Source organism: Ambystoma mexicanum, chromosome 9, assembly GCF_040938575.1.
Source record: "Ambystoma mexicanum isolate Mex_15411 chromosome 9, UKY_AmexF1_1, whole genome shotgun sequence".
NCBI lineage: Eukaryota > Metazoa > Chordata > Amphibia > Caudata > Ambystomatidae > Ambystoma > Ambystoma mexicanum.
Genome location: NC_090931.1, coordinates 1,544,832,728 through 1,545,409,443, shown reverse-complemented (window position 1 = coordinate 1,545,409,443; position 576,716 = coordinate 1,544,832,728). Strand labels below are relative to the sequence as shown.

General features: G+C 49.0%; 1 protein-coding gene across 2 annotated transcripts; it reads left to right on the top strand.

Moving 5' to 3' along the window:
- The first annotated feature begins 248,669 nt into the window (after positions 1-248,669).
- LOC138489491 (zinc finger protein 2-like) lies at positions 248,670-533,109 on the top strand. 2 transcript variants are annotated; one of them, XM_069617232.1, is made up of 8 exons: positions 248,670-249,686; positions 365,373-365,499; positions 375,044-375,136; positions 444,035-444,163; positions 444,595-444,669; positions 480,582-480,656; positions 499,464-499,562; positions 525,387-533,109. In XM_069617232.1, exons 1-8 carry the CDS (start codon positions 249,663-249,665, stop codon positions 526,178-526,180), a joined length of 1,416 nt encoding a protein of 471 aa, XP_069473333.1. In that variant the 5' UTR covers positions 248,670-249,662; the 3' UTR covers positions 526,181-533,109. The 2 variants fall into 2 exon arrangements, with proteins under 2 accessions (XP_069473333.1, XP_069473334.1); XM_069617233.1 differs by lacking the exon at positions 480,582-480,656.
- The last annotated feature ends 43,607 nt before the right edge of the window (positions 533,110-576,716 follow it).

Below are 576,716 nucleotides of genomic sequence, written 5' to 3'. Positions count from 1 at the left end.
TCTCCTTCTGCTGGTTATAGGCCCTTTCCTTTAGCATTCCTCCATTCTCAGCTACCAGGGACCCACCCACCTCCTGCCCATGAATCACATCAGTAGTCTCCTTCTGCTGGTTATAGGCCCTTTCCTTTAGCATTCCTCCATTCTCAGCTACCAGGGACCCACCCACCTCCTGCCCATGAATCACAATAGTAATCTCCTTCTGCTGGTTATAGGCCCTTTCCTTTAGCATTCCTCTATTCTCAGCTACCAGGGACCCAACCACCTCCTGCCCATGAATCACAATCGTAGTCTCCTTCTGCTGGTTATAGGCCCTTTCCTTTAGCATTCCTCCATTCTCAGCTACCAGGGACCCAACCACCTCCTGCCCATGAATCACATCAGTAGTCTCCTTCTGCTGGTTATAGGCCCTTTCCTTTAGCATTCTTCCATTCTCAGCTACTAGGGACCCAACCACCTCCTGCCCATGAATCACATCGGCAGTCTCCTTCTGCTGGTTATAGGCCCTTTCCTTTAGCATTCCTCCTTTCTCAGCTACTAGGGACCCAACCATCTCCTGCCCATGAATCACAATCGTAGTCTCCTTCTGCTGGTTATAGGCCCTTTCCTTTAGCATTCCTCCATTCACAGCTACCAGGGACCCACCCACCTCCTGCCCATGAATCACATCAGTAGTCTCCTTCTGCGGGTTATAGGTCCTTTCCTCTAGCATTCCTCCATTCTCAGCTACCAGGGACCCACCCACCTCCTGCCCATGAATCACATCGGCAGTCTCCTTCTGCTGTTTATAGGCCCTTTCCTTTAGCATTCCGCCATTTTCAGCTACCAGGGACCCAACCACCTCCTGCCCATGAATCACATCAGTAGTCTCCTTCTGCTGGTTATAGGCCCTTTCCTTTAGCATTCCTCCATTCTCAGCTACCAGGGACCCACCCACCTCCTGCCCATGAATCACATCAGTAGTCTCCTTCTGCTGGTTATAGGCCCTTTCCTTTAGCATTCCTCCATTCTCAGCTACCAGGGACCCACCCACCTCCTGCCCATGAATCACAATAGTAATCTCCTTCTGCTGGTTATAGGCCCTTTCCTTTAGCATTCCTCTATTCTCAGCTACCAGGGACCCAACCACCTCCTGCCCATGAATCACAATCGTAGTCTCCTTCTGCTGGTTATAGGCCCTTTCCTTTAGCATTCCTCCATTCTCAGCTACCAGGGACCCAACCACCTCCTGCCCATGAATCACATCAGTAGTCTCCTTCTGCTGGTTATAGGCCCTTTCCTTTAGCATTCTTCCATTCTCAGCTACTAGGGACCCAACCACCTCCTGCCCATGAATCACATCGGCAGTCTCCTTCTGCTGGTTATAGGCCCTTTCCTTTAGCATTCCTCCATTCTCAGCTAACAGGGACCCAACCACCTCCTGCCCATGAATCACATCGGCAGTCTCCTTCTGCGGGTTATAGGCCCTTTCCTCTAGCATTCCTCCATTCTCAGCTACCAGGGACCCAACCACCTCCTGCCCATGAATCACATCAGTAGTCTCCTTCTGCTGGTTATAGGCCCTTTCCTTTAGCATTCCTCCATTCTCAGCTACCAGGGACCCACCCACCTCCTGCCCATGAATCACATTGGTAATCTCCTTCTGCTGGTTATAGGCCCTTTCCTTTAGCATTCCTCTATTCTCAGCTACCAGGGACCCAACCACCTCCTGCCCATGAATCACAATCGTAGTCTCCTTCTGCTGGTTATAGGCCCTTTCCTTTAGCATTCCTCCATTCACAGCTACCAGGGACCCAACCACCTCCTGCCGATGAATCACATCAGTAGTCTCCTTCTGCTGGTTATAGGCCCTTTCCTTAAGCATTCCTCCATTCACAGCTACCAGGGACCCACCCACCTCCTGCCCATGAATCACATCGGTAATCTCCTTCTGCTGGTTATAGGCCCTTTCCTTTAGCATTCCTCCATTCTCAGCTACTAGGGACCCAACCATCTCCTGCCCATGAATCACAATCGTAGTCTCCTTCTGCTGGTTATAGGCCCTTTCCTTTAGCATTCCTCCATTCACAGCTACCAGGGACCCACCCACCTCCTGCCCATGAATCACATCAGTAGTCTCCTTCTGCTGGTTATAGGCCCTTTCCTTTAGCATTCCTCCATTCTCAGCTACTAGGGACCCAACCACCTCCTGCCCATGAATCACATCGGCAGTCTCCTTCTGCGGGTTATAGGTCCTTTCCTCTAGCATTCCTCCATTCTCAGCTAAAAGGGACCCACCCACCTCCTGCCCATGAATCACATCAGCAGTCTCCTTCTGCTGGTTATAGGCCCTTTCCTTTAGCATTCCTCCATTCTCAGCTACCAGGGACCCACCCACCTCCTGCCCATGAATCACATCGGCAGTCTCCTTCTGCTGTTTATAGGCCCTTTCCTTTAGCATTCCGCCATTTTCAGCTACCAGGGACCCAACCACCTCCTGCCCATGAATCACATCAGCAGTCTCCTTCTGCTGGTTATAGGCCCTTTCCTTTAGCATTCCTCCATTCTCAGCTACTAGGGACCCAACCACCTCCTGCCCATGAATCACATCGGCAGTCTCCTTCTGCTGGTTATAGGCCCTTTCCTTTAGCATTCCTCCATTCTCAGCTACCAGGGACCCAACCACCTCCTGCCCATGAATCACATCAGTAGTCTCCTTCTGCTGGTTATAGGCCCTTTCCTTTAGCATTCCTCCATTCTCAGCTACTAGGGACCCAACCACCTCCTGCCCATGAATCACATCGGCAGTCTCCTTCTGCTGGTTATAGGCCCTTTCCTTTAGCATTCCTCCATTCTCAGCTACCAGGGGCCCAACCACCTCCTGCCCATGAATCACATCAGTAGTCTCCTTCTGCTGGTTATAGGCCCTTTCCTTTAGCATTCCTCCATTCTCAGCTACCAGGGACCCACCCACCTCCTGCCCATGAATCACATCAGTAGTCTCCTTCTGCTGGTTATAGGCCCTTTCCTTTAGCATTCCTCCATTCTCAGCTACCAGGGACCCACCCACCTCCTGCCCATGAATCACAATAGTAATCTCCTTCTGCTGGTTATAGGCCCTTTCCTTTAGCATTCCTCTATTCTCAGCTACCAGGGACCCAACCACCTCCTGCCCATGAATCACAATCGTAGTCTCCTTCTGCTGGTTATAGGCCCTTTCCTTTAGCATTCCTCCATTCTCAGCTACCAGGGACCCAACCACCTCCTGCCCATGAATCACATCAGTAGTCTCCTTCTGCTGGTTATAGGCCCTTTCCTTTAGCATTCTTCCATTCTCAGCTACTAGGGACCCAACCACCTCCTGCCCATGAATCACATCGGCAGTCTCCTTCTGCTGGTTATAGGCCCTTTCCTTTAGCATTCCTCCATTCTCAGCTAACAGGGACCCAACCACCTCCTGCCCATGAATCACATCGGCAGTCTCCTTCTGCGGGTTATAGGCCCTTTCCTCTAGCATTCCTCCATTCTCAGCTACCAGGGACCCAACCACCTCCTGCCCATGAATCACATCAGTAGTCTCCTTCTGCTGGTTATAGGCCCTTTCCTTTAGCATTCCTCCATTCTCAGCTACCAGGGACCCACCCACCTCCTGCCCATGAATCACATTGGTAATCTCCTTCTGCTGGTTATAGGCCCTTTCCTTTAGCATTCCTCTATTCTCAGCTACCAGGGACCCAACCACCTCCTGCCCATGAATCACAATCGTAGTCTCCTTCTGCTGGTTATAGGCCCTTTCCTTTAGCATTCCTCCATTCACAGCTACCAGGGACCCAACCACCTCCTGCCGATGAATCACATCAGTAGTCTCCTTCTGCTGGATATAGGCCCTTTCCTTAAGCATTCCTCCATTCACAGCTACCAGGGACCCACCCACCTCCTGCCCATGAATCACATCGGTAATCTCCTTCTGCTGGTTATAGGCCCTTTCCTTTAGCATTCCTCCATTCTCAGCTACTAGGGACCCAACCATCTCCTGCCCATGAATCACAATCGTAGTCTCCTTCTGCTGGTTATAGGCCCTTTCCTTTAGCATTCCTCCATTCACAGCTACCAGGGACCCAACCACCTCCTGCCCATGAATCACATCGGTAATCTCCTTCTGCTGGTTATAGGCCCTTTCCTTTAGCATTCCTCCATTCACAGCTACCAGGGACCCAACCACCTCCTGCCCATGAATCACATCGGTAATCTCCTTCTGCTGGTTATAGGCCGTTTCCTCTAGCATTCCACAGCTACCAGGGACCCAACCACCTCCTGCCCATGAATCACATCGGTAATCTCCTTCTGCTGGTTATAGGCCGTTTCCTCTAGCATTCCTCCATTCACAGCTACCAGGGACCCAACCACCTCCTGCTCATTAATCACATCGGCAGTCTCCTTCTGCTGGTTATAGGCCCTTTCCTTTAGCATTCCTCCATTCTCAGCTACTAGGGATCCAACCACCTCCTGCCCATGAATCACATCGGCAGTCTCCTTCTTCTGGTTATAGGCCCTTTCCTCTAGCATTCCTCCATTCTCAGCTACTAGGGACCCAACCACCTCCTGCCCATGATTCACATCAGTAGTCTCCTTCTGCTGGTTATAGGCCCTTTCCTCTAGCATTCCTCCATTCTCAGCTACCAGGGACCCAACCACTTCCTGCCCATGAATCACAATCGTAGTCTCCTTCTGCTGGTTATAGGCCCTTTCCTTTAGCATCCCTCCATTCTCAGCTACTAGGGACCCAACCACCTCCTGCCCATGAATCACATCAGCAGTCTCCTTCGGCTGGTTATAGGCCCTTTCCTTTAGCATTCCTCCATTCTCAGCTACTAGGGACCCAACCACCTCCTGCTCATTAATCACATCGGCAGTCTCCTTCTGCTGGTTATAGGCCCTTTCCTTTAGCATTCCTCCATTCTCAGCTACTAGGGATCCAACCACCTCCTGCCCATGAATCACATCAGCAGTCTCCTTCTGCTGGTTATAGGCCCTTTCCTCTAGCATTCCTCCATTCTCAGCTACCAGGGACCCAACCACCACCTGCCCATGAATCACATCAGTAGTCTCCTTCTGCAGGTTATAGGTCCTTTCCTCTAGCATTCCTCCATTCTCAGCTACCAGGGACCCAACCACCTCCTGCCCATGAATCACATCAGCAGTCTGCTTCTGCTGGTTATAGGCCCTTTCCTTTAGCATTCCTCCATTCTCAGCTACCAGGGACCCAACCACCTCCTGCAAAGGAATCACATCAGTAGTCTCCTTCTGCTGGTTATAGGCCCTTTCCTTTAGCATTCCTCCATTCTCAGCTACCAGGGACCCAACCACCTCCTGCCCATGAATCACATCAGTAGTCTCCTTCTGCTGGTTATAGGCCCTTTCCTTTAGCATTCCTCCATTCTCAGCTACCAGGAACCCAACCACCTCCTGCCCATGAATCACAAGCGTAGTCTCCTTCTGCTGGTTATAGGCCCTTTCCTCTAGCATTCCTCCATTCTCAGCTACCAGGGACCCAACCACCTCCTGCCCATGAATCACATCGGCAGTCTCCTTCTGCTGGTTATAGGCCCTTTCCTTTAGCATTCCTCCATTCTCAACTACCAGGGACCCAACCACCTCCTGCCCATGAATCACATCAGCAGTCTCCTTCTGCTGGTTATAGGCCCTTTCCTTTAGCATTCCTCCATTCTCAGCTACCAGGGACCCAACCACCTCCTGCCCATGAATCACAATCGTAGTTTCCTTCTGCTGGTCATAGGCCCTTTCCTTTAGCATTCCTCCATTCACAGCTACCAGGGACCCACCCACCTCCTGCCCATGAATCACATCAGTAGTCTCCTTCTGCTGGTTATAGGCCCTTTCCTTTAGCATTCCTCCATTCATAGCTACCAGGGACCCAACCACCTCCTGCCCATGAATCACAATCGTAGTCTCCTTCTGCTGGTTATAGGCCCTTTCCTTTAGCATTCCTCCATTCTCAGCTACCAGGGACCCAACCACCTCCTGCCCATGAATCACAATCGTAGTCTCCTTCTGCTGGTTGTAGGCCCTTTCCTCTAGCATTCCTCCATTCTCAGCTACTAGGGACCCAACCACCTCCTGCCCATGATTCACATCAGTAGTCTCCTTCTGCTGGTAATAGGACCTTTCCTCTAGCATTCCTCCATTCTCAGCTACCAGGGACCCAACCACCTCCTGCCCATGATTCACATCAGTAGTCTCCTTCTGCTGGTTATAGGCCCTTTCCTTTAGCATTCCTCCATTCTAAGCTACCAGGGACCCAACCACCTCCTGCCCATGATTCACATAAGTAGTCTACTTCTGCTGGTAATAGGCCCTTTCCTCTAGCATTCCTCCATTCTCAGCTACCAGGGACCCAACTACCTCCTGCCCACGAATCACATCAGTAGTCTCCTTCTGCTGGTTATATGCCCTTTCCTTTAGCATTCCTCCATTCTCAGCTACCAGGGACCCAACCACCTCCTGCCCATGAATCACATCAGTAGTCTCCTTCTGCTGGTTATAGGCCCTTTCCTTTAGCATTCCTCCATTCTCAGCTACCAGGGACCCAACCACCTCATGCCCATTAATCACATCAGTAGTCTCCTTCTGCTGGTTATAGGCCCTTTCCTTTAGCATTCCTCCATTCTCAGCTACCAGGGACCCAACCACCTCCTGCCCATGAATCACATCAGTAGTCTCCTTCTGCTGGTTATAGGCCCTTTCCTTTAGCATTCCTCCATTCTCAGCTACCAGGGACCCAACCACCTCCTGCCCATGAATCACATCAGTAGTCTCCTTCTGCTGGTTATAGGCCCTTTCCTTTAGCATTCCTCCATTCTCCGCTACCAGGGACACAACCACCTCCTGCCCATGAATCACATCAGTAATCTCCTTCTGCTGGTTATAGGCCCTTTCCTTTAGCATTCCTCCATTCTCAGATACCAGGGACCCAACCACCTCCTGCCCATGAATCACAATCGTAGTCTCCTTCGGCTCGTTATAGGCCCTTTCCTTTCGCATTCCTCCATTCTCAGCTACTAGGGACCCAACCACCTCCTGCCCATGAATCACATCGGCAGTCTCCTTCTGCTGGTTAAAGGCCCTTTCCTTTAGCATTCCTCCATTCTCAGCTACTAGGGACTCAACCACCTCCTGCTCATTAATCACATCGGCAGTCTCCTTCTGCTGGTTATAGGCCCTTTCCTTTAGCATTCCTCCATTCTCAGCTACTAGGGATCCAACCACCTCCTGCCCATGAATCACATCGGCAGTCTCCTTCTGCTGGTTATAGGCCCTTTCCTCTAGCATTCCTCCATTCTCAGCTACTAGGGACCCAACCACCTCCTGCCCATGAATCACATCGGCAGTCTCCTTCTGCTGGTTATAGGCCCTTTCCTCTAGCATTCCTCCATTCTCAGCTACCAGGGACCCAACCACTTCCTGCCCATGAATCACAATCGTAGTCTCCTTCTGCTGGTTATAGGCCCTTTCCTTTAGCATTCCTCCATTCTCAGCTACTAGGGACCCAACCACCTCCTGCCCATGAATCACATCGGCAGTCTCCTTCTGCTGGTTATAGGCACTTTCCTTTAGCATTCCTCCATTCTCAGCTACTAGGGACCCAACCACCTCCTGCTCATTAATCACATCGGCAGTCTCCTTCTGCTGGTTATAGGCCCTTTCCTTTAGCATTCCTCCATTCTCAGCTACTAGGGATCCAACCACCTCCTGCCCATGAATCACATCGGCAGTCTCCTTCTGCTGGTTATAGGCCCTTTCCTCTAGCATTCCTCCATTCTCAGCTACTAGGGACCCAACCACCTCCTGCCCATGATTCACATCAGTAGTCTCCTTCTGCTGGTTATAGGCCCTTTCCTCTAGCATTCCTCCATTCTCAGCTACCAGGGACCCAACCACCTCCTGCCCATGAATCACATCAGTAGTCTCCTTCTGCTGGTTATAGGTCCTTTCCTCTAGCATTCCTCCATTCTCAGCTACCAGGGACCCAACCACCTCCTGCCCATGAATCACATCAGCAGTCTCCTTCTGCTGGTTATAGGCCCTTTCCTTTAGCATTCCTCCATTCTCAGCTACCAGGGACCCAACCACCTCCTGCCCATGAATCACATCAGTAGTCTCCTTCTGCTGGTTATAGGCCCTTTCCTTTAGCATTCCTCCATTCTCAGCTACCAGGGACCCAACCACCTCCTGCCCATGAATCACATCAGTAGTCTCCTTCTGCTGGTTATAGGCCCTTTCCTTTAGCATTCCTCCATTCTCAGCTACCAGGGATCCAACCACCTCCTGCCCATGAATCACAATCGTAGTCTCCTTCGGCTCGTTATAGGCCCTTTCCTTTCGCATTCCTCCATTCTCAGCTACTAGGGACCCAACCACCTCCTGCCCATGAATCACATCAGCAGTCTCCTTCTGCTGGTTAAAGGCCCTTTCCTTTAGCATTCCTCCATTCTCAGCTACTAGGGACCCAACCACCTCCTGCTCATTAATCACATCGGCAGTCTCCTTCTGCTGGTTATAGGCCCTTTCCTTTAGCATTCCTCCATTCTCAGCTACTAGGGATCCAACCACCTCCTGCCCATGAATCACATCGGCAGTCTCCTTCTGCTGGTTATAGGCCCTTTCCTCTAGCATTCCTCCATTCTCAGCTACTAGGGACCCAACCACCTCCTGCCCATGAATCACATCGGCAGTCTCCTTCTGCTGGTTATAGGCCCTTTCCTCTAGCATTCCTCCATTCTCAGCTACCAGGGACCCAACCACTTCCTGCCCATGAATCACAATCGTAGTCTCCTTCTGCTGGTTATAGGCCCTTTCCTTTAGCATTCCTCCATTCTCAGCTACTAGGGACCCAACCACCTCCTGCCCATGAATCACATCGGCAGTCTCCTTCTGCTGGTTATAGGCACTTTCCTTTAGCATTCCTCCATTCTCAGCTACTAGGGACCCAACCACCTCCTGCTCATTAATCACATCGGCAGTCTCCTTCTGCTGGTTATAGGCCCTTTCCTTTAGCATTCCTCCATTCTCAGCTACTAGGGATCCAACCACCTCCTGCCCATGAATCACATCGGCAGTCTCCTTCTGCTGGTTATAGGCCCTTTCCTCTAGCATTCCTCCATTCTCAGCTACTAGGGACCCAACCACCTCCTGCCCATGATTCACATCAGTAGTCTCCTTCTGCTGGTTATAGGCCCTTTCCTCTAGCATTCCTCCATTCTCAGCTACCAGGGACCCAACCACCTCCTGCCCATGAATCACATCAGTAGTCTCCTTCTGCTGGTTATAGGTCCTTTCCTCTAGCATTCCTCCATTCTCAGCTACCAGGGACCCAACCACCTCCTGCCCATGAATCACATCAGCAGTCTCCTTCTGCTGGTTATAGGCCCTTTCCTTTAGCATTCCTCCATTCTCAGCTACCAGGGACCCAACCACCTCCTGCCCATGAATCACATCAGTAGTCTCCTTCTGCTGGTTATAGGCCCTTTCCTTTAGCATTCCTCCATTCTCAGCTACCAGGGACCCAACCACCTCCTGCCCATGAATCACATCAGTAGTCTCCTTCTGCTGGTTATAGGCCCTTTCCTTTAGCATTCCTCCATTCTCAGCTACCAGGGATCCAACCACCTCCTGCCCATGAATCACAAGCGTAGTCTCCTTCTGCTGGTTATAGGCCCTTTCCTCTAGCATTCCTCCATTCTCAGCTACCAGGGACCCAACCACCTCCTGCCCATCAATCACATCGGCAGTCTCCTTCTGCTGGTTATAGGCCCTTTCCTTTAGCATTCCTCCATTCTCAACTACCAGGGACCCAACCACCTCCTGCCCATCAATCACATCAGCAGTCTCCTTCTGCTGGTTATAGGCCCTTTCCTTTAGCATTCCTCCATTCTCAGCTACCAGGGACCCAACCACCTCCTGCCCATGAATCACAATCGTAGTCTCCTTCTGCTGGTCATAGGCACTTTCCTTTAGCATTCCTCCATTCACAGCTACCAGGGACCCACCCACCTCCTGCCCATGAATCACATCAGTAGTCTCCTTCTGCTGGTTATAGGCCCTTTCCTTTAGCATTCCTCCATTCACAGCTACCAGGGACCCAACCACCTCCTGCCCATGAATCACAATCGTAGTCTCCTTCTGCTGGTTATAGGCCCTTTCCTTTAGCATTCCTCCATTCTCAGCTACCAGGGACCCAACCACCTCCTGCCCATGAATCACAATCGTAGTCTCCTTCTGCTGGTTATAGGCCCTTTCCTTTAGCATTCCTCCATTCAAAGCTACCAGGGACCCACCCACCTCCTGCCCATGAATCACATCAGTAGTCTCCTTCTGCTGGCTATAGGCCCTTTCCTTTAGCATTCCTCCATTCTCAGCTACCAGGGACCCAACCACCTCCTGCCCATGAATCACATCAGTCGTCTCCTTCTGCTGGTTATAGGCCCTTTCCTTTAGCATTCCTCCATTCAAAGCTACCAGGGACCCACCCACCTCCTGCCCATGAATCACATCGGCAGTCTCCTTCTGCTGGTTATAGGCCCTTTCCTTTAGCATTCCTCCTTTCTCAGCTACTAGGGACCCAACCATCTCCTGCCCATGAATCACAATCGTAGTCTCCTTCTGCTGGTTATAGGCCCTTTCCTTTAGCATTCCTCCATTCACAGCTACCAGGGACCCACCCACCTCCTGCCCATGAATCACATCAGTAGTCTCCTTCTGCGGGTTATAGGTCCTTTCCTCTAGCATTCCTCCATTCTCAGCTACCAGGGACCCACCCACCTCCTGCCCATGAATCACATCGGCAGTCTCCTTCTGCTGTTTATAGGCCCTTTCCTTTAGCATTCCGCCATTTTCAGCTACCAGGGACCCAACCACCTCCTGCCCATGAATCACATCAGTAGTCTCCTTCTGCTGGTTATAGGCCCTTTCCTTTAGCATTCCTCCATTCTCAGCTACCAGGGACCCACCCACCTCCTGCCCATGAATCACATCAGTAGTCTCCTTCTGCTGGTTATAGGCCCTTTCCTTTAGCATTCCTCCATTCTCAGCTACCAGGGACCCACCCACCTCCTGCCCATGAATCACAATAGTAATCTCCTTCTGCTGGTTATAGGCCCTTTCCTTTAGCATTCCTCTATTCTCAGCTACCAGGGACCCAACCACCTCCTGCCCATGAATCACAATCGTAGTCTCCTTCTGCTGGTTATAGGCCCTTTCCTTTAGCATTCCTCCATTCTCAGCTACCAGGGACCCAACCACCTCCTGCCCATGAATCACATCAGTAGTCTCCTTCTGCTGGTTATAGGCCCTTTCCTTTAGCATTCTTCCATTCTCAGCTACTAGGGACCCAACCACCTCCTGCCCATGAATCACATCGGCAGTCTCCTTCTGCTGGTTATAGGCCCTTTCCTTTAGCATTCCTCCTTTCTCAGCTACTAGGGACCCAACCATCTCCTGCCCATGAATCACAATCGTAGTCTCCTTCTGCTGGTTATAGGCCCTTTCCTTTAGCATTCCTCCATTCACAGCTACCAGGGACCCACCCACCTCCTGCCCATGAATCACATCAGTAGTCTCCTTCTGCGGGTTATAGGTCCTTTCCTCTAGCATTCCTCCATTCTCAGCTACCAGGGACCCACCCACCTCCTGCCCATGAATCACATCGGCAGTCTCCTTCTGCTGTTTATAGGCCCTTTCCTTTAGCATTCCGCCATTTTCAGCTACCAGGGACCCAACCACCTCCTGCCCATGAATCACATCAGTAGTCTCCTTCTGCTGGTTATAGGCCCTTTCCTTTAGCATTCCTCCATTCTCAGCTACCAGGGACCCACCCACCTCCTGCCCATGAATCACATCAGTAGTCTCCTTCTGCTGGTTATAGGCCCTTTCCTTTAGCATTCCTCCATTCTCAGCTACCAGGGACCCACCCACCTCCTGCCCATGAATCACAATAGTAATCTCCTTCTGCTGGTTATAGGCCCTTTCCTTTAGCATTCCTCTATTCTCAGCTACCAGGGACCCAACCACCTCCTGCCCATGAATCACAATCGTAGTCTCCTTCTGCTGGTTATAGGCCCTTTCCTTTAGCATTCCTCCATTCTCAGCTACCAGGGACCCAACCACCTCCTGCCCATGAATCACATCAGTAGTCTCCTTCTGCTGGTTATAGGCCCTTTCCTTTAGCATTCTTCCATTCTCAGCTACTAGGGACCCAACCACCTCCTGCCCATGAATCACATCGGCAGTCTCCTTCTGCTGGTTATAGGCCCTTTCCTTTAGCATTCCTCCATTCTCAGCTAACAGGGACCCAACCACCTCCTGCCCATGAATCACATCGGCAGTCTCCTTCTGCGGGTTATAGGCCCTTTCCTCTAGCATTCCTCCATTCTCAGCTACCAGGGACCCAACCACCTCCTGCCCATGAATCACATCAGTAGTCTCCTTCTGCTGGTTATAGGCCCTTTCCTTTAGCATTCCTCCATTCTCAGCTACCAGGGACCCACCCACCTCCTGCCCATGAATCACATTGGTAATCTCCTTCTGCTGGTTATAGGCCCTTTCCTTTAGCATTCCTCTATTCTCAGCTACCAGGGACCCAACCACCTCCTGCCCATGAATCACAATCGTAGTCTCCTTCTGCTGGTTATAGGCCCTTTCCTTTAGCATTCCTCCATTCACAGCTACCAGGGACCCAACCACCTCCTGCCGATGAATCACATCAGTAGTCTCCTTCTGCTGGTTATAGGCCCTTTCCTTAAGCATTCCTCCATTCACAGCTACCAGGGACCCACCCACCTCCTGCCCATGAATCACATCGGTAATCTCCTTCTGCTGGTTATAGGCCCTTTCCTTTAGCATTCCTCCATTCTCAGCTACTAGGGACCCAACCATCTCCTGCCCATGAATCACAATCGTAGTCTCCTTCTGCTGGTTATAGGCCCTTTCCTTTAGCATTCCTCCATTCACAGCTACCAGGGACCCACCCACCTCCTGCCCATGAATCACATCAGTAGTCTCCTTCTGCTGGTTATAGGCCCTTTCCTTTAGCATTCCTCCATTCTCAGCTACTAGGGACCCAACCACCTCCTGCCCATGAATCACATCGGCAGTCTCCTTCTGCGGGTTATAGGTCCTTTCCTCTAGCATTCCTCCATTCTCAGCTAAAAGGGACCCACCCACCTCCTGCCCATGAATCACATCAGCAGTCTCCTTCTGCTGGTTATAGGCCCTTTCCTTTAGCATTCCTCCATTCTCAGCTACCAGGGACCCACCCACCTCCTGCCCATGAATCACATCGGCAGTCTCCTTCTGCTGTTTATAGGCCCTTTCCTTTAGCATTCCGCCATTTTCAGCTACCAGGGACCCAACCACCTCCTGCCCATGAATCACATCAGCAGTCTCCTTCTGCTGGTTATAGGCCCTTTCCTTTAGCATTCCTCCATTCTCAGCTACTAGGGACCCAACCACCTCCTGCCCATGAATCACATCGGCAGTCTCCTTCTGCTGGTTATAGGCCCTTTCCTTTAGCATTCCTCCATTCTCAGCTACCAGGGACCCAACCACCTCCTGCCCATGAATCACATCAGTAGTCTCCTTCTGCTGGTTATAGGCCCTTTCCTTTAGCATTCCTCCATTCTCAGCTACTAGGGACCCAACCACCTCCTGCCCATGAATCACATCGGCAGTCTCCTTCTGCTGGTTATAGGCCCTTTCCTTTAGCATTCCTCCATTCTCAGCTACCAGGGGCCCAACCACCTCCTGCCCATGAATCACATCAGTAGTCTCCTTCTGCTGGTTATAGGCCCTTTCCTTTAGCATTCCTCCATTCTCAGCTACCAGGGACCCACCCACCTCCTGCCCATGAATCACATCAGTAGTCTCCTTCTGCTGGTTATAGGCCCTTTCCTTTAGCATTCCTCCATTCTCAGCTACCAGGGACCCACCCACCTCCTGCCCATGAATCACAATAGTAATCTCCTTCTGCTGGTTATAGGCCCTTTCCTTTAGCATTCCTCTATTCTCAGCTACCAGGGACCCAACCACCTCCTGCCCATGAATCACAATCGTAGTCTCCTTCTGCTGGTTATAGGCCCTTTCCTTTAGCATTCCTCCATTCTCAGCTACCAGGGACCCAACCACCTCCTGCCCATGAATCACATCAGTAGTCTCCTTCTGCTGGTTATAGGCCCTTTCCTTTAGCATTCTTCCATTCTCAGCTACTAGGGACCCAACCACCTCCTGCCCATGAATCACATCGGCAGTCTCCTTCTGCTGGTTATAGGCCCTTTCCTTTAGCATTCCTCCATTCTCAGCTAACAGGGACCCAACCACCTCCTGCCCATGAATCACATCGGCAGTCTCCTTCTGCGGGTTATAGGCCCTTTCCTCTAGCATTCCTCCATTCTCAGCTACCAGGGACCCAACCACCTCCTGCCCATGAATCACATCAGTAGTCTCCTTCTGCTGGTTATAGGCCCTTTCCTTTAGCATTCCTCCATTCTCAGCTACCAGGGACCCACCCACCTCCTGCCCATGAATCACATTGGTAATCTCCTTCTGCTGGTTATAGGCCCTTTCCTTTAGCATTCCTCTATTCTCAGCTACCAGGGACCCAACCACCTCCTGCCCATGAATCACAATCGTAGTCTCCTTCTGCTGGTTATAGGCCCTTTCCTTTAGCATTCCTCCATTCACAGCTACCAGGGACCCAACCACCTCCTGCCGATGAATCACATCAGTAGTCTCCTTCTGCTGGATATAGGCCCTTTCCTTAAGCATTCCTCCATTCACAGCTACCAGGGACCCACCCACCTCCTGCCCATGAATCACATCGGTAATCTCCTTCTGCTGGTTATAGGCCCTTTCCTTTAGCATTCCTCCATTCTCAGCTACTAGGGACCCAACCATCTCCTGCCCATGAATCACAATCGTAGTCTCCTTCTGCTGGTTATAGGCCCTTTCCTTTAGCATTCCTCCATTCACAGCTACCAGGGACCCACCCACCTCCTGCCCATGAATCACATCAGTAGTCTCCTTCTGCTGGTTATAGGCCCTTTCCTTTAGCATTCCTCCATTCTCAGCTACTAGGGACCCAACCACCTCCTGCCCATGAATCACATCGGCAGTCTCCTTCTGCGGGTTATAGGTCCTTTCCTCTAGCATTCCTCCATTCTCAGCTAAAAGGGACCCACCCACCTCCTGCCCATGAATCACATCAGCAGTCTCCTTCTGCTGGTTATAGGCCCTTTCCTTTAGCATTCCTCCATTCTCAGCTACCAGGGACCCAACCACCTCCTGCCCATGAATCACAATCGTAGTCTCCTTCTGCTGGTCATAGGCCCTTTCCTTTAGCATTCCTCCATTCACAGCTACCAGGGACCCACCCACCTCCTGCCCATGAATCACATCAGTAGTCTCCTTCTGCTGGTTATAGGCCCTTTCCTTTAGCATTCCTCCATTCACAGCTACCAGGGACCCAACCACCTCCTGCCCATGAATCACAATCGTAGTCTCCTTCTGCTGGTTATAGGCCCTTTCCTTTAGCATTCCTCCATTCTCAGCTACCAGGGACCCAACCACCTCCTGCCCATGAATCACAATCGTAGTCTCCTTCTGCTGGTTGTAGGCCCTTTCCTCTAGCATTCCTCCATTCTCAGCTACTAGGGACCCAACCACCTCCTGCCCATGATTCACATCAGTAGTCTCCTTCTGCTGGTAATAGGACCTTTCCTCTAGCATTCCTCCATTCTCAGCTACCAGGGACCCAACCACCTCCTGCCCATGATTCACATCAGTAGTCTCCTTCTGCTGGTTATAGGCCCTTTCCTTTAGCATTCCTCCATTCTAAGCTACCAGGGACCCAACCACCTCCTGCCCATGATTCACATCAGTAGTCTACTTCTGCTGGTAATAGGCCCTTTCCTCTAGCATTCCTCCATTCTCAGCTACCAGGGACCCAACTACCTCCTGCCCACGAATCACATCAGTAGTCTCCTTCTGCTGGTTATAGGCCCTTTCCTTTAGCATTCCTCCATTCTCAGCTACCAGGGACCCAACCACCTCCTGCCCATGAATCACATCAGTAGTCTCCTTCTGCTGGTTATAGGCCCTTTCCTTTAGCATTCCTCCATTCTCAGCTACCAGGGACCCAACCACCTCATGCCCATTAATCACATCAGTAGTCTCCTTCTGCTGGTTATAGGCCCTTTCCTTTAGCATTCCTCCATTCTCAGCTACCAGGGACCCAACCACCTCCTGCCCATGAATCACATCAGTAGTCTCCTTCTGCTGGTTATAGGCCCTTTCCTTTAGCATTCCTCCATTCTCAGCTACCAGGGACCCAACCACCTCCTGCCCATGAATCACATCAGTAGTCTCCTTCTGCTGGTTATAGGCCCTTTCCTTTAGCATTCCTCCATTCTCCGCTACCAGGGACACAACCACCTCCTGCCCATGAATCACATCAGTAATCTCCTTCTGCTGGTTATAGGCCCTTTCCTTTAGCATTCCTCCATTCTCAGATACCAGGGACCCAACCACCTCCTGCCCATGAATCACAATCGTAGTCTCCTTCGGCTCGTTATAGGCCCTTTCCTTTCGCATTCCTCCATTCTCAGCTACTAGGGACCCAACCACCTCCTGCCCATGAATCACATCAGCAGTCTCCTTCTGCTGGTTAAAGGCCCTTTCCTTTAGCATTCCTCCATTCTCAGCTACTAGGGACCCAACCACCTCCTGCTCATTAATCACATCGGCAGTCTCCTTCTGCTGGTTATAGGCCCTTTCCTTTAGCATTCCTCCATTCTCAGCTACTAGGGATCCAACCACCTCCTGCCCATGAATCACATCGGCAGTCTCCTTCTGCTGGTTATAGGCCCTTTCCTCTAGCATTCCTCCATTCTCAGCTACTAGGGACCCAACCACCTCCTGCCCATGAATCACATCGGCAGTCTCCTTCTGCTGGTTATAGGCCCTTTCCTCTAGCATTCCTCCATTCTCAGCTACCAGGGACCCAACCACTTCCTGCCCATGAATCACAATCGTAGTCTCCTTCTGCTGGTTATAGGCCCTTTCCTTTAGCATTCCTCCATTCTCAGCTACTAGGGACCCAACCACCTCCTGCCCATGAATCACATCGGCAGTCTCCTTCTGCTGGTTATAGGCACTTTCCTTTAGCATTCCTCCATTCTCAGCTACTAGGGACCCAACCACCTCCTGCTCATTAATCACATCGGCAGTCTCCTTCTGCTGGTTATAGGCCCTTTCCTTTAGCATTCCTCCATTCTCAGCTACTAGGGATCCAACCACCTCCTGCCCATGAATCACATCGGCAGTCTCCTTCTGCTGGTTATAGGCCCTTTCCTCTAGCATTCCTCCATTCTCAGCTACTAGGGACCCAACCACCTCCTGCCCATGATTCACATCAGTAGTCTCCTTCTGCTGGTTATAGGCCCTTTCCTCTAGCATTCCTCCATTCTCAGCTACCAGGGACCCAACCACCTCCTGCCCATGAATCACATCAGTAGTCTCCTTCTGCTGGTTATAGGTCCTTTCCTCTAGCATTCCTCCATTCTCAGCTACCAGGGACCCAACCACCTCCTGCCCATGAATCACATCAGCAGTCTCCTTCTGCTGGTTATAGGCCCTTTCCTTTAGCATTCCTCCATTCTCAGCTACCAGGGACCCAACCACCTCCTGCCCATGAATCACATCAGTAGTCTCCTTCTGCTGGTTATAGGCCCTTTCCTTTAGCATTCCTCCATTCTCAGCTACCAGGGACCCAACCACCTCCTGCCCATGAATCACATCAGTAGTCTCCTTCTGCTGGTTATAGGCCCTTTCCTTTAGCATTCCTCCATTCTCAGCTACCAGGGATCCAACCACCTCCTGCCCATGAATCACAATCGTAGTCTCCTTCGGCTCGTTATAGGCCCTTTCCTTTCGCATTCCTCCATTCTCAGCTACTAGGGACCCAACCACCTCCTGCCCATGAATCACATCAGCAGTCTCCTTCTGCTGGTTAAAGGCCCTTTCCTTTAGCATTCCTCCATTCTCAGCTACTAGGGACCCAACCACCTCCTGCTCATTAATCACATCGGCAGTCTCCTTCTGCTGGTTATAGGCCCTTTCCTTTAGCATTCCTCCATTCTCAGCTACTAGGGATCCAACCACCTCCTGCCCATGAATCACATCGGCAGTCTCCTTCTGCTGGTTATAGGCCCTTTCCTCTAGCATTCCTCCATTCTCAGCTACTAGGGACCCAACCACCTCCTGCCCATGAATCACATCGGCAGTCTCCTTCTGCTGGTTATAGGCCCTTTCCTCTAGCATTCCTCCATTCTCAGCTACCAGGGACCCAACCACTTCCTGCCCATGAATCACAATCGTAGTCTCCTTCTGCTGGTTATAGGCCCTTTCCTTTAGCATTCCTCCATTCTCAGCTACTAGGGACCCAACCACCTCCTGCCCATGAATCACATCGGCAGTCTCCTTCTGCTGGTTATAGGCACTTTCCTTTAGCATTCCTCCATTCTCAGCTACTAGGGACCCAACCACCTCCTGCTCATTAATCACATCGGCAGTCTCCTTCTGCTGGTTATAGGCCCTTTCCTTTAGCATTCCTCCATTCTCAGCTACTAGGGATCCAACCACCTCCTGCCCATGAATCACATCGGCAGTCTCCTTCTGCTGGTTATAGGCCCTTTCCTCTAGCATTCCTCCATTCTCAGCTACTAGGGACCCAACCACCTCCTGCCCATGATTCACATCAGTAGTCTCCTTCTGCTGGTTATAGGCCCTTTCCTCTAGCATTCCTCCATTCTCAGCTACCAGGGACCCAACCACCTCCTGCCCATGAATCACATCAGTAGTCTCCTTCTGCTGGTTATAGGTCCTTTCCTCTAGCATTCCTCCATTCTCAGCTACCAGGGACCCAACCACCTCCTGCCCATGAATCACATCAGCAGTCTCCTTCTGCTGGTTATAGGCCCTTTCCTTTAGCATTCCTCCATTCTCAGCTACCAGGGACCCAACCACCTCCTGCCCATGAATCACATCAGTAGTCTCCTTCTGCTGGTTATAGGCCCTTTCCTTTAGCATTCCTCCATTCTCAGCTACCAGGGACCCAACCACCTCCTGCCCATGAATCACATCAGTAGTCTCCTTCTGCTGGTTATAGGCCCTTTCCTTTAGCATTCCTCCATTCTCAGCTACCAGGGATCCAACCACCTCCTGCCCATGAATCACAAGCGTAGTCTCCTTCTGCTGGTTATAGGCCCTTTCCTCTAGCATTCCTCCATTCTCAGCTACCAGGGACCCAACCACCTCCTGCCCATCAATCACATCGGCAGTCTCCTTCTGCTGGTTATAGGCCCTTTCCTTTAGCATTCCTCCATTCTCAACTACCAGGGACCCAACCACCTCCTGCCCATCAATCACATCAGCAGTCTCCTTCTGCTGGTTATAGGCCCTTTCCTTTAGCATTCCTCCATTCTCAGCTACCAGGGACCCAACCACCTCCTGCCCATGAATCACAATCGTAGTCTCCTTCTGCTGGTCATAGGCCCTTTCCTTTAGCATTCCTCCATTCACAGCTACCAGGGACCCACCCACCTCCTGCCCATGAATCACATCAGTAGTCTCCTTCTGCTGGTTATAGGCCCTTTCCTTTAGCATTCCTCCATTCACAGCTACCAGGGACCCAACCACCTCCTGCCCATGAATCACAATCGTAGTCTCCTTCTGCTGGTTATAGGCCCTTTCCTTTAGCATTCCTCCATTCTCAGCTACCAGGGACCCAACCACCTCCTGCCCATGAATCACAATCGTAGTCTCCTTCTGCTGGTTATAGGCCCTTTCCTTTAGCATTCCTCCATTCAAAGCTACCAGGGACCCACCCACCTCCTGCCCATGAATCACATCAGTAGTCTCCTTCTGCTGGCTATAGGCCCTTTCCTTTAGCATTCCTCCATTCTCAGCTACCAGGGACCCAACCACCTCCTGCCCATGAATCACATCAGTCGTCTCCTTCTGCTGGTTATAGGCCCTTTCCTTTAGCATTCCTCCTTTCTCAGCTACTAGGGACCCAACCATCTCCTGCCCATGAATCACAATCGTAGTCTCCTTCTGCTGGTTATAGGCCCTTTCCTTTAGCATTCCTCCATTCACAGCTACCAGGGACCCACCCACCTCCTGCCCATGAATCACATCAGTAGTCTCCTTCTGCGGGTTATAGGTCCTTTCCTCTAGCATTCCTCCATTCTCAGCTACCAGGGACCCACCCACCTCCTGCCCATGAATCACATCGGCAGTCTCCTTCTGCTGTTTATAGGCCCTTTCCTTTAGCATTCCGCCATTTTCAGCTACCAGGGACCCAACCACCTCCTGCCCATGAATCACATCAGCAGTCTCCTTCTGCTGGTTATAGGCCCTTTCCTTTAGCATTCCTCCATTCTCAGCTACTAGGAACCCAACCAACTCCTGCCCATGAATCACATCGGCAGTCTCCTTCTACTGGTTATAGGCCCTTTCCTTTAGCATTCCTCCATTCTCAGCTACCAGGGACCCAACTCCTCCTGCCCATGAATCACATCAGTAGTCTCCTTCTGCTGGTTATAGGCCCTTTCCTTTAGCATTCCTCCATTCTCAGCTAACAGGGACCCAACCACCTCCTGCCCATGAATCACATCGGCAGTCTCCTTCTGCGGGTTATAGGCCCTTTCCTCTAGCATTCCTCCATTCTCAGCTACCAGGGACCCAACCACCTCCTGCCCATGAATCACATCAGTAGTCTCCTTCTGCTGGTTATAGGCCTTTTCCTTTAGCATTCCTCCATTCTCAGCTACCAGGGACCCACCCACCTCCTGCCCATGAATCACATCAGTAGTCTCCTTCTGCTGGTTATAGGCCCTTTCCTTTAGCATTCCTCCATTCTCAGCTACCAGGGACCCACCCGCCTCCTGCCCATGAATCACATCGGTAATCTCCTTCTGCTGGTTATAGGCCCTTTCCTTTAGCATTCCTCAATTCTCAGCTACCAGGGACCCAACCACCTCCTGCCCATGAATCACAATCGTAGTCTCCTTCTGCTGGTTATAGGCCCTTTCCTTTAGCATTCCTCCATTCTCAGCTACCAGGGACCCAACCACCTCCTGCCCATGAATCACATCAGTAGTCTCCTTCTGCTGGTTATAGGCCCTTTCCTTTAGCATTCGTCCATTCTCAGCTACTAGGGACCCAACCACCTCCTGCCCATGAATCACATCGGCAGTCTCCTTCTGCTGGTTATAGGCCCTTTCCTTTAGCATTCCTCCATTCTCAGCTAACAGGGACCCAACCACCTCCTGCCTATGAATCACATCGGCAGTCTCCTTCTGCGGGTTATAGGCCCTTTCCTCTAGCATTCCTCCATTTTCAGCTACCAATGACCCAACCACCTCCTGCCCATGAATCACATCAGTAGTCTCCTTCTGCTGGTTATAGGCCCCTTCCTTTAGCATTCCTCCATTCTCAGCTACTAGGGACCCAACCATCTCCTGCCCATGAATCACAATCGTAGTCTCCTTCTGCTGGTTATAGGCCCTTTCCTTTAGCATTCCTCCATTCACAGCTACCAGGGACCCACCCACCTCCTGCCCATGAATCACATCAGTAGTCTCCTTCTGCTGGCTATAGGCCCTTTCCTTTAGCATTCCTCCATTCTCAGCTACCAGGGACCCAACCACCTCCTGCCCATGAATCACATCAGTCGTCTCCTTATGCTGGTTATAGGCCCTTTCCTTTAGCATTCCTCCATTCAAAGCTACCAGGGACCCACCCACCTCCTGCCCATGAATCACATCGGCAGTCTCCTTCTGCTGGTTATAGGCCCTTTCCTTTAGCATTCCTCCATTCTCAGCTACTAGGGACCCAACCATCTCCTGCCCATGAATCACAATCGTAGTCTCCTTCTGCTGGTTATAGGCCCTTTCCTTTAGCATTCCTCCATTCACAGCTACCAGGGACCCACCCACCTCCTGCCCATGAATCACAATCGTAGTCTCCTTCTGCTGGTTATAGGCCCTTTCCTTTAGCATTCCTCCATTCTCAGCTACCAGGGACCCAACCACCTCCTGCCCATGAATCACATCAGTAGTCTCCTTCTGCTGGTTATAGGCCCTTTCCTTTAGCATTCCTCCATTCTCAGCTACTAGGGACCGAACCACCTCCTGCCCATGAATCACATCGGCAGTCTCCTTCTGCTGGTTATAGGCCCTTTCCTTTAGCATTCCTCCATTCTCAGCTAACAGGGACCCAACCACCTCCTGCCCATGAATCACATCGGCAGTCTCCTTCTGCGGGTTATAGGCCCTTTCCTCTAGCATTCCTCCATTCTCAGCTACCAGGGACCCAACCATCTCCTGCCCATGAATCACATCAGTAGTCTCCTTCTGCTGGTTATAGGCCCTTTCCTTTAGCATTCCTCCATTCTCAGCTACTAGGGACTCAACCATCTCCTGCCCATGAATCACAATCGTAGTCTCCTTCTGCTGGCTATAGGCCCTTTCCTTTAGCATTCCTCCATTCACAGCTACCAGGGACCCACCCACCTCCTGCCCATGAATCACATCAGTAGTCTCCTTCTGCGGGTTATAGGTCCTTTCCTCTAGCATTCCTCCATTCTCAGCTACCAGGGACCCACCCATCTCCTGCCCATGAATCACATCGGCAGTCTCCTTCTGCTGTTTATAGGCCCTTTCCTTTAGCATTCCGCCATTTTCAGCTACCAGGGACCCAACCACCTCCTGCCCATGAATCACATCAGCAGTCTCCTTCTGCTGGTTATAGGCCCTTTCCTTTAGCATTCCTCCATTCTCAGCTACTAGGGACCCAACCACCTCCTGCCCATGAATCACATCGGCAGTCTCCTTCTGCTGGTTATAGGCCCTTTCCTTTAGCATTCCTCCATTCTCAGCTACCAGGGACCCAACCACCTCCTGCCCATGAATCACATCAGTAGTCTCCTTCTGCTGGTTATAGGCCCTTTCCTTTAGCATTCCTCCATTCTCAGCTACTAGGGACCCAACCACCTCCTGCCCATGAATCACATCGGCAGTCTCCTTCTGCTGGTTATAGGCCCTTTCCTTTAGCATTCCTCCATTCTCAGCTACCAGGGACCCAACCACCTCCTGCCCATGAATCACATCAGTAGTCTCCTTCTGCTGGTTATAGGCCCTTTCCTTTAGCATTCCTCCATTCTCAGCTACCAGGGACCCGCCCACCTCCTGCCCATGAATCACATCAGTAGTCTCCTTCTGCTGGTTATAGGCCCTTTCCTTTAGCATTCCTCCATTCTCAGCTACCAGGGACCCACCCACCTCCTGCCCATGAATCACAATAGTAATCTCCTTCTGCTGGTTATAGGCCCTTTCCTTTAGCATTCCTCTATTCTCAGCTACCAGGGACCCAACCACCTCCTGCCCATGAATCACAATCGTAGTCTCCTTCTGCTGGTTATAGGCCCTTTCCTTTAGCATTCCTCCATTCTCAGCTACCAGGGACCCAACCACCTCCTGCCCATGAATCACATCAGTAGTCTCCTTCTGCTGGTTATAGGCCCTTTCCTTTAGCATTCTTCCATTCTCAGCTACTAGGGACCCAACCACCTCCTGCCCATGAATCACATCGGCAGTCTCCTTCTGCTGGTTATAGGCCCTTTCCTTTAGCATTCCTCCATTCTCAGCTAACAGGGACCCAACCACCTCCTGCCCATGAATCACATCGGCAGTCTCCTTCTGCGGGTTATAGGCCCTTTCCTCTAGCATTCCTCCATTCTCAGCTACCAGGGACCCAACCACCTCCTGGCCATGAATCACATCAGTAGTCTCCTTCTGCTGGTTATAGGCCCTTTCCTTTAGCATTCCTCCATTCTCAGCTACCAGGGACCCACCCACCTCCTGCCCATGAATCACATTGGTAATCTCCTTCTGCTGGTTATAGGCCCTTTCCTTTAGCATTCCTCTATTCTCAGCTACCAGGGACCCAACCACCTCCTGCCCATGAATCACAATCGTAGTCTCCTTCTGCTGGTTATAGGCCCTTTCCTTTAGCATTCCTCCATTCACAGCTACCAGGGACCCAACCACCTCCTGCCGATGAATCACATCAGTAGTCTCCTTCTGCTGGTTATAGGCCCTTTCCTTAAGCATTCCTCCATTCACAGCTACCAGGGACCCACCCACCTCCTGCCCATGAATCACATCGGTAATCTCCTTCTGCTGGTTATAGGCCCTTTCCTTTAGCATTCCTCCATTCTCAGCTACTAGGGACCCAACCATCTCCTGCCCATGAATCACAATCGTAGTCTCCTTCTGCTGGTTATAGGCCCTTTCCTTTAGCATTCCTCCATTCACAGCTACCAGGGACCCACCCACCTCCTGCCCATGAATCACATCAGTAGTCTCCTTCTGCTGGTTATAGGCCCTTTCCTTTAGCATTCCTCCATTCTCAGCTACTAGGGACCCAACCACCTCCTGCCCATGAATCACATCGGCAGTCTCCTTCTGCGGGTTATAGGTCCTTTCCTCTAGCATTCCTCCATTCTCAGCTAAAAGGGACCCACCCACCTCCTGCCCATGAATCACATCAGCAGTCTCCTTCTGCTGGTTATAGGCCCTTTCCTTTAGCATTCCTCCATTCTCAGCTACCAGGGACCCAACCACCTCCTGCCCATGAATCACATCAGTAGTCTCCTTCTGCTGGTTATAGGCCCTTTCCTTTAGCATTCCATCATTCTCAGCTACTAGGGACCCAACCACCTCCTGCCCATGAATCACATCGGCAGTCTCCTTCTGCTGGTTATAGGCCCTTTCCTTTAGCATTCCTCCATTCTCAGCTACCAGGGACCCAACCACCTCCTGCCCATGAATCACATCAGTAGTCTCCTTCTGCTGGTTATAGGCCCTTTCCTTTAGCATTCCTCCATTCTCAGCTACTAGGGACCCAACCACCTCCTGCCCATGAATCACATCGGCAGTCTCCTTCTGCTGGTTATAGGCCCTTTCCTTTAGCATTCCTCCATTCTCAGCTAACAGGGACCCAACCACCTCCTGCCCATGAATCACATCGGCAGTCTCCTTCTGCGGGTTATAGGCCCTTTCCTCTAGCATTCCTCCATTCTCAGCTACCAGGGACCCAACCACCTCCTGCCCATGAATCACATCAGTAGTCTCCTTCTGCTGGTTATAGGCCCGTTCCTTTAGCATTCCTCCATTCTCAGCTACCAGGGACCCACCCAACTCCTGCCCATGAATCACATCAGTAGTCTCCTTCTGTTGGTTATAGGCCCTTTCCTTTAGCATTCCTCCATTCTCAGCTACCAGGGACCCACCCACCTCCTGCCCATGAATCACATCGGTAATCTCCTTCTGCTGGTTATGGGCCCTTTCCTTTAGCATTCCTCTATTCTCAGCTACCAGGGACCCAACCACCTCCTGCCCATGAATCACAATCGTAGTCTCCTTTTGCTGGTTATAGGCCCTTTCCTTTAGCATTCCTCCATTCACAGCTACCAGGGACCCAACCACCTCCTGCCCATGAATCACATCAGTAGTCTCCTTCTGCTGGTTATAGGCCCTTTCCTTAAGCATTCCTCCATTCACAGCTACCAGGGACCCACCCACCTCCTGCCCATGAATCACATCGGTAATCTCCTTCTGCTGGTTATAGGCCCTTTCCTTTAGCATTCCTCCATTCTCAGCTACCAGGGACCCAACCACCTCCTGCCCATGAATCACAATTGTAGTCTCCTTCTGCTGGTTATAGGCCCTTTCCTTTAGCATTCCTCCATTCACAGCTACCAGGGACCCACCCACCTCCTGCCCATGAATCACATCAGTAATCTCCTTCTGCTGGTTATAGGCCCTTTCCTTTAGCATTCCTTTATTCACAGCTACCAGGGACCCAACCACCTCCTGCCCATGAATCACATCGGTAATCTCCTTCTGCTGGTTATAGGCCCTTTCCTTTAGCATTCCTCCATTCACAGCTACCAGGGACCCAACCACCTCCTGCCCATGAATCACAATAGTAGTCTCCTTCTGCTGGTTATAGGCCCTTTCCTTTAGCATTCCTCTATTCTCAGCTACCAGGGACCCAACCACCTCCTGCCCGTGAATCACAATCGTAGTCTCCTTCTGCTGGTTATATGCCCTTTCCTTTAGCATTCCTCTATTCTCAGCTACCAGGGACCCACCCACCTCCTTCCCATGAATCACATCGGTAATCTCCTTCTGCTGGTTATAGGCACTTTCCTTTAGCATTCCTCTATTCTCAGCTACCAGGGACCCAACCACCACCTGTCCGTGAATCACATCGGCAGTCTCCTTCTGCGGGTTATAGGTCCTTTCCTCTAGCATTCCTCTATTCTCAGCTACCAGGGACCCAACCACCTCCTGCCCGTGAATCACAATCGTTGTCTCCTTCTGCTGGTTATAGGCCCTTTCCTTTAGCATTCCTCTATTCTCAGCTACCAGGGACCCAACCACCTCCTGCCCGTGAATCACAATCGTAGTCTCCTTCTGCTGGTTATTGGCCCTTTCCTTTAGCATTCCTCTATTCTCAGCTACCAGGGACCCAACCACCTCCTGCCCATGAATCACATCGGCAGTCTCCTTCTGCGGGTTATAGGTCCTTTCCTCTAGCATTCCTCCATTCACAGCGACCAGGGACCCAACCACCTCCTGCCCATGAATCACATCAGTAGTCTCCTTCTGCTGGTTGTAGGCCCTTTCCTTTAGCATTCCTCCATTCTCAGCTAACAGGGACCCACCCACCTCCTGCCCATGAATCACATCAGTAGTCTCCTTCTGCTGGTTATAGGCCCTTTCCTTTAGCATTCCTCCATTCACAGCTACCAGGGACCCAACCACCTCCTGCCCATGAATCACATCGGCAGTCTCCTTCTGCGGGTTATAGGTCCTTTCCTCTAGCATTCCTCCATTCACAGCGACCAGGGACCCAACCACCTCCTGCCCATGAATCACATCAGTAGTCTCCTTCTGCTGGTTGTAGGCCCTTTCCTTTAGCATTCCTCCATTCTCAGCTAACAGGGACCCACCCACCTCCTGCCCATGAATCACATCAGTAGTCTCCTTCTGCTGGTTATAGGCCCTTTCCTTTAGCATTCCTCCATTCACAGCTACCAGGGACCCAACCACCTCCTGCCCATGAATCACATCGGCAGTCTCCTTCTGCGGGTTTTAGGTCCTTTCCTCTAGCATTCCTCCATTCACAGCTACCAGGGACCCAACCACCTCCTGCCCATGAATCACATCAGTAGTCTCCTTCTGCTGGTTGTAGGCCCTTTCCTTTATCATTCCTCCATTCTCAGCTAACAGGGACCCAACCACCTCCTGCCCATGAATCACATCGGCAGTCTCCTTCTGCGGGTTATAGGTCCTTTCTTCTAGCATTCCTCCATTCTCAGCTACCAGGGACCCAACCACCTCCTGCCCATGAATCACATCAGTAGTCTCCTTCTGCTGGTTATAGGCCCTTTCCTTTAGCATTCCTCCATTCTCAGCTACCAGGGACCCACCCACCTCCTGCCCATGAATCACATCAGTAGTCTCCTTCTGCTGGTTATAGGCCCTTTCCTTTAGCATTCCTCCATTCACAGCTACCAGGGACCCAACCACCTCCTGCCCATGAATCACATCGGCAGTCTCCTTCTGCGGGTTATAGGTCCTTTCCTCTAGCATTCCTCCATTCACAGCGACCAGGGACCCAACCACCTCCTGCCCATGAATCACATCAGTAGTCTCCTTCTGCTGGTTGTAGGCCCTTTCCTTTAGCATTCCTCCATTCTCAGCTAACAGGGACCCACCCACCTCCTGCCCATGAATCACATCAGTAGTCTCCTTCTGCTGGTTATAGGCCCTTTCCTTTAGCATTCCTCCATTCACAGCTACCAGGGACCCAACCACCTCCTGCCCATGAATCACATCGGCAGTCTCCTTCTGCGGGTTTTAGGTCCTTTCCTCTAGCATTCCTCCATTCACAGCTACCAGGGACCCAACCACCTCCTGCCCATGAATCACATCAGTAGTCTCCTTCTGCTGGTTGTAGGCCCTTTCCTTTATCATTCCTCCATTCTCAGCTAACAGGGACCCAACCACCTCCTGCCCATGAATCACATCGGCAGTCTCCTTCTGCGGGTTATAGGTCCTTTCTTCTAGCATTCCTCCATTCTCAGCTACCAGGGACCCAACCACCTCCTGCCCATGAATCACATCAGTAGTCTCCTTCTGCTGGTTATAGGCCCTTTCCTTTAGCATTCCTCCATTCTCAGCTACCAGGGACCCACCCACCTCCTGCCCATGAATCACATCAGTAGTCGCCTTCTGCTGGTTATAGGCCCTTTCCTTTAGCATTCCTCCATTCTCAGCTACCAGGGACCCACCCACCTCCTGCCCATGAATCACATCAGTAATCTCCTTCTGCTGGTTGTAGGCCCTTTCCTTTAGCATTCCTCCATTCACAGCTACCAGGGACCCAACCACCTCCTGCCCATGAATCACATCGGTAATCTCCTTCTGCTGGTTATAGGCCCTTTCCTTTAGCATTCCTCTATTCTCAGCTACCAGGGACCCAACCACCTCCTGCCCATGAATCACAATCGTAGTCTCCTTCTGCTGGTTATAGGCCATTTCCTTTAGCATTCCTCCATTCACAGCTACCAGGGACCCACCCACCTCCTGCCCATGAATCACATCGGTAATCTCCTTCTGCTGGTTATAGGCCCTTTCCTTTAGCATTCCTCCATTCACAGCTACCAGGGACCCAACCACCTCCTGCCCATGAATCACAATCGTAGTCTCCTTCTGCTGGTTATAGGCCCTTTCCTTTAGCATTCCTCCATTTTCAGCTACCAGGGACCCAACCACCTCCTGCCCATGAATCACATCAGTAGTCTCCTTCTGCTGGTTGTAGGCACTTTCCTCTAGCATTCCTCCATTCTCAGCTACCAGGGACCCAACCACCTCCTGCCCATGAATGACATCAGTAGTCTCCTTCTGCTGGTTGTAGGCCCTTTCCTCTAGCATTCCTCCATTCTCAGCTACCAGGGACCCAACCACCTCCTGCCCATGAATGACATCAGTAGTCTCCTTCTGCTGGTTGTAGGCCCTTTCCTCTAGCATTCCTCCATTCTCAGCTACCAGGGACCCAACCACCTCCTGCCAATGAATCACATCAGTAGTCTCCTTCTGCTGGTTGTAGGTCCTTTCCTCTAGCATTCCTCCATTCTCAGCTACCAGGGACCCAACCACCTCCTGCCCATGAATCAAATCAGTAGTCTCCTTCTGCTGGTTGTAGGCCCTTTCCTCTAGCATTCCTCCATTCTCAGCTACTAGGGACCCAACTACCTCCTGCCCATGATTCACATCAGTAGTCTCCTTCTGCTGGTAATAGGCCCTTTCCTCTAGCATTCCTCCATTATCAGCTACCAGAGACCCAACCACCTCCTGCCCATGATTCAAATCAGTAGTCTCCTTCTGCTGGTTATAGGCCCTTTCCTTTAGCATTCCTCCATTCTCAGCTACTAGTGACCCAACCACCTCCTGCCCATGATTCACATCAGTAGTCTCCTTCTGCTGGTAATAGGCCCTTTCCTCTAGCATTCCTCCATTCTCAGCTACCAGGGACCCAACTACCTCCTGCCCACGAATCACATCAGTAGTCTCCTTCTGCTGGTTATAGGCCCTTTCCTCTAGCATTCCTCCATTCTCAGCTACCAGGGACCCAACCACCTCCTGCCCATGAATCACATCAGTAGTCTCCTTCTGCTGGTTGTAGGCCCTTTCCTCTAGCATTCCTCCATTCTCAGCTACCAGGGACCCAACCACCTCCTGCCCACGAATCACATCAGTAGTCTCCTTCTGCTGGTTATAGGTCCTTTCCTTTAGCATTCCTCCATTATCAGCTACCAGGGACCCAACCTCCTCCTGCCCATGAATCACATCAGTAGTCTCCTTCTTCTGGTTAAAGGTCCTTTCCTCTAGCATTCCTCCATTCTAAGCTAACAGGGACCCAACTACACCGGTTGGGCTTCCTTCACTCCTTGAGTCCAGCGCACCAGTGAGTTGACTCGAGCTTGGGTTGTCCTGCTTCAGGAGGGTCCTTAGGAGACTCCTGGAGCTTTGGCCGGCTTACAGATGTTGCACTCGACTACAGATTTCTCGACCCCTGGCACTCGGTTCCAGCAGCAGCAAAGAAGTACAGCCAGTTGGGGAAGGTCTTCCAGCCAAGTTCTCTCAGGGTTAGTTTGTCCCACTAATCCAAGGGAAGAAGCCGTCCTTTCCGGAGCTTCTATTGTCGATTCGGAAACGGAGTTTCAGCACAACAGCAGAGCCTCACCGGGAAGTTCAACGGTCCAGGAGGATGCAGCAAGCTTCTCTTCACGATTCCTTCGTCGGATGTTTCACCCAGTGGTTGACTCTGTCTTCAGTCCAAGAAGCCTCGCCTTTTATGCAGGTTTCTCCCATTCATGCACAGCCTAGCTGTCACTCACACAGCAGGGTGGCTGTCCTGCAAGGACAGCCAGCCAGTCAATCAGGACTGGGTGCATTCAGGTAACCAAGGTGACTAAGGATAGGGGAGTTTCAGGCCCCTCCCTCACTTCCTGCCCTGCCTGACACACTGGAGCCAGAGGCAGGTTTCAGTACTGAAGCCCGCCGAAGGCAAAACGAACAAAGGGCTTAACCCCCTAGCACTCCACATAAGATGGGGTGTGCTGGATCTACAGAGAGAAAAGGTAAATAAAGTCAATTTCACTTTACTATTCTTGGGAACAGTAGTTCTCACAAGAAAAGTTTTTTTAAACCTCATGAGAAATCTAAAGGATTTCTCTGCGACATTGCACTGAAGGTGCTGTGTGTCACCATACAAAAAGTAGATGCCTATGGAGTTTGTCAGACTACAAAAACAAAGGCAACGCATAATCCAAATCAGAACAAAATACATGAGAGAGTGAGAAAAGGGGCTCAGTCTCTCCGGGGTGAAAATTAAAAAATCCTAAAGTCCAGCAAAGATCTGTGGGTCTCTAAGGTTGAAGGGAATTAGCAAAGAAATGAGAATTCTCCCTAACACTCGTCCCCCCAGACTAGCGGACAGGAGGATTTTATCCACTCCTGGATGAATATCCTAATCCAGTTCGTCATACTTTCTGGAGAGACCATCAGCATTTTGGTTATTACACCCTGACCTGTGTTCTATGGTAAAATCAAACCCTTGGAGGCTGATTGACCACCTTAAGAATTTTGGATTCTCCCCCTTAATCTGCATTAACCATCGCAAGGGTTGGTGGTCTGTTTGAATCACAAAAATATATCCATACAAGTATGGTCTAAACTTCTTCAAAGACCACACAATGGCAAAACATTCACGTTTTATGGTTGCCCACCTTGTCTCACGGTCCTTTAGTTTCCTGATGGAGCAGATAGGGTGTTCCCTGCCTTTCTCATCCAGTTGACTCAAAACTGCACCTATCCCTGTGTTGGAAGCATCTGTCTGTACAATGAAAGATTGGTTGTAGTAAGAAGCTCTCAAGACTGGAGCTTGACAAAGAGCTTTCGTAAGCCTTAGTGCACTCCTCATTCCACCTGATCTTCTTGGGGAATTTGGGTGAGGAAATCACATCCAAGGGAGAAGCTATGGTCCCATAGTTCTCTATGAAGTTCCTGTAATACCCAGTGAGACCTAGGAAGGCTCTCACTTGGGTTTGAGTAGTAGGGGTGGCCCAGTCTTGTACAGCTTGTACTTTGCTAGGCAATGGCCTTATTTCACCTCCTCCTACCCCATGTCCAAGGTAGACCACTTTACTCTGACCAATTTGACATTTACTAGCCTTTATGGTCAGATGGGCCTGCTCTTTCAGAACTTGATTCACCCTCCTCTTCAATGTCGCAGGTGCATTTCTGAGTCCAAAACGCAAAACCTTAAACTGGTAGAGATCTCCTGAGGTAGAAAATGCACTTTTCTCCTTGGCATGGTCTGCCAGAGCTATTTGCCAATAGCCTGAGGTCAGGTCAAATGCACTGAGGACCTTGGCTGAATCAAGGTTTGTCAAACAGCTCATCTATCCTGGGTAAAGGATGGGCGTTAGTCGTGGTGACTGCATTAGAGCTCTATAGTCCACACATAATCTCAATTCCTTGGTTCATGCTTTTGGCAGTAGTAAAACTGTACTAGCCCATGGACTTGTAGATGGCTCTATAACCCCAAGATCAAACATTTTCTTGACCTCTTCCTTTATGTGGGATCTTACATGATCTGACATTCTGTAACCCCCGCTTTTGACAGGGAGACTGTCACCAGTGAGGATATCATGCTGGCCACAAGGGGTCAAGCCTGGTGTCAGTGAAAACAGAGAGGCACACTGATTTAACAGAGCCTTGCACTCCTCCTGTTGTTGCAAAGTCAAACTGTCTCATCTGAGGGTTGTCCCCTGAGGAGATCAGGGAGAGGCTCACTCTCCTCCCCCTCCTCCTCCTCTTGATCAGAGGCTAGAAGCAAAGCTCCAAGTTCTGGTCTGGAAACTTAAGCCTTCAGACGGTTAGTGTGATAGGCCCTACGGGCCTCCTAGGGATTGCCAAGGGCCACTAAATAATTGACATCTCCAAGTTTACCCACCACTTTGAAGGGTCCAATTCACTTGTTCTGTAAGGCCCTCTGGATTGTAGGTACCATAACCAATACAAGCTGGTCTGGAGTAAACTCCACCATGTTGGCCTTCTGGCCATGTCAGTGCTTGACCAGAACCTGACCTGCTTTCAGGTTATCCGAAGCTTCTGTCATCATGAGTGTGATTCTCCTTTGGAGACCAAGCACATAGTCAGTGGCTCTTACTGGGTGTAGGGAAGGAACACTCTCCAACCCCTGCTTGATCAGGACCAAAGGGCCTCTAACTGAATGACAATAGAGCAGTTCAAAGGGGCTGTAGACAACCTCTGCTTGAGGGACTTCTCTATAAGCAAAGATAAGGCATGGCAATAGAAGGTCCCAATTTCTTCTAAGGGGATCTTCTAAAGAACCTATCATGCTCTTCATAGTTCTATTAAACCTCTCCAAAAGCCCATTGGTTTGGAGATGGTAGGCTGTTGAAAACTTGTAGGTCACGCCACAGTTTTTCCACATGGTCTGCATGTAGTGGCCATAGAATGTGCCCCCTGTCAGAGATGACCTCCTTAGGAAAACCTACCCTGGTGAAGATACCAAGGAGGGCCTTAGTCACTGCCTGAGCAGTAACAGTTCTCATAGGTATTGCTTCAGGGTACCCGGTAGCATGGTCTACTACAACCAATATAAATCGGTTGCCTGAAGAAGCTGGAGGGTGTAGGGGACCAACAATGTCAATCCCCACCCTCTTAAAAAGGACTCTGACCACAGGGAGGTGCACTAAAGGTGCGCCATTCTTGGCTCCACTTTTGCCAGATGTCTGACAAGTGTGGCAGCTCTTACAGAACCTTTCTACATCAGCCCCCATTTTCGGCCAGTAGAAATACAGAGATATCCTCTCTTTGGTCCTCTTGAATCTAAAGTGACCAGCCAGAGGAATTGCATGGGCTAACTGTAAGAACTTCTGTCTCACCTCCTGGGGCACAACAAGCCTTCTGTAGTGTCCTGGGGTAGACTCAGTAGGTACACTGTTGAGGAGGCCGTCGTCCCAGTAAAGCCTATGCTTCCCTGGCTCTTGCCCTTCCAGCTGGGAAGCTGTCTGTTGGCGAAGACCTTCTAGAGAAGGACACTCTCTTTGACCTCTGCTGAAATCTGATCTAGAGGGTCCACCTTCTGCAAGTAAAGTCTGTAGCTCAGGGTGGTCTTTAGGATCCAGATCTCCAACATAGGGAAGGTTTTCTTCCAGCTCTGTGTCACCAGTAGCTGGCTCTTCTGAGTTTGGTTGGTCTTCTGTCACATCTCCGTACCAGCGTCTTGGTGGCATCGTGGGAGACTGCACTACACGATTTCCCTAGTCCATAACAAGATGGCATCCAGGGAACGACACTCACCCTGGGAGCTGCACAGCGTTCAAGCCATCATCCAGACTCCGCCCCCGCTGATGCAGAAAACTGAATATCAACAAGATGCACCCAAGCCGCTCTGCGTCGTTACTCTTTCTAAAGACACTTTGTGAGTTACGTCTGTCTCTAATTGCATTTAATCCCTGTGTTCTTTCCCTATCTGATTTCTCCTGTCTTTGCAGCCGTCCCACGTCTGAGCTTCCATTCAGCGTTCACAGCCTTTCCTGCGTCCCCACAAATCCCTGGCCCTCGGTTCCAGCATTTGGCTCACGCTTGACACCCACACTCATCCCTTCTCTTTTCACAGCACTGTAGGATTCTCCAGTGGAGCAGATTGTCATTTCGGACCTGCCTTCTCTCTCGGGTTCCCTACGGTCAATCTCCCCATTAGCACATACCTCGCTCCTAGAACAGGTAGACAATCCTTTGCTAATCCTGCATTTCTATCTCCTGTGCTATTAGGCTGGCTCTTACCTGTCTCCATCTCTACAGCTCACATCAGACAGTTTTCCAGACTCGTACCGGTGTGAATCTCCATCCGTTCTGTTGGAAGGTATACACCATTTCTCTAGACTTATTGCTCTCTAGCCTTCTCTCTGTTTACTCTCTCATCAGATCCTTCGGTCAGCAGCGCCTCTGGGTTTACCTCCGCTAACGAGCTCCACGACTAGAAGAATACAGACGCCTGGAACCATCCTGGTTCCGGTCACCAGCGTTTTCTACCCCAGAGGGTTTCCCTGGGGACTCTGTACCACTCCAGTCCTAGTCTTAGGGAGGGAGAAGGATAGGGCCTCTAGGGGGATTTTCCATTCCTCAGTTGCTGGCATCTGATCCAGGTTAGTGTCTTTCTGCTATTTACAAGCCTCAATGTCTGTGCATGACAGATAGCGAAGCAGACGAGGTTGGCACTATGGATCAGATGCAGCAGCTGATGTCTGCCATATAGTCCTTGACACACGAAGTTCCAGGCCTGAAACAAGAAAATGCCTATCTAAGACAGCAGGTAGCCTGTGCCTTTTTAGGGCCTGAACTCCCTCCCTCTCCATTACCTGGAGGGAAGTACGATGGGAACCCCCATAAACTGAAAGAGTTTCTCAAGAGCTGCACCATACAGTTTGCATTCAAGGCCTCATTCTTTCCCACAGAGACAAGGTCGGTCACATGGTGTCACACCTTACTGGGGCCGCCTTAGCATGGGCAACACCATTGGTAACAACTAACAACCCCATGCTTGACTCTTACCCAGTATTCGTCAATAGTTTAAAAACCATGTTCAGCTGACAGGAAATTACTGTGTCCTCCCAAGAGAAGCTCTTGGGCTTTAGACAGGGGTCCCAGGATCTTCTAACATATGTCACTAAATGTAAGCAGATGTCAGCAGACACAGCTTGGCCAGATGATGCCCTGTTAACCCTGTTCCGGAGGGGTCTTATAGAAGATCTCAAATATGAAGTCTCTTGGGTTCCCCGACCCGCCAACCTAGCTGACATGATTACCCTAACCATGCAGCTTGACTATCGTCTCCAAGAACGGCTCAACGAAATAAGAAGGGGAAGGTCAGCTCTGACCTGTTCCGAATACCCTATGACTCCTACAAAGCCATTACCAACCGAAGAACCTATGCAGTTGGGGGTGGCTAGAGGACTGTTATCTGCAGAGGAGCGCAACCGCCGACGCACACAAGGATTGTGCATGTACTGCGGTTCCCAGGAGCACTTGGTAAGAGAATGTCCAGTAGCACCTCCTAGGAGGCAGGAACCTAGGGGACAGGGAAACTCTGATGCCCGGTCATAGAGGGAACCGCAACTCAGGACCAAATCCAGGGTTCCCCAGGATCTACACTGCTTTCCCATAGCACTGATATCATCGACACCCCCATGGTTGTTATTCTGGTACAAATACATCTGGCCGACAGAGTAATACAGAACAGACCGGCACTAGTGGATTGTGGAGCCGCAGGATATTTTATAGACGATCAATGGGCAGTCAATAAGGGCACAGGTGGACCCCCAAAGGTATGTCTATTCCTGTTGAGGGTGTTGATGGTAGCCCCCTTACTTCAGGCCCCATCCGAGAACAGACCCTACCTCTACTATGCAGCGTCTCGTCCCATGAAGAACGTATCAGCTATGACATGATCAAAGCAGTACACTACCAAATCATACTAGGGTTACCCTGGCTTCATCAGCACAATCCCTATATAAACTGAACTGCTGGAACCATTTTCTTAGGATCTGAATACTGCTTATCGCACTGCCTGTCCCATGGCTGTCGACTTACACTCAGCGCCCCAGATGCCTTTTGTATCCTCCTCCACCATCCTGAGCCACGTGAGCGATATTCCTGGCTACTACTCTTCTTATGCTGAGGTTTTCTCAACACCCCGGTTTTCAGCATTTCCTCCACACCGGAGAGACGATTGTCATATCGACCCGATACCCAATCAACCGATCCCATTCGGCAGGATGTATATGCTTTGACAGAAGGAGGAAACCGTGCTTAAAGAATGCCTATAAACCAACCTTCAGAACGGCCTAATCTCCGAGTCCACCTCTCCAGCTGGTGCATCCCTATTGTTTATTTCAAAGAAGAACACTGAAGAATTGCACCCTTGCATCGATTATCAGGGACTAAACAAGATTACCGTTCCCGACAGATATCCCATGCCATTAATCCCAGATATACTTGAAGCTGTCAATGGGGCCACCATCTACCCCAAGTTGGATCTCAGAGGTGCCTACCATTTGATTCGCATAGCAGCCGGTGACAAATGGAAGACGGCCCTCCGCACTCCATTCGGACACTTTGAATACCATGTCATGCCCTTTGGACTGTCCAATGCCCCCACGGTCTTTCAGAGGTTCATGGACCATCTTTTTGCCGATGTATTGCTTCATTTCGTGGTAGTATATCTAGATGACATCCTTGTGTTCTTCACAAATGAAGCTGAACACATTAAACATGTACGCCTGGTTCTGGATTGGCTTCGCTCCAACCATCTCTATTGTAAGGCCGAGAAGTGTGAGTTCCACCAGCCGCAAGTCTCCTACTTAGGTTATGTGTTATCTGCCCAAGGCATCTCAATGGATCCGGCAAAGGTTACCGGTTTGTTGAATTGGCCTCCTCCCTCTACGGTCAAGGAGATTCAATGCTTTGTAGGTTTTGCGAACTTCTATAGGAAGTTCTGTCAAGTGTGCAGGGTTTGTCACTCACCTCTGACAACTCCTCTTCCTCCTCACCTGTTCCCTTCCTCTTCTCCTCCCCTATGGTTTCTTCTTCTTGTGGTACAGGTAAGGACTCCCTCCGAGGGAAGCCACTAGGCCTGCCTACTGGGATTGGCGGGCTAGTGGCCTCTTCTCAGAGACAGCCGGAAAAGGGGAAAAAGCCTATTAAGGTGTAAATGGTTCCAAGCGAGACAATGGTAGGTATGGAGTCCAGGTATGAAAGAGAGTGAGTGTTGAAGCGAAGGAAATCCCCTAGGAGTAGAGAACCCAAATCCAGTTACAGCAGAATACCCTTGTAGATCCATTCAAATGGTCTCTTGAAAGAAGAGTGTCAGGAATCCCTTACAAGTAATAGAAGGCTGACTGTGGGACATAGGAGAACCACTCAGAGCGAGCAGAAAGCGAGAGAGAGGTGCCGCACTCCAAAGAGAAGAGCCGGATGGGAGTTAATTTAGTGAGATAGCGCTTGCAGGTACAGCAAAGAGAAAGCAGGAAGCAGGGAGAAACCAGAAAGGCAAGTGGGTGAAGCCGCGAAGGAACAGAAAGCAGTCGGAGCCGGGGGAGAGCGGCACCAAAGAGAGCAGCTGAAACAAGAAGCCAGGCAGGCAGGAAAGCAAGGAGCTACTCAAAGCAGGAACGAAGTAACTGGGTTGCAACGCGCCGACCACCAGGTGCATAGTGAATAAATGCAGTCCGGTGGCAGCCATGTTGGAAAAACAACTAGACCAACAAGCACGTTCCACAACGAATGTGCAGTGCAACTCAATGGAGCCGTATTCTCCATCGGTTCTACAAGTGCCACTGGGGGGAACACATAACAGTATGCCCCGTTCCAGTGCCGCAGCTACCAGGTTTACCAGGGTTTGTTTGGTGGAACCTTCGGGAAAGCCTGGAGGCATGCACATATGGGGAGGGTTCCCAAGAGTTCTCGGAACTGGGGTAGCTTTTCCACGGGACTAGGTATTCTAACCTACCCCTCCTATACCATGAATGATCTATCTGATCGACCTCATATTCTGCTGGTTGGTTAACCCTCTGAAGGCGACTTCTGGGTAAAGGCTGATCTTTGGAGTCCTCTTCATAGTTCCGTAGGAGGGAGACATGGAACACTGGGTGGATTCGACTGAGATGTTTGGGCAACCGTAGTCTGAATGCAACAGGATTGATCTTAGCTTGAATAGAAAATGGTCCGATGCACCAGGGAGAGAGTTTGGAGGGGTGGACCCAACGGGGAAGAAACTTGGTAGACAGCCAGACCTTTGGTCCCTCTTCCCACTCTGGTGTCTTTTGGCGATGACAGACTGGGCTTGGTATCGCTTCTTAATGGCTTGTAGGTTTTGTTGAGCTACTTTATGTGCTTCCGTGATCTCAGACAAAACCGTGTCACCCGAGATGGTGTGGATATTCTTGGCAGTATACTAAGGAGATATCGCCCATATGTACAAAAGAACGGACTGAGGCCTGTACCAGAATGTACTGTGTTATTGTACGAACATTCCACAGTAGGTAGCAGTTCTACCCAGTTGTTTCTGCTGGGAATTAGTAAAACAACGAAGGTACTGCTCTAGCGTAGCGCTTAGACGCTCCATCTGTCCATTTGTCTGAGGGTGGAATCCAGAGGACAGTGCTCTTTCGATCCCCAATTGAAAGCACAATGCCTTCCAGAATTTGGATGTATATTGACTGCCACGGTCGGAGATTATATTTTCTGGTAGGCCATGCAGACGAAAGAGGTCCTTAGCAAAAACTGTGGCCATGGTAGAAGCTGAAGGTAGCCCAGGAAGTGGGGAGGAATGGCACATCTTGGAAAACGAATCGACAGTGACCATGATGCAAGAACAACCTTGAGATGGTGGAAGGTCAACGATAATATACGTTGAGAGGTGGCTCCACGGTTGTGAAGGCACTGAGTCTTGTTCTAAGAGTCCAATCGGTCTTTGCGTACTGTACTTGCTACGTGTACAGGTGGCACAAGCCTTAGTGTACCTTCTAGCATCTGATGAAAACCCCGGCCACCAGAAATTGCGTCGGATGAGCTCTATGGTGTTAGAACTCCCTCAATGACCAGCCAACTTGCTGGCATGGCACCAGGACAATGCTTGTCAGAGGGATGCTTCATCCGGGAGATACAATCGATGGTTGACAAACAGAAGACCATCCTTCTTTTCCACCTTGTCCTTAAGAGCCTCCTTGGGTAAGGTGACATTCCGAACCACAGCCTCCTTGACTTTCTGAAGAAAGGTTGCAACTTCGGGAGATTATCCTGTCCCGTGGGAAAATGCGTTCCGGACCGTGATCCGTTCGCTGACCTGGTACTAGATTGCGGGAGAGGGCATCCGCTAGGATGTTTTGGCTTCCTGGTAAGTATGTGATGGAAAAGTCATACTGAGCAAAGAAATGCGCCCATCTGGCTTGACGGGAGTTGACGCAGTCCATCTGTTGGAGGTCCTTTAAGTTCTTATGGTCCATACGGATAAGGAAAGGCTCAGAACCACCCTGCAATACGTGACGCCACTCCTCACAGGCAACCTCCATGGCCAGTAGCTCCTTCTCGATGACCGAGTAGTTGGCCTGACTGGAGGTGAGCGTCTTAGAAAGGTAGGCTATGGGATGTTCAACCTCTTCATCCTCCTGTAGTAGAGCCGCTCAGATGGCTGCAGCAGATGCGTCAGCTTCTACAATGAAGGGACGAGCCTGATCTGATTCACGAAGGATAGGTGCAGAGCAAAGCAAGGTCTTGAGATGTTGGAAGTCTTCGTCAGCGCTCTTGTTCCATGCAAATGAGGTAACGCCCTTCTTCAACAAAGCTGTGTTGGGGAGATCCACTCGGGAGAAGTCTTGAATTAATTTTCTATAAAAGGTCGCTAGACCCAAGAACCTTTGAATGTCCTTCACTGAAGACGGAGCTGACCACCCGAGTATGGCCTTCACCTATTGAGGTCCATGGTGATACCCTGCTCAGACAGGATGAAGCCCAAATAAGCAACTGAGGCTACCTTAAAAAGGCATTTTTCTAGTTTGACTAAGAGATGATGTTCTTGCAGCCGCCATAGGACTTCCCGGTGGTGTTCTTGGTGTTGGTGGGGGAAGGCAGAGCACACCAGGATGTCGTCCAGGTATACTATCATGGAATGAAACAACAAGTCCGAAAACAAGCAATCCATGAAGCGTTGGAAAACCGCTGGGAAGTTGACCAGCCCAAAAGGCATCACCTTGTACTCATAGTGACCAAAAGGGTCCGGAAGGCGGTCTTCCATTTATCGCCCTCTCGGATTCTCAGAAGAGGATAGTCCCTTCTGAGATCCAAGTTGGAAAAGATCACAACCCCCTGGGCAGCCTCTAAGATGTCCTTAATGAGGGGCATCGGATAGCGATCCCAGATAGTGACCCTATTGAGTACCCTATAATCAATACAAGGCCTGAGTTCTAGGGAATCGCGTTTGGGTATGAAGAATGTAGATTTGGGTATGAAGAATGTAGATTTGAATTGAGGTATTCCCGAAGAGCCTTCTTTTACAACAACGAAAGAGTACATCCGGCCAAAGGGAATCGGGGCCTCCGGAATGAGCTCGATTGCACAGTCTTCAGGTCTAGGAGGCGGTAGGTCTTGTTGGTTCTTATTGTGATGCTGGAAATGCATTGGAGGGACAGGGCCTTCCTGTCCTTGCCCTGTAGTCCTTTTTCATTTGTGTTCTGTATTTTTTTCTGCCCAGGAGTCCATGTGGGACTCTTGGCAGTGCAGCTCTTCCTGTTTTTGGTTTGGTGTACAGACCCATGGGATACCCTTATGGCACCCATGGGTGGGGGTGCAACCCTGTGCCCCTAGTGTATGTTTCTGGGCACCTATGTGTGGCTCACAGAACAGGGTATGGGCTGGTGGCAGCTTCATGCTGAAGTTGAAAGGTGCTCGGAGTATCCTCCATTTTTGGGTACCCAGGCCCTGCCATTGGAATCAGTTGATTCCTGATAGGAAACAAGATGGCCCCTGTGGCCTCTTGCTTTCTATTGCCTGTTACCTTGTTTTCCCAAAGACATGAGAAGCCCTGACTCTGTCCTTTCCCCTGACTGGCTGTTGGGTGGAAGTTCCATATATGGTATTGTATTGAAGTCCAGGCCAGACTGGCTGGAGCCTTCCCAGTGACTGTATGTTGTGGGTACACCCTGTGGGTGGGACCTGGGTGAATGGAGTGTGTGACCAATATGCACTTCTTGTTGTGAATGTCTGGTTTCTGGTATGAAACACTATGACTGAGACAGCCCTGCCCAAAACTGTTATGAATGCAGTGTGTAGTGTTGAATGGCTGGGTACTTGTCCCAATACACATTCCTTGTTGTGAGTGTCTGAGAGGGAGGAGAATGGCCTGAATGCATTGTATGTCTGATTGGCTGACTGACTGCTGAATGCCCTTCTGAGTGAGTGTGACCCAGCAGAATGAATGGGAGATCAACTAGTATATCTGGGGGCCTCTCACTGCTAGAATTTGTTCAGAAGTTGTAGTTGAAACTGACATTGAAACTGACGTTGAATATCAAAGCCAAGCCCAAAGAAGAAGGTTGACTGCTGTTACCTTCACCGCAATCTGAAAGCCGTTGAGTCTGATCCAAGAGAGGACCTGGTTAGGTGCCCTCTTCCCGTGCTCTGAGGGTCCATCGAGCACCGCTAACCTTTGCCGAAGCTCCCTGGAAGACAGATCCTCGACAGGCTGCCGACCAGAGACGGGGACCAGCAAGGAGAACGAAGAGAAGCACCGGACATTCCGTCCAAAGTCATCGACCAGGGTTCGCAGGTTTGTTAAACGCTGGAGGCCCGTCAAAGCCGTGTTGTACAGAAGCAGTGACCGCTTGACGCTGTGCCGTCGATGACCGGAGCAGCAACGCTCCATTGATAAAGACATTCTGATTGCCGGACGCACTCGTCCGCACCGTCGACCGCCTTATCCCGCCAGAAAAGCCCAGGCCGTCGATGCGCCGAGGAGCATCCGCCAGTGAGTTTCCCAATACCCAAAGACCGTAGAGACGCGGGACGACTCAACGCCCTTGCTGGGCCAAAATTCTTCACAAACTCTTTGCAGTCCTGAACTATCGACATCGAGGTGCCCTGCATGCCTCTTCCTTGCAGGACGTCTTCGACTCGTCATCGACAAGCACTGCCAGGGCCAAAGCTGTTACCTCAATGCCGCCGAACTTCCATCAAGGATTCTCAACGCCGAGTTCACTTTCTTCGAAGCCCATGGACGATCCGTGGCTCCTGCTTTAAAGGGAGTCACTCAAGAAGGAACTCTCAACGCCTCCTCGAGGAACTCTGCTATTCCAGGTACATTGGGGTGGTAGAAACATTTTAGAAGGGAATAAGACTTGAACAATTTATGGACTGGGCTTGTAGTGCATCTTTATTTTATAGGTTGCCCAGGTTTTGTTTTTTTGTTTGTTTGTTTATTTATAGGGCGCCAGAAAACCCTTGGGTAGCTGGGCGCATAGAATAGCAAGAATACTTAGAACTTAGTTACAGGTTACAGATTACAGGTTGTAAAGTTGTTATATGCGGTAATTACATTAAATACATTCTGTAGAAGTAAGAATGGCGGGCAGCATATTATAGGCAGTAAATACTTTATGTACATTTTACATGTGAGGGTTGAACATCATATGGCATCAGATCATAATGCACATGGTCTCAGATTTCAAAGGTCATTACGTCGGAGCCAGGTGCGGGTGTGGTGCCTGAAGCTGTTGTAGGGCTGGTACCTTCTTAGTTCAACTGGTAGGGCATTCCAGTATTTAGCTGCTTGCACAGGGAAGCTATTGCCTCCTGTTTTTTTTAGACGGAATCTCGGGGTTTGGAGGCAGAAGGAGTTGGCTGTTCTGGTTGGTGGTGCAGAAGTTTCCTTATTATTCTGTCTCTGAGGTATGGGGGGCTGCATTGTTCAGGCATTTGAATGTGAGTGTGACAATTTTGAGGATGATCCTATCGCTAATTTTTAGCCAGTTGTAATTTCTACGCACATTCGAGATGTGCTCTCCGATTGGGAGGTTCAGGGCCGTTCTGAGCGCATTGTTTTGCAGGGTTTGAAGTTTATTGATGATGTAATTGTTGGCGCCTGCATAAAGTGCATTGCAATGATCCAGTTTTGAAAGTATCAGTGCATTGGCTAGGATAATGCAGCTAGCTGGTGAGAGGAAGGGTCTGCATGCTTTGATAAGTTTACCAGTATAGGCAGTGGATGAGGCCAAGGAGTTCACTTGTTTCCTTAGGGACAGAGTGGAGTCCAGATAGAACCCAAGGGTCTTCACCTCTTTGGCGACGGGGATTATATTGCCGTCAATATTGAAGGAGCAGTAGTTGGAATCAAGTTTTTTTAGGTTGTTAAGTGAGCCTAGAATAAGGATCTCTGTTTTTTCGTCGTTCAGGCATTGGCCATGGGTTGCCATCCATGCCTGAATGAGGGTGTAGATTTTGTTTACTAAAGCTGTATCCGTAGTGAAATTCCCCGAAAGGGGGATGAGGATCTGGGTGTCATCTGCATAATTTGTGTAGGTGACACCCAGTCTGTCCAATTCGTCGAATAGGGGTTTAGTAAAGATATTGTACATCGTTGGCGAAACACAGGAGCCCTGTGGGACGCCACATGTTGTCTGGATAGGGTCTGCCGCGTCTAAGGTGGAGAAGACTCGCATACTTCTATTATCGAGAAAGGATTGGACCCAGGCTATAGATTCACTTGAGAAGTGGGCAGCTGACGCTAGGTGTTTGCAGAGTACTGCATGGTCCACTAGGTCGAAAGCCGCCGACAGATCAAGGAGGAGTAGCATAGCTGTGTTTCCTTTGTCATTGAGCTCGTCGATTTGGGCTTTAAGATCTATAAGTGCGGTCTCAGTGCCGTGCTGAGGTCTGAAGCCCGATTGACGAGTGCCAAGAAGTTGGTTAGTCTCCAAGTATTTTTGGATTTGGAGATAGGCCACTCTGTCAATTATCTTCAGGAGGAAAGGGACAGTAGTGATGGGCCTATAGTTGGCGGGGAAGGAGGGGTCTAAGGTTTGTTTTTTTAGCAGGGGGAGAACCCAGGACTCTTAAGCTGCTTGGGACTGTGCTAGATGAGAAGGAGGCGTTGATGAGTTTGGTGACGAAGGGGGCTAGGTCTCTGGCGGCATTTTTAATTAACTGGGCCGGGCAGTAGTCGCCTTTGCAATTGGAAGGTTTTAGTGAAGTAATGATTTTTTCAGTTTCATGAGTGGAAACTTTAGCGAATTTGAAAGGTGTTAGGCTAGGTTTGGGCGTGGGCGTACTGGAGTTTCGCTGATAGGGAGCGAGGCTTTTTTTATAGTAATTTTAGATTGTAATGTTTTCACTTTGTTTGCGAGGGCATTTTGGATATTGGTACACCATTGCTTGTCTTTGGGTACGTTATCGGGTGGTGGTATGGGAGATTCAAGTTCTCGCACGATTGCAAATAATTCCTTTATGTTGGAGATTCTGTCGTCATAGATGTCTTTTTTAGCTTGGATGATAGCTTTCTTGTAGTTAGTAGTGCATAGTTTGAGTTGAAGTTTGTTTTCAGCTGTAGGGGTGTGTCGCCATACAGTTTCAAGCTTCCTTTTTTCCAGTCTCAGTTCTTTTAGGTGGGGGGTGCACCAGGTATTAAGGTGGGATTGTTCTTTACTTTTACAGTTCTTCGGTGGGGCAACAGTGTCCATGGCTATGGCCATGGTGTCTTTGCATATTTTGACCATGGTGTCTGGGTCAGAGTCAGTTGGCAGGGCATTGATGGTTGGGAGGAGCAGGGGTAAGATATTGTCAGGTGTGATGTTTTTTCTGGATCTCGTGGGAACCGAAGGTGCCATTATTTTTTCAATTCTGCGCATCTTGTTGACTGTTAAGTAGAAATGAATGAGGAAGTGGTCAGTCCGCGGCTGGGGTGTAATTTTGGTTATAGTAGTAGGGCAGTTGGATGTGGCTACCCAGTCTAATATTCTCCCTTTATCGTGTGTGGGGGTGAGAACCTTTTGGGTGAGGCCGTGTCCCTCAAGCATGGTGGCAATAGCTTGCACTTGTTTGTCATCTGGGTCATTAAGACCTGGGTTAAGATCGCCAAGGATCATTATCTGGGATTACTTTTTTGTGTTGCTCGCTAAGAGGCTGGATAATTCCTCTTCAAATAGGCCTAGCGGCCCTGGTGGCCTGTATATGAGATAGATAGTTAGGGTTTGGCATGGGGATATCGGTAGTTTAGTGGTCAGGAGTTCGCAGGATTTTAGGGTGGGCGGTGTTGTTAATCTTACATTCAGGTTAGATTTGGAGATGATGGCTAAGCCACCACCTCTGGTGCTCTGGCGGTCTAGTCTTAGTAGTTGGTATTCTTTGGGTATTGCTAGGGAGAGGGCTGGACCTGCTGCGTCATGTAGCTAGTTTTCTGTGACTGCTAGGAGGTCGAGGTTATCTAATGTAAGGAGATCGGCTATTTCCGTGGCGTGGGCCACGACTGATCTAGCATTGATCAGTGCTCCTGTTATGGAGGTTGTTTTAGGAAGGCAGTTGGTGTCAGAGGTAACCAGGATCGGTTCTTTCGTTATGGTGCTAGCAGGTAGTTGTGGGTTAGGAGGTGTTGCGTTCCTGGTCTGGTTTTTGGGAATGGTGCGACGGTTCAAGTATGCGTTACTGGGTACCTGCAGTTCGTAGAGGGTGGAGAGTCTAGCGCGAAGTCTAGAGTTTCTATGGAGAGTAGGGCAAGGTACGTGTTTAAATTCGTCCATAGTTACCCATATTAATTGTAATAACAGCAGTGGCGCGTATGTTGATAGAGTCGTGCTAAAATGCATTCTGCTAATGAGAACTAAGAAACACAATGTAGTGGCAGGCTAGATGCAACTATCAAATTACAGTGTAGTGGCAGACTCAAAGCAACTAAAAAACACAATATAGTGGCAGGCTAGATGCAACTATCAAATTACAATGTAGTGGCAGGCTAGATGCAACTAAAAAACACAATATAGTGGCAGGCTAGATGCAACTATCAAATTACAATGTAGTGGCAGGCTAGATGCAACTAAAAAACACAATATAGTGACAGGCTAGAAGCAATTTAAAAACACAATGTAGTGGCAGGCTAGATGCAACTATCAAATTACAATGTAGTGACAGGCTAGAAGCAATTTAAAAACACAATGTAGTGGCAGGCTAGATGCAACTATCAAATTACAATGTAGTAACAGTCTAAAAGCAATTTAAAAACACAATGTAGTGGTGGGCTAGATGCAGCTTTCAATGGCAGTGCACTTTCAAATGGCTAAATGCATGTGCATATGCAACTGTGTGGTAGTACAATGGGTATAGCTAACAGGGATGATACAGCAGATGGCTGGGTACAGATGGCATCTGGGAAACTTGGGCAGTGTGGTAAAGGTTAGCCAAAGTTTGTAGAAACGCTATGTGACAGCAAGGGGTTTAGGCTCGTGCAATTGTAACAACAGTCAGCTTGAGGAATAATCAAGCAATAATCAGCATGAAGTACAGTCTAGTGTCAGTCACCAAAGGTTACTGTGCGATAGTAAGGCAGGTAGTCATATAGCCAGATGCGGTACAGTTGGTAGAGCGTATAATATCAGGACATAGATGAGTGGTATAGGCTAGAGTTGCAGGTTACAGTTAACTACCGTTTTAGCAATAGATTTTACTTAGATTTAGGAATCACAGTATGAGCTAGAGAGTGCACTGTACAAGGCAGTAAGCAATTAGCAAGGTGTAGTGACAGGCGACCAGAAGGTCTCAAGTAGATAATCGAGAAACAGTGTAGGCGACCAAAGAGTAGATAAGGCTGGGTGGCTGTTGTGCAAACACAGAGTACATGCAAAAAACAGTTTAGAGTCTAGCAGAGAGGCCGGTGTCACTGGTAGCTGTGACCATAATGATTAGGAATACAGGCGCAAGTTTAAGGTTAGCGTTGTAGGTAAAAAGTTAGCAGACTGTGGACAAACACAGGAAAGTGCGACTTATGTGCTGCTCACGTGCTAGACTTGTTCATAGTGTTGGACTGTCATACAGATGTACCGTACGTGCGGCCTGTTTGTGGGTGGCGGTAGTCCAGAGAAGGCAGCAGTCGAAGATTAGTAGATGGCCCGTAGGGATGGAAGGCGGGCAGCATAACTGGCCGACAGGCACAGACAGGCCCTTTGGCTCGCACTTTGGCTGTCGCCTCACGGTGAAGTCAAGGGGCGGGTGTAAAAGGGATCGGCCAATCCGTGGCCGTGGATGCTGCTGGCTGATGTGCTGCAGCTCAGGAGTCGTCGGAGGGAGCGCCCATTGACCACGTTGGTCGCAATGCCGGCTGATGCAAATAATATTCAAAGAGCAGGTTTTCCCGTTCCGTTTCTGTGTGAAGCCGATTTAATAGGTGCAGGGATCTCCACACAGAACTGTGTCTAGGTAACAGGCCAGTATTCTGCCAATATTTCTAACCAACTGCTTTCCTCCTATATATATTGTTGGTTACCTTTATTAATTGATTTGTGTGACATTTGACCAGAGCACAGTTGATGCACTTTAATAAAATCTGATAATAATTGTGGTACCACTTAGAACTGTATATATTTGCCATTGTAGTTTACCTGAGCACAAAGTGAGTTATTGTGATTGTGCATATAACCTTGAACCTTAATGATATAAAGACTGTGTTTTAACTAATACAATGTGTGGACTTTGTGGGGGTTTGGGGACTTCACTGTACTTAAGAACCAGCCTGCATCACCTCCTGAGAAGCTAGGCCCTGATTGCTCGTCCATTGCTACCTTATAGAGAATCTTGGCTGGGGTCCTCTGTGCCTCTCCTCTACCACATAGAGAGCAGGAGTACAGACACCCCCCTCCAGTCTTTACAGACACCCCCTCCAGTCTTTACACTGGTGGCAGCGGTGCAATGCTTATGGTTTTAAGAATCAGTGTATAACCGGGCCACTTACAAAATATCTGCACTTTGTTAAATTGAGGTTTAGTTGTGTGCTAGATAACTGCATTACAAGCAATGGAATCTATTGCGAATGGTAAATTGACTCGAATGAGTTTAGGGGCTCCCCAGAGTGCTTGTGAAGCCAGGGAGTTAGACTTTGTGGATAAGTCTAGGGCTGATAGCTGCCCTGGTGGTCTACCAGATTGATTGTGAAGCTCTTGAAGGGGGGAAGGGGAGTGCAACCAATGAGGACTCTGCCCCTGGGGTTGTTGCTGAATCTGTTTCTGGGAACGCCACCATTCCTGCTGCCTCTGTTATGACCCTCAGCAATTCCATGAAACTTGAGTTATTAAGGTTGAAATTGGCCTGCCTTTGAATACCGCAAGTTGGAAAAAGAAGCTGAGCTTAAGAAAGAGGAGCTGGCACAGCAAGGGGAACTCAAGAATAGGGATCTTGCGCTCAAAGACAAGGACACTAAATGTCAGAGAATCCAGCTAGAGAAAGCTCGAGTGGAGACTTCAGCTAAACCGGTTCAGAGTGTCAGGTCCCCAGCCACCAAGTTTATGAAAGATGTGGTTGGTGTGTATGCGGCGGATTCTGATATCCTCCAATGGATTGAAGCGTTTGAGATGGCTTGTGCAATTCATTATGTTGATAAGAGAGATTGGGCTAAGTATTTGTTAAGCAGAGTGCCTCAAACTGGATATGACGGTATTCTGAAACTGAGTGTGGAAAAAAAGGGTCAGTATGAGTGCATGAAGTCTGCTTTATTTGCCAAGTTTGGCAAGACGCCTACACAATACCTTAAAAGGTTCAGGGATTTTAAGAAAAGAGAGAATGTGTCTTGGGTTTACTGGTTGAGTGCTGCACATATGAACATGATGGGGTGGATTGATGGATACAAGGTGAAAACCTTTGTTGAATTGTCCCACCTTTTGTTTTTTGAGCATTTTTCTGAATCCTGTTTACCAGAGCTGCGTCTGTATGTTGCTGACCCGAACATTTTGGATCCTTTTAAGCTGGCCAGGCTGGCTGACAAGTGAATCACCCACCGGGTGTCCCATAAGGACTCCAGTGGGAAGGACAAGGACAAAGAAAAGGGCACCTCTCAGAAAGCTGAGGAGTCTCAAAAGCAATCACAGTCGGGTAAACCAAAACCTTACTCTCCTAAGACCCAAAAATCTAGTGAGGATAAGTCATCTGTGGATGGGAATAAGAGTAGTGGTCCACCTGCTGCAAAGCAGGCTGCCAGTGGTTCTAGTACAGTAGCCCACATTCCTGGCACTTGCTGGGACTGTGGGGCTCTGGATCACAAGAAGGGTGACTCCAAGTGTAAAGGTAAGGCACTTGGAGTACAGGCTGTCAGCCTGAGCTACCCTTACCCCATGTCTGAGGTGGAGGCCACTGTCCTGCCCTCCTCTACAGGAATCACATTTGGTGCTCCTGTAGGGATTTCCCTAGTGTCCCTTGGGGCCTGGGACCAGCGCAGAAGTACTGGCGACAATCCCACAGAACGCCCGTAGGTTTTTGAGAAGTGTCCTCTTGAATGGCCAGCCTTCTACTGGTTTGAGAGACACTGGGGCAAGCATGACAGTGGTGGACAGGACCCTGCTCAAGCCAGAGGAATATGTAGGTGCTCCTCTGAGAACCACCAGGTTAGCTGGTGGGCCTCCCAAATTATCGCCTGTAGCCTTAGTAACACTCATGATTGGAGACAAGAGAGCAAAGCTGCCTGTCCTGGTTCAGGACAATGTCCCTGCTAAAATTCTGTTAGGCAATGATCAGGTGACACCGGGTCTGGCTCTGAGTCAGGTACCCGAGCCAAAGGCGAGGCCTAAGGCAAAAAGACGGAAGAACAAGAAGGCCACCTCTGTGAAGGGGGCTCCTTCACTTCCTGCTGTTCCTACAGCACTGTTAGGCAGAAACCTGTGCAGTTCCCTTTGGGAACACTGCAATAGATTTAAAACTACAGGTGTTAGCAGTAAACCCACTTGGGAGCAGTCTGTATCACCCAGATTTACCTGGTAGCTGTGGCTGAGCAGTCAGACTTCCCTCAAGAAGAGTTAGGCAGTATGTAAAGTATACACAATAGGTACTCAGACACAATAGCACAAGCAAACACTGACCAGAGCTTTGGTATCAAAGTATATAATTATTTATTTAAAAACACACAGATTGAAACACTCCAGCACTCTACTTGTAAAACACTCTAAACACAGTTATTATGAAAACCCCAACCCTTATTCCTTATTTAGACAAGTCTTAGTTAACACCACTTATTTCCAGACAGAGGTGAGTGCTTAACTATAGATGGCACTCCAATAAGTATGTAAAGAAGGGACGGAAAAAGGCAGAATATGGAAAAACACACCACTCTAAGATTAGGAACACTTTTAGCAAGGCAGAAGAACAGAAAGTCACTGGTGAGCCAAAGTCAATAGGCAGGGCCCACTCTTGGAGAGAGCAGAGCTCAAATGTGCTCAAGATCACACAGTTTACTAGAGTTCAGAAAGTCTTTCAGAAAGTTCAGAAAAGAGTTAGAGAGGCTCAGAAAAGTTTAGCCAGGGTGTCCCAGGCTAACCCAGGGTCGAAAGCCGGGGGCTAAATCTACCCCGTACAGTCGGTGGCAAGGGAAGCCAGGCGGAACACGGTACCTTAAGTGGGAAGGATCCTCCAGCGGTGGCAGTTGTTCCTGGCAGCGGGTGCAAGTCTCGACATCGTCCAGAGAAGAAGAAGATCTGGCTTTGGAGAAGAAGATGAAGGTCATTGCACTGCCAGGGAAGAAACCAGCTGCGGAGTCTTCCGGTTAAAGTGTTACCCTTTATTTCGCGGTTGCGGTAAAATGTGGTATTCTGGTTGCCGGGGTGCTTGGCACAGGCAAGGCAGCCACGAGATGCATCGGGAAAGCGAAAAGAAGGTGAAAACTGGTTGTCTCCACCAGTCAAGGGAAGAAGACTCTCCGGCGGGAGATCTCCTCTGTCGTTGGGAAAAGTGGTGAGACGGTTCAGCAGGGCTCCACCCGTGGTGTCGTCGTAGCAGGTCGGCTCAGCTTCTCCCTCGTCGGATTCTTAGGTCCTGTGGCGACTTCTAAAGTTCCAGTCCCCAAAGCCCTGCTTTTATGCAGAAAACCCCCATTCACTCAGCCTAGCTGTCACTCAAACATGCTAAGTGGTGAGCCGGCCGGCTCACCACTTGGGCCAATCAGGACGGAGTGCGACTTCAGTTGCCTAGGCAACTCAGTCCAGGGTGCCTAAATCCCCCTCCACCCCTCCTAAGAACACCAGACAGAGTGGCACCACTTTGGAGGGCTTCTGTGGAGAAGCCTGCCAAAAAGTCGAACAAAGGGCTCGACTTGGGTTGGAGTCACAGAAGAGAATACAAACGCCATTTTAGAATCAAGTTTTGGCAAAAATTACCAACCGGAGAATAAATAATAAATAAATAAACCGGCTGTATGTTTGAGGCTACCGTAAATAATTAAATAAGGATAGTAGCCTAAAACAATGGGAAATCCCATAGGAAAATATTCACGGTTGAATATAAAAAGTAGTATCCACTGCCACCAGGCAAAACTCGATCAGGGGGGACGGAGGCGTGCCCCCTCAACTAACAGACCCCGGGGCAATCGAATTGCCCCAGCCAGTACGTCCACAATATGATGGTTTGTACTGGTTCTGTTCAGGATTTGTGACTAGTAAAGTCAATGGTGACTTTACATGCCCTGGTAGACAGTAGTCAGTCCCAGGGAATGGAGTCTATGTTGGGGGGGGTCCCTAGGACACCCCTGGGTTACTGCACTGAGGGTGCTGTGTAACCCACATCACAAAAACACATGAGGCCCTATGGGGTAAAAGACCCCATAGCCCATTAAACACATATAGATTCAAAGAAACACACTCCAAACATGTCCAAGAGTGAGGGTAAAAGAGTCTCACTCTAGGCAGGAGAAAAAAAGAAATCCCAAAAATCCAGCAAAGCTGCTGGGGGACTCACTAGGTTAGGAAATTCAGCCTAAACAGAGAATTCTCCCTAACAAGCACCCATTGGGATCCATGCTCCGGACGGGCTGGGCCCAGTGGAAAACCCAAACTCAACTCCTGAGGGAGAAGAGGCAAAAGACCCTCCTGCGGGAGAGGTGCTCAACCCGGAGGACCACCCCAACCTTCAATGCCTGTTGGCTGAAGGGGGACCCTCCTGGGCGGCCTTCTGTAAAGGACAGAGAGAGTGCCACTCTCTTGAGGGCCTGAGGAAACAGGCCCTGTCCCAGGCACAAGGAGAAGTGCATAGGACATTCCGGATCTATTGGGAGGGTGAGCTCCTTGTTAGTGAGTCCACTAAGACTGAACCTGGTGCCCTCAAGAGGTTGGTGGTACCCCAGGGTTACAGGCCCTTCCTGCTGCAGTTGGCGCATGAGGTGCCCTTAGCTGGTCATCTTGGTACCAAGAAGACTAAGCAGAGGCTCTCTGCCCATTTCTACTGGCCTCAGTTGGGAGTAGAAATGGAGTCCCACTGCAAGACCTGCCCAACTTGTCAGTTATCTGGCAAGACTGGAGGCAGTGTTATCGCCCCACTGCATCCCTTCCCAGTGGTTGGCACACCATTTGAGAGGGTGGGCATCGACAATGTCGATCCCTTGACCCTCCCACTTCAGGTGGATATCCGTTCATCCTGATCTTGGTTGATCATGCCACCAGGTACCCTGAGGCTATACCCCTTTGGACTCTTACTGCCAAGGTGGTTGCCAGGGCTCTCCTGGGCATTTTCACCCATGTTGGATTCCATAAGGAGGTTGTCTCTGACAGAGGAGCCAACTTCATGTCTGTTACATGAAAACCATGTGGAAAGAGTGCGGGTAACCTACAAGTTCTACACCTCTTAACATCCCCAGACCAATGGTCTGGTAGAGAGATTGAATAAAACTCTCAAGGGCATGCTAGGTGCTTTGGAAGAGCCCCTAAGGAGGAAATGGGATCTCCTTCTGCCATGCCTGCTGTTTGCTTACAGAGAGGTACCTCAAGAGGGTGTTGGTTTCAGCCCCTTTGAGTTACTCTTTGAACATCCTGTGAGGGGGCCCCTTGCCTTGATCAGAGAAGGTTTGGAAGCCACCCCTCCAGGTCCTGCCAAGCAAGTGGGGGACTATGTGCTAGGCCTCAGATGGAGGATGACACTGATGATGGGTCAAGCAACATCGAATCTCAAGGCCAGCCAGGAATTGAATAAGTACTGGCATGACCTTAAAGCATCACAAGTGGATTGGACTCCAGGCCAGGAGATCCTTTTGATGGAGCCTACCAAGCCTCGAGCTTTGGCAGACAAATGGACTGGACCCTTCAGGATAATCTCCAAGATGGGCGAAGTCAATTAGCTGGTTGACATTGGAGTCCCTGGGGAAGCCCCTCAGGTATTCCATTTCAACAGGCTCAAGCCATTCCATAGGCGAGTGGAGGTCTCATGTTTCCTGCAAGCATCAGAGCAAGAAGAGGATGAGTTTGAGTCCCTTCCTGATTTGCTGCATAGCAACCCTCAGGATGGCTCAGTGGAGGGAGTACATCTCTCTCCAGATCTGACGACAGAGCAGCAGAGGGCCTGCAGGGCTTTGCTCCGGCAGTATGCCTTTCTGTTCTCACTGACACCAGGACTTACACCGTGGTATAGGCACGAAAGTGACACAGGTGACAGTGTGCCTGTCAAAAGCAGGTGCTACCGTATGTCAGATACCGTTAAGAACCACATCCAGGCTGAGGTCACCAAGATGTTGGATCTGGGTGTTATTGAACCCTCAACCAGTCCCGTGGTCCTTGTCCCCAAGGCAAGTTCCCAGGCAGGTAACAAAGATTGGAGGTTCTGTGTGGACTAGCGAGGAGTCAAAGCCGTCACCAAAACTGACGCGCACCCATTGCCCAGGGCTGATGAGCTCATGGACACCATATGTGCTGCCAAATTTGTGGGCACCTTTGACCTTACCTCTGGCTATTGGCAAATAGCTCTGACGGACCATGCCAAGGAAAAGACGGCGTTCTCAACACCGGAGTGACTCTACCAGTTTAGGGTCATGCCTTTTGTGTTGAAGAATGCCCCTGCTACCTACCAGAGATTGGTCAATCATGCGCTCAGTGGGCTGGAGACCTGTTGTGTGGCTTACTTAGACGTAAAAATGAAGGAAGGCGAGGCGCGCACTCCAGGTCCTGGTCAATTAAACCTGTTGCAAAAAATATATATCTGGGTTAAATCCCAAAATGCACAATTATTCACCAGGATTAAATCCCATCTGCTGCAAATCCCAAAGATGAACAAGTATTAACAGGGTTAGATCCCTTCTGCTGCAATTCAGTTGCTCAGTATTAACAGGGTTAGAGCCCATCAGCTGCAGTTCTGTTGTCTGTAGTTGTTCTCCTCCAAGCGCTTTCTTATCTCAAATAATCACCAGGGAGGCTGTGTTTCTTTAACAGGTGTTACTGATTAGATTTAAAGGATTCTGGTAGCTGTAGTGAAAATGTTTTTTCAGTTCTTGTGACCAGGGACCGACACCCCTCCAAAAGCACAAGTCCTTCCCAAGTTTGGGGAGGGGAGAGAACCATCTTTATGGTTCTCTAAAGTGGGGGACAGTAACCCCGGTGCCGCTGCCTCTGGAGCCCGGGACTCCCATAGCATTAAGTGAAAAAATGAAGGTGGGCGAGGCGCGCACTCCAGGTCCTGGTCAATTAAAGTGTTGCAAAATATATATCTCTGGGTTTTGGAGGGGTGTCGGTCCCTGGTCACCAGAACTGAAAAAACGTTTTCACTACAGCTACCAGAATCCTTTGAATCTAATCAGTAACACCTGTTAAAGAAACACAGCCTCCCTGATGATTATTTGAGATAAGAAAGCGCTTGAAGGAGAACAACTACAGACAACAGAATTGCAGCAGAAGGGATCTAACCCTGTTAATACTTGTTCATCTTTGGGATTTGCAGCAGATGGGATTTAACCCTGGTGAGTACTTGTCTATTTTGGGATTTAACGCAGATGAACAAGTTTCTCTCTTACCTTGTAACGTTCTTTCGATGGGATGGTCCGACGACGTATTCCATATTTATGACAATAATCATCACAGCTGTGCTGCTTCGGAAACTTTTTTCGGCGTCTGCGTCCTGCGTCGATGACGTCGATGCACCATCCCCGAGGACCTCCTCCGACGGCCGACGTCACCCGATGTGATAAGTAGGACGCACGACGCCTGTAGCCTCAGTTGTAGTTTTTTCCCCCAGAACGTGTGACACCGGTCATTTGCCAGTCAGACACACAAGGCCTTGCGGAACGTAAGCTGCAATCGCAAAAGAAATTCTGCAGCGGGGAAGGCAGGGAGGGAGCGATATGGAATACGTCGTCGGACCATCCCATCGAAAGAACGTTACCAGGTAAGAAAGTAACTTGTTCTTCGAGGGGATTGGGTCCTCCGACGTATTCCATATCTATGACAGACTCCCAAAGCAGAACCAGAGCAAGGAGGAGGGAAAGAATTTAGAATCAAAATTTAGAATTGCCAATCAAATAGCAGAGCAAAGGACTGCCTTGCCAAAGGCCAGATCCTGTCCTCGGATGGAATCGAGGGAATAGTGACGTACAAATGTATGTACTGAAGCCCAGGTGGCTGCATCACAGATGTTGCGAATAGGAACACCCCTCTGCAGGGCAGTAGATGCAGCCATACCCCTGGTAGAATGGGCCCGCAAGACAGCCGGTGGGTCCTTACCCGCCAAGCGGTAACACTCCGAGATGGCCAAAATAATCCAGCGAGACAAAGTCTGTTTCGTCACAGCTTGCCCCAAACACTTTCCGGCGTAACCAATAAAGAGTTGATCGTCCACTCTGACCCGGGCCATGCGTGAAACATAAAAGCTTAAAGCTCTCCTAGGATCAAGCCTATGGAGCCTCTGCTCTTCCTTACCAGGATGCGGAGGAGGATAGAATGCCGGAAGAACAACCTTCTGGGCCAAATGAAATTCCGTCACTACCTTCGGAAGAAAAGAAGGACAAACTCTAAGGACAACCCTGTCCTTGTGAAATACAGTGAAGGGTGGCTTAACTGAAAGTGCCTGTAACTCACTCACTCTGCGAGCGGAACTAACCGCAACTAAAAACACAGTTTTCAGAGTTAACAGCCTCAAAGGGCAAGAATGTAAAGGCTCAAACGGAGCACCCATAAGAAACTTAAGAACAAGGTTTAAATCCCAACCGGGCACCAGGAAAGGTGACGGAAGGAACACATTAGTGAGCCCTTTCAGAAACTGTGAAATTAAAGGGACTTTAAAGTAAGAACACTCTTCAGACGAGCGCTTAAAGATGGACAGCGCCGCCAGGTAACCTTTAATGGTATCCACTTGCAAGCCCCTGTGGGCCAAAGAAAGTAAAAAGGACAGAACCATGGGGATGTCACATGCAAAAGGATCCACATTCTGAACTCTGCACCAGTCGCAGAACTTACGCCAACGGCAACGGTACAGAGACTTTGTTGCTGGCCTTCGGGCCGAAAGCAACACCTCCATCACGTCTTCAGGGAGCCCAATCCTTATACCTCAACCTTTCAGAAGCCAAGCGTGAAGGTTGAGGGATCTGACCTCTGGATGGAGAACCTGACCCCCCTCCCGTGAGAGCAGATCGTCTCGGTAGGGAAGACAACGTGGAGGGCAGATGGACAAGTCGAGAAGGTCCGGGTACCACGTCCTCCGAGCCCACGCCGGAGCAATAAGGATCATCTGGGAACCGAACTTCTGTAACCTCCGCAGCACTTGCGGGATGACGGGGACTGGAGGAAACGCGTACAGCAGCGGGAATGACCACTCCACCACAAACGCGTCTCCTAAGGCTCCTTTTGGAGGAAATTCCCGCGAGCAAAACCTTTCGCACTTCCGGTTGACACTGGAGGCGAAAAGATCCACTTGAGGGGTCCCCGAAAGGGCGAAGATCTCCAGGAGAATCTCCTGAGCCAACTCCCACTCGTGAGAGATCGTGCTCTGCCTGCTCAGAGCGTCCGCCGTCACGTTTTCATCTCCGGCCAGATGAACTGCTGAGATCGAAACTTCCTGCTGGATGGCCCAGAACTCGAGCTGCATCGCCTCCCTGCACAGAGGAAGTGACCCTGCCCCCCCCTTTTTGTTGAGGTAGTGCATGGCCACTGTGTTGTCCGTCAGGATCAGGACATTCTTTCCTCGCACAGTCGGCAGAAAAGCCTTCGGGGCTAGCCTGACGGCCCTCAGCTCCAACAGATTGATATGGAGTCTGGACTCCGACGGAGACCAACGACCGCTGACTGTCAGCCCGTTGGCATGAGCTCCCCATCCTGTGAGGGATGCATCCGTCACGATCGTCACCTCCGGCCAGGGAAGCCAAAATGGAGCCCCCTTCATCAAGTTGCCTTCGACGGCCCACCACAGAAGGTCCTGGGCGACCGAGGGCGGCACCTGAACCGGGTCCGACATCCTGCCGGAGGACTGCGACCATTGCATCTTGAGTGCCCACTGCTAAGATCTCATCCGCAGGCGAGCCTCTGGCACCAGAAGAATGCAGGATGCCATGAGGCCGAGCAACCTCAAGAACTCGAACGCTGGGAGCGTCTGGGCATGCTGAAACTTGTGCACCATCTGCTGAATGTGAAGAGCCCTCACCTGGGGAGGAAAACACTGCCCCAGGGAAGTGTCGAGCACTGCTCCGATGTACTGGAGCCGCTGTGTTGGCGTCAAATGGGACTTCTTTAAATTGAGGGAGAAGCCCAGCCTGTGAAGGGAGTGGCAGGTGACGGACAGATGATCCAGGACTTGCTCGGGAGAGCTCCCCCTGATCAACCAATCGTCCAGGTAGGGGTAGACGTGAATCCCCCCTTGCCTGAGATGCGCTGCCACCACCACCATGAGCTTGGTGAAAACCCTCGGGGCGGAGGTCAATCCGAACGGCAGGACCCGAAACTGAAAGTGCGAGTCGCCAACCGCGAACCTCAGGTACTTCTTGTGCTTGGGATGGATCGGCACATGGAAGTAAGCATCCTTGAGGTCGAGAGACACCAACCAGTCCTGAAGCTGAAGGGCCTGGAGGACTTGAGAGAGAGTAACCATCTTGAACTTGTCCTTCCTGAGGAGTCTGTTCAAACCGCGCAAGTCCATGATGGGTCTCAATCCCCCGTCTTTCTTCGAAATCAAAAAATAAGGGGAATACCATCCCTTGTTCCTCTCCGCTACAGGCACCAGTTCTATGGCGCCTTTCTCCAGCAGGGCTTGAATTTCCTGCGCAAGGAGCGGATCCGGACTCTGCAAAGAGAGGTTCCCCGGTGGATTGTCGCGAGGCCTGTGCCGAAAGGGAAGACAGTAGCCGTGTGTTATGATCTCCAGAACCCACACATCTGAAGTAATGGCATGCCACTCTACAAGATGCTGCGCCAGCCTTCCCCCAACCGGCGAACCATGGGACATGGCCTCATGACTGAGTGGTAGCGGTTGCGGCGTTACCTGAGGGCAAAGAGGCAACTGCCCGAGCGGCCTTGGCACCACGGGTACCCTGTCGTCCACCTCTGGTACCCCTGCGTTGGCCTCTTTGACTGCCAGCTCCTCTCGTTTTACTGAAGGACAAGTAATAGCGAAAGGAACCACCCCTCCATTGCTGTCCCCTAGGACGAAAAGGCAGAGGTTGGCAAACTGCAGCGCCCAACGACTTCGCTGCAGCTTTTGAGGTCTGCAACCTCTCAAGGCTCTCGTCAGCCTTGCTGCCAAAAAGGTGTTCACCGTCAAAGGGCATGTTGAGGAGCCGGGACTGCACATCAGGAGCAAACCCCGACTTCCGCAACCACGCAAACCTGCGTATCACGGTGCTCGCCGCCATGGACCTGCTGACGCATTCAGCCAAGTCCAAACCCGACTGAACGGACTCACACATGGCGTCCTTGCCATCCTGTACCATAGCAAGGAAACCATCCCGTTCGTCCCCTTCGGAATATTTTCAGCCGCTAACGCAACACAGTTCCACAGAATGTGTGTGAAACGAGACAAGGCACAAATGGAGTTGGCCGCCTGAAGCGCCATACCACCAGAAGAAAACACTTTCTTCGCCCAGCCATCAAAACCTTTGTCGTCCCTATCAGGAGGGATGGTAGGGTACGACGCCTGCTTTGCCGGAGCCGTGGCCGCCTGCACCACCAAACTCTCTGGAGTGGGGTGCCTGGTCAAGTAGCAGGGGTCGCTACTGGCTGGACGGTATTTTCGTGACAAGGACCTGCCCACCGCCGGGAGACTCTCCGGAGCAGTCCAAGCCGCCGCCACCCTTCTCTGTAAAGCCATATGGAACGGCAGTACCGGGTCAGTTGGGGGACCAACATCAAGGATGTCCGTGAGATCATCCTGCACAAACTCCCCTGGGGCAGCAGACCATCCCAAGTACTCAGAAACCCTAGCCATAAGGCGTCGGTACGAGGAATCGGCATGAGAGCCAGGCTCAGGCCTACAAAACTCCACCTCCGGAGAGGTATCCAGTCCACTGGCATCATGCAGTGACTGCCTCAAATCGTCAAACTGACTATGGCCCGAGACAATTTCATCTGGAACCTGACTAGGAACCAGGCCATCAGAATCCTCATCCGCCTCTGAAATATATTCCAGGTGGCGAAAAGAAGGCACCCGAGAGTGCTTGCTCTTAACCAGAGCCTTCCTAGGGGGTTCCCCCGTGCCACGGGGTACCTCCGACACCCCGGCCTCGAAAGGCGTCGAGGGCATCGAGTGAACAGGCATCGGCGCCGAGAGGATCGGCGTCGAGTAAATCGGCGTCGACGTCAGATGCAGTGCCGCCAGCATCGGCGGCGTCGACACAGTCCTCGAAGCCGGAGCTCCGAGCGTGTCCTTCGACGACCTGAGCGTCGATGGCTTCGACGACTTCCTCGGAGCCGGAGCCTCGAGAAAGCCGGTCGACGCCCTCGACGCCTCAGACGTCGATGTCTTCCCCGAAGACATCACAGGTGCACACGGTCTTGAACGCGTCGAGGACCGGGACCTGGAACGGGTACGTCGAGAACGAGTCCCTTTGTCCGAACGGGACCTCTCCCGTGACTCGTGCCGACCACTCTTGCGAGCGGTGTCTCTCGACCTCTCACGACCGACCCCACTTGGGGGCGCGGACGGCTTAGTACCCTGCGACTCGAGAATCGCCAGCATTTTCTTCCCGAAGGAAGCCCATTCCTCCGGCGTCGCACGGAAGAGGACCTGGAAGACGACCGGTTTCTGCGCTTCCGAGAATGCCTCGAAGAGGCTGAGGAGTGGCGAGACCGACTACTAGAAGGAGACCCACAAGACTTCCGACGATGACGCGGAGAGTCTCCTCTCGAATCATCCGTCGAAAGCCCTGCAGACTTCGACTTCCGGGGCTTGGACACCCGACCTACCGACAACTTCTTCTTACGTTCACGTAAGGCTTTGGACGTGAGCGACTGGCAGTCGTGCGAGTCCGTCACCGACATCTTGGACCCACACTCCCCGCACTTCTTGAAGCCCGGACGCGGGGTCGAAGACGAAGTAGAAGACATCTTCACACAAAGGATTTTCACAAAAACGAGAAGAACAGAGCTCCAAAGAGTCGAGGCGTTAACCGAGATTCACGAAGCAACACATTCGCGGAAAGAACGGAACTGAGGCTAGGGGCGTCGTGCGTCCTATTTATCACATCGGATGACGTCCGACGTCGGAGGAGGTCCTCGACGACGGCGCATCGACGTCATCGACGCAGGACACAGACGCTGAAAAAAGTTTCCGAAGCAGCACAGCTGTGGTGATTACATGTCATAGATATGGAATACGTCGGAGGACCCAATCCCCTCGAAATGGGCAGCACGGATGATATATCTTCTCAGAATTCTGTAAGATAAAGATGGGAATTTCTTCTGTGGAGTGGGTTATCAGCCCGGAACTGAGTAGCTTCCCGTCAACTCCTTCCACCCTTTGATCTTCTTCTCGTTCCACTCTGTGGATGCTGGTCTTCTCTGCCCAGATGGTGTCTATAAAGTTTCCCGCTGCGCCACAGTCAATGAGGGCCAGTATATAGACTCTTTGTTGGTTGATCAGAAGTTGGATTCCCACGACCATGAGTCGGGTGTCGTCGGTGGAAGCAGGTGAGGATACAGTCATGGAAAAGAAGGGGCTTGGTAATAGACCTCGGTAACTCGTCCTCTTCAGGACCGAGGTCGGCCGTTTCCCAGACAACACAGTGGAACCTCGGGACAGTCCCGAAGCAGGTGAGTGTCAGAGCCGCAGTAGCGACAGAGACCCTTGTCTCTTCTCTTCTTGCGTTCTTCAGGAGTGCTGGAGGACTTGGTAACATATGTAACCCAATTTAACAGGTCAATAATAGAAACTGAATGGCCGGTGGCTAAACAGACAGTGTTATTCTACCAGGGACTGCGGGAGGAACTTAAAGATGCAATTGCTCAAGTAGAACCTCAACCCAGAACATGTACAGCCATGATCGATTTAGCATTAAGGTTAGATCATCGTATGAATGAGCGAAAAGGTGATAACAAAAGACCAGAAGCAGCACCTTTTGTGAGATTGGACAGGAGTAGAGGAAGGACAAGTGAGGTGGAGCCAATGCAAATTGGAAGTGTAAGAGGTCCTTTGTCTGCGGGGGAGAAAGAGATGCGTAAGGCCAACAAGTTATGTTTGTATTGTGGACAGGCCGGGCATTTTATACGTACATGCCCCAATACTCCTCAGAAGAGTGGTGAGAAGAATTCAAAGGAGGCAGTAAAAGAGACGGGCCGGCCGTAGGGGGAACACAGGTGTCAGGCCCTTTTGATTTGAGATTCCCCAAATGGATTGCAAATACGGTGGGGGGTACAACTTCCCACTTATATATTTTGGTGACGCTATGTTTTGCCCTAACTAAAAAGGAAGTTATGGCTATGGTGGATTCGGGGGCTACAGGTAATTTTGTAGACATTTCATTGGCCAAACAGTTAGGATTACCATTAGTGGACAAGAAACAAGCCGAAGGAGTCCAGTCAGTTGATGGCTCTCCTCTAATATCAGGGCCCATACGGAATCAGACAGACATTAGAAATGATCTGTGTGGGGGGTCATCTGGAGGAAATTTCTTTTGACTTAATAGCTGCACCTTAGTTTGGATTGATTCTGGGAATACCATGGTTGAGGTTACACAATCCCCGGATTGATTGGAAACAACAGACAGTGGAGTTTGATGATTTAAGATGTCAGGAACACACATTATCGGAAGCAGGTCCCACAGCATTGTTAATTGAGAAGGACATAGGAATTCAGGCAGTGGGAGCTGTAGTGGGAGGGGTTCCCTCACCTTACCGGGAGTTTGAGAAGGTGTTCGACAAAAGAATAGCAGAACAGTTACCTCCTCATAGGACATATGACTGTCATCGATTTGGAGGAAGGAGCAAAATTACCCTGCAGTAGAATTTATGCTCTCACAGAAAAGGAAAATGAGCAGTTACGAGAGTATCTAGATGAGATTTTGGCTAAGGGATTCATTAGACACTCTACTTCTCCTGTGTCTTCACCATTATTTTTTGTTCCTAAAAAGGAAGGCACTTTATGCACTTGCATTGATTATCGGGCGTTAAACAAGGTAACCATCAAGAACAGATTTCCTTTGCCCCTAATTTCTGTTTTGTTAGATCAGGTAAAAAACGCAAAAGTCTATACCAAATTGGATTTAAGGGGAGCTTACCACCTAATACGAGTAAAAGAGGGTGATGAATGGAAGACGGCATTCAGAACTAAATTTGGACTATTTGAGTATCTTGTGGTGCCATTTGGGTTGTGTAATGCTCCTGCAGCTTTTCACTTTTTTATGCAAGAGGTATTGCATGAGTTTATTGATATTTTCGTCATAGTGTACATTGGCGACATCTTGATTTATTCAGAGTCTCTAGAGCAACATGTGAATCATGTAAGGGCAGTCTTGAAGAGGTTACAAGAATATCAATTGTGTGTGAAACTTGAGAAATGTGCTTTTCATGTGAGACAAGTGGAATTTTTGGGGTTTATACTGACTAACAATGGAATAGTAATGGATCCTAAAAAAGTTCAGCTGTTGCCGACTGGCCTTCCCCACAGTGCATAAAAGACATACAATCCTTTTTAGGGTTCGCCAATTTTTATCGGCGCTTTATTAGTAATTTCTCTAATATTGTCACTCCTATTACACAATTATTGAAAAAAGCGGTGCAGTTTAAATGGAACAAGGAGGCATAGGCAGCTTTTCAGCACTTAAAAACAGCCTTTACCACGGCTCCTGTGTTAAGACATCCCAATACAGATAGAGTGTTTCAGGTGGAAACGGATGCTAGTAATGTGGTGGTAGGAGCGATTTTATCCCAGAAGGATGATAAAGGTATATTGCATCCTGTGGCATTTTTCTCTAAGAAGTTGTCAGAATGTGAACAAAATTACTCCATAACTGATAAAGAATTGTTGGCTATCCGATTAGCATTTTTGGAGTGGAGACATTATTTAATGGGGGCTAAGCATCAGGTGGTGGTGGTTACAGATCACAAGAACCTACAGTATTTTAAAACAGCCCATTCACTGAGCCCTAGACAGTTACGATGGTCTCTGTATTTCAATGAGTTTGATTTTGTAGTTACCTTCAGACCAGACAGTAAGAATGGGAAGGCAGATGCTTTATCTAGACAACAGAATTTGGATAATTTAGTGGGTGAAACTAAGACCATCATTTCACCGGAAAGAATCATTGGTTCTATCACAAAACAGGTCATTGAAGAAGTCAAGAAGGCATTACCTTTCAGGAAGATGCAAGAGTGGAAAGAGAGTCATGTGGCATGAACAGTGCGTGATGGGTTACCCGATCATAAGGGTAGGTTGTATTTACCTACTAAGGACTTACAGAATAAAGCCTTATACTGGTGTCACAAGTCTCCATTAGCGGGACACGCGGGTTGAGAAAAATGCAAGATATGTTAGACAAATACTTCTGGTGGCCAACCTTAAAACAAGACATGGAAAGGTATTTGGGGTTGTGTGAGAATTGTGCACTTAACACGGCGGAACATGTGAAGAAAAAGGGGTTGTTACAACCATTACCAACTCCAGCACAACCATGGATCAACATCTCTATGGATTTCATTACAGATTTACCCATTGATAATGAATTTGACACCATTTGGGTAGTGGTAGACTTGTTTTCCAAACAAGATCATTTTGTTCCCTGTATGGGTATACCAGGAGCGGGGAGGTTGGCAGAATTATTTTTGCAGCATGTGGTACAATTGCATGGATTACCAAAGAGCATTGTTTCAGATAGAGGTTCACAATTTACTTCCACATTTTGGCGTGCCTTTTGTCAGATGCTGGGAATCAAGTGTGCGCTTTCCACCAGCTATCACCCCCAAACAGATGGTCAGACAGAACGGGTGAACCAGACACTGGAGCAATATCTAAGAGGGTACTTGGGAGATGGCAGAGAATCCTGGGTACAGGCCTTATGGTTGGCAGAGTTTACTTATAACAATATGTATCATACATCTTTGGGAATGGCACCCAATGAATGCTTATATGGTCAAGTACAAAATATGATACCAGAACACTTGCCTGAAGTAATACATATGCCCGCATTACAGGAGCGTAAACAGTTGCTTCTGAAGGTCAGGCGGAAGGCACAGGAACATTTGGAACAAGCAAAAGAACAATACAAAATTCAGGCAGATAAACACTGGCAGGAAAGCCCCAAATTTGAAGTAGGAGATAGAGTGGGGTTATCAACACGAAAACTTAGCCTTGATTGGATCAAGGACATTTTCACCTTGTTTCATTGGGCCATACGAAATTATTAAATGTATCTCTAAGACTGCTATGAAATTACGTTTGCCTAAATCATTACCCATCCACCCGGTGTTCCATGTTTCTTTACTTAAACCCGCAGCTCCAGGGATGACCACTAAAAGACCACCAGCGATCATAAAGGATGGGCAGAAGGAGTACGAAGTGAACAAGATTTTGGATGTCAAGAGAAGAAGTAAACGACTGTGGTACTTGATTCAGTGGAAGGGCTATGGCCCTGAGGATTGTTCTTGGGAACCAGTGGAGGTGATACATGCCCCAAGGTTAATTCAACAATTTCATTGACGTTATCCAGATAAACCACGTCTTGGGAAGGGCCCTGAGAGAGGAGGTAATGTCAGGATTAGGGGCTGGCAGGGGCGAAAGAGACGTCAAAAAAGGCAATAATGAGCAAAAACTATACTTCCCATGAACACTTGGGGGGAGACGGGTAGTTCACTGCTGTGCGCGCGTGTGACCAGCTGATGTAGATTAGGAACGGTTTATTAAGGCCACGCGGCACACGGCAGGTGTGGCTTATTGTGGGTGTGTGCGGAGCTCCATGTCGGAGTAATTTTCAATGGCAGCGGCGGCAGCGGCGAGCGGTGTTCCAAGCGGTTTGGAGTTCAGTCAGATGCCGCTGTGAAGTGCTGTCTTCTCCAGCATCCGGGACGGCTCCCAAAGCCTCCCGAACTTTAGATAAGTGTTTATTGCGTACTATGGTTACACACTTGCATGAGTTTCTCGGTCAACGCACCACGAACATTTGATTGTTGAAAGGCTGGAGTGCGGAGAGGTGGAGGTGGCAATGTACTCCGCACGTTTGAATCATGATGCATTTTCCAATGAACATTATTAGAAAACTACGCCCTGATATGCCATGTTTTCTCAAGGCCATTTAGACACAAGTCCTCCCTCAATCTGCATATAGAGTTATCTTCTGACACAAGACATTAATGTGCCAGAGAGTTATATCTGGCGGCAGGAAACGCGAGTTACCACATGTACATGTGTATCTATGTTATTGTGATCAATGTTTGCATTCTGCTAGCCCAAATGGGCCATGTGTTATGTCCTTCATGAGGGAGAGTTTCTCCATTGTATGTGCCATACTGCTTGCTTTATGTATTGTTTATGTCAATGTGCACTGGGGTACATGTATTAAGATGTGCTGAGGTGCTCACAAGTGATTTAGAGGTATGGCATGTTCAGGAAATTAGGCAGGTTAGTAGAGTAGGGTTTTTCCCTGTTGCTTCCCTTGACCTATCCACTCTAGGATTCCCTTAAACCTCTTTCCGGTTTCCCTGTAATCCACTACCATGTCCACAACCTCTTCCTAACCCTCTTCCCCCGACTGGCTGCCACGTGGTGTCCCGTTTACTATACCAGGCACCTGTGCCAACCACGGTGGGAGGGTTGACTTCATTCGGCTTCTGTGGTTCGGGGGAGAGTGTCGACCGCTCTTCCCTTCTTGGTTGTATATCTTGACACAGGCGGCGTGCTCCAAAGAGAAGAGCCGGACGGGAGCTACCTTTGAGAGATAGCACTTGCAGGTACAGGAAAGAGAAACCAGGAAGCAAGGAGAAACCAGAAAGGCAAGTGTCCTAAGCCACGAAGGAACAGAAAGCGGTCGAAGCCGGGGGAGAGCAGCACCGAAGAGAGTAGCTGAAGCGAGAAGCCAGGCAGGCAGGAAAGCAAGAAGCTCGATGCGGTGCGAACCAGGAAAACTAGCGTCTAAACAAAGCAGGAACAAAGTAACTGGATTGCAACGTGCTGACCGGAGGGTGAATAGTGAATAAATACAGCCCGGAGGCAGCCATGTTGGAAAAACAACTAGACCAAAAAGCATGTTCCGGAACGAACGTGCAGTGCAACTCAATGGAGCCGTTTTCTCCATCGGTTCCACAAGCGCCACTGGGGGGAACGCGTGACAAGTTCATACCACGGTTCTTGGAAATCATACTTCCCCTCACAAGGCTTCCTAAAAAAGGGACAGCATTCCAGTTGGACTCCAATGTTTAGGCTTCCTTCGACCACCGCAAACGCCTGTTTTCCTCTGCCCCTATCCTGATCACCCAGAAACAAGGAAAGAAATTCATTCTTGAAACCGATACCTCTCATTACGCCCTCGGGCCATCCTCTTACAAGAATCAGATTCCGGGAATAGAATCCCCTGTGGCCTATATGTCCAAGATGTTGTCCCCATCGGAGTCAAACTACTCCGTCCTAGAAAAGGAGCTGCTGGCTATAAAGAAAGCGTTTGAATAATGGAGAAATCTGCTTCTAGGATCCCAGTTACCCATCAAAGTACAGACTGATCATCAGAATCTGAAAGTACTCCAATATGCCCAAACAAAGAACAGCAGACAAGCCCACTTCTTTTCCCTGTATAACATACTTTTTACGTTCCTTCCTGGGAGATGGAATCTTCGAGCCGATGCTCTGTCCAGGAAAGAACTCCCAGCAGCTAGGCTTCGTTCTAAGAAAATCTTCCCCAAGGCCATCTTTCTCCATGTGATAACCGATTTCCTCCACAAAGTAAGATAGGTATCCAAGGAAAACAAAAAAGACTGCCTCACACTGCCAATCTGAAAACTGAGAGGGTCTATTACTTTTATGGGCACCGAATCCTGATTCCCACGACTATCCTTCAAATGGAGGTTATGCACATGTGCCACGACTCTCAAGCCGCTGGTCACAAAGGAGTCGCCAGTACCATAGAGCTCATAAAAATACACTGTTGGTGGCCCTCTCTGGCCACCGATGTCCATGATTATGTATCTGCACGTTCCGTTTGCCTACAGTCAAAATCACCACTGTCTTCCCCGTTGGGCCTCCTATCCAGGATGCCAATCCCAGACAAACAATGGCAGATAATATCAACCGATTTTATAATGGATCTCCCTCCTTCTGGCAAACACACACCCATTATGGCCACGACTGAATATTTCACAAAGATGGCACACTTCATACCATTGCCCGTTGTGCCCTCAGCAGTTCAAATGGCTCGGATATTCATCAGTACAATCTTCGCTCGCCATGGGTTGCCCCTCTGACCGGGGATCGCAATACACCTCCCAATATTGGCAGATGATTTGTGCCTTTCTCAACATCAAACGCGCATTGAGTTTGGGCTTCCATCCCCAGACTAATGGGCAGACAGAGCGGCTAAACCAAACCCTGGAAGGATACCTAAGATGCTTCATATCAGCTGCACAAGATAACTGGGTTGATCTCCTACCCTTGGCGGAATTCGTCTATAACAATGTCCAACAATCTAGCTCTTTCTTCTGTTCCTACGGCTTCCATCCCACTTATTTTCCTACCACGGTACCCTCCTCTTCCCGGATCCCGGATGTGGACGCCTTACTCTCGGACATACAGCAAGGACATCTGACTGCAAGGACGCCTCTTCAAGACGCTCAGTACTGTGTGAAACGGAATGCTATTCGTAGAAGGGTTCCTGCGCCTGTGCTACCAGTTGGAGACTCTGTATGGTTGGTTTCTCGTTCTTTGCCTTGCCACCTGGTCCCCTCCAAACTGTCTCCTTGTTTCTTTGGAACTTTCAAGATCTTGCAACTGGTGGGGCCAGCTACAGTTTGTCTCCAACTCCCTCCATCATGGTCCCGGATCTATCCGGTCATTTAAATCTCCCAGATCAAACCAGACGTCCCCAACCGTTTTCATTGTGGATTTGCTACTCACCCTCCTCCTTTGGTTTAGTTTAGTTTAGTTTAGTTTAGTTTGGCTACCCCCTCAGTGCCCGAATATGACAGATCATGGGAGCCTGCTTCCGGGATGCACGCCTCATTTAGTGCATCGATTCCATCGGCTTCACCCCGGTAAACCGGGTTGCGTGCCTCGTGGGAGGGGGAATACTGTCACATCTCCATACCGGCGTGGTCTTGGTTACATCGTGGGAGACTGCGCTACACAATTTCCCTAGTCCATACCAAGATGGCGTCCAGGGAACGACACTCGCCCTGGGAGCTGCACAGCGTTCAAGCCATCATCCAGACTCCGCCCCCACTGACGCAGGAAACGGAATATCAACAGGATGCACCCAAGCTGCTCCGCGTCGCTACTCTTTCTAACGACGCTTTGTGAATTACGTCTCTAATTCCATTGTAATCCCTGTGCTCTTTCCCTATCTGATTTCTCCTGTCTTTGCAGCCGTCCCACGTCTGAGCTTCCATTCGGCGTTCACAGCCTTTCCCGCGTCCCGACAAATCCCCGGCAGCTTCCGATACACAGAGGCGTCACGCCAATTACATTTTCGTCTATCGTATGGTAGGAAGCTTCTCACACTCGGTCCAGCATTCGGCTCCCGCTTGACACCTGCACTCACCCCTTCTCTTTTCACAGCACAGTAGGATTCTCCCGCGGAGCGGATTGTCATTTCGGAACTGTTCCTTCGCCTTCTCTCTTGGGCTCCCTGCGGTTATTCTCCTGATTAGCGCACACCTCGCTCTTAGAACAGGTGGACAATCCTTTGCTAGTCCTGCATTTCTGTCTCCTGTGATGCTAGGCTGTCTCTATCTCTACAGCTCACATCAGACAGTTCCCCAGACTTCTAGCCTTCTCTCTGTTTACACTCTCATTTCGAACTCATTAGATCCTCCGGTCAGCAGAGCCTCTGGGTTTACCTCCGCTATCACCTCCACGACTAGAAGAATACCTGCCTGGACCCATCCTGGTTCTGGTCATCAGGATTTTCTACCGCAGAGGGTTTCCCTGGGAACTCTGTGCCACTCCAGTCCTTGTCTTAGAAATGGAGAGGGATAGGGCCTCTGAGGGGATTTTCCACTCCTCAGTTGCTGACATACAATCCAGGTTAGTGTCTTGTCTATGCATGACCTCCCCATGACATCTTCCCACTCAGCCTCAGCTGGGGAAGGGGTCACTGGTGTGACCAGGGACTGTCCTCGCGGGGATGTCCTTGTATAGTGAACATGTTTATGTTTAAGACCTTTCTTTTTCCCTGAGACCTTTGGTTTCCCCTTTGTCTCTTTCTTTTACTTGGAAATAGAAGGGTGGCCTTCCTGTGGACTGGAGGTATTGGAAATCCCCTCAACCTCCTACTGAGAGTCTCTCAAGGTTGCCTCTCTGGCCAATCTTGTTTGCTCCTGCTTCCTTTTACTGGGAGGCCTGGGGGTACTAGATACAACTCCAAGAGTTTTCAAATCATTCCCCAACAGGACTCTCAAAGGCACCTCATTCTGTACACTGGGAGGTATTCTAACACTCATATTATTGAACTGGATGAGAGCTGGCGGAATCAGAAGCATTGGGACAGGGCCTCCTGCAAGTTTAGTGGGACCTTTGGGTGCCTTAGCTACATCCTCAGGTTTGAAAAAACTTTCATCAACCACTGTAATGCTTGCCCTAGTGTCTCGAATGGCAGGGTTCTCCTGACCATTTACAAGTACACTGTCCTTATAATATTCTGTTGTGTTATGTGGTGTAGTCGTACACATCCACATTCTGTTGTTCCCAGGGATACTAAAGAAACACTGGCTTGAACTTCAATGGGGTCTTCAGCCAGTAAATGAAAGTTGCCACTTGCCATTTGAACTTCTCCCTCAGGGATGAAGTCTAAGGAGGCAGTGTGGACCCCTGAAGGTTTACCCTTTCATCTGGGATCCCCTTTCACATGGTCAGTTGAGCTACAAGCATAACATTTTCCAAATGTTTTCTGGAATGGGGGTTTCTGCTGACATCCTCAGACTTTCCAGGTTTCCCATGGGACTTACTCTTACTATGTTTGTGGCCCTCTGTTGGATGGTTGGAATTAGAATTCACTTTTTCCTCTTTCTTGTGCTGCTTTCCCTCTTCCATTTAGTGAGTTGCACAAAAGTCATTATTACTAGCCCTGTTGGCTACCCACAAGTCAGCAGCCTGTGCTAACTTCTTGGGAACAATTTCTTTAGAGTCAGCCAAGTGCTGTCTCAGCTCAGGAGAGCCGGCATCAAAAATAGATTCTAACAAAAAAAGATTTCTCATTCCTTCAAAGGTGTTCACTCTGTAACCCTTAACCCAACCATATAGGTTCCTTAAACACTCAGACACCCGGGTAGCTCAAGGGGTACCATCAGTCTTTTTGAGGGTCCTAAACCTCTTAAGGTCCTGGGAAGGAGTTTTCCCAAATCTGGCCATTAATGCCGGCTTCGCCGATTCATAATCCTTGCTCTCAATGGCACCCACCTCCATTACAGCATCACAGCCATTTAGGGGAAGCCTAGACGTGAGCCAATGGATCAAATCATTCCCACTGATTCCTTGAAGACCATAGGTGTATTCAAACGTACCCAACCAATCCAATGCATTAAGTTTAGAGCCATACATACTCACTGCTTCTTTGGGCAGGCGAGGCCACTTGGGACTAGCAGACCTAGAGGACCCTGAGAGGGAAGCAGAATCAAGAGACAATCTTTTCATATCTATTTCATGTTGCATTTCCCTCTCTCTGAATTTGAGATCTTGATGTTTGGCTTCAACTTGAGTATTCAACGTTTTGAACTTGAAATCTAATCTCATTCTTTCAAGAGAAACATATTCTGGGCTTAACTGTGGACCTTTTGGGGTCCCAATGGAAATAGGCTGAGACGACGCTACCTCCTCTGACTCCTCTTGCAGATTGGAGTTAGACTCTAAATTGTCACCCTGATCATAATGTTCCACATTACCTGGGATAGTAGGTGTTACTGACCTACTACCCAAACTTTGGTGATTCAACAACCTTGTAATCAATTCACATTTCTTTCTTTTCAATCACACCCCTGATCTTGCACATATCCTTCAGTTGATATATTGTTAGAACAATCAGGGCGTCTCCCTTGAAGTTATCCATATTTGGCATGTTCCAATTGCTTGACTTTTTGATGCAGCTTAAAGGAATGGTTCGGTCAGAAATTTTTATTGTCCCTACGGGTCAGCCATGTGCTTTTAAGCCTAAATCGGTCGATATTAGAAAAATTTCTTATGGACCTTACCCGAGTTTTCATCCATTAAACACACGCGAAAAAAGGCAGCAGGGCGCTGCCATTTTGTGATAATCCTATCACTTGCCCCATCGCCCTGGGTGACCTGCTTTTGCGGCACTAAATCATATTCCCCGCCCCGGAGCCTGTCATCAGCAGACGCGTACCGCCCATTTCACAACGCCAAAGCACGCCTCGTGTCAACATTCGCTGTGCTTCAGCTAATGACGTGTCGCCATGGAAATGGCAGGACGCCTCTTTACTCAAAAAGTATAAACAGACTGTTTGACAACACACAGCAGCAGATTTTCGATTCCATTCCACTCACTGTATTTCTTTGAGTATTTTGTGGCTTGTTTCTGTGCTCTGGTCAGCTACCTTCGTTGCTTGTAGCCCGTGTGAACAGATACCAGTACCATCGCTATCAATTATTTTAATTTGTTTACCACACAATGGCTACAATAATGCCCTACATGTACGAGCCCGAGTTACAGAGGAGGAACTACTGGAAAGGGAAACATGCGAAAACGATGGGGCTTCGGATGGCAGTTGGCAGGACGAATCAACGGATGAAGACACTGGACCTAGTCGCATGGACGGTGTTTCCACCTGGTGCACATGCAATCGGTGCGAGCTAATGCCAACCGAGGACGAGAACTGCTGCTGTTGTGAAAACTCTGGATGCGTGGCCTACATTTCGGAAGGCGAGCCACGGCCGCAATGCATCACCGAGCTGCCAGACTTCAGGGCAGCCTGCCTCACACGATCCGTGTTGAGGATAATGATGGTGCTTATGCACGAACTTCGCGCAACTGTTCGTCTTCGTAATCCAAGTAACGAGTAAGTATACTCTGGTTGTGATGCCACTACTATTTCATGGTCGTATCCTATATTCAAAATAACATCTACATATCATTGTAACGCATTAAAGTCGTTAAATAGTGTGCAGTGTCTAGATAGCATTTGTCCGAGCAGAATGCCATTAGTTACAAGAATTGTTATTGACAACAAAGGTTTAATAAACTTATCTTGGTCATTTAAAAACAGTTTGTATCATTCTTTTTCACAGGTGGTACAGGCTGGTGGCCTATCGTTCCTTTACATGGTGGCTTCACGGGAGGCTTGGACACCGCGTTCGAAGAGTAATACCCAACTGTGCCGTTGGTGCCATAAAACAAACTTTCCCCAGTGACAGCGGTCAGTACAGGGGATTTTCCCTCGCTGCGCTGCAACCTGACCTGTACAATGTGTAAAGTTTTGTATTTTTGTGCCATCAAAATAAGAAACAAAATAAAACACCACATATATTTTAACAATGGTTGTTTCGATTTCTTTAATGAATCAAGTGTGTCTCCATTCAAGAGTCTTTCTGTGCCTTGTCTGCATGCCCACCGGCCCATCCACCCCCCCCCTATCAAAGGAGGTTCGCACCCAGGGATGAGCGCTGCCATGGTGTGCTGTCAGGGGCGATAACGGCCAAGGTGCCAAACAGCATGTACACTTCAAAAGGTATCCCACACCCAGGGGCCATTGCTCACATGGCCTCCTCAGACCCCGTATCTCCAGGCAGGCCTCCCCTGAAGCAGGCCGCCCCCCTGCAATCCACATAAGTGTGTCTCCATTCAGCAGTCTTCCTGTGCCTTATCTGCACGCCCCAGGCCCATCCATCCCACCCCCCTCTATCAAAGGCGGTTTGCGCCAGTGGATGCGCGCTGCCATGGGGGGCTGTCAGGGGCGCAAACGGCCAAGGTGCCAAACAGCATGTACACTTCAAAAGGTATCCCACGCCCAGGGGCCATTGCTCACATGGCCTCCTCAGACCCCGTGTCTCCGGCCAGGATCCCCCCCTCACGCTGGCCGCCGACCCCCAAACCACATAATACCACGACATATACACGTCATTCATTCACAAACACACCCCTGTTTTTAATACTTTATAAACCACTTGATATGTCTCATGAGAACATCTTTGTGCTTTGCAAGTCAACTCCTGAACGTGCTACCTGAGAACCACTGAGATCGATGCTAATCTGCTCGTCGTCGTGCTATCTGTGAACTTCTGTGACCGCTTCGAGCAAACTCGTCAGTGTGCTAGCTGTGGCCATCTACCTGTTCTCCTGCCACAAACTACTGGGCTTGCTGAATCTAACTGTTTGTTGGTCAAGGTAAGGCCATGTATCACAGTCATATTTCGGTCATTTTAAATTTCTATCTATTTGCGAGTAGAGAACTCAATAGTGCTATGTTCATTGGTCTCATTGCTATTGGCTTGAGTTTCAATTGTTATGCTATCAATAGATCTATTTATTTTCATCTGTGTCAATTGTCATCTAATTGCATCCTTCGCGGGCCCTGTCTATAATGTAAGCATGTTTCCTTCTCGTGCAAGACAGTACATCCAAGGGACGAGTCACATGTTCAGAGTTTAGTCCCATCATTTATTAATTGGTGAAAGTAATGCAAATACTAAGCCGCACTTGATGAACTGGTATAGTTCCGGCGACCAAAACAAACCTTGCATTGAACATAGTATGGTTCATTTACTTTTTTATGACATTTTTATTCATCAAGATTTTATAATAATCTTGATATTTACTTTTCAGAATTTTCAACAATGCCTGCCTGTTCGATTAGCGGTTGCCCTTCAAAGACCCATGCTAAATCTGAAGGCACTACAATGCATTTATTCCCTAAAACTGTTGATCGAATAAGAGAATGGGTCAGACTTTGCGGATATCCACCGGAAGAGCTTGAAAGTAGAGTCCAACAAGTCTTTGAGGACAAGAGGGGTGATCGATACCACATCTGCAGCTGGAACTTTCCCTCCAACATGTACGCCACATCTTGGGTAACAAAGAAGAATAAACGGCGAACAACACGAAAATTGCTCGCAAACACTATTCCCACTCTATCCGTCCACATTCCGCCACTGGTGAGTCAAGTGTCCGGATTTAGCTTTAGGCCTTGCGGTAGTGTGTAGGGAGCCGAAAGGATTAATTGATATTTTAGGTGTTGTGTCCCTTGTAATACTTTCGATATTGATAGGAGTGTATAGCTTTATGACATTTATCAATAAATTATTTTTCGATTTTATAACCCTCAAAGGAAATCTATTTATGGGCACAGGGAACTGTGCTATATTGCGCATTTTCAATAGCATTATTCTCAAGTATTCTGTCGCCTTACATGGCAATTTTTAATATTGGCATTTCATTATCAAACAATAATTTACCTTTACAACTGCTTTACTATCCACTGAATCTGAAGCAAGAACATTCTACATCCGTGACGTGCCCGCAGTTATCAACCACTTCTAGCGCGCATCAGGTAATCTTACTTAGCTATTACGCTACAGACTTGTTTTATGCATGTCAAGTCATAGTTTATGTATCGTGTAATTATTTTACCGAATGTTTGGTTAGTGTTTTCCAATTGAATTACACCTTAGTTGTCGTCCCCTAGTGTTTGTTTTCAGTTATAATTAGTGTTATCCATACTAATCCAAGTACTGTCTTTCAGGGAGATGCTGAAGCGTCCACCACATTGACAACATCCCTAGATGTTCTTCAGCAGCACAAGGTATGGATACTGACAGTTCCATCGAACAAGATCATCAGATCTTGTATACTTGTAGCGTGATTGTTCTACACAATGTTTCATTCGTGGTTAGCCATTGATATGTACCTGTGTGGTCGACCCCAAGTGTGTGTTATGTTTTCAATATTGTAATCCTTACTAATGCAAGTACTATGTTTCAGGCGGTAGGTGGAGCGTCAACCCCTGCACTTGATGCAGAGCCTGACATTCAAGTAATTCCAGGGGAAGTGGAAGCGGGAGCATGCGTATACGATTCGGTGCAACAGCTTTCGGAAGTGCGCACTACATTTACAACATCCATAGATATTCTTCAGCAGCATGAGGTATGGATACTGACAGTTGCAACGAGCGTGATCATATAACGTGATTCCATTTGCAATACTTTCTTCCTTATTAACGCAAGTACTGTGTTTCAGGGAGACGACGGAGCTTCCTCTACAATCACAACATCCCTTGTAGATGATGCAGATGTAAATAAATCGGAGAAATAAGTTGATTAAATCAGATCATATTTAGATATCCATTGATTCTTTTAGACAATGCATCATTTGTGGTTATCTATTTATATGTACCTGTGCCGTCGACCCCAAGTGTGTGTTATGTTTACAATATTGAAAACCATACTAATGCAAGTACTGTGTTTCAGGGAGTTGCTGAGGCGTCCTGTCCAATAAAATCATTCATGGCAGTCTATACGGAGCAAGAGGTATGGATATTGACAGTTCCATCGAACTAGATCATCAGAGCTCGAATACTTGTTGTTTGATTGGGAGTGTCATTCCGTGCTGTCTATGCGGAGCCAGAAAATATAGTCGTTGCAGCGCAAGAGGAAGGGAAGACATGCGGAAACTAATCAGAGCAACAGCGTGCAGATGTTGAAGTTCGAGTCAAGAAAGTTGCAAAGAAAAGAAATACAAATAAGGTTAGTTACAAACAGTTCATATTTTAGAAATTGTTTTGGGCTGGGGACTATATTATGTTTTTTTTCTGTCAATTGTACCATACTTTATCTTGTGTTTAAACTGAACATCCCTTTTCCAATCTGTCCTCTAGTTGCCCGTGGGTGTACGAACTATACATACACAGACAGTGAAGCGAATGAGAGATGCTGCTTGCCAGACCATTTACACTATGGAGGAACTATTAATTGAGGCGTGGCATGTTCAGACTCGAGATGCATTTGTCCAATGGCCAGAACATGAATTGAATGTGTCCAGAGAATCCAGCAAAGTTTTATTGGACCATTGCTACATTGCGACTGCACCACCACAAGAAGATGATACTGGATGTATTGACGATAGCTCTGAAGTAGTCGCAGATCAATTCACGCAATCTACACCAGGAAAAAAAATGCCACCCAAAAAGCTGTCGACATTGTTGTGTTCTCCCATCAATGTTTAAGTAACAGATGTTGAAATGACAGAGAATGAACCAGCAGCACTATTCACCGAAGCATCAGAACATGATATCAGCGATATTAGTCTAATGAAAGAGGGCAAATACATAGTATTCGACAGTTTTTTGATGGATATTATAAGTATGCTGAAATGTGGGCATTCCGTCAGAGGGAAAGTATGTGGGAAGCCATTGATTCATGTGACTCGTCAAAAACAAGGCAGTAATGTCAAAATACATGCCCCCTGTACATTACATCATACGTTCTCATGGTCCGCACAACCGATGCTGGGGAAACTGCCAGCAGGCAATCTACTGTGTGCAGCTGCCTCGCTTTTTAATGGGTCCAGTTTTAGAAAGTTAGGGTCTTTCTTTCAGTTTGTGGGACTCATTTCATTTCTAAAACGCAGTACTACAAATTCCAACATGATTATCTATTTCCGGCCATTAGTGATGCTTGGAAAATTGAACAATTGTCTCTATAAAGTACATTCGAAGGCAAACGATTCAGGCTAGCTGGTGATGGACAGTGCGACAGCCCTGGATTTTCTGGCAAGTACTGCACCTACCACTTTCGGGACATGGATAGTAAGAAAATTGTGAGTTCGGTGGTCATGCAGGTGTCCCAATGTAAATACTCAGTGGCCATGGAGAAACTAGGATTTATAAAATCATTGGCATACCTACAATCGAGGGGAATGCACATCGACCTCATAGCCACGGACAGACACGTTTCAATAGCCAAGACAATGAGGGAGCAGTTCCCACATATTAAACATCAATTTGACGTATGGCATCTTGCTAAATCAATCAATAAGAAAATCTCGGCTGCAGGGGGAAAAAAAGTTTGGAAAGTATTTCACAGTGATCCCAGTCTATCAGCAACCATCTTTGGTGGAGCTCCAAAACTTGTGAAGGGTCAGTGGAAATCCTACTTGAAAAATGGTGGTCACTGATGCACCACTGTACCAACGTTCACCGCTGGACAGAAAACCAACATTTCCACCAATGTGAACATGCCCTTTGTCCCCAGAGGAGGCACGGAAGAAGAAGTGGTTGATTCCATCTTCACCTACACACAAAGCCATTGAGAAGATTGTCTTTGATAAAACTCTATCAAGAGATTTGAGGGGACTGACAGAATTCTGTCACACAGGAGGTTTGGAGGTGTTCCACAATATGTGCCTAAAGTACAGGCCAAAGCGATTGCATTTCGGCATACAGGGCATGAAACATAGGACTCTACTAGCGGTCTTGGCCCAGAACGAGAATGTGTGCCGTGAACAATCTAGGACTATGAGAAATGTAGGGATGCTTCGCTACACTATGACCTTTGCAAAAAGAAGTAAAAAGTCAAACCAGTATATGAGGAAATGGAGTTCGACTTTGTTAAAGGCCTTATTGTTAATGTACTAGAGAAGCGCACACATGGAATTTTGAGCGATTCTGTGCAGAGCACAGATACATTGCCACCAAACATTGCCACTGTGCCATGTCCACCCAAAGCAGAGCTCGTTCAGAAGTACAAATCCCGGTTTAAATCATTATAATCTAATTGTCTTTTTGAAATTTTTTTTATTGTACAGTGTACATACAAAGTATGCTAACCCTAACCCCTCCCTTCACCATCCTGGGTGGCGAACAACCAAGTGTCATCTTTGACTTCTCGCTCTATTCACCTCATATCGCTGACCTTGTCAATATGTGTATGTATATATTTTTGTTGTTGTAACTAAGCTTCGCAATCTCATGTAAATGCTGCGCACTGTTACCTGAGGGGAGGCTTGCGCATTACAAATAATAAAACAAACAAACAATAAATCTCACTTTCAACTCAACTCCTTGGGTACTTTATACTTTTCCTCACCTTCCCCCAAAAAGTCAATGTCTCCATAGTTATGGTTCTCTAGGGCTGCAAAGCTCGCGGACAACGAGGACAAACTTGGGGGCCTTGGAACGCGCCAAGAGAGACGTTGCAGATGAGAGAGAAGCCAGTTCGCATTAGCACAGTGAGGCCTAGTACAAAGATGGGGTTGAAAATTCAAGTTCTCACAGATGGCTTTACACGGGATGTTGCAAAGTAAAAATGTATGCTCATGCAGAGTGAAGGTCAGCAGCTTTAATTTTTTGCTCGTGGGCTGGAGAGGCCCACGACTCGCACTGGCAGTATAAGGTTCTATTGTTTTTTGACCTTGAGAGACAGGGACCATGCCGAAAGGACTTCATTTGAAGGAGGGGTGCAATAACATAAGAGTTGATAAGGCTGAAAATTCAGAAACTACACCGAGTTTCATGTTAGTTCAGTATATGAAAAATCGTTGCCACAAACAGAGTGGGATTTACGGACTGCATTACGCAGAGACAATGGAAATGGCAAATATAATGTAAGTAACTCTTTAGGCGATTTTATACCGGAATATAATAACAATAGCGTACCGTTAAAGGCAGGTTAAGTTGTACTTGTTCGTTCTGTGTGGCATATTACAATGAAGAGCAAGTAAAACATTTGTGGGATCGTCTTTCTACCGGGCACATGGGCATGCATGTGCCCATTCGACACGCATGTAGACAAAAAGTCGTTTCTCAGTTGTCCAACGCTAATAAATCATTACATTGTGTGTTAACCTCGATTTCTTTCGTCAGTTTTCGCATTGCTTTTAGAGCCGAACATACTCCATTGCACTATCCTCGCAAGCAAATAGTTTCAGCTCGGCCCTAATAAATAAAATGAATAATAGTAATAAAGATCGGCTGGTGAGATTTCAATTTTTATGTTTTCAAAACAGGTACATCCTACCGTACTGTGACTGCCACCTATTCCAGCCCCCGGCCGACAGGTTTTTCATTCGCCAGCAGCAGCTTCTTGTAAACAACTGCAGTACCTTGACTATTTTATGGGACGATCGCCAAGGGCCCATATGCCCTTACGCAGTACTAGCGGCTAGAAGCAACATATCAACCTTTACGGTGGCCTAGTGCCTAGTTGATGGAACAGCCTTGCGATTTACTGTGCGACCAAAGTGCTTCTTTTAACGAAACCCAACACCGTGTGTACCATAAAGGAACAGCGCGTGACTCACGATAAACTTTAGAGGATTTGCGGATCGAAAGCAAAAAAAAAAATTCCATTCCGATTTAATATGCCAATTGCTGAATATTCTCTAAACATTTAATGTCAAATAAATGTACTTTCCCAAATGTACAATCTTGTTGTATGATTTTAAAGTACAGTTTAATATTCGGAATTGTGGCACGCTGTGCTGTGTGTTGATCTGTGTTGGTTTCCGGGTTCTGTGTGAAGTCGCGTAGAAGACGACTGGGCGCGTTTGCCTACGCAGCACAGTAACGTCATGGCGAGAGGCGGGGAATATGAATGTTTTGATAATGTCAGGCTCAGGGGCGGGGGATATGATTTAGTGCCGCAAAAGCAGGTCACCCAGGGCGATGGGGCAAGTGATAGGATTATCACAAAATGGCAGCGCCCTGCTGCCTTTTTTCGCGTGTTCAATGGACGAAAACTCGGGTAAGGTCCATAGGAAATTTTTCTAATATCGACCGACTTAGGCTTAAAAACACATGGCCGACCCGTAGGGACAATAAACATTTCTGACCGAACCATTCCTTTAAGCCTTGTGGCTGGTTTAGTTGGACAAAAGTACAGCAAATAGTCAAAGTAACCACTATACGTATATCCCACCACCTGCCACCAGTGTTAGGCAAGAATTGATGTAGTAACCCTGTGGGAGACTACACAACCCATGTCATCTTGGTATTAGGTAACTCACCTATTGGTATAGGTCTGTACTGCACAAGTTGGTAGTGTGACTGAGCAGCCAGGCTTATCTCAAGAGGGGTAAATGTGAGCTGTAGAGCTGTAGCATCGAAATCCACAAATACAAGTATTCAAATAACACGTACACTCAAAGTTTTCTAGTAAAATAATTATTTATTTAACTGTCCGTTTTAAATAAGCATTCTTTAAAAAGGGCAATATGCAACAATAACAATACACTTCAAAATACTTTCTCAGAATCAAGTCAAGAAAGTAGATACTCTTTAGAGATGCTTCATACACACGTCCTACACCCTGAGGTGACTTCATTAACTAGAACAGCATTGGCATTTATATATCACTTTTGTACTTGGTAAATTCTGAGGTTGGCAGAAAGGACAGGTTAACAGATTCTCAGAGCATGTCAGCACTTTTAAATCTCCCAATGAAGTCTAGATAAAACCTTTCCCACCAATATTAGTTAAAAATCAATTTATCATCTATGAGTGACAGTTACAATCTAAGTAAATGGACTAGAAGAGTCTGCTGGGAGCCAGGACAGCCAAAGTCAATTGGAGCAAAGTCTATGAAGCTGAGGCACTTCTTCGATAGCAAAAAGCCTTGCACAAAGTTAGAGAGTTTATTGTAGAAAATCACTGTTGGTCCACAAGCTGTTACACTTGTGAAACTTTGAGCTGAGATCAACTCTAGAAAAGCAGCTGCTGCAAATCTCAACTGAGAAAAGCAAGCTACAGACAAAGAGGTAAGTACCCCGTAGTCAGAACAGTACCTTAGGTTAGAAGAAGAGGATTCAGCTGGCTTCTGTCTTGTTGCAGTGATGCAGATTCTGTGTTCCTGGGCCTCAATCATGGAGACAAGAGGAAGGACGTCTGGAGGAGTCCTGCACAGTAGTTCAGTGGTCGCGGCAGTTGCAGGCTCTTTTCAATTCAGCGGCACTTCACGGTTGCAGCACGCGTTAAACAGCACCACCACGGATCTTGGACACTGGTTGGGCTTCCTTCACTCCTTGAGTCCAGCTCTCTGGTGAGTTGACTCGAGCTTGCGTTGTCCTGCTTCTGCTTTTGATTGGCTTACAGATGTTGCACTCAACTACAGATTTCTCGACCCATGGCACTTGGTTCCAGCAGCAGCAAAGAAGTACAGCCAGTTGGGCAAGGTCTTCCAGCCAAGTTCATCTCGGGTTTAGTTGGTCCCACTAATCCAAGGGAAGAAGCCGTGCTTTCTGGAGCTTCTCTTGTCAATTCGGAAAAGGCGTTTCAGCACAGCAGCAGGGCTTCACCGGGCAGTTCAATGGTCCAGGAGGATGCAGCAAGCTTCTTTTCATGATTCCTTCATTGGATGTTTCGCCTAGTGGTCGACTTTGTCTTCAGTCCAAGAAGCCTCGCCTTTTATGCAGGTTTCTCCATTCGTGCACAGCCTAGCTGTCTCTCACACAGCAGGGTGGCTGACCTGCAAGGATGCAAGGACAGCCAGCCAGCCAATCAGGACTGGGTGCATTCAGGTAACCAAGGAGACAAAGGACAGGGGAGTTTTGGGCACCTCCCTCACTTCCTGCCCTGCCAGACACACTGGAGCCAGAGGCGGGTTTTAGTACTGGTTTGGCACGCAGAGTAAAACCCAAGAAAGACCTCCCAAACAACAAATGACGAACAAAGAAGACTGCGCCGTTTTGACACAATGGGCACCCATGGGTGCTATACTGCAGCTCAGGATTCAGACTGTGGTAGAAAAGCACAATGGTAGGAAAATTAAACCACTGCCACCAGCCATTTAAATTAGTGAGGGTAACATAAAACATGCTACATGAGTAAGTAGGAAAAGGGGCTACTAAGTAACCCCCCAGCATTCCACATAAGATGGGGTGTGCTGGATCTACAGAGAGAAAAGGTAAGTAAAGTCAATTTCACTTTACTATTCTTGAGAACAGTAGTTCTCATAAGAAAACGTTTTTAAACCTCATGAGAAATCTAAAGGATTTCTCTGCGACACTGCACTGAGGGTGCTGTGTGTCACCATACAAAAAGTAGATGCCTATGGAGTTTGTCAGACTCCAAAAACCAAGGAAACACATAATCCAAATCAAATCAAAACACATGAGGGAGTGAGAAAAAGGGCTCACTTTCTCCAGGGTGAAAATTAAAAAGTCATAAAGTCCAGCAAAAGAGCTGGGGGTTCTCTAGGGTTGAAGGGAATTAGCACAGAAATGAGACCACATATGGGCCTGTGAGGTCAACGGGTATTTGTACTCTGCCGTGCCCCTCTCCTGGGCATCCCTATGTTGCATGATAATCACACGTGGCATCAGCGAGAGCCACCATTGTTCTTTGTGCTCTGTTGCCATGACGACCTGTAAAATGGCCGCTGCATCGCCCCGACGCCTCTGACTATGCGAAAACAGCTGATTGGCCAGCATCAGCTACTTCCCTGGACTGCCTGCACCGGAGGCGGAAGCCGGCCCAATTGCCAGAAGGCCCGGTGCTAAAAGGCCAAGTCTGAGCCAGTCCAAGACACCGTGCACCGTCTGCCAGACACGCTGTTTCAACACTACAAACTCTCTAATATAGTGCGCCTGTACCTCTCCTTCATCACCCTTCTAAACATTGAACGCCCCAGAGACATCCACCACAGCTTCCGGCTCCTGCAACTACCTCTTGGTAAGCACTAGGCATTCTAAACAGTACAGCCCATCTCTTACCTCTAGGATCTAATGTTGCACGCACCGTACCTCTGTATGTTGCTCTGTTTGTATAGTGAGTGGGGGCGCCCCCTACCCTCCACGGTCACCTATGAAGCTATATGTGCCCCATATACATTGCCTCTGTCTGACATGTTTAACATTGTGCTCAGCATCCTGACTGCAGGGGGTAGGCACCCTGCACTTTCACATCGCTAGACTTCTCTCTAACCTGTAACTGTAAATGCATGTATGAGTAGCCATCCAGGAAAATGAGAGCCGGCCCCCCATTGCATATCTGTAGCCCTGCATTCATCGCTCCACCAATGTAATGAGTAAGTACCTTTAAAAGGAACGAAGAAAGTATTTTTGCAATATAACTAAATATGCCTGTAACATAATTAAGTATTCGTGTAACTCAACTATGTACTCTTGTTACCCAACTAAGTATTCTTGTAACCCAACTAAGTATTTTTTTTTTTTTTTTTTTTTTTATTGTATATGGTTTACAAAAAAACCTTTACAAATAGAACAAACTTTATAATTAAAAACAAAATAGTAAAAGAAAAGATAAACATTCATTGCATTGCATTTGCATTTAAAAAGGAAAAAAAAAAAAAAAAAAGAAAATGCCCGCTAAAGAAATACAAGATTACAGATTTACATAAGTTGCAAAAATTTGCAAATTTTACAAAAAGGGACAGACAATAGATAATCAACCGGTTTCAGATTTAAAATTTGATTGTCTAAGATTAGTCAAGTCAATACAAAGTACTAGTTACAGAGAATAGCAAATAGAATAAATGCAAGGTATAAAATATGAAATACATTGCTCATATTAAAAACACTGTGCTCATATAGTAAAAAATTCATAGTTCCAAGAATAGGAGCAAAAATCAGACCAAAGGGGCATATAGGTCAAGGGCTCTGATAAAGCCCGCCACAGCCAGACCAACCTTGATGTTCGAGATTGAGAGACATTGTGACCAAATCAGATTGTCTACCCCCAGTCGCCCCATAACATTAAAAATGCCTAGATATTTGTCCCTTAAAGAGGTCAAGGCCTTGCAGTCGAGAATGAGATGCCGAGAAGTTTCAGTGACCCCCAAAAGTTTGCAGAAACGACAGGTGGGATCCAAATCAGAGAGCTTCTTCCTTTTGCGTAGGACTTCCCGAGTGGGAAGAAGGTTCCATCTGAGTTTAATAAGAAGAGAGCGGTAATGTCTATTAGGAAATTGGATCAAAATAAAAGACATCACACCTCTCTTCTTATGATCAAATTGAAGATCACTCAGTGAGGAATAACCATGAAGTTTTTCGATAGTGTTGCTCCAATCATGGCTGAAGAGAGACTCCTTTACCTTATTAGGGTTTGTAAGTAATGTATCCCTGTCGGAGGATATGTCCATCAGGGTCTTATCGCAGAGAGTGGAAAAAAGATGGAGATATATGTTATGGCCCGAGTGTGTCTGGGAGAAAATCATGTGGCCCACATCAACATATAAAGTATCAACATATTGTAAGTATTCTTGTAACCCAACTAAGTATTCTTGTAACGCAACTAAGTATTCTTGTAACGCAACTGAGTATTCTTGTGACGCAACTGAGTATTCTTGTGACGCAACTGAGTTCTCGTGTAATGTAACTAAGAACTTGCAATGTAACTAAGAAAGTATTCTTGTAACAGCGCCACTATGCCCAAGGGCTGCTGTGCGCTTTATAAATGCAAAAATAAAACATAAAATTAAATAAATCTGGATATGGCTGGTCTTCAGAGTAGTCCCTGGCAGTATTCTGCTGTCCCTGCCTTGCCCCTCTCCTGGGAATCCCTATGGTGCATAATAATCTGGATATGGCTGGTCTTTAGAGTAGTCCCTGGCAGTATACTGCTGTCCCTGCCTTGCCCCTCTCCTGGGAATCCCTATGGTGCATAATAATCTGGATATGGCTGGTCTTCAGAGTAGTCCCTGGCAGTATACTGCTGTCCCTGCCTTGCCCCTCTCCTGGGAATCCCTATGGTGCATAATAATCTGGATATGGCTGGTCTTCAGGGTAGTCCCTGGCAGTATACTGCTGCCCCTGCCTTGCCCCTCTCCTGGGAATCCCTATGGTGCATAATAATCTGGATATGGCTGGTCTTCATAGTAGTCCCTGGCAGAATCCTGCTGTCCCTGCATTGCCCCTCTCCTGAGAAGCCCCATGGTGCATAATAATCTGGATATGGCTGGTCTTCAGAGTAGTCCCTGGCAGTATACTGCTGTCCCTGCCTTGCCCCTCTCCTGAGAAGCCCCATGGTGCATAATAATCTGGATATGGCTGGTCTACATAGTAGTCCCTGGCAGTATACTGCTGTCCCTGCCTTGCCCCTCTCCTGGGAATCCCTATGGTGCATAATAATCTGGATATGGCTGGTCTTCAGAGTAGTCCCAGGCAGTATACTGCTGTCCCTGCCTTGCCCCTCTCCTGGGAATCCCTATGGTGCATAATAATCTGGATATGGCTGGTCTTCATAGTAGGCCCTGGCAGTATACTGCTGCCCCTGCCTTGCCCCTCTCCTGGGAATCCCTACGGTGCATAATAATCTGGATATGGCTGGTCTTCATAGTAGGCCCAGGCAGTATACTGCAGCCCCTGCCTTGCCCCTCTCCTGGGAATCCCTATGGTGCATAATAATCTGGATATGGCTGGTCTTGATAGTAGGCCCTGGCAGTATACTGCAGCCCCTGCCTTGCCCCTCTCCTGAGAAGCCCCATGGTGCATAATAATCTGGATATGGCTGGTCTTCATAGTAGTCCCTGCCAGTATACTGCTGCCCCTGCCTTGCCCCTCTCCTGGGAATCCCTATGGTGCATAATAATCTGGATATGGCTGGTCTTCATAGTAGTCCCTGGCAGAATCCTGCTGTCCCTGCCTTGCCCCTCTCCTGAGAAGCCCCATGGTGCATAATAATCTGGATATGGCTGGTCTACATAGTAGTCCCTGGCAGTATACTGCTGTCCCTGCCTTGCCCCTCTCCTGGGAATCCCTATGGTGCATAATAATCTGGATATGGCTGGTCTTCAGAGTAGTCCCTGGCAGTATACTGCTGTCCCTGCCTTGCCCCTCTCCTGGGAATCCCTATGGTGCATAATAATCTGGATATGGCTGGTCTTCATAGTAGTCCCTGGCAGTATACTGCTGCCCCTGCCTTGCCCCTCTCCTGGGAATCCCTATGGTGCATAATAATCTGAAAATGGCTGGTCTTCAGAGTAGTCCCTGGCAGTCTACTGCTGTCCCTGCCTTGCCCCTCTCCTGGGAATCCCTATGGTGCATAATAATCTGGATATGGCTGGTCTTCAGAGTAGTCCCTGGCAGTATACTGCTGTCCCTGCCTTGCCCCTCTCCTGGGAATCCCTATGGTGCATAATAATCTGGATATGGCTGGTCTTCATAGTAGTCCCTGGCAGTATTCTGCTGTCCCTGCCTTGCCCCTCTCCTGGGAATCCCTATGGTGCATAATAATCTGGATATGGCTGGTCTTCATAGTAGGCCCAGGCAGTATACTGCTGCCCCTGCCTTGCCCCTCTCCTGGGAATCCCTATGGTGCATAATAATCTGGATATGGCTGGTCTTGATAGTAGGCCCTGGCAGTATACTGCTGCCCCTGCCTTGCCCCTCTCCTGGGAATCCCTATGGTGCATAATAATCTGGATATGGCTGGTCTTGATAGTAGGCCCTGGCAGTATACTGCTGTCCCTGCCTTGCCCCTCTCCTGGGAATCCCTATGGTGCATAATAATCTGGATATGGCTGGTCTACATAGTAGGCCCAGGCAGTATACTGCTGCCCCTGCCTTGCCCCTCTCCTGGGAATCCCTATGGTGCATAATAATCTGGATATGGCTGGTCTTGATAGTAGTCCCTGGCAGTATACTGCTGTCCCTGCCTTGCCCCTCTCCTGGGAATCCCTATGGTGCATAATAATCTGGATATGGCTGGTCTTGATAGTAGGCCCTGGCAGTATACTGCTGCCCCTGCCTTGCCCCTCTCCTGGGAATCCCTATGGTGCATAATAATCTGGATATGGCTGGTCTTGATAGTAGGCCCTGGCAGTATACTGCTGTCCCTGCCTTGCCCCTCTCCTGGGAATCCCTATGGTGCATAATAATCTGGATATGGCTGGTCTTCATAGTAGTCCCTGGCAGTATACTGCTGTCCCTGCCTTGCCCCTCTCCTGGGAATCCCTATGGTGCATAATAATCTGGATATGGCTGGTCTTGATAGTAGTCCCTGGCAGTATACTGCTGTCCCTGCCTTGCCCCTCTCCTGGGAATCCCTATGGTGCATAATAATCTGGATATGGCTGGTCTTCAGGGTAGGCCCTGGCAGTATACTGCAGCCCCTGCCTTGCCCCTCTCCTGGGAATCCCTATGGTGCATAATAATCTGGATATGGCTGGTCTTCAGGGTAGTCCCTGGCAGTATACTGCTGCCCCTGCCTTGCCCCTCTCCTGGGAATCCCTATGGTGCATAATAATCTGGATATGGCTGGTCTTGATAGTAGGCCCTGGCAGTATACTGCTGCCCCTGCCTTGCCCCTCTCCTGGGAATCCCTATGGTGCATAATAATCTGGATATGGCTGGTCTTGATAGTAGGCCCTGGCAGTATACTGCTGTCCCTGCCTTGCCCCTCTCCTGGGAATCCCTATGGTGCATAATAATCTGGATATGGCTGGTCTACATAGTAGGCCCAGGCAGTATACTGCTGCCCCTGCCTTGCCCCTCTCCTGGGAATCCCTATGGTGCATAATAATCTGGATATGGCTGGTCTTGATAGTAGTCCCTGGCAGTATACTGCTGTCCCTGCCTTGCCCCTCTCCTGGGAATCCCTATGGTGCATAATAATCTGGATATGGCTGGTCTTGATAGTAGTCCCTGGCAGTATACTGCTGTCCCTGCCTTGCCCCTCTCCTGGGAATCCCTATGGTGCATAATAATCTGGATATGGCTGGTCTTGATAGTAGGCCCTGGCAGTATACTGCTGTCCCTGCCTTGCCCCTCTCCTGGGAATCCCTATGGTGCATAATAATCTGGATATGGCTGGTCTTGATAGTAGGCCCTGGCAGTATACTGCTGTCCCTGCCTTGCCCCTCTCCTGGGAATCCCTATGGTGCATAATAATCTGGATATGGCTGGTCTACATAGTAGGCCCAGGCAGTATACTGCTGCCCCTGCCTTGCCCCTCTCCTGGGAATCCCTATGGTGCATAATAATCTGGATATGGCTGGTCTTGATAGTAGTCCCTGGCAGTATACTGCTGTCCCTGCCTTGCCCCTCTCCTGGGAATCCCTATGGTGCATAATAATCTGGATATGGCTGGTCTTCATAGTAGTCCCTGCCAGTATACTGCTGCCCCTGCCTTGCCCCTCTCCTGAGAAGCCCCATGGTGCATAATAATCTGGATATGGCTGGTCTTCAGAGTAGTCCCTGCCAGTATACTGCTGCCCCTGCCTTGCCCCTCTCCTGAGAAGCCCCATGGTGCATAATAATCTGGATATGGCTGGTCTTCAGAGTAGTCCCTGGCAGTATACTGCTGTCCCTGCCTTGCCCCTCTCCTGAGAAGCCCCATGGTGCATAATAATCTGGATATGGCTGGTCTACATAGTAGTCCCTGGCAGTATACTGCTGTCCCTGCCTTGCCCCTCTCCTGGGAATCCCTATGGTGCATAATAATCTGGATATGGCTGGTCTTCAGAGTAGTCCCTGGCAGTATACTGCTGTCCCTGCCTTGCCCCTCTCCTGGGAATCCCTATGGTGCATAATAATCTGGATATGGCTGGTCTTGATAGTAGGCCCTGGCAGTATACTGCTGCCCCTGCCTTGCCCCTCTCCTGGGAATCCCTATGGTGCATAATAATCTGGATATGGCTGGTCTTGATAGTAGTCCCTGGCAGTATACTGCTGTCCCTGCCTTGCCCCTCTCCTGGGAATCCCTATGGTGCATAATAATCTGGATATGGCTGGTCTTGATAGTAGGCCCTGGCAGTATACTGCTGTCCCTGCCTTGCCCCTCTCCTGGGAATCCCTATGGTGCATAATAATCTGGATATGGCTGGTCTTGATAGTAGGCCCTGGCAGTATACTGCTGCCCCTGCCTTGCCCCTCTCCTGGGAATCCCTATGGTGCATAATAATCTGGATATGGCTGGTCTTCATAGTAGGCCCAGGCAGTATACTGCTGCCCCTGCCTTGCCCCTCTCCTGGGAATCCCTATGGTGCATAATAATCTGGATATGGCTGCTCTTGATAGTAGGCCCAGGCAGTATACTGCTGCCCCTGCCTTGCCCCTCTCCTGGGAATCCCTATGGTGCATAATAATCTGGATATGGCTGCTCTTCATAGTAGGCCCTGGCAGTATACTGCTGTCCCTGCCTTGCCCCTCTCCTGGGAATCCCTATGGTGCATAATAATCTGGATATGGCTGGTCTTCATAGTAGGCCCTGGCAGTATACTGCTGTCCCTGCCTTGCCCCTCTCCTGGGAATCCCTATGGTGCATAATAAACTGGATATGGCTGGTCTTCATAGTAGGCCCTGGCAGTATACTGCTGTCCCTGCCTTGCCCCTCTCCTGGGAATCCCTATGGTGCATAATAATCTGGATATGGCTGGTCTTCATAGTAGTCCCTGCCAGTATACTGCTGCCCCTGCCTTGCCCCTCTCCTGGGAATCTCTATGGTGCATAATAATCTGGATATGGCTGGTCTTCAGAGTAGTCCCTGGCAGTATACTGCTGTCCCTGCCTTGCCCCTCTCCTGGGAATCCCTATGGTGCATAATAATCTGGATATGGCTGCTCTTCATAGTAGTCCCTGCCAGTATACTGCTGCCCCTGCCTTGCCCCTCTCCTGGGAATCCCTACGGTGCATAATAATCTGGATATGGCTGGTCTTGATAGTAGGCCCAGGCAGTATACTGCTGTCCCTGCCTTGCCCCTCTCCTGGGAATCCCTATGGTGCATAATAATCTGGATATGGCTGGTCTTGATAGTAGGCCCTGGCAGTATACTGCTGCCCCTGCCTTGCCCCTCTCCTGGGAATCCCTATGGTGCATAATAATCTGGATATGGCTGCTCTTGATAGTAGGCCCTGGCAGTATACTGCTGCCCCTGCCTTGCCCCTCTCCTGGGAATCCCTATGGTGCATAATAATCTGGATATGGCTGCTCTTGATAGTAGGCCCTGGCAGTATACTGCTGCCCCTGCCTTGCCCCTCTCCTGGGAATCCCTATGGTGCATAATAATCTGGATATGGCTGCTCTTGATAGTAGGCCCTGGCAGTATACTGCTGCCCCTGCCTTGCCCCTCTCCTGGGAATCCCTATGGTGCATAATAATCTGGATATGGCTGGTCTTCAGAGTAGTCCCTGGCAGTATACTGCAGCCCCTGCCTTGCCCCTCTCCTGGGAATCCCTATGGTGCATAATAATCTGGATATGGCTGGTCTTCAGGGTAGTCCCTGGCAGTATACTGCTGCCCCTGCCTTGCCCCTCTCCTGGGAATCCCTATGGTGCATAATAATCTGGATATGGCTGGTCTTCAGGGTAGTCCCTGGCAGTATACTGCTGCCCCTGCCTTGCCCCTCTCCTGGGAATCCCTATGGTGCATAATAATCTGGATATGGCTGCTCTTGATAGTAGGCCCTGGCAGTATACTGCTGTCCCTGCCTTGCCCCTCTCCTGGGAATCCCTATGGTGCATAATAATCTGGATATGGCTGGTCTTGATAGTAGGCCCTGGCAGTATACTGCTGCCCCTGCCTTGCCCCTCTCCTGAGAAGCCCCATGGTGCATAATAATCTGGATATGGCTGGTCTTGATAGTAGGCCCTTGCAGTATACTGCTGCCCCTGCCTTGCCCCTCTCCTGGGAATCCCTACGGTGCATAATAATCTGGATATGGCTGGTCTTGATAGTAGGCCCTGGCAGTATACTGCTGCCCCTGCCTTGCCCCTCTCCTGGGAATCCCTATGGTGCATAATAATCTGGATATGGCTGCTCTTGATAGTAGGCCCTGGCAGTATACTGCTGTCCCTGCCTTGCCCCTCTCCTGGGAATCCCTATGGTGCATAATAATCTGGATATGGCTGGTCTTGATAGTAGGCCCAGGCAGTATACTGCTGCCCCTGCCTTGCCCCTCTCCTGGGAAGCCCCATGGTGCATAATAATCTGGATATGGCTGGTCTTGATAGTAGGCCCAGGCAGTATACTGCTGCCCCTGCCTTGCCCCTCTCCTGGGAAGCCCCATGGTGCATAATAATCTGGATATGGCTGGTCTTGATAGTAGGCCCAGGCAGTATACTGCTGCCCCTGCCTTGCCCCTCTCCTGGGAAGCCCCATGGTGCATAATAATCTGGATATGGCTGCTCTTGATAGTAGGCCCTGGCAGTATACTGCTGTCCCTGCCTTGCCCCTCTCCTGGGAATCCCTATGGTGCATAATAATCTGGATATGGCTGGTCTTGATAGTAGGCCCAGGCAGTATACTGCTGCCCCTGCCTTGCCCCTCTCCTGGGAAGCCCCATGGTGCATAATAATCTGGATATGGCTGGTCTTGATAGTAGGCCCTGGCAGTATACTGCTGCCCCTGCCTTGCCCCTCTCCTGGGAATCCCTATGGTGCATAATAATCTGGATATGGCTGGTCTTGATAGTAGGCCCTGGCAGTATACTGCTGCCCCTGCCTTGCCCCTCTCCTGGGAATCCCTACGGTGCATAATAATCTGGATATGGCTGGTCTTCATAGTAGGCCCAGGCAGTATACTGCTGCCCCTGCCTTGCCCCTCTCCTGGGAATCCCTATGGTGCATAATAATCTGGATATGGCTGGTCTTCAGAGTAGTCCCTGGCAGTATACTGCAGCCCCTGCCTTGCCCCTCTCCTGGGAATCCCTATGGTGCATAATAATCTGGATATGGCTGGTCTTGATAGTAGGCCCAGGCAGTATACTGCTGCCCCTGCCTTGCCCCTCTCCTGGGAATCCCTATGGTGCATAATAATCTGGATATGGCTGGTCTTGATAGTAGGCCCTGGCAGTATACTGCTGCCCCTGCCTTGCCCCTCTCCTGGGAATCCCTATGGTGCATAATAATCTGGATATGGCTGGTCTTGATAGTAGGCCCTGGCAGTATACTGCTGCCCCTGCCTTGCCCCTCTCCTGGGAATCCCTATGGTGCATAATAATCTGGATATGGCTGGTCTTGATAGTAGTCCCTGCCAGTATACTGCTGCCCCTGCCTTGCCCCTCTCCTGGGAATCCCTATGGTGCATAATAATCTGGATATGGCTGGTCTTCATAGTAGGCCCTTGCAGTATACTGCTGTCCCTGCCTTGCCCCTCTCCTGGGAATCCCTATGGTGCATAATAATCTGGATATGGCTGGTCTTGATAGTAGTCCCTGGCAGTATACTGCTGCCCCTGCCTTGCCCCTCTCCTGGGAATCCCTATGGTGCATAATAATCTGGATATGGCTGGTCTACATAGTAGTCCCTGGCAGTATACTGCTGCCCCTGCCTTGCCCCTCTCCTGGGAATCCCTATGGTGCATAATAATCTGGATATGGCTGGTCTTGATAGTAGGCCCAGGCAGTATACTGCTGCCCCTGCCTTGCCCCTCTCCTGGGAATCCCTATGGTGCATAATAATCTGGATATGGCTGGTCTTCAGGGTAGTCCCTGGCAGTATACTGCTGCCCCTGCCTTGCCCCTCTCCTGGGAATCCCTATGGTGCATAATAATCTGGATATGGCTGGTCTTGATAGTAGGCCCTGGCAGTATACTGCTGCCCCTGCCTTGCCCCTCTCCTGGGAATCCCTATGGTGCATAATAATCTGGATATGGCTGGTCTTGATAGTAGTCCCTGCCAGTATACTGCTGCCCCTGCCTTGCCCCTCTCCTGGGAATCCCTATGGTGCATAATAATCTGGATATGGCTGGTCTTCATAGTAGGCCCTTGCAGTATACTGCTGTCCCTGCCTTGCCCCTCTCCTGGGAATCCCTATGGTGCATAATAATCTGGATATGGCTGGTCTTGATAGTAGTCCCTGGCAGTATACTGCTGCCCCTGCCTTGCCCCTCTCCTGGGAATCCCTATGGTGCATAATAATCTGGATATGGCTGGTCTACATAGTAGTCCCTGGCAGTATACTGCTGCCCCTGCCTTGCCCCTCTCCTGGGAATCCCTATGGTGCATAATAATCTGGATATGGCTGGTCTTGATAGTAGGCCCAGGCAGTATACTGCTGCCCCTGCCTTGCCCCTCTCCTGGGAATCCCTATGGTGCATAATAATCTGGATATGGCTGGTCTTCAGGGTAGTCCCTGGCAGTATACTGCTGCCCCTGCCTTGCCCCTCTCCTGGGAATCCCTATGGTGCATAATAATCTGGATATGGCTGGTCTTGATAGTAGTCCCTGGCAGTATACTGCTGCCCCTGCCTTGCCCCTCTCCTGGGAATCCCTATGGTGCATAATAATCTGGATATGGCTGGTCTACATAGTAGTCCCTGGCAGTATACTGCTGCCCCTGCCTTGCCCCTCTCCTGGGAATCCCTATGGTGCATAATAATCTGGATATGGCTGGTCTTCAGAGTAGTCCCTGGCAGTATACTGCAGCCCCTGCCTTGCCCCTCTCCTGGGAATCCCTATGGTGCATAATAATCTGGATATGGCTGGTCTTGATAGTAGGCCCAGGCAGTATACTGCTGCCCCTGCCTTGCCCCTCTCCTGGGAATCCCTATGGTGCATAATAATCTGGATATGGCTGGTCTTGATAGTAGGCCCAGGCAGTATACTGCTGCCCCTGCCTTGCCCCTCTCCTGGGAATCCCTATGGTGCATAATAATCTGGATATGGCTGGTCTTCATAGTAGGCCCAGGCAGTATACTGCTGCCCCTGCCTTGCATTAATATAATTGGCCTGTCCTTGGACATGGTTTTCCACATTGTTACCATCAAACACACTCTCGCTTCCTCGTACTATTCCTCGTCCCATAGACCTTCCCCTCTTCCCCTTGTACTCGTGGGACATTCCCGAATCCAATGATCTGGCCTTTAGCAATAATGGCATTCATCGTCCACTATCCCTCCTCTGTATGCTGGAGCAGAACTTACCCCTCTCCCTCCATACATTCCTCTCAATATTCCTTTTCCTCGTGATGTACCTCTCCCTCTGCCTCGTTGCTGCATTAATACTTTTGTCTTTTAATCCTATCATTTTCTTTCCTTTTCACCCCTTTCTTTTATATGCCTATTCACATAATATCTGGCCATAGTCAATATCTGAGCAGCTTTGTTTGTATGTCATTTTTTAAGTGTAGGAGCAGTCCTTCCTCAAAGTGTGAACAAAAGGCTGTTTGCCCTTTCATGGTACCTAGATCCATAGCACTGGAAGAGGAGAAAACGCCTTCCTTCCTTCCTTGCAAAGTACTTTTCTACCGACTCACCTTTGTCCTGTCTACAGTTCATTTGTTTCCGGGGCACTATTTGCTCAATTCCATTGATAACAGCCCCAGGTAAGGCAATATGTCCTCATGCAAGTGCCCTGCTTCCCCTCTAAAATTCGCTACTTACTTCTTCTCCAAATCTAATTTTGTTAGTCTGATTATTCCACTGTTCAGGGTTCTGTCTGATGTCAGGAAAATCTTTGGTAAAAGACAACAGCTCCATCCTATTCCATGGTACATGTACATGGCGAGTCAGATGGTCTGAGCTAAACTCGGGAACTTTCCTTATAGGGACCTGATGAGTGGAGACGGGGACTTTTGCGAGCCATTCAAGTAAGATTCGAAATCACTGTTCACACCCCAATTAATTTAAGTTAAAGCTCTTGCAGTCTATGCCCTCACACTGGTCAGGAAAGGCCACTCCTCAAGAGACCCCTTCTGACTGCCATTATATTTTTATATTTCTCAAGCACTAATCCAGATAACTCATGCAGAATGATATTATTTGCCTTTTAGGGACTGAGTTTTTGTGATTTTAGTGGCAAGGCCTGGTCCCTTCATTCCTGCCTTAATCCATTCCTCCAACCATGAGTTAATGCGTGCCTGAGTTTCTGGAAGTACGGAACCCCGAGTAGAGGGTCCCTTGTCATTTTCGCCAATTGTGTCTATCTTACCATCTGTTTTATATGTAGGCGGTAGAGGTTGTTTAGTAAATGTTGCAACAAGGGGCCTGCCTCTGAATCCTCGGAGGGTGCAGAAGCCTAAACATAGGCCTTTTTCTCTGTCAACCTGTTCCCAGTCCTCTTTTAACTTCTGTTGATCATCTTCAACTCTGGACTCTCCTTCTCCCCCTCACATCTCTGACGTCTCTAAGAAGTCACACTACCAGCTGCACCTCCTGAGAGGTATTCTTCCTTTCCTCTCCTTCCCCCAGAAGCTCACTGTCTCCAGAGCCCTGGTCCTCTCTAGGCAGGACTATTGTAACAGCCTCTATCTAAATCTGCCTGCCTCCACTCTCCGCCCTCTCTTCCCAAATATCTTACTTCTCGAGCTCTTTGCTCATCCGCCTCCAACTCCCTCAGGGTCAGTAGCTTCTCCAAGCAATGAGTTGGTGGCAGATCACTCTCTTCGGCAGAGGCCTCTCTCTGCAACAGCCTTCCTGCCTCCCTGAACCTCGAGGAGAACCATCTCTGGTTCCGGAAGCACCTCAAAACCTTCCTCTTTGCTTCTGCTTTCTCTCCCCCTCTCTCCTGCTGAATTCCTGACTGAAACTGCAATGGTTACCTGGCCGCCCTTTCTGATCTCTGGCCCAGGCCCTGTCAATTGCCCACCTGCACTGCCTCCCTGGCAACCCTTGGACCGGGGGACTGTTTTTCTGAATTCCTTCAGTCCCCCTACCAGCACTTATGTCTGCACTTCCTTGCACTGGCCACCAGCTGGCCGTTTTATTTATCTTATTTATTCCACTTTCCCATGTACTGCACTTTTCCCTCTCCCTTCGCCCTTGCACTTTTCCTTTTCCCCCTTCCCATGCACTTGCGTGATCTGAATGACACCTGGCCTAGTAGGATCGTCGTCTCTCCTCCCTTTGCTCCCCACTTGCCTCGTCGTGCCTTGAAACACTTGTGTATAGGCGCGTTATAAATGCCATGTCATATCATATCATATATCATATCATATCATTTAATCTAGCGTTATTTTTTTCTGACTGTGGCTTCCTTTTTTTAAGTTGTGCTTCCCTCATTGCTTTCTGCCTAGCGTAATCTTCCCATTTATTGTATGTTTCCCACTGAAGTAATGTAATTTCCTTTGGTCCCTATGCTGACAACCTCTCCCTAAGGTAACTTAATTTTTCGAAGTCAAAAGTCCCATGCTCGGGAGACCACTAGGGGGTGTGGAGAAACGTGGCCCACTTCCCCCAGAGACCAAGAGACAAGATGGAGCAGAACCAACTGGACCCGATGAGAACTGTGGGTCAGGTCGTGCAGCGGAAGGGGTGCTGAGACCCCGGGCACATTAAGGGAGCGGAACAGTGGAGAGGTGTTGAGATACATCAGCCCGCTCAACCCTCACCGAGCCTACGCAGTGGAGGGCGCTGGAGGCCCTCCCCCACCAGTCTTGCTGGACCCTTGATAGCTGCGATGCAGCAGACAGTGGCGCGTACCAGGAGACCAGTCGGGTCCCGTGGGAATAGCGCGCTGAAGGAAGGGCGGCCGTGACACGGGTGCTCTCTGGCAGTGCGGACCAGCAGCAGGCCCTGGGGAGCAGTGCTCTCTGTTTCCCCCGGTGGGATGAGAAGTGTGCAGATGAAGTGGAGAGGGGGGGAGGCACCTCGGTCCTCCTGATTCCAATGCACAGTAGTAGTGCTGTAGGAGGCAGGTTCATAAAGGCCGCCATGAGTACCTGCAAGAACGGATTTTGGGGAGTAGACCACCACATTGTCTCCGATACTGCAGTGGTCACGTGGATGCCAGTGAAGCATGGCACTCCACACCTCACCTGAGCTGAAGCGGCATAGGGAAAGGTGACAACCCCGGAGCCCCGCAGTGAGTGTAACCAGATGTGGGACAGTGGAAGGGGATAAAGGCAGGGGCCCGACCATCGAGAAGCCCTAGATGAGAGCTCACTCCACATGAGGGGAGAGGACTGAGCTGCCACAGACCCCTGCAGATCCCAACAGCAGCATGGAGTAACTGCCCCCCAAGCCCTTGAACCGGGAGTCTGCCGAAGCGGATTGGCCCCAAGAAGGCTGCTGGCACGACAGGAGGGGCATAACTTTGACTTCTGCCCCAAAGCTGGGAGAGAGCTGAGGTATGTGACAGGATGAGTGCAGAACAAAGAGGCTGGTGCCTCAGGGAGGGGATGTTTGGGCGGCAAAGGCCCAAAGGGTTCGCAGAGTGACCCCAGGCGCGGCGACAAGGTCGGGCACTGCCCCAAGAGAAGGAATTGGACATTGGGTAGCTGCCCCAAGGTAGGGGAACAAAGGGCGATGCACGTGGGGAGGCCGGAGGTGCCGCTGGAGAGATGCCAGGGGGGCAGCTGTTGATGGGAATGGACACGTTGAACTTTGCCATGAAAGATGACTTTGACAGTATCCTAGCAGAAATCGAAAGCGCTCCGAGGGGACCTGCAGGCGTCCTTGGCTGATCTTACGGGAAGAGTAGGCACGGTCGAGAGTAAGATAGAGAGCCTGGAAATTAACCAATTCAATAATTCTGATATGATGTGCCTGGATGCCCAAATGACAGAGTTGGAGCTGGACGATTAGGAGACGGAACGGGAGACCCCCTTGCAAGTCGAACGCAAACTGCAAGGCATCATCAGCCCGCTGTTCGAGACAGAAGGGGCAAAGAGGTGCAATTGGAAAGAGAGCACAGAGGTGGAAAGCCGTATGGGAATGGGCCACGCTCCATCGTCGCCAGATTCTCTAGGTACAAGGACATGGCTGAAGTACTGGCAAGAGCTCAGACACGGCAAGACTTGGAGTATGAAGGCTCCCGTATAACAGTCTATCAGGATTTGTCTAACCTAACGCTGTCCCGGTCAAGGTATTGTCAGCCACTCACGAAATGGTTAAATGACAAATGAATTAGGTGCAGATGGGCGTTCCCATTTGCTTTACAGTTTGAGGTGGACAGTGTTGACTATTGGATCATTTCTGCGGAGGAGGCAGAGCAGGCACTGGGCCATTTGACCTTGGGCGCCGAGATGATTGTAAACCAGCAGGCAAGCCCGGCCAAGAAGAGAGGGAAACAGGAGTCGTTGCCGAACCTCCCCAGTCGGCGTAAAGGGTAGAGTGGGTGTAAATATATATGACTCAATGGCCCGTCCCCGCATAAGGACCCATGAGCGTACTGGTGGGGGGGCAAAGGATTTGAAAAGGTGCTGTGCCAGAAGGGACAGACGGAGGAATGCAATTGGTTTGGTTGGAAAGAGTATGTCAGTGGAAGAGCATGGACTTCCACCCCCAAGTGGCCCTCAGTGGGAGAGAGGGTGTCTCTATGACAATGACTGCCCGTTGCAGTTAACAGTTCATGTATTTGATACAGTTTAAGTTCATATTGGGGTGGTTTTAAGGGCAGCACGGGTATGCAACATATCCTACAGAAGATATTGTGCTGACTACAAGGAGCGAGGCATTGGGGGTCGCACTTGGAGGATCTGAGCAGGTGGAGGAGGGATGGGGCCAGGGATAAAGAGGTTTAATAGGGGGTGGGAGCCTGGTCATGGGAACCCTGAATGTAAAGGGGATGAACTCACCAACAAAGAGGTCCCTAGCGGCCTGTGAATTTCAGAATGCCGGTCTGGACATGCTGTGTTTGCAGGAAACCAGGCTGGTGGAAGGGGAAGAGAGGCGGCTAGGAGGTGTGGGCATTGGGCAAGTCTACTGGGCCTCAGGAAAGGTGAAGCTGGGAGGGGTAGGGATAATATTTCATAAACAAAAGAGATTGCAGGAATGGGGGGTGCAGAGAATGATGGGCGGGTGACTGATTATAGTGCAGGGTAATATTGAGGGGACGAGGGTGGTACTGGCGGCGCTCTATGCCCCAAACCAGGGCCAAGTGGTGTTTATCCAGGATGCCCTAGATGCGATACTGGCCACGGCGGGTGACATGTTTATCATAGGGGGAGACTTTAACGATTGGGCAGACGAACTACTAGATAGGAAATCTGCAGAGGAAAGCCCCCCCCCACAGTGGGAGGGTGGAGAGAGGGGCATCTAGGCCGAGCTATTGAGGTAAGGGGGTTGAATGATGTGTGAAGGATGATACACCCGGGCGAAAAAGGGATATACTTTCTACTCCACCCCGCACGCCACCTATACTAGGATTGAGGATTTGCCTCTCAATGGGGATCAAGGAAGGAGACTGGTTAGTAGTACTATTCCACCAGTAGGGTGGTCAGACCATGATATGGTGGTAATGGATCTAGATCTAGCAGGGCTTAGCAGGGCAGATGGTAGATGGAGGTGTAACTACTCCATCTGGCGGGATCCACTTTTTGCTGATAAGTTTGCAAGGACATTAGGGCATATTTTGAGATCAACAACACTGAGGGGATGGATGTAAATGTGATCTGGGATGCAGATAAAGCCACCTGGAGGGGACTTCTTATACAAGAAGGAGCTCGCAAAAAGAGGGAGCGTGAACTGCGGGAAGAGACGCCTAGAGCAGAAATCATGGAAGGGGAATCAGGGATGCATGTGGGGTTGAATACGAAGGAGGTACTGGAAGGTATCTGAATGAAACGAGCAGAACGTAAAGAGTTTAGGCTAGGGGACACCTTATGTTAGTTAAAATACCGTAAGCAAAGATTTTATGAGAAAGGGGATATGGCAGATGCTCTGCTGGCTGCCAGGCTCAGAGCACAGAGGGCTGAGAGGTGGGTTTCCCCGCTGAGGAACGAAGGAGGACAAGGGGAGGAAGCACCCACAAAGATTGCGGAAAGGTTTGTGCAGTATTATGAAGGCCTATACGCAACAGAATGTCTGGGGTCGGGTACAGCCTCAGAGGATTATCTCCAAGGTGTAGAACTGGCGAAACTCACTCTCCCAGAGGTCGAGCTCCTAGAGAGCCCCATAACTGATGAGGAAGTCGTGGCGGCGATTCAACGGCTCCCCAACAGAAAGGCCCCGGGCGAGGATGGATATAGGATGGGTTTCTATAAACAGTTTGAGAGGGTACTTCTGAAGCATATGATTTAGGTGTATAACAATATACTCGGGAAGGGGGCCGCCCTGACATCCTTTAGTAATGCCCTCATAGCGTTGATACCCAAGAAAGGGAGGGACCCAACCAGATGATCCTCGTATTGACCAATATCGTTACTAAATGTTGATGAAAAAATATTTACACGCATATTCGCCTCGCGGTTGGAGGGTTTGATGCCCCGGCTGATACACCCAGACCAGGTGGGCTTTATTGCAGGGAGACAGCAAACTGATGCCATTAGGAAAACCATAGATCTTGTGGAGCATGTCTCTGCAGACTGAGGGTTATCCATTACTCAGCCTTGATGCAGAAAAGGCATTTGATCGTGTGGAGTGGGCATTCTTATTTGCGGTGCTAGGCAGGATGGGGTTTGGGGCGCAAATGCAGCGAGCGATAGGCGCGATGTACGCGCACCTAATGCACAGGTGGTGGTCAATGGAAAGACATACTGAGCCTTTCTTGTCAGTAGGGGAACGAGGCAGAGATGCCCTGTATCCCCCTGCTCTTCGCACTCTCCATAGAGCCGCTTAGTATAAAGCTGAGGCGAGATGGGCAGGTGTCTGTCATCAGAGTAGGGGCAGTGGAGTATAGGCTCTGTCTTTATGCAGATGACATCCTCCGTCATTTGTCCAACGTGGCAACGTCAATTAGAGGGGTGAACCGGCTGCTGCACAAGTATGGGCAGGTGGTGGGATTTAAAGTACATTTGGATAAATCAGACCTTTTTCCCCTGGGGTGGGGGGCACAGGGAGACGAGGAAGATTGGAGTGAGTTTGGCATTCCAATTGAGCAAAACAACATAAAATCGTTGGGAATACAAATATCAAAAGATTTGAATGACCTGTACGTAGACAACTACCCCCTTTTGCTGAATACGCTTTGTGATGCTTTGGAAAGGTAGTCTAGGCTAACCCTGTCCTGGATGAGCAGGCTGAATGCAGTCAAAATGACCTTCCTGCCCAAGAGGTTATATTTATATCAAGCGCTGCCAATCGCGGCAATGACAGAAACAAAGGGTACATTACATGGTGTTAATTCAACCTAGGGAGAGAGGTGGGGTGGGGCTGCACGACATGCATTTATACTATCGGGCTGCTCAGTTCAGTGCCCTGATCCCGCACCTAGGAGTAGATGTGCAGAAACAATGGGTGCCAATAGAGAACCACTTGTTCCGGCCAGTGACAATGGGAGAGGGGCTATGGGCGCACCAAAAGGCGATAACGAGGATTTTTAGGGTGCACCGTGTCTTGGGGCCATTGTGGAAGTTGTGGGGTAACAGAAAAGAAATGATCGGAGTCACGACATAGCTATCCCCCTAAGCCACATATGGGCTCCCCCGATCCGCGATAGTATCCCGGAGTACGCCCAGTTTCAGGATTGGTATGAGGCAGGGCTGGAAAGGGTGGGGCAGGTAGTGAAGGTGGAAAGGTTTGTGGACTTGCCTGAGCTGGAAGGGGGTCTGGAGATGGGGATGTTACAGGTATTTTAGTATCTCCAACTGGAAATATGCCCTACAGAGAGAGTTGACGGCCACCAGTGACAGTGTCAGGAGAGAGTGGAATGTGATGAATCCTTTGATTTCGTCACTTCCTCCCTAGGGGGGCCGTTCCCATGGGGCCAGAGAGGTGAGGCTGCTGCCCGATAGTCCCCCGGGGGGTGGTACTCAGCAGGTGGACCCCTCTGTGGAGGCAGGGAAGACTGTCTAGGGAGAACACGGTACTGCAACTACCACTTTAACCCCAAAAATACATTCCCCCACACTGTTAGGGCCAAAAACACCAATTTTCTTTACCTCCTCTTTCTACTCGTAGTTACTTTATGCAGAGTAGACCTGTCTATGAATATGGGAAAAACCATACTGTTACAAGGAAGAATAAGGAAAACTATGGCTCTATGGGAACTGACGCGAGGAAGAAGAAAAGAGGATTGAAGAGCCGGGCGCGGAACCAAAACAAACATACTAGCTCTCAACCACACACACGAGCCGGCAAAAGATAAACAGAGGAAGGATTCTCTTGTTGTCTGATCCTCCCTGGAGGGAAAGCGAGTTGAAGGGAGCTGACGTGCAGAGAACAGGGACTGATGGAGACTGGGACACGTCCCTGCAGAGCACGCTGCTGAGACACGAGGACCACAGCAGGAGAAACAGGTATCAAGCGGCGAGCTGGAGAGCGGAAAGAGGAACCATTGTACCTTTGAGGGACCCCACGCTGTGGAGCTGCTGCATGACTTCCAAAGGTGAGAGAAGCAGGAGAAGCTGTGAGCCGAAGAGAGAAGCAACCCGTGGAGCAGCGGTAAGGAGCTCACCCCTGGGGTTGAGAGAATCCCTGAAGAGCACTGTGTTAATGAACTGGGAATTGCTCTACAAAGCAGGGGACAGAGCAAAGACCCTCTTGAGGCACTGAGGGGCAGAGTTGAACCAAGCAAGAGCAAAAGAGAAATCCCATGGACAAAGCCAGTTAAGTAGAACAGTCAATCAAAGTACAAGAATCGTCATCTTCCTTGTTACAGTAATTGGAAGAATCCAGAGGACTTTATATGGGAAACAGTGCCCGGCAGGATAGTGAACCGGGCTGGGTTAAGAGATATTGCAAACCAGAAGGAAGCATCTGGGACCTGTAAGGAACTCATGGTGGAAACAGTAAAGACAGACACACTGATCACAGTTCAAGTGTGTTTATTGAACAATGAACGCAGGGTGGAAAAACACCTAAGCTAAAGCTAAATATAAGATGGGAGCAAGTGTCGACCATCAAATGAAAAATAAGACACTCTAGTGGGGTTGTGTCAAAATAAAAGGGCCTATACTAAGAAAAACCTATTACCATATCCTTACAACTAAGTATAGAAAGAGTGTGGGATAGAGTTGCACTAAAGAAAAGAAGTGTTGCAAATAATAAGTCAGGATGCAGTACTGCGGGTCTCCCTTCTCCACGTTATCAGCAGGGACAAGGTGGGACCTTGGAGCACAGCACACACTCGAGCGTTCCTAGCATGAGCCAACATTTCCATTGCAGCTATCAGGTTCTTCAATGGTTAAGTCGCTTTTCATTAAAATGTCTTTTGCCTTCAAGGCCTGATGTATCCAATAAATAAACGCAAACAAAAAGTTCCTTTCCACAGTTCACGTTGGATGATGGCTTCACCCCTGGCTCCCCCTCTTCTGGGCGCAGACCCCTCGCAAGTCGTATTCAACAATTTTACTATACAGTTTCTTTCTCAATGAACTTTGAGTGATGACTTTGACATCTGCATCTCCCTCGGCCGGGCTCAGACCCCAAATGACGAAGGGGATTGTTAACTTCCCTCCCTTGTCTTGCATTACCTCTTAAAAATCTTAATGTCTTTTAAAACAGTTCCTCAGGGTTCACCCGTGTTTTTCGGCTTCCCTCTGCCGGGTTCACTCTGGCCGTCTTTTGCACAACAGTTCACTGTAGACATCCCTCAGTAGACTTCATTTCTTTCAGCACACTGTTCACAGGGACTACGGGCCTCGCTCCTTCTCGTTAGCATCCCTCGGCCGGGTTCACTCTGGCCAACCTTTATAACATTCTGTTAATTTCTTTTATTTGTTGCTAATTTCACCAAGCAAGATTAATTTCCTTCCGCTTCACAATCATCTGTCGGTCAAAGACTTTCGACGGTACAGAGGATTTTGCAAGACCCCTGTATGACCACTTTGACCCCCCTTTATGCCTTCTTCCAAGGCTTTCTGGTTCTCGTAGTTTCAAGAAATGGGTAATCACCAGAGTTTCCTAAGTGAGCACCCACGTGGTGCTGGGCTTTTCTCTTGCTGGTTTTCTCCCTCTTTTCAATAGTGTCTTTCAACTTCTCAAAAGTTCAAATTAGCTGGTGGCTATTTATCCTTCAACACAGTTCGGTTTCTTATCGATACTCCCCTCAACTCACCGGCTATGATGATCCGCTTGCCTTTCTTGCTCTTCAAGTCAAGGTTGGTAGCACGGAGACCAGCATCCTTCCTTGTCTTGGTTATTAGTGGAGGGGGTCTCATGTACCGTAAACATCTGCTGCAACACACGTTGGCTATTGTTCGCAGTCTTAGGTTTCCATCTGCAGAGGTTTCACTGGCCTAGGTCGTAAAGGGAAAGGTCGCTTCTCTCCTTGTCACCCTCTAAGTTTGCAACGTCTTTCTCCTCCTCTTGAACTGCCGTACTGAGTTAGCTCTCACGGTGTGCGGTCTGCCTTGCTCGTCTTGTGCTATGGTGCTCCACCTTTTATCCCTGCGGGTAAGGGAAAGGGCCGTCAGGTGTGTGTGATTCTGGTCAATTGCATGACTTTGCATGACCGTTGTATTGGGACATGTTTTTATTATTATTATTATTGTGTTAGGTAAACGGCCGTTGTCTTCTGTGTTCTGTTAAAGTGTTTGAGTCGGAAAAGGAGGGGGGGCAGGCATTTTGGAATATCCTACATGGTAAAATGGGGAAAAGGTGTTGAAAGGAGGGGGATACCGCGTCTCGCCCGTCGTTGTCCCACTCCCTAAGGACCCCCAATCCAGGTGATCCTCCCGCACTGGTCCACCCCCAGGAACTGGATCCAATAGCGATGGCCGTGTCCCCGCCACCTGGATGACAGATCCCCGAGAACTAGCCAAGGAGACACTGTCAGGTTTCTCACAGACCCATATGTTGGGCGGTTTATTTATTGGAAATGTGTAAGGCGCCTATGCACAGGTTAGTGAACCGGGCCTGATTGAGAGACATTATCAACTTGAGAAGGGGGTCTGGGACCCACACAACTGGAAGAGAAGACCAAGGGGAGTGAGTGATATCCTGTGGCCAAAGTTAAGAGAAGACCAGGGGAAGGAAGGTTATATCCTCTGGCAAAAACATGGACATCATTGAGAATATTGAAAGATAGCCCAAGAAAGGCTTGGGGAAGGGAGATGCTTTCCCCCCCATCTGTGTGGAACTGTAAAGAGTTGCCTAGGGAAGGGAGACCTCCCCTCTCAATCTGTGTGGAACTGTAAAGAGTTGCCTGGGGAAGGGAGACCTCCCCTCTCGATCTGTGTGGAACTGTAGAGAGGTACCTGGGGAAGGGAGACCTCCCCTCTCGATCTGTGTGGAACTGTAGAGAGGTGCCTGGGGAAGGGAGACCTCCCCTCTCAATCTGTGTGGACCTGTAGAGAGGTTCCTGGGGCGGGGAGACCTTCCCTCTCAATCTGTGCGGAACTGTAAAGAGTTGCCTGGGGAAGGGAGACCTCCCCTCTCAATCTGTGTGTAACTGTAGAGAGGTGCCCGGGGAAGGGAGACCTCCCCTCTCGATCTGTGTGGAACTGTAAAGAGGTGCCCGGGGAAGGGAGACCTCCCCTCTCGATCTGTGTGGAACTGTAGAGAGGTGCCTGGGGCGGGGAGACCTTCCCTCTCAATCTGCGTGGAACTGTAAAGAGCTGCCTGGGGAAGGGAGACCTTCCCTCTCGATCTGTGTGAAACTGTAAAGAGCTGCCCGGGGAAGGGAGACTTCCCCTCTCAATCTGCGTGGACCTGTAGAGAGGTGCCTGGGGAAGGGAGACCTCCCCTCTCAATCTGTGTGAAACTGTAAAGAGCTGCCCGGGGAAGGGAGACCTCCCCTCTCAATCTGTGTGAAACTGTAAAGAGCTGCCCGGGGAAGGGAGACCTCCCCTCTCAATCTGTGTGAAACTGTAAAGAGCTGCCCGGGGAAGGGAGACCTCCCCTCTCAATCTGTGTGAAACTGTAAAGAGCTGCCCGGGGAAGGGAGACCTCCCCTCTCAATCTGTGTGAAACTGTAAAGAGCTACCCGGGGAAGGGAGACCTCCCCTCTCAATCTGCGTGGAACTGTAAAGAGTTGCCCGGGGAAGGGAGACCTTCCCTCTCAATCTGTGTGGAAGTGTAGAGAGGTGTCTGAGGAAGGGAGACCCCACCTCTTAATCTGTGTGGAACTGTAAAGAGTTGCCTGGGGAAGGGAGACCTCCCCTCTCAATCTGTGTGGAACTGTAAAGAGGTGCCTGAGGAAGGGAGACCCCCCCTCTTAATCTGTGTGGAACTGTAAAGAGCTGCCTGGGGAAGGGAGACCTCCCCTCTCAATCTGTGTGGAACTGTAAAGAGTTGCCTGGGGAAGGGAGACCTCCCCTCTCAATCTGTGTGGAACTGTAAAGAGTTGCCCGGGGAAGGGAGGCCTCCCCTCTCGATCTGTGTCTAACTGTAAAGAGTTGCCTGGGAAGGGAGACCTCCCCTCTCAATCTGTGTGTAACTGTAAAGAGGTGCCCGGGGAAGGGAGGCCTCCCCTCTCGATCTGTGTGGAACTGTAAAGAGTTGCCTGGGGAAGGGAGAATCTGTGTGGAACTGTATCGAAAGGCCTACTGACGGCAAGGGGAAGAGGGATATTCCCTTAAAAGTCACAAAATGCCTAAAACCATCCAGAAGGAAGGAGCCAGCTTTCTGGAGTCAGGGTGGAACTAATTATATAGTTTTCTGTTCAAGTGTAACGGACGGAAATAGGTTTGGGACATAGGACGGTGGACTGTTTTTCTTTTGATGGATATTCTGACACCATCCTCAGCTTTGTTTGAGGCAGGGAAACAGATGCAACAAGACAAGATACAACAACAAAGAACAGTTATATTGGCCTTATGACAATCCTACCGTGCAAGTGCATGACAAGGTGATACGTGCAAGGAGGAGGTGGGTAGAGGAAGAAGTGCAGGAAGTGGGGAGGGCAAGTGCAGGTAAGGCCAAGGCAGCAAGTGCCAGGGGAAAGAGGGGGAGGGGAGGAAGAGTACAGTGGACAGGGAGGACTAAGTTGGGATAGTCTGGGAAGGCAGCCTGAGGGCAAGTGCTGGCAAAGGATGCTGGAGGGGACTGGTGGGGGTGGGGGAGGGGTGATCTGACCCATGTATGACTCTGAAGGGAACAGGCCCCAGTTACAGTGGCAGATGGCAAGTTCAGCAAGTGAGGGGGAGAGGGAAGGAAGAGGAGAAAAGGAAGGTCTTGAGAAGTTTCCGAAAACTTAAGCAGATCCGGCTCAAGTCTGAGGGGGTAGGGGGTTGTTCCAGAGGGAGGCACCAGCCGACGAGAGGGATCTACCTCCCACGCTCTGCTTGGAGAAACGTTTGACCTGCAGAGAGTGGGAGCCAGAAGACCAAGAGTCTGGCTGGGAGGTATTTGAGGGAGAGAAAACTGTATGTAGAGAGGTTCGAGGCCCTAGACAGCCTTGTGGATGATGCAAAGGGTTTTGAATTTGATCCTTGCAGTCACCTGAAGCCAGTGGAGAGGTTTTAGGGCTGGAGAGATGCGGACCCTGGGCTTAAGGGCAAGTATAAGTCTGGCAGTCTGATTCTGGATTAGTTGGAGGGGGTGAAGGGAGGAAGGAGGCAGGTTGAGGAAGAGGCTATTGCAGTAGTCAAACCTAGAGAGAACCAGGACATTGAGCTTCTGGGCTAAGGTGAGGAAATATAGAATGCCCCTGAGGAGATGAAGCTGAAAGTTGGACTTCTTGCCAAGGTCCATGATGTGTGGCGAGAAAGAGAGAGAGGAGTCAAAGACGATCCCAAGGTTTTTTGCCTCATAGGTGGGTGAGGGCATGGGACCAAAGGAGTTCAGGCCAGTGAGTGGGAGTGGGGGGGGGGGGACTGGCATTCAGGCAGAGATCATTGGCGGGTCTACTTCTGCACCCTTACAGGAAGAAATGATCTGCTGCAAGGATCTAATCAAAAAGGACCGTAACATGCAGGGCAGATATTAAAAGATTCCATCCCAGTGACGTAAGAAACACTGTGAGGCTATGAGCAAGATGTTCAGGATAGGGAGGGGGAAATCACCACTGACGTGATGTTGAGGTTAAGGAGGATGAAATCACCACTGACATGATGTTGAGGATAAGGAGGGGAAATCGCCAATGACATGATGTTGAAGATAAGGAGGGGAAATCGCCAATGACAGGATGCTGAGGATAAGGAGGGGGAAATCACCACTGACGTGATGTTGAGGATAAGGAGGGGAAATCGCCAATGACATGATGTTGAAGATAAGGAGGGGAACATCACCACTGACATGATACTGAGGATAAGGAGGGGGAAATCACCAACGACATGATGCTGGGAATAAGGATGGGAAATCACCACAGACATGATGCTGATGATAAGGAGGGTGAAATCACCAATGACAGGATGCTGAGGATAAGGAGGGGGAATCACCAATGACATGATGCCGATCATAAGGAGGGGAAATCACCAATGACAGGATGCTTAGGATAAGGAGGGGAACATCACCACTGACATGATACTGAGGATAAGGAGGGGGAAATCACCAACGACATGATGCTGGGAATAAGGATGGGAAATCACCACAGACATGATGCTGATGATAAGGAGGGTGAAATCACCAATGACATGATGCTGAGGATAAGGAGGGGGAAATGGCCACTGATATTGTACGTGCTGTCTGCCATCCATGCATGGTACGCAGTGTTCACAATTGCAATTATGATATGATATGATAGTTTATTTATATAGCGCCTATACACAATGTGTTTCAATTAAACCCAAGCGTTTCTTTAATGTTTAACTTGTATTTGTTTCCCGCCGTCCCTTTCTTGATTGGCCTCATCTTCTTTGACTGGTCCCACTTTGTAAAAGAACAAAACGGGTCTAAGAAAATATCAGTTTAACACATGGGTCTGCAACCTTTGTCTCTCGAGATGTTTTGGACTACAACTCCCATCAGCCCTAGCCAGCAATGGTCAATGGAGAGGGATCATGGGAGTCATAATCCAAAACCTCTGGAGAGCAGCAGGTTGCAGGACCCTGGTTTAATGGCATCTAAAGTGTTAGGTTCACCTTTTTTGCATCATTACTGCTTGCTTTAAGCATTAATTACTCCATGGAAAGCTTTTTAGCTCAGCCCATGCTACCAACATGTGAGTTCTTTAGTATCTCAAAGAGCAACTGCAATGGTGATTAGGAGGTCCTGGCTCTTGCTTTGCTCAGTGACAAGTTTGATGCAGTTGAAAAGCTGGACCAAGAGTCACATTTTTTGACAGAATCTGTGCTTAATCTTTCTCTTCCACCATGTGGCATTTCATCTCTGCCTTCCACCCTGCGGCATTCCATCTCTGCCTTCCTACCTGCGGATTTCCATATGTGCCTTCCTCCCTGCCACATTCCAACCCCACCTTCCACCATGGCATTCCACCCTGCAGCATTCCATCTCTGCCTTCCACCCTGCGGCATTCCATCTCTGCCATCATCCCTGCCGCATCCCATCTCCGCCTTCCTCCCTGCGGATTTCCATCTATGCGTTCCTCCCTGCCGCATTCCATCTCTGCCTCCTGCTGCATTCCAACTCTGTCTTCCTCCCTGCCGCATTCAATCTCTGCCTTCCTCCCTGCGGATTTCCATCTCCACCTTCCTCCCTGCCGCATTCCATCTCCACCTTCCTCCCTGCCGCATTCCATCTCCACCTTCCTCCCTGCCGCATTCTATCTGTGCCTTTTGCCATTCTCTCCCTCTCACCCTCCTTTCCACTTACTGCTTCCCGCTCTTCCTTCACACATCCATCCCTTATTTCCTGTATTCCTTTCTGACTTCCAATCCTCTCTTATTCTCTGGCATCCTTCCTTTCCCTCCCTCTCGGCTTCTTCTTCCTACCACCCATGTCATCATTCAAATGTTGTGAATTTTACCAGGTAACTCTTATAATCAACAAACCTCTCACGTTCTCTCCTTGAGATCCGGGGGGGTAGATGTGGTGTGGAATGTCTGCGTTATCATGTGTTGACAAGACATGTATGTGTGCGACTGCAGATCACAGCTAATGCGCGATGCCTACCGTTAATTCTCACCACCTCCAGCGTGTCCGTGGGACTCAGGTCATGCTTTCCTTTGGTTCTTAATGAAAAGACAGTGCTGACAATAAGTGGACCTGTTCATAAAATAAAAAACACATATTATTAAAAGGTAATCCTTGCCCTAATATAAAGAGAATAATCTGTTATTTACCACATGGTATATGTTAGATGAAGGAGTCGAGTATCCCCACAGTATGATTATTTGACAAAAGGGGGGTCTACTGTCCATGAAAATGCTGGCAAACTATTTCCCCATGAAATACAAGCCCCAGCAGCAGGGGCCGCTGCTGCTAAAGAGGGTGAAAAGCAACACGAGCATCAATGTGTTCCAGAAAGTGAGAGTACACCGCTGCAGCTGCATGTAGCTCAGGGAGCAAAACTCGGTGGCAGAACAGAAGGATGCAGACTGCTCAAAAGGGCAGCCCCCCTGTGGGGGAAATCTGTGGGACCATGGACGGGAGGAGAATTGAGCTTCAGGAAGCAAGTAATCAAGTAATGAAGAGTCCTGCAGAAAACAAGGAGGACTTGAGTTGTTACACACCACCATCCTGTCACCAGCTACATAAATACTCTAGCAAGCCTTGTGAGAGGAAGAGGCGTCTAAGCAACGGCCATCTTGAAATGGGAGAATCCTTCCAAAACAGGCACCTAAAGGAAGAAAAGCTCTATATGGAGGATTCTAAGAGTTATTACACATCACCATCCTGTCACTGAATACATAATCACTCTAGCAAGCCTTGTGAAAGGAAGAGGGCATCTAAGCAACGGCCATCTTGAATTGGGAGAATCCTTCCAAAACAGGCACCTAAGGGAAGAAAAAGTCTACATGGTGGACATCTAAGAATGGACTAAATTTCAGAAACTCCTCCTACACTACAATCCTCACGTGGGTCCCTAGCGACCAATTATGAACAGGAGTGCAACAACACCAAGGTGCCAGAATACTACTATTGTCATGACTCCCAGAAACCTCGGTTCTAACCGCTAAGGCCACCACAATACACCAGTGCCATGGACCACCACAAAGATCCTGACACTGCTATACTGGAGACTACCCGTGACAGGAAAGTGCAGTACATGCATACATATCTGTAGTAGACACATTCACCTACTAAGCAAATGTTCTGGAATGCATACTTGTAACCTGCAGGTTGCACATTAACCATCTGAGCTATATCGCGATGATTAGATTCTATAACCTGCAGCTTGTGTCGCTCTCCCTCACCAGTGGAGGATCCTTACAGAGTTTTCCTGCATCACTGTGATTAACAAGTGGAAATGAGAAGAGAATTTACTGACATTTCTGTCCATTTTATGGGGTTTCATAGATAATTTCCATTTCTTGTAACCATACATTAATAAACCGGTCCCCGAATTCCTACGTTTCATCCAGCTAATGATTATCAAAAGGGGGCTCCATTTAAACCACACTCTTGAGATCAGCAGCTTCACCAGAAATGCCAGATACAATGATTGCATGCGGGAGAGAATTGCTATCCAATCAGATGGCTGGGAACAAGGACGGAATCTGCCAGTAGCCTATCAGTGTCCCGCTCACCCATCAAGGCAGCCATGGAAATAGGAAAAGAGCTACTTCTGTGGTTAGTCTTTCCCATTCCCACTTACAATGCATTGAGGGCAGGGCTGGCATGTCTGGATTTAAAGCCATGTACTTGCCTCCAATAGCACTGGAGAGAGGGCCTCCCACAAACACAATAGCACTAGAGAGAGGGCTCCCCACAAACACAATAGCACTGGAGAGAGGGCCTCCCACAAACACAATAGACAACTGAGACAACCACAAATATACAAAACAATTACACAAAATGGAGCACAAAGCCAAAACAGTACAGGTTCAGGAACAATGGTGCACTGCACACTGGGATACCTATACATACAGGGCAGTGCTTCCAGAACCACCATTGGTGCAGGTTTCTGAGGGGTGTAAGGGTGCAGAAGCATATTTTTTGGCTACAAACTTTAACAAATGAAAGGGTTGGATAAATGCCACTCTATCCCCACATTCTAGGAGGGGTTTCCTGCCTCAAAGTAAACTAAGGAATGCGTCAGGATGTCAAAACAAAATGTCTGTTACCACTGTGTCCCAAAACCCTACTTCTGTCCCTAACGCTAGTAACCTGAATCAACTGTGCAGGGCTGGTCTCTTTCAAAGTAAAGTGTTCATAGTAACTCTTGCCAACAGAAACGTTTCCAATGTTTCGGATGTTCTTCCAGGTAAACATCCCAGGTTTCTAGGGGGTTGCTCCTTTCTCTGGATTCCTTCTGGTTCTACTTTCCTTTTCTTTGGGTCCCTAAGACCCTGTATCTTCTCCGGTAAATGTCACTGTATTTTATATCCTCATTAGGGCGCAAGTCCCAGACTCGTAATTCTTTTTTTTTGTAACCTTATATTTATCAAACACTTGGTGAACCGACAGCAGGACATCGACAGGGCAAACAGTGAAAGAGCAGACAGTTACAGCGGAGGTGCATTGCACCATCACATTGCCCTCATTACGTACAACATATCTTCCCAGGTCTCCCCAACATTAGTGTCTCATAAGAAAGTGACAAAAGTCCTGCCAAACATTCTTAGGGCGGCTCTTTGGTGGCAACAGTTCCTCCGTATCCTTCGCCCACATGACATTGTGTAGCCAATCTTCTTGAGTGGGCAGCCCACTCCAGGACCAACGCATCATTATGGCTCTCTTAGCAAGCAGCAACCCCAAATTCAGAAACCGCTGCTTTCTCTTTGTTCATTTACTCGTGAACTCCAACAAACAATCCTCTACCTCAAGATTGTGCTGATGACCCAATATGTCAGTCAAAGACTGGCATATTCGAAGCCCAATAACCCCTCAGCCTAGGACACCCCCCAACACATGTGTATAAACATCACTTTCTCCTTGTGATATCTGTGGCAGTTCTTAGCATTCTGAGCACCAAATGTATTAATCCCAGAAGGTGGATAGTACAGTCTGTTAAGAGTCTTAAACTGTTTAACATTTTTTTTCAGATTGAGTGAATGCCATTAGGACAGTAAGGTGAAATAAGGGAAGATAAAGACGGGAACCTAACTCTGCAAGGGGGTAGAAGGTGGCGCTGCATAGTGCTATCTCGACTAGTGCTGGGAAAAAGTTGAACAGTGGAAAATAAAGTAAAAGTGTCTGAAAATAGGGAGACACAGTGTATACATTAGAAACTGCTTTTCTTTCTTTTTCATTTCATTCTGGGTACCTCAATATTAGGGAAGGCGTCATAACTCGTAAGGGTGAAGGGACAAGTAGTAGGCAAGGGCTAGGAGGCCTTGTTGGGGAGATAATACACGGCAAGAAGACAGGGGAGGAGTGTAATTGTTATGTGTTGTATGTGGAAAAGTCTGTTTTATGTCGGATCGATGTTGCATATGCTAAGCGCGTAATGTTTTAAAGAATTGCATTGTACAAGAAATGATGTTCAGTTAGTGTTTTAGCGGTTCCGTGATATGGTCATTGTAAGTGTGACCCGGTGAGCTTCTAGAATAACAACTTTGTGAATAAAAAAAATAAAAAAAGGACCAGACAAAATTGTTAGAGATAAGAGATACACGCATACAAGTCACAGCAAGAGTCACAATTAACACAGGAAGGTGAACAACGAGCATGGGGGCGGAAACACCCCTGGGCCACATTTGCAAAAATCTGCCTGGTTATGCAGGGCGCATAAACAAATACCGTGACCAGTGGGTCACGGAACTAAAAGGAGAAGGGTTACCCCAGGTATGGCCACAAGGGGGGTCATTTGACAAGAGTGTTTTGTATATGGTAGCCACGTGTATATTCATAAAATACAAGGGAAAGCAGTTCCATAATAGGAGGGAGATACTAGATTTGTGGAGGCTGTTCGAAGAGGTACCACCACTCAAAAAGAAAGACACAGCACCCGATCAGCGCACCATAACTAACACGCCCTTAGCGGCACATGAGAATGACAGCGGGAGCACCAGGAAGGAAGGGTCAATTGTCAGGTTGCCACATTTTGTGCCTCACATTGGTAAGGTTTATTGGAGAATAGGGGGTTTCAGATACATTTCCAGAAAGATAAAGAGGAGTTAGTTGAAGTATTAAGTAAAATCAGTTGTGAGAGTAGTAAATTTCCCTTAACTCACTTGCATTTAGACAGATGAAGCAGTCTCAAGCCAAGATGGTGGAACAAAGCCTCTGAAGTGATTGGTTGATTTTACTGAAGGCAGCAGTATGTTGTCATTTAGGGGCCGATTCATGGAACAAACGTGCGCCGAAAATCTTTGCGCAAGCAGGCGCAAGCGGAAAAAAACAGGCGCACGCGTGCGATTCATGGAAGTCCCTGCGCGTGTTCACCTCGGGATGTGCGCCAAACCCGTGCATGGCGCACAAGTCACTGCAACATCCCGAAAGGCGTGCGCGACGCGCACAGTGAAAGCGCACAAACTCGGCGCATACACCAGAAAGTGGGCGGGACATGGGGCGTAAAGCGTGGAATGGGGAACAACGCGCGAAAATAAGGGCGTAACTGGGGATGTACTGCAGGGAAGCAGACGGAACGCCCACACGCACTCGAACTACACGTATTCATGGAATCGAATAGGGCAAAGCCACGCACAGCCAAAGACACGCACAAGCTGAAACACGTCCGCCACACAAAGGCAGGCGGTAGAGTCCCAGCGCATCACAAAAGTGGCAACACACAGCAATTGGACCTGCGCGAGCGGGGCACGTGTATTGCGGGGGTGCGCGGGAAGCAACACACGCGATCGAGCGGGGTACGTGTATTTCGGGGGTGCGCGGGAAATCACACACGCGATTGAGCGGGGTACGTGTACATCGGGGGTGTGCGGGAAGTTACACGCGATTGAGCGGGGTACGTGTATTTCGGGGGCACGCGGGAAGTTACACACGCGATTGAGCGGGGTACGTATATTTCGGGGGTGCGCGGGAAGTTACACACGCGATTGAGCGGGGTACGTGTATTTCAGGGTGCGCGGGAAGTTACACACGCGATTGAGCGGGGTACGTGTATTTCGGGGGTGCGCGGGAAGTTACACACGCGATTGAGCGGGGTACGTGTATTTCGGGGGTGCGTGGGAAGTTACACACGCGATTGAGCGGGGTACGTGTATTTCGGGGGTGCACGGTTAGTTACACACGCGATCACATCAGGGTACGTGTATTTCGGGGGTTTGCGGGAAGTTACACACGCGATCTCATCAGGGTACGTGTATTTCAGGGTGCGAGGGAAGTATCCCACGCAACATCAGCAGGGTATGTGTATTCCAGGGGTGCGCGGGAAGTTCCACACGCAATTCCATCAGGGTACGTGTATTACAGGGGTGCGCGGGAAGTTCCACACGCGATCTTATCAGGGTACGTGTATTACAGGGGTGCGCGGGGAGCAGCACACGTGAATTGCACGTGTGGGTCCTCCCAGGTGTTCCCTCTACACCCTCCACGGCCCCTGCAGGTGGCTCACACCACAGGGGCCTACCCTGCACATGTCCTGCAGGCACCCCATCCACCATGGCCATGCCCCACAGCCAACCCACATGTCAACTTGCACTACTGCCCACCAATGCATGTCCCCCTGCACCCCCAGCCACCAGGGGCACCCTCCACCAGGCCCCCACCCATGTCTCCCACCACCCCCACCCCCCAGCACTGTGGGGCACCTGCCAGCAGGCCCCCACCCATGTCCAACTCATGTTCCCCACCACCCCCACCCCCCAGCCACCAGGGGCAGCCTCCACCAGGCCCCCACCCCGCCACCCAGCAGTGCAGGGGCAGCCTCCACCAGGCCCCCACCCATGTCTCCCACCACCCCCAGCCCCCAGTCACCAGGGGCAGCCTCCACCAGGCCCCCACCCATGTCTCCCACCACCCCCACCCCCCAGCCACCAGGGGCAGCCTCCACCAGGCCCCCGCCCTTGTCTCCCAGCACCCCCACCCCCCAGCAGTGCAGGGGCACCCACCACCAGGCCCCCACCCATGTCTCCCAGCACCCCACCCCCCAGCCACCAGGGGCACCCACCACCAGGCCCCCACCCATGTCTCCCAGCACCCCCACCCCCCAGCCACCAGGGGCAGCCTCCACCAGGCCCCCACCCATGTCTCCCAGCACCCCCACCCCCCAGCCACCAGGGGCACCCACCACCAGGCCCCCACCCATGTCTCCCACCGCCCCCACCCCCCAGCCACCAGGGGCAGCCTCCACCAGGCCCCCACCCATGTCTCCCACCACCCCCACCCCCCAGGGGCAGCCTCCACCAGGCACCCACCCATATCTCCCACCACCCCCACCCATGTCTCCCAGCACCCCCACCCCCCAGCAGTGCAGGGGCACCCACCACCAGGCCCCCACCCATGTCTCCCAGCACCCCCACCCCCCAGCCACCAGGGGCAGCCTCCACCAGGCCCCCACCCATGTCTCCCAGCAGCCCCACCCCCCAGCAGTGCAAGGGCAGCCTCCACCAGGCCCCCACCCATGTCTCCCACCACCCCCACCCCCCAGCCATCAGGGGCACCCACCACCAGGCCCCCACCCATGTCTCCCAGCACCCCCACCCCCCAGCCACCAGGGGCAGCCTCCACCAGGCCCCCACCCATGTCTCCCACCACCCCACACCCCAGCCACCAGGGGCACCCACCCATGTCTCCCAGCACCCGCACCCCCCAGCCACCAGGGGCAGCCTCCACCAGGGCCCCACCCATGTCTCCCACCACCCCCACCCCCCAGCCACCAGGGGCAGCCTCCACCAGGCCCCCACCCATGTCTCCCACCACCCCCACCCCCCAGCCACCAGGGGCAGCCTCCACCAGGCCCCCACCCATGTCTCCCAGCACCCCCACCCCCAGCAGTGCATGGGCACCCACCACCAGGCCCCCACCAATGTCTCCCAGCACCCCCACCCCCCAGCCACAAGGGGCAGCCTCCACCAGGCCCCCACCCATGTCTCCCACCACCCCCACCCCCCAGCCACCAGGGGCAGCCTCCACCAGGCCCCCACCCATGTCTCCCAGCACCCCCACCCCCCAGCAGTGCAGGGGCACCCACCACCAGACCCCCACCCATGTCTCCCAGCACCCCCACCCCCCAGCCACCAGGGGCAGCCTCCACCTGGCCCCCACCCATGTCTCCCAGCACCCCCACCCCCCAGCAGTGCAGGGGCAGCCTCCACCAGGCCCCCACCCATGTCTCCCACCACCCCCACCCCCCAGCCACCAGGGGCAGCCTCCACCAGGCCCCCACCCATGTCTCCCACCACCCCCAACCCCCAGCTACCAGGGGCACCCACCACCAGGCCCCCACCCATGTCTCCCAGCACCCTCACCCCCCAGCCACCAGGGGCAGCCTCCACCAGGCCCCCACCCATGTCTCCCACCACCCCCACCCCCCAGCACTGTGGGGCACCTGCCAGCAGGCCCCCACCCATGTCCAACTCATGTTCCCCACCACCCCCACCCCCCAGCAGTGCAGGGGCAGCCTCCAGCAGGCCCCCACCCATGTCTCCCAGCATCCCCACCCCCCAGCAGTGCAGGGGCAGCCTCCACCAGGCCCCCACCCATGTCTCACACCACCCCCACCCCCCAGCAGTGCAGGGGCAGCCACCACCAGGCCCCCACCCATGTCTCCCACCACCCCCACCCCCCAGCAGTGCAGGGGCAGCCTCCACCAGGCCCCCACCCATGTCTCCCACCACCCCCACCCCCCAGCCACCAGGGGCAGCCTCCACCAGGCCCCCACCCATGTCTCCCACCACCCCCCAGCCACCAGGGGCAGCCTCCACCAGGCCCCCACCCATGTCTCCCACCCCCCCCACCCCCCAGCAGTGCAGGGGCAGCCTCCACCAGGCCCCCACCCATGTCTCCCAGCACCCCCACCCCCCAGCAGTGCAGGGGCACACACCACCAGGCCCCCACCCATGTCTCCCAGCACCCCCACCCCCCAGCAGTGCAGGGGCAGCCTCCACCAGGCCCCCACCCATGTCTCCCACCACCCCCACCGCCCAGCACTGTGGGGCACCTGCCAGCAGGCCCCCACCCATGTCCAACTCATGTTCCCCACCACCCCCACCCCCCAGCAGAGCAGGGGCAGCCTCCAGCAGGCCCCCATCCATGTCTCCCAGCACCCCCACCCCCCAGCCACCAGGGGCAGCCTCCACCAGGCCCCCACCCATGTCTCCCACCACCCCCACCCCCCAGCAGTGCAGGGGCAGCCTCCACCAGGCCCCCACCCATGTCTCCCACCACCCCCACCCCCCAGGGGCACCCACCACCAGGCCCCCACCCATGTCTCCCAGCACCCCCACCCCCCAGCCACCAGGGGCAGCCTCCACCAGGCCCCCACCCATGTCTCCCACCACTCCCACCCCCCAGCACTGTGGGGCACCTGCCAGCAGGCCCCCACCCATGTCCAACTCATGTTCCCCACCACCCCCACCCCCCAGCAGTGCAGGGGCAGCCTCCAGCAGGCCCCCACCCATGTCTCCCAGCACCCCCACCCCCCAGCAGTGCAGGGGCAGCCTCCACCAGGCCCCCACCCATGTCTCACACCACCCCCACCCCCCAGCAGTGCAGGGGCAGCCACCACCAGGCCCCCACCCATGTCTCCCACCACCCCCACCCCCCAGCAGTGCAGGGGCAGCCTCCACCAGGCCCCCACCCATGTCTCCCACAACTCCCACCCCCCCAGCCACCAGGGGCAGCCTCCACCAGGCTCCCACCCATGTCTCCCACCACCCCCCAGCCACCAGGGGCAGCCTCCACCAGGCCCCCACCCATGTCTCCCACCACCCCCACCCCCCAGCAGTGCAGGGGCAGCCTCCACCAGGCCCCCACCCATGTCTCCCACCACCCCCACCCCCAGCAGTGCAGGGGCAGCCTCCACCAGGCCCCCACCCATGTCTCCCACCACCCCAACCCCCCAGCACTGTGGGGCACCTGCCAGCAGGCCCCCACCCATGTCCAACTCGTTCCCCACCACCCCCACCCCCCAGCAGTGCAGGGGCAGCCTCCAGCAGGCCCCCATCCATGTCTCCCACCACCCTCACCCCCCAGCACTGTGGGGCACCTGCCAGCAGGCCCCCACCCATGTCCAACTCATGTTCCTCACCACCCCCAACCCCCAGCACTGTGGGGCACCTGCCAGCAGGCCCCCACCCATGTGCAACTCATGTTCCCCAGCCAACATGTCATCACAATCTAGATCCCTGGTCCCTATGGTCAGCCTCCAAATGCAAAACACCCACCCGAGTATTGCATCCACCCACTCATAATTGGCAATTACATGACAGAACACCAATTGCAAGTTCCGAAACAAACACATTTCCCTCACATACACCCAATGGGTGTCAGTGAATCTCAAAACCCATATCATGAAATGCATGAAACCAATGAGATACCACACATTGAAGTTCACCAAAAAAATATGTATTAAAGGAAACATAAATAGAATCAAAAATGAAGAAACAGAAATGTGAATGTACAAAAATTAAAAGAAGCATGTCCGTGAAAAAAAGCAAAACCAAAAATAAAATTCCAAAGTAATGTTGTCCAAAGTCAATGTCCACAAAACAAAATCCAATGGGAAATAAAAAAGAAAGCCATTGCTCCATGGTTAAAATGTGAAAAAATAAATACAATCCAACAGTGAACTATGTACATGGGAACAAGCCAGGGTCCATTATCCCAACAAAAGAAAGGAAACCTATCTAACTACACTAACTAATAAAATAAACTATATACAAAAATGTGGCCAATGGCCGAAAGGTCCAAATAAAATCAAAACAAAAATGAAACCTAACACTACCTACATAACTATGTACAAGGGCAGCGGGCTAGTTTCACGGCTCACTTGTGGATGTCCGGGGCCAGGGCATCATCGAACTCCTCCTCAATGTCCCGGAGGCGGTCCTCCTCCATGGCCCCGAGGGTCCGCAGGGCCGTCGACGTGTCCACCTCCAAACCCCTGCGGATTGCCTCGAGGCACTCGGCCCGCCTCAGGGCCCTCCGCATGGAGTTCTCTGCCCTGACCATTGTGAGCCGTGCCTCTTCCGCCCGCTGCCGCTCCGCATCTATGGCGTGGCCCAACCGCTGCCACACGGAAGACACTCTCTGTCCTGGGTCCTCCTGCCCTCCGGCCGATGCCTGCCCCTCCGATGTTGAAGGCCCCGAGCCTTCATGGCTCCCAACACGTTGCTGCTGTGCCTCTGCCCGTGCACTGCCTCCTGCTGCCTGCACATCCTCCGCCGGCTGGGGTGCAGTCGTAGATGTGGCCACCCCTGCTGGACGTCCGACTCCCGACTGTGGCAGGGATGCCTCCTCCACCAGCCTGGCCGCACCGTCAGAGGCAGCTCCACAGGGCACCCAGGTGACTGATGGGTGGGAAGATGGCACGGAGGACGACTGGCGCGTAGGGGGTCCAGTTGAGGAGGGGGTCGTAGCAAGCCCCATCAGACGGAGGAATCCGGCCTGGGTGACCTGTCCCAGCAGGCTGACGTGGTCAACGAGCCATTCGAGATGACGTGCAGTCTCCTCATGAAAAGACTGCAGGTCACCTCGCATGGCCCGTTGACGCAACCCCACACCAGCCAGGACAGGCTCAACCCGGACCCGGATAGCCACGTCCGCAGGCAGAGGAAGGCCAGTTGACGTGAGCTCATCCCCTGCCTGAAAATGGGTCTGGACGTAGGCATCCCTGCTGGTGCAAGATGATGCAGGGACAGGATCAGGGACAGGATTGCACACAGGCACCTCCGCGGCGGCCTGTGCTGCCTCCTGTCCCTGGTCCTGCACTGCACCACTAGCACCAGTGGGATCCCCACCTCCAGACCCCGTCTCTGGTGCTTGCACGGCCTCCTCCTCCACTAAACCCCCCACCAACCTGGATGACTCCGTGCCATCTTCCCCTGTTGGGCCCTGTGGGGTCCCAGCTACCCCTTCTGCTGCCGAGGAGTCCAACTCCAACCTCCGCCTCTTGGACCTCCCCCCGGCAGCTGCGGCCTGGGACGCGGCACCGGACTCCTCACTCCCCGACGAGATCACAACATGGGAGGGGAGCCGGGCCTTGCGTCTCCGGCTGGCGGTGGGATCCCCGCCGCTGTGCTCCACAGCACCTTCTCCGCCCTCTCCATCAGTTGACGCTGCAGACAGGGAGAAACAAAACACAGGCATCAGGGCACTGTACAATGGACACATACACACATGACAGTTGTACATGAGTGGCATTGGCAAACCTCAGACATGTCATCACAATCCCCAACACACATGTCATTTCAACTCGCACACATGAGCCATACCACAGCCATATCGCAACTGCCAGCACCATCCATACACATACAACAGCATGAGCAGCCAAAGGTGAGCCAGACATCACATGCAACACAGGAAGTGCACCACACATGTACACAAACCACCACACTTGGATGCATGTGTACACCTCTGCCAAGTGTCGCAGTGTTCAGACGGGCATCCATGTCACATCTGCCAATCAGGCTTCCACATACCGCTGTCACATGCATCCATGTTGCATCACTGTTGCACCCTTGTCAAATACACACACATGCACATGTACACAGTGCTGATACATGCAGCCGAAAACAACATACATGCGTGACATCACGGACATGTCTACTTACATACACATTCATCCAAACATGTGTGCCCACACAACTGCATTTGGCATGCAAGCCTACACACACAAGCACCATCCATGTCTCACACATACCAGCCCTCGCATGTGTTAGCCCCACGGCCTGTACTCCCCCACCCATACTCGACCCCATACAAACAGATGTGCAACCTGCACACTACTGAATAATCACCACACGCACTGCTCACAATCAGGATGCATGTACACTCACCGCTCGACTCCAGACGGGTCTGCCTCTCAAGGACCTGGACGTGGAGCGCTGGGGATATGCGTTCCAGGACCCTCATCTGTTCTTCCGACAAGTGGCCCCGGCGCCCCTTGGCATCCGCTGCCTTCAAGAGGCGCCGGGCCTTGTTCAGGGTCCTGGACCTGAAGTCCTCCCAGCGCTTCTTGACATGTTGTAAGTCGCGGACTGCCACCCCCTCCGCGTTGATGCCAGTCACGATGTCAGTCCAGATCCGAGTCCGTCCTTCCTTGTCGGCGCGGGAACTTCCGAAGAGGGCATCATACTGCCCCAGGACTTGCTCCACCAGGACACCAACTTCGGTGGCACTGAAGCTGGTGCCCCTCTGCCTCTCTGGCCGGGGGTTGTCAGTGGTCTCAGATGGTGTTTGCCCCGACATGACAACCCCAGAGGCAGGAGTGGGTGGGCAACTGGGTCCTGGGGCTGGGCTGTGGAGCGATGGAATCCCAGTCGGGAGTCTTCGATTCCAGCAGGGGTGGTCACAGCAACAGCACCCCTGGCTGATGTGCAGGCAGCAAATGGCAGGGCACGTGGGCAGCAGGCAGTCAGGCAGCAGCAGATGGCAGGTGGGAGCGTGCTCGGGGCTCTGGGGGGCAGTAGTTCGGCCTTCTGGGCAGGAGCGTGGTCTTCCGTGTGCTTACGCGTGGCCAGCTTGATACGGAGTGATTTGGCACGTGAAAAATCTGCACGTCAGCGTGTAATTCGAGGAAAGGCCCTTAGCGCGTAAGCGCGTCTGCACGCATACGCATTTTCATTGGACAGAAGGCCCCGCAAGCGCCCCTGTAACGCGTACAGACGTGCATGGGCATTTCAGTACGCGTGAAAAACTGCACGTCCGCGTGTAATACGAGGAAAGGGCCCATGCGCGTAAGTGACGTGACGCGCGCATGCGTTTCCCTCAGCACGGGTTAAAGGTGAGCGGGCCCAGCAGTTCGCTGTACGTGCCTTTCGTAGAGACCGACATGTGTTGCTGCTTCCTGTTGTTTCGCGCGCCATCACAACTTCACAGCTATCAAGGACGTATCTCTTCTTTTGACGGGGGTATTGGCTACGCGTGTTTTTCTGCATCGCGCTAGTCAGACGGTGAGTCGCACACGCTCTTTTTCCCACTGCGGGTGCCCCTGTGTATCGCACCCATTTTCGATGTCATAGTAGCCTGCGTGTCCCACGCGTACGTGTTATTCGTGTTACTGGGTGCCACCGCGTACTGCGGGAGGTTGAATCCAGGCACGTAGGCTGCAGGGTTGCGTGCACGGTTTTACTGCAGTTTTGGGGTGCCTGAGCGTTGCGTGACCCGTCACCACATCACCGGGGTCACATACAGCCTTGCAGGTGCAGGGGGGCTGTTAACATCTTGCTTCCCACCCCCTTCACCCCAATTGCCCAGGTCAATTGTGGTGTACACCTCCCATTGGCACCACTCCATCTGTGCCAGCACTACTACATCAGTGCCATGGTTGGGAGGCCACCAAAGGTGAGGGGCGCCTCAGCTGGGCGTCCTGCTCGTGGCGGGCGTGGTCGGGGACGTGGCCGTGGTGACCAGGGAGTAGGGGGACTCCAGGGTGTCCAGGGCGGCCACAGAGGGGGAAGAGGCAGGGGTGCGCCACTTGAGCACAATGTTGTGCCATGTGTCGGTGCAGTCATGCCACCACCCCTTGTGGTTCCGGGGGATGCAGCTCCTGCATCTGGCACTGGCACCCGTTCGACCCGGCAGTCCGTTCCATCGACTGCCACGGGCCCAAGGGTAGTGGTAGCTGCAGGTGCAGCTGTGGACACCGCCACCCAGGCTCAGGGTCTGCCAGCGCAGGCTGCGTTGGCACTTGAAGAGCCCTTGGTAGATCTCCAACAGGCCAGGGGGGAAACCATAGGGGCAGGCCGGGCTGCTCAGACCAAGACACGTGTCCCTGGGGCAGTCATGTCATCTGCTGCCCCGAACAGCCGGGTGTTGGCAAGTGCAGGGGCAGATGCACCCAACAGCACCCCGGTTGTGAGTCTGCCAACCAGGACCGTTGCGGTCAATGACCCTGCCACAGCTGATGTTGCTGCGCAGGGTCCATTAGTGGGCACCCAGCTGCCACTGACACGAGTCAGGCCTTTGGTCATCCCTCCACCTGCCACTCCCTTGGCTCAATCCACCGAACCCACTGGCCATACTGGTCAGGGCGGCATTAGCCAGCCAGGGTCTGCGCCACAGTCCAAGAGGAGGAAGGTTGCACCTGCAGCACAGGCTGGGACCCCACACACAGCCACGACCTCCTGCACGTCGAGGAAGAAGCCTTTCTGTAAGCAGGAACTGGACTTCCTCGTGGACTACGTGCGGGGCCAAAGCCGTGACATGCAGTGGGTGCCAATAGTTCATTCGGCCATGAGGTGCGCACGGCGCAAGAGTGCAAAAAGCGTTGGAATGACATCAAGCGCAGCACTAAGGCTAAGCGTGCCTCTAATTACAACTTGACTCTGGTGACTGGCGGTGGGCCTGCACCAGAGGAGGAAGAGCTCACTCCGCATGAGGCTCTCGTTGCGGAGTTCATACCACCTGAATTGGTCGAAGGAGTGGGAGAGATGCTGGACTTTGATGCGCAGTCCAGTGAGTGTTGATGCGTGTTTGTTGAGGACGTGTGTGTTTCACTTGTGGGATGTGTTGTGCATGATTGCTGCTACATGTGACGTGTACATGGTTCTGATGTGTAAGTAATGCAATGCTTCCGTCATGCATGTCTCCTCTGCCTGCATGCGGGACTCCATGTAGGCATGCTCCCTTGCCCCTCCTCCGCCACTCTGCACCCCAGTTCCACCTTTGCACTGGTCTGCTTCAATCTTGAGAATGTGTAGTTTCTTGTTCATGTGTCCTGTGTAGATGATAACTTCCAGCGTAGAATCTGCCAGACATATGCCATGTGGTACAGCCTTAGTACTCGATGCAGGGCATCTCACTTGTACTGTGCATGGGTGTCATGATGCCTACCTCCAAGGAGCCAGACAGGGCCCGGCACCCTCAGAGGCAGGCAACATGTATACTAGGGAAGTCCCAGCCACCCCAGATAGGGGCTCTTTGGACTCAGTCCTGGCGCCGTTGGCGTCAGGCTCATAAGGGATAACAGTCCTGGCACCATCGGCGCCAGGCTCATACAAGATATGGAAGGAATAGTGTTTGGTGCAAACTTACCTGGCAGACCATGCTGCAATTTCCTTACCTGGCAGATCATTCTACAACTTCCAGATGAAAAAGGAACTACTTAACCACACGGGTGTGGCTGGTGGCAGGATACATACCTTCAGTGGAAGGATACATACCTGGGACTACTTGAAAGGCTATTTAAGCCACGCCCAGACAGCAAACCACGCTTCGCGTTGTTCTGCTCATAGCAGCTGGACGCTCACCGTGCCTGCTCCTGCTCCAGTCCTCGACCACGCCTGCCAGCATCCTGGAAACACCTAAGGATAGAAAAGGGAAGAAGAAACAGGTGAAAACAAACCTTACCTGTTAAAGCTGCATTCCGGAACTCAGCGCACCAACATCCCTGCAAAAAGACATCATTTTAAATACTCACCGCGTCGCATACATCTCAGCGCACTTCTCTTACCTGCACGTGGCGCCTTCGGCTCTGCGACGCCCATCCGGATCTGCTGCAGCATTCCAGCACCTACGGGGAGACGAAGAGAAGAAAGCAAGGTGAGAAGGGGAAAATAACCAAGAAGCACTTACCTGCCAAGCTAATTCTTCTTACCTTCGGGTCGATGCCATTCCTTGGGCATTTCAGCACCCCGGCCCCTATGGGGAAAAAGCAAACATCACATTAGTGAATGCAAGAACCGTAGCAAACGAACTATTTCAAAACTTACCTGCTTACAGGTCGGACTCAGCTTCTGCTTTGTGCCGGCTCCATTTCTTCGGCATTCTCGAACTCCGGCCCCTAAGGAAAAAGAGACAGGAAAAGACAGTAGTAGGCCTACACCAAAACTCACCTGAAATCAGGTTTTCGACGGTACCACCCTCAGCCCGGAGTCTTCCATTACCTGCAAAAGAGAAGAGGAACAGTTTAGACTCCAGCTTGCCATAAACATTTACGGTACTTACCGGAACAGACAAGCGAACTCGAACTTACTATCCAGTGACGTAACTGGATCTCAACGCGCCCCTGCATCAGAAGCAGGATGGAGAGCTCGCCTTTTCAATCCCTAAGGTGAGTCTCCACAGGGAATTACAGAAGGGTTGCAAGGAGGGTGAGAAGGGGAATGGGAGATCAACACAAAACCCGCAGAGTATAAACCCTTCCTTTTCGCTCACAGAAGGGTATTCGTCCGAGCCAGACAAGCCAGATTTGGGAACCCAGCCCACTCCATCTTCAGGGTACTGAACATCTCCTTCGAAGAGGCCACTGCCGTCCAGACCATGCCCGCGCCTCCGTGGGAACCAGGTGAGCGTTACAATGGGTCAGATGTCCCGCAGGGACATGAGTGCCCATTTATGCTCCATGTGCATTGCACGCATGCCCCTATGTGTCCTTGACTGGATGATCACTGTAATATAAGTCCTTGGTTACATACATTGCCTGCCATCTCATCAGCCTTCCCATGTCAACTGTGGCTCAGTCCTGCGTTGCACACATGTTTAGGCTCTGACAATCTGTGTGGCTCACAGGCCTCAGGCTGTTCAATGGCCAATGACTCTGTCCAACTCTTGTTGTGTCTTCTTCACACGTGGGCGGCCTCCGGAGTTTTCATCATGTGTCCTGCCTACTGTCCCAGCATCATTTGCAGTGTTGTCATTTGAATCACATTAAGCTGTTGATGCCAGTCAACACTGCCTGTCAATACACAGGTGTATGGTCAGCCTTTTGATACCATGCTAGGCATCCCTGCTTTGGTACTGGGGTGGAGGGGTGCTTGGCTTCTAGACATGGTACACATTGAATGCACAATGCACGTGATGCCTGAATTTGACATTGCACTGCCTTCACATTTCCTGGCACACACCATGGAGTGCTTGTACATGTAGGTAGTGAGTGGCGTACACATTTTCTGCACTGCATAGACCCACTTCCATGGAAACTGCCACCTTTCAACAGGTCTGATCACAGAAGCTATTCAAAGTTGACCCAGCATGCATGCCAGGTTATATGTTGTGTGTCACATGTCTGCCGGATGCGTTTGCTCTCGGTGTGTGTGTGTGGGTCGTGTGCTTCTGACATGTGTAGTGACCTTTTTTCTCTCTATTTTTCAGGTGATGACGCAATGGAGGCGGAGGATGGTGTTGTCATGCCAGACACAGGGTTGGTAACACCACATCAACCCGGCACTAGTGGGGGTCGTGGGGTGGTAGGCCACGAAAACCCCCAAGTGCTGCAGTCCATCTTGTCTCTGGCTGCCTATGAGTCCAGCCTTGATGACGACTCTGACGTCCATGTTGAGTTGGATGAGCATCAAGTCCATGTGTCAGGGGTGAGTGATTCTGACTGGGCATGGCGGCCTCAGACAGGGCACGCCAGGCTGAAATGTCGTTTCTGCGTCAAGCAATTGCTGCTCACGCAGAGGCGCACATGGATGCCCTGAGGGAGGAGTATGCTTCCCTCAGATCCACTCTGGGTGTCCTTATGATGTCCCAGAGGCAGCAGGCAGAGGAGAGGTTTGCACAGCTTGAGCGTACAATCTCGGCTGAGCTACAGGCTTGCCGGGAGGTGCAGCGGTTGTCCAGCCAGGCCTTGCAGGAGGAACTCCGTGTTACACGTGCTACCTTGCAAGAGGAAGCACGTGTATCACGTGAGGTTCTGCATGCAGACCTACGTCACATCGCCACACAGAACCAGGCTCACCCGTCCGGCAGACTTGCTGCTGACGAGGGGCAAGCTGCGGCTAGGCGTGGCCAGGCTACTGTGCCACGTCCTCCTTTACAGGATGAGCCAGACTCGGACGACCATCTATCTCCCACATAGGTCGGGCTGTGCAGGCATTGAGCCCATGGAGGTTTTTTTTTGGCTCAGCATCATCGCATGTGGATGTTGAGCAGCACCCTGTACCTCCCCCCTCCTGGGTGCCTCCCCTCCCCCCCAGGTCGTATGTTAGGCGGAAACCTGTGCAGTTCCCTCTGGGACCACTGCAAAAGATTTAGGACTACAGGCGTTTGGCGGTGAACCCCCTTGGTAGCAGTCTGTACCACACAGATTCACTTGGTAGCTGTGGCTGAGCAGTCAGACCTCTCTCAAGAAAAGTTGAGCAGTATGTGGAGTATACAAAATAGGGCAATTCTTCACAGCAAGGCAAGCAAACACGCAACGAGGCTTAGTGTAAAGATATCAAGGTATTTATTTATAACACAACATCTAGGGAAAACACTAAAGCAAATCACGGCAAACAAATCAAACACAATTACTCTACGAAGTAGAAAACGATCAATCCCCCTAGCAAAATATCGACAACTCTAGGTTTTACTGGTACCACTTATTTTCAGACAGAGGTGTATACCTCAACCTAGATGACACTCGAATATTAGTTAGGAAGGGAGAGAAAAAGATAGGCAGGTTATGAAATCAACACAGTTCAATCCTACGCGGATAAAATGCAAGGCAGGAAGGCAAGAATCACAATAGATCATAAAGTTCAGAGGCCAGGCCCACTCGGAGAGAGAGGCAAGGCGCGATGTCCCAAAAAGTCTCTAGTGGAGATGCATTTAAGTCTTTATAGCAAATTGTTATCGGCAGATTGAACCAGTTCAGAACAAAGAATGAGCAAAGCTTGGAGGCGACCCAGCGGAACGGAGAGGATTAAGACACCTCACTCGAACCGAACGAAAGGGAAGCCAGGCGGACACGGTACCTTGTTGTGGAGGGCAGCTCCGGCGGGGGAAGTTGTTCCTGGTGGTGGATGCATGTCGGGTCTTTGTCAAGAGTAGAGATGATCTCGTCATCGAAGGAAAGTGAAGTCCGGTGCACCACCAGGGAAGAGACCAGCCGCGGAGTGCTCCGTCACAAGGCACCACCTTTTGGTCGCAGTACAGGGGTAGTGGCTATCCGGTTGCCGGGGTGCTCTGCACGGGCAATTCGACCACTGCGTCCTGAGGCGAATAAAAAGCAAAGGGGACTGGTTGTTCCACCAGTCAGGGGAAGAGACTCTCCGGCAGGGAGATCTCCTCTGTCGTCGGGAAGTGGTGAGTCGGCTCAGCAGGGCTCCACCGGAGGTGTTGTCGTTGCAGGTCGGCTCAGCGTTACCCTCGTCGGATTCTTAGGTCCTGTGGCAACTTCTGAAGATCCAGTCCCAAAAGCCCTGCTTTTATGCAGAAAACCCCCATTCATTCAGCCTAGCTGTCAATCAACACACGCTAAGTGGTGAGCAGGGAGGCTCACCACTTGGGCCAATCACACCAGAGTGCGACCGGAGTTGGCAAGGCAACTCGGTCCAGGGTGCCTAAACCCCCTCCCACACCCCTGTGGTAACCCAGACATAATGGCACCACTTTGGAGGATCTCTGTACAGAGCCCGCCAAAAGTGGAACAAAGGGCTTGACCTTTGGTTTAGGAGTCACAGAGACGAACACAGACGCCATTTAAAAACCGAGTTCTGGCAGAAAATACCATCCGATAAACTTATTTAAGATAAGGAGACCGGTGGTACGTTAGAGATTAACGAGAAAAAGAGCCAATCTCCAACAATGGGACGAATCCCATAGGGTTATGTTCGGGGTCGAACATAACAAGTAGTTTCCACTGCCACCAGCCAAAACTCGACGAGGGGGGACGGGACAGTGCCCCTCGAGTAACAGATCTAGGAGTAATCGAATTACCCCTACTAGTACGTCCACAATAAGATGGTTTGTACTAGTTCTGTTAGTAAATTTAGGTCTAGTAAAGCCAATGGTGACTTTACATGCCCGGGGAGACAGTAGTCAGTCCCCGGGTATGGAGTCTATGGTGGAGGTCCGCTAGGACGCCCCAGTGTTACGGCACGTAGGGTGCGGCGTAACACACACATAGAAAAACGTATGAGACCCTATGGAGTAAAAGACCCCATAGCCCATCGAACACATTGACATTTCAAAGGAATTATACACATACATGTCCAAGAGTGGGAGGAAAAGAGTCTCACTCTTTGCAGGATGGAAAAAAACAAACTCCCGAAATCCAGCAAAGATGCTGGGGGACTCACTAGGTTAGGAAATTCAGCCTAAACAGAGAATTCTCCCTAACACTCGCCCCCCCCAGACTAAGGGACAGGAGGATTTAATCCACTCCTGGATGAATCTCATACCTCTAGTCGATGACATACATCCTAGAGAGACCATCAGCATTTTGGTGGTGACACCCTGACCTGTGCTCAATGGTGAAATCAAACCCTTGCAGGCAGATCGACCATCTCAATAGTTTTGGGTTTTCCCCTTTCATTTGCATTAACCATCTCAAGGGTTGGTGGTCAGTCTGAATAACAAAAGTAGAACCATACAAGTACGGCCTAAACTTCTTCAGAGCCCACACGATAGCAAAGCACTCTCTTTCCATTGTTGCCCACCTTGTTTCAGGATCCTTCAGCTTGCGGCTGATGAAGCAAACGGGGTGCCCCCTACCTTTCCCATCCAGTTGACTGAGTACGGCACCTATCCCTACATTGGAAGCGTCTGTCTGCACAATGAAGTGTTGGCGGTAATCAGGTGCTCTGAGTACTGGGGCTTGGCAAAGAGCCTGTTTCAGGTTTTCAAAAGCCTGATTGCACTCCTCGTTCCATTTAACCTTTTTAGGGAATTTGGGCAAGAAGATGACATTCAGTGGAACAGCTATGGTCCCATAGTTCTCTATGAAATTCCTGTAATACCCAGTGAGGCCTAGGAAGGCTCTCACCTGGGTTTCAGTAGTCGGTGTTGTCCAATTTTGCACAGCTTCAATCTTACTGAGCAAAGGCCTTATTTCTCCACCGCCTACCTCATGCCCAAGATAGACTACCTTACTCTGTCCAATTTGGCATTTACTCGCCATTATGGTCAGATTGGCTCGTCCAAGAGCCTGCAAAACATCTCTCAGGTGGATTACATGTTCTTCCCAGGAACTGCGATGTCATCCAAGTATGCCATGCAGAAGTCCTCCATCCCATTCAGAACCTGGTTTACCATCCGTTGACACGTAGCAGGTGCATTCTTCAATCCGAAAGGCATTACCTTAAACTGGTATAAGCCAACGGGGGTAGAAAATGCAGTTTTCTCCTTGGCATGGTCTGTCAGGGCTATTTGCCAATAGCCTGACGTCAAGTCAAATGTGCTGAGGAACTTGGCGGCGCCAAGTTTATCCACCAACTCATCTGTTCTTGGCAAAGAGTGGGCATCAGTCTTGGTGACTGCATTAAGAGCTCGATAATCCACGCAGAATCTAAGTTCTTTAGATCCGGCCTTTGGTACTAACACAACTGGGCTAGACCATGGACTAGTAGAGGGCTCTATTACCCCGAGATCGAGCATCTTGCTGACCTCACCTTTGATGTGGGTTCGTACGTTTTCTGACATGCGGTATCCTCTGCTTTTGACCGGCAGACAGTCACCAGTGAGTATGTCGTGCTGGCCCCAAGGGGTCAAGCCTGGTGAAAGCGAGAACAGAGAGGCAAACTGATTCAACATAGATTTGCACTCTTCTTGTTGCTCGGGTGTCAGATTGGAGGAGAGATTCACTCCTTCAATTTTTCCATCTAAAGGTAAGCCTCTGAGGAGATCCGGAAGAGCTTCACTCTCTTCTTCTTCCTCGGATGATGCTAGAAGCAACGCTCCTACATCAGGTCGCGAGACATACGCTTTAAGTCGGTTGGTGTGAGAGACTGTCGGAGCCTCCTTGGGATTGCCCAAGTCCACCAGATAGTTAACCTCTCCGAGTTTACCCACTACTCGGTAGGGTCCCATCCACTTATCTTGCAAGGCCCTCTGCCTTGTTGGGATCATAACGAGAACAAGCTGGTCTTGAGCGAACTCAACCATGTTAGCTTTTTGATCGTGCCAGTGCTTGACCAATGCTTGTCCAGCTTTCAAGTTATCGTTTGCTTCCGTCATCATGTGCGACATTCTCCTCTGGAGACCTATCACGTAGTCAGTCACTCGGACTGGCTTGGGGGAAGGAGCACTCTCCAACCCCTCCTTAATCAGGGCCAATGGACCTCTGACGGGATGACCATAGAGTAGTTCGAAGGGAGAGTAACCTACTCCCTCCTGAGGGACTTCTCTATAAGCAAAGAGAAGGCATGGCAGTAGAAGGTCCCACTTACGCTTAAGGGGTTCCTCTAAAGCACCTATCATGCTCTTCATGGTTCGGTTGAACCATTCTACCAACCCATTGGTTTGTGGGTGGTAAGCCGTTGAGAACTTGTAAGTTACTCCGCAGGTTTTCCACATGGCTTTCATGTAGTGGGACATAAAGTTTGACCCCCTGTCAGAGATTACTTCCTTAGGAAACCCGACCCTGGTAAAAATACCAAGGAGGGCCTTAGCCACAGCCGGAGCTGTAACAGTCCTCATAGGAATTGCCTCAGGGTACCTAGTAGCATGGTCTACTACAACAAGTATAAACCTGTTGCCTGAGGAGGTTGGAGGATCAAGGGGACCAAAGATGTCAATCCCTACCCTCTCAAATGGGACTCCCACGACTGGGAGAGGCACTAAAGGTGCCACATTCTTGGAGCCAACCTTACCAGAGGTCTGGCAGGTGTGGCAGCTCCTGCAGTGTTTTTCTACTTTCGGCCCCCATCTTTGGCCAATAGAAATAGAGAGAGAGCCTTTCCTTAGTCTTCTTGAAACTCAAGTGACCAGCCAAAGGAATCTCGTGGGCTAACTGCAAGAACTGTGGTCTGTTCTCTTGGGGTACTACAAGTCGTTTGTAGTCTCCAGGTGCAGACTCGGTCGGTTCACTGTAGAAGAGGCCATCTTCCCAGTGCAACCTGTATTTCCCAGGCTCTTGCCCTTCAGCCTGAGCTTCTGCCTGATGGCGAAGACCTTCCAGAGTTGGACATTCTCTCTGTCCCTTACTGAAGTCTGCCCTGCTGGGTCCACCTTCTGCCAGTAAAGACTGCAGCTCAGGATGGTCAACAGGATCCAGATCTCCAATGAGTTCCTAGCCTTCCATTAGCTCTTCCTCAGAGTCTAATTCTACCACGCAGGGTTGTACCTCCCTCTCAGCCTCGGCTGGAGGTGGAGTTACGGGTGTGACGGTGGACAACCGCGGGGAAGTCTGTGTCGGCTGCACTGGAATGCTGGCGGCTGGTTTCGGGATAGAAGTCTTAGGTTTCCCCTTCGCTTCTGATTTCTTGGAGACAGCGGCCGACAATTCCAGTGGAGCAGGAGTGATTTCTTTCTTCATCATCTCCTGGAGAGTACCGCGCATGGTCCTCTCTCTTGCGGGTCTGGTTAGCTCCTGTAACCGTTTACTAGGAGGTCTGGGAGTATGCGATACAACTCAGAGAGTTTTCAAATCGTGACCCAACAGTACGCGTCCTGGTACCTCACTCTGTATGCTGACAGGTATCTTCACAGTCATGTCGTTACACTGGATGAGAACTGGTAATTGGGGAAGCATCTGCACAGGCCCTCCAGCTAACTTGGTGAGGCGTTTGGGTGCCTTAGCAACATCCTCAGCCTGAAAAAACGATTTATCCACCACAGTTATGCTGGCCCCAGTGTCCCTAATGGCAGGAGTCTCCTGACCATTCACCTGGACACTGTCCTTATAATACTCTTTAGTATTATCGGGGATAGAATTATAGATATCTAAATTCTGTTGTTCCCACAACCCCAGAGATACTAAAGAAACGTTGGCTGAGACTCCAATGGGTTCGTCAGCTAGCAGTAGAAAGTTTCCACTTGCCATTTGGACTTCCTCCTCTGGAGCGAAGGCTAAGGAGACAAGCTGGACCCCTGAAGGTTTACCCTTACATCTGGGATCTCCTTTCACGTGGTCAGTCGGGCCACAAACAAAGCATTTACTGAATGCCTTCTGGAATGGTGGCTTGTTCGGACCTCCTTCCGGTTTGGCACCAGAAGACACACTATTCTGCTGTGGTTTTCCCGGTGGCTTACCCTTCTGGTTTTGTTTGGGGCCCTCTTTGGAAGGTGAGTTATTTAAATTCTCTTTTGAGTCTTTTTTAGGCTGTTTCCCTCATCCTTTTTCTGAGTTGCCCCTGACTCCTTATGAGTAGCCCTGTTGGCCACCCACAAGTCAGCAGCCTTAGCTAGTGCCCTGGAATCCAATTCCTTCGAATCAGCCAAGTGCTGTCTGAGCTCAGGAGAACAGGCATCATAAATAGACTCCAACATAAAAAGATTTCTCATACCCTCATAAGTGTTCACTTTGTAACCCTTAATCCATCCCTCTAAGTTTTTCAACCCTTCACTCACCCAGGTAGCCCAAGGGGTACCATCATGCTTTTTGAGGGTTCTAAACCTCTTAAGATACTGGGAAGGGGTCTTCCCGAATCTAGCTATCAAAGCTAGTTTCACACTTTCGTAATCCGTTTTATCCGCCTCCCCCAACTCCATTACCACATCAGTCGCAACAGGAGGGAGCCTAGAGAACAACCAGGGAAGCAAAGCATTCCCGGTGATGTCCTGGAGCCCATGATTGTATTCAAACAGTTTCAGCCAATCCAACACATCCAATCTCGGTTCATACATACCCACTAATTCCTTCGGCATCCGGGGTCTTTTGGGACTGGAGCTCCTAGAGGAGAGAGAAGCATTTTCCATAGACAACTTTTTCATCTCTAATTCGTGATTAAGTTCTATTTCTCTGAGTCTTAACTCAGCTTGCTTCTGCTCAGCCTGGGCATTCATCCGTCTGAACTCGAGTTCTTGGTTTCGTTCAGATTGAGCCAAGAACCGTTTGTATTCTAGTTCGAGCTTCATTTTTTCAAGTTCAAAATAAGCAGGGTTACTTGTGGGACCTGGTATGGGCCCCGTAAGCACAGCTGGTAAGGCAGGTAGAGGAGCGGGGGAGACAGTTTCGTTAGCCTCTCCGTCCTCATCAGCCTCTTCATCGCTATCATCAGAATTACGATTCAGATCAACACCATTACTGTCGTCTACATTCGCTGGGGAGATTGGTTCCTCTGAACCAGTACCCAGACTTTGGTTCGCCAGCAATCTCTCTATTAGTTCTAACTTCTTGCCTCTTACAGAAAGATTCGCTTGCCTACAGAGAGCTCGCAAACTCTCAGTATTTTCACCTGACAAAGACTCTTGACTAAGTTTCCATCGTAGACATGTTTTTTGAAAGTTGCTTTTTGTGCAAAGTTTTGTGGTTAGTTATCCTACAGTGTCGAAAAGCACTCTAAACTGTATACTCGATACAAATCCCACCGCTGTACACCAGTGTTAGGCGGAAACCTGTGCAGTTTCCTCTGGGACCACTGCAAAAGATTTAGGACTACAGGCGTTGGCGGTGAACCCACTTGGTAGCAGTCTGTACCACACAGATTCACTTGGTAGCTGTGGCTGAGCAGTCAGACCTCTCTCAAGAAAAGTTGAGCAGTATGTGGAGTATACAAAATAGGGCAATTCTTCACAGCAAGACAAGCAAACACGCAACGAGGCTTAGTGTAAAGATATCAAGGTATTTATTTGTAACACAACATCTAGGGAAAACACTAAAGCAAATCACGGCAAACAAATCAAACACAATTACTCTACGAAGTAGAAAACGATCAATCCCCCTAGCAAAATATCGACAACTCTAGGTTCTACTGGTACCACTTATTTTCAGACAGAGGTGTATACCTCAACCTAGATGACACTCGAATATTAGTTAGGAAGGGAGAGAAAAAGATAGGCAGGTTATGAAATCAACACAGTTCAATCCTACGCGGATAAAATGCAAGGCAGGAAGGCAAGAATCACAATAGATCATAAAGTTCAGAGGCCAGGCCCACTCGGAGAGAGAGGCAAGGCGCTTTGTCCCAAAAAGTCTCTAGTGGAGATGCAGTCAAGTCTTTATAGCAAATTGTTATCGGCAGATTGAACCAGTTCAGAACAAAGAATGAGCAAAGCTTGGAGGCGACCCAGCGGAACGGAGAGGATTAAGACACCTCACTCGAACCGAACGAAAGGGAAGCCAGGCGGACACGGTACCTTGTTGTGGAGGGCAGCTAAGGCGGGGGCAGTTGTTCCTGGTGGTGGATGCACGTCGGGTCTTTGCCAAGAGTAGAGATGATCTCGTCGTCGAAGGAAAGTGAAGTCCGGTGCACCACCAGGGAAGAGACCAGCCGCGGAGTGCTCCGTCACAAGGCACCACCTTTTGGTCGCGGTACAGGGGTAGTGGCTATCCGGTTGCCGGGGTGCTCTGCATGGGCAATTCGACCACTGCGTCCTGAGGCGAATAAAAAGCAAAGGGGACTGGTTGTTCCCACCAGTCAGGGGAAGAGACTCTCCGGCAGGGAGATCTCCTCTGTCGTCGGGAAGTGGTGAGTCGGCTCAGCAGGGCTCCACCGGAGGTGTCGTCGTTGCAGGTCGGCTCAGTGTTACCCTCGTCGGATTCTTAGGTCCTGTGGCGACTTCTGAAGATCCAGTCCCAAAAGCCCTGCTTTTATGCAGAAAACCCCCATTCATTCAGCCTAGCTGTCAATCAACACACGCTAAGTGGTGAGCAGGGAGGCTCACCACTTGGGCCAATCACACCAGAGTGCGACCGGAGTTGGCAAGGCAACTCGGTCCAGGGTGCCTAAACCCCCTCCCACACCCCTGTGGTAACCCAGACAGAATGGCACCACTTTGGAGGGTCTCTGTACAGAGCCCGCCAAAAGTGGAACAAAGGGCTCGACCTTTGGTTTAGGAGTCACAGAGACGAACACAGACGCCATTTAAAAACCGAGGTCTGGCAGAAAATACCATCCGATAAACTTATTTAAGATAAGGAGACCGGTGGTACGTTAGAGATTAACGAGAAAAAGAGCCAATCTTCAACAATGGGACGAATCCCATAGGGTTATGTTCGGGGTCGAACATAACAAGTAGTTTCCACTGCCACCAGCCAAAACTCGACGAGGGGGGACGGGACAGTGCCCCTCGAGTAACAGATCTAGGAGTAATCGAATTACCCCTACTAGTACGTCCACAATAAGATGGTTTGTACTAGTTCTGTTAGTAAATTTAGGTCTAGTAAAGCCAATGGTGACTTTACATGCCCGGGGAGACAGTAGTCAGTCCCCGGGTATGGAGTCTATGGTGGAGGTCCGCTAGGACACCCCAGTGTTACGGCACGTAGGGTGCGGCGTAACACACACATAGAAAAACTTATGAGACCCTATGGAGTAAAAGACCCCATAGCCCATCGAACACATTGACATTTCAAAGGAATTATACACATACATGTCCAAGAGTGGGAGGAAAAGAGTCTCACTCTTGGCAGGATGGAAAAAAAAAAACTCCCGAAATCCAGCAAAGCTGCTGGGGGACTCACTAGGTTAGGAAATTCAGCCTAAACAGAGAATTCTCCCTAACATCGTATGTGGCCATTTTTGATTTTTCTTTTAGTTTAGTTAGTTAAGTTTCTGTTTGATAGTTAGTTTAATTAGGTAATGTAGGTTTTCCATTGTTAGTGTAATTAGTTAATAGTTGATTTAGTTTAAAATTGCTAGTCTATTGTGCTTTCATGTGACGGTGCGGTGCTTTGTGGCTTTTGAAGGCATCCACTGTCTGTTTCAGCTGGGCCCTTCAGGCTTGTCTTGTGTATGTGTTTGCTGCTTGGGGTCCTTGACTCACATATGCCACTCCTGCCTCCCTTATCCATGGGCTCGCAAGGATGGTTCGGTGTTACAGAATATTACACAAGGGCTTTGGACTGTCATATCTGTGGCATGTCTGGTGCTGTGTGACTTGTGTTGACACCCCTAGTGGGGATGATTTTGGTGTTATTGTCCACTGTTCAGCTTTTGCTAGATGGGGTGTGTCATGATTAATGTGTACATTGATTGCTATGCATTGTGTAGTATGTTTCATATCTTTCCTGTACACGTGCTTGTTGCAATTCATGCTGTAGATAGTGTTCCACACTTTGGATGTGAAAGACGGACTGATGGTGTGATTTGTGATGCGACTCTCTGACATGGTCAAGTAATGAGATGCCTGATGAGACACACACAGATGAATTTGAAGCATTAATCATGTGTCTCATGCCCTTTCTGCAGGGGGATGAGCCACCAGAGCACCTTTGCCAGCAGACATGGCCCATTGGACGACGGAATTCTGGACCCGTTTGTTGGTGCCCACATGCACATGTGTGCACAAGCAGAGGCACAGGGATTGCAGAACCACATTCTAGAACTGCTGACATGTTCCAAGGAACTCCAGGCAAGGTGAGCAGCACAGGGGGGCCACGACACAGCAAAGCTTGCACCAGGCGAGTTGCACATGCAGGCTTAGTCACAGCACTGAGGGTGAGCTTAGACGAATATTGGTGTTGAAGCACACAATGCAGCTCAGATGTGTTGGTGGACTGATGGCTGTTGATAGTAGGGATGTCTGGGACACATGCAGGGGCAGTGGCACATACCCTCCGGTACACCAAGGTCCATTGAGGCACTTGTATCAACCATGTAGCCTTCCGAGACATGGAAAGGGGCAGCTCACAGGGACATACAGCAAGGGACATACTCGGGTGCAGTGCATGTCTTTTCCACGTACTTCATGATAAATGCACTGCCAACTTTGTTTCGGTCATGGTGGTACACAACTTGCTCTGAAGTCATGGCTTGCTATATGGGTCTGTCTGCTTACCCAGGGAACATTGCATGTTGTGTGAATTGTGACACATTGGTGTTCCATTTGCCACGCACCCACCAGCGGCTGACTTACTGCATTGACTTTGTATGACCCGTCACAGGGGTGATGTTATATATGGGTACGAAGCATCTACACCAGATTGTCTGTTTGTAGAGTAGTTTCGTGCTATGGGGCATGTTTGGTGTTGTGTTTTTGTGTAATTGGCACGTACAGGTAGTTGACTGTGGCTCTCTTTGCAGCATTGCAGTGCTCCTGTAACCGGACCTGAGAGTGCGCAGGTAGGAGGCCAGCACTCAAAACCAGAGCTAAGTGTCTTGTTGTTTTTCTTTCGAACTGCTCTTCATAGGCTTGCTGGGGGGTGTACTGATGCATGGATGTATGTGTGGTTCAATTTGGTATGTTTTTTCTCCCTAATCACCCGTGATCCTATGCAATTTTGAACCCTGTACCCTCTACCCGGTGTTCCTGCTTCCCGTACCTATCCAAGCAACATTCCCTGACCCTCTTTCCCCGCTGGGGTTGCGGATGCCTGTGTAAGCCCCGAACTTGCAGGCGCCAAAACCCTAGAGGGGGTGGTTGGTTCGTACCACTCCTGAGCCTGGACTACAGAAGGCCATGACAATGATGTCCAAGTTTGTTTGGATTGTGTATGTGTTCATGCAGGTAGTACATTTTCGTGCATTCCCTAGTTTCATGTGTCATTCCTCCTCCCCTCTCCTGCCACTCATTCCAGTCATCCAGTGTGTCAACACCTGTCCCGACTGCATATCCCTGAACCTCCTTCCCCACCAGGGGCCTGTGTGAGTTTGACCTTGCAGGCACCCGGGACATGGTGGGGGTGGTTGTTTCGTGACACTCCCGCGCCTGTACAGGGGACCTGTGACACTACACATCCGTTCATGGTGCATCATCCTATGTCATGTACCACACATGTTTCACATCCTGTCGTGACATTGTTTTGCTGTGCTACCTTGGTTGTTGCATCATTGTGGTAGTACTTGGCCTTTGTGAGGTACTGCTACGTCAAGTCATCTACTGGAGGGTGTTCTGGTTCGTTTTTCTGGCTTGGATTTTGTGATTTTGGACACTGATTATGAGGGTGCAGGCACCTTTTCACACACAAGGTGGGAGATGGTGACGAAGGGTAAAGGTGCTCCTGTGGCCAGGTGGAATTGAGGTTTGAAGGCTCCATGACCCAGGTGCAGTTGTTCAGTGGGTCATGGTCATTTGTGAGGGGGAGGGGTTGTTGTTGATAGTTGCCTTGCCCTGCAGTGTGATGGGAACTCTGACATTGTAATGGTGGTATCCTATGTACATGTTGTGTTCTGCTGATCAATGCCTGTTCATGTGTTGTGTTTACCTTTCAGGTGCGAGGGGATAGTTGTGGTTTGACATGCTGGGGTGTATACATGGTGAATGTTCACATGTGATGTGTAGAGAACACTAATGGTCACTTGAGTGCACATGCATATGTGGAGTGCATGTCCTTGCAGAACCACACACTTGCACTCTGATGCACTACATGTACTCCCACCCTTGCATATCCACATGTACACTGTTTGCCTTCTGATGCCCACTGTGTCCCTGCAGCACATGTTCTGTGACCGATTATGGATCCTGTACATGCCTAATTTGCTGTTTGATCTGGTCTGTCACTTAGATGTGATGCTCAGGGTGTGCATCATACACAATGGCTGTTCACTGTGCTGTGCGCTGAGCAGTGTGTTGCAGGAGTAGGACACTGCACACATGAGCTGCAGTGTTGATTTTGCAATGCACAATGTGCATGTAGACAAGCATTTATTGTTATGTTACGTCTACGACTCTTGTAATGCATTTGGAAATGACTTATTTTGGGTGGGAGATTTTGTTGGTCTGTCATTTCATCTGATTCCGGGTCAGGCATCATTGTCTGATGCCACTGTACATTTAGGACATGGCAATGTGTACCTTATTGTTACTGTGTTGGTGTATGGGTATTGCTTGCCATGTCATGTTGTGGTTTGGGAGGGTTTGAGTGACATGACAGTGATGGCCATGGCCTGTTTTGCAGGTGTGTGATGCACACCTTGCATGTCAGGGTCATCCGCTTCTCAGAGCAACTAGCTGGGGGTAGATCTCTCTCCGCGGCAGGGCCCTACCTCTGGAACAGCCTTCCTGCCTCACTTGAACTTGAGGGGAACCATCTCCAGTTCTGGAAGCACCTCAAGACCTTCCTCTTTGCTTCTGCTTTCTCTCTGCCTCTCCCTTGCAGAATTCTTCACTGGAACTGCACTGGAGCTGCAACTGGGCCACTCTCACCGACCTCAGTCCCTGGCCCAGCCACTCTCCACTTGCACTGCCTCCCTGGCAACCCCTGCACTGCGGTACTGTCTCTCTATCCCTACAGCCCACCCTTCCCAGCACTTGTCTGCACTTACCTTTGCAGTTGCCACCAGCCGACCTATGTATTTTTTTTTTGGGCTACTTCCCCTGTACTGTACTGCACTCCCTCCCACCCCCTTCCCCTTGCACTTTTCCCTTCCCCCTACCCCTGCACTTGCACAATCTCAATGACACCTGGCCTAGTAGTACCGTTGTCTGTCTTCCCTTGTTCCCCCCTCCCTGCCTCATCGCACCTTGAAATACTTGTGTATAGGCCATATCATGTCATATGTCATATGTGTGCCTTTTGGTCACACGGGATAGCTTGTGTTTAAGTAGCTAGGGATGCAGACGATGTGGCACTTCCATGGCAACTGTCTTGGGTGGTAGGGTTGTGATAGTTGACTGTCTCTTTGTCATCATCGATTGTCACCTGGTATGTGCCAGGCCTGTGTGCACTCCGCAGGGGTGGGAGTTTAGGTGAAAAATGTGGCCACAAGCTGGGTCTGAGCTTCCTCGCCACGTGCCCTGTCCCCTCCCACGGGCAGCGCCTGTGCCTGTGGTTGGGGATGTGGGGGCACCACCATGTCCACCGGGACGCCCTGCCGTGTTGCAACAATGTGCAGGACACATGCTGCCACTATGATCCTGCACACTACTGGTGTTGCATAGAGTAGTTGCCCACCAGAGCGGTCAAGGGAGCGGAAACGTGACTTGAGCACTCCGAATGTGCGCTCCACTATGGCCCTGGTTGCAATATGGGCGGAGTTGTATCTTACCTGGGGTGGTGTGGTGGGGTTCCGGATTGGCGTCATCATGTGGTTGCTCAGAGGGTAGGCACTGTCCCCTGGGGAGGTGATAATAGTTGAGATTATTAGGGTTTGGATATTTGTCTGTGTGTGACTTGCATGCATGTGCAAGGGCATTTGTACTGACCTAGGAGCCATGTGTCGCCATGCTGCCCAGCTTCCAGGGCCCGGCTCAGGGCAGACATTCTGTATATGAAACTGTCATGGGTGGAGCCAGGGTAGTTTGCATAGACAGAGGTGATGATTCCCTTTGCATCGCATACCACCTGAACATTGATGGAATGCCAGTGCTTGCGGTTTCGGTAGATGTGCTCAGTGGCCCTAGGTGGACGTAGGGCCATATGGGTGCAATCTATGGCACCGAGCACTTTGGGGAAGTGTGCCACCCTGAAAAAATCCAGGACAACAGCCTGCCTTTCTGCGGGTGTTCTGGGCATGTATATGTGCCTGCGGACTGAGGGGCGCGCTGTCATGATTGCCAGTACCTGGTGTAGGCAGCATGACTGCGTGGCCTGTGAGACCCCCCCACTATGGCAGTGGTCCGCTGAAATGACCCAGTGGCCAAAAAATGCAGGACATTGAGCAGCTTCTCCAAGGGGCTCAATGCTTGGGAGCAAAGGGTGGGGGATGTAAGGTCATCTTCCCACTCCCTGACCAGGTCTAGGATGATATGGGGTGGAAACCTATACCTGCCATAGACCTGGTCGTCAGGCATCCCAAAAAGGCTTGTCCGTGGTGCGAAAATGCGTGCCCTGGCTATTCTCCTCCTCCTGCGGTGTCCCACGATCAGTGCTGCGACAAATGGGGCATTCATCGTAGCTGTAAATACGCGTTTGTTGTTTGCGCGCACTTTTATGCTGTGCGCGGGGACGCTTCCGCCTGCCTTCGTGTGGCGGATGCGTTGACGCCGGTGCGCGTCTTTTGCCTGTGCGCGGGTTTCCCGTATTCGGATCCATGAATACGGGTTGTTCGCGTGCGTGTGGGCGTTCCGTGTAGTTCCCTGCAGTACTTCCCCAGTTACGCCTTCTTTTTCACGCATTGTTCCCCATTCCGCGTGTTACTACCACTGTTCCGCCCACTTTGGTTGTGTGCGCCGCGCTATGTGCGCTTTTGCTGTGCGCGTAGCGCACGCTGTGTATGCCTGCGTGCGCCATGGCTGGATTGGGCGCATGGACAGCGGGAAACACGCGCAGCGTCTTCCTTGAATCGCACGCGTGCGCTGCGTTTCTCACGCTTGCGCTCCCTTGCGCCTGCTTGCGCATGGATTTTCGGCGCACGTTTGTTCCATGAATCGGCCCCTTAGTCTCTTGTAGTTGTACAAATATATTCTTTTAAGCAAAGATACAAGAAAGAAGTTTTAGAACTCGACATTGAAGACTTTCTTCTAGCACCAGTTTGCTGAGCATCTGAATCGTTTAAAAGAAGAACAAGAAACTAAGCTAAATGTATTTTGTGAAAAGAAAAATAATTTACAAGCCTACCTTCATAAGACTTTGTAGACTCTTCTTAAAGAAAAAAGGATTGCGCGGGGACGCTTCCGCCTGCCTTCGTGTGGCGGATGCGTTGACGCCGGTGCGCGTCTTTTGCCTGTGCGCGGGTTTCCCGTATTCGGATCCATGAATACGGGTTGTTCGCGTGCGTGTGGGCGTTCCGTGTAGTTCCCTGCAGTACTTCCCCAGTTACGCCTTCTTTTTCACGCATTGTTCCCCATTCCGCGTGTTACTACCACTGTTCCGCCCACTTTGGTTGTGTGCGCCGCGCTATGTGCGCTTTTGCTGTGCGCGTAGCGCACGCTGTGTATGCCTGCGTGCGCCATGGCTGGATTGGGCGCATGGACAGCGGGAAACACGCGCAGCGTCTTCCTTGAATCGCACGCGTGCGCTGCGTTTCTCACGCTTGCGCTCCCTTGCGCCTGCTTGCGCATGGATTTTCGGCGCACGTTTGTTCCATGAATCGGCCCCTTAGTCTCTTGTAGTTGTACAAATATATTCTTTTAAGCAAAGATACAAGAAAGAAGTTTTAGAACTCGACATTGAAGACTTTCTTCTAGCACCAGTTTGCTGAGCATCTGAATCGTTTAAAAGAAGAACAAGAAACTAAGCTAAATGTATTTTGTGAAAAGAAAAATAATTTACAAGCCTACCTTCATAAGACTTTGTAGACTCTTCTTAAAGAAAAAAGGATTGCGCGGGGACGCTTCCGCCTGCCTTCGTGTGGCGGATGCGTTGACGCCGGTGCGCGTCTTTTGCCTGTGCGCGGGTTTCCCGTATTCGGATCCATGAATACGGGTTGTTCGCGTGCGTGTGGGCGTTCCGTGTAGTTCCCTGCAGTACTTCCCCAGTTACGCCTTCTTTTTCACGCATTGTTCCCCATTCCGCGTGTTACTACCACTGTTCCGCCCACTTTGGTTGTGTGCGCCGCGCTATGTGCGCTTTTGCTGTGCGCGTAGCGCACGCTGTGTATGCCTGCGTGCGCCATGGCTGGATTGGGCGCATGGACAGCGGGAAACACGCGCAGCGTCTTCCTTGAATCGCACGCGTGCGCTGCGTTTCTCACGCTTGCGCTCCCTTGCGCCTGCTTGCGCATGGATTTTCGGCGCACGTTTGTTCCATGAATCGCCCCTTAGTCTCTTGTAGTTGTACAAATATATTCTTTTAAGCAAAGATACAAGAAAGAAGTTTTAGAACTCGACATTGAAGACTTTCTTCTAGCACCAGTTTGCTGAGCATCTGAATCGTTTAAAAGAAGAACAAGAAACTAAGCTAAATGTATTTTGTGAAAAGAAAAATAATTTACAAGCCTACCTTCATAAGACTTTGTAGACTCTTCTTAAAGAAAAAAGGATTTATTTTAAGAAAAGACAATTGTAAATATGCAAAAGAATTCAAGTGCGCATCTTTAATTGTATTAAGAATATTATTTTTTGGAATAAGATTGGCGCGCGAACTAATTTACCAAAATACTAATTCTAACTGTTATTTACTAACTTTAAACTAATATTTAATGATAGTAGGTTGCGTTCGCGCTGTTCGTATTTTTTCGTTTGCGCAGCTTTCGAGTAAAGGACCTTGCGACGTGACGCTGCGTCGCGGCCATTTTGGATTATTTTTCGGATGCATCGCGTATTCCTACGGACTTCATTTCTTCAAGACTTTTGCTGAAAAAATAACGCTCGGATTACTAAACATGACAGTTTAGTAACGTTCAAGTGAGCGTCCTTTTAATGTAAATATTTTCAAGTTAAGAATCCTAGCTGAATCAGATTTACCTACGGAATAATAAGAAGACATAATATCTGAAGGTATTTCATTTACATATTTAGTAATATAGCTACACAGCAGCGAGTTCTAGTCACAAAAGTAAAGACAATATTGTTGGGTATCCTTATTGTTTATTTAACAGCCAGAAGCTTTAGAAAGAAAAGAAAGAAGATAGATAATGGAAGAGAAGTTATACTGAGCACCAACGGTAGCAGCAGCAATCTTTCCAAGGCGGCCTAAGGGCAAACAAAGTTTAGGCAACAGGTAATAAGAAAAATAATTTCATTTAGAAAGAAATAGTCGGAAAGAAATAATAATAATATTGATTAAGGTTGTATTTTCCTTTTAGGAACTCAACTGACTAAAAACCCATCCACAGAGGACAATCTGAAGTACCTGCAGTGGGAGTTCTTGTCTTTTGTTATTTTCTCCATTCCCCTTTCCCCTTGGGTTTGCCTGGCCAATAGTTTTATTAAAGCAGGATTGTTGAGCAGGCAGGCTTTGGGGGTTTGGTGGGCCAGCTTCACTCCTGCAGGATCCCACTACTTCAGTCTATGACAATAGAATAGTAACTTCAATAGAAGTAACACAACTGTACCCCCTCCTAAACAAACCAGTGCCAGCAGAAGGATATAGTGATCCCACATACGTGCCCACCGCGGCCCCCACAGCCACCCCACGACCAACTGCCCCGCCACCATAGGAATGCCCCAGACAGCATGGACAGGCAAGCATCCCAGCAGTAGATCTTGAAAAGTTAACAGAGGACCTAGACTCTAGGCTCTCAACAGCTAGAGATGAGTTATCTAGAATAAGAGATATATGTAAGCAGAGCAGAACAAGTGTCACAAGAACAGAACAAACACCTAGGGCACAGGCACTCGACAGGTCATCTGAAGAAGTGTGGAAAAAAGGGGAAATACTATTCAGAATTCAGGAGAAACCAACACGAATAATAGAACTAGGGCCACAGGACGAGGAAGAAAACACAGGTGAAGAGGGAATGGCTGCTGGTGATATGGAAGAACTGTGGTGTGATATGGGGGATGAGGAACAGGAAAGTGGAAGGTTGGGTGTGGCGACAGGGGGAAGATCAGGTAGAGGAGACGAGACACCCCGGGGAGAAGCATGGAAGAGGAGTGGACGGGAAGATTAAGGAATAGAATGGGAAGAATGGCCACGTTAGGGAAGAAAGGAGTGAAGGTGAGTACAGGCAAAATGACAAAGAGCAAACTACAACTCCCACTAATACACAGGGGGGTGGGAGGCCAAATTACATACCCTAGGCCCAGATGGACAAAGCCAATCTGTTGAAGTCCTTGCCCCTGCTATCAGGAGGGGCAAGTAAGTGGATATATGCATTTGAGAAGCATACCGCGGGAGTGCCATTAGCGGTAGGTGATGTTAAAAGCTTGCTGGTATCGGCAGTGGGTGACCAGGCAGATAGGGTGTGGGCAAAAGCTGGTTTCCCGGGAGTAACATTGGATTGTGATCGCCATGATGGAGCTTCGTTTAACAAAGTGCGCGCAAGAGTATGGGATGCATTGAGAGAAACATTTCCAGACACGCCAGATTTACAGTCAGTAATGCAATGCACAATGAATGATGGGAAGGATGCTATGGATTTCATTTTCCGGGTGCAGGAGATGTAGAGAGCCGAGACGGGTACGGCCTGGGAGCAATCAACGTCCCTATTTTTCTTTATAATAAAAAAGGGATCCCAAAAGAGGTACAGAAAGCACTTGACAAAATAGCTGGGATTGAAGCGAAAGGGTGACCAGAAATTCAAAGCATAATAGTGCACCACTGCAAAAGAATAAAGGAAAGGGAGAAAGAAATTGCACAAAGAAGGTTGGCAGACGAGGCGAAGTTAGTACAAACGAAGTTGGTGAAGGTCGCCGCAGCTGTAACAGCACTCCCCCAAGACAGGGAGGGGGAGGAGGAGGAGGGACTGGTAGCGGTACAGGGGAGGATGGCAGCAAATTGGGCCGGCAACGGGCAGACACAGTGGAATGGACAGGAGCAGTACGGAGGACCGCAGTGGCAAGTGTGGGCCCCCCGCAGAGGACGAGGTGGGTACAGAAGGCGCAGAGGGGGTGGTCAAGGATATGGGGGGAATGGCGTGTATGGAGGGCAAGGTCCTAGAGGGGGACAAGGGAACTGTTGGAATTGTGGTAGGTGGGGACATTTCTCACGGGAATGCAGGAGCAGACCAAATAACATGTACCCAGAGGATCAACCTTATGGTCACCCACACCCAGGAAGCCCCTACGGAATACCCATGGGAGGGGCACAAGAGCAACAAGAGCAGGGGTTTGTGGAGCAACGAAGAGAACAGCCGCATAATGCACAACAGCACCCACAAAGCCGCGAATACACACAGAACAACGCTTTCGCCACAACGGCTAACGGCGCGCCTGCACCGTACGGCGGAGTGCCAGTGGTATCGGGTAATGTCTTCAGTCCCGGGGGGAACACGAGACATCCAGCATAGGACAGCCCACAGAGAGCACTTGCGTGTCCTGTACTATCTACGACCTACAAAGCAGCAGAGGAACCATTGATAGGGGCGCAGATAGGGAATAAACAGTTCATATTTATGGTGGACTCAGGAGCTGAAAAATCATGTTTACGTGAAGGCCGTTTCCCGTTATCTAATCGTAAATTGGAGACGCAGGGGTTCTCTGGGGCTGTTGTCGAAGTTCCTTACACAGAAGACTTAGAGGTCACTGTGGGCGGTAAGACAGTGAGGGCACCCCTACTGTACTATGAACAGTCCCAGATTAACTTGCTGGGTAGGGACCTCCTCAGTAAGCTTAATATGACTATCTCCTTTACGGAGAGAGGGATAGTTTGCTCAACTCCAGGGATCTGCCCCATGCGCGTAATTCTGGTGGTGCATGCACGAGCAACAGCACCAGAAGTGCGAGGCATTCCGGTAGATCCTGATGTATTTATTCAAGGGCTAAAAACATTGGCACGGGTGGTCCCAGAGTTGAAAAATCTAGAGTGGCGAGTTCCCGCTGAGTTTATCTTCCGACCAATAGCGTGCCCAGAGATTGTGCCCGGGACAGTGATGTCCTTAGATTTGCATGCAGTTCAGGTCTCAGCCAAAAGAATAGCCGTCATTGCAATGGATATACATGGCTGTGAGTGGCGCACGGTACTGTGCATCAATGCTGACATTGCATTGCGTGATCTACCAGATGAAGACCTTTTCTCAGACTCAGAAAGTGATGGTGAGATTGTAAAGACTGGTAGGGGGTGTTCTGTACTTCCGCTCTCTATATAGTAGAGGAGAGGCACAGAGGACCCCAGTCAAGATTCTCTATTATTGGTAAACGTGGTCGAGCAATCAAGGCCTAGCTTCTCAGGAGGTGATGCAGGCTGGTTCTTAAGTACAGTGTAGTCCCCAAGCACCCACAAAGGAATGTCCACACACTGTATTACTGAAAACACAGTCTTTATATAATTAATATTCAAAGGTTATGTACACATATCACAATAATGCACTTTGTTCTCCGGAAAATCAACAATGGTAAATATCTACAATTCTAAAGTGGTACCACTAATATTAGATCTCATTAAAGTGCATCAACAATACTGTTAGAATGTCACACAGATCAATAAAGAGGAAAAACCAGCAATAGAGAAAGGAAGGAAAGCAGATGGTTGAAACAATAGGCAGATTACTGGCCCCGTACCATAGACAGTTCTGTGTGGAGATCCCCCCACCTGGGCAACCTGTAAAATAAAGATATATAACACAAGCCCAGTCCATATATTGTTCAATAGTCTTACTCTCTCCTATAATGTTTTTACCCCCCCAATGTACCTGGTGGAGTCGAGTTCGTCGATGAGGCGTCGACAGATCCTTCTGGAGTGACCCCCTTTAAAGCAGGAGTCACGGATCGTCGAGAGGCGTCGAGAAGCGTTGAGGAACTCGGTGTTCGGCGTCGGGGAATCGACGGCCCTTCTTGAGTGCCTTCCCTTTAAAGCGGGAGACACAGGTTGTCGAACGTCCGACAGTGAACAGGGTAGAACGGCGTCAATGAGGCGGCAGGCTTTGATCAGAGCGGTGCTCGTCAACAACAGAGCGTTGACGTCCTGCAAGGAAGAGGCGTGCGGGGCACCTCGATGACACTAGTTCTGGACCGCAAAGAGTGTGAAGGACGGTGGCCCAGCAGGGTGTCGAGTCGTTCGAGTCTTTGTGGTCGTGAGGTGGTGGGAAACCCACCAGCGGATTCTCCTCGGCGCGTTGGTCGTCCTCGACTTTCTCCGGCAGGATAAAGCGGTCAACGGTGCGGACGAGGGAGTCCTTCGATTCGAATGTTCTAAGGCAAAGGAGCGGGCGGCTCCGATGGTCGGCGGCACGGCGTCAAGCGGTTCCCTCTTCTGGGACGACACGGCTTCGACGGGCCTCCAGCGGTTACACGAACCTGTGAACCCTGGTCGACGGCAATGGACTTCGACGGCGTCGAGGTCCGGGTGCTTCACTTCGATCTCCTCAGCGGTCCCCGTCTCTGGTCGGCAGCCTTTCGAGGGTCTGGCGTCCAGGGAGCTTCGGCAAAGGTTTTAGCAGTGCTCGATGGTCCCTCGGAGCACGGGAAGAGGGCACCTTACCAGGTCCTCTCTCGGATCAGTCTTCGACGGATTCGACAGCTTTCGGATCGGGTCGAAGCATATGCAGCAGCAAGTCTTCTTCTTCCAGCTGGACGTCGAGGATCAGCAGTTCCAGTTACTCTTAAAGTGGAGACTCAGCTTCTGAACAATTTCTAGTGGTGAGAGGTCCCCAGATATACTATTCTGTCTCTCATCCACACTGCTGGCACACACTCAGCAGCCAATCATACAGAAGGGCATTCATGCAGCCAGTCAGCCAATCAGGCACACAGTGCATTCAGGCCATTCTCCTCCCGCTCAGACACTCACAACAAGGAATGTGGATTGGGACAAGTACCCAGCCATTCAACACTACACACTGCATTCAGGCCAGTTTCGGGCAGGGCTGTCTCAGTCTTTGTCTCTTATGCCAGAAACCAGACAGCCACAACAAGGAGTGCATATTGGTCACACCACTCCATTCACCCAGGTCCCCCCCACAGGGGTACCCACAACATACAGTCACTGGGAAGGCTCCAGCTAGTCTGGCCTGGCCTTTACAACAACTCCATATATGGAACTTCCACGCAACAGCCAGTCAGGGGGAAGGGACAGAGTCAGGGCTTCCCAGGACTTTGGGAAAACAAGGTAAGAGGCAATAGAAAGCAAGAGGCCACAGGGGCCATCTTGTTTTCTATCAGGAATCAACTGATTCCAATGGGAGGGCCTGGGTGTCCCAAAATGGAGGACACTGAGAGCACCTGTCAGATTCAGCATGGTGCTGCCACCAGCCTATACCCTGCTCTGTGGGTCACACACAGGTGCCCAAAAACATACACTAGGGGCACAGGATTGTACCCCCACCCATGGGTTCCATAAAGGTATCCCATGGGTCTGTACACCAAACCAAAAATAGGAAGAGCTGCACTGCCAGGAGTCCCACATGGACTCCTGGGCAGAAAACAATACAGAACACAATATGAAAAAAGGACTACAGGACAAGGACAGGAAGGCCCTGTCCCTCCAATGCATTTCCAGCATCACAGAGATAATAATGGAAATAGCCATACCATGTGGCATCATGATACAAGAAAGACAAGTGCCAGTACAACTAATGGCAGTGGTAGGAGCACCTCCTTCCTTTTTTGATGATGACATGAAAGCAGTGCCCAGTAATTTGTGGACCACAGGCCCCCATGACGTGGGATTATTGCATGGCGTCACGCCTGTTAAAATAAAACTCAAACCAGGAGCCATCCTACCAAGGGTGAAGCAATACCCCCTGTCCCGAGAAGCAGAGGAAGGAATAAAACAAACAATAAGTGCATTACTAGCCCAAGGAATAATAGTGCCCTCGAATTCACCATGTAATACTTGCATTTACCCGATCAAAAAAGCAAAAGGTGGGGTGTGGAGGATGATCCAAGACCTACGCCCCCTCAATGACGTCATCCAAAAAGAATTCCCTCTGGTCCCTAACCCGGCATCCATCCTGTGCAGCATCCCAAAGAATGCATCACATTTCACAGTAGTGGATTTGAAAAATGCCTTCTTCTCCATCCCACTGGCAGAAGAGTGCAGATACTTAACGGCATTCACATTGGGGGGAAAGAGATACGAACATTGCAGGTTACCCCAGGTGTACTGGGAAAGCGCCAGCATATTTAACTGATCCTACATGAAGATCTAGGGAACATGATAGCAGAGAGCACGATTATTCAATACATAGATGATCTACTCATCTGCGCAAAGAATGAGGAAGAATGCAGAAAAGACTATTGACCTCTTGACATTGCTGGCCCACAAAGGCTACAAGGTCGACAGAGGAAAACTGCAGTACTGCCAGTGGGAAGTGTTGTATTTGGGACAACTAATCTCGCAGGATTGCAAGAAAATAATACCGGACAGAGTAGCTGCCATCACAGCTGTAAGAAGGCCAAACACAGTGAAGGAAATGCAAATATTTCTTGGCATGTGCAATTACCGCCGACCATGGATACTAGATTATGCAGCATACATGAGACCACTATTACAGGCACTCAAGGAGGCCCAATGAGAAAACACAGAAATACAATGGTCTGCAGAGTTAAGTGACGCATTTACATCACCCAAGGAACTCATCTCGAGCGCACCCGTGCTCGCGAACCCAGATTATGAACAGGAGTTTTATCTGTTCTCCCACTGCAAGGGGATCCTCATGACTGCAGTACGACACAAAAAACGTCCTTAGGGCACAAGCCCCTTGCCTACAGTGGCATACTAGACGCAGTAATGCAGGGACACTTCGCTTGCGAACAATCTCTCGCAGCCGCAGCATTCGCCATTGAAAAAAGTGCAACAATAGGGATGGGATGCTCTGTGACACTATTCGTGGAACACTCCCTATTCGCTATATTGGAAAGACCAAAAAGCACACTGACAACACAAAGAGCAACTGCCTATGAAATAATAATGTGCAGTGCAAACATCCACGTAGTTCGATGTAAAACAGTAAACCCAGCAAGATTCATTACAGAACCATGCACATTAGAAGACATGCAGGCACATGACTGTACTACTTATAAGGGAGAAGAAGGAGAAAGCACTGTTGTGAGTGAAAATGCCCTAAACGAAGGAGAGGTTTTCTTCATAGATGGGTCTGCATCAATAAACCCAGACACAGGAGAAAAACATGTGGGGGTAGCTGTTGTAAGGATGGAAGAAGGTGAGTACGAAGTGATAGTGCAGCATCGCCTGCCATCCCATTACTCAGCCCAGGCAGCAGAACTCATAGCATTCATTGAAGCATTACATGCAGCAAAAGGGTGCGCAGTCACCATTTACACAGACTCAGCTTACATGACCACTACAGTACACAGTGGGCTGGCAAGGTGGGGACAGAGAGGGTTCCACAGAGCAGGTGGGTCACCAGTACAACATGCAGAACTCCTAAAGGAACTCATTGCAGCCTTGAAGGAGCCCACCATGGTAGCCATAGTGAAGTGCCAGGCCCATACATCCAACACAGATGTTATCTCTTTGGGAAACGCAGCAGCGGACGCTGCAGCCAAAGAAGCCTCTTACTTAGTGAAAGAACGAGCAGGTGAGTACCTAATGCACCAACGAGTAGAGGAAGATCTCCCAGATGGCTACAACACTATGCCTGTGTCACAGATACTAGAGTTGCAAGAAGGAGCAAGTGAAGAAGAGAAAGGGCTGTGGGAAAAGAGGATGTAGCCAGTCCGCAACAGATCTCTTGTGGCGTCAGAACAACACAGGGAAAGTGGTAATGCCACTCAAACTCTTAAAAATAGCATTCCAGAAACTACATTTCCCAGCGCACAATGCAAAGCAGCATATTGCAGCAGAGATACAGGAGGACTGGTTTGTGCCAGGCCTCCAGGAACACATATCAAAGCTGGCTATGGAATGTACAACATGTCAAATATACAACTCAGGAATGACCTTAAGGACAATGCGAGGAACAATACCCAAACCTGTAGGGCCCTTCCGAGAAGTGCATATAGACTATGCAGATATGGAAGAGAGGTGCAATGGGGCGCGGTACATGATAGTGGTAGTTTGTCCATTCTCCAGATGGGTTGAGGCAGGGCCATGTGCACACCCAGATGCCAAATGTGCTGCAAAATTCTTAGTGAGGGAAGTATTCCCACGCCGGGGAATTTGCAATGTAATTCGCTCGGATAATGGCACACATTTTGTCAATGAACTTTTCAAGGAAGTAACAGCTCTATTGGGAATCAAGCATAAACTATGCTCGATTTATCATCCCCAAAGCAACGGCATGGTTGAGAAAATCAATGGCCTCCTAAAAGGGAGATTGTCAAAACTATGTTTCTCCCTTAAAAAGAACTGGGTGCATTGTCTGCCTCTGGCTTTGTTCGAGCTCAGAAATCAGCCCAGCAAGGACCACCATTTGTCACTGCATGAGATTGTGACTGGAAGACGCATGTACACAGCACACTCTCCACTCCGCAGACATTCAGATGCCCATAAAAGCGCCACAATACTAGGTGAAGAGTTTAATGACTATTTGACAAAACTCACCAGAGCAGCCCGCATGATGTCAAGACAGCTTGCACCACCATTCACACGAGAAGAAGGAAACGAGGCAGTTCAGTTTGTAGAAGAAACCCCACAAGGTCAATTAATACCAGGCGACATGATATATGTTAGGAGTTTTGTACGTAGGTGGAATGCCCCAAGATTTCATGGCCCATATGTTTGTTTGTTTGTTTCTTTATTTATAATGCGCTCCATACCCAGAGGCAGCAGGGCGCAGCAGGAAAGAGAATGCAAAGCTTACAATGTTACAGAAATATACAGTTATGCATGATATTAGGCATGTACAGAAATTACAGAAATATACAATCTACAACATACTATACAATACAATAACTAATACAATAACTAATAAAGTGAAATATATATACAACAAAAATATGTGTAGTTGTTAACCCTTTAAATGCCAGCGACGAGCCGGCTCGTCGGTAAAAACCGCTCCAGGTTGCCACTGACGAGCCGGCTCGTCGGTGGCACTTAAGGGGTTAATGAGGGGGGAAATGCTGGCGGGTTTGGCCGGTGAATACCGCGATTTTAAAAAAAAAACATTGGCACTGGGGGGGACCCTCAATGGCACTTAAGAGGTTAAGTGTCATATACTTAAGTAGGAAGGCTAGGGGTTTTTGGCGTTCAGGTGTTTGATGAAGTTCCTTCTAAAGTGTGAATAAGGTTGGTCAGCTCTTAAGTTATGTGGTAAGGAATTCCAAAGGGTAGCAGCTTTCACAGGGAAGCTATTGCCTCCAATGGTGGAGAGTTTAAATCTTGGAATTATCAGGCAGTTAGAATTAACGGTTCTGGTCTGTCTGATGGATATTTTTCTCTTTAATTTGTCCATCAAGTAGCTGGGTGCAGCATTGTTAAGGGCTTTGTGGGTTAGGGAGACCATATTTTTATTGGATTTTGTTGTCAGTGGAGAGCCATTTATGTTGGCGTCTAAAAGCAGTGATGTGTTCTCTTATTTATGCCGAGCGCGGCTCTTAGGGCATTGTTTTGTAGGATTTGCAACCTTTGGGTAATTGTTTTATTAGCACCCCTGTAGAGAGCATTGCAGTAATCGAGTCTGGAAAGTATGAGGGCTCTATCCAGGATCAGGCAGCTATCATTGGATAGGAATGGCCTGCCTGCTCCAATTAGTTTGCAGGTGTACGCGGTAGTGGATGCCAGTGAATTGACCTGTTTAGTGAATGACATGGTGGAATTCAGGTAGAAGCCGAGAATTTTTACCTCCCTTGAAACTTTGATGATGTTGCCGTCTATGTTGAACGAGGCGTATTCAGAGCATAGTTTGTTGATATTGGCATGTGTACCCAGGATGATATGAAGTGATATACTGCACACCGACAGCTGTAAAAGGGAAGGGCCTGAGATATTGGATATATTTGGCAGACGTACGAAAACCCTATGACAGTGTAAGAGAGGAACAAGAGGAAGAAGTACAAACAGCAGAAGTCTCACATTAATAAAAAAAAAATAAACAACTAAACCGCTACGTTATACATGGGTGTTAATGCACAATTGTGTCTGTACCAAAGAGAAAATGTAAATAAGATTAAACTGTAATTATGGAATGTCTTTCTCGCTGTCTCTCTCTCCCTCCTTGTCTTCCTCCCCTTAAGTATATAGTAAAATGATGATTGTAACTGTTTGAGTATGCTTAATGCACTTTTATGTTTTAATATATGTGAATAACCATGGCAACGAACGGGCAGCCCGCAACAAATAATATTAGTGCAGTTAGACATGAAAACAATGTATTTGATTTGCGGAGATATTCGTATGAATGTGGCCTGTTTGTATGCGCTGTTTTGTTTTTTGCCATGATATTTGGTCTCGTCACTTACTGGTTCCTGAGGGGGGGAAGGAATGGAACTAACAGGGGAAATGGTACCAGAATGGTTGAGGAGGGGGCCTATTTAATATGGGATGGATTCCAGCTCATATGTGGATATGATACTGACCCTATACACGTACAGCAACCAAATGACACCACCAACAGCTCGACCACAAACCCCGCTGCAAACTCGAATGCCTCAGAATACAATATTTATGGCCTAAATGATCGTAACCCTTCTGTCATATCATGGTTGTACGACACTACTGCCACAATGCCCACATCAGAAGTTGCCCCAACCGTAGAAACTAGAACACCTGTGCGTAGGAAGGAAGAGAATGAAGAAATGGCAGAAAGGTTCTCTGCGCTATATGATGAATGGGAAAAGGGGGGCGCGGGGACAATGGGGATGATGGCACAACCAGCAAGGGAAGCAAGGGGTTACCTTAAAAGCAGTAGGAGAAGGAGGGAGGTGGGAAGGAAAAAATATGATGAATATTCTGGCCTGGGTCTAGACACAATAGAGGACCCTAGGCACCCACATCAGTCAGATAAATGGTACGCAGACATGAGCTCCACTGCAAAGCAGACAACTAACGCAAGTTGTTATGTCTGTTCCCCGATTCCGCACGCCTCAGGTACACCTAATGTCCTGCTGCCTAAAGAACTGCCTCTTGCAGATGCCCAGTGTCTCCTTCATCACACCCTGTGCAGAATTAAGAACACCTTACAGGCACACGAAGTATCTTTTGAAATGTTGCAAAACGAGAAAACCTGCTACTCAAGAGCAAAAGGAGTAATATGTTTGAAAGAACCTTTTTTCGTGATCAAAGGGACATTATTTTTGGTCAATAAATGGAAAGATGAGGTAATATCGTGCAAGGCTGATGCGCTGCGAGGATTGACGGCAGAAAAGCTACAGTGGATCGAGAAAACCTGCACACCAGACTGGAAGGAACATATCACAAAACTAACCTGGGTGACCGCCATAGAAAAACCATTCAAACTGCAAAGAGAAATTTCATACGAACTATGCTTCCATGGCGAAGGAAAAACTAACATGGGTGTAAATAAGAACTGCAACCAAACACTCATTATTCCAGACATGAAGAAAGGAACAGCAGCACTTATGGACACTTACTGGGTCTGCCGTAAACAGGCATACTTGCACCTCCCACAATCCAGGAGGGGCACATGTTCTTTGGCAACGTTGCACTCAGCATTGATGGTAATTCCGCAGAGCCACATCACGGGAAGAAAGGAAGTGCCAGTGGTCCGCCGTGATCAAAACACACAGCCAACAGAAGAGCCACAATTGTATGCCCTGTCCCCAGACAACGTGCAAGATGTGTTATCAAGGTGACGAAGATCATCCAACTACATATCCAAAGCCTCCTCAGAGCTGTTGGCACAGATCCCAGACAAGTACTGGCTGTTCAATTCTGCAGAAACGTTCTTCGCTTCCCTCGTCCAGAGTATCCAGGCACGCGCCAACGCAAAATGGCTCCAGATCACGCGCTGGGAGTTGATCCAACGAGCTAACGGCACTGAAGAAGGGTTCAATGTGATCGAGGTGGAGCTAAGAGCCCTAAGGCTAATGACCATGCAGAATAGGTATGACCTGGACCTGTTAACGGCGATGGATGGAGGTGTTTGCCGAAAAATCGGCTGTGCATGTTGCACATTCGTGCCTTGTGAAGAGGTAGACAATGCAACGTTATCACACGTTATTACAGCAGTGCACAACCTGGAGGAAAGAATGAAGAGCGAAGGCGGAGCGGCCGACAGCACATGGTTCGACAACCTTTTTTCTTGGGTACCAGCCTGGCTGGGACTGACGGTCAAAGTGCTGATGCCCATCGTGGTGTTTTTACTCCTGATTTTTTACGTGTGCCAGCTGGGTCTTTGATGTTGTGCGAGTGCAGTGCCAAATGGCGCAATGATGATGGTGACAATGGGCAACACTAGAGGAGTGGCACAGATAATGCAAGAAGCCCAAGTACAAACAAGTGAGGACCCAGAGCCAAAGTATAGAATGGTGCCATTGTACTATGATGGGGACAAAGTAGATAGGTTATATCATACCACAATAAAGGAGCCCCACGAACGTGAATAGTATACAGAGGTATGGGTGGATTTGGAAGGAGATGGGGGATGTATATATATGACATGTACAGCAGATGAATACGCTGGGGGGGGGGTGGGGAGCCTTCGGGGGGTGTGTAGGGCCTTGATGCCAATAAAAGGCACACCAGCATGGGATGAGGCTGTTGCGAATGAGAAAGAGCACCAGAGGTTGGGCGAGTTACAGTATTCGTTACTTAAGTAACGAAAGGGGGGAAATGTATGGGAGGATAGGTCTATGGGACCCCCCTCCCCGACATTCCCCACCTCCGTGAAGTTCGTGGCTCGTCAGAAGCCCCCCATGCACCTGTGCTCAGGTGGCAGGGTGGCTGCTGATCGACACACAGGGCCAATCGGCTTGTACTGTAACATACTATGAACGCCATTTTGAAAGCTTCGGGACTCCATTTTAGATAGAAACGACCAAAGCCCCAATGAAACAGCCTGTCTGCAAAAGCTGCAGCTTTACCCCCGCTCACTGCGCGCTGGGAGCCATGCACTCCCCCTGCGCCTCCATCTCATGGCAGATCTGCTGAAGGCCCGTTCTCACGAGCAACCAGACATGAACGAGTATCAGAACAAACACTGTATCATTTACCTTCCGCAGTACATCACTGTCCCCGAAGTGACCTGACTCATGGTTCAAGTCTGGAAAATAACAGGGATCATCCCAATTGAACAGACCCCGACCGTAACATTTAAAATATGGTGTCGATAACCTTCCTGTATGAACCCCTGCCCACGTCCCCCACATGAAGTATTAACCGCATATCAATGCCTAATGATACGAGTTGTTTTGTAAAATTATAACAGGGGTATGGGGAAAAGGGATGAAGCTCATAGTGCTGGTAAAGCAAGGACGACCCCAGCCTGTTGTAAAACACAATGTGCCTTGAAGACTCGATGAAAGGGCCTGATAGAGCTCACCTAGTGCTAACTAACGATTGCTGCTAATGTACAAAGAAGGCGAAAAAGCATTACTAAGAATACTTGAGTGTCGTACAGTAGAACGCGTTTAAGTGTTGTGAACAAGAAATGCACATGTACAATCACATATGAACGTATTGCTTCTATGCTCCTGAGTACACAACCCAACCTGATGCTACCTCACGTGTTATCCATGTGTTATTCATCTGTTGAATTATGAATTACCAATAAGTGTTTAACTAATGTCATGCAATATATGTGACACTGCCAGACTCTCATAGCTATGTTGAAGTATATGAATGTATAAACAATAGAAATGTGTAATCATTCTAACGTTACTAACTTTACTAACTATCCCCTTGCATGGTATTTTGTGCAGCGCAGGCACAGAGAATTGTGCAGAGCCACAAATCCATTTCCCCCTCCTCCCGCCAAAGCCCGCCAGGGCTCGCTGGTGCGCGGGCAGCACAGCCTCACCTCCCCTCATTCTGCTGGACCCGCTTCAAGTATTCACCTCCCCCATGTCCGAAGCCGCCATGGTCGGCCAAATGAATTATTTACAACCTGGTCCTAAACCCCACCGCCTCGAAGGGCCAAAGGTGCACCCTCATTGATCCAGTAGTACTCCAGCTCACCCCAAGTTAAGGGGCCTTGGAGATGGGTATTCAACCCTGGACTAACATACCATAAAGTAATTCTTCACTACATCTAACAGAACGGAATGACAAGGCAGCTCACCTTGTGCCCTCAGACCAAACACCCAGGTTTATGACACCCAGTCAACAGGTCAAAAGTAATAGTCCACTGATGTATTGGTGAAGCTTCAGATTGCATGTTGTTTCTCCGGTCTGGTATTAGTTCTTAGAGTAACATATTGTAGGATTTACAGGACAACCGGAATCGTCTAAAGGATGAGTGTTTGTATGTGTGTGGCTACAAGTGCAAAATGTATTGCAGCTGTCAATCATCGACACTGACCGCGCCTGGCCTGGCAGCTCCACCCGATGAGCCCAGCTGACCCATCCACCCAAGTTGGCACCGCGCGGATGTCCACCAATCGTGGAGCGGCTCATCACTGCCTCACCTATAGTTTAGTCGATGCCACCCAATCCCTGAGACTATGTGCCCCCTATAGCGTGTAGGTTTTGTGACGTGGTTTTGCAATAAATATGACTGTCTTTGCTATTGTCAGACAGAGCGCTCTCAGAGCTTGCAGAGTCCTTTGCATGCCGTATATTGATTAGATAAAAACCCTTTATATCACCCGTGCTTGGTCTTGGTCTCATTCCTTCCTGGGGTGTGTCCTTTATTGCCTCTCATTGTGGGGAGGGTACTGCCTGTTGGGGACGCTTGCTTTCCCCGTGTAAGGCCTATCTGCTTTGCCATACCTCATAGCAAGCGCTTGCCTGTCAAAATACCTCACTGCTCTCTGTGCGGCTTCATGAAAGGCATCTAGTTCCGTTTTAATTGCGTATCTCAACTCAGGAGAGGGGCTCAGAGCAATCTGCTGCTGCAACATCAAAGGGTTGGTCTCCCAGGAGTCCAGCTCATCCTGTATACTCTGAAGGACCGCAAATTAGGTTGATATGGACACACCACGAATACATGCCTTAAATGCCTGCTAAGGTTTTGCTACCGAGTCAACCGTGCGCTCATTAATATCAAAGTATGAGGAGATCTGCTCATGCAGGCTTTGCAAAAATACCATGGTTGACACAATTACTGTAAGGGGGAGTACAAGACTTACCAAGACTTCCAAGTGGAGTCTCGGCGGGAAAACTATCTCAAGATACTTGAGATTGTTCCCGTGCAGCTTTATTCAAGCAAAGTTTTTGCGGTTCAAACTAAACCTTTACCCTACGAACAAAATCCTGAGGGTCAGGAAACAATGGCATGGACCCGACATGAACTGTAGATTCTGTAACATGCCTGAATCCGAGGAGTCGTCATTCCATTTAACACTGGGCTGCCATGGGCTCTCTGAGAAGAGAACCTTGTACCTGGGCGAAAGCCTAAATGAACTGAGCACACCCTCCTTACACGAATGGTGGAGTAGGATTATGTGAGGCGAGAGTGTGAGCCTTGCCATTGCTCTGATCAATTCTTGGAAGGCATCTTCTAAGGATTAGATAAGCAGGCCGAGAAGCCTTGCTAAAATTCTGGGTGGGGAGAGAATTAAGAACTTACTGTGTGAAGGGAGGAATCACTTAATTCACTTTTAATTATGGGAGTTCTCTATGTTGTAGGAGTAAGTTGAGGTTTAGGTACTGTGGAACTTTGTATGTGAGAAATGGAATTGTTTTTATTAAGTATGGGAAATCTTTTCTCATTGTTACGAGTGGAGTTGATTTTATTAACTGGGGGATATGTGATTTTGTAAATAGATTTTTGTAATTGGTGAAAGGTTTACATGCCATGTCCAGCAATTCCGCTGGCTTAAATCGTCACGGTGGCCAGAGCCCACCCCAAGGGATAAGCTCCACATCTAGCTGTATGGGAGCATGGTCCCATAAAGGGCATGGTAGAATTTTGCAGCGAACAACCCTATTCAAAAGGGAGCTGGACACTAGCCAGTAATCTATATGAGAGTGCATGTCATGCATTTAGCTCCTCTACCCTCTTCCTTGCTGCACTTGCACGTTCTGAACACTCACAAGGCATAGTAGGTTCGTCCTTTTTTCCCTCCACTGCTTTAGATATTGTGTTTGTAATGTGTTTCACTCCCTTGTTGCCTCCCCTCGCCCTGTGTGCGCTTTGAAACAGTATTTTTTTGCTGTATAAGCGCCTAACAAGTAAACAATAAATAAATAAAGTGAGTACTCCCGACCGGCACTATGAAGTGTACGGCAGGCGTCTAAGATATTCAAGGCGGCCATATGCGAGCCAATATATGAGGCAGTTATACTGGGTGCCCTTGCAACAGTGCCGTGCGATCAAGGGAGGGGGAAAGGATAGTGTTAAAATCGCCCCTGCACAGAATATCAGCCATGGGGTACGGTGCTCATAACTGAAACACCCCATCGTAAAACTCGGGGTCATCTACATTAGGACCATATACATTAACCATCAGCACCTCTCATTGTTGCAATATACCGTGCACCAGTACATACCGCCCCCACTCGCCGGTCTTGGTGTCTAAATGTGTAAACCGAAGAGAACGATGAATAAGGGTCATAACCCCCCTGGCGTGTGACGAATAAGTAGTCTAGTACCATTGGGCTCACCAGTCCAGTGCAAAGGCCACAGCCTGCCGCCCCAGGGCATGTGTCTCCTGCAAGAATAAAACCTTATCCCCCTTCCGATTCACAAAGGAGCCAATTTTGCGGGCCTTAACCGGGTTGCTAAGAAGGGTTACTGGATGGGTCATCCTAGGGGGCACCGACATGTTGACCTAGGCGAACCGTTACATCATAGCATGATCTGTCATCTTGTCTAGGATTGACTACTGCAACACCCTCCTTATTGGTGCTGATAAAAAAAGCTTGCAGAAATCTCAAATTGCATCATCAAAATGATCCCAAGAAGAAATCACACACCACTCTGCGGACAGGCACTGCACTGGCTCCCTGTAAAGGCCCCTGTACAATTGAAGGCACCCACCACGGTGCATAAATCTCCATGGGAAAACTCCAGCCTATATGAAAACACTAATGACCCACTACGAGCCACCTAGATGGCAGCGCTCAACCAATCTGATGCAGGTAAACTGCCCAACTTTCAAATGGACCAAAGGCTTGGGCAAATCCTTTACTATATGCTGAGCCAAAATTTTGAACACATTTTGAACACTCTGCCAATGCCCTTAAGGCAAGAAGTCAACACCAGATAATTTAGAAGAACACTCAAGACCTTCCTCTTTGAGTGACTCTCTTGCCTTTACTCTCTCCCTGTTCTGACCATTGTCCTGTGATATTGTTGTCTATTTAGTGTATTTGGGCGCCCTGATGCCTGCGGGTTCCAGCGCGTTATACATTTATAAAACAAAACAAACTGTAGTTGGCAATCCTTGCATCTGTCCCACGCCATCTGGCACCAAGTGAGTTTTCAACTGCCCCAATTGCCGAGTTCGCATCACCTCCCCTCCCCAAACCACCCCCCCCAAACAACAGCAGTGCAGAGCCTCCCCCCTCCAACACATCAACACCCACAAAAATGTGCACTTGCAAAAGGGGACAGCCGTTGCTGTGCAGTGCAAGCCTCTAACTTGTCAACATCGGATAGTTAACCAAGGATGGGTCTGAAGACCCAGGCCCAACATTCAACATATTGCAAGGAACTTGTACAATGACAGATAATAGCGATACTATGGGCCAGAGAGCTTACAGGCAAGAATCAGCGCTTCCCAGATGCTTCCCCACCCCCAGCACTCCCCACAGGAATCTTAGACTCAATAAAAGAAACCGCCTCCTCTGCCACTGTGAAGAAATATGTCTTGTTATTAAACTGACACTTTAGTCGTGCTGGGAAGAGGATCGCACAGGGGATATCTCTCTCACAAAGCAATTTCTTAGTCCCCAGAAACGTGTGCCGCTCCTGCTGGACTGCCACTGTGAGGTCTGGGCAAATATGGATCATCTGAGAGTCCAGACGCAGCTCCTTCTTCTCTCTGGCACATCGAAGAATTCAATTGCGGTCGCAATAGTTCATGGCACGCACAATGATGGGCCTAGGATAACCGCCAGGCTTTGGTTTTGCAGTGAGAGCTCTGTGGACGCATTCCACCATTAAGTGCGGGGAAAGTGGTGGAATATCCAACCGGTTGTGGAGCAGATCCTCAATCGCCCTCTTAAGTTCCCAGTAAAGCATCCTGCAGGATTCCTATTATACGGATATTGTTTCTGCGCGACCTATGCTCTAGCACCTTCATCATCTTCATATGACTTGACAAAGTGGCAACGGTGGATTGCAGGGACGCAACATCATCCATAATTGAGCTAATCTGACCTTCCGCCACAGTAATTTGCATAATTTCGCTCTCCAACTGGGTGCGAAGGGTAGCAACATTAGTGTTGATGTCATCTAGTTTTTCATTCGCTGACACATATCCATGCTGCATCGTCTCTAGGAACTGCTGATTATCGAGCGGAGCGGTGGCCACCGTGGCTGGGGCATACCCTGGCAATTGCATCAAGCCGGTGGCACTAGGAGATGGGTGAATTTTGTGAACCATATGGTCCCTGTGCTCTGCCCCATCTCCTCCTCTCCCATTAATGGTGGCACTCGCTGGGAAGTTCTCATGGCTTCCTTCGACTCCTATAAAGTCATCATTAATGTCTACCTTAATGGCACTGTCATGGTCCAAGGCCCTCAGGCCAATCTCCTCCTCTTTGATAGGTGCTTCCCTCGCCTCATCAATTTCCTCTCATCTCCTGCTGTCCCCTCCTCTTCCCCCTTGGCTACCTTGCCCTCCCTCTCCTCCTCCTCCTCCTCCTCCTCCTCCTCCTCCTCCTCCTCCTCTACCCCTCCTAGGGCTCTTTCTCCTCCGCAGGGCGTACCTCTGATCTGTACTCCCCCTCTCCCCGGAAGGTCTTTAAGGCTGGCAACCTTCTTCCTCTTGCCACTCTCCACTCTCGCTCTGCCGTCAAACACTCCTCTGACATCTGCCACTCCTTGAAGAACTGGTCCTTGATGTCCTTGGTCTTACAGAGACATGGTTCACGGCTAGCTCTGTCACAAGCTTTGACACTCTCCTCCCTGATGGCTACAAGATCCTCTCAGCACCCAGATCCTCCCGGTCCGGTGGGGGGGAGGGGGGGTATCCCTGATCTTTCCTGAGTGGATTCCTGCCTCTTTCATTCCCACTCAGACCTACTCCTCTTTTGAATGCCTTTGTCTGTAGGCTTTCTCTCTCACCTACCCATTCTCTTACTGTGGTTACCATCTACCGGCCTCCTGGTCATCTGTGATCAGGCTCTGGCCTGGCTGACCTCTTTCCTCTCAGATCGACCCTCCAGGGTCTAACTTGGGTCCTTCCTTTCATCTATCTTCCTCTCTACCTGTGGTGTTCCCCAGGGGTCTAACCTCTCGCTCTGGCTTTTCAACCAATACCTGGCCACTCTCGCCCACTGCATTGTCACTTTCTGCTCAAATTTCCAGTGCTACGCTGACGACACTCAACTCATTTTCAGGCTGCCCTCTGCGCCCTCCTCAGCCTCTCTCATCTCTGATTGCCTAACTGCCATTCAAGATTGGTGTTCCGCCAATGATCTTTGTCTGAATGCCAGAAAGACGGAGATCCTCCTCATCAGCACACCTTCACCATCCTTTCCCCTCACTCTCTGGCCTTCCTCCCTTGGCCCTCCTCCTACCCCCACCTGCGAGGCTAAGAACCTCAGGGTCATCTTTGACTCCACCCTTTCCTTCTCCGCCCACATCTCTGAGGTCTCTAAAAAGTCAAATTTCCGACGGCACCTCCTCAGAGGTACTCTGCCTTTCCTCTCCTTCCCCCAGAAGCTCATGGTATCCCAAGCTCTGGTTCTCTCTAGCTTGGACTATTTTAACAGCCTCTTTCTAAATCTACCTGCCTCTACTCTCCGCCCTCTGCAACTAATCCAGAACAGGACTGCGAGACTTGTCCTTGGCCTCAAGCCCTGGGATCGTATCTCTCCAGCTCTGAAATCTCTCCACTGGCTCCCAGTGGATGCAAGGATTAAATTCAAAACCCTTTGCATTGTCCACAAGGCTTTCTGGGGCCTGGGTCCAAAATACCTTCAGCTATCCCTCCGCAAATACCTCCCCTCTCGAGCTCTTCGCTCCTCTACCTCCAACTCCCTCAGGGTCAGTCGGTTTTCAAAGATACGAGCTGGGGGTAGATCTCTTTCTTCGGCTGGGGCCTCCCTCTGGAACAGTATCCCTGCCACTCTAAAACTTGAGGAGAACCATCTCCGGTTGTGGAAGCACCTCAAGACCTTCCTCTTTTCTTCTGCCTTCGCTCCCCCTCTCCTCTGCTGATCTGTTCTCTCTTGGCACTGTACACCTGGCCACACTTCGGGCCCAGGTACCTGCTCACCCTGCCACCCTCCCGCACTGCCTCTGGGCCACCCCTTGCACTGGGGTCTGTATCTGTACCCATACAGCCCCCTCTTTTTGTTCCTGCACTTATCAGACCTACCCTGTCTGCTGCCTTAAACCTCGCACTCGCAAATTGCTGGCTGCATTACCACTGTTTGTTGCCTTTATTATTTATTTATTGTTATTTATCTGCTTCCCCTCGGCTTCGCACTTTCCACTTCTCCCTCCTTCCATGCACTTTTCCCATCCCCCTCTCCCATGCACTTGCGCATTCTCAATGTCACCCCTGGCCGTGGGCACTGATGTATGCAGCAGAGGACCACCCCCAGTACCTCCCACCACTGCCACCACCGGGCACCGACGTGAGGAGTGACCCGCCAGCAGCCAGTGCATAGGTGTGCCACCACCAAGCCCTGGGCTCACGCAGATGAGGATGAACTAAGGCGAACACAATATGTAGGCGCCAAGAGAGCAGCACGCCGGGTCATGGTATTGTGAGACACCTGAGGGTATTCTCACTCCTACTCCCCTTGGAACCTCTACGCAGGTGACTAGGGAAAGGCCATTCCTTTTGGATCCTGACCCTGGGGGTGGAGAAGCAAGGGAGGATAACCTGGGTGGAGGGTCCTTGAGGATTGGGAGTGGGGTGCCCTTGCTGGCCACAGTTCTTCACATACTCTTTGCAGTCCTGAACTATTGACATTGAGGTGCCCCGCACGCCTCTTCCTTGCAGGACGTCTTCGACTCATCGTCGACGAGCACCGCCAGGACCGAAGCTGCTGTCTCAATGCTACCAAACTTTCCATCGAGGATCATCAACGCCAAGTTCACCTTCTTCGAGGCCCATCGACGATCTGTGGCGCCTGCTTTAAAGGGAGTCACTCAAGAAGGATGCATCAACGCCTCCTCGAGGAACTCTGCTATTCCAGGTACATTGCGGTGGTAGAAACACTTTAGAAGGAAATAAGACTAATTGAACAATATATGGACTGGGCTTGTAGTATACCTTTCTTTTACAGGTTGCCTAGGTGGGGGGATCTCCACACAGAACTGTGTCTAGGTAACAGGGCCAGTAATCTGCCAATTGTTCCAAACAAACTGCTTTCCTAATATGTATATTGTTGGTTACCTTTATTAATTGATTTGTGTGCCATTTGACCAGAGTACAGTTGATGCACTTTAATGAAATCTGATAATAATTGTGGCACAAGGTCTGGGATGAGTGTCACCTAGGATAGCACGTTGGATGGTGGAGCTTCAAGATTACAATTTTGTGTTGGAATATGTCCCTGGTCCGAAGAAAGCGGTTGCTGATTGTTTGTCCCGGCTGCCAGTGCGAGTGTGGGAAACTGACGGCCAAGCAGGGGAGGAACGGGTGTAGATGACCTGCGTTATGCCAGCAATAGACAAAAAGGAGGGATGGGAGGAGAATTACAAGGACCCAGAGTTAACATGGGTAAAGAAGGGTTTGAAAGGATGGGCTGCCGTCAGGGATCTGGAGGTGAGTTAGCTGAGGGACCCTGGGGAGTACCGAAGGGTGAGAGATTGGTACCCCCAGCAAAAGTGCGTGGGAGGCTGGTGGCTTTGGGAACATTTGGTAGAGGAGGTGCACTCTGAGTTTATATTTTCTTTATGTTAATCTAAGTCTCGGTGAGAATTAATTTGAATACTTAGGTGCAATCCGTTAAGCCTGTGCTACCAGACTAAAAAACGGAGTGAATTGCATATGGTCAACCGTTGTATCGGAAAACATAACAGATGCACACTTTTGTGCTGCACTACGACAGCCAAATATTGTTCAATAAACTTCACGTGTATGACAACTTGCTTATGTAAAAAACACAAACTTGTGTGTGTGTTTATTTAGTTTGTAACAAAGATTTTCTGTTATCTCATTCAGTATATCATAGGCACATTGCATATTACATTGTCATATACAAACTTGTTCGTGTATGCCTGTTTCAATAATATTTTTTTTTCCAATTACAGTTTTAATCACATCATGATTCTTCAACAAACAATACTTCATTCATTTGTAGTCAAATTGTTCCAAAATGTCTTGATATCCTTGGTTTATTGTCCCGGTTTTACACAAGCCCTCTTGCAGGCTTTTAGGATTCTAACCTATGGGTTCCAGTACGCGTTTCGGGGAATGTGTTCGCCCTTCTTCAGGTGGGGATATCAATTTTTTCTGTCTTTTTTCTGCAAAATCAATGTGCACAGATATCTGCATTAGTTTCTATTACTTTCTACAATCATTCTATGTATACGTCTGACAGTTAACACTTGACTAACCTTGGTCCCGGTGAACCGGTATGTGGCAATACTCTGCACACTTCTGTGTGGTGACTGTGTGTCTCTTAGTTTCTCTTTTGTACAACTTCTTATTTTCAGAGTTCCACCACTATAGGAGATAAAGTTAAAAGCCTGGATTCAGTCATGTATTCTGTGGGGAATCATACTAACATTGCTTCTTTCATTTGCGCTTTGAGTGAAAAGTAGTCAGATCACAAGTGGGATCAGTCGCTAAAATCAGCGCTGAGTCCAGGCTGGTGGCTTTGGCCCATGAAGGGCATCTGGGGAAGGAGTTGTATTGGTGGCCCGCCATGGACAGCGATGTGGAGCATATGGTTAGCGATGGCATACTGTGTGCTACAAGTGATAAGAGCCAGGTGGTCACGGCGCAACCAGTGCACCCTGTTCCTATCCCGGACAAATTGTGGAGCAAGGTAGAGATGGACATAAAGGGGCCATTCGAGGTTTTGGGCGATGGTGATAGGTACATTCTTGTTTTAATAGATTACATGTCAAGGTGGATTAAGTTTGCACCGGTATGGTCAGTGACAACTGAAAGGATGCTGGAGTTCCTTAGGGAGATGTTTGATTGGGAGGGAATGCTGGCAGGTATTGTCACTGACAATGGCGTACAATTTGTATCTAGAGAGATGATGGCCTTTTTGAAGGAAAGGGGTATTCAGCATCACAGGACAGCATTATATAACCCCAGTGCAAATGTGTTGGTGGAATGCGCAAACAGATTTGTCAAGGAAGTTATCCAATTGTCCCTAGCTAATGCTTTGGATTGTAAGTTTGTTTTGGAGGATGCAGTCAAGGCACACAGAGACACACCAAACAGGTTCACAAAGTGTGCCCCTTTCAAACTTATGAGGAGTAGGCAGACGGGCAGCAAACTCCAGCCCAGATGGCTAGGTGGGGGCGCTGAGGGCTATTGTAGATTTGGCAAGGGAAAGGTAGAGTGTATTAGCGGACCAGCATAATTAGAGGTGTGAAGAGTATGCTGTGCATGTAGGTGAAGTAGTGCGGGTGACGAGTACCCGTTTTGTGAAGAAGGGGCTACTCGTTTGTTAGGTTAAGTGATGGCACTGAGTGGAGCAAGAGGAGGATCACTGCTCAAGATGTGTCAGGTGCGTGCTGGATGGATGATGGATTTCATGACAGAAGGGGGGGGCAGCTTGGAGGAGGAGCGAATGGAGGGGGTTCAGGTTAACCATGATAGCAACAGCACACAGACACCTGGCAGAGGTGAAACAGTCAGCAATGACACTGCGGCGGTGGGCGGTGGCTTGCGTTGCTCCAACAGGATAAGAAGATTGCCAAGGAAGTTGGATGAGTATGTTTCTGATTAACGTGTTTCTTTTCCAGTGCAGGTCTGCAGTGCAAGAGGGTGCAGGTCTGAGAGCATGTGCATGTGAGGTGGGTGAGATCGAGAGAATGTTAGGGGTGAAGATTCTATGGGTTGTTGGTTGATGGTGAAGCCACGATAATACTTACCTTCATGTGGCCTCTTGTTTCCATTGTGGGCTACCACACAGATCTAAGAGACTGTGGGCCTCATTATAATTTTGCCGGTCCGGAAAATAGGGTGCAGGTAAGCTCACCGGCACCCTTGTTTCCAGACTGGCAAACTACAAGTCCGCCTGCCAGAGCTGATGTACCCGACAGGTCTGACCCTGCCGGGCACAGCGGCCACGGTAGGCAGACCTGTCACGGGAGCACCGGCACTGTTAGCGGTGACGGTGCTCCCGTGTCCCCACTCCCATAGAGTCCCATATGACTCTATGGGAATGGGGATTAACAAAATTACTGGCGCCTGATTTCCCGGCCGCCAGACTTGTAATAGCCCGGTGGCACGGGGAAGTCAGGCGCCAGTGATTTTTTACGGGTCCTGCGGCAGGTTGTATTTCCAGAGATCCTTGCAAGAAGCCTGCAAAAGTGAATGCCCATATATGGACATTTACCTCTCAGCCTGCGAGGACCATGGCCAAAAGAACACAGTGAACCACAGAGGCAGGACCTAAACCACAGGGATTAGCCCTTCTGTCTACCATTCTGGCCAAAAAGACTATCCTGTAGTATGTAATGGTGTATAGGACTACACCTATAAAAACACACAAAGAGGTAACAGTGCCAACAGCCTGCATGGTTTATAATGTATCCACACACAGAGACCAGTTGTGTGTAAGTGTGCTTTATTGAATGTACAAGCTAGCATGTAAACAGCGCAGCAGCCGAAGTTGCCTCTGACCACTGTCCAGGCCCCCACCGTTAACCGTCCATTCTGATTCCCCAGCAATCTTGCATTTCATTAGCTCTAAGAACTCTAAGATACAACAGTTTACACTAAGTGTAACACTTAAATGTAAAAGAAATGGGAGACACAATCTCCCTGCAATGCTATCCACAAGGAAGGTAGCACTACTGCACACAAAGGAAAAGGGGGGGTGAGAAAAGATCTCCACTTAAGGGTATCCGTAGAGACTCACCAGTGCTCCCAGTGAGGCGCAAACAGGACTCACTCCTCAAAAATAGGTCAGGATCACACAGTGAGTCAGCAGATAGGCTGGAGGACCATTGAAAGAGATGGCAAAGCTGCAAAAAGAAACCTCTTACCTAGTAACTTACACATTGTAAGCACAAGAATAAAAGCAAACAGGATCAGAATTTCAAAAGGTATCAGGAACCAGGAATGCGGGTGTGACGCCAACAGTCTCTTATTGATCCCAAGAGAGCACCTGTTGGCAAGTTCCCACCAGCCACAGGTGGCCTGCCTCTTCCATCCACCCTAGGCTTGCAAAAGTGGTGGAGATGGATGGCAGGACAATCTATTGTGACAGCACCAGCATTGTGGCCCTGACAGGGGAGGGAGGGAGGGATCCCACCAGCAGTGACCGAGCATGTGAGGGCAGGCCCCCTTCCTCTCCCTCCTTACCTGGGGACGCTGGCGGTGGTCCCTCGCCACAAACATCCAGGACCAGTACAGGCCCACAGAGGATGATGCAGAGAGGCATTGGCGAGGCTGCAACAGGACCCGCTGCAGCCCCAGAGAAGACGCCATCGGACGCCGGAACCACTTCATGGCATCCTAAGCAAAGTCACGGGATGCCACAAACGCAGCGAGTTAAACCCTCCTCAGCTGCATCATTATGAGAAAGAACCAAACATAAACAAACCCGTCTACTGTCAGATTCAGGCGGTGCCCATTCAGGCTTCATCAGTTTCATGAGTCTCTGCACACAACGAGCAGAAACTCCATTGGCCTCTGCCGAACAAGCACATTTTTTCCAGTGCACAGGAATGGGCAATTACTGGGTCATTACGGCCCTACCTGACCCGGTAATTGCCCATTCCCGGGCGCCAGTACAAAATGCTCCCTATTCCCATTTGAGCCCCATAGGGCTCAATGGGAATGGGGAGGCCGGATGCTGGCGGGCGAGAAGGCACCCACGAGCAGAACTCGTAGTTTACCGTTATGGTAACACCGGTACTGGCAAGCTTACCGGTACCGTTGTTGCTGTACCGGCGAACTTGTAATGAGGCCCCATGTCTTTACACTCCTTCAAGTGAGGGATGCAAAACGTACATAATAAATGTGACAGGGATACTCATGAGTTTGCTGCCTAGCCACTGACGGTGCACCCCTGAGCACAGGGTTAGCACTTTATTTAGCAATGCTGCTCCCGCAGTAGAGAGGAGAACCTGTACTCAAACCAGTGTGCACTCATCCTCCAGGAAGCAGTCTGGGGCATCCTCCATGCACACACAACCACGCAGTGCTAATTTTATCCACAAACAGCCAACAAACATCAGACTCTGGGAGGTTTTGGGGAATTCAGGTACACATTTTAAGTTGGAAACTACTAACCAGCCATAAAATGTCATTTGCCACCTCAATTGTACACACAGACGCACTAACCCACCTAATAAAATGCCTGATTTCCTGATGCATCTGAGTGATGCCATCCTGCCTCATCTTAAACCAGCGGCTAAACTGATTTTACTGGGTGATTTGAATCTGGGTTTAGGGGACCCCATTGACGAAATGGCTCAACACACCGGTACCACACTGACGGCACTAGGCTTCACCCACTGGATGCAGTCAGCTACTCATGATAAGGGAAGGACACTTGACTGGGTGGCGACACACAACGTAGAACTACAGGGTATTAACATAGCCCCCTGCCCCTGGTCCGATCACTTTTTTGTGCATTTCTCCTTTTCCTGCATTTCTAGGTAAAGAAGCGACAAGGACCCCAGGACCAGGGTGAAATGTAGGAACACTTGTTAGCTTACACCAACTGCCCTAGCACCATTCATTACCGCTATGCGTAAGGAGCTACCTGACCTTACAGCGGCTAATGTACTGTCCCAAGCCTATCGCAATATGCAGACCAAGGCAACCAACGCGCTGGCACCTGAAAAAACGCACCTCTATAAAAGCGACACCTCCAAAGCCTGGTTCTCTAATGAGATTCAGAAGCTGAGGTGCCTCAAGAAGAGAGCCTTCTAACACTGGAAGAATGAGCCATCCATGGCCAGTAAAGTGGACTACTCTAATTAGGCCAAATAGTACAAGACTGCCATCTACAAGACTAAAAGACAGTTATATGTCAACAGAGTTACTGAAGCTCCCTCTAATACTAGGGAACTGCTAAGGATCCTTAAGGAACTCGAGACCCCATGTCCCATCACAACAGATCTTGTGAAAGATACTAACTGGTGCACTAGTATTCAGGAGGCAATGAGGGGAGCAAACACCTCTATTAACTATTCTATCTTAGACTCTTTGCAGGACTCTATACCCTACGATCTCCCCCCCACATATTGCTGCACCTTTCTGTGTTAAGGAGGTACAGAAACAGAAATGGCGGCCATTCTGTCTAGTCTCAAGCCTACTACATGCAAGGGAGATATCTGCCCAGCAGTGACGGTTAAAGACTGTGCAGCTCAGTTATTGCCTATAATAACCTTTCAAGAGGACGATGTACCTGGGTCTATTATACAGGCATGGATCCCCCCCCCTTCTGAAGAAGCCATCTCTTGACCCAGCCCTGCCGGAGAACTATCGCCCCATTCCAAGCATCCCCTTTCTTCTCAAAATTCATATATTCAGATTCAGGGCCTTATGGAAACGTACAACCTTCTTGGTTATAAACAGTCGGGTTTCCTATTGGATCTTAAATCTAATATCCTGCAGTCCTTCGAGGCAGGCAGTACCGTGATGCGCATCTTACAGGATATGTCGTCCGCGTTTGATGTAGTGGACCATCACGTACTGATTCAGACTCTCTTTGACACCGTGTTTTTCTCCCTTAATGCAGCTAAATGGGTCAAATCATTCCTCTCTGGTCGTATGGCTAAAGTATTTTGTAACAAGGCCATGGCCGAGAGTTATTTGGTGACATACGGGGTGCCACATGTATCTTCCCCCACTCTGTTTAACATCTTCACTGCTCCCCTCTTTAACATGCTGGATGTGGAGGGCACCCTGTATGCTAACTATGCTGACGACACTCAGAGTCTGATCCGCCTTACTGGGGACTACACCAAAGATACCACCTCTCTTAACTATGTGTTTGCTCTCATGGAATCCTGGAGGAAGGATAGTGGGTTAGCATTAAATGCCAAGAAGACTGAGCTGATGATTGCTGGCACTGCTGGCCAGACAAGGAAACTGGGGGATGAATATCAAGCCTTTATCATCGCAGGCAGCGAAATTAAGACAGTCAACAAAGTAAAGACCCTGGGGGTGGTACTGGATCAGGAGCTTTCCATGAAAGCGCATATCAGTGGCCTGGTATCTAGTACAGGCCACTACTTGAAATTGTTGGCCCAGATTAGGCCTTTCCTTAGTAGGTCCAACTGTGCGGCGATCGCAAGAGCGATTCTCGGGGGCCCGCATTGACTACTGCTCCAGCCTTCTTCAGGGCGTTGGAAGAGGGGACCTGGCAAGACTCCAGGTCAAGAGTGGTGGAGGGTCTCAAACGATCCAACCGAGTCTCTGTTGCCAGACAAAATCTCCACTGGCTCCCAGTGGAAAAGAGAGTGGCCTTTCGGACATGCTGTATTACACACCAATGCCTCCACAGAAATGTCCCTATATATCTTGCTCAGAAAGTGGTCCAGCTGTCAGAGAGAAGGGTCCTGCGATCAAACAACTCTAATCTTCTGCTAATCCCCAAGGCAAGACTGGCCATGGCTGCCCAGAACTCCTTTCCCCACACAGCCCCCGGGCTATGGAATGATCTCCTGCCTGACCTGCAGGCTATGGAATGATCTCCCACCTGACCTGCAGGCTATGGAAAGATCTCCCGCCTGACCTGAGGGCTATGGAATGATCTCCCGCCTGATCCCCAGGCTATGGAATGATCTCCCGCCTGACCTGCAGGCTATGGATTGATCTCCCGCCTGACCTGCAGGCTATGGAATGATCTCCCGCCTGACCTGAGGGCACTTAAGACACTCCGGTCTGCTAGATACCTCTGCCCACACTTGCCCTGCCTTCCCGTCCTAATCTGTTTTGTCTTATTTGTGTGTCCTTGCGCTCTTATGTCTAAGGGCCTTGTCGAGGCTCACTACAAATAAAATAAATAAATAAAACACACCACACAGTTTCTTAATTGGCAAGATCAATTATCCCCAGCTGTTAGGTGGAGCATGGAGCTTCGCAACTCACCTGCGCGTGAGCTATATCAGAAGCATGGGGCACCCTAATAATTATTAGCACCTGGTTTGTTTGCAGCAGCCATCAGGTAGCTCCAAATCTCGGCTGAATCACGCGATCCAATCCCGGCTTCGGAGCAAGCTGCAAGTTGCTCACACTCGCCTCTCCATCTTCCCAGAACTGACCTTCTCTGCGCTTCCAACAGCCACATGCCTACTGCCCACTTCCCCCCTGCTCCCACTCACCTGTTCTTTTACATTTCGGCACCAGCGCCAACACGCTGCTCCTCAATTCCGGTCCGCCATGGAAATGGAAGTGAGACTACCATTTCCATAGCATCCATACGGGGTGAGTATATTCTTGAAACAACGATACAAGGCAAGCGCACAACCACCAGTTGATTCAACCAAATGCATTGCTAATCACATCCTGGGATGTTAACCTGGGTGTTAATAGCAATGATAACCGGATCCCCAGGCTGTGTTTGTTGGTAACGTCCCTGGTTCCTTCGTTTGAGGCCTACACTACACTCAGACCTATTAACTCTGGCCCCAAGCCATTACCAAAAGATACAGCATGGTGTGAGAAACCTGAGGGTGTTCTCCCAGTGAAACCTTGGGAATCCTTTATTCAGGTAGCCAGGACACGGCCATCGCTGTTGGATCCAGTTACTGGGGGTAGACCAGTGGGGGAGGATCCCCTATATAGGGGAACCCGGGGTTATGCTCAGGGGAATACCCCAGGTCAGACGCGATATTGTTCCAGGGGAGAGAAGGGCGGGATATCTGAGGCTTTCATGGGCTGTATTGCATATGCCTCCCTTCCTCCCGTTAGATCTCTCTGGCCCAGATCCAACAAACCCTCCATACGTAATCAATCCTCTAAGGTCCCAAACCCGGTTACGTCCAAAAAGCACAACTCCCAGAATCGTTTTCTCACCGGTTTCCATTCCAATACTCCCTATCCTCCTTCTTTACGTTCCTCTGAGTATTATTTTCCACATTCCCAACCTGATCAGACAAAACACTACGATTCCCACAATCCCCTTTGTTCATGTCACGACACCAGCTATGTCCGCTTACACTGCAAACCCTACCAATCCCGTCCCCCCGATTGTCATTTCCCAAAATCCCAACCTACTGTGACAGAACACTACCGTACTTACGATCCCCTATGTTCTGTTTGTTTGTTTATTTAATATAGCGCAGAACCAAACCCGCAGGTAGCCGGGCGCAAACATTACAAGGATACTTGAGAACTTGGTTACAGTGACAAGCACAAAAGTAAGCAGTAGGAACAGTTCAACAACATTATAGTCTGCATGTGCTTATACAGTTAATGCCAGGTGTTGGAAGCAAAAGGAAATAAGCCGTAGGACAGTTCAACAACGTTACAGTCTGAACAACGTTACAGTCTGAATATACTTGTGCAGTTGAGTGCCAGGTGTCGGGTACATGAAATGCTGAGTAGCAGTCAACCACAGTTTGTAGTCCCACAGGGGTCCAGTGAGGTAGCTGGAAACTGCCAGTGGAGGTCGGGGTCCCTAGGGGACAGGTTAGCCAGGGCATAGTCAGGAGGGTGTCACTCAGGACGAGTGGTTCTATTAAGGAGGGGGATCACATTAGATGTCATTGGATCGTATCCATGAGAGCACCTTACGCCTGAAACTTGGGTAAGGTTGGTCCTTTCTGAGTTCTAAGGGGAGTTTGTTCCAGGTTTGGGCAGCTGTGACTGGGAAGCTGGCGCCGCCAGCTGTACTCTTTTTGTATCTAGGCACCAGCAAGGTGAAGGCGTTAGTCGTTCTTGTGGGGCGGATTGAGATTCTCTTGTTGATTCTGTTTACTGAGGGTGATCCTGTCTTTAATTTTTAGCCAGTGGATATTCCTTCTGGAGGTGGAGACATGGGCTGTGTTGGGAATGTTTAAGGTATACTCTAAGAGTGTTGTTTTGGAGAGTTTGGAGTTTGTTAAGGATATACTTGTTAGATCCCGCATATAGGGCATTACAGTAGTCCAGTCTGGATATGATGAGTGCATTAGCTAGGGTAATACAGCTGGCCTCGATTAGGAATGGTCTACATGCTCGGATCAGTTTACAAGTATATGCTGTGGAGGAGGCTAGGGAGTTAATTTGTTTCTTGAAGGTGAATGCTGAGTCCAGATAGACCCCAAGGGTTTTGACTGCGGGCATCACTTTGATGATATTGTTGTCAATGTTAAATGAGGCATAGTTAGGGTTGAGTTTTTTAATCGCTGTCTCTGTGTCGAGGATCAGAATCTCTGTTTTGTCATCATTCAGACAGAGGCCGTGGGATGCCATCCATGCCTGAATGAGGAGATATATCTTATTTACCAAAGCTGAGTCTTCCAAGAAGTTACCCGAAAGGGGGATGAGGATCTGAGTGTCTGTTCTTCCTCCCGGTAATTCTCCTCCATTTAACAAACCCTCCAAAACCTACCTTTCTGAGAACAGTCCAAGCCCAAACACGAAGGGAATGATCCCCATACAACACCTCTTTCCCTTCCGACTCTGTAGAATGCTCTGTCATTCAAACTTTGCCCTTTTCTGACACAAACTCTTGTGCACACCACAAACAATGGACTAAGGTTAAGCCTGTGTACCTGACATGTCCCAACCCGAGGGTCAGGCAAAGTCAGGTGATTAATTTGAACCACACACACCGGACGGCCCTTCCTTTCCCCCACAGGGATAAAAGGTGGAGCAAGCACACGCAGTACGAGCAAGGCAAGCACGGAAGACAGTACAATGAGACGGTTAACACGCTGTAGTTCAAGAGAAAGGCGGCAGGAATCGAGAGGGTGGCGAGGAGAGAAGTGATTTCGCCCTTTTCGTCCCTGACTCGCAAAGCCTTCGTGGATGACAGCCTAAGACCACGAACAATAGCAGAAGGGTCAATGCAGCAGATGCCAGTGGTACACAGGGAAAACCTATGCAGATAAGCAGGAGCGGGGGAAGCTCCCGCGCTCACGGTCCCGACCTTGATTCCAAAGAGGCAACAGCCCAGCGGTTCATCACAGCTGGTAAGTCGAGTGGAGAATCAGTAAGAACCGGGCTGTGTCGAATGAGAAGCGCATTGTGGCAAGTTTGAACCAAGTTTAATGAACTTTGAACTGTAAAAAGGTGGAAGGGGAGACCAGCTGCAAAGGGAGAACGGCACCACATGGGCGCTAATTGGAGAGACTGTGGTCGAGCCCCATATGAGAGAAACAAGTACCAGAAGGCCGTAGGAGGTCCACTGAAATAGATCAAGGTGGTCATACAAAGGGTCGAGCAAAATGCCTCTACAATCGAAAGACTTTGTTCTACAAGCACTTTGAAAGCAAGGGAAGTGAATCCCACATTGAGAGAAAACAAGGGAAGTGAATGCTGTTACACTTGAGAATAAAATGAAAAGGAAGTCAAGAGAGCTCCGTGCCCAACCGAGTGAGATCCAGGGGTGAAGCCATCACCCAAGAAAAAGACATGTGCTCCAATCTTAGATTTAGGTTTAGATTAGGCGTTTTTTCAACCCGCATGCAGAATTCATTGTTCAATAAACACCCTTGAACTGTGTCTGCCTTACTTGTTGTCACCATGAGTTTCTCACAATGGGGACCTGGTTACTATTGCTATATTGAGGCGCATACATCAAAGACAGGAGCAGAACCCATTCCCAGAGCCTGAAATAACAAGGCATCAATATCATAAACTATAAACCCCCTTGGTCACGATCAGTGGAGTAACTTTACCCAGAGAGAGCAGAGCCTGGTGAACTTCCTTCATCACATTCCTGTAAAGGTCCTTCTGCCACTCCTGCAAAATCTCCCACTCCTCTTCAGAGAAACAGGCAGCAACTTCTGGGAAGGTCGCCTGTGCCTGGAATAAAACACAGGACAATTATTCACTAATTCAATGCTATGAAATACAGTATCTAATGAATTTCTATTAATTTAAAAGAAACTTTTCCTCCCTCAACCAGCCCTTGTTTCTCTATTTCATTAGCTTTTATTCAGCATAAACCAATTGCTTTAAAGAGCAGAACCAAATAGATAGCAAGATAAAAACAATGCATACAAATTATTAATAAAGAACAAGAACATGAATTCAACCACCTTGCACGTTAAGATCATCATCATGACATTTTAAAAAGTTAAATTCAAGATTCCAAGATGGCGGCATGTGGGTGAAGACGCGTCGCCCCGAGCTCCCGCATAATATGCGCGGCCACGGAATTAGCCCTGCTGCAGCCGCCGCACTCTGCTGCTAAACAGCGAGCCCTGGGGCCTGCCGCCCGGGGTGGAAGAGGCAGGTACCACGCCGAGAGACGGCCATGGGCCGAAGCAGATCCGGCAGCCTCGGCGCCCCCTGGGGGATACTGGTGAGCCGCGGCCACCGCACCAGGGGATCAGTGGTGCTGGGCCAGGGGACCCGCCTCTGACAATCGCCCAGCTGCGGCCTCCCACGGAACGGGAGGGGGCTGCCGGGACCCTTCGCAACCAGAGCCAGGAAGGTGGCTCGCTTGGCAGGGGGCTGCAAGACTGCGGCTAAGAACGGGAGGCGGGGCCGACACCACGGAGGTGCCGCGGCGGCCCGCCTGCTGAGGTGAATCGGGACCTGCACCGGAGACCTGGGGGCCTCCCACAAGCAGAAGATACCTCCCCCCCAGCCGAGGGCGGAGGTCTAGCCCCACACCGGCACCACACATCTGATATTCAAGTAAGTGGGGGTGTAGCAGGGGGGGGGCACGGACGAGCAGTAGTGAAGGTGGGGCCCCCTGCGTGCCCCATCCCCTGCAGCCAGGACAGCCTGGAGCCCGAATAGTGGGGGAGGGAGTGATTCCCCCCAAGAAGAAGGGACCTGGAAGGGGTCCCTGGGATCCGGCACCCCACCTCCAACTTTGGAGCTATACACCGCAGTGCTGCCCTGGGCTCAGGGTGCCAGAAAGAAACCCAAACAGGAAGGCACTTTCAAACTAATGCTGGGCCTACACGGACGACTGCGTGAGTGGAGGGAGACCCCGAATTGCTAGCACAGGGCTAGGCAGCTCTCCAGACGCACCCACCCTGAGATAAAAGAGGAGGGTCTGGTCACGAAAAGTAACCCCGGAATTCATATTGCAGAGCAGAGAAAAGCGGTGCCTTCTCGGGGGTCCCCTAAGCCCTGGCAGGATGTCCAGAAGTAAGTCCAAGGACGCCCCAGCCTCATCCAAGATGGTGAAAAAGCTTCATGAGGGGTCACTAGCCCAGATCTGGGCCAAGGATCTTGGAGAGCAGAGACTTCAGGATCCCAAAGAAGGGTCCACATAGTCGGTCCCGGTCACCACCCAAGACCCCCAAGACCTGCCGGTTACCCAATCACTACTCAGGACCCTTCTTGTGGAAATCGTAGAGAAAATCACAGAAGCAGGGCAGAAATAGATGGACGCGCTAAGGGAAGACCTGGCCGAGGGCCTACAAGACATAAAAAGGGACCTCAACAAAATAGAAGAGAGGGTGGACACGAATGAGAGGGCCATACAGGAGTTGACAGAAGACGCACAAAAAGCAGACTCCCTATTGGAAACCCTAGCGGCAGCAACTCATAACATCGAATTGAGGGCTGAGGACTTGGAGAACAGTTCCAGAAGATCAAATATACGGGTTAAATCCCTGCCAGAAGCAGTTCAGGATCACAATCTGGTCGAAACAATGAAATCAATATTCGGAGACCTCATGGAAGCTGACCAGATCGAGGTCATCAAGTTCGACAGGGTCCACAGGGCTGGGCCGAAGCGCCAGGAACCGGGAGCGAGACCACAGGATGTATTGGTGGCGTTCCATAGTTATACACAGAAAGAGAGGATCCTGCAAGCAGCCAGGAAGGCGGGCCAGATAACCCACAATGGTATAGAAATTCAGCTATATCAAGATATTATCCCAGATTACCTTGAATAGGAGACGGTGCATGGCCCCCGTCCTGGCACATCTAAGAGAAAACCAAGTGCGGTACAGGTGGCTCCATCCATTTGCCCTCAGCTTTCTATGGCAGGGCAAGAACCATAAGATTACGACATGTGACCAAGGAATAGCTCTATTGGGCCTAGAGGACGACACTCCAACGCCACGAGCATACCCGACAGGGCGAGCAATCTCCAGGAAGCCCTGGGAATGGTCAGAAGCGGGTCCAAAGAAATCAAGGAGGGAGCGAAAACAATCCCAGCGCAGATCCCAGTCCCAGGACCAGATGCCGGATCGGGGGGGGATCAGCCTGGGAAGAGGGGCCTACAAGAAAAATAAGGATCACAAACCATATCCCTATATCAACCCTGGGGAGGGCACAAATAGGTTTTAACTGTCGTGCGTATAAGACTATCAGAGGCTATTGCCTACACAAGAGTGGGTTGCAACGGGTAGGAGGGAGGGACCCGACATCTTGGAATGGGAAGGGGAGTTCCCGCAAATTCCGTGTGGAGAGTTTCTGGGTTTGTTATTGAGTTCGGCTCTCATAGACAAATCACGAGGGGGGCTTGGTGCCAGCCGAATTCGCCTGGAATGAGGGGAGGGGCTTAGGAGTGGGGTGGAAGGGGGAGGGAAGATCCAAGGTTCAGGTCTTGAGGGCCCATCCAGCGGCCCACGAATCGAGGGCACACATCAAGGAGCATACGGCAAGGGGCTCAGGGGGTACAACTGGGTTAACTAGATCTTGCACATCCGGTCCATATGGCTAGCTCGGATGCACTGAAGGTGCTCTCACTAAATGTGAATGGCCACAATTCCCAGGTCAAGAGGAAGAAAGTGGAGAGATTCCTCAAGCGGGAACACCCCCACGTAGTAGCAATGCAAGAAACCCATGTGCACACTAGAGACACCCATAGGATAAGATTGCGGGGATATTCACGAGTGGTACAGGCTACACAGGCTAGCAAGAAGGGGGGAGTATTAATCGCACTGAGAGATGGGCTTGATCTGACCAATCGGAGATATGCCGAAGGATAACCAAGGCAGATACTTAGCGGTGATACTCGAGGGAAAGGCGGAGTCCTTCACGGTAGCATCCCTTTATGCACCTAATCAGGCCCAAGACTCCTATATACAAAACATTGTCACCCGCTTAGGGAAATTTGCCAAGGCGAATATCCTACTGGGAGACTTTAACTTAGCCTGGGGCCCGCCAAAGACAGGAGTTCTACCTCATGGGATTCACAGGCGGGACCATCAGGGGCCCTGGTGAAGAAAATGCGCAATCTGGCCCTGGTTGATGCATGGCACAAACTTTACGGCGATGCTGAGGGATACACTTTCTACTCGCATGCACATAGGTCACACTCACGGATAGACTATGCTTGGATATCAAAACCATTGTTAGGAAGAGCCATAGCCTTGGAAACAGGGGCAATTACCCTTGGAGACCACGCTCCACTTACCCTTTCAATAGCTAGACCAAAGGGGCCCCCGGGTATTTGGAAAAGGAGGTACCCGGCTGCGCTGTTCAGGGATCAAATCCTGCTCAAGGAAATAGAGGAGAAAGTACTTGAATACACCAACCACAATAACTGGGAGGACACAACCCCTCAAATTTGGTGGGATGCCCTCAAAGCTACTGTTAGAGGCAGGATCATAGCACTCAAGGGCAGAAGGGAACGGGAGCTGAGATTTGAGGAGCAACAACTAGAAGCTAGACTCAAGGAAGTCATGGCTCGTATGGGAGGGAGGATGTCAGCAGCCACTAAAAGGGAATATAGAACAGTGAGAGGTCAGCTGAACCTTATATAAACAAGGGAGGCCGAGCGAAATCTCCTCTGGCTGCTTCAAAGGTTCTATATTAAAGGCAATAAGGCGGACCGCTTGCTGGCCAGAAAGCTAAGGAAGGAGGCAGGTGACAAAACGATCCTAAAAATAAAGGGGGAGAGAGGGGCCCTTCTTACCAAGAATCCCCACATTGAGGGGGAATTTTTTTTTATTTTTTTTTTATTATTATTATTGCATCAATTAAATGCATACTGAAACCAAGATTTTCTTACAAAAACGTGAAATTACATCAATTATATATAGGGAGGAAAAGTAATAAAGATAAAAAAGTGTAGCTAAGTATCCAGTTTTGTGAAAATTTCTCTCACGAAGTTCAACAGTGCCAAGGTCCTGGATACTTTTCCTCCCCTTCTTAAGATTGTCCACCTCTCTTGCAAGGATAGAGTAGTTAGTTTTTGGAAGTGCGACCCTAGCCATTTTTCTCTGGGCCTAGATAAGGTAACACAGTTCATCACCAAGTGCTGTAAGGTTTCGGTCTCCAGCCCACAGCAACGACACAACAAACTAGGTTGCACCTCCTTTTTATTTCTTCTCCCTAGAACTTCTCTAGTGTGGAGGAGATTTAATCGGAATTTTAAAAATCGGTCCCTTTCCATGCTTGAGGGAAATTTGTCGAGATACGGGTGCACGGTGCCTCTGTGATAATGCTCGTCCATGCCCTGGGTTATTGATGAAAAGGCACTAAGTCTGTCCAAGGTGGCTGTCCAATCCCAGTCCAGGAGTTTCCTCTTTACCATGTGCGGATTTAGCACAAGGTTTTTAGGTTCCAGGGCTATAAGATTCAAGATTTCTGTGCAGATTGACTGCCACTTGGTTAGAGCCGGGATCAGTTTTCTTGTCATGGCTTCATTAATGGCCAAGAAACCACTTCTTTCCTGTGGGTGCAGACATTTACCAAGGAGTGTCAATGATTTCCAAGCCATGGATACGTAGAGTGAAGATAAGCCCAGTTCTTTACGGACACTTTCAATTGGGATCGATGACGGTAGACCCAATGCTCTTTTCCAAAACAGGCCTTCCAACAGTCTCCAAACCTCTGGAGTGAGGAAAAAGTTCGCCTCCGCCGCATAGGTCAAAATGGGCAAGACTTTCAGTTTATAGAAGACAATCAGTGGTCTAAGGGAGAAGGAGCAGTATCGCCGTTTAATTAACAGAGCTTGAGAAGCTAAGTTCGTGACTTTACTTCTAAGTCTTTCGATACCCGGACCATCTTGGATACTGTTGTTTAAAGTTACTCCAAGGTATACCATGGTTGAGACCACTGGTACCACTTCCCCCGACAAGAACCACCTTAAGTTTTTAACGCCCATGATGGGACCTAGCCTCAGGATCTGTGACTTCTTCGGATTTATTCGGAGGCCATTACCTTGTATATACAACTCAAGTGCCTTTAGTTGGCGCTGTAGTCCAACCGCGGTCTGGTCTAATAACAGGAGGTCGTCCGCAAACAACAACCTTCCCACAGGAGTCCCCGCGATCTCAGGGGGGAAACATCTCACTGCTTCAAAGGCTTCCTGCATGTCGGATATGAAGAGACAAAATACCGCTGGAGCCAGCCGACAGCCCTGTTTCAGCCCATTCGTGGCCTCCACACTGTTTGAAAGGTTGCCCTGTCTGTCCAGCCTTACTTTAAGGGTTGTCCCAGTGTGCAGTGCTTCCAAGGGTTCTCTTAGGTTGTTCGGACAACCCCATTTCCTCAGTTTTTGCCATAGAATACAACGGTCGACGGAGTCGAACGCCTGTTCCAAATCTATGGACGCAATGTAGATGTTTTTGTAGCTTTTCTCCTTGACCAGGCATTTTAATATATTTATGATAAGAACATTTAGGGATGTCCCTATGCCCTTACGAAAACCTGATTGCCAAGGGTCCAAGTGATTTGTCGACCAACTCCAATCGTTCAGATGTTTCAGGATTAACGCTGCAAAAATTTTGCCCACGACGTCCAAGAGGGCAATTGGTCTGTAGTTCGTGGGCACAGACCTATCTCCCTTTTTGAAAATCGGCACGATTATGGACGTCGTCCATGATTTGGGTAACTTTTTTAGTCTCATTATATCGTTGAACAATAACTGCATAAATGAGGCCCATTTTTCCGGGTCCTTTTTAAGGATGTCGTTAGTAAGGCCGTCCGGACCTGCAGCTCTTGAGGAGTTTGATTTTTTAAATTAGGTCTAGGATGTCTTGTTTTCCAAATTCAATGGCCCAGGATTCGTCGGCTGATAACGGTATTTATACTGTTGCTGCTATGGGATTCACCATCTTGGAGTCCGGAGGGGTATTTATTTTGTTGATCAATTTCCAAATACCAGTGATGTTTTTGGTAGATAACAGTTCTAGCATTGTCTCACTGTCTTGTTGCACCAGTTGATGTTTATGTTGCGTGATCCAATTCCTGTAGTTGTTTCTGGATTTTTTATACAGTATTAAATCAACTGGTGCACTGGTTTTAAGAAATCGCCTCCTGGCTTTTCTTACAGCTTTTTTTTTTGTCACTACTTGGTGATCATAAGTGTGCCGAGTACATTGGTGACTACCCCTGGCAGCCGCCTTTGTTGGAAAGATCTTCAGTACTTCAGCATATTCGATCAGTTTCGAACCTTTGTCTTTAGTTAAAGAATCCAACACCAGGCTTGTCTCTTTTCTTCCCATACGTAGTCTGTTTCCCCCCGGAGTTATCTCAAGGGGCTGATTTGGTAAGTGTTTGGCTGGTATAAGAGGGACTTGTCCCAAGCCTCAATTACAAGTTCCAGAATGTTGTGGTCACTCTGGATCGTGGGGACCACTTTCAACGATGTTAGATTTCCAAAAAGAGTTTCTGATACAAAAATGTAATCCAGCGTGCTCGTTTGATTGGCCCGTTTCCAGGTTGGAGCGGCCGATTGGTCGCCCAACAGGTTCCCATTGACCATATGGATGTTCCTAGCTGTGAGTTCCTTCTCCATGTTTACTCCTCTTATTATGTTTTTAGTGGCGGTCAAAGGCACAAACTCAATCTTCTTCTGATTCTTATCGTAGCATTCCATATTGAAATCGCCACATAGAAGGATTTCGAGTTCCGGGCACTCAGTCCTAGCATCGTCTATAGCTTTCATAAGGACTTCCATAAATTTGTCTCCTTCTCGTGCTTTGGGACCCCAATATACATTACATATTAGGAGCTGCCAGTCTTGGGTTTGTAGTGAAGATTTTGTCGTAGATGAAATCCTAATGAATTGGATCCAAGGATTCCTGTTTACTGATGAAACCACTTTTAAGCCACTGGTGCGCTTTACCCCTACCAGGAGGCCTGCACTCGGTCTCCCTTTCAAGCCCTTTATTGCAGGATTTAGGAATAGCTCGAACCTATCCAGGAGGGGAAGATCACACAGCCAGGTTTCCTGCAGGCAAAAGACATCGTAAGTTGTCAAATGTATTAATGAATTTCCGAGGAGGTGCGAGTATCCCCTTGTGTTCCAACTCATGATTTTTAGCCCTTTTGACACGGGATTGAGTTGGGCGCTCCTCGGGCACTGATGGCGTTATGATTTGGCGGATAGGGCCCCTGCTAACCAACTCCAGTCCTCTGAGCTGTTCTCCAGGGTCAATCCGGCTTTGTCTGGTTGAGTGCGCACATGATCTTTTCTGTTGTCCCCCTCTCGTATACCCCTATCGCTCTTACCAATTTTCGCCTGCTGTTCCTTTTTGAGTTCAGTGGAAGAATTTAAGGAGTTGCTTAATGTGTGTTTCGGGTCTTTGGGACTTACACGTTCTAGACTGGTCCCCTCCTCCAACTCCTTTAGCACGAACCCACATAGATTGAGTTTAGGACCCAGCTCCAAAAGTGAGGTTTTGATGTTTCGATCACCTGTGTGAAGAATCACACTATCATGACGCTGTTCGTTGTGAAATTCAATCCAGTCTATGTCCCTAGATTTTAGGTGGTCAGGGTAGTCCAGGGAATGCAGGAGTCTCATAACATTTGCCCGATTCATAATCAGATTGTCTTCGTAACCCAGGGTTCTTTCCAGTAGCACTCTGTAGTGTGCTGGGGCGTTGTGTATCTCAGACCCTTTGTGAACAGTCTGGTTAGAGAGTCCTGATACTAGCTTGTTCTCTATATTTTCCGCCCATGAGACTGTTCTTCTAATCCCCTTTATCGTATCCGTACGATCTCCTTTATGGTTATTGACTTCCGAAAGTTTCCGGACCAGGAAGTTCCTCCTGTCTTCCAGTGTTACAAAGTCCAGGGGGCTGAGTGTCTGCGGAACCATACTTCCTTTTTCCAAGGAGCAGGCCTTGTCTTCTCTCCCAGTGTGCACTCTAGATTCCCACTTGAACTTTTTAACCAAGTCCGCTTTCGGCACCGACAACGTTGGTAATGAGGGCTTTTTAAAGATTACTTGTCGCTCCGCCCGATCTTTAAACAACAGACCCTCTGTCGCCCCTTTGTACTCAACACCTCTGCTTTTGATTTGTACTTCAGAGTCGTCATCCTCAGTTCCACTTTCTGTGTCGGATGTATTTGTTCCCGACTTCTCCTCCCATGAGGTGTTCATGTCCGAGTAAACAGATAAGTCCATAAGGGAAATATCAATGTTTTCGTTCTCCCTCTCGCTGACCAGCGGGCGACGATGCTCATCTGGGCTCACATTTTGTGGGAGGGCGGGGGAATCACCGATTTTCTTTGATGGTCTGTCGTGAATCAATGATTTGGAGGGGAGGGTCAGATTCCTAGGGAGAGTTAGGCCACTAACGATTTTGGATCTCGCTGAAGGTTTCCTTGTATTCAAAGGCCCCTGTCCTGTAGGTTTTTCCGGCAGCATAGGGGTCTTCCCGTAATTTCTTTCTCCTTTCTTGTTTACTTTGAGTTGACCTTTGTCTGCAGGGGAAAGGACTGTTTTAGGTTTCCTGAAAAGATCGAACACTTTAACAGTATTAGTTGATTCTGAAGCCTTGGGTGGATCCACTATCACCTGCGGCAGGGTGTTTGTTGCAGTGGAGGTCACTGGGCGACCTTCTTTAGGGGCAGGACCACTTTCCTTCGTTGCGGGGACAATCGCCCACACGGTATTGTCCGTGTTTGTAGAGGCATCCATGAATTTTAATAGGGGGGTATCTACAAGAGAACTCTTAGGGGACGGTACCACCTGAGGTTTTGTAGTTTGGGCCAGGATATCAAGATCCATCACGTAGCCCCCCACTCCCCCATGCAGAAGACTTAGCCTTTCAGATCTCCTTGTTTCTTTTTCCTTTATAATCGGCTCGATGATGCTTTTCAAGATTTCAGTTGTATGTTCATCATTTTTTTCCAGTTTCGACTGGATTGCTGTAACAAAGCCTTCAATGAAGATCATTTTGGAGTACAGCATAGCAATTGTTGTCGAGTGGTCCCGAAGCTGATCATTTTGCGTCTCTATGAGTTTCATAAAGGGGGCCATTACAAGGGCAAAAGCTGTAACCATTCCGGGATCGATTTGCGGGTCCTTTTTAGAAGAGTCATCTACTTGGGTAGATACCAGGACAGACAGAAGGTCCTCATCTGTGGGTGATGGTTGTCTTCTTTGCCGTTTGCTCGGAAAAGGAGCTTGCTGAGGAAAGACTCCTTTGTGGAATCTTTGAGGGGGACCCCCAGATACGATTTTATTTGCTGGGGCAAATTGCCCCCCTCTTGTGTTTAAAAGTGCGCCCTTGCGCTCGGGGGCTGTGGTGTATGACCCCCAAATGTCCGTTTGATGGTGAGTAAGCCGTGACGTAGAGTAGTCCTGGAAGCGGCCTTGTGGAGTCGCCTTGTTTTGCTGGTCCACACTAGAAAGGTCCGGGCAGATTACAGTATTCGCCAGGGAGATCCCAAAGGGTTTCCAACCTTTGTCCGGTCCTTGTGCATAGAGCTGACCTCCCTTGGACCCATTGAGAGTACCAAAGACAAAGGGGTTCGCGTCTAGAGGGGGTGTTAACCTAGGAGAACCCATTGCATCATCGGGGGCCAGACCCAAGTCCTTTAGTGCGGGAGGGGTGAAATTTGGAAGGGTCAGTTTGAGAGAGGCCTCCCGCAGAGTTTCATTGGGGGACGGACCTAACAATGGATCCTTACTCAGTCCCGTTTCTTCCGTGACCACCGCTCTATTTGGGGTTGAAAAAGTTCCATTTTCTTTTGGTGGGCCCGGAGTTTGTAGAATTTGTCGAGTTTGTAAGAGATGTTGAAGATGTGAATGAGTAACTTCTCTTTCCCCTACACTCGATCCCTTCCCCTCCCCCTCTCCCGTGTTTAGTTGCAAAATGTTTTCGTGTGAAGCTGTAGTGCTTGTAATGGCTACTTCGGGGTAGAGGTCCCCCATTGTCCTGAGTGGAGGAAGTTTGGGGGCCGGGGAGCCAACCATTGTCCGCAGATAAACGGTTGAACCCGAGCGGACTGGCTGGGATTTCAGGGCAACTTCCAGTACCGTGTACCACAAGTCTTTTAGTCAGTAGTGCGGTGAACCCTTTTAGTACACTTCCGTACCAGTAGAAACAAGCAGGGAAAAACCAGTGAGTATAATTCACAATGTTACCTTCCTGCCTTCGTGCCTTCCTGCTGCAAACTGCCAGAGACTGCACTTAGCCGCCCTTCGAAAATGTGCACAGTTTTTGCTGTTAACCGTGCATGAACAACCGTCCGTTGGGCAGGAGCCACTCTTACTGGTGCACCCCAGTGCGCCCAACAGCCGCACAACAGCCAATGGACTTGACTCCTGTCGGGCTTAACGCCGCGAGGGTGGATGGGCCTGCTTTTTGGTGGTGAGATGGATCACGTGGCTTGTCACGTGCTTAGGGCAAGCTCCGCCTCCTCCAGGAAGCGAGCTATCCACGGCAAGAGCCCCTTGTCAGCTCGCAATGCCGGAAAGGAAACGACAGTAAGAGCAAACGTTTCCACTTCAATAAACAGTTCTCCTTTTGCAACAACGCTCGCCACTCGGGCGGATGGGCCTGCTTTTTGGTGGTGAGATGGATCACGTGGCTTGTCACGTGCTTAGGGCAAGCTCCGCCTCCTCCAGGAAGCGAGCTATCCACGGCAAGAGCCCCTTGTCAGCTCGCAATGCCGGAAAGGAAACGACAGTAAGAGCAAACATTTCCACTTCAATAAACAGTTCTCCTTTTGCAACAACGCTCGCCACTCGGGCGGATGGGCCTGCTTTTTGGTGGTGAGATGGATCACGTGGCTTGTCACATGCTTAGGGCAAGCTCCGCCTACTCCAGGAAGTGAGCTATCCACGGCAAGAGCCCCTTGTCAGCTCGCAATGCCGGAAAGGAAACGACAGTAAGAGCAAACGTTTCCACTTCAATAAACAGTTCTCCTTTTGCAACAACGCTCGCCACTCGGGCGGATGGGCCTGCTTTTTGGTGGTGAGATGGATCACGTGGCTTGTCACATGCTTAGGGCAAGCTCCGCCTACTCCAGGAAGTGAGCTATCCACGGCAAGAGCCCCTTGTCAGCTCGCAATGCCGGAAAGGAAACGACAGTAAGAGAAAACGTTTCCACTTCAATAAACAGTTCTCCTTTTGCAACAACGGGGGGAATTTTGCAAATTTGATTCTGACCTCTATAGATCAGGGGAACCTACAAGTCCAGATCAGGAGGCGTATCTGCGGCAGGTGGGGTGCCGTCAGATCCCTCAGGGAGATAGGGAGGCGCTGGAGGGGAAGATCACTACGGATGACGTTAGAAGGGTGATTAATAACCTATCGTCCAGCAAAGCCTCAGGCCCGAAACACATAAAGAAGTTCTAATCCCCATTCTTACCAAATTGTTTAACTGCATAGTGTTCACAGGAAATCTCCCCAACTCTATGAATGAAGCCAAATTCATTCTAATACACAAGAAGGGCAAAGACCCGACCGACTGTGCTTCCTACCGCCCAATAGCCTTAATAAACGTAGACGCCAAAATTCACACCAAGGTCCTAGCCAACCGCCTTGAATCAATCCTCCCCAAACTAATACACCCTGACCAGTCGGGTTTTACTAAAGATAGGCAAACATCGGACAATGTTAGAAGACCGGCCCACCTGATAGAAAAGACACAGAAAAAGAACATCCCGGCCCTTCTCCTGGCAATCGACACCGAGAAGGCTTTCGATTGGGTCGAATGGGGGTTCCTGTTTGCGGCTATGGGCGGAATGGGGTATGGCACGGGTTTCATCTCGCGACTAAGGGCAAATTACCGGAACCCAATAATCCGGCTAGCAATAAACGGACAAATATCAGCCCCTGTTCGGGTAGGAAGGGGCATGAAGCAAGGCTGCCCGATGTCACCGTTCCTCTACGCCCTTCACCTGGAACCGTCCCTGGAGACGGTGAGAGCGACAGAGGATATAAAGGGGGTCCCGTTTGGTGGCGAGGAACACAAGATCGCTGCCTTCGCAGATGACATGATCCTGTCACTGACCCAACCGATCACCTCTCTGCTAGCAGTGGCGAGGGAATTGGACAGGTTCGGCCAAGCAGCAGGCCTAAAAATCAATGCCCACAAATCCGAAGCGCTCCCTCCAACCTTATCAGCTAGCTCGGTCCAGGACCTCAGGAAGTCTTATAACTATAGATGGGTTGACTCTTCACTAAAGTACTTGGGAATTCATCTGACCAAGACCATAGGGGAGTTATACACAGCAAACTTCCCTCCGCTCCTCCAGAAGGTGAAATCGAAACTGGTGGGTTGGGGCCCCCTCGAAATCTCATGGTTGGGTAGAATCAACGCCCTAAAGATGACGATCTTGCCCCTGCTCCTTTATCATTTTTCGGCCCTCCCTGTTCTAGTCCCAGCGACTTTCTTTAGGACCCTACAAAAAATAGCTAGTCGCTTTGTCTGGAACTTAAAGCACCCGAGAGTGGCAGCCTCCCTCATGAAAGCTTTGTCCGACAGGGGTGGGGTGGGGTGGTTTGGGGGAGCCGGATTTTAGGGTATACTATCTGGCAGCACAGATTAGAGTCATCAGAGATTGGCAAAGAAATGACAGAGGGAAGGTGTGGAGGCAGATGGATAGAGCGGTGGTGGTAAAGGACCCGGAGGGGGTTCTGTGGTTGCCGAGGCACGATAGACCTTCCCGAATGTATTGTAGTGATATAACATAGACTACAGGTGATGCATGGGATCAAGCTATTAACAGGGCACACATAACCACTTTCCCATCCCCGTATACGCCCCTGCATGGGAACACACAATTCACACCAGCAGTCACCAACACGCAGACCTTTCATCCTTGGTTTCAGGGGGGCTGCCGGATGGTGCTGGATATGTTGATGGAGGGCGAGGTGAAACAATTTGAGCAGTGCAAGAAGGACTTTGGCTTGGGGGAGAAGCAGAGATTTTCCTATCTCCAGATCAGACACTGGGTCTTCCAACAGTCACTCAAGCAGGCGTGCACGCGCTGCCTCAACCAGTTCGAAAAGTACCTAGATACAGACACAGGGGACAAGGGGGTAGTGTCGTACATTTATAAACTTATTAAGCGGCAAGTAACCTTGCAGTCCAGGAACTATATGGTCAAATGGGAGCAGGATGTAGGGACAGGCATAGAGGAACCGGAATGGGTAAGGCTGTGGTCTCAGATCCTGAAACTTGCAAGATCCATTCAAATTCGTGAGATGTGGCTGAAACTGATGCTGAGGTGGCACCTAACCCCAATCAGATTAAATAAAATATACCCCAACATATCAGGGTTGTGTTGGAGGGATTGTGACGCAGTGGGCTTCTGGGCTCATGTCTGGTGGGAGTGCCCAAAAATTGATCCCTTTTGGTTTTAGGTCCAGGCTGTGGTTGCCCAGGTGCTGGGAGTTAAGCGAGGTCAAAACAGGGGGCTGGACTTACTGAGCCTCAACGGGATACTGACAATGCTTGTCACAAGAGCAGACCGCAAACTGTACGTGATAATGATGTTGGTGGCTGCGCTGGTCCTTGCCCGGAAGTGGAAGTCGAGGGTCCCCCCACAGGAACACGAGTGGATCGCTAAACTGTGGTCGCTGGTGGCCATGGAATGGCTCACCTACTCTATCCAGGGGTTTCAAATGCGATTCATGTCGGAATGGGCTAATTTGTTAACATACCTAAAAGTGGGAGCCCGCCGGGCCTGGTGCCCCAAGGCTATGGAACTACTGGGCATTATCTGCAAAGACTTGGGTATCTTAGCGCACCCACCATAGGGAGCGGCCGGCTAGAGAACATGCTTCAGTGGCCCTCCCGGGCACCCTGGCCAATATATCATGCAGTATATTTCTATTTCTAATCTCAGTGTCATGCTATCATCACACCTCTTGGATCTGGGGGGTGGGATGGGAGGGAGGTGGGGGATTACTGTTGCGGGAATGGGGTTTATGTTGGCCTGTTTCATTGAAAACTGTTAATAAAAACTTATTGGGAAAAAAAAAGTTATATTCAAATTGCAAACTTATTCACAGACAATGAATTAGTCCAGAATTGTTGGGGGGTTGTTCCAGTGCTCTTGACCTCTGCCACCATGCTCTAACAATATAACGAGTTGTAGCAAAGATTACCCTGGACTGCAGGCACTGGCGCAAAAATAATAGTGCTGCAGCTACATGTCGGGAGCCTTAGTCAAGTAAAATAGGACGTAAATTAAAACGTCTCAGAGGCGTTGTTTTCACACAAATCTAAACAAAATGAAGTACTCTTTATAAAAAGCACAGAGGTGGCATTCATTCTGCAGATGCAGCAGAGCTCCAAGAAGAAGTGAAGGCAGCCACTGTCAACATTACAAGGCTGAATTCCAAATACAATCTGAAATCCAAATACAAGCGATGGGAATCCAAATACAAGCAATGGGGTGATATCCAGGTGGGACTTAAAGCCCCCTCCAATCTGAATTCCAAATACAAGCGATGGGGTGATATCCAGGTGGCACTCAAGGCCCCGCTCCAATCTGAAATCCAAATACAAGCGATGGGGTGATATCCAGGTGGGACTTAAAGCCCTGCTCCAATCTGAAATCCAAATAATAGGGATGGGGTGATATCCAGGTGGGACTTAAATCCCTGCTCCAATCTGAAATCCAAATACAAGCGATGGGGTGATATGCAGGTGGGACTTAAAGCCTCGCTCCACTCTGAAATCCAAACACAAGCAATGGGGTGATATCCAGGTGGAACCAATGGCTTCACCATTCTAGAGAGATATAAGCGCTGCGATTACTTCAGAAACTGAACATTTCAAATTCGAACTAGTGGCAGAAATTATAACAGGCAAAGAGATCCTATCTAGGGCCCAATACCATATAGCCTAGAGAAGTGGTCTCACCAAACGTCCTCCCCTATTGTACAGTGGATGTCTCTGTTTAGCTCCTTCCTGGAAACCAATTTCCAGAAAAAAACAAGAATCCCCTGTTTTCAAGGCATTATCTAGTAAAGACCACCTTTCACCTACACAATTCCTTCTTTTCCGGGCAATTAAGCCTTTATACTTAGAGCATATGGAGTGTAAATTGTATTTATCAACCTTATTAACAGCTCTCGAGTGGTATTCTCTATCATGCCAGGGTGATTTGGCTTGTGATGGGATTTCTATATCACTTAAACAGACCGATGTATATAATATTAAGCTTGAACTGAGCTTTACATATTTAGATAAGACAGCATTGTCCTATGAATTCTCATCACATATAACCACTAAATTATCCAGAATAGATGCATACATGTCTGATTTATCAACACGGTTTAGCACTTATTTCCATTATACAGATTTTCTAGAATGCCCAGTAAGTTCCATAGGTTGTACAAGACAATAAGGATTATGAACACCTCTCTCTCACCTCTTCCCCAGAACAACAAACTCAAGTGGGCAGTGATCACTTTCCAAGCGGCCACCTACCTTAGAATCTCCAAGCCTAATCGAATCTTTCCCCGAGATTAACACGTAATCTACCAGGGATTTACCATGACCGCAAAAAGTTATTTTAGCTGGTTGGTCACTTACCCATCGCCCATTACAGGCGCGTAAATTCAGCGATGACAAAATACAGGCAGCCTCTATAACAAAACGATGTGTGCGTGCAGGAGCCAGGGCAATTTCTATACTAATCACTGTGAAGGCATAATGAAGTTGGACACAGAGCACAGACTTAAAGTTCAAACAAAGATATTTATTAACTTAAATGTCAGGATGGTGGAAGTCCTAACTTGCCCGATGATAAGGTGGGATTTCCCTAACTGAACGAAACTAAGGGAAGTCTGAGTTAAAGAGTTCAACTTAAAAGTCTGTCTGTGTCCAAAACCTATCCTTGTCCTCACAACTAAAGCTAAACAATGTGTAGGGTTGTCAAAGTTAAAAGAAATGGTGTTCAAGTCAAAGTTCTGAGCTTCTTCCAGCTCGTAGCTTCCTTTCGGCTCCCCTTTCCCAAGTTCAAGACAGTTCCCCAAAAGTCTCAATATTACCTTTCTCCAGTTCAAGGTAACATAGTTCCACACAATCCTCGGGGTTCCCTTCCCCAAGTTTCAGCAACACAGTTCATGGAATCATCGGCGTTCCCTTCCCCAAGTTTCAGCAACACAGTGAAAAAAGAAACAGATCTTGACGCTTCATTCTCAAGACAACAAATGTCACTCCTCACGTCGCAGGGTTCCCTTCCCCAAGACTTCAGCTCCACCAGTAATACTTATTTCAGTCTTTCAAATAAACGGTTTAACACAACTCAAGGTTAGCTTGACCTTGTTCCTGGATTGCTTCATCCATTCACTGGCAGTGCCCCTTCTTGGTTTATTCCACAATGTATTTCAGTTCTCGCAGTTCAGGGCTCATGGTCTAGGCGCAGTTGTCAGACCACACGATCCACCCATCACAGGTCGCGCGACCAGGATCCCGCTCTTTGTTGGCCTCCTGGCTTTATAGAGGATATTTACAGTTCGCTGGCTTATCCTCAGAAGCCTCCTGGCTCTGCCAGAATAAGTCAAACACTTCATGCCAGTCTTTGGCCTTGCTGTGCTGCATTTATCTGTAAAGTTCACTTTGTGATGGTCTTACTCTTGCCCCACCTTTCTATGGTGCCGTTTCACACTTGTGCTTTTTCTTATATACTGTTGTCATATGGGCGCTTTCCCTCTAACTGTCTTTTATTATTTGCTTTGGCCATAAAGTGTCACTTCGTTTTATATTCACCAAGCTTACTTGCGAGATTTCATTCCGCTTGATATTCACCAAATATTCAATATGTAAAGTTTCATTCAGTTCGGTGTTTAACAAATGTTCAATATGTCCAATTCTCATTTGGTTTGGTATTAATATGCATGTAGAATGTTTAATTTCAGGTTGTTCCTATAGTTTGGTAATGCATTATCTCTTTGCAACCAGCTAGGAACGCCCCCCGCCTCTCCTGACACTCACCGGTCTTCGGCCCAGTTCCTCTGCAGCTCCCACTCTCTCTTCCAGCCTGGCAGGTCAGCTGCTACGGGCCCCGCTTGCACTTCGGGGCTTGTCTTGGCATCGCTGGTTGCTCCGCTGCTTCCGACTGGACGCAGACAGTTTCCCACTCTCTCCGGTGCTCCCGCAGCTCCGGCTGCTGGTTTCTCGCCACAGAGGATCCTGCTAACGGCCCAACTCGCCTTGGTCTTAATAGGCTTTCTGGGCTTCGGACCGGCGTCCAGGCTATTCCACAGGTCCCACCAGGGCTGCCTCTTCCGAAAACGGGTCTCAAGCTGGTTTCCTTGCCACAGGTCTCCTGGTTTCTCTCATTGCTGCACATGTTGTCTCCCTTTATACACCTGCAGCCTGTCAAAGGGTTGCAGGTGTGTACTTCCAATTGGATTTGCCTGACCATGATTAAGAGAACATGCCTGACCTTCACTACTCTTTGCAGGCATCTTCCTTGCCCCACTTATAAAGTGGTGAAATGGCATAGTGTGCATTACTCTCAGTGTCCTATTCCTCATCTCAGTATTGTCAAGTGTCACATGTGGGGAACTGCCCCCATTTACTATCAGAACCAGCTCCCCCCCGGTGTGCTGCACCATAGTGCCTCAGCTGAGAGTTGTCCCGAGATCCGGAGCCTATGTTGGGCAGAGATACGGCCCAAGATCGTTGGCCCGGGGCGAGCCCTGCTCCCGAGCTGACTACGGGAACCAGGCAGAAGAGACCTGAGCCCGGGCGTCCGACATAGGCACAGAGAGAAGTGGCGCCATTGCAGGCGTTTGGTGAACTTTGGACCCCCCCCGGGCGGGGACCTTGAGGCCTGCAGCCCCCCCTCGATAGAAGAGTGATGTGTCCAGAGATCATTGGGGACGGAGGTGAGCAAGTGTAGGTAGGACATGGAGCGGTCCCCTCCATCCCCTCGGCCAGAGCATAGCAGTGTCGTTGCTGCCCGTGCCTCCCCCGGGGAGATGGGAGAGGCTGAGAAGACAACTTGCATGAAACAGCGTGACTCCTCGGAGAGTCCACTGTAGTGCAGGCAGAGGGGCGAATCCAGTGCGGTCCTCTGGGTCTCACCCATGAGGAGAAGAGCCTCACCACGCCATTGGCCCTGAGGAGAGAGCCCACCGCTGAGGGGGAACCCCAGTCCACCATGCTAAAGCGGAAATAAAAGGGGAGAGAGGATTGACCCTCCCCGCCAGACCCTGTGGGGGGAAATTGCTGTGTGCTCCATAGCCCTCGCTCACCCTCAATTTGATTGCAGGAGTAGAGGGCACTTCATCAAAGGACCCCTGTGGAAGGACTTTATGGCTGGAGCCAGGCGATCCTTGGTCGTGGCTCTTGATCGGCACTCCCCACCAGGGCATCTCCTTTGTTCACACTAAAGGAAGGTTAAACGACGCCCGCACAACCCAAAGCCCAGTGCAGTGAAGGCCCCAGCCTTGTTTCTCCAACATCTCCCAACCTTAACCACAGTCAATTAATCAACTCACACAAAATCTTGGGGAATACTCGGTCTCGAGAGAGTGCCTTTTGAACAGCGACCCACACAGCACCTCTCCCACTACACAAAGAAACCAAAATAAGCTAGATCTCTTCGCCTGGCAGGCCCTGCGCTTCTTGCCCCACAGCAACTGGACAGGGTCAACTTTGGGGTTCCCTTGGGCTACAGGAGGGTACAGGACCAGCGGAAAGTAGACCACCCCCCCCCTCCACAGTGACACAGTGCCCTCAAACCAAATTCTGACTTGACCTGCCACACAAGCAGCCGCTGGAGACTGGTGGAGTCAGGCACAAGACTCTGCCTTGAGTTTGCTCTCTTCCTATGGGGGACCTACACCCATGAGTTGGTCATCCTCGCTCCAAAACAAAAATATCAATACAAAGCGAGGCCCCAGCAATCTCAGGAAACTATGCCCTCTACAACAAACCAGTCATGGAGGGCACTCAATCTATGAGGAAGGACATGGCAGCACTGCTAGAAGAAATACAGCAAGGTTTTGATATTCTAGAAGGTGGGCGAAGGTATCGAATAACTAATCTGCCCCTTCGTCAAACAGCCAAGTCTTAAGTTGTTTCTTAAATACTGTGAGAGATGCACTGTTCTTGAGGTTGAGTGGGAGGGAATTCCAGACCATAGGTGCCCAGAAATTGAAGTTGATTGCACCAACTTGTTTTAGAGTTAGGCGTGGCTGATGCAGCGCGTGGTTGCCATTAGAACAAAGGTTTCTTCTAATGGGTGCTTTTTTTATTTTACCAGCAAGATAGTTTGGTGCATTGCCTACTAGGCATTTGTAAACCATAGTTTCACCTTTGAATTTAATCCTTCGCTCAACCGGCAGCCAATGAAGCTTCCTCCTTGCTGATGAGATCTTAGCGTGTCGACTTAGGCCAAAAATTACTCGGACTACTGCATTTTGTATTGTTTGCATTTTTTTTTATGTTAATCTTAGAGGTACCCATCAGTAGACTATTACAATAGTCTTGTTTAGAGTTTATTATGGCACCAGCAATCAGTGCAAGATTTTGCTCTGCCAGATATGGGCGAATTTGCCACAATAGATTAGTGTAAAAAGCACATGTTGATTTTAAATATGAAGTGTGCCCCTTAAAGGATAAGTGAGAGTCCATAAAACCCCTGTGAGCTTTTACATGATCTGATATCAGAATGCTGTTGTTATTAATTTTAAAGCTTCTGTATTGATCATCAGTTTTTAGCATTTCGGGGGTTCTAACTATTAGTAGTTCCGTTTTTTCCTCATTCAGTGCCAATGAATTTGTCGCCATAATTTTTGGATAGCGCAGAACACGTCCCTGACTCTTTGAGCATCCTTGTCATATATTCCTGACACCTCAAAGACCAATTGTGTCTCATCGGCGTAGTTGGTAAACCAAACGCCAAGTGTTAACAGCACGTCACACAATAGCTTAGAAAAAATATAAAAAAGCAAGGGGGACAGACATGACCCTTGAGGGACTCCACATGTAAGCAATATTTTTAGGGAGGAGAAATGTCCTTTTGCCACAGCCGCCATTCTAGGTCCCAGAAAGGATTTAAACCAGTTGGCTGCTGAAGGGGAGCATTTACCAACTGTTATTAGCCTCTCTGCTAGAAGATCATGATCTATCAAATCAAACGCAGAAGATAGATCCAATAGCAGAACTAATGCTATGTTCCGTTTTTCAATGATAGTGGCAATATTCGACTGAGGATCTAGGAGGGCCGTCTCTCTGTCCTGCTTTGCTTAGCTCGAAAGCCAGATTGTTCAGCAGCAAGTAAATTACTATTTTCCACAAATTTCTGGTATCGTAGATATGCGATCCTTTCAGTTATTTTTAGTAGGAACGGCACATTTGTGATTGTACTAACATTTCCTGCGACTGAGGGGTCTAAATTGTCCTTTTTAATAAGCGGAGTGATCCAAGCTTCTTTTATGTTTCCTGGAACATATGCTTCATCGAAGGACTGATTTACGAACTGGCTGACCCATGGGGCTAATGTATCTTCAAAACCTTTAAAAAGCCTAGCAGGGAAGATGTCCCCCTAACATGAAGAGGGTTTGAGGTTATGAATAACCTCTAAGACTTCCATCTCCGATACCTTTTCAAAGACAAAAACTTCTAGATGGTTTAGCTCCCGAGAAGCCACAGGCTTAGATGTTATTTCAATGTCTGGAGAGTAAGTTTATCTGATTTCTAATAGCCTGTTGAAGTTTTTCAGTTTTTTCAATAAACCCATTGTCTATCACTTGGCACCAAGCGTTGTTCTCTTGTTCCTGAAAACTAGCTAGTGCATGTTTTTAGCTCCTGTAAGAGCGAGAATATCGCTTTTGACTGAGATTTTTCTTGTTGGATTCTTTCATTGAACTTTTTATCTTTGGCTTTAACGATTGTTTGTTTGTAGGATTTACCTGCCTGTTTATAGCTCAACACTGAGTCAGTTGAGGGAGCCTTTCTGCAGCAGCGCTCCACTTTCCGCCAAATTCAATTCTCCTGGCTTCTAATATTTCCCCTGAGAAGCATTTATTGTGTTCAGTGGATTTATTGGCAGGTTTAAGGGGGGCCAACAAGTCAAAAGCTTGATTGGTGGCCTTTCTGAATGAGAGCGTTAAGTTATCAATGGAAGTGTAGTCCTGAAGTGTTGGCAAGAGCGGTATAACTTGCTCCTTAAAAGCCTCAGTAGTTACATTTTTAAGATTTCGCCAGGTCACGAGTGGCTTATTCCTGATTGGTAGTGAGGACTGAGGAGATGGTAAAATGCAGTCAAAATGTACATGCCGATGATCAGACCAGGCACAGTCTGAGATTGAAGTAATTAGTGTTTCCACATTTTTTACCACTATCCAATCTAGGATGTTACCACCACTGTGAGTTGCATCTGAGACCAGCTGCTTAAAACCAATAGATTCAAGTGACAATTTCAAGTCCTTGGCATCCTCGTCTAATGGGTTATTTTCCCATAGATTGAAGTCTCCAAGGATACTGGATGCCGCAGAATCTTTAGAGGGATTACCTATAAGGGCCAATAACTGTTCCTCGAACAGAGGAGTAGGTCTTGGGGGCGATATAATAGCAGCAGTCTGATAGAGAAAACTGGATTGACATTCATTTTCCCTAATATAGCTTCACAATTTTCAATATCCGGAACACAAGAGGTATGAAGATTCAAACGTGAAGGGCCGATTACCCATCAGGAGTGGCCAGTAGCATATCATGATGTGTCGTTTTGGTCATCCAAGTTTCCGTAATGAATAAACTATAGAATTTTTGCTCAGAGATTATGTCAGAAATTTCCAAAGCATGTTTTATAAAATATCGAGTATTTAGTAAACAACATTTAAGTTTGCCATTAAGGGATTGAATGTTTTTTATCTTATCGTCTTGAATTATACAATCAGCCTTGTCTTGCGCCAAGAGTTTTCCAATCCCGTGGGCCTTAAAAGCTACCTCGCGGGCTAGGAGATCATCAATGGTTTTAGGATTTATGGGAGCCGAGGTGGTATGGGGAGGTATGTTATTAACAGAGGCAGAGAGCTGTTTCCTTCTATCGCCCCACCTATTTTCTTTTCAGAGCAGGTTTCCACTGCCGTGTTCATTAAATGAACGGTCCCATGGGCCTTAATAGCAGCCTCATCGGCCGGAACAATAGCTGAGCAGGCAGACACTGTCAGAAGGGTGGGAACACAGAGACTATTATAAATAGTTTCTTCCCATTTCTGTGTGAGAATCATAGGGGTATTGGTTGCATTGGCCAGTGGACAGGCTCTAAGATAATACTTCTTACCTCTGAATTTTGACGGGCAATTTTATATTGCCTCTAAAACTTCTGACAGGCCCATAATTCAGGTGGAAAATAGAGCGTGTTGCCCCGAACCTTCCCGTACCTTATACAGACCGTTACAGGATGTCCCCGACGCGCCAGCGCTGATGGGTCTGTAGGGTTGATTTATCTGTGCCAGAACTACAAATTCTTGGGAATTGTAGTTCTTTAAGCTGCTAAGCGCATGAACTCTTTAACAACTGAAGTATCTGCAGATATGCAGACACTATAGTATGGAAGCATGGCAAGGAGATTATTTTAAGCACAATAGGGAAGGGCACACGTAAAATTACACGTTCAAAATAAGGATATTGACTTTAAAAAACAAGGTTAAAAAAGACGCAGTACAAATAGGTTAAAACAATTTCCTCTCACTGTGCAAATGAAAGTGGACTAACTGGAAGCAAAGTCTCGCTGACTTTAAATACTCTAACAATTGCAGACCGTCGCTGATGCGCCTGTCGGGTTGATTTATCTGTGCCAGAATTACAAATTCTTGGGAATTGCAGTTCTTTAAGCTGCTAAGCGTGTGCTACCTTTAACAACTGAAGTATCTGCAGATATGCAGACACTACAGTATGGAAGCATGGCAGGGGGTGATTTTAAGCACAATAGGGAAGGGCACATGTAAAATTACACATTAAAAATAAGGATACAGACTCTAAAAAACAAGGTTAAAATAGGCGCAGTACTCTCACTGTGCAAACGAACCTGGACTAAGTGGACAGAGCGGACATTGGCAAAAGGCCTGATGGGCTTCATAAGAAAGTGGACAATATGCATGACAGAATCCAGGGACTTGAGGCAAATCAATCCTCGATTGGCATATTAGAGACCCAAATGGATGTGAGAATCTCGGAATTGGAAAGAAGGGAAGAGCAGTGTGCCTTGAAAATGGATGACTTTGAAAACTGAGAACGGCGGATTAACCTAATATTTTTGGGCTTTCTAGAACGAGATGGAGAAACACAAGGTGACATAATCAAATCCATAAATGACGTCATTAGAAAGGTCTTCAATGACGATAACATCACTGAGCCCACCATCGATAGAGCACACAGAGCAGGAAGGTGATGCTGTGGACCGTGGTCAGTGTTGGCTAAATTCCATTATTACACAGAGAAAGCTAAGATCTTGGACATGGCGAGAAAGAAGGGTCCGGTAGATTGGGGAGCTTCGCAATTCACCATATTCCAAGACCTATCAGCCTTTAATCTAACTTGAAGAAGGCTCTGCACCCACTTGACGAAATGGCTTAGCTCAAAAGGAGTGCGATATAGATGGGGTTTCCCTTGCTCACTAGCCTTTGAGTTTGAAGGATATAAATATAGCCTTATAACAGTAGACAACATCAACAGAGTGACGCAGGATATTCTCACAGAGGCCGCTCCGGGGCCTGCCCTCGCAGGTCCAGAGGTGGCGCAGAGTAAGGCCCCGAAAAGTAAAGGCTCTGTGGATGGACGCATAGTCAGAGGTTTTTGTAAATTTAAGAAACTGAATTCGGTGTCCCCCCTCAACCTTGAGGGGACAAGGCGATCGTCGGCTGCTCTCTGAAGGGAGATGGTGACCATTCCAAACATTAGGAGCTGAGAAAGTATGTAACCATCTTTGAAGTGCTGTGAGGCTTCTCAAGCCTCACGTGATAGATCTGTTCTTCTATCTGTCTTCATGATACAGGACATTAGATTGTTTTGCCTATGTTCATAGAGAATGGGTAGCATGTTAATTGTAAAGGAAGGGGGCTTACTGAAGGGGGTTCAGAGATGACAGGGTAAAAATAGAAAGCCCCAGAGTGGGGTAGCATGTGATGGTCTGGCCCAACGATGTTGCAGATGTCGCCAGGAGTCCACAAGGGGGTTTTCACGTTATATAATTCAATCAAGGTCATTCTACAGAGGGTTGGGATGCCGAAATTCAGAAATTTTAGGTTTAAGGCATCAGTTCTCATACTAGACAGCACTAAAAAGAGGAACAACAATGATTCGGACACAGACCTAAATGGCTAATGTGGTTAATACTATGGCACTGGATTCACTGAATGCTAGAGCATTAAACTCCCCGAATAAGAGATCTTTAACAATACGTGAATTTAACCGATTGAAGTTAGACCTCATGTTTCTGCAGGATACACACTGGCAGAAGGGGAGAGAAAGTTAGGTCAATAGATAAGGTATTTCATGCTTCCAGTCTATCCAAAAAGAAAGGGGTGTCAGTAATAGTGGCTAGCAAACTACATTTTGTCTTCAAGGCAGAATCGAAAGATCCTGGTGGTCAATTCTTGATGGTTAAAGGGGAAGTTAAAAGGTAATGTGGTTACCTTGGTCTCATTGTGCTGTTCGAATGACGGGCAAGAACAATTTTGGGATGCAGTAAAGGGAATATTCAATCGTTTGTAGAAGGTTGATTATAGGAGGTGATTTTAATATGGTCCTGGACCATGACTTAGACAGGAAAAGAGCAGACCCACATGTAGTGTCCCAAATGCAGTACAAGAAGTCTCTCTGTTTTCAACAGACCAATGCAGAGTTGGGGATGGTGGACTCTCTTACCCATGTGCGTGGTTGGGACCCCTGTTTACCTACTACTCGAGAGTGCACGTCACATTCTCAAGAATAGACTACCTCCTTATTGAAAGCCCATTAAAAAACAGTGTTGGAATCAACCACGGACTCAATACCATGGTCAGACCATGACCTGGTGAAAATCAGAATAGGAGAATGGTCATCAGATAAACACGATACTAGATGTTCCGCTAATGACCTGCTGTTAAAAAATAAGGCGTTTGACCAAACTCTCTTGAAGCCGATCAGAGAAATCTTTCATTTTAATGACAATGGTGAAGTGGGGATTCCGGGAATATTGGAGGATTTAAGGCTATGATCCGAGGTATCTTGATAGGAATGGGAGCCAAAAAGAAGAGAGAAAGACCAGCGCAAGAGTTGGCTCTTTAGCAAAACTGCAACCAGGGGGGAAATTGAAATCCCAAATTCTGCCAGGTGATCGGGAAAAACTCCAGAAATACAAAGCCAAATTGAAAGCCCTTTCGGTTTACCAAAAGGAATGATAATACATGGAGAAGGGGAAACGAGCGGATAATATTCTAGCCTGAACGTTAAGGGAGCAAAGAAATGCCATAAGGGTAGTTGCAATACAACCAGCAAGAGGAGAAAAACTCCTTAATGATGCTCAGATAGCAGAGGAATTTCATACATTTTATGAAACCTTCTATAGGTCTGAATACTAAGAGGAGGGATCCCTTATTGACCAGTTCCTGAACTCTCATCCCATCCTGTGTCTTCCACCAGATAAAGTGGCCGTGTTAGAAGCCCCTATTACCGAGGAGGAAGTAGTTCATACCATTAGTAGCATGAAGGGGGGCACTGCGCTAGGGGAAGATGGGTACACAGTCCGATTCTTTAAAATGTACCGCTCCACTCTATCCCCATTTATGACTAAACTGTTTAATCATGCGCTGGAAACAAGCCTGCTCCCGAGATCCATGCTCTCAGCCCTAATAGTAGGTATCCCGAAGGAAGGAAAAGACCCATCCTAATGCCAATCGTATCGCCCCATCTCCTTACTGAACACAGATGTAAAGATCATGGCAAAAGTATTGGCCAACAGACTCCATCACCTAATGACTTCTTTGATCCATGGGGACCAGGTTGGGTTTATCTCGCGCCGCCAAGGTTCTGATAATAAGAAAAACAATCAACTTAATACATGAGGCACAAAGTCAGGAAATGAGAGCTTACTTGGTTTCAATAGACTCCAAGAAAGCCTTTGACCGAGTCGAGTGGTGCTACATGGGAAAGGTCTTGCAAAAGATGGGGTTTGGTAGTAACTTCAGGCAATGGATCTCAGCCCTCTATAGTGACCCGATGGCTAGGGTGGCAGTGAATGGCACTATAATAGCCCCTTTCCACCGGTCCAGAGGAACTAGGCAAGGCTGCCCTTGATATATGCCCTTACAACTGCAATTAGGGAAAACCAAGAGAATGCAGGAATTCAGTGTGGGGTCATTGATTTTAAACTTTCACTGTTTGCAGACGACATCCTATGTTACGTGACAGATATAAACAAATCCCTACCTGAACTTCTCACGCAAATGAGAATGTTTGGTTATTTCTCGACCCTGAAAATAAACATGCCCAAGTCAAACGTAATGCCCATTGGGGTCGATGACTCTGCCACTAGAGGTAAGAGAACTATCTGTGGGATGAGAATCGAGCACGCAGCTCCTCCGTACTTAGGAACAATGACTCTGCCACTAGAGGTAAGAGAACTATCTGTGGGATGAGAATCGAGCCCAAAGCTACTTCATACTTGGCAACGATGACTCTGCCACTAGAGGTAAGAGTACTATCTGTGGGATGAGAATCGAGCACGCAGCTACTCCGTACTTAGGAACAATGACTCTGCCACTAGAGGTAAGAGAACTATCTGTGAGATGAGAATCAAGCATGCAGCTACTCCGTACTTAGGAACAATAACTCTGCCACTAGAGGTAAGAGAACTATCTGTGGGATGAGAATCAAGAACTCCGTACTTGGGAATTAAAATACCCAGGAACCTCTTGATGCTGGTAGAGTGTAGTTTTACTCCCATGTTGGAGAGGATTAGAATAGACCTAGTATGATGAGCCCCTTTAACACTCTCATGGTTTGGGCAAATGGGGACAGTAAAGATGAATGTACTAGCCCAGGTGCGGTACTTGTTTACTGCTCTTCCGACTCCTCTCCTGGAATCCTTCTTTGCCAAACTAAAGCTTACGTAAATAAACGTATATGGAAAGGGAAGAGGCCCAGAATTAAATTGGCTACTTTCCCCCTTCCTAGAGATTTTGGTGGCTTCGGCCTCCCCGACTTTTGGCTGTATTATAAAGCGGCCCAACTACATGTCATGTTGGAACACCTTAGGGATGAGTTAGGTACATACTGGACTTACATCGAAGACCTATATACCCACCCAAAGAAAGTCACCAATAAAAGCTATTCCCAACAATATTACGCAACACCCAACTCTTGCAGTCAAGTGGAGTCTATCGAAAAAGAATACATTTAATAACCTCCTCTCTTCCTGTCCATCTCTACTAAGTTTGGTGTGGGTTGCCCCGCTGGGTGTTGGTGGTCTGGGCTTTCGTCACTCACAAAAAAGGCGCAGCAAGGGGCTAGAAAGAGTTGGGCATCTGTTCTCAGAGGACTGTTTCATTGAATTCAATTTCCTGACTGGGATTCTGGGAGCTGACTCAATTGTATTTGAGTACCTGCGCCTGAAAGGTATTATGTCTGACCCAAGATGGTACTCTAAGATTTCACGACCCCTTACACCCTTTGACAAAATCATCAATGAAGCCACCTCAAGAAAGGGAATACTTTCTAAACTATACAAAGTGATGGTCACGACGGAGCTAGAAGGGAGGCAGAACTTTAGGCAATATTAGGCTGAACAAACAGGGCGGGAAATTCCATAAGTTACCTGGTGTAAGATATATAAACTAATGTTCTCTAGTAATCTTTATACCTCTGCAATGGAGCACAACTTCAAAGTATTGCACTGCTGGCATCTGCCACCCCTGAGACTTTCCAAGATGTTCGGGGGATCTTCCCCTCTCTGCCCCAAACATTGTGGTCAGATTGGTCCATGGTACCACATGTGGTGGTCGTGCCCAAAGGTAAAAGTTTACTTGTCCAAAGTCCTTAGTTGCATCAAAGACACAGTCGAAATATCCCCCGACCTGAAACCCTTACAAGTACTGTTGGGCATCAGATTCCCAAAAATGAGGGAAGCGAGTGGCCTTAGCCCAGAAATGGAAAGGCAATTCCATACCTTCACAAAATGACTGAATGAACAAACTCTGGGATATATTCACGTATGAAAAATTGTTGGCTGTGGTTAACGATTGTGTGGAAACATTCCATGTTGACTGGGGAATTTTTATTTTAAAATGGGGAAGTGACAGACTGAAACATTGACCTGTGACACGATATTCTCTATGATGTGTAAGACTTGATCCTAGATCAGGCTAATTTTTGCAGGGGGAGTAACGAGGTATGCAATGAACCTGTGCCGCCATTCATTTTTGTTCTTCTGCCTTATGTAACTGATCCACTGTCCTGACTGGTAGAATGGTCATTGTGTGCAACACCCTGGGGGGTTTGGGGGGTGGCATGTGGGTCATTGTGTGTAACACCCTGGGGGAGCGGGTGGGCGGGTGGGATATGGTCAAGGAAGGCTTGCAATTATTGAGTTTTCATTCAGAAGTATGTGTTGCCAAAAGAAAATGCCAATAAACACTAAAGTAAAAAGAAAAAAGGGACTCTTACCAGCACTTCTCGCGATATTCGTTTGGATGCACACTCAAGGGCTTTTAGTCAGACTAGAGTGCACTGTGTTTCTAGTTTGCCTTTCCACCTGGTATTTCCTGTTTTTTGTATGAGAAATGTAAATGTGTAGTCTCAAAGTGCTCAGGCTTGTCTGTGTGTGCAAAATGTTCAAGGACACTGACACTGTCTTTGGCTCGCGGTGGTCAAGCGTTCCCCAGTGCCAGGGTGCCACTGTAAGTCTACGCATGTACAAAGCCCAATAAACCAGGCGGGCAAAGCCATTACGCTAAAGGTCCAAACAGCCAGGTTTTACAGACTGGAAAGCTGGATGGAAATATGGGTACTTTTGAATGAGGGTGAGTGGTTTTCAACAATGGCTCCTCTGGGGGCAAAGCCCTGGACTGGGATTTAATGGAGGTACTTGAGGCTTGCTTGGAACTTTACGGAGACTGTTCAAGTGGCTTGTGAGGCAGGACAGCTCTTAGACTGAGGCTGGGCTCTTATGGGAGTTAATCTGCATATCCAGCCTTTGCATAATCTTCTCGACCTGGGCTGCAGTTACCTTGTCCTGCCGTTAGAGGGAAGCCTGCAGAATTTAGATCACAACAGGGGGGGCATAATCTGCTAAAGTCTTGCATTTCCAGGTCTACTTTGGGCTTCATGGCACTATTTTCATGAGCAGAGTGCCGTTACTAATTTATTTTGTTGTTTGGGAAGGTGCAGCTAAACCACAACACACAGCCCTTCTTAAAAAAAGAGCAATAGAGGTAGAGCTTTGTAGAACTTTGTCCGGAATCGAAAATGTACAGTGATTAGAGTTGTATAGTAGAGCATGCGTGGGTTTAGGGAAACAAATGTGAAATCGAATTTCATAAGTAAAAATAGGTCCCCCTAGTGCAGAAGAACAGCTTTGATGAATCGATTAATTGTGCTCCCCTCAAAGGCCAAATTAGTAGGTTCAATTTCGACAAATTGTGTGCTTGCGGCATGAGCAAAGAAGTGGATATCCTGCGTTCATTATTCATTTGTACAATATAAAATAGATTTTAGCAGGAGAATGGAATGGGATTAGGCCTCACTGTATTGGAAATAATACCAGCTTATGCCTGGATGCCATGTCCTGGTTTAGGTATTATAATGATGAAGATTTTATGTGTGAGGATTTTGTAATAGCAGCTTTTAGAAGAATTTCTAGAGCATTCTGAGGTTTTTTATATCGATTTTGATTATTTAGTCAATGTGTGCGGTTTATGATTTGTGTTAATGGATACTTTCTGTGATAAAGTGTACACCTACCTTGCATTTCCCGGTCTACTCTGGGCCTCATGGCATCAGTTTCATAAACTAAATGAAATCCAGAAGGCAATAGTAAACCTGAAGAACCCTCGAGCACCAGGACCCAACGGGTTGTCGAATGCTGTCCTTAAATCAGACCCGTGTAAGGAATGGGGAGGATCCTGTTTCGGGGAGCAACACCTTCGGGGATCAGAAGTAGAATAGGTAGAGGAACAATGAAGGTGATGACCCTGTCTCTTGGTGCTACAATCTAGCAATGGGAACTGTTGGTATTCCTTCACTTTTCCAAGGTAACTGAGTGGTTCGGAAGTGCGTGCGGACAATTCTTTTGCCGATACACAAGAAAGGTGATGGATTATGTCCCACAAATTATCGACTCCCTTCTCTGTTAGATGTCACAGGCAAACTGTTCACTACTTTTGTGTTGAAAGCCCTTCAATCCTGGGTTGAACAATATACTGCATGACACCCAAACAGGTTTCCGATGTGGGTCTGCGACCACACATAATATTAGGTTGCTGGGTGCATTCATGTGTGAAGCTGCACAAAAAGGCAATCCAGCACTCTATGTTGTTTGGGTGGATTTCGGCGCGGCATTTGATTCTGTCAATCGAGTCACTCTATGGAGGAAGTTGCAGTCTTGGGGTTGCCCAGAAAAACTATTGTCAATTATTATATTTATACTCTGGTAACAGTGTGTGAGTGCGACCTGATAATGCCGGGACAGTGACATCACCTATTGAGGTGAACAGAGGGGTCCGACAAGGCGGTATCGTAGCTGCACTTCTGTTCAATCTATATTTAGCCGATCTTCCAGTTGGCTGCTGAGGGATGTTCTATAAAGCTTGGTACTAGACATATTGTGAGTTTGCTCTATGCAGGCAACCTAGTCTTGTTAGATACAAAAATAAGAGGAGCAAAAACAAATGTAAGGCCCTTACTGAGTTCGCAGATCGAAACGACCTAGTTATTAACATGAATGCGACCAAAATCATGTTGGTAGCAAGTAATCAGCTTCCCAGAGTGAAGGTTCAAATAGATTCTCATCGTGTTGAGTATGTTGACAGTTACCCTTACCTAGGAATTGAACTGTGTGCTGATAAAAACTAGAAATGCATTGTGGAGACCTGTTTGATCAGCAAATTTGCAGGCCAGACAGACTATATAAACAAAGCTTTACACCAGCCATATTATATGGTCTTGAAGCCTTAGCCATGAAATATCTCACATGGCTCAATATTGTTGAAGGTGCTTTTTGGAGACAATGGTTACGTCTGTCTCCCATCTACCTCAATGGCTTATCTTTGCCTCAAATTAGGCTTGGTTTCATTGAAAAGTCAGGTTTTAAAACGTAGAGGTTCTTTGTACATCAAATCTCGTTGCACCCCTCAATGCTCATTTTTACATCGTATGGGTGTAAACTATGACCTGAAACCCTTCAACAGCTTTGTAAAACTAAATGACGAATGTTTTAAAGATATGTGTTGGAGTTCAGACTACACACGAGGTACAACATTTGAAGGGTAATTCATAGAATCCAGCGCACAAGTGGCGCACGCGGCTGGCGCACAGTGTGCGCATGCGGCAGTCTGCGCCAGCCGCATGCGCCAAAACCCATTTCGGCGCACAGCGTATTCATGGATTTTAGCATCCCTAGGCAGCCATGGCGCACAGTGGTGCAGCGACCCTGCCGCAGCGCCAGTTACGCCCCCAAGAACGCCCCTCGCGCAGGGAAAAGCCATTAAAATCCCCAATCCAGCGCAAAGGGCTGCGCAAACCCTGTACCATCACGGCAAGCGGGCTACGTGTATTTCAGGGGTTCATGTGAAGTTTTTCACGCGATCGGGCCTGGGGGAGCGGGCTATGTGTATTTCAGGAGTTCGTGTGAAGTTTTTCACGCGATCGGGCCTGGGGGAGCGGGGGCTACGTGTATTTCAGGGGTTCGCGTGAAGTTTTTCACGCGATCGGGCTTGGCGGAGCGGGCTACGTGTATTTCAGGGATTCGTGTGAAGTTTTTCATGCGATCGGGCCTGGGGGAGCGGGCTACGTGTATTTCAGGGGTTCGCGTGAAGTTTTTAACGCGATCGGGCCTGGGGGAGCGGGTTACGTGTATTTCAGGGGTTCGCGGGAGGTTCCACGCGCGATTTGGCTGGGTACGTGTATTTCAGGGGTTCGCGGGAAGTTTCACACGCAATTTGGCTGGGTACATGTATTTCAGGGGTTCGCGGGAAGTTTCACACGCAATTTGGCTGGGTACATGTATTTCAGGGGTTCGCGGGAAGTGTCACACGCGATTTGGCTGGGTACGTGTATTTCAGGGGTTCGCAGGAAGTTTCACACACGCGATTTGGCTGGGTACGTGTATTTCAGGGGTTCGCGGGAAGTTTCACACGCGATTTGGCTGGGTACGTGTATTTCAGGGGTTCGCGGGAAGTTTCACACGTGATTTGGCTGGGTACGTGTATTTCAGGGATGCGCAGGAAGTTTCACACGCGATTGGGCTGGGTGGGTCCTCCCAGGTGTTCCCTGTACACCCTCCACGGCCCCTGCAGGAAGCCCACACCACAGGGGACTACCCTGCACACCTGGTCATGTCCCTCAGCACCCCCACCCCCCAGCAGTGCAGGGCACCCTCCACCAGGCCCCCACTCATGTTCCCCAGCACCCCCACCCCCCAGCAGTGCAGGGCACCCTCCACCAGGCCCCCACTCATGTTCCCCAGCACACCCACCCCCCAGCACTGTGGTGCACCTGCCAGCAGGCCCCCACTCATGTACCCCAGCACCCCTATCCCCCAGCAGTGCAGGGCACCCTCCACCAGGCCCCCACTCATGTTCCCCAGCACCCCCACCCCCCAGCACTGTGGTGCACCTGCCAGAAGGCCCCCACTCATGTCCCCCAGCACCCCCACCCCCCAGCACTGTGGGGCACCTGCTAGCAGGCCACCACTCATGTTCCCCAGCACCCCCACCCCCAGCAGTGCAGGGCACCCTCTACCAGGCCCCCACTCATGTTCCCCAGCACCCCCACCCCCCAGCACTGTGGTGCACCTGCCAGCAGGCCCCCACTCATGTTCCCCAGCACCCCCACCCCCCAGCACTGTGGGGCACCTGCCAGAAGGCCCCCACTCATGTTCCCCAGCACCCCCACCCCCCAGCAGTGAAGGGCACCCTCCACCAGGCCCCCACTCATGTTCCCCAGCACCCCCACCCCCCAGCACTGTGGGGCACCTGCCAGCAGGCCTCCACTCATGTCCCACTCATGTCCCCCTGCCCACAGGTCCTGACAATCCTCAATCATGGCCCTCATGGCCAGCCTCCCCAGCCCAAAGACCCAACCAAGTATCCCATCTGCCCACATAGAGAAGGCAATTACATGATACAACCCCAGTGGAAACAATGTAAATGAACACATGTGTCTCTCACACACACACACACACACACACACACACACACAATGGTTGCAAGCGAACCTGAAAACCCCTATCATGACATGCATGAAACCAATGAGATGATACCACACATTGAAGTATGATTAAAAAAAATGTTTAAAAACAACATGAATGGCAATAAAATGAAACAAACAACAGAGGTAAAAAAAAAATAATAATAAGCTGCCTGTCCCATTTTAAATCAAAAACAAGAAATCATAATCCAAAGAAATGTCGTCCAAAGTCACACTCCATAAAAAGTAAATCAAGGGAAAAACCAAATAGAAAACCATTGCTCCATGGAGAAAAAATAAAAGCTAAAAAAAATCCAAATCCAATGTCCAACTATCTACAAAGTATCCAGGGTCCATGAGCCCAACTGAAGAAATGAAACCTACAAAAAACCCTATCTAAAATACAACTATATACAAAAAGTGGAGCAGTGTCCGTCGACTCCAAATCATTAGAATAAAGAAATGAAACCTAAACCTAAATAACTATATACAAAGGCGGCGGGCAAGTCCAGCAGCTCACTCCGTGGTGTCCCGGGCCAGGGCATCATTGAACTCCCGTTCGATGTCCCGGAGGCGGTCCCGTTCCATGGCCCCGAGGGTCCGCAGGGACGACGCCATCTCCTCCTCCAACCCCCTGCGGATTGCCTCGAGGCACTCAGCCCGCCTCAGGGCCCTCCGCATGGAGTTCTCCGCCCTGACCATCGTGAGCCGCGCCTCTTCCGCCCGCCGCCGCTCCGCACCTATCTGCTGGCCCAACCGCTGCCACACGGAAGACACTTCCCGTCCTGGGTCCTCCTGCCCTCCGGCCGATGCCTGCCCCTCCGATGTAGATGGCCCCGAGCCATGATGCCTCCCACGTTGACTCCGCTGCTGCCTCTGACGCAACTGCCTCTGCCAGCACAACGGCATCCAGGCTGATGGAATCCACCGACGCCGTCGTGCACGTGCCCTGCCCAATGATGCCGGCACATCCTCCATCTGCTGGGGTCCAGTTGCTGTGGTGTCCACACCTGCTGGACCTCCGACTCCCGACTGTGGCAGGGATGGGATCCCCACCGAGCTGGCTGCGTTGGTCAGGGCAGGTCCACAGGGGGCCCTGGTGGCATCTGGGCCGGAAGACGGCATGGAGAACGACTGGTGCATAGTCTCCACAGAGGAGGAGAGGGTCGCCAGATTGGCCGACACATGTAGGAAACCCCGACCATGGCCGATCCCAACTGGGCCACGTCGGCACAGTGCTCTCCGTGATGACGTGCATGCTCCTCCCGGGAAGCACGCACCTCATCACGAATTGCACCTGTGCGCAACGCGACACCAATCAGGACCTTCTCCATACGGCCAGGGGTCCCCTCGTCCGCAGGTGGAGGGGAGTCAGATGACATGGACATCCCCCCCTACCTGCGGACCGGCCTGGGATGGGGCATCCCTGCTGGTGCAAGGTGGTGCAGTCACAGTGCCCTCCACGGCGACCTGTGCTGCCTCCTGCCCCTGGACTGCAACACTTGCACCAGCAGGGATGCCCCCACCAGGCCCCATGTGCGCCTCAGTAGCGGCATCCTCCTCCTCTGTGGAAACCACCAACCTGGATGGCTCCACACCGTCTTCCGCCGTTGCAAGCCCCTGTGGGGGCTCACCCACCCCTTCCGCTGCAGCCGTGGGGGCATCCCCGCCGCTTTGCTCCACAGCGCCGTCTCCGCCCTCTTCTTCACTTGGCGCTGTGTAGAGGGAGACATAGAACACAAGCATCAGGGTACTGTACAATGGTCCCCTAGACAGGAAGCAATAGCAGATGAGTGGCACTGTCAAAGATCCCTTCCATCATGTCCCTCCACAACACATGGGTCAGTGCAGGTAAAACACATGCAGTAACAGGCATGGCGCATGCTATGGACATCAGCATACATGTCCAAGGGATTCTTGAAACATACAATGTTGTTTTGGAACTCACATGCATCATGGGTCATGCCTATCACATGCACACACTTCAACGTACTTTCATCCATCTGGCCTCGTACACCACAGACACAGTGGATACAAGGATGACTAGGCTGCATCAGTGAACCTGAACATTGCGACATACATGTGTCATGCATCCCTGGCATTCACAAGTCACAGACACGTAGGTCAGACACACAGACATGGACAGCATACATGTACATGGCATCAGCACCCATTCCCATGTCCAGGAACAGAGACTGGCATGCTCTCATGTGGCCATTCCGCATAGGACACCCCATGCTGCATTTGAACACATGCACCAACCGTGTGGTTCACACATTACTGGTCTCATATGCATGACGTCCCTGCACACACACATGCATACATGGCCTATGTCACACATACAGGCAAGTATCAAGACAACCAGCACACTGCGACATGCCCTGTCTCACACAGCAATGCTTGGCCACTTACCGCTCAACTCCAGATGGGTCTGCCTCTCAAGGATCTGGGCGTGGAGCGCTGGGCCTACGCGTTCCAGGACCCTCAGCTGGATGGTACTCATGCGGCCCCGGCCCCCCTCCACGAGGCGCCGGGCCTTCAAGAGGGTCCTGCCAGCGCTTCTTGACATGTTGGTAGTCGCGGACTGCCTCCTCCTCCGCGTTGATGGCAGTCACGATGTCCGTCCAGATCAGAGTCCGTCCTTCCTTGTTGGCGCGCATACTTCCAAAGAGGGCATCATACTGCCCCAGGACTTGCTCCACCAGGACACCAACTTCGGTGGCAGTGAAGCTGGTGCCCCTCTGCCTCTCTGGCCGGGGGTTGCCAGTGGTGCCAGATGTTGCAGTGCCTGACATGGCAACCCCAGAGGCAGGAGTGGGTGGGCAACTGGGTCCTGGGGCTGGGCTGTGGAGCGATGGTATCCCAGTCGGGAGTCTTCTGTTCCAGCAGGGGTGGACACAGCAAATGGACCCCTGCAGATGGCTGATGTGCAGGCACCAAATGGCAGGGCACGGTGGCGGCAGGCAGGCAGGCAGCAGCAGATGGCTCGTGGGAGGCTGCTCGGAGCTCTGGGGGGCAGTAATTCGGCCTTTTGGGCAGGAGCGTGGTCTTCCGTGTGCTTACGCGTGGCCAGCTTGATACGGAGTGATTTGGCACGTGAAAATCTTGCACGTCTGCGTGTAATTCGAGGAAAGGCCCTTAGCGCGTAAGCGCGTCAGCATGCATACGCGATTTCATTGGACCAAAGGCCCTTAGCGCATAAGCGCGTCTGTGACGTTTCACGCACAGGCTTTTCCCTGGCAGGGCTTGTAGATCCCACGTGCCTTTACATTGCTCTGTACGTGCTTTTCGTGGGGTGCGGTGCGTGTGTTTTCCAGCCGTTGGGGTTCACACGCTATTACTTCACAGCGGGTGTTGGCTACGCGTTCTTCTACATGCAAGGCAGACGGTGAGTGGTAGCCCGTTCCCCGAGGCCGATCGCGTGTGAAACTTCCAGCGAACCCCTGAAATACACATAGCCCGCTCACACAGGCCCGATCGCGTGAAATACTTCACGTGAACCCCTGAAATACACGTACCCCGCTCGCACAGGCACAATAGCAGTATGGGACATTCATCATTGCTGTATATTGGCGCTTTTGTGATGCGCAGGGACGCTACCGCCTGCCTTCGTGTGGCGGACGTGTTTAGGCCTGTGCGTGTCTTTGGCCGTGCGCGGCTTTGCCCTATTCGATTCCATGAATACCTGTGGTTCGCGTGCGTGTGGGCGTTCCGTCTGCTTCCCAGCAGTACATCCCAGTTACGCCCTTATTTTCGCGCGTTGTTCTCCATTCCGAGGTTGTGCGCTTTCACTGTGCGCGTCGCGCACGCCGTTCGGGTTGTTAAAGTGACGTGTGCGCCATGCACGGGTTTGGCGCACATACCGAGGAAAACACGCGCAGGGACTTCCATGAATCACACGCGTGTGCCTGTTTTTTCACGCTTGGATTGCTGCACCTAAAACATGGACATCATAAGAGCGCACATCTGGAAAAGTGCTGCTATTGTCCTCCACTATCCAATCAGGCTTGGAAATGTTTGGCGAAAAGGTACGAAATAACAGAATTTTTAATTTTAATTGATATCTTAAAAATCATGCAAATGTTACTTCATGATACTCAGTGTATATTTGTTGCTAGTTATTTTAGTTGTTTTTAGAAAGATATTGATGAAGAAGATGAAATAAGGAATTTAACACAGAGATCCCTAGTTGCGGCTGCGATCCACAGAAAGTGCAAGGTCACTAACTAACTTGAGATAATGAAATGTTATGTGTTGAATGCTTTCAGTTGTGCTACGATTGTGATGTTTTAGAAGCATAGATGTATATACATGATTCACAGAATTGTATGTGATTATATGTGGTAAATATCTTATATGTTTTGTATAGGATCAAGAAAGAAAGAAAGAAAGAAAGAAAGAAAGAAAGAAAGAAAGAAAGAAAGAAAGAAAGAAACCACATGCCGCTACTTTGTTTTTTAAAATTATTTTGGTTTTTGGGGAGTGAAACCTGCCTCCTTGTGGGTGCTTCACGGCACTTAGACATTAAACATGTATGCAAAATGACCTAAAGAATCGTCACATTATGTAACGCAGCATAACATGCCGTGAACTGGAATGCAATCTGAGGGGAGGTTGTGAAATAAGGACAACACACATATAACATCCATGTTTCATGTGTATGTATTCACTGTGTACCCAATGATGTTCATTATTAATTATTTAGCCTCTAAATCTTCTCTTTCAATCCTTGATGGCAAGCTACGACAACAACTATTAGAATGTTTAATGCATGTCGTTGACCTGACAATGTGGGTTAGAAACAAGGGGAGACAGGATGACAGGTCTGGGGTCTGGGTGAGGAGGAGTGATACCACAAGGTGGTCTCGTGATGTGGGAGCAGGCAGGCAGAATGCGTGGTGTGGAGGAAGTACACCAGGTGTTGCTTTTGTGGTTGCAGGGGGGAGGCAGGCTGCAGTTATTGATTTTGTATTGAGGGGAGTGAAAATGTAGGAGACGGGTATGAGTTTGTTATCGGGGTGGGGAAGTGGACTCCAGGCGTTGGTTTTGGGTTGAATCGATTTAATGATTTGCAGTGTGCTGATGACACTAGGCAACCAAGCAAATGAAAATGCTTCTAGGTGCTCAAGGATGGTTTTCATGATGGCTCCGTGCCCCATTGGAAGCAGTGATCTGCGCAGCAAGCTCCAACTACACAATATATGGAACTCATACCTAACGCGTTAGAGCAATACAAGGCAAGGCTAATTTTGTGAACATATCGGAAGGGGATTGGCGTGGAGTCCTGTAGACGAGTGCCGTGTACTTCACAATTGCTGAGGGAAGTAATGTTGGGCCCGGCACAAATTCACAGGCGGTAAAAGAGAACGCTGAAGGCTCTGCCCCACCCGCAAGTTTGCAATGAGAAGCCGCTATGTGGACGATGAGGAAGAAAAGGTGCCGCACCCAAGAAAATGCCCAGAATGGCAGAGAGCCCCATTGTGACCAGGCGTGCCCTTGCACAGCAAGACTGGTGCCCAAGACACCGTTCGGCATTATAGTGAGCCTCCGGAGAGGATTGCAGGTTACATACTGCCCAGATCGCATAACCGGTGAGTGCTCCCTTCAGCACCCCAGTCAGATACATCAGGAGCAGGCTCTGTGGGAGTGGGGGACGGTGGACCCCCGGAGAGAGCTATGGTGGCGCAGATGACAAGCTCTCTATGTCTTGAAACTGAACTGCATCGATACAACAACAAGTGCTAGGACAGAGATCCTGGGGAAGTTAGCAGTTGGGGGCAGCATCAGAGGAATAACCTCATAGTTCTTCAGAACACTGAACTATTAATCTGGAGGGCAAGGGCTCGAAGCAGGGGGGTCTCACAGGACCTTGGACTCCCGGGGGGAATCTCAGTGTGTCGGATACATCATCGGGAACTCTTTGGAACACCACTGTGCACTCAGAACACTCACATTTAACTAATGAGGGCTAAGGAGGCGATTGCACGGTACCAGGGCCAATCTCAATACATATACAGGCGGTACTTGCCCATGCTAATAGCCTTGGGGTAAGTGGAGAAGCGAATCTTTTTATTATTTTATTTAAGAAAACTACAGTTTTTACATAAAGAAAAAACGTTTGTTTCAAATAACATACTTCACAAAAAGAGGAGATACTCCAATCAGTCAACAAAACAGAACAAACATAAAAGTCCCTCAAATATTACACTACTCTTACTGCAAGAAATAACGAAACTCAATCATATTTCTAATAAGCAGCGCATAAAGTGAGTCCAAAAGGAAAACCAAGATAATGTACTCAAACACGAACACAAACAATCGAGCAACAGTCTGTCATGCATCATTTCCACTGAAAGCATGAGTCACCAGTTATCAACCTTTGGGCAGCGGTTAAATGCAGAGTTCACAGGGCTATACTAAAGGGCCTATAACTGCTTCCATAGCGCAAATTAACAGGGCAATTGCAGCAGAACACTTAAATAGTTTACAATGGCGCAAACGTGGTTCACATTGTTGCCACTGGAAATTAGATGCCACCAAGCTACCATATCTCCATCAAGGGGTGCAAACTGACCAAGGTACTTGGAACATACATCACAGATTTCCAGGCAGTCAAGAATCAGATGTTTCAAAGTTTCAACCGGTCCTCAGCAAAAGCGACATAAGTTGTCTTTAGTCAGTGGGTCTTTCTTTTGCCATAAGATTTCCTTGGTTTACAAGATATTTAATCGAAATCTAAGGAATTGCTGACGATAGTATTGTGAGTAGCATCGCACTAGGTAAGATGATTGACAATTTAGTTTTTTATGGGCCGAGCTCAGCCATTTTGTTGAAGCCATTTGTTCATATTGTTCCAAGTTGACAATCCATGCCCAAGAATCACATTTTCTTTTTGCGTGTTGTGGCCGAATAGACAGATCGTAATTATTGATTTTGGCAGCATCTACCCAGTCTTGCACTCTTGACTGCCATCGATTTAATAGACGGTCTTGAGAGCACTCATCAATTCTTGAGAATATACGGTAGGCTGCTGGTTTATTTTCTTCCTTCATCTTTCGCATCAATGCAATGGATTTCCAGATCATATGACTGTAGAGAGAGTTTAGTGACAATTCATGGCGTAAAGCAATGAAAGAAACACCTTGCGGGAGATTGTCGCCAAAAGCGACCCTCTAGCTGGTTCCAGATTTGTTCTTTAATGTTGCAACTTACTTCTGCACCAAAGGTGCACCAAAGGTGAGAATAGGTACTACTTTTTGTAGGTAGAACATTAGACTTGGTGTTAGTGAGAATTTGCCAAAGCTTTTATTTATTTTTACTGCTTGAAGAGCCAGTCTTGAAGATTTCAGTTTCAGGTCTTCTACCCATTGTTGTTCACAAAGCGAGTTGTTAAACTGAACTCCCAAATAGCGTAAAGATTTAAATGAGGCTAAAGGCCTCCAACCGCCCACCTGAAAGCTTTGTCCTTCCTGCTGGTCACAGATCCGACGGACACGATTTTAGTTTTTTCGGTGTTTATTTCTAGTTCATTGATGGACAGATAATCATAAAGACAAAGAAGAAGTCGATCCATCAAAACTAGGTCATCTGCATAAGCAATGTATCTTACGGCAGTCTGATTTATTTTGGGCGGAAAACAGTGGGCTTGATCTAAATGAAGAGGCAGGACAGCCAAGAATAGTTTGAATAGATTGGCTGCCAGAGGACAGCCCTGCTTCACACCTCTTGTTGTAGGTATTTTAGCTGATAATTCTCCCATCTTATTAAGGCGGACCCAAAACGAGGTGTTAGAATGCAGGGCCATGACTGGATTAAGAATGGTAGGTGGGCACTTCCATTTTTGTAACTTCGTCCACATCAGATTGCGATTTATGCCGTCAAAGGCTTGCTTCATATCAATGAAGGCTAGATGTATTTTGGAGTTTGCTCTCTGGGCTTCCAGTTTCAAGATGGTTAGTATTGCAAGATTTACATCAACACCAATGCCCTTTGAAAAGCCAGTTTGACGAGCATCAAGAATGCCGGCCTCCTTAGCCCAAGACACCAGTTTTGTTCTTAAATTGGAACCAAAAATGTTGCCAATTGAATCGAGTAAAGCAATTGGGCGATAATTCTCCGGCATATCCCACCGTCCCTTTTTATGAATAGGAACCACAATTGCTGTTAGCAATGACTCAGGAAGTGTTTTATGTTTGGCAATTTTCTTGAACAGGCACTCAATAAATGGAGCCCATGACAGAACATTTTCTTTAAGCGTCACATTGCTAATCAGGTCAGGGCCAGCAGTACGCGAGTTCTTTAGCGACTTGATTGCACAGATTATGTCGACTTGCAACATTTCTACATTCCAGGGCCCAAGTTTACTCCTGCATTTTGATTCTGTTACAGAGTTCACTCTGTTGAACACTTTAGCAAAGTGCTCACACCAGATATCGCAGAAGATGGTATTCTGTGTCGAGTTCAGGCTGTTTGTATGGCCCGTGTTCAGAATATGCCATATGTCGCAAGTATTTCTGGTAATCATGAGCTTCATCATAAGTTCAGCACGATCCTGCTCAAGAATTATTCGATTAGACATTGCCCAGTTCCTGTACAGTGCACGTCTTGCCTTTATTTCATCTTGTAATTTATTTTTTGATGTGTTTTTTTAATTTGTCTCAAGTCTCTTCTTAGTTCTTTTTTTTCTCATGCATAAGTTTGCAAAAGAGATGTTTGTGACTTTTGTGTTGTTTATTTTGGTCCTTCTTTTCTGTTATATATACCGATAAGAGGGGAGTATAGTCCACCCCAAGGGGCAGCCTCCAGAGTCTATCAGTTAAGCAGCCAATCTGATTCACACTGACTCTCAGTCGAGTTCCACTCGTATTTCTTTCAACTGGTAGATTATATAAAAATGTAGAGTTAGATATAGGCAGCAGACATGTAAGATTTAGTAGCCTATGATCACTATAAGGCATGTTTTGAACATGCAGGGTATTAATCTTGGCTTCGAAAGGTCTCGAAATCCAGATCTAGTCGATGATACTGTGTGAAGATTCTCTATGCCAGGTTGGCATGTCACCTCTTGCTGCCCCATTTACCATTACACAGTCACATATTTTCATTGCATTCGACCATCTTTGGGCCCTCTCTCCAAGATCTTCTTTGGGAATCATCTTATAACTTTGATTTGTTGGATCATATTTGAACCATGAGCAGTTTAAATACCCACAGCATATGATTGTTAGGTTGCTGTATTTTAAAGTTGCATCGTCCATTAAGGAACATATAGCGGTCACAAACTCCTTTGTTTTAGTGCTTGCCGGTTTCCAGTAACAATTAATGATTAACAATGACTTTTTTTTTGCAGCTGTACTACCACACATTGAGTGCATGATTACTCCTTGTATGAAAGGGTTCAGATTGGAAACTTCCGGAGTTGACCAATAACGAGACAAGCGAATCATAGTTATAAGGCCTGCACTCGGACTTCCTTGTGCATTTTTAATGGCCGGATTGACTGATATAGTGAAACCATCTCTCATTGGAGCTTCAGAAAACCATGTCTCTTGAAGACAAATTGCAAACACATTTCCCAGTGGGACGTCAAAGTCATTGAATAAATGGCTAGACCCGCGGGTATTCCATGAGAGAAAAGAGTAGGGGGCCTCCAATGACATCAATCATGGCTATTCCCGTGCAAGACTTCTCGAGCGACTCACATATTTGCTATTAGTGTGTTCTGTATGACCATGTTTGCCAGCAGAGCTCAATAGCTTACGAAACTGCGTTATGTCTTCAGCTTTTTTAATTGATGGTTGATTGTCACGCCTACCCTTGGTGTTGTTTGTGATGGCAATCTCAGGTTCAATGGAACTATCAAAACCAAACATCAGGTGGTCGTCTACAGCTTTCAGTAAAGTGTTGCGAACCCCAGTTGAGTCAATATGGAGTAAAACTGTATCAGAGCATTGCTCACTTACATATTCCACAATTTTGATGTCATCAGTATTAATGAAACGCAATGGTGGTTTATTTTTGAACAGCTTCAGCACATTTTTGCGGTTCAAATTCAGCTCGTTATCATCTCCGAGAATATTCTACAATATTAATTTGTAGCTACATTTGGCTGCTTGAGAAGCTCTTGGTTGGGATCTCACAACTTTCGAGTTGGAAAGCTGTTTGCGTTGGTTAAAAGTTAATTTAGGATTCAAGTTTGAGCCCTTCAGATCAATTTTTACCGATTCTTCTTCAACCGTGTCCAAACTTGGCTGCTGAGCTACTAGAAGCCTCCTGGGCAAGGCACTCTTTATGGAAAGTTGAGCTCGTTGAGGCGAGCGTGAAGAATGCGGGACCATTTCACCAAACCTTTGAGAGATTTCGCCATCGCCTGAAATAGAATATGTGGATAAATCACATAAGTCAGGCGAGGACCAACAGAAGACTCGTCATCAGAGATTATGCGCCGCCTTTTTACTCCAGGTTTCATAGGAGGCAGTTTACACGTTTTTTGAATCGATGTACTAACATTGTCAGCTTCAGTGCTTCGTTTGAATAAGCCCAATCTGGGCGGAGTGGTTACATTCCTTATAAAACTCTTGGTCGATGAGTGCATTGATTGCTTTGGATTTGAGCCTGCCGTCTTAGGCTTGCTCTTACCTTGAGGTACCGTAGACTTAACCTTTGATGAGGCAACTTTTGTTTTTTTCGCAGAGCCCAGAGCGCCTGTTTTTGCTGTGCTGGCAAAAATGCCAAATGAAGAAAATGGTTATTAAGAATGCTAATTTGTGGGACTGAGTGTATTGCAGGGCCACTATCAATCATAGCACAAGCACCCGTCAAAACAGCAGAATCATTTTTCGTGGAAGGATGAACAACAATACACAGTAGAAGTGAATTTGCCTCTGAAAAGTCTTCTACACTCGTCGTTACTATAGATGAGCCGGCTGGAAATGCTGTTGTCACATTCTTTACTGCCGAGATTTGTGATCTTATATCTGGGGCAGAAGGCTTAGGTATTGGACTTCTAGGCGTTGCAGAAATCAACTTAACCATATTAGAGTTTTCTGAGATGTCGACTCATGAGGAATTTTGTACCACTCACCGAGTCCAAAAAACCTTTTTTCAATTTTTCATTTTTCTCTTGCTGAATCGAAATATCCTTGCTTACTTGCGATTGCCAGCGTAGACTTGACTCATCATCGAATTGCCTTTGTTGTTGTGTAAACATAAAGAAATTGTCCATTTTTTCTAATTTCGAGAATAAGTTCAGAAGCATCGCCCCTTGATCTCGAATGGTTTCATTCATGGCTTCATACAGCTGCACAAAAGGAATCAATGCTTGGGATGAGGCCGCCAGCACATTATTATGGATTTGAATAGCAGCAGCAACGGAGTTTTCAAGCACTCATTAGCTACACTTATATCATTAGATGGAACCTTATTTGGAGTAAAAGGCATTGACTGTGGTGCTGAAGCCGTTGAAGTACTCCTTCTTTTAGTGCTTGTGCTTGATCTCCCTTCTAGTTGTTTTACTGTGTTATGTGAATTTAGGGTTTTCCCTTGTTGTCCACATTGAGGTAAAGGCTGAGGAATCAGTGTTGAAGAATTTGGCAACACTGTGTTGCCCGACCCTGAATTCCAATTGCTCGTGCTCGGAGGACGATGCTGAAAAGACTCGCTGAAGATGTCCTTTTGAAAAAGAGCTTGCGAGGACGCCTCAGAAATTGCTTTTGTTGAGCGATGTTCCAAGTTTCCCAGAGTACAGTCTGAACACAGGGCGTTGTCCTCAGAAATGTTATCATGTTGGATGGAGCATGCCTTACTTAAGGCGGCATCAACAGATTCCGCTGAAGCAGAATTTTGTAATGTGTTCAAAGTAATTTTTGGTTCATAACAAGGCATTTGATGAGGAATAGAGACGGCGGCTTTCGGTGACGCTAGTAGCCGATTAGCCGGAACCGGAGAGAAGTAGCCATTCACGTCTTGTTCGTTTTCAGGGCAAACGGCAGGCCTCAGAGGAGAGATCAAGGAAATACAGGCTAACTCCGACTCTATTGAGCTGACACTTTTTAGCGGATAAACACCAGTATTGGTTTTAGCAGCTGGCAAGCACTCAGCATCAGTAGATTGATCCTGTGTCAGAGTGGAGGCACACATAAGTTCTGCGTCCGTTAGATCAAACGGAAAGAGTGAAGCTTCAGTAGAATCAGATTGTGTCAGCGATAAGGCGTCAATTATTACATGCTCGGCAGGAGGCGCTGGTATTAGGGTTGCAAGCGAGAACAACGCCATAGGTCGCGTTTGTTTTTCCTGCAATGTACTGCTGTGCATATTAAGTGAGTCAGAAGCAGTAACAGCTCGTATTTGTTTAGAGGTGTCAGTGTCAAAAGTATCAGCAGGAGTCGCAATATGATGCACTTGAGCAGTTACTTGATGGGAGGCAGCAGGTGAATTTAGTACAACCACTTGCTTGCTTACCTTACCACTGATCAGACTCTTTGCTGGAATGGCCGTCCATGGATTCAGCATTCGCCGTTGCTGAAGTGTTTTGTGCCGAGTCTGAGGGACCGGCGGCCTTTGGAGAATCAACCATACTGCTCCGCGTCCCAGCAATCCAGCAAACAGCCAAACAGTCTGTGTACAAAGTCACTCACCCTTGTCGCACTCGGGCTTAACCAGCGAATCAAAGACGGACAAGCTGGGGGTGAATGGGAAGCTCTCTATAAGTGAAAATAGGGAAGTACAAAGAGCTACATTAGTCATATTGGATACTTTTTGGAAGAACAGAAAAGTAAAGTGGAACTGTAAATAAGGGTAACACCTGACCAGAACTTACTAGCAAGAAAGGTCCTAGGGAAGAACTTGGTCAATGCCAGGACCCAGGGAGAAAAGAAAAGAGCAGTTCCTCCGTCCCACCACACCAAAAGAGAATCCAATCAGAAGCTGTTGGCGTAGGTCAGTGGGGCCCAAAAAGACCCAGAGCACATGAGTGATTCAGCAGAGTTACAAAGGGGCAACACTGATACTAACATGGCAGCCTCGAAGAAGAAGTAGAACGCTGCTTTCAGGTTTTTCAAGATAAACGTTCTGCCTCTTTACAGCTACAGTTCGACACCTTCACCACTGAATTTAAATCCGCCCTGTCCGACATACGGAAGGGCAGCGCCTCTCTTGAGGAAAGAATGAACACTAATGAGAAGACATTACAAGACCTGGCTCGGCATTCCACAAAGTCAGAGGAGCTCCTCGAACGGCTGGCAAGGGCAACACAAATTGTGGAGCTTCAATGCAAACATTTGGAGAATAGGTCGAGGAGGTCCAATATTCATATATGCAACATACCGGAATCAGTGAATGATTCAGCTTTAAGAGAGGAAGTTACAGGAGTCTTCAAATAGCAACTAACTGCAGAAGCAGAGGTAATAATTCCTATCGACAGAATTCACAGGGTCGGCCTGAAACGCCAGGACACGGCCGCCTGACGTAGAGGCACTTTAGTGGCATTGGCATGTTACCCTCGGAAAGAACACATTCTAAGGGAAGCCAGAAAAGCAACACAAATTACACTTAACAGGAACTAAATCCAACTGTATCAGGATCTTTCTCCATTGACCCTACAAAAAAGAAGAGATATGCGTGAAATCCTGCAACATTTGCAAACTCAAAAGATACCATACAGATGGACCTTCCCATTTGGCATTTTGTTTAGTTGGGAAGGCAAACAATATCGAGTCACAACAAAGGAGGAGGGGGCATGTATTTTGCGACTAGACCAGGAAGATCATCCGGGTCCCAGTACGGGGCTCCAGGCTTACACTCCACGGGCATTGCGTTATTGGGAATGGACAACAATACAACGGACCCGGACAAAAAATCAAAGAGGCCCCTTTCTGGCAGAGAAACCCCCAGTATCCTGAAGGAGGAAGCGCTCGCCTGACTATCGTCGACATGGTGAAATAAGGAACATTTCCGCAGATCATGACTGACACTTTGTAAAGTTGGGGCTTTGTAGAGGCTCATCTTGGAAACCATTAAAGACAAATAACGAGGGATTTAGATTACCCTGCACGTACTCCTGTGTTAGGAGGTAGGCCATCTCTGAAGACGTAGTCCAAGGAGAGAGTAGCAAATATGGTCTACACCAGGGAGAGGGGCAAGTTGTTGGGGAAAGGTTGGGGGGGGAGGGTATAAATTGAGATTTAAGGGGAACCGTTTTGGGGGGAGGGGCAACACACGGGATCAAAGACAGAGAGTTAGATTGTTGTCCCAAGATATCTATTCCCAAGGTAGCGAGTTTGCAAAACAGCCTTATCTTCCGCTGTCTGACACTTAATATAAGGGGGCTTAATACCCCCGTAACGAGGAGGAAATTGGAATGGCTATTACATACACATCAGTCCGACCTTATCGCCTTACAGGAAGCCCATATTAGATCTCAGGACAGACACAAGTTAAAACTAAAGCAATACCCCATAATTAGGCAGGCTAACACAAAAGGGAAGAAAGCGGGGGTGCTTATTGCTTTTAAGAGGGTCATGCAGGTCTCCATTATGAAGGTACAAGCAGACAGAGGGTTGTTTCCTATATATAGTAGTGCAGATGGGATTGGTGACCCTCACTTTGGCCTCTGTATACGCCCCAAACACTGGTCAGGAGGGCTTTCTGAAGACAGCATTATCCAACTTAGAACAGATTGCTCAGGGCGAAATGATTTTGATGGGGGAATCTAAATATTGCGTGGGACCCTGTTCGAGACAGAGGTTCTACTACCAGATGTGCTTGCCGTCCTAAGCCCTTAGACAGAAATTAGCAGTTGACACTCAAAGATGTTTGGCCTACTCTGAAAGGAGATGAAAGGGCATACACTTACTATTCCCATGTTCACAAATAATTTTCAAGGATAGATTTATGGGCTTCGATTAGGCTGATAGGAAGAGTAACACAAATCGTTACCCATACAATCACCATTTCAGATCATGACCCATTGACTATTGAATTTAACCTCCCTGGGGTCGTTCCTATTCTGTGGAGCTGGACATTTCCAAAAGAGTTACTGACTGATCAGGTTCTCTGCGAAGAAATAGATTGCAAGATTACCAAATACTTCAGCTCTAATTTTGGCGGGGAAGCGGGTTTGGATGTAAAGCGACCTTCAGGGGGAACTTATTGCGATATAGGCATATAGGGGGAAACTCAGGCGAAAAAATGAAATAGATCTGGAAGTGAAGGTAAAGGATACCTTGAAACAAATGGAGGCAGGCTCATCACCGAGCCTCCAAAGGCAATACCGAAATGCTAACGGTAGACTTCGACTTAATACGAACTAAACAGGCATAAACAAGTCTATTGTATTTAAAGAAAAGGATATACATTAAGGCAAATAAAGCAGATTAGAATGCTTGCTAGGCAATTAAAACAGAATAGTGTCCAAAAAATAAAGGGGGTAGAAGACACACTAGGGAAGAGAGTCACAACAACGGAAGAAATGATATCCAAGTTTCGTTCTTTTTACTCTGCATTATAGGTTTAGGTCGAAACGACCAAAAGCTCTAAAAATGCTGCCACCAAAGGATCGAACACCAAAAGTTCGATCCTTTGGTTGTAGCATTGAAAAAAACAGGGGCTGCGGGGGTGTCCCCCGCTCACTATATTTTATGGTATAGTGAGCGGGGGCTGCAGGGGACACACCCGCAGCCGTCTGTGTAAAAAAAAAAAAAAAAAAAAAAAGGAGGCTGCAGCGCCGACTTCCAATCACAGAAGTGAAAGGGAACTGGCGCTGCAGGAACCAGCGTGAAGATGAAGGTAGGTGGGTGGGGGGGGGGATGGGGGGGGGGTGTGGGTGTGTGTGTGTGTCTCAAGGCGCGACGAGGCAGGGAGGGGGGAACACGGGGAGAAAGACAACGATCCTACTAGGCCAGGTGTCATTCAGATCGCGCAAGTGCAAGGGAGGAGGGGAAGGGAAAAGTGCAAGGGGGAAGGGAGGGGGGAAAGTGCAGTACAGGGATGGTAGAATACAGGATAAATAATAAGGGCCCACGGTGGCAAGTGCAGACAAGTGCTGGGAAGGGGAGCTGCATGGATACAGAGACAGTCCCGCAGTGCAGGGGTTGCCAGGGAGGCAGTGCAGGGGAGAGTGGCTGGGCCAAGGACCGAGAACGGTGGGTAGCCCCAGTTGCAGATTCAGTGCAGTTTCAGTAATTAGCAGGGGAGAGGGGGAGAGAAAGCAGAAGCAAAGAGGAAGGTTTTGAGGTGCTTCCGGAACAGGAGATGGTCCTCCTCAAGTTTCAGTGTCGTATATCTCCCCCTGTCTCACCTGTGATCGGGATCTCCCTTGTTCGGCTGCAGGACTCTTCCTGTGGATGGTTCGGGTCTTGAATAGGCTCGCCCGAGCCTCGTCAGGTTGCAGGACGCGTTCAGAGTTCCGGGAAGTTTTTGGTTCTGGGGTATCCAGGATAGCGATGAACGAGTAAGTAGGGGGGGGAATCCAGGAACAGGATAAAAGGCAAGGAAGGAAGTAAGAGGATCAAAGGAAACCAATGTAGAGAGTAAACACACGTCGGGTCACTACCGAAGACCGTGAAAGCTAGTGCGTAGCACGGAGCTTGGTACGGCCATGTTGGGAGGAATAAGGAGTACAAGCCCTTCGTGACAATGACCATGAGGTCCAGAAGGGGCAATTTCGCCGGGTCATGACAGCATGCCCCCTCCGAAGACTGGTTCCTCCAGGCTTGCCTGGGTGAATAAGATGGAATCTTCTGAGCAAACAAGGGGTCTTTAAATTAGAAACTGGTTCCCATGTTCTCTCGCTAGGGGGGCAGCCTTTCCACTCGACCAGATATTGTAGTCGACCCCTCCTATACCTGGAATCACATATCCTGGACACCTCATATTCCAACTGGTCGTCCACAACAACAGGTGTGGGTTTGAAGGGTTTTTGAGTAGAACTAACGTAGGGTTTCAACAGGGAAGTATGGAAGACTGGATGTATCTTCTTCCAGGAATCCGGGAGCTTAAGTCGGAAGGAGACAGGATTGATGATCTCCTTTATAGAAGATGGACCATAATAGCGAGGAGCTAATTTGTTTGGTCGTAGATGTCAAGGTAACATTTTCGAGGCTAACCAGACTTGATCGCCAACTGAATAGGAAGGTGCTGGTCTTCTCTTAGAGTCCGCATATCTTTTGGTCGAGTCTGGGCCTGTTCTAACTGATCCTTGGCCTCTCTTTGTAAGTTGATCAGCGTCTGAATCCAAGAGTCAAGGGTAGGTACGGGAGTAGATTCTGGAAGAACTGATGGTAAAACAGACGGGTGATAACCTTGACTGCAATAGAAAGGGCTGATCTTGAGAGCTGAATGATCTTGAGTTATTGTAGGAGAATTCGCCCAAAGGTATAAGGAGAGACCAATCGTCTTGAACCTTGGTGGCAAAACAACGAAGATATTGTTCCAGGGTTTGATTTACTCGTTCCGTTGCCCCATTGGTTTGTGGATGATAGCCTGAAGAAAGGGCACATTGGATTCCTAGAACACGACAGAGATGTTTCCAGAATTGTGAAATATACTGAGGTCCCCGATCCAGAATAATCTTGGAAGGAAGGCCATGAAGACGAAAAATATGTTCCAGGAAAATTCCAGCAAGTTCTGAGGAAGATGGTAGTTTATACAATGGTGTAAAATGAGCTAGATGAGTGAACAAGTCAATGGTTACCATGATGGTTGTATATCCTCGGGAAGGTGGTAATTCAACAATGAAGTCAGTGGCAATAACTTCCCAGGGTCTGGTTGGCAACGTAGGTTGTAGAAGCAGACCCGCCGGCATCTGATTATCGTATTTGTTCTGACTACATATAGCACAGGTCTTGATGTATTGAACTACACTGGACTTCATCCCTGGCCACCAGAACTGTCTTTGTATAAGACGGAAGGTGTTGGTTACTCCTCGATGGCCGGAGTGAAGAGTATCATGGCATAGATTCATTACCTTCTGTTGAAGTTCTTTTGTCGGAATGACCACTGAATTGTTCTTGAATAAATATCCTTCCTTGATTGTTAGACGCCAGGAATTTTTCTTCGATATGTCCTTCCAGAGTTCTGATAATTAAGTCTGTACTCTGATTTCTTCCAGGAGATTGATCGCTTGAGCTACAAAGATTGTGGGTGGAAACATTTTAGGATAGATCTTATCCTCCAAGGGAACGTAGTCGGGACGCCGAGAAAGAGCATCGGCAATCAAGTTTTGCGATCCAGGAACATGTGAAATTTGAAATTGATATTGAGCAAAGAAGTAGGCCCATCGAGCTCGTCTACTGTTCCTGCACTCCATGGATTGTAGGACCTGAAGATTTCGATAATCAGTACGGACTTGAACTGGATATTTAGCACCCAGGAGTAGATGTCTCCATTCAGTGAAGGCATGACGAATAGCCAATAACTTCTTCTCCAAAACTGAGCAGTGAGTCTCGCTGGTGGTCAGGGTCCGTGAGAGATAAGCAATGGGATGTTCCAACTTATCATCAGATTCTTGTTTTAAAACTGCTCCTATGGTGTAATTGGAAGCATCAGTTTCCACTAGAAAAGGACGATTTATTCAGGTTGGGCCAGGATGGGGGCCTGAGTAAATTCTTCTTTCAAGCGTTGGAATGCCTTGTCTTGTGGTATAGACCAGTTAAATGGAACGTCTTTCCTCAGGAGATTAACAATGGGTTGAACAATCTCAGAAAAGGTGGGAATGAATTTCCGGTAGAAGTTGGCAAGCCCCAGGAAGGATTGTATTTGCTTAACAGATGTTGGGGCGGCCAAGCCAGTATGGCCTTCACCTTTGAAGGGTCCATACTAATTCCTTCTGAACTAAGGACAAATCCCAGATAGTGAACTGATGTAACATGAAACAAACATTTTTCTGGTTTGGCTAAGAGTTGATTTTCACGGAGACGTTGAAGTACTGCTTTTACATGTTCTTCATGTTTCAAGGAGTCCTTGGAGAAGATCAATATGTCATCCAAGTAGACGATAACATTGAGAAATAACATGTCAGAGAACACCCTATCCATAAAACGCTGGAAGACTGCGGGAGCATTAATCAGACCAAAGGGCATGACTAGGTATTCAAAGTGACCAAAGGGTGTTCTAAAGGCTGTTTTCCATTCGTCTCCTTCCCGGATACGGATCAAATGGTAAGCACCTCGGAGATCCAGTTTCGTGAATATCACTGCACCTCTCACAGCTTCAAGGATATCCGAGATCAGGGGTAGTGGGTATCTGTCTTTCAGGGTGTATTGATTTAGGCTCCGATAGTCCAGGCAAGGTCTAAGCTCTTTGGTATCCTTTTTTGGAACGAAGAACAATGGAGCACCAGCTAGTGATGTTGAAGGTCTTTGGTGCCGTTCTCAAGATTAGTGTCTAGGTATTCCCGGAGGGCTCTCTTTTCGGGTTCTGAAAGGATAAACATCCTGCCAAAGGGAATCACTGCTGAGGGTTCAGTATCTATGGCACAGTCTTCGGGTCTATGTGGAGGTAAGGCTTGAACAATGGCAGTAGAGAATACATCAGCATACCCTTGATAGATCTCTGGAACTTGTACAATATTGGAAACCATGAGTGGTGTCTCTGGACACCTTGGTAGACTTATAGGAGCTATGACTGAGGTATCCAGGTTTAAACAATGGTTCATACAGAACTCCGAGCCCAGGAATAAGGATCTGGCCGTCCAGTTAATATATGGAGTGTGCCTTTGTAACCAGGGCATGCTCAGAACCAAGGGGTAATGGGCTGATTTTATAATGTCAAACACAATTCTTTCTTGATGATGATTTATGGAAAGATGAATCTCCCTTGTTTGTAGACTTATGGGTCCTGAGGAAAGAGGTCTCCCGTCAATTGTTTCCACTGGCTGTGAAAAACTTCTTGCTTCATATGGAATGTTATGACTTCTGACCCAATCTTGATCAATGAAGACTCCCATTGCTCCGCAATCCACCAAGGCCAGTATGGGGTAGAACTTGTCCTTGGATGGCGATAAAAAGGCCTGTAATATCACCAATTTGTTTTGTCCAGGAGAGTTCAAGGATGGAATTGATGTGGAGCAAACATTGCTCTCCCGAAACCTTGCTCCATTTAGGATCGGGAGCTGGCGTTTCCCGAGCGAGGGGGGGGAGCGAGAGGACACTCTTTAACTAGATGTTTATCTGAGGCACAATACATGCATAAGCCTGTGTGTATCCTTCTTAACCTTTCCTGCAGGGAAATTGGTCCACGAAAGGCTCCAAGTTGCATGGGTTCAGAATCAGTGCTCGGATTCTTGGCAGATTCTGTCCTTGTAGTATTCTCTGGGGAGTTTCTTTGAATTGAGACTTTATTCTTTTTCTTTTCAGCCTTTCTTTCTTGGATTCTGAAGTCTATTTGCATAGACAAGTCCAGGAGGGCCTGGAATGAACCAGGACGTGCCACCCTGGCTAACTCGTCCTTGATCTCTTCATTTAGACCTCTGTGAAACAAGGTAAAACTGGCTTCCAGGGGCCAGTCCGCCTCTTTGGCTAGCTGTTTGAATCTGGTAACATAGGTCAACATGTCTTGGGATCCTTGTTGGAAGTCAAGTAACTTCTCTTGAGAACCGTGGACCAGCTCTGGTCGTTCGAACATGGTCTTGAGTTCCGCGATGAACCCTTCATAATCATCCAGGAGAGCATCCCCTGAATTGAGTAAAGGAGTGGCCCATGTAAGGGCATTACCGGAAAGATGCGATATTATGAAGCCCACCTTAGCCCTAGGAGTTGAGAAATAGTAGGGCTTGAAGGTAAAATGTACCAAACAAGAATCCAGGAATCCACGTAAGGTCTTTGTTGAACCGTCATATTTATCAACCACTCCTCCCAATAACACGCTGTCCTTGTTCGCGGAGTCACGTGACAAGACAAGCTGTCTTAGCGCCGCAGTCTCTGCTTTTAAATTCTGCATCTCTGTGGAAAGTTCTTGCATTCCGCGCATCAGGTCCTGAATAGCATTCTCCATGGTAGAATCTGTATTGATCGTTTGGCGTCTCAAACTGTCGTAAATCTCCCCCCGTCTCACCTGTGATCGGTGTAAGAAACCACCCACAAAGAGCTTGGTGGTAACAGATTCAGTAGAATGCCACTAGCCGTAGAACTTCCAGACAATGCAACTTCCAAGAGAACAATGAACTAAATTGGAAGGGGAATCGTCTAGAGTATTCTATACATCAGAACTTAGTAAACATGATGTCTGAAGATAAAGTAGATCAAAACATGTACTCACGTAAGGCAAGTCAAGCAACATGAAGGACCAGGAAAACCAGGAGAGCTGATTCGATGTTGGACGGTCAAATGCTTTATTAGTGGAAGAAAAGATGAAAAGAAGTCCGTCTGATGATGCCAGTTCCAGAGTAAGGACAATCCAACCTAAACCTATACCCGACGGCACGAGGACGCCTAATAAAGGTCCAAAAACAATCCCAGTTCCTTATGGCAAGTTCCAAAAGAAATGTTCTCCGAGTAGAAAGTCCAAAGCAAAGTTCCGAGTGCAGAATGAATCCAATACGCCAAATCCAGAAATGTCAGACAAAAATCAAGGTCGGTCGTTCGTTCCGAGTTCAAGAGAATTTTCAATAACAATCCGAGAGACAAAACAGGGTACAAGATAGGAAATACGAGGACAAAGTGGTGAGCTCCAAAAATCGTAAATTCAGAAGCAGCGTTACGACTACCGGGTGGAGATTTAAACCAATCACGTGACCCTGCGTGAAACGTAGCCACGCCGCAATCGTGCGCGAGCGTGCTCAGGCAACCAACGTCTCCACGGCAATCCCCAACATTGTCTGATCCGCTGGAAGTGCTTCGGCTCCGTATGTTTTGGGATTGTGGAACGTGTAGTTCTGCAATAACGCTTGATGGGACGTGAAGCAGACGCTGATTTCTTGACAATCGGGTTCTCCCTTGTTCGGCCACAGGACTCTTCCTGTGGATGGTTCGGGTCTTGAATAGGCTTGCCCGAGCCTCGTCAGGTTGCAGGACGCGTTCAGAGTTCCGGGTAGTTCGTGGTTCCGGGGTATCCAGGATAGCGATGAACGAGTAAGTAGGGGGGGAAATCCAGGAACAGGATAAAAGGCAAGGAAGGAAGTAAGAGGATCAAAGGAAACCAATGTAGAGAGTAAACACGTCGGGTGACTACCGAAGATAGCGTTGAGATGCGCGGACCAGCAGGGGCGTGACCAATTTATAGTACGTGCCACGACGTGAAAGCTAGTGCGTAGCACGGAGCTTGGTACGGCCATGTTGGGAGGAACAAGGAGTACAAGCCCTTCGTGACAATGACCATGAGGTCCAGAAGGGGCAATTTCGCCGGGTCATGACATTCAGGGAGGCAGGAAGGCTGTTCCAGAGGGAGGCCCCTGCTGCGGAGAGAGATCTACCCCCAACTCGTTGCTTGGAGAAGCGGCTGACCCTGAGGGAGTTGGAGGCGGATGAGCGAAGAGCTCGAGAAGGAAGATATTTAGGAAGAGAGAGTTGAAGGTATTTTGACCCCAAGCCCCAGAAGGCCTTGTGGACAATGCAGAGGGTTTTGAACTTAATCCTCGCAGCCACTGGGAGCCAGTGTAGCGATTTCAGTCCTGGAGAGATACGGTCCCTGGGCTTGAGGCCAAGGACAAGTCTTGCAGTCCTGTTCTGGATGAGTTTCAGAGGGCGAAGAGTAGAGGCAGGCAGATTTAGATAGAGGCTGTTACAGTAGTCCAACTTCGAGAGAACCAGGGCTCTGGAGACAGTGAGCTTCTGGGGGAAGGAGAGGAAAGGAAGGATACCTCTGAGCAGGTGCAGCTGGTAGTGTGACTTCTTGGAGACGTCAGATATGTGAGGAGAGAAGGAGAGGGTGGAGTCGAAGATGACTCCAAGGTTTTTTGCCTTGCAGGTAGGGGCAGGAAGAGGGCCAAGAGAGGCCGGCCAGAGAGCTGCAGGGAAGGAGGGAGTGGGTGTGCCGATGAGTAGAATCTCAGTTTTACTTGCATTGAGACAGAGGTCATTGGCGGCACACCATTCATGGATAGCAGAGAGACAGTCAGAGATGAGGGAAGGAGAAGAGGAGCTCGAGGGCAGCCTGAAAATGAGCTGGGTATCATCCGCATAGCACTGAAAGTTGGGGCAGAGAGCGGCGATGCGGTGGGCAAGGAGTGCCAGATAATGGTTGAACAGCCAGGGAGAGAGGTTAGATCCCTGGGGGACACCACAGGTAGAGAAAAAGATGTCAGAGAGGAAGGACCCCAGTTGGACCTGGGAGGGTCGATTGGAGAGGAAAGAGGTCAGCCACGCCAGAGCCTGACCAGTGATACCCAGGTTTTCACGGAGACGGTTGAGCAGGATGGCATGGTTGACAGTATCAAAGGCAGAAGAGAGATCGAGCAGAATGAGAACACACGGAGTGTAAGAGTCAAGGTTCGAGAGCAGGTCCTCACGGATGTTCAGGAGAGCAGTTTCCGTGCTTCTGGCAGCTCTGAAGCCAGACTGGTGGTCATGAAGACTACCAACATTCTGGATGGAGATTAAGCTGGGAGATGGCCAGTTTCTCCAGGAGCTTGCCCAGGAAGGGAGTGATGGAGAAAGGGCGATAGTTAGCCGGGCAGGAGGGGTCGGAATAGGGTTTCTTAAGAAGAGGGTGCACAAGGGAGTGCTTAAGGGGGGAATGGGAAGACTCCAGAGGCGAAGGAGTGATTGCAGAAGTCAGCAAGGGCAGGAGTCAGGGAATCGATGTGGTCCTTGATAGTTTTGGAGGAACAGGGTTGGACCTGTTTCGACGAGACTTTCATAGATCGGACTTGTCTGGAAACCTCGTCAGCAGAAAAGAGGGGAAAGGCAGAGAAGGAGGGAGGAGGGGTGGCTGCAGAAGGGCCAGAGGAAGAGCAGGGAACAGAGGGAGGGAGGTGATAGGAGGAGGGAGGACAGGATGTCCTGAGTTTTTTAAATGAACTGAGAGGCCAGTGCCGTGCAGAGGGCCTGGGAGGGGACAGGAGAGGTAGAGACTGTAGCAGGGTTGGCCAGCTCCTTGCAGATTTTAAAGAGTTCGACCGAATTGTTAGATGCCGCAGAGATGCAGGCTTGGCTAAGGGCTCTCTTCTTGGTGAGAACAGAGAGCCGGTATTGCCGTTGGAGCAGGCGGCAGGCCAGTTTGTCAGAGGATGAACATGAAGCACGCCATTTCCTCTCTGCCACCCTGCACTTGCGTTTTAGGGTGACGAGATCCGAGTCATACCAGGAGTTACATTTGGCTTTGGGCTTCAGGCGGATTCTCATGACAGGGGCAAGGATTTCAAGAGTATCAGATATAGCAGAGTGGAGAGCGGAGAGGGCTGTGTCAGGGTGGGAGTCAGCCGAAGGGGGAGCGGGAGGCGAGAAGGTGGCAGCGAAAGCCTCAACTGACACGCGCTTCATGGGTCGGATGACCGAGAAGGAGGGTGGCAGTGATGAAGGTGGCTTTGCCTGAGGGGTAGGGAAGGTGAGGTGGGAGGATAGGAGAAAGTTATCACTCCAGGAGAGAGGGGTGGAGAGAGGGACAGAGAGGGGAAGGTCAGAATAGTTCAGAGCATAAAGAGCGTGCCCTGCAGAGTGAGTTGGCCCAGACGGGAGAATAGAGAGTGAGAGAGAGTCGCAGAGGTCGCGAAAGAGTCCAGAGGGGGGACAGGAGGCATCCAGGTGGATGCTGAAGTCTCCAAGAAAGAGGAGTTGAGTGGTTGAGGACAGGAGTGAGGAGGAGAGGTCCGCCCACTCAGAGAGGAAGGAGGAAATTTGACCAGGTGGCCGATAGATAGTAGCCACGGTAAGGGAATGGCTAGGAGAGAGAGAGAGTCGGCAGACAAGGCTTTCAAAAGAAGAGTAGGACTGCATAGGAGTAACAGTGGCAGGAATCTACTCAGGGAAGATAAGGGCAACACCCCCCCCAGCACGGTTGGGCCTGGGCACGGAGAGGATCTTGTAACCGTCAGGAAGGAGTGTGTCAAAGCTAGTGACAGAGCTGGCTGTGAACCATGTCTCAGTGAGACCGAGGACGTCAAGATCCAGTTCCTCAAGAAGGCGACAGATATCAGAGGAATGTTTGACGGCAGAGCGAGAGTTAAGAGTGGCAATGAGGAGAAGGTTGCCATCCTTGAAGGACTTCCAGGGAGGGGTACAGATCAGAGGTACGCCCTGCGGAGGAGAAGGAGCACGGGAGGGGGCAGGGAGGGAGGGTAGAGGCAAGGTAGCAGAGGACAGAGAAGGGTGAACAGCAGGAGAGGAAAGGAAGTTGATGAGGCGCGGGAAGCGTCTATCAAAGAGGTGAAGGTTGATCAACCGTAGCCCCAAACTTAACAGACCTCCCCATTTTATTACAAGCAGTAAAATAAAAGCTTCTATGCAAGAGGCCAAAATAATCCTAATTACGAAACCAGGGAAAGATCCAGTTAAATGTGGATTCTATCACCCAATTGCGCTTATGAACATTGTTGCAAAAATATACACAAAAATTTTCGAAAACCGACTCGAGGGCCTTATGGCTGATCTTATCCATCCTCACCAGACGGTATTTATAAAAGAATGACAGACCCACAATAATATTCGGTGAATCTGCTACCAAATAAAAAAAAGTGGTAAAAAGGAGGATGCGCAATATTGGTGCAGTTAAATGCCGACAAAGCATTTGACCATGTGGAGTGGTCTTTCCTGTTTAATACCTTATGAGCTATGGGTTTTGGCCCTAAATACTTTGCAATGGTACAAGCTAATTATTTGAATCTCTCGGCCAGATTGCTCATAAATGGTCAATTATCTCTGCAAGTCTCCCTGCATAGAGGTACGAAGCAGGGGTGCCCCCTTTCTCCTCTTCTTTATGCAATACATTTAGAACCATTACTATCGCAAATCGCATGTAATACAAGGCATACCGTTTGGGGGAGACACTCATAAGTTGATGGCATATGCAGACGAAAATGCTCCTCACGATCACCAACCCGGGAATCTCATTACTAGGCCGCTAGCACAATTGGAAGGGTTTGGGAGAGTAGCTGGGCTCAAAATTAACATCACAAAGTCTGAAATCCTAAATATTGGGCTCAAACTGGGCGAACTACTCAAAGCAACGGAACCATCACCACTTTGTTGGCTGACGAAAAGTATCTGGGTGTTGAGAGTAAATATTACACGCTCACTTAGGAGAACTATTTTTGTATTATTATTTGCATTTTTAAAGCGCTCATACAGCCTGGGGGAATCGAGGCACTGTTACAGGAATATGTCTTAGTTGCATATTTATAACGTGCTTAATGGCCAGAGGCTTCTTTAGCATGGACCCGGGGATCGGACCTGTGTTGCTTCGTGTCATCTTGTTTCCAAGGCGAGCACGTTGCCGCTGAGCTATCCTCCCAGAACTATATTCTGCTAACTTCCACCCACTACTAGTGGAGATTCAGAAGCTTCCCCAAACCTGGAGCCCTTTAACAGTGTTGTGGCTTGGACGGATTAACTTGGTTAAAATAGTGATCCTACCTAAAGTGTTGTGTTTATTTTAGGCCCTTCAGATTCGAATCCTGGCTCCTTTTTTCGTACACTATATAAAACAATATCCAATTACATTTGGAAAAATAAACCTCCTCGCATTGCACTGAAAACGCTAATGCCTCCTGTAAACAGAGGAGGAGTAGGCCTCCCTAACTTTAGAGAGTGCCATCAAACAGCACAGCTGTGAGTGATAAAGGAATGGCTCGGGGAAGGCACTAATAATAGTTGGGAGGCAGATGGAAACGGCTATAGTGGGTCCTAGAATGGGAGAGACACTGTGGTTGCCTAGAGCAGACAGACCTAGGAACATACACTATAGTGAGATCACTAGTTTAGTGGAGGATATATGGGATCAGGCCGTCAGGCAGCATCAGTTTACTTCAGTTCCCTTTCCCCCTTTATTTGCGAACCCACAGTTCACTCCAGGAGTACCTGCTAGCTCCTTCCCCAAATGGAAAAGGGAGGGATGTTCAAAGTTTCGAGACATGTTTTTGGGGCAGGATATTAAGTCCTTTGCAGTATGTAAAGAGGAACTGGCCCTCTAGGAGAGTCAGCATTTTCAATAATTTTAAGTTCGTACCTGGTTGATGGCCCCATCCAATAAGACAGCGACTTTAGGACCACTCAGACCATTCGAGCAATTTTTGACGTCCAGTTCGGGAGATAAACATGTGATTTCTAAATATTATAAGCTCTTAAATTATGAACCTCCACTAACCATTCTTACATATCAATTGGCCTGGCCAAAAACCTTGGGGTTTATGCCAACAGAAGAATCCTCATCCCGCTTATGGTCAGATATCCCGAGAATGACTACGTCCATACAGATCAGGGAATTTTGGTTAAAATTAATGTTTCAGTGGCATTATACTCCCGAACGGTTACATAAAATAGCTCCAAAGATACCAGACTCTTGTTGGAGGGAAAATGGGGGGCGAGGAGATTGTTTACATGTTTGGTGGTTGTGCCCAAAACTATCCCAATTCTGGAAGAAAGTGCAGAAAGATATGAGTGTAATGTTTGATTTTTAAGACGGAAAGAGTATTTGGGGAATGCCTTTTAGGCCTGGCACAACAGGACAATAAACTTTGGCCGAAATACAAGAGGAAGGCATTTTATATTCTTCACTTTGTGGCGCTACCGTTAGTGGCTCAGAGGTGCAAATCTGCAGACCCTCCACATATAAAAGACTGGTACCACGATTCAAGGGGAGCGGGCCAATTTGTCAACGGAATGGGCATCGATCCTGAACTTTTTTCATGGAGACTACATGGAACAACATTGCCTGCGGAACTTACGAATACTGGATATTCTTTGAACGTATAACAGTTTATTCTCGTTCTGTGTACATGGGAGGGAGGGGGGAAAGGGGTTTGGGGGAATAAGGGGGTTTTGAGGAGAATTGGGGGAGAAATCGTTGAGTTTATTTTGATTTGATTTTGTATACTTGAAAATCCAAGAAAAAAAGAAGAAAAAAAAGAAAAAAGAAATTACATATAATCATGGCTTGGTCAAAAAAGCGAGCAATTAGTTTATTCCTATAATTCGCCTGGGTCTGCCTTGGTCTTGTAATTAGAGACGGGAGCAATCAGGGGATGTTATACTGAAGAAGGCAAGGTCCGCTGAGGAACATGTGGGAGTACCTGGAAGACATCTGTCTATGACACCACAGAACTTGAACTCCATCCGCTTATAAAAACCTATGAACGGGTAAGAAAATGCAGTCCCCGGCAAAGAACCCAAATGGGGTAAAATCTTTTCAGACCTTAGATAAGCCACGCAGCTGAATATGAAACCATTCCAGGTCGGAAACAGGAGAACAATTCAGAAAATAAAAACCGAATGCACAAAAATGACGAATTCGGCAGTGTATAAAATAACGAAAACCCATAATGGCGATGCAGGGAGAGCATGGGTTGCGGGGGATGTCGCCTGCTCCCCCTGAGTGACATTATAGGTATTTGGGGCTGCGGGGGTGTCCTCTGCTTCCATACAAAGGAAACCAGGGGACAAATAAAGTTTTTAAAATAAAGAATGGGGAGGCGGTACTCACGTCGCAAGGAGAGCACAGTGGGGAAGGACAAAAGGTAGGTTTGGCGGCGGAGGAAAGCTTAAGGTTTAGGGGGTGAAGGGAGGGGGGATAGCGGACAGGGTGATGTGCGTGATTATAGCATGCTTGATATTTCGAATTCGAAATCTTTCGGATTCGTAATATCCAGCTACAAAATAATCATGTACATCCAGATCCCACCACAATCTGGAGTATCCCTCGCAGAAATTGTTACTGTGAAAAACTGTGATTTCCAAACAGCCCCTTTTTGTGCATTAAGGCACATATCGACTTGCCAAAAGACCCCCAAGTTCCTAACTTTTTGGGCTAAAATAACCGGGTGGCCTACTAGGAAAGGGTATGGTGGGAGAGCTCCACAGTTGTTCCAACAGGTGATTTAGTCCAAACAGAATCATTCACTCCTGCACAAGATCCTGACCAACAGATAACAGAGAAAAAAATCCTTCAAGGGGCCATCAACCCGCAGAAAGATCTACCAATGAGTGATACTTAACCCGCAAGGAGACCAGCTATTTAAGACATGGAAGCAGATGAACATTAAAAAGGAGTGCTGACAACAGGGGAAATGGCAGCACTCCAAAAATAACCAGTAGAGGGGAGGAATGGAAAGAGCCTGTTTGCGTTTAGCAAGAAATCAACTAAACCAATCGAAAGCCTGATAGTTTACCCCAGCCAACAGAGAGAGCTGGAACACTGGGAGAGATGTGGAAAGATCTAAAAGTATGAGAATAGGGGGCTTTTTCTTTCCCATGGATTCTGACGTGGTCTAAACCATTCACAATGTTCCTGAGAACAACCTTTTGGAAAACTTTGGAGATCCAAGGAAGCCCTGCAACAGGGCAGATGTTAAAACAGCTGAATCCAAACCAGGCTTTTTAAGGAGGGAGGTCAGGACAGATCGTTTGAGTTCAGCCTGCACCAGCCAGAATAAAAGGAGAAATCAATGTATTTGGACCCCCCCCCCCCGGGGGCAGCGCCACGGCATGTTCTGTGCATGTTGAGGGAAGGCCGTGGAAGAATCAGTCACATTGGAAGTGTGGTGAAAATTGGAGAAGAGAGGCCACATCACTTGAGGCAGCTATTAGGACTAGTGTTGATCTCTTGCCTTGCGGGCGGGGGGGGGGTGACAGTTTGAGCTGGTCTGTAAGAGAGAGAGGGTGCCGGTGGATGTTCCTATAGCGACTTATCTGAATATATCCTAATGTTCCTGTATTCCCTGGATGTGAACGGTATTAGAGTCATACCTAGTAAAGAAGTTGCCTAAGCTACACTGCGGTCTCAGCATCATCTGTACCGACAGACCCTCATTGCAATAGTAGCAGAAGAGGTCCTGGGGCTGGAACAGAAGCAGGGCATTGTGGGAAGGTCTGAACAAAATCCTTCTTGACTTCTTTCAGAATAAGTGTGATCTAATTGCCAAAGAAGAGGTGCAAGGCCTCACAGTGCCTCGGTAGATAGAGTTTAGTCACCCCAAGTGTAGGTGGGGGATAAAGAATCCTGGAATACCTGACACAATGTCTTTGTGACACTGGTGGCGTATTTATTTTTTCATGGAAAAGTGTTTTAGCCATGGGCGTATCCTTTTCATGTGTCTTAGGAGCATCCTTCAATAGGAACAGAACCAAATGATCCCCTATTTTCCTCCATTTGGCTTTGAGGAGTTAAGGAGTCTCTTACAGATGAACCACGTGAAGCATTTGTATTTGAATTAAGATGGGAATCTTAAATAAGGCCGCCTTGAACGTGGCTACAGCCCAAACGGTTTGCAATGCTCTGCAGAAGGCAGTGCAGAATGTGGTTGGGTTGAGGGTGATATTAAGATCAAAAGGAGACTGGTAGACTCACTATCTACAGGAACACGCGCCGCCATGCGAGAAGGGAAGAAGTAGAAACACAATGAAGACCAGCCTGTCTGGAATGAGAAGGGGCCAGTGGTCCACAGAGCGTGAACATGAGGTGAAATACTGACGAGAAAAGTGGCACCGTCAGCCTTAGATGGGGTGTCTCCCCAAAAAGTAAAATCCTCAAGAATCGAATGGTGGAGAAAACCAGGATCCTAAGAAGAAAGAAGGTGTGAGAAACTAAAGTAGAGGCCTCAGGGCCAGTGTGAGGTGGAGAGGCAGGACACCAGGTATGGGTTATAGAACTCCCAAATCTCCCAGGACATGCATGAGAATGTCATCAAGTCCAGTTTCTTCTTTAAATGTAGGGAAAGACAAAGCTACAAGTCCCAGAAATCATGGGAAAAAACAGGTCTGGATGAGCTTCTCACACATAAAAGAGGGGAGCTTAGACGTTTTGTGTTGTGATGTGTGGAAGCAGTTCTGTGTTTTGACGCTGGGGAGGAAGGACACTGGGTCTGGGTTTTGGGTTGTGCTGTATGGAAGTTGTGCGCCTGGGAGGGTTTGTGTTGTGTTGTGTGGAGGTAGTTCTAGCAAAACAGAAAGTTGATGGCTGGAAGGTTTAGAATGAATCTTAACCTCTGGCATTGCTCTGGACAACCCTCCAGACCATCGTTCTTCACCTGCCAAGCCATTACAGAAGGGGAAAAACCATATGCAAATCAGGCTTGGTCCTACCCCAAAAGGGGCAGTCCAGCCCGAACTGCTAGGTCACATCCCTTCTGCACGAGACCACAAGCATCCCCAGACATGTTTCAGCCTTGTTGGGCGTCATCAGTGAGGAGTAGCTTGGGTCTCTAGGTCCGGCAGACTCGGGACCCACGTCTGGGCATACCCGTCCCACTCGGGGTGACTTTAGCAAAACAGAAAGTTGATGGCTGGAAGGTTTTGAATTAATCATAACCACGGGCAAAGCTCTGGGCAACCCTCCAGACCATCGTTTTTCAGCCTGCCAAGCCATTACAGAAGGGGAAAAACCATATGCAAATCAGGCTTGGTCCTACCCCAAAAGGGGCAGTCCAGCCCGAACTGCTAGGTCACATCCCTTCTGCACGAGACCACAAGCATCCCCAGACATGTTTCAGCCTTGTTGGGCGTCATCAGTGAGGAGTAGCTTGGGTCTCTAGGCCCGGCAGACTCGGGACCCACGTCTGGGCATACCCGTCCCACTCGGGGTGACTTTAGCAAAACAGAAAGTTGATGGCTGGAAGGTTTTGAATTAATCATAACCACGGGCAAAGCTCTGGGCAACCCTCCAGACCATCGTTTTTCAGCCTGCCAAGCCATTACAGAAGGGGAAAAACCATATGCAAATCAGGCTTGGTCCTACCCCAAAAGGAGCAGTCCAGCCCGAACTGCTAGGTCACATCCCTTCTGCACGAGACCACAAGCATCCCCAGACATGTTTCAGCCTTGTTGGGCGTCATCAGTGAGGAGTAGCTTGGGTCTCTAGGCCCGGCAGACTCGGGACCCACGTCTGGGCATACCGTCCCACTCGGGGTGACTTTAGCAAAACAGAAAGTTGATGGCTGGAAGGTTTTGAATTAATCATAACCACGGGCAAAGCTCTGGGCAACCCTCCAGACCATCGTTTTTCAGCCTGCCAAGCCATTACAGAAGGGGAAAAACCATATGCAAATCAGGCTTGGTCCTACCCCAAAAGGGGCAGTCCAGCCCGAACTGCTAGGTCACATCCCTTCTGCACGAGACCACAAGCATCCCCAGACATGTTTCAGCCTTGTTGGGCGTCATCAGTGAGGAGTAGCTTGGGTCTCTAGGCCCGGCAGACTCGGGACCCACGTCTGGGCATACCCGTCCCACTCGGGGTGACTTTAGCAAAACAGAAAGTTGATGGCTGGAAGGTTTTGAATAAATCATAACCACGGGCAAAGCTCTGGGCAACCCTCCAGACCATCGTTTTTCAGCCTGCCAAGCCATTACAGAAGGGGAAAAACCATTGCCCAGACGTGGGTCCCTTGCTCGCTGCGCCACAGGGAACCAGGCTGCACCTCACTGAGGAGGTCCAACAAGGCCGAAACATGTCTGGGGTTGCTTGGTTTTCTGTGCAGAGGGGACCTGGCCTAGCAGTTCGGGCTGGGCTGCTACCTTCGGTGGCGGCAGCTGCTGACTGATTTGCACATGGCTGGTCCCCTTTTGCAATGGCGCAGACGGGCTAAAAAACGGTGGTGTGGAAGGTTGCCCAGAGCAGTTGCCAGTGGTTTAGATTCATTCGAAACCTTCCACCCATCACTTTTGTGGTCAGTTTATTTCTCCTTGTGAGAGAGGGTATGCCCAGACGTGGGTCCCTTGCTCGCTGCGCCACAGGGAACCAGGCTGCACCTCACTGAGGAGGTCCAACAAGGCCGAAACATGTCTGGGGTTGCTTGGTTTTCTGTGCAGAGGGGACCTGGCCTAGCAGTTCGGGCTGGGCTGCTACCTTCGGTGGCGGCAGCTGCTGACTGATTTGCACATGGCTGGTCCCCTTTTGCAATGGCGCAGACGGGCTAAAAAACGGTGGTGTGGAAGGTTGCCCAGAGCAGTTGCCAGTGGTTTAGATTCATTCGAAACCTTCCACCCGTCACTTTTGTGGTCAGTTTATTTCTCCTTGTGAGAGAGGGTATGCCCAGACGTGGGTCCCTTGCTCGCTGCGCCAGAGGGAACCAGGCTGCACCTCACTGAGGAGGTCCAACAAGGCCGAAACATGTCTGGGGTTGCTTGGTTTTCTGTGCAGAGGGGACCTGGCCTAGCAGTTCGGGCTGGGCTGCTACCTTCGGTGGCGGCAGCTGCTGACTGATTTGCACATGGCTGGTCCCCTTTTGCAATGGCGCAGACGGGCTAAAAAACGGTGGTGTGGAAGGTTGCCCAGAGCAGTTGCCAGTGGTTTAGAGTCATTCGAAACCTTCCACCCATCACTTTTGTGGTCAGTTTATTTCTCCTTGTGAGAGAGGGTATGCCCAGACGTGGGTCCCTTGCTCGCTGCGCCACAGGGAACCAGGCTGCACCTCACTGAGGAGGTCCAACAAGGCCGAAACATGTCTGGGGTTGCTTGGTTTTCTGTGCAGAGGGGACCTGGCCTAGCAGTTCGGGCTGGGCTGCTACCTTCGGTGGCGGCAGCTGCTGACTGATTTGCACATGGCTGGTCCCCTTTTGCAATGGCGCAGACGGGCTAAAAAACGGTGGTGTGGAAGGTTGCCCAGAGCAGTTGCCAGTGGTTTAGATTCATTCGAAACCTTCCACCCATCACTTTTGTGGTCAGTTTATTTCTCCTTGTGAGAGAGGGCATGTCCAGACGTGGGTCCCTTGCTCGCTGCGCCACAGGGAACCAGGCTGCACCTCACTGAGGAGGTCCAACAAGGCCGAAACATGTCTGGGGTTGCTTGGTTTTCTGTGCAGAGGGGACCTGGCCTAGCAGTTCGGGCTGGGCTGCTACCTTCGGTGGCGGCAGCTGCTGACTGATTTGCACATGGCTGGTCCCCTTTTGCAATGGCGCAGACGGGCTAAAAAACAGTGGTGTGGAAGGTTGCCCAGAGCAGTTGCCAGTGGTTTAGATTCATTCGAAACCTTCCACCCATCACTTTTGTGGTCAGTGTGGAGGTAGTTCACCTGGGATGGGTTTTGTGTTGTGTGTGGAGGCAATTCGCCAGGGATGGGTTTTGTGTTATGGGGCTGGGGAGGAGGTACACCCGGTCTGGGTTCTGTGTTGTGGTCAGTCGGTGGTGGTGGGGAAGCAGGACACCATGTGCCATGGGTCTTTTGCTGGCTCAGCTCTGGCTGGGCTCTTCCCATTCATTCTCTAGCTCCCCCACCTGAATTAGAGATACACAGATGGTATATATTCAGTGACATCCCAAGGGCCGATACAGCAGGCTCGAGGTGAACGACCCCACATGGGTCCAGTTGGCAGCAGTGACTGCTGTCCACAAGAAAATAATACGGGAGACAACTCACCTCATCTGAACCCTGCTCAGGCATGTCTCCTCAGGGATGTTGGATGGACTTCTCCACAGTGACCCTGGATGTAGTTCACCCCAGTGATCTTGGGTGGATTTCTCCCCAGTGATCTTGGATGGAGTTCTCCCCAGTGATCTTGGATGGAGTTCTCCCCAGTGATCTTGGATGGATTTCTCCCCAGTGATCTTGGGTGGATTTCTCCCCAGTGATCTTGGGTGGATTTCTCCCCACTGATCTTGGGTGTATTTTTCCCAGTGATCCTGATCCCAGTGATCTTGGATGGATTTCTCCCCAGTGATCTTGGGTGGATTTCTCCCCAGTGATTTTGGGTGGATTTCTCCCCAGTGATCTTGGATGCAGTTCTCCCCAGTGATCTTGGCTGCAGTTCTCCCCAGTGATCTTGGATGCAGTTCTTCCTAGTGATCTTGGATAGATTTTTTTCCCAGTGATCTTGGGTGGATTTCTTTCCAGTGATCTTGGGTGGATTTCTCCCGAGTGATGTGGGATGGAGTTCTCCCCAGTGATCTTGGATGGATTTCTTCCTAGTGATCTTGGGTGGATTTCTCCCCAGTGATCTTGGATGGATTTCTTCCCAGTGACCCTGGGTGGATTTCTCTCCAGTGACCCTCCCTCGCTGGACTGCTTCCTACTGATCTCTAACAGGATTAAGCAGCCTCCAGTAGCACCGGTTACTGGGTGATCTCTGGCCTCCGGCGCAGCACTGCGCATGCGCAGAGCTGGAGATAGGTAGAAATCACCAAGACACGAGACAATCACGTGCACAGGAAGCGCCAGTCTCCGCGTGTGAGACGCCGGTCACCAGGAAACGCTCCGAAGCAGTGGCCTATTTTTAAATTTCACAACTAATATGTATTTAATGGAATAATACAACTGTTCCTATGTTGTTTGTGGTGATACTTAAACCTAATTAAGCTAGTGCGCATGCTCAATAATTTTACGTGGCCTTCGGTATACGCATGTGCTTTCGAAAAGTGCGCATGCGTAGTTAGAGTACGTTTTCCAGCGCGTGCGTAGTAGAGTGAAATTTGTGCCGCTAGTGTTCAGGAATCCTGATTTGCCCATTCAAATGCAGTGCTACCCAAAGGTTCAATATACTTCCCTTTTCTGGTTTATTGTCAATAATAACATACATGTTGTGCTTCTTCGCAACAATACGAAAATGGTGGGGCATTTCTTGTGACGTCATCTTTACGCCCCTAATCTCATGAGGAAGAGTTAATGGCCCCTGAAAATCACCCCTAAATGCAGGAAACGTGCGCTTGTGACTGGGGTGAGTCTGTGGGGGGGGGGGTCCACGTTTATCCCCCCCATCCCCCGTGTAGAAGCGCTACAGGGTAACGGGCCTGTCGCTCCCTCAGCCACCACCGGCGCTGAATCTAATTGGCTGAAGGAAGACACGTGACGTAGCCTTCACCAGTGTCACGAATCTTGATCAGTTTATATGGTAATTACAACCCATAGTTCAGTCTTCTGCGCACGCGGCGCAATATAGGAATACGCATGCGTCCCAGGAAGACCGCTTACTTGCATATGCGCGTAACGAAGATGCAGGTCCTAAACTGAGCATGCGCAGTGTGCTCTGCTTTTGTTTCGCGTCACAGACATTTCCGACTATTGCATCCCAACCACAACGTAGGAACAGTTTATGATCTTATTTCACTAAAAGCATACTTGTAATGTTAATTTAAAACTAGGAAACTGCCTTGGAGCATTTCCAGTTGACTAGTGCAACAAACGTTGAGATTGGTACTTTGTGTCTTGGTGATCGAGCCCCCGGCGTTGCGCATGCGCAGTGCAGCCCTGGAAACGAGGGCTCATCATCTCCCACCAGTGCAACTGGGCGCAGCTCCAATCCTGCAGGAGATCAGTAGGAAGAAGTCCACCCAGGGTCACTGGGGAGAAGCTCACCAAGATTACTGGGGAGAAACCCACCCAAGATCACTGGGGAGAGCTGCAGCCAAGCTCTCTGGGGAGAAGAGAATCCAAGATCACTGGGGAAAACTGCAGACAAGCTCACTGGGGAGAAACCCACCCAAGATCACAGGGGGGAGAACTGCACCCAAGATCACTGGGAAGAAATCCACCCAAGATCACTGGGGAAAACTGCATCCAAGATCACTGGGGAGAACTGCGTCCAAGATCCCTGGGGAGAAATCCACCCAAGATCACTGGGGAGAACTACATCCAAGATCCCTGTGGAGAAATCCACCCAAGGTCACTGGGGAAGAAACTGCATCCAAGATCACTGGGGAGACCTGCACCCAAGATCACTAGGGAGAAATCCACCCAAGATCACTGGGGAGAACTGCATCCAAAATCACTGGGGAGAACTACATCCAAGATCCCTGTGGAGAAATCCACCCAAGGTCACTGGGGAGAACTGCATCCAAGATCACTGGGAAGAAATCCACCCAAGATCACTGGATATACATCCACTCAAGATCAACGGAGAGGTATCCATCCAAGATCACTGGGGAGAAATCCATCCAAGATCACTGGGAAGAACTACATCCAAGATAAACAGGGAGATCCACCCAAGATCATTTGCGAGAAATCTACTCAACGTCACTGGGGAGAAATGCCTCAGCAGGGTTCACATGAGGTGAGTTGTGTCACTGGGGAGGCGTGCCTGAGCAGGGTTCACATGAGGTATTTCGTTTGTTTATAAAGCGCAGCCAGGCCCGGGGGCATAAGGGCGCGTATGGTAGAGCTGGTTACAGGGGAGCAGTTAAACAGAGTTACGTTACAGTTACAGGAAGGTTACAGTTACATAAGTGTGCAAACAAAACAATACAGTCAGCCAAGTTCCATAATAGTTACAGGTAGGAACTGGCATAATAAGCAAGTGAATACGCAGAAATATTAATTCCAAGTGATTGGCCAATGTCCATTAGGCTAAGGTTAGGCTGTCAGGAGTCCGTGTTATGGAGCCAACACTTCGTGCTATGTTTGAACCGGTTAAATGAAGGTTCTGCACGTAGATGTGGGGGGATGGTGTTCCATAGTTTGGATGCTTGTACCGGGAAGCTCGCTCCACCCGAGTTGTGGAGTTTAAATCTCGGTATGGTCAAGGTGTTAGTTTGGGCTGCTCTAAGAGGTCTCAAGGCGGAGTGTGGTGTGAAATGGTTAGTGAGGTATGCTGGAGCAAGGTTAGCCCTAACTTTGTGTGTGAGGACAAGCGTTTTCAGGGATATTCTATGCTTGACAGGGAGCCAGCGTAGGTTACGTCTGGTCTCAGATATGTGTGCTTTTTTGGGGATGTTAAGGGCAGCTCTGATTGCATTGTTTTGGACTACTTGTAATTTATTAATATTTTTGTGGCTGGTGCCCAAGTAGAGGGCATTGCAGTAGTCTATTTTGGAGAGGACTAGTGCTCTCGCGAGGTGAGTTGTGTCACTGGGGAGACGTGCGTGAGCAGGGTTCACATGAGGTGAGTTGTGTCACTGGGGAGGCGTGCCTGAGCAGGGTTCACATGTGGTGAGTTGTGTCACTGGGGAGACGTGCCTGAGAAGGGTTCGCATGAGGTGAGTTGCGTCACTGGGGAGACGTGGCTGAGCAGGGTTTGCATGAGGTGAGTTGTGTCACTGGGGAGACGTGGCTGAGCAGGGTTCACCTGAGGTGAGTCGTATCACTGGGGAGACGTGCCTGAGCAGGGTTCACATGAGGTGAGTCGTGTCACTGGGAAGAAGTGGCTGGGCAGGGTTCAGATGAGGTGAGTTGTGTCACTGGGGAGACGTGCCTGAACAGGGTTCACATGAGGTGAGTTGTGTCACTGGGGAGATGTGCCTTGCAGGGTTTGCATGAGGTGAGTTGTGTCACTGGGGAGACGTGGCTGAGCAGGGTTCACCTGAGGTGAGTTGTGTCACTGAGGAGACGTGCCTGAACAGGGTTCACATGAGGTGAGTTGTGTCACTGGGGAGATGTGCCTTGCAGGGTTTGCATGAGGTGAGTTGTGTCACTGGGGAGACCTGCCTGAGTAGGGTTCACATGAGGTGAGTTGTGTCACTGAGGAGACGTGCGTGTCAGGGTTCAGATGAGGTGAGTTGCGTCACTGGGAGACGTGCCTGAGCAGGGTTCACATGAGGTGAGTTGTGTCACTGGGGAGACGTGCCTGAGCAGGGTTCACATGAGGTGAGTTGTATCACTGTGGAGACATGCCTGAGCAGGGTTCACACGAGGTGAATTGTGTCACTGGGGAGGCGTGCCTGAGCAGGGGTCACGTGAGGTGAGTTGTGTCACTGGGCAGACGTGCCTGCAAGGTTCAGATGAGGTGAGTTGTGTCACTGGGGAGACGTGCCTGAGCAGGGTTCGCATGAGGTGAATTGTGTCACTGGGGAGGCGTGCCTGAGCAGGGGTCACGTGAGGTGAGTTGTGTCACTGGGGAGGCGTGCCTGAGCAGGGTTCACCTAAGGTGAGTTGTGTCACTGAGGAGACGTGCCTGAGCAGGGTTCAGATGAGGTGAGTGGTGTCACTGGGGAGACGTGCCTGAGCAGGGGTCACGTGAGGTGAGTTGTGTCCCTGGGGAGGCGTGCCTGAGCAGTGTTCACATTAGGTGAGTTGTGTCACTGGGGAGACGTGGCTGAGCAGGGTTCACCTGAGGTGAGTTGTGTCACTGAGGAGACGTGCCTGAGCAGGGTTCAGATGAGGTGAGTTGTGTCACCGGGGAGACGTGCCTGAGCAGGGTTCAGATGAGGTGAGTTGTGTCACTAAGGAGACGTGCGTGAGCAGGGTTCAGATGAGGTGAGTTGTGTCACTGGGGAGACGTGCCTGAGCAGGGTTCACATGAGGTGAGTTGTGTCACTATGGAGACGTGCCTGAGTAGGGTTCACATGAGGTGAGTTGTGTCACTGGGGAGACGTGCCTGAGCAGGGTTCAGATGAGGTGAGTTGTGTCACTGGGGAGAAGTGCCTGAGCAGGGTTCACATGAGGTGAGTTGTGTCACTAAGGAGACGTGCCTGAGCAGGGTTCACATGAGGTGAATTGTGTCACTGGGGAGGCGTGCCTGAGCAGGGGTCACGTGAGGTGAGTTGTGTCACTGGGGAGGCGTGCCTGAGCAGGGTTCACCTGAGGTGAGTTGTGTCACTGAGGAGACGTGCCTGAGCAGGGTTCAGATGAGGTGAGTGGTGTCACTGGGGAGACGTGCCTGAGCAGGGGTCACGTGAGGTGAGTTGTATCCCTGGGGAGGCGTGCCTGAGCAGTGTTCACATGAGGTGAGTTGTGTCACTGGGGAGACGTGGCTGAGCAGGGTTCACCTGAGGTGAGTTGTGTCACTGAGGAGACGTGCCTGAGCAGGGTTCAGATGAGGTGAGTTGTGTCACCGGGGAGACGTGCCTGAGCAGGGTTCAGATGAGGTGAGTTGTGTCACTGGGGAGACATGCCTGAGAAGGGTTCGCATGAGGTGAGTTGCGTCACTGGGGAGACGTGGCTGAGCAGGGTTTGCATGAGGTGAGTTGTGTCACTGGGGAGACGTGGCTGAGCAGGGTTCACCTGAGGTGAGTCGTATCACTGGGGAGACGTGCCTGAGCAGGGTTCACATGAGGTGAGTCGTGTCACTGGGAAGAAGTGGCTGGGCAGGGTTCAGATGAGGTGAGTTGTGTCACTGGGGAGACGTGCCTGAACAGGGTTCACATGAGGAGAGTTGTGTCACTGGGGAGATGTGCCTTGCAGGGTTTGCATGAGGTGAGTTGTGTCACTGGGGAGACGTGCCTGAGCAGGGTTCACATGAGGTGAGTTGTGTCACTGGGGAGGCGTGCCTGAGCAGGGTTCAGATGAGGTGAGTTGTGTCACTAAGGAGACATGCCTGAGCAGGGTTCACATGAGGTGAGTTGTGTCACTGGGGAGACGTGGCTGAGCAGGGTTCACCTGAGGTGAGTTGTGTCACTGAGGAGACGTGCCTGAACAGGGTTCACATGAGGTGAGTTGTGTCACTGGGGAGATGTGCCTTGCAGGGTTTGCATGAGGTGAGTTGTGTCACTGGGGAGACCTGCCTGAGTAGGGTTCACATGAGGTGAGTTGTGTCACTGAGGAGACGTGCGTGTCAGGGTTCAGATGAGGTGAGTTGCGTCACTGGGAGACGTGCCTGAGCAGGGTTCACATGAGGTGAGTTGTGTCACTGGGGAGACGTGCCTGAGCAGGGTTCACATGAGGTGAGTTGTATCACTGTGGAGACATGCCTGAGCAGGGTTCACATGAGGTGAATTGTGTCACTGGGGAGGCGTGCCTGAGCAGGGGTCACGTGAGGTGAGTTGTGTCACTGGGCAGACGTGCCTGCAAGGTTCAGATGAGGTGAGTTGTGTCACTGGGGAGACGTGCCTGAGCAGGGTTCACATGAGGTGAATTGTGTCACTGGGGAGGCGTGCCTGAGCAGGGGTCACGTGAGGTGAGTTGTGTCACTGGGGAGGCGTGCCTGAGCAGGGTTCACCTGAGGTGAGTTGTGTCACTGAGGAGACGTGCCTGAGCAGGGTTCAGATGAGGTGAGTGGTGTCACTGGGGAGACGTGCCTGAGCAGGGGTCACGTGAGGTGAGTTGTGTCCCTGGGGAGGCGTGCCTGAGCAGTGTTCACATTAGGTGAGTTGTGTCACTGGGGAGACGTGGCTGAGCAGGGTTCACCTGAGGTGAGTTGTGTCACTGAGGAGACGTGCCTGAGCAGGGTTCAGATGAGGTGAGTTGTGTCACCGGGGAGACGTGCCTGAGCAGGGTTCAGATGAGGTGAGTTGTGTCACTAAGGAGACGTGCGTGAGCAGGGTTCAGATGAGGTGAGTTGTGTCACTGGGGAGACGTGCCTGAGCAGGGTTCACATGAGGTGAGTTGTGTCACTGTGGAGACGTGCCTGAGTAGGGTTCACATGAGGTGAGTTGTGTCACTGGGGAGACGTGCCTGAGCAGGGTTCAGATGAGGTGAGTTGTGTCACTGGGGAGAAGTGCCTGAGCAGGGTTCACATGAGGTGAGTTGTGTCACTAAGGAGACGTGCCTGAGCAGGGTTCACATGAGGTGAATTGTGTCACTGGGGAGGCGTGCCTGAGCAGGGGTCACGTGAGGTGAGTTGTGTCACTGGGGAGGCGTGCCTGAGCAGGGTTCACCTGAGGTGAGTTGTGTCACTGAGGAGACGTGCCTGAGCAGGGTTCAGATGAGGTGAGTGGTGTCACTGGGGAGACGTGCCTGAGCAGGGGTCACGTGAGGTGAGTTGTATCCCTGGGGAGGCGTGCCTGAGCAGTGTTCACATGAGGTGAGTTGTGTCACTGGGGAGACGTGGCTGAGCAGGGTTCACCTGAGGTGAGTTGTGTCACTGAGGAGATGTGCCTGAGCAGGGTTCAGATGAGGTGAGTTGTGTCACCGGGGAGACGTGCCTGAGCAAGGTTCAGATGAGGTGAGTTGTGTCACTAAGGAGACGTGCGTGAGCAGGGTTCAGATGAGGTGAGTTGTGTCACTGGGGAGACGTGCCTGAGCAGGGTTCACATGAGGTGAGTTGTGTCACTGTGGAGACGTGCCTGAGTAGGGTTCACATGAGGTGAGTTGTGTCACTGGGGAGACGTGCCTGAGCAGGGTTCAGATGAGGTGAGTTGTGTCACTGGGGAGAAGTGCCTGAGCAGGGTTTACATGAGGGGAGTTATGTCACTGGGGAGACGTGCCTGAGCAGGGTTCAGATGAGTTGAGTTGTGTCACTAAGGAGACATGCCTGAGCAGGGTTCGCATGAGGTGAGTTGTGTCACCGGGGAGACGTGCCTGAGCAGGGTTCGCATAAGGTGAGTTGTTTCTCTGGGGAGGCGTGCCTGAGCAGTGTTTACATGAGGTGAGTTGTGTCACCGCGGAGACGTGCCTGAGCAGGGGTGAGGTGAGTTGTGTCCCTGGGGAGGCGTGCCTGAGCAGTGTTCACATGAGGTGAGTTGTGTCACTGGGGAGACGTGGCTGAGCAGGGTTCAGATGAGGTGAGTTGTGTCACTGGGGAGACGTGCCTGAGCAGGGTTCAGATGAGGTGAGCTGTGTCACTGGGGAGACGTGGCTGAGCAGGGTTCACCTGAGGTGAGTTGTGTCACTGGGGAGACGTGCCTGAGCAGGGTTCAGATGAGGTGAGTTGTGTCACTGGGGAGACGTGCCTGAGCAGGGTTCACATGAGGTGAGCTGTGTCACTGGGGAGACGTGCCTGAGCAGGGTTCACATGAGGTGAGTTGTGTCACTGGGGAGACGTGCCTGAGCAGGGTTCAGATGAGGTGAGTTGTGTCACTGGGGAGACGTGCCTGAGCAGGGTTCACATGAGGTGAGTTGTTTCTCTGGGGAGGCATGTCTGAGCAGGGTTCACATGAGGAGAGTTGTGTCACTGGGGAGACGTGCCTGCGCAGGGTTTAGATGAGGTGAGTTGTGTCACTGGGGAGACGTGCCTGAGCAGGGTTCACATGAGGAGAGTTGTGTCACTGGGGAGACGTGCCTGAGCAGGGTTTAGATGAGGTGAGTTGTGTCACTGGGGAGACGTGCCTGAGCAGGGTTCACATGAGGTGAGTTGTTTCTCTGGGGAGGCGTGTCTGAGCAGGGTTCACATGAGGTGAGTCGTGTCACTGGGGAGACATGCCTCTGCAGGGTACACATGAGGTGAGTTGTGTCACTGGGGAGACATGCCTCAGCAGGGTACACATGAGGTGAGTTGTGTCACTGGGAAGACGTGCCTGAGCAGGGTTCACATGAGGTGAGTTGTGTCACTGGGGAGGCGTGCCTGAGCAGGGTTCACATGAGGTGAGTTGTGTCACTAAGGAGACATGCCTGAACAGGGTTCAGATGAGGTGAGTTGTTTCTCTGGGGAGGCGTGTCTGAGCAGGGTTCACATGAGGTGAGTTGTGTCACCAGGAGGCGTGTCTGAGCAGGGTTCACATGAGGTGAGTCGTGTCACTGGGGAGACGTGCATGAACAGGGTTCACATGAGGTGAGTTGTGTCACTAAGGAGACATGCCTGTGCAGGGTTTGCATGAGGTGAGTTGTGTCACTGTGGAGACCTGTCTGAGCAGGGTTCAGATGAGGTGAGTTGTGTCACTGGGGAGGCGTGCCTGTGCAGGGTTTGCATGAGGTGAGTTGTGTCACTTGGGAGGTGTGCCTGTGCAGGGTTTGCATGAGGTGAGTTGTGTCACTGTGGAGACCTGTCTGAGCAGGGTTCAGATGAGGTGAGTTGTGTCACTGGGGAGGCCTGCCTGAGCAGGGTTCACATGAGGTGAGTTGTGTCACTGGGGAGACGTGGCTGAGCAGGGTTCATCTGAGGTGAGTTGTGTCACTGAGGAGACGTGCCTGAGCAGGGTTCACATGAGATGAGTCGTGTCACTGGGGAGGCGTGCCTGTGCAGGGTTTGCATGAGGTGAGTTGTGTCACTGTGGAGACGTGTCTGAGCAGGGTTCAGATGAGGTGAGTTCTGTCACTGGGGAGATGTGCCTGAGCAGGGTTTGCATGAGGTGAGTTGTGTCACTGGGGAGGTGTGCCTGAGCAGGGTTCACATGGGGTGAGTTGTGTCACTGGGGAGACGTGCCTGAGAAGGGTTTGCATGAGGTGAGTTGCGTCACTGGGGAGACGTGGCTGAGCAGGGTTCACATGAGGTGAGTTGTGTCACTGGGGAGACGTGGCTGAGCAGGGTTCACCTGAGGTGAGTTGTGTCACTGAGGAGACGTGCCTGAGCAGGGTTCACATGAGATGAGTCGTGTCACTGGGGAGGCGTGCCTGTGCAGGGTTTGCATGAGGTGAGTTGTGTCACTGTGGAGACCTGTCTGAGCATGGTTTGCATGAGGTGAGTTGGGTCACTGGGGAGACGTGCCTGAGCAGGGTTCACATGAGGTGAGTTGTTTCTCTGGGGAGACGTGCCTGTGCAGGGTTTGCATGAGGTGAGTTCTGTCACTGGGGAGATGTGCCTGAGCAGGGTTCACATGAGGTGAGCTGTGTCACTGGGGAGGCGTGCCTGAGCAGGGTTCACATGAGGTGAGTTGTGTCACTGGGGATACGTGGCTGAGCAGGGTTCACCTGAGGTGAGTTGTGTCACTGAGGAGACGTGCCTGAGCAGGGTTCAGATGAGGTGAGTTGTGTCACTGGGGAGACGTGGCTGAGCAGGGTTCAGATGAGGTGAGTTGTGTCACTGAGGAGACGTGCCTGAGCAGGGTTCAGATGAGGCGAGTTGTGTCACTGGGGAGACGTGCCTGAGCAGGGTTCGCATGAGGTGAGTGGTGTCACTGGGGAGACATGCCTGAGCAGGGTTTACCTGAGGTGAGTTGTGTCACTGAGGAGACGTGCCTGAGCAGGGTTCAGATGAGGTGAGTTGTGTCACTAAGGAGACATGCCTGAGCAGGGTTCACATGAGGTGAGTTGTGTCACTGGGGAGACGTGGCTGAGCAGGGTTCAGATGAGGTGAGTTGTGTCACTGGGGAGACGTGCCTGAGCAGGGTTCAGATGAGGTGAGTTGTGTCACTAAGGAGACATGCCTGAGCAGGGGTCGCATGAGGTAAGTGGTGTCACTGGGGAGACGTGCCTGAGCAGGGTTTACATGAGGTGAGTTGTGTCACTGCAGAGACGTGCCTGAGCAGGGTTCACATGAGGTGAGTTGTGTCACTGGGGAGACGTGCCTGAGCAGGGTTTACATGAGGTGAGTTGTGTCACTGGGGAGACGTACCTGAGCAGGGTTTACATGAGGTGAGTTGTGTCACTGCAGAGACGTGCCTGAGAAGAGTTCACATGAGGTGAGTTGTGTCACATGAGTTGAGTTGTTTCTCCGGGGAGACTTGCCTCAGCAGGGTCACTGGGGAGGCGTACCTGTGCAGGGTTTGCATGAGGTGAGTTGTGTCACTGAGGAGACGTGCCTGAGCAGGGTTCAGATGAGGTGAGTTGTGTCACTGGGGAGACGTGCGTGTGCAGGGTTCAGATGAGGTGAGTTGTGTCACTAAGGAGACATGCCTGAGCAGGGTTCGCATGAGGTGAGTTGTGTCACTGAGGAAACGTGCCTGAACAGGGTTCAGATGAGGTGAGTTGTGTCACTGGGGAGACGTGCCTGAGCAGGGTTCAGATGAGGTGAGTTGTGTCACTAAGGAGACATGCCTGAGCAGGGTTCACATGAGGTGAGTTGTATTACTGTGGAGACATGCCTGAGCAGGGTTCACATGAGGTGAATTGTGTCACTGGGGAGGCGTGCCTGAGCAGGGGTCACGTAAGGTGAGTTGTGTCACTGGGCAGACGTGCCTGCAAGGTTCAGATGAGGTGAGCTGTGTCACTGGGGAGACGTGCCTGAGCAGGGTTCACATGAGGTGAATTGTGTCACTGGGGAGGCATGCCTGAGCAGGGGTCACGTGAGGTGAGTTGTGTCACTGGGGAGGCGTGCCTGAGCAGGGTTCACCTGAGGTGAGCTGTGTCACTGAGGAGACGTGCCTGAGCAGGGTTCAGATGAGGTGAGTGGTGTCACTGGGGAGACGTGCCTGAGCAGGGTTCACCTGAGGTGAGTTGTCACTGAGGAGACGTGCATGAGCAGGGTTCCGATGAGGTGAGTTGTGTCACTAAGGAGACATGCCTGAGCAGGGTTCACATGAGGTGAGTTGTGTCACTGGGGAGACGTGGCTGAGCAGGGTTCACCTGAGGTGAGTTGTGTCACTGAGGAGACGTGCCTGAGCAGGGTTCAGCTGAGTTGAGTTGTGTCACTGGGTAGACGTGCCTGAGCAGGGTTCGCATGAGGTGAGTTGACTCACTAAGGAGACATGCCTGAGCAGTGTTCGCATGAGATGAGTGGTGTCACTGGGGAGACGTGCCTGAGCAGGGTTCGCATGAGGTGAGCGGTGTCACTGGGGAGACGTGCCTGAGCAGGGTCCAGATGAGGTGAGTTGTGTCACTGGGGAGACGTGCCTGAGCAGGGTTTAGATGAGGTGAGTTGTGTCACTGGGGAGACGTGCCTGAGCATGGTTTACATGAGGTGAATTGTGTCACTGCAGAGACGTGCCTGAGAAGGGTTCACATGAGGTGAGTTGTGTCACTGGGGAGACGTGCCTGAGCAAGGTTCACATGAGGTGAGTCGTGTCACTGGGGAGACGTGCCTGAGCAGGGTTCAGATGAGGTGAGCTGTGTCACTAAGGAGACATGCCTGAGCAGGGGTCACATGAGGTGAGTTGTGTCAATGGGGATACGTGGCTGAGCAGGGTTCACCTGAGGTGAGTTGTGTCACGGAGGAGACATGCCTGAGCAGGGTTCAGATGAGGTGAGTTGTGTCACTGGGGAGACGTGCCTGAGCAGGGTTCGCATGAGGTGAGTTGTGTCACTAAGGAGACATGCCTGAGCAGGGTTCGCATGAGGTGAGTGGTGTCACTGGGGAGACGTGCCTGAGCAGGATTCGCATGAGGTGAGTGGTGTCACTGGGGAGACGTGCCTGAGCAGGGTCCAGATGAGGTGAGTTGTGTCACTGGGGAGACGTGCCTGAGCAGGGTTCACATGAGGTGAGTTGTGTCACTGGGGAGACGTGCCTGAGCAGGGTTCGCATGAGGTGAGTGGTGACACTGGGGAGACGTGCCTGAGCAGGGTCCAGATGAGGTGAGTTGTGTCACTGGGGAGACGTGCCTGAGCAGGGTTCACATGAGGTGAGTTGTGTCACTGCAGAGACGTGCCTGAGCAGGGTTTAGATGAGGTGAGTTGTGTCACTGGGGAGACGTGCCTGAGCAGGGTTTACATGAGGTGAGTTGTGTCACTCCAGAGACGTGCCTGAGCAGGGTTTAGATGAGGTGAGTTCTGTCACTGGGGAGACGTGCCTGAGCAGGGTTTACATGAGGTGAGTTGTGTCACTGCAGAGACGTGCCTGAGAAGAGTTCACATGAGGTGAGTTGTGTCACTGGGGAGACGTGCCTGAGCAGTGTTCACATTAGGTGAGTTGTGTCACATGAGTTGAGTTGTTTCTCTGGGGAGACTTGCCTCAGCAGGGTTCACATGAGGGGAGTCGTGTCACTGGGGAGGCGTGCCTGGCAAGGGTTTGCATGAGGTGAGTTGTGTCACTGAGGAGACGTGCCTGAGCAGGGTTCAGATGAGGTGAGTTGTGTCACTGGGGAGACGTGCGTGTGCAGGGTTCAGATGAGGTGAGTTGTGTCACTAAGGAGACATGCCTGAGCAGGGTTCGCATGAGGTGAGTTGCGTCACTGAGGAGACGTGCCTGAGCAGGGTTCAGATGAGGTGAGTTGTGTCACTAAGGAGACATGCCTGAGCAGGGTTCGCATGAGGTGAGTGGTGTCACTGGGGAGACGTGCCTGAGCAGGGTTCACCTGAGGTGAGTTGTGTCACTTAGGAGACGTGCCTGAGCAGGGTTCCGATGAGGTGAGTTGTGTCACTAAGGAGACATGCCTGAGCAGGGTTCACATGAGGTGAGTTGTGTCACTGGGGAGACGTGGCTGAGCAGGGTTCACCTGAGGTGAGTTGTGTCACTGAGGAGACGTGCCTGAGCAGGGTTCAGATGAGGTGAGTTGAGTCACTGGGGAGACGTGCCTGAGCAGGGTTCGCATGAGGTGAGTTGACTCACTAAGGAGACATGCCTGAGCAGGGTTCGCATGAGGTGAGTAGTGTCACTGGGGAGACGTGCCTGAGCAGGGTTTGCATGAGGTGAGCGGTGTCACTGGGGAGACGTGCCTGAGCAGGGTCCAGATGAGGTGAGTTGTGTCACTGGGGAGACGTGCCTGAGCAGGGTTTAGATGAGGTGAGTTGTGTCACTGGGGAGACGTGCTTGAGCAGGGTTTACATGAGGTGAGTTGTGTCACTGCAGAGACGTGCCTGAGCAAGGTTCACATGAAGTGAGTCGTGTCACTGGGGAGACGTGCCTGAGCAGTGTTCATAGGAGGTGAGTTGTGTCACATGAGTTGAGTTGTTTCTCTGGGGAGACTTGCCTCAGCAGGGTTCACGTGAGGGGAGTCATGTCACTGGGGAGGCGTGCCTGTGCAGGGTTTGCATGAGGTGAGTTGTGTCACTGAGGAGACGTGCCTGAGCAGGGTTCAGATGAGGTGAGTTGTGTCACTGAGGAGACGTGCGTGTCAGGGTTCAGATGAGGTGAGTTGTGTCACTAAGGAGACATGCCTGAGCAGGGTTCGCATGAGGTGAGTTGTGTCACCGGGGAGACGTGCCTGAGCAGGGTTTGCATGAGATGAGTGGTGTCACTGGGGAGACGTGCCTGAGCAGGGTTCAGATGAGGTGAGTTGTGTCACTGGGGAGACGTGCCTGAGCAGGGTTTAGATGAGGTGAATTGTGTCACTGGGGAGACGTGCCTGAGCAGGTTTTAGATGAGGTGAGTTGTGTCACTGGGGAGACGTGCCTGAGCAGGGTTCAGATGAGGTGAGTTGTGTCACTGGGGAGACGTGCCTGAGCAGGGTTCACATGAGGTGAGCTGTGTCACTGGGGAGACGTGCCTGAGCAGGGTTCACATGAGGTGAGTTGTGTCACTGGGGAGACGTGCCTGAGCAGGGTTTGCATGAGATGAGTGGTGTCACTGGGGAGACGTGCCTGAGCAGGGTTCAGATGAGGTGAGTTGTGTCACTGGGGAGACGTGCCTGAGCAGGGTTCACATGAGGTGAGCTGTGTCACTGGGGAGACGTGCCTGAGCAGGGTTCACATGAGGTGAGTTGTGTCACTGGGGAGACGTGCCTGAGCAGGGTTCAGATGAGGTGAGTTGTGTCACTGGGGAGACGTGCCTGAGCAGGGTTCACATGAGGTGAGTTGTTTCTCTGGGGAGGCATGTCTGAGCAGGGTTCACATGAGGAGAGTTGTGTCACTGGGGAGACGTGCCTGAGCAGGGTTTAGATGAGGTGAGTTGTGTCACTGGGGAGACGTGCCTGAGCAGGGTTCACATGAGGAGAGTTGTGTCACTGGGGAGACGTGCCTGAGCAGGGTTTAGATGAGGTGAGTTGTGTCACTGGGGAGACGTGCCTGAGCAGGGTTCACATGAGGTGAGTTGTTTCTCTGGGGAGGCGTGTCTGAGCAGGGTTCACATGAGGTGCGTCGTGTCACTGGGGAGACATGCCTCTGCAGGGTACACATGAGGTGAGTTGTGTCACTGGGGAGACATGCCTCAGCAGGGTACACATGAGGTGAGTTGTGTCACTGGGAAGACGTGCCTGAGCAGGGTTCACATGAGGTGAGTTGTGTCACTGGGGAGGCGTGCCTGAGCAGGGTTCACATGAGGTGAGTTGTGTCACTAAGGAGACATGCCTGAGCAGGGTTCAGATGAGGTGAGTTGTTTCTCTGGGGAGGCGTGTCTGAGCAGGTTTCACATGAGGTGAGTTGTGTCACCAGGAGGCGTGTCTGAGCAGGGTTCACATGAGGTGAGTCGTGTCACTGGGGAGACGTGCATGAACAGGGTTCACATGAGGTGAGTTGTGTCACTAAGGAGACATGCCTGTGCAGGGTTTGCATGAGGTGAGTTGTGTCACTGTGGAGACCTGTCTGAGCAGGGTTCAGATGAGGTGAGTTGTGTCACTGGGGAGGCGTGCCTGTGCAGGTTTTGCATGAGGTGAGTTGTGTCACTTGGGAGGTGTGCCTGTGCAGGGTTTGCATGAGGTGAGTTGTGTCACTGTGGAGACCTGTCTGAGCAGGGTTCAGATGAGGTGAGTTGTGTCACTGGGGAGGCCTGCCTGAGCAGGGTTCACATGAGGTGAGTTGTGTCACTGGGGAGACGTGGCTGAGCAGGGTTCATCTGAGGTGAGTTGTGTCACTGAGGAGACGTGCCTGAGCAGGGTTCACATGAGATGAGTCGTGTCACTGGGGAGGCGTGCCTGTGCAGGGTTTGCATGAGGTGAGTTGTGTCACTGTGGAGACCTCTCTGAGCAGGGTTCAGATGAGGTGAGTTCTGTCACTGGGGAGATGTGCCTGAGCAGGGTTTGCATGAGGTGAGTTGTGTCACTGGGGAGGTGTGCCTGAGCAGGGTTCACATGGGGTGAGTTGTGTCACTGGGGAGACGTGCCTGAGAAGGGTTTGCATGAGGTGAGTTGCGTCACTGGGGAGACGTGGCTGAGCAGGGTTCACATGAGGGAGGTGAGTTGTGTCACTGGGGAGACGTGGCTGAGCAGGGTTCACCTGAGGTGAGTTGTGTCACTGAGGAGACGTGCCTGAGCAGGGTTCACATGAGATGAGTCGTGTCACTGGGGAGGCGTGCCTGTGCAGGGTTTGCATGAGGTGAGTTGTGTCACTGTGGAGACCTGTCTGAGCATGGTTTGCATGAGGTGAGTTGGGTCACTGGGGAGACGTGCCTGAGCAGGGTTCACATGAGGTGAGTTGTTTCTCTGGGGAGACGTGCCTGTGCAGGGTTTGCATGAGGTGAGTTCTGTCACTGGGGAGATGTGCCTGAGCAGGGTTCACATGAGGTGAGCTGTGTCACTGGGGAGGCGTGCCTGAGCAGGGTTCACATGAGGTGAGTTGTCACTGGGGATACGTGGCTGAGCAGGGTTCAGATGAGGTGAGTTGTGTCACTGAGGAGACGTGCCTGAGCAGGGTTCAGATGAGGCGAGTTGTGTCACTGGGGAGACGTGCCTGAGCAGGGTTCGCATGAGGTGAGTGGTGTCACTGGGGAGACATGCCTGAGCAGGGTTTACCTGAGGTGAGTTGTGTCACTGAGGAGACGTGCCTGAGCAGGGTTCAGATGAGGTGAGTTGTGTCACTAAGGAGACATGCCTGAGCAGGGTTCACATGAGGTGAGTTGTGTCACTGGGGAGACGTGGCTGAGCAGGGTTCAGATGAGGTGAGTTGTGTCACTGGGGAGACGTGCCTGAGCAGGGTTCAGATGAGGTGAGTTGTGTCACTAAGGAGACATGCCTGAGCAGGGTTCACATGAGGTGAGTTGTGTCACTGGGGAGACGTGCCTGAGCAGGGTTCACATGAGGTGAGTTGTATCACTGTGGAGACATGCCTGAGCAGGGTTCACATGAGGTGAATTGTGTCACTGGGGAGGCGTGCCTGAGCAGGGGTCACGTGAGGTGAGTTGTGTCACTGGGCAGACGTGCCTGCAAGGTTCAGATGAGGTGAGTTGTGTCACTGGGGAGACGTGCCTGAGCAGGGTTCACATGAGGTGAATTGTGTCACTGGGGAGGCGTGCCTGAGCAGGGGTCACGTGAGGTGAGTTGTGTCACTGGGGAGGCGTGCCTGAGCAGGGTTCACCTGAGGTGAGTTGTGTCACTGAGGAGACGTGCCTGAGCAGGGTTCAGATGAGGTGAGTGGTGTCACTGGGGAGACGTGCCTGAGCAGGGGTCACGTGAGGTGAGTTGTGTCCCTGGAGAGGCGTGCCTGAGCAGTGTTCACATTAGGTGAGTTGTGTCACTGGGGAGACGTGGCTGAGCAGGGTTCACCTGAGGTGAGTTGTGTCACTGAGGAGACGTGCCTGAGCAGGGTTCAGATGAGGTGAGTTGTGTCACCGGGGAGACGTGCCTGAGCAGGGTTCAGATGAGGTGAGTTGTGTCACTAAGGAGACGTGCGTGAGCAGGGTTCAGATGAGGTGAGTTGTGTCACTGGGGAGACGTGCCTGAGCAGGGTTCACATGAGGTGAGTTGTGTCACTGTGGAGACGTGCCTGAGTAGGGTTCACATGAGGTGAGTTGTGTCACTGGGGAGACGTGCCTGAGCAGGGTTCAGATGAGGTGAGTTGTGTCACTGGGGAGAAGTGCCTGAGCAGGGTTCACATGAGGTGAGTTGTGTCACTAAGGAGACGTGCCTGAGCAGGGTTCACATGAGGTGAATTGTGTCACTGGGGAGGCGTGCCTGAGCAGGGGTCACGTGAGGTGAGTTGTGTCACTGGGGAGGCGTGCCTGAGCAGGGTTCACCTGAGGTGAGTTGTGTCACTGAGGAGACGTGCCTGAGCAGGGTTCAGATGAGGTGAGTGGTGTCACTGGGGAGACGTGCCTGAGCAGGGGTCACGTGAGGTGAGTTGTATCCCTGGGGAGGCGTGCCTGAGCAGTGTTCACATGAGGTGAGTTGTGTCACTGGGGAGACGTGGCTGAGCAGGGTTCACCTGAGGTGAGTTGTGTTACTGAGGAGATGTGCCTGAGCAGGGTTCAGATGAGGTGAGTTGTGTCACCGGGGAGACGTGCCTGAGCAAGGTTCAGATGAGGTGAGTTGTGTCACTAAGGAGACGTGCGTGAGCAGGGTTCAGATGAGGTGAGTTGTGTCACTGGGGAGACGTGCCTGAGCAGGGTTCACATGAGGTGAGTTGTGTCACTGTGGAGACGTGCCTGAGTAGGGTTCACATGAGGTGAGTTGTGTCACTGGGGAGACGTGCCTGAGCAGGGTTCAGATGAGGTGAGTTGTGTCACTGGGGAGACGTGCCTGAGCAGGGTTCAGATGAGGTGAGTTGTGTCACTGGGGAGAAGTGCCTGAGCAGGGTTTACATGAGGGGAGTTATGTCACTGGGGAGACGTGCCTGAGCAGGGTTCAGATGAGTTGAGTTGTGTCACTAAGGAGACATGCCTGAGCAGGGTTCGCATGAGGTGAGTTGTGTCACCGGGGAGACGTGCCTGAGCAGGGTTCGCATAAGGTGAGTTGTTTCTCTGGGGAGGCGTGCCTGAGCAGTGTTTACATGAGGTGAGTTGTGTCACCGCGGAGACGTGCCTGAGCAGGGGTGAGGTGAGTTGTGTCCCTGGGGAGGCGTGCCTGAGCAGTGTTCACATGAGGTGAGTTGTGTCACTGGGGAGACGTGGCTGAGCAGGGTTCACCTGAGGTGAGTTGTGTCACTGAGGAGACGTGCCTGAGCAGGGTTCAGATGAGGTGAGTTGTGTCACTGGGGAGACGTGCCTGAGCAGGGTTCAGATGAGGTGAGCTGTGTCACTGGGGAGACGTGGCTGAGCAGGGTTCACCTGAGGTGAGTTGTGTCACTGGGGAGACGTGCCTGAGCAGGGTTCAGATGAGGTGAGTTGTGTCACTGGGGAGACGTGCCTGAGCAGGGTTCACATGAGGTGAGCTGTGTCACTGGGGAGACGTGCCTGAGCAGGGTTCACATGAGGTGAGTTGTGTCACTGGGGAGACGTGCCTGAGCAGGGTTCAGATGAGGTGAGTTGTGTCACTGGGGAGACGTGCCTGAGCAGGGTTCACATGAGGTGAGTTGTTTCTCTGGGGAGGCATGTCTGAGCAGGGTTCACATGAGGAGAGTTGTGTCACTGGGGAGACGTGCCTGAGCAGGGTTTAGATGAGGTGAGTTGTGTCACTGGGGAGACGTGCCTGAGCAGGGTTCACATGAGGAGAGTTGTGTCACTGGGGAGACGTGCCTGAGCAGGGTTTAGATGAGGTGAGTTGTGTCACTGGGGAGACGTGCCTGAGCAGGGTTCACATGAGGTGAGTTGTTTCTCTGGGGAGGCGTGTCTGAGCAGGGTTCACATGAGGTGAGTCGTGTCACTGGGGAGACATGCCTCTGCAGGGTACACATGAGGTGAGTTGTGTCACTGGGGAGACATGCCTCAGCAGGGTACACATGAGGTGAGTTGTGTCACTGGGAAGACGTGCCTGAGCAGGGTTCACATGAGGTGAGTTGTGTCACTGGGGAGGCGTGCCTGAGCAGGGTTCACATGAGGTGAGTTGTGTCACTAAGGAGACATGCCTGAGCAGGGTTCAGATGAGGTGAGTTGTTTCTCTGGGGAGGCGTGTCTGAGCAGGGTTCACATGAGGTGAGTTGTGTCACCAGGAGGCGTGTCTGAGCAGGGTTCACATGAGGTGAGTCGTGTCACTGGGGAGACGTGCATGAACAGGGTTCACATGAGGTGAGTTGTGTCACTAAGGAGACATGCCTGTGCAGGGTTTGCATGAGGTGAGTTGTGTCACTGTGGAGACCTGTCTGAGCAGGGTTCAGATGAGGTGAGTTGTGTCACTGGGGAGGCGTGCCTGTGCAGGGTTTGCATGAGGTGAGTTGTGTCACTTGGGAGGTGTGCCTGTGCAGGGTTTGCATGAGGTGAGTTGTGTCACTGTGGAGACCTGTCTGAGCAGGGTTCAGATGAGGTGAGTTGTGTCACCGGGGAGGCCTGCCTGAGCAGGGTTCACATGAGGTGAGTTGTGTCACTGGGGAGACGTGGCTGAGCAGGGTTCATCTGAGGTGAGTTGTGTCACTGAGGAGACGTGCCTGAGCAGGGTTCACATGAGATGAGTCGTGTCACTGGGGAGGCGTGCCTGTGCAGGGTTTGCATGAGGTGAGTTGTGTCACTGTGGAGACGTGTCTGAGCAGGGTTCAGATGAGGTGAGTTCTGTCACTGGGGAGATGTGCCTGAGCAGGGTTTGCATGAGGTGAGTTGTGTCACTGGGGAGGTGTGCCTGAGCAGGGTTCACATGGGGTGAGTTGTGTCACTGGGGAGACGTGCCTGAGAAGGGTTTGCATGAGGTGAGTTGCGTCACTGGGGAGACGTGGCTGAGCAGGGTTCACATGAGGTGAGTTGTGTCACTGGGGAGACGTGGCTGAGCAGGGTTCACCTGAGGTGAGTTGTGTCACTGAGGAGACGTGCCTGAGCAGGGTTCACATGAGATGAGTCGTGTCACTGGGGAGGCGTGCCTGTGCAGGGTTTGCATGAGGTGAGTTGTGTCACTGTGGAGACCTGTCTGAGCATGGTTTGCATGAGGTGAGTTGGGTCACTGGGGAGACGTGCCTGAGCAGGGTTCACATGAGGTGAGTTGTTTCTCTGGGGAGACGTGCCTGTGCAGGGTTTGCATGAGGTGAGTTCTGTCACTGGGGAGATGTGCCTGAGCAGGGTTCACATGAGGTGAGCTGTGTCACTGGGGAGGCGTGCCTGAGCAGGGTTCACATGAGGTGAGTTGTGTCACTGGGGATACGTGGCTGAGCAGGGTTCACCTGAGGTGAGTTGTGTCACTGAGGAGACGTGCCTGAGCAGGGTTCAGATGAGGTGAGTTGTGTCACTGCGGAGACGTGGCTGAGCAGGGTTCAGATGAGGTGAGTTGTGTCACTGAGGAGACGTGCCTGAGCAGGGTTCAGATGAGGCGAGTTGTGTCACTGGGGAGACGTGCCTGAGCAGGGTTCGCATGAGGTGAGTGGTGTCACTGGGGAGACATGCCTGAGCAGGGTTTACCTGAGGTGAGTTGTGTCACTGAGGAGACGTGCCTGAGCAGGGTTCAGATGAGGTGAGTTGTGTCACTAAGGAGACATGCCTGAGCAGGGTTCACATGAGGTGAGTTGTGTCACTGGGGAGACGTGGCTGAGCAGGGTTCAGATGAGGTGAGTTGTGTCACTGGGGAGACGTGCCTGAGCAGGGTTCAGATGAGGTGAGTTGTGTCACTAAGGAGACATGCCTGAGCAGGGGTCGCATGAGGTAAGTGGTGTCACTGGGGAGACGTGCCTGAGCAGGGTTTACATGAGGTGAGTTGTGTCACTGCAGAGACGTGCCTGAGCAGGGTTCACATGAGGTGAGTTGTGTCACTGGGGAGACGTGCCTGAGCAGGGTTTACATGAGGTGAGTTGTGTCACTGGGGAGACGTACCTGAGCAGGGTTTACATGAGGTGAGTTGTGTCACTGCAGAGACGTGCCTGAGAAGAGTTCACATGAGGTGAGTTGTGTCACATGAGTTGAGTTGTTTCTCCGGGGAGACTTGCCTCAGCAGGGTCACTGGGGAGGCGTACCTGTGCAGGGTTTGCATGAGGTGAGTTGTGTCACTGAGGAGACGTGCCTGAGCAGGGTTCAGATGAGGTGAGTTGTGTCACTGGGGAGGCGTGCCTGAGCAGGGTTCACATGAGGTGAGTTGTGTCACTAAGGAGACATGCCTGAGCAGGGTTCAGATGAGGTGAGTTGTTTCTCTGGGGAGGCGTGTCTGAGCAGGGTTCACATGAGGTGAGTTGTGTCACCAGGAGGCGTGTCTGAGCAGGGTTCACATGAGGTGAGTCGTGTCACTGGGGAGACGTGCCTGAGCAGGGTTCACATGAGGTGAGTTGTGTCACTGGGGAGGCGTGCCTGAGCAGGGTTCACATGAGGTGAGTTGTGTCACTAAGGAGACATGCCTGAGCAGGGTTCAGATGAGGTGAGTTGTTTCTCTGGGGAGGCGTGTCTGAGCAGGGTTCACATGAGGTGAGTTGTGTCACCAGGAGGCGTGTCTGAGCAGGGTTCACATGAGGTGAGTCGTGTCACTGGGGAGACGTGCATGAACAGGGTTCACATGAGGTGAGTTGTGTCACTAAGGAGACATGCCTGTGCAGGGTTTGCATGAGGTGAGTTGTGTCACTGTGGAGACCTGTCTGAGCAGGGTTCAGATGAGGTGAGTTGTGTCACTGGGGAGGCGTGCCTGTGCAGGGTTTGCATGAGGTGAGTTGTGTCACTTGGGAGGTGTGCCTGTGCAGGGTTTGCATGAGGTGAGTTGTGTCACTGTGGAGACCTGTCTGAGCAGGGTTCAGATGAGGTGAGTTGTGTCACCGGGGAGGCCTGCCTGAGCAGGGTTCACATGAGGTGAGTTGTGTCACTGGGGAGACGTGGCTGAGCAGGGTTCATCTGAGGTGAGTTGTGTCACTGAGGAGACGTGCCTGAGCAGGGTTCACATGAGATGAGTCGTGTCACTGGGGAGGCGTGCCTGTGCAGGGTTTGCATGAGGTGAGTTGTGTCACTGTGGAGACGTGTCTGAGCAGGGTTCAGATGAGGTGAGTTCTGTCACTGGGGAGATGTGCCTGAGCAGGGTTTGCATGAGGTGAGTTGTGTCACTGGGGAGGTGTGCCTGAGCAGGGTTCACATGGGGTGAGTTGTGTCACTGGGGAGACGTGCCTGAGAAGGGTTTGCATGAGGTGAGTTGCGTCACTGGGGAGACGTGGCTGAGCAGGGTTCACATGAGGTGAGTTGTGTCACTGGGGAGACGTGGCTGAGCAGGGTTCACCTGAGGTGAGTTGTGTCACTGAGGAGACGTGCCTGAGCAGGGTTCACATGAGATGAGTCGTGTCACTGGGGAGGCGTGCCTGTGCAGGGTTTGCATGAGGTGAGTTGTGTCACTGTGGAGACCTGTCTGAGCATGGTTTGCATGAGGTGAGTTGGGTCACTGGGGAGACGTGCCTGAGCAGGGTTCACATGAGGTGAGTTGTTTCTCTGGGGAGACGTGCCTGTGCACGGTTTGCATGAGGTGAGTTCTGTCACTGGGGAGATGTGCCTGAGCAGGGTTCACATGAGGTGAGCTGTGTCACTGGGGAGGCGTGCCTGAGCAGGGTTCACATGAGGTGAGTTGTGTCACTGGGGATACGTGGCTGAGCAGGGTTCACCTGAGGTGAGTTGTGTCACTGAGGAGACGTGCCTGAGCAGGGTTCAGATGAGGTGAGTTGTGTCACTGCGGAGACGTGGCTGAGCAGGGTTCAGATGAGGTGAGTTGTGTCACTGAGGAGACGTGCCTGAGCAGGGTTCAGATGAGGCGAGTTGTGTCACTGGGGAGACGTGCCTGAGCAGGGTTCGCATGAGGTGAGTGGTGTCACTGGGGAGACATGCCTGAGCAGGGTTTACCTGAGGTGAGTTGTGTCACTGAGGAGACGTGCCTGAGCAGGGTTCAGATGAGGTGAGTTGTGTCACTAAGGAGACATGCCTGAGCAGGGTTCACATGAGGTGAGTTGTGTCACTGGGGAGACGTGGCTGAGCAGGGTTCAGATGAGGTGAGTTGTGTCACTGGGGAGACGTGCCTGAGCAGGGTTCAGATGAGGTGAGTTGTGTCACTAAGGAGACATGCCTGAGCAGGGGTCGCATGAGGTAAGTGGTGTCACTGGGGAGACGTGCCTGAGCAGGGTTTACATGAGGTGAGTTGTGTCACTGCAGAGACGTGCCTGAGCAGGGTTCACATGAGGTGAGTTGTGTCACTGGGGAGACGTGCCTGAGCAGGGTTTACATGAGGTGAGTTGTGTCACTGGGGAGACGTACCTGAGCAGGGTTTACATGAGGTGAGTTGTGTCACTGCAGAGACGTGCCTGAGAAGAGTTCACATGAGGTGAGTTGTGTCACATGAGTTGAGTTGTTTCTCCGGGGAGACTTGCCTCAGCAGGGTCACTGGGGAGGCGTACCTGTGCAGGGTTTGCATGAGGTGAGTTGTGTCACTGAGGAGACGTGCCTGAGCAGGGTTCAGATGAGGTGAGTTGTGTCACTGGGGAGACGTGCGTGTGCAGGGTTCAGATGAGGTGAGTTGTGTCACTAAGGAGACATGCCTGAGCAGGGTTCGCATGAGGTGAGTTGTGTCACTGAGGAAACGTGCCTGAACAGGGTTCAGATGAGGTGAGTTGTGTCACTGGGGAGACGTGCCTGAGCAGGGTTCAGATGAGGTGAGTTGTGTCACTAAGGAGACATGCCTGAGCAGGGTTCACATGAGGTGAGTTGTATTACTGTGGAGACATGCCTGAGCAGGGTTCACATGAGTGTCACTGGGGAGGCGTGCCTGAGCAGGGGTCACGTAAGGTGAGTTGTGTCACTGGGCAGACGTGCCTGCAAGGTTCAGATGAGGTGAGCTGTGTCACTGGGGAGACGTGCCTGAGCAGGGTTCACATGAGGTGAATTGTGTCACTGGGGAGGCATGCCTGAGCAGGGTTCACCTGAGGTGAGCTGTGTCACTGAGGAGACGTGCCTGAGCAGGGTTCAGATGAGGTGAGTGGTGTCACTGGGGAGACGTGCCTGAGCAGGGTTCACCTGAGGTGAGTTGTCACTGAGGAGACGTGCATGAGCAGGGTTCCGATGAGGTGAGTTGTGTCACTAAGGAGACATGCCTGAGCAGGGTTCACATGAGGTGAGTTGTGTCACTGAGGAGACGTGCCTGAGCAGGGTTCAGATGAGTTGAGTTGTGTCACTGGGTAGACGTGCCTGAGCAGGGTTCGCATGAGGTGAGTTGACTCACTAAGGAGACATGCCTGAGCAGTGTTCGCATGAGATGAGTGGTGTCACTGGGGAGACGTGCCTGAGCAGGGTTCGCATGAGGTGAGCGGTGTCACTGGGGAGACGTGCCTGAGCAGGGTCCAGATGAGGTGAGTTGTGTCACTGGGGAGACGTGCCTGAGCAGGGTTTAGATGAGGTGAGTTGTGTCACTGGGGAGACGTGCCTGAGCATGGTTTACATGAGGTGAATTGTGTCACTGCAGAGGCGTGCCTGAGAAGGGTTCACATGAGGTGAGTTGTGTCACTGGGGAGACGTGCCTGAGCAAGGTTCACATGAGGTGAGTCGTGTCACTGGGGAGACGTGCCTGAGCAGGGTTCAGATGAGGTGAGCTGTGTCACTAAGGAGACATGCCTGAGCAGGGGTCACATGAGGTGAGTTGTGTCAATGGGGATACGTGGCTGAGCAGGGTTCACCTGAGGTGAGTTGTGTCACGGAGGAGACATGCCTGAGCAGGGTTCAGATGAGGTGAGTTGTGTCACTGGGGAGACGTGCCTGAGCAGGGTTCGCATGAGGTGAGTTGTGTCACTAAGGAGACATGCCTGAGCAGGGTTCGCATGAGGTGAGTGGTGTCACTGGGGAGACGTGCCTGAGCAGGATTCGCATGAGGTGAGTGGTGTCACTGGGGAGACGTGCCTGAGCAGGGTCCAGATGAGGTGAGTTGTGTCACTGGGGAGACGTGCCTGAGCAGGGTTCACATGAGGTGAGTTGTGTCACTGGGGAGACGTGCCTGAGCAGGGTTCGCATGAGGTGAGTGGTGACACTGGGGAGACGTGCCTGAGCAGGGTCCAGATGAGGTGAGTTGTGTCACTGGGGAGACGTGCCTGAGCAGGGTTCACATGAGGTGAGTTGTGTCACTGCAGAGACGTGCCTGAGCAGGGTTTAGATGAGGTGAGTTGTGTCACTGGGGAGACGTGCCTGAGCAGGGTTTACATGAGGTGAGTTGTGTCACTCCAGAGACGTGCCTGAGCAGGGTTTAGATGAGGTGAGTTCTGTCACTGGGGAGACGTGCCTGAGCAGGGTTTACATGAGGTGAGTTGTGTCACTGCAGAGACGTGCCTGAGAAGAGTTCACATGAGGTGAGTTGTGTCACTGGGGAGACGTGCCTGAGCAGTGTTCACATTAGGTGAGTTGTGTCACATGAGTTGAGTTGTTTCTCTGGGGAGACTTGCCTCAGCAGGGTTCACATGAGGGGAGTCGTGTCACTGGGGAGGCGTGCCTGGCAAGGGTTTGCATGAGGTGAGTTGTGTCACTGAGGAGACGTGCCTGAGCAGGGTTCAGATGAGGTGAGTTGTGTCACTGGGGAGACGTGCGTGTGCAGGGTTCAGATGAGGTGAGTTGTGTCACTAAGGAGACATGCCTGAGCAGGGTTCGCATGAGGTGAGTTGCGTCACTGAGGAGACGTGCCTGAGCAGGGTTCAGATGAGGTGAGTTGTGTCACTAAGGAGACATGCCTGAGCAGGGTTCGCATGAGGTGAGTGGTGTCACTGGGGAGACGTGCCTGAGCAGGGTTCACCTGAGGTGAGTTGTGTCACTTAGGAGACGTGCCTGAGCAGGGTTCCGATGAGGTGAGTTGTGTCACTAAGGAGACATGCCTGAGCAGGGTTCACATGACGTGAGTTGTGTCACTGGGGAGACGTGGCTGAGCAGGGTTCACCTGAGGTGAGTTGTGTCACTGAGGAGACGTGCCTGAGCAGGGTTCAGATGAGGTGAGTTGTGTCACTGGGGAGACGTGCCTGAGCAGGGTTCGCATGAGGTGAGTTGACTCACTAAGGAGACATGCCTGAGCAGGGTTCGCATGAGGTGAGTAGTGTCACTGGGGAGACGTGCCTGAGCAGGGTTTGCATGAGGTGAGTGGTGTCACTGGGGAGACGTGCCTGAGCAGGGTCCAGATGAGGTGAGTTGTGTCACTGGGGAGACGTGCCTGAGCAGGGTTTAGATGAGGTGAGTTGTGTCACTGGGGAGACGTGCTTGAGCAGGGTTTACATGAGGTGAGTTGTGTCACTGCAGAGACGTGCCTGAGCAAGGTTCACATGAAGTGAGTCGTGTCACTGGGGAGACGTGCCTGAGCAGTGTTCATAGGAGCTGAGTTGTGTCACATGAGTTGAGTTGTTTCTCTGGGGAGACTTGCCTCAGCAGGGTTCACGTGAGGGGAGTCATGTCACTGGGGAGGCGTGCCTGTGCAGGGTTTGCATGAGGTGAGTTGTGTCACTGAGGAGACGTGCCTGAGCAGGGTTCAGATGAGGTGAGTTGTGTCACTGAGGAGACGTGCGTGTCAGGGTTCAGATGAGGTGAGTTGTGTCACTAAGGAGACATGCCTGAGCAGGGTTCGCATGAGGTGAGTTGTGTCACCGGGGAGACGTGCCTGAGCAGGGTTTGCATGAGATGAGTGGTGTCACTGGGGAGACGTGCCTGAGCAGGGTTCAGATGAGGTGAGTTGTGTCACTGGGGAGACGTGCCTGAGCAGGGTTTAGATGAGGTGAATTGTGTCACTGGGGAGACGTGCCTGAGCAGGTTTTAGATGAGGTGAGTTGTGTCACTGGGGAGACGTGCCTGAGCAGGGTTCAGATGAGGTGAGTTGTGTCACTGGGGAGACGTGCCTGAGCAGGGTTCACATGAGGTGAGCTGTGTCACTGGGGAGACGTGCCTGAGCAGGGTTCACATGAGGTGAGTTGTGTCACTGGGGAGACGTGCCTGAGCAGGGTTTGCATGAGATGAGTGGTGTCACTGGGGAGACGTGCCTGAGCAGGGTTCAGATGAGGTGAGTTGTGTCACTGGGGAGACGTGCCTGAGCAGGGTTCACATGAGGTGAGCTGTGTCACTGGGGAGACGTGCCTGAGCAGGGTTCACATGAGGTGAGTTGTTTCTCTGGGGAGGCATGTCTGAGCAGGGTTCACATGAGGAGAGTTGTGTCACTGGGGAGACGTGCCTGAGCAGGGTTTAGATGAGGTGAGTTGTGTCACTGGGGAGACGTGCCTGAGCAGGGTTCACATGAGGAGAGTTGTGTCACTGGGGAGACGTGCCTGAGCAGGGTTTAGATGAGGTGAGTTGTGTCACTGGGGAGACGTGCCTGAGCAGGGTTCACATGAGGTGAGTTGTTTCTCTGGGGAGGCGTGTCTGAGCAGGGTTCACATGAGGTGAGTCGTGTCACTGGGGAGACATGCCTCTGCAGGGTACACATGAGGTGAGTTGTGTCACTGGGGAGACATGCCTCAGCAGGGTACACATGAGGTGAGTTGTGTCACTGGGAAGACGTGCCTGAGCAGGGTTCACATGAGGTGAGTTGTGTCACTGGGGAGGCGTGCCTGAGCAGGGTTCACATGAGGTGAGTTGTGTCACTAAGGAGACATGCCTGAGCAGGGTTCAGATGAGGTGAGTTGTTTCTCTGGGGAGGCGTGTCTGAGCAGGGTTCACATGAGGTGAGTTGTGTCACCAGGAGGCGTGTCTGAGCAGGGTTCACATGAGGTGAGTCGTGTCACTGGGGAGACGTGCATGAACAGGGTTCACATGAGGTGAGTTGTGTCACTAAGGAGACATGCCTGTGCAGGGTTTGCATGAGGTGAGTTGTGTCACTGTGGAGACCTGTCTGAGCAGGGTTCAGATGAGGTGAGTTGTGTCACTGGGGAGGCGTGCCTGTGCAGGTTTTGCATGAGGTGAGTTGTGTCACTTGGGAGGTGTGCCTGTGCAGGGTTTGCATGAGGTGAGTTGTGTCACTGTGGAGACCTGTCTGAGCAGGGTTCAGATGAGGTGAGTTGTGTCACTGGGGAGGCCTGCCTGAGCAGGGTTCACATGAGGTGAGTTGTGTCACTGGGGAGACGTGGCTGAGCAGGGTTCATCTGAGGTGAGTTGTGTCACTGAGGAGACGTGCCTGAGCAGGGTTCACATGAGATGAGTCGTGTCACTGGGGAGGCGTGCCTGTGCAGGGTTTGCATGAGGTGAGTTGTGTCACTGTGGAGACCTGTCTGAGCAGGGTTCAGATGAGGTGAGTTCTGTCACTGGGGAGATGTGCCTGAGCAGGGTTTGCATGAGGTGAGTTGTGTCACTGGGGAGGTGTGCCTGAGCAGGGTTCACATGGGGTGAGTTGTGTCACTGGGGAGACGTGCCTGAGAAGGGTTTGCATGAGGTGAGTTGCGTCACTGGGGAGACGTGGCTGAGCAGGGTTCACATGAGGTGAGTTGTGTCACTGGGGAGACGTGGCTGAGCAGGGTTCACCTGAGGTGAGTTGTGTCACTGAGGAGACGTGCCTGAGCAGGGTTCACATGAGATGAGTCGTGTCACTGGGGAGGTGTGCCTGTGCAGGGTTTGCATGAGGTGAGTTGTGTCACTGTGGAGACCTGTCTGAGCATGGTTTGCATGAGGTGAGTTGGGTCACTGGGGAGACGTGCCTGAGCAGGGTTCACATGAGGTGAGTTGTTTCTCTGGGGAGACGTGCCTGTGCAGGGTTTGCATGAGGTGAGTTCTGTCACTGGGGAGATGTGCCTGAGCAGGGTTCACATGAGGTGAGCTGTGTCACTGGGGAGGCGTGCCTGAGCAGGGTTCACATGAGGTGAGTTGTGTCACTGGGGATACGTGGCTGAGCAGGGTTCACCTGAGGTGAGTTGTGTCACTGAGGAGACGTGCCTGAGCAGGGTTCAGATGAGGTGAGTTGTGTCACTGGGGAGACGTGGCTGAGCAGGGTTCAGATGAGGTGAGTTGTGTCACTGAGGAGACGTGCCTGAGCAGGGTTCAGATGAGGCGAGTTGTGTCACTGGGGAGACGTGCCTGAGCAGGGTTCGCATGAGGTGAGTGGTGTCACTGGGGAGACATGCCTGAGCAGGGTTTACCTGAGGTGAGTTGTGTCACTGAGGAGACGTGCCTGAGCAGGGTTCAGATGAGGTGAGTTGTGTCACTAAGGAGACATGCCTGAGGAGGGTTCACATGAGGTGAGTTGTGTCACTGGGGAGACGTGGCTGAGCAGGGTTCAGATGAGGTGAGTTGTGTCACTGGGGAGACGTGCCTGAGCAGGGTTCAGATGAGGTGAGTTGTGTCACTAAGGAGACATGCCTGAGCAGGGGTCGCATGAGGTAAGTGGTGTCACTGGGGAGACGTGCCTGAGCAGGGTTTACATGAGGTGAGTTGTGTCACTGCAGAGACGTGCCTGGGCAGGGTTCACATGAGGTGAGTTGTGTCACTGGGGAGACGTGCCTGAGCAGGGTTTACATGAGGTGAGTTGTGTCACTGGGGAGACGTACCTGAGCAGGGTTTACATGAGGTGAGTTGTGTCACTGCAGAGACGTGCCTGAGAAGAGTTCACATGAGGTGAGTTGTGTCACATGAGTTGAGTTGTTTCTCCGGGGAGACTTGCCTCAGCAGGGTCACTGGGGAGGCGTACCTGTGCAGGGTTTGCATGAGGTGAGTTGTGTCACTGAGGAGACGTGCCTGAGCAGGGTTCAGATGAGGTGAGTTGTGTCACTGGGGAGACGTGCGTGTGCAGGGTTCAGATGAGGTGAGTTGTGTCACTAAGGAGACATGCCTGAGCAGGGTTCGCATGAGGTGAGTTGTGTCACTGAGGAAACGTGCCTGAACAGGGTTCAGATGAGGTGAGTTGTGTCACTGGGGAGACGTGCCTGAGCAGGGTTCAGATGAGGTGAGTTGTGTCACTAAGGAGACATGCCTGAGCAGGGTTCACATGAGGTGAGTTGTATTACTGTGGAGACATGCCTGAGCAGGGTTCACATGAGGTGAATTGTGTCACTGGGGAGGCGTGCCTGAGCAGGGGTCACGTAAGGTGAGTTGTGTCACTGGGCAGATGTGCCTGCAAGGTTCAGATGAGGTGAGCTGTGTCACTGGGGAGACGTGCCTGAGCAGGGTTCACATGAGGTGAATTGTGTCACTGGGGAGGCATGCCTGAGCAGGGGTCACGTGAGGTGAGTTGTGTCACTGGGGAGGCGTGCCTGAGCAGGGTTCACCTGAGGTGAGCTGTGTCACTGAGGAGACGTGCCTGAGCAGGGTTCAGATGAGGTGAGTGGTGTCACTGGGGAGACGTGCCTGAGCAGGGTTCACCTGAGGTGAGTTGTCACTGAGGAGACGTGCATGAGCAGGGTTCCGATGAGGTGAGTTGTGTCACTAAGGAGACATGCCTGAGCAGGGTTCACATGAGGTGAGTTGTGTCACTGGGGAGACGTGGCTGAGCAGGGTTCACCTGAGGTGAGTTGTGTCACTGAGGAGACGTGCCTGAGCAGGGTTCAGATGAGTTGAGTTGTGTCACTGGGTAGACGTGCCTGAGCAGGGTTCGCATGAGGTGAGTTGACTCACTAAGGAGACATGCCTGAGCAGTGTTCGCATGAGATGAGTGGTGTCACTGGGGAGACGTGCCTGAGCAGGGTTCGCATGAGGTGAGCGGTGTCACTGGGGAGACGTGCCTGAGCAGGGTCCAGATGAGGTGAGTTGTGTCACTGGGGAGACGTGCCTGAGCAGGGTTTAGATGAGGTGAGTTGTGTCACTGGGGAGACGTGCCTGAGCATGGTTTACATGAGGTGAATTGTGTCACTGCAGAGACGTGCCTGAGAAGGGTTCACATGAGGTGAGTTGTGTCACTGGGGAGACGTGCCTGAGCAAGGTTCACATGAGGTGAGTCGTGTCACTGGGGAGACGTGCCTGAGCAGGGTTCAGATGAGGTGAGCTGTGTCACTAAGGAGACATGCCTGAGCAGGGGTCACATGAGGTGAGTTGTGTCAATGGGGATACGTGGCTGAGCAGGGTTCACCTGAGGTGAGTTGTGTCACGGAGGAGACATGCCTGAGCAGGGTTCAGATGAGGTGAGTTGTGTCACTGGGGAGACGTGCCTGAGCAGGGTTCGCATGAGGTGAGTTGTGTCACTAAGGAGACATGCCTGAGCAGGGTTCGCATGAGGTGAGTGGTGTCACTGGGGAGACGTGCCTGAGCAGGATTCGCATGAGGTGAGTGGTGTCACTGGGGAGACGTGCCTGAGCAGGGTCCAGATGAGGTGAGTTGTGTCACTGGGGAGACGTGCCTGAGCAGGGTTCACATGAGGTGAGTTGTGTCACTGGGGAGACGTGCCTGAGCAGGGTTCGCATGAGGTGAGTGGTGACACTGGGGAGACGTGCCTGAGCAGGGTCCAGATGAGGTGAGTTGTGTCACTGGGGAGACGTGCCTGAGCAGGGTTCACATGAGGTGAGTTGTGTCACTGCAGAGACGTGCCTGAGCAGGGTTTAGATGAGGTGAGTTGTGTCACTGGGGAGACGTGCCTGAGCAGGGTTCACATGAGGTGAGTCGTGTCACTGGGGAGACGTGCATGAACAGGGTTCACATGAGGTGAGTTGTGTCACTAAGGAGACATGCCTGTGCAGGGTTTGCATGAGGTGAGTTGTGTCACTGTGGAGACCTGTCTGAGCAGGGTTCAGATGAGGTGAGTTGTGTCACTGGGGAGGCGTGCCTGTGCAGGGTTTGCATGAGGTGAGTTGTGTCACTTGGGAGGTGTGCCTGTGCAGGGTTTGCATGAGGTGAGTTGTGTCACTGTGGAGACCTGTCTGAGCAGGGTTCAGATGAGGTGAGTTGTGTCACTGGGGAGGCCTGCCTGAGCAGGGTTCACATGAGGTGAGTTGTGTCACTGGGGAGACGTGGCTGAGCAGGGTTCATCTGAGGTGAGTTGTGTCACTGAGGAGACGTGCCTGAGCAGGGTTCACATGAGATGAGTCGTGTCACTGGGGAGGCGTGCCTGTGCAGGGTTTGCATGAGGTGAGTTGTGTCACTGTGGAGACCTGTCTGAGCAGGGTTCAGATGAGGTGAGTTCTGTCACTGGGGAGATGTGCCTGAGCAGGGTTTGCATGAGGTGAGTTGTGTCACTGGGGAGGTGTGCCTGAGCAGGGTTCACATGGGGTGAGTTGTGTCACTGGGGAGACGTGCCTGAAAAGGGTTTGCATGAGGTGAGTTGCGTCACTGGGGAGACGTGGCTGAGCAGGGTTCACATGAGGTGAGTTGTGTCACTGGGGAGACGTGGCTGAGCAGGGTTCACCTGAGGTGAGTTGTGTCACTGAGGAGACGTGCCTGAGCAGGGTTCACATGAGATGAGTCGTGTCACTGGGGAGGCGTGCCTGTGCAGGGTTTGCATGAGGTGAGTTGTGTCACTGTGGAGACCTGTCTGAGCATGGTTTGCATGAGGTGAGTTGGGTCACTGGGGAGACGTGCCTGAGCAGGGTTCACATGAGGTGAGTTGTTTCTCTGGGGAGACGTGCCTGTGCACGGTTTGCATGAGGTGAGTTCTGTCACTGGGGAGATGTGCCTGAGCAGGGTTCACATGAGGTGAGCTGTGTCACTGGGGAGGCGTGCCTGAGCAGGGTTCACATGAGGTGAGTTGTGTCACTGGGGATACGTGGCTGAGCAGGGTTCACCTGAGGTGAGTTGTGTCACTGAGGAGACGTGCCTGAGCAGGGTTCAGATGAGGTGAGTTGTGTCACTGGGGAGACGTGGCTGAGCAGGGTTCAGATGAGGTGAGTTGTGTCACTGAGGAGACGTGCCTGAGCAGGGTTCAGATGAGGCGAGTTGTGTCACTGGGGAGACGTGCCTGAGCAGGGTTCGCATGAGGTGAGTGGTGTCACTGGGGAGACATGCCTGAGCAGGGTTTACCTGAGGTGAGTTGTGTCACTGAGGAGACGTGCCTGAGCAGGGTTCAGATGAGGTGAGTTGTGTCACTAAGGAGACATGCCTGAGCAGGGTTCACATGAGGTGAGTTGTGTCACTGGGGAGACGTGGCTGAGCAGGGTTCAGATGAGGTGAGTTGTGTCACTGGGGAGACGTGCCTGAGCAGGGTTCAGATGAGGTGAGTTGTGTCACTAAGGAGACATGCCTGAGCAGGGGTCGCATGAGGTAAGTGGTGTCACTGGGGAGACGTGCCTGAGCAGGGTTTACATGAGGTGAGTTGTGTCACTGCAGAGACGTGCCTGAGCAGGGTTCACATGAGGTGAGTTGTGTCACTGGGGAGACGTGCCTGAGCAGGGTTTACATGAGGTGAGTTGTGTCACTGGGGAGACGTACCTGAGCAGGGTTTACATGAGGTGAGTTGTGTCACTGCAGAGACGTGCCTGAGAAGAGTTCACATGAGGTGAGTTGTGTCACATGAGTTGAGTTGTTTCTCCGGGGAGACTTGCCTCAGCAGGGTCACTGGGGAGGCGTACCTGTGCAGGGTTTGCATGAGGTGAGTTGTGTCACTGAGGAGACGTGCCTGAGCAGGGTTCAGATGAGGTGAGTTGTGTCACTGGGGAGACGTGCGTGTGCAGGGTTCAGATGAGGTGAGTTGTGTCACTAAGGAGACATGCCTGAGCAGGGTTCGCATGAGGTGAGTTGTGTCACTGAGGAAACGTGCCTGAACAGGGTTCAGATGAGGTGAGTTGTGTCACTGGGGAGACGTGCCTGAGCAGGGTTCAGATGAGGTGAGTTGTGTCACTAAGGAGACATGCCTGAGCAGGGTTCACATGAGGTGAGTTGTATTACTGTGGAGACATGCCTGAGCAGGGTTCACATGAGGTGAATTGTGTCACTGGGGAGGCGTGCCTGAGCAGGGGTCACGTAAGGTGAGTTGTGTCACTGGGCAGATGTGCCTGCAAGGTTCAGATGAGGTGAGCTGTGTCACTGGGGAGACGTGCCTGAGCAGGGTTCACATGAGGTGAATTGTGTCACTGGGGAGGCATGCCTGAGCAGGGGTCACGTGAGGTGAGTTGTGTCACTGGGGAGGCGTGCCTGAGCAGGGTTCACCTGAGGTGAGCTGTGTCACTGAGGAGACGTGCCTGAGCAGGGTTCAGATGAGGTGAGTGGTGTCACTGGGGAGACGTGCCTGAGCAGGGTTCACCTGAGGTGAGTTGTCACTGAGGAGACGTGCATGAGCAGGGTTCCGATGAGGTGAGTTGTGTCACTAAGGAGACATGCCTGAGCAGGGTTCACATGAGGTGAGTTGTGTCACTGGGGAGACGTGGCTGAGCAGGGTTCACCTGAGGTGAGTTGTGTCACTGAGGAGACGTGCCTGAGCAGGGTTCAGATGAGTTGAGTTGTGTCACTGGGTAGACGTGCCTGAGCAGGGTTCGCATGAGGTGAGTTGACTCACTAAGGAGACATGCCTGAGCAGTGTTCGCATGAGATGAGTGGTGTCACTGGGGAGACGTGCCTGAGCAGGGTTCGCATGAGGTGAGCGGTGTCACTGGGGAGACGTGCCTGAGCAGGGTCCAGATGAGGTGAGTTGTGTCACTGGGGAGACGTGCCTGAGCAGGGTTTAGATGAGGTGAGTTGTGTCACTGGGGAGACGTGCCTGAGCATGGTTTACATGAGGTGAATTGTGTCACTGCAGAGACGTGCCTGAGAAGGGTTCACATGAGGTGAGTTGTGTCACTGGGGAGACGTGCCTGAGCAAGGTTCACATGAGGTGAGTCGTGTCACTGGGGAGACGTGCCTGAGCAGGGTTCAGATGAGGTGAGCTGTGTCACTAAGGAGACATGCCTGAGCAGGGGTCACATGAGGTGAGTTGTGTCAATGGGGATACGTGGCTGAGCAGGGTTCACCTGAGGTGAGTTGTGTCACGGAGGAGACATGCCTGAGCAGGGTTCAGATGAGGTGAGTTGTGTCACTGGGGAGACGTGCCTGAGCAGGGTTCGCATGAGGTGAGTTGTGTCACTAAGGAGACATGCCTGAGCAGGGTTCGCATGAGGTGAGTGGTGTCACTGGGGAGACGTGCCTGAGCAGGATTCGCATGAGGTGAGTGGTGTCACTGGGGAGACGTGCCTGAGCAGGGTCCAGATGAGGTGAGTTGTGTCACTGGGGAGACGTGCCTGAGCAGGGTTCACATGAGGTGAGTTGTGTCACTGGGGAGACGTGCCTGAGCAGGGTTCGCATGAGGTGAGTGGTGACACTGGGGAGACGTGCCTGAGCAGGGTCCAGATGAGGTGAGTTGTGTCACTGGGGAGACGTGCCTGAGCAGGGTTCACATGAGGTGAGTTGTGTCACTGCAGAGACGTGCCTGAGCAGGGTTTAGATGAGGTGAGTTGTGTCACTGGGGAGACGTGCCTGAGCAGGGTTTACATGAGGTGAGTTGTGTCACTCCAGAGACGTGCCTGAGCAGGGTTTAGATGAGGTGAGTTGTGTCACTGGGGAGACGTGCCTGAGCAGGGTTTACATGAGGTGAGTTGTGTCACTGCAGAGACGTGCCTGAGAAGAGTTCACATGAGGTGTGTTGTGTCACTGGGGAGACGTGCCTGAGCAGTGTTCACATTAGGTGAGTTGTGTCACATGAGTTGAGTTGTTTCTCTGGGGAGACTTGCCTCAGCAGGGTTCACATGAGGGGAGTCGTGTCACTGGGGAGGCGTGCCTGGCAAGGGTTTGCATGAGGTGAGTTGTGTCACTGAGGAGACGTGCCTGAGCAGGGTTCAGATGAGGTGAGTTGTGTCACTGGGGAGACGTGCGTGTGCAGGGTTCAGATGAGGTGAGTTGTGTCACTAAGGAGACATGCCTGAGCAGGGTTCGCATGAGGTAAGTTGCGTCACTGAGGAGACGTGCCTGAGCAGGGTTCAGATGAGGTGAGTTGTGTCACTAAGGAGACATGCCTGAGCAGGGTTCGCATGAGGTGAGTGGTTTCACTGGGGAGACGTGCCTGAGCAGGGTTCACCTGAGGTGAGTTGTGTCACTGAGGAGACGTGCCTGAGCAGGGTTCCGATGAGGTGAGTTGTGTCACTAAGGAGACATGCCTGAGCAGGGTTCACATGAGGTGAGTTGTGTCACTGGGGAGACGTGGCTGAGCAGGGTTCACCTGAGGTGAGTTGTGTCACTGAGGAGACGTGCCTGAGCAGGGTTCAGATGAGGTGAGTTGTGTCACTGGGGAGACGTGCCTGAGCAGGGTTCGCATGAGGTGAGTTGACTCACTAAGGAGACATGCCTGAGCAGGGTTCGCATGAGGTGAGTGGTGTCACTGGGGAGACGTGCCTGAGCAGGGTTTGCATGAGGTGAGTGGTGTCACTGGGGAGACGTGCCTGAGCAGGGTCCAGATGAGGTGAGTTGTGTCACTGGGGAGACGTGCCTGAGCAGGGTTTAGATGAGGTGAGTTGTGTCACTGGGGAGACGTGCTTGAGCAGGGTTTACATGAGGTGAGTTGTGTCACTGCAGAGACGTGCCTGAGCAAGGTTCACATGAAGTGAGTCGTGTCACTGGGGAGACGTGCCTGAGCAGTGTTCATAGGAGGTGAGTTGTGTCACATGAGTTGAGTTGTTTCTCTGGGGAGACTTGCCTCAGCAGGGTTCACGTGAGGGGAGTCATGTCACTGGGGAGGCGTGCCTGTGCAGGGTTTGCATGAGGTGAGTTGTGTCACTGAGGAGACGTGCCTGAGCAGGGTTCAGATGAGGTGAGTTGTGTCACCGGGGAGACGTGCCTGAGCAGGGTTTGCATGAGATGAGTGGTGTCACTGGGGAGACGTGCCTGAGCAGGGTTCAGATGAGGTGAGTTGTGTCACTGGGGAGACGTGCCTGAGCAGGGTTTAGATGAGGTGAATTGTGTCACTGGGGAGACGTGCCTGAGCAGGGTTTAGATGAGGTGAGTTGTGTCACTGGGGAGACGTGCCTGAGCAGGGTTCACATTAGGTGAGTTGTGTCACTGGGGAGACGTGCCTGTGCAGGGTTTGCATGAGGTGAATTGCGTCACTGGGGAGACTTGCCTGAGCAGGGTTCACATGAGGTGAGTTGCCTCACTGGGGAGACTTGCCTCAGCAGGGTTCACATGAGGTGAGTTGTGTCACTGGGAAGGCGTGCCTGAGCAGGGTTCCCATGAGGTGAGTTGTGTCACTGGGGAGACGTGGCTGGGCAGGGTTCACATGAGGTGAGTTGTGTCACTGGGGAGACGTGCCTGAGCAGGGTTCGCATGAGGTGAGTGGTGTCACTGGGGAGACGTGCCTGAGCAGGGTTCACATGAGGTGAGTTGTGTCACTGGGGAGGCGTGCCTGAGCAGGGTTCACATGAGGTGAGTCGTGTCACTGGGAAGGCGTGCCTGAGCAGGGTTCACATGAGATGAGTCGTGTCACTGGGGAGACGTGCCTGTGCAGGGTTTGCATGAGGTGAGTTGTGTCACTGTGGAGACCTGTCTGAGCAGGGTTCACATAAGATGAGTTGTGTCACTGGGGAGGCATGCCTGTGCAGGGTTTGCATGAGGTGAGTTCTGTCACTGGGGAGATGTGCCTGAGCAGGGTTCACATGAGGTGAGTTGTGTCACTGGGGAGGCGTGCCTGAGCAGGGTTCACATGAGGTGAGTTGTGTCACTGGGGAGACATGGCTGAGCAGGGTTCACCTGAGGTGAGTTGTGTCACTGAGGAGACGTGCCTGAACAGGGTTCAGATGAGGTGAGTTGTGTCACTAAGGAGACCTGTCTGAGCAGGGTTCAGATGAGGTGAGTTGTGTCACTGGGGAGGCGTGCCTGAGCAGGGTTCGCATGAGGTGAGTTGTGTCACCAGGGAGACGTGCCTGAGCAGGGTTCGCATGAGGTGAGTGGTGTCACTGGGGAGACGTGCCTGAGCATGGTTCGCATGAGGTGAGTGGTTTCACTGGGGAGACGTGCCTGTGCAGGGTTCAGATGAGGTGAGTTGTGTCACTGGGGAGACGTGCCTGAGCAGGGTTTAGATGAGGTGAGTTGTGTCACTGGGGAGACGTGCCTGAGCAGGGTTCACATGAGGTGAGTTGTTTCTCTGGCGAGGTGTGCCTGAGCAGGGTTTACATGAGGTGAGTTGTGTCACTGCAGAGACGTGCCTGAGAAGGGTTCACATGAGGTGAGTGGTGTCACTGGGGAGACGTGCCTGAGCAAGGTTCACATGAGGTGAGTCGTGTCACTGCAGAGACGTGCCCGAGAAGGGTTCACATGAGGTGAGTTGTGTCACTGGGGAGACGTGCCTGAGCAAGGTTCACATGAGGTGAGTCGTGTCACTGGGGAGACGTGCCTGAGCAGGGTTCAGATGAGGTGAGTTGTGTCACTAAGGAGACATGCCTGAGCAGGGTTCACATGAGGTGAGTTGTGTCACTGGGGATACGTGGCTGAGCAGGGTTCACCTGAGGTGAGTTGTGTCACGGAGGAGACATGCCTGAGCAGGGTTCAGATGAGGTGAGTTGTGTCACTGGGGAGACGTGCCTGAGCAGGGTTCGCATGAGGTGAGTTGTGTCACTAAGGAGACATGCCTGAGCAGGGTTCGCATGAGGTGAGTGGTGTCACTGGGGAGACGTGCCTGAGCAGGATTCGCATGAGGTGAGTGGTGTCACTGGGGAGACGTGCCTGAGCAGGGTCCAGATGAGGTGAGTTGTGTCACTGGGGAGACGTGCCTGAGCAGGGTTCACATGATGTGAGTTGTGTCACTGGGGAGACGTGCCTGAGCAGGGTTCGCATGAGGTGAGTGGTGACACTGGGGAGACGTGCCTGAGCAGGGTCCAGATGAGGTGAGTTGTGTCACTGGGGAGACGTGCCTGAGCAGGGTTCACATGAGGTGAGTTGTGTCACTGCAGAGACGTGCCTGAGCAGGGTTTAGATGAGGTGATTTCTGTCACTGGGGAGACGTGCCTGAGCAGGGTTTACATGAGGTGAGTTGTGTCACTCCAGAGACGTGCCTGAGCAGGGTTTAGATGAGGTGAGTTGTGTCACTGGGGAGACGTGCCTGAGCAGGGTTTACATGAGGTGAGTTGTGTCACTGCAGAGACGTGCCTGAGAAGAGTTCACATGAGGTGAGTTGTGTCACTGGGGAGACGTGCCTGAGCAGTGTTCACATTAGGTGAGTTGTTTCTCTGGGGAGACTTGCCTCAGCAGGGTTCACATGAGGGGAGTCGTGTCACTGGGGAGGCGTGCCTGGCAAGGGTTTGCATGAGGTGAGTTGTGTCACTGAGGAGACGTGCCTGAGCAGGGTTCAGATGAGGTGAGTTGTGTCACTGGGGAGACGTGCGTGTGCAGGGTTCAGATGAGGTGAGTTGTGTCACTAAGGAGACATGCCTGAGCAGGGTTCGCATGAGGTGAGTTGCGTCACTGAGGAGACGTGCCTGAGCAGGGTTCAGATGAGGTGAGTTGTGTCACTAAGGAGACATGCCTGAGCAGGGTTCGCATGAGGTGAGTGGTGTCACTGGGGAGACGTGCCTGAGCAGGGTTCACCTGAGGTGAGTTGTGTCACTGAGGAGACGTGCCTGAGCAGGGTTCCGATGAGGTGAGTTGTGTCACTAAGGAGACATGCCTGAGCAGGGTTCACATGAGGTGAGTTGTGTCACTGGGGAGACGTGGCTGAGCAGGGTTCACCTGAGGTGAGTTGTGTCACTGAGGAGACGTGCCTGAGCAGGGTTCAGATGAGGTGAGTTGTGTCACTGGGGAGACGTGCCTGAGCAGGGTTCGCATGAGGTGAGTTGACTCACTAAGGAGACATGCCTGAGCAGGGTTCGCATGAGGTGAGTGGTGTCACTGGGGAGACGTGCCTGAGCAGGGTTTGCATGAGGTGAGTGGTGTCACTGGGGAGACGTGCCTGAGCAGGGTCCAGATGAGGTGAGTTGTGTCACTGGGGAGTCGTGCCTGAGCAGGGTTTAGATGAGGTGAGTTGTGTCACTGGGGAGACGTGCCTGAGCAGGGTTTACATGAGGTGAGTTGTGTCACTGCAGAGACGTGCCTGAGCAAGGTTCACATGAAGTGAGTCGTGTCACTGGGGAGACGTGCCTGAGCAGTGTTCATAGGAGGTGAGTTGTGTCACATGAGTTGAGTTGTTTCTCTGGGGAGACTTGCCTCAGCAGGGTTCACGTGAGGGGAGTCATGTCACTGGGGAGGCGTGCCTGTGCAGGGTTTGCATGAGGTGAGTTGTGTCACTGAGGAGACGTGCCTGAGCAGGGTTCAGATGAGGTGAGTTGTGTCCCTGAGGAGACGTGCGTGTCAGGGTTCAGATGAGGTGAGTTGTGTCACTAAGGAGACATGCCTGAGCAGGGTTCGCATGAGGTGAGTTGTGTCACCGGGGAGACGTGCCTGAGCAGGGTTTGCATGAGATGAGTGGTGTCACTGGGGAGACGTGCCTGAGCAGGGTTCAGATGAGGTGAGTTGTGTCACTGGGGAGACGTGCCTGAGCAGGGTTTAGATGAGGTGAATTGTGTCACTGGGGAGACGTGCCTGAGCAGGGTTTAGATGAGGTGAGTTGTGTCACTGGGGAGACGTGCCTGAGCAGGGTTCACATTAGGTGAGTTGTGTCACTGGGGAGACGTGCCTGTGCAGGGTTTGCATGAGGTGAATTGCGTCACTGGGGAGACTTGCCTGAGCAGGGTTCACATGAGGTGAGTTGCCTCACTGGGGAGACTTGCCTCAGCAGGGTTCACATGAGGTGAGTTGTGTCACTGGGAAGGCGTGCCTGAGCAGGGTTCCCATGAGGTGAGTTGTGTCACTGGGGAGACGTGGCTGGGCAGGGTTCACATGAGGTGAGTTGTGTCACTGGGGAGACGTGCCTGAGCAGGGTTCGCATGAGGTGAGTGGTGTCACTGGGGAGACGTGCCTGAGCAGGGTTCACATGAGGTGAGTTGTTTCTCTGGGGAGGCATGTCTGAGCAGGGTTCACATGAGGAGAGTTGTGTCACTGGGGAGACGTGCCTGAGCAGGGTTTAGATGAGGTGAGTTGTGTCACTGGGGAGACGTGCCTGAGCAGGGTTCACATGAGGAGAGTTGTGTCACTGGGGAGACGTGCCTGAGCAGGGTTTAGATGAGGTGAGTTGTGTCACTGGGGAGACGTGCCTGAGCAGGGTTCACATGAGGTGAGTTGTTTCTCTGGGGAGGCGTGTCTGAGCAGGGTTCACATGAGGTGAGTCGTGTCACTGGGGAGACATGCCTCTGCAGGGTACACATGAGGTGAGTTGTGTCACTGGGGAGACATGCCTCAGCAGGGTACACATGAGGTGAGTTGTGTCACTGGGAAGACGTGCCTGAGCAGGGTTCACATGAGGTGAGTTGTGTCACTGGGGAGGCGTGCCTGAGCAGGGTTCACATGAGGTGAGTTGTGTCACTAAGGAGACATGCCTGAGCAGGGTTCAGATGAGGTGAGTTGTTTCTCTGGGGAGGCGTGTCTGAGCAGGGTTCACATGAGGTGAGTTGTGTCACCAGGAGGCGTGTCTGAGCAGGGTTCACATGAGGTGAGTCGTGTCACTGGGGAGACGTGCATGAACAGGGTTCACATGAGGTGAGTTGTGTCACTAAGGAGACATGCCTGTGCAGGGTTTGCATGAGGTGAGTTGTGTCACTGTGGAGACCTGTCTGAGCAGGGTTCAGATGAGGTGAGTTGTGTCACTGGGGAGGCGTGCCTGTGCAGGTTTTGCATGAGGTGAGTTGTGTCACTTGGGAGGTGTGCCTGTGCAGGGTTTGCATGAGGTGAGTTGTGTCACTGTGGAGACCTGTCTGAGCAGGGTTCAGATGAGGTGAGTTGTGTCACTGGGGAGGCCTGCCTGAGCAGGGTTCACATGAGGTGAGTTGTGTCACTGGGGAGACGTGGCTGAGCAGGGTTCATCTGAGGTGAGTTGTGTCACTGAGGAGACGTGCCTGAGCAGGGTTCACATGAGATGAGTCGTGTCACTGGGGAGGCGTGCCTGTGCAGGGTTTGCATGAGGTGAGTTGTGTCACTGTGGAGACCTGTCTGAGCAGGGTTCAGATGAGGTGAGTTCTGTCACTGGGGAGATGTGCCTGAGCAGGGTTTGCATGAGGTGAGTTGTGTCACTGGGGAGGTGTGCCTGAGCAGGGTTCACATGGGGTGAGTTGTGTCACTGGGGAGACGTGCCTGAGAAGGGTTTGCATGAGGTGAGTTGCGTCACTGGGGAGACGTGGCTGAGCAGGGTTCACATGAGGTGAGTTGTGTCACTGGGGAGACGTGGCTGAGCAGGGTTCACCTGAGGTGAGTTGTGTCACTGAGGAGACGTGCCTGAGCAGGGTTCACATGAGATGAGTCGTGTCACTGGGGAGGTGTGCCTGTGCAGGGTTTGCATGAGGTGAGTTGTGTCACTGTGGAGACCTGTCTGAGCATGGTTTGCATGAGGTGAGTTGGGTCACTGGGGAGACGTGCCTGAGCAGGGTTCACATGAGGTGAGTTGTTTCTCTGGGGAGACGTGCCTGTGCAGGGTTTGCATGAGGTGAGTTCTGTCACTGGGGAGATGTGCCTGAGCAGGGTTCACATGAGGTGAGCTGTGTCACTGGGGAGGCGTGCCTGAGCAGGGTTCACATGAGGTGAGTTGTGTCACTGGGGATACGTGGCTGAGCAGGGTTCACCTGAGGTGAGTTGTGTCACTGAGGAGACGTGCCTGAGCAGGGTTCAGATGAGGTGAGTTGTGTCACTGGGGAGACGTGGCTGAGCAGGGTTCAGATGAGGTGAGTTGTGTCACTGAGGAGACGTGCCTGAGCAGGGTTCAGATGAGGCGAGTTGTGTCACTGGGGAGACGTGCCTGAGCAGGGTTCGCATGAGGTGAGTGGTGTCACTGGGGAGACATGCCTGAGCAGGGTTTACCTGAGGTGAGTTGTGTCACTGAGGAGACGTGCCTGAGCAGGGTTCAGATGAGGTGAGTTGTGTCACTAAGGAGACATGCCTGAGGAGGGTTCACATGAGGTGAGTTGTGTCACTGGGGAGACGTGGCTGAGCAGGGTTCAGATGAGGTGAGTTGTGTCACTGGGGAGACGTGCCTGAGCAGGGTTCAGATGAGGTGAGTTGTGTCACTAAGGAGACATGCCTGAGCAGGGGTCGCATGAGGTAAGTGGTGTCACTGGGGAGACGTGCCTGAGCAGGGTTTACATGAGGTGAGTTGTGTCACTGCAGAGACGTGCCTGGGCAGGGTTCACATGAGGTGAGTTGTGTCACTGGGGAGACGTGCCTGAGCAGGGTTTACATGAGGTGAGTTGTGTCACTGGGGAGACGTACCTGAGCAGGGTTTACATGAGGTGAGTTGTGTCACTGCAGAGACGTGCCTGAGAAGAGTTCACATGAGGTGAGTTGTGTCACATGAGTTGAGTTGTTTCTCCGGGGAGACTTGCCTCAGCAGGGTCACTGGGGAGGCGTACCTGTGCAGGGTTTGCATGAGGTGAGTTGTGTCACTGAGGAGACGTGCCTGAGCAGGGTTCAGATGAGGTGAGTTGTGTCACTGGGGAGACGTGCGTGTGCAGGGTTCAGATGAGGTGAGTTGTGTCACTAAGGAGACATGCCTGAGCAGGGTTCGCATGAGGTGAGTTGTGTCACTGAGGAAACGTGCCTGAACAGGGTTCAGATGAGGTGAGTTGTGTCACTGGGGAGACGTGCCTGAGCAGGGTTCAGATGAGGTGAGTTGTGTCACTAAGGAGACATGCCTGAGCAGGGTTCACATGAGGTGAGTTGTATTACTGTGGAGACATGCCTGAGCAGGGTTCACATGAGGTGAATTGTGTCACTGGGGAGGCGTGCCTGAGCAGGGGTCACGTAAGGTGAGTTGTGTCACTGGGCAGATGTGCCTGCAAGGTTCAGATGAGGTGAGCTGTGTCACTGGGGAGACGTGCCTGAGCAGGGTTCACATGAGGTGAATTGTGTCACTGGGGAGGCATGCCTGAGCAGGGGTCACGTGAGGTGAGTTGTGTCACTGGGGAGGCGTGCCTGAGCAGGGTTCACCTGAGGTGAGCTGTGTCACTGAGGAGACGTGCCTGAGCAGGGTTCAGATGAGGTGAGTGGTGTCACTGGGGAGACGTGCCTGAGCAGGGTTCACCTGAGGTGAGTTGTCACTGAGGAGACGTGCATGAGCAGGGTTCCGATGAGGTGAGTTGTGTCACTAAGGAGACATGCCTGAGCAGGGTTCACATGAGGTGAGTTGTGTCACTGGGGAGACGTGGCTGAGCAGGGTTCACCTGAGGTGAGTTGTGTCACTGAGGAGACGTGCCTGAGCAGGGTTCAGATGAGTTGAGTTGTGTCACTGGGTAGACGTGCCTGAGCAGGGTTCGCATGAGGTGAGTTGACTCACTAAGGAGACATGCCTGAGCAGTGTTCGCATGAGATGAGTGGTGTCACTGGGGAGACGTGCCTGAGCAGGGTTCGCATGAGGTGAGCGGTGTCACTGGGGAGACGTGCCTGAGCAGGGTCCAGATGAGGTGAGTTGTGTCACTGGGGAGACGTGCCTGAGCAGGGTTTAGATGAGGTGAGTTGTGTCACTGGGGAGACGTGCCTGAGCATGGTTTACATGAGGTGAATTGTGTCACTGCAGAGACGTGCCTGAGAAGGGTTCACATGAGGTGAGTTGTGTCACTGGGGAGACGTGCCTGAGCAAGGTTCACATGAGGTGAGTCGTGTCACTGGGGAGACGTGCCTGAGCAGGGTTCAGATGAGGTGAGCTGTGTCACTAAGGAGACATGCCTGAGCAGGGGTCACATGAGGTGAGTTGTGTCAATGGGGATACGTGGCTGAGCAGGGTTCACCTGAGGTGAGTTGTGTCACGGAGGAGACATGCCTGAGCAGGGTTCAGATGAGGTGAGTTGTGTCACTGGGGAGACGTGCCTGAGCAGGGTTCGCATGAGGTGAGTTGTGTCACTAAGGAGACATGCCTGAGCAGGGTTCGCATGAGGTGAGTGGTGTCACTGGGGAGACGTGCCTGAGCAGGATTCGCATGAGGTGAGTGGTGTCACTGGGGAGACGTGCCTGAGCAGGGTCCAGATGAGGTGAGTTGTGTCACTGGGGAGACGTGCCTGAGCAGGGTTCACATGAGGTGAGTTGTGTCACTGGGGAGACGTGCCTGAGCAGGGTTCGCATGAGGTGAGTGGTGACACTGGGGAGACGTGCCTGAGCAGGGTCCAGATGAGGTGAGTTGTGTCACTGGGGAGACGTGCCTGAGCAGGGTTCACATGAGGTGAGTTGTGTCACTGCAGAGACGTGCCTGAGCAGGGTTTAGATGAGGTGAGTTGTGTCACTGGGGAGACGTGCCTGAGCAGGGTTCACATGAGGTGAGTCGTGTCACTGGGGAGACGTGCATGAACAGGGTTCACATGAGGTGAGTTGTGTCACTAAGGAGACATGCCTGTGCAGGGTTTGCATGAGGTGAGTTGTGTCACTGTGGAGACCTGTCTGAGCAGGGTTCAGATGAGGTGAGTTGTGTCACTGGGGAGGCGTGCCTGTGCAGGGTTTGCATGAGGTGAGTTGTGTCACTTGGGAGGTGTGCCTGTGCAGGGTTTGCATGAGGTGAGTTGTGTCACTGTGGAGACCTGTCTGAGCAGGGTTCAGATGAGGTGAGTTGTGTCACTGGGGAGGCCTGCCTGAGCAGGGTTCACATGAGGTGAGTTGTGTCACTGGGGAGACGTGGCTGAGCAGGGTTCATCTGAGGTGAGTTGTGTCACTGAGGAGACGTGCCTGAGCAGGGTTCACATGAGATGAGTCGTGTCACTGGGGAGGCGTGCCTGTGCAGGGTTTGCATGAGGTGAGTTGTGTCACTGTGGAGACCTGTCTGAGCAGGGTTCAGATGAGGTGAGTTCTGTCACTGGGGAGATGTGCCTGAGCAGGGTTTGCATGAGGTGAGTTGTGTCACTGGGGAGGTGTGCCTGAGCAGGGTTCACATGGGGTGAGTTGTGTCACTGGGGAGACGTGCCTGAGAAGGGTTTGCATGAGGTGAGTTGCGTCACTGGGGAGACGTGGCTGAGCAGGGTTCACATGAGGTGAGTTGTGTCACTGGGGAGACGTGGCTGAGCAGGGTTCACCTGAGGTGAGTTGTGTCACTGAGGAGACGTGCCTGAGCAGGGTTCACATGAGATGAGTCGTGTCACTGGGGAGGCGTGCCTGTGCAGGGTTTGCATGAGGTGAGTTGTGTCACTGTGGAGACCTGTCTGAGCATGGTTTGCATGAGGTGAGTTGGGTCACTGGGGAGACGTGCCTGAGCAGGGTTCACATGAGGTGAGTTGTTTCTCTGGGGAGACGTGCCTGTGCACGGTTTGCATGAGGTGAGTTCTGTCACTGGGGAGATGTGCCTGAGCAGGGTTCACATGAGGTGAGCTGTGTCACTGGGGAGGCGTGCCTGAGCAGGGTTCACATGAGGTGAGTTGTGTCACTGGGGATACGTGGCTGAGCAGGGTTCACCTGAGGTGAGTTGTGTCACTGAGGAGACGTGCCTGAGCAGGGTTCAGATGAGGTGAGTTGTGTCACTGGGGAGACGTGGCTGAGCAGGGTTCAGATGAGGTGAGTTGTGTCACTGAGGAGACGTGCCTGAGCAGGGTTCAGATGAGGCGAGTTGTGTCACTGGGGAGACGTGCCTGAGCAGGGTTCGCATGAGGTGAGTGGTGTCACTGGGGAGACATGCCTGAGCAGGGTTTACCTGAGGTGAGTTGTGTCACTGAGGAGACGTGCCTGAGCAGGGTTCAGATGAGGTGAGTTGTGTCACTAAGGAGACATGCCTGAGCAGGGTTCACATGAGGTGAGTTGTGTCACTGGGGAGACGTGGCTGAGCAGGGTTCAGATGAGGTGAGTTGTGTCACTGGGGAGACGTGCCTGAGCAGGGTTCAGATGAGGTGAGTTGTGTCACTAAGGAGACATGCCTGAGCAGGGGTCGCATGAGGTAAGTGGTGTCACTGGGGAGACGTGCCTGAGCAGGGTTTACATGAGGTGAGTTGTGTCACTGCAGAGACGTGCCTGAGCAGGGTTCACATGAGGTGAGTTGTGTCACTGGGGAGACGTGCCTGAGCAGGGTTTACATGAGGTGAGTTGTGTCACTGGGGAGACGTACCTGAGCAGGGTTTACATGAGGTGAGTTGTGTCACTGCAGAGACGTGCCTGAGAAGAGTTCACATGAGGTGAGTTGTGTCACATGAGTTGAGTTGTTTCTCCGGGGAGACTTGCCTCAGCAGGGTCACTGGGGAGGCGTACCTGTGCAGGGTTTGCATGAGGTGAGTTGTGTCACTGAGGAGACGTGCCTGAGCAGGGTTCAGATGAGGTGAGTTGTGTCACTGGGGAGACGTGCGTGTGCAGGGTTCAGATGAGGTGAGTTGTGTCACTAAGGAGACATGCCTGAGCAGGGTTCGCATGAGGTGAGTTGTGTCACTGAGGAAACGTGCCTGAACAGGGTTCAGATGAGGTGAGTTGTGTCACTGGGGAGACGTGCCTGAGCAGGGTTCAGATGAGGTGAGTTGTGTCACTAAGGAGACATGCCTGAGCAGGGTTCACATGAGGTGAGTTGTATTACTGTGGAGACATGCCTGAGCAGGGTTCACATGAGGTGAATTGTGTCACTGGGGAGGCGTGCCTGAGCAGGGGTCACGTAAGGTGAGTTGTGTCACTGGGCAGATGTGCCTGCAAGGTTCAGATGAGGTGAGCTGTGTCACTGGGGAGACGTGCCTGAGCAGGGTTCACATGAGGTGAATTGTGTCACTGGGGAGGCATGCCTGAGCAGGGGTCACGTGAGGTGAGTTGTGTCACTGGGGAGGCGTGCCTGAGCAGGGTTCACCTGAGGTGAGCTGTGTCACTGAGGAGACGTGCCTGAGCAGGGTTCAGATGAGGTGAGTGGTGTCACTGGGGAGACGTGCCTGAGCAGGGTTCACCTGAGGTGAGTTGTCACTGAGGAGACGTGCATGAGCAGGGTTCCGATGAGGTGAGTTGTGTCACTAAGGAGACATGCCTGAGCAGGGTTCACATGAGGTGAGTTGTGTCACTGGGGAGACGTGGCTGAGCAGGGTTCACCTGAGGTGAGTTGTGTCACTGAGGAGACGTGCCTGAGCAGGGTTCAGATGAGTTGAGTTGTGTCACTGGGTAGACGTGCCTGAGCAGGGTTCGCATGAGGTGAGTTGACTCACTAAGGAGACATGCCTGAGCAGTGTTCGCATGAGATGAGTGGTGTCACTGGGGAGACGTGCCTGAGCAGGGTTCGCATGAGGTGAGCGGTGTCACTGGGGAGACGTGCCTGAGCAGGGTCCAGATGAGGTGAGTTGTGTCACTGGGGAGACGTGCCTGAGCAGGGTTTAGATGAGGTGAGTTGTGTCACTGGGGAGACGTGCCTGAGCATGGTTTACATGAGGTGAATTGTGTCACTGCAGAGACGTGCCTGAGAAGGGTTCACATGAGGTGAGTTGTGTCACTGGGGAGACGTGCCTGAGCAAGGTTCACATGAGGTGAGTCGTGTCACTGGGGAGACGTGCCTGAGCAGGGTTCAGATGAGGTGAGCTGTGTCACTAAGGAGACATGCCTGAGCAGGGGTCACATGAGGTGAGTTGTGTCAATGGGGATACGTGGCTGAGCAGGGTTCACCTGAGGTGAGTTGTGTCACGGAGGAGACATGCCTGAGCAGGGTTCAGATGAGGTGAGTTGTGTCACTGGGGAGACGTGCCTGAGCAGGGTTCGCATGAGGTGAGTTGTGTCACTAAGGAGACATGCCTGAGCAGGGTTCGCATGAGGTGAGTGGTGTCACTGGGGAGACGTGCCTGAGCAGGATTCGCATGAGGTGAGTGGTGTCACTGGGGAGACGTGCCTGAGCAGGGTCCAGATGAGGTGAGTTGTGTCACTGGGGAGACGTGCCTGAGCAGGGTTCACATGAGGTGAGTTGTGTCACTGGGGAGACGTGCCTGAGCAGGGTTCGCATGAGGTGAGTGGTGACACTGGGGAGACGTGCCTGAGCAGGGTCCAGATGAGGTGAGTTGTGTCACTGGGGAGACGTGCCTGAGCAGGGTTCACATGAGGTGAGTTGTGTCACTGCAGAGACGTGCCTGAGCAGGGTTTAGATGAGGTGAGTTGTGTCACTGGGGAGACGTGCCTGAGCAGGGTTTACATGAGGTGAGTTGTGTCACTCCAGAGACGTGCCTGAGCAGGGTTTAGATGAGGTGAGTTGTGTCACTGGGGAGACGTGCCTGAGCAGGGTTTACATGAGGTGAGTTGTGTCACTGCAGAGACGTGCCTGAGAAGAGTTCACATGAGGTGTGTTGTGTCACTGGGGAGACGTGCCTGAGCAGTGTTCACATTAGGTGAGTTGTGTCACATGAGTTGAGTTGTTTCTCTGGGGAGACTTGCCTCAGCAGGGTTCACATGAGGGGAGTCGTGTCACTGGGGAGGCGTGCCTGGCAAGGGTTTGCATGAGGTGAGTTGTGTCACTGAGGAGACGTGCCTGAGCAGGGTTCAGATGAGGTGAGTTGTGTCACTGGGGAGACGTGCGTGTGCAGGGTTCAGATGAGGTGAGTTGTGTCACTAAGGAGACATGCCTGAGCAGGGTTCGCATGAGGTAAGTTGCGTCACTGAGGAGACGTGCCTGAGCAGGGTTCAGATGAGGTGAGTTGTGTCACTAAGGAGACATGCCTGAGCAGGGTTCGCATGAGGTGAGTGGTGTCACTGGGGAGACGTGCCTGAGCAGGGTTCACCTGAGGTGAGTTGTGTCACTGAGGAGACGTGCCTGAGCAGGGTTCCGATGAGGTGAGTTGTGTCACTAAGGAGACATGCCTGAGCAGGGTTCACATGAGGTGAGTTGTGTCACTGGGGAGACGTGGCTGAGCAGGGTTCACCTGAGGTGAGTTGTGTCACTGAGGAGACGTGCCTGAGCAGGGTTCAGATGAGGTGAGTTGTGTCACTGGGGAGACGTGCCTGAGCAGGGTTCGCATGAGGTGAGTTGACTCACTAAGGAGACATGCCTGAGCAGGGTTCGCATGAGGTGAGTGGTGTCACTGGGGAGACGTGCCTGAGCAGGGTTTGCATGAGGTGAGTGGTGTCACTGGGGAGACGTGCCTGAGCAGGGTCCAGATGAGGTGAGTTGTGTCACTGGGGAGACGTGCCTGAGCAGGGTTTAGATGAGGTGAGTTGTGTCACTGGGGAGACGTGCTTGAGCAGGGTTTACATGAGGTGAGTTGTGTCACTGCAGAGACGTGCCTGAGCAAGGTTCACATGAAGTGAGTCGTGTCACTGGGGAGACGTGCCTGAGCAGTGTTCATAGGAGGTGAGTTGTGTCACATGAGTTGAGTTGTTTCTCTGGGGAGACTTGCCTCAGCAGGGTTCACGTGAGGGGAGTCATGTCACTGGGGAGGCGTGCCTGTGCAGGGTTTGCATGAGGTGAGTTGTGTCACTGAGGAGACGTGCCTGAGCAGGGTTCAGATGAGGTGAGTTGTGTCACTGAGGAGACGTGCGTGTCAGGGTTCAGATGAGGTGAGTTGTGTCACTAAGGAGACATGCCTGAGCAGGGTTCGCATGAGGTGAGTTGTGTCACCGGGGAGACGTGCCTGAGCAGGGTTTGCATGAGATGAGTGGTGTCACTGGGGAGACGTGCCTGAGCAGGGTTCAGATGAGGTGAGTTGTGTCACTGGGGAGACGTGCCTGAGCAGGGTTTAGATGAGGTGAATTGTGTCACTGGGGAGACGTGCCTGAGCAGGGTTTAGATGAGGTGAGTTGTGTCACTGGGGAGACGTGCCTGAGCAGGGTTCACATTAGGTGAGTTGTGTCACTGGGGAGACGTGCCTGTGCAGGGTTTGCATGAGGTGAATTGCGTCACTGGGGAGACTTGCCTGAGCAGGGTTCACATGAGGTGAGTTGCCTCACTGGGGAGACTTGCCTCAGCAGGGTTCACATGAGGTGAGTTGTGTCACTGGGAAGGCGTGCCTGAGCAGGGTTCCCATGAGGTGAGTTGTGTCACTGGGGAGACGTGGCTGGGCAGGGTTCACATGAGGTGAGTTGTGTCACTGGGGAGACGTGCCTGAGCAGGGTTCGCATGAGGTGAGTGGTGTCACTGGGGAGACGTGCCTGAGCAGGGTTCACATGAGGTGAGTTGTGTCACTGGGGAGGCGTGCCTGAGCAGGGTTCACATGAGGTGAGTCGTGTCACTGGGAAGGCGTGCCTGAGCAGGGTTCACATGAGATGAGTCGTGTCACTGGGGAGACGTGCCTGTGCAGGGTTTGCATGAGGTGAGTTGTGTCACTGTGGAGACCTGTCTGAGCAGGGTTCACATAAGATGAGTTGTGTCACTGGGGAGGCATGCCTGTGCAGGGTTTGCATGAGGTGAGTTCTGTCACTGGGGAGATGTGCCTGAGCAGGGTTCACATGAGGTGAGTTGTGTCACTGGGGAGGCGTGCCTGAGCAGGGTTCACATGAGGTGAGTTGTGTCACTGGGGAGACATGGCTGAGCAGGGTTCACCTGAGGTGAGTTGTGTCACTGAGGAGACGTGCCTGAACAGGGTTCAGATGAGGTGAGTTGTGTCACTAAGGAGACCTGTCTGAGCAGGGTTCAGATGAGGTGAGTTGTGTCACTGGGGAGGCGTGCCTGAGCAGGGTTCGCATGAGGTGAGTTGTGTCACCAGGGAGACGTGCCTGAGCAGGGTTCGCATGAGGTGAGTGGTGTCACTGGGGAGACGTGCCTGAGCATGGTTCGCATGAGGTGAGTGGTTTCACTGGGGAGACGTGCCTGTGCAGGGTTCAGATGAGGTGAGTTGTGTCACTGGGGAGACGTGCCTGAGCAGGGTTTAGATGAGGTGAGTTGTGTCACTGGGGAGACGTGCCTGAGCAGGGTTCACATGAGGTGAGTTGTTTCTCTGGCGAGGTGTGCCTGAGCAGGGTTTACATGAGGTGAGTTGTGTCACTGCAGAGACGTGCCTGAGAAGGGTTCACATGAGGTGAGTGGTGTCACTGGGGAGACGTGCCTGAGCAAGGTTCACATGAGGTGAGTCGTGTCACTGCAGAGACGTGCCCGAGAAGGGTTCACATGAGGTGAGTTGTGTCACTGGGGAGACGTGCCTGAGCAAGGTTCACATGAGGTGAGTCGTGTCACTGGGGAGACGTGCCTGAGCAGGGTTCAGATGAGGTGAGTTGTGTCACTAAGGAGACATGCCTGAGCAGGGTTCACATGAGGTGAGTTGTGTCACTGGGGATACGTGGCTGAGCAGGGTTCACCTGAGGTGAGTTGTGTCACGGAGGAGACATGCCTGAGCAGGGTTCAGATGAGGTGAGTTGTGTCACTGGGGAGACGTGCCTGAGCAGGGTTCGCATGAGGTGAGTTGTGTCACTAAGGAGACATGCCTGAGCAGGGTTCGCATGAGGTGAGTGGTGTCACTGGGGAGACGTGCCTGAGCAGGATTCGCATGAGGTGAGTGGTGTCACTGGGGAGACGTGCCTGAGCAGGGTCCAGATGAGGTGAGTTGTGTCACTGGGGAGACGTGCCTGAGCAGGGTTCACATGATGTGAGTTGTGTCACTGGGGAGACGTGCCTGAGCAGGGTTCGCATGAGGTGAGTGGTGACACTGGGGAGACGTGCCTGAGCAGGGTCCAGATGAGGTGAGTTGTGTCACTGGGGAGACGTGCCTGAGCAGGGTTCACATGAGGTGAGTTGTGTCACTGCAGAGACGTGCCTGAGCAGGGTTTAGATGAGGTGATTTCTGTCACTGGGGAGACATGCCTGAGCAGGGTTTACATGAGGTGAGTTGTGTCACTCCAGAGACGTGCCTGAGCAGGGTTTAGATGAGGTGAGTTGTGTCACTGGGGAGACGTGCCTGAGCAGGGTTTACATGAGGTGAGTTGTGTCACTGCAGAGACGTGCCTGAGAAGAGTTCACATGAGGTGAGTTGTGTCACTGGGGAGACGTGCCTGAGCAGTGTTCACATTAGGTGAGTTGTTTCTCTGGGGAGACTTGCCTCAGCAGGGTTCACATGAGGGGAGTCGTGTCACTGGGGAGGCGTGCCTGGCAAGGGTTTGCATGAGGTGAGTTGTGTCACTGAGGAGACGTGCCTGAGCAGGGTTCAGATGAGGTGAGTTGTGTCACTGGGGAGACGTGCGTGTGCAGGGTTCAGATGAGGTGAGTTGTGTCACTAAGGAGACATGCCTGAGCAGGGTTCGCATGAGGTGAGTTGCGTCACTGAGGAGACGTGCCTGAGCAGGGTTCAGATGAGGTGAGTTGTGTCACTAAGGAGACATGCCTGAGCAGGGTTCGCATGAGGTGAGTGGTGTCACTGGGGAGACGTGCCTGAGCAGGGTTCACCTGAGGTGAGTTGTGTCACTGAGGAGACGTGCCTGAGCAGGGTTCCGATGAGGTGAGTTGTGTCACTAAGGAGACATGCCTGAGCAGGGTTCACATGAGGTGAGTTGTGTCACTGGGGAGACGTGGCTGAGCAGGGTTCACCTGAGGTGAGTTGTGTCACTGAGGAGACGTGCCTGAGCAGGGTTCAGATGAGGTGAGTTGTGTCACTGGGGAGACGTGCCTGAGCAGGGTTCGCATGAGGTGAGTTGACTCACTAAGGAGACATGCCTGAGCAGGGTTCGCATGAGGTGAGTGGTGTCACTGGGGAGACGTGCCTGAGCAGGGTTTGCATGAGGTGAGTGGTGTCACTGGGGAGACGTGCCTGAGCAGGGTCCAGATGAGGTGAGTTGTGTCACTGGGGAGTCGTGCCTGAGCAGGGTTTAGATGAGGTGAGTTGTGTCACTGGGGAGACGTGCCTGAGCAGGGTTTACATGAGGTGAGTTGTGTCACTGCAGAGACGTGCCTGAGCAAGGTTCACATGAAGTGAGTCGTGTCACTGGGGAGACGTGCCTGAGCAGTGTTCATAGGAGGTGAGTTGTGTCACATGAGTTGAGTTGTTTCTCTGGGGAGACTTGCCTCAGCAGGGTTCACGTGAGGGGAGTCATGTCACTGGGGAGGCGTGCCTGTGCAGGGTTTGCATGAGGTGAGTTGTGTCACTGAGGAGACGTGCCTGAGCAGGGTTCAGATGAGGTGAGTTGTGTCCCTGAGGAGACGTGCGTGTCAGGGTTCAGATGAGGTGAGTTGTGTCACTAAGGAGACATGCCTGAGCAGGGTTCGCATGAGGTGAGTTGTGTCACCGGGGAGACGTGCCTGAGCAGGGTTTGCATGAGATGAGTGGTGTCACTGGGGAGACGTGCCTGAGCAGGGTTCAGATGAGGTGAGTTGTGTCACTGGGGAGACGTGCCTGAGCAGGGTTTAGATGAGGTGAATTGTGTCACTGGGGAGACGTGCCTGAGCAGGGTTTAGATGAGGTGAGTTGTGTCACTGGGGAGACGTGCCTGAGCAGGGTTCACATTAGGTGAGTTGTGTCACTGGGGAGACGTGCCTGTGCAGGGTTTGCATGAGGTGAATTGCGTCACTGGGGAGACTTGCCTGAGCAGGGTTCACATGAGGTGAGTTGCCTCACTGGGGAGACTTGCCTCAGCAGGGTTCACATGAGGTGAGTTGTGTCACTGGGAAGGCGTGCCTGAGCAGGGTTCCCATGAGGTGAGTTGTGTCACTGGGGAGACGTGGCTGGGCAGGGTTCACATGAGGTGAGTTGTGTCACTGGGGAGACGTGCCTGAGCAGGGTTCGCATGAGGTGAGTGGTGTCACTGGGGAGACGTGCCTGAGCAGGGTTCACATGAGGTGAGTTGTGTCACTGGGGAGGCGTGCCTGAGCAGGGTTCACATGAGGTGAGTCGTGTCACTGGGAAGGCGTGCCTGAGCAGGGTTCACATGAGATGAGTCGTGTCACTGGGGAGACGTGCCTGTGCAGGGTTTGCATGAGGTGAGTTGTGTCACTGTGGAGACCTGTCTGAGCAGGGTTCACATAAGGTGAGTTGTGTCACTGGGGAGGCATGCCTGTGCAGGGTTTGCATGAGGTGAGTTCTGTCACTGGGGAGATGTGCCTGAGCAGGGTTCACATGAGGTGAGTTGTGTCACTGGGGAGGCGTGCCTGAGCAGGGTTCAGATGAGGTGAGTTGTGTCACTAAGGAGACCTGTCTGAGCAGGGTTCAGATGAGGTGAGTTGTGTCACTGGGGAGGCGTGCCTGAGCAGGGTTCGCATGAGGTGAGTTGTGTCACCAGGGAGACGTGCCTGAGCAGGATTCGCATGAGGTGAGTGGTGTCACTGGGGAGACGTGCCTGAGCAGGGTTCGCATGAGGTGAGTGGTTTCACTGGGGAGACGTGCCTGTGCAGGGTTCAGATGAGGTGAGTTGTCTCACTGGGGAGACGTGCCTGAGCAGGGTTCAGATGAGGTGAGTTGTGTCACTGGGGAGACGTGCCTGAGCAGGGTTTAGATGAGGTGAGTTGTGTCACTGGGGAGACGTGCCTGAGCAGGGTTCACATGAGGTGAGTTGTTTCTCTGGCGAGGTGTGCCTGAGCAGGGTTTACATGAGGTGAGTTGTGTCACTGCAGAGACGTGCCTGAGAAGGGTTCACATGAGGTGAGTTGTGTCACTGGGGAGACGTGCCTGAGCAAGGTTCACATGAGGTGAGTTGTGTCACTGGGGAGACGTGCCTGAGCAGTGTTCACATGAGGTAAGTTGTGTCATATGAGTTGAGTTGTTTCTCTGGGGAGACTTGCCTCAGCAGGGTTTGCATGAGGTGAGTTGTATCACTGGGGAGACGTGCCTGAGCAGGGTTCACATGAGGTGAGTTGTGTCACTGGGGAGACGTGCCTGAGCAGGGTTTGCATGAGGTGAGTTGTATCACTGGGGAGACGTGCCTGAGCAGGGTTCACATGAGGTGAGTTTTATCACTTGGGAGACGTGCCTGAGCAGGGTTCACATGAGGTTAGTTGTGTCACTGGAGAGACGTGCCTGTGCAGGGTTTGCATGAGGTGAATTGCGTCACTGGAGAGACGTGCCTGAGCAGGGTTCGCATGAGGTGAATTGTGTCACTGAGGAGACGTGCCTGAGCAGGGTTTAGATGAGGTGAGTTGCGTCACTGGGAGACTTGCCTCAGCAGGGTTCGCATGAGGTGAGTTGTGTCACCAGGGAGACGTGCCTGAGCAGGGTTCGCATGAGGTGAGTGGTGTCACTGGGGAGACGTGCCTGAGCAGGGTTCGCATAAGGTGAGTGGTTTCACTGGGGAGACGTGCCTGTGCAGGGTTCAGATGAGGTGAGTTGTCTCACTGGGGAGACGTGCCTGAGCAGGGTTCAGATGAGGTGAGTTGTGTCACTGGGGAGACGTGCCCGAGCAGGGTTTAGATGAGGTGAGTTGTGTCACTGGGGAGACGTGCCTGAGCAGGGTTCACATGAGGTGAGTTGTGTCACTGCAGAGACGTGCCTGAGAAGGGTTCACATGAGGTGAGTTGTGTCACTGGGGAGACATGCCTGAGCAGGGTTCGCATGAGGTGAGTTGCGTCACTCAGGAGACGTGCCTGAGCAGGGTTCAGATGAGGTGAGTTGTGTCACTAAGGAGACATGCCTGAGCAGGGTTCGCATGAGGTGAGTGGTGTCACTGGGGAGACGTGCCTGAGCAGGGTTCACCTGAGGTGAGTTGTGTCACTGAGGAGACGTGCCTGAGCAGGGTTCCGATGAGGTGAGTTGTGTCACTAATGAGACATGCCTGAGCAGGGTTCACATGAGGTGAGTTGTGTCACTGGGGAGACGTGGCTGAGCAGGGTTCACCTGAGGTGAGTTGTGTCACTGAGGAGACGTGCCTGAGCAGGGTTCAGATGAGGTGAGTTGTGTCATTGGGGAGACGTGCCTGAGCAGGGTTCGCATGAGGTGAGTTGACTCACTAAGGAGACATGCCTGAGCAGGGTTCGCATGAGGTGAGTGGTGTCACTGGGGAGACGTGCCTGAGCAGGGTTCGCATGAGGTGAGTGGTGTCACTGGGGAGACGTGCCTGAGCAGGCTCCAGATGAGGTGAGTTGTGTCACTGGGGAGACGTGCCTGAGCAGGGTTTAGATGAGGTGAGTTGTGTCACTGGGGAGACGTGCCTGAGCAGGGTTTACATGAGGTGAGTTGTGTCACTGCAGAGACGTGCCTGAGCAAGGTTCACATGAAGTGAGTCGTGTCACTGGGGAGACGTGCCTGAGCAGTGTTCATAGGAGGTGAGTTGTGTCACATGAGTTGAGTTGTTTCTCTGGGGAGACTTGCCTCAGCAGGGTTCACGTGAGGGGAGTCATGTCACTGGGGAGGCGTGCCTGTGCAGGGTTTGCATGAGGTGAGTTGTGTCACTGAGGAGACGTGCCTGAGCAGGGTTCAGATGAGGTGAGTTGTGTCACTGAGGAGACGTGCGTGTCAGGGTTCAGATGAGGTGAGTTGTGTCACTAAGGAGACATGCCTGAGCAGGGTTCGCATGAGGTGAGTTGTGTCACCGGGGAGACGTGCCTGAGCAGGGTTTGCATGAGATGAGTGGTGTCACTGGGGAGACGTGCCTGAGCAGGGTTCAGATGAGGTGAGTTGTGTCACTGGGGAGACGTGCCTGAGCAGGGTTTAGATGAGGTGAATTGTGTCACTGGGGAGACGTGCCTGAGCAGGGTTTAGATGAGGTGAGTTGTGTCACTGGGGAGACGTGCCTGAGCAGGGTTCACATTAGGTGAGTTGTGTCACTGGGGAGACGTGCCTGTGCAGGGTTTGCATGAGGTGAATTGCGTCACTGGGGAGACTTGCCTGAGCAGGGTTCACATGAGGTGAGTTGCCTCACTGGGGAGACTTGCCTCAGCAGGGTTCACATGAGGCGAGTTGTGTCACTGGGAAGGCGTGCCTGAGCAGGGTTCCCATGAGGTGAGTTGTGTCACTGGGGAGACGTGGCTGGGCAGGGTTCACATGAGGTGAGGTGTGTCACTGGTGAGACGTGCCTGAGCAGGGTTCGCATGAGGTGAGTGGTGTCACTGGGGAGACGTGCCTGAGCAGGGTTCACATGAGGTGAGTTGTGTCACTGGGGAGGCGTGCCTGAGCAGGGTTCACATGAGGTGAGTCGTGTCACTGGGAAGGCGTGCCTGAGCAGGGTTCACATGAGATGAGTCGTGTCACTGGGGAGACGTGCCTGTGCAGGGTTTGCATGAGGTGAGTTGTGTCACTGTGGAGACCTGTCTGAGCAGGGTTCACATAAGGTGAGTTGTGTCACTGGGGAGGCATGCCTGTGCAGGGTTTGCATGAGGTGAGTTCTGTCACTGGGGAGATGTGCCTGAGCAGGGTTCACATGAGGTGAGTTGTGTCACTGGGAAGGCGTGCCTGAGCAGGGTTCACATGAGGTGAGTTGTGTCACTGGGGAGACGTGGCTGAGCAGGGTTCACCTGAGGTGAGTTGTGTCACTGAGGAGACGTGCCTGAACAGGGTTCAGATGAGGTGAGTTGTGTCACTAAGGAGACCTGTCTGAGCAGGGTTCAGATGAGGTGAGTTGTGTCAATGGGGAGGCGTGCCTGAGCAGGGTTCGCATGAGGTGAGTTGTGTCACCAGGGAGACGTGCCTGAGCAGGGTTCGCATGAGGTGAGTGGTGTCACTGGGGAGACGTGCCTGAGCAGGGTTCGCATGAGGTGAGTGGTTTCACTGGGGAGACGTGCCTGTGCAGGGTTCAGATGAGGTGAGTTGTCTCACTGGGGAGACGTGCCTGAGCAGGGTTCAGATGAGGTGAGTTGTGTCACTGGGGAGACGTGCCTGAGCAGGGTTTAGATGAGGTGAGTTGTGTCACTGGGGAGACGTGCCTGAGCAGGGTTCACATGAGGTGAGTTGTTTCTCTGGCGAGGTGTGCCTGAGCAGGGTTTACATGAGGTGAGTTGTGTCACTGCAGAGACGTGCCTGAGAAGGGTTCACATGAGGTGAGTTGTGTCACTGGGGAGACGTGCCTGAGCAAGGTTCACATGAGGTGAGTCGTGTCACTGGGGAGACGTGCCTGAGCAGTGTTCACATGAGGTGAGTTGTGTCACTGGGGAGACGTGCCTGAGCAGGGTTTGCATGAGGTGAGTTGTATCACTGGGGAGACGTGCCTGAGCAGGGTTCACATGAGGTGAGTTTTATCACTGGGGAGACGTGCCTGAGCAGGGTTCACATGAGGTTAGTTGTGTCACTGGAGAGACGTGCCTGTGCAGGGTTTGCATGAGGTGAATTGCGTCACTGGAGAGACGTGCCTGAGCAGGGTTCGCATGAGGTGAATTGTGTCACTGGGGAGACGTGCCTGAGCAGGGTTTAGATGAGGTGAGTTGCGTCACTGGGAGACTTGCCTCAGCAGGGTTCGCATGAGGTGAGTTGTGTCACCAGGGAGACGTGCCTGAGCAGGTTTCGCATGAGGTGAGTGGTGTCACTGGGGAGACGTGCCTGAGCAGGGTTCGCATGAGGTGAGTGGTTTCACTGGGGAGACGTGCCTGTGCAGGGTTCAGATGAGGTGAGTTGTCTCACTGGGGAGACGTGCCTGAGCAGGGTTCAGATGAGGTGAGTTGTGTCACTGGGGAGACGTGCCCGAGCAGGGTTTAGATGAGGTGAGTTGTGTCACTGGGGAGACGTGCCTGAGCAGGGTTCACATGAGGTGAGTTGTTTCTCTGGCGAGGTGTGCCTGAGCAGGGTTTACATGAGGTGAGTTGTGTCACTGCAGAGACGTGCCTGAGAAGGGTTCACATGAGGTGAGTTGTGTCACTGGGGAGACGTGCCTGAGCAAGGTTCACATGAGGTGAGTCGTGTCACTGGGGAGACGTGCCTGAGCAGTGTTCACATGAGGTGAGTTGTTTCTCTGGGGAGACTTGCCTCAGCAGGGTTTGCATGAGGTGAGTTGTATCACTGGGGAGACGTGCCTGAGCAGGGTTCACATGAGGTGAGTTTTATCACTGGGGAGACGTGCCTGAGCAGGGTTCACATGAGGTGAATTGCGTCACTGGAGAGACGTGACTGAACAGGGTTTGCATGAGGTGAGTTGTGTCACTGGGGGAGACGTGCCTGAGCAGGGTTCGCATGAGGTGACTGGTGTCACTGGGGAGACGTGCCTGAGCAGGGTTCACATGAGGTGAGTTGTGTCACTGGGGAGACGTGGCTGGGCACGGTTCACATGAGGTGAGTTGTGTCACTGGGGGAGACGTGCCTGAGCAGGGTTCACATGAGGTGAGTTGTGTCACATGAGTTGAGTTGTTTCTCTGGGGAGACTTGCCTCAGCAGGTTTCACATGAGGGGAGTGGTGTCACTGGGGAGACGTGCCTGAGCAGGGTTCACATGAGGTGAGTTGTGTCACTGGGGAGACGTGGCTGGGCACGGTTCACATGAGGTGAGTTGTGTCACTGGGGGAGACGTGCCTGAGCAGGGTTCACATGAGGTGAGTTGTGTCACATGAGTTGAGTTGTTTCTCTGGGGAGACTTGCCTCAGCAGGGTTCACATGAGGGGAGTCGTGTCACTGGGAAGGCGTGCCTTTGTAGGGTTTGCATGAGGTGAGTTGTATCACTGGGGAGACGTGCCTGAGCAGGGTTCACATGAGGTGAGTTTTATCACTGGGGAGACGTGCCTGAGCAGGGTTCACATGAGGTTAGTTGTGTCACTGGAGAGACGTGCCTGTGCAGGGTTTGCATGAGGTGAATTGCGTCACTGGAGAGACGTGCCTGAGCAGGGTTCGCATGAGGTGAATTGTGTCACTGGGGAGACGTGCCTGAGCAGGGTTTAGATGAGGTGAGTTGTGTCACTGGGGAGACGTGCCTGAGCAGGGTTCACATTAGGTGAGTTGTGTCACTGGGGAGACGTGCCTGTGCAGGGTTTGCATGAGGTGAATTGCGTCACTGGGGAGACTTGCCTGAGCAGGGTTCACATGAGGTGAGTTGCCTCACTGGGGAGACTTGCCTCAGCAGGGTTCACATGAGGTGAGTTGTGTCACTGGGAAGGCGTGCCTGAGCAGGGTTCCCATGAGGTGAGTTGTGTCACTGGGGAGACGTGGCTGGGCAGGGTTCACATGAGGTGAGTTGTGTCACTGGGGAGACGTGCCTGAGCAGGGTTCGCATGAGGTGAGTGGTGTCACTGGGGAGACGTGCCTGAGCAGGGTTCACATGAGGTGAGTTGTGTCACTGGGGAGGCGTGCCTGAGCAGGGTTCACATGAGGTGAGTCATGTCACTGGGAAGGCGTGCCTGAGCAGGGTTCACATGAGATGAGTCGTGTCACTGGGGAGACGTGCCTGTGCAGGGTTTGCATGAGGTGAGTTGTGTCACTGTGGAGACCTGTCTGAGCAGGGTTCACATAAGGTGAGTTGTGTCACTGGGGAGGCGTGCCTGTGCAGGGTTTGCATGAGGTGAGTTCTGTCACTGGGGAGATGTGCCTGAGCAGGGTTCACATGAGGTGAGTTGTGTCACTGGGGAGGCGTGCCTGAGCAGGGTTCACATGAGGTGAGTTGTGTCACTGGGGAGATGTGGCTGAGCAGGGTTCACCTGAGGTGAGTTGTGTCACTGAGGAGACGTGCCTGAACAGGGTTCAGATGAGGTGAGTTGTGTCACTAAGGAGACCTGTCTGAGCAGGGTTCAGATGAGGTGAGTTGTGTCACTGGGGAGGCGTGCCTGAGCAGGGTTCGCATGAGGTGAGTTGTGTCACCAGGGAGACGTGCCTGAGCAGGGTTCGCATGAGGTGAGTGGTGTCACTGGGGAGATGTGCCTGAGCAGGGTTCGCATGAGGTGAGTGGTTTCACTGGGGAGACGTGCCTGTGCAGGGTTCAGATGAGGTGAGTTGTCTCACTGGGGAGACGTGCCTGAGCAGGGTTCAGATGAGGTGAGTTGTGTCACTGGGGAGACGTGCCTGAGCAGGGTTTAGATGAGGTGAGTTGTGTCACTGGGGAGACGTGCCTGAGCAGGGTTCACATGAGGTGAGTTGTTTCTCTGGCGAGGTGTGCCTGAGCAGGGTTTACATGAGGTGAGTTGTGTCACTGCAGAGACGTGCCTGAGAAGGGTTCACATGAGGTGAGTTGTGTCACTGGGGAGACGTGCCTGAGCAAGGTTCACATGAGGTGAGTCGTGTCACTGGGGAGACGTGCCTGAGCAGTGTTCACATGAGGTGAGTTGTGTCATATGAGTTGAGTTGTTTCTCTGGGGAGACTTGCCTGAGCAGGGTTTGCATGAGGTGAGTTGTATCACTGGGGAGACGTGCCTGAGCAGGGTTCACATGAGGTGAGTTGTGTCACTGGGGAGACGTGTCTGAGCAGGGTTTGCGTGAGGTGAGTTGTATCACTGGGGAGACGTGCCTGAGCAGGGTTCACATGAGGTGAGTTTTATCACTGGGGAGACGTGCCTGAGCAGGGTTCACATGAGGTTAGTTGTGTCACTGGAGAGACGTGCCTGTGCAGGGTTTGCATGAGGTGAATTGCGTCACTGGAGAGACGTGCCTGAGCAGGGTTCGCATGAGGTGAATTGTGTCACTGGGGAGACATGCCTGAGCAGGGTTTAGATGACGTGAGTTGCGTCACTGGGAGACTTGCCTCAGCAGGGTTCGCATGAGGTGAGTTGTGTCACCAGGGAGACGTGCCTGAGCAGGGTTCGCATGAGGTGAGTGGTGTCACTGGGGAGACGTGCCTGAGCAGGGTTCGCATGAGGTGAGTGGTTTCACTGGGGAGACGTGCCTGTGCAGGGTTCAGATGAGGTGAGTTGTCTCACTGGGGAGACGTGCCTGAGCAGGGTTAAGATGAGGTGAGTTGTGTCACTGGGGAGACGTGCCTGAGCAGGGTTTAGATGAGGTGAGTTGTGTCACTGGGGAGACGTGCCTGAGCAGGGTTCACATGAGGTGAGTTGTTTCTCTGGCGAGGTGTGCCTGAGCAGGGTTTACATGAGGTGAGTTGTGTCACTGCAGAGACGTGCCTGAGAAGGGTTCACATGAGGTGAGTTGTGTCACTGGGGAGACGTGCCTTAGCAAGGTTCACATGAGGTGAGTCGTGTCACTGGGGAGATGTGCCTGAGCAGTGTTCACATGAGGTGAGTTGTTTCTCTGGGGAGACTTGCCTCAGCAGGGTTTGCATGAGGTGAGTTGTATCACTGGGGAGACGTGCCTGAGCAGGGTTCACATGAGGTGAGTTTTATCACTGGGGAGACGTGCCTGAGCAGGGTTCACATGAGGTGAATTGCGTCACTGGAGAGACGTGCCTGAACAGGGTTTGCATGAGGTGAATTGTGTCACTGGGGAGACGTGCCTGAGCAGAGTTCACATGGGGTGAGTTGTGTCACTGGGGGAGACGTGCCTGAGCAGGGTTCGCATGAGGTGAGTGGTGTCACTGGGGAGACGTGCCTGAGCAGGGTTCACATGAGGTGAGTTGTGTCACTGGGGAGACGTGGCTGGGCAGGGTTCACATGAGTTGAGTTGTGTCACTGGGGGAGACGTGCCTGAGCAGGGTTCACATGAGGTGAGTTGTGTCACATGAGTTGAGTTGTTTCTCTGGGGAGACTTGCCTCAGCAGGGTTCACATGAGGGGAGTCGTGTCACTGGGAAGGCGTGCCTTTGTAGGGTTTGCATGAGGTGAGTTGTATCACTGGGGAGACGTGCCTGAGCAGGGTTCACATGAGCTGAGTTTTATCACTGGGGAGACGTGCCTGAGCAGGGTTCACATGAGGTTAGTTGTGTCACTGGAGAGACGTGCCTGTGCAGGGTTTGCATGAGGTGAATTGCGCCACTGGAGAGACGTGCCTGAGCAGGGTTCGCATGAGGTGAATTGTGTCACTGGGGAGACGTGCCTGAGCAGGGTTTAGATGAGGTGAGTTGCGTCACTGGGGAGACTTGCCTCAGCAGGGTTCACATGAGGTGAGTTGTGTCACTAGGGAGACTTGCCTGAGCAGGGTTCACATGGGGTGAGTTGTGTCACTGGGGGAGACGTGCCTGAGCAGGGTTCGCATGAGGTGAGTTGTGTCACTGGGGGAGACGTGGCTGGGCAGGGTACACATGAGGTGAGCTGTGTCACTGGGGAGACGTGCCTGAGCAGGGTTCACATGAGGTGAGTTGTGTCACTGGGGAGACGTGGCTGGGCAGGGTTCACATGAGGTGAGTTGTGTCACTGGGGGAGACGTGCCTGAGCAGGGTTCACATGAGGTGAGCTGTCTCTCTTATTGTTTCGATCAAAGCCCACATTCATTCCCTTCGGGCTTAACCCTTTCGATGTTCTACTGTGAAATAGAAAGGCTGTAAGTCCAAAAACCATCACATTACTCTTGCATTAGTGTCTTTTCTTAAACTTATCTATGTCTACGGTGACTGATCCATAATTAGTCAGAACTTTCTTCAAGGCAAGTAATATCATAGATGTAAGACAGCCCATTTCATTTCCAGTGTCTCTAGTCCCACTGTAGAATAGGATTGTTCCCTTGGAAAGAGTTTCAGCTTGTATTTACCACTGGGTGTTCAACACCATCGTATTCTTGAGAAAGCACTGCACCCAAACCTACCTTTGTGGAGTCTGTTTGTAATATGAATTCCTTGTTGAAGTCCAGCATTTTAAGGATGGGTTTGTGACAGAGTATACTCTTCAGTCCCTCAAAACTTGCTTTGTCTTTTTTATCGCACAGTAATCTCTGGAACTGGGAGTTTTTTTAACTTATCTGTTAGGTTAGCATTAAAGGTGGAATAATTCAGGATGAATCTCCTGTAATAGCTCGTTAACCCAAGGAAGGCCCGAAGATTCCTTGTGGTTTTTGGAGTAGGAGTTTGTTGGACTGCCTTTACTTTCTCTGCTTGTGTTTGTATGAGGCCATTCCCTATGAAAAAACCCAGGTACTTCACCGCAGGTTGTGCCAGATTACATTTCCGAGGATTGGCTTACAACCTGCCTTTCTTGAGGGCACGGGCGATGGAGCACAGGTGATGAACATGTACAGGCCAACTGTCGCTATGAACGACTATGTCATCCAAGGAAGCCCCATAAAAAGCTGATTATGGTGTTAGCACTTTGTCAATTAGTCATTGAAAGGACGTTGGGGCTCCGCGCAGAGCAACGGGTAAAAGCTTGATTTGTAATAGGCTATGTGGCATTGAAATACTGTTTTTTCCCTGTCAGCTGGATTTAAGGGGACTTGCCAGTAACCATTTGAAAAGTCTAGTGTTGATATAAACTTAGCGGCACCCAACCTTTCAATCAGATCGTCAATCCTTCGAGGATCCTGTATAGTTTTAAATGAATAGTCTTTGCTACTGGGGTTTGAATGTAGCGAAATAAATCAAGAAAAAAGTAACAGAGGGAGGAGTGGTGACCCTGAGACCTTGCAACCACAGTTAGGTGAATGGTGTGTCAGTCACCGGGAGGCCGGCCACGGGAACACTCGTTAATTTTCAAAAGGCATATTAGTTTTAGCCTTCCAGTTCTTAGTTAACACACAATTTAATTTTCAAAAGACATAATAATATTATAGTCATTATTACGGTGGAGATGCTCACCTATATGTAAGATGAGGACAAACGTTGCAAAAGCAGATTTTTCATGAGTTCAGCACGGGCTGGATATCGGTATGGTACTCATATTAGCACAAAATCTATTGGTGCAACATATTTAGAGGTCAATGTAAAGATTTTTTGAAAAAAAGTAAAACATTTTTTATTATTTGTTGTTTTACCCTTAGTAATGAATTACGAATGGAAATGCTCACCAATAGTGAACATGGGCGTTTTTTGCAGAAAGTGACCCCATGCGGCATCTCTTCAAGGTGACTGGTCTTGTGACGAAGTCTTAGTAATGATAGGCATTTCTGATCTCAAGAGAAACGGCAATAATTCAAAAATTGCAAGAAAAGATGTTCGTATAGTATACCGGCTACATAGTTGCTCATGGAGACAGAAAAGGTATAAAAGGTGTTCACCTTAAGAGTATCCTACAAATGGATATATTCGAAAAAGTAAATGTAATTCGTTTCAGCAGGGTCGCGTGAAATAAATCAGCAACCCTGCCTTGGCTGTCCTGAAAATACCTCAGGGAACTGAGCCAGTAGGTCGCTAATGTCTGTTTGTTGGGAAGGGGACATATCTGTGGAAACTAATATATTGTATGATCAGAGTCAGTGAGTAGGACGGCCATGGTAACTGTGGTATCCATACTGGAGTCTACCTTCCACTCTTTGACAAGGTTGACATGATAGACATGTGTTTTCTGGCATCTATCCGTTTGGGAGATAAGATAATTCAAGTGGCTGTTTTTTCCAAGACTTCGTGATGACCATACCACTTGGGAATCATCTAATTCTCAGAGGTGGGAAGGAGAGCTGAAACTGTGTGATGAATCCTGCAGAGTCCTCACAAAAACCCTGCCTAAAGTCTCCTCCCAGGTGTCTAAGGAAAGGCAGATGCTTCTTGATCCTGACCCTAGGGGCAGTATTAGCCGGGTCCATCACCTGGGAGGAGAAGGGTAACAGGAGGACTGTGTGAATGATGAGATGCAGAATTTATCTTCCTCAAGGAAGGGAATGTCCTTAATACCAGAATATGTAATGGCTTGTTGTCAGTAAGAACCTTTATTTACACAATCTGACTGTTGGACTCGGGGGTGAAGACAATGATAATCAGCCAGGTACAGAAATTAAGAAAAATCCTTTTCAGGTTACTGACATTTATAGAAATGAAAGCTCTTACGGGTACTAGAGAAATAAGGATAGGAAGTCTTTAAGTTTAACCAATTTTACACCCTTAGGAACCCCATGTTTCTGTAAAACCATATATTTCTTGGAATCCTTATGGGACTCCTTTGGGGAATATATATAAGTAGAGTCATACAGGTAGTGATACTAATTTCACTGAAAAAACTGAATTCCACTTTGGGGACTTCAAGTCCCATAATTCCCAGAGTATTGGGACGAGGAAGAGGACTGCAGAGTCACGGGACTGCAAGTTGCAGTCAATTAAGGAAAATTACCTACACCTGAGGAGGACAAGGAGGCATAAAAATCCCCCTCAGGTGCAGGCCACAGGAGAGAGCAGTAGTAGAAGGTGGAGTAGCCTTTCCACCTCCACATGGCAGCAGAAGGCAGACATGAGCAGAGACACTGGGACCACAGCGATGTATAAATTGGAATGCCGGTCCTGAGTGGGTCTTCCAGGCTCAAGTTTGCTGCTGCAGAGGTCGCAAAGCGGAGAGCGTACCTTTTTGCAGTTTTTCCCACTGTCAGACGAGCGTTGGTGGTGGATGAGCTCCAAATAGCTGCAGAAGTCAGGAAAGCTAAAAAATGGACAGAAGCGGGTAGCGGGAAGCCGCAAAGAGGAGGGAGCTGGGCCATGAAGGGAAATCAAAGCAGCAGACCTGGAGGCAGCGAGGAGGATAGATACGCACACCAGACCCAGTGAGTTCACTGTTACATTGTGACCCCGGAGTGCTCCGTAACCGCCTGATAGCCTACTCCAGGGATTGTTGTCTAAGGATTGAGATAAACAAGGTAGCATGGCAGAAGAAGTCTTTTGAATACCGAACTAATGACAAGTAGATACATTTTGCTGTTGTGAACCAAGCTGATGTAAAAAGGCATAGAGGGCAGAATAAGAACTTAATTATCATACCAGAGGAGTGCGATTGTGACATTGTGGGTCCTAATGAAAGCCAAGAACAAAAGGGGGGCAATATCCATAGAAGCAAAGACAAACCATCATTGCCCAAGCCAAAATAAAAACATACCTGGGCAGTTATGAAAGAACCAGAATTGCCCAAGCCAAAAGAAAAACATACCTGAGCAATTACGAAAGAACCAGGATTTCCCAAACCAAAAGAAAAACATACCTGGACAGTTACAAAAGAACCAGAATTGCCCAAGCCAGACAAAGGCAGTTGGGAATGTTAGCAATGGTAAACACTGTTGCGCATATGAAAAGGAGGTTCTAAAAGAAAATGGTTTAAACCCACATTGTCTGAGCCAAAGAAATGTGAAGGTGAAACAGAATTCCTATCAGCAGTTGGTTGATGCTAAATGGGAGGAACAAGAGTGGCAGGCCGGATGCCATTCTTAGAGAAGGCATTCAGAAGGGTAGAAGCATAACCTGTAGAGAGTGTGGTGAACACACAAGTGTAACAAACAGGCACCAGTGTGGTTCGTGTTTCTCTTGAAGAGTTTACTATATTCGATGTTGTAGAACAAATGACATTTCTTACCTGTTTAAACCTAACCTTTACCACAGAAGTACTTACAAATAGTCATTTATTCTGGCCTGGCAGGAGAGTACGCCACATCAGAGAATATTACAGTATTTGGATCTGTGCTGACAGGAGAGTACACCTGAACAGAGAACTGTTCCATAGTAGGCCTGGCAGCTGAGTGGACCAGGTGGAAGTCATTTGAAGTACTGTGGTGTGGTTAACTATTTTGAAGAAGTTGTTGGACCGCTAAAGTGTTGTGGAGTTATGCAGAATATTCCCAACAAATTATTATTACTGAAGAAAGTGTTGTATCAACTGCTTCAGAAGTTTTTAATGTTTTCAAATAAGTGTTTTTGTTAACTGATGCAGAAGTACCTTGACAAAGGCCTTATCTTGAAGAAGTTAAAGACATCACTAAGTGTTTTGTGGATTAATGCAGAATCATCCTGACACATTATTATTGCTGAAGAAAGTGTGGTGTGAACTGCTGCAGATATAAGGAACTATTCGATATTGAAGAAAATAAGTATTTCATGATCTCTGACGCAAGTACTTTGTTGAATACTCGTGAACTGTTGGTTGAAGACAATTTTTGAAATTTGTGTTATAAAGTAGGAACATAGAGAACTGAAGTGGAACTTTGTTACAAGACAGGATTTCCTTCACTTTTATTTGGAACTATTGAACACAATCCTGCTTGCATATGGGGAAGGGGAATTCACCCAGATTAGAAGGACAACCATTGGCTAAGAAGTTAATTAAACTGTTAGGTCGGTTGCTGTTGAACTGCCATATAAGTTGTTGTATGTTTAAGTGTGAGGGACAGAAACCTTTTGGTAGAGTGTTTTCTTTAGTTTATGTTAGGCAAGGAAATCCTCATCAGGGTAGGGTTAGTGGGGTGTTTATTCAACCTTTTTGAGTTAATAAAATTGAATCTTTTGAAAAATCTTGTTGTCTGCCTCACATTTCAGACCCCTCACAACTGATTGTCCAAATGAGAAGAATCAGGTTATAGCATGTTTATTGTACACCGCTTGCTGATTTTCTTGAACTTGTTCCAGATATTATTTTACAATTTCTCCCACCGCTGCTATATGGTTTTTTAGTTTGCGTGTGGTTTGGGAAATTGGGAGAAGCGCCTCCACTCTTTCTTCCCAAGTCTCCTTCAGTATGTGTAACACATCTCGTGGGAGACCTTCCCATATAGTAGTTCAAATGGGTAATATATGAGTGAAGCTTGTGGGGTCTTCCGGACTGTGAACAATGCCCAGGGTATCCTAGCATCCCACTTTTTCCCATCTGTTTCTGACGGTTTCCGGAATATTCCTTTTAATGTCTGGTTGACACGTTCTACCAAACCATCTGTCTGGGGATGGTAGACCGACGTTCTCAGGGTTTTGATATTAAGAAATTCTTTTACTGCTTGCATTAATCGAGACATGAAGGTCGTGCCTTGATCTGTGAGGAACTCCTTTGGAAATCCTACTCTTGATAGGATGGGCAATAGGTTTTCTAATATTTGTTGTGTGGTGTTGTTAGGTAGGGGAAATGCTTCTGGTTGACGGGTAGCGTAATCCATGATCACCAGGTTGAAGCGGTTTCCCAATTTAGAAGTTTCTATGGGGCCTGTGATGTACATCTCTATCCTCAAGAACAGAATTTCGATGATGGATAGCGGTTGTAAGGGGGCTAGCGGAACTGGAGTTTTGCTGCTGTTTTCTGACAGATCTCACAGGTCACAACAACAGCGAAGACTCCCGGCCAATAGAATTTGTGAATGATTTGATTTGGGGTTTTTCCCACACCTTGATGAGCAGCTGTGAGATCTGAGTGCACTAGCTCCGAAACAATTTGCCTATGGGTTCAAGGAAAAACTCGTTTTTTAATTGTAAAATGTTTAGTTTATTACAAACTTTAAATTACATTTTATCATGTCAAATCTGTTCATCATAAACCAAACCGAAGTCCACAACAGTTGTGTTTGACCTATTGTGTCTGTTGTTATAGCCCCCCAATACAACAGTCAATTTTTTAAGAAAAAGAAGGGACTGGCTTGGCTGCATCCTTTCTCTTCACTGATTACCTTGCTAAAGGCTTCTGCAAAGACTGGATCATCCTCTGGGTAAAGGCCAGATCGGCCAGATCGGATAAGGGAGCTACTTCTTCTATCTCAGTTTGGTGGGTCTCTACTTGGGTAAGATCTGCCTCTCTGAACCCCTTTGATCCTCTCTTGGTTTCCTTTTGTGCCTCCACCTCTTGGGGTACAGAGAACATGTTTTTTTCGAGAATCCCTTGTGCTGCCTTTTCTCCCTCCTTTGCAGTATAAGGGTTGTTTCCGTGGTTGTGTAGAAGAATTTTAATATCCACACAGAAATCAGGATCGATGACCCCTGCCATAACATCCAACCCATACCTCCACGCCAAGCCTGATTTCGAGGCTAGCTTTATATAAGTACCTTGGGGAGGGACCAGGACAAGGCCAGTGCAAATTAGGTATCCCTCCCTAGAATAAATTAGAATTTCTTCTGTACTTTGGAGATATAAATCTATAGACTCTGGCGTGGCTACCGTAGGGCCTTTGGCCTTTGCGCTTACTTTAGTAAACAGCACGGGTCCCCAACATTTGTCAATTGGTAGAGATCATGATATGTGATGGGTCAGAAGCAGGACGCGGACACAGTTTTAACATTTCGTAGATTATTTATTAAATGATAAGAATAATGCCCATCTCTCCCTATTGCTATCAGGGTTTTGCCTGCCTATATGAATAAGTAGGGTGCTTGTCAGTCATCAACAAGTCTCCAAATGAAAAATGAGTCAGTTTAATGGGCTTTGTACATGCGTAGACTTACAGTGGCACCCTGGCACTGTGGAAAACTTGACCAATGCTGAGCCAAAGGCAGTGTCAGTGTTCTTGAACATTTTGCACAAACAGACAAGCCTGAGTAATTTGATATTACTGCCATGTAGGCTTGCCACAGTATAAAACTTATATGGCAAATTTACTTTTCTCATACAAAACCAGGAAATGCAAGGTGGAAAAGAAAACTAGAACTGGCAGTGACACCTAAATGCTCGGACCATGAACGCACCTGCTTTCACATTGTACCGGTAAATAACCTGGTACGCATTGGTAATGGCCTATACACACCCCTTGCACCATCTACCATTGACTGCTTAGCTGTTCATTCCTCTTTTTCCCCATTAGCTTAACTGTACATTTTCATTCCTGGGCCAACTGAAATATGTTTCTTGCTGTACTTGCTCAACCTGAATACTCTGCTGTTTCTTAATGCCTTGTCAAAAATTGATTTTAGTTGTGCTTTACATCTGCGCATCCTCCATTCTCTGCTGCATTGTTGTGCTTTGGGAATAATTCGATTTTATGTGTGCTTTACATCTGCGCATTCTTCATTCTGTCCTGCATTGTTGTGCTTTGGAAGTAATTTGAGTTTAGGTGTGCTTTACATCTGCGCACCCTCCATTCTCTGCTGCATTGTTGTGCTTTGGGAATAATTCGATTTTATGTGTGCTTTACATCTGCGCACCCTCCATTCTCTGCTGCATTGTTGTGCTTTGGGAATAATTCGATTTTAGGTGTGCTTCACATATGCACATCCTCCATTCTCTGCTGCATTGTTGTGCTTTGGGAATAATTCGATTTTATGTGTGCTTTACATCTGCGCATTCTTCATTCTGTCCTGCATTGTTGTGCTTTGGAAATAATTTGAGTTTAGGTGTGCTTTACATCTGCGCACCCTCCATTCTCTGCTGCATTGTTGTGCTTTGGGAATAATTCGACTTTAGGTGTGCTTCACATCTGCGCATCCTCCATTCTCTGCTGCATTGTTGTGCTTTGGGAATAATTCGATTTTAGGTGTGCTTCACATCTGCGCATCCTCCATTCTCTGCTGCATTGTTGTGCTTTGGGAATAATTCGATTTTAGGTGTGCTTCACATCTGCGCATCCTCCATTCTCTGCTGCATTGTTGTGCTTCGGGAATAATTCGATTTTAGGTGTGCTTCACATCTGCGCATCCTCCATTCTCTGCTGCATTGTTGTGCTTTGGGAATAATTCGATTTTAGGTGTGCTTCACATCTGCGCATCCTCCATTCTCTGCTGCATTGTTGTGCTTTGGGAATAATTCGATTTTATGTGTGCTTTACATCTGCGCATTCTTCATTCTGTCCTGCATTGTTGTGCTTTGGAAATAATTTGAGTTTAGGTGTGCTTTACATCTGCGCACCCTCCATTCTCTGCTGCATTGTTGTGCTTTGGGAATAATTCGATTTTAGGTGTACTTCACATCTGCGCATCCTCCATTCTCTGCTGCATTGTTGTGTTTTGGGAATAATTCGATTTTAGGTGTGCTTCACATCTGCGCATCCTCCATTCTCTGCTGCATTGTTGTGTTTTGGGAATAATTCGATTTTAGGTGTGCTTCACATCTGCGCATCCTCCATTCTCTGCTGCATTGTTGTGCTTTGGGAATAATTCGATTTTATGTGTGCCTTACATCTGCGCATCCTCCATTCTCTGCTGCATTGTTGTGCTTTGGGAATTAATTCGATTTTATGTGTGCCTTACATCTGCGCATCCTCCATTCTCTGCAGCATTGTTGTGCTTTGGGAATTAATTCGATTTTAGGTGTGCTTCACATCTGCGCATCCTCCATTCTCTGCTGCATTGTTGTGCTTTGGGAATAATTCGATTTTAGGTGTGCTTCACATCTGCGCATCCTCCATTCTCTGCTGCATTGTTGTGCTTTGGGAATAATTCGATTTTAGGTGTGCTTCACATCTGCGCATCCTCCATTTTCTGCTGCATTGTTGTGCTTTGGGAATAATTTGATTTTATGTGTGCCTTACATCTGCGCATCCTCCATTCTCTGCTGCGTTGTTGTGCTTTGGGAATTAATTCGATTTTAGGTGTGCTTTACATCTGCACATCCTCCTTTCTCTGCTGCATTGTTGTGCTTTGAAATAATTTGAGTTTAGGTGTGCTTTACATCTGCGCATCCTCCATTCTCTGCAGCATTGTTGTGCTTTGGGAATTAATTTGATTTTAGGTGTGCTTTACATCTGCGCATCCTCCTTTCTCTGCTGCATTGTTGTGCTTTGGGAATAATTTGAGTTTAGGTGTGCTTTACATCTGCGCATCCTCCATTCTCTGCTGCATTGTTGTGCTTTGGGAATAATTCAATTTTATGTGTGCTTTACATCTGCGCATCCTCCATTCTCTGCAGCATTGTTGTGCTTTGGGAATTAATTCGATTTTAGGTGTGCTTTACATCTGCGCATCCTCCTTTCTCTGCTGCATTGTTGTGCTTTGAAATAATTAGAGTTTAGGTGTGCTTTACATCTGCGCATCCTCCATTCTCTGCAGCATTGTTGTGCTTTGGGAATTAATTCGATTTTAGGTGTGCTTTACATCTGCACATCCTCCTTTCTCTGCTGCATTGTTGTGCTTTGAAATAATTTGAGTTTAGGTGTGCTTTACATCTGCGCATCCTCCTTTCTCTGCTGCATTGTTGTGCTTTGAAATAATTTGAGTTTAGGTGTGCTTTACATCTGCGCATCCTCCATTCTCTGCTGCATTGTTGTGCTTTGGGAATAATTTGAGTTTAGGTGTGCTTTACATCTGCGCATCCTGCATTCTCTGCTGCATTGTTGTGCTTTGGGAATAATTCGATTTTAGGTGTGCTTTACATCTGCGCATCCTCCAATGTCTGCTGCATTGCTGTGCTTTGGGGATAATTCGATTTTATGTGTGCTTTACATCTGTGCATCCTCCATTCTCTGCAGCATTGTTGTGCTTTGGGAATAATTCGATTTTAGGTGTGCTTTACATCTGCGCATTCTTCATTCTCTGCTGCATTGTTGTGCTTTGGGTATAATTTGAGTTTAGGTGTGCTTTACATCTGCGCATCCTCCATTCTCTGCTGCATTGTTGTGCTTTGGGAATAATCCGATTTTTGGTGTGCTTTACATCTGCGCATCGTCCATTCTCTGCTGCATTGTTGTGCTTTGGGAATAATTTGAGTTTAGGTGTGCTTTACATCTGCGCATCCTCCATTCTCTGCTGCATTGTTGTGCTTTGGGAATAATTTGAGTTTAGGTGTGCTTTACATCTGCGCATCCTCCATTCTCTGCTGCATTGTTGTGCTTTGGGAATAATTCGATTTTAGGTGTGCTTTACATCTGCGCATCCTCCATTGTCTGCTGCATTGTTGTGCTTTGGGAATAATTCGATTTTATGTGTGCTTTACATCTGTGCATCCTCCATTCTCTGCAGCATTGTGCTTTGGGAATAATTCGATTTTAGGTGTGCTTTACATCTGCGCATTCTTCATTCTCTGCTGCATTGTTGTGCTTTGGGTATAATTTGAGTTTAGGTGTGCTTTACATCTGCGCATCCTCCATTCTCTGCTGCTTTGTTGTGCTTTGGGAATAATTCGATTTTTGGTGTGCTTTACATCTGCGCATCCTCCATTCTCTGCTGCATTGTTGTGCTTTGGGAATAATTTGAGTTTAGGTGTGCTTTACATCTGCGCATCCTCCATTCTCTGCTGCATTGTTGTGCTTTGGGAATAATTTGAGTTTAGGTGTGCTTTACATCTGCGCATCCTCCATTCTCTGCTGCATTGTTGTGCTTTGGGAATAATTCGATTTTATGTGTGCTTTACATCTGCGCATTCTTCATTCTGTCCTGCATTGTTGTGCTTTGGAAATAATTTGAGTTTAGGTGTGCTTTAGATCTGCGCATCCTCCATTCTCTGCTGCATTGTTGTGCTTTGGGAATAATTTGAGTTTAGGTGTGCTTTACATCTGCGCATCCTCCACTCTCTGCTGCATTGTTGTGCTTTGGGAATAATTTGAGTTTAGGTGTGCTTTACATCTGCGCATCCTCCATTCTCTGCTGCATTGTTGTGCTTTGGGAATAATTTGAGTTTAGGTGTGCTTTACATCTGCGCATCCTCCATTCTCTGCTGCATTGTTGTGCTTTGGGAATAATTTGAGTTTAGGTGTGCTTTACATCTGCGCATCCTCCATTCTCTGCTGCATTGTTGTGCTTTGGGAATAATTTGAGTTTAGGTGTGCTTTACATCTGCGCATCCTCCATTCTCTGCTGCATTGTTGTGCTTTGGGAATAATTTGAGTTTAGGTGTGCTTTACATCTGCGCATCCTCCATTCTCTGCTGCATTGTTGTGCTTTGGGAATAATTCGATTTTAGGTGTGCTTTAGATCTGCGCATCCTCCATTCTCTGCTGCATTGTTGTGCTTTGAGAATAATTCGATTTTAGGTGTGCTCTACATCTGTGCATCCTCCATTCTCCGCTGCATTGTTGGGCGTAGGGAAAAATTTGAATTTAGGTGTGCTTTACATTTGCACATCCTCCTGCCTCCCTTGGCTGCTGGGCCGCCTGGTGAGTTTACTCGGACATTGTGCAGCTTCTCCATCTGCCCCTTTCCTCCACCTCAATGGCACTCTCTATCTCCCCCATCTATTCAAGCTGTTACTCCATCACCTATCCCTCCTCTCTCACTAAGTCTGGTAGAAAAAGTTTTAAAAAAGATCTCTTGGCCTCTAATCCTGGCCTACCTATCGCTGACACCTATGTTAGTGCTACTTCCAGACAGACTATCACTGATATCCCCTTCTCTGTCTCTTCTCCAGACCTATGGACATCTCATCTGATCTCTCCCCTCTCCCATTTTTCCTCTTCACCCATTAATGGCAGCACTAGATGGGAAGTTCTCTTGGCGCACTTCTCATCCTCTAGGTGTATCATCAATGTCTATCATAATGGCACTGTCATGTCCCAGGGTCCTCAACCCAATCTTTTTGTCTTTCACCGGCGCCTTCCAGCCCTCATCAACTTACTCCCTTCTCCTGGTACTCCTCCTTCACCACCTCTGATGGGTGTATCACCCCCTGTACCCCTCCTCGGAAAACCTTCAAAGGTGGTAACCTTTGCCACTTAGCCACTCTGAATGCTTGATCTGCTGTCCAACATTTTTTCCGACATCTGCCTCCTTCTTGAAGATTTTGATCTCCATGTCCTCGCACTCACCGAGAAGTGGTTCAATGCCAGCTCACCCACTGCTTTTTACTATCTTCTCCCTGACAGCTGCTACAAGATCTCCTTCAAGCCTCAGTCCAACCGACTTGGTGGTGGAATAGCCCTAATCTTCCCTGAGTGGGTCCCTAACTCTCTCATACCCATCCAGCCCTACTCCTCCTTTGAAAGTCTTGTCTGCAAGCTTGGCATTTCACAGACTCTCTCTCTCTCTCTCTCTCTCTCTCTCTCTCTCTCACTCTTGCCGCTATCTACAGGCCCCCTGGCCCTGTGTCTGTCTGTCTTTTCAGAATGGGCAGACGTCACCTCTTCTCTTCTGACCACTACCTCTAAACTCCTCTGCTTGGAGATTTCAACATCCACCTTGACTCCACTGTTCCTGCCTCTTCAGTCTTCCGTGAGCTCTGTACCTCTCTCTATCACACTATTCTTCCTTCCGGCCCTACCCAATCTGCCGGACACACTCTTGATGCTTTCATCCCCGCTGAACTTTCACTCTCCAACCCCCTCACTACCCCTCTCTACTAGTCTGACCGCTCTCTCCTCTCTCCTCTCTTCTCATTTTGGACCTCTCGGCCCTCCAACAAGCCTCCACCAGCACTGCCACCTCCTTCGCGGTCATCCGACCGATGAAATTACCCAATCGGCTGGTTGAATGTCGTGTCCTGGCACCTCCAGTGGTTTTGGCAAGGTATCAGCAACCTGTTTGTGGAGAACAGCTAATGTTTTAGTCAACTCCTTACAGTAGTCTATCAACACAGGGTATGCTACATCATGCAATTTCTTCGGACTTGGCACACACCACACATTTGCCGGGCGGTCCATGACAATCATATGGTGATAGTCCAACACCTGAGTGCGCTACAGTCCTTATAGACAATAGTGCTAGTGGGAGCTAATCAACCCAACCCATAGAACTGCTGCCACATATTTTAGACAGTTTGTTCTTCAATGTAGAGGTAGTCCTCTCTACCAATCCTGCTGCTTGGGGATGATATAACACATGGAATTTCTGCTTAATGCCCAAAGCCTTACACCCCAGTTCAATTGTGGTATTAACAAAATGCACACCATTATCGCTCCAAACAGTGTGTGGCAACCCAAATTGGGCAGATATTCTTTAACCAGTTCTTTAACTGTGCTCAAGACTGTATTGTCCTTTAAAGGAATGGTTCGCCCCAAAAAATGTTCACACTTTTTTTTTTTAATTCCTATGTAAAATTTTGAGCAATTGAAGCTCAAAATTTACAAAAGCAAGCACACGGGGGCATCCATTTTGTGAAATCGATGCCCGCCTGTGCTCGCTTTTGCTTTTGCAGCACTAATGAAGGAAAAGCCAGCCAGCTGTAGTAAACAAAAGCTACCACTGGGTGGCTTTTTCCTTCATTGGTGCCGGGACTCGCAGGACGGAGACCGGAGACTACAGGCAGAAAAGCTGCAGCTGCATCTCGGTAAGTGCTATTTTTAATTTTAAAAAAAGCACTAGCTGCATGTTTTTTTTCTAAGTTTTCTGGGCTGGAGGAGCCCGGAAAACTTAGAAATAAAACCGCAGCTTTAAAAACGTTGTTTTTATGTTTGCGGTAGCTTTTGAAGCTACCGCAAACATAAATACAACGTTATTGTGTTTGAAAACGCTGCGGTTTTTCTTTCTAAGTTTCTCAGGCTCCTCCGAGCCGGAGGAGCCTGAGAAACTTAGAAAGAAAAACAGCAGCGTTATTGAAACACAACCGCGTTGTGTTTCTGCCTGCTGTGGCTAACACTTTGGGTCTCTGCTGCTCCCCCAGCAGAAACACAACACGGTTGTCTTTTGAAAACACTGCAGTTTTTCTTTCTAAGTTTCTCAGAGGAGGCTGAGAAACTTAGAAAGAAAAACCAATGAAGGAACAGCCACCGAGTGGTAGCTTTTGTTTACTACAGCTGGCTGGCTTTTCCTTCATTAGTGCCGCAAAAGCAAAAGCGAGTACAGGCGGGCATTGATTTCACAAAATGGATGCCCCCATGTGCTTGCTTTTGTAAATTTTGAGCTTCAATTGCTCAAAATTTTACATAGGAACTTTAAAAAAAAAAGTGCAAGTATATTTGTTTTATTATTGGCCATCTTTTTGGGCAATAAAATTTTTTGGCAAACCATTCCTTTAATGGGAACGCCTCCATCTATTTGCTGAACATACATTCTATTACTAATACATATTTCTTTCCTTGACACAGAGGCAATTCAATAAAGTCCATTTGTAGGGCTTCAAAGGGGAACTTTGGAGGTCTAAAATGTCCCTTTGGTGCACCTTCACCCTTTCCACTCTTGTACGCAGCGCACACTAAACAGTTCTTGCAAAATGTGATGGCAGCTTGTCTCAATTTCACATTGCTCCATACTGTAGTCAACAGGTTAAACATGCCTTTGGAGCCAACATAAGATGGGTCATGAGCTTGGGATACCATCAATGTAATGTACTTATTGGGCAATTTCTAACTACGGTCACCACTTGCTGTGTCAACCTAGCACCCATTAATGCATTCCCAATTGAATTTCCACTCCCTGACCTATTTCTAAGTGGCCTCAGTCTGAATAACTTTCACAGTTTCTAGAGTATCGTAAAATGAGGTATTTTCTGGTTGTACTAAATGTGATACATATATGAGGGACACTAATGATTGAGAGGTAGCTTTAGCTGTTTGATCTACAAAAGCGTTACCCTTTCCTATGTTGTCTACAATCACCTTGTGAGCGTTGCCTTTAATGATGGCTTGCTTCTTTGGTAATGTCAAAGCATGCAGTAGTTTTGTGATCAATGCTCGTCTTGGGAGGATGATCAGGGGCAACGTGCTCGCCTTGGAAGCAAGACGACACAGAGCAATATGGGTTTGATCCCCAGGTCTGCGCTTAGAAACCTTTCGGTATTAAGCACGTTATAAATAACCTATCATATCATATCATGTTGGATTTTTGCCCCATGTGTTGTATTGAATCCCCTTTCAGCCCACAGATGTCCATAGTTATGAGCCACCCCAAATGCATATTGGTTGTCAGTGTAAATATTAACTATTAGACCAATGCTTCATTCACACGCTCAGGTGAGTGCAACAATCTTAGCCATTTGTACAGAAGGCTGAGGTATCCTGTGTGTCTCAAAGATGGTTTTAAATGTTGTAATAGCGTATGCTGCCGTGGAGGTACCATCTGGTAGTTTAAAACATGATCCATCCACATACTTTGTGCCATCAGGATTGTCAATCGGGGGATCCACTCTACCTGTCCCTTCGTTTAATTACTACACAATCGTGCATTAGTTTGGAAACGTAAGATGGGAGGGGTAGCAAGGAGGCAGGATTTAGAGTGTTACATTGTTGTATGGTTACATTAGGAGCTAGTGATATTCGCTTGTATCTTGTGAGTCTGCCAATTGTTAAGTGCTGCTTTTTTTGTTTCAATAGTATATCAACTGCATGTGGTACGGATATTATAACTCGCTACCGGATCCAAAGTAGATGAAACATATGCACATGGCCTGTTTTACCCCCTTGATGTTGGGTTAATACGGACAATGCACAACCTTGTTTTTTATGCACAAACAATGTAAATGGTTTAGTGGGCAGCAGCCCATGGGAAGGGTACAGGAGTGCTGCTCAGTGTTAGTTCTAACAGTGGTTTAGTTAAAAGCAAAACATTGGGGATCCATTGTCTGCAAAATGATGTCACCCCTAAAAACCCTCTTCCATCTTTCTGTGTCACGGGGCAGGTATTTTCATGATAGCTTCCAGTAGTTGGGGATGCAATCTAAGCTCCCCCTTTGACAATAGATGTCCCAGGTAGGTGACTTGGGCTTTACAAAAATCTAGTTTGTTAGGGGCTAGAAACTGTAATAGCCACACAGTACAGTCTATGCATTGTTCTTTGGTATCCGCAGCTATCAGTAGAGTGTCAACATATTGCAGCAGTACAGTGTTTGAGGTAGGCGTAAACATGTCTAACTGCGTTTTGAGTGCTTGGCTATAGATACTGGTGCTCTCAGTATATCCCTGTGAGGCCCTTCAGAATTAATAGGATCTTCCCTCCACATTAGAGGCAAAAAGGTACTACTGTCTTCATGGATGGGAATGCTAAAGAAAGTGTTTTGAGGTCTATCACAGTAAAATATAGGGCTGAAGGCAGTATCATGGTGAACAGGAAAGTCATGTCCGACGCTACCGGATACTGTGGGTCTACAATTGTATTTATTGCTCAGAGATCGATAATCGGTCTCCATTGTGCTGGAGAAAAAGGCTTCCCATCAATCCATTTTTGTACAGGAAGAATTGGGCTATCACAGCGACTCCCCACAATTTCTTTTAGAATCACTTTAACTAGAAGAGCCTGTATTACGGGCTTAATTCCTTCCACCCCTTCCATGGGCATTTTATACTGAGGAATTTGTCGTAGTACTGCACCAAGCTTAACCCGAATGTTCACTGGGTCAACTACCCTACATCCTACATCATTAGATCCTATGGCCCATATCACACGGCCAACTCCTTTAAGTTCAGGTGGCACATCATTAGTAGTAGCGACAAAGCATTTTGAAAAAGACTCAGCATTACACGTTAGGTACCCAGTGGAGTAACTTTGCTGAATTTTTTTTTGGGGGGGGGGGGACATAACATCTGAAAAAAATGTGCCCCAGCCAAATGAATGGGGCCAAAATGGGGTGCCATGAAAGTTGGGGGGGACAAACACCCCTGTCCCCCCTAAAATTACGCCCATGTAGGTACCCTCCATCAGGGGAGCAATATGTATTTGCATGCAAACATTTCAGCAAATACATACCCAACAGACTTAAAGCACATTTGTCAGTGACAACGAGCAGAGCCATGAAAGATATAGGACCTATAATCAATTGGGTGGGGTCAGATATTGGACTTTCCCACTGATGTGTTTACTTTCCCGGAGAGGACACTAGTTTGTGGGAAATCGATGTATTTGGACGTACCTGTGTCAAGGAGGAATTTTGCGTGTTTGCTTTGCACCTTTTCTTCTACAAATGACCCCCTTGGATCTACAGGAAAGGTTTTGCAACTTTTTCTCTCTCCAGGACACCCCTATGCTATGTCATATGTTGTACTGTAATCGTCCTCATAATAATCGCTGGCTGACTACTGCTGGCCTTGTCTAGGGTTAAAATAATTATGCTGCTGCTCATTATTCTTTTCCGGTGTCCCTGTATTTTTTGTTGCCCCGTACCCAGCCTCAGTCCTTACAAAGGTTCCTCTCACCATTCCTCGCTCATACGAGTGTCCGTGCCCTCTCCAGCACAGCAGGCACTCCCTTATCCAGTGGTCTTCTGCCCTGCAGAAATGACACCCCCGTGAGTGCCTGTGTGCCCCCCTGCCGCTCCGTGAGTTCCTAGTGCCTGTGGGCCCGTGTGCCCCCCCTGCCCCGCCGTGAGTGCCCGCGTGCCCCCCTTGCCCCTCCGTGAGTGCCCGTGTGCCCCCCTCCCCCTCCGTGAGTGCCTGTGTGCCCCCCTGCCCCTCTGTAAGTGCCCGTGTGCCCCCCTGCCCTCTGTAAGTGCCCGTGTGCCCCCTCTCCCCCTCCGTGAGTGCCCGTGTGCCCCCCTGCCCCTCCGTGAGTGCCTGTGTGCCCCTGCCCCTCTGTGAGTGCCAATGCCGTGTGCCCCCCTCCCCCTCCGTGAGTACCTGTGTGCCCCCCTGCCCCTCTGTAAGTGCCCGTGTGCCCCCCTCCCCCTCCGTGAGTGCCTGTGTGCCCCTGCCCCTCCGTGAGTGCCCGTGTGCCCCCTCCCCCTCCGTGAGTGCCTGTGTGCCCCCCTGCCCCTCTGTGAGTGCCCGTGTGCCCCCCTGCCCTCTGTAAGTGCCTGTGTGCATCCCCTCCCCCTCCGTGAGTGCCCGTGTGCCCCCCTGCCCCTCCGTGAGTGCCTGTGTGCCCCTGCCCCTCCGTGAGTGCCAGTGCCCGTGTGCCCCCCCCCTCCGTGAGTGCCTGTGTGCCCCCCTGCAAGTGCCCGTGTGCCCCCCTCCCCCCTCCGTGAGTGCCCGTGTGCCCCCCTGCCCCTCTGTGAGTGCCTGTGTGCCCCTGCCCCTCCGTGAGTGCCCGTGTGCCCCCCCCCTCCGTGAGTGCCTGTGTGCCCCCCTGCCCCTCTGTGAGTGCCCGTGTGCCCCCCTGCCCCTCTGTAAGTGCCTGTGTGCCCCCCTCCCCCCTCCGTGAGTGCCCGTGTGCCCCCCTGCCCCTCCGTGAGTGCCCGTGTGCCCCCCTGCCCCTCCGTGAGTGCCCGTGTGCCCCCCTCCCCCTCCGTGAGTGCCTGTGTGCCCCCCTGCCCCTCTGCGAGTGCCTGTGTGCCCCCCTGCCCCTCTGTGAGTGCCTGTGTGCCCCCTGCCCCTCCGTGAGTGCCCGTGTGCCCCCCTGCCCCTCCGTGAGTTCCTAGTGCCTGTGTGCCCGTGTGCACCCCCCTGCCCTGCCGTGAGTGCCCGTGTGCCCCCCTGCCCCTCCGTGAGTGCCCGTGTGCCCCCTTGCCCCTCCGTGATTGCCCGTGTGCCCCCCTGCCCCTCCGTGAGTGGCCGTGTGCCCCCCTCCCCCCCTGTGAGTGCCCGTGTGCCCCCCTCCGTGAGTGCCTGTGTGCCCCCCTGCCCCTCTGTAAGTGCCCGTGTGCCCCCTCCCCCTCCGTGAGTGCCCGTGTGCCCCCCTGCCCCTCCGTGAGTGCCTGTGTGCCCCTGCCCCTCCGTGAGTGCCAGTGCCCGTGTGCCCCCCTGCCCCTCTGTGAGTGCCTGTGTGCCCCCCTGCCCCTCTGTGAGTGCCTGTGTGCCCCCCTGCCCCTCTGTGAGTGCCTGTGTGCCCCCTTGCCCCTCTGTAAGTGCCCGTGTGCCCCCCTGCCCCTCTGTGAGTGCCCGTGTGCCCCCCTGCCCCTCCGTGAGTGCCCGTGTGCCCCCCCTGCCCCCCGTGAGTGCCCGTGTGCCCCCTGCCCCTCCTTGAGTTCCTGTGTTCCCCCCTGCCCCTCCGTTAGTGCCCGTGTTCCCCCCTGACCCTCCGTGAGTGCCTGTGTGCCCTACTTCCCCCCCTGAGTGCCTGCTCCCCCTCTTTGCTCTGCGTTCCACCCCCCTTCCTGCCTCCTTCCCTTCCCACCTCCTCACATCCATCCTCTTCTACTACCTTTCCTACTCCCCACTCCTTCTCCCTCTCAGACTTCCCCCTCCTAGCACTTACTCCTATCTTTTGTTCCATGACTCTCGATAGCAGCTTGTCTGTCTCCCCTCCTCCCCCCTTGTTCTCTCCCACCCCTCCCCTACTTTCAAATTTGTCACTGACATTTTTGTTCAGTATCGTGCCTTGTTCTCCTTTCCCCTCCGTACCCTTGCCCCCCCTCCCACCCCTCCTCTTGTTACCACCTGCACTGCGTAAATTGTCGTCAGACATAGTAATGTTACTGCTTGCTTTGTTCTCCTCCTATCCATTACCTCTTGCCTTACTTGTTCTATGCACTTGCACTATCAGAAATGTCGACAGGCCTATTATGATAGTTATTTTTACATTCTGTACTGTTTCAAGGACTTTTGCTGAATGTAACTGTATTTTCCTTTGTTCCCCTCCCTCCTTGAAGCGCTTTGAAACACATTGTGTATAGGCGCTATATAAATAAACTATCATATCATATATCATACCTGCTCCATTATTTGCCAGGACACTACCACCTCTTACACCTCTATACAGTCCTCTTCCCCTTTGCATACATCCATTTTCGCCCCCCCCTATCTTTAGCTTGGTTTTCTGCCCCTCTTGCGTAGCCATGTCCATTCCACTGAAGGAGGTAAATGCTTGCTCCTTGCGTGTGAAATACCTCTCAACTGACTCAACCTCTTCTTGTCCAATTCATCTGTTTACGCAGCACTATCTGCTGTATTCTGGGAGTGACAGGGCTGGGAGAGTTAGCATTGGTTTAGCTAACATACCGCATTCTTCTTGTGTATCAGTTTTGTCAATAAAGCCAGCCCATTTTATGTCGGGGTCTAAACTATCCTGCATTCTGCATTGTCGTCACACATCTGCTGGAATAATGCATGATAACAATTGATGTATATCTCCCAATGTGAGCAGACCGGTTTTAAGAACACAGTCCATCTGGATGTACCCGTGTTCTGGATTTTGTCTAATATCTGGATAATATTTAGTAAAGGAAAGCAACTCCATCCTATTCCAGGGACCATGGACCTGGTGAGTGCTGTGAGAAACCAGAGGGTGTGTCACCCGTTAATCCCTGGGGATCTCTCTCTCAGGTGTCTAGGGCATGGCCATCACTTTTGGATCCAGACGCTGGGGGTGGACCAGCGCGGGCGGATCACCTGAGGGAGGGGTTTTCAGGGAGTGGGGGTGAGGCAGCTGATGGTGAGATGCAGTATTCCCCCTTTTTTGTTCATCTACCCCATTCTATTTTATAGGATACTCCGAAGTCCCAACTCCCCCCCCCTTTTTTTTTTCAACATTTCTTTTTATTGTTTTTGTAATAAAGAATAACATAAAAAAAGAAGGAAACATACAGCTTCCGGTAAAACATCGGATCTAAGGTGACTAAGGTGACATTGAAGCTTTGTTTCAACCAATGGCAAAACAGTAGAATTGAAGTCCGAAGAAAAATATGAAAAGAAAACAGTGGGCAGAGGAAGAGGTTGACTGAGAGTAACAAGACTAACTCCCATACATCATACTGGATATGTCCCGTTAATCAGGTCAGGCAAAGTCAGGCATTTGACTTCAAATGTATATACCCGATACCAATTAGCTCTCCTCACACGGATAAAAGGCAACACCTAATGATGCACTCTGAGCAAGGCGGGAACACGAGTATGAGCAAAACTTCTGGGGCAAAGGCGAACCTACTGGAGCAGAGCAACGGACCAAGGGACAAGAGCAGCGGGTTCAAAACCCCAAGAGTTCCCTACTGGAGGTTGTTGCCTCCGACAGGCCACAAAAGATGCGTGTAGAAGGCCAGATCTCACAAACAAAGACTGCATTGTGTTTCAAGGATGCCAGCAACCCTCCCAGGTAAACGGCAGAGTTGGGGAGGCGAGGCCAAGTCTGCAGTACTAACATTGACTCGTGAATTTGAAATCACAAAACTCAGAAAGAGACACAAACAGCCGGTGAGTTGGCAAGCGACTTGAGAGACCAGTGTGTGTTAAAGTTTGAAATATAAACATTATATCGCAAGTGAAGGCTGCACACGTGTGGATGAGACGCAAAGAAAGTGTCAGAACAGTGAACCTTAACAGGGTAAAGCGCCTGGTGACCGAAGAGGAGCTGTTGAACCCGTAGTGCAGTAGTATATTCTTCCCACCAATGTAACACTCAGTTGTGTATAAAAACAGTCTGAGCGGTCAATTGGTTGAAAGATGTTTGAAGAAGGAACAGGACCCTCTGGAACTCCTGATGACTGCAACTTCCTTCTTGATGAATGGCAATTTCACAGGACAGACTGAAAGCTCACTGATTGTCAGTAGGGTAAGGTGCAGTACATCCCGACAAGAAAACGACAACAGATTGGAAGTAGACAGTCTCTGAAATGATACAAGAACTATATAAGACAAGGAAAAGCAAAAGAACCAATAACTGGAAAATGAACAGAAAATAAGGACTCTTACTTGTATATCCGTAAGACGGGAAGCAACGAGGAAAGTATGATGAATTTGATCTCCACGGATCCAAAGGGAGAGTCCGAAATGAGCCCAGTCTCACGGTGTTGAAGGTATCTTCAGTCCGGTGCAAGTCCTATTCCCGCCGGCACGCGTACGCCTAGACAGTTCAGAAAAATCCCAGAAGTGCTATAGGCAGTCTCTAGTCCAGCACTCGTATCCTATTCCCGCCGGCACGAGTACGCCTAGGGTGAAGGATCCTTCTTCTGAAAGACGTAAGTAAACAATCCAAGTGTTCCGGGTCAAATCCAGGTAAGCAGACAAAACAAAGCATGAGACAAGAATCGAAGTCAAAAGGAAGTCCGGGTCGTAGCAAAAGTTTGTAGCCGAAGTTCGTAGCAAAAGTACCGTGGGCAAGACAAGAGCAAAATCCAATAGACAGGCAAGAGGTCAAGAAGGGACAAGATCCAAGATAGCAAGCGCCACTGTAGTAATCCAAGGAAAACGATCAGAAGCACCGAAACAGCAAACGGGGCGGACTTAAATTTGCGTGACCACAACGCGGGAGTCACGTGACCGGGAAACCGGAGCAACACGTGACTGCAGACGTACTAGTGGCCATCGTCGCCATGGCAACCCCCAATGCCTTTGAAACAAGCCTTTAGAGGAATGGAAGCGATTGTTGCTGTTCCTAGCTATTTTGACTCCTGAAAGTCTGTCGGGTAAGCGGGAACGTGCAGTAGGAATTGGCGTTCTGACAGTATCCTCCCCCAAAGGTCCCCCCAGACCTTGAGATGCTAGAAACTGGGATAATAGCATGGGTGCATGGATGTTGGACTCAGGTTCCCAAGTGCGATCCTCCGGACCGTAGCCCTTCCAATCTACCAAAAACAAACATACACCACGAGATAATTTAGTATCCAAAATAGCATTAACCTCATATTCCTCTACCCCTTGTACCAACAGGGGGGGGGACGGACGGACAGGTAACCTCACCTGCTCAGAACACGGCTTGACCAAAGACACGTGGAAAACGGGATGTATTTTCCAAGCAGGGGGCAGTTCCAACTTGACCACAAGGGAACTAATCACCTCCTTAATAACATAAGGACCCACAAAGCGAGGTAACAGGGTCTTGCGACCTGGAATACTGAGATTCTTGGTAGAGAGCCAAACACACATACCTGCAGTGTACTGCGGTGCTGGCTGGCGATGGCGATCGGCATACTTCTTAGCCTGTTCCTGCGCATGTGTCAAGTGTTCCATAACGCTCTTACGCAACGATGTCAGGTCTCTAAGACAAGATTGGACCGCTGGACAATCCGAGGATATACAAAAATCCAAGGGTAGAGAGCGTGGGTGTTGTCCATACATGGCATAGAAAGGAGAGACCCCCGTAGAAGAATGCGCAGAATTATTATAAGCGAACTCTGCCATGGGCAATACGGAGAGCCAGGTTTCTTGGTGTTGTAGAATAAGACATCTCAAGTACTGTTCCATGGTGGCATTGAGTCGCTCGGTTTGGCCATCAGTTTGTGGATGGTAAGCCGTAGAATATCTCTCGTCAATACCCATGGACTGTGTAAGATGTTTCCAAAAACGAGAGGTAAATTGCGCACCCCTGTCAGTTATTATGATCTCCGGAAGACCAAAGAATCGGAAGACATTGCGTAAAAACAGGTCCGCCAGGGTAGTAGCGGATGGAAGACCCCGACAAGGCACAAAAAGGGCCAACTTAGTAAAACTGTTGACTACCACCCAAATAGTGTCAAATCCACCAATCAAAGGTAGTTCCACTACGAAGTCCATGGAAAGCATAACCCAGGGTTTAGCAGGTACTGGCAGGGGTTGTAGAAGACCCATTGGTTTGGTCGGGGCGGTTTTACATTGAGCGCAAACTGCGCAGTTTGCGATGTACAACACAATGTCTTTTGACATGAAAGGCCACCAGCACCAGCGCTTGAGTAACTCCAAAGTTTTACGATGACCGGGGTGTGCGGCCAACATGGAGTCATGACACCAAGACATGGCAATTCTGCGGGTATGAGAGTCTGGTATATAAATTTTACCTTGAACGTATGGCAAGGACTGAATAACATCCAGATTAAGATCCTCCAATTCAGGATGTTTTTCTGAGACCCATTGCTGAATGGCTGTCTTCAGGGATGGTTGCAATGTGCAGCCACAAACAACCTGGTTGGGCAAGAGTAGTCGACCTTCCTGTGGCCGATGCACCGGGTCTTCATAAAGTCTTGATAGGGCGTCTGCCTTGGAGTGCAACGTCCCCGGACGGTAGGTCAGTACAAAGTTGTACATAGAGAAGAACTCATGCCAACGTGCATGGCGCGCTGTGGTGCATTTCAATGATTGAAGGGCCAGTAGGTTTCTGTGATCAGTGAATACTTGAATCGGAGTCTCTGCTCCCAAGAGATGATGCCTCCAAACTGTAAAAGCCTCCCGGACAGATAGCAGTTCACGTTCGGTGATGGTGTAGTTTACCTCATACGGAGTAAGCTTGCGTGAATGATAAGCGACAGGATGGAGGACCCCTGTGTCAGGACAAAACTGGGAGAGGACTGCCCCTACTGCCACGTCAGACGCATCGGCCTCTACAACAAACGGTTGTTTGACATTAGGATGTTGAAGTACCGGAGCTGAAGTAAAGGCTTCCTTGAGAGTCTCAAATGATTTTTGTGCTTCGGGATTCCATTGAAACGGATGCTTATTACTTGTTAAAGCAGTAAGTGGAGCCACAATGCTAGAGAAGTGCCTGATAAACCGCCGATAAAAGTTTGCGAACCCCAAAAAGGACTGCAAAGCTTTTAGTGTACCTGGGACGGGCCATTCCAATACAGCCTTGACCTTGGTTTGGCTCATCTGAACACCCTGGTTAGTAATGTCATAGCCCAGGAATTCAACTGAAGTAGTATGAAAAATGCACTTCTCTAGTTTTGCGTATAGTTTATTCTTACGCAGACGTTGTAGTACTTCATTAACATGTTGAATGTGTAGTTCAAGAGAAGGGGAATATATCAAGATATCGTCTAAATAGACGATCACGATCCGATCAATCATGTCCTGAAAAACGTCATTGATGAAATGTTGAAATGTGGCAGGGGCATTACATAGCCCAAACGGCATGACCAAATATTCAAAGAGGCCGTATCTGGTTTTGAATGCCGTCTTCCATTCGTCCCCCTCTCTTATCCTCACTAGATTATACGCACCCCTGAGGTCCAATTTGGTGTATATCACTGAAGAGCCTAGCTGATCCAAAAGTACAGAAATCAGTGGTATGGGATACTGATTCCGTATCGTGACTGCATTCAGGTCCCGATAATCTATACATGGTCTCAGGTCCCCCTCTTTTTTCAGAACAAAGAACAGGGGAGATGCAGCAGGAGAACGGGAGGGGCGAATGAAACCAGAAGCCAAAGCCTTGTCCAAATATTCCTTCAATACTGCATCTTCCTTCAAAGTAAGAGAGTAAATCCTCCCAGAGGGGATTCTAGCTCCCTCCTTAAGGTCTATGGGACAGTCATAAATACGATGAGGCGGTAATTTTTCTGCCTCACCTTTGTCAAAAACATCTGCGAAAGTCTTGTATTCTGGGGGTAAAATAGTATTGACAATACCACCTACCATTGAAACAGATTCCAATAAGGCTTGACATGGGTTGTTTTTCTCTTGAGTCGTTGGGCCACAATGTCCTGAACAATAAGTTGAGGTAAACGAGACAGACCCAAGCAACCCAATCCACCAAGGGATTATGGACCCGAAGCCATGGTAGACCCAGAATTAGTCGAAATTGAGGTGCAGTAATGACATCAAATGAAATGACTTCGCTATGACAGCCGTCTATGAGTAAATTCAGGGGCACTGTAGACTCCGTTACCAACCCTGAGAGTAGTGTGGTACCATCAACTGCGTTGACCACTTCGGGTTGTTCCTTTGGTACCAGGGGAATGTTCCAGTCTTTAACATACTGGAGATCAACATAATTTCCAGTAGCCCCAGAATCCAAAACCGCTTCAGAGGACCAGGTTTCGCCGTCCGGAGATGCAAGAACGACCTTAATAGTGAAAGGAACTGAGAATTTGGAGCCCGGAAGATCAATGCTCGACATAGGGGCTCCCTCTATTGTCGGGCTTTGGAGTTTCCCGACTTCGCGGGTTTCTTGGGACATAGACTCAAGAAATGACCAGAAGAACCACAATAAAAGCATAACTTGTTCCTTTTACGCTTCTCTCTTTCTTCGCTAGATAGTGGTCCTCTTATCGCCCCTATTTGCATGGGTTCCCCATTACCTGAAACCGAACTTGTCAGACTAACAGGGACCGGGGGAAAAATCCTCTTCTCCCCCTTCCTTTCCGCTTTACGGGCATCGATCTGAAGAACTAGATCCAAAAAGTCAGGAAAGGAGAGGGGGACCACAGGTACCGTAGCAATGACATCCTTGAGGGAGTCTGACAAACCCTTATAAAATAAGGCTGCCTTCTTCTCGTCTGGCCAGTTGGTTTCAGCAACCAATTGGTTAAACTTAGCCAGATACGTCAATAGAGAAGAATCGCCTTGCTGTAAATTCAATAACTCCAAATCAGTTGCCTGAGATTTGTATCGGGTGTCAAAAACTCTCGTAAGCGCCTCTATGAGAGCGTCACAGTCAAATAACAAATGTCTGACAGGGAGACATTTAGGACAATCTAAAACCCAAGCTCACATTGGTGGGAAATTCTACTGGCCCGGTATCCATGCTGACATAATGAGCCTCATTCAGACATGTGAAATATGGCAGAAAACCAGTGCACATGTTCCCTTACCTGCCCCTCTAAACCCCTTACTGATAATAGAAGTCCCTTTCTCCCCAATTGAGATGGATATCATTGGACCGTTGGAAGCCTCTAGATTGGAACAAAAGGACGTAGAGTCAAAAGGCTACCCCTCTGTAAGATACAGAGGAGGTGCAGCAAACCTACAGAAAGCCAGGCTAACAGAGTGGGAATAGTACTGACAAAACAAAGTTTATTCATTGTAAAGATGCATATTAAAAGAATGGAACAGAGACCAAATCATTAGTTCAGCACTGAGAAACAAAAGCATAGAATTATGTACGTAATGTGGTTAGTAGCACAATGGGTGATATTTCATGTACTGTGAAGACATTAGCATTGCATCTCTTCTGTCGACACAGAAAATTGGTGTTTCTGGTTCGAAAGTAGTTTTAACATCAAGTTCACAGAGTGACACAAAATATACAATGTCCCAAACTGTCTTAAGGACACTTAGGGGTGCTGTTAACGTAAGACTTGTGGCAGCAGATTTGTCTATTCATCTACAGTAGTGGGATGGCATCTTGAGATGAACTATTGGAATGCTGTCTTATGTACAGGCAAAAGAACCTATTTCTTGGGGGCTCTAGAGGTTGCTGGTTTATTCAGGACAGTGGCGCTTGTGAAGGATTTTGCTGATAACATCACAGAAGCACGAAGGTAATAACATCACAGATTGAAGACAACTGTTCTTCATGAAAGTACGAACGTCCGGAGGGCTGCAGAGTTGTAGAAAACAGTGGCTCAAATGGGAATGGGGAGTAATTATTACCGGCAGCCGGCAAAGGGGAATTACCGGGTCCACCGGGGCTGGAATGCCCCAGTAGATCCCCATTGCCGGGTGGCAGTAATTTCATGACTCCGGTATTTACCGGTACGGCTACCGCCAGGGTCATTGTGACCCTCACTGTCTCCAGAGCTCTGGTTCTCTGTAGGCTGGACTACTGCAACAGCCTCTTTCTAAATCTGCCTGCCTCTACTTTCTGCCCTCTGCAACTAATCCAGAACAGGACTGCGAGACTTGTCCTTGGCCTCAAGCCCAGGGATCGTATCTCTCCAGGAATGAAATCTTTGCACTGGCTCCCAGTGGATGCAAGGATTAAATGCAAAACCCTCTGCATTGTCAACAAGGCTTTCTGGGGCCAGGGGCCTCAATACCTTCAACTCTCTCTTCCTAAATATCTTCCTTCTCAAGCACTTCGCTCATCCGCCTCCAACTCCCTCAGGGTCAGTCGCTTTTCGAAGTAACAAGTCTGTGGTAGATCTCTTTTTTCGTCTGGGGCCTCCCCCTGGAACAACCTCTCTGCCTCTCTGAAAATTGAGGAGAACCATCTCCAGTTCCGGGAGCACCTCATGACCTTCCTCTTTGCTTCTGCTTTCTCTCCTCTTCTCCCCTGCTGAACTCGTGGCTGAAACTGAAACTGTACTGGTGACCTGGCTACCCTCTGTTCTCGGGATAAGGTCCCCTCCCCCCTAGATGCGCACCTGCACTGCCCCCTGGCAACCGTTGCACTCTGGGGCTGTTTCTGTATCCCTACAGACCCCTACCAGCACTTGACACCCGACGTCTGCACTTAGCCCTGCACCTGCCACCAGCTGGCCGGACTTCTTATTTATTGTTCTTATTTATTGCTTTTATTTACTTCTGTTTATCCTATGTACTGCTCCCCCCCCGCACGTTTCCCCTTGCCCCCTCCCCTGCACTTGCGCCATCTCAATATCAACTGGCCTAGTAAGATCGCTGTCTCTTTCGTCCCTCTCTTCCCCTCCCTTGCCGCGTCGCGCCTTGAAACACTTGTGTATAGGCGCGTTACAAATGCCATATCATATATCATATTATTATGGTCATGTGCACAGAATGACCTGATTAGAGAACTGACGTTCACTTATTTTGCAGAGTGCCTGCATTTACTTTCTTCACAATTTTCCACAGATGGAGAGTATGTATTGCCTCTGGAGCAGGCAGCAGGCCAGTCTGTTAGTAGATGTGCTTGAAACCACCCACTTCCGCTCAGCAACTCTGCACTTGCGTTTCAGAGAGTCTAGGTCGGAGTCATACCAGGAGTTGTGCTTGGAGTTCATTCCACCAAATGCATGCTTCTCAGTTGGGTCTTGCTAATACATAAAAGTCTGCAAGACATTTTATAGAGTAGATAACATGACTTCAAATGCAGGTTGAGTATTGTTTGAGTTTGATCTTCGCCTGTGTTTGGCGACGAGGTACTGTATTACAGCATCTCCGTTCTGACAATGGATACAGGGAAAAGTGCCTGCTTTTGAGGTCCTCAAGAAATGTCAGAGTTATCTGTGCATTGATCGGCATGAAATGGGCATTTCTGACATATAACTTCCCCGGAATGGGTTCCCGGGTGTACAGGCTGCACAGATCACCGCTCTCTTAACCGAGTGTCCGTTTGCAGCACCTTCACTCACCGCCTAAATGCTGCACATAAACGCAGCACACTATCTTACTCCCCAAGAGCCAATGGGGCTCAAACGTGCACATTTTTCCGGTGCCCAGGAATGGGGAATTACCGGGGTATTACAACCCCGGCGAACCCGGTAATAGCCCATTCCTGGGGGTGCCAGAAAATATTCTTCCCCATTCCTATTTGAGCCCCATAGGGCTCAATGGGAATGGGGAAGCCGGATGCACCGTGCATCCGACATACTCTGCTCGCAGGTGCCGGTACGACCACCAGGGGCGAAACGGCCATCGCAAGCAGAAATTGTAGTTTGTCAGTCCAGTAACTATGGTAACGGCAGGCTTACCAGTACCGCAGTTACCAGACCGGCAAACTTGTAATGAGCTCAATGACTACTTGCTAATGTCTATTGGAGAGTGCAGATTTAAAGGCCTGTTTGTGTTGAATATAAAACATTTATAGTGACTTGACCTGTTCAACACTGCAATACTATTTGCAATATAAAACAGTTTTACTGTATTAACTTGATATTACGACATTACAGGCAAGCGGACATGTGCTGAGTGTATCTCTGCTATATCTGACAACTATGCATGTCATTTGCATGTGGTCTGCATGTAAAGTGTAGCAGAGCCCTGAACTATATAAAGTTGCCCTTGAGGTTGATGGACTCATTTATAATGTCCTGTTCCACCTTTAGCACTGGGACCGACAGGATACGCCTGAGCCCCACACAAAATGCAGTCAGGCTTTCGCACAGTGACTGATATAGGCGTCCTCTCTGCACCGGAACACTCTTCCTTGTGTGGCTACTATAACATCCTAAAGCTAGTGCTAGTAATTCAGCAGTCGCCTACATTCTGAACCCTAGTAGCCTGCAATGTAATGCTCTGTGGCTACTGTAATATCCTAAAGCCAGTGCTAGTAATTCAGCAGTCGCCTACATTCTGAACCCTAGTAGCCTGCAATGTAATGCTCTGTGGCTACTGTAATATCCTAAAGCCAGTGCTAGTAATTCAGCAGTCGCCTACATTCTGAACCCCAGTAGCCTGCAATGTAACTCTCTGTGGCTACTGTAATATCCTAGAGCCAGTGCTAGTAATTCAGCAGTCGCCTACATTCTGAACCCCAGTAGCCTGCAATGTAACTCTCTGTGGCTACTGTAATATCCCAGAGCCAGTGCTAGTAATTCAGCAGTCGCCTACATTCTGAACCCCAGTAGCCTGCAATGTAATGCTCTGTGGCTACTGTAATATCCTAAAGCCAGTGCTAGTAAATCAGCAGTCGCCTACATTCTGAACCCTAGTATCCTGCAATGTAATGCTCTGTGGCTACTGTAATATCCTAAAGCTAGTGCTAGTAATTGAGCAGTCGCCTACATTCTGAACCCTAGTATCCTGCAATGTAATGCTCTGTGGCTACTGTAATATCCTAAAGCCAGTGCTAGTAATTCAGCAGTCGCCTACATTCTGAACCCTAGTAGCCTGCAATGTAATGCTCTGTGGCTACTGTAATATCCTAAAGCCAGTGCTAGTAATTCAGCAGTCGCCTACATTCTGAACCCTAGTAGCCTGCAATGTAATGCTCCGTGGCTACTGTAATATCCTAAAGCCAGTGCTAGTAATTCAGCAGTCGCCTACATTCTGAACCCTAGTAGCCTGCAATGTAATGCTCCGTGGCTACTGTAATATCCTAAAGCCAGTGCTAGTAATTCAGCAGTCGCCTACATTCTGAACCCTAGTAGCCTGCAATGTAATGCTCCGTGGCTACTGTAATATCCTAAAGCCAGTGCTAGTAATTCAGCAGTCGCATACATTCTGAACCCTAGTAGCCTGCAATGTAATGCTCTGTGGCTACTGTAATATCTTAAAGCCAGTGCTAGTAATTCAGCAGTCGCCTACATTCTGAACCCCAGTAGCCTGCAATATAATGCTCTGTGGCTACTGTAATATCTTAAAGCCAGTGCTAGTAATTCAGCAGTCGCCTACATTCTGAACCCCAGTAGCCTGCAATGTAATGCTCCGTGGCTACTGTAATATCCTAAAGCCAGTGCTAGTAATTCAGCAGTCGCCTACATTCTGAACCCCAGTAGCCTGCAATGTAATGCTCTGTGGCTACTATAATATCCTAAAGCCAGTGCTAGTAATTCAGCAGTCGCCTACATTCTGAACCCTAGCAGCCTGCAATGTAATGCTCTGTGGCTACTGTAATATCCTAAAGCCAGTGCTAGTAATTCAGCTGTCGCCTACATTCTGAACCCTAGCAGCCTGCAATGTAATGCTCTGTGGCTACTGTAATATCCTAAAGCCAGTGTTAGTAATTCAGCTGTCGCCTACATTCTGAACCCTAGCAGCCTGCAATGTAATGCTCTGTGGCTACTGTAATATCCTAAAGCCAGTGCTAGTAATTCAGCAGTCGCCTACATTCTGAACCCTAGCAGCCTGCAATGTAATGCTCTGTGGCTACTGTAATATCCTAAAGCTAGTGCTAGTAATTCAGCAGTCGCCTACATTCTGAACCCTATTAGCCTGCAATGTAATGCTCTGTGGCTACTGTAATATCCTAAAGCTAGTGCTAGTAATTCAGCAGTCGCCTACATTCTGAACCCCAGCAGCCTGCAATGTAATGCTCTGTGGCTACTGTAATATCCTAAAGCCGGTGCTAGTAATTCAGCAGTCGCCTACATTCTGAACCCTAGTAGCCTGCAATGTAATGCTCTGTGGCTACTGTAGTATCCTAAAGCCGGTGCTAGTAATTCAGCAGTCGCCTACATTCTCAACCCCAGTAGCCTGCAATGTAATGCTCTGTGGCTACTGTAATATCCTAAAGCCAGTGCTAGTAATTCAGCAGTCGCCTACATTCTGAACCCCAGTAGCCTGCAATGTAATGCTCTGTGGCTACTGTATTATCCTAAAGCCAGTGCTAGTAATTCAGCAGTCGCCTACATTCTGAACCCCAGTAGCCTGCAATGTAATGCTCTGTGGCTGCTGTAATATCCTAAAGCCAGTGCTAGTAATTCAGCAGTCGCCTACATTCTGAACCCTAGTAGCCTGCAATGTAATGCTCTGTGGCTACTGTAATATCCTAAAGCCAGTGCTAGTAATTCAGCAGTCGCCTACATTCTGAACCCTAGTAGCCTGCAATGTAATGCTCTGTGGCTACTGTAATATCCTAAAGCCAGTGCTAGTAATTCAGCAGTCGCCTACATTCTGAACCCCAGTAGCCTGCAATGTAATGCTCTGTGGCTGCTGTAATATCCTAAAGCCAGTGCTAGTAATTCAGCAGTCGCCTACATTCTGAACCCTAGCAGCCTGCAATGTAATGCTCTGTGGCTACTGTAATATCCTAAAGCCAGTGCTAGTAATTCAGCAGTCGCCTGCATTCTGAACCCTAGTAGCCTGCAATGTAATGCTCTGTGGCTGCTGTAATATCCTAAAGCCAGTGCTAGTAATTCAGCAGTCGCCTACATTCTGAACCCCAGTAGCCTGCAATGTAATGCTCTGTGGCTGCTGTAATATCCTAAAGCCAGTGCTAGTAATTCAGCAGTCGCCTACATTCTGAACCCTAGTAGCCTGCAATGTAATGCTCTATGGCTACTGTAGTATCCTAAAGCCAGTGCTAGTAATTCAGCAGTCGCCTACATTCTGAACACTAGTAGCCTCCAATGTAATGCTCTGTGGCTACTGTAATATCCTAAAGCTAGTGCTAGTAATTCAGCAGTCGCCTACATTCTGAACACTAGTAGCCTGCAATGTAATGCTCTGTGGCTATTGTAATATCCTAAAGCCAGTGCTAGTAATTCAGCAGTCGCCTACATTCTGAACCCCTGTAGCCTGCAATGTAATGCTCTGTGGCTACTGTAGTATCCTAAAGCCAGTGCTAGTAATTCAGCAGTCGCCTACATTCTGAACCCTAGTAGCCTGCAATGTAATGCTCTGTGGCTACTGTAATATCCTAAAGCCAGTGCTAGTAATTCAGCAGTCGCCTGCATTCTGAACCCCTGTGGCCTGCAATGTAATGCTCTGTGGGTGCTGTAATATCCTAAAGCCAGTGCTAGTAATTCAGCAGTCGCCTACATTCTGAACCCTAGTAGCCTGCAATGTAATGCTCTGTGGCTACTGTAATATCCTAAAGCCAGTGCTAGTGAATATCCTAAAGCCAGTGCTAGTGAAAGCCAGTGCTAGTGATTCAGCAGTCGCCTACATTCTGAACCCCAGTAGCCTGCAATGCAATGCTCTGTGGCTACTGTAATATCCTGAAGCCAGTGCTAGTAATTCAGCAGTCGTCTACATTCTGAATCCCAGCAGCCTGCAATGCAATGCTCTGTGGCTGCTGTAATATCCTAATGCCAGTGCTAGTAATTCAGCAGTCGCCTACATTCTGAACACCAGCAGCCTGCAATGTAATGCTCTGTGGCTGCTGTAATATCCTGAAGCCAGTGCTAGTAATTCAGCATTCGCCTACATTCTGAACACCAGCAGCCTGCAATGTAATGCTCTGTGGCTGCTGTAATATCCTGAAGCCAGTGCTAGTGATTCAGCAGTCGCCTACATTCTGAACACCAGCAGCCTGCAATGTAATGCCCTGTGGCTGCTGTAATATCCTAAAGCCAGTGCTAGTGATTCAGCAGTCGCCTACATTCTGAACCCCGGCAGCCTGCAATGTAATGCTCTGTGGCTGCTGTAATATCCTAAAGCCAGTGCTAGTGATTCAGCAGTCGCCTATATTCGGAACCCCGGTAGCCTGCAATGTAATGCTCTGTGGCTGCTGTAATATCCTAAAGCCAGTGCTAGTGATTCAGCAGTCGCCTACATTCGGAACCCCAGTAGCCTGCAATGTAATGCTCTGTGGCTACTGTAATATCCTAAAGCCAGTGCTAGTGATTCAGCAGTCGCCTACATTCGGAGCCCCGGTAGCCTGCAATGTAATGCTCTATGGCTACTGTAATATCCTAAAGCCAGTGCTAGTGATTCAGCAGTCGCCTACATTCTGAACCCCGGTAGCCTGCAATGTAATGCTCTGTGGCTACTGTAACATCCTAAAGCCAGTGCTAGTGATTCAGCAGTCGCCTACATTCTGAACCCCGGTAGCCTGCAATGTAATGCTCTGTGGCTACTGTAATATCCTAAAGCCAGTGCTAGTGATTCAGCAGTCGCCTACATTCTGAACCCCGGTAGCCTGCAATGTAATGCTCTGTGGCTACTGTAATATCCTAAAGCCAGTGCTAGTGATTCAGCAGTCGCCTACATTCTGAACCCCGGTAGCCTGCAATGTAATGCTCTGTGGCTACTGTAATATCCTAAAGCCAGTGCCAGCGATTCAGCAGTCGCCTACATTCTGCACCCCGGTAGCCTGCAATGTAATGCTCTGTGGCTACTGTAATATCCTAAAGCCAGTGCTAGCGATTCAGCAGTCGCCTACATTCTGAACCCCGGTAGCCTGCAATGTAATGCTCTGTGGCTACTGTAATATCCTAAAGCCAGTGCTAGCGATTCAGCAGTCGCCTACATTCTGAACCCCGGTAGCCTGCAATGTAATGCTCTGTGGCTACTGTAATATCCTAAAGCCAGTGCTAGTGATTCAGCAGTCGCCTACATTCTGAACCCCGGTAGCCTGCAATGTAATGCTCTGTGGCTACTGTAATATCCTAAAGCCAGTGCTAGTGATTCAGCAGTCGCCTACATTCTGAACCCCGGTAGCCTGCAATGTAATGCTCTGTGGCTACTGTAATATCCTAAAGCCAGTGCCAGTGATTCAGCAGTCGCCTACATTCTGAACCCCGGTAGCCTGCAATGTAATGCTCTGTGGCTACTGTAATATCCTAAAGCCAGTGCCAGTGATTCAGCAGTCGCCTGCATTCTGAACCCCGGTAGCCTGCAATGTAATGCTCTGTGGCTACTGTAATATCCTTAAGCCAGTGCTAGTGATTCAGCAGTCGCCTGCATTCTGAACCCCAGTAGCCTACAATGTAATGCTCTGTGGCTACTGTAATATCCTAAAGCCAGTGCTAGTGATTCAGCAGTCGCCTGCATTCTGAACCCCAGTAGCCTGCAATGTAATGCTCTTTGGCTACTGTAATATCCTAAAGCCAGTGCTAGTGATTCAGCAGTCGCCTGCATTCTGAACCCCAGTAGCCTGCAATGTAATGCTCTGTGGCTACTGTAATATCCTAAAGCCAGTGCTAGTGATTCAGCAGTCGCCTGCATTCTGAACCCCAGTAGCCTGCAATGTAATGCTCTGTGGCTACTGTAATATCCTAAAGCCGGTGCTAGTAATTCAGCAGTCGCCTACATTCTGAACCCTAGTAGCCTGCAATGTAATGCTCTGTGGCTACTGTAGTATCCTAAAGCCGGTGCTAGTAATTCAGCAGTCGCCTACATTCTCAACCCCAGTAGCCTGCAATGTAATGCTCTGTGGCTACTGTAATATCCTAAAGCCGGTGCTAGTAATTCAGCAGTCGCCTACATTCTGAACCCTAGTAGCCTGCAATGTAATGCTCTGTGGCTACTGTAATATCCTAAAGCCAGTGCTAGTAATTCAGCAGTCGCCTACATTCTGAACCCCAGTAGCCTGCAATGTAATGCTCTGTGGCTGCTGTATTATCCTAAAGCCAGTGCTAGTAATTCAGCAGTCGCCTGCATTCTGAACCCCAGTAGCCTGCAATGTAATGCTCTGTGGCTGCTGTAATATCCTAAAGCCAGTGCTAGTAATTCAGCAGTCGCCTGCATTCTGAACCCTAGTAGCCTGCAATGTAATGCTCTGTGGCTGCTGTAATATCCTAAAGCCAGTGCTAGTAATTCAGCAGTCGCCTACATTCTGAACCCCAGTAGCCTGCAATGTAATGCTCTGTGGCTGCTGTAATATCCTAAAGCCAGTGCTAGTAATTCAGCAGTCGCCTGCATTCTGAACCCTAGTAGCCTGCAATGTAATGCTCTGTGGCTGCTGTAATATCCTAAAGCCAGTGCTAGTAATTCAGCAGTCGCCTACATTCTGAACCCCAGTAGCCTGCAATGTAATGCTCTGTGGCTGCTGTAATATCCTAAAGCCAGTGCTAGTAATTCAGCAGTCGCCTACATTCTGAACCCTAGCAGCCTGCAATGTAATGCTCTGTGGCTGCTGTAATATCCTAAAGCCAGTGCTAGTAATTCAGCAGTCGCCTACATTCTGAACACTAGTAGCCTCCAATGTAATGCTCTGTGGCTACTGTAATATCCTAAAGCTAGTGCTAGTAATTCAGCAGTCGCCTACATTCTGAACACTAGTAGCCTGCAATGTAATGCTCTGTGGCTACTGTAATATCCTAAAGCCAGTGCTAGCGATTCAGCAGTCGCCTACATTCTGAACCCCGGTAGCCTGCAATGTAATGCTCTGTGGCTACTGTAATATCCTAAAGCCAGTGCCAGTGATTCAGCAGTCGCCTACATTCTGAACCCCGGTAGCCTGCAATGTAATGCTCTGTGGCTACTGTAATATCCTAAAGCCAGTGCTAGTGATTCAGCAGTCGCCTGCATTCTGAACCCCAGTAGCCTACAATGTAATGCTCTGTGGCTACTGTAATATCCTAAAGCCAGTGCTAGTGATTCAGCAGTCGCCTGCATTCTGAACCCCAGTAGCCTGCAATGTAATGCTCTTTGGCTACTGTAATATCCTAAAGCCAGTGCTAGTGATTCAGCAGTCGCCTGCATTCTGAACCCCAGTAGCCTGCAATGTAATGCTCTGTGGCTACTGTAATATCCTAAAGCCAGTGCTAGTGATTCAGCAGACGCCTGCATTCTGAACCCCTGTAGCCTGCAATGTAATGCTCTGTGGCTACTGTAATATCCTAAAGCCAGTGCTAGTAATTCAGCAGTCGCCTACATTCTGAACCCCAGCAGCCTGCAATGTAATGCTCTGTGGCTACTGTAATATCCTAAAGCCGGTGCTAGTAATTCAGCAGATGCCTGCATTCTGAACCCCAGTAGCCTGCAATGTAATGCTCTGTGGCTACTGTAATATCCTAAAGCCAGTGCTAGTAATTCAGCAGTCGCCTACATTCTGAACCCTAGTAGCCTGCAATGTAATGCTCTGTGGCTACTGTAGTATCCTAAAGCCGGTGCTAGTAATTCAGCAGTCGCCTACATTCTCAACCCCAGTAGCCTGCAATGTAATGCTCTGTGGCTACTGTAATATCCTAAAGCCGGTGCTAATAATTCAGCAGTCGCCTACATTCTGAACCCCAGTAGCCTGCAATGTAATGCTCTGTGGCTACTGTAGTATCCTAAAGCCGGTGCTAGTAATTCAGCAGTCGCCTACATTCTGAACCCCAGTAGCCTGCAATGTAATGCTCTGTGGCTGCTGTAATATCCTAAAGCCAGTGCTAGTAATTCAGCAGTCGCCTACATTCTGAACCCCAGTAGCCTGCAATGTAATGCTCTGTGGCTGCTGTAATATCCTAAAGCCAGTGCTAGTAATTCAACAGTCGCCTACATTCTGAACCCTAGTAGCCTGCAATGTAATGCTCTGTGGCTACTGTAATATCCTAAAGCCAGTGCTAGTAATTCAGCAGTCGCCTACATTCTGAACCCCAGTAGCCTGCAATGTAATGCTCTGTGGCTGCTGTAATATCCTAAAGCCAGTGCTAGTAATTCAGCAGTCGCCTACATTCTGAACCCTAGCAGCCTGCAATGTAATGCTCTGTGGCTACTGTAATATCCTAAAGCCAGTGCTAGTAATTCAGCAGTCGCCTGCATTCTGAACCCTAGTAGCCTGCAATGTAATGCTCTGTGGCTGCTGTAATATCCTAAAGCCAGTGCTAGTAATTCAGCAGTCGCCTACATTCTGAACCCCAGTAGCCTGCAATGTAATGCTCTGTGGCTGCTGTAATATCCTAAAGCCAGTGCTAGTAATTCAGCAGTCGCCTACATTCTGAACCCTAGTAGCCTGCAATGTAATGCTCTATGGCTACTGTAGCATCCTAAAGCCAGTGCTAGTAATTCAGCAGTCGCCTACATTCTGAACACTAGTAGCCTCCAATGTAATGCTCTGTGGCTACTGTAATATCCTAAAGCTAGTGCTAGTAATTCAGCAGTCGCCTACATTCTGAACACTAGTAGCCTGCAATGTAATGCTCTGTGGCTATTGTAATATCCTAAAGCCAGTGCTAGTAATTCAGCAGTCGCCTACATTCTGAACCCCTGTAGCCTGCAATGTAATGCTCTGTGGCTACTGTAGTATCCTAAAGCCAGTGCTAGTAATTCAGCAGTCGCCTACATTCTGAACCCTAGTAGCCTGCAATGTAATGCTCTGTGGCTACTGTAATATCCTAAAGCCAGTGCTAGTAATTCAGCAGTCGCCTGCATTCTGAACCCCTGTGGCCTGCAATGTAATGCTCTGTGGGTGCTGTAATATCCTAAAGCCAGTGCTAGTAATTCAGCAGTCGCCTACATTCTGAACCCTAGTAGCCTGCAATGTAATGCTCTGTGGCTACTGTAATATCCTAAAGCCAGTGCTAGTGAATATCCTAAAGCCAGTGCTAGTGAAAGCCAGTGCTAGTGATTCAGCAGTCGCCTACATTCTGAACCCCAGTAGCCTGCAATGCAATGCTCTGTGGCTACTGTAATATCCTGAAGCCAGTGCTAGTAATTCAGCAGTCGTCTACATTCTGAATCCCAGCAGCCTGCAATGCAATGCTCTGTGGCTGCTGTAATATCCTAATGCCAGTGCTAGTAATTCAGCAGTCGCCTACATTCTGAACACCAGCAGCCTGCAATGTAATGCTCTGTGGCTGCTGTAATATCCTGAAGCCAGTGCTAGTAATTCAGCAGTCGCCTACATTCTGAACACCAGCAGCCTGCAATGTAATGCTCTGTGGCTGCTGTAATATCCTGAAGCCAGTGCTAGTGATTCAGCAGTCGCCTACATTCTGAACACCAGCAGCCTGCAATGTAATGCCCTGTGGCTGCTGTAATATCCTAAAGCCAGTGCTAGTGATTCAGCAGTCGCCTACATTCTGAACCCCGGCAGCCTGCAATGTAATGCTCTGTGGCTGCTGTAATATCCTAAAGCCAGTGCTAGTGATTCAGCAGTCGCCTACATTCGGAACCCCGGTAGCCTGCAATGTAATGCTCTGTGGCTGCTGTAATATCCTAAAGCCAGTGCTAGTGATTCAGCAGTCGCCTACATTCGGAACCCCGGTAGCCTGCAATGTAATGCTCTGTGGCTACTGTAATATCCTAAAGCCAGTGCTAGTGATTCAGCAGTCGCCTACATTCGGAGCCCCGGTAGCCTGCAATGTAATGCTCTATGGCTACTGTAATATCCTAAAGCCAGTGCTAGTGATTCAGCAGTCGCCTACATTCTGAACCCCGGTAGCCTGCAATGTAATGCTCTGTGGCTACTGTAACATCCTAAAGCCAGTGCTAGTGATTCAGCAGTCGCCTACATTCTGAACCCCGGTAGCCTGCAATGTAATGCTCTGTGGCTACTGTAACATCCTAAAGCCAGTGCTAGTGATTCAGCAGTCGCCTACATTCTGAACCCCGGTAGCCTGCAATATAATGCTCTGTGGCTACTGTAATATCCTAAAGCCAGTGCTAGTGATTCAGCAGTCGCCTACATTCTGAACCCCGGTAGCCTGCAATGTAATGCTCTGTGGCTACTGTAATATCCTAAAGCCAGTGCCAGCGATTCAGCAGTCGCCTACATTCTGAACCCCGGTAGCCTGCAATGTAATGCTCTGTGGCTACTGTAATATCCTAAAGCCAGTGCTAGCGATTCAGCAGTCGCCTACATTCTGAACCCCGGTAGCCTGCAATGTAATGCTCTGTGGCTACTGTAATATCCTAAAGCCAGTGCTAGTGATTCAGCAGTCGCCTACATTCTGAACCCCGGTAGCCTGCAATGTAATGCTCTGTGGCTACTGTAATATCCTAAAGCCAGTGCCAGTGATTCAGCAGTCGCCTACATTCTGAACCCCGGTAGCCTGCAATGTAATGCTCTGTGGCTACTGTAATATCCTAAAGCCAGTGCTAGTGATTCAGCAGTCGCCTGCATTCTGAACCCCAGTAGCCTACAATGTAATGCTCTGTGGCTACTGTAATATCCTAAAGCCAGTGCTAGTGATTCAGCAGTCGCCTGCATTCTGAACCCCAGTAGCCTGCAATGTAATGCTCTTTGGCTACTGTAATATCCTAAAGCCAGTGCTAGTGATTCAGCAGTCGCCTGCATTCTGAACCCCAGTAGCCTGCAATGTAATGCTCTGTGGCTACTGTAATATCCTAAAGCCAGTGCTAGTGATTCAGCAGACGCCTGCATTCTGAACCCCTGTAGCCTGCAATGTAATGCTCTGTGGCTACTGTAATATCCTAAAGCCAGTGCTAGTAATTCAGCAGTCGCCTACATTCTGAACCCCAGCAGCCTGCAATGTAATGCTCTGTGGCTACTGTAATATCCTAAAGCCGGTGCTAGTAATTCAGCAGACGCCTGCATTCTGAACCCCAGTAGCCTGCAATGTAATGCTCTGTGGCTACTGTAATATCCTAAAGCCAGTGCTAGTAATTCAGCAGTCGCCTACATTCTGAACCCTAGTAGCCTGCAATGTAATGCTCTGTGGCTACTGTAGTATCCTAAAGCCGGTGCTAGTAATTCAGCAGTCGCCTACATTCTCAACCCCAGTAGCCTGCAATGTAATGCTCTGTGGCTACTGTAATATCCTAAAGCCGGTGCTAGTAATTCAGCAGTCGCCTACATTCTGAACCCTAGTAGCCTGCAATGTAATGCTCTGTGGCTACTGTAATATCCTAAAGCCAGTGCCAGCGATTCAGCAGTCGCCTACATTCTGAACCCCGGTAGCCTGCAATGTAATGCTCTGTGGCTACTGTAATATCCTAAAGCCAGTGCTAGCGATTCAGCAGTCGCCTACATTCTGAACCCCGGTAGCCTGCAATGTAATGCTCTGTGGCTACTGTAATATCCTAAAGCCAGTGCTAGCGATTCAGCAGTCGCCTACATTCTGAACCCCGGTAGCCTGCAATGTAATGCTCTGTGGCTACTGTAATATCCTAAAGCCAGTGCCAGTGATTCAGCAGTCGCCTACATTCTGAACCCCGGTAGCCTGCAATGTAATGCTCTGTGGCTACTGTAATATCCTAAAGCCAGTGCTAGTGATTCAGCAGTCGCCTGCATTCTGAACCCCAGTAGCCTACAATGTAATGCTCTGTGGCTACTCTAATATCCTAAAGCCAGTGCTAGTGATTCAGCAGTCGCCTGCATTCTGAACCCCAGTAGCCTGCAATGTAATGCTCTTTGGCTACTGTAATATCCTAAAGCCAGTGCTAGTGATTCAGCAGTCGCCTGCATTCTGAACCCCAGTAGCCTGCAATGTAATGCTCTGTGGCTACTGTAATATCCTAAAGCCAGTGCTAGTGATTCAGCAGACGCCTGCATTCTGAACCCCTGTAGCCTGCAATGTAATGCTCTGTGGCTACTGTAATATCCTAAAGCCAGTGCTAGTAATTCAGCAGTCGCCTACATTCTGAACCCCAGCAGCCTGCAATCTAATGCTCTGTGGCTACTGTAATATCCTAAAGCCGGTGCTAGTAATTCAGCAGACGCCTGCATTCTGAACCCCAGTAGCCTGCAATGTAATGCTCTGTGGCTACTGTAATATCCTAAAGCCAGTGCTAGTAATTCAGCAGTCGCCTACATTCTGAACCCTAGTAGCCTGCAATGTAATGCTCTGTGGCTTCTGTAGTATCCTAAAGCCGGTGCTAGTAATTCAGCAGTCGCCTACATTCTCAACCCCAGTAGCCTGCAATGTAATGCTCTGTGGCTACTGTAATATCCTAAAGCCGGTGCTAGTAATTCAGCAGTCGCCTACATTCTGAACCCCAGTAGCCTGCAATGTAATGCTCTGTGGCTACTGTAGTATCCTAAAGCCGGTGCTAGTAATTCAGCAGTCGCCTACATTCTGAACCCCAGTAGCCTGCAATGTAATGCTCTGTGGCTGCTGTAATATCCTAAAGCCAGTGCTAGTAATTCAGCAGTCGCCTACATTCTTAACCCCAGTAGCCTGCAATGTAATGCTCTGTGGCTGCTGTAATATCCTAAAGCCAGTGCTAGTAATTCAGCAGTCGCCTACATTCTGAACCCTAGTAGCCTGCAATGTAATGCTCTGTGGCTACTGTAATATCCTAAAGCCAGTGCTAGTAATTCAGCAGTCGCCTACATTCTGAACCCCAGTAGCCTGCAATGTAATGCTCTGTGGCTGCTGTAATATCCTAAAGCCAGTGCTAGTAATTCAGCAGTCGCCTACATTCTGAACCCTAGCAGCCTGCAATGTAATGCTCTGTGGCTACTGTAATATCCTAAAGCCAGTGCTAGTAATTCAGCAGTCGCCTGCATTCTGAACCCTAGTAGCCTGCAATGTAATGCTCTGTGGCTGCTGTAATATCCTAAAGCCAGTGCTAGTAATTCAGCAGTCGCCTACATTCTGAACCCCAGTAGCCTGCAATGTAATGCTCTGTGGCTGCTGTAATATCCTAAAGCCAGTGCTAGTAATTCAGCAGTCGCCTACATTCTGAACCCTAGTAGCCTGCAATGTAATGCTCTATGGCTACTGTAGTATCCTAAAGCCAGTGCTAGTAATTCAGCAGTCGCCTACATTCTGAACACTAGTAGCCTCCAATGTAATGCTCTGTGGCTACTGTAATATCCTAAAGCTAGTGCTAGTAATTCAGCAGTCGCCTACATTCTGAACACTAGTAGCCTGCAATGTAATGCTCTGTGGCTATTGTAATATCCTAAAGCCAGTGCTAGTAATTCAGCAGTCGCCTACATTCTGAACCCCTGTAGCCTGCAATGTAATGCTCTGTGGCTACTGTAGTATCCTAAAGCCAGTGCTAGTAATTCAGCAGTCGCCTACATTCTGAACCCTAGTAGCCTGCAATGTAATGCTCTGTGGCTACTGTAATATCCTAAAGCCAGTGCTAGTAATTCAGCAGTCGCCTGCATTCTGAACCCCTGTGGCCTGCAATGTAATGCTCTGTGGGTGCTGTAATATCCTAAAGCCAGTGCTAGTAATTCAGCAGTCGCCTACATTCTGAACCCTAGTAGCCTGCAATGTAATGCTCTGTGGCTACTGTAATATCCTAAAGCCAGTGCTAGTGAATATCCTAAAGCCAGTGCTAGTGAAAGCCAGTGCTAGTGATTCAGCAGTCGCCTACATTCTGAACCCCAGTAGCCTGCAATGCTCTGTGGCTACTGTAATATCCTGAAGCCAGTGCTAGTAATTCAGCAATCGTCTACATTCTGAATCCCAGCAGCCTGCAATGCAATGCTCTGTGGCTGCTGTAATATCCTAATGCCAGTGCTAGTAATTCAGCAGTCGCCTACATTCTGAACACCAGCAGCCTGCAATGTAATGCTCTGTGGCTGCTGTAATATCCTGAAGCCAGTGCTAGTAATTCAGCAGTCGCCTACATTCTGAACACCAGCAGCCTGCAATGTAATGCTCTGTGGCTGCTGTAATATCCTGAAGCCAGTGCTAGTGATTCAGCGATCGCCTACATTCTGAACACCAGCAGCTTGCAATGTAATGCCCTGTGGCTGCTGTAATATCCTAAAGCCAGTGCTAGTGATTCAGCAGTCGCCTACATTCTGAACCCCGGCAGCCTGCAATGTAATGCTCTGTGGCTGCTGTAATATCCTAAAGCCAGTGCTAGTGATTCAGCAGTCGCCTACATTCGGAACCCCGGTAGCCTGCAATGTAATGCTCTGTGGCTGCTGTAATATCCTAAAGCCAGTGCTAGTGATTCAGCAGTCGCCTACATTCGGAACCCCGGTAGCCTGCAATGTAATGCTCTGTGGCTACTGTAATATCCTAAAGCCAGTGCTAGTGATTCAGCAGTCGCCTACATTCGGAGCCCCGGTAGCCTGCAATGTAATGCTCTATGGCTACTGTAATATCCTAAAGCCAGTGCTAGTGATTCAGCAGTCGCCTACATTCTGAACCCCGGTAGCCTGCAATGTAATGCTCTGTGGCTACTGTAACATCCTAAAGCCAGTGCTAGTGATTCAGCAGTCGCCTACATTCTGAACCCCGGTAGCCTGCAATGTAATGCTCTGTGGCTACTGTAACATCCTAAAGCCAGTGCTAGTGATTCAGCAGTCGCCTACATTCTGAACCCCGGTAGCCTGCAATGTAATGCTCTGTGGCTACTGTAATATCCTAAAGCCAGTGCTAGTGATTCAGCAGTCGCCTACATTCTGAACCCCGGTAGCCTGCAATGTAATGCTCTGTGGCTACTGTAATATCCTAAAGCCAGTGCTAGCGATTCAGCAGTCGCCTACATTCTGAACCCCGGTAGCCTGCAATGTAATGCTCTGTGGCTACTGTAATATCCTAAAGCCAGTGCTAGCGATTCAGCAGTCGCCTACATTCTGAACCCCGGTAGCCTGCAATGTAATGCTCTGTGGCTACTGTAATATCCTAAAGCCAGTGCTAGTGATTCAGCAGTCGCCTACATTCTGAACCCCGGTAGCCTGCAATGTAATGCTCTGTGGCTACTGTAATATCCTAAAGCCAGTGCCAGTGATTCAGCAGTCGCCTACATTCTGAACCCCGGTAGCCTGCAATGTAATGCTCTGTGGCTACTGTAATATCCTAAAGCCAGTGCTAGTGATTCAGCAGTCGCCTGCATTCTGAACCCCAGTAGCCTGCAATGTAATGCTCTGTGGCTACTGTAATATCCTAAAGCCAGTGCTAGTGATTCAGCAGACGCCTGCATTCTGAACCCCTGTAGCCTGCAATGTAATGCTCTGTGGCTACTGTAATATCCTAAAGCCGGTGCTAGTAATTCAGCAGTCGCCTGCATTCTGAACCCCAGCAGCCTGCAATGTAATGCTCTGTGGCTACTGTAATATCCTAAAGCCGGTGCTAGTAATTCAGCAGACGCCTGCATTCTGAACCCCAGTAGCCTGCAATGTAATGCTCTGTGGCTACTGTAATATCCTAAAGCCAGTGCTAGTAATTCAGCAGTCGCCTACATTCTGAACCCCAGTAGCCTGCAATGTAATGCTCTGTGGCTACTGTAATATCCTAAAGCCAGTGCTAGTAATTCAGCAGTCGCCTACATTCTGAACCCCAGTAGCCTGCAATGTAATGCTCTGTGGCTGCTGTAATATCCTAAAGCCAGTGCTAGTAATTCAGCAGTCGCCTACATTCTGAAGCCCAGCAGCCTGCAATGTAATGCTCTGTGGCTACTGTAATATCCTAAAGCCAGTGCTAGTAATTCAGCAGTCGCCTGCATTCTGAACCCTAGTAGCCTGCAATGTAATGCTCTGTGGCTACTGTAATATCCTAAAGCCAGTGCTAGTAATTCAGCAGTCGCCTACATTCTGAACCCCAGTAGCCTGCAATGTAATGCTCTGTGGCTACTGTATTATCCTAAAGCCAGTGCTAGTAATTCAGCAGTCGCCTACATTCTGAACCCCAGTAGCCTGCAATGTAATGCTCTGTGGCTGCTGTATTATCCTAAAGCCAGTGCTAGTAATTCAGCAGTCGCCTACATTCTGAACCCTAGTAGCCTGCAATGTAATGCTCTGTGGCTACTGTAATATCCTAAAGCCAGTGCTAGTAATTCAGCAGTCGCCTACATTCTGAACCCCAGTAGCCTGCAATGTAATGCTCTGTGGCTGCTGTAATATCCTAAAGCCAGTGCTAGTAATTCAGCAGTCGCCTGCATTCTGAACCCTAGCAGCCTGCAATGTAATGCTCTGTGGCTACTGTAATATCCTAAAGCCAGTGCTAGTAATTCAGCAGTCGCCTGCATTCTGAACCCTAGTAGCCTGCAATGTAATGCTCTGTGGCTACTGTAATATCCTAAAGCCAGTGCCAGTGATTCAGCAGTCGCCTGCATTCTGAACCCCGGTAGCCTGCAATGTAATGCTCTGTGGCTACTGTAATATCCTAAAGCCAGTGCCAGTGATTCAGCAGTCGCCTGCATTCTGAACCCCGGTAGCCTGCAATGTAATGCTCTGTGGCTACTGTAATATCCCAAAGCCAGTGCTAGTGATTCAGCAGTCGCCTGCATTCTGAACCCCAGTAGCCTACAATGTAATGCTCTGTGGCTACTGTAATATCCTAAAGCTAGTGCTAGTAATTCAGCAGTCGCCTACATTCTGAACACTAGTAGCCTGCAATGTAATGCTCTGTGGCTATTGTAATATCCTAAAGCCAGTGCTAGTAATTCAGCAGTCGCCTACATTCTGAACCCCTGTAGCCTGCAATGTAATGCTCTGTGGCTACTGTAGTATCCTAAAGCCAGTGCTAGTAATTCAGCAGTCGCCTACATTCTGAACCCTAGTAGCCTGCAATGTAATGCTCTGTGGCTACTGTAATATCCTAAAGCCAGTGCTAGTAATTCAGCAGTCGCCTGCATTCTGAACCCCTGTAGCCTGCAATGTAATGCTCTGTGGGTGCTGTAATATCCTAAAGCCAGTGCTAGTAATTCAGCAGTCGCCTACATTCTGAACCCTAGTAGCCTGCAATGTAATGCTCTGTGGCTACTGTAATATCCTAAAGCCAGTGCTAGTGAATATCCTAAAGCCAGTGCTAGTGAAAGCCAGTGCTAGTGATTCAGCAGTCGCCTACATTCTGAACCCCAGTAGCCTGCAATGCAATGCTCTGTGGCTACTGTAATATCCTGAAGCCAGTGCTAGTAATTCAGCAGTCGCCTACATTCTGAATCCCAGCAGCCTGCAATGCAATGCTCTGTGGCTGCTGTAATATCCTAATGCCAGTGCTAGTAATTCAGCAGTCGCCTACATTCTGAACACCAGCAGCCTGCAATGTAATGCTCTGTGGCTGCTGTAATATCCTGAAGCCAGTGCTAGTAATTCAGCAGTCGCCTACATTCTGAACACCAGCAGCCTGCAATGTAATGCTCTGTGGCTGCTGTAATATCCTGAAGCCAGTGCTAGTGATTCAGCAGTCGCCTACATTCTGAACACCAGCAGCCTGCAATGTAATGCCCTGTGGCTGCTGTAATATCCTAAAGCCAGTGCTAGTGATTCAGCAGTCGCCTACATTCTGAACCCCGGCAGCCTGCAATGTAATGCTCTGTGGCTGCTGTAATATCCTAAAGCCAGTGCTAGTGATTCAGCAGTCGCCTACATTCGGAACCCCGGTAGCCTGCAATGTAATGCTCTGTGGCTGCTGTAATATCCTAAAGCCAGTGCTAGTGATTCAGCAGTCGCCTACATTCGGAACCCCGGTAGCCTGCAATGTAATGCTCTGTGGCTACTGTAATATCCTAAAGCCAGTGCTAGTGATTCAGCAGTCGCCTACATTCGGTGCCCCGGTAGCCTGCAATGTAATGCTCTATGGCTACTGTAATATCCTAAAGCCAGTGCTAGTGATTCAGCAGTCGCCTACATTCTGAACCCCGGTAGCCTGCAATGTAATGCTCTGTGGCTACTGTAACATCCTAAAGCCAGTGCTAGTGATTCAGCAGTCGCCTACATTCTGAACCCCGGTAGCCTGCAATGTAATGCTCTGTGGCTACTGTAATATCCTAAAGCCAGTGCTAGTGATTCAGCAGTCGCCTACATTCTGAACCCCGGTAGCCTGCAATGTAATGCTCTGTGCCTACTGTAATATCCTAAAGCCAGTGCTAGTGATTCAGCAGTCGCCTACATTCTGAACCCCGGTAGCCTGCAATGTAATGCTCTGTGGCTACTGTAATAACCTAAAGCCAGTGCTAGTGATTCAGCAGTCGCCTACATTCTGAACCCCGGTAGCCTGCAATGTAATGCTCTGTGGCTACTGTAATATCCTAAAGCCAGTGCTAGTGATTCAGCAGTCGCCTACATTCTGAACCCCGGTAGCCTGCAATGTAATGCTCTGTGGCTACTGTAATATCCTAAAGCCAGTGCCAGTGATTCAGCAGTCGCCTACATTCTGAACCCCGGTAGCCTGCAATGTAATGCTCTGTGGCTACTGTAATATCCTAAAGCCAGTGCCAGTGATTCAGCAGTCGCCTGCATTCTGAACCCCGGTAGCCTGCAATGTAATGCTCTGTGGCTACTGTAATATCCTAAAGCCAGTGCTAGTGATTCAGCAGTCGCCTGCATTCTGAACCCCAGTAGCCTACAATGTAATGCTCTGTGGCTACTGTAATATCCTAAAGCCAGTGCTAGTGATTCAGCAGTCGCCTGCATTCTGAACCCCAGTAGCCTGCAATGTAATGCTCTGTGGCTACTGTAATATCCTAAAGCCAGTGCTAGTGATTCAGCAGTCGCCTACATTCTGAACCCCAGTAGCCTGCAATGTAATGCTCTGTGGCTACTGTAATATCCTAAAGCCAGTGCTAGTGATTCAGAAGACGCCTGCATTCTGAACCCCTGTAGCCTGCAATGTAATGCTCTGTGGCTACTGTAATATCCTAAAGCCAGTGCTAGTGATTCAGCAGACGCCTACATTCTGAACCCCAGCAGCCTGCAATGTAATTCTCTGTGGCTACTGTAATATCCTAAAGCCGGTGCTAGTAATTCAGCAGTCGCCTACATTCTGAACCCCAGCAGCCTGCAATGTAATGCTCTGTGGCTACTGTAATATCCTAAAGCCGGTGCTAGTAATTCAGCAGACGCCTGCATTCTGAACCGCAGTAGCCTGCAATGTAATGCTCTGTGGCTACTGTAATATCCTAAAGCCGGTGCTAGTAATTCAGCAGTCGCCTGCATTCTGAACCCCAGTAGCCTGCAATGTAATGCTCTGTGGCTACTGTAATATCCTAAAGCCGGTGCTAGTAATTCAGCAGTCGCCTACATTCTGAATCCCAGTAGCCTGCAATGTAATGCTCTGTGGCTACTGTAATATCCTAAAGCCGGTGCTAGTGATTCAGCAGTCGCCTACATTCTGAACCCCAGTAGCCTGAAATGTAATGCTCTGTGGCTACAGTAATATCCTAAAGCCAGTGCTAGTGATTCAGCAGTCGCCTGCATTTTGAACACCAGTAGCCTGCAATGTAATGCTCTGTGGCTACTGTAATATCCTAAAGCCAGTGCTAGTGATTCAGCAGACGCCTGCATTCTGAACCCCTGTAGCCTGCAATGTAATGCTCTGTGGCTACTGTAATATCCTAAAGCCAGTGCTAGTGATTCAGCAGACGCCTACATTCTGAACCCCAGCAGCCTGCAATGTAATGCTCTGTGGCTACTGTAATATCCTAAAGCCAGTGCTAGTAATTCAGCAGTCGCCTACATTCTGAACCCCAGCAGCCTGCAATGTAATGCTCTGTAGCTACTGTAATATCCTAAAGCCGGTGCTAGTAATTCAGCAGACGCCTGCATTCTGAACCCCAGTAGCCTGCAATGTAATGCTCTGTGGCTACTGTAATATCCTAAAGCCGGTGCTACTAATTCAGCAGTTGCCTACATTCTGAACCCCAGTAGCCTGCAATGTAATGCTCTGTGGCTACTGTAATATCCTAAAGCCAGTGCTAGTAATTCAGCAGTCGCCTACATTCTGAACCCCGGTAGCCTGCAATGTAATGCTCTGTGGCTACTGTAATATCCTAAAGCCAGTGCTAATAATTCAGCAGTCGCCTACATTCTGAACCCTAGTAGCCTGCAATGTAATGCTCTGTGGCTACTGTAATATCCTAAAGCCAGTGCTAGTGATTCAGCAGTCGCCTACATTCTGAACCCCGGTAGCCTGCAATGTAATGCTCTGTGGCTACTGTAATATCCTAAAGCCAGTGCTAGTGATTCAGCAGTCGCCTACATTCTGAACCCCGGTAGCCTGCAATGTAATGCTCTGTGGCTACTGTAATATCCTAAAGCCAGTGCTAGTGATTCAGCAGTCGCCTACATTCTGAACCCCGGTAGCCTGCAATGTAATGCTCTGTGGCTACTGTAATATCCTAAAGCCAGTGCTAGTGATTCAGCAGTCGCCTACATTCTGAACCCCGGTAGCCTGCAATGTAATGCTCTGTGGCTACTGTAATATCCTAAAGCCAGTGCCAGTGATTCAGCAGTCGCCTACATTCTGAACCCCGGTAGCCTGCAATGTAATGCTCTGTGGCTACTGTAATATCCTAAAGCCAGTGCCAGTGATTCAGCCGTCGCCTGCATTCTGAACCCCGGTAGCCTGCAATGTAATGCTCTGTGGCTACTGTAATATCCTAAAGCCAGTGCTAGTGATTCAGCAGTCGCCTGCATTCTGAACCCCAGTAGCCTACAATGTAATGCTCTGTGGCTACTGTAATATCCTAAAGCCAGTGCTAGTGATTCAGCAGTCGCCTGCATTCTGAACCCCAGTAGCCTGCAATGTAATGCTCTGTGGCTACTGTAATATCCTAAAGCCAGTGCTAGTGATTCAGCAGTCGCCTGCATTCTGAACCCCAGTAGCCTGCAATGTAATGCTCTGTGGCTACTGTAATATCCTAAAGCCAGTGCTAGTGATTCAGCAGTCGCCTGCATTCTGAACCCCAGTAGCCTGCAATGTAATGCTCTGTGGCTACTGTAATATCCTAAAGCCAGTGCTAGTGATTCAGCAGACGCCTGCATTCTGAACCCCTGTAGCCTGCAATGTAATGCTCTGTGGCTACTGTAATATCCTAAAGCCAGTGCTAGTGATTCAGCAGACGCCTACATTCTGAACCCCAGTAGCCTGCAATGTAATGCTCTGTGGCTACTGTAATATCCTAAAGCCAGTGCTAGTGATTCAGCAGTCGCCTGCATTCTGAACCCCAGTAGCCTGCAATGTAATGCTCTGTGGCTACTGTAATATCCTAAAGCCAGTGCTAGTGATTCAGCAGACGCCTGCATTCTGAACCCCTGTAGCCTGCAATGTAATGCTCTGTGGCTACTGTAATATCCTAAAGCCAGTGCTAGTGATTCAGCAGACGCCTACATTCTGAACCCCAGCAGCCTGCAATGTAATGCTCTGTGGCTACTGTAATATCCTAAAGCCAGTGCTAGTAATTCAGCAGTCGCCTACATTCTGAACCCCAGCAGCCTACAATGTAATGCTCTGTGGCTACTGTAATATCCTAAAGCCGGTGCTAGTAATTCAGCAGACGCCTGCATTCTGAACCCCAGTAGCCTGCAATGTAATGCTCTGTGGCTACTGTAATATCCTAAAGCCGGTGCTAGTAATTCAGCAGTCGCCTGCATTCTGAACCCCATTAGCCTGCAATGTAATGCTCTGTGGCTACTGTAATATCCTAAAGCCGGTGCTAGTAATTCAGCAGTCGCCTACATTCTGAATCCCAGTAGCCTGAAATGTAATGCTCTGTGGCTACTGTAATATCCTAAAGCCAGTGCTAGTGATTCAGCAGTCGCCTGCATTCTGAACCCCAGTAGCCTGCAATGTAATGCTCTGTGGCTACTGTAATATCCTAAAGCCAGTGCTAGTGATTCAGCAGACACCTGCATTCTGAACCCCTATAGCCTGCAATGTAATGCTCTGTGGCTACTGTAATATCCTAAAGCCAGTGCTAGTGATTCAGCAGACGCCTACATTCTGAACCCCAGCAGCCTGCAATGTAATGCTCTGTGGCTACTGTGATATCCTAAAGCCAGTGCTAGTAATTCAGCAGTCACCTACATTCTGAACCCCAGCAGCCTGCAATGTAATGCTCTGTAGCTACTGTAATATCCTAAAGCCGGTGCTAGTAATTCAGCAGACGCCTGCATTCTGAACCCCAGTAGCCTGCAATGTAATGCTCTGTGGCTACTGTAATATCCTAAAGCCGGTGCTACTAATTCAGCAGTCGCCTACATTCTGAACCCCAGTAGCCTGCAATGTAATGCTCTGTGGCTACTGTAATATCCTAAAGCCAGTGCTAGTAATTCAGCAGTCGCCTACATTCTGAACCCTAGTAGCCTGCAATGTAATGCTCTGTGGCTACTGTAATATCCTAAAGCCAGTGCTAATAATTCAGCAGTCGCCTACATTATGAACCCTAGTAGCCTGAATGTAATGCTCTGTGGCTACTGTAATATCCTAAAGCCAGTGCTAGTAATTCAGCAGTCGCCTACATGCTGAACCCTAGTAGCCTGCAATGTAATGCTCTGTGGCTACTGTAATATCCTAAAGCCAGTGCTAGTAATTCAGCAGTCGCCTACATTCTGAACACTAGTAGCCTGCAATGTAATGCTCTGTGGCTACTGTAATATCCTAAAGCCAGTGCTAGTAATTCAGCAGTCGCCTACATTCTGAACCCCAGTAGCCTGCAATGTAATGCTCTGTGGCTACTGTAATATCCTAAAGCCGGTGCTACTAATTCAGCAGTTGCCTACATTCTGAACCCCAGTAGCCTGCAATGTAATGCTCTGTGGCTACTGTAATATCCTAAAGCCAGTGCTAGTAATTCAGCAGTCGCCTACATTCTGAACCCCAGTAGCCTGCAATGTAATGCTCTGGCTACTGTAATATCCTAAAGCTAGTGCTAGTAATTCAGCAGTCGCCTACATTCTGAACCCCAGTAGCCTGCAATGTAATGCTCTGTGGCTACTGTAATATCCTAAAGCCAATGCTAGTAATTCAGCAGTCGCCTGCATTCTGAACCCTAGTAGCCTGCAATGTAATGCTCTGTGGCTACTGTAATATCCTAGAGCCAGTGCTAGTAATTCAGCAGTCGCCTACATTCTGAACCCCAGCAGCCTGCAATGTAATGCTCTTTTATTTTCATGACTGCTCAAGCGAGAGCAGGGCTGGAGATTGCTGGGAACTATTTAGCTCCTGCTTCTGCCCTCAGAGAGCCTGCTTAGCTTGAAACCAACAGGACCAGGAGCTGCCTTTGGCTCCCCAAGCCAACTAGTGCCTTACAAACATGCATATGTGACATTAGCTTTGACTATGTTAATAAAGAATTAGACACTTCGAGTACCCGTTTAAACATATTGGATCATACATAATTGGCTAAAAGTTCAAGCTTGCCACGCCTGTGGAAGTTAGATTGGCAGTGTGGTGTGTACTTGCTCCTGTTCCCTACCAGTAGCTTTTGCCTACAGGGTGATGCCCAACACCCAGGAATTCATTTTAACTCCTGCATCAGTCTTAATTTTGAACCCTGAATCATCTGCAGGGCCATTCACACCACAGCGCTTAGAGGCCATAACAGTGGCAGTTGGCACTATACAAATATCAAGTAACGCAGGTCTCAAAATGTGTACACACCCCTAGCTGTTGGGTAGTCATATTTGACTCTTGGTGAGTAAGAAATGGTGGGGTGAGTGTATGTAGAGAAATGAGGGGAGAGTGACTTTCTATGCCAGGCTAGTAGCTTGCAACATTTTACTCCCGATTAATGTAACATAATATAGTTCTTGAGTCAGAGCTTCACTCGTTCATTTCTGAGTTTCGGATATACCGACTGGTGCAAGAGACACCAAAGGGTGTACTATAAAAAGGATCGCTCTCCACCTTGTCCTTTCGTCATTCTTTGGGCCTCATTACGAGTTTGGAGGTAGCCATACCCTTAATAAGTGCATGGCTGCCTCCAATCTCTGGTCTGGGTTCCTTGAATGAGGAATTACCGGGCCATTCCAACCTTGGAGGACCCGGTAATTCCTCATTCAAAAAACCCATCCCCATTCCCATTTGAGCCCCCATAGGGCTCAATGGGAATGGGGAGGGAGCTAACAACGGGCCCGTTATTAGCTCCCTGGTCCCCTTGCGGGACCCGCAAAGGACGTCTGGTCTGACCAGACGCTCAGAGCGGGTCCCGCAAGGGAACCTCGTAATATGGCGGAATGGGTTTACCGGCACCATTACCAGTGCCGGTAAACCCATTCCTCCAACCTCGTAATGAGGCCCTTTGACTTTTCTACGTGAAGATTACATTGGTGATTATTATAGAAAGAAGGGCTGGTTGAATCAAATTAGTAAATAATTGTCCTGTGTTTTATTCCAGGCACAGGCGACCTTCCCAGAAGTTGCTGCCTGTTTCTCTGATGAGGATTGGCAGATTTTGAAGGAGTGGCAGAAGGACCTTTACAGGAATGTGATGAAGGAAGTTCACCAAGCGCTGCTCTCTCTGGGTAAACTTACACCCCTGATCTTGACCAAGGGGGTTTATAGTTTATGAAATAGATGACTTGTTATTTCAGGCTCTGGGAATGGGTTCTGCTCCTCTGTCTTTGATGTATGTGCCTTAATATAGCAATAATAACTGGGTCCCAATGCTGTACCGGTTGATAATGGCCTGTGGCCCAAGTTATTAGGCATGGTCTTTTAGGCAGGCCTTTACCAATGGTTCCAGGCATATACCACCGGCACAGTCTGGGTACTTGGTTATCATTGCTATTAACAGCCCTGGTTAATGTCCTAGGATGCTAGTAGCAATGTGTTGGGTTTTATGAACTCCGCCCTCTGCAACTTATCCAGAACAGAACTGCGAGACTTGTCCTTGGCCTCAAGCCCAGGGACCGTATCTCTCCAGGACTGAAATCTCTTCACTGGCTCCCAGTGGCTGCGAGGATTAAGTTCAAAACCCTCTGCATTGTCCACAAGGCCTTCTGGGGCCTGGGGCCTAAATACCTTCAACTCTCTCTCCCTAAATATCTTCCTTCACGAGCCCTTCGCTCATCCGTCTCCAACTCCCTCATGGTCAGCCGCTTCTCGAAGAAACGAGCTGGGGGTAGATCTCTCTCCGCAGCAGGGGCCTCCCTCTGGAACAGCCTGCCTGCCTCCCTGAAACTTGAGGAGAACCATCTCCGGTTCCGGAAGCACCTCAAAACCTTCCTCTTCGCTTCTGCCTTCTCTCTCCCTCTCCCCTGCTAAACCTGCTTAACTCCCCACTGAATTCTGCACCTAACCTGCATCTGGGCCACTCTCAGCGACCTCGGTCCAGGGCCCAGCCACTCTCCACTTGCACTGCCTCCCTGGCTCCCCCTGCACTGTGGGACTGTCACTGTATCCCTACAGCCCCCTTCCCAGCACTTGCTCTGCACTTACCTCGCACTTGCCACCAGCTGGCCCTTTTTATTTATTATTTATTATTTATTATTTTTATTTCGCCACTTACCTTTTACTGCACTTACCCCCCCACCTCCTCCCCCTGCACTTTCTCCTTTTTCCCCTTACCTCTGCACTTGCACGATCTGAATGACACCTGGCCTAGTAGGATCGTTTGTCTGTCTTCCCCTTGTTTCCTCCCTTCCCTGCCTCGTCGCGCCTTGAAACACTTGTGTATAGGCGCGTTACAAATACCATATCATATCATATCATATCATATCGCGCACTTGCCTTGAGCCATTGTTTCAAGAGTATTCTCACCCAATATGGCTGCCAATGGAAATGGAAGGTGGGGCCCCATGCAGGACCTGTCTTCCATTTCTGTGGTGGCCTGGGATCCAGGAGCAGCGTGGTGGCGATGCTGGTGAAATGTAAAAAAACAGGTGAGAGGGAGCAGGGGAGTGGTGGAGGGGAGGAGGGAGGTGGACGTGGCAATCGTAGGGAAAGATGGCGGAGCGGGTCTGAGCAGCTCACAGCTTGCTCTGAACCCAGCCTTGGATTGTGTGATTCATCCCGGGTTTGAAGCAACCTGATTGGGTGCTGTACAGGTACCAGGTGCGAATAATTATAAGGTTGCCCCATGCTTCTGATATAGTTATGTTATGTTGATTTCTACCACGCACCGCTACCACCCACGGGCAGGCTCCAGGTGCTTGCGTGGCTCTGAAGAGAGAGGGTGTGGGGGGTTAGTGAGCAGTTGGTGCGGGAGGCCCTTTGCCTTGTAACTGTATGGTGTCTCTGTGTGTGCTAGTGTTTGTGTTGTTGTTAGTGTGTCATGTGTTGTTCGGGTGGGTTGTAGTTGTGCTCACTGGGTAGATTGTGTCCATAAGGGATCCAATGTTGATGCATGACTATCTGGTGTCTTGGTGTGTACTTGTGTCGTTGATGGCTTTATGGACTATGTGGCGGGTGGTTCACTCTAGGTGTGCTTACAGAATCTGAGAGAGATGGTGGGGTGTGAACATTAAATTGATTCTTGGTGTGTTTATGTGTAGTGTGGTTAGCCCAAGGTCTAGGGTAGTGGTGTTGGTTATGTTGAAGGAGCAGGAAGGGGGAAGTGGGTTAATAAGTTGGTCAGTTTGGTGGAGCCTCTGGTGTGACTCTTTGGTTGCAGCTTGATGGTATCTGCCCATGTTCTTGGTTACAGTTTGTCGACCCATCTCTCCAGTTGTTTGTGATGTTATTGCTGCCAGTGACCCGTTGCTGCTTTCATTGCCTGTTGAATAATCAGGTTTTCAGTCATTTCCTGAAGGTGATGTAATCTTCTGTGGTTCTAATTTCATTGGGCATGGTGTTTCAGGAGGTTTGCAATTAGGCGTGAGAACACTGTTCTGCCGAATTTCCTTTTTTCGTAGTGTTTTGTCTCTATTTGAAGGTTGTTGCTGAATCTTAGGTCCCTTTTTAGGTGCTACCGGCTGATCTTGTCTTGGAGGAATTCGGCTCCTTTTCTGTGCAAAGCTTTGGGGCGATGCAGAGTGCTTTGAATTTGATGCCTTTTTTTTACTGCTAACCAATGTAGGCTTTTCAGTGCTGCCGTGATGTGGTCTCTTCTGTTAGTCTTAATAGGATCCTGCCTGCTGTATTTTGCACCCTTTCGGGTTTCTTGGTGAGTCTTTCTGGCATTCCTAGGTAGAGTCTGTTTGCATAGTCAATTCTTGTGAGTGTCAGGCATATGATTGTGAGAGTTCTGTGAGGAAAGGAGAGGAAGGGGAGTAATCCACTGAGTAGTCTTAGGAGGAAGAAGCATTTTTGGTGATTGAGTTCACTTGCAGTTCCAGGGATAGTCTGTTGTCCAGGAGTGTTCCTCGGTTATTGACTACTTCGGTAGTCTCCGGTTGCGTTCCCATGCAATGTTTCCAGGAGTGCGCAGAGTGAGTGTGCTGTGGTTTTGAATTCTTTTTCATACCAGATGTTGAAGACTCCCACTAAGACTAGGTTGTCGTGGTAGGTTGATAAAATGCCAGCTAATTTTTTTGAGAAGTTGGAGTTATAAAATGGTGGTCTGTAGATCAGAAGAAATACTATGTTGGTTTGGTTGTTGAGTTCGGTCTTGATGAGGAGCGATTCACAGTCTTCTACGTCGGTTGGGATGAGTTGAGATGCTCGGATGTGTTCTTTGTGTATGATTGCGATTCCGCCTCCTCTTCGGTTTTCTCTGTTAGTATGTATTAGTTTATAATTGTCCGTTATTGCTTTGTTCGCGATGGCATTGTACTTGTCTGATAACCAGGTTTCTGTGAGAAAGAGCACGTCTGTGCCTCCTTTGGTTAGAAAGTCATGGATTTCTATTGGGTGTTTTGCTATGGATCTAACGTTGAGAAGGCTGCAGTGTAGTTTGTGTGATTTTCCTTTTGTGTTGTTGTTTGTATTGTTGGTTTGGTTCTGTGTGTTGGCGGTTGGGTTTCCGTTGCTGGTGGTTCTTTCCTGGTTGTGCCTGTTGGGGCGGGGCTCTTTGGTGGTCAGTCTCTTCATCGAGTAGACTGATCAGGTTGATGGCAGGGTTGATTGGTTTCGCTTCGTTCTGGCTGGTGAGTTGTGTTGATGCCCTCCCTTTGTTCCAGTCTTTGGTGATGTAGGGTGTGTAGAGGATAATGGATTCCAGTGTGTCCCTGATTCTAGTTGGAGTATTGTCCAAGGTATAGTCCGAGTTGGGGTGGTTTATTATTTGTCGTTTGGCGTCCTGGTGGGTTTGTATTTGTTTTGCTTCTTGCCTGTGGGTTTGTTGTCGGTGGTCCGACTTTACTTACAAAGCCATGGTATGTGGAGAGGTTCCTCACACCGCCCATAGAGAAATTTCTGCACTCACCACTAGTAATTGGCGAGTAAGAAATAGTGCGCTGTGTCTATGTGTAGAATAGAGGTGATGAGTGACTTTTTATGGCTGGCTAGTAGCCTGCAACTTGAGGTTTGTACCTGCAAGCTCGAGAGTGCTCTGCTCTTCTTTCACAATTCTCTCCCTTCGCTCCCGTACCCACCACTTGGAGGCATGATTTGGGGTTTATTCCCTACTGGACTTTCCTTCGGAACCTTATGCTACAGTGCTGTGGTGAATTGGGAGCACTAAATCGCTATTTTCCAAGCTACTTACCTTCCGGATCCATTCCAGGTTTTTGGCAGCCAGCATGCTGCTTTAATCAAATGACTATGCTTTCCCAGAATGCCTGGCCCACTGCTTCATCTCCACCCTTGCAGGACAAGGTTAGGTGGAGGATAGGCAACACCTGTGGCTGCAGGTGCAGCAAGCAGCACACCTGAGGCGTGTGCTCGTTTTAGCAGCTTTAAAAGCCTCAGTTTGCTTCAGTCCAGCGCTGGTCACTGATGCAGTGTTCCTGTGGTCCCTGGATTTGGAATTTAATGTGCCCATTGGGGATTTCCGCTTCCTAGATTCCCTATCTGTCTTCCTCTGTTTTGCAGGCAGCACTTCCAGTGCTTTCCTTTTTGTAGGCAGCCGAGTTTGCCGGTGCTCTATATTTCTTGACTTTGTCCTATTCTGCTGTGAAACCTTGATCCTTTAGTCTCTCCTCGTTTATAGATTTAGCATTTTGCCTTTTTTCCCTGGATGGGGAGGCTGAGGTTTTGCCTTTCTAATTTCGTTTTCCCTTCTCCTGTTCCTTTACCTTCCCTTGGAATCTATTCCAGGTTTTCTCCATTTATTTCCCATTTGATTATTAGGTGTGGTGTGCTGTTGTAGCTAGCTCCTGTGTGAATGCCTCTATTTTCCTCACTATTCTGTAATCACTATTCCTTCTTGCCCCTTGTCATGAGTCCTATGCATTAAGTTATCCTCCCATTGCTGTTATAGCCTTTCTGGGTCCCTGTTTTTTTTCAACAGGGTTCGTGGGCTTCACTGACATTTCAGGTGGTATTTCTAATTCTTGTGAGTATTGTCTTTAAGTTACCTTATACAATACCATCAAGGGTGTTAGCTCACAGATCCTGTTATTGTGTGCCCTGTATGTGGGCTTAGCGCGGTCAGTACCTGTAACAGCAATTGTGGGCAAGGAGCTTGCTGACTTTGTAATCATAAGGAGCTTCTAAGTGCTTACCCAACATCCCTTTTCATATATTTATATTGTTATCACACTCTACTTGCACATCCTGGGCTTTAGTGTACATGTGTGCATGTTGTTTGACTCAAAGCTATTCACTGTGTGATCTTGTGCACATTTCCCTTGCCATATTTACTGCCTTTGTCCTTTCATGACATCTTCCTGCTACAAACAAGAGCTTAAAAGCCGAAAAGGGTCATCACATATAGTACCAAAGGGTGCCACTGATTGGTGGCCCCCTAAACATGGGCCTGCTCCATAGGGGATGCCAGGCTTCAATTGGTTGGTTCTTTCCTGTCGATCAGGGTCCACGTAGGTCAGCTGGGCTCATCCTCACGTTGAAGGTCGGGCACACACATACCACATTGTTTCTTTCTAAACTAAACATGCTAAGCCGGGTTACTATATCATTGTGGCATGCACCTGGGCGGCACAGGAAATGGTGCCAGGGGGAAGGGAGGATAAAATACAGTCACGCTAACCCACACATTCAGGGCTTCGTTGATACCACAGTTACTGCACTCAACGTCTCCCCCGGGTTTTGATCTTTAATTTATACCTCCCGGTACTTCATGTTACAATAGATTTTGTTTTCATGCCTGAAGAAATACAGTCGTGCATGCTTAGATCTTCTGCGGACCCTTGATCTGTGTTGTTGGAGCAGGGGGGTTGTTTGCTTATCAGGAAATGTAAAAGTGTGGGGGTTGGGTCAGTGGTGTGTGGCTGGCTCTGGATTGGCTTGTTGGGGGTTAGAGGCCTACTGGCAGTTTAGTGGAGAGGAACGGATGCAGTGCGGAGCCTGGTGCTGTCTCATGCTCTTGCAGGGCACATTCCTCTGGAAGATGCTAAATATTCGCAACATTGGAGGGACGAGGGGAAGGGAACTTCTGTGAGAGTGGGGCTCTGCGGATTCATTCTGTCTTAATGAGATTGGGCCTAGTGAACTTGGTTTGTGAACAGCGCGATCATGCAAGCACTTACACTTTGGGCCTAATACAAAATGGAGTTGTGTGCTATGTGTTTTCTAGTGCCGTGCATCTACTGTAGGCGCTACAGTGCCTCTACACAGTGCTTAACAGTGCAGATTACTCTGCCTTTGTACACTACATCACCTAATCGGGTGTTTGCCTCATCTGGAAATGCCTAGGGGGGGTCTGATAGGCTAATTTCCATCCCAACATTATCCCCTTTCGTTATTTCTACAGTAACAAATTCTCCCCCACCATATTTACGCCCATTTGCACACCTTTCTCCCTCGTCACATGCAGATGTTCCCTTAATTGGCATCCATGCTCTACATACGTGCTGTAAACTCTCTCCCCTCTGCGCATACTGCTCCGGGGTACACGTCATGTAGATGCACCCTCCCCCACCATGGTTGTGTGATATAAGTCATCAGCTTCATCGCCAATAGGGATTTGGACCATGTGGTGAAGGGGGCGGTCATTATGCTCAGTTTGTATCTCTACTTCCTTTGTATCACGAGGTACGTTATTATTCCCAATACTGACCATCATCATTGCACTATTAGGCACAGCTTTGGCACAACACCGGAGACCCAATTGGCATGTGCAAAAAATCAACAAGATAACCACAAAGATGGGACCAGAATTTTTACCAATATTCCAAGCCAGGATGGGACCCAGTTAACGGCCATGGTGAACCAGTCTTCTTTCTGGACCCCAGCTTCCTTTTTCATTTTCACCCCCAGTTCATGCACTGCTGCAATGACGTGTGATAGTGTCCCATTTTCAGCATCATCAGAAGGTCCGAATGTGCAACATGAACTCCCGATCTTTTTGTAGACACCACCTTCCATAGCCTTCAGGAGATCCAGCACGTAGCGGTTCTGTATTAGTCTTAGGGCCCTTAGTTCCACTTTTATGACATTGAACGCTTGTTCAGTATCGTTCGCCAGCTGGATCCGTTCCCACCGGACTATCTGCAGTCATTTTGCATTTGCTTGTGTCTGGATGCTGGGTATTAGGGATGTAAAAAATGTCTCTGCTGAATTATAGAGCTTGTATTCATTGTGTATCTGTGCAAGCAGGTCGGATGAGCCTTGAGATAAATAATTTGAGTACCATTGCTTTCTTCTCAGCTGATCACGACGTTCCTTTTTAGGGAGGATGCGGAAGTCTGGTGGTGGCATGGTGGGTAGTACTTCTGTGGTCAGGGGCACTGTCTGCTCTTCATCAGACAGGGGTATCCCCTTTAGTTGTTCTTCTGGTACTTCTAACAGGACAGAGTGCAGTGTTGCAAGCGAACAGTAGCCTTTCCAAGAAGGCGGGAGGTGCAAGTACGCCTGCTGGCTGCAGACCCAGTAGTAATCCATCAGCGCCGCTGTGCCTTTTCTGATCATCTGTTTGATCCCACTGAGACAGTCCCGTCTCTGTAAAAACATAGTTTGCTGTTTTCTTCTTGGTGCACTTTCACTGGCTTCCGGATTGCTGTGATCCATGTTAGCTTTGTGGCATGTTCTGTCCATATCTGTGCACATGCTTGTTCTACAAGGGCTACTGTTTTTCTGGATATCCTACAAGTCCTTCTGCCTTACACACGAGAGTTGTCTCTTGCCATTTTTTGTTTGTGTACTTCGCCCTTTGTATTGCCAGGTGCGCTTCTTTGAAACAGTTGGGGTTGGTGGAACTCGTTTTGCATCCTCGGATGGCTGGATCGACGAGCTCTAGGTGGACGTTGCATGCCTGGAAAGTGCCTTTGATCCTACTTAGCGCAAGATGGATCAGGCATTGTGCCTCTATCATGGGTACTTCTTGTGGTACTAAGACCTTGGGTGCCCCAGATGCATGCAGTATTAAGGAACAGATGTAGCAACTTCCATTAGTCGTTCGTCTTCCCATTGCACTCATGTCAGAGTACCAACTGTTTGAGTGTTCGGGGTGCCGAATGTCTTCCACTGCATTTAGTCCTAAGCCATGATATGTATCATATTTATGTTGGCGCGCTTGCCTTTTCTTTCTGCTACTGCGCAACGCAGACCTTTTCCCTACTGACATTGTGCTTCTAGTAATATTTCCATTGCTGTTGGCATTACGTAGGGACCTTTTTACACTTGGCATTAGTATTTCGACATTTTGCTATTGAATATTGTGGCTCGGGAGCTGCTACTATTTGCAAGGGTGCTGTTGCACATAGATGCATTTGTTGCCATGGTGGTTAGTTTGAAGATTTTTACTGGTACACTTTCATTCATTCTTTCATTCATGTTCAGGTTTGGACTGGAACTTATTGCTGTGACAGGGAAGGAGGTAGGGGTATAGGTGGTTTTAGTCACCGTGGAGTACATAGGGGTAAAACTAAGGGCAGTGAATGGTACTTCAGTTACATTTGAAAGAAATACAGTAACTTTGGAGGTTACTTCAGTCCCATTTAAAAATAATCCTGTAACATTCAAGGGTGTACTCATGTTCCAGGTCCCTTTAGACACCTCCCCCTTCTTTTAGATGGCCAGCCCAGATAAAAGACGTTCCCCAATAAATGCCTAATGCAAACATCATAATAACAAGGGAGGTCCTGGGAGTCCCTCTGCCAGACATTAGTCCTGGTTACGAGAGACTTACCCAGAGTCTTTAGGTCACTATCTTTCACAGAGAAGAAATATCCCAAACATATCAATCTTTGTCCTGTCCATGCTCCTACTTTTTGGGCCTAATACAAAATGGAGTTGTGTGCTATGTGTTTTGTAGTGCTGCGCATCTACTGTAGGCACTACAGTGCCTCTATACAGTGTTTAATAGTGCCCCCCTTTTACACTACATCACCTCATAGGGTGTTCGCCTCACCTGAAAGTGCCTGGGGAGAGTGGGATAGGCTAATTTCTATCCCAACACTTGCTCCCAAGACAAACGTGTTGCCTCTGAGCTATCCTCCCTCTTGGCTATGGCCCCATGTGAGGCTTTAGTATAGAAGGAGTTTTAGAAATTTGCTTCACTCCAAGATGTCCACCATATAGACTTTTTCATCCTTTAAGGAGTCTCCCAATTCAAGATGGCTGTTGTTTAGACACTCTTCCTTTCACAAAGCTTAGTAGAGTATGTGGATACTGACAGGATGGTGGTGTGTAACAACTCTTCAAGTCCTCCATGTTTTCTGCTGGACTCCTCATTACTTGATTACTTGCTTCCTGGTTTTTGAAGATCAATTAATCTCTCGTCCATTGTCCCACAGCATTTTTGCCTTGTGGATTTCCCCCACAGAGGTGTTGCTCCCCAAACTGCCTACAGCTGCAGAGGTCTTACTCTCGCTTTACTTAAAAAATCAATGCTCGTGTTGCGTTTCACGCTCTTTAGCAACAGCGCCCCCTGCTGCTGAGGTTGATGTTTTTCTGGGAAAATAATTTGCCAGAATTTCCATGGACAGTAGACCCCCTTTGTCAAATAATCATACTGTGGGGTCATTCGGCTCCTTCATCTAACATATGCTATGTGGTAAAGATTATTGTCTTTATACTAAGGCAAGTAGTGCATTTAATAATATGTGTTTTTTATTTTATGAACAGGTCCACTTATTGTCAGCACTGTCTTTTCGTTAAAAACCAAAGAAAAGCAAGACCTGAGTCCCACGCACACGGAGGAGGCGATGAGAATTCACGGTAGGCATGGCGCATTAGCTGTGATATGAAGTCGCACAAATGCATATCTTCACAACACATGATAATGCAGACATTCCACTCTGCCACCACATCAACACACACCCAGATCTGAAAGAGAGAAAGTGGGAGGTTTGTTGATTCTAAGAGTTAGTTGGTAAAAATTACAACATTTGAATGGTGACATGGGTGGTAGGAAGAAGAAGCCGAGAGGGAGGGAAAGGAAGGATGTCAGAGAATAAGAGATGACTGGAAGACAGAAAGGAATACAGGAAATAAGGGATGGATGTGTGAAGGAAGAGCCGAAAGCAGTAAGTGGAAACGAGGGAGAGGCAGGCGAAAAGTACAGATTGAATGCTGCAGGGAGCAAGAGGGAGATGGAATGCTGCAGGGAGCAAGAGGGAGATGGAATGCTGCAGGGAGCAAGAGGGAGATGGAATGCTGCAGGGTGGAAGATGGAGATGGAATGCTGCAGGGTGGAAGATGTAGATGAAATGCTGCATGGTGGAAGGTGGAGATGGAATGCTACACGGTGGAAGGGGGCGATGGAATGCTGCAGGAGGCGGAGATGGAATGCGGCAGGTTGTATGGTGGAGATGGAATGCTGCAGGGTGGAAGGTGGAGATGGAATGCAGGAGGGATGATGGCGGAGATGGAATGCGGCAGGTTGTAAGGTGGAGATGGAATGCTGCAGGGTGGAAGGTGGAGATGGAATGCAGGAGGGATGATGGCGGAGATGGAATACGGCAGTCAGGAAGGCAGAGTTGGAATGCGGCAGGGAGGAAGGTGTAGATGGAATGCGTCAGGGAGGAAGGCAGAGATGGAATGCGGCAGGGAGGAAGGCAGAGACAGAATGAGGCAGGGAGGAAGGCAGAGATGGAATGCTGCAGGGAGGAAGGCAGAGCTGAGGCACAGATTCTGTCAATTAATTGACTCCTGGACCAGTGCCAATGCCTGCTAATCACCATTACCGCTGTTCTTGGAGTTACCCCAGAACTGACATTGGTGGTAGCGTGGGCTGAGTCGAAAGGCTTCCCACAGAGTAATTAATCTTTAAAGCAAGCAGTAATAACATAAACAAAACTGCCATCCAAACACTTTGGATGAAATTAAACTGATATTTTGTTAAACACTTTTTGTTCTTTTACAAAGTAGGACCAGTTAAAGAAGATGATCTCAACCAAGAAAGTGAAGGCAGGAAATAAATACAATTGAATATTAAGGAAGTGCTCTGGCCCTTTAAGGGAGGAAGTGATGTCATTTGTAAAGCTTGAGTGCCCTGATGTTGGAATGCATTAAAGAGTCCTTGGGCGACTTCTTGCAAAAATAAAAAGACTTGTTTCTAAATGAAAGGGAATATTATGTTTTAATAATTCTCTAGGCCTCATTACAAGTGTGCCGCTCCGGTAACAAAGGTGCCGGTAAGCCTACCAGCACCGTTATTACCGGACCGGCACACTACAGGTCTGCCTGCCTGAGTCGCTGTGCCCAGAAGCTCTGACCCTGCCGGTCACAGCGGCCATGGTAAACAGACCATACAGTTTAACCGGCACCGTTAGAAACGGTGCTGGTGCTACTGTGGTCCCCATTCCCCACAATTACTGGCACCTGACTTCCCGGACCGCCGGGCTGTAATGCCCCGTGTTTCCGGCAAGCCAGGCGCCGGTAAAATTCGCAAGTCCAGCGGCAACCTGTCGGTTTTACTCGCACGGTTACCGCCGGACTTGTAATGAGGCCCTCTGTCTTAACTGTGGAAAATGAGGACAAATCTGGCCCCTAGCAGTTGAGAGAAGTTTGAGTTGGTTCCAGCCAGAACGGCCTAATAGCACAGGTGCTTATATATCTGCGGATGTGTTTGCTTTAGTTTATATTTGGTTGTTAGATATAACTGAAATAATTAAAGAATGCTGCAGCTGTATACCTCAATGTATTTTAAGAAGGAAAGAGGCCAACATTATTTTCTTTTTCCAAACAGTTATCAGGGGACTGAATCAAAACAACGAACTATATAACCTTTGTGACCTATTCATATTCCTTTGACTGATGTTCTCAGTATGAATATATTCAATGCTCATGATTTTTAATTTTGTCATATTAATAATATTCCCTGTGATGAATCTGTGCATGTCGTCCCTTCTCCCCTTGAGGCAGACCTTTCCCATGGGGCAAGGGCGGTGCGTCCACAGAACAATAGCCCTCCTGGGGTGGCGCACAGGGGAAAGGATCACATGGGAAAGGAAGCCCCTTACGGGATTAGGGACGACCTACCCCAGAAAAACTGATATATTCCTTCTCTGTCACACCCTCCCTCTTACCCAGACCCTAATCCTTCTTCCCCCCAACTAGCCAACTGTAACACATTTTATTTTAAAGTTAGTGAACACCACCTAGTAGATGAGAGTAAAGGAAACAAGAATCAAACTGGCCCTCCACATTTTAACATCAGTACTAGGAAGAAGAAGAAGAGGGCTGGGAGGAAGAGGATTACTCCACTGATCCTTGCTGAGCGGTCTAGTCTTCTGCTAGAGCCTATTGACCCAAAGCAATGCAACACACAAGCGCAGGAGTTTAAAATGAGATCATCTGAGACGCCAGGAGAAATCCTCCGGCAGCCGAGGAACACCTGGGAAAGCCACTTCGACAAACCCAGAGAACGAGAGAGAGAATCTGTGCACGGACAACAGAGATACGCCGGTGATAGTCCATGGTGTGAGGACTATATGACCTGCTACCCGAAACAACCTCTGGATGTCCGGGGAACCAGAGAGCAGTGGCATGGAGAGGAGACGCTCCTGTAAGGACACGTAAGTCACCAGAACAGCGAACAACAAATCCAATCGTCCGAATGCTGTTGGAGCCTCGCAGAGACATCCCGCTGCTTGGGAAACGCGAACCAAGCAAAAAGGACGCGGACAGGGAGAGAGGGGCTGGAGGTCCAGGGAAGCTGGGAGACAAGTGCGGAAAGCCGAAACAAGGGTCAGATTTTCTGAGAACACTGTGCATGTCTGGGCCTGCACCCCCCCACCCCCATGAAAGACAGAACAGAAAAGTCTGGGACCTTGGAAGTAAACAAAAGAAATGAAAGAGAATTATATTGTGAGGAATTTGACCATCCGCACAGGGAGTGTGCACTCGCCTGGGCATTTTTGAAGTTTTGTAATGAAAATGAATGATGGGAGAAAATGTGTAGGTCTAATCCGCACTTATTTTTCTCTGCTCACTGCACAACAAACACATAGTAATGTGTACTCCGGGGGAACACAGCCTACAGGCGCAGTCCTCTCTGTCACATTTAGCTGGAATGTGACAGCCATGGGTACATCAAAGCATCTCAGGAAGGGGGAAGGCAACACCTTACTCCAGCCATGGCCAGCCTAATTAAAATATCAAAGGCTCCATGGATCCACCCTGTTCTTTTGTAGTTCTATGTGGTAGCAGCGCATACTGATGACCGTTAATTTAAGCAGACCTGTGAATGAACTTGTTCATAGAACACAAGGGAGAGGAAACACCAACGCCTCTTTGATATGCAATGTGTCATCTTGGAGCTAGCCACCCCTCTGTATGAAGAGCAGTGAATGGCATGTCTGGGACAACTGTTAACAGTAGGCAACCCCTGCAGGGAGGGAAGAAGTATGTGAATTTATGGAGACAGAAAGTTTGTTCTCACCACAAACTTCAAGGGAGACCTGCACTTTGATCAGGAGTCAGAGAGAGCTCAGTTAACCAGAGAGACACTGTGATCCACAACAGACAGGAAGATGGGTGGGACTTAGTAGTACATGTTGTCACCCCTTACCTTTCCTGTTAAAACCACTCTGGTAATGACCTCGCGCATAACAGAAGATGGTTGGTGGGGACTCGGGATTGGTTAATTAAGGTAGGCTTAGCCTGCACCAATCACTGGGCCCATTTGGCTTTAAAAGAGGGCTTAGCCCCTCACTTAGCAGATCATCTCGAAAGGAGTAAGAAGAAGGACTCCTTTTGAACCTTGGCTGAAGGTACAGTCTGCCTTACAGCTTCTGCCAGTGAAGGAAGGATTTCCAAGAGGGAAGCAAGATCCCTCCCATAAACATCTCCCAGAGAACAGAGGGAGATACCGGACTGCTGGGACCCATCCAGAAGCTCCAGAACCAGTACCCAGCCAGCACACAGCGTGTCCTGATAGGTTCTGCCAGCAAGCTTCCTAGGTGCGAAGTGCCAGAGAGCCTCTGAACAAAGGACAAGACCATTGCCTGCAAACACTCTCCTCAGCTTTGTGCTGTCCACCTTAAAGGACAACACAAGCCTTGCCAAGAAGCTAGGAGGAGTGCCACAACAAGCATCAACCACCGCCCATCTTTTAAGGACATTTTTGAGACTGTCGAGCCCTCAAACCGCGTCCGGCTGCACCACTGACTGTTGTCACGCTGCAGTCACTAAAGCCATCCGTGATGCCTCGACCAGGGTTCCAGATCTGCCAACCAGCACAGAGACGATTCTTGACCCTGATCCACCATGTAGGCCAGCCTGCAGCCGTCCGTCCAGCTTTGCTTGCCAAACTACCTGCCGCCTGATACCCGCAGCTGTCTCCTTTCTTGAACTCTATTGCAGGAGCTGCAAAGCGTCCTGGAACCGCCACAACGCTGTTGAGCATCAAAATCATCTAAAGCACCAGGTACATTGTGGTTCTGTCCCCCTGGTTCTTCTCTGAAGGCCCCTAGTGACATTTACGACCCCTTGCTCCCTTGGTGCTGAAACCAAAAAACCTTGAGCCGTTAAGATGATTGATTTACCGACTACCCTCCTGTCAGTACCCAGAGTGCATCCCTTTCCTTTGTGAAATGTTTGTCCTCTGTTCCTTTACAGGGTGGGCTGTATTTTGTAGTGTACTAGAACTGTCGATTGTAATAATAATAAAGTAGATATTTGTATACAACCTTAACTGGACAGTCCCTTTTATCATTGGGTAATAATTGTATTTTCGCTGTGTTGCAACTAACCAACGACCCACGACCTTGCAGAGATAAGCCTGCCGTTCCGTCCAAGTTTCCAAATTGGACAGGGAGGTTTATAATTTACTTGTTTCCAATCTGTTTGAATCCCTTCTGGTGGACTAGAGGTGCGTGGCTGATTGATGGTTTAGAAACCTTTATTCATCCCTGGACCACTGGTTCCCCGGAAGTTGATTCGTCACAGATATGCTGGGACAAAACCTCATTGCGAGTCTGGGACCCGCACTGACATGAAAGACAGAGAATAAGAGGATCTGCCACTTTAGGAGAAGGCAAACTATATGTTCTTAAAATGTGGGTCTGGATGTTTTAATCAACTTTCCAGGACTATATAAACATTGATACGCCTGCGCCATAACCCCTTTCCGCTCGATTGAGCGGATATTGATGCTTTCAGATTGTGCCTAAGGATCACCAATTTGTAAGGAAACATTTCTGTAAGACGGTTTCCCTCCATCTTCTATGGAACCCCCAAACATTTTCCCTTTGTTTTACTTTGTCCTGACTTTTTAGAGTGAAGTGACTTCACTGGCCTTTTTGTTAATTTGTCCATCATACTGTCAGTACTGGGAAACTGTGTTTACCTTTTGTCTTTTACTTGTTTGGGTGACATTTCCATATTGCACACTACGTTTTAATGCAGTGCAATGGGGATACTTTTACCAAAGGGATTTTTGGTTACTTTGAAATGTCTAATGACAAGCTGGTGGCAGCAGTTAAATATTTTTGCTATATTTTTAGTTGGCACATTCGTGTTTGGCTACTAACAGTGGCTAGTGTCCTAAGATGGCCATGCCGCAAGATGTTTCATTTGTTCTTTGGCCATTTTGTTTTTTGGCCTTCTTCCTGCCTTCCCAGGTCAGGAATTCCCTTTTATGGTTGTGCAGAAGCTGCTGTTTTCGTGGATTAGGGCCTGCCAGGTGTGTATGAATTCAGGAAGTGGGCTGGGACTGGCTGGTTACAATCCCAACTGGTGCCAGTGAGTCTAGTGTGCATGAGTCAGCCCCAAAATGGTCCCTGATTGGACCACTGCTTGTGTGCATGGCCCCCACTCTCATCCCATGGGCACCCCGAAAGTCAAGGAAAGGCCCAGACCAAGGCCACCTCAGGCCCCTCCTAGCAGCACCCGCTCTCCAACCCAGATCCCAAAGCCTGCCACCTCACTATACGGCCCAAACCTCCACCCTGGCACCCAACCCAGTTCTAGCCCTATTCCCCTCTTTGCCCATCCCCCTTGGTCTACCTCCACCCCATGCCTCCTGCCCACACCCTCCCCCATCCACCCCTTTGCCCCTAGGGCCCTCCCCAAACCCCGCCTCCCTCCCCCTCCACTCCCTCTCCTACCATCCTCAAGATGACCCACCATCACTTAAAAGCATACCCCACCAACTCTTGTGCACCCTCATCAATGCCAGGTCAGTTTCCAAAAACGAATTCCACTTCTTTGACCTCATCACAGAAGAAAATCCAGATGTCCTTTTCATCACAGAGACCTGGTTTGCTGACTAATTCGAGCCCATTGCGCACAAGGCCTTCCCACCCGGATACAAGCTTACTGTTTGTGTAGTATTGCAAGTCCTCCACACCTTTGCTATCTGTTACAAACACCAATTCCCACTTATCCTTGGCCTCAAGCCCAGGGACCACATCTCTCTAGCCCCAAAATCTCTCAACTGGCTCCCCATTGCTGCAAGGATCAAATTCAAATCCCTCTGCATCATCCATAAGACTGTCTAAGGCCGGAGACCACTCTGTCTACAACTGTCTCTCACTAAATACCCTCCCTCCAGATCTTTACGTTCCTCTGGCACCAACTCTCTGTGTGTCAAGCGCTTCGCCAAACAGCAAGCTGGTGGCCGATCTCTCTCCTTGGCAGGCTCCCTCCTATGGAACAGCCTCCCCCTTTCTCTTCGTCGGATCGCCTCAAATTCCAGCAGTTCCTCAAGACCTTCCTTTTCTCCTCCTCCTCCCCTTCCTCCCTCCTCTGCTAAACCCCCACTGTTGCTGAGATTGGTGACCAGGGCCTTTTTGTGTCCTCCTGTGTCCTGGCCTCCCACACCCAATCACCTTCAGCCTCCCTCCGCCCGCTCCCAGCACTTGCCTTGGCACCCACTGGCCTATACCACCATAGGCCTGCGCTTACTTATGTATTGGCAGCTGACCACTCTCACCAAGTCACTTAACAGCTGCCTACTCCCTATCACTTCACTTTTGGTACACCTAGCACTTACCCCTACTTCCTCATCCCTTCCTCTCTCTCTCTCTGCACTTGCACGTTCTGAATGCTCACAAGCCGAGTAGGTCCGCCTCTGTCTTTCATTGTTATATCTGATTTTCATTCCCATTATCCCTCCCTGTTGCCCTGTGGGCGCTTTGAAACACAATTTACTTGCTGTATAAGCTCCTTACAAATGCACAATAAAATAAATAAAAATAATAATTAAGAACACAGACTCCTTGTGTCGAGAAGATAGCTCAGCAGCAACACGCTCACCTTAGAAGCAAGACGATGCAGAGTTCGAGCCCCGGGACCGCGTTTAGCAACCTCCGGATATTAACTGTGTTATAAATAACCAATTACAATTTACAATACAATTACGAATCCCTTCTGGTAAAATTCCAACTCACCCTCCATCACGCGCAGCTTTCTGCTCATCTACAGACCCCTTGGCTACAACAAAAACTTCGCAGACACTCTCCAATGCTCTGACAACCAACCTCAACCTCCATCCAACACTTACCATCCTAGGGGATTTCCACATCTTGTTTGACCTGCCCTCAAACCCTACGACCCCATCTATCACAGACAACCTAGAAACCTTCAACCTAACACAACGCATCTCCACACCCACCCACACTGGGTCGTACCCATGATGTGTTCTTTAGCACCACAAAGAATACAAGGCCACGGCCAACCACCACCAACCTCCACACCTCTCACTCCACTATGGGAAAAACCCATTATCAACCCAGATCTAGCCAACTCCCTCCTCACCTCTCTCCCAGCACTCTCCAAAGAGGAAGGGCCACCCCCCATCAAACTCTTCGGCGTCTGGCTCTTGAGCGCACTTAAACACCTCACCCCAACAAACCGGACCTCCCAGAGATCAGGACCCACACACAGGTGGTACACCGCCAACCTCAAATCACATAAAACCCTCAAGTACCGTCTGGAACAGACCTGGCGAATCATCCTTACGGCCCAAAACAAAACCACGCTAGCAAGACTAACCAGAACATACAGAATGGAAATCAGAAAAACCAAGAAATCATTCTATGGGAACAGAATCTTACACTCTCGCAACCCGAGCAAGGAACTGCAGAGAATCCTTTCTGAATTAAACTCCCCGGCCTGCTCTAACCCTTCCCACCATCTCGCAATCCCTATGTGGCACCTTATCAGAACACTTCCACAATGCCGCTATTCACAGACACTCCGCCATCATCTCTAAATTGGAACACATACCCCGTCGAAACCCCCCTTGATACAAACCTTCACCTCTTTCTCTCCAATCTCACACCAGGAGTTACTCTCGCTCCTAGCACAAAGCCACCCAGCAGGCTCCCCTGATAATTCCTTCCTGTCCACCCTCCTCAAGAACATCCTAGCCTCAGCCTGTGCAGGCGCGTGCTCAATCCTCAACCACTCCCCAACATCGGGAACCTTCCCGGAAGCCCTAAAAATCTCCTACATCAAACCCTGCCTCGAAAAACCTACACTCGACCCACTCCTCCCCCAGAACTCTCTGCCAATTCCCAACACCTGCTTCATGGCCAAACTCATGGACCGCACAGCATACAAGCAGCTTGGCCTTTGCACTGAAGCCAACAACCTCCTGGACCCTGCTCAATCTGGCTTCAGAACGCTCTGAGTAACAGAATCCTCCCTAATGTTCATCTGGGATGACCTAAAAAGAACAGCGGATGCAGAAGGCTGCGCTGTACTCATAATTCTTGACCTCTCTGCCGCCTTCAATACCATCGACCACACCATCCTCCTAGACAGGCTACACTCATTCGAAATCACAGACACTGGCCCTCATTACAAGTCTGGCGCTGGACCATGGTGCTATTAGCCCCATGGTCCATGCCGGAGTCCGGCATGGTGGATGGCGGAATTACCACCCCATTCCAAGGTGAGTGGGGCGGTAATTCCCCATTCACCATTTGCCCTTCCTCATTCCCATTTTTGCCCCATAGGGCATAATGGTGATGGGGAAGGCGCTAATTACGGCACCGTAAATTACGGTGCCGTAATTAGCACCAAGGTCGCTTAGCGCCTTGGACTTTAACGCCTGCAAAAAGCAGGCGTTAAAGTGTGAATCAGGCGTTAAGGGTTAACGGCGCCGTTAAACCCTTAACGCCTGACTTGTAATGAGGGCCACTGCCTCTCTTGGATCTCCGCTTTAATCTCTGATCGCTCACAAATCATGCTCATCCACCCGTTCACCTCCACCTCACGACCAGTAACACAAATAACAAAAGGGGTCCCAAAAGGGGTCCCACAAGGAGCATCCCTATCTCCCCTGCCCTTCAACATCTATCTGATCCCACTCCCCGCACTCATCCGCACCCACAATCTTACCTGCTACGACACCCAGATCATCCTTAAAATCCCAAAATCGCCAGGCTCCAACAATCCAGATCATTCCTCTCTGATTCTGACTACTATAAAGACTAAGCACCTCATCCACAATCCTGGGAAAACGGAAATCCTAGTCTGCGGGAAAACAGCGCTCCTTCCCCAACCTATTCCCTGGCCTCAAGCCCTAGGCCCCCCACCGGCAACCTCCACCTCGGTGAAAAACCTTAGATGCACACTGGACATAGATTCATCCCTCTCCCAACACATCAACTCCATATCAAGAACCTGTTTGTTTTATTATTTATAATGCGCATCATACCCGGGGGTAACAGGGCGCAGCAGTTACAAGGATATTCAAGGCTTAGTTACAAAAAGGTATAACATTCTTACATACAGGTCATTAATTACAAGAAGGGAAATACAGATGAAACTATTTACAGGCATAGGATACAAGAGGGGTATATGCAAATGTTGCAGACATTTTACAGAAGCAATATATGTTTATAGATATAACCGGGTAGGCGATAAGTACATAGATACAAGTATACAGGCGGTGAGTGGGGCAGTTGTGGTTACCCCAGGGTAGGAGGTCGGGACAAACAGGAAGGATACACTCCATACAGGATCGAGGTACCGTAGCAGAGAGTCCTAGCTACTTGCTGAGCAGGGGTTATCATTTACTGGTCATTAGATTTCAGCCACATGATGATGTTGGATCTGATGTTTTTGTAGGATTGGTCTATTCTCAATGTGGGAGGCAAGGAGTTACACAATTTGGCTGCTTTCACAGGGAAGCTGTTGCCTCCGATGGTGGTGCGTTTAAAGCTGGTTATGGAGAGGCAATCTCTATTAGCTGATCTAGGTGGTCTCAGGGAGGTCTGTTTATGGAATCCCTCGGCCAGGTAGATGGGAGCAGCTTTGTTGAGAGATTTGTGGGTGATCGACAGAGTTTTTAGAAGGATTTTGTCGTTGGTTGGGAGCCAGTTGTTCCGACGGCTACTCTCGGAGATGTGATCTCTTCTGGAAATGCCTAATGCCACTCTAAGGGCATTGTTTTGTAATGTTTGGATTCTTCTGATAGTATCTTTAGTCGATCCTAAATGGAGGGCATTGCAGTAGTCCAGGCGAGACAGGATAAGGGCTCTTGCCAGGATGGTGCAGCTGCTGTCAGAAAGAAATGGCTTGCCGGTGCGAATAAGTTTGCACGTGTAAGCTGTGGAGGACGCTAAGGAGTTGACCTGTTTGGCAAATGAGAGGTTTGAGTCAAGATAAAAGCCTAGTGATTTTACCTTGTGTTCTACTTTAATGCTGTAGCCATTAATTATGAATGAGGAATAGTCAGTTCCTAGTTTTTTTAGGTTAAAGGCGGTGCCCAGGATGATGAGTTCGGTTTTATCATCATTCAGGCATAGACCATGCGTGGCCATCCATGCCTGGATGATGATGTACACTCCTTTCACCAAGGCCAAATCCTGTCCATAATCACCTGAAAGCGTGAGGAGGATCTGGGTATCATCTGCATAGTTAGTGTAGGTGATACCGAGATGATCCAGATCATCGAAAAGGGGCTTAGTAAAGATGTTGTAGAGTGTGGGCGAGATGCAAGATCCCTGAGGCACACCACAGGTGATGGTATGGGGTCGGCAGCTGCTAGAGGCGAGAAGACCCTCATTGTTCTACCGTTTAAGAAGGATCTGATCCAGGTGACAGCGTTGTCAGAGAAGTGTGCTGCTGTGTCAAGGTGGTTGCATAGAATAGTGTGGTCAACCAGGTCGAACGCAGCCGAGAGATCTAGGAGTAGGAGTAAGGCTGATTTGCCATTGTCTCTAAGCTCATCAACTTGGGTCTTGAGATCGATGAGGCCTGTTTCCCTTCCATGTTGGGGACGGAAGCCTGATTGTCTGGCTTCTAGTAGAAGGTGTGATTCCAGATGCTTTTGGATTTGTATGTAAACTACCTTATCCCGAATTTTCAGAAGTAGAAACTTTGGTGAAGTTGAATCGGGTAGATTCATCAACAGAGGTATTCCTTATTATTTTGGATGGAGGGTGGTCGTTTAGAGAGGCTCTTTTGCAGGAGACTTTGGGCCTCATTCTGAGGTGGGCGCAAAGGGATACCAGACACTGGTAATGACACTGGTGCCGGTAATCCCTTTGCGCCATATTCCGAGGTCCCTTAGCGGGTCCCTCACTTAACGCCTGGTTTTACCAGGCGTTATGGACGGGACCCGTTAAGGTATACCGGGGTCAATAACGGTACCGCAATTTGCGGTACCGTTAATGAGGCCTTCCCATTGAGCCCTATGGGGGCTCAAATGAGAATGGGGAATGGCTTTTACAATGGGGACTTACCTGTCCCGCCAAGGTCGGACTGGACCGGTAAGTCCCCATTGAACGAGAGCGGACACAGTCCCGTTATTGGTGCTAGTCATGGCGCTAATAGCCATGACTAGCACCAACCTCGTAATGAGGCCCTTTGTTTTGTAAGGTGGATATTTTATTAGCTAGAGCGTGTTGGATATCTGAACACCATTTTTTATCTTTAGTACATGTGTCAGGTGATACTATAGGGGTCTCTATTTCTTTCAGAATGGTGAATAGTTCCTTCATATTGGACTTGCCTTGGGATATGCGTGAGTCGAAGGAAATTCATTTAGCTAGATATATTTCTTTTTTGTAGAGGGAAGACAGTTTGGTAAGTTTAAGTTTTTTGGCTTCTGATGAAAGTTTTTCCAGGCAGCCTCACAGTTTCTTTTTTGTTGCCTTAGGTTTTTTAGGAAAGGAGTAAACCATTTGTTCAGGTGAGTTTTCGGCTTACTTGGTCTAAGTTTGAGGGGGGCGATCTGGTCCAAAGAGGTGGTCATGAGTTTGTTGTATTCCTCGACCAGGCTCTCGGGATCGGTATTGTCTGGGAGCAGGTTGAGGGTGGGAAGTAAGGCCGCAATAAGCCTGTCCACAGTAATATTCTTTTTATTTCTGGTTAGTGTGGGTGGGGCTCTAATGGCAGGTGGAGATGGTGGTCTGTTAGTAGAAAGCATAAATGACACAAGGTGGTGGTCAGTCCAAGCTAGTGGTGAGATGGAGAGGATGTTGGCTTGACAGTTGTGGTCTGCCACCCAATCAAGTATTCTACCTTTGTTGTGGGTGGAAGTTGTACTTCTTTGGGTGAATCCAGGTTCTGTGAAGATGTTAGCTGTAGTTAGGGCAAGCTGGTCTAATGGGTCATTAAAACCCATATTAAGGTCTCCAAGTAGAAGTACTTGCGTTGAACTTTTGAGATTGCGAGACAGGATAGTGTTGATATCATCCTCAAATCTTACGGGAGGGCCTGGGGGGGGGCGATATATCAGGTGGATATTAAGGGTTTGGGCATTGGTAAGTGGTACTTTGATAGTAGTTCACATGAGTGGACGTCGATCAGGGTGGCTAATCTCATAGAGAGGCTACATTTGTAGATGATAGCGATGCCTCCTCCTCTGGATTTTAGTCTGTCTTGCCTCAGTATAGAGTAGCCTTCAGGGACTGCTAACATAAGCATAGGACCTGCAGAGGGGTGTAGCCATGTCTCCGTGATGGCGAGGAAATCTAGGTCATCTCTCTGGATCAGGTCGGTGATTTCCGTGGCATGTGCTACTAGGGATGTGGAGTTTATTAGAGCTCCTTTGATCTGAGGGCTTATAGCGATAGTCGTTGTCAGTTGGGGGGCTTGTGAAGGTTTGGGTTTACCGTGTTTGGCTGTGCTGTTTATTGACCTAGGGCCACAGTTGTGAGCTAAGTTTGTACTTGTAGTCAAACGGGTAGTTGGAGTTTTAGGAGTCCTTATTCCTCCAGTGGTGGGGAGAGAGCTGACATGAGGCTCGTATATTTTGGCTAACCTAAGGCGTAGGTTCCTAGCTGTAGTTGGGCAGTGATTGCTTGGTATGGGATTTTTAGGATATTTCATGTCTATGAATAATTTAGTAATGGTATTATTCGAAATATTGGAGGACGTCAAGGTGGGTGGAATCCCAAGGGTAGTTATGTGGGATAACATGATGTAAAGCGTGATGCTTTGTATAAGGACTGTGATGTAGGCAGTCTGGCTGGTAGCTATAGGGAACATACTAGTATATAGTGGAGATAAGACTTTTATGGAATATGTGACTGAGGTCGGTGGTAAACTAGTTGAGGTAATAGTGTTAGAGGCAGAGGATCACTCTTAAAAGGTTAAGTCAGAGCTTGGATCTCGTGCCAGATTCACCTAGATGCAACAATCAAAGGGGAGCCACCTAGGGCTAAATGCAACAATCAAAGGATAAGCAGCATATGAGCTAAGTGCAGCAATACATGGGGAGCCACCTAGGGCTAAATGCAACAATCAAAGGATAAGCAGCATATGAGCTAAGTGCAGCAATACATGGGGAGCCACCTAGGGCTAAATGCAACAATCAAAGGATAAGCAGCATATGAGCTAAGTGCAGCAATACATGGGGAGCCACCTAGGGCTGAATGCAACAATCAAAGGATAAGCAGCATATGAGCTAAGTGCAGCAATACATGGGGAGCCACCTAGGGCTAAATGCAACATTCAAAGGTAAACAGCATATGAGCTAAGTGCAGCAATACATGGGGAGCCACCTATGGCTAAATGCAACAATCAAAGGATAAGCAGCATATGAGCTAAGTGCAGCAATACATGGGGAGCCACCTAGGGCTAAATGCAACAATCAAAGGATAAGCAGCATATGAGCTAAGTGCAGCAATACATGGGGAGCCACCTAGGGCTGAATGCCTCAATCAAAGGATAAGCAGCATATGAGCTAAGTGCAGCAATACATGGGGAGCCACCTAGGGCTAAATGCAACAATCAAAGGATAAGCAGCATATGAGCTAAGTGCAGCAATACATGGGGAGCCACCTAGGGCTAAATGCAACAATCAAAGGATAAGCAGCATATGAGCTAAGTGCAGCAATACATGGGGAGCCACCTAGGGCTAAATGCAACAATCAAAGGATAAGCAGCATATGAGCTAAGTGCAGCAATACATGGGGAGCCACCTAGGGCTAAATGCAACAATCAAAGGATAAGCAGCATATGAGCTAAGTGCAGCAATACATGGGGAGCCACCTAGGGCTAAATGCAACATTCAAAGGTAAACAGCATATGAGCTAAGTACAGCAATACATGGGGAGCCACCTATGGCTAAATGCAACAATCAAAGGATAAGCAGCATATGAGCTAAGTGCAGCAATACATGGCGAGCCACCTAGGGCTAAATGCAACAATCAAAGGATAAGCAGCATATGAGCTAAGTGCAGCAATACATGGGGAGCCACATAGGGCTAAATGCAACAATCAAAGGATAAGCAGCATATGAGCTAAGTGCAGCAATACATGGGGAGCCACCTAGGGCTAAATGCAACAATCAAAGGATAAGCAGCATATGAGCTAAGTGCAGCAATACATGGGGAGCCACCTAGGGCTGAATGCAACAATCAAAGGATAAGCAGCATATGAGCTAAGTGCAGCAATACATGGGGAGCCACCTAGGGCTGAATGCAACAATCAAAGGATAAGCAGCATATGAGCTAAGTGCAGCAATACATGGGGAGCCACCTAGGGCTAAATGCAACAATCAAAGGATAAGCAGCATATGAGCTAAGTGCAGCAATACATGGGGAGCCACCTAGGGCTAAATGCAACATTCAAAGGATAAGCAGCATATGAGCTAAGTGCAGCAATAGATGGGGAGCCACCTAGGGCTGAATGCAACAATCAAAGGATAAGCAGCATATGAGCTAAGTGCAGCAATGCATGGGGAGCCACCTAGGGCTGAATGCAACAATCAAAGGATAAGCAGCATATGAGCTAAGTGCAGCAATACATGGGGAGCCACCTAGGGCTAAATGCAACATTCAAAGGATAAGCAGCATATGAGCTAAGTGCAGCAATAGATGGGGAGCCACCTAGGGCTGAATGCAACAATCAAAGGATAAGCAGCATATGAGCTAAGTGCAGCAATACATGGGGAGCCACCTAGGGCTGAATGCCTCAATCAAAGGATAAGCCGCATATGAGCTAAGTGCAGCAATACATCGGGAGCCACCTAGGGCTCAATGCAACAATCAAAGGATAAGCAGCATATGAGCTAAGTGCAGCAATACATGGGGAGCCACCTAGGGCGGAATGCCTCAATCAAAGGATAAGCAGCATATGAGCTAAGTGCAGCAATACATGGGGAGCCACCTAGGGCTAAATGCAACAATCAAAGGATAAGCAGCATATGAGCTAAGTGCAGCAATACATGGGGAGCCACCTAGGGCTAAATGCAACAATCAAAGGATAAGCAGCATATGAGCTAAGTGCAGGAATACATGGGGAGCCACCTAGGGCGGAATGCCTCAATCAAAGGATAAGCAGCATATGAGCTAAGTGCAGCAATACATGGGGAGCCACCTAGGGCTAAATGCAACAATCAAAGGATAAGCAGCATATGAGCTAAGTGCAGCAATACATGGGGAGCCACCTAGGGCTAAATGCAACAATCAAAGGATAAGCAGCATATGAGCTAAGTGCAGCAATACATGGGGAGCCACCTAGGGCTAAATGCAACAATCAAAGGATAAGCAGCATATGAGCTAAGTGCAGCAATACATGGGGAGCCACCTAGGGCTAAATGCAACATTCAAAGGTAAACAGCATATGAGCTAAGTGCAGCAATACATGGGGAGCCACCTATGGCTAAATGCAACAATCAAAGGATAAGCAGCATATGAGCTAAGTGCAGCAATACATGGGGAGCCACCTAGGGCTAAATGCAACAATCAAAGGATAAGCAGCATATGAGCTAAGTGCAGCAATACATGGGGAGCCACATAGGGCTAAATGCAACAATCAAAGGATAAGCAGCATATGAGCTAAGTGCAGCAATACATGGGGAGCCACCTAGGGCTAAATGCAACAATCAAAGGATAAGCAGCATATGAGCTAAGTGCAGCAATACATGGGGAGCCACCTAGGGCTGAATGCAACAATCAAAGGATAAGCAGCATATGAGCTAAGTGCAGCAATACATGGGGAGCCACCTAGGGCTGAATGCAACAATCAAAGGATAAGCAGCATATGAGCTAAGTGCAGCAATACATGGGGAGCCACCTAGGGCTGAATGCAACAATCAAAGGATAAGCAGCATATGAGCTAAGTGCAGCAATACATGGGGAGCCACCTAGGGCTGAATGCAACATTCAAAGGATAAGCAGCATATGAGCTAAGTGCAGCAATAGATGGGGAGCCACCTAGGGCTGAATGCAACAATCAAAGGATAAGCAGCATATGAGCTAAGTGCAGCAATACATGGGGAGCCACCTAGGGCTGAATGCAACAATCAAAGGATAAGCAGCATATGAGCTAAGTGCAGCAATACATGGGGAGCCACCTAGGGCTAAATGCAACATTCAAAGGATAAGCAGCATATGAGCTAAGTGCAGCAATAGATGGGGAGCCACCTAGGGCTGAATGCAACAATCAAAGGATAAGCAGCATATGAGCTAAGTGCAGCAATACATGGGGAGCCACCTAGGGCTGAATGCCTCAATCAAAGGATAAGCCGCATATGAGCTAAGTGCAGCAATACATGGGGAGCCACCTAGGGCTCAATGCAACAATCAAAGGATAAGCAGCATATGAGCTAAGTGCAGCAATACATGGGGAGCCACCTAGGGCGGAATGCCTCAATCAAAGGATAAGCAGCATATGAGCTAAGTGCAGCAATACATGGGGAGCCACCTAGGGCTAAATGCAACAATCAAAGGATAAGCAGCATATGAGCTAAGTGCAGCAATACATGGGGAGCCACCTAGGGCTAAATGCAACAATCAAAGGATAAGCAGCATATGAGCTAAGTGCAGGAATACATGGGGAGCCACCTAGGGCGGAATGCCTCAATCAAAGGATAAGCAGCATATGAGCTAAGTGCAGCAATACATGGGGAGCCACCTAGGGCGGAATGCCTCAATCAAAGGATAAGCAGCATATGAGCTAAGTGCAGCAATACATGGGGAGCCACCTAGGGCTAAATGCAACAATCAAAGGATAAGCAGCATATGAGCTAAGTGCAGCAATACATGGGGAGCCACCTAGGGCTAAATGCAACAATCAAAGGATAAGCAGCATATGAGCTAAGTGCAGCAATACATGGGGAGCCACCTAGGGCTAAATGCAACAATCAAAGGATAAGCAGCATATGAGCTAAGTGCAGCAATACATGGGGAGCCACCTAGGGCTAAATGCAACAATCAAAGGATAAGCAGCATATGAGCTAAGTGCAGCAATACATGGGGAGCCACCTAGGGCTAAATGCAACAATCAAAGGATAAGCAGCATATGAGCTAAGTGCAGCAATACATGGGGAGCCACCTAGGGCTAAATGCAACAATCAAAGGATAAGCAGCATATGAGCTAAGTGCAGCAATACATGGGGAGCCACCTAGGGCTAAATGCAACATTCAAAGGATAAGCAGCATATGAGCTAAGTGCAGCAATACATGGGGAGCCACCTAGGGCTGAATGCCTCCATCAAAGGATAAGCAGCATATGAGCTAAGTGCAGCAATACATGGGGAGCCACCTAGGGCTGAATGCAACAATCAAAGGATAAGCAGCATATGAGCTAAGTGGAGCAATACATGGGGAGCCACCTAGGGCGGAATGCCTCAATCAAAGGATAAGCAGCATATGAGCTAAGTGCAGCAATACATGGGGAGCCACCTAGGGCTAAATGCAACAATCAAAGGATAAGCAGCATATGAGCTAAGTGCAGCAATACATGGGGAGCCACCTAGGGCGGAATGCCTCAATCAAAGGATAAGCAGCATATGAGCTAAGTGCAGCAATACATGGGGAGCCACCTAGGGCTAAATGCAACAATCAAAGGATAAGCAGCATATGAGCTAAGTGCAGCAATACATGGGGAGCCACCTAGGGCTGAATGCCTCAATCAAAGGATAAGCAGCATATGAGCTAAGTGCAGCAATACATGGGGAGCCACCTAGGGCTAAATGCAACAATCAAAGGATAAGCAGCATATGAGCTAAGTGCAGCAATACATGGGGAGCCACCTAGGGCTAAATGCAACAATCAAAGGATAAGCAGCATATGAGCTAAGTGCAGCAATACATGGGGAGCCACCTAGGGCTAAATGCAACATTCAAAGGATAAGCAGCATATGAGCTAAGTGCAGCAATACATGGGGAGCCACCTAGGGCTAAATGCAACATTCAAAGGATAAGCAGCATATGAGCTAAGTGCAGCAATACATGGGGAGCCACCTAGGGCTAAATGCAACAATCAAAGGATAAGCAGCATATGAGCTAAGTGCAGCAATACATGGGGAGCCACCTAGGGCTAAATGCAACAATCAAATAAGTGCAGCAATAGATGGGGAGCCACCTAGGGCTAAATGCAACAATCAAAGGATAAGCAGCATATGAGCTAAATACTGCAATAAATAGGATAAGCAGCATATGAGCTAAATACTGCAATAAATGAGGAGCCACCTAGGGCTGAATGCCTCAATCAAAGGATAAGCAGCATATGAGCTAAGTGCAGCAATAAATGGGGAGTGTTAGGGAGAATTCTCTGGTTAGGCTGAATTTCCTAACCTAGTGAGTCCCCCAGCAGCTTTGCTGGATTTTTGGGGTTTATTTTTTTTCTCCTGCCAAGAGTGAGACCCTTTTACCCTCACTCTTGGACATGATTTGAGTTTGTTTCTTTGAATCTAGAAGTGTTTAATGGGCTATGGGGTCTTTAACTCCATAGGGCTTCATGTGTTTTTGTGATGTGTGTTACACAGCACCCTAAGTGCAGTGACACAGGGGTGTCATAGTGACCCCCCAGTATAGACTCCACACCCTGGGACTGACTACTGTCTCCCAGGGCATGTAAATTCACCATTGACTTTACTAGTCTTAAATTCTGAACAGAACCAGTACAAACCATCATATTGTGGACGTACTGGCTGGGGCAATTCGATTGCCCCAGGGTCTGTTAGTCGAGGGGGCACGTCTCCGTCCCCCCTGATCGAGTTTTGGCTGGTGGCAGCGGATACTACTTTTTATATTCAAGCGCAAATATTTCCCTATGGGATTTCCCATTGTTTTAGGCTACTACCTTTATTTAATTATTTACAGTAGCCTCGAACATACCGCCGGTTTATTTAATTAATATTAATTCTCCGGTTGGTATTTTTTGCCAAAACTTGATTCTAAAATGGCGTTTGTGTTCTCTTCTGTGACTCCAACCCAAGTCGAGCCATTTGTTCCACTTTTTGGCAGGCTTCTCCACAGAAGCCCTCCAAAGTGGTGCCACTCTGTCTGGGGTACTTAGGAGGGGTGGAGGAAAATTTAGGCACCCTGGACTGAGTTGCCTAGGCAACTCAAGTCGCACTCCATCCTGATTGGCCCAAGTGGTGAGCCGGCCGGCTCACCACTTAGCATGTTTGAGTGACAGCTAGGCTGAGTGAATGGGGGTTTGCTGCATAAAAGCAGGGCTTTGGGGACTGGAACTTCAGAAGTCGCCACAGGATCTAAGAATCCTACGAGGGAGAAGCTGAGCCGACCTGCCACGACACCACCACCGGTGGAGCCCTGCTGGACTGCCTCACCACTTTTCCCAACGACAGAGGAGATCTCCCGCCGGAGAGTCTTCTTCCTTTGACTGGTGGGCATAACCAGTTTCACCGTCTTTTCGCTCTCCCGACGTACCTCGTGGCCGCCTTGCCCGTGCCAAGCACCCCAGCAACCGGGATACCACGTTTTACCATGACCGCGAAACAAAGGTACCACCTTTAACCGGAAAACTCCGGGGCTGGTTTCTGCCCTGGTAGTGCAACGACCTTCATCTTTCCTCCAAGTCGGGATCTTCTCTTTCCCTGGACGACGACGCAACTTGCACCCACTACCAGGAACAACTGCCACCGCTGGAGGATCCTTCCCACTTAAGGTACAGTGTCCCGCCTGGCCTCCCTTGCTACCGACTGTAGGGGGTAGATTTAGCCCCCGGCTTTCGAACCTGGGTTAGCCTGGGACACCCTGGCTAAACTTTCCTAAGCCTCTCTAAACTCTTTTTGAACCCTCTGCAAGACTTTCTAAGCCTAGTGTAACTGTGTGATCTTGGGCGCATTTGTGCTCTGCTCTCTCTAAGAGTGGGCCCAGCCTTTGGACTTTGGCTCACCAGTGACTTTTGCTCTTCTGCCTTGCTAATAGTGTTCCTGAATCTTAGAGTGCTGTACCTTTCCATATTCTGTCTTTTTCCCTCCCTTTCTCACAAACTTATTGGAGTGTGTTAGGGAAAATTCTCTGTTTAGGCTGAATTTCCTAACCTAGTGAGTCTCCCAGCAGCTTTGCTGGATTTTTGGGGTTTATTTTCTTCTCCTGCCAAGAATGGGACTCTTTTACCCTCACTCTTGGACATGATTTGTGTGTATTCCTGTGACTTGTAGTGTGCTTATGGGCTTTGGGGTATTTTTCCCCATAGGCTATCATTGGTTTTTGTATGTGTGTTACACAGCACCCTCAGTGCAGTAACACAGGGGTGTCATAGTGACCTCCAAACATAGACTCCATACCCTGGGACTGACTACTGTCTCCCTGGGCATGTAAAGTCACCATTGACTTTACTAGTCTTAAATTGTGAACAGAACCAGTACAAACCATCATACTGTGGAAGTACTGGTAGGGGCAATTAGATTGCCCCTGGGTCTGTTTGTCGAGGGGGTACTGTCCCGTCCCCCCTCGCCGAGTTTCTGGCTGGTGGCAGTGGATACCACGGAAATATTCCACCACTTTTTGGTGCAATGTTAAAGATACCGCCGGTTTATTTATTTAATATTAATTCACCGGTTGGGATTTTTTGCCAGAACTCGCCGCCAAAATGGCCTCTGGGTTCACTTCAGTAACCCTGAACCCAAATCGAGCCTTTGTTCCACTTTTGGCGGGCTTCTGCACAGAAGCCCTCCAAAGTGGTGCCACTGTGTCTAGGCCTACAGGATGTGTGGGAGGGGGATTTAGGCACCCTGGACTGAGTTGCCTTGGCAACTCAAGTTGCACTCTTGTATGATTGGCCCAGTGGTGAGCCCCCCCCGGCTCACCACTTAGCATGTTTGAGCGACAGCTAGGACTGGTGAATGGGGGTTTGCTGCATAAAAGCAGGGCTTTGGGGACTGGAACTTCAGAAGTCGCCACAGGACCTGAGAAGCCGAAGAGGGAGAAGCTGAGCAGACCTGCCACGACGACACCACCGGTGGAGCCCTGCAGATCCGTCTCAACACTTCCCAGCGACAGAGGAGATCTCCAGTCCGGAGAGTCTTCTTCCTTTGACTGGTGGGGATAACCAGTCTGCCTTCCTTTTTTCGCCTCCCTGGAGCATCTCGTGGCCGCCTTGCCTGTGCCAAGCACCCCGGCAACCGGAATACCACTTTTTACCTCTACCACGAAAGAGGGGTAACATCCTTTTAACCGGAAAACTCCACGGCTGGTTTCTTCCCTGGTAGTGCAACGACCTTCAGCCTTCCTCCACGTCGAGATCTTCTCTTCCTCTGGACGACGCCGCGACTTGTACCCACTACCAGGAACCACTGCCACCGCTGGAGGATCCTTTCCGTTTTGACGGTACTGTGTCCCGCCCGGCTTCCCTTGCCACCGATTGTACGGGGTAGATTTAGCCCTCGGCTCTCGAACCTGGGTTAGCCTGGGACACCCTAACTAAACTTTTCTAAGCTTAACAGAACTTTTCTACTCACCTGTAAAGACTTTTGAGACTTTGTGACATTGTGTGATCTTGGGCATATTTGGCCTGGCTCTCCCTAAAGTGGGCCTGGCACTGAACTTCCTTGCTCCTCAATAGACTGCCTCCTCTAATACTTACTGTGGTTCTCTGAAAAGTGTTTTGCTGTATCGCTTTCTTAATTCTGCCTTTTCCCTCCCTTTTTAAATAACTTGTTGGAGTGCCATCTAACGTTAAGCGCTCACCTCTCTGGAAATAAGTGGTGTTAACTAAGACTTGTCCAACAAATAACTAGGGATGTACATATAGTAATTATGACTGTGTTTTGAATTTACCTACCTTTTTCTGTGCTAGTGTAATTTACAAGTGTGTCTTTTAAATAAATAATTATATACTTTTACACAAAGCTCTGGTCAGTGTTTGCTTGTGCTACTGTGTCTCTGTACCTATTGTGTATGCTCTGTATACTGCCTAACTCTTCTTGAGGGAAGTCTGACTGCTCAGCCATAGCTACCAAGTCAATCTGTGTGGTACAGACTGCTACCAAGTGGGTTTACTGCCAAACACCTGTAGTCTTAAATCTTTTGCAGTGGTCCCAGAGGGAACTGCACAGGTTTCTGCCTAACTCTGGTGTACAGCGGTGGGATTTGTATTGAGTATACACTTTAGTGTACTTTTGAGATACCTTAGTGCAACTAACCACAAAGCTTAGCACTAAAGAAAAAGTTGTTTTCTAACATGTCTACTATGGAAGTTTATAGTCAAGAGTCCCTTGCTACAAAAACTGCTGATTGTTTAAGAGTTCTCTGTAAGCATAAGAATCTCATGACTAAAGGCAAGAAAATGGAGCTAATAGAAAGGTTGTTAGAAAACCAAAGTCTGGAGGGGGCGCTGTTGAGCGCCGTTCAAGATGGCCGCCTGAAGGTGACTCTCCATGGCAGACGGGTCGCAAAATCCTTTTTCGTGGCACTTCTCGCACCTATACCCGTATCCTGAGCACACGATCCGACGGGGGTTGGCTTGGGCTCCATCTGGCCCGAACCCCGAGAAGAAACGGAGCTGGGGACCGTGATATCCTGATGCTGTCTGTCTCTGCACCCCTCCCCCACCTGCGAGGCGGCTCACGCTGATGACCGGGCCCGACTGGGTGAAGCGCCGGGCCTCTCCACTCACTGGTGCCGCCACCCGCCCCCGGCAGCGACCCCCTCCCGCCCCTGCTGAGACGGGCCGATCATCGAGGCCCCCTTCGGAGTCTTCATTCCGCCCCCCTCCCACGGAGGGTGGACGCACTCGGCTGCGGCTGCTACGGGGACCGGCGCCGCCTCGCGGGGCGCCCTCGACGCTGCTGCAGACCTGCTCTTCCTCAGCCGCGGCTCTGCCCTCCGCCTCGTCCAAGGACAACACGCTGGAGGCTCTGCACGCCGTGACCGCGCCGGCGAGGACCCCCCCCCCCTTCTTGGCTCTACTGCGACCTGCACCGTGGCCCCGCTGCCCCCGGCGTGGGGTACACCTGAGAGGGGGTCGAGCTGCGGCGCACCCTTGTACACCTGGTGCCGTGCTCCCCCCCCAGCCATACGACACGGGTCCCCGGACCCAATAAGGTACGTGGAGGGGGGACGCTCCCTGGGTTGCACCGCGATCTGGGTGCTGTCGAGGCCAGACTCCTGGACACGAGGGGGCACCCCGCAGTTACAGGGTCCTCCACCCATCACGGCCGAGGAGCCTCCGGCTCTACTTCTCCCAGGTGCCCACCCTGCCCCGGGGACCTGCTTGTACCTGTGATACCTACTGGGGGGAACCCGGTACCATCCACGTCTCGGCTCTAGCGGGCCCCTTGTCCTGGGGTCCGCCGCTGCCTGCTGCGTTCTACAAATACGGCCCTGAACTGCAGCCTACCCACCGCACCAGCAGTTTACAAGACTGAGTGGGGCTCTTCCCCATCCCGCCCTGATAGCCACATCTGGAACGTCGCTTCTGCGGTGGCCACCGCACGTCACTGCTCACTACTCCTGCGTTTGCCTACGCCCGAGCTCCTCGGATCGCGCCTTTCACATCATCTGGAGCTGACTGATCCCTCGCAGGCTACATCGGCAGTCACAAGCTTTACGCACACGTTGCCGCTGCCACCAGCCTCCCCTGGAGGTCCACCTGCTCCTCACCATACCTTGCACGCTGCCCAGCGGGCTGTACGGGTTGAGCTCCTCAGCTCTCTCTCCTTGAGCCGCTGTGCTCCCCCTCTCATACCACTGAAACACAACGTCGCCACTATGACCAAGGGAGCTGCAAAGAGACAGGGTTCCATCAATATGTTTGCGAAACCGCCGGCGAGATCGTCGGAGGAGGCCGCCGACCTAGCCCCTACTGCGTCATCATCCGCCACAGCTCCGGAGTCCCAAAACATGATGGACTTTATCCGGGAGGGCTTCACCGCACTCCACTCCAAACTGGACGACATGAACGGCACTATATCTTTTATCAAAGCCCACATTGAGAGGACAGATAGCCGGGTGGCGGAGGTCGAGACACGAGTGAGTTCCGCTGAGGATGCACTGGGCTCTCTACGCTCTGAGGTCGTCGCTCTTTCCAACCGAGTCCTGGAGGTGGAGAAAAAGAACGAGGATTTGGAATCCCGATCAAGACGCAATAACCTCCGAATTATAGGGGTTCCTGAGAATGAGAACCATGAATCAATGGAAGACTTTGTTGAACACACATTGCTGGCACTCCTAGATTCTCCCAAACTCTCCCCGCAATTCACTATAGAGCGCACACATCGGGCTCTGACGGCTAAACCCAAACCTGGTGCTCCTCCTCGTCCCATCATAGCCCGTGTGTTGAATTTTCGCGACCGCGATACCCTCCTTAGGGCTGCGAGACTCAAGGGCGAGCTCTTACAGGGCGGCGCAAGGATCCATCTCTACCCAGTCTTTTCAATGGCTGTCCAGCGCGAACGCAAGACCTTTCTAGCAGTAAAACGCAGGCTGCGTGATCATTCAATCAAATACGCAATGCTCTACCCTGCCAAACTTCGCATAGAACATGCCAACCGGGTGTTCTTTTTCACACTCCCTGAGGAGGCCTCCAGATTCCTGGACGAACAGTTCCCGGGCTGACCTCCCCCCCCCCTCTGATCATGGCTAGTGGATTTTTTTCGAGCCTATCGTGGAGAGACCAGGCCCGGTCATTCCCTTACTCTGGAACCACGCCGTTTCTTAGTTCTGTACTCTGCTCTGATTGTTTCTCCTATATGGTTATGTGCCACATCAATATGTGCAAACTCTCCGTTCAAGTTACGTGCAAATTTTCATTGCTGGCACCTTAAGTTTCACGTCGACCTGCCAGGCCCGGAGAGACACGGCCAATCCGGCCTACAGCCCCCCAGGCGCTGATGCCTTTGGTTTGGTTTTTGTTGAGGGGTTTTGGGATCGCCATCCCTCTGTTTGGGGGAGGGACGTGGGAGGGGGTGGGACATGTTGGGGGTTATGTTATAAAAAGCTTGGTGTTGTCAGCAAGGAAGGACAGCAGGGTGATACTCAAAGACTGGCACTGCAGGAAAGCTAAACTGACCTACTGGTCAGGGATATTCTATTGGATCCGGCATCAATGTCTGAGGGTGACGTGACTTTCATGAGCTGGAATTTGCGGGGTTGGGTAATTACAAGAAGTGAGGCAGCTCCAGCTGCAGGCTGAGCGCCACGGGTCCAAGGTTCTTTTCCTGCAGGAGACACATGCCCGCACGGAACAGTGCATGAAATTTGCCAAAACATGGGGCCCCCATAGATTTTTCACCAACTTCTCTTCCCAAAGCCGCGGGGTAATGACCCTCATACATAAGAGCCTCATGTTCACTCTCATCTCTTCACAAATAGACCCTCAGGGTAGATATGTGCTGTTACATGCCACACTTCAAAATAGGGAGATTGTCCTGCTAAACATTTATGGTCCCAATATAGATGACCCGGATTTCTATGCTCAGGTCACGTCTCTCCTCGATGGATTCCCCCTTATCCCCATCCTCTGGGGGGGTGATTTCAACACAATTTTTGATGTAACCCTTGACAGATCTGGGTCCAGACCCCACCAGCTTTCCAGAGCGGCCCATGCTGCACTGTCATCCCTACCCCGTCTCGCTATGGTTGATGCATGGAGGTTCTTTTACCCGGATTCTCGTATCTATTCCTTCTACTCCTCAGTCCATGATTCCTATTCCCGCATCGATAGATGGGTGATCTCCAATGATTTGGTTAAGAATGTCCTACAACTGACGATCCTCCCCAGAACCCTGTCCGATCACTCTCCTGTAACCATCACTATGAGCTGGGGGCCGGATCCTGGTCGAACCCGTCGTTGGAGGCTGAAGCCCCTTTCCCTTCTAGACCCGGAGTTCTGTTCTGACCTTGAGGTGTCTATTGAGGAGTTTTTTGAGACAAATACAGGCTCAGTAACATCGCAGGCTACTTTATGGGAGTCCTTCAAGGTTTATATTAGAGGGATGGCACTGTCGAAGGAGAGTGGTATTCTTAAGTCGATTCGAGGGGCTCTCACCGAGAGTGAATCTAAATTATCGATCCTTGAGGCCAAATGCTCGCTACACTCCACCCCGGGGACCCTGGCGGAGATCGGGGTGGAGCTGGACACGTTCCGATCCCTTGCGGAGCGCGAACAAACATTTTTGGATAACCCTGGCACGGCAAGGAAATACGGAGAGGGCGAGCGCCCTGGCCGATTTCTAGCGAGGCTGCTCCGCCATGAGACGGGGGCCCCGCGTATACTTGGGATCGAGAGGCCGGATGGCTCCATGGCGGTCACCTCACAGGACATTAACACGGAATTCTTTACATTCTATGAAACCCTATATTCCAACTCCGATGAGGTGCCGGTGACGGAGATCGATTCCTTTCTTGATGCTCTCCCCCTGTCTACTCTCTCCCCGGAGGCCGCGGGCTCCCTGGATCCTCCACTCACGCTGGAGGAGCTTTCCGACGCTGTGGACTCCTTGTCCTCGGGGAAGGCCCCCGGCTCGGATGGTATCCCAGTCGAATTTTATAAGCGCTATAAACCATTGCTGCTCCCTCACCTGATGGCGCTCTGGGATGAATCGGTTGAGGCTGGTGTTTTCCCCCCTTCACTTCGGGAAGCCACAATTACAGTGCTACTTAAATCGGGTAAATCCCCCTAGCACTGCGGCTCGTACCGCCCGCTGTCACTTATCAATTGTGATGTAAAAATATATGCCAAGGCTCTGGCGCTTCGCTTAGCTCCCTTTCTACCATCTATTATCCACCCGGATCAGGGGGGTTTTATCCCGGGTCGCTCCACCTCTCTGAACCTTAGGCGCCTTTTCAACATACTTAACAGAATTAACCCCGAGACACAAGCGGTGGCTGGCATTCTCGACATGCAAAAGGCGTTTGACTCCGTTTCATGGCGGTATCTGTGGCGGGTCCTTGTGAACTGTAAATTTGGTCCCTCATTTCTCTCGTGGGTCAAATTGCTGTACTCTGCTCCTGTGGTTAGAGTCCGCTCTGACGACCGTTGTTCCCCTCTCTTTGAGATCGCCAGGGGGACGAGACATGGTTGCCCTTTTTCTCCCCTGATCTTCGCTATAGCGATAGAGCCCTTCGCTGATATGCTCCGCCAATTTCACGCACATAGAGGTCTTCGCACTGCGGGCCACGCGGACATAATGTCACTATACGCGGACGATGCATTGCTGTTTATACGTTCTCCCTCTTTCAATTTAGCCCCAATACTGGAAGACGTTAGGCTCTTTGGCCGAATCTCGGGCCTTAAGGTGAATTGTTCGAAATCCACACTTTTCCCACTTACAGAATGCACCCTCCCCCCTCCTGACACCCAGGGGTTCACATGGGCCCAGTCTACTGTTACTTACTTGGGGATTGAGGTGACACGCCATCGAGCCTCGACTTTTCACGAAAACTACCAGAAGTATCTTGCACACCTGTCATCTAAAGGTCGGATCTGGGACAAACTCCCGATATCCCTTGCAGGCAGAATAGGCCTACTGAAAATGGTGGTGTTGCCCCAGCTACTATACAGGTTCATCAACATTCCCGTGTGGCCAGGAGGGGACTTCTTCAGCGAACTGACTCGTACAATCAACACTTTTCTCTGGCACTTGGGCGCGGTCCGTCTTAAACTCGAAACCTTGTCCACCCCTATGATATACGGGGGCTTTGGTGCTCCTGATTTCCTGAAATACTGGCTGGTATCCCAAATTCAATACGCATCCCACTGGTTTAGCATAGAGGACTCCCCCCCACACGTCAAGCTCGAGAAGCTTGCGGTCTGCGACCGCGATATCCGCTCCTTGGTGATACAACCCGTCCCCCTGGCGCTGGACTCACAGAGCCCGGTCGCCTGCACATCCTTGGCATTAGCAAAAACATGGAAGCTGTCTGGCACTGTTTACACCTTCCACGGCAACCTTCCTCTCTGGAACTTTTTCCCCGGGGTTTTACGGGTATCACCTGCTATGGTTCGACGCTGGGCCGGGGCGGGATACGAGCTGATGCGCGATGTGTTTGACCAGGGTATATTTATTGAATGGCCCAACCTCCCATTGCCCTTGAGAACCGGCCAGTGCGTATGGCTCCAATACTCATCCCTTCGCAGGTTCCTCAAACGCCACTACCAGATGTTTCCAGCATTACCACCTGACGACCCTATCATTGAGGAACTCACCTCCCCCTCACCTACTAGAGGTAAAATATCCAGATTATACACTATGCTGCAGTCCAGATCCATCCCAGATTTCACTAAACTGAAGCGAGCATGGGAGGCGGACCTGGGTGTTGAAATGTCCGACGAGCGCTGGGCACACCTGTGTGACCGCATACACCGTGTGTCTTTCAACTCTCGTTTCAAGTTGATTCAGTTTAAAGTTTTACACAGGTTTCACTTCACCCCGATCAGATTGCACCGCATATCCAGTGATAACCCGTCTAGCTGCCCTAGATGCGGTCAGGACTCAGCTGATTACATCCACATGATTTGGTCCTGTCCCCGCATCTCACAGTTTTGGGAGGCAGTTTGTTCGACGATGTCTGCTATGCTTGACCACCCCTTCAGTCCCTCCCCGGTGGTTTGTCTCTTCCACGACCTCCCAGGCCTCCCCCGGAATTCCAGGAAACTAGCCGGCCTCTGCATGCTTCTCGCAGTAAGTTCCATCCTACTTTGCTGGCTTCGCCCCTCACCCCCCACACATGCCCAATGGTTAAGGGCGGTCACATGGGCCTCAGACTCAGAGGAAGCCTGGTCTCACCTACAGCCTACCCACTCCAGGCCCAGGAATATCTGGCTTAGATTCCGATCCTACATGTCGGATCTGAGTACGACATCGGACACGTCCTCCCCAGCTGCTTCTCCTCGCCTTCTCGGGGCCTCACCCCTCACATAGCGCCCGGCCATTTCGCTCATGTCCTCAAAAATGCCTAATGTTTATGCTTATATCGTAATGTAACTACTGTATGTCTGTATTGCATATATTGAGCTCACACTGTATTTTCCTGGCACTGTTCGCCCATGTTTTGCTGCCACGCTAAATGAATAAAAAGAAGTTTAAAAAAAAAGAAAACCAAAGTCTGGATGATGGTTCAGAGGAACCTATCACTCCAGCAAATGTAGAGAACAGCAATGATATTGATATTGAACAAAGTATTGATGATCTTGGGTCAGAACCAGAAGAGGAAAATGAAACTGTCGTAGATGTTCCCTCTAGGCCTCTGTCTGCTCTACCAGCTGTACCTACTGGGCCTTTGCCAGGTCCCACATTTAGTCCTCAATACTATGAACTGGAGAAAATGAAACTGGAATTAGAGGACAAGAAACTTAATGCTATAACTGACAAAGAACTAAGGCTAAGAGAAATGGAGCTCAAGTATGAGCTAGAAATGAAGAAATTATCTGTTGAAAATGCTTCTCTCTCTGGCTCCTCTAGAAGTTCCAGTCCTAAAAGACCTTGGATGCCTAAAGAATTGATTGGTATGTATGAGCCTAGGTTGGATGTGTTGGATTGGTTGTTTATGTTTGAGTATAATCATGCGCTCCAGAACATCACAGGTATTGAGTTACTCACCTGGTTGTTCTCTAGGCTCCCCCCTGTTGCAACTGATGCGGTAATGGAGTTGGGGGAGGAGGATAGGAAAGAGTATGAATGTGTGAAACTAGCTTTAATAGCTAGGTTTGGGAAGACCCCTTCCCAGTATCTTAGGAGGTTTAGAAGCCTCAAAAAGCATGATAGTACCCCTTGGGCTACCTGGGTGTGTGAAGGGTTGAAAAACTTAGAGGGATGGATTAAGGGTTACAAAGTGAACACTTATGAAGGAATGAAGAATCTTGTAATGATGGAGTCAATTTATGATGCCTGCTCTCCTGAGCTCAGACAGCACTTGGCTGATTCACGGGAATTAGATCCTAGAAAGCTAGCTAAGGCTGCTGACTTGTGGTTTTGCCAACAGGGCCACTCACAAGGATTCTGGGGTAACTCAGAAGAAGGATGAGGGGAAGCAACCTAAAAAGAATTCTAATAATTCCAATTCCAAAGAGGGCCCCAAACAAAACCATAAGGGTAAGCCACAAGGGAAACCAAATCAGAGTATTATACCTTCTGGTGCCAAACCAGAAGGAGGTCAGAACAAGCCCCCATTCCAAAGGACCTTTGGATCCTGTTATGTTTGTAAGGCTACTGACCATGTGAAAGGAGATCCCAGATGTAAGGCTAAACCTTCAGGGATCCAACTTGTCTCTTTAGCCTTCGCTCCAGAGGAGGAAGTCCCTATGGCAAGTGGAAACTTTCTACTACTGGCTGATGAACCCACTGGAGTCTCAGCCAGTGTTTCTTTAGTCTCTCTGGGGTTGTGGGAACAACAGAATTTAGATGTCTATAATTCTATCTCAGATAATACTAAAGAGTATTATAAGGACAGTGTCCAGGTGAATGGTCAGGAGACTCCTGCCATCCGGGACACTGGGGCCAGCATAACTGTGGTGGATGAATCATTTTTCGAGGCAGAGGATGTTGCTAAGGCACCCAAATGCCTCACCAAGTTAGCTGGAGGGCCTGTGCAGATGTGTCCCCAGTTACCAGTTCTCATCCAGTGTAATGATATGGCTGTGAAGATACCTGTCAGTATACAATGTGAAGTACCAGGAAGGGTTCTGTTGGGTAATGACCTGAAAGCTATTGGAGTTGTGTCACATACCCCCAGACCCCTAGTAAAAGGTTACAGGAGCTCACCAAACCTGCAAGAGAGAAAACCCTGCGAGGTTTATCTCAGGAGATGACAGAAATCACTCCTCTCCCACTGTAGCAACTTACTGCAGTCACTACCAGATCAGCACTCCAGTGCTTCCAACAAGGACTTCCCCCAGGTTGTCCAAAGTTACACCTGTAACTCCACCTCCAGCTGAGGCTGAGAGGGAGGTACCGCCCTGTATGGTTGAACTAGACTCTGAAGAAGAGCTAGTAGGAGGCCCAGAACTTATTGGAGACCTGGACCCGGCTGATCATCCTGAGCTGCAGTCTTTACTGGCAGAAGGTGGACCCAGCAGGTCAGCTTTTCGTAAGGGACAAAGAGAATGTCCAACTCTGAAGGGCCTTCGTCAACAGGCAGCTTCTCAGGCTGATGGGCAAGAGCCTGGGAAGTATAGGTTACACCTGGAAGATGGCCTCTTCTACAGTGAACCAACTGCATCTGAACCTGGAGACTACCAACACATGGTAGTGCCCGAAGAGAACAGACAACAGTTCTTGCAACTAGCCCACGAGATTCCTTTGGCTGGTCACTTGAGTTTCAAGAAGACCAAGGAAAGGCTCTCTCTCTACTTTTATCGGCCAAAGATGGGGGCTGAAGTAGACAAGTATTGCAGGAGCTGCCATACCTGCCAGACCTCTGGTAAGGTTGGTTCCAAGAATGTGGCACCTTTAGTGCCTATCCCAGTTGTGGGAGTCCCATTTGAGAGGGTAGGGATTGACATAGTTGGTCCCCTTGATCCTCCAACCTCCTCAGGCAACAGGTTTATCCTTGTTGTAGTAGACCATGCTACTAGGTACCCTGAGGCAATTCCTATGAGGACTGTTACAGCTCTGGCTGTAGCTAAGGCCCTCCTTGGTATTTTTACCAGGGTTGGGTTTCCTAAGGAAGTAATCTCTGACAGGGGTTCAAATTTTATGTCCCACTACATGAAGGCCATGTGGAAAACCTGCGGAGTTACTTACAAGTTCTCAACCGTATACCACCCCCAGACCAATGGATTGGTAGAAAGGTTTAACAGAACCATGAAGAGCATGATAGGTGCTTTAGAAGAACCCCTTAAAAAGAAGTGGGACCTTCTACTGCCATGCCTTCTCTTTGCTTATAGAGAAGTCCCTCAGGAGGGAGTAGGTTATTCTCCCTTTGAACTTCTCTATGGCAATCCAGTCAGAGGCCCCTTGGCCCTGATTAAGGAGGGGTTGGAGAGTGCTCCTTCCCCCAAGCCAGTCAGAGTGACTGACTATGTGATAGGTCTCCGGAGGAGAATGTCACACATGATGGCAGAAGCAAGTGACAACTTGAAAGCTGGACAAGCTCTGGTCAAGCATTGGCATGATCAGAAGGCTAACATGGTTGAGTTCACTCAAGACCAGCTAGTTCTTGTAATGCTTCCAACAAGGCAGAGGGCCTTGCAAGACAAATGGATGGGACCCTTCAAGGTTGTGGGAACACTTGGAGAGGTCAACTATCTGGTGGATCTGGGCAAACCCAGGGAAGCTCCTAGAGTCTTCCACACCAACCGACTAAAAGCATACATCTCCAGACCTGAAGTAGGAGCCTTGCTTCTAGCTTCAGCAGCAGAGGAAGAAGAGAGTGAATCTCTCCCTGATCTCCTCAGAGGTGTACCTTTAGATGAAAAGATTGAAGGAGTCAATCTCTCTTCAGATCTGACACATGAGCAACAAGAGGAGTGCAAATCTATGTTAAATCAGTTTGCCTCCCTGTTCTCACTTTCACCAGGCTTGACCCCTTGGGGACAGCATGACATACTCACTGGTGACTGTCTGCCAGTCAAAAGCAGAGGATACAGAATGTCAGAGAATGTCAGAACCCACATCAAAGGTGAGGTCAAGAAAATGCTTGATCTCGGGGTAATAGAGCCCTCTACTAGTCCATGGTCTAGCCCAGTTGTGTTAGTACCAAAGGCAGGATCCAAAGAATTGAGATTCTGCGTGGACTATAGAGCTCTTAATGCAGTCACCAAGACTGATGCCCACCCTTTGCCAAGGACAGATGAGTTGGTGGATAAACTTGGTGCAGCCAAGTACCTCAGCACCCTGGACCTTACGTCAGGCTATTGGCAAATAGCCCTGACAGACCATGCCAAGGAGAAAACTGCATTTTCTACCCCAGTTGGCTTATACCAATTCAAGGTTATGCCTTTTGGACTCAAAAATGCACCCGCTACATTCCAAAGGATGGTGAACCAAGTTCTAGCTGGGATGGAGGACTTCTGCATGGCATACTTGGATGACATTGCAGTCTTCAGCCAATCCTGGGAGGAACATGTGAACCACTTAGGACATGTTTTGCAGACTCTTGAGCAGGCCAATCTGACCATAAAGGCAAGTAAATGCCAAATTGGACAGAGTAAAGTGGTCTACCTTGGGCATGAGGCAGGAGGTGGAGAAATAAGGCCTTTGCTCAGCAAGATTGAAGCTGTGCAAAATTGGACAACACCTACTACTCAAACCCAGGTGAGAGCCTTCCTAGGCCTCACTGGGTATTACAGGAATGTCATTGAGAACTGTGGGACCATAGCTTCTCCACTGAATGTAATCTCCTCTCCAAAATTCCCTAAGAAGGTCAAATGGAATGAGGAATGCAATCAGGCCTTTGAAAACCTGAAGAAAGCTCTTTGCCAAGCTAAAGTACTCAGAGTTCCTGACGACCACCAAACTTTCATTGTACAAACTGATGCTTCCAATGTAGGTATAGGTGCAGTTCTTAGCCAACTGGATGAGAAGGGTAGGGAGCACCCCATTTGCTTCATCAGTAGAAAACTGAAGGATCCCAAGACAAGGTGGGCAACCATCGAAAGAGAATGCTTTGCTATTGTGTGGGCACTGAAGAAGTTTAGGCCATACTTGTATGGTTCTACTTTTGTCATTCAGACTGACCACCAACGCTTGAGATGGTTAATGCAAATGAAAGGGGAAAATCCAAAACTATTGAGATGGGCAACTCCCTCCAAGGGTTTGATTTCACCATTCAGCACAGGTCAGGGTGTCACCATCAAAATGCTGATGGACTCTCTAGGATGTATGTCATCGACTAGAGGTATGAGGTTCATCCAGGAGTTGATTAAATCCTCCTGTCCCTTAGTCTGGGCGGGGCGAGTGTTAGGGAGAATTCTCTGTTTAGGCTGAATTTCCTAACCTAGTGAGTCCCCCAGCAGCTTTGCTGGATTTTTGGGGTTTATTTTCTTCTCCTGCCAAGAGTGGGACTCTTTTACCCTCACTCTTGGACATGATTTGTGTATATTCCTGTGACTTGTAGTGTGCTTATGACTACTGTCTCCCTGGGCATGTCACCATTGACTTTACTTGTCTTAACTTGTGAACAGAACCAGTACAAACCATCATACTGTGGAAGTACTGGTAGGGGCAATTAGATTGCCCCTGGGTCTGTTTGTCGAGGGGGTACTGTCCCGTCCCCCCTCACCGAGTTTCTGGCTGGTGGCAGTGGATACCACAGAAATATTCCACCGGGGGATTTCCCATTGATTTTAATGCACCACTTTTTGGTGCAATGTTAAAGATACCGCCGGTTTATTTATTTAATATTAATTCACCGGTTGGGATTTTTTGCCAGAACTCGCCGCCAAAATGGCCTCTGGGTTCACTTCAGTAACCCTGAACCCAAATCGAGCCTTTGTTCCACTTTTGGCGGGCTTCTGCACAGAAGCCCTCCAAAGTGGTGCCACTGTGTCTAGGCCTACAGGATGTGTGGGAGGGGGATTTAGGCACCCTGGACTGAGTTGCCTTGGCAACTCAAGTCACTCTCTTGTGTGATTGGCCCAGTGGTGAGCCCCCCGGCTCACCACTTAGCATGTTTGAGTGACAGCTAGGACTGGTGAATGGGTGTTTGCTGCATAAAAGCAGGGCTTTGGGGACTGGAACTTCAGAAGTCGCCACAGGACCTAAGAAGCCGAAGAGGGAGAAGCTGAGCCGACCTGCCACGACGACACCACCGGTGGAGCCCTGCGGAACCGTCTCACCACTTCCCAACGACAGAGGAGATCTCCAGTTCGGAAAGTCTTCTTCCTTTGACTGGTGGGGACAACCAGTTTTTGCCTTCTTTTCGCCTCCCTGGAGCATCTCGTGGCCGCCTTGCCTGTGCCAAGCACCCCGGCAACCGGAATACCACTTTTTACCTCTACCACGAAAGAGGGATAACATCCTTTTAACCGGAAAACTCCACGGCTGGTTTCTTCCCTGGTAGTGCAACGACCTTCAGCTTTCCTCCACGTCGAGATCTTCTCTTCCTCTGGACGACGCCGCGACTTGCACCCACTACCAGGAACCACTGCCACCGCTGGAGGATCCTTTCCGTTTTGAAGGTACTGTGTTCCGCCCGGCTTCCCTTGCCACCGATTGTACGGGGTAGATTTAGCCCTCGGCTCTCGAACCTGGGTTAGCCTGGGACACCCTAACTAAACTTTTCTAAGCTTAACAGAACTTTTCTACTCACCTGTAAAGACTTTTGAGACTTTGTGACATTGTGTGATCTTGGGCATATTTGGCCTGGCTCTCCCTAAAGTGGGCCTGGCACTGAACTTCCTTGCTCCTCAATAGACTGCCTCCTCTAATACTTACTGTGGTTCTCTGAAAAGTGTTTTGCTGTATCGCTTTCTTAATTCTGCCTTTTCCCTCCCTTTTTAAATAACTTGTTGGAGTGCCATCTAACGTTAAGCGCTCACCTCTGTCTGGAAATAAGTGGTGTTAACTAAGCCTTGTCCAACAAATAACTAGGGATGTACATATAGTAATTATGACTGTGTTTTGAATTTACCTACCTTTTTCTGTGCTAGTGTAATTTACAAGTGTGTCTTTTAAATAAATAATTATATACTTTTACACAAGCTCTGGTCAGTGTTTGCTTGTGCTACTGTGCCTCTGTACCTATTCTGTATGCTCTGTATACTGCCTAACTCTTCTTGAGGGAAGTCTGACTGCTCAGCCACAGCTACCAGGTAAATCTGGGTGGTACAGACTGCTACCAAGTGGGTTTACTGCCAACACCTGTAGTCTTAAATCTTTTGCAGTGGTCCCTAAGGGAACTGCACAGGTTTCTGCCTAACAGGGAGCCACCTAGGGCTAAATGCAACAATCAGATGGGAGCCACCTAGGGCTAAATGCAACAATCAGATGGGAGCCACCTAGGGCTCAATGCCTCAATCAAAGGATAAGCCGCATATGAGCTAAGTGCAGCAATACATGGGGAGCCACCTAGGGCTAAATGCAACAATCAGATGGGAGCCACCTAGGGCTCAATGCCTCAATCAAAGGATAAGCCGCATATGAGCTAAGTGCAGCAATACATGGGGAGCCACCTAGGGATAAATGCAACAATCAGATGGGAGCCACCTAGGGCTAAATGCAACAAAGGATAAGCAGCATATGAGCTAAGTGCAGCAATACATGGGGAGCCACCTAGGGCTGAATGCCTCAATCAAAGGATAAGCAGCATATGAGCTAAGTGCAGCAATACATGGGGAGCCACCTAGGGCTAAATGCAAGAATCAGATGAGAGCCACCTAGGGCTGAATGCCTCAATCAAAGGATAAGCCGCATATGAGCTAAGTGCAGCAATACATGGGGAGCCACCTAGGGCTAAATGCAACAATCAGATGGGAGCCACCTAGGGCTAAATGCAACAAAGGATAAGCAGCATATGAGCTAAGTGCAGCAATACATGGGGAGCCACCTAGGGCTGAATGCCTCCATCAAAGGATAAGCAGCATATGAGCTAAGTGCAGCAATACATGGGGAGCCACCTAGGGCTGAATGCCTCAATCAAAGGATAAGCAGCATATGAGCTAAGTGCAGCAATACATGGGGAGCCACCTAGGGCTAAATGCAACAATCAAAGGATAAGCAGCATATGAGCTAAGTGCAGCAATACATGGGGAGCCACCTAGGGCTGAATGCCTCCATCAAAGGATAAGCAGCATATGAGCTAAGTGCAGCAATACATGGGGAGCCACCTAGGGCTAAATGCAACAATCAAAGGATAAGCAGCATATGAGCTAAGTGCAGCAATACATGGGGAGCCACCTAGGGCTAAATGCAACAATCAAAGGATAAGCAGCATATGAGCTAAGTGCAGCAATACATGGGGAGCCACCTAGGGCTAAATGCCTCCATCAAAGGATAAGCAGCATATGAGCTAAGTGCAGCAATACATGGGGAGCCACCTAGGGCTAAATGCAACAATCAAAGGATAAGCAGCATATGAGCTAAGTGCAGCAATACATGGGGGGCCACCTAGGGCTAAATGCAACAATCAAAGGATAAGCAGCATATGAGCTAAGTGCAGCAATACATGGGGAGCCACCTAGGGCTAAATGCAACAATCAAAGGATAAGCAGCATATGAGCTAAGTGCAGCAATAAATGGGGAGCCACCTAGGGCTAAATGCAACAATCAAAAGGTGAGCAGCATATGAGCTAAAGCAACAATAAATGGGGAGCCACCTAGGGCTAAATGCAACAATCAAAACGTGAGCAGCATATGAGCTAAAGCAACAATAAATGGGGAGCCACCTAGGGCTAAATGCAACAATCCGTCATGACCCACCGGGCGAGTCCCTTCTGGACTTCGTGGTCTCTGACCCGTAGGGGACTGAACTCAGCAGTACTCCCAACATGGCCGCTGAACACAGAACGCTGTTTGCTAGTCTCCGCGTTGTACGCCTTGCGTTCAACAAAGCAGACACGCCCCGCGGCTCTGCACGTCTCACCTTTACCGCTTGCAGTAGTCGGACGTGTTCTGCCGTAGTTCGTACAGCGACTTCCACTGATTCCTGGTTCCCAGTCCCTTAATATTCCTTCTCCGTCATCCTCCCCTTTATTTTGTCCTCACCTCCATTCCTGGATTTCCTTCGCACTCGTTCTGAGTGCGCTCTTTGCCTTTCCCTGGACTTCTTCCCAGACATCTGAACGCTCCTGGAGACGTGTTGCGGACCGCACGCTGGAACCCGAGGACTCACGCGCAGGGTTATACAAAACCCGAACTGTGCGAAAGAAGACTCCTTCGAAGAACTCGAACAAACAACACAGACAGGTGAGAAGGGGGGGACACCTGTGACACAATCAAATGGTGAGCAGCATATGAACTGAATGCAACAATCAAATGGTAAGCAGCTTATGAGCTAAATCAACAATAAATGGGGAGCCACCTAGGGCTAAATGCAACCATCAAAAGGTGAGCAGCATATGAGCTAAAGCAACAATAAATGGGGAGCCACCTAGGGCTAAATGCAACAATCAAATGGTGAGCAGCATATGAGCTAAAACAACAATAAATGGGGAGCCACCTAGGGCTAAATGCAACCATCAAAAGGTGAGCAGCATATGAACTGAATGCAACAATAAATGGGGAGCCACCTAGGGCTAAATGCAACAATCAAAAGGTGAGCAGCATATGAACTGAATGCAACAATAAATGGGGAGCCACCTAGGGCTAAATGCAACAATCAGATGGTGAGCAGCATATGAACTGAATGCAGCAATCAAATGGTGAGCAGCATATGAGCTAAAGCAACAATAAATGGGGAGCCACCTAGGGCTAAATGCAACAATCAGATGGTGAGCAGCATAGGAGCTAAATCAACAATAAATGGGGAGCCACCTAGGGCTAAATGCAACCATCAAAAGGGGAGCAGCATATGAGCTAAAGCAACAATAAATGGGGAGCCACCTAGGGCTAAATGCAACAATCAGATGGTGAGCAGCATACGAGCTAAAGCAACAATAAATGGGGAGCCACCTAGGGCTAAATGCAACAATCAAAAGGTGAGCAGCATACGAGCTAAAGCAACAATAAATGGGGAGCCACCTAGGGCTAAATGCAACAATCAAAAGGTGAGCAGCATATGAGCTAAAGCAACAATAAATGGGGAGCCACCTAGGGCTAAATGCAACAATCAGATGGTGAGCAGCATAGGAGCTAAAGCAACAATAAATGGGGAGCCACCTAGGGCTAAATGCAACAATCAAAAGGTGAGCAGCATATGAGCTAAAGCAACAATAAATGGGGAGCCACCTAGGGCTAAATGCAACAATCAGATGGTGAGCAGCATAGGAGCTAAATCAACAATAAATGGGGAGCCACCTAGGGCTAAATGCAACAATCAAAAGGTGAGCAGCATATGAGCTAAAGCAACAATAAATGGGGAGCCACCTAGGGCTAAATGCAACAATCAGATGGTGAGCAGCATAGGAGCTAAATCAACAATAAATGGGGAGCCACCTAGGGCTAAATGCAACAATCAGATGGTGAGCAGCATAGGAGCTAAATCAACAATAAATGGGGAGCCACCTAGGGCTAAATGCAACAATCAAAAGGTGAGCAGCATATGAGCTAAATCAACAATAAATGGGGAGCCACCTAGGGCTAAATGCAACAATCAGATGGTGAGCAGCATATGAGCTAAAGCAACAATAAATGGGGAGCCACCTAGGGCTAAATGCAACAATCAAAAGGTGAGCAGCATATGAGCTAAAGCAACAATAAATGGGGAGCCACCTAGGGCTAAATGCAACAATCAGATGGTGAGCAACATATGAGCTAAAGCAACAATAAATGGGGAGCCACCTAGGGCTAAATGCAACAATCAGATGGTGAGCAACATATGAACTGAACGCAACAATCAAATGGTGAGCAGCATATGAGCTAAAGCAACAATAAATGGGGAGCCACCTAGGGCTAAATGCAACAATCAGATGGTGAGCTGCATATGAGCTAAAGCAACAATAAATGGGGAGCCACCTAGGGCTAAATGCAACAATCAAAAGGTGAGCAGCATACGAGCTAAAGCAACAATAAATGGGGAGCCACCTAGGGCTAAATGCAACAATCAGATGGTGAGCAGCATATGAGCTAAAGCAACAATAAATGGGGAGCCACCTAGGGCTAAATGCAACATTCAAAAGGTGAGCAGCATATGAGCTAAAGCAACAATAAATGGGGAGCCACCTAGGGCTAAATGCAACAATCAAAAGGTGAGCAGCATATGAGCTAAATCAACAATAAATGGGGAGCCACCTAGGGCTAAATGCAACAATCAAAAGGTGAGCAGCATATGAACTGAATGCAACAATAAATGGGGCGCCACCTAGGGCTAAATGCAACAATCAAAAGGTGAGCAGCATATGAACTGAATGCAACAATAAATGGGGAGCCACCTAGGGCTAAATGCAACAATCAAAAGGTGAGCAGCATATGAGCTAAATCAACAATAAATGGGGAGCCACCTAGGGCTAAATGCAACAATCAAAAGGTGAGCAGCATATGAGCTAAAGCAACAATAAATGGGGAGCCACCTAGGGCTAAATGCAACAATCAGATGGTGAGCAGCATATGAGCTAAAGCAACAATAAATGGGGAGCCACCTAGGGCTAAATGCAACAATCAAAAGGTGAGCAGCATATGAGCTAAAGCAACAATAAATGGGGAGCCACCTAGGGCTAAATGCAACAATCAGATGGTGAGCAACATATGAGCTAAAGCAACAATAAATGGGGAGCCACCTAGGGCTAAATGCAACAATCAGATGGTGAGCAACATATGAACTGAACGCAACAATCAAATGGTGAGCAGCATATGAGCTAAAGCAACAATAAATGGGGAGCCACCTAGGGCTAAATGCAACAATCAGATGGTGAGCTGCATATGAGCTAAAGCAACAATAAATGGGGAGCCACCTAGGGCTAAATGCAACAATCAAAAGGTGAGCAGCATACGAGCTAAAGCAACAATAAATGGGGAGCCACCTAGGGCTAAATGCAACAATCAGATGGTGAGCAGCATATGAGCTAAAGCAACAATAAATGGGGAGCCACCTAGGGCTAAATGCAACATTCAAAAGGTGAGCAGCATATGAGCTAAAGCAACAATAAATGGGGAGCCACCTAGGGCTAAATGCAACAATCAAAAGGTGAGCAGCATATGAGCTAAATCAACAATAAATGGGGAGCCACCTAGGGCTAAATGCAACAATCAAAAGGTGAGCAGCATATGAACTGAATGCAACAATAAATGGGGCGCCACCTAGGGCTAAATGCAACAATCAAAAGGTGAGCAGCATATGAACTGAATGCAACAATAAATGGGGAGCCACCTAGGGCTAAATGCAACAATCAAAAGGTGAGCAGCATATGAGCTAAATCAACAATAAATGGGGAGCCACCTAGGGCTAAATGCAACAATCAAAAGGTGAGCAGCATATGAACTGAATGCAACAATAAATGGGGAGCCACCTAGGGCTAAATGCAACAATCAAAAGGTGAGCAGCATATGAACTGAATGCAACAATAAATGGGGAGCCACCTAGGGCTAAATGCAACAATCAAAAGGTGAGCAGCATATGAGCTAAATCAACAATAAATGGGGAGCCACCTAGGGCTAAATGCAACAATCAAAAGGTGAGCAGCATATGAACTGAATGCAACAATAAATGGGGAGCCACCTAGGGCTAAATGCAACAATCAAAAGGTGAGCAGCATATGAACTGAATGCAACAATAAATGGGGAGCCACCTAGGGCTAAATGCAACAATCAAAAGGTGAGCAGCATATGAGCTAAATCAACAATAAATGGGGAGCCACCTAGGGCTAAATGCAACAATCAAAAGGTGAGCAGCATATGAACTGAATGCAACAATAAATGGGGAGCCACCTAGGGCTAAATGCAACAATCAAAAGGTGAGCAGCATATGAACTGAATGCAACAATAAATGGGGAGCCACCTAGGGCTAAATGCAACAATCAAATGGTGAGCAGCATATGAGCTAAAGCAACAATAAATGGGGAGCCACCTAGGGCTAAATGCAACAATCAGATGGTGAGCAGCATATGAGCTAAAGCAACAATAAATGGGGAGCCACCTAGGGCTAAATGCAACAATCAAAAGGTGAGCAGCATATGAGCTAAAGCAACAATAAATGGGGAGCCACCTAGGGCTAAATGCAACAATCAAATGGTGAGCAGCATAGGAGCTAAAGCAACAATAAATGGGGAGCCACCTAGGGCTAAATGCAACAATCAGATGGTGAGCAGCATACGAGCTAAAGCAACAATAAATGGGGAGCCACCTAGGGCTAAATGCAACAATCAGATGGTGAGCAACATATGAGCTAAAGCAACAATAAATGGGGAGCCACCTAGGGCTAAATGCAACAATCAGATGGTGAGCAACATATGAGCTAAAGCAACAATAAATGGGGAGCCACCTAGGGCTAAATTTAACAATCAAATGGTGAGCAGCATATGAGCTAAAGCAACAATAAATGGGGAGCCACCTAGGGCTAAATGCAACAATCAAAAGGTGAGCAGCATATGAGCTAAATCAACAATAAATGGGGAGCCACCTAGGGCTAAATGCAACAATCAAAAGGTGAGCAGCATATGAACTGAATGCAACAATAAATGGGGAGCCACCTAGGGCTAAATGCAACAATCAAAAGGTGAGCAGCATATGAACTGAATGCAACAATAAATGGGGAGCCACCTAGGGCTAAATGCAACAATCAAAAGGTGAGCAGCATATGAACTGAATGCAACAATAAATGGGGAGCCACCTAGGGCTAAATGCAACAATCAGATGGTGAGCAGCATATGAGCTAAAGCAACAATAAATGAGGACCCACCTAGGGCTAAATTTAACAATCAAATGGTGAGCAGCATATGAGCTAAAGCAACAATAAATGGGGAGCCACCTAGGGCTAAATGCAACAATCAAAAGGTGAGCAACATATGAACTGAACGCAACAATCAAAAGGTGAGCAGCATATGAGCTAAAGCAACAATAAATGGGGAGCCACCTAGGGCTAAATGCAACAATCAAATGGTGAGCAGCATACGAGCTAAAACAACAATAAATGGGGAGCCACCTAGGGCTACATGCAACAATCAAATGGTGAGCAGCATAGGAGCTAAAGCAACAATAAATGGGGAGCCACCTAGGGCTAAATGCAACAATCAAAAGGTGAGCAGCATATGAGCTAAATCAACAATAAATGGGGAGCCACCTAGGGCTAAATGCAACAATCAAAAGGTGAGCAGCATATGAACTGAATGCAACAATAAATGGGGAGCCACCTAGGGCTAAATGCAACAATCAAAAGGTGAGCAGCATATGAACTGAATGCAACAATAAATGGGGAGCCACCTAGGGCTAAATGCAACAATCAAAAGGTGAGCAACATATGAACTGAACGCAACAATCAAATGGTGAGCAGCATATGAGCTAAAGCAACAATAAATGGGGAGCCACCTAGGGCTAAATGCAACAATCAGATGGTGAGCAGCATATGAGCTAAAGCAACAATAAATGGGGAGCCACCTAGGGCTACATGCAACAATCAAATGGTGAGCAGCATAGGAGCTAAAGCAACAATAAATGGGGAGCCACCTAGGGCTAAATGCAACAATCAGATGGTGAGCAGCATACGAGCTAAAGCAACAATAAATGGGGAGCCACCTAGGGCTAAATTTAACAATCAAATGGTGAGCAGCATATGAGCTAAAGCAACAATAAATGAGGACCCACCTAGGGCTAAATTTAACAATCAAATGGTGAGCAGCATATGAGCTAAAGCAACAATAAATGGGGAGCCACCTAGGGCTAAATGCAACAATCAGATGGTGAGCAACATATGAGCTAAAGCAACAATAAATGGGGAGCCACCTAGGGCTAAATGCAACAATCAGATGGTGAGCAGCATATGAGCTAAAGCAACAATAAATGGGGAGCCACCTAGGGCTAAATGCAACAATCAGATGGTGAGCAGCATACGAGCTAAAGCAACAATAAATGGGGAGCCACCTAGGGCTAAATTTAACAATCAAATGGTGAGCAGCATATGAGCTAAAGCAACAATAAATGAGGACCCACCTAGGGCTAAATTTAACAATCAAATGGTGAGCAGCATATGAGCTAAAGCAACAATAAATGGGGAGCCACCTAGGGCTAAATGCAACAATCAGATGGTGAGCAACATATGAGCTAAAGCAACAATAAATGGGGAGCCACCTAGGGCTAAATGCAACAATCAAATGGTGAGCAGCATATGAGCTAAAGCAACAATAAATGGGGAGCCACCTAGGGCTAAATGCAACAATCAAATGGTGAGCAGCATACGAGCTAAAACAACAATAAATGGGGAGCCACCTAGGGCTACATGCAACAATCAAATGGTGAGCAGCATAGGAGCTAAAGCAACAATAAATGGGGAGCCACCTAGGGCTAAATGCAACAATCAGATGGTGAGCAGCATACGAGCTAAAGCAACAATAAATGGGGAGCCACCTAGGGCTAAATGCAACAATCAGATGGTGAGCAGCATACGAGCTAAAACAACAATAAATGGGGAGCCACCTAGGGCTACATGCAACAATCAAATGGTGAGCAGCATACGAGCTAAAGCAACAATAAATGGGGAGCCACCTAGGGCTAAATGCAACAATCAAAAGGTGAGCAGCATATGAACTGAATGCAACAATAAATGGGGAGCCACCTAGGGCTAAATGCAACAATCAAATGGTGAGCAGCATAGGAGCTAAAGCAACAATAAATGGGGAGCCACCTAGGGCTAAATGCAACAATCAGATGGTGAGCAGCATACGAGCTAAAACAACAATAAATGGGGAGCCACCTAGGGCTACATGCAACAATCAAATGGTGAGCAGCATACGAGCTAAAGCAACAATAAATGGGGAGCCACCTAGGGCTACATGCAACAATCAAATGGTGAGCAGCATAGGAGCTAAAGCAACAATAAATGGGGAGCCACCTAGGGCTAAATGCAACAATCAGATGGTGAGCAGCATACGAGCTAAAGCAACAATAAATGGGGAGCCACCTAGGGCTAAATGCAACAATCAGATGGTGAGCAGCATACGAGCTAAAACAACAATAAATGGGGAGCCACCTAGGGCTACATGCAACAATCAAATGGTGAGCAGCATACGAGCTAAAGCAACAATAAATGGGGAGCCACCTAGGGCTAAATGCAACAATCAGATGGTGAGCAGCATAGGAGCTAAAGCAACAATAAATGGGGAGCCACCTAGGGCTACATGCAACAATCAAATGGTGAGCAGAATATGAGCTAAAGCAACAATAAATGGGGAGCCACCTAGGGCTAAATGCAACAATCAGATGGTGAGCAGCATACGAGCTAAAGCAACAATAAATGGGGAGCCACCTAGGGCTAAATGCAACAATCAAATGGTGAGCAGCATACGAGCTAAAGCAACAATAAATGGGGAGCCACCTAGGGCTAAATGCAACAATCAAATGGTGAGCAGCATATGAGCTAAAACAACAATAAATGGGGAGCCACCTAGGGCTACATGCAACAATCAAATGGTGAGCAGCATACGAGCTAAAGCAACAATAAATGGGGAGCCACCTAGGGCTAAATGCAACAATCAAATGGTGAGCAGCATATGAGCTAAAACAACAATAAATGGGGAGCCACCTAGGGCTACATGCAACAATCAAATGGTGAGCAGAATATGAACTGAATGCAACAATCAAATGGTGAGCAGCATATGAGCTAAAGCAACAATAAATGGGGAGCCACCTAGGGCTAAATGCAACAATCAAATGGTGAGCAGCATAGGAGCTAAATCAACAATAAATGGGGAGCCACCTAGGGCTAAATGCAACAATCAAAAGGTGAGCAGCATATGAGCTAAAGCAACAATAAATGGGGAGCCACCTAGGGCTAAATGCAACAATCAAAAGGTGAGCAGCATATGAGCTAAGTGCAGCAATACATGGGGAGCCACCTAGGGCTAAATGCAACAATCAGATGGTGAGCAGCATAGGAGCTAAATCAACAATAAATGGGGAGCCACCTAGGGCTAAATGCAACAATCAAATGGTGAGCAGCATATGAGCTAAATCAACAATAAATGGGGAGCCACCTAGGGCTAAATGCAACAATCAGATGGTGAGCAGCATAGGAGCTAAATCAACAATAAATGGGGAGCCACCTAGGGCTAAATGCAACAATCAAAAGGTGAGCAGCATATGAGCTAAAGCAACAATAAATGGGGAGCCACCTAGGGCTGAATGCAACAATCAGATGGTGAGCAGCATACGAGCTAAAGCAACAATAAATGGGGAGCCACCTAGGGCTAAATGCAACAATCAAAAGGTGAGCAACATATGAACTGAATGCAGCAATCAGGTGGAGAGCTGCCTATGGCTGGAAACAGAGGTTCAGAGGCTGGATCAATAGGCATGGTACTAATAGGCTGGTCATGAGGGCGCATTCAATAGGTACAGTAGGCTGAACACCTAGGTGTAGGCATCGTGATTGATAACTAGTCTCACAGGGCGCAATCAATAAGGATGGTAGGCTAGTCACATATGCAGAGGCATGGTAGTTGGTGGCTAGTCTCGCCAGTCAACATCATTATTATTATTATTATTATTATTATTATTATTATTATTAATAATGAGGGGCATTATCAGCATATATACTGGCAGAGTATAGGACTACCGGAGTGACAATGCTACAGCCTTATTAGTGTGCCTTGTCAGGCATATAGATATGGTTCATAAAAGGGTGTGCAGTCATAATTTTTAAAAAATAATTTCGAAAGACAATAAAGTCGAATCAATAATATCGAAAAAAAAAGATCCATTTTTTTTAAATTATATATTTATTTTGGGGTCCGGGAATAAATAGAAATGGGTAAAACCAAAAAAAAAAAAGGGGGAGGTTGGGGGGAAACCCCCCCATTTCGAATAAAAAGCGTAATTAAAAAATAATTCTTCGATATTTTTTTTTCGAAATTATGACTTTCGAAATTGTTGTTTTCGCAATTATCACTATAAACCCATAAAAGCATACATGCACATGGATACCATCCGTACAAACAATGCAGCGGCACACGTAATATGTTAATCACGTCTTGAGCATCATCATTACAGCATTGTACAGCAGGATATTGTAGAGCAATAGGCAAATTCACTAGGGGTACGGAAGGGTAGACCAATACAGTGCCTGGCTGGTAGACCGATAGAATTATCATTCCCTGATTAATTTCAGATCATTGCAGGCGGTGGACAGCGTCCGGAGTATAAAGTTCGTTTCGGGTAAGACAGATCATAAAGTTCAACAAGGGAGCAGCCATGCCATATGGGTGTGCAAACACAATACAATACAAACAGATTTCGGTAATCTTCTTGTATTTGAGATAAGATTATCGTAATAATCAGTAGAGGATGAATATGACCATACAAGGTGAATTGGCAGGAAGAGCACAGGTAAACAACATACACAGACGGCGGTAGTAGCTGTAGCGATAGTTTAGATTTGTGGCAATTATTCTGCGTCCATTTAGGGACAATAACAAGTATTGCAGTATTTTGTAGATACTGATAGCTGGGCCAGTATGAGGCATTCGTAATCTTATCTAGGTATACCGCAATAATGTACTTACAGTGACTGAGATGAAAAGTTTGATGTCGGCACGTACACTGAGGAGAGAGGAGTGGCCCACGTCCCTTCGGCCCGGACAGGCCCAGACAGGGAATTATCCTTATATAGTGGTCCTTATGTGGTGGTCCGGCTTGCGCCTTTCCGGTGTTGCAGGCCAGGTAAAGAAGGATATTTCTGCCAATCGCGGCGGGCTAACACCAGCGTATTAGGTTGCCTAGCAACCCTTGTAAACACCCATGGCGGTGGCCATTTTAGGTGCAGGCCTCGTGTCGGATCACAAACTCTTTTTAGATATATGTTGTAGAGGCCCGGTATTGCACAAATATGCACGGTGAGACACAGATTCAGCAAGTGCACACAGACACACAGCACGGCTGATTTGTGGACAGCTACCTTGTAATGCAGCTCCTCTGTTGATGAAGTCTCTTCGGGTAGATGCGTAGCGTGGAGAGGGAGTGGGCTCCTGCCCTCCCACAGTGCAGCTGAAGTCAGATGGGGGACCAGACAGGGAATTATCCTTATATAGTGGTCCTTATGTGGGTGGTCTGGCTTGCGCCTTTCCGGTGTTGCAGGCTGGGTAAAGAAGGATATTTCCGCCAATCACGGTGGGCTAACAACAGCGGATCAGCTTGCCTAGCAACCCTTGTAAACACCCATGGCGGCGGCCATCTTAGGTGCAGGCCTCGGGTCGGATCACAAAGTCTTTTTAGATATATGTTATAGAGGCCCGGTATTCCACAAATATGCACGGGGAGACACAGATTCAGCAAGTGCACACAGGCACACGGCATCCTCAGGTGTATCTTCCCTTACCTCACCTATCCTCATGATTTCTCTGCCATCATCACCATCATCTTCTCCCATTTAGACTACGCAAACTTCCATTACCTAGGTGAACCAGCGTTTAAGGTAAGGGGCACTGCAAAGAATCCAAAATGCTGTAGCCCGTTTGCTCATTCAACCGTGTGAGAAACCTGAAGTTGTTTCCCTGACTAGTCCCCGGGGATCTGTCATCCAGGTGGTTAGGACACGTCCACCGCTATTGGATCCAGTTCCTGGGGGTGGACCGGTGAGGGAGGATCACCTGGATGATGGTTCTTTGGGGAGTGGAAGCAGGACACCGACGGGTGAGACACAATATCCCCCTTCTTATAACACCATTTCCCCAGCCTACCATGTAGGATACTCACACACTCGACCCCCCTACCCCCTTTTCCGACACGAACACTTTCTTACACCACAAAAGACAACAGACTAACACTAGATCCGTTTATCTGACATGTTCCAACACAAGGGTCAGGCAGAGTTGGGCAATTGACCAGAAACACACACCCTGACAGCCCTTTCCCTTCCCCACAGGGATAAAAAGTGGAACACCAGAGCACAAGACGAGCCTTCCACTAAGAGTCCTCCATTGGTTCCCTATTGGTCAACGCACTACCTTTAAAGCCATGTGCACCACCCACCGGGCCACTCACAACACCGCCCCGGAATTCCTTCAAGACAGTCACCCACTACCACCCCTCGAGGACACTCAGATCTGGCACAGCATCTCTCCTACTGGTCCCACATTACAACTGCACCAGACTGAGCGTATCCTCCTTCACTGTCCAAGCTCCGATCGTCTGGAACTCTGCCCTTGCACATCCGTAACATTTACAGTCACTTAGCATTCAGAAAGGCCCTCAAAACCTGTCTTTTCCCTCCCTCTTGCTCTCTACACTGTCAATAGGCGCACAGAAACGCCGACCCAAAAACAACACTCCTATCCACCAGTACCTCACGGATGCTGGCAGCGTTCGTAGCGGCACACCGTGACAAACTATCATCCTCCCCTCACACCCCCGTCTCTCAGGACCCCTCTCCCACTTCTCAGACTTTTGCTCTAGGGAGACAACAAATGGCGAGACCAGCCAATCTCATTGGACCAAGAAAAAAACATTGCAGTTGAACTCCATGCAAGCGTAAGGTACGTATACCTTAAACCACATCTGTGGTCACAGGCCACAGGCATGGCCACCCATCCATGCACCCTAGAATGCAGCTATGGCTATGCTAATCTGGTCTAGCAGCTCACATAGCCGTCCACACTGAAACCCCTGACGTACCTCCACACCGCCGCCATTAGTATACAGCGACAACCTACAAAAGATTATTGGTCTAGCTGGACACCCATTGAATCTTCGGCACTAGCACTCTATCCTAAACCACCAACAACACCCGCCCACATGCCTGATCTCCGGGCTGCTTACTGGAGCCTAGCCAGCCCCCCTAAATCCTGTTGCGGCAAAATGCACACATGCATCTTTTAAACTCTTAGAACCTTCTACACAAGGACTGCATTCCAACCACAAAGCACATTGAAGCCATACAAATGGGGAAGGGCGCTATATAAATGGCAAATACAATATAATAGAAGACAATATTTTGAGAGAATATGGGGTCTGGCATCCAGCAAGAGAAAGAAGAGGAATTACTCGGAGGCTGGCAGAAATAACTTACTGGGTACCATTTGGCAGGAGAGTGGACCAAGCGTACTCCATTGGTGACTTAGAGGAGGGGCTTCATGAGAGGCCTGGAAACTTTGAGAGTGCATCATTGTACAAGCTTAAAAGGCCTGGGAAAAGGGAGAGGAATCCCCTGTCCAAATGAACTTTCTTCTGGAATTGGTAAAAGCTGGAAAGAAACCAGGGACTGGGAAGTATTTCCACTGGCATAAGACACTTTTGTTTCGGTTTTGTTCTGAAAAGGGAAGAGAACAGTAGAATAAGGAAACACGATCCTAGCTTGACAGGTGAAACAAGAAGGATTCCAGGGGAAAGGAGCTATTCCCTGGATATTGGAACATGGTATCATTGAAAAGGAACATTTGCTTTGTTTATCAATAACTAGAGACATTTGGAACTTTCAATTGGTAAAGAACTTTCATCATCGCTTTGAGAGGAAAACATCCTTTCACATTAGATGTAAGTTATTAATGTTACGGTCCGAAGTAGGCATTTTGAACATGACAGTGACAGATATTTGACGTCCTGACATTCCTTAGTTTGTCCCGAGGCAGGGAAACCCTCTTCGAAATATCAGACATAGAGGCTGTTTTCCAAACTTTTTCATTTAATAAAGGTTTATGGCCCAATGAATGTCACCACCATGTCAGAGTCTTACTTCTGCACCCTTACACCCCCCCCAAAAAGGTCAATATTATTCTTTTGCCTTTTTATCCATTTTATCCATCTGCTTCTATATGACAGGGTACCAGTCCTGCCTCTATTGTTTCTGAAAATGGCACCCGGATCTCACATGAATATTTATTTATAAGGCATCAACTTAACAATAGTGATCATGGCAGGCAGCACACATCACACAATTTAGATATTCTCCTCTTATTTACCATTTCTTACCTCAAAATGCAGCCATTTGTAATATGTTTTATCGTACAAACTCAAAAGTCTTGTTTTTATGACTTGGTACATGGATATTCACAACAAAATGGCACCCAAGCCTTATAACAAGGGAAGACAGCAGTCTTGTTTCTATGACCAGGGACATATAAGTTTAAACAGCAAAATGGTGCCTGCATTGTGCAAGACGCTGTTAACACGTGGAGTAACATCCTGGATCTAAAGCTTATGAGCCATTTCAAAAGTAAGTGATGAGGGGAGCCTTTATTTAATAGTGGGAAGGAAACAATGTACTGGTAGTGCCGTCCATGCAACGTTCATGATGGAATTTCCTTTTTGTTTTATCTTCATGGTATACCTAGTAATTGACACAGAACGAAAGAGAAACATTCATTGATCTAGCCTAACAGAATTTAAAGAACATTGAGACGATAAAACATTAATAAGGATAATGATGTTCATCTTTATGATATTATGTCATGTAGGTTTTACTTAATGTGAAAATACTTTACAAAAGTAAGGGATCATAGAGGCAGAGTGTATCTGCCTCTATTTTTGCAGCCATTTGGCCAGAATTGTACTCTGTAAGAATGGGGAACCCCCATTTTTGGACATGTATACTAACTATCATTGAAGTAAGTAACCATATTATTTACAATTAGATGTAACTATATTTAGTGAAAATATGTGTGATGAAATACATCTGTAACCCAATCTATTTTTCTCTCTTACTTCTGCCCTTTGTCTGTTCTCTTTACCTCCACTAATTATAGATAAGAAAGCAATTGGTGTACTGCACTAAAATAAATATCGTTATATGTTATTAGCCCTGAAGAAGCTCAATGTAACGGTTATAAATATTACCATACAAGAGCGAAGCACGTGTAGGCTTATAGAATATTTTCACTACTTTGATGTTTATTGGGTTATAGTGTTTTTGAAGACTTTGATGTTCATTGGTTCCCTGTTATAATTTAGCTATTCTGTCATGTTCTTAAATGCAAAAAAGATATTTTGACTTATGTTAAAAATATGTAGGAATAGAGAAGACTTTGAACCCAATTAAACCATTTGTTGGAGGGCTCAGAGTGTTTACTAAACATATAGTTAATAGGGTACAACTATGAGCTTTTCCTTTTCTAAAATTCAAAATTGTATGCAAGGACAATATGCATGTAAATTATTATTGTGTTCGTTCCTGCAAGTTTAGTCCTCTGCTGCTTTCTTATAAATAATTATCTTAATTTCCTGCTCCTTATCCTCAGTATCATTTCAGTGGTAATTTCCTGCTCCTTATCCTCAAAATCGTGTCTGTGGTGATTTCCCCCTATTTATCCTTAGCATCATGTCAGTGGTCACTTCCCCGTTCCAATCCTCGGCATCATGTCATTGGTGATTTCCCACTCCTTATCCTCGGCATCATGTCAGTGGTCATTTCCCCCTCCTTATCCTCAGCATCATGTCATTGGTGATTCCCCCTCCTTATCCTCAGCATCATGTCTGTGGTGATTTCCTGCTCCTTATCCTCAGCCTCATGTCATTGGTGATTTCCTCCTTCTTATCCTCAGCATCATGCCAGGGGTCATTTCCCCTCCTTATCCTCAACATCATGTCAGGGGTCATTTCCCCTCCTTATCCTCAGCATCATGTTAGGGGTCATTTCCCCTCCTTATCCTCAGCATCATGCAAATGGTGATTTCCCCCTCCTTATCGTCAGCATCATGTCCGGGGTCATTTCCCCAACTTATCCTCAAAATCATGTCCGGGGTCATTTCCCCCTCCTTATCCTCAGCATCATGTCCGGGGTCATTTCCCCCTCCTTATCCTCAGCAACATGTCATTGGTGATTTCCCCCTCCTTATCCTCAGCATCATGTCAGTGGTCCTTTCCTCCTCCTTATCCTCAGCATCATGCCAGTGGTCATTTCCCCTCCTTATCCTCAGCAACAAGTCTGTGGTGATTCCCCCTCCTTATCCTCAGCATCATGTCTGTGGTGATTTCCCCCTCCTAATCCCCAGCATAATGTCAGTGGTAATTTCCCCCTCCTTATCCTCAGCATCATGCCAGTGGTCATTTAGCCCTCCTTATCCTCAGCATCATGTCTGTGGTCATTTCCCCCTCCTTATCCTCGGCATCATGTCAGTGGTCATTTCCCCCTCCTTATCCTCAGCATCATGTCATTGGTGATTTCCCACTCCTTATCCTCGGCATCATGTCAGTGGTCATTTCCCCCTCCTTATCCTCAACATCATGTCTGTGGTGATTTCTCCCTCCTTATCCTCAGCATCATGTCTGTGGTGATTTCCCCCTCCTTATCCTCAGCCTCATGTCATTGGTGATTTCCTCCTCCTTATCCTCAGCATCATGTCAGGGGTCATTTCCCCTCCTTATCCTCAGCATCATGTCAGGGGTCATTTCCCCTCCTTATCCTCAGCATCATGTTAGGGGTCATTTCCCCTCCTTATCCTCAGCATCATGCAAGTGGTGATTTCCCCCTCCTTATCCTCAGCATCATGTCCGGGGTCATTTCCCCTCCTTATCCTCAAAATCATGTCCGGGGTCATTTCCCCCTCCTTATCCTCAGCATCATGTCCGGGGTCATTTCCCCCTCCTTATCCTCAGCAACATGTCATTGGTGATTTCCCCCTCCTTATCCTCAGCATCATGTCAGTGGTCCTTTCCTCTTCCTTATCCTCAGCATCATGCCAGTGATCATTTCCCCTCCTTATCCTCAGCAACATGTCTGTGGTGATTCCCCCTCCTTATCCTCAGCATCATGTCTGTGGTGATTTCCCCCTCCTAATCCCCAGCATAATGTCAGTGGTAATTTCCCCCTCCTTATCCTCAGCATCATGCCAGTGGTCATTTAGCCCTCCTTATCCTCAGCATCATGTCTGTGGTCATTTCCCCCTCCTTATCCTCAGCATCATGTCATTGGTGATTTCCCCCTCCTTACCCTCAGCATTAGTTCTGTGGTGATTTCCCCCTCCTTATCCTCAGCATCATGTCATTGGTGATTTCCCCCTCCTTATCCTCAGCATCATGCCAGTGGTCATTTCCCCCTCCTTATCCGCAGCAACATGTCTGTGGTGATTCCCCCTCCTTATCTTCAGCATCATGTCTGTGGTGATTTCCCCCTCCTTATCCTCAGCATCATGTCATTGGTGATTTCCCCCTCCTTATCCTCAGCATCATGCCAGTGGTAATTTCCCCCTCCTTATCCTTAGCAACATGTCTGTGGTGATTCCCCCTCCTTATCCTCAGCATCATGTCTGTGGTGATTTCCCCTCCTAATCCCCAGCATCATGTCAGTGGCGATTTCCCCCTCCTTATCCTCAGCAAATTGTAATTAATGGTTTCCCCCTCCTTATCCTCAGCATCATGTCTGTGGTGATTTCCCCCTCATTATCCCCAGAATCATGCCAGTGGTCATTTCACCCTCCTTATCCTCAGCATCATGTCAGTGGTAATTTCCCCCTCCTTATCCTCAGCATCATGTCTGTGGTGATTTCCCCCTCATTATCCCCAGAATCATCCCAGTGGTCATTTCACCCTCCTTATCCTGAGCATCATGTCAGTGGTAATTTCCCCCTCCTTATCCTCAGCATCATGTCATTGGTGATTTCCCCCTCCTTATCCTCAGCATCATGTCATTGGTGATTTCCCCCTCCTTATCCTCAGCATCATGCCAGTGGTCATTTCCCCCTCCTTATCCTCAGCATCATGTCTGTGGTAATTTCCCCCTCCTTATCCTCAGCATCATGTCTGTGGTGATTTCCCCCTCCTTATCCTCAGCCTCATGTCATTGGTGATTTCCCACTCCTTATCCTCAGCATCATGTCATTGGTGATGTCCCCTCCTTATCCTCAGCATCATGCCAGTGGTCATTTCCCCCTCCTTATCCTCAGCAACATGTCTGTGGTGATTTCCCCCTCCTAATCCCCAGCATCATGTCAGAGGTCCTTTCCCCCTCCTTATCATTAGCATCATGTCATTAGTCATTGCCCCCTCCTTATCCTCAGCATCATGTCCGGGGTCATTTCCCCCTCCTTATCCTCCCCATCATGTGCATGGCCTCACAGTGTTTCTAATGTCACTGAGAAGGACCCTCTCAATATCAGGCCCCTCATCTTGTAGGGCTTGTAGATTAGACCCTCACAGCAGATCATTTCTTCCTCTCTCTCCTGACACTTTTACTATAGCGCCTCCCCTTTGGTGATTTACCCCTCCTTATCCTCAGCATCATGTCCGGGGTCATTTCCCTCTCCTTATCCTCAGCATCATGCCAGTGGTAATTTCCCCCTCCTTATCCTCTGCATCATGTCATTGGTGATTTGCCCCTCCTTATCCTCAGAAACATGTAATTAATGGTTTCCCCCTCCTTATCCTCAGCATCATGCCAGTGGTGATTTCCCCCCCCCTTATCCTCAGCATCATGTCAGGGGTCATTTCCCCTCCTTATCCTCAGCATCATGTCAGGGGTCATTTCCCCTCCTTATCCTCAGCATCATGCCAGTGGTCATTTCCCCTTCCTTATCCTCAGCATCATGTCTGTGGTAATTTCCCCCTCCTTATCCTCAACATCATGTCTGTGGTGATTTCCCCCTCCTTATCCTCAGCATCAGGCCAGTGGTGATGTCCCCCTCCTTATCCCCAGCATCACGTTATTGGTGATTCCCCCTCCTTATCCTCAGCATCATGTCTGTGGTGATTCCCCCTCCTTATCCTCAGCATCATGTCATTGATGATTTCCCCTCCTTATCATCAGCATCATGTTGGTGGTGATTTCCCCCTCCTTATCCTCAACATCATGTCAGTGGTCATTTCCCCCTCCTTATCCTCAGCATCAGGCCAGTGGTGATGTCCCCCTCCTTATCCCCAGCATCCTGTTATTGGTGATTTCCCCTCCTTATCATCAGCATCATGTCAGTTGTAATTTGCCCCTCCTTATCCTCATCATCATCATTCCAATAGCCATTTCCCCCTCTTTATCTCCAGAATCATGGCAGTGGTTATTTCCCACTCCTTGTCCACAGAATCATGTCACTGGTGGGTTCCCCCTCCTTATCCTCAGCATCATGTCTGTGGTGATTTCCCCCTCCTAATCCCCAGCATCATGTCAGTGGTAATTTCCCCTCCTTTTCCTCAGCATCATGTCAGTGGCGATTTCCCCCTCCTTATCCTCAGCAACATGTAATTAATGGTTTCCCCCTCCTTATCCTCAGCATCATGCCAGTGGTCATTTCCCCCTCCTTATCCTCAGCATCATGTCATTGGTGATTTCCCCCTCCTTATCCTCAGCATCATGTCAGTGGTCATTTCCCCCTCCTTATCCTCAGCATCTTGTCTGTGGTAATTTCCCCCTCCTTATCCTCAACATCATGTCTGTGGTGATTTCCCCCTCCTTATCCTCAGCATCAGGCCAGTGGTGATGTCCCCCTCCTTATCCTCAGCATCAGGCCAGTGGTGATGTCCCCCTCCTTATCCCCAGCATCATGTTATTGGTGATTTCCCCTCCTTATCATCAGCATCATGTCACTGTTGAGTTCCCCCTCCTAATACCCAGTATCATGTCAGTGGTTGTTTCCCCTCCTTATCCTCATCATCATCATGCCAATCGCCATTTCCCCCTCTTTATCTCCAGAATCATGGCAGTGGTTATTTCCCCCTCCTTATCGTCAGCATCATGCCATTGATGATTTCCCCTCCTTATCCTCAGCATCATGACAGTGGTCATTTCCCTCTCCTTATCCTCAGCATCATGTCATTGGTGATTTCCCCCTCCTAATCCCCAGCATCACATCAGTGGTAATTTCCCCCCCTTATCCTCAGTATCATGGCTATGTTGATTTCCCCTCCTTATCCTCAGTATCATGTCATTGGTGATTTCCCCCTCCTTATCCTCAGCATCATGCCAGTTGTCATTCCCCCCTCCTTATCCTCATCATCCTGTCATTGGTGATTTCCCCCTCCTTATCCTCAGCATCATGTCATTGGTGATTTCCCCTCCTAATCCCCAGCATCATGTCATTGGTAATTTCCCCTCCTTATCTTCAGCATCATGGTATTGGTGATTCCCCCTCCTTGCCCCAAGTATCATGTCATTGTTGATTTCCTCCTCCTAGTCCCCAGCATCATGTCAGTGGTAATTTCCCCCTGCTTATCCTCATCATCAAGCCAGTGGTCATGTCTCCTCCTTATCCTCAGCATCATGTCCGGGGTAATTTTGCCTCCTTTTCCTCCCCATCATATGAACGATAGCAAGTGCCACACTTAGATGGAATTCTTAACCTTAGCCTGCGTCACATCTAGACAGAAATGTGAATGTACCCAGTGCCACACTTAGACGGAACCGTGATCACTAGCCTGCCTCACATCTAGATAGGATATTGAAGATTAGCAAGTGCCACACTCGGATGGAATAGTGAATGATAGCAAGCATCCCTCCTAGAAATAATTACAAGGACAGCAATGCCAATTAACCAATCCACTAACAATTTCACCCCTCTACATATACCTCTCAAACTCCAACCAAACACAACCACAAGTCTACAACACAACAATCTGCACTAACTTCACTACACTGCAACAACAAAACAAACCACACAGGCTCGCACAACAGCACACAACGACTACCGACTGTAAAACACCCCAAGCCCAGCCAACTGACCCATTGGGCTGAGGTTGCCAACAGCACATCACTAACTCACCCCCCTTACGTTTTTTCAGAGCCGCCAGGGGACCACTCCGGTGGTGATGGTGCGCGGTACAAATATCCTTTAACATTAACATGTCCGGGGTCATTTCCCCCTCCTTATCCTCAGCATCATGTCTGTGGTAATTTCCCCTCCTTATCCTCCACATCGTGTATGGGGTAATTTCCCCTCCTTATCCTCCACATCATGTTATTAGTAATTTCCCCCTCCTAATCCTCAGCATCATGTCCAGGGTAATTTCCCCTCTTTATCCTCCACTTCATGTCCGGGGTCATTTCCCCCTCCTCATCCTCCGCATCATGTCTGTGGTCATTTCCTCCTGCTTCTCCACATCATGTCCGGGGTCATTTCCCCCTCCTCATCTTCCCCATCATGCGCATGGCCTCACAGTGTTTCTAACGTCACTGAGAAGGACCCTCTCAATATCTGGCCCCTCATCTTGCAGGGATTGTAGATTAGACCCTCACAGCAGATCATTTCTCCCTCTATCTCCTGACACTGTCACTATAGCGCCTCCTCTTTGCTAATTTCCCTTCCTTATCCTCAGCATCATATCTGTGGTCATTTCCCCCTCCTTATCCTCCGCATCATGTCCGGGGTCATTTCCCCTCCTTATCCTCAGCATCATGTCTGTGGTCATTTCCCGCTCCTTATCCTCAGCATCATGTCAGTGGTGATTTCCCCCTCCTAATCCTCCCCATCATGCGCATGGCCTCACAGTGTTTCTAACGTCACTGAGAAGGACCCTCTCAATATCTGGCCCCTCATCTTGCAGGGATTGTAGATTAGACCCTCACAGCAGATCATTTCTTCCTCTCTCTCCTGACACTGTCACTATAGAGCCTCCCTTTTGCTGATTTCCCCCTCCTTATCCTCCCCATCATGCGCATGGCCTCACAGTGTTTCTAATGTTACTGAGAAGGACCCTCTCAATATCTGGCCCCTCATCTTAAGGGCTTGTAGATTCGACCCTCACAGCAGATCATTTCTTCCTCTCTCTCCTGACACTCTTACTATAGAGCCTCCCATTTGGTGGTTTCCCAGAGGCCCTGCAGAGATTCCTACAATCCTTCCCTGTGAGGAGAATGGTGTCTGAAGCGTTCTGGTGTATCTGGCCTGTGTCAGAGGTCAGTTGAAGGCCAGTGTGTCTTGAATGGTGTGCCTGCCACCATGATCGAGGAGGGGCAGGGAACATAGGGGCGCAATAAGAGAATTGGGAAGGACGGGTGAAAGGTTAATATGATGCAGTTTGAAGCTTTTGTCTATTACGGGTTGACAGCATTGAGAGCAAAAGGAAGACGATGGAGGCAGAGTTAAAAAGTGCATTGCTGGGAAAAAAGACTTCTAAGAGAAAGGAAGGATGGAGGGGGCGAGGGCACTAGTCTGTCTGATGATCCTGATGCTTTGGGACCCTTTATCCTTTTGCAAGACCTTAAAACCCATTGGATTTCAATAATTGGTGTGCCATTTTCCTTCCTTTTTTTTGCTTGTATTTCTGTTCTTTCTCTCTGCTAATGCTCTATTCCCAATCGGTGAAGGGAAGATGTGCACTTTACTAGATAAGTAAGCAATACATAAATAAATAATGGGGCAAGGAAACTGGAGGAACAAGAAGGAAAAAGGGGTAAGGTGGTAGGGAGGAAGAGAAAGAATGAGGGAAGGAGAGATGCTAAGAGATGAAGGAAAACAGGCATAAATGGAGGATCAATAGCAATAAGCCCTGCGGTATAAGGGCTGAGGAGACGCTGTTTGGCTGTGGCGAGTGACAGTAGTATCCAGCAGAGAAACCAGCAGAGGAGAGAGACCCCAGGAGCAGCTAAACAGTGTCCTGAGAGGTGCGTGTGCCTGTGCCTTTTAGACTTTTACCCAGTCATCAGTCACCTGACTGGGTCTCAAGGCATAAAAGGCCGCCTCCCCCACCCTTGTGGCGTTAAGCCCTGAGGTATAAGGGCTGAGGAGACGCTGTTTGGCTGTGGCGAGTGACAGTAGTATCCAGCAGAGAAACCAGCAGAGGAGAGAGACCCCAGGAGCAGCTAAACAGTGTCCTGAGAGGTGCGTGTGGCTGTGCCTTTTAGACTTTTACCCAGTCATCAGTCACCTGACTGGGTCTCAAGGCATAAAAGGCCGCCTCCCCCACCCTTGTGGCGTTAAGCCCTGAGGTATAAGGGCTGAGGAGACGCTGTTTGGCTGTGGCGAGTGACGCGATGGATCCATCATTTTTGGTTGCCTCAACAACACTAAGGACTCAAGCTCAACTCAAGCGTGTGGCCCCGCTTGAACCTCCAGAGCCCCCGGCGAAAAAATGCCGTCAGAAGCAGGTGAGCCAATATTTTTCATGTAACTCGCCCACAGACAATTTTGGTCACGTGAGAGAATCCATTCCCCATTCATATGATAATGACAACGTGTTCATTGGCCCAGCCGAAGTAAAGTCATATTCGAAGTCCCCTGGACCCAACTCCCCTGGATCCAACTCCCACTTAAACCCTGACGTTACGTTGGATATCATGCAGGTTACACATCATATACCCAAATTGGCTCAGAAAAGATCTAAGACTCGCCGTATGTCGAGCCACGAACTACTACCGACGTGTGATTCGCTTGAAAAATGCAACCACGCCACGGTGGACTTACCGGTGGGATCGGATCCCTCCCTTGTAGGCTACGATGAGACGAACGAGTCGCGGAGTCCAGTGGTGGAGCTGATGCGAGGCGGCCCCCTCCCTGGATGCGCGCTCGCGGGCGCCGGCGGTTGCTTCCGGTGAGTTCGCCGTGGATGAGGGGCGGTGCTGTTTGATGGCTCCGGAGGAGGAAGCAGAGGATGTCGTGGGCCGTGACTCCCTAGCGGAGGCTGTGGATTCTGCACAGCGACTTGCTGATCTAGCGGAGGCGAGTCCCGGCAGTCGGGTCGTTGCGGAGCCTAGTAAGTGTTCGAACTGCTTCAATGAAGGCGAAAGCCTTTCTGTCGCGGAGGCACATCGTGGTAACGACGTGTCGGTGCTTAATCATGAAGGCATACTGCCCATAAAGTATAACCAACTACAATTGAACACACCAACACTCTCGCTAATACACCCACCCGCAATCAATCCGAATGATGTTGGATTGACTGATGTTCAAGCTTTGACTGATGACGTCCTATCAGGTGACAAACTATGGGTCGGCGAATCGGTGTCTGCCACCTCAGAGAGGAGAAACTCGCTGGAGGTGGTATCCACAGTGTTAAAAAACCTGATATTAATGAACAAATCGTACTCAAATAAACATTCTGTCACATCCACTCCTAAGTTTGTTGCAAGGTCGGAGACTCCCCAGGAAAGGAGTCGTCCGAACATCACGACTTTAAATAGTCGTAGTTGGGAGTATGGTAAGAATATGAATCACAAAGTCCTTGACCCTGTAACCCCAGATGAGTCAGTCTCGCCTATGCAAAATATAATGGCAGACTCACAAAAAAGACTCCCGATGCATGGTGGATTAAATCCTAATCCCGGACAGAACTCCCAGCAACAAATCACAAACGAGTCAAATAATGAAGGTTCTGTGAATGATTCGACCACAAAAGACTCCTCATTTATTGAACGCCCGTTTCCGAAAATTAGACGGGAAAGGAATCGCCATGGACACGTAAAACATAACATACAAGGGAAAGGCAGGGAGAATCAGCCAGCCCCATGCGTGCATGTACCAGCAAATGAGCTTTTAATTGCCCTAACTTCGGCAATGGCGATTTCCTTAACACCCTTTACAAAGTTATATGAATCACTAAATGAAAATATAAAAGATATTTCGACCCTAACAGCCATGCTGAACTCAAAAGTGATGCACTTGGAGTCATTACAGTCCGCCCAAAAATCTAAATACGAAGAACAAAATCACACCATATTAGTGGGTCTAAAGTCCTTAAATGAAGTCAAACTAAATGACAAAATCGATAAAAAACTCTTTGCAGAAGTTGCAAGGGAAGCCTTGTCTCTCTTTCGAAAACCGGAAAGTGAACAAACCTGGGAAGTGCAAATTCCGGGAAGAGATATAACACAATCAACAAAGTCAAAGGAAGGCTCCCGTGAAAAGGATAAATTCAATTGTGACAAGTTATCCAAAAAGCCGACTTCTAAAAGGCAAGACTCCGAAAACCAAGCAGAAGGATCTGGAGAAAAAGAGAAAACAGCCTTGCCCCCTTCGCGTGATGTAGGTTGTTTCCTAGTGGAACCGTTGGCTGGGCCCCTAGCCAACTGCATTACATTGACAAGAGATAAGCCGGACGATGCTAATACCCTGGATATGTCCTTTAACACTGCTTTTCTACAATCTAAAAATATTACGAATCCAGCGTTACTGGACGCCCAACAAGCTTCCAGTTCCACGCAGCCTGCGTCTGAGGTGTCACAAGCCAGTGACCCATGTATTCAACCTCCGTCCGTTGTGATGCCAGGCGTGCTCTTTCCAATTTTTGGGAGTCAGGATGCAGAAACGAACTTGAAATCCTATGTGACCGCAAAAAAACCACAAGCTTGTTTGGAGAAAAAACAGAAGAATTTGCCGGCACGGAAAAAAGGGCAACAAAAGGGTGCTCGCAAATTCCTACGTAACCTAAACATGTTCCAACTGGTGGAAAAGGCTATTACCTCAAGCTTGAAATTAGCCGATACGATTAATGAGAAGGTACCCGTACGCTCAATCGAAACGGTAAAGGAACCTGGTACTATCGAAAGCTTATCATGCCAAGAGGACCACTCAATTCAGATTGAGTTATTGGATCTTTCCACATATGAGGAGACTGATCCAACAAGTGATTCCGGTCCAAGTGAGCCGCCCGGCATTGAAGTTCCACAGAAAGGTAGTATCACTGGTTTAACGATTGCTCCAAAATGTGACGTTCCTCAGCGACAAAACGATATTCAAATACCGCACAAAAGTTGCGCTGTCCCTGTGAGCAGTAACCCGCTGTCGTGTCCATTTGACCTCTCCAAACTGAGGCGATGCGAGATTATTCCTAACATAACTGGAGACGGGGTAAGGGCCAGTGTACCCAGAAGTCCGGTCTTTAAAACACTTCAAGAGAGACGGGAAGGTCAGCGTATGAATAAACCGCAGAATACGTTCGTGCCTAGCAAAATAAACCGCATTGACACGAATGGAGTCATCAAAATGGAAAGAAGCGGTGTCTCCCTCCCTACTTTCGTCACTGAATTCCGATGTCCTCAACTGGAAATGTCCTTCGATCACCTTCCATTGCCAAAAAAAAAAAAAGCGACTCTATGGCTGAACAAAGGCAAGAACAAATGGGTGAGAAAGAATCATCGATTCTAGTCAAACTAACGTTGGATAGTCTATCTAGAGGAGATGACTTAATTTTGAATAGATCTAACGTATTAAAATTATTACATCATATTCCCCGTCTTCGGTCACTTGATTCAAAGGACATACAAACGGTAGAATTTCCAGATGAGACCCGTACAGACCTAGTGATCCTTCATTTAAATTCCCACATAATAGCGAATGAAATTTTGGAGGCTGAAGAAGATCTGCTATCGATGGGTTTTGATTCATATAAAGTGGAGGACGTTGAAAGCAGTGCAAAGGAACAGAGACTGAAAGGCCCCCGAGATGCACGGGCCCCTCAGACAGATACACAACGGCCCAGTCCAATAGCACGAAATGCAAAGGTATCTAATTACTCTCAACGGCTGCCGCAGAAGCAAAACGAAAAACTGCAGCTGCAGAGGCAAAATGAAGAACTTCGAAATGTTTGCCACAAGGAAGTCATAAACCTGAACGACGAGCTCCTCGAGGAGGGTGAGCCAAAGAGAATGACCCCGATGGAGAAAATCAAAATAACAATAGCAAACAGAACTCCAGTACCTGGGGTAATGGCTGTGAATACAAATAAACAGGTAGAAAATGAGGCCCCGCAGGAATGGTCTTGGTTAGCTTCAGCCCTGCATATTAAAAAGAACAGCTAACGTTCGACCCTGAATCAGGCTCAAGAATGTTCGTTTACATCTTGGAACACTCGCGGCTTTTTTCATCTGTTTAACACCCCATGGTCTGACGACCTACAGGTGATATGCCTGCAAGAAACTTGGTTGCGCGAATCTCCATTGCTACCTGATTTTGAAGTTGCACTGAATCCAGCCTCGAAGGGTGAAAAAGGGCGCCCGGTAGCAGGGTTATTAACCCTGATCAAACGATCGTCCGGTTACCGCCTAATTAAATCAACAAATCACATGCCCTACATCCAAGTATGCGAGTTAAAGAAATCCACTGACAAACCTTCGTCAGATGACACATTAAATATAATTAATATTTATTGGAATCATCAAGCGGCGGGGACTCATTCTTTTATCGATCAAGTTTCCGTAATAATCGACAACTTGCGGGAAACTTCAAGTGGTTCAGGCACTATGCTCTGCGGTGACTTAAACATCGACTTTTTCACACCGCAGAGCGAAGCTAAAAGACGCCTCGCCCAATCTTGGTTGGAAGAACTGAATATAAGAGGGTTGGAGATGTTAAACGGACACATACAGGGAGATACGCCACCTAAAGCCACGTGGCAAAATGGAACTCAATGTTCAATCATCGATTACATTTTTGTCTCTAATAAACTTCAGGATCGAATAAAATCTTTGAAGGTCTGTAAAATGATGAACTGTGACCATGACATGTTGGTAACAAAATTCGTCAACAAACTTGCAACACAAGGACAAAAATGGGGATTTAACACTTTAGTCGAACCGAACAGACTACGCTTAAGACTAGAAGAACAGGACGTCGCCAAGATTTATACTCAGTTTAAATCGCACCCAACAGACATCGAATACGCTCCGATTTTGATGCAATTCAAATCTAAGATCAATGGAATGAAAAACCGCAGTTTCCAAAGAATGCACTCCTTTGATTTAGCAGTGTTACTACGAAAGAGATCAATGCAAGCAGAAATCTGGAAGAACAATAAAGGTCCAGCAGAAGAAAAATCGCTAAAAAACAAGGCAACTAGACAGCGCTAAAAAAACTGGATTAAATCCCACCGAGCCATTCTATATCAAAATGACGCTGAGGCAATGTTACGCACGTTATTATCCAAGAACAGCGGGGATTTCTGGCGAGTAATAAACGAATTGGAAGCACCACAGAAGGCGTTAGTTACATGTCAAGTAACGGAAGAAGACTGGATCAAGCATTTTACCATGTTATATGATAAACCTCGCACTCCAGAAAGGCAATCACTATCCACACTATTAAAGTGGAACCTGACTTTTTCAAAAGCTGAAATCCGGGAAGTCATAATGAACGCAAAAAACTCAAGAGCACCGGGGCCAGATGGGCTGACGAATCTTATGATTAAACAGTTCCCTGACCAATGGACGGATTTGTGCTCCGACTTGTTTACACGAATAAATCTAGAGAAACGAGTGCCGACTTCCTGGAAAACTAGTATCATAGTTCCAATATTCAAGAAGGGGAACAGAGCGTTACCAAACAACTATCGCCCTGTGGCACTGCTCGATGTGTTAGGTAAAATATATGCATCGTTATTGCAAAAGAAATTGATTAAATGGGCTCAATCGGCGCAAAAAGTCGATGAGAGACAAGCGGGGTTTGTGAAACAAGTAGGGTGCTCATTGAACTTGCTGATCTTGAATCTGCTAAAGATGGAAGCTCTGAGGACAAACACAAGAGTCTATGTGGCCTTTGTCGATTTCTCGATGGCGTTCGACATGATTGATTGCAATGTGCTGTGGCAGAAATTGGAAACCTGGGGGTGTCCAGAAGATCTTCTCGCAGCGATCAAAGAACTTCATACTGACACTTCGATCGCCATTCGCCTTGATCAAAAAGGTGCTTTATCGTCCAACATCAACACCTATAAAGGAGTCAAACAAGGTTGCCAATTAGCAGCAGCAATCTTTAGTTTATTTATTTTTGATATAGGTGAGGCAATCCAATCTGTTAGAGCTTTTTCACCTAAACTTAACTCAGCTCCTGTAAGCTGGTTATTGTATGCCGATGACCTTGTCCTTCTGGATCGTACACCGATCGGGCTTCAACGTAAATTGGACGTGGTCCAACAATACGTAGACCAGAACCGTTTAAAAATCAACCCGTCAAAAACAGAAATTCTGGTGTTTGAAAATCTACGATCTAGTCGGAATCAAAAGAGACTAAAATATCGGTGGAGTTTAAACCAGGTCAAGCTAGAGTCATCGACCTCCGGAAAATATCTGGGAATGATCCTTAACTCTAGCATTTGTGATGACCCGTGGGTAATTGACTCCAAGAGGAAATGCGGGCAGCTGGCATGTCAAGCTCTAATAATCCACAATAAATATGGCTGCCTTTCCATACGTCCAGTGAGGAATTTTTATGAACAAAAAGTGGTCCCCATCTTGTCTTACGGTGCAGAAAATGCTTTTGGCTGCCCTCCATCTCATTGGGCCTCTGCCAATAGGCATTTCTACATCGTGTATAAGATACGAACTTGCTCTCGTGTCACTACACGCACGGATCTGTTGGAACCAACTGGTGTTGTTACGAAAATCTAAACCCGAAGTTGGAATTCCCCAATTCAAGATCTTCCATAACGCAAGCGATGGTGATACCGACATATGGTCGCAATGGACAAAACGAGGTGAAGACTTGTTGTCTGGGTTTAACATCAATGCACAATCTCTCTGCGTCAACCCAGCTGGTGCCAAAGTAAAGATCTGGCGCGCAGATTGGATAACAACAAGTAACGAGCGCCTTTCCGCAAGTGCGATGAAAGATGCGCCGGCTGAAGCCAGAAGTTATAATTCGTTGCTTCCCTACATAAGTCTATTCCCAAATCCAAATGCACGAAGACTTTACATGCTATTTAGGCTGAACGCCTTCTTAACGAAGGATCGAATCAAACTGAAAGCAGGAGAAACTGACTTAAGTGTAATCTGTCGTATCCGTGGTAAAGATATGGAATCCCTGAAACACCTCGTCTTATTCTGTTCGGCTCTAAAAAACGAAAGATCTATTCATCTGGGAGAATGGGCTTCAAATCACCAAGCATTGAGTGCCGAAGATTGGTGGCAGAAAATGTGGAACGGAAAGGACCGGAAATTAATCATGCCCCTGACCTCATTTTTGACAGTAATCGAAGAGTTGCTAAAGAAATCTATGCCAAAAATGTAAATGAATTTGTGTGATTTTTAGATTTGTGATTAGTAAGAAAATACGATTTGTCATTTAAGCCAGAGAAAAAGACAGGGAAATGGACGAAGGCTACAGGGGCATTTTTAAGTAAAACCGTGATAACTGTAAAAGTATGAATGCGGAATCGTTGTGAAAACATTTTAAAGGTTTGATTTTCAAACCAATAAAATTAAAAAAAAAAAAAAAAAATAGCAAGGAGAGAGAGGGAGGGGAACGCCAGAGAACCAGGAAGAGATTGCTGTAGGCAGGGGTGTTGCATAGAAACACGGCGACAGGGCCTCATTTCGGGTCTGGCCTCAAAGGTTTAAAAAACAATTCCTAAACAATTCATAGCGTCATATGAACTGGTATATTTTCCTGCTATGTTCCCTGAAGCCCAGTCTATGGGCCTCATTACACGGTAGGCGGAGGACCAAGGTGCTATTAGCTATTAGCACCTTGGTCCATGCCGGTAAAATACCGGCACCGCCTTGGTGGAAAGGGGAATTACCGCCCTATTCCAAGGTTGGCAGGGCGGTAATTCCCCTTTCCCCCATTCCCCTTCCCCATTCCCATTTTTGCCCCACAGGGCTCTATGGGAATGGGGAAGGCGCTAATTACGGTGCCGCAAATTGCGGTACCGTAATTAGCACCCTGGTCCATTTGCGGGTTGGTTTTTAACGCCTGTAAAAAGCAGGCGTTAAGGACTCCAACCCGCAAAGGGACTTCGTAGTAAGGCGGTAAGGGTTAACGGTCACCGGTACCATTAACGGTGACCGTTAACCCTTACCGCCGTCCGTGTAATGAGGCCCTATGTCTGTTGCCAGCAGAAGATCTACTATAGATATTTAGTTTTGTCGGAAACATGTGGTCCCATAAAAGCCCTCACAGATCTCCTAGATATCCAAAGGGTGAGGAACACCACCAATGCAATGCAACAGAATCTGTGGCGACACAAAGAAAGCAAGCTCCCTGACAGAGAGACAACAAAATAAAGGTTTCCAGATCGAAGGGATTGAAGCCTATGGAAATACAGAATCACAGTGTTCAATACCAAAGTGCATGCATATAAAAGGAGGCACAACAAAAATTCCAGAGCAAGTAGCTAAACACAAGTTCCCCAGAGAAAGGAATAACCGGTCCAAGTTCTGTTATAGTTGCATAATCCAACAGCCAAAACGCCAATCTGTGGCTTTAAGCAGGCAGTCCAGAACAAAAAGTGTGGTCACTGTAGAGGGGTGAGGAGTAAAAAAACAAAAATGAAGGTGTGGGCCAAGCCCTTTCATGCAGGTGATCCAGAGGGGAAGCAGCCCCTCACCCCCCCACACAAGAGAGGACAGGCGTGGGTGAGGCACACAATCCACCGTACGGAGTGATGTTCCATATTGTCCAATGGTCTTGAATGCTGACCAGTCTGAACACCAGATGTTCTTACAGCCATGGGAAGTTAGGTAAAGGCCCAAGTGCTTGGTAGGTCTGACAACAGATTTATATTCATGCCCTGCAAGTGGAAATCATAGATATTTACTTTATATGACAGGTGGCACGATCACCAATCCTGAAGAGTCATTCAGCATAAAGAGAGAGGAAGACCTCCACTTAATCCAGCCTCCGGATACAGAAGAGAGAGAGAGAAAGGAAGACGGTGTCAGCTCAGGAGAATGCAAAGGTACAGTCTCTATACTACTGACATTGACATTCAACATATATAACAAGTACCCCACCCTCCTCTGCTCCAGTCCCCAACGGGGGATCGCATACAAACCTAAGAATTATACCAGCAAAGTGTTTATCAGTTTAACTTACTCTGTTATGTTATTTAATCTCAATAGAAAATTGATAACCAAACACAGCTGTAGCCTTTTACTGCAAGCAATAGCTGAATTTGAAGAGCGCTACTCACTGGGACATTCAGTGCTTTATATGAGACACTCGGCTCTTGTTTTAAACACTAACTAAATTACAAATGATTATACCTATAACATTTGCAGTGAATGCTTTTGGAGGATGATATTGGTTCAAATGTTTCTTTTTAATTGGTTAAAGCTCACAATCCTTTCTTTCTGACACATTTGTTCTTCGTGATTTATTTGAGTAAAGATGAAGACCCAGCTTCTATTATCGTTGGTCCTTGTGCCGAGGAAGCAGGAGGAAGGGCCTTGAATCCAGAGTCTGGTGAGTTAACAATGTCCCATGGAAATTCTTTGTGGGAAGGGGACTTTCGTTTGCTTAAAGTTTATCTGATCCTGGGATCCCTCACCCTGTGATTATCATATGAAGGTAAGCCCTCTGGGGTTTAATTACAACGAACGCTATGCTGTGATGTACGCGCTCCGAATAACATTCTCCACACCAAGCGCCTTCATAATTCATCATGTGTCTGCTGCCATGATGCACCCCACAGCATTTACCATATTGGGCTGTAATTGTATTTATTGCCCATTGCCAGGCTTGACGATCAGGCCTTTCCACATAGCTGATCCCTTCCTCGCGGGTCTGCTTGCCTACCTGTGCTCTCCCTGGCTGTCTGTGATTGGTGCATTTCCCTCTTATCTCCACCAATCAGGCGAGCCGGCAGGTGAATGCCGGCCTGCCGCAAGGCCCATTTGTAAGCCCCCTGTCTGCTCCCTTTCCGCTTCCGAAATGCTTCCCGATTCTCTGTTCGCCCCTCACCCCCCTCTGTTCCCCTGTGATGTCTCTGTTGACCCCCGCCCCCCTCTGTTCCCCCGTGATATCTCTGTTGGCCCCAACCCCACTCTGTTCCCCCGTGTAGTCTCCGTTGGCCCTCCACCCCACTCTGTTCCCCCGTGTAGTCTCTGTTGGCCCCCCACCTCCTCTGTTCCCCCGTGATGTCTCGTTGGCCCCCCAACCCACTCTGTTCCCCGGTGATGTCTCTGTTGGCCCTCCAGCCCCCCCTGTTCCCCCTGATGTCTCCATTGGCCCCCACCCCTCTTTCTTCCCCCGTGATGTCTCCGTTGGCCCCCCACCCCACTCTGTTCCCCGTGTAGTCTCCGTTGGCCCCCCACCTCCTCTGTTCCCCCGTGATGTCTCGTTGGCCCCCCAACCCACTCTGTTCCCCGGTGATGTCTCTGTTGGCCCTCCAGCCCCCTCTGTTCCCCCTGATGTCTCCATTGGCCCTCACCCCCTTCTCTTCCCCCGTGATGTCTCTGTTGGCTCCCCACCCTTCCTCTGTTCCCCTGTGTTGCCTCTGTTGGTCCCCCACCCCCTGTGTTCCCCTATGATGTCTCTGTTGGCCCCCCAGACCCTTCTGTTCCCCTTTGATGTCTCTGTTGGCCCCCCACCCCCGTTCCCCTGTGATGTCTCTGTTGGCCCCCCACCACCCTCTGTTCCCCTGTAATGTCTGTTGAATCCCCTCGCCCCTCTGTTTCCCTCCCCCCTCTGTTTCCCCATGATGTCTCCGTTGGCCCCCCACCCCCTCTGATCCCCTATGATGTCTCTGTTGGCCCCCATGCACCCTGTTCCCCATGATGTCTCTGTTAGCCCCCTAACCCTCTCTGTTCCCCCTGGTGTCTCTGTTGGCCCACCACCCCCCTCTGTTCCGCTGTGATGTCTCCTTTGGCCCCCCTGGTGTCCCCCCTGGGCCCTCACAAGCTATTTTATTGCCCCCCATTTGGACCTTCTCTTCCCTCTGCTTTCCCTGTTCTCTTCTCCATCCTCCCCTCCATTGCAGGAGTTGTCTGACACACGAAGGGTTCACCATCAATGACTTTTGCCAACGCTTGGATTTGACATGTGGACACATTGACTCTTGGTGCTTCACCCCCTCAACTCTCATGCTGGCCCTCTCCTGGATCTCGTACTCGGGTTGGCCCTTAATCATGCTGCGCCCTTCGTCACTGTGAATCCTTGCCTACATTTTCTGTTCCCTTGCAACATCATGTGCTCTGCCAATCTCTGCAAATGTATTCATTCTCCCCTCTGCTTCTCTGCTCTTTTTTCACTGTTTTATTCTCTGTTCTCTTCTACTCTCCATTTCCCCTCTCTGTCTCTCCCCTCCCTTACTTCTTCTATGCACTTACTGTATCAGAATTGTCCCTGAACCTAGTATGATAGCAACAATAAATAAACTATCATATCATATATTATCCTGAATGTGTGACTTTATGGCCTTGCTGGGTTGACTTTTTCACCTCTTCATGGTCAAGAACATCTGCTGTGTTGCAGTATTGGGGTTGGTCATTTCTCCTCTCACCGTGGTAGAGATGCTTTTGGTGTGCTGCATATCCTTTTAGACTGTTGGTGGTCTCTTTTCTTACCGTGGTACAGGCATCCTGATTGGTTGCATGTCTTGGGTTCGGCAGGTGGTCATTTCTCCTCTCACCATGGTAGAGGTGCTTCCTGTGTGCTGCATTTCCTATGTTGGACTGGTGGTGGTCTCTTTTCTTACCATGGTACAGGCAACCTGATTGGTTGCATGTCTTGGGTTTGGCAGGTGGTCATTTCTCTCACCGTGGTAGAGGTGCTTTCGGTGTGCTGCATTTCCTATGTTAGACTGGTGGTGGTCTCCTTTCTTACCTTGGTACAGGCATCCTGATTGGTTGCATGTCTTGGGTTTGGCAGGTGTTCATTTTTCCTCTCACCGTGGTAGAGGTGCTTTCGGTTTGCTGCTTTTCCTATGTTAGACTGGAGGTGGTCTCTTCTTACCTAGGTACAGGCATCCTGATTGTTTGCATGTCTTGGGTTTGGCAGGTAGTCCTTCCTCCTCTCAGCGTGGTAGGTGTGCTTTCGTTGTGCTGCATTTCCAATGGTAGACTGGTGGTGGTTCCTTTCTTACTATGGTACAGGCACTCCTGATTGGTTGCATGTCTTGGGTTCGGCTACCCCTATTATGATGATCCAGAACTAACGCCACTTGATACAAACACACTGGAAGGCTACCAAGGGTAGATAATGCACTGGGACAGTCAAGGGAGATGCTGTGAGAAACCAGAAGGTGATCTCTCTCTCAGGTGGCCATGACACGGCCATTGCCTTTGGATCCAGACCCTGGAGGTGGACCACTGCAGGAGGATCACCTGGGTGAGGGGTCTTGTGGAAGTGGGACACCGGATGGCGACATGCGCTATCCCTCCCCATGTAACACCTTTATCCCATCCTACCAGGTAGGATATGTGGGAACTTTACCCCCCCTTCCCTTCACAAGCACTTCCACACCGACAGCCCGCTCTGTGAGAAAACACACTCACACATGAGCACTGTACCTGACATGTCCCACTACTATGGTCAGGCAAAGTCAGGCTATTACTGACAATCACTCACACCTGACTTCCATTAAACTTCCCCACACAGATAAAAGGCAGAGCACGAGAGCACACTCTGAGCGAGGCAAAGCACACTAAGGACCAGCAGTTAGAGTCGGCAGCTGAACGAGGGGAGAAAGATGGGAAACCAAGAAGGGTTTGCAAGGAGGGAAATAACCTTGTCTTTTTTGGCAAGAAACCGTTACTTTCAAGAAACCTTCGAAGCAGAAAGCATAAGGCCAGGAAACCAGAATGGAGAATCCTCCATTGTGTGTCAGAGATACCGAAGGCCCTCCCTCGTAACCAACCACGGTGGAGAGGAGCAGCAGCTGCCAGGGTATCGTCCTTGGCTTCAAAAACAAAATAAGCATCAGATAGATCAACACAGCCGGTGAGTTAGGGATACAGATGCAAGACCAGTTTGTGTTGAAGTCAAGGTTGCAAACAGCAACATTGAATTACGATAGCTGGAACAAACATTGTTAAACACGTGTGATGAAAGACGCAAGTAAAGTTAAACTGCTGAACTTGAGAAGGAAAGACGAAAGATGAAAGACGAGAAGGAAAGATACAATAGCATTAACAGAGTGGTCCGGCACAGTGAATGTACTCAATGGAAGGTCTCTGTAAGATATCCCGCCAAGAGAAACGAAAACCAAAAGAGTGATGAGAATATTGTGTGAAGTGAATCGAAGTGGTCCTGCGACAGTTTTAGCGAAACCATTGCACATTCAAAAAGCTTTGATTTTTATATCAAGAGATTCCGAGCCTGAACGAGGGATATCAAGGGTCTGAGCCTGAACGAGGGAGGCCAAGAGTAAACATTGTGGTACAAAGGGGTCCAAGACTGAAGGAGGGAGACCCATGATAAATACTGGAATTGAGAACTTGTACCTATGAAGATCCTGATCGAAATTAAACTTTGATATTTGTTTTTTATGACAGGCCTCTGCAGTAAGAGACTGTTATTGGAAAAGAGACTTTGGCAGAAGACTCTGATATTTATGCTTTGAACTGTCTCCTCGTGGCAGAGAAGCAATAGTGTGTGCAAAGCTTGAATGTGCCATCTTGCCCCGTGCTGAAAACGTGGGGAAGGGAAGCCAACTGCTCAACCATCCTGGCATATTATTTCTTCAACACTTTTCTTTGTTGCATACATTATTATCCCACACCCTTTTGTATTTAGAAGTAAGGATTGGCAATATGTTTATTAGTATAGTCCCTTTTATTTTGACAGAGACTCGACTCGGACTGCTTTATGATTATTTGATGGTCGTAGCTTGCTCCTATCCTTAGATTTAGGTTAGATAGGCATTCAACCAACTCACTGAAGTTCAATAAACACCCTTGAACTGAACTCAGTTGTGTCTGTCGTCACTGTTTGATACTATGTATTCCTTACATGTGGTGTGAGAAGTGGGATGTGACTCAATTGAGACAAATTGGGGAAGCCTAAAATTCCAGAAACGTAATCACAGAGCCTCAGATCCCTCTTCCGCCACAAAAGAATCCATAGGCTTTGGCATCTGAAGTAGCAGAGACACTACTATCCCTCCAGGGAAAAGAGGTACGGTTCCCACGGACTTAGCCCTAATGCCCCCTGAGGGTTGTTTTGTAGGACTGGCCCTGAAATCTGGCCTAGCCTGGAAGTTTGGTCTGGATGTCGTAGCAGGCGTCATAGATCCTGACTTCCAGGGGGACGTAAAGTTTCTCCTACAGAATCATGGTGAAACTTCACTTGAAATACACTGTGGGGACAACATATCACAGAGAATTCTTGAGAAGGCTCAATTTCCCCTTTTTAAGGAAGAGCTTGAACAAAAAGAAACTTGAGAGAGGTAGCTTTGGCGTTTGAGGCAAAGAGGTAAAAAGAACCTACCATCCTTCCAGATTTAGCCTTCACCCAGCAAAATTATCCAGCACTCGCAGAGGCTTTCATACAGGTAATTCCTGAGGGAGAAGAACAAGTAAAGGGGAGTCCTCTTTTCTTCCTGAAACAGGGATTACGATATAGAAAGGAAACCTCCAGAGAAGGCCTAAGTAAAGTACAATTAGTAATCCCCAAAAATCATCGTAAGATCGTGTTAGAGATTGCACATTCTCATTTGAGAGGGGGACATTTAGGACAATCTGAGACCCAAGCTCACATCAGTAGGAAATTCTACTGGCCCGATATCCATGTGGACATAAAGAACTTCATTCTGACATGCAAAATATGCCAGAAAACCAGTGTGTATATTCCCTTACCTGTCCTTCTAAATCCCTTATCAATCATAGAAGTCCCTTTTTCCCAAATTGGGATGGATATCATTGGGCCATTGGAGACCTCTAGACTGGGTAATAAATATGTCCTCGTAATCGCTGATTACGCTACCCGATACCCATAGGTGTTCCCCATGCAGAACAATACAACCCAACAAATCTTAACAAATTCTTTAACATTCTTTTCTAGCGTTGGTTTCCCCAAGGAAATTCTAAAGGATCAGGCATCCAATTTTATGAGCAAATTGATGAGTGAAGTCAAGGAATTACTACATATCTCTACCTTAAGAACCTCCGTTTACCACCCCCAAATGGACGGATTGTTCGAGAGATTTAATAAAACCTGTAAGATGATTTTGCAGAAATTGGTAGATCAGGATGGAAAGGACTGGGAAAGCATCATCCCCTGGGCCCTATTTGCAGTAAGAAAGACACCTCGGGCATTCACCGGTTTTACTCCTTTTGAACTACTTTATGGTAGAGAACCAAGAGATGTCTTAGACATGCTCAGAGAGACCTGTGAAGAAAGGGAAGAGGCACCTATTCCCCTTTTCCCAAACGGCCAGCCGATTAAGAGAGCATATGAACTTTGTTTGAAATCTAGTCTACACTTAAATGGAAAAAGCTCAAGCCCAACAAAAGTCCACCTATGTCAAGAAAGTAAATTTAAGAACCTTTTCAGTAGGACAAAAGGTATTAGTCCTCTTACCTGCCTCTGAAAATAAACGTGTCTCAAAGTGGCATGGGTCATATGAGGTACTAGAGCAAACCTGGACCTGTACCTATAAAATAGCCCAACCTGATAAGAAGCAAATAAACCACCTTTAAAATGTAAATCTCTTAAAGGAGTGGAAAGAAAATCCTTCCACTGCCTCAACCTCGATATTGTCTCATTTGATACCAGAGGAGATAGACAATTCAGAGCTCATTCCCCAAGAACTATCTAGACAAAAGCAAGAAGATTTAAACAACCTGGTCATGGGATTCCCTGATGTATTCTGCGAAAAACCAGGGAGAGTACATGGTACTTATCATTATATTTATTTTTTATTTATTTTATTTATTGAATTATTTGTGTCACGCACAATGCCCAAAGGCAACTAGGCTCTGAAACTCCAAAGGAAAAAGTGTTCCATTTAAAACCCTATAGACTTCCAGAAGCCCGGAAACAAATAGTGGTAGAGGAAGTGAAAAAATGCTGAAGGCAAACATTATCGCGCCTTCTTCTAGCCCAAAATTCTTGGAGGTTTTGTATAGACTTCAGACAGGTTAACCCCATCTCCGCCTTCGATGCCTATCCTATGCCGCGCATTGATGAGTTAATATATGCACTCGGAAGTGCCATCTTTCTATCAACTTTAGACTTAACCAAGGGATATTGGCAGGTCCCCGTGCATGGACCTGATAAGGAAAAGGCAGCTTTCTCGACATCCCTGGGACTATTCCAGTTTAAAGTCCTCCCTTTTGGCCTGCATGGGGCCCCAGCCACTTTCCAACGGCTTATGGACAGGATATTACAGCCCTACTCCGATTTCTGTGGGGTTTATATTAACGACATAGTAATTTACAGTAAGACTTGGGAAGAACATCTTTTCCATCTCTTTACTATTATGAGAGCCCTCAGGGAAGCCGGCTAAACTGCCGATCCATCCAAATGTAAGCTGGCCCAATCAGCCATGAAATACCTTTCGCTTCTTTGTAGGGAATGGCAGCGTTGAGCCCCAACAAAAAAAAGTGATAGCTGTCCTAGATATCCCCACGCCTAAGACCAAGAGAGACCTCAGGGCTTTCCTAGGATTGATTGGTTATTACCGTAGGTTTATTCCTAATTATTCAGATAAAACAGCTAGGTTAACCGACAAATTAAAGAACGATGAACACCAGAAGATTCATTGGACTGATGAGTACGACATATGTTACAACAACTTAAAACAAAGCTTGCGCCAGAACACAATCCTAAAGGTGGTTGACTTCTCAAAGGAGTTTGTATTACACCGATGCCTCTCTCATAGGGTTAGGAGCAGTCTTATCGCATATTTGTGATGGATTAGAACACCCTATCCTATTCACTAGTAGAAAACTCTTCCCACGTTAAAAGAACTACTCCGTATTGAGTTAGAGACCCTTGACATCAAATGGGCAATCACCCATCTAAGATATCCTTTTAGGAAGGAAGTTCGCCCTTTTCACAGAACACTCACCTTTAGTATGGCTAAGCCAATGAAAGGATTCTAGCCCTTGAATCATGCAATGGTTCTTAGACCTGCAACCCTACTGTTTCACTGTGGAACACCGAAAAGGCAAAGACCAGTGGAACGTTAATTTACTTTCCTTTTTTCCCCTGTGAAACAGATACGGCTACATTGCATAGGGGAGGGGTATGTGAGAAACCAGAAGGTGTCTCACCCGCTAGTCCCCGCGGATCTCCCTCTCAGGTTGCCAGGGCACGACCATTGCCTTTGGATCCAGACCCTCGGGGTGGGTTGTGCGGGCGGATCACTGGCGTGAGTGGTCTTCAGGGAGTGGGGCACCGGACGGCGAGACGTGGTATCCCTCCCCCTGTAACACCTTTACCCCATCCTACCAGGTAGGGTACATGGGGCCCCCTACCCCCCCAAATCCCCTCTTTCCCTTCACAAACACCTCCACACTGACAGTCAGCTCTGGAAAAAAACAGACTCACATCCGAGCAGTGTACCTGACATGTGCCTCTACTATGGTCGGGCGAAGTCAGGCAATTACTGACAATCGCTCATACCTGACTTCCATTAAACCTCCCCACACAGATAAAAGGCGGAGCACGAGAGCACACTTTGAGCAAGGCAAAGCACATGAAAGAATAGCAGTTTCAGGTCAGCAGCTGAACGAGGGGAGAAAGACTGGAAACCAAGAAGGGTTTGCAAGGCGGGAGATACCCTTGACATTTTTGGCAAGAAAACGCTACTTTCAAGAAACTTTCAAAGCAGAAAGCAGAAGGCCTCCATTGTGTGTCGGAGATACCGAAGACCCTCCCGCGCAACCAACCAAGGTGGGGAGGAGCAGCAGCTGCCGGGATATCAGCCTTGGCTCAAAGAACAAAGAAGTATCAGAGAGTTCAACACAGCCAGGGAGTTGGGGAGACCGATTCAAGACTGGTCTGTGTTGCAGTCAAGGTTACAAACTACAACATTGTATAATGAGCGCTGGAACAAACATTGGTAAACGTGTGTGATGAAAGACGCGAGTAAAGCTAAACTGCTAATGAATGTATGAGCTTGAGAACGAAAGATACGATACCATTAACAGAGTGGTCCAGCATTGTGAATGTGCTCAGTTGAAGTTCTCGGTGTGTTATCCCGCCAAGAGAAACGAAAGCCCAAAGATTGATGAGAATATTGTGTGAAGTGAATCAAAGCTCTCCTGCAATAGTTTAAAGCAAAACCCATCGCACATTGTAAAGTCTTCGATTTTGATATCAAGACGATCCAAGTTCGAACTGGGGAGATCCAGGCTCCGAGCCTGAACGAGGGAGACCAAGAGTAAACATTGTGGTACAAAGGTACACCTAAGCTCAATAGTGGTAAAGCAATTACTACTGGACTCCATCACAAGCTTCCAAATACTGGGCTTTGACCTAACAATAATGGATGAGACGAGACCAATAGACCGAAGAGTGGACCCGTCAACCAACCTACAGACTGCTAAAGCAAGGAACCCAGAACCAACACTATCCCTACAGGACAAGCACGCAGGGCTGAAGTGGGTAACAAGAGCCCAGTCGGGCACACACGAAAAAGGGACTCATCAGGACATGGCTAACCAGGTGGAAGCTGTGGAGAAACCCATGAAGAACCTAACATTTACAATTAACAACACAGGACGAAAACCCACCAAACAGAAAAGCAGAATACAACATCAAGTCCGCGTGGAAACACAAGATGACGACCACTGGTCTTGGCTACCCTCAGCATTAGAGAAGAACACAAATAAATAACTAGATCTAAACAAATCTGGGAAAACATTAGTTTCAATGATTTCGTTGAACACCAGAGGATACGAACACCTCCTAAAAGGAGGGAAGACCAAGTTTACCATTTGATATGCCTACAGGAAACTTGGCTGACTTTGAAGCCGACCGTGGACGGATATAACACCTTCCTAAACCCGGCCCTAACAGGGAAAAGAGGCTGGCCATCTGCCGGATTGTTGACTCTAGTCAAAAATGGTATGAGCTACGAAGTAACATAATCTAAAAACATCTGCCCTTATGTCTAACTGACCCTTCTCAGACCGAGAGGGCTAGTGCAAAATTAACCGAAGGGACCAAGAAAACACTTTGCTATAATAAATATATACTGGAAACCCACAGCTATAAAGATTCAAGGTATGATGGAAAATGTAGCTATGTCAATTGACGTTGCTTACAGCCAGGAAGAAACATTGTTCATAGTATGCAGAAACTTCAACTCATAAGGTGCAGCAAGTAAGAAGGACCAAGATGAAAGAGACAACAGGGGCTCAAACCCTCAAAAACAAAAAGGATTATTGTGGACGGCGCTACTGGAAAGCAGAGACCTTCACGTCCTGAATGGCCACTTCGAAGCCAACAAACAGAACAAACCAACCTGGAAGAGAGGAGAACAAGCATGAGTGATAGATTACATTGTATTGTATTGTATTGTATTGTTTATTTATTTGTAGAGCGCACCAGGCCGTTAGGCATCTGGGCGTTTGTGAAGTCTTAGGTCACAGTTACATCTTAGGTTACATATACAGCTTAAAAACAGCAAATAGGCAAAGTATACAAAGGACAGAGTTTACATTAGTATGGACTTGTGCAACACAGGTAAGGTATGTTTACATGCTTAGGGTTATACATTTGCAGCTTAAAATAGCATATAGGAGTAGCAGAGGCATACAGAGAGGAGGGTTCACATTAGTGTGTCAATGTGCAACATAGGTGCCTTGTAAACAATATATAAGAAATGTTTAGTAATACTAGATTTTTATGCTGGTCTTGCAGGATAGTGGGTGCAGAGAGACCAGTCATAGGGATATGCGTCAGTTGTCATTGGAGTGTAGCCAGAGTTTGACATTGGTTTTGAAGGAGTGGAAGGAAGGTGAGGCTCTTAGTGGGTCCTGGATAGAATTCCATACATGAGCTGCCAGTACTGGGAAGCTTGAGCCTCCTGTTCTTTTCAGATTGAAGTTAGGGATTCTCATACTGTTGGTTTGAGCTTTTCTGATGGGGCGTTCAGAAGTATGCTTAGGAAATTTCTCTATGAGGTATGTAGGTGCTTTGTTGTTGAGGCAGTTGTATGTGATGTTCAGAGATTGCCGTTTGATTCTGTCTTTAATGGCCAACCAGCTGGTGGATCTCCTTTGGTCAGATATGTACTGTCCTTTAGGAATGCCTAGGCCTGTTCTAAGGGCATTGTTTTGAAGGGTTTGAAGTTTGTTAGTGTTGTGTTTACTAGTGCCAAGGTAAAGTGCATTACAGTAATCAAGTTTTGATATGATTAGGGCTTGAGCAATAGTGATACAACTGTTAGTGTTTAGAAATGGTTTACATGCATGGATTAGTTTGCATGTGTAGCTTGTTGCTGATGCTGTGGCATTTACTTGTGTGTTAAGGTTAGGAGCTGAGTCTAAATAGAAGCCTAAGGTTTTAACTTCCTCGGCTACATTGATTTTGATACCATCGATAGTGATGGATTTGTACAGGTGGGAGAGTTTGTTTAGTTTACTGGTGGTCCCAATGATTAACAGCTCTGTTTTTTCGTCGTTCAGACATAGACCGTGGGTGGCCATCCAGGTTTGTATGATTTGATAGATTTTGTTTATGAGGTTAGTGTCTTTGTCATGGTCTCCCTGGATTGAAATGAGGATCTGGGTGTCGTCTGCATAATTAGTGTATGAGACACCCAGTTTGTCCAATATAGTGAAGAGCTGCTTTGTAAAAATATTGTACAAAGTAGGGGAGACACAAGATCCCTGTGACACGCCACAAGTGATGGGTACTGGGTCTGGAGCTGAGGAAGATGAAAAGACTCTTATAGTTCTATTGTCCACTAAGAAGTTTATCCACGCAATGGCCTTTGTGGAGAAGTTTGCAGCCGATTTTAGGTGGGTGCATAGTACTTTATGGTCGACCAAATCAAAAGCGGCTGACAATTCTAGGAGTAAGAGAATGGAGGTTTCTCCTCTATCTTTACGCTCATCTAGTTGGTTCTTGAGATCGAGGAGGGCCGTCTCAGTTCCATGTCTTGGTCTGAATCCCAATTGTCTGGTGCCTAGTAGGTTATTAATCTACAAGTAGGATTGAATCTGTAGATAGGCCGCTTTATCTAAGATTTTAAGGAGAAACGGAACTGCCGTAATAGGCCTATAGTTCGTTGGGACACTTGGATCTAGGTTAGGTTTTTTTAGGAGGGGTAGTATCCAAGCATCATTAAGGTTGGTCGGCATAGAACAGAATTTAAAGGATGAGTTGATAAAGGTGGTAACGAAAAGGAGCTAGGTTTTGAGCAGCATCTTTAATAATGGGGGCTGGCAGGTATCACCAAGACATCGAGAAGGTTTAAGTGATGTGATGATGTTCTTAGCTTCCACAATGGACATAGACCTAAAATTGAATTGGTTATGTGGTTTGGTTTGGTTTGGTTTGGTTGATAGCAAGTTCTTGTAAGATGGCTTATTGAGTGGAGAGCGCAATGTTATGGAGGGAGGTTCTTTTGGCAGATATTTTGTCTTGAAGCATGGCGATTCTGTTGCATGGGGCATTTTGAATGTTTCTGCACCAAGCTTTATCTTTGGTGCATGTGTCTACAGGTGCAATAGAAATTATGTCGTTGCAAGAAATCTAATCGATGACATAATAACATTCGAAGTCCTACACACAAAGGTAAGTGACCATAACATTCCAAAAGCTACGTGGCAAGAGGATGGGAAAAGGGAAGTAAATAAAATGACCGGTTCAGTAGAGTGTATCAATAATGCCTGCAGGCTATAAATTACAAAAAATAAACTGGAATTTACGAATGCCATGTATTAAAAAATCAGAAAGGAGACAGAATCGCAAGGCCCTTCAGGGGCACCTGACTATACTGCAATCCTCACCCAGTTCATGATGCACAAGAAAAATGGAAACAGAAATAACACAAAAAATCACGCACATACCTTTGATAAACAATTGGCGATGAAAAGGAGTGAACTGAAAGTGGCACTTAAGCATGAAAAAAGTCAGAGAAGCCGAAATTACAAAGTAAATGCTAAAAACCTACAGAACCAATATAAGAACTGGTTGAAATGGTATAAAAGCACGCTAGTGCAACAAGATACAGAAACAATGATGAGAGCCATCTCAAATAAAAACTCTGCAGAGATCTGGGGTTGTATCAATTCACAGGAAAACCACCTGAAGACCCAACAGATGAATAGGGTACCAGAAGAGAAATGGATAAAACACTTTAAAGAACTATACAACAAGCCTACCTCAGAGGACTCCCAGACAACCCGCACACAATCGGCGTGGCACTTGACATACGACCAGGAGGATGTTGTAAACCTGATAAAACGAGCAAGCTCTTCATGCACGCCGGGCCCGGATGGCGTATCTAACCATATGTTGAAAGAACACCCAGAACAATGGGCAGAATTAATATGACAATTAATAGAAAACTTGATTTAAAAAACTAAGGGAGTTCCAGCATCATGAAGAACAGTGAACGTGATCCCGATCTTTAAGAGCGGCAGCAGGGACGATCCAAATAACTACCGCCCCATCCCTCCCGGATCTTATGGGGAAAATATATGCAACCCTACTACTGAGGAGGGTGAATGAGTGGGCATATACCAAAAAGCAGCAGGACATGTTCCAGTACGGTTTTGTAAAGGGCCTGGGTACCTGGTCACCAACCTTACTGCCATCAATGGTAAAGGAGCAAGTAAGAAGAAAGAAGACCAACATTTTCCTAGCGTTTGTCGATGGCAGCAAAAGCCTTAGATACGATATGATATGATATGGCATTTGTAAAGCACCTATACACAAGTGTTTCAAGGCGCGACGAGGCAAGGGAGGGGAACAAAGCGAGGACAGACAATGATCCTACTAGGCCAGGTGTCATTCAGATCGCGCAAGTGCGGGGGAAAGGGGCAGGGACAGTGCAGTACATGGTAATAGATAAAATAATAAGTAAAGTAACGGCCATCATGTGGCAAGTGCATGGGTAAGTGCAGACATCAGGTGCCAAGGGCTGGTAGGGGGACTGTAGGAATACAGAAACAGTACCCAAGTGCGGGGGTTACCAGGTGGGCAGTGCAGGTGTGTGGCGCTGGCGGGGGAGGGACCTGGGCCTGAGATCAGAGGGTGTCCAGGTAGTCAGTGCAATTCCGGTAACACCAAGGAGGTCAGCAGAGGAGTGGAAGAGAAAAAGCAAAAGCAAAGAGAAAGGTTTTGAGGTGCTTCCGGAACCGGAGATGGTTCACCTCAAGTTTAAGGGAGGCTATTCCAGAGGGAGGCCCCAGCCGAAGAAAGAGATCTACAACCAACTTGTTGCTTAGAGAAGCGACTGACTCTGAGGGAGTTGGAGGCGGATGAGCGGAGAGCTCGAGAAGGAAGATATTTAGGGAGAGAGAGTTAAAGGTATTGAGGCCCCAGGCCCTAGAAGGCTTTGTGGACGATGCAGAGGGTTTTGAACTTAATCCTCGCAGCCACTGGGAGCCAGTGCAGAGATTTCAGTCCTGGAGAGATACGATCCCTGGGCTTGAGGCCAAGGACAAGTCTTGCAGCCCTGTTCTGGATAAGTTGCAGAGGGCGGAGAGTAGAACCAGGCAGATTTAGAAAGAGGCTGTTGCAATAGTCCAGCCTAGAGAGAACCAGAGCTCTGGAGACAGTGAGCTTCTGGGGGAAGGAGAGGAAAGGAAGAATACCTCTGAGGAGTCGCAGCAGGTAGTGTGACTTCTTAGAGATGTCAGAGATGTGAGGGTAGAAGGAGAGTGTGGAGTCGAAGATGACCCCAAGGTTTTTAGCGTCACAGGTGGGAGCAGGAAGAGAGCCAAGATGGCCGGCCAGAGAGCTGCAGGAAAGGAAGGAGGGGGGATGCTGATGAAGAGAATCTCAGTCTTACTGGCATTAAGGCAGAGGTCATTGGCGGCACACCACTCCTGGATAGCAGAAAGACAGTCAGAGATGAGGGAAGGAGAGGAGGAGGCCGAGGGTAGCCTGAAAATGAGCTGGGTATCCTCTGCATAGCGCTGAAAGTTGGGACAGAGTGCGGCGATGCGGTGGGCAAGGAGTGTCAGGTATTGGTTGAACAGCCAGGGAGAGAGGTTAGACCCCTGGGCTACACCACAAGTAGAGAAAAAGATAGCGGAAAGGAAGGCCCCAAGTTGGACCTGGGAGGGTCGGTCAGAGAGGAAAGAAGACAGCCACGCCAGAGCCTGACCAGTGATACCCAGGTTATCATGGAGACGGTTGAGCAGGATGGCATGGTAGACAGTATCAAAGGCAGAAGAGAGATCAAGCAGAATGAGAACGCAGGGGGTGTTAGCGTCAAGGATGTTCAGGAGAGCAGTTTCCGTGCTTCTGGCTGCTCTGAAGCCACACTGATGGTCATGAAGACAACCAACAGATTCAGAGTGGAGATTAAGCTGGGAGATGGCCAGGTTCTCCAGGAGCTTGCCCAGGAAGGGAGTGATGGAGATGATAGTTAGCCGGGCACGAGGGATCGGAAGAGGGTTTCTTAAGAAGAGGGTACACAAGGGAGTGCTTCAGCGGGGATGGGAAGACTCCAGTGGTGAAGGAGTGATTACAGAAATCAGCCAGGCTAGGAGCCATGGAGTCAATGTGGTCCTTGATAGTTTTGGAGGAACAGGGGTGAACCTGTTTCGACAAGACTTTCATAGATCGGACTTGTCTAGAAATCTCGTCTGCGGAAAACAGGGGATTACAGGGGATTATCTGCGATAAACAGACAGCAGCTATGGAACAAGATGAGAGCATGTAATTGCCCTGAAGACTTGGTGGCACAAGTCGAGGCCCTATATACAGACACCAGTATGAGAGTGCGCCTAAACCTGGAAGGGCAACTGACAGAAGAGATCGAAACAGCTAGGGAAGAGAAACAAGACTGTGTTTTAGCACCGGTCCTTTTCAACCTCTCTGACCTGGGGCAATTCATGGAATGCTGCAAAAGTTTTCCACCAAAGATAGGCGGCGAGCACGTGAGCCGCCTTCTCTATGCAGACGACTTAGTGCTCATGGTCCACACAGAGATAGGGCTGCCGAGACAACTGAGCAGACTGGAGCAATACGCAGCCGAAAACGGCCTTCAAATCAACGCCAGCAAAACGAAAATCCTGTTTCTGAAGGGTGGAAGAGATCAAAGGCATTCCATTGGAACCTAGGAGGTCGGTCACTAGAAAAAGTAAATCAATTTAAATGTCTGGGGATGATAGTTAGCAAAAGCCCAGTGGAAACAGAGAACATCCTTACCCTAAGATCTAAAACGAAGATGTTGTTGCTACTCGCTACTCCCACTGATAGAGTTCTAGAAAGGTAAGGTGGCGGCACCAATGTACGGCGCAGATGCACTGATACAGTTCCTGATGAAACAGTGGCAGCACCTGGAAGGCATGTTCTGGAGGACTGAGGGGGTGGGGACAGAAGCAAGCATGTAAATGTACCCCTCTGACTCCGATTTCTCTACAGACCACTGCTGGTGTTCCAGAATGCATTGGGGACACAATCTTCTGTGCTTGGTCCCGGCGAAGAAGGCCCAGGGGTCGTGGGTTGCAATGGTCACTTTTGGACAAAGGATTTAGTTTTGGTTGGTCGTGGTGCTTAGGCATCGGTTCTAGATAGCTTTCAGTAGAACACCCAAAGGAGGAAGGAGACGAGATATGCAGGGCAAATTACCCCAAGAAACCTTCAGGAGGTGAAGGAGATGGATTTCAAAGGTTGTCACCACAGTCAGTCGCTTCTTCAAAGGATGAACAAAAGAGCACACCCAGCACAGCTTCGGTTGATGCCAGAAGGCTGAAAATGCAGGAGCAGGCATCTTGTTACAGAAGTTGAAGATCTCCCAAGTGTTAAGGTTGAACTCAGAACGGTGACAACTGCAGCTGGTATATCCTAGGCACATCGTATCCTTATAAACTTTTCTCTGTTGGCTTCTTGGTTACTGTTCCAATGTTTCCTAATGGCACTGTAAGGTGATGTCTGCAATTGTGACAATACAAGAAATTCACAAAGATAAGACATAGGGGATCATTACAAGTGTGCAGGTGTGTAAATAAAGTGCTGTTAATTCTGGTTACCTGCACTTTTTCCGGACTTTTTTTAACTATGCACACCTGATGTCCCTTTGCCTTCCCCACAGGGATAACAGGTATAGCACGAGAGCACACTTTGAGCAAGGCCAAACGCATGAGGAAACAGCTACACCGGAACGACAGTTCAAACGGAGGAGAAACGCTGCGAAATTGGAGGGACGACAAAGGGGGTACTGCCTTTGCCCTTTTCAATTCAGACCTGCAAAGCTTCCAAGAGGGAAATCATAAGACATGGAAGTCCAGCTGGCGTGTAGTGTGACAGGTGTCAATGACACACAGGGCCCGCTCGCGCTGATAGCCAAAGCGGGAAGAAGCGATTGCCGCTGTTTTGCCGGCCTTGACTCCCGAGACACGAAACTCCAACAGTTCAGCACAGCCAGTGAGTCACAGAAGACAGCTAGTAAAAACCAAACTGTGCTGGGCCCAAGGTTGCAGGTGGCAACCTTGTTGAACAAAGAACTTGTTAAATTGAAATATAAAGAAATCCCAGTAAAAGGCTCAGAAGCAGAGTGGTCCGGCATCATGGGGCGCTCATTCGTAGGATTCTGCCTAAAGCCTTTTTGGGTTATATTGTTTTGTTGGAATTACAAGAGCCAAGAGGCCATAGAAGAGGCTGGTGGGGACTGTCAAAGTGGTCCTACGAGGGTTGCGCAAAACCCTTTGTACACTTGAAAGTCTTTGACACATTGGAGAAAACTGTTCGAACTGTGATGGGGTGAAGCCTGACTGGATGTTAAGAGAAAGCCTGACTGTGGGCTGAAAACCCAAGGGAAGTGAATTCTGCATAGTGTAAAAACTCCTTTGAGTATTGTGGCGACAAATGTGAACCCGACAGAGGAATGCCTGCAAATTGAGGGTAAACAGGGATATACCCTTGAACATTGTGACGACAAGTGTGGACCCGGCTGAGGGATGTCCACAATGGATAGTTGTTCAAAAGGACACTGAGATTGTTTGAATGCTACAATTTTCAGTAAAAGGCCATAGTGAACCCGATTGAGGGAGGCTAACTTTACAAGAAGGATCAGAGCCCAGTTGAGGGGTATCCAAGGGGCAAAGAGCAATCGCCCAACATGAAGGATTATCCAATGAGCTTTTGTTTTGTTTGTTTATCGTTCAGCCGGCCTTCTAAGGAAAGAGACTTTGCACGAAAGAGATTTGGCCAGAAGGTCCTGGTCTCATTGAGAGGGAACTGTAACCATGTGCTGGCGATTCCCAGGAGTGTGCTGTGCTCAAAAGGTCCTGACTTGTCCCGTGCTAAAAACGTGTGGAGAGACCCCAGCCATACAATCCTGACTTATCATTTGGTCAACACTTCTTTCTTTTCTTGTGAACATTATCCCACAATGCTTTGTAATTTAGTTGTAAGGATTGGCAATAGTTATTTTTTAGTATAGGCCCTTTTTATTTGACAAGACGCCACTTGGACAGTGTTATTATTATTTGATGGTGGTAGCTTGCTCCCATCTTAGATTTAGGTTTAGATCAGGCGTTATTCTCACCCATTATTCAGTTTAATAAACACCCTTGCACTGTGATCACTTGTGTCTGTGTTTACTGTTGCCACCATGACTTTCTTACAGTTACCAAACACTGCACAAACAGCATGTCCAGCAGTGTTGGTCTCAGGGTGCAGCAGGGCACGTGAGGATCAGATAGTTCACAGTCCCAGTTGCATGTGTCAGTGTTAGGCAGAAACCTGTGCAGTTCCCTTTGGGAACACTGCAAAAGATTTAGGACTACAGGTGTTAGCAGTAAACCCACTTGGTAGCAGTCTGTACCACAAAGATTCACTTTGGTAGCTGTGGTTGAGCAGTCAGACTTCCCTCAAGAAGAGTTAGGCAGTATGCAAAGTATACACAATAGGCACTCAGATACAATAGCACAAGCAAACACTGACCAGAGCTTTGGTATTAAGGTATATAATTATTTATTTAAAAACACACTTATTGAAACACTCCAGCACTATTATTGTAAATCACTCTAAACACAGTTACTATTAATATATATACATCCGTTATTCCTTATCAGACAAGTCTTAGTTAACACCACTTATTTCCAGACAGAGGTGAGCGCTTAACTATAGATGGCACTCCACTTAACGAAAAAAGAAGGGAAAAAGGCATAATGTAGGAAGATACATCACACTAATATTTTGGAACACTTTAGCAAGGCAGGAAAGTCAAAAGTTACTTGTGAGCCAAAGTCCATAGGCCGGGCCCACTCTTAGAGAGAGCAGGGCACAAATGCACCCAAGATCACACAATTACAATAGGCTTAAAAAGTCTTGCAGGGAGTTCAAACAGGATTTAGAGAGGCTCAGAAAAGTTTAGCCAGGGTGTCTCAGGCTAACCCAGGTTCGAAAGCCAGGGGCTAAATCTACCCCGTACAGTCGGTTGCAAGGGAAGCCAGGCGGAACACGGTACCTTAAGTGGGAAGGATCCTCCAGCAGGGGCAGTTGTTCCTGGCAGCGAGTGCAAGTCTCGGCGTCGTCCAGAGGAAGAGGAGATCTCGACTTGGAGGAAAGATGAAGGTCGTTGCATTGCCAGGGAAGAAACCAGCCGCAGAGTTTTCCGGTTAAAGGTACTACCCTTTGATTCGAGGTAGTGGTAAAACGTGGTATCCCGGTTGCTGGGGTGCTTGGCACAGGCAAGGCGGCCACGAGATGCTCCAAGAACCGAAAAAGGAAGCAGACTGGTTATCACCACCAGTCGAAGGAAGAAGACTCTCCGGACTGGAGATCTCCTCTGTCGTTGGGAAGTGGTGAGACGGTTCAGCAGGGCTCCACCGGTGGTGTCGTTGTAGCAGGTCGGCTTAGCTTCTCCCTCGTCGGATTCTTAGGTCCTGTGGCAACTTCTAAAGTTCCAGTCCCCAAAGCCCTGCTTTTATGCAGCAAACCCCCATTCACTCAGCCTAGCTGTCACTCAAACATGCTAAGTGGTGAGCCGTCCGGCTCACCACTTGGGCCAATCACACAAGAGTGCGACTTCAGTTGCCTAGGCAACTCAGTCCAGGGTGCCTAAACCACCCTCCCGCACATCCTGCTAACCCAGACAGTGTGGTACCACTTTGGAGGGCTTCTGTGGAGAAGCCCGCCAAAAAGTGGAGCAAAGGGCTCGACTTGGGTTGGAGTCACAGAAGAGAACACAAACGCCATTTTAGAATCGGGTTCTGGAACAAAATACCAACCGGTGAATTAATATTAAATAAATAAACCGGCGGTATGTTCGAGGCTATCGGAATTAAATAATTAAAGGTATTAGCCTCGAACAATGGGAAAATCCCATAGAGATATATTCGCGGTTGAATGTAAAAAGTAGTATCCACTGCCACCAGCCAAAACTCGATCAGGGGGGACGGAGACGTGCCCCCTCGACTAACAGACCCCGGGGCAATCGAATTGCCCCGGCCAGTACGTCCACATTATGATGGTTTGTACTGGTTCTGTTCAGAATTTGAGACTCGTAAAGTCAATGGTGACTTTACATGCCCTGGGAGACAGTAGTCAGTCCCAGGGTATGGAGTCTATGTTGGGGGGGTCACTATGACACCCCTGTGTTACTGCACTGAGGGTGCTGTGTAACACACATCACAAAAACACATGAAGCCCTATGGAGTAAAAGACCCCATAGCCCATTAAACACATCTAGAGTCAAAGAAACACACTCAAATCATGTCCAAGAGTGAGGGTAAAAGAGTCTCACTCTTGGCAGGAGAAAAAAATAAACCCCAAAAATGCAGCAAAGCTGCTGGGGGACTCACTAGGTTAGGAAATTCAGCCTAAACAGAGAATTCTCCCTAACAGTCAGACACACAGACATTCATTGATCAAAACACTGTCCAGCCACATGCATGTAATGGCTCAGCTTGTGTCCAATCCCTTGCAGGTGATTCAGGTTATCCGCTACTGCCGTGGTTGATGCCCCCTGCAAGTGACGCCCCCCAATCACCAGTAAGACAGAGACCGTCCTCACTGGAACCCCTGCTCCCGCTTTTTCACTGGCCTGCCTCCCTTGGCCCTGTGCCCTCACCTACCAACGAGGCAAAGAATCTTGCAGTGATCTTCAACTCCACTCTCTCCTTCTCTTCTCACATCTCAGACATTTCCAAAAAGTCCAACTACTAACTGCACCTCATCAGAGGTATTCTACCTTTTCTCACTTTCCCTCAAAGGCACGCCATCTCCAGAGCCCTGTTTCTCTCTAGGCTGGACTATTGCAACAGCCTCTTTCTCAATCTTCCTACTTCTACTTTCCGTCATCTACAACTCATCCAGAACAGAACTGCAAGCCTTATCCTTGGCCTCAAGCCCTGGGACTGCATCTCTTCAGTCTCTCCTGGGTTTGCTTCACCCCTTCTTTCTCTACTTGGAGTACTGGTTTACAGGCCCCTTCTGGGTTTGCCTCACCCCTTCTTTTCTCTACTTGGAGTACTGGTTTAAAAGCCCCTCTTGGGTTTGATTCACCCCTTCTTTCCTCTTTTCCGGGTACTGGTTCACAATCCCCTCACGTGGGTTTGCCTCACCCCTTCTTTTCTCTACTAGGAGTACTAGTTTACAATCCCCTTTTGGGTTTGATTCACCCCTTCTTTCTTCTTTTTCGGGTACTGGTTTGCAAGCCCTTTCTGGGTTTGCGTCGCCCCTTCTTTCCTCTTTTATGAGTACTGGTTTACAAGCCCCTCCTGGGTTTGCATCGCCCCTTCTTTTCTCTACTAAGAGTACTGGTTTACAAGCCTTTCCTGGGTTTGATTTACCCCTTCTTTCCTCTTTTTCGGTTACTGGTTTACAAGCCCCTCCTGTATTTGTTTCACCCCTTCTTTTCTCTACTTCAAGTATTAGTTCACAAGTCCCTCCTGGGTTTGATTCACACCTTCTTTTCTCTATTTGGAGTATCACTTTACAAGCCCCTCCTGGGTCTGCATCGCCCCTTCTTTCCTCTTTTTCAGGTACTGGTTTACAGGCCCCTCCTGGGTTTGCATCACCCCTTCTTTCCTCTTTTGTGGGTACTGGTTTACAAGCCCATCATGGGTTTGATTCGCCCCTTTACTCTTTTTCAGGTACTGGTTTACAAGCCCCTCCTGGGTTGGCCTCACCCCTTCCTTTCGCTACTTGGATTACTGGTTTACAAGCCCCTTCTGGGTTTGCATCACCCCTTCTTTTCTCTTTTTCGGGTACTGGCTTGCAAGCCCCTCCTGGGTTTGCCTCACCCCTTCTTTTCTCTGTTTCGGGTACTGACTTACAAGCCCCTCCTGGGGTTGATTCACTGCTTCTTTCCACATTTTCGGGTACTGGTTTACAAGCCCCTCCTGGGTTTGCATCGCCCCTTCTTTTCTCTGCTTGGAGTACAGGTTTACAAGCCCCTCCTGAGTTTGCATCACCCCTTCTTTACTCTTTTTCGGTACTGGTTTTCAAGCCCCTTCTGGGTTTACATCGCCCCTTCTTTTCTCTATTTCGGGTACTGGTTTACAGGCCCCTCCGGTGTTTGTTTCACCCCTTCTTTTCTCTACTTCAAGTATTAGTTTACAGGCCCCTCCTGGGTTTGCATCACCCCTTCTTTCCTCTTTTGTGGGTACTGGTTTACAAGCCCATCCTGGGTTTGATTCGCCCCTTTACTCTTTTTCAGGTACTGGTTTACACGCCCCTCCTGGGTTTGCCTCACCCCTTCTTTTCGCTACTTGGAGTACTGGTTTACAAGCCTCTTCTGGGTTTGCATCACCCCTTCTTTTCTCTTTTTCGGGTACTGGCTTGCAAGCCCCTCCTGGGTTTGCCTCACCCATTCTTTTCTCTATTTCCAGTACTGAATTACAAGCCCCTCCTGGGGTTGATTCACTGCTTCTTCCCTCATTTTCGGGTACTGGTTTACAAGCCCCTCCTGGGTTTGCATCGCCCCTTCTTTTCTCTACTTCTAGTACTGGTTTAAAAGCCCTTCCTGGGCTTACATCACCCCTTCTTTACTCTTTTTCGGGTACTGGTTTACAAGCTCCATCTGGATTTGCTTCACTCCTTCTTTTCTCTGCTTGGAGTACAGGTTTACAAGCCCCTCCTGGGTTTGCATCACCCCTTCTTTACTCTTTTTCGGTACTGGCTAACAGGCCCCTCCTGGGTTTGATTCACCCCTTCTTTCCTCTTTTTCGGGTACTGGTTTACAAACCCGTCCTGGGTTTGATTTACCCCTTCTTTCCTCTTTTTCGGGTACTGGTTTACAAACCCCTCCTGGGTTTGCATCACCCCTTCTTTCCTCTTTTTCGGGTACTGGTTTACAAACCCCTCCTGGGTTTGCATCACCCCTTCTTTCCTCTTTTTCGGGTACTGCTTTACAAGCCCCTCCTGGGTTTGTTTCACCCATTCTTTACTCTTTTTCGGTTACTGGTTTACAAGCCCCTCCTGTATTTGTTTCACCCCTTCTTTTCTCTACTTGGTGTACAGGTTTACAAGCCCCTCCTGGGTTTGATTCACCCCTTCTTTACTCTTTTTCAGGTACTGGTTCACAAGCCCCTCCTGGCTTTGCATCAACCCGTCTTTACTCTTTTTCGGGTACTGGTTTACAAGCCCCTTCTGGGTTTACATCACCCCTTCTTTCCTCTTTTTCGGGTACTGGTTTACAAACCCCTCCTGGGTTTGATTCACCCCTTCTTTCCTCTTTTTCAGGTACTGGTTTACAATCCCCTCCTGGGTTTGCATCACCCCTTTTTTTCTCTACTGGGAGTACTGGTTTACAAGCACCTTCTGGGTTTGCATCACCCCTTCTTTTCTCTTTTTCGGGTACTGGCTTGCAAGCCCCTCTTGGGTTTGCCTCACCCCTTCTTTTCTCTATTTCGGGTACTGATTTACAAGCCCCTCCTGGGGTTGATTCACTGCTTCTTTCCTCATTTTCGGGTACTGGTTTACAAGCCCCTCCTGGGTTTGCATCGCCCCTTCTTTTCTCTACTTCTAGGAATGGTTTAAAAGCCACTTCTGGGTTTACATCACCCCTTCTTTTCTCTTTTTCGGGTACTGGCTTGCAAGCCCCTCCTGGGGTTGATTCACTACTTCTTTCCTCATTTTCGGTACTAGTTTACAAGCCCCTCCTGGGTTTGCATCGCCCCTTCTTTTCTCTACTTCTAGTACTGGTTTAAAAGTCCTTCCTGGGTTTACATCACCCCTTCTTTACTCTTTTTCGGGTACTGGTTTACAAGCTCCATCGGGATTTGCTTCACTCCTTCTTTTCTCTGCTTGGAGTACAGGTTTACAAGCCCCTCCTGGGTTTGCATCACCCCTTCTTTACTCTTTTTTGGTACTGGTTTTCAAGCCCCTTCAGGGTTTACATCACCCCTTCTTTTCTCTATTTCGGGTACTGGCTTACAGGCCCCTCCGGTGTTTGTTTCACCCCTTCTTTTCTCTACTTCAAGTATTAGTTTACAGGCCCCTTCTGGGTTTGCATCACCCCTTCTTTCCTCTTTTGTGGGTACTGGTTTACAAGCCCATCCTGGGTTTGATTCGCCCCTTCTTTACTCTTTTTCAGGTACTGGTTTACAAGCCCCTTGTCATGATCTCTGCTTCCAAAAGGTCAGGGTTTTCCCAACTCCCTTGGAAGCAGATCCATAACCCAGGTTCCGAGTGCCAACCAGTCCCAATTGGGACCTTTTGGACCCAGTCCTGGCGCCAGTGGCACCAGGCTCATAAATATGCCCAGTCCCAGCGCTGGAAGCGCCGGGCTCATAATGCTTGGGTGGACTTACCTTCAGCAGACCATGCTGCTTACTTGCCTGCCAGTTGAGCCTCTGATCCTCTTCTGTTTGGAACTACTTTTCCCGTTGGGTGGGGCTGGAGCCACTCCCTAGATTCAGAACACTGGAACTCTTCTGGAAGGCAGGAACTCTTTTCTTACCAGGAACTCTTTTCTTACTTAGGCGTGGCTGTGGAAGGAGACACCTAAGCACTACAAGAGGCTATTTAAACCACACCCGGTGGATGAATCTTGCTTTGCGTTATTCTGCAACCTCTGCAGCAGAACGCTCATCGTGTCTTCTGCATCCGGTCCTGGGCCTAAGGAAAAAGGCTTACCATCCTGAATCCAGTCTTCAGCAACACCTATAAAGACAAGAAAGAACAGGTTAGCATTCCGGCATCTGAAAGGCAAAGGCTTACCATCCTGAATCCAGTCTTCAGCAACACCTATAAAGACAAGAAAGAACAGGTTAGCATTCCGGCATCTGAAAGGCAAAGGCTTACCTACTCTTCGTGCGCTCCGGAGGTCTTCACACTGCATTCCGGCATCTGAAAGACAAAAGTTTACCAACTCTTTGCACGCTCCGGAGGCCTTCGGCACTGCATCCCGCATCTGAAAGACAAAACAAGGTGCGTTTAAAGACATTGGGGAACTTTAATACTCACGTGCCATTACTCCTTTCCACATCTAATCCAGTGGGTATTCCGGCACCCTGCAGCCGCTCCGAACTCGTACCTGCAAAATAAAAAGACAGTTAGAGCGCATAGTAAGCAGGCGCTTACTTACGTGCTTCCAGGCGCTTCTATTCATCACACGGGCTCCATCTTCAACTCACTTCAGCCCGTCATCCGCCATCGCCGGAACCCTGCAAAACAAGAGACATCATTACTAAAGACTTTAAAGACATTTGAATGACTCGAAACTTACCGTTCGTGCAGTAAACGACGGACAGCAGTCCTCTGAAGTCAAGAGGCCTGCGCTACCTATCCAGTGAAGAAACTGGTTACAGCACCCTGCCCCGAGGCAGATGGAGAGCTCGGCATTCACTTACCTAAGGTGAGAGCGTTAACCTTTGGGGGTCTACAGGAGAGGAGAAGAGGAAAGAGATAGGGACACCCCAATAGCCCCAGTTCATTAACCCCATATTTTCTATCTGCAGACATCTTACTCTACACGTCAGGCATACAGTGCACAGAGGTCCAGCCCAAAGAGCCAACCGGGTGCTACACATCACCTTTGAAGATACGGTAGTCGCCCAGTCAAGACCGGCGCCTCTGCGAGAATCAGGTGAGCGTTACACCCCTCCTGGGTTTGCCTCACCCCTTCTTTTCGCTACTTGGAGTACTGGTTTACAAGCCCCTTCTGGGTTTGCATCACCCCTTCTTTTCGCTTTTTCGGGTACTGGCTTGCAAGCCCCTCCTGGGGTTGATTCACTGCTTCTTTCCTCATTTTCGGGTACTGGTTTACAAGCCCCTTCTGGGTTTGCATCACCCCTTCTTTTCGCTTTTTCGGGTACTGGCTTGCAAGCCCCTCCTGGGTTTGCCTCACCCCTTCTTTTCTCTATTTCGGGTACTGACTTACAAGCCCCTCCTGGGGTTGATTCACTGCTTCTTTCCTCATTTTCGGGTACTGGTTTACAAGCCCCTCCTGGGTTTGCATCGCCCCTTCTTTTCTCTACTTCTAGTACTGGTTTAAAAGCCCTTCCTGGGCTTACGTCACCCCTTCTTTACTCTTTTTCGGGTACTGGTTTACAAGCTCCATCTGGATTTGCTTCACTCCTTCTTTTCTCTGCTTAGAGTACAGGTTTACAAGCCCCTCCTGGGTTTGCATCACCCCTTCTTTACTCTTTTTCGGTACTGGTTTTCAAGCCCCTTCTGGGTTTACATCACCCCTTCTTTTCTCTATTTCGGGTACTGGTTTACAGGCCCCTCCGGTGTTTGTTTCACCCCTTATTTTCTCTACTTCAAGTATTAGTTCACAAGCCCCTTCTGGGTTGGATACACCCCTTCTTTACTTTTTTTCGGGTACTGGTTTACAAGCCCCTTCTGGGTTTGCATCACCCCTTCTTTCCTCTTTTTCAGGTACTGGCTTGCAAGCCCCTCCTGGGGTTGATTCACTACTTCTTTCCTCTTTTTCGGATGCTGGTTTACAAGCCCTTCCTGGGTTTGCATCACCCCTTCTTTACTCTTTTTCGGGTACTGGTTTACAAGCCCCTTCTGGGTTTGATTCACCCATTCTTTCCTCTTTTTTGGGTACTGGTTTACAAACCCTTCCTGGGTTTGATTCACCCCTTCTTTTCTCTACTTGGTGTACAGGTTTACAAGCCCCTCCTGGGTTTGCATCACCCCTTCTTTACTCTTTTTCGGGTGCTGGCTTACAGGCCCCTCCTGGGTTTGATTCACCCCTTCTTTACTCTTTTTCAGGTACTGGTTCACAAGCCCCTCCTGGCTTTGCATCAACCCTTCTTTACTCTTTTTCGGGTACTGGTTTACAAGCCCCTTCTGGGTTTACATCACCCCTTCTTTCCTCTTTTTCGGGTACTGGTTTACAAACCCCTCCTGGGTTTGATTCACCCCTTCTTTCCTCTTTTTCAGGTACTGGTTTACAAGCCCCTCCTGGGTTTGCATCACCCCTTATTTTCTCTACTGGGAGTACTGGTTTACAAGCACCTCCTGGGTTTGCTTCACCCCTTCTTTTCTCTACTTGTAGTACTGGTTTACAAGCCCCTCCTGGGTTTGCCTCACCCCTTCTTTCCTCTTTTTTCGGGTACTGGTTTACAAGCCCTTCCTGGGTTTGCCTCACCCCTTCTTTTCGCTAGTTGGAGTACTGGTTTACAAGCCCCTTCTGGGTTTGCATCACCCCTTCTTTCCTCTTTTTCGGTTACTGGCTTGCAAGCCCCTCATGGGTTTGCCTCACCCCTTCATTTCTCTATTTCGGGTACTGACTTACAAGCCCCTCCTGGGGTTGATTCACTGCTTGTTTCCTCTTTTTCAGGTACTGGTTTACAAGCCCCTCATGGGTTTGCCTCACCCCTTCTTTCCTCTTTTTTGGGTACTGGTTTACAAACCGTTCCTGGGTTTGATTCACCCCTTCTTTTCTCTAAATGGTGTACAGGTTTACAAGCCCCTCCTGGGTTTGCATCACCCCCTCTTTACTCTTTTTCGGGTACTGGCTTACAGGCCCCTTCTGGGTTTGATTCACCCATTCTTTCCTCTTTTTCGGGTACTGGTTTACAAACCCTTCCTGGGTTTGATTCACCCCTTCTTTTCTCTACTTGGTGTACAGGTTTACAAACCCCACCTGGATTTGCTTCACCCCTTCTTTCCTCTTTTTCGGGTACTGGTTTACCAACCCCTCCTGGGTTTGCATTACCCCTTCTTTACTCTTTTTCGGCTACTTGTTTACAAGCCCCTTCTGGGTTTACATTACCCCTTCTTTTCTCTATTTCGGTTACTGGCTTACAGGCCCCTCCTGGGTTTGATTCACCCCTTCTTTCCTCTTTTTCGGGTATTGCTGTACAAGCCCCTCCTGGGTTTGTTTCACCCCTTCTTTACTCTTGTTTGGGTACTGGTTTACAAGCCCCTCCTGCGTTTGTTTCACCCCTTCTTTTCTCTGCTTCCAGTATTAGTTCACAAGTCCCTCCTGGGTTTGATTCACCCCTTCTTTACTCTTCTTCGGATACCTGTTTACAAGCCCCTCCTGGGTTTGCTTCGCCCTTTCTTTTCTCTACTTTATATATTAGATCACAAGCCCAACCTGGGTCTGCCTCAACCCATCGTTTCTTCTACTTCAAATATTAGCTCACAAGCCACTTGTGGGTTTGCCTCACCTTTAAATCTCACCACTTTCTTCTCTCCTATAAGGATCACCTCTTCCTCTCTTCTGCTGCACCTTCTGCAGCTCCTCTCTCTGGCAGACTCCTGTCCCCAGTCTTTAAAGTCTCTCTGGCACCTCTTCTTGCAGAAATCTCCTTTTTCCAAACATCTCCAAACTGCTCCTGTCGGCTCTCACACTAGACTGTGCTGCTGTGCTTATATAGCAACACTCCTCCTCCTCCCCCCATGATTGGAATTAAGGCTGATAGTCTGCAGCTGTGAGCTTAAAGGGTGTGAGTGTTTGGATTGGCCAGTCTCTCTGACTTCCTGATATCCAGATTGAGGTTTGGAGGGTTGGGCCGACTCTATAAAAATCCTGATGGCCATTTTGAAATTCTGTATACAGGGAAAGGGTGAGGAGGCAGCTTGTGTGACAGACCACATGCTGGTCTGCTGCTGGGCAGGCAAGTGGCCTAAGGACTCTTTAGCAGTGTTTAGGTTTCTCCCAGGGTCTCCCGGGTTTTGAAAAGTTTCCCTATGACTTCCGGCCCTTTGAAGGGAGATTGTAACGTCCTTGACCCGTCCCAGGTTTTTTAATTGGGAAAGAAGGGCATTGTGGGAGAGTAGTCCCTCTCAGGGTGGTTTATCTGCTTGGTTTCGATGTTTGACTCCTGTGACCGTCTCTCTGGTATTCTGCTTGTCTTCAGTGAAAGGACTGGGGGCTTAATGTCTCCACAGCCCCTAATTCTGCTTCTTGAATCCCTTTTGGGTTTTGCCTCTGTTTCTGAGGTGCATTGTGGGAATTGTATTTTTCAATATCGGTTTGTCTTGAGTACCAGGCTCCTCACGTCTTTTGATTTATGGCCACTAGACGGAGGTCGCATCACAAAGGGCAGGAGCAAAAAGAACATCTTTCCTGACACCCTGCTCCACCGTCCTCTCTCTGCTTGGGCTCTCTGTCCACTTTCTCCTCCTCCCTTGCCCTCATCCGAAGAAACCACACTTCCTTGTTGCCACCCCTTTTTATCCTCCACCTCCACCTTTCAATAGCTCTCATTCGTAGCTGGTTCCTAAATAAACTCGCATATGAAGACTTACCTGTGCCTGTTGATGTCTTCGTAACAATGGCGACGAGGATGGGATATTGACAGAAGACCCCCAACAAGGATCGTGAAGACACTGCCGCTGCGCTGCCCCCAAGCGTAGTAGCGGCAGTTTGGACAGAAGCCCCACCCTGTGCTGGCCGCTCCGCTCTGCTACAGCGTCGAGCGGCCACCAAGTCCGCAGCCAATTCATCAAGTAAGTGTGCGTGTCTAATCATACAAGCCCCCAGGCCCTGCTTTCGCTCGCGCTCAGGCCCTGCTCTGTTGTTGGAACGCTTGCGACGCGCCCGCCGCTGGCATTCAGCCCACTGCTGCTGCAACGTTGCTTGTGGGAGGGAGCCGTTCGTTGGAGAGGACAGTGTTATAAGGATTCTTCGCACCGTTCCGCAGCGTTCACTGAGGCTATCCCCAACCCGGACGCGGAATCACTGAAAGGAACGGAGAACAACGGTGAAAGAAAGGAAAGGCTACCGTATGACCCGAGCAAAGACGCATCTGAATCTCGTAGTGGGAATCACCACGAAGCTTCGGGTTGATGCGCATTGCATGGTGATGGAAAGGAAAAGCTACCGTATAACATTGAGCAGAGGCGCATGCAAATATCCATAAGGAGGAATCATCTCACTGTTGCTGGTTTATGTGCATCACAAGCCCCAGAAAAAGGGCTATTCATGAAATTTTGAACTGGTTTATGCGCATCACAAGCCCCAGCAAAGGCCATTCATGGAATTGTGAATGCACGGGGTACACTGGGAAGTAACCCACGGACAAGATAAATAGCACTTGCCATTTTATTCCATTTTGTGTGAGTCCATCTTGAACTTTCTCAGGCGTTGTATAAGACAGGAGTTACAGAGGACAGAGGGCACACAACATGCACCGTGGGTAGGAAAATAAAGAAAAAGGAGGGGGCGAAGAGCACTGTGATGAAGTGAGAACTTGTGCACTGAAAGGGAGAACTTGTGACAAACCGTTGCGAGGAAGGAGATCAGAGGAGCTTGTCTTAAGAGTTCCCAAGGAATAATAGCACAAGTCGTGCTCAACCTGAAGATTAAGCATGGCGGGTTTACCAGGGATAGCTGGACCACTGATATTTATGCCGATACCAGGAGCTGCAAAGATACCATGGGCCCAGTGGCGCAAAGGATTTGCACATTATATAAAGGCTGCCGGCGGAACGTCATATTCTAGCGAGAGGAAGTTGGCACTCCTATTGCATTTTTTGGGATATGAAGGCCAGAGAGTTTATGAGACTCTTCCCCAACCAGCAGGAGATGGTAGTGAAGGTGATGCTGGGAATGAATTTGATGTGGCTCTGTTGAAGCTGGACAAACATTTCAATCCCAAGACCAGCACAATACTAGAGCGATATAATTTTCGCATGCGGATGCAAGCCCAGGGTGAGTCAGTTGAAGAATATGTAACAGCTTTGCGACATTTAGCATTGCCTTGCAAGTTCCAAGGAACATTCGACAAACAGATTTGTGACCAATTTATGATGCATTGTAGATCCAACAAGATACGTGAAGAGTTGTGGTTGAGGGATGACCCTAACCTGGATGAAGTTTTGGATCTGGCGAAATGCGTGGAACACTCATTAGCATGTGTCGCAAAGTTGTCAAAGAGTGAAACAAATGATTCCAAGGAAGTCAAGAGTGAAGTATTAAATGTAGGAGATAACAAAGGCAGAAGAAAGGGAAAGAGCAAGCAGTCGAATAAGGTTGGCGGGGATGAGAAGAAAATCCAAGAGCTAGTGCAGAGAACTGAGAACAGAGAGGATAGACAATGTTTTTGATGTGCGAGTAGCACACATTTTGCCTCATCCATCGTCTGTCCGGGCCGTAAAGCGTCATGTGCAAAGTGCAAAAGGAGAGGTCATTTTGCGAACTGTTGTAAGAACTACCAGTTTGGACAATCCAATCAAAGAAAAGTCCTTTATGTCAATGAAGAAGAGGACGGCAGATCGTCAGATGAGGAAGTGATATTTCCAGTGCAGAACGTCATTGTCAATACCATAAATGTTGTGATGGACGGTGATGGAGATGATTGTGAGCGACCGTATGCTATTGTGAATGTAAATGGTCATGAAGTTTCCATGATGGCGGATTCGGGCTCAAAGATCACTTTAGTATCTAGGAGTGTGTTTGAGAAGGAGATGAGTGGAGTGGTAGATCGCTTGACAGAGCCGGATATCAATCCCGGGGGGTACAATCAGGATAGAATTGAGTTGCTGGGCTACGAGTGGAGTGAATTCGAATTCAAGAGAAGGAGGTGTAAAGGCAAGGTATATGTTACCAGGAAGGGGCAGTCATTGCTGGGGTGGAGAGAACAGAAGAGCCTGGGCATCCGATTAGATCCCAATCATCCCGAACAAGTGCTCTAAGTGTCATTGCCGTGCACAGAGTCAAGCAAGTATGTGACAAAACATAAAAGAGTTTTTGAGAAAAGTTTGGGGAAAGTGAAGGGGTTTCAACACCAGATTGTTTTAAAAAGGGGTATCTTACCCGTGGTGGCGAAACTTAGGCCTGTACCATTCTCTTTAAGAGAAGGGGTGAGAAATGAGCTTAAGAAGTTATTGCAAATGGGTGTGATTGAAAGAGCAGGAGTTGTTGAATGGGTGTCACCGGTTGTTGTGGTAAAAAAAAGTTCTGGTGATCTGAGGTTGTGCATAGACATGCGCGAGCTCAACAAGTGTGTGATGGTTGACAAGAATCCCTTGCCAAACATGGGTGAGATGTTAACTATGGTGGGCAAGGGGAAGATATTCTCAAAACTTGATATCCTGAGTTGACGGAAGAATGTAGGAAGGTTACAGCTTTCATAACTCATGAGGGCGTGTTTCATTTCAGAAGAATGCCGTTCGGGCTGGCATCAGCTTTGTCGGTATTTCAAAAGATCATGGATCAGTTGCTTGGATGTGTAAAGGGTGTGTTTTGTTTCCAAGACGATGTGCTAATATGTGGTGAGACTTTGGAGGAGCATGACAGAAGTCTGAATGCGGGCGGTGTTGAAGATTTTTGAAGAGAGAGGAATTACTTTGAGGGAAGAGAAATGTAAATTTGCAGTGTCCAAGGTAGATTACTTGGGTCATGAGGTATCATCTGAAGGGGTGAAACCGAAGGAAAGCATTATCAACTCCATAAAAGAAATTGAGAGGCCGACGTCCAAAAGTGAACTTCGTTCATTTTTAGGTATGACGGAGTTTTATCAAAAGTTTGTAGAGAACTATGCAGCTAAGGTTATGGAGATGAGGAAAATATTGAGGAAAGGTGCAGATTTTGTATGGAGTTGTGAATGTGATGTAGAGTTTGCCAGAATCAAAGAGGAGATAGATATGGCTAAGCCTCTGGGATGTTTTGATACTAGGAAGTTGACGATTATTACGGTGGATGCCAGTGAAGGCAGCCTGGGTGCTGTTCTGGCTCAGAAACAAGATGATGGATCAGAAGCTATAATAGCCCATGCATCACGTGGTTTGAAGGGTGCGGAAGTACGTTATTCGGTTCTTGAAAAGTAAGCTCTCGCATGTTATTGGGCGGTAGAGAGGTTTGAAAATGTTATCTGGGGTGTGGAATGTGTGATCCGTACGGATCACAGACCTTTGAAAGCTATTTTTGAGAGCAAGGGTCTGAACAAGATTTCACGCAGAGTAGCTGGATGGGTCACCAGGATGCAAGCCCACAAATTTGTTATGGAAGTGATCCCTTGGAAAGAGAACACGTTAGCGGACAGCTTGTCAAGGGTAAAGGTTCATTCTCAGGATGGGATAGAGGATGATAATATGGAGATGGTGTTTGTGAGTACGGAAGGCATTGTATCCAAGCAAGAGTGGTTGGATGAGATAAGGAAGGATGCTGTATTGAGAAAAGTCATCTCGTATGTTGTCTCTGCAGTTTGGCCAAATAAATCAACGTTGCTAGAGAAAAACCCTTCTGGGAGGTAAAAGATGAACTGTCAATTGCTGATGAGATATTGTTTAGATGGGAAAGGGCAGTGGCTCCAGTGGGGATTCGAGGAAGGATTATCGATCTGGCGCACAGTGGTCATATTGGTATTGCAAAAACCAAGGGGGTATTGAGAACAGATTACTGGTGGCCAGGCTTTGACAAGGAATTTGAAGTTCGTTTGGGTGAGTGCCAATTTTGCATGAGAAGCGGGAAGGGAGTTGAAGCTAAGAAGCAACCCCTGGTTGATGTTGGAGTTCCGTCCAGGGTTTGGAGCGATGTAGCCATGGACATACTGGGACCTGTCGATTTGGGATATGGTCGGGGAAGATTTATTGTTGTGGTAGCTGATCTATTTTCCAGGTGGGCAGATTTCAAAATTGTGAGAAAAATATCAGGGGAAAGCATGGTTAAAGTACTGCAAGAGATTTTTGCGAGTGAGGATCTCCCAGGAAGTTTTCTCACAGACAATGGCACGCAATTTATCGGTGGATGTTTTCTTAAGTATTTAGAGAAATGTGGTGTGAGTCATAAGAGGTCAGCCCTTTACCATCCTGAAACAAATGGAGTGGTTGAAAGACTCAATAGATGTGTGATGGAGAGCATTCGCATGGGGGAAGAGTGTGGATTTGACAAAGTAGCGGCTATTCAAAATAGGATGTGGGCGTTGCGCATGGCCCCCCATGCCACCACCGGATTATGTCCGTTCGAACTCATGAGAGGTCGAAAACCTTATTCCGTGGCGTGTCCACCGTGGTTAGGTAGGAGCAGGGAGTCTGATGTGGTTGTTGATGAGGTGAAAAGGTCTCTCAAGAAGAAGAAGAGTGAATGGGTCATGTGGGAAAACAAGAGGAGAGGAAGGAAGGAATTGCGTGTGGAGTGTGGTGACTGGGTAAGAATAAAGGAAGGAGTGGTGAAAAAAAAGGGAGATCTGCTATACTCCGACCCAGTTAAGGTTGTTGCTGTGTTGAAGGGTGCGGTGCGTGTGGCTGGTGGCCAGGTTTGGAATAAAAATAGAGTTGCCACAGTGAAAAGAGGTGATGTGTGAGATGCAATGTTCATGAAGAAGTTTTTGTTGAAAAAAGAAAGGGAGATGTGTTATGATGTTCTTGATTACATTGCAGCTTGAGCCACCTAGCATGGTAAAGCTAGGTGGCATGGAATGTTCTTTACCTCAGGCTCTGATGAGGTCATAGAGGCTGTAAGTGATTACACTGCTTTGAGTATTCCAAGTTTGTCAGTTGATCCTGTTCTGTGTTTCAGTAAGGAGCCTATGTTGTTGTTGGGGGTCTTTTACCGTCGTAACAGTTCCCTAGGTCAATCCCTGTCCTGCCCTGCCCAGGGGTTCAATTACAGAGATAAGAAACCATGAAGTACCTCTTAAGCCCCACCCCCTTTTAGAACTCTGGGCCACCAGTGTCTCACAATGAGAGCCTGCTACAGCAAAGGTCAATTCCAGAGTGTGTGATCTGAGGCACATTGTTAGGCTCACCAAGGACGCAGCCTCTTGGCACGGAGGAAGAGTCCGCCTGGAACCTAGTCACTGACGAATTCTTCCCACCAATGTACCCTTCTGCTTGGTAACACAACAAGTAGAAGGGTCAATTAGCTGAAACATGGGCCTTTGATGAGGGGTCGGCTAAACCCTGCCGGTCCCCCAATAGATCACAAGTCCGACAATAGTCCCCCAATAGGCCACAAGTCTCAGTTTTATTAAAATTGTTTAACTTGGTCAACAAATACCAAGAGCCGCCAATGACATGGCGTTCAGCTGTGATAGTTCCTATTTTTAGAAGGGGGTCAGTATAGTCCCATGAAATCATAGGCCCATTGCACTTTTAGAAGGTTTGGGAAAAGCGTACCCTGAGATCCTTGCTAATCGCGTACTCTCATATATTGATGATTTAAAATGTCTTCACCAGTCACAAGCCGGCTCATGTAGAGTCATAGGTACGGTTGAATAAGCCTGCCGATTATCCTTGATCGTACAAAAATATGTCAGTCAAAAGGCCATACCCCTTTGCATGGCATTTATCGGCATAAAAGCTGCCGGCGACAATGTCGAACGCAACCTTTATGGGATATCTTGCACGAGTCTAGACTTCCATTCCAGTTAGTGACCTGCATCAAGGCACTTTACACTTCTGATATAGCTACAGTTAGACAGGGACAGCGGGGTGAACAAACCGAAGCACCCCTGTCACAAAAGGGGCGACACAGGGATGCGTAATGGCCCCTTAATTATTTACACTTGTTATTGATGTCATTGCAAGATCTTTATTGGGGTCTCAAACTGACGCCCCTTTGACAGGAAATGAACGTATTAACATTCTCTTATTTACGGATGTTGCTGTTTTACTGTCTACCTCCTCCCCAAGGTCTAAGGAAGACTTTTAATGAATATGTATTTTTGTGCAGCATAATACAGTCGGCCACACACATTAAGACATGGAAATGCAGCGAATACACTGTAGTTCTTGTGCCATTTGCATGAAGATTGTACTCTTATATATTCTGTAATATTTTATTCTGAATTTGGCTTTTGTTGTTCAATGTCACCGGAATAAAGCATATTTACTAAATACTGCTATTACCTGAGCATTGCTTTGGAAAGATCATGTTGCTTTAAAGGGCATTTTCACATGACGTTGTAACGTGTTCTTTGTTGTTTCTTTGAGGAAAGATGAAGCCTCAGGTTCAGTGTTTGCTTCTCATCTTGGAGAGGAAGTGGGAGGAAGGAGTCCAGGCCAAGAGTTGGGTGAGTGTCACACATGCTCCTGGGAGCCTCCAGTACTTGCATTGAATGTACCTCCTTCCTCCTCTGCCCCCCTCTGGCTTCTTCTACACCTCCTCAGGGCATACCTCGGATTTGTACCCCTACCCGGAAGTCTTTCAAGAACAGTAACCTTCTCCTCATTGCCACTCTCAACTCTCGCTCAGCTGTCAAACACTCCTCTGACGTCTGCCGCCTCCTCGAAGAACTTGACGTTCTCAGTCTCACTGAGACATGGTTCACGGCTAGCTCTGTCACTAGCTTTGACACTCTCCCCCCTGACGGCTACAAGATCCTCTCTACGCCCAGGTCCAATCGTTCCGGAGGGGGTGTAGCCTTGATCTTCCCTGAGTGGATTATTGCCTCTTTCATTCCTACGCAGGCCTACTCCTTTTTCGAATGCCTCGTCTGCAGGCTCTCTCTCCTAGCTATTCCCTCAGTGTGGCTACCATCTGTCGGCCACCTGGTCAGATCTCCTCCTTACTCTCCGAGTGGGCGGACCTCCCCTCTTCCCTCCTGGTCTCAACCACTCAACTCCTCCTTCTTGGAGACTTAACATCCACCTGGATACTTCCTGTCCTTCCTCTGGACTCTTTCGCAACCTCTGCGACTATCTCATTCTCTATCCCCTCTGGCCCGACTCACTCTGCAGAGCACACTCTGGATGCTCTGATCTCTACATACCTTCCCCTTTATATCCCTCCTGTTAGGCAGAAACCTGTGCAGTTCCCTTAGGGACCACTGCAAAAGATTTAGGACTACAGGTATTAGCATTAAACCCACTTGGTAGTAGTCTGCACCACACAGATTCACTTGGTAGCTGTGGCTGAGCAGTCAGAATTCCCTCAAGAAGAGTTAGGCAGTATATAATGTATACACAATAGGCACAGAGATACAGTAGCACAAGCAAACACTGATCAGAGCTTTGATGTGAAAGTATATACTTATTTATTTTAAAAAGGCACACTTCAAAATCACACTAGCAGTAGAAAGTAAGTAAATTCAGCACACTGTTACTATTATGTATATACACCCTGATTCAGTATTCAGACAAGTCTTAGTGAGAAACACCACTTATTTTCAGACAGAGGTGAGCGCTTAACCTAAGATGGCACTCTAAATACTTATAGAAAAAGGGAGGGAAAAGACAGAATTTATGAAGCAAGCAATCTTAATACTTTTCAAAAGAACCACAGTAAGTCAAGTATAGGCAGGGTCTACTGGATAGCAAGGAAGTTCAATTGCCAGGCCCACTCTTAGAGAGAGACAGGCGCAAGTGTCCAAGGTCACACAGTGGGGTTATGCCCATAAGTCTTTGAAGATAGTTCAGAAAAGGACAGGATCAGTTCAGGAAAAGTTAGCTAAAGTGTCCGAGGCTAACCTAGGTTCGAAAGCCGAGTATTAAATGTACCCCGTGCAGTCGGTTGCAAGGGAAGCCAGGCGGAACACAGTAGCTTAAGTGGAGAGGATCCTCCAGCGGGGGCAGTTGTTCCTGGCAGCGGGTGCAAGTCGCGGCGTCGTCCAGAGGAAGAGAAGATCTCGCCGTGGAGGAAATCTGTAGGTCGTTGCACTGCCAGGGAAGAAACCAGCCGCAGAGTTCTCCGGTACAAAGGTACTACCCTTTCAATTCGCAGTAGTGGTGAAAACGTGGTGTCCCGGTTGCCAGGGTGCTTGGCACAGGCAAGGCGGCCAAGAGATGCTCAAGGAAGGCGAAAAAGGAAGCAGACTGGTTATCCCCACCAGTCGAAGGAAGAAGACTCTCCGGACTGGAGATCTCCTCTGTCGTTGGGAAAAGTGGTGAGACGGTTCAGCAGGGCTCCACCGGTGGTCTTGTCGTTGCAGGTCAGCTCAGCTTCTCCCTCGTCGGATTCTTTGGTCCTGTGGCGACTTCTCAAGTTCCAGTCCCCAAAGCCCTGCTTTTATGCAGCAAACCCCCATTCACTCAGCCTAGCTGTCACTCAAACATGCTAAGTGGTGAGCCGTCCGGCTCACCACTTGGGCCAATCACTAGAGTGCGACTTGAGTTGCCCAGGCAACTCAGTCCAGGGTGCCTAAACCCCCCTCCCACACATCCTGCTAACCCAGACAGAGTGGCACCACTTTGTACGGCTTCTGTGGAGAAGCCCGCCAAAATGTGGAACAAAGGGCTCAACTTGGGTTGGAGTCACAGAAGCGAACACAAACGCCATTTTAGAACCGAGTTCTGGCAAAAAATACCAACCGGTGAATTATTATTAAATAAATAAACCGGCGGTATGTTCGAGGCTATAGAAATTAAATAATTAAAGTTGGTAGCCTCGAACAATGGGAAAATCCCATAGAGATATATTCGCGGTTGAATATAGAAAGTAGTATCCACTGCCACCAACCAAAACTCGATCAGGGGGGACGGAGACGTGCCCCCTCGACTAACAGACCCCGGGGCAATCAAATTGCCCCGACCAGTATGCCCACAATATGATGGTTTGTACTGGTTCTGTTCAGAATTTGAGACTCGTAAAGTCAATGGTGACTTTACATGCCCTGGGAGATAGTAGTCAGTCCCAGGGTATGGAGTCTATGTTGGGGAGTCACTATGACACCCCTGTGTTACTGCACTGAGGGTGCTGGGTAACACACATCACAAAAACACATGAAACCCTATGGAGTAAAAGACCCCATAGCCCATAAAACACATCTAAGTCAAAGGAACACACTCAAATCATGCCTGAGAGTGGGAGTAAAAGAGTCTCACTCTCAGCAGGAGAAAAAAATAAACCCCAAAAATCCAGCAAAGCTGCTGGGGGACTCACTAGGTTTGGGAAATTAGCCTTTACAGAGTATTCTCCCTAACACTCGCCCCCCCCCCCCAGACTAAGGGACAGGAGGATTGAATCCACTCCTGGATGAATCTCATACCTCTAGTCGATGACATACATCCTAGAGAGACCATCAGCATTTCGGTGGTGACACCCTGATCTGTGCTCAATGGTGAAATCAAACCCTTGTAGGCAGATTGACCATCTCAATAGTTTTGGATTTTCTCCCTTCATTTGCATTAACCATCGCAAGGGTTGGTGGTCAGTCTGAATGACAAAAGTAGAACCATACAAGTATGGCCTATACTTCTTCAGTGCCCACACAATAGCAAAACATTCTCTTTCAATTGTTGCCCACCTTGTCTCAGGATCCTTCAGCTTACGGCTGATGAAGCAAATGGGGTGCTCCCTACCCTTCTCATCCAGTTGGCTAAGAACTGCACCTATACCTACATTGGAAGCATCAGTTTGAACAATGAAAGTTTGGTGGTAGTCAGGAGCTCTCAGTACTGGTACTTGGCACAGAGCTTTCTTTAGGCTTTCAAATGCCTGATTGCATTCCTCATTCCATTTGACCTTTTTAGGGAATTTTGGAGAGGAGATTACATTCAGTGGAGAAGCTATGGTCCCATAGTTCTCTATGAAATTCCTATAGTACCCAGTGAGGCCTAAAAAAGCTCTCACCTGGGTTTGAGTAGTCGGTGTTGTCCAATTCTGCACAGCTTCAATTTTGCTGAGCAGAGGCCTTATTTCTCCACCTCCTACCTCATGCCCAAGGTAGACCACTTTACTCTGTCCAATCTGGCATTTACTAGCCTTTATGGTCAGATTGGCCTGCTCAAGAGCCTGCAACACATGTCCTAGGTGGTTCACATGTTCCTCCCAGGAGCGGCTGAAGACTGCAATGTCATCCAAGTATGCCATGCAGAAGTCCTCCATCCCAGCTAGAACTTGGTTTACCATCCTTTGGAATGTGGCAGGTGCCTTTCTCAGCCCAAAAGGCATAACCTTAAGTTGGTATAGGCCAACCAGGGTAGAAAAAACAGTTTTCTCCTTGGCATGGTCTGTCAGGGCTATTTACCAATAGCCTGACGTAAGGTCAAATGTGCTGAGGTACTTGGCTGAGCCAAGCCTATCCACCAACTCATCTGTCCTTGGCAAAGGGTGGGCATCAGTCTTAGTGACTGCATTAAGAGCTCTATAGTCCACACAGAATCTTAATTCTTTGGATCCTGCCTTTGGTACTAACACAACTGGGCTAGACCATGGACTAGTAGAGGGCTCTATTACCCCGAGATCAAGCATCTTCTTGACCTCACCTTTGATGTGGGTTCTGACATGTTCTGACATTCTGTACCCTCTGCTTTTGACTGGCAGACAGTCACCAGTGAGAATATCATGCTGTCCCCAAGGGGTCAAGCCTGGTGAAAGTGAGAACAGAGGGGCAAACTGATTCAACATAGATTTGCACTCCTCCTGTTACTCAGGTGTCAGATCTGAAGAGAGATTAACTCCTTCAATCTTTTCGTCCAAAGGTAAGCCTCTGAGGAGATCAGGGAGAGATTCACTCTCTTCTTCCTCTGCTGCTGAAGCTAGAAGCAAGGCTCCTACTTCAGGTCTGGAGACATACGCTTTTAATCGGTTGGTGTGGAAGACTCTAGGAGCTTCCCTGGGTCTGCCCAGATCCACCAGATAGTTGACCTCTCCAAGTGTTCCCAGAACCTTGAAGGGTCCCATCCATTTGTCTTGCAAGGCCCTCTGCCTTGTTGGAAGCATAACTAGAACTAGCTGGTCTTGAGTAAACTCAACCATGTTAGCCTTTTGATCATGCCAATGCTTGACCAAAGCTTGTCCAGCTTTCAGGTTATCACTTGCTTCTGCCATCATGTGTGACATTCTCCTCCGGAGACCTATTACATAGTCAGTCACTCTGACTAGCTTGAGGGGAGGAGCACCTTCCAATCCCTCCTGAATCAGGGCCAAAGGACCTCTGACTGGATGGCCATAGAGAAGTTCAAAGGAAGAATAACCTACTCCCTCCTGAGGGACTTCTCTATAAGCAAAGAGAAGGCATGGCAGTAGAAGGTCCCACTTTCTTTTAAGGGGTTCTTCTAAAGCACCTATCATGCTCTTCATGGTTCTGTTGAACCTTTCTACCAACCCATTTGTCTGAGGGTGGTATGCGGTTGAGAACTTGTAAGTAACTCCACAGGTTTTCCACATGGCTTTCATGTAGTTGGACATAAAATTTGATCCTCTGTCGGAGATTACTTCCTTAGGAAACCCAACCCTGGTAAAAATACCAAGGAGGGCCTTAGCCACAGCCAGAGCTGTAAAAGTCCTCATATGAATTGCCTCAGGGTACCTAGTAGCATGGTCTACTACAACAAGGATAAACCTGTTGCCTGAGGAGGTTGGGGGATCAAAGGGACCAACAATGTCAATCCCTACCCTCTCAAATGGGACTCCCACGACTGGGAGAGGCACTAAAGGTGCCACATTCTTGGAGCCAACCTTACCAGAAGTTTGGCAGGTATGGCAGCTCTTGCAAAACTTATCTACTTCAGCCCCCATCTTTGGCCAATAGAAGTAGAGTGAGAGCCTTTCCTTGGTCTTCTTGAAGCTCAAGTGACCAGCCAAAGGAATCTCATGGGCTAAGTGCAAGAACTGTTGTCTGTTTTCTTGAGGCAGTACAAGTCGTTTGTAGTCTCCAGGTTCATACTCAGTTGGTTCACTGTAGAAGAGGCCATCTTCCCAGTGCAACCTGTACTTCCCAGGCTCTTGCCGATCAGCCTGAGAAGCTGCCTGGTGGCGGAGACCTTCCGGTGTTGGACATTCCCTCTGTCCCTTACGGAAAGCTGATCTGCTGGGCCCACCTTCTGCCAGTAAAGACTGCAGCTCAGGATCGTCAGCTGGATCCAAATCTCCAATAAGTTCAGGGCCTCCTACTAGCTCTTCTTCAGAGTCTAGTTTAACCACATAGGGTGGTACCTCCCTCTCAGCCTCAGCTGGAGGTGGAGTTACAGGTGTAACTTTGGACAACCCAGGGGAAGTCCTTGTTGGAAGCACTGGAGTGCTTGCTGCTGGCTTTTTTCTTGGAGACTTGGGTTGCCCCTTTGCTCCTGATCTGGTAGAGACTGCAGTAGTTTGCTCCAGCGGAGTAGGAGTGATATTTGTCATCATCTCCCGAGAAAGACCTCGCAGGGTTTTCTCTCTTGCAGGTTTAGTGAGCTCCTGTAACCTTTTACTAGTAGGTCTGGGGGTGTGTGACACAACTCCAAGAGCTTTCAGGCCATTACCCAACAGAACCCTACCTGGTACTTCACATTGTATACTGACAGGTATCTTCACAGCCATAGCATTACACTGGATGAGAACGGGTAACTGGGGACACATCTGCACAGGCCCTCCAGCTAACTTGGTGAGGCATTTGGGTGCCTTAGCAACATCCTCTGCCTTGAAAAATGATTCATCCACCACAGTTATGCTGGCCCCAGTGTCCCTAATGGCAGGAGTCTCCTGGCCATTCACCTGGACACTGTCCTTATAATACTCTTTAGTATTATCTGGGATAGAATTATACACATCTAAATTCTGTTGTTCCCACAACCCCAGAGAGACTAAAGAAACACTGGCTGAGACACCAGTGGGTTCATCAGCCAGTAGTAGAAAGTTTCCACTTGCCATTTGGACTTCCTCTTCCTGAGCGAAGGCTAAGGAGGCAAGTTAGATCCCTGGAAGTTTACCTTTGCATCTGGGATCTCCTTTCACATGGTCAGTAGCCTTACAAACATAGCATGATCCAAATGCTCTTTGGAATGGAGGCTTTTTCTGACCTACTTCTGGTCTGGGACCAGAAGGTACACTAGCCTGATTCGGTTTCCCTTGTGGCTTACCCTTATGGTTTTGTTTGGGGCCCTCTTTAGAATTTGCAGCATTAGAATTCTCTTTGGAGTCCTTTTCAGGCTGTTTCCCCTCATCCTTTTTCGGAGTGACCCCTGAATCCTTGTGAGTGGCCCTGTTGGCAACCCACAAGTCAGCGGCCTTAGCTAGTCTTCTGGAATCTAATTCCTTTGAATCAGCCAAGTGTTGTCTGAGCTCAGGAGAGCAGGCATCATAAATTGACTCCAACATTACAAGATTCCTCATACCTTCATAAGTGTTCACTTTGTAACCCTTAATCCATCCCTCTAAGTTTTTCAACCCTTCACTCACCCAGGTAGCCCAAGGGGTACCATCATGCTTTTTGAGGGTTCTAAACCTCTTAAGATACTGGGAAGGGGTCTTCCCAAATCTAGCTATTAAAGCTAGTTTCACACATTCATAATCCTTCTTATCCTCCTCCCCCATTTCCATTACCACATCAGTTGCATCAGGGAGAAGGCTAGAGAACAACCAGGTGAGTAAGTCATTTCCTGTGATGTTCTGGAGCCCATGATTATATTCAAACAGAGACAACCAATCCAACACATCCAACTTAGGCTCATACATACCAACCAATTCCTTAGGCATCCGGGGTCTTTTAGGACTGGAACTTCTAGAGGAGCCAGAGAGAGAAGCATTCTCAACAGACAATTTCTTCATTTCTAGCTCATGCTTGAGCTCCATTTCTTGTAGCCCTAGTTCTTGATGCTTTTGTTCTGTTTGAGCACTAATTCGTTTGAACTCTAACTCCAGTTTCATTTTCTCTAGTTCAAGATATTGAGGACTAAGTGTGGGACCTGGCAAAGGTCCAGTAGGTACAGCTGGCAGAGCAGACAGAGGCCTAGGGGGGACAGTCACAGCAGCCTCACCCTCCTCTTCTGACTCTTCCTCAAGATTATCAACACTTTGATCAATTTCAATCTCAATACTGTTATCTACAGTTGCTGGAGTGGTAGGTTCCTCTGAACCACCATCCAGACTTTGGTTAGCTAACAACCTTTCTATTAGCTCCATTTTTTGCCTTTAGTCAGGAGATTCTTATGCTTACAGAGAACTCTTAAATAATCAGCAGTTTTTGTAGCAAAGGACTCTTGACTATAACTTTCCATAGTTGACATGTTAGAAAATTACTTTTTCAGTGCTAAGCTTTGTGGTTAGTTGCACTAACGTATCTATAAGCACTCTAAAATGTATACTCAATACAAATCCCACCGCTGTACACCAGTGTTAGGCAGAAACCTGTGCAGTTCCCTTAGGGACCACTGCAAAAGATTTAGGACTACAGGTATTAGCAGTAAACCCACTTGGTAGTAGTCTGCACCACACAGATTCACTTGGTAGCTATGGCTGAGCAGTGAGACTTCCCTCAAGAAGAGTTAGGCAGTATATAAAGTATACACAATAGGCACAGAGTTACAGTAGCACAAGCAAACACTGACCAGAGTTTTGATGTGAAAGTATATACTTATTTATTTTAAAAAGGCACGCTTCAAAATCACACTAGCAGTAGAAAGTAAGTAAATTCAGCACACTGTTACTATTATATATATACACCCTGATTCAGTATTCAGACAAGTCTTAGTGAGAAACACCACTTATTTTCAGACAGAGGTGAGCGCTTAACCTAAGATGGCACTCTAAATACTTATAGAAAAAGGGAGGGAAAAGACAGAATTTATGAAGCAAGCAATCTTAATACTTTTCAAAAGAACCACAGTAAGTCAAGTATAGGCAGGGTCTACTGGATAGCAAGGAAGTTCAATTGCCAGGCCCACTCTTAGAGAGAGACAGGCGCAAGTGTCCAAGGTCACACAGTGGGGTTATGCCCATAAGTCTTTGAAGATAGTTCAGAAAAGGACAGGATCAGTTCAGGAAAAGTTAGCTAAAGTGTACCAGGCTAACCTAGGTTCGAAAGCCGAGTATTAAATGTACCCCGTGCAGTCGGTTGCAAGGGAAGCCAGGCGGAACACAGTAGTTTAAGTGGAGAGGATCCTCCAGCGGGGGCAGTTGTTCCTGGCAGCGGGTGCAAGTCGCGGCTTCATCCAAAGGAAGAGAAGATCTCGTCGTGGAGGAAAGCTGAAGGTCGTTGCACTGCCAGGGAAGAAACCAGCCGCGGAGTTCTCCGGTACAAAGGTACTACCCTTTCAATTCCCGGTAGTGGTGAAAACGTGGTATCCCGGTTGCCGGGGTGCTTGGCACAGGCAAGGCGGCCACGAGATGCTCCAGGAAGGCGAAAAAGGAAGCAGACTGGTTATCCCCACCAGTCGAAGGAAGAAGACTCTCCGGACTGGAGATCTCCTCTGTCGTTGGGAAAAGTGGTGAGACGGTTCAGCAGGGCTCCGCCGGTGGTGTCGTCGTTGCGGGTCGGCTCAGCTTCTCCCTCGTCGGATTCTTTGGTCCTGTGGCGACTTCTGAAGTTCCAGTCCCCAAAGGCCCTGCTTTTATGCAGAAAACCCCCATTCACTCAGCCTAGCTGTCACTCAAACATGCTAAGTGGTGAGCCGTCCGGCTCACCACCTGGGCCAATCACTAGAGTGCGAATTGAGTTGCCAAGGCAACTCAGTCCAGGGTGCCTAAACCCCCCTCCCATACATCCTGCTAACCCATGGTGTGTGTGGGAGTGGCACCACTTTGGAGGGCTTCTGTGGAGAAGCCCGCCAAAAAGTGGAATAAAGGGCTCAACTTGGGTTGGAGTCACAGAAGCGAACACAAACGCCATTTTAGAACAGAGTTCTGGTGAAAAATACCAACCGGTGAATTATTATTAAATAAATAAACCGGCGGTATGTTCGAGGCTATAAGAATTAAATAATTAAAGTTGGTAGCCTCGAACAATGGGAAAATCCCATAGAGATATATTCGCGGTTGAATATAAAAAGTAGTATCCACTGCCACCAACCAAAACTCGATCAGGGGGGACGGAGATGTGCCCCCTCGACTAACGGACCCCGGGGCAATCGAATTGCCCCGACCAGTACGCCCACAATATGATGGTTTGTACTGGTTCTGTTCAGAATTTGAGACTAGTAAAGTCAATGGTGTATGGTGACTTTACATGCCCTGGGAGACAGTAGTCAGTCCCAGGGTATGGAGTCTATGTTGGGGAGTCACTATGACACCCCTGTGTTACTGCACTGAGGGTGCTGTGTAACACACATACCAAAAACAAATGAAACCCTATGGAGTAAAAGACACCATAGCCCATTAAACACATCTAAATCAAAGGAACACACTCAAATCATGCCTGAGAGTGGGAGTAAAAGAGTCTCACTCAGCAGGAGAAAAAAATAAACCGCAAAAATCCAGCAAAGCTGCTGGGGGACTCACTAGGTTTGGGTAATTAGCCTTTACAGAGAATTCTCCCTAACACCTCCCACCACTCCTCTCTCCTGGAGTGATTACTTTCTCCTTTCCTAACAGCTCACTCTCTCCAATCCTCAGCCAAGCCAACTCCAGCACTGCCACCTACCTTCTCGGCCCATGAAGCATGTGTCAGTTGAGGCTTTTTCTGCCACTTTCTTACCCCCCCTCCTCCTTCGGCTGACTCACACCCTGACACAGCCCTTTCTATGCTCCACTCTGCTATATCTGATATTCTTGATGTTCTTGCCCCTGTCATAAGGATCCACTTGAAGCCCAAAGCTAAGTGCAACTCCTGGTACGACTCAGACCTCGTCACCCTTAAAAGCAAGTGCAGGGTGGCTGAGAGGAAATGGCGTGCTTCTGATACACCCATTGACAAACTGGCCGCTGCCTGCTCCAAAGGCAATACCGGCTCTCTGACCGCACCAAGAAGAGAGCCCTCATCCAAGCCTCTGTCTCTGCGGAATCCAACAACTCGGCTGAACTCTTTAAAATCTGCAAGGAGCTAGCCAATCCTGCTGCAGTCTCTACCTCTCCTGTCCCCTCCCAGGTCCTCTGCACGGCCATGGCTTCTCATTTAATCTCTAAAACTCAGGACATCCTGTCCTCTCTCTCTTCCACTCCTACTCCTCCCTCTACTCCCCTCTCTTCCTCTGGCCCTTCTGCGGCCACCTCTCCTCCCCCTTCTCTGCCTTTCCATCTAGACAAGTCCGATCTATGAAAGTCTTGTCAAAACAGGTTACTCCCCTGTTCCTCTAAAACCATCAAGGACCACATTGACACCTTGGCTCCTGCTTTGGCTGACTTCTGCAACCATTCCTTCACCATCACTAGAGTCTTCCCTTCCCCCCTGAAGCACTCCTTTGTGCACCCTCTTCGAATGGATTGTGTCCTCCCACGTATTCCTCATCTTAGATATATTCGCCAGCTTACTGCTTCTTTCGGAAAAAAAATTCGCAAAGAGGGCGCTGTGCTCGAGGCCGTGTAGCTTGGTCGCTCAAAGGCCGCTGTCGAGCGTCGACGTCATCCGTCGTATAAAGGGCTCAAGCCGCACCCGTTGGTTCAGTTCTGTTTTTCCGAACTTCTGCTTTGTGTATCAAAACGGCGCGTCAGTTTTCTCATCGAGAAATGTCTTCTTCCTCAACTCCGACAACACCCAAAATGGGTTTTAAAAAGTGTCTGAAATGGGGAAGAAAGATGTCCATTACGGATCCTCACCACAACTGACTTTGGTGCCTTAGTCCTGATCACTGAGTCGACGAGTGCGGGTCGTGTCATTCGATGTCGAACAAGGCTCTTAAGGAACCCCAAGGTAAGCTAGCGGTGGGGGAAAAGTCTTTCAAGTCTGCAAAAAGACTAAAAGACTCGGGCGAATCGAGAAAACAATCTTGTCATGAGTCGCGATCGAGGTCGAAAAGTAGAGGTCCTCTTCATCGAAAAAAATCAAAAAAGCAACGTCATAGATCTTCATCCTCTTCTTCTTCCTCGCCCGACAGAAGGTTAATTGGTTGTCCTTCTAAACATGATTCCCCCAAAAAATGGGAGGCCTTTAGGGCTTCAATGTTAAACATTTTTGAGAAGGCAGCCTGACCCCCTCAAAAAAGTTGCTTGAAGAGCATGCCCCTTTCCACTCTAAAAATGACAGAGGGAAATCTAAAACGTCTCACAATAAATCCGACAAAAAGTCGAGGGCATCCTCGGATGATGATTCTCCAGCGCCTCATGAGACTATACAAAAACCTTTGGGGCATGAATCGAGGTTGCCAGAAGACAAAATGGCGTCCTCATCGTCGAAGTCAGCTATCGACTCGACGCGTCCTTCGACGACTCCGTCAAAGCCAAAAATGGCGTTGATACCTTCGGCCTCGGCGTCGAAGCCTTACTCGACATCGAAGCCCTCCTCGATGACCTCAGGGATTCCTTCGAGCATATCGAAGCCATTGTTGATTCTGTCACCGCCTTCGACGCCTTTGTCGGGGATATCTTTTATACCGGTTCCCAAGATGACAACTATGGCTAAAACTAGGTCTATTCCACCTTTACCAGAAACAAATGTCCACCCTCAGCCCAGACAGGAATTTTTTAAATCTATGTCTGCTATTTTTGAGGAACAAACCTCTGATGAAGAGATTACATCAGCTGGTGTTCCATTTGGGACAAGAGAAGTCCCTGAGGAACTAGTAGATCCTAATTCAGAAATGACAGACCTTTATGACTGCCTACAATCAGCCAGTGGCCTAGATACCTCCCCTGAGGTAGAATTTGAAAGATCTGATCCCACTGATCATGCTGAACCGGGGTATAGGAACCTTATGGGAAGAGTGATAGATTTTATGGGGTGGAAGTCAGTGTCTCCAAGATATGACCAGGACGACTTAACTAATATTATTGATGAAGGACATCAGAAAGACCCAGTCCTTCCTTTCCAAAAAGCTCTTCAAAAGAGAGTTATGACAAATTGGGAGACCCCTGAGTCTTTACCAGCTGTAAACAAGAAATTTGTAGGAAAGTATAGACCTGCTCCCTCGGATCCGGAGTATTTGTCAAAACACCCTTAACCTGAAAGTTTGGTGATTCAAGCTGCGACTGCAAATAGACAATTGGCTTATCCCTCCATGCCCCCTGACAGGGACGACAAAAAGATTGACGCCTGGGCGAGGAAAGCTTTTACTTCTGGTAGTATGGCCCTTAAATCTTCTAATGTGACTTGTACATTAGCTAGGTTTACTTACACCCTGTGGAGCTGTTTAGATGCAGCGGCGGATCACATTCCAGAGGGTGAGGAGCGGGATGGTTTCCTGGCGATAGTAAAGGATGTGAAGGAGGCTATGGAGGAATACCTCAAGTCAGGACTGGATACTGCAGAGAGTATAAGCAGATCCATGGCATCAAGCGCAGTCTTGCGTAGATTCGCATGGCTAAGGAAATCTGGTTTTGCATCTGATGTACAATCCAGATTACTCAATATGCCCTTTGACGGCTTGAGGTTGTTTGGCAGCAAGGCCGACGAGAGCTTGGAGAAGCTGCAGACCTCGAAAGCGGCAGCAAAATCACTCAGCGCCGCTATAAGGCAACCTCACCAACACTCTTACGCAGGCTCATCTTCCTGGAAGAGTCGTCCGTTTCGCTTCTATTCCTCTTTTGGAAAAGGGAGAGGGCAGGCCAGTCAGAGAGGACAACAAAGAAAACCTTTTTGTGGTGGATAAGGGATCGGTGCTAGATCAGCCCCAGCAGCGGCTACTACCTCCTCAGCCACTGCTACAGCCGCTGCAAAGGCTCTTTGAGGTCTTAACCCACAAGAACCCGATGGGAGGCAGAATCACTCAATATTTGGACGGTTGGCGGGTATTATGTCAGATGCCTGGGCACTAGAGATAGTGACCCATGGTTATTGTCTTCCTTTTCATCAAAGACCTCAAGATCATCCACCGGGAGCCAACTCTGTCAAAATTCCAGACACGCTGTTTCTGCAGGAGATTTTAACACTGCTAAAGAAAGGTGCAATAGAACATGTACCTGTAGCGGAGAGGAACAAGGGTTGGTACTCCCCTTATTTTCTCATTCCCAAAAAGGACGTAAGATTGAGACCCATCTTGGACTCGAGAAATTTGAACAAATTCCTCAGGAAGGACAAGTTCAAGATGGTTACCCTTTTTCAGATCCTTCAGGCTCTTCAGCTTCAGGACTGGTTGGTTTCATTGGACCTTTAGGATGCTTACTTTCATGTGCCAATCCATCTCAAGCACAGAAAGTACCTGAGGTTTGCGATTGGCAATTCTCACTATCATTTTCGAGTTCTGCCATACGGGTTGACCTCCGCCCCGAGGGTCTTCACCAAGCTAATGGCAGTGGTGGCAGCGTGTCTCAGGAGGGAGGGGATCCACATCTACCCTTACCTGGATGATTGGCTAATCAGGGCAAGTTCTCCCGAACGGGCCCAGGGACATCTAGCCATGACCTGTCACTTCCTACACAAACTGGGCTTCTCCCTCAATTACAAGAAGTCACAAATGATTCCGAGCCAAAGACTCCAATTCATCGGAGCAGTCGTGGACACCACCTCAGGGAAAGCCTCGCCTCTCGAGGAAAGAGCTCACCACATTCTGCATATGGTAACAAAATTTCAGAATGCCCAACATCTACCGGCGTTCGATTTCCTAAGGTTGCTGGGCCTCATGACATCCGGCATTTTTCTGGTGCCAGAGGCTCGACTGAGGATGAGATCCCTGCAATGGGCTCTGAGGATTCAATGGACCCAGTTTTCGGGGGAGATGTCAGATCTTCTACAAGTCCCATCCATGGTGCCTCAAGATCTGCTAGGGTGGGCTCGCAAGGAGAATATCCTCAGACGGGAACCTTTTTGGCAACCATGGCCGGAGATAACTGTAGTGACGGATGCCTCACTCACAGGGTGGGGGGCCCACATCAACGATCTGACAATCAGTGGTCGTTGATCTCCATCGGAGTCCAAACTACACATCAACCTTTTGGAGCTGAGGGCAATCAGACTAGCGCTGAAGGCTTTTCTGCCCTCTGTACAGGGAAAGAATGTCCTGATAATGACGGACAACATAGTGGCCATGTACTGCCTCAACAAAAGAGGAGTCGTAGGATCGCTCCCACTGTGCAGAGAGGTGATGCAGCTCTGGTTCTGGGCAATACAAGAAGGAATCTCTCTATCGGCAGTTGACCTAGCCGGAGAGCTGAACACGGTGGCGGATGCTCTGAGCAGGCAGAGCGCAGTCTCCCACGAGTGGGAGCTAGCTCAGGAAGTCCTTCATGAGATCTTTGCCCTTTGGGGAACCCCTCAAGTGGATCTGTTCACTACCGGTGCCAACAGGAAGTGCGAACTGTATTGCTCAAGGGAATTTCCCCCGAGAGGAGCTCTAGGGGACGCGTTCGTAGTGGACTGGATATTTCCACTCCTTTACACGTTTCCTCCAGTCCCCGTGATTCCTCAAGTAATCAGAAGGTTGAGAAAGTTCAGGAAAACCATGATCCTAATTGCCCCGGATTGGGCCAGGAGGACGTGGCACCCGGACCTTCTGGACATGTCCATCTGCCTGCCAACACGTCTTCCACAAAGAGGATCTTCTCTCGCAAGAGGAAGGTCGGGTTCTCCATCCAGAGGTGAAGACACTCAACCTTCTTCACGCTTGGCTTCTGAGAGGTTGAGATATAAGGGTTGGGCCCTCCCGGATGACGTTATGGAGATTTTGCTTTCGGCCCGAAGGCCAGCAACAAAATCCTTATACCGGTGTCGTTGGAAGACATTCAGTAACTGGTGCAGGGATAAGAATGTGGATCCTTTTCAATGTACCACTCCCATGGTGCTTTCCTTTCTATTACATTTAGCCAACTCGGGGCTACAAGTTGGAACTATTAAAGCATATTTGGCAGCGCTATCCATCTTCAAGCGATCCTCAGAGCATTTCAAAATGCCTTTAGTTATCCAATTTCTTAAAGGGTTAACAAATGTGTTCCCTCTTACACCGTTCCAAGTTCCCATTTGGGATTTAAATTTAGTTTTAAAGTTTCTTATGTGTGCCCCTTTTGAGCCTTTGCATTATTGTCCTTTAAGGCTCCTAACTTTAAAAACTGTTCTACTAGTGGCTTTAACTTCAGCCCGCAGGGGGAGTGATTTGCAGGCGCTCTCTTGTAAGGATAAAGTTGTTTTAAAGGTTAAGCCTTTTTTCCTACCTAAAATAGTATCAGATTTCCATCTGTCACAGAAGATCACATTACCGTCCTTTTATCCTCCTCCGCACGCAAGTAAAGAGGAGGAAAGATTCCACAGACTAGACCCTAAAAGGGCTCTCAGTTTCTACATATCTAGACTGGAAAGATTTAGACAAACTGATCAGTTATTTGTCGGTTACACTGGACACAAATTGGGCCTTGGGGTGTCCACGCAAACTATATCCAGATGGATTATCCTAGCAATATCTGAATGTTACAAATTGTCTGGGTAGGAGCCTCCAGGTGGTTTAAGGGCTCATTCAACCAGGGGCATAGCAACTTTCACGGCTCTTCAGAGGGGTGTTCCAGTGCAAGACATTTGTGCTGCGGCCACTTGATCATCAATGCACACTTTTACAAAACATTGTTTAGACACCACTTCTTACCGAGGAGGCCTTTTTGCAAAAGCCGTCCTTCATTCTGTGCATAATTGAAGAACTATAGTACTCCCTCCTCCTCTAAATTACAACTGCTGTGGGAGTCTAAGATGAGGAATATGTGGGAGGACACAATCCATTCGAAGAACAAGTTACTTACCAACTGTAACGTTCTTTCGACTGGATGGTTCTCCCACGTATTCCTCATCGACTCTCCCAACCTACCCCTCCGTACAGTTTTTACGCTGTTTTGCACTTGTACTTCCTTAAGAGCGTGACATCTGCCAGCACAAAATACAACTGATGCGACCTTTAACATCGAAAAAACAGAACTGAACCAACAGGCGCTGCTTGAGCCCTTTATACGACAGATGACGTCGAAGCTCGACGGCGGCCTTCGAGGGACCAAGCTACGTGGCCTCGAGCACAGCGCCCTCTGGCGATTTTTTTTTTTTGCCGAAAGAAGAAGCAAGCTGGTGAATATATCTAAGATGAGGAATATGTGGGAGGAACATCCAGTCGAAAGAATTTTACAGTTGGTAAGTAACTTGTTCTTCTTAAGAAACCCTCAGCCAACCCCTCCTACCCTGCTAACTACCACCTAATCTCCATCACTCCTTTCCTGGGCAATCTCCTGGAAAATCTGGCCATCTCCCAGCTTAATCTTCACACTGAATTGGTTGGTTGTCTCCATGACCATCAGTCTGGCTTCAAAGCTGCCAGAAGCATGGAAACTGTTCTCCTGTACATCCGTGAAGACCTGCTTTCCAACCTTGACTCCAATACCCCCTGTGTCGTCATCTTACTTGATCTCTCATCTGCATTTGACACAGTCAACCATGCCATCCTGCTTAACCGTCTACGTGATAACCTGGGTATCACCGATCAGGCCCTGGTTTGGCTGACCTATTTCCTCTCCCATCGACCCTGCCAGGTCCACCTTGGGTCCTTCCTCTCTTCTATCTCTATCTCTACCTCTACCTGTGGTGTTCTCCAGGGGTCTAACCTCTCTCCCTGGCTGTTCAACCAATACCTGGCACTTCTTGCCCACCGCATTGCAGCTCTCTGCTCCAACTTTCAGTGCTATGCAGATGATTTTCAGGCTCCCTTCCGCCACCTCTTCTCCTTCTCTCATCTCTGACTGTCTGTCCGCTATCCAGGAGTGGTGTGCCGCCAACGATCTCTGCCTTAATGCCAGTAAGACTGAGATTCTCCTCATCAGTACACCTGCTCGCTCCTTTCCTGTCACTCTCTTGCCGGCCTCTCTTGACCCTCTCCCTGCTCCCACCTGTGAGGCTAAAAACCTTGGGTCATCTTCGACTCCACACTCTCCTTCTCTCCTCACATCTCTGATGTCTCTAAGAATTCACACTACCAGCTGCACCTCCTCAGAGGTATTCTTCCTTTCCTCTCCTTTCCCCAGAAGCTCACTGTCTCCAGAGCTCTGGTTCTCTCTATGCTGGACTACTGCAACAGCCTCTTTTTAAATCTGCCTGCCTCCACTCTCCGCCCTCTGCAACTTATCCAGAATAGGACTGCAAGACTTGTCATTGGCCTCAAGCCCAGGGATCGTGTCTCTCCAGGACTGAAATCTCTGCACTGGCTCCCAGTGGCAGCGAGGATTAAGTTCAAAACCCTCTGCATTGTCCACAAGGCCTTCTGGGGCCTGAGGCCCCAATACCTACAACTCTCTCTTCCTAAATATCTTCCTTCCTGAGCTTTTCGCTCATCCGCCTCCAACTCCCTCAGGGTCAGTCGCTTCTCTAAGCAACGGGTTGGTGGTAGATCTCTTTCTTCGGCTGGGGCCTCCCTCTGGAATAGCCTCCCTGAAACTTGAAGAGAACCATCTCTGATTCCGGAAGCAGCTCAAGACCTTCCTCTTTGCTTCTGCTTTCTCTCCTCCTTTCCCCTGCTGAACTCCTGACTGAAAATGCACTGGTCACTTGGCTACCCTCTGATCTCGTGCCCAGGTCCCCTCCCCCGCGAGCTGCACTCCTGCACTGCCTCCTGGGCAACCCCTGCACTTTGGGACTGTTTTCTGTATCCATACAGTCCCCCCAGCTCTTGCCACTTGATATCTGCACTTACCCCTGCACTTGCCACAAGCTGGCAGCACTTTTAACTATTGTTTTTATTTATTTTATGTATTCTTACTGTTGATACTATGCATTGCACTGCCCCCTCCCCTTTCACCCCTGCACTTTCCCTTTCACCCCCCCTGCACTTGCACAATCTCAATGTCACATGGCTAAGTAAGATCGTTGCCTCGGTCTTCCCTCCGTTTCCCCTGCCATGCTTCATGTCGCCTTGAAACACTTGGGTATAGGTGCGTTATAAATGCCATATCATATCATTATAAGTGGTGTATGATCCCGGCATGAGACATTGCAGGGCTCGCTCGGTTACCTATCTCTTCCCATCGTGTTACAGTATATCCTGGTTTGTTGCACGTCTTAGGTTGGACAATTGGCAGTCACTCTTCTCCCTGTGTTCCTACAAGTTCCCTTTTTGCTGATGATACATGTTAGCATACAGGATTTTAGCAGACATGCACCGGTTTTCATTAGACTGTTCTCTTCATGGGATTACAGGACATGCACATACTACAGCCATCGACACGATGCCTGTTGAAGACACGACTGATGCCTGTTCCATGGAGACCCTTGAATCGGAGACCGGAAGTCCTACAGGTGGGTAGAACGATGATGAGCTTGACCAGGAACTTTTGGGGGGCTTTTAGGTAGTTTTGCAAATGTCCACCTATGATACGACTTTAGAAACTCACACACTTGGGCCACAGGGCTCCAACGTCAAGTATATGGCTGAACCACACAAGTATGTTGGTAGCAATGGTCGAACAGCCAGGCTTATTTTAGGAGGGAGGGGGGCTGTAGGAAGGTACAAAGAATTTCGAGCATACACTTAATCCAAAGAAACACTGACACACGAAAAGGTTATATAGGTTTATTTTATATATAAACTAAGGGAAAGATAAATCTTCAGTAAGGTAAATACTATAATTTCAGTAGACACAATGCAAAACCAATAGATTGTATACAGTAAGTAAATTACTTTTGTAGTGACTTCATAATCGCTATGAGCAATATTGCAGGTAAGTAAATCCACATTTGTAATGAACTTGTAATACTTTGTTTCAGGAAAGAAGATATGAAACATCACCAACTCAAGGTAAGTCATTTCATTGCAATTCTTTTACAGAGGCCTAGGCTTCAGTAGTCCATCCCTATCTAGTGCTGAATGTCTTTCAGGGTCAGATTGGAGGTCAATACAGGTAAGGCACAAGCTGTAGAAAGTCAAGAGTTCCAGAGCAAATCTTCAGCAGCAAGGAAGTTACATATTTGGCTGGAAAAGGGGTTCAGAGACTTCGGAGAAGGCTCCCTAAAGGCGCACAAGCGTTAGGCCTGGGCGAACGTGTCTGGGCGAACACCCAAATACAGGAATCAGTACTCCAGCAACATAGAAGCAGTGAAGGAACTCTATGTAAGTTCTACCTTGAGTCTTACAGAACCTTTGGAGCAAAACACTGATGCAGCAGGATGCCCTCGTGGTGCAGCAGCAGCCGCCCCGGTCACTAGATTCTTGGTCGTGGAGATGAAGGAAGTGACACTGAAGTGGATTTCACAGCAGTGGTTGAGTGCAGGGGCGTCCAGCAAAGGATTCTTCATGGCACTGAGATTTTGACACCCTTTTCAAGGCACCAGTGAAGAAAGGTTATTGCCTCGCTTTCTCTGTCCATCACTCTGGTGAGGGGACTTCAAGGAGTGGAATCTTGCCTCTAGAGGTCCGGAAGGAGTCCACCAAAGTTTCGGGAGTGTTCGATCTTCAGAAGACAATGCACTGCACAAAGGTCACAGGCCCCAGGGCATTGTAATTGTAATTGTTTATTTGTAAAGCGCTTATACACAAGTGGAGTGCTTCAAGGCGGAAAGGGAACAAGGGAATATAGTCATCATTCTTAGGCCTTGAAGTTTCTACTAGTGCAAGTGCATGACAGGAAGGAACGAGAGAAGAGGTGGGGAGAGAAGGAAATGAGCAAGCAATCAATAAACTACTGTCAGATAGTGCAAGTGCATGACAGGAAGGAACGAGAGAAGAGGTGGGGAGAGAAGGAAATGAGCAAGCAATCAATAAACTACTGTCAGATAGTGCAAGTGCATGACAGGAAGGAACGAAAGAAGAGGTGGGGAGAGAAGGAAATGAGCAAGCAATCAATGAACTACTGTCAGATAGTGCAAGTGCATGACAGGAAGGAACGAGAGAAGAGGTGGGGAGAGAAGGAAATGAGCAAGCAATCAATAAACTACTGTCAGATAGTGCAAGTGCATGACAGGAAGGAACGAGAGAAGAGGTGGGGAGAGAAGGAAATGAGCATACAATCAATAAACTACTGTCAGATAGTGCAAGTGCATGACAGGAAGGCACGAGAGAAGAGGTGGGGAGAGAAGGAAATGAGCAAGCAATCAATAAACTACTGTCAGATAGTGCAAGTGCATGACAGGAAGGAACGAGAGAAGAGGTAGGGAGAGAAGGAAATGAGCAAGCAATCAATAAACTACTGTCAGATAGTGCAAGTGCATGACAGGAAGGAACGAGAGAAGAGGTGGGGAGAGAAGGAAATGAGCAAGCAATCAATAAACTACTGTCAGATAGTGCAAGTGCATGACAGGAAGGAACGAGAGAAGAGGTGGGGAGAGAAGGAAATGAGCAAGCAATCAATAAACTACTGTCAGATAGTGCAAGTGCATGACAGGAAGGAACGAGAGAAGAGGTGGGGAGAGAAGGAAATGAGCAAGCAATCAATAAACTACTGTCAGATAGTGCAAGTGCATGACAGGAAGGAACGAGAGAAGAGGTGGGGAGAGAAGGAAATGAGCAAGCAATCAATAAACTACTGTCAGATAGTGCAAGTGCATGACAGGAAGGAACGAGAGAAGAGGTAGGGAGAGAAGGAAATGAGCAAGCAATCAATAAACTACTGTCAGATAGTGCAAGTGCATGACAGGAAGGAACGAGAGAAGAGGTGGGGAGAGAAGGAAATGAGCATACAATCAATAAACTACTGTCGGATAGTGCAAGTGCATGACAGGAAGGAACGAGAGAAGAGGTGGGGAGAGAAGGAAATGAGCATACAATCAATAAACTACTGTCAGATAGTGCAAGTGCATGACAGGAAGGAACGAGAGAAGAGGTGGGGAGAGAAGGAAATGAGCAAGCAATCAATAAACTACTGTCAGATAGTGCAAGTGCATGACAGGAAGGAACGAGAGAAGAGGTGGGGAGAGAAGGAAATGAGCAAGCAATCAATAAACTACTGTCAGATAGTGCAAGTGCATGACAGGAAGGAACGAGAGAAGAGGTAGGGAGAGAAGGAAATGAGCAAGCAATCAATAAACTACTGTCAGATAGTGCAAGTGCATGACAGGAAGGAACGAGAGAAGAGGTGGGGAGAGAAGGAAATGAGCATACAATCAATAAACTACTGTCGGATAGTGCAAGTGCATGACAGGAAGGAACGAGAGAAGAGGTGGGGAGAGAAGGAAATGAGCAAGCAATCAATAAACTACTGTCAGATAGTGCAAGTGCATGACAGGAAGGAACGAGAGAAGAGGTGGGGAGAGAAGGAAATGAGCAAGCAATCAATAAACTACTGTCAGATAGTGCAAGTGCATGACAGGAAGGAACGAGAGAAGAGGTGGGGAGAGAAGGAAATGAGCAAGCAATCAATAAACTACTGTCAGATAGTGCAAGTGCATGACAGGAAGGAACGAGAGAAGAGGTAGGGAGAGAAGGAAATGAGCAAGCAATCAATAAACTACTGTCAGATAGTGCAAGTGCATGACAGGAAGGAACGAGAGAAGAGGTGGGGAGAGAAGGAAATGAGCATACAATCAATAAACTACTGTCGGATAGTGCAAGTGCATAACAGGAAGGAAGGAGAGAAGAGGTGGGGAGAGAAGGAAATGAGCATACAATCAATAAACTACTGTCAGATAGTGCAAGTGCATGACAGGAAGGAACGAGAGAAGAGGTGGGGAGAGAAGGAAATGAGCAAGCAATCAATAAACTACTGTCAGATAGTGCAAGTGCATGACAGGAAGGAACGAGAGAAGAGGTGGGGAGAGAAGGAAATGAGCAAGCAATCAATAAACTACTGTCAGATAGTGCAAGTGCATGACAGGAAGGAACGAGAGAAGAGGTAGGGAGAGAAGGAAATGAGCAAGCAATCAATAAACTACTGTCAGATAGTGCAAGTGCATGACAGGAAGGAACGAGAGAAGAGGTGGGGAGAGAAGGAAATGAGCAAGCAATCAATAAACTACTGTCAGATAGTGCAAGTGCATGACAAAGAGTGGGGAGATAAAGGGAGGGGGAGGCAACGGAAAAGGACATGCAGAATAACCTACCGTACTAGGCCAGCGACATTCAGAATGATTGATGGTTGGTCATCACTAACGCGTCTATACACAAGTGTTTCAGGCACAACCAAGCTAGGAAAGGGGAGACAGAGGGAGAACAGGACAGACAAACATGCTAGGCCTAGTACATTCAAGGTCGTGCAAATGCGCAGAAAAGAAGTGCGAGGAAGGGGGAGGGGGACAAAGGCGCTTAGTCCAGCGGGGGCATGGGTTAAGTGCAGGGTGGTTGCCCCTTCTCATGGAACATATTCCGAGTGCAGTAGTGCCAAGCAGAGTGCAGAGGCCCAGAGGCAAGTGCAGGACCGCCGGGGGAAACTGGGACCTGTGAGGCTCTGGAGGTTCACCAGACGACCAGCCAGTAAACTGAGCAGTTGAGAAGGAGAGAGAAGGGGGGAAGCAGTAGTGAAGAGAAGGGGGGGTCACAGGGGAGCGGGAGAGAGAAAAGGAAGAGAAGAGAACGGTCTTGAGGAGTTTCTGCAACTTAAGGAGACCCGGCTCAAGACGGAGAGAGGCAGGGACGCTGTTCCACAGGCAGACACCTGTAGAGGATAAAGACCTACCTCCAAATCTCTGTTTGGCAAAACGTCTCACCTGCAAAGAGTTGGAAGAGGTTGAGCGGAGGAGTAAGCAGTAAACCCAATTGGTAGCAGTCTGTACCACCCAGATTTACCTGGTAGCTGTGGCTGAGAAGTCAGACTTCTCTCAAGAAGAGTAGGGCAGTATGTAGAGTATACACAATAGGGCAAAAAAGATAGTAGAGCAAACAAACACTGACCAGAGCTTTGTATCAAAAGTATAGAGTTATTTATTTAAAACACACTTTAGGCAATACACTAGCACTCTCAATGAAAAGCAAGTTAAAACACAGTCAGGTAAAGTATAAACACCTCCCTTGATAACTATCAGACAAGTCAGGGTTAAAGCACGACTATTTGTTAAGACAGATGTGAGCGCGTAACCTAGATGGCACTCCAATAGTTAAGTTTCAAAGGGAGAGAAAAGGCAGAGCATAGAATAAAACAGTTCCCAACACTTTTAAGAGTTCAGAGCAAGGGAATAAAGCCAGTGTACACTGGAGAGCCAAGGTTCATAGGCCATGCCCACCTTAAATGGGGCAAGGCAAAATGTGCCCAAGATCACACAGTTTAAGTTGCACTAAAAGTCTTTGCAGAATGTTCAAAAGAGGTTGGAGTGATTCAAAAGATATAGTTAGAAGGTCTGGAGCCAACCCAGTTTAGAAAGCCAAGGATTTAAGGGTCACCTTTAGCAATCTGTAGAAAAGGAGGCCCGGCAGGACACAGTACCTTAAAGAGAGAGGACGCTCCGGGGGCGTGGCTTGATGGCTACGTGAGAGGACGTTCCCTGGAGGAGCTCCCGATGATCTGATCCTGGGAAAAAGTGATGGTTTTTGGCAGACTTCCGAGCCCACGGTGCATCTAAAGGCGTATGAAAGTGGGGGGCACACGGTGCGTGCCCTCCCCAATGGCGGGACTGCATATTCACGGAACTAGACCCCGAAAAAGTTGGCGGTCGCGCAAAGGAAGGGGAGCACCCAAGATGGCCGCCTGTGGACAAAGGGCCATAAAAGGTCCGACGCGCTGAGGAAGAGAAGGTTGGTCAAAACGTGGGCAAGCCCAACTAGATAGACGGGTCGCAAGTGCCTCGGGCCGAAAGCAAGCACATAAGGACGAGCCCCTACTGCAGCAACCATGGGTTGTGGCGGACTAGCAGATTGAACCCTCTGGATACAGCTGGGCGTGTGGGCCCAATCGACGCAACAAGATGTCTTCCAAGGTGGTGCGACCCCGGATCAAGCAGCCTACGATGGAGACCTATGCTAGGTCGCCCTCGGGCGCGGAAGGGGGCAAGAGCAAGGAAACCCCAGCGGCGGTGACGGACCCACCGGATACCATCCAGGAGGTGCTGGCAGCAATTGCTGACCTGAAGGTGGCCTGGGAGACGAAGCTGGGCCTGGCCATGAAAGAGTTGCAAGAGGGCCTAAACCTTAAGATAGGAGCGGTCCAAGAAGAAGTGAATCCGTTGCGCCAGGATGTGCGAACGATCGCAGAGCGTACTGGGGAACTGGAGCAGGAGTTGGCCCCGACTGTGGAGGCGTGCAACACACACGCCAAGGAACTTCTTGCCCTCGTGCAGCGAGTGGGCAATTTGGAGGACAGAGCAGGCGGAGGGGCATGCCAGGCGCAACAACATTCACATAGTGGGGGTACCGGAGGGAATGGAAGGATCGAACCCCACGGATTTTGTCGAAAACATGCTTTTGCAGGAGATCACAGGCCGACACCTGACCCAGGGGTTTGCGGTCGAAAGGGCGCACAGGGCCCTGACCAGGAGACCGGCCCCAGGAGCCCCCCGCGGCCGTTGATTGCTAAGATCTTGAACTATCGTGACCGCAAGAAGATTCTCGAATTTTTCCGGAAAGGGGGCACGATAGAAAGGGGGTCAGCGAATATAACAGCGTATCCGGATTACACGCTGCTTGTGCAACGGAGTCGAATGAACTTTGGAACGGTGAAGAGGAGGCTCAGAGAGGCAGGCCACCGCTACATGTTGCTTTACCCCGCCAGGTTAAAGGTGATCCATAAGAACAGATCCCTCTTCTTTGAGACGCCGAGCGACGCAATGGAATGGCTCGATATGCAAGGTCGACCACAGGAATCGGACGCCCAGACAGAAGCGGACGGAGATAAGTAGCACGCTGCGGAGGCATCCGTGAGGCCATGGCTATAACATTGGGACTAGAATATAGTTTGATATTGTGCCTGTGAGGGGGAAGTCTTGGCATCTGCCGACGGGTCCCGTTGAATTCACTTCTCCTAAATAGATAACTGGGAGCTCCTGGGGAGCAACCTCTGCACCCGATAGTAGTACACTTAGTTAGGTCACTGTTAGATTGGTGACACCCCGCGGGGTCCTTGTTCTTGGTTACGAGACGGGTCCAGACGTGGGTAGGCCTGAGATCCAGGGATGGAGCTGGGCTATTGTTGGGGGTTGGTAAGGAGGGCGGGGGGGGGGAGTTGTGTGCAGTGGTGTGAGGTTGGAGAAGGGGGGAGGGGGGCACGGTTTCTTAATAGTAGGGAAGAAGCCAGGAAACGACCCTATATGGGGAACATTATGGGGAGAGATGGGACGGAGATAGACCGACTAGATGGCATCGGGTAATCTTAGAATTGTGACCTGGAATGTACGGGGCCTCAACAGCTACCTTAAACGCAACAAAGTGATGATGTACTTAAAGAGGATGCGCATAGACATAGCCCTGTTGCAAGAGACCCACCTCACTAGGGAAAGGCTGGAGGTGGTCGGGAGGAAATGGAAGGGCACCGTTGTGGGGGCGGCGTACTCAGCGTATGCCAGAGGGGTTGTCACTTGGGTGGCGCCCCATGTGCCGTTTCGAGTGCTTGCTACTTCGGTGGACCCGGAGGGTAGAATGGTGGTGGTAACGGGTCTCTTGGAAAACAGAGAAATACACATCATAAATTTGTACGCCCCCAATAACGATACAGCAGCTTACTTTAGGACCCTCTATGGTAAACTTGGCCCCCTGGCGGGGGGTACGGTAGTGTGGGGGGGGACTTTAACTGTACCGCAGACCCCAGTATGGATAGGTCCAGGGATAGGACAGGGAAAATGGCACCGGCGGCTAAAGCGCTGAATACCCTACTGAAAGACCTAGGCCTAGAGGATGCGTGGAGGAGGCTGCATCCCACGGATAGACAGTACTCACACTACACAGCACCACATGATCTGTACACAAGGTTGGACTACATGTTTGTAACAGCCAGGATAGTGAGAGAAATAGAAGGAGCAGAATACAAGGCCTGAGTGCTGTCGGACCACTCGCCCTTGGTGGTAGACTGGAGACACCAGCCCCCACGCCCGCAGATCCCTACTTGGAGACTTAGGACCGAGGCTCTACAGGATGAGGGGTTTCGGGAGGGCCTGAGAGACGCTATTGAAGAATATTTTGACAAAAACACGGGAAGCGTAAGCTCCGTGGGCACACTGTGGGAAGCGTTTAAGGTGGTGGTGCGTGGGGTAGCTATTTCCCAAGTCAAATGGCTACAGGGAGGGGTTGAAAGGGAGCTCCGGGAGGCGGAAAGAGAGCTAGAGGATAACAGAACTAAAGTAGAGGAGCTACAGTTGTCCTGTGGTGCACTCTGGGATAGACTGTGCAGACTCAGCTACAGGAAATATACAGAGCGGATACACGCGGGGGGCGATAAGCCGGGCAGATTGTTGGCTTGGTTGTACAAGAGTGAGACCCCCCGCTCGGTGATTAGCGAGATTCAGGGCGAAGATGGTAGCATTCGCAACACCCAGAAAGAGCTAAATGAGGAATTTCTTAAGTTCTACAGACACTTGTATGAGGACACGGGGGAGGACACATGTCAATACATACTAGACACATTGGAGGACATTGGACTGCCCACCTTAGATGATCGAGAACGCTCCGAGTTGGACGCCCCCGTCACCTCGGATGAGCTGGAGGTAGTGATTCGGAACTTGCCCACTGGCAAGGCGCCAGGTTCGGATGGGCTGCCCAGCGAGTTTTACAAAAAATACCAGCAAGAGTTGCTCCAGCCACTGCTTGCCACTTTCAATGAGGCCTATGAGAAGGGGGAACTCCCGTTGTCTCTCCGCGAGGCCGTAATCATCCCACTCTTGAAACCAGGCAAGCCGGCCGTGGAGTGCGGGTCTTACAGACCGCTGTCCATGCTCAACCAGGACAGCAAAATACTCACGGCGGTGCTGGCTAATAGACTGAAAAGGGTGTTTAAGAAACTGATACACCCAGATCAGACGGGATATGTTCCGGGCAGGAACATCACCGACAACCACCGGAGGCTACACCATGTCATGGACCAAACTGAGGAGGACACGGGCGAGCTGGCCATAGTGTCGTTAGACGCGGTCAAGGCCTTCGACTCGGTACGATGGCCCTGGCTGAAAGCGGTCCTGAAGGGGTATGGAGTGGGACCCGGATACCTCAGATGGGTACAGTTGTTTTACAGCACCCCGATGGCGAGGGTCAAGACAGGGTCCACGGTCTCAGATTCTTGGCAACTGGGCAGGGGGACCAGACAGGGATGTCCCTGGTCACCGATGCTATATATACTGCCATTGGAGCCGCTGGCAATATGCCTGCATCAACAATATGGGGAGGTGGGCATAAACACGACCAGTGGAGAGCATTTGATATCATTATACGCGGATGATATGCTCCTTTATTTACGCTATCCAGAAGAAAACCTACAGTACGTCCTAGAGGTGATAGAACGGTACGCCATCCTCTCCGGTATATCGGTGAACCCTGGAAAGTCCAGCCTGTTCCCTTTGGGTAGATATAGGAACGTCCCGGTGCAGAGGCTGCCTATTCTGCCAATACCATGGCAGCCCGTAACATTTAGGTATCTGGGAATAAACATTTACCACAAGATCGAGACAGAACACAAGCACAACACGGAAAAGGCGATAGAGGGGATTAGGAACAGTATGGTATTTTGGTCCAGACTGCCCCTGACCATGATGGGGAGGGCGGCCTTGCTCAAGATGGTGGTCCTGCCTAGACTCTTGCACTTTTTTACAAACGTCCCGTTTCTGATAACCCGAAGCCTATTTGTGAAACTTCACAGCATGTGTAGGGGTTTTGTGTGGGGCAGCTCTAGGAATAGGGTGGCTTTGTGGAAGCTCCAGAACTCGTGCGACAGGGGGGGGATAGGCCTGCCTAACTTAGAACTCTATTACCTGGCGGGGCAGCTGCAGTACGTGGCCAGGTGGCTCTCGACTGAAGATTCGGCGGAAGCCAGGCTCCTGCGCGAAGATACAGCCCCATACTTCCTGATGGAAGTGGTGTGGTTGAGTAGAGATAAACTGGTGGGCAAGGGGCGGTTACTGAGGTTGGGCTGGGAGATCTGGCACAGGACTTGGAAGATGGGGGGGGACTCGGATCCATACTCCCAACAAGCCCCCTTGGCGGCTCTGTGTGGAAGCGACTCCCAACTACTTGAATCGGTCCGCAGATACTGGGAACAGGTAGGCCTAGCCACCCTCGGGGACATATGGCAGGAAGGGGAGGCGGTGGACTTTCAGCAGCTGCAGGAACAGACGGGAGTACATGGTGGCCAATATATAACCTACACTAGGCTGGTGAAAAAGACTAGAGAAAGATGGCCGGAGACAGTGCTCGCGGAGGATCCAGATGCCACCCTGGAAACCATGATCGATGTATCGGAGGGCGGGCACGAAATATCGAGGATATATGAGCTCCTGCGGGCAAGGGCAGGGAAGGAGCTGCTCAAATTGAGACAAGATTGGGAGGAGGAGGTGGGAGGACCCATGACGGATGGGCAGTGGGAGCGGGCCCAGAGGTACCACAAAAAGGTGTCCCGCAATGCGAGATTCCAACAGCTTCAGTTGTATGTTACCCACAGGGCTTATTTAACCCCCGGGAAGATTGCAAAGTTTGGGGGATCAGCTATGCAGCAATGCCCCAGGTGTGGGGAGGTGAACGCGGGATTGCTACATATGTTTTGGGCTTGCCCGGAGGTGCATAGATTTTGGAATGAGGTCAAGACGAAACTGGCAGGCGGGGGGCTAGTGCTGGATGTGGAATCGGCCTGGTCATGCTTGCTTGGACTATTCCCTAGACCCCGGCATTTGAAACACATAAGCAAGATGAAGGACCTGGCCTATGTCTTGGCCAAACGTAGGATCGCCATGGACTGGGAGGCGGCCCATAGACCCAGGGTGGAGTTGTGGTGGAAAGACCTCTTGAGGTGGGCGGAAGTTGAATCCGTAGTCTGGTTTGAAGCGGTCACCATGGGGGGCGAAGAAGAAGTAGGGCCCTTGTTGGCCTGGCGGCAATTGGTGGCCTCGTTGGCAAACCCTCACCCGGGTGACAACAAGACGGAGGACCCGGTTGATGGCAGTCTAGGTAGTGTGCCACCCAGTGATGTTCCCGTAAATGATATGTGAGAACTGGCTCTAGTTTAAGGGGGGAGGGGGGTTGGGGAGTTTGAAAATGTGTTGAAATATGATGCTTTCTATGTTTTGAAACGGTTGTAGTGTGTTTGTTTGACCTTAAAAATAAAATAAAAATATATTCAAAAAAAAAAAAGAGAGAGGACACTCCAGCGGTGGCAGTTGTTCCTGGCAGTGGTTGAAGTTCGTGGTTCCGACCAGGGGGAAGCAAAGATCTCGTCGAGGAGGAAACGTGGAGTTGTTGCACTGCACAGGGATGAAACCAGCCGCGGAGTTCCCGATTAAAAGTTGCAGTCCTTTTTTTCGTGGTCAAAAGTGGTGAGCTTGGCTATCCGGCCACCGAGGTGCTTGGCACAGGCGATTCAACCAAGAGACGTTTTTGGAAGGTGAAAAGGGCGAACTGGTTGATCCTACCAGCTCAAAGGAAGACTCTCCAGCAGAAGATCTTCTCTTGTTGTTGGGAAAGTGGTGAGTTTGTTGCAGCAGGGCTCCACCGGTGGTGTCGTCGGTTGCAGATGGCTCAGCTTCTTCCCTCTTCGGATTCTCAGGTCCTGTGGCGACTTCTGAAGTTCCAGTCCCAAAGGCCCTGCTTTTATGCAGAAAACCCCCCATTCATCAGCCTAGCTGTCAATCACACATGCTAAGTGGTGAGCCGGGTGGCTCACCACTGGGCCAATCAGAGTAGAGTGCGACTTGGGTTGCCGAGACAACGCAGTCCAGGGTGCCTATTCCCCCCTCCACCGCTCCTGTGGAACCCAGACAGAGTGGCACCATTTGGAAGGCTTCTTTGGAGAAGCCCGCCAAAATAGTGGAACAAAGGGCTCGAGCTCGGTCAGAGTTACAGAGACGGACACAAACACCATTTTAGAAAAGAGTTCTGGCAAAAAGACCCAACCGGGGATTTAATATAAAATAAATAAACCTGCGGTATCTTTAACATTGCACCAAAAAGTGGTGCGTTTAAAATCAATGGGAAAATCCCATAGAGAATATTCCTGTGGAATATTTCGCGCGGTAACCACTGCCACCAGCCAGAAACTCGACAAGGGGGGACTGGACAGTGCCCCCTTGAAAACAGACCCAGGGGCAATCGAATTACCCCTACCCAGTACTTCCACAATATGATGGTTTGTACTAGTTCTGTTCAGAATTTAAGACTAGTAAAGTCAATGGTGACTTTACATGCCCTGGGAGACAGTAGTCAGTCCCAGGGTATGGAGTCTATGTTTGGGGGTCGCTACGACACCCCTGTGTCACTACACGGAGGGTGCTGTGTAACACATGTGGATAAAGATGGTTCCTATGAGGGTGAGGAAAACCCCATAGACATTAAACACAAACAAATAGCCTAGAACACACATAGCACTGTCCACTTTTCTACAAAAGCTACCAAATGGATCAGTTCCTTCCTGGATAACAGGCAGATGAGGGTATTCTCACCTACTGCCTCAGCAGAGCCTACCCCTGTACCATATGGCGTACCTCAGGGATCATGCACCTCACCAACGCTTTATAACGTCTTCACGAAACCACTGTTTGACGTACTTGATTATCTGGGTGTCACATAAACCAACTATGCTGACGACACCAAGATACTCATCCCTATCACAGGTGACTACATAGAGGACACAAAAGCCTTGAACGACATCTATCAGGTCATCCAAGCCTGGATGGCCCAGCATGAGCTCTGTCTTAATGATGACAAGACAGAGCTCCTCATCCTGGGTCCCCAACAACGACTGAATAGACTTGACCCTGCCTTCAAAGCCTTCAATATTGATGGCAATTCTATCAAAGTCTCCTCAGACACCAAAACACTAGGAATCTACCTAGATTCCACTTTATCACTTAATAGACAAACCAACGCAGTTGTCTCGGCATCCGCCTACACATGTAAACTCATCACTGCATGCCGCCCCTTCCTGACCGTACAGAACTGTACTATATTGGCCAGGACTTTGGTCATGGCCAAACTGGACTATTGCAATGCCTTATATCTAGGGACCAGCGAACGTAACTTGAACAAACTACAGGTTACCCAAAATAACGCCATTAGAGCTGCCCTCAACATCACCAGATCCTCACACATCTCTGAAACAAGGAGAAGCCTACATTGGCTTTCAGTAAAACAAAGAATTTCTCTGAAATCTCTCACCCTCACACATAAATGTCTGAACAATCAGGCCCCCATCTATCTCTCCTCTCGCTTCTCTCACTACACGCCCACCTGACTACTCTGATCGGCTCAAGCACACTGCCGGACCATCCCCAGATACAAAATGCATAAAGCAGGGGGAAACAGCTTCCCTGTCCTTGCCTCCAAACTTTGGAACTCGATTCCTATAGCAATTAGATAAGAACACTCTCCGACCCTCTTCAAACAAAGATCTAAAGTGTGGCTAGCTAACACTGAGGCCTAAATGACTAAATCTCACCACAGAACATCTTTTTGGTCTGTTAGCCTTCGCCTGTACTGATGATTCTCCTAAACTGTATATATTGTGCACTGCACATTGTAAATTATGTATAATTACACGGTAACCGCAGATACTGCTGCACACTATTTTATATACTATGTATAACTTCACTGTATGTATATACTGCGCTAACTCTCTATCCAAAGTGTAACCATTATTGTACTATACTGACTCTGTCAAGATATGCGCCCAGTTGCCATTGGGCCTGGCTGCGCTATATAAATAAATAAAATACAAATACAGATACAAAGTTAGAATCTAACAATTGGTTAGAAATCATCGTCAAATCAGTTTTTAATTCATCGTCGTCACCAATGGTAGGGCCAAGACTTTCATGTATGTTCAATTCCATGTTTGTGGCAGCTAAGAGCGCTTTTACTTCTTCCAAAAAAAAGGTTAGGGCGAAGATTAATTTCCAGTCCAGACCATCAAACATCACCTGCCACCAGTTTTCAGCGCTCAGGGACTGCTGTTTTGTGATGAGAGGCCCCAGATGTTTTGTCCTTTGAGGTCATAAAGTGGTAGAGAAGAGCATCAGATGTTTTAATGTCTCCTCTTGCTGCGCACAAAATCGACAACTTAAGTTCATATTGCCAAGGTGTGACCAGGTCCTTGTTCTGCCTTTAGTTTTAAATGCGTTAAGGCAGAAGCTCATGTACAGGGCTCTTCTATTCTGGAAGGAAATAGAGCCATGTATCTTTGTATTTTATTGAGGTCTCTGGCTTCACTAGGCACATCTTTCATGACTCTGCTGTTCCTCCTTTTGTCCCCAGTTAGAATCCAGTCCAGTCTCCATAATTTCATCTTAGCCAAGTTTGGATTTTCATTCAAAGTTTTTACGTCTATTTCGTATTCTTTTAAGATGGCTTCACATCAGTTGTTCCACAGTGTGAGCAAACATTCTGGATTGCTGTTGCCAGGATTATGCAGGATTTGAACTGTGGAGCGACGTCTCTCATAGTTGTTTTCCGAAACAATGTTAAGGTGTTTCAGCTAATGCGTGCATTTATGGATGTTAAGTTCAGCTCATAACGTATGCATGCCGTAGGTGTTCCCTTGGGTAGAAAGAGCACTTTTACCCAGAATATATTCTTAAGGGTAGACCATAGCTCGTCTGAGCACCCAAAAGCATTTTCCGCTCTCAATATTAGTGCTGGGACCACTTTTTGTTGGAAAAAATTCACCACAGGTTTCAGAGAATGTTTGCCATATTTTGTGTTCAGGATACTTGCTTGGCATGCAAATTGCCGGCACTTTGTTTTGGCTGTCTCTGCCCATGTCCCATCATTTATGTTTGCGCTAATTTGCATGCCTAGGTATCTGGTGTTAGTTACAGTGCTTAATATCTCCTTTCCCAAGTGCCATTCACATTTTTTGTTGTTACATTTCTTAGTGGTCCTCAGGTTTTGCAGGGATAGTATCTCGCTCTTCTCTTTTTATGTGCAAGCCATTTATTCTCACATAATTTTACATTGCGTCCATTTTTCGCTGCAGCCCAATCGGGGTTACATCGAGGAGTATCAGGTCGTCGGCATACAACAACCAATTTACCAAGGACCCATGTACTTTTGGTGAAAAAGAACAGACACCTTCAATTGCTTCACCAATGTCGGAAAGAAAAAGATTAAACTATGGTTGTGCCAGGGGGCATCCTTGTTTGACGCTGCAGAAGGTGTTGAGCTCAGCTGTTAGTGTGCCCACCTGATCTAACCGAATCCTGATGTTTGTTATGCAGTTCCTTGATTGCTGCTAGCAAACCTGGTGGGCAGTCTCAGTTCTTCATCTTAGTCCAGAGTAATACCAGATCTATGCTGTCAAAGCATGTGAGAAATCAATGAAGACTAAGTACACCTTTCTCCCGGTTCTTAGTGCCTCAATTATTAGAAGATTTATTATTAGGAGGTTCAGGCCACAACCAACACCCCTCACAAAGCCGGACTGTCTCGGGTCCACGTGATCACTATCCATGATCCATTTTAGTTGTTTTTGTTGCAGGTGTGTTGCGTATACTTTCCCCAAAACATCCAAGAGAGCTATCAGACGATAGTCTTTGGGGTTCGCTCGGTTCCCTTTCTTGAATATCGGGACAGTGATTGCGCATTTCGGGGTTGCACGTTTGATGGAAATTCTGCTAAACAGCACATTACATATGTCAGCCCATTTCTCTGGATTTTTCTTTAGGGTGTAATTAGGCCTTCTGGTCCAGGAGCCCACGAGGTACTAGCCCTCTTAATGATGTTCAAAATGTCATCGCTGTCAAATGTAAGGTTCCATTGATCGAGTTTTGGCAAGGCGGGATCCTTCCAGTTCCCCTTTTTGCTATATAGTTCGGTGTAGTAAGTTGTCCCTGTTGTTTCTGATACCATGTTAGTCAACAGTGCCGATTGTGATGCACCCTCGTCGTTTATTATTTTCCAAAATTCGGATGAGTTTTTGTTTTCCATCTTCTGCATTATTAGTTCTGAATCTCTTTGTAGCATGAGTGCTTTATGTGCTTTAATCCAGTTCTTGTATTTTTGTTTTGCTGCGTGTTTGACCAGTAAATAGCATTTGACATCCCTTCTTGATGTTTGTCTGATTTCAGTGCACATTTCTTGTTTCTTCTTCAAGACTTCAAGATCAAATTTGTGTTTAGGGACAAAAGCACATTTCCTTGGTCCGTGTTTTTTCTCCACATATTGGGTTAACAGGTGGCAGTATTCAACCTTGTCTTGTTCTTCGATGTATGATCTTGCTATTTGGTGCACCTCTACTTCCTGAAGTTTTAGTCTGACTCTGTTTGATTCCACTATAATAGGGTAGTTCCAGGATATGTGGTTTTTCTCATCAGGCGCTCTTAACATCAACTTCACCATGTCGTGGTCGCTGTGGAGCATGGGAGTCACCTGTCAGGATATTGTTTTTTGATGTATATTCTCAGACACAGAGAAGTAATCTGTAACAGATTTCTGCCCGAGTCTGTTCCATGTTGGGTTGGCCGGAATGTCCCCAACCGTATTCCCATTTAGCATAAACAAATGCCTTAGCTCCATCTCCAGGCAACATTGTGCCGCAAGTTGATCAATGTCCTGCTTACCATTGTTCTTTCCGTGCTTTATGGTTGTGCAGTTGATGTTTAGGTCTCCGCATACCGTAATACCTGATGTTCCAACTTCTTTGAGTATTTCATCTATTAATGCCGTAACTTGATCTATAAAGGTTGTTGTGCCAGCCGATATGTGGTTCCAATATAGGTTGATGATGTAGATTGTCTCCGCTTTCACAATTTGTTTCCTTGTTGTTGTGATGGCTGTTGCCTGTATGCATGTGGATATATTAGTTGATTTAGTCATTCGGTAGCCTGAGGTTTTTTTAACGAAGGTTAGGAGGCCAGCCATTGGTCTCCCTTAGATCTTTTAATGGCTGGATTGATAGCCACTTCATAGTCCTCAGAAAGGGGACAGTCTTCCAGCCAGGCTTCCTGAAGGCAAGCCACTTCTAGCCCATCAAGCCAATGATCCTGGAAGAGATATGAGAATCCTCTAGTGTTCCATGACCCAAAAGTGTGCACAGTCTGGTCTTTCCCTGCCTGGCATTAGCTGCAAGAGTTTCTACTCAGGGCTTCAGCAGCCAGCACCAATCATTTGATTTTTCTACTTTGTCCTTAATGTATGGGCCATCAATGATGTCTGTCTCAAATCTGATGATATGCAAATCATCGTCCGGTTGGACTCTACCCAGCCGGGCCTCGCACCTCAGCTTAGAAGTTGTCTGTTGGCCGTGAGTGAGTGGATGGGCAGCAATTGGCTGAAGCTTAATGGGGACAAGATGGAGGTCCTGGTGGTGTACACCCCACATGGCCCCCACTTGGTCAACCCCTCGTCGGATTTGTCTTGGTGTTTGGCCTTTTGGCCAATGGAACTTGGCCTTTGCCCTTCTCCAGTCTTGAAGGTACAAAACTTGGGAGTAATATTTTCTTCTGCCCTGTCTATGGCTGCCCACATTGGGGCCATCTGCAAGGCAGGTTTTTTCCAACTCCGAGTTCTTCGCAAGGTCCTGCTGTCTGTTCCTACGCGACTTAGGCCCATGGTTACGGCCTCTCCAGTCGGCTGGATTATTGTAATTCTCTTTTTTCTGTACTGGTACGCCATACGGTGCCCATATTTCTCATGTTCTCTGGTCGCTGCATTGGCTCCCTGTTCATCAGTGGGTTCGCTTTAAATCCCTGGTGATCGTTCACTGGGCTTTCTATGGATCTAGTGCTGAATATCTCCAGGAAAAGTTCTGCACCTATGTACCTTCTCGGGAATTGCGGTCTAAGGGCTCCTGTCTTCTCTTGGTTCCTCGCTACCAGCTTGAGCGGGTGGGCGGCCGCTCTTTTTCTGTGGCGGCTCCAGAATTGTGGAATTCCCTGCCTGTCTCATTGAGGGCTACTAGAAATCGCCTTGCCTTTCGTCGGCTGCTGAAAACTTATCTGTTATAAAAAGCTTTCTCTGTCAGCTAGTTTTTAAAACTCACTGGTTCATTCTTAGCGCCAAGATGCTTCAGCGTGCGTGCGCTTTATAAAATCAATTAACATAACATAACAGCACTCCACATAAGGTGGGTGTGCTGATCTCACAAAAGAAAAGATAGGTAGGACAAAAAATATCCCCCTGCCCTTGGGAACATGCGTACTCTGAAGGAAAATAACAGAAAATAAAAAGGGAAGCCCAAAGGGCTCCCAGCTACACTGCACAGAGAGTGCTGTGTGTCCAGCCACGCTGCACAGAGAGTGCTCTGTGTCCAGCCACGCTGCCCAAAGAGTGCTGTATGCCGCACAGAGAGTGATGTGTGTCCAGCCACGCTGCTCAGAGAGTGCACACTGCATAGAGTGCTGTGTGTCCAGCCACGCTGCACAGAGAGTGCTCTGTGTCCAGCCACGCTGCCGAGAGAGTGCTGTACGCCGCACAGAGTCCTGTGTGTCCAGTCACACTGCTCAGAGAGTGCACACTGCATAGAGTGCTGTGTGTCCAGCCACGCTGCACAGAGAGTGCTTTATGTCCAGCCACGCTGCAGAGAGTGCTGTGTGTCCAGCCACGCCACACATTGAGTGCTGTGTGTCCAGCCACGCTGCCTAGAGAGTGCTGTGTGCCCAGCCACGCTGCACAGAGTCCAGCCACGCCGCACAAAGAGTGCTGTGTACACTGCACAGAGAGTGATGTGTATCCAGCCACACTGCACAGAGTGCTGTGTGTCCAGTCACGCTGCCCAGAGAGTTCTGTTTGTCCAGCCACGCTGCACAGAGAGTGATGTGTGCGCAGCCACGCCGCACAGAGAGCGCTGTGTGTCCAGCCACGCTGCTCAGAGAGTGCTGTGTGTCCAGCCACGCTGCTCAGAGAGTGCACACTGCACAGAAAGTGATGTGTGTCCAGCCACACTGCACAGAGAGTGCGGTGTGTCCAGCCACACTGCATAGAGAGTGCTGCGTGCTGCAAAAGTACATTACAGATGTATTGATTTATTGTTGGCTTTTTAGGTGCTTATCCAATAAGACAATACTGTTTGAAAGCGCCCACAGGCAGGGAGGGAATAGGGGAGGGAAATGCATTACAACACAATATTTAAAAACAGAGGGGGGGCAAACCTACTATGCCTTGTGAGTATTCATAACATGCAAGTGCAGAAAGGAAGAGGGAAGAGGTGGTAAGTGCTGGGGGATCTTAGCTGGAGGGAGAGCCATAGACAAAGTGCTAGGAATGTTGAGTGCGAGACAGCCTGGGCTGCGGGAGGTGTAAGTGCCAGCCTCCAGAGCGGAAGGTGTGAATTTGCTAAGTGCTGTGGATAGACAGGAGCTGGACAGAATTGGTGTGGGAGGTCAAGGCCTGAGGATGCATAAGGTCCAAGAACACCGATTCAGCAACTGTGGGATTAGCAGAGGAGAGAAGGAGGGAAAGAGGAGGAAAAGGGCAAGGTCTTAAGGAGATTCCGGAATTTGAGGAGATCCTGCTCAAGGCTCAGAGGGGGGAGGATATTCCAGAGGAGGGAGCCAGCAGAGAAAAGTGAGCGACTCCCTTCCTTCTGTTTAGCTAAATGCTTTGCACACAAAGAGTTGGTGCCAGAGTAGCGAAGTGTTCTAGAGAGGGAGTATTTAGCCAGATAAAATGTTGAAGATAGTGTGGTCCTCGGGCCCAGAACGCCTTGTGGATGATGCAGAGGGATTTGAATGTATTCCCTGCAGCAACAGGGAGCCAGTGAAGCCTTTATAGTGCAGGAGAGATGCGCCCCTGGGCTTAGGGCAAAGGATAAGTCTTGCTGCCCTATTCTGGATAAGGTGGAGGGGTCGCAGGGTTGAAGAGGGAAGGTTCAGGAGGAGGCTGTTACAGTAGACAAGTCTAGAGAGAACCAGGGCTTGGATCGCATTGAGCCTCTGAGGGAAAGTGAGAAAAGGTAAAATTCCTTTGAGAAGGAAGAGCTGATAGCTGGACTTCTTGGCAATGTCCTAAGTGTGAGGGAGGAAGGAGAGAGGAGTCGAAGATGACTCCAAGGTTTCTAGCTTCAGTTGAAGGCGAAGGGGGTGACCCCAAGGAGGATGGCCAGAGTGAGGGGAAGAAGGAGGGAACAGGGGTCCCAATGGGAAAGATCTCAGTTTTACAGGCAGTGAGGCAGAGCTCATTGGAGGTGCACCAGGGCTGGATGGCACATAGGCAGTCAGGGATGATGGAGGGTGAAAGAGGGTCATCAGGGAGTCTGAAGACGAGCAGTGTGTCATCTGCATCACACTGGAAGTTGGAGGAGAAAGAGGAGATGATGCGTTCAAGGAGAGCAAGGTAGATGTTAAAGAGCCGGGGGAGAGTATAGAACCCTGGGGGACACCAAAGGTGGAGCTGGAAGTAGGAGATGAAAAGGGGCCAAGGATGACTTGGGAGGAGCGGTTAGTGAGGAAAGAGGACAGCCAATCCAGTGCCCGATCCGAAATACCAAGTGTATCATGGAGCCTTTGTATGAGGATTGAATGGTTTACTGTGTCAAATGCAGAAGAGAGATTGAGATGGATGAGGACAGCTGGAGACCAGAGATGCGAGCAGTTCTTCACGTGTATTCAGAAGAGCAGTTTCCGTACCTCTGGATGCTGTGAGTGTTGAGTTGGGGCAATGCCATCTTCGCCAGCAGCTTCTCCGGGAAGGGGGTGATGGAAATAGGGAGATAGCTGGCAGGGCAGATAGGGTCAGAGGATGGTTTTTTTAGGAGTGGGTGTACAATGGAGTGCTTGAGGGGGGAGGGGAAAAGGTTCCCACTCAGGAGAACTGACAAGATGTGCGAGGGAGGGGAGGGGACTCACATTTAGTGGAGATTTCACACAAAACATGAAAATCTACCTAAAGGGTCTGTAACTGAAGTCTTTGGCTTCATGGAAGGGGGCACTTGATATTGTCTGGACAGGCTTTTATCGGTTCTAGGTCAAAGTCTCGAATGCAAAGGATCGAATGACCAAAGGGTCGAAACAAAAGGACCGAATCCCCCCCCCAAAACCCCTGTTTTTTGGTGCAAAAAAACACTTTTTTTTACTATACTAAACCAAAAAAAATATATATATTTTTTAAATTCGACCCTTTGGTTTTCCGTCCTATTACCTCGACCCTTTGGTCATTCGATCCTTTTGGTGTCAAACCTTTGACCGGACACCGCTTGTATCCTCTGCCACTTTAGGGTTGGTGCTGCCATCACATTCATGATTGTTTAAACGTTATGTAATTACACGGCTCTCAGAGGTCAGTAATTTGACAGGCTTTAGCATGTAGCCAGGCTGAGGTTGCAGGAAACTCTCAAAAGAGCAAGATCTGATAGGCTCAACACGTCACCCGGGGAACACCTGTAAATTCTATTTGGCTGTATTTGCAGGTGTGTAATTAGCTGTTCCTTCGGTGGCGGCTGGTGGCATTCTTTCTCTGGAGGGGCGCAAATATTTATCACTAAAGAGTTCACAAGACCAAGCGCAGACGGGAATCTCCAAACAAGGCAGGGCAGAGGCTTCCTTGTGAGAAATGTGTTAAAATAATGGCTAAATGCTGCATTTCATCTGATTACTTGAGAAAAAATAGCCAAGCAATTTATAATTGGTTCTGCGGGGTAACACATGAAGAAATCCAACAGATTTCAAGTCACCAAGAGTACCATTTTCCAACACATTTTCATGCTGCTTTTGCCCAAAACGTATGCCAGCATTGCCACTGCAAAACACACGTCATGGTTCCTACACTCACAATACATATAAAAATACATGTCATAATCTTACCACTGAAAGAAGACATTTTAATGCTTTCTGTGACCATATATATCAGTATTGCCATTGTTGGGTGGGTCCAATAATGCCAAAAGTTGCCATAATTAGCTGCACAGATACTCAAGCATAACATACTTGCATTGTCATGGGTCTGATACCCTGTCAGGCAGACTCAGACTGTCACCCACCCCATGACACCAGGTGGAGTAATAGAGTTGCATGTTGCTGGTAATAATAGTGACACAGATTATTACAAGCACTTATGAGCTGGAGAATCTGGCATGAAGCGCTATATAAATCTTCACTAATTACACTCATTTCAGCTGTGCAGAGTATGGCTAGCATGTACCACAACAAGAACATTTGTTTGGCTGGTTCCAGTAAGGCCAGTCTTTGGCACAGTAAGAACACCCGTTTTGGCTGTGCATAGTATGGCTAGCATATACCACAATAAGAACATTTGCTTGACTGCGTACAGTAAGGTCAGTCTTTGGCAGAACAGGAACACTTGTTTTGGCTGTGACCAATGAGGCATGTATATGCCACATTAAGAAAGATGACACTGGCTGTGCACAGCAAAGCCCACTATTTGCCAAAAGAACAATCATTTGGCTTGTGTCAAGGAAAAATGGAGAAAAAAAAACTACTACCATTAATAAAGAGATCCTCTTAAAAATCACTGCCAACTACAAAAATGAAATTCTCATAGCTAAACGTGACACTTATAATGAACGGATTGATTAAGCTAGTTCTAGTACAAGAGAACACTTTACGATCCTGAGAGAACTCGAATCACCCACCCCACCCACAGATCTTTGTTCCAAAGACCAATCCTGGTGCACTAAAATCCAGGAGGCCTTGGCCAATAAAATTACGTTGCTCCAAAAGAAAATCATTGACAAAAAAACGCAACTTGCCACCGCAAGATAACACCCAAAAACAATGTCTCAACATTCCTACCTCGACCCAACGATTTACATTTTTACCAGTTTCACACCAAGAGGTGCTAAAAATTATAGCCTCCCTCAAACCATCAAACTGCCAAGGGGATTCATGCCCAGCCTCTATTATGAAGGATGCAGCGAGTATCCTCGCTCCCTTGATTACATCGCAGATTAATGCCTCCTTCCGTACTTGTACTGTACCGACTAACCTGAAGAACTCATGGATGCTCCCTTTCCAAAAAAAAACCTTCTCTTGACCCCAATATACCCACATATTTTAGACCTATCACCACAGTCCCTTTTTTGTTGAAGATTATAGACAAAGCAGCCTAGAATGAAATACAAAGCTTCCTGGAGTCCAACAAATTACTAGGTCTTTGTCAATCAGGCTTCAGGCCGCAACACGGAAAGATACAGCCTTGATTGAACTTAAAATGCAAATTGACGACCTTAAAGATAAAGGAAACTCAGCCCTCTTGCTCCTGCTGGATCCATCGGCTGCCTTTGATTTGGTTGACCACAAGATCCTATGTAATCACCTTTCCACAACGGCACACTTCTCACCAGAACCTACAGCATGGATCAAGTCCTTCTTAAGCAATAGGTCGATGAGTGTTCTCAGCATCGGCCGCAGCTGACCCCATCCCCATAACATGTGGAGTCCCCCAGGGATCGTGTGTATCACCCACTATGTACAATGCATTTACCAAACCACTGTTTGATGACTTGGAACATCTGGGTGTCACCTACACAAACTATGCAGCTGACACCCAGATCCTTATCCCACTGACAGGTGACTATGACAGGGACTTAGCCATGATAAACAGAATCTAGCTCATCATTCAGGAATGGATGGCCACACACGGTCTCTTCCTGAATGATGAGAAAACGGAGCTCCTCCTCCTAGCCACCCCTATCAATATCACCAAACTGGGTGACCGATACCATTCTTTTTATATTGATGGAAACAACATCAAAGTCGCCAGCGAGGTAAAAACACTGAGTTTTTATCTAGATTCCTCATTAAACATGTGCAAACAGGTCAGTGCAACAGCCTCTGCAACTGGATATATGTGCAAGGTCTTTCGGGCCTGTAAAGCTTTCCTTTCCTCTAAAAGCTGCATCACTCTGGCTACAGCCTTGGTTTTTATCCAAAATAGACTACTGCACTGCGTTATATCTAGGATCCAATAAACACATCACCAAGAAACTGCAGATCCTGAAAAACAACGCTCTCAGGACAGCCTTGAGCATTCCTCGCAGACAACACATCTCCACTACCAGAAGAGATAACAACTGGCTCTCCATCAAACAAAGAATTCAACTGAAAACAGCATCTTTAACCTACAAATTCCTCAATAACTCAGCCCCACAATATCTCACTGATAAATTCTCTCTAAACCACTGTGCCTGACTTACTAGATCTGCTAACTGTGGATGCCTACTAATCCCTAGATACAAACTTAAAGCAGGCGGCAGCAGCTTCCCGCTCCTAGCTGCCCCACTTTGGAACTCTCTCCCCTCTGCTCTAAGAAATAACCAATCCTTCCACTGGTTTAGAAAGAACATGAAGAACTGGCTCATTACGAATGATGCTCCCTACTAGAGTCCCCAGCCCTCCGCCTTTGGAACTCTGTTCTGCATCTCTACCTGTAAATAACTTCCATATTCTGTTTATTGCTGACTGTGTATCATGTACATATATTATATCCTGTACTGCCTTTTATTATCATTGTATGTGACTATGAAGCTGCATTTTCTTGTAATGCGCCCAGATACCTAAGCGTGAGGCGCGCACTATAAATAAATAAACAAACAAGGCCAGTGTTTGCCACAACATGAACAATTGATGTTCGTTGTGTCCAGTAAGGCCAGTGGTAGCCACTGTAATTAAACTCCTGTTGTCTATGAGCTCTGGCAGTTTCATGATACATTGTGTCTGTTCCACGATTATGCTCAGGCTCAACACCTGCTATCAACCATGAATATTGAGAACTTCTCATCCGAGCTCACCCCCAGCGCCAAGTACCTCGGGTTCCACATCGACAAACACCTCTCCTTCAAGACACACATAGCTAAGAAAACTCAGACAGCCTGGTAGCAGCTGTACCACCTGTGAAAAGTTAAGATCTTCCTCCCTCCAGACAGCTTTAGATCCACTGTTCAAGCCTTGGTCCTTTCTTCCCTGGATGGGGCAATGCCCTCCTCGAAGGCCTTCCATCGTCTGCCCTTGTGCCCCTGAGAAATGTCCTACACACGGCTGCACGCCTCATCAAGGGTCTACATAAATACGACCACATCACCCAGGCCCTTGTCGACCTTCATTGCACGCAAAAATAACCTTCAAGTCTTGCTGGATTATCTATAAGGCAGTCACCCTCAAGTCACCCCGTTAGCTCATGTAGAAACTCAGCATCTACGGCAGACAGCGCACTACCAGACGCCAGGACACATGCATACTTGAAATCCACTTCTGCAAAAAGGAAAGGACCAGAAAACAAGCCTTCTCTGCTTACGCCCCAAGACTATGGATACTCCTCCCCATCAGCATCTCCCCCCCACATGGTCCGACAATTCAGAAAATCACTCAAGACCCACATCTTCAAGGAGTCTCTCTTCTATCCAGAGCCAACCCCCATTCTACGGTTCTCTCCAGAGCCACCCCCCAATCTACGGTTCTCTCCAGAGCCACCCCCCAATCTACGGTTCTCTCCAGTTCCACCCCCAATCTACGGTTCTCTCCAGATCCACCCCAATCTACGGTTCTTCCCAGAGCCACCCCCCAATCTACGGTTCTCCCCAGATCCACCCCCTAATCTATGGTCCTCTCCAGAGAATTTTTGTTACTGTACATTTGAATTTGATTTGAGTTTATTGTGTCCAAAATGTATTTGAGATTAAGGCTTAAAAAGTTTTGTACACGTCATAAATGTAATAATGTTTGATAGCCGACAGGAGGGAACACGCTATATCTTTTACATTTGCTTAGCATATGTTTCTTGTGAATTTACTATGATAAACTTGTGGTTAAGCGGGATTCATACCAAGGTATTTGCTATTAATTCCAAATTGCAATTCCTCATTAAGCAGGGGAAAGACGCATACTACTAGGTTTGTTCTCATTATTATATTTTACACAATTGCTCAGCAAGTCTGAGTTCCAAAGATATGAGAACACTGAAAAGAGTTTATTTTATAAATATTTATTTTAGACTATTAACCTATGAACTGTATTCAGGTTTCAAAATTGCATTTTTTATGAAGAAATGTAATCTGGTGTGCCGGAGGGAAATTGATTCCTTAGGATCCCGCAGTGTGTTAATGGCAAATGGGGCAAGAAGCCACAGCTCTGCACTGGGAATGTTGATTTTTAGGTTTTCAAATAATAACTAGAACCTCTGCTTTTTTTCAGAAAATGGAATCCTCACCAAACCCGAGTTTCCTAGAGACTGTACATACTGCGATCAGAGCTTTATGGAGCGCTCCGAACTCATGACACACATGGAGACCCACGTCATTGAGAACTCCTTTACCTGCAGGATCTGCAGCGAGCGTTTCACTGAGAGGCCTGCTCTAATCGTGCACCAGAAAGCTCACACAAGTGAGAAACGCAATAAATGTGCAGAGTGTGATAAGAGCTTCACAGACAGCTCACATATATGCGGGCATCAGAGAATCCATACTGGGGCACGACCGTACCGCTGTACAGAGTGTGGGAAAACCTTTGTTAAGAGTTCAGATCTGTACCGGCATCAGACAATCCATACTGGGGGGCAACCTTACCAGTGTACAGAGTGTGGGAAAAGCTTTGCTAAGAGCTCATATCTGTACAAGCATCAGAGAATCCATACAGGGGTGAAGCCCTATGACTGTACAGAGTGCAAGAAAAGCTTCAGTCACTCCTCAAGCCTGCTCCTCCATCAGAGAATCCATACAGGGGAAAAGCCCTATGAATGCACAGAGTGCAAGAAATGCTTCAGTGACCCCTCTACCCGAAGAAGGCACCAGAGAATCCATACTGGGGAGCGACCGTGCCAGTGTACAGAGTGTGGCAAAAGCTTTGCCAAGAGTTCAGATCTGTACAGGCATCAGAGAATCCATACAGGGGAGAAGCCTTATGAATGCACAGAATGCAACAAAAGTTTCAGACAATCCTCAACCTTGATCTATCATCAGAGAATCCATACAGGGGGGAAAGCCCAGTGAATGCAATAGTTAAAGTTAATGTTAAAGGATATTTGTACCGCGCACTATCACCACCCGAGTGGTCCCCTGGCACTCTGGTGGCTCTGAAAAAGGGAGAGGGAGGGGGGTGAGTTAGTGGGAATGAGCTGGAAAAGTGCAAGAGAGAAGTGATGTGCTGTTGGCAGTCTCAGCCCGGTGGGTCCGTTGGCTGAGCTTGGGGTGTATTACGGTCGGTAGTCGTTGTGTGCTGTTGTGCAGGTCTATGTGTGGCTTGTTTTATTGTTGCAATGTAGTGAAATGTGTGCTGTTTGCTGCGTATAAGGCTTGTGGTTGTGTTTGGTTATAGTTTGAGAGGTGTATGCAGAGGGATGGAATTGTTAGTGGATTGGTTAGTTGGCATTGCTGTCCTTGCAATTATGTCTAGGTGTGATGCTTGCTATCATTCACTATTCCATCGGAGTGTGGTGCTTGCTAATTTTCAATATTCTGTCTAGGTGTGAGGCAGGCTAGTGATCACAATTCCATTCTAGTGTTGCTCTTGTCATCATTCACAGTTTTATTTAAGTGTTCTAACATTCACATTTCTGTCTAGATGTGACGCAGGCTAAGGTTAAGAACTCCATCTAGATGTGGCGCGTGCTAACATTCATAATCCTGTCTAGATGCGAGGCAAGCTAGGGTTAAGAATTCCATCTAAGTGTGGTGTATGCTAACATTCACATTTCTATCTAGATGCGACGCAGGCTAAGGTGAAGAATTCCATCTAAGTGTGGCGCATGCTTAACATTCATAATTCTGTCTAGATGTGATGCAGGCTAAGGTTAAGAATTCCAACTGGATGTGGCGCATGCTAATATTCATAATCCTGTCTAGATGTGACGCAGGCTAAGGTTAAGAATTCCAACTAAGTGTGGCGCATGCTAACATTCATAATCCTGTCTAGATGTGACGCAGGCTAGGGTTAAGAATTCCATCTAAGTGTGGCACATGTTAACAATCACATTTCTATCTGGATGTGGCGCAGGTTAAGGTTAAGAAGTCCATCTAAGTGTGGCACATGTACCCATTCACATTTCTATCTGATGTCACCAAAGCCAAGGTTAAGAATTCCATCTAAGTGTGGCACATGCTAACATTCATAATCCTGTCTAGATGTGACACGAGCTAAGGTAAAGCATTCCAACTGAGTGTGGCACATGTTTAACATTATTACACCTGTCTAAAGGTGACGCAGGCTAATCTTGACCGTTCTCTATAGGTGTAGCACTAGTTAACATTGGCTAGTATGTTAGTGCGTGATGCAATGCAACATTTACAGTCCAGTCAAGAATGGATTTGGGCTGGTGGTCACTAATCTCTCTAAGTATGCATGATGTAAAAACCATGTCAGTCTACATTATGGAGAGGTAAGGTAGAGTGGCGCGGGCTTCCTGGAGTAGAGTAATTGCTCTACACCCTGCCCATGCCACACTCACAGTTTTGTTGGTGTCTGTTGGCTGCTGGCTTCCTTTGCTTCCCTGCTGACAGTGAAGGAGCCGCCCTTTGCCTTGGGGCCCTTAGCCGCAGGGGCTGCACGGGCAGAGGGCTGTCCTGCGAAGGTCACTAATGTTCAGGAGAAATCCTCCAATCAGGGCCGTTGAGCGGGCGGGTGGCGGGCATAGGGAGAGACCATGAAGAGAGCTGCGGGGCGTGCAGGGGAGCAGGCACACGGGCCTAAGGCCAGAATGCTGCAAAACGCGGCCAAATCGGGGCACTAAGGATACTGCACTCACCTGCCTTTTCATGATAGTATGGAGGCAGGCAGGGAGAGTGCGAGTCGGTAGACTCCAGAAACCATCGAGAAATCCTCCAATCAGGGCCGTTGGGTGGACGGGAGGCGGGCATAGGGCAGAGACCAGGAAGAGAGCCGCGGGGCGTGCGGGGGAGCAGGCACACAGGCCTAAGGCCAGAATTCTGCAAAACGCAGCCAAATCGGGGCACAAAGGACGCTGCACTCACCTGCCTTTTCAAGATAGTATCATGAGTGTGTATCATAGAGTGCAAAAAATGTTTCGGTCGCTCCTCAACCCTGATCTGCCATCAGAGAATCCATACAGGGCAGACGCCCTATGAATGCACAGAATGCAAGAAAAGCTTCAGTCATTCCTTAACCCTGAGCCATCATCATAGAATCCATATAGGGCAAAGCCATATGAATGCAAGAGTGGAAAACAAGTTTCAGTCACTCCTCAACCTTGATCTACCATCAGAAAATCCACACAGGGTCCACAAGGCCTTCTGGGACCTGGGACCTCAATACCTCCAACTCTGTCTTTGGAAATATCTTCGTACTCAAGCTCTTTGCTCCTTCACTTCCAACTCCCTCAGGGTCAGTTGCTTCTCCAAGCAACGAGTTGGGGTTAGATCTCTTTCTTCGGCTGGCGCCTCCGTCTGGAACAGCCTCCCCCCTCTCTGAAACTTGAGCAGAACCATCTCTGGTTCTGGAAGAACCTCAAGACCTTCCTCTTTACTTCTACCTTATCTCTTCCTCTCCCCTGCTGATCTCCTGTCTGACACTGCACTGGTCACCTGGCTACACTCTGAATTCAGGCCCAGGTCCCTGCCCACCCAGTTGCACAACTGCACTGCCTCCTGGCAACCCTTGCACTTGGGTCTGTATCTCCAACCCTACAGTCCCCTTACCTGCATTTATTGGTCACCTGCTGTCTGCACTTAACCCTCACACTTGCCTCCTGCTTGGTGGACTACTTGTTTTATGATCCCTTGTATGGCACTCTCCCAGGCACTTTTCCCCTCCCCTCTCCCCTGAACTTGCGTGATCTCAGTGTCACTAGGCCTAGTAAAATCGTTGTCTTTGTCCTTCCTCTGTTTCCCCTCCCTTCCCTGGTTGCACCTTGAAACACTAGTGTATAGGTGCATTATGAATGCCATATCATATCATATCATATCAAGCCCTATGAATTCACAGAGTGCAAGAAAAGTTTCAGTCACTCCTCAACCCTGTGCCACCATCAGAGAATCCATACAGGGTAGAAGCCCTATGAATGCTCGGAGTGCAAGAAAAGATTTAGTAAATCCTCAACCAGGAACGGGCATCAGAGAATTCACACTGTGAGAACACATTTGAGTGCACAGAGTGAAATTAAAGCTTCAGTAAACGCTCAACCCTGAGCAGGCTTTGGAGGGTTCATGCCAGGATGTAGTAACGTTGCATAAAAGATCAAATCCTAGGTTACGTCAGAGGTGCCACACGAGGAAACGCTCAGAGGTTGCATCTTCACCACCATCAGAACATCCATTCTGGGAACAAGTGCCAGAGGACACGGTGTGCAGCAATTACTTTAACCCTTTGACTGCTCAAACCACAGAAAGGCTCCTGTACTGCTGGTATAAAAAATATCCTTAGAGTTTCCCAGGATTCGAGGTGGCACACATCCTCCTAGCCCTGCCTCAAATCTATTTAAAAGGCCACTGTTTAGGAAAGAGATACATGCCCTTAGGGCACTCTATAAGGGGTCCTCCAAAGGCAAGTAACGACTGGTACACCGAAGTAACCCCGTTTATTGGGCATAGGTAGAAATTACCACAAAAAAAGGTCTGACCTATGCAAAAAGTTCGTAAATGCATGCCACCAAAGGTTCGAACACCAAAAGTTCGAACCTTTGGTGGCATGCATTTTAGGTAGGTAAAAATAAAAGACTGCAGGGGTGTCCCCCGCAACACCCCGCTCACCAGACTATACAGTATAGTGAGTGGGGGTTGTGGGAGACACCCCCGCAGCACACCCGAGAAAAAAAACAAAAAAGAAACAGGGAGTGTCCCCCCGCAACACCTTGTTTACTATACTACACAGTATAGTGAGCAGGGTTTCCGGGGGAAACCCCTGCATCTGGCCAAAAAAAGAAAACAAAAAAGAAAAGGACCCTGCAGCGCCGGATCCCGATCACGGAAGTGAAAGGGGACTGGCACTGCAGGGACACAGCAGGCCTCATTACATGCTAGGCGGTAACCATGGTGCTATTAGCGCCATGGTTGCCGCCGGTATTTTACCGTGTCCGACTTGGTGGATGGCGGAATTACCGCCCTACTCCAAGGTGAGCGGGGGCGGTAATTCCCCATTCACCAAGGCACTTCCCCATTCCCATTTTTGCCCCCATAGGGCTCAATGGGAATGGGGAAGGAGGTAATTAATTTGTGGTACCGTAATTTGCACCAAGGTCCCTTTGCGGGCCCGTTACTTAACGGCTGGTGAAACCAGCCGTTGAGGTCGGGTCCCGCAAAGGGACCTGGTAGTAAGGCGGTAAGGGTTTTCCGGTACCGGTGCCCTTAGCGCTACCGGTAAACCCTTACCGCCTACCGTGTAATGAGGCCCAGCGTGTCTTAAAGGTAAGTAGGGTGTGCGTGGGTGTATGTTGTGAGTGTGGGTGGGGGTGTGTTGGGGTGTGTTGTGGGTGGGGGTGTGAGTTTGTAGGGTTTTTAAGTGTATGTTCGCATGGGAAATGTACGAACCTTTTGTGGTGTGTACATTTCTCATGCAAACCTTTCCATTGCAGACTTTTTCCGTGATGGAAAATTCACGTATATCTGTTTATTGTAGGCCCAGGCGCAGCTGGAAGAGCAAGGTTCAAACAGCACGGTGGTACGTAACTGATTGAACAGATCTGTCGACGCCGCCTACTGCGGCCACACTTTTTATATATTCTCACACAATTAGCATGAACACAAATTGTAGCCATTGTTAATCATCCTGGGATTATGTCAGTCCCCTATAGCTAAACAAACATTACCTGCTCATGATTGGACAGGCCATCCTGTCCTCGCTGTCCATCATCACCCCTCGTGAAGTCATGAACCTTCCCACACCGCCTCATCATGACATTTATTAGCATTACATGATTGTGCTGAACGCTGGAACTTTATTATCTTGCCATTGGCCAGTTCTCACAAACACACAGGACACCCTGAGCTTGGCAAAGCGAAGACATTCACATGGCATCCAACAAATGCAGTGTCCCGTGGCCATCGGCAAGGACACAAAACAGTGTTGCACCCTAGGGACACTGAAACTCTCCAGATGGTTGGTCCCCTCACGGCCCACCACCTTGCCCCACAACCCTCTTCCAAGACCCGTCTGCCACAGGGCAATTTGAAACCGCTCAACTTACTGTGGTTGTATTCCTATTTGCTAAATCCCTATCTGCTGGCCCTACTTCCCAGTGACTGTAGTCTCCTGTCAATGGTCAGCTTGCAACATTTCTCCAGCCCACTGCTGTAGCTGAGCGCTTCGAGTAATGCTTGTCTGCCCAGGACCCATTGCCCGTGGCTTTGCCATGACCAATGGTGTACTCACCTGCGGCCTATGTTATATTTCTGCTGCAAATAGTAGTGCTATACCCGATGCAAGAAAGTTGGAGCTTCAGAATTCTAATTTAATTCTTGCTTCTATATTTCTGCTGCAGATAGTAGTGCTGTACCTGATGCAAGAGAGTTGGAGCTTCCAAATTCTAATTTAATTCTTGCTTCTATATTTCTGCTGCAGATAGTAGCGCTGTACCTGATGCAAGAGAGTTTGAGCTTCCAAATTCCAATTTAATTCTTGCTTCTATATTTCTGCTGTAGATAGTAGCGCTATACCCGATTCAAGAGAGTTGGAGCTTCCAAATTCTAATTCAATTCTTGCTTCTATATTTTTGATGCAGATAGTAGCGCTATACCTGATGCAAGAAACTTGGTGCTTCCAGATTCTAATGTAATTCTTGCTTCTATATTTCTTCTGCAGATAGTAGCGCTATACCTGGTGCAAGAGAGTTGGAGCTTCCAAATTCTAATGTAATTCTTGATTGTATATTTTTGCTGCAGATAGTAGCCCTATATCTGATGCAAGAGAGTTGGAGCTCTGTGCTTAGTGCTAGAGAAATAACTTTCCCGGATCACGTGACATGTTTACTATTGGGCAGTGATATAGGTGCAGGCCTGTCCCCAGAACATCCAGGAATCAATGCTCATTGCCCTTGTGTAAATGATTAGCAGTAAATGTTATCAATAACTTTACTACACGTTCTTATCACTAAAGCAACAAGGGTTTACGTTTGCAACATATTGCCTCAATGCATTGATGAGGAAACACTCAAGACTTGACGTTTTGGATGAGGTTTGTTTGGTAAACTTTAACAGCAGTAAAGCAGAGGATTTACACAGTAACGCACTCATCAGACCAGCGTCCAAATCCCGGAGTCGCCTCCCCTCCCTCCAGGTCTCAGCTTATGTAGATGTCCCAGTGCATTGAACCTTATCTGTGACACAAGGAATGTTCAACTCAATTTAAGGAGGTTCCTCTGGCTGCACAATTATCTTCAAAGTGTCTCCACTTACAAGCTATCCATTCAAGTTAGTCCAGATACTCTCTTATTTGTTTAAACATAAGTATAGCTGGGTGCTCGTTATAAATGTATTTGCAGCACGTGCTGGGCCTCCTTTTGAAGTGGAGCCTCCTTGTGCTGGACTAAATTAAGCAGCGTGATCACGGTTAGATAAACTATTGTGCAACAACTAATGAGGGAACGACCAGATACACATTTCTTTGTGCCAAAAAAGAAATCCCTATATGTAGAAATACACACTTAAAATGGATTATTCTCACTAGACTAGGCCTGTGCAAGGTTATGTGGCCTAATCTTGGAGTAATGCAATAGTTTCATCCCACTCTGGAAGAGCAACTGCGGGAGAGGCTATTAACTGCGGACCGACTTGGTCAAATAATTGATGCTTTGAAATTTGTAGAGGTATTTCTGACTGATACCAAGGTTGGGAGATAGTAAAAGGAATTATTGATATCTAAAGGGCAAGGGTTATATGAACTGGAGTTCTTGTCTTCGTATTCTTTCCATTGATGATTGTTTGTTATATGTTAAAGGTTGAAAGAAAACTAACCAATAAAACATTTTTTTAAAATACAATATTTTCATCATTTTGTACCCTCTTCAGTTTACAAAATATGTCATCCTAACGTTCTTCTGGGTGGGAACCAGAGAGCGAACTTGCCGCTGATCACGACAGTGATCATTGCTCCTTTACAGAATGTGCTATGGAATGTGCCCATCTGGCAAGATGAGGAATATGCAGTCTAGGTGCTACTAGGCAGCCATCCAGAGAGCACCATAGAGGGTCAGACTATAATGTGCAGTGTTTTTTGGACCACATCTCCTTCTCACACTCTGGTGCCCGATCTTGTAGCACAGCCAGACTTGAAAGAGGTGCAATCGATGACTCTTCTACTGAAACTCAGACCAGTGCCAGAGGGCCTTTTAGTAACCCCTCTGCTTCCAAAGAATACCAAAATCGTACACAACATTGTGTGCGTATCTAGAATCCATATAGATTGTGGCAGTTTTACCTTTAGCCAAAACTCAAGTTCAGGTGATTGCAACCAGTCCAGCCAGATGGGTAGGTTGTATATCAGGTAACTAATAGGCCTTCAGAACCTCATGGGGTCTAGATACTATATAAACCATCGAAGCGCCGCCCTTATCATGTCAGGGTTATGCAGAGGAAAATCTTCTCTAAGACCAGCTCTAAGAATCATGAGTTTCCTGACCACCATCAGGCAGGGATAGTGCTCCCCATCTGAGGGAGTTAAAAGCAGAGAGGCTGGGTCCAAAACAGACCACCTGCTGAAGGTTATATGACCTGCCGAAATGAGCAATTGCTCAAACTTGGCTAATTGGGAATTTGATATGTGCTGAGCTGTTCCCTTTAGAAGTAATGCCAAAACAGCTGTACTGCAACACTGACTGCGTGTCCCTGAACCAAAACATCAGTTTTTCCAACTTGCAATGCAGCACCCGCCAGAGCTCGGAAACAAGAATGTAATCCTGCAGCCACCGGATCTAATGCTGCATTCTAATAAGCAATTGGACAGTGTTTGTCACTGTGCATTTGAGTTAGCACAATTTGGCCAAAAGTGAGAGTGAAAGTGAAAGGGAGTGCGGGTTGGACAATGAAGAAGACGATGATGGACTAGAAAAAACAGACGATGCACGAAAGGGCGAACTTGAGTCACAGGAGTTGCAGGTGAACAAGAAACCGGTGGGAGTCTTGAACAGAACAGTAACTAAGATAAAGAGGCGGCTTACGCCAAAGGAAACAAATCAAATAGAAATCAAACCTAATAAAGACTGCCTCTTAGAGAATAACAGAACAAATTATTTAGTTGCAAATGAAGATGTGGGCTTGATTAATATACCTAAGACGATTGCCTGTGCAGAATTGATTCACCGCGTTATAAAAACAAACGCTCGAACCCTGAAGATCAAGTTTCACAAAATGCGAATGCAACAACCAAAAGGAGTGCACGGCGAAGGAGAAAACTAAGCGAATCATTATCCAATACAGACGACGAGGATAAGGCCAAAATAGATGATTCCTCAAAAAGAGCAGAGGCGTCTCTGAAGATGCTGGCATGGACAAAAGTCACCGAAATGTTAAAATTAAATATTAAAACAGGAAAATAAACAACCAACACATGCGAAGAAGACTCACTGGGAAAACACACGAGCCAGGGTGTAGTGTCAAATACACCCCGTCCTACATGGTCTAAGAATGTGTGGTCAGAAGCAGAGGAAGGTGAAGCAAACGAAATAGGCTCTTCTGTGGCAAGGTGGAACGGAAAAGGACCACCAGAAAAAAGACAAGAACTGCCTGGCAGAAGAGACTCCCTAGGGATTGCCGATCAAGTCCTAAAAAATCTGGTGGAGATGAACGCCAAATGTGCGAAAACAAGAACTGACCAGAATAGAGAAAATTGCGAAAGAATAGTGCCTCAAACCGCCCGGCAACAGCCCAAGGATAGAAACCTACAGGAAGTGATGAATTTGGAGGTCAACACTCCACACTTTGAATTAAGAAACGAGGAGATTGCGATCTCCCAAAAAAGGAATAGAAGAAGGCTAAGCTCGGACAGAGACATGGAAGGGATGCCCGAACGGTCTAAGGGTACAACAAACCAGAGAGCATCTATCACTCCAAATCATTTGAGCGAATACCGTCAAGGCGCTGGATCTTCAGAGTCAGAAGACGAGGATACGTCAACAACAGTGTTAACTGATAATCACCCAAGCGAAAGCCAGGTCGAGCAGAAAGAACTGGAATTTCGACATTTGCTTAGTTTAAGTGTTGAGACGATTGTAGCAAAAATAAGTCCGCTACTGATGTCATCAACAACAATAGCGGTGGCTCCGCTAGTGAAATTATACGAAAATCTAAACGAGAGCCTCAAAGATCAAACAACGCTGATTGCTCTTTTGAATTCGAAAATTGTTAAACTAGAGATGGACCTGACAGAGATGACAGCCCAAGTCCGCGCGACGAGAAATGGCAATGACATCACCTTAACAGCCTTAAGGGAGTCTCTAAAAAATACAGCTGAGCACAAGTGTAACGCTCACCTGATTCCCGTAGAGGCGCCGGTCTTGACTGGGCGTATACCGTATCTTCAAAGGTGATGTGTAACACACGGCTGGCTCTTTGGGCTGGACCTCTGTGCACTGTATGTCTGACTCGAAGGGTAAGATGTCTGCAGATAGAAAATATGGGATTAAGGAACTGGGTTATTGAATGTCTCTCTCTTCTTCCCTTTCTCTTCTCCTGTAGAACCCCAAAGGTTAACGCTCTCACCTTAGGTAAGTGAACGCCGTGCTCTCCATCTGCCTCGGGGCAGGGTGCTGTAACCAGTTTCTTCACTGGATAAGGGGAGCAGGCCTCTTGACTTCAGAGGACTGCTGTCCGTCGTTTACTGCACGAACGGTAAGTTTCGAGTAATTCTAATGTCTTTAAAGTCTTTAGTAATGATGTTTCTTGTTTTGCAGGGTTCCGGCGATGGCGGATGACGGGCTGAAGTGAGTTGAAGATGGAGCCCGTGTGATGAATAGAAGCGCCTGGAAGCACGTAAGTAAGCGCTTGTTGCCTGCTTCACGATGCGCTCTAACTATCTTTATAGTAGGTACAAATTCGGAGCGGCTGCAGGGTGCCGGAATACCCACTGGGTTAGATGTGGAAAGGAGTAATGGCACGTGAGTATTAAAGTTCCCCAATGTCTTTAAACGCACCTTGTTTTGTCTTTCAGATGCGGGATGCAGCGCCGAAGGCCTCCGGAGCGTGCAAAGAGTTGGTAAGCTTTTTTCCTTAGGCCCAGGATCAGATGCAGAAGACACGATGAGCGTTCTGCTGCAGAGGATGCAGAATAACGCAAAGCAAGATTCATCCATCGGGTGTGGTTTAAATAGCCTCCTGTAGTGCTTAGGTGTCTGCTTCCACAGCCACGCCTAGGTAAAAAAAGAGTTCCTGCTTTCCAGAAGAGTTCCAGTGTTCTGAATCTAGGGAGTGGCTCCTGCCCCACCCAACAGGAAAAGTAGTTCCAAACAGAAGAGGATCAGAGGCTCAACTGGCAGGCAAGTAAGCAGCATGGTCTGCTGCAGGTAAGTCCACCCAAGCATTATGAGCCCGGCGCTTCCAGCGCTGGGACTGGGCATATTTATGAGCCTGGTGCCACTGGCGCCAGGGCTGGGTCCAAAAGGTCCCAATTGGGACTGGTTGGCACTCGGAACTTGGGTTATGGATCTGCTTCCAAGGGAGTTGGGAAAACCCTGACCTTTTGGAAGCAGAGATCATGACAACAAGAGACTTCTAGCTGAGGTTGCGAAAACAAGCCCTGGTACTCCTACAAAGAGAACATCTTGATAGAAGATCACCTACAGTACACAGAGCCTTTCAAAAACCTCATTTAAATGAGATACATGTGACCGAGAGACGTCATGCCGCTACCAACACAGTCATTGGAGAGCCTAATAAAAGTACAAAAGTAGTGAATCAGGAATCGAAGAGAACACAGAACTGCTGTTCCAATGTAGTGGTGGACATTACGACAGAGATCTGTGACTATCCAGTTAAAAGTCCAGAGAATAAAGAGATCAGAAAAAAAAACAGAGGGAATAAATACTGATGCGACAGAAGACGTCTCCATAAAAAAAGGAAAGGCTAATGACAAGGAAGACATTGAGGTCATAGAAGACACGCCCACGAAAGAAAGAAAAAGTTGACGAGATTTTTACAGGGATTGAGATGAGCACCTTGGAAAATGAAAAGAAGACAGAAGCTGAGTGGTTCGACATATTTGAGAAAGACAAAAGAAAAGAGCGACCGGAGAAAAACTCGCAAAACAAGTCTGTTAATGCAAAAGTGAACACGAGCAAGAAAAAAACTAAAAATCAACAGAAACAAAAGTTTCAAAATCCAAAAAGCTCAACGAATTTCTTTCGAAATATTAAAGCCCTAAATATAACCGTGAATAATCCAGAGTCGATGGTATCAAAAAATAAAAAAGGAGATCATGGTGTCATCGAAGAAGTGGAAAAGCAGAAGCCAGAACGGCAATCCATAAGTAGCAAGCCTCCAGCTAAACTAAACATAATTGAGAAAAATCCAACGTCTGAAGAGAGGATTATAGATGAAGAAGTTGAGGAAGAAGCTGATGACGAAGAGTTGGTAAACTTGTCAACATATAGTGACCAAGATGTAGATGAACAAGAGGATGAGTCGTCAGATGAGAAAACTCAACAAAAGGCGGCAAAAGAGCAAAAGACGGATAAGGAAATTCAAACTGGGAATAAAGAGGCAGGACTTAAAAGATGCTCGCCTCCAAAAGATATGGAAATGGCGAAAATGAAGTTGAATAAAGGAAAAAGAACGATTACTTGGCCGAAATCACTGGGGAAAGAGGAGCCGCCTAAAAAGAATAAAGATCTAAATGAGACAATCGGTCAAGTTTTCCTTACACTTGAAGAGAAACGGGTCTTGAGTTTGCATCAGCGGAAACTTGAACAACAAAGAGACACAACATCCATGGACTCTCAAAGTGTGGTCCAGTCTGAGATGAAACAAATGATGGGGGCTAAGAAAATAAGTTTAGGAGAAACAAAAACACCAGATACTGCCCCGAAGAATAATATAACAACTAAGAGAACGGATAAGGTTCATAAAGAAAAGTCATACAGGGTGCTGGTTGAGAAAATAGAAAATAAGAAGAGCGATGCGCAGTTAAATAGATACACGATTCTGCAACTATTCCAAAAGATCCCGGTACTAAGAACAATGAACAGCTAACGAATAGACCGCGTCGAATTGATACCAGATGCCCTGCAGAAATTCGTGTTGCTCCATATTAACGAGAAAAAGGTGGCTGAGCAAGTTATAATGTGTGAAAGACAACTTTTGGATGCAGGCTACCAGGTTTATGAAGTCGATAATGCACTGGTGGAATCGGAGAGAGAAGATTCAATTGGCAAAATCAATCAGCCCGGTATTGAACCAAAAGATCAACTGAACGAATTATCCAAAAGGCCCAAAAAAAGTAAAGGAGAAGAAGCGTCGAGAAGATTAGAGGATGAAGAGGAAACGAGGCAGCAGTGGTTAAGTGAAGAGATACAGCTGAAAAAGATTAAAATAACAATAGAGAACCCACAAGAAGACAATGCTGCACTAATAGAAGACTTGTTAGATAATAGTGAAGAGGGCTTAGCCTGGAAATGGCTAGCCCCAGCCCTGAATGGAGCAAAGAAGAGCTAATGGCTAGATGAAAGAACCAACTTGGTGATAACCTCTTGGAATACGAGAGGCTTCTCACATTTGGTGAACCAAATTCCAGAAATGATGACAAAGGCAGATCTTATCGTATTGCAGGAAACGTGGATAACGGAGATACCATGCATTGAGGGGTTCGAAATGGCGTTTAACTCAGCCATTAAAAAAACAAAAGGCCGCCCTATGACAGGTCAACTCACGTTAGTCAACAGGAAATGTGGGCTGCGAATTACGTCATCAAAAAACATATCACCCTATATACAATGGAGTTACATTGTATCTGAGTTCCAATCATCAGGGCTCCACAAAGCCTTTCATCTTATTAATGTGTATTGGAATTCAACAACAAAATTCCATCAAAAATTTGAAGATGATCTACTAGATGTAATTGATAATATCCTAACAGAAGATCCAAAAGCAAGAATGATAATGTGTGGAGACTTCAATATGAAACTGATTGAGATCTCGCAGTCGACGGCGGTACAAAAATGCAGAGAGAGGATAAAATGTGACCGCTGGCTAGAAGAAACAGCTCATAGAAACCTCATAATGATGAATGGAGTAACTGGTGGTGATATACCGGCGCAACCGACTTGGGAAAGAGGTACCCAAAGATCTATTCTAGACTACATCTTTATATCGGAGAATCTTCTGGCAGAAATGATCTCATTGAATGTACACACAACGGAACAAAGTGAACATCATATTGTAGCAGTTGAATGGAACAAAAGTAAATTAGAGAAAAGGGAACAATGGAGACACGAAATATCGGTAGTCCCAGGCCGAAATAGATTGCGAATGGGAAAGAAGGACATTGTGTCAGTAACCAATCAGCTACAACAATACCAAGAGCTGAGCTCATCCGTTTCAATCGAATACCAACAGTTCCTTGAGGTTTACAAAACGAAAAAGTGGCCCTCCTTGAACAGACCGGGATTTCAAAAACATCAATATGATCCCGAGGTGACTAAAAGAAAAAGAGAATTAAGGAAGGCAATAATGATAATCCTGTCATCAAAAACCAGCGATGAAAAAAGTCAAATAAAAAGGATAAAAAACCGATATAACAACTGGTGTAAACAACATAGATCGAGATTGGAACAAAGAGATGCTGAGGTGATCCTGAAAGCTCTAAATCAAAAGAATTCGAGAGGCTTTTGGGCCATACTAAATGATACACAGAGCACTGAAAAAGCACTATTGACAAGCGCAGTACAAGGAAAAGAGTGGGGAAAGCACTACACTGAGCTATTCAAAAAAGGAAAAAGGGAAGTCTGACAAAGATGGACACAAGCCAACCCTGGACATTAGAAATAGCGAGAGACGACATTAGAACAATTAAACCAAAAAAATAATGCGTCACGCTCAGCAGGCCCAGATGGCTTGTCAAATGCAGACTTAAAACGAAATGTAGATGAATGGACAGAGTTCAGCTATAGCCTGTTCACTGCGATAACAAAAGAAGGCAGAATCCCAACAAATTGGAAACAGGGGATCATAGTGCCGATCTTTAAGAAAGGCATTCGATCCGATCTGGCGAATTACAGGCCAATAGCACTACTCGATGTACTAGGAAAAGTGTTTGCATCGTTATTATTACAACACCTAAGTGCGTGGATTCGGCAACAAGAAATCTTTGACAAACGCCAGTCGGGATTTGTCAAGGGAGTCGGCTGTAGTGTTAACTTACTTATGTTAAATCTCCTGAAAATCGATGCGATAAGAACTGGCCAAAAGATATATCTTGCATTTATCGATATGGCAAATGCCTTTGATAGAGTCGATAGAGAAAGCCTATGGTCGAAACTAGAAAAAAAAGGGTGAAATATATGTCTGCTCCAGGCGATAAAAGATCTTTACTCTGAAACTTCGATCCAAGTGAGGTTAGACAAAGAAGGAAATCTAACAAGACCGATACCGACCGAGAGGGGTGTCAAACAAGGATGCCCACTAGGAGCTACACTTTTCAATTTTTACATTGCTGATGTTGGACCCGCACTAGCATCGGTGGTGTCGTTTCCACCATCTATAAATGGAGTTGAGATAAATCATATTCTATACGCAGATGACATGGTAATTTTGGACCGCACCCCCATTGGTTTACAACGAAAACTAACGGCTCTCAGAACATTTACTGAAGACCTGGGGCTAGAGATCAATGCTGCGAAATCCAAAATTCTGGTGTTGGAAAACTTAAGAGGATGGAAATCCAAAAATCAGAAGTTATCATGGTATGTAGGACCAAAAAAGATACATAAGGTACCCTATACGAGATATCTAGGAACCATCATTAATTCCAGCATAAACGATGAGCCAATGTTGAGAAAGCTATTACATAGTTGCAAACAGCTCACAACGCAAGGTAACATCATACAGAAAAAATACGGGAAATTTACGTACGATCCCGTAAGAAGATTCTATCAAGGAAAAGTGACCCCAATCCTCACATATGGAGCTGAAAATATGTTCGGGGTTGATCATAAGGTATGGTCACGATGTGAAGGAGTCTTTTGGAAGAAAAAACTGCAAATTCCTCAAGGAACGCCAACGGCCTGTGTACTGTACGAAGTAGGGGTTTCATCACTCGATGCACGGATTGCCTGGAACAAGTTGGCCCTGTTTAGAAAAACGAACGCAGAAGCAAACTTACCATCTGTTAAAATTTTAAGTCAAAAGAAGAGTATAAGGCAATCTGCATTAGATGAATGGAAGAGCCAGTGCAAAGAGATTCTTGCACAGGTGGGGTCGGACGAGCAAACGCTATGGTAGAACCCCGACCTGGTGAAAAAGAAATTATTAGATCTAGACTGGATCCAAGTTTGTGAGAAAAGAGCGGCACAAAAATGTATGAACAATGTACCATCAGAAGCCAAAAAACGTAACATACTTGCAAACTATTTAATGCTATCACCGTGCAAACGACTGAGAAAATTATACCTGAAGTTCAGATTAAATATCTTCGAAACAAAAGAAGTGCTGATTTGGAGATGGTCAATTGAAACAAGCAACTCCAAGTGCAGGTTGTGTGCTGGAGAAGATGAAAACCTAAAGCATTTGATATTGTTTTGTGCTGAATTAAAGGATCAGCGCGAACTATTTTTAAGGCGTGAGAGGAACCGAGTTCTGACATACAATGCAGAAGAATGGTGGAGGCATCTACACACTGGCGAGAGCAAAACCCTAAAGATCGCCACAATGAGATTCCTAGACCAAATCCAAATATGTTTAGAGACCAATCCAATAGAATCAGCTGACGGGGAGCCGCCATAAATATAGGTGATGTTATCGATTGACAGAAGAAAGTGAAAGAATGAAAAAAAACACAAGAATGAATAGACTATTAAATAAGTAAAGCCACGGACTATCTTGAATAGCGGAAAACGAATGTACAGAAGCAAAACGTTGAGTTTTAGTAGTAGTCTAAATGTGGAATTGGAAATGTTGTTAGTTTTTCTATCCTATATAGTTATGTCTTATTAAGATTTTTTTCTTTTTTTTTGTATTCTAAGTTTTTCTTTTGTCTCTCACACGCAATGTGTTCTTATAGTTATACATTTCGAAAAGTTTGTAAAAACTAAATGAAATAAAAAAAATAAAAAAAAAGAAACAGGGTGGCACACAGGCTTAGTATACATGTCTGGCACTTCAAACAGGGAACAGGGTTGGGGGTTATCCACACCATATGTCATGAATGTGGGGGGCTGCGAGAGGACAGGATATGTTTTATGGAGGCAGCTTGTTTTTCTCAAACCCCAGCTCCAGCCTGGTCATCTACAGGTCAATGATGGACTGCGGAAGGTGAAAGATACAGGGCCTCATTACGACCCTGGCGGAGTGGGATACCGCCAGCGGTAATCGCGGCGGACCCGTCCGCCCTACTACGAGTTCCCTTAGCGCCATGGAGGTTTTCTCCGCCTGGTTTTACCGGGCGGAGAAAACCATGGCGCTAAGGGACCTCGTTGTTAATTACGCCGCCGTACTTTACGGCGGCGTAATTAACTCCTTCCCCACTCCCATTATACCCTATGGGGCAAGAATGAGAATGGGGAAGGGTAAAATGGGGATTGGGGATTTACCGCTCCGCCAAGGTCGGCATGGGGTGGTAAATCCGCCAACCCCCATGGCGCTATCGGCGGCTTTCCGCCATGCTCCGCGGTGCATTTTGCACCGCGAATTACGCCAGGGTCGTAATGAGGCCCACAGTGTTTGTCATGTAACTAGTTTGCGCCTAGTCTCGTGAGAACAGGACTGCAGCAGGGCCGGCAAGGGAAGCGCCGGGCTCGCTGTGCGCGGTCAGGAGGGGAGAGCTGCAGCCCTGCAGACTGCTTGTGTTAGTGGAGCCTAAGTTTGTTATTTTCAAAATGGAGTCTAAGTGTGTCACAAAATGGGGTCTGTACCATACTACAGAATGGCCATGCAGCCCCATGTGTCGACCCGCGGCTATCTCGCATCCCGGGCCCCAGGTGCATAGATGGCTGCTGGGCGAGTCATAGGCTGCACGTTGGTGAGAAATGGAGGGGAGGGGGGCCGTAAAGACCTTTTCTCCCATACCATGCCTTCATACACATAAGAAATATCTTGTTTACAAAAATAATCATAAAAATGTCATCGTTTTAAATTGTAAATAAATATTAAATAATTTAAATATTACAATCATTTACTTTGTAATATTATGTTTTCTACTAATGTTTGAAGGAATTGTATTTGTATTTTAACACGTGTAAAGGTTTGTATTAACCATTAACACAAATAAATAAATATTTAAATCAATCGGGATTTGCGCACACTCGATTAGCAAACTGCAAGGATCAGGAGAAGAAACCATAGGCACACCCCTTACCACAACATGGGCGAAAACAAGAGCTTTTCTATTTTCTATTAACCTTAACCAGGGCCCCTAGAGCTGTGCTGAACAGCCACTAGCAAAAGAGCGTGACCATGGCAGAAAACCACCTGCATGAAATAAAGACATTACTCCTTTGTGGGTAGACACTGAGAAGTCACTTTTATATTTTAAGCATGTTCAAATAACTAACTAAAATCACTTTGTTGACCCTGGATGGGGAACCCTTATATCCCTTCACATGAATTTATAAATATACATATAAATAGTGCCAATTCATCAAGGTCTCACCCGATTCATCACAGTGTGCTTCGCGTTCAGGAGCCCCGGTGTGGATGGCAATGTCTCCTTCTGCACTGCTCATCCCTGCACTTCCCCTCTCACCAGTGTGGTTGCCATCTTTAAATTTCTCGCTCGATGAAGGTTTGGGAAAACAACTAGTCCGCATGTTGTATTTCGAGCTCCGGTCACTTTGCACAAACCCCCTTTCTCCTCCTCCTTGTCTCAGTTCCTGCGTGGTTATGGGAGTTGAAGTCCATATTGAATCTTTTAACTCTGGGATTGTTTTTCTCATGAACTCCTCATAAAGGCACATAAGGTGTTATATGTGAGTTGTGGGTGTTTGTGAGGGAGGTGGTGGCCTGACTAGAATGACAAAAGGCCATCAAGATCTCAGGTATTAGAGGGTCTTTCTCATGGGATATGGGGGAGCACTGTGACTCCTCCAATGGAGTCAATCCATCTCCCTGGTAGTGGTCTCCTCCCTCATATAACCTCCCCCAGTGTCAGGATCAGGTAGCGGCTGCGGTCACCTGGCCACATGGGAGGAGGTCACTGCCAGGGAAGCTGTGATGACTCCATTGGATTCATCACATTGGGGTCTGATAAGATGATCCTGTTGCCCCTGGCCCAACTTGAGCGCTCTAAGCCTGAGGTTACGCATCATATCTCACCCAAACAGCACACATACATCTAATGTACTGATACTGTGCATGGTGTAAAATGGAAGTATAAGTGAGGACTAATAAAAGGGTGGTTCATGGTCATGTGGACAGGGGAGGGGCTTTATAATGTAACGTGAGAAGTATGGACTGTGTCCCAAAATGGTGCATTGCGAGAATGGCTCTTCCAGAGGGCAGTTGAGAGAAATCTGAGGTCCCAGGGAGCTGCCAACAGGTTTTGGGCATCACTACAGTGGCTCATTGTAGGAGAGACTGAGCTGACCTGGGGAGAGGAGCCCTCCAGCTGAGAGGGCGGCACCAGTAGGCTGGCAGCTGTGAGAGCAACTAGGAGGTTGGCTCTCACTATGTCATGTGCATCAGTGCTGCGCTGATGCACCATGGACACCAAAACCTTGCTAGACTGGAGCCGGGCATCTTTGGGGCTGAAGGGCTGCAGGGTGCCATCAGGATTTGTGTGATACCCGTTCCAGAATAGTCTCAGCCATGTGACGTGCCAAGGCTGTCCCAAGCTGCCAAAACAGTTAAGATGTAAGGAGCTATCAGTCTTGCTCTGAAACAGGTAAGGAGCTACATTCACACCCTGGAAGAGGTCAGGAGCTAGTATTCACATCCTGGAAGAGGTAAGGAGCTAACATTCACACCCTGAACCAGGTAAGGAGCTACATTCACACCCTGGAAGAGGTAAGGAGCTAGCATTCACAACCTGGAAGAGGTAAGGAGCTAGCATTCACACCCTGAACCAGGTAAGGAGCTAGCATTCACACCCTGGAAGAGGTAAGGAGCTAGCATTCACACCCTGAACCAGGTAAGGAGCTACATTCACACCCTGGAAGAGGTAAGGAGCTAGCATTCACAATCTGAAAGAGGTAAGGAGCTAGCATTCACACCCTGAACCAGGTAAGGAGCTAGCATTCACACCCTGGAAGAGGTAAGGAGCTAGCATTCACACCCTGAAACAGGTAAGGAGCTAGCATTCACACCCTGAAACAGGTAAGGAGCTAGCATTCACACCCTGGAAGAGGTCAGGAGCTAGCATTCACACCCTGGAAGAGGTCAGGAGCTAGCATTCACACCCTGGAAGAGGTAAGGAGCTATATTCACGCCCTGGAAGGATTAAGGAGCTAGCATTCACACCCTGGAAGAGGTAAGGAGCTAGCATTCACATCCTGGAAGAGGTAAGGAGCTAGCATTCACACCCTGAACCAGGTAAGGAGCTAGCATTCACACCCTGGAAGAGCTAAGGAGCTAGTATTCACATCCTGGAAGAGGTAAGGAGCTAGCATTCACACCCTGAACCAGGTAAGGAGCTACATTCACACCCTGAACCAGGTAAGGAGCTAGCATTCACAACCTGGAAGAGGTAAGGAGCTAGTATTCACACCCTGGAAGAGGTAAGGAGCTAGCATTCACATCCTGGAAGAGGTAAGGAGCTAGCATTCACATCCTGGAAGAGGTAAGGAGCTAGCATTCACATCCTGGAAGAGGTAAGGAGCTAGCATTCACACCCTGGAAGAGCTAAGGAGCTAACATTCACAACCTGGAAGAGGTAAGGAGCTAGTATTCACACCCTGGAAGAGGTAAGGAGCTAGCATTCACACCCTGGAAGAGGTAAGGAGCTAGTATTCACACCCTGGAAGAGGTAAGGAGCTAGTATTCACACCCTGGAAGAGGTAAGGAGCTAGTATTCACACCCTGGAAGAGGTACGGAGCTAACATTCACACCCTGGAAGAGGTAAGGAGCTAGCATTCACACCCTGGATTTGGATGGGAATCGGGTTGCAACATGGCAGGCACACCAAGGACCTGCATGGGGTTGGAGGTGGGCTTCTCTGGTTGGGCAGATACAGCACGCCGGAGCCACAGGCAGGGCAGGAGACATGTGTGTCCATGAAGGGCCGGGCATGGAGCCAGCACATTGAGATGTTTCAAGCACGTGCTAGGCCTGCTTGGCCTCCCTCCCATTGTTACACATTACTTTGCATCATGGGTAATGGCAGTTTCTCCAGTCCCTACCGATGGTACAACATTGGAGAAGCCATGGAGCAGACGGAAGTTCGAGGGGTCCAGGCTTTGACGTTCTCTGCATCTTTCTGCCAGACGGTGGTCGATCCAAATGGTTTGATCAATCAGGCCTTGAAAGCATGTTGCCTCTGGTATGTGGACTAGATCGTCCTTCTATTCTTCACATAGGCCTCAGCATAATAACGTTAGATGTGTTACTTCGGGCAACAAGGATTCAGTAGCAAGTTGCTTGAACCACCCAATATGTGCAATCAAAGAGATCCTTGTCTTAACTGATTCTCGGCAGCAGCTGTTTGCTCAGGGGACTTGAGAACATCAAAAAAGTATCTTAAAATTCAGCAAAGTCTCCCAATAAGGGGCTATGGGCGGATACATAAGGGGCAGCCCAGGCTAGTGCTTTGCCGGAGAAGAGACTGATAATGTACCTTATCTTGGCCTTATCGGTTAAAAAGTGAGTAGGACGGGGATCTGTTGAGCAGCTGCAGGAATGGCGGTTTAGTTGCGATCTCCGGCCCCGGCAAGAATCCTGAACAAAATACATCCTGGAAAGTGCCTGCCATATGAACTCTCGCCCGCTGAAAAGATGAATGCTGGTGTGGGGCGACAACTGGCCCGCTTTTGAGATCTGTGCTGTTACGATAGATTAGCAGAACCGATGGCATGACGCGCTGATGCACGCTGGTGGAGGTGTCCCGGAGCAGGGCAGCAATTCCAACGTGAGCCCGGTGCGGAGAGGCCTGTACGCGGGAGGAGCAACAGAGCACAGGCGGGAAACAAAGATCAAGATCCCTGCATGTGAGTGCGATGCCGGACTGGGAAAGGCTTGAATAAAAATACAATTAGCACAGGTGGACGGCTGCTCGGAGATAACTGGTGAGGCACTCCCGATGCAATACAGCCCGCAACAACGTACGCAATGTCCCTGCTGCCATTATATGGCCCGGTCCTGCAATACTCGATGCACTGAGACACAAACTCCCCGCGCCACGGGTCGTGGAGGAAACAGAAAAAGCGCCCTGCGCCATCAGACTAACACCCCGCAGTGGAGGGTGTGCTGGGACCCAGGCCGGGCCTCGCGGACAGTAAGACCGGCACGATGTGGAACAGCCATTTCAGGAGGTGCAGGTGGGGTCCCCAGCTCCAGCTGCGTGCAATGTAAGACCTGTCATGGTAGGACAAGGAATTGGAGGGCAAAGCGAGGCAGCTATCCCCTACTGGTGGGGGGAGAAGACAGAAGAAGTGCTGTGGAGTATTGAATAGCCATAAAGGCGCTGGTGAATGCCGATAGTGCTGGCCGGGCCTGAAATCTGTGGGGTGAGGTGGAAGTTTTGGTGGCACCCTGCAGCGGACTGAGAAGCCTGTGTCCATAGTAGGAGAACGGTGACTCACCCCACCACTCGTCCTGGGGTGACGTTGGGTGCTCCGGAACATTCTGTAGCGAGTATCCAATCCTATGCAGATACAGTTGCATGAAGAAACAATTGGTGCCGACTCCCTCTGACTGAATAGTGGGGATTGGGAAGAGTCAGGTAGAGCAATATAATTAAAGGCGTGTTAGGGAGAATTCTCTTATAAGACTAATTTCCCAAACCTAGTGAGTCCCCCAGCAGCTTTGCTGGATTTTTGGGGTTTGTTTTTTTCTCCTGCTAAGAGTGAGACTCTTTTCCTCCCACTCTTAGACATGATTTGAGATGTACCTTTGACTTTGTATGTGTTCATGGGCTATGGGGTTTTCTTTTTTACTCCATAGGGCTTCATGTGTTTTTGTGATGTGTGTTACACAGCAACCTCAGTGCCGTAACACAGGGGTGTCATAGTGACCCCCAAACATAGACTCCATACCCTGGGACTGACTACTGTCTCCCAGGGCATGTAAAGTCACCGTTGGCTTTATTAGTCCAAAATTGTGAACAGAACCAGTACCAACCATCATATTGTGGAAGTACTGCAAGGGGTTAATTAAATTGCCCCCGGGTCTGTTTCCAAGGGGGCACTGGCCAGTCCCCCCTTGTCGAGTTTCTCGATGGTGGCAGTGGTTATCACGCGAAATATTCCACCGGAATATTTCCTATGGGATTTTCCCATTCATTTTAAACGCACCACTTTTTTGGTGCATTGTAAAGATACCGCTGATTTATTTAATTAATATAAAATCACCGGTTGGGTCTTTTTGCCAGAACTCTTTTGCAAAATGGTGTATGTGTCCGTCTCTGTAACTCCAACCAAGGTCAGGCCCTTTGTTCCACTTTCTGGCGCGCTTCTCCACAGAAGCCCTCCAACTGGTGCCACTCTGTCTGGGATTCACAGGATGTGTGGGTGGGGGAATTGGCACCCTGGACTGCATTGCCTTAGCAACCCAAGTTGCACTCTGTTCTGATTGGCCCAGTGGTGAGCCGCCCGGCTCACCGCTTAACATGAATGAGTGACAGCTAGACTGTTGAATGGGGTTTTTCTGCATAAAAGCAGGGCTTTTGGGACTGGAACTTCAGATGTCGCCACAGGACCTAAGAAATCCGAAGAGGGGAGAAGCTGAGCCATCTGCAACAACGACACCACCGGTGAAGCCCTGCTGCAACGACCTCACCACTTCCCCAACGACAAGAAAAGATCTTCTGCTGTAAGAGTCTTCTCCCTCTGAGCTGGTGGGATCAAACAGTTCGACATTCGCCTTCCAGGACGCCCCTTGGTAAAATCACCAGTGCCAAGCACCCGGCGCCGGATAGCCAAGCTTCAGTTCACTGAGACCACGAATAAAAGGAACGCACCTTTTAAACCATCGAGCAACTCTGCGGCTGGTTCCATCCCTGGGCAGTGCAACGACTCCAAGTCTCCTCCTCGACGAGATCTTCTCCTTCCCTGGTCGAAACCACAAACTGCACTCGCTGCCAGGAACAACTGCCACCGCTGGAGCTTCCTCACTTTTAAAAAGGTACTGTGTTCCACCTGGCCTCCCTTTCTACAGATTGCTAAAGGTGACCCTTAAATCCTTGGCTTTCCAACTGGGTTGGCCCCCAGACCTAACTTTACCTTTCACATCAAACCAACCTCTTTTGCACGTTTTGCAAAGACTTGAGTGCATTTTTAAACTGTGTGATCTTGGGCACATTTCGCCTTGCTCCATTTAAAGTGGCTCTGGCCTATGAACTTTGGCTCTACAGTAGACTCTGCCTTCACTAGCTTGCTCTGGTCTTAGAAAAGTGTTGGGAACTGTTCTGTTTTATGACCTGTCTTTTTCTCTCCCTCTAACTTAATTATTGGAGTGCCATCTAAGTTAAGCGCTCGCATCTGTTTTTACAAATAGTGGTGTTTTGACCTAGACTTGTCTAATAATTATTAAGGGAGGTGTGTATACTTTTGCTGATTGTGTTTGAACTTGCTTTGCTCTATAGTGCTAGTGTATTTCCTAAAGTGTGTTTTAAATAAATAATGATATACTTTTGGTACCAAGCTCTGGTCAGTGTTTGTTTGCTCCACTGTGTTTTTGGCCCTATTGTGTATCCTCTGTATACTGCCCTACTCATCTTGAAAGAAGTCTGACTGCTCAGCCACAGCTACCAGGTAAATCTGGGTGGTACAGACTGCTACCAACTGGGTTTACTGCTTACTCCTGTAGTCTTAATCTTCTTGCAGTGTTCCCCAAGGGAACTGCACAGGATTCTGCCTAACAAGGAGCCAGGACGAAGCATGGCCCAATGGCCTCATTTACCACCAATTGTGCCCCAGACTCTAGGCCAGGGACTCCGGAGCAGACGGGAACCTCCAGCGCCTAGAATAGGGAGACTCTGTGACAGTGATGCAAAGAGGATTCATGGCTGTTAACATCAACGTAGATGACATTGTAGCAACCATTGGGTCTTTGAAATCTAAGCTAGAAAAAGAATGTTGCCACATCAACAAAGCTGAGGTCAGAATACGTACGGTGGAGGACACAGTGAGCCAACATGGCTGCGATATCGCACTACTTAAAACTGAACTCAGTAAGACCTGAGGGAAGTGCGACGATCTTGAATCACGATCAAGAAAAATAATGTACGTATTGTCAGGTACCCAAGGCCGCATGCAGGGGACGTATGGACCCATCTATTGAAGACGTCCTGAAATCTTTATTCGGTGCAGATCAGTTCTCCACACACTTTCTGGTTGAGTGAGCACACCATGCTCTGGCACCGATTCCCAGACCAGCAGTCCCTCCACGCACCATTATTGCAAAAATGCTCAACTATAGGAACATGGACCTCATCCTAAGGCTTTTGAGAGAACGTGGGATGCTTCACTACGAGGCTACCAACATTCATTTCTATCCCGATTTTGTGGCTGGGGTTCAATACCAAAGAGAATCATATGATCTACTGAAGAGATTACTGAGAGCCAGCCACGTCCAATACGCTCATGTGTTCCCCGCAAAATTACACATTCAGCACAGGGAGAGAGCACATTTTTTCGAAAATCCCGCTCTCGCTACAGCCTATATTGAGGCATCGATTTAAAATCAGACGGCAGCGGGTGGATGGTTGGACTTGGGTGGCACCAGGCCTCGATTAGTTTATGTAAAGTGATGCTCCATTATTGTTTTTGTGTAAAACTAAATGCTGGGTGAAGTGATTCGTTTGGTATCATGGAACATTCGGGGTCTGAACAACCCCATTAAAGCCAGGATGGTTATAGCATACCTGGATAGACACTCTACTAAAATAGTAATGGTGCAAGAAACACACGCATTAGGCCCAGTAAATGACGGGTTCACACTCAAGTGGGGCCGACAGAGATATTATACAACCTACTCATCTCAAGCTAGAGTAGTGCTAATTATGGTAAATCGTTCATTGCCATTTCAAGTAGAGGAGATGCAGGTGGACCACAAGGCCGATATGTGATTGTACGAGGGGTGCTATCACACAGGAGAGTTATATTGGTAAACACATATGGTCCGAACATAGATGATGCAGGGTTCTACTCCCCAATGTCCGAGATATTGGTACGGGTGTGTTAGGGAGAATTCTCTGTTTAGGCTGAATTTCCTAACCTAGTGAGTCCCCCAGCAGCTTTGCTGGACTTTTGGGGTTTATTTTTTTCTCCTGCCAAGAGTGAGACTCTTTTACCCTCACTCTTGGACATGATTTGTGTGTATTCCTGTGACTTGTAGTGTGCTTATGGGCTTTGGGGTATTTTTTCCCCATAGGCCATCATTGGTTTTTGAATGTGTGTTACACAGCACCCTCAGTGCAGTAACAGAGGGGTGTCATAGCGACCCCCAAACATAGACTCCACACCCTGGGACTGACTACTGTCTCCCTGGGTCTGTAAAGTCACCATTGACTTTACTAGTCTTAACTTAGGAACTTAACCAGTACAAACCATCATACTGTGGAAGTACTGGTAGGGGCAATTAGATTGCCCCTGGGTCTGTTGTCGAGGGGGTACTGTCCCGTCCCCCCTCGCTGAGTTTCTGGGTGGTGGCAGTGGATACCACAGAAATATTCCACCGGAATATTTCCCAATGGGATTTCCCATTGATTTTAATGCACCACTTTTTGGTGCAATGTTAAAGATACCGCCGGTTTATTTATTTAATATAAATTCACCGGTTGGGATTTTTTGCCAGAACTCGCTGCCAAAATGGCGTCTAGGTTCACTTCAGTAACCCTGAACCCGAGTCGAGCCTTTGTTCCACTTTTGGCGGGCTTCTGCACAGAAGCCCTCCCAAGTGGTGCCATTCTGTCTGGGTACCACAGGGGGTGTGGGAGGGGGTTTAGGCACCCTGGACTGAGTTGCCTTGCCAACTCATGTCGCACTCTGGTGTGATTGGCCCAAGTGGTGAGCCGCCCCGCTCACCACTTAGCATGTTTGAGTGACAGCTAGGCTGTATGAATGGGGGTTTGCTGCATAAAAGCAGGGTTTTTGGGACTGGTTCTTCAGAAGTCGCCACAGGACCTAAGTAGTCGAAGAGGGAGAAGCCGAGCCGACCTGCCAAGACGACACCACCGGTGGAGCCCTGTGGAACCGTCTCACCACTTTTCCCAACGACAGAGGAGATCTCCGGCCTGGAGAGTCTTCTTCCCTTGACTGGTGGGGACAACCAGTTTCTGCCTTCTTTTCGCCGCCCTGAAGCATCTCGTGGCCGCCTTGCCTGTGCCAAGCACCCCGGCAACCAGGATACCACTTTTTACCTCAACCGCGAAAGAGGGGTAACATCCTTTTAACCGGAAAACTCCACGGCTGGTTTCTTCCCTGGTAGTGCAACGACCTTCAGTTTTCCTCCACGTCGAGATCTTCTCTTCCTCTGGACGACGCCGCGACTTGCACCCACTACCAGGATTAACTGCCACCGCTGGAGGATCCTTTCCATTTTAAAGGTACCGTGTTCCGCCCGGCTTCCCTTGCCACCGATTGTACGGTGTAGATTTAGCCCTCGGCTCTCGAACCTGGGTAATCCTGGGACACCCTAACTAAACTTTTCTAAAAACTTGGTAAAACCTTTCCTACTCACCGGTAAAGACTTGTGACATTGTGTGATCTTGGGCATCTTTCCGCCTGGCTTTCCCTAGAGTGGGCCTGGCAACCGAACTTCCTTGCTCCACAATAGACTGCCTTTCTAAACTTACTGTGAATCTCTGAAAAGTGTTTTACCTTGCTGTTTTCATTACTTCTGCCTTTTTCCTCCCTTTTTAACTAACTTGTTGGAGTGCCATCTAACGTTAAGCGCTCACCTCTGTTTGGAAATAAGTGGTGTTAACTTAGACTTGTCCAACAAATAACTAGGGATGTACATATAAGTAATAGTGACTGTGTTTTGACTTACTTACCTTTTCTGTGCTAGTGTAACTTATGAGTGTGTCTTTTAAATAAATAATTATATACTTTTACACCTAGCTCTGGTCAGTGTTTGCTTGTACTACTGTTCCTCTGTACCTATTATGTATGCTCTATATACTGCCTAACTCTTCTTGAGGGAAGTCTGACTGCTCAGCCACAGCTACCAGGTAAATCTGGGTGGTACAGACTGCTACCAAGTGGGTTTACTGCCAAACACCTGTAGTCTTAAATCTTTTGCAGTGGTCCCAGAGGGAACTCCACAGGTTTCTGCCTAACACTGGTGTACAGCGGTGGGATTTGTATTGAGTATACACTTTAGTGTACTTTTGAGATACCTTAGTGCAACTAACCACAAAGCTTAAGCGCAAAAAGAAAAAGTCATTTTCTCACATGTCTGCTATGGAAAGTTATAGTCAAGAGTCCCTTGCTACAAAAACTGCTGATTGTTTAAGAGTTCTCTGTAAGCATAAGAATCTCATGACTAAAGGCAAGAAAATAGAGCTAATAGAAAGGTTGTTAGAAAACCAAAGTCTGGATGATGGTTCAGAGGAACCTACCACTCCAGCAAATGTAGAGAACAGCAATGATATTGATATTGAACAAAGTATTGATGATCTTGGGTCAGAACCAGAAGAGGAAGATGAAACTGCTATAGATGTTCCCTCTAGGCCTCTCTCTGCCTTACCAGCTGTACCTACTGGACCTTTGCCAGGTCCCATATTTAGTCCTCAATACTATGAACTAGAGAAAATGAAACTGGAATTAGAGTACAAGAAACTTAATACTCAAACTGACAAAGAACTAAGGCTACGAGAAATGGAGCTCAAGTATGAGCTAGAAATGAAGAAATTGTCTGTTGAGAATGCTTCTCTCTCTGGCTCCTCTAGGGGTTCCAGTCCTAAAAGACCCCGGATGCCTAAAGAATTGATTGGTATGTATGAGCCTAAGTTGGATGTGTTGGATTGGTTGTCTATGTTTGAGTATAATCATGGGCTCCAGAACATCACAGGTAATGAGTTACTCACCTGGTTGTTCTCTAGGCTCCCCCCTGTTGCAACTGATGCGGTAATGGAGTTGGGGGAGGAGGATAGGAAAGAGTATGAATGTGTGAAACTAGCTCTGATAGCTAGGTTTGGGAAGACCCCTTCCCAGTATCTTAGGAGGTTTAGAAGCCTCAAAAAGCATGATGGTACCCCTTAGTCTACCTGGGTGTGTAAAGGGTTGAAAAACTTAGAGGGATGGATTAAGGGTTACAAAGTGAACACTTATGAAGGAATGAGAAATCTTGTAATGATGGAGTCAATGTATGATGCCTGCTCTCCTGAGCTCAGACAGCACTTGGCTGATTCACAGGAATTAGATCCTAGAAAGCTAGCTAAGGCTGCTGACTTGTGGGTTGTCAACAGGGCTACTCACAAGGGTTCTGGGGTAACTCAGAAGAAGGATGAGGGGAGACAGCCTAAGAAAGACTCCAAAGAGAATTCTAATAATCCTAATTCCAAAGAGGGCCCCAAACAAAACCATAAGGGTAAGCCACCTGGGAAACCACAGCAGAGTAGTATACCTTCTGGTGCCAAACCAGAAGGAGGTCAGAACAAGCCTCCATTCCAAAGGACCTTTGGATCCTGTTATGTTTGTAAGGCTACTGACCATGTGAAAGGAGATCCCAGATGTAAGGGTAAACCTTCAGGGATCCAGCTTGTCTCCTTAGCCTTCGCTCCAGAGGAGGAAGTCCCTATGGCAAGTGGAAACGTTCTACTACTGGCTGATGAACCCACTGGAGTCTCAGCCAGTGTTTCTTTAGTCTCTCTGGGGTTGTGGGAACAACAGAATTTAGATGTATATAATTCTATCCCAGATAATACTAAAGAGTATTATAAGGACAGTGTCCACGTGAATGGTCAGGAGACTCCTGCCATCAGGGAAACTGGGGCCAGCATAACTGTGGTGGATGAATCATTTTTCAAGGCAGAGGATGTTGCTAAGGCACCCAAATGCCTCACCAAGTTAGCTGGAGGGCCTGTGCAGATGTGTCCCCAGTTACCAGTTCTCATCCAGTGTAATATGGCTGTGAAGATACCTGTCAGTATACAATGTGAAGTACCAGGAAGGGTTCTGTTGGGTAATGACCAGAAAGCTCTTGGAGTTGTGTCACATACCCCCAGACCTCCTAGTAAAAGGTTACAGGAGCTCACAAAACCTGCAAGAGAGAAAACCCTGCGAGGTTTATCTCAGGAGATGATGACAGAAATCACTCCTCTCCCACTGGAGCAACTTACTGCAGTGACTACCAGATCAGGAGCAAAGGGGCAACCCAAGACTCCGAGGAAAAAGCCTACAGTAGGCACTCCAGTGCTTCCAAAAAGGACTTCCCAGAGGTTGTCCAAAGTTACACCTGTAACTCCACCTCCAGCTGAGGCTGAGAGGGAGGTACAACCCTGTCTGGTTGAACTAGTCTCTGAAGAAGAGCTAGTAGGAGGCCCAGAACTTATTGGGGAGCTGGACCCGGCTGACCATCCTGAGCTGCAGTCTTTACTGGCAGAAGGTGGACCCAGCAGGTCAGCTTTTCGTAAGGGACAAAGAGAATGTCCAACTCTGGAGGGCCTTCGCCAACAGGCAGCTTCTCAGGCTGATGGGCAAGAACCTGGGAAGTATAGGTTACACTGGGAAGATGGCCTCTTCTACAGTGAACCAACTGGATCTGAACCTGGAGCCTACCAACGCCTGGTAGTGCCCCAAGAGAACAGACAACAGTTCTTGCAACTAGCCCATGAGATTCCTTTGGCTGGTCACTTGAGTTTCAAGAAGACCAAGGAAAGGCTCTCTCTCCACTTCTATTGGCCAAAGATGGGGGCTGAAGTAGATAGATATTGCAGGAGCTGCCATACCTGCCAGACTTCTGGTAAGGTTGGTTCCAAGAATGTGGCACCTTTAGTGCCTCTCCCAGTTGTGGGAGTCCCATTTGAGAGGGTAGGGATTGACATTGTTGGTCCCCTTGATCCTCCAACCTCCTCAGGCAACAGGTTTATCCTTGTTGTAGTAGACCATGCTACTAGGTACCCTGAGGCAATTCCTATGAGGACTGTTACAGCTCCGGCTGTAGCTAAGGCCCTCCTTGGTATTTTTACCAGGGTTGGGTTTCCTAAGGAGGTGATCTCTGACAGGGGGTCAAATTTTATGTCCCACTACATGAAAGCCATGTGGAAAACCTGCGGAGTTACCTACAAGTTCTCAACCGCATACCACCCTCAGACAAACGGGTTGGTAGAAAGGTTTAACAGAACCATGAAGAGCATGATAGGTGCTTTAGAAGAACCCCTTAAAAAGAAGTGGGACCTTCTACTGCCATGCCTTCTCTTCGCTTATAGAGAAGTCCCTCAGGAGGGAGTAGGTTACTCTGCCTTTGAACTTCTCTATGGCCATCCAGTCAGAGGCCCCTTGGCCCTGATTAAGGAGGGGTTGGAGAGTGCTCCTTCCCCCAAGCCAGTCAGAGTGACTGACTATGTGATAGGTCTCCGAAGGAGAATGTCACACATGATGGCAGAAGCAAGTGACAACTTGAAAGCTGGACAAGCTCTGATCAAACATTGGCATGATCAGAAGGCTAACATAGTTGAGTTTACTCAAGACCAGCTAGTTCTAGTTATGCTTCCAACAAGGCAGAGGGCCTTGTAAGACAAATGGATGGGACCCTTCAAGGTTGTGGGAAAACTTGGAGAGGTCAACTATCTGGTGGATCTGGGCAAACCCAGGGAAGCTCCCAGAGTCTTCCACACCAACCGCCTCAAAGCCTATGTCTCTAGACCAGAAGTAGGAGCCTTGCTTCTAGCTTCATCAGAAGAGGAGGAGGAGAGTGAAGCTCTACCTGACTTAAGAGGCTTACCTTTGGACGAAAAGGTTGAAGGAGTTAATCTCTCTTCAGATCTGACCCCTGAGCAACAGGAGGAGTGCAAAGCTATGTTAAATCAGTTTGCCTCTCTGTTCTCACTTTCACCAGGCTTGACCCCTTGGGGACAGCATGATATACTCACTGGTGACTGTCTGCCAGTCGAAAGCAGAGGATACAGAATGTCAGAACATGTCAGAACCCACATCAAAGGTGAGGTCAAGAAGATGCTTGATCTCGAGGTAATAGAGCCCTCTACTAGTCCATGGTCTAGCCCAGTGGTGTTAGTACCAAAGGCAGGATCAAAAGAGTTGAGATTCTGTGTGGACTATAGAGCTCTTAATGCAGTCACCAAGACTGATGCCCACCCTTTGCCAAGGACAGATGAGTTGGTGGATAAACATGGTGCAGCCAAGTACCTCAGCACACTGGACCTTACGTCAGGCTATTGGCAAATAGCCCTGACAGACCATGCCAAGGAGAAAACTGCATTTTCTACCCCAGTTGGCCTATACCAATTCAAGGTTATGCCTTTTGGACTAAAAAATGCACCTGCAACATTCCAAAGGATGGTGAACCAAGTTCTAGCTGGGATCGAGGACTTCTGCATGGCATACTTGGATGACATTGCAGTCTTCAGCCACTCCTGGGAGGAACATGTGACCCACTTAGGACATGTTTTGCAGGCTCTTGAGCAGGCCAATCTGACCATAAAGGCAAGCAAATGCCAAATTGGACAGAGTAAAGTGGTCTACCTTGGACATGAGGTAGGAGGTGGAGAGATAAGGCCATTGCTCAGCAAGATTGAAGCTGTGCAAAATTGGACAACACCTACTACTCAGACCCAGGTGAGAGCCTTCTTAGGCCTCACTGGGTATTACAGGAATTTCATTGAGAACTATGGGACCATAGCTTCTCCTCTGAATGTGATCCCCTCTCCAAAATTCCCTAAGAAGGTCAAATGGAATGAGGAATGCAATCAGGCCTTTGAAAACCTGAAGAAAGCTCTTTGCCAAGCTCCAGTACTCCGAGCTCCTGACTACCACCAAACTTTCATTGTACAAACTGATGCTTCCAATGTAGATATAGGTGCAGTTCTTAGCCAACTGGATGAGAAGGGTAGGGAACACCCCATTTGCTTCATCAGTAGAAAACTGAAGGATCCTGAAACAAGGTGGGCAACAATAGAAAGAGAATGCTTTGTTATTGTGTGGGCACTGAAGAAGTTTAGGCCATACTTGTATGGTTCTACTTTTGTCATTCAGACTGACCACCAACCCTTGAGATGGTTAATGCAAATGAAAGGGGAAAATCCAAAACTATTGAGATGGTCAATCTGCCTCCAAGGGTTTGATTTCACCATTGAGCACAGGTCAGGGTGTCACCATCAAAATGCTGATGGACTCTCTAGGATGTATGTCATCGACTAGAGGTATGAGGTTCATCCAGGAGTGGATTAAATCCTCCTGTCCCTTAGTCTGGGGGGGCGAGTGTTAGGGAGAATTCTCTGTTTAGGCTGAATTTCCTAACCTAGTGAGTCCCCCAGCAGCTTTGCTGGACTTTTGGGGTTTATTTTTTTCTCCTGCCAAGAGTGAGACTCTTTTACCCTCACTCTTGGACATGACTTGAGAGTGTTGCTGTGACTTGCTATGTGCTTATGGGCTATGGGGTATTTTTTCCCCATAGGCTATCATTGGTTTTTGAATGTGTGTTACACAGCACCCTCAGTGCAGTAACACAGGGGTGTCATAGCGACCCCCAAACATAGACTCCACACCCTGGGACTGACTACTGTCTCCCTGGGTCTGTAAAGTCACCATTGACTTTACTAGTCTTAATTTAGGAACTTAACCAGTACAAACCATCATACTGTGGAAGTACTGGTAGGGGCAATTAGATTGCCCCTGGGTCTGTTGTCGAGGGGGTACTGTCCCGTCCCCCCTCGCCGAGTTTCTGGCTGGTGGCAGTGGATACCACGGAAATATTCCGCCGGAATATTTCCCAATGGGATTTCCCATTGATTTTAATGCACCACTTTTTTGGTGCAATGTTAAAGATACCGCCGGTTTATTTATTTAATATAAATTCACCGGTTGGGATTTTTTGCCAGAACTCGCCGCCAAAATGGCGTCTAGGTTCACTTCAGTAACCCTGAACCCGAGTCGAGCCTTTGTTCCACTTTTGGCGGGCTTCTGCACAGAAGCCCTCCCAAGTGGTGCCATTCTGTCTGGGTACCACAGGGGGTGTGGGGGGGGGTTTAGGCACCCTGGACTGAGTTGCCTTGCCAACTCATGTCGCACTCTGGTGTGATTGGCCCAAGTGGTGAGCCGCCCCGCTCACCACTTAGCATGCTTGAGTGACAGCTAGGCTGTATGAATGGGGGTTTGCTGCATAAAAGCAGGGTTTTTGGGACTGGTTCTTCAGAAGTCGCCACAGGACCTAAGAAGCCGAAGAGGGAGAAGCCGAGCCGACTTGCCAAGACGACACCACCGGTGGAGCCCTGCGGAACCGTCTCACCACTTTTCCCAACGACAGAGGAGATCTCCCGCCTGGAGAGTCTTCTTCCCTTGACTGGTGGGGACAACCAGTTTCTGCCTTCTTTTCGCCGCCCTGAAGCATCTCGTGGCCGCCTTGCCTGTGCCAAGCACCCCGGCAACCAGGATACCACTTTTTACCTCAACCGCGAAAGAGGGGTAACATCCTTTTAACCGGAAAACTCCACGGCTGGTTTCTTCCCTGGTAGTGCAACGACCTTCAGCTTTCCTCCACGTCGAGATCTTCTCTTCCTCTGGACGACGCCGCGACTTGCACCCACTACCAGGAACAACTGCCACCGCTGGAGGATCCTTTCCATTTTAAAGGTACCGTGTTCCACCCGGCTTCCCTTGCCACCGATTGTACGGGGTAGATTTAGCCCTCGGCTCTCAAACCTGGGTAAGCCTGGGACACCCTAACTAAACTTTTCTAAAAACTTGGTAAAACCTTTCCTACTCACCGGTAAAGACTTGTGACATTGTGTGATCTTGGCCATCTTTCCGCCTGGCTTTCCCTAGAGCCGGCCTGGCAACCGAACTTCCTTGCTCCACAATAGACTGCCTTTCTAAACTTACTGTGAATCTCTGAAAAGTGTTTTACCTTGCTGTTTTCATTACTTCTGCCTTTTCCCTCCCTTTTTAACTAACTTGTTGGAGTGCCATCTAACTTTAAGCGCTCACCTCTGTTTGGAAATAAGTGGTGTTAACTTAGACTTGTCCAACAAATAACTAGGGATGTACATATAAGTAATAGTGACTGTGTTTTGACTTACTTACCTTTTCTGTGCTAGTGTAATTTATGAGTGTGTCTTTTAAATAAATAATTATATACTTTTACACCTAGCTCTGGTCAGTGTTTGCTTGTACTACTGTTCCTCTGTACCTATTATGTATGCTCTATATACTGCCTAACTCTTCTTGAGGGAAGTCTGACTGCTCAGCCACAGCTACCAGGTAAATCTGGGTGGTACAGACTGCTACCAAGTGGGTTTACTGCCAAACACCTGTAGTCTTAAATCTTTTGCAGTGGTCCCAGAGGGAACTGCACAGGTTTCTGCCTAACAGGGTGGGAAACGATCCCATCATATGGGGAGGAGACTTTAATATGATTTTAGATCTACATATGGACCGGTCTAGCACCACACAACGTGTTTTATCTGGTGCAGCAAAAATGATCAAGCAAATGATGAGCCAACTGGGGCTCGTTGACTTATGGAGGGACGAACACCCGACAGCGGCCAAATGCACATATTACTCTACGGTCCATGATGCTAAGCCACGGATCAATTTCTGGCTGTTCTCGGCAATGTGGGCGCAACGCTTGCGTGGCAGTAGAATTTTACCCTGTACCCCATTGGATCACTTCCCGGTGGTGATATCACTGGAACTTGGTAACACATCACTGCCCCATCTCTTGTGGACAATACCATGGTCCATGTTCACGGATTGTGCGTTGGTAGAGGATATGCAGGTGAAAATCGAAGGATTCTTTGAGATAAACGTGAGGTCGGTTCCGACTTACTCCATGGTATGGGATAGCTCCTTGGGGTGATTGAAGGTAACCTGCTGAAGTTTCTGAGACCTGGCAGACCAAGAGGTACGCTATATGGCCAGAACTGCCCAGGCACGGCATTATGGGGAGAAGGATAGGCTCAGGCACTTACTGGCAGGAATAGTGAAAGGCGAGAAGGGGATGGTGCCCATCGCAGGGATTGCGGGAACAGCTGGGGAGTTTTTGACAACCACTGCAGTGATCAATGACGAGTTCCTACGATACTATAGTGAGCTGTATGCTAATGCAGATACTTGCACGGAGAAGAAATAGATTATATTTACAAGGGATTGCTCTCCCGGATCACCCCATGCAGGTCAGGGTGACACTTGATGGCCCTATTACTGTTGAAGAAATAACTAACACAATTAATATGCTGTCTTCCGGTAAGACTCCCGGACCTGATGGACTGGGTAAAGAACTTGACAAGATATACTGTGACATCGTTGCACCACGCTTGCTGAGGGTTTGGGAAGAGGCATTGGCGACGGGGAAACTCCCACCTATGCTCACTGAGGCAATTATTACAGTGTTACCAAAACCAGGTAGACCAACAAATGAAGTTGCATCCTATCGTCCATTGTCATTAACCAACACTGATGCTAAGATTTATGCTAAAGTATTAGCAAGTAGACTCCTCCCACATATGACGTATCTGGTACACCCTGACCAATCGGGTTTTAGCTTACAGCGCCTTTTCGGTATATTATCACAAATCGATCAACAGGCTCAGGCAGTGGCTGCATCTCTTGATGCAGGGAATGCTTTTGACTCTGTCTTGGAACTACTCGTTTGGGGTACTCAAGCGCTTCAGGTTTGGGGATTATTTTATCAAATGTGTGCAACTTCTATATATGAACCCAACAGCTAGAATACGGACTAATGGGGCTCTTTCTCAAGCATTTGCACTTGAACAGGGAACTCGACAGGGATGCCCATTCTCTCCGTTGTTGTTTGCGCTCACAATAGAACCACTGGCACAACAGATGAGGGAACGGCGTGCACATAGAGGGATGCACAGAGCGGCGCCACCTCAGATTATTTCCCTGTATGCAGATGATACTTTACTGTATATACGGAATCCAGATGTGCACCTGGGACCAGTTATGGAAGAAGTGGCTAGGTTTACTAATTATTAAGGTTGTAAAATCAACGCTACTAAATCTGAACTGTTTCCACTCACGGACAGTACTAGGGTACCAGGCGATCTTAAGGGACTTAGATGTGCCCCAACAAGCTTTAGGTACCTGGGAGTGATGGCATCCCGTACACAGCGGACACTATGTGAAAACAATCATGGGCTGTACCTTGATTCTATGGGGCAGATTCTCAATGTCCCTGTACCGTAGGCTATCCCTTTTTTTGAAAATGGCGGTAGTACCCAAGCTACTATATTATTTCACATCTATAGCAATTTGGGCAGGTAGAATTTTTTTTTCAAAGCTTCACTCTATGGCAGTGAAGTTTGTGTGGGAGGCATTGTGCATTTTGATATGGCCATCTGGCAATACATGTATATATCGTGTTGACTAACGTTTGCTGCTATTGTAAAAATAGTTGTTACAAAGCAATATGTAAAGCATCTGCCTAGGCTATAATAACACATCTGTACCACGTGTAAACCAGATAAGGCAATGGAGCCAGGTTGTGCTACAAGTGAAATGATAAATAAAACAGATTGCCCTCTCTGCACATAACCCAACCTAACACTACCTCATGTTTGTATGTCAACAACTGATATGGAATGTTTGTGCTAACTGACGAGCCCCTAGCGTGTGATTCCCCCGATGTAAATATATGTGAAGAATCCTAAAAGCCCTAGCAGTAACACTCGGCCCTCGCTAAAGGTACGGCGCACAGCCCTGTGCAGGGAGATGCTCAGAGCTGCAAGGCCATCTCCCCCTTCTCCCGCCCAGGCCCAACAGGGGTAGCTTGTGTTCGAACAGCACAGCTTCGCCTCCCCTCCCAATCTTGCTGGACCCGCTTCAAGCATCCACCCCGCCCCCCATGCCAGAGGCCTCTGCGGCTTGGCCACATGAATTATGAGTTACCTGGTCATAAATCCCACTGCCTCCGGGGCACCCGTTACATGTCTCCCATGACCCATTGGTATTTCTATTGACCCCAAGTTAACGGCCCTCGAAGGTGGGCGTCCACCCTTGAACCAACATATCATAATACCGTCTCTCACTGCACCCATCAAGACAGAGTGATCGAGTAGCCCATCCTGTGCCCCCAGACAACACCCTTGGACCCATGGGATCAGAAGTTGTTTCATCCAGGGTGTTGTACAAAGATGTATTGGTGAACTTCCTATTGCATATCGATGTCTCTGTCTTCCCGCACGATCTAAGGTCAATGTATTACAGGATTTACAGGACAACTGAAACTGTATAGCATAATGAATGACTGAGTGTGTGGCCACAAGGGCAAAGCAGTAACACAGCCACTAATCATCACTACAAGCTGCGTCCGGCCCAGCACTCCACCCCAGAGAGCCCAGCTGACCTGTCCACCCTGCGCTGGTACCACGTGGACCTCCGCCCATCCTGGAGCACCGGACGTATAGCATAGTAGCTAATATTCACCACCCAATCCCAAAGACTCTGTGCCCCCTATAGCTATTTTAGGCATGACGTATTTTTCTGTAATAAGTATGACTGTCTTTTCTTTTGTCAGACAGAGTGCTCTCGGAGTTTGCAGAGTCCTTTGCATGCCCTATATTGATTTAGATCAAGACCCTTTTGAACTCACCCGCACTTGGTCGTGGTCTCATTCCCTTCTGGGGTGTGTCCTTATTGCCTCTCACTAAGGGGGTGCCTTTTTGGGGGATGCTTACATTCACTGGCATTAAGGCAGAGGTCATTGGCGGCACACCACTTCTGGATAGCAGACAGGCAGTCAGAGATGAGGGATGGAGAGGAGGCCGAGGGTAGCCTGAAAATGAGCTGGGTATCGTCCGCATGCAGGTGGGAGCAGGAAGTTCCGACCCTCTGTATGACGACACACTGACCCACAGCCCTCCGTCCCTGCAGGGCTAATGCCTTCCTGAGGGAAATGGGGCCCTGGAGAAATGGAAACCCATAGGGAGGCAGAGGACCGAGACGCCCCTCAGCCTCCCGTCAGGTCTAGGGGCTCCCCACAAGGCATGCCCCCCCAGGACCCAGTACCGACCCCCACGGCTCTCCCTGCACATCGCCCCAGGATCCAAAGGGAGCCCTCCCTGTACAGCACCCCAGGATCCAGACAGACCCCCACCTCATCCCTCCCTGCAATACAACCAAAGATCCAGAAGACCCCCTCCCCCAGCTCTCCCTGCAAATCAACCACGGTTCCATAGGACCCCCTCCCTCTGCAAGGCAACCCAGGATTCAGTGGGACCCCCTCCCTGCACAGTGTCCCAGGATACAAAGGGACCCCCCCCACACAGCTGTCACTTCAAAGCGCCCCAGGATGGGACCCCGCTCAGCCCTTTATGCGTAGCCCGGCAGGATGCACAGGGCACCCCCCCCTTAACTCTCCCTGCAAGACAACCAAGGATCCAGAGACCCACCGCCTGAGCAATCCCTGAAATTCACCCAAGGGCCCAGACACCACATCCACCTTCTCTACAGGGCACCACATTTTACGGCAGCCCACTGGGGTATAAAGTGATCTTGGGTAGCAATGGGTGGCAGTCCACCAGGGAAAAGAAAATAGTGGGCCAGGGTCACAAATAGCAAATAGTTTTGTGGTAGTGGGGTAGGAGTGATTTCTTTTTTCATCATCTCCTCAGGAGAGCCCCTCAAGGTCCTCTCCCTTGCAGGTCTGGTAAGCTCCTGTAATCTCTTACTAGGAGGTCTGGGGGTACTTGACACTACTCCTAGATCTTTCAGATCATTGCCCAACAGCACCCTTCCTGGTACTTCAGATTGTACACTCACAGGTATCCTGACAGTCATTTCATTGCACTGGATGAGAGCTGGTAATTGGGGAAGCATCTGCACAGGTCCTCCAGCTAACTTGGTGAGGCGTTTGGGGGCCTTAGCAACATCCTCCACCTTGAAAAAAAAATTCATCCACCACAGTTATGCTGGCCCCAGTGTCTCTAATGGCAGGAGTCTCCTGACCAATGACTAGGACACTGTCTTTATAATACTCTTTAGTATTAGGAGGGATAGAATTATACACATCTAAATTCTGTTGTTCCCACAATCCAAGAGATACTAAAGATTCACTAGCTGAGACTCCAGTGGGGTCATCAGCCAGCAGGTGAAAGTTTCCACTGGCCATCTGAACTTTCTCCTCTGGAGCGAAGGCCAAGGAGACAGTGTGGACCCCTGAAGGTTTACCCTTATATCTGGGATCCCCTTTCATAGGATCAGTAGAGCCACAAACATAACATTTTCCAAATGTCTTTATGAATGGTGGCTTGTTCTGACCCCCTTCTGGTCTTGGACCAGAAGGTACACTAGCCTGCTTAGGTTTCCCTGGTGGCTTACCCTTATGATTCTGTTTGTGGCCCTCTTTGGAATTGGAATTATTTGAATTTTCTTTGGTGTCTTTCTTAGGCTGCTTTCCCTCATCCTTTTTCTGAGTTACCCTGAATCCTTGTGAGTGGCCCTGTTGGCAACCCACAAGTCAGCAGCCTTAGCTAGCTTCTTGGAATCTATTTCCTTTGAATCAGCCAAGTGCTGTCTGAGCTCAGGAGAGCAGGCATCATAAATTGACTCCAACATAACAAGATTTCTCATTCCCTCATAAGTGTTAACTCTAAAACCCTTAATCCATCCCTCTTACGTTCTTCAAACATTCATTCACCCAAGTAGCCCAAGGGGTACTATCATGCTTTTTGAGGGTCCTAAACCTCTTAAGGTACTGAGAAGGAGTCTTCCCAAATCTAGCTATCAAAGCTAGCTTCACACATTCATAGTCCATCCTATCCACCTCCCCCATCTCCATTACCACATCAGATGCAACAGGGGGGAGCCTAGAGAACAACCAGGTGAGTAAGTCATTTCCTGTGATGTTCTGGAGCCCATGATTATATTCAAACAGAGACAACCAATCCAACACATCCAACTTAGGCTCATACATACCAACCAATTCTTAGGCATCCGGGGTCTTTTGGGACTGGAAGATCTAGAGGATTCGGGGAGAGAAGCATTTTCCAAACACATTTTCTTCATCTCAAGCTCATGGTTGAGCTCCATTTCTTTGAGCCTTAGTTCTTGATGTCTCTGTTCAGTTTGGGCACTAATTCATTTGAATTCAAGTCTCAATTTTTCTAGGGATATAAATTCAGGACTTAATGTGGGACCTGGGAAGGGTCCAGTAGCTACAGGTTGAGGTCCTTGAGCAGGCAGAGGACCAGAGGGGGTGACATAGTTATCCTCCTCTTCCTCATCTGTCTCAATAATAACATTTTCAACATTATCCTCATTACTGTTTGTCACATTTGCTGGAGTAGTAGGGCCTACAACGCCACTATCCAGACTTTGTTTCTCTAACAGTCTATCAATCATTTCTGTTTTCTTGCCTTTGACAGGAAGACCTTTCTGTCTGCACAAATCTTTAAGCTAATCAGCAGTTTTTGTAAGGAGGGTCTCCTGACTAGAACTTTCCATACTTGATTTTGTTAAAATAACTTTTTGTGATTGTTAACCTTGTGGTTAGTTGCACCAAGGTACTAGTAACACACTAAAATGTAAATCCAATACTTTTATACCACCGCTGTACACCAGTGTTAGGCAGAATCCAGTGCAGTTCCTTTAGGGAGCACTACACCAGATTAGGACTACAGGTGAGAGCAATAAATCCCCTTTGGTATCAGTCCGTACCACAAAGATTTAGTTGGTAGCTGTGGCTGAGCAGTCAGACTTATCTCAAGCGGGAGATGAGCAGTATTCAGGGTTTACACAATAGGTATCACAGTACTATGGAGCAAGGAAACACTGACCAAAGCTTTGTATCAAAAAGAGAATATATATTTATGTATACACTTCTAAGTCAACACATAATCACATTTGATAAAGCAAGTAAAATTCAGTCAAGGAAAAGTAAATACAACTCCCTATTCAATTGTAGACAAGTTTGCGGTAGAGTGAAAACTGAGCAAAACGGCACAGTGAAAACCAACTACAAATGGCACTCTAACAATTTAACGAAAGGGAGGGAAAGCACAAGTTAAACCGAAATATCTTCAGACACCTCCTAGCAACACTTCCCTGAAGTTTTGTGAACAAGTAATGCACAGTAACATTTTAGCCAAAAGATAAGTGAATGAAAACTGAGCAAAATGGCACTCCACAAGTTAAAACAGTAGGAAGGAAGAGGGGTTTAGAAGATTTTAGGTGCATCACCACATTTCTAGAGAGGGCAGGTCTAACAAATCAGGCGAGTCAATGGGCCTGAGCCAGAGTCAGTGGTACAGGACCATGAGCTTAGGAGCAAAAATGTTCTTGTAGCTGCAGTCAAGTCTTTAGTAGAAAAATATTGAAGAGGTAGATGCGAGGCGAAAGACAATGGCCCTCATTACGACCCTGGCGGAAATCGAAAAACGATGGCGGAAATGCAATACCGCCATCGAATAGCGCTCGGTGCGATTATGACCCGTCACCGTAAAGTACGATGCCATTAGGGACACCGTAGTGAACGCCAACGCTAACTGCACCAAGTACGCGCACGCGTGCCATGCGAAACCGTAATTACCACCATGGCGCAACGGTACGCGAATTCTGACCCTAGCGGACATTTACCTAACGCCAGCAAGCATGGCGGAAAGTACCATTCCGCCATGGTGAGAAGTACGGCATCGCGAACCAACCGTAAAAGGCCCTACTGAGTGCCTGTACACCACTCCCTGGCCACATTGCACAACTCCTCGTAGGTGCAATGAAGTCACACAATGCAACCAGTGAAATGTACAAGTCACCCATGCATGCCAACGAACAAATGAATGTAGGGGCTCCAAGTGCCTTGTGAGTGGCCATCCATATTTGCCATGGCACCATTGCCGTACTGATGCAGCACAGGCATGTGAAGGTTCAAGTACAGCAACATGAACTGAAATATGAGACAAACAAAAACAGGCCCCCCATCGCTTGACACCAGTGTAAGGCAACATTCAAAGCAGTATCCTGAGTGAGACTGCACCAGCCCTGTACTCCTGCCAGTAAACAAACCAACCATCAGCATAAGCATGTACCACACAAGTTGGCAGAGTGACTGAGCAGCCAGGCTCATCTCAAGAGGGGCCAATGGGAGCTGCAGGGCACAGATGGCACGAATACAGAAGCTATTCCAATGGACATGACCTCAGTCTCCCTCCAAGAAACGCACGCAAACACAGGCACCTGTGACCAGCCATATTCTGATAATCACATCATTCCACCAATCCACCTGGCTGACCGGCATCTGTTACACAAAAGCTAATCCCCCGCCCCTGAGCATGACATCATTAAAACAGCCCCTATCCCTGACCTCACTGGGCTTCGTAGGCAAACGCGCCCAGTACAGTACAACGCAACTATACTCAGAAGCCGGAACCCAATGCAGATCTTCTCACAATACATCGCTCCACAAATAGGAATATGCTACATTACTTGCAAAGAATAACGCTACACGGTCAATATCATAATCAAAATTTAATGCACAACAAAATCACCAAGCCCATACAGCTATTAGGTCATGAACTCCAAAATATATTTCATTATTGTGGGCTGCATCCGCAATAAATGACCAGCTTCTTCTTGTGTGACGCCCTGTTCCTTCATGGTACACAGGGGCTACATTCACGTTCAAAAAGGCAACATGGAAGCGCCTAGAACCGCAGGGCCGTCCCATTAGGTAGGCACTAGTCCAGCTGAAAGGTCGATATGTTGCTCCTAGCCACTAGTACTGCGTAAGGGCATGTGGCCCATTGGCGATCGTCCCATAAGATCGTAATGGTGCTCCACTGATTAACACGAAGCAGCAGGTGTCGGGAGTAAAAGCCATCTGCAGGAGTGGCATACAGATGGCAGCGGCAAAAGGGGAGGAGATACCTGTCACCCAAATGAAATGAAAAAGAATAGTATGGGCATCAGAACTTCATTTGAATTACTCACTTCAATGATCACACTAAATCCACAGCCATATGCATGCTAGCCCACTCAAAAGGATTATTCCCACCCAAAAATCACTTGCGAATCATAACTATATAAATCGAGGTGAAAACACTATTACAAACGAGTGTTTGTGTGCATGCGTCTGTTAAAACAGAATCCATTAGATGGGATTAGTAACGTGCATAGACACAAGTGTTTGAAGGCGCGTCGAGACAGGGAGGGTTCAACAAGGGCAGATAGACGATGGTCCCACTATGGCAGCCCTGCATCACATAGCGCAGGGGAAGTGGATAGATTCCAAAAAGCCATGTACATGGCAAACTCTCTATTAAATCATCTGTCCATGCATCCATACATCATTCCCTCATCCCGGTATGAAAACGCCTGATTATTTACTCACATAACATGTGAAATTTCCATTGAGTCTGTGCGTAATGCAGTCTGCAAAATCCACTGTGCTCCAGCCCGGAATTCCAGTGTTGTGAAGTAACATGTATTTGGGAACGTCCGGCCTTATCGTCCACTACGCTATTGCGCATCCCATACTATTCATATCAATCATTGCATTCTCGCCATGGCCCCTGTCCGAAGGACATTAAACAATAGAACTTTATATCTGCAGTCAGACCTGTGAGCGTCTCCTCGCCGCTAGCTGAAAACCGAAAGCGCTGTCCTTCGAATTCCTCATTTGCAACATCACGTCGAAAAGGCATCTGTGACCGCTTGAAATCACAAATCCATCCATGTAGTGCGGCAGTGTGTGAAAATGGCAACTGGCTTCACTCACAAATGGGACGCCCCGCCCGTCGGTGAACCGCGGTACAGTGCTGCATGAGGGTCCACCGTTAATCGAGTACTACATTCCACTGACTCTTCACAAGTTTGTTCGCGACTGCAAAGATAGTATGTGAAACAATGGGACCATAGCAGAATGAACATATGAACCAATATTTCACTGCCATCAGGATTAAATACATGATTGTAATAGCAAGATGCCATGCGTCGAATTGCAGCGTTGTGTGCGGGACGTGCTCGCCCAAAGGGGATTGCAGCTTGCACAGGTGGAATGAATCACCACAGGTGGAGGCTATACAGCCTGAAAACACATAAATTGCACACCCAACCCCCTCCCACAACCACACCCACTCCAAAATGCTACCGGCAGGACTAGCGATGTTGGCCCTGGGGGACCTGATAGCACTGCAAGTACTCCAACTTCAAGAAGAAGACGAACACCAACTACTACAACAACCGGCCGCACAGAGGAGACGCAGGAGGAGGAGGAGGGCAAGGCAGGGCCAGCAAGGCCCACCAGCACAGCCACTACCACCACGCAGGCAGCCCGCAATCCCACGCCTCCGAGCACATCCGTTCAACCTCACTGATGAGCAGATCCACACCCTCTACCGTTTGGACCGGGACACCATAACCGCCATTGTGGACATGACACACGCTGACCTTGTCAGCATGATAGATAGCCCAACCGCCATCCCACCCCTACTGAAGGTGGTGTCTGTACTCCACTTCCTGGCCACAGGCACCTACCAGCACACAGTCCGACAGTTGCATGGCATTTCACAGCCACTGTTGTCACGGACACTATTGCAAGTGCTCGATGCCCTCCTGAAGCACGCAGACGACTACATCTCTCTACCACGCTCGGAGCAGGAAATTACGAACACAAAAGTGGGATTCCATGCACTTGCCGGCATACCGGGTTGCATTGGTGCCATTGACTGCACCCATGTGGAATTGGTTGTCCCACATGCCATGGAGGCCCAGTACCGCAACCGAAAACAATATCATTCTCTTAATGTACAAATGGTGTGTGACTCCAACAGGATCATTACACATTGTTGTGCCCGATTTCCTGGATCAACCCATGATTCTATGGTCTTGAGGAACTCTACAGTACCACGCTACATGGAGCGACACGCAGGGAACAGATCCTGGCTACTCGGTGAGTCTCATTTCATGCATGATAATGTGGGGTATGTGATGCGGCAATGACCTGGCAGGAAGGGGGGGGGATGCGTACGTAGCAATGTCATTCCACAAACATCCTTTATTGTCCACATACAGGTGATGCCGGGTATCCACTGAAGAGATGGCTCCTTACACCACTCCGGAACCCACAGAACCAGCATGAGGAGGACTACAACCATGCCCACTCACGTACCCGTGTAGCCATAGAACAGGCATTCGGCCTATTGAAGGGTCGTTTCCGCTGCCTCAGCAGGTCTGGCGGGGCACTCCTGTACCGCCATGAGAAGGTTGCAAAGATGGTCATGGCATGTGTCATGCTACACAACATGTGCGTACGTAGAAATGTGCCCATGCCCCCTGACGCAGAACTGCAAGCACCTGAAGATGGTCATGATGAGGGTGGGGATGTGGCAGCACCTCAAGGAGTCCGCGAGGCACAGGAGGGCCGTGAAATTCGTCAGATTATCATAGATTCATGCTTCTAGCACTCACGCCTGGTGGCTGATACATGGACACGGGACTTGTGGCACTGTGTGTGTCTGGAACATGCACAATATGGACTGTACGCCTATAAAGGCCTCGTACACAAAGATCAATGTCCACACATCTCATTGGATGATTGTGAAATGTTTATAGCATATGTGAAATTATGTTACACACCCCATCGACCCGCCACCCAAGTAAGCCCAACACACCCCCTCCACCCTCCTACCTCCCCCCCGAACACCAGTGTCCAAAGATGCTCATTGTCAGTGGGCAGACGCTATTGCAAGCCCCCACTCCGGGTATCAGGGGCACCCCTGCCTGTGGAGCGCAGGTTCCTCCCAGATCTACGTTGGGGGCTGCCGTGGACGGAACTTGCAACGGATGATGTCTCTGCCTGCTCACGTCCATGCATGTCCCTAAGGGTTTGTGAGAGCTCAGTGAGCACACGGCGCACAGCGACAAGTTCAGCACATACGTCTTTGGACGTCGCATGCAGTTCCCCCCTCAGGCTCTCGGTGCTTCTCTCCATTTGTACTCTCAGGCTCTCGGTGCTTCTCTCCATTTGTACCCTCAGGCTCTCGGTGCTTCTCTCCATTTGTGCCCTTAGTGTCTCTGTACTTCTCTCCATTTCTGCCCTAAGTGTCTCAGTAGATGTTTCTATGGCTGCCTTAGTACCCCCACATTCATCAGCATGGTCCTTGAGGAGCGTGGCCAGTTGCTGCTGTTGCACGATCACCTGGTCGAGGGACTGTTGCCTCTGCTGGGCCATGGCCATTTGCGGTGGTGTCACAGAGGGGCTGATCACCTCATGTTGCCTTGACACAGGGCTTGTGGGGGATGGCCAGTCGTCGTCTTGTGGGTGCCCGTGCGTGGTATCCTCATGGTGTACGGGATGAAACAAACAGGGGGATTGAGACAGGTCATGGATGGATCCTACATCGACATCACCGTTTTCTGTGTCGGAGCATGCTGCCATTAATGCAGTGTCACCTATGGTGCTGCTGCCACCAGAAGCAGTGCCTTCTGTGGCATCCATTGGGGGGACCTGTGGTGGTGCTGTTGTGGGCATGCTGGCTGCTGGGGTGCCTGTTGAAGTCCCCTCCTGTGTGCTGCCACTTGATTTGTGCTGCTGCCGTGTCTTGATCCGTGCAGCTGAGGTGGAGGGTCTTTGGCCGTTGGTCTTGGCCCTCTTTGCAGGTGCGCTGGTAGGGGTGTCCTGGAGCTCGTCGTTTGAATCGGACCCTGTGGTGGAGTAAAGGAGGGGGAGCGTTATTAATGGGTCTGTGGAAATTGGAATGGCAATGTATCACATGCATTGGGGTGGTACCTGAGGGTGATTTGGGTCAGGGCCTTGGAGGTGGTTTCATTTTTGTGTGGATTGAGGATGCAGTTGTTTTGCAGCCTGCAGTTAGGGTGTGCCTGCTGCACGTGTAGAGGGTGTTTTTAGGATTTTTAATTATTTATGTATTTAATGTGACTTTTAAAGTGCGCTATCAGGCCAATGTATGTGGACGTTCTCCTGGACATGTGTTTCTGTTGCACTATGTGGACACATGGTACTTCACATGATTGGACATTGTGGATTTAGCATTGTTTTATTTGGCCCACCTACCTGATTCTTCGGATGTCTGCACTCCTTTCTCCATCCCTCCGACTCCCTCTATACTCTCCATTCCAATGGTGGAGGCACAGATTTCTTCCCAGGGGGTCAACTTGATGGGTGATTCCGATCCTCCGCGGTAGCTGTGGCAATGTTACGGTTGGCGGATAGTATGCTCCGTACGCGTATCCGCAAGTCGTCCCATCGCTTTCTGCATTGCTGTGGGTTGCGGGGTGCGGTCCCCACCGCACTTACCCGCTGTGCCACCAGGGCCCATATGGCCTTCTTGTTCGCAAGTGCCGTCCTGGTCATTTGCGTCGAGAAGACGACGGCAGCATTCTCCTGGAGGGTCTCTGTGAGCACGGTGAGTTCCTCACGGGAGAAGTGGACCTGCCGCTTGCGGTCGCACGCTTTTTTCGCTACTTTTCCCATTTTTATTGTTTTCACTAGGGTGGATGACAGGCTGAGTGGGAGGAATTCAGGAAGAAAATGTTAAGCGTCTTCGAGAAAGCGGCCTCGACCCCCTCGAAGACAGCTGGGGGTGATACCCCGGGTGAAAAGCCCAAAAAATCGAAACGCTGTGAGTCGCAGCACCCGGCGAAACATTCCACCCGAGAGCGCCACGAGCAATCGGGGAAGAAGGCACCGTCTTCGACGCCGTTGTCGAAGGGTTCTTCGACGCACCGGTCGATCGACTCGACACCTTCATCGACGCTGATGAAAGAGAAAACCACGGCTACCTCACAGCCAATGGTGATACCAAGAGCCTCAGACACGACACCGAGACCGTTGTTGACATCCTCGAGTAGGATCCCGATCCTCTCGAGTTCCTCGAGGCCTCTTCCAGTTTTCATCGACATTTTCTCGTCCAATAATGACGAGTTTGGCCCCTCCTGCCTTACAAATGGGATTTACACCATTTCGAGGTCAGAGAATCCCGGATTATCTTCAATCTATGAAGAAGGAGAGGATTCTGACCAGGAAACCTTTGAGTTGCAGAGGACCACTCTACCTGTTTCAGGGGACTTCTCCTCTGAGGAAAAAAGGTTGAAAGCCTTACAAGAGTCATTGCATGAGGCAAGTGGGCTGGACACTTCCCCAGAAGTGGAATTTGCTTGGCTAGACCCAGGGGAACATGCCGAAACACCCTATAGAACCCTGATGGCAAGAATCATTGAATTTATGGGTTGGTCTGCGCCGTCACCCGTTTTTCAACAGGATGACCTGACGGACATACTAGACAAAGGTCCACAGGAGGATCCTGTGGTTCCCTTCCATGCAGCCTTGCAAAGGAAGATTTCATCTAACTGGGAAACTCCTGAAGTTATCCCTGCAGTCAATAAAAGGTTGTCAGCCAAATATAGGGTAGCTGAGGCTGACCCTGAATACTTATCGAAACACCCGACTCCGGGGAGCCTGGTGGTTCAAGCGGCAACCTCATCAAGCAGCAGGTCCGCTTAACCTACTGTCCCACAGGATAGAGATGACAAAAGGTACGATTCTATGGCAAAAAAAGTATTTTCTGATTGTAGTATGGCGTTGAAGTCCATCAACGCCACCTGTACGCTCGCCAGGTTCAGTCACACACTGTGGGAGTGTGCTTCATCAGCAGCTGACTGCATACCTGAAGGAGAGGAAAGGGAAGCCTTCCTTAACATTATTAAAGATGGCAAGGATGCCATGTGCGAGTCACTTCAAACTGGCATCGACTTTGCTGACAGTATCAGCAGGGCCATGGCGGCAAGTACGACAATCCGCAGGCATGCGTGGTTGCGAAAGTCTGGCTTTGCTCCAGATGTACAAGCCAGACTTTTGAACATGCCCTTTGACGGCTCTTCTTTATTCGGTAAAAAGACTGATGACAGTCTGGAAAAGTTGCAGACATCTAAAGCAGCGGCGAAATCGTTAGGAGCTGCAATTCACCAAACTCCTTTTCGCCCCTCAGGATCCTCTGGGAGAGGAAGGTCCTTTCGCTATTATTCCGCATTCCGGAAAGGCAGAGGACAGCCGGCTCAAAGAGGCCAAAGGAGATCAAACCGAGGTGGATGGACCAAAAGTACTAGAGCCGCAGCAGCAGCAGGTGCCTCTTTATCCTCGGCATCCGCATCAGCCGCCCCAAACCACTCTGAGGTCTTTCCACAAAAAACACCTGTAGGGGGCAGGTTAACTCATCATCTGGCGGAATGGCAGGCTATAACGTCAGATGCTTGGGCATTGGTGACAGTTGCCCAAGGTTACTGCCTACCCTTTCTACACATCCCTCAGAGTCATCCACTGGGGAACAGCTCTCTGAAAGTTCCAGATCCGCTCCTCTTGCAGGAAATTGTAGACCTGCTAGAGAAAGGTGCCATAGAACCGGTACCTGTAGCGGACAGTAACAAGGGCTGGTACTCCCCCTACTTTCTCATACCTAAGAAGGACGGAGGACTGAGACCCATCCTGGACTTACGAGAATTGAACAAGGGCTTGTTCCTCAGGAAGGACAAGCCCTCCAGCTCCAGGACTGGCTGGTATCTCTGGACCTTCAGGATGCTTATTTCCATGTGCCAATTCATCGCAAACACAGGAAATACCTAAGGTTCACAATTGGTGACTCCCATTATCAATTTCGAGTTCTTCCATTTGGACTGACCTCCGCCCCGAGGGTCTTCACCAAGCTAATGTCGGTAGTGGCTGCAAGTCTAAGGAGGGAAGGGATCCACGTCTACCCCTACCTGGACGATTGGCTGATCAGAGCCATATCTTCGGAACAAGCTCAGATCCAGCTAGATTATGTCTGCCACTTCCTTCACAAACTGGGCTTCTCCCTCAATTTAAAGAAGTCACAGATGATACCATCACAGAGACTCCAGTTCATTGGAGCGGTCCCGGACACTTCCCTGGTAAAAGCCTCGCCACCAGAGGTGAGGGCTCAAGATATTCTGCAGATGGCCAACAAGTTTCAAAATGCCCAACATCTACCAGCCTTTGACTTTTTGAGGTTGCTAGGCCTCATGGCATCCTGCATTTTCCTTGTGCCAGAGGCTCGCCTGAGAATGAGATCTCTTCAGTGGGCACTGAGAACTCAGTGGTCGCAATTCTCAGGGAGAATGACAGATCTCCTTCGGATTCCGGACAAAGTAGCCCACGATCTTCTATGGTGGGCCTGTCCAG

Excerpts from the sequence above, each read along its gene's own strand:
- LOC138489491 (XM_069617232.1), top strand. The coding sequence starts at position 249,663 with ATGCCTCAGCAGGGTTCACATGAG. Across the intron at positions 365,500-375,043 it reads CCAAGCGCTGCTCTCTCTGG|GTCCACTTATTGTCAGCACT; the intron begins GTAAACTTACAC and ends TTTTATGAACAG. Across the intron at positions 375,137-444,034 it reads GGAGGCGATGAGAATTCACG|GTGGCACGATCACCAATCCT; the intron begins GTAGGCATGGCG and ends TTTATATGACAG.